This window comes from Halichoerus grypus, chromosome 14 (assembly GCF_964656455.1).
Source record: "Halichoerus grypus chromosome 14, mHalGry1.hap1.1, whole genome shotgun sequence".
Lineage (NCBI taxonomy): Eukaryota > Metazoa > Chordata > Mammalia > Carnivora > Phocidae > Halichoerus > Halichoerus grypus.
This window is the reverse complement of record NC_135725.1, coordinates 84,856,757-85,409,789: the sequence shown is the minus strand read 5'-3', so window position 1 is coordinate 85,409,789 and position 553,033 is coordinate 84,856,757. Positions and strand designations below refer to the sequence as shown.

Genomic DNA, 553,033 nt, shown 5'->3' with positions numbered 1-553,033 from the left:
AATGGAGGCAGTACAAAGCCTTGACTCTGTAATAGTTTTCAAATAATGAGTTGTTTTTTTTTAACATCCTTGGAGTTATTATTTTTTTATTGAGTTTTGAAAGTATCATGATGAACATAGGGATTTAATGTTATTTGCTGTTTTTAAATCCTCTGCAGTTATTCTTGTTAATGCTCAAATGATCTCATGTGGCCAGAGAGAGCCTCTTAGGTTGGCTCCTGAAGCCTTCTGACCCCAGAAGACTTTGATAACTTCCTTGCTTTTTGGAATAGCAAGATGCCCCGGACTCACCTGGAATCAGCTCTTTTCTGCCTGGAATCAGCTATTTCTCCAAGAAACCCTGGTTTCTTTGAGTGGGGAGTGGTATTTAGAGACCACAATTGCGGTTTAAGTGATGCTCATTGCTATTGGGTTGGTCATTGTTTCTGGGCAGTTTTAGTGGACAGGGCTAGGAAATACTTTTTTTTTTTTTTTTTAAAATAGACTATTTTGTTAGTTGTAATTGTCAAAACATGAAAGCAACCAAGATGCCCTTCAGTAGGTGAACAGATAAACTGTGATACAACCACACAGTGGAATGTTATTCAGTGCTAAAAAGAAATGAGCTATCAAGCCATGAAAAGACATAGAGAATCTTAAATGCATATTCCTAGGTGAAAGAAGCCAATCTGAAAAGGCCAAATGCTGTATGATTCTAGCTATATGACATTCTGGAAAAGGCAAAACTGTGAAGACAGTAAAAAGATCAGTGGCTGCCAGGGTATGGGAAGAGGAAGAGATGAATAGCAGAGTACAGAGGATTTTTAGGGCATTGAAACTATTTTCAATGGTTCAGTGGTGGATACGTGTCATTATACATGCAAACCCACAGGAGGTACAACGCAGAGTGAAGCCTGATGTAAACTATGGACTTTAGTTAATAATAATATATCAATATTGGCTCATCAATTGTAACAAGAGTACCCCACTAAAGCAAGACGTTAATAAAAGGGGAACCTGGGGGAGAAAGGGAGATATGGGAACTCTCTGTACTTCCTGTAAACCTAAAACTGCTAAAAAAATAAAGAATATTACTTAATTAAAAATACATCATGTGGTCATATTAATTTTTTTAACAAAAGATTTTATTTATTGGAGAGAGAGTGAGCGTAAGAGTGGGAGGAGGGACAGAGGGAGAGGGAGAAGCAGGCTCCCCGTTGAGCAGGGAGTCTGATGCTGTGGCACTCAATGCCAGGACCTGGGGCTCACAGGACCCGGGGATCACAGGACCCGGGGATCATGACCTGAGCTAAAGGCAGGCGCTTAACCAACTAAGCCATCCAGGCGCCCCTCATATTGATACTTCTAATTCAAACTCAAGACTACAATGTTTCTACTTAACCTCATCCATTTTACATCTGTGTATCATTTCTTCCATGCTGGGTGTCCTTTTCTGCAGTTCCCAGTGAAGAAAAATATCCTTACTTACTGAGTCCTGCTACCACATAACATTCTCAGATAAGAACACCAATACCACCAACAATATAATTATTGATTTTTTTCTTTTTCAGTTTATTTATTCATTTTTGCTTTGCCTTTAGGGAATATCTTATTAGGGATAGAGAATCAAAATTACTGGGCTTTAGTCATGGAGCAATTCCTCTGCACATGCTTATCACAACTTACTGTAAGTTAGCTTTTTGTTTGTTTGTTTGTTTTGCTTTTGATATTTGGAATCCTTTTTGAAACAGTTGACATTGTTTTATGATTGTGTGAAATATTCGCCTGGTTTCCAAGTCAGTTCTACAAAACATGGACTGTTATGAGCAGTCTAGCTTCTATCTCTCCCTGTCTACGCTGTTTCCTTCCTCTACCTTTCCGTAACTTTTGCTGCTTCAACTTTCTGGTTTTTCCTTTCATTTTAAAATTTAATGCCACTTCTTTTCTTAGATAAGTGGAAGTCTAGTCTGCACACTCTTCTCCAAATTTTAAACCAAATTTCTTTTGAGGCAAGCTCCAGATAGTTGCAGAGGAAGGCCTGACTCCAGACTTGGTACACCATCATAACCTACCCAATTTGAAATAAATTATTTCTTTTCTTTGTTGAGGGCCTAGTACTACTTCTAGGCTTTGTATAGAAGACTTTTCACGTGCTAACTGAGCCTTCAGACAACCCTATGAGGTAGGTATTATCCCCCCATTTTGTAGAAGCAGAAACAGGAACTCAAGTGAGCTAGGATTTGAACTCGTGTCTTCCTGATTCCACCCATTAATTAACAAGTATTTCTGGAGCACCTAACTCTATTTCAGACCCCATTCCAGGGACTGGGATATAGAGACGAACCACAGTTATGGCACAGGACTGCCTGTCTGTCCATCTGTAGGTCCACCTGCTGCACTGAAAGTTCCTCAAGGGAATCTGGGTCTGATTCACTCTGAGCATGAGCCCATACAAGCAAAACCAGTGGGTGTTTGTTGAATGAACAAATAAATGAAGAAAGAAAGTTAAAAGAAAAACAAAGCTTGAGGTTGTTATGGAAGTCTAATGCCTCTTATGCTTGGAAACCTTTGTAAAAAATTCAGTAATTTCTAAATTATGGATACAATCTACTTCATTATAGAAAATTTGGAACATACAGAAAAGCACAAATGAGAAACTAAAAATAATCCATAGTATCAGTACCCAGAGTTAGCCTTTTTGTTTATTCCTTTGGTCTTTTTTTTATGTATGGATATCTTTTTTTAAGAAACAACATTTAGATCATGCTGTACATATATATATGTGTATATATGCATATATATATTTATATATAAAACTGTAGTCTGCATTTAAAAACATCACTAACAATGTATCACGAACATTCTCCTAATTGAACATCCTTTTAAACTTAAGTGTCTACTTAAGGTTGGATTTATTTTTACTGGTGATGACTTTCTTTACCATATACAATAATTATAACCTCAAGATTAAGGCTGAAGTCACAACAACAAGAATATTTAGCAGGTTTCAAGGCTGTGCACTGTGCCTCAGCCCTGACTGCACAATCTTTCCCTGGCAAATGCCCAGGGAAATGCCATGAGGATGTTAGCTGCAGGCATCAGCCTTACCTGGCTCCTTTCGTACTTGGAATTAAATTATTATTTGCATTTTACAGTTCTGATTTCTGTGGGTACTAAAATTGGCTTCAGAGGAACTGTGACAGGCATCAGAACATGTGATTAAGGGCTGGCTCTGGAGTCAGACTCAACCTAAGCCTGGCTCTACCGAAGATGGCTGTGTGACCTTGGCAAGGAACTTCCCTTCTCTGTGCTTCAGTTCCCTCAGTTTTTTAAAAAGATTTATTTATTTATTTATTTAGAGAGCGCACGAGCTGGAGGGGCAGAGGGAGAGCGAGAGAGAATCTCAAGCAGACTTGGACTGAACGTGCAGCCCAAAGCAGGGCTTGATTCCACAACGGGGGATCACCACCTGAGCCGAAACCAAGAGTGGGATGCTTAACTGACTGAGCCACCCAGTCACCCCTCAATTCCCTCATTTTTTTTTAAAGATTTTATTTATTTATTTGACAGAGAGAGGGAACACAAGCAGGGGGAGTCGGAGAGGGAGAAGCAGGCTTCCCGTGGAGCGGGGAGCCTGATGCGGGGCTCCATCCCAGGACCCTGGGATCATGACCTGAGCTGAAGGCAGACGCTTAACGACTGAGCCACCCAGGCGCCCCTCAGTTCCCTCATTTTTAACACAAGACAGCAACTATTTCTACCTCCACAGGTTGTCATGAGGACTCAGGAGCACAATGCCTGTCACATGATAAGCCACCAATAAATATCAGATATTGTTATTATAACTTGTGTTTGGAGCGTTTTCTCTTTTTTTCTGAATTGCGCTTGCCATTTGCTGGTGTCAGGGCTGCTCTTGGCAACTTGTCTTGATGAAAAGATACGAAGCAACTGGATGGTCACCATCTTGGAAGGAAGCATTGGCACAAGCATTTCAGGCATGCTCTGACCCCATCCGCACCTTATGCAGCCAGGTACCCTAAAACCACTGACAGGGGCTTATGATTTTATTTTGTTTCTGAATTAATCAAAATAATGTACAAGCCATCATGGAAAGCAATAACACGTAGTAAATAAGTGTATGGTCTTTCAAGTTAGACAATGAGGGTTCAAATCCTCCCTCCGCCCTTACTTACTATCTGTATGACTCTGAACAAACTATTTCCCATCTCTGAACTCCAGCTTCTTCATCAGTAAGTTGGAGATGATAATTGCAGTGGATGGTTGTTTCGTTTGTTTATCCTCAGGCAACATCCATTACACCGCTTTTGATTTTGCTTTGGAGGAACCAAGTGCGGCCCACTCTGAACCACGGTTTCACTCCCGGGCTGCACGCGCCGGGGCACGTGACCTGGGCTTAAGCCAATCCGTGCATCCATCACCTGACCCGCGATTGGTTGGCGGGTGGTCATGTGACCCAAACCAGTCCAATGGGTGCCCTTAGGGCTTGTGCGAACCACCTCTTTTCCATAGCCTTGCGGTTGTGAGGATGGGTCTGTCCTGGCTGCAAAGCCTTTTTTTTACTTCCGAATGAGAGCCTGCTCCAGAGGAGTAGACCCAGGAGAAACCAGTTGTGGTGGACAACTTTTGAGCCCTTCCTGATGCCAGTCATGATGTTCCACTGACACAAGGTAATTCATCCTCTTTCTTTGCTTAAAAAAAATCAGCTTGAGTTGGGTATTTTGTCACTTTAAACGGACAGAATTCTGCCTACAAAAACTGTAGTATCTGTGTCCCCGAGTTGCTTTGAAGATTAGATGAGGAAATGTATAGAAAGACCTTCGATACAGTGCTTGGCACGAAGTACATGCTTAATAAATGGTAGTTGTTTATATTATTGTTGCAAGAAAATGCAGATGAAACCAAAAGGAAAATCAAGAGGAAACGTGCACATTATTCTTTATTTCACCTCTTAGGGATAATCAGGTAAATATTTTGAAATCATTTTCTTCCAGACGTTTTCCTATGTGTATGTATTTATAAAATCCACAATGAGATTCTCCTCTAATACTGTATTGTACCTTATTTCACTCAGATACAAATCAAACACATCATAAAGATATCTCTGCACAGTGCTGTCATTCGTAGCGGCTGCATAGAATTTTATGATTTTGCTGGGTACTCAGATTATCCCTGAGTTATTTTTGTATTTTGTATAAACGGTGTTGTGAAGGCATTCTGCATTATCTGTCAGTCGATTGATCTGTATCTTTGTGCATTTCATAATTTCCTAATGATCAGTTTCTAAGACTAGGATTGAGAGTTTTACAGGTTGAAAAACGTACATTTGTAGGTTTTATTGGAATGCTTGTATTGAATAAAATACACGTCTCACTAAGGCTTTTTCGGCTGCCAAGACAGCATACCAGAGACTGAGTGGCTTATAAACAATAGAAATTTATTTCCCACAGTTCTGGAGGCTGAAAAGTCCAAGATCAAGGCACCAGCAGAGGTGGTGTCTGGTGAGGATGTGCTTCCTGGTTCATAAACACCTGTGTCCTCAAAAGGTGGAAGGGGTAGGAAACTCTCTAGGTCTCTTTTATAAGTACACTAATCCATACATGAGGGCTCCCCCTCATGGCCTGATCACCTCTCATAAGCCCCAACTTCAAATACCATCACATTGGGGATTAGCCTTCAACATATGAATATTGGGGGGGGCACATTCAGTTCATAGCAGTACATCATCAAACATTTATTTATTTTTTTTTTTTTTAAGATTTTATTTATTTATTTGACAGAGAGAGACACAGCAAGAGAGGGAACACAAGCAGGGGGAGTGGGAGAGGGAGAAGCAGGCTCCCCGCGGAGCAGGGAGCCCGATGCGGGGCTCGATCCCAGGACCCGGGATCATGACCTGAGCCGAAGGCAGACGCTTAACGACTGAGCCACCCAGGCGCCACCCATCATCAAACATTTAAATGCCTGTTCCAGACAACAGGGAGCACAGTGCTGTGGGCTCCAAGTCCTACTCTGCATCAGATACTGTACGGTTCTGATGTCATGAATTATGATCCTCCTGTAGGGGAGGGACTCCATAACTGACTTCATCAGCCTATGATGACAGTAAGCTGGATCTTGCTAGCTCTGAGCACCAGCCTCTTCACTCAGGAGACCTAGTGCCTTGTAGAGCCCCATTTTTACAGGTATTTCAGGGAGACCCAAGGGGTGTGTAACATGCACCCGCAGGTAAGTCCTGGTTGTCATTTTATTTCAAAAGGAAGAACTAGAATTGCATTTGTTTGCAAATGGCATGATCATCTATGCAGAAAATCCAGTGTAATCTACAAAAAAGCTAATAAGTGAGTTTGGTAAGATTTCAAGATATAAGATCAAAAGACAAAGATCGGTTGTATTCCTACAAACTAGCAATGAACAATCACAAATTTTTTTAAACAGCATTATTGAGCTGTAATTCACACAAGTCCTGGTCGTCATTTAACAATGCCTCTATCCTCCCTCACCTGTGCCCCTGCCCTGTCGAACAAAGTTCACTACCGTGGCCCCTGGCCATGTCGGGACTCCACCTGGGCCCACTGTCCCATTGCCTAACTCCCTTGTTCCCTCAGGGTGTCACAGGTTTGAACCTGCCATGGGTGTCCCTCGCATCCACCCCAGGACGCTGCCTGGTCCTCAGTGGGCACAAATCGCTACTGAACTGAAGTGTGCTGCTGAACTTGGATGTGGCTACCCCTCAGCCCAAGTTAGGTGGTGCAGGTGCAGAGCTGGAGGTTCAGAGAGGACCTAACCTGCCCAAGGTCTCACGGCAAGTTATGATGGAGCCAGAATTTCTGCCATTTCTCTCTGACATCGAATTTTGTGCTGGTTCTGCTGTGTCTTCCAGGGCCAGCCATTTCCCGCCAGTTTCTGAAACCCAGGGTCTAAGAGGCTCTGAACAGGGAGGCTGGGAGGGGGCGAAGCAGTGTTTGGGGGGTCAATGGCATGGCACTCTGTAAGAAAGACAACACCTTCCCCCATCCACATGCCTGGGCTCCAGTCCCTGCACACTGTCCCCAGGGCCATCCAGGGGAAGCTTCTCTCCCTTAAAACCTACTACCAGACCCAGCTTTCTACCCTGGGGCTCCTGAGTTTGGAGGCCCTTCACCTGCCTCCGCCCTGGGTGGTGTTGGGATGGGGTTGGGTGGGAGGGAAGCTGGGTTTTGACAGGCAACTGGGCTCACTGGGCTGCAGGCCTGGCCCCCTTCTCTCTCCCTCCCCCCCCATCCCAGCTGGCTCCAGAAGGGAAGCGGGGGTGGGGGCAACTTCACAGGGAAACTTTTGTTCTTGCCCAGAACAGACACAGGCTGGGGATCTAGCTTCCCCTTGGCTGCCACGGAGACTGGGGCCACTTGAGTTCATGTTTATTTTCACAGCGTGGATTCCATGGAGATAATCGGGCCTGACAGGGAAGCCCTGGTAGAGGGCTCGGGCCTCTGTGGAGTGCCTACTATGTGCTGGGGTCAGTAGGCAGGGACCAGTGACTCTGCAAAGCAGCCCCGGGGATTAGATTCTGAATCACACTTGACAGAGGAGGAGGCAGCCGCAGTGCAGAGAGGGAAACCACTTGGCTAAGGTCACACAGCAGGTTAACTGGAAGGAGAGACCACTGTTCCCCTGGGCTCTTTCTACCTTATGCCTGAGATACAGGCAGAGGATCTCAGTCTCCCTGGGGGTTTCCTGGAGGAAGTACTGCCTAGGGCTCCACACAGGCCAGGATCTGGGAAGCAGGGTGGAGAAGAGTGGGGTGTCTCTTCCAGGGGCTCCCATTCAAGCCGAGGCCTTAGGCAAGTAGTGTGCTCTGAGCCTCAGTCTTCTCCTCTGCATAGTGGGGTTGATAACAGCGTGTGTCTCATCAGAGGGCTGTACATATCGATTAGGAGTAAGAACTCCCTCATAAGCATTGTTAATATTATTACTACTGCTACCCTTCTATCCCACGCAGTCCTAAACACTCGGGCTCACCGTGGGCTCCAGGAGTCTCCTATAAGACCTGTCAATGCTATTCCCGAATGGAAGCTTTTTCTGCCCAGGCTGCCGGGGATCTGAGAGGAGGGCCGAGCCGGGTCTGAAATCCTGCTGCTGGTCTTCCCTGAGGAACAGACCGGATTTCACAGGGACGCACCCCGGGCCCTCCCTGGTTGGCCACACTGTGTTCTCCTCGTGGGGCCACGGGCCACGAGGGCCACACCCCTCACCACACTGTGTTCTCCTCGTGGGGCCACGGGCCACCACCAGGCCGGCCGTCCCCCTGGCAGCCCCGGCCCAGGCCTTCCCCCAGATCCTCCCTCCACATTATTTATTTATTTTTCTGTATTTACGTGCCCCGTTAGTTTATTTCATTTCTGAAATACATCTTGAAGCCACAAATAGACCCAATTCACCAGGCCAGTTACGAGCACACCAGTAAGACCAGCATCTGACGTGCAAGGACCCGAGGAAACAGCCGAATCAAAAACCAAACATGGAACCAATAAAATCTTTAACCTGACACTACAAACTTCCCACAGACTTCAGAGAAATACCTCCAGAAGTGCACGACCTTTTAGTTTCTCCCCAAGGCTACCTCCTCCTCCAGCGGGGTCTTTCTAAAATACAGATTTGACCTTGTCACTTCCCGGCTTCAAAACCCTTCGATAGCTCCTCATTATTTATTATTCTTAGGCGCTAACATTTATCGCGGTCCTCTGCTGCCGGGTCCTGTGCTGAATGCCTTTCGTGCATTTGTTCCCGCGGGGCAGGGACTGTTGCTATCCTGGTCTCAGGGATGAGGGAACAGCCACGTGGGGGGACGGCAGGGTCACACAGCTGGCGAGTAGTGCGGCTGGGATGCAAACCCAGGTCAGTCTGAATCCAGAGCCTGTGCCCCCCCACCTCCTGCCGCACTGCTGGATTCCTCAGCCTGCCCTGGCGCTGACATCCCCCCATCTCCGGCCGCGCTGCTTCTCCCTCTGCTCTCGCCGGGTTGGCCCTCCCCACTCATCACTTCTGTCCCTGTCTCAGTGCAGAAGCCCCACCACCCCCATGGGCCCAGCCCTCCACCCGGCGGGCTCTGCGGGACCTCCTTGCCTCCAGTGACCTGCCTGCTTCTGTGACATGAACTTCTGAATTGATAGCAGTTCTTGAAGTGTCCCGTTTTGAAATAAAAACGCTCCTTGACCTTGAGCCTCCTGCTAGCTACCATCTTCTATCTCTCTTCCCATTTCCTGCCAAGCTTTTAAAAGGCCAGTGTGTGGCTCCCGTCTGTGCCCACCTCCTCACCCGCACGCACCCCTCAGCTCTTGGCCCTCTGCCGCCTGTCCCCGCCCCTCCCCTGCAGGGACGCATGGCCTTCTCGTAGGTAGTCAGGCCTTCACCTCACACCTCTTCCCTGGGTCACCACCTTCCGGCTGCTCCTTCTCTAGCTACTTTATGGCACCTCTTCCTTTGCTCTGTGTCTTAAACACTGGCATGCCCTAGTGTTCCAAACCAGGCCTACAGCATTCCCTGCACTGCCCCATCCTCCCTGGGAAATGTCAGCCACTGTGACCTTGGGGGCAATGTCCAAACCTGCACCCCAGCCCTGGCTTCCCTCCAGAATACCATAGCCAACTGCCTGCTGGTGTCCTGGTGTTCTCACCGGGACACCCCATTTGCCCCTCAGACTCAGTGCGTCCCCGTTTATTATATCGTAACATTCACCCCCATCCTGGGGTATGGAGAGTCCCACAGAGTCTTGGACTGGAAATGGGGCTCCAGCTTCGTGGATGAGTTTAGGAGTCATCCCTCTTGGAGCCAGACGGACCTGGTTTTAAATTTCAGCCCCTCTTCCCAGCTTTATGACCTTGGACAAGTCCCTTCACCTCTCTAAACCTATTTCCCCTCTCGCAGCTGGAGGATGGTCATCGGCCCAGGACTGCACAGATTCCAATAAGGTAGCTAATAGCTACACTAGCGCCGACACTTAGTGGGTGCTCAGGAGATGTTCCTTCACACAGTCATGCAGTCTTGGGGCTTCCCCTTCTTCCCCCGGGGAGACCTGGCCTGGCAGAGGGTAATGATCAGTGATGGTAGCTACTTTTATTTACCACTTGTGCCGGGCACTGTGCTCAGTGCCCTACCTGAATTCTACCATCCTGTCCTCCCCATTTGCCAGTGAGGAAGCTCAGGTTCAGAGAGGTCAGGCTGTTTGCCCAAGGTCACACAGGCAGTGACAGATGCTGAGATTTGAAAGCAGGCCAAGTTCTTAACAGCTGGTCTGGTCTGTGTGTCCTTCCAGGCCAGGCTCACCCAGACGGCTCTTGGTCCTGGTGAGGCTCAGCTTCCCTCATGGTTCTCCCAGCCAGGCAGCCTTTGCCTTCTACCACCCCCCCGCCACCTCCCCTCTGCCCACTGCTAGATCTGTTTAAACTAGCTGAGCAGGGTGAGGTGGGGAGGCCGCGGAGAAGGTACGGAGATGTTTGTTTTCCTTGGGGGTTTATATCAACATTGGTCTTGACATTTCGCCTGTTATTATGTGTGGTTCTTTAGAGGGTGAAATAATATTTTCTTTTGCTTGAGAAAAGGACAAAGTTCAGACAGAGCTCTTGGCCCCAAATGGATTTTCCTCCTTCTCTGCTTTCCATGTGCCATAGCTGCTCTGAGTCCTCGGAGCCATCTCTGCAGGGAGGCATCCTCCCCGGGCCGCGGATATCCCCAGCTTGCTGGGGATGCACCGGGCTGTCGTAGATTCGCTTCACGCTGTAAACTCCATCCAGGCATGCTGTTGGTGGGTCACACCCGCTGTTCTCTCCGCACACGTGTGTGGTGGAGGCTTCTGTGTGCTGTGGCTGGGTCCTTCCACATTTGCTGGCCTTTATCAGACGCACGTGGGGAGTTGGGTCAGTACACTCACCATGCCACCCTGGACACACCCGGGGGCGGTGCACACAGCATACCGTAGGTAAAGCCCAGAGGCTCGAGAGATCCTCCTCGGGCTTCACAGACCATGCCCTTTAACTGGGCAGCTGGAGACCTCGACATTCTCCCCGATGCGTGGAGAAAACCCCTGAGCTCCAGACACATCCTGGGTGTTCGAGTTGTGTGCAGCGTGCTGGAGGGCAAATGCGTGCAGGGACTCTTGGCATCCTGGAGACCTCGTTCTCTGGGTACATCCCTTCAATGTGCCACAGATAAAAGCCACAGGACGGCCACTGCCTGGGATTAGCCTGCCGGGGCTGCCGTGACATACTACCTCCAACAAGGTGGCTTTAAATAACAGAGATGTATTCTCTCACAGTTTTTGGAGACCAGAGGTCTGAAATGAAGATGTTGCCAAGACTGGTTCCTTCTTTTTCTTTCTTTTTTTTTTTAAGATTTATTTATGTATTTTAAAGTTATCTCTATACCCAATGTGGGGCTCAAACTCACAACCCCGAGATCAAGAGTCGCATGCTCCTCTGACTGAGCCAGCCAGGCGCCCCGGGATTGGTTTCTTCTAAGGCCCCCGGGGATCGATTTCCTGCCTCTCTCGTTGGGTCTGCCGGAAGTTCTGGGCGCTCCTGGGCTTGTAGCTGCCCCACTCTGATCTCTGCCCCTGTCTGCACGTGGCCTTCTCCCTGTGTGTCTTGTCTGGGTCTGTGTCCCTCTCCGTTTTTACAAAGACACCAGTCATTGGATTCAGGGCCCACCATAATCCAGTGTGTCCTCATCTTAGCTTAACTAATTACCCATCTGCAAAGACCCTTTTCCAAATAAAATCACAGGTTGAGATTCCTGCTGGACGTGAATTTGGGGTTACTGTCCAACCCAGTACAGCCCCTATTCCTGGAGCTCTCTCTGTGAAGAACGCAGCGCATTACCTCATTTAGTCCTCCTGAAAACTAAAGTGGTCAGTGTTGTCCTCTCCATTTTGTAGTTGAGACAGCTGAGGCTCAGAAGGGGGAGCTTCACTTGCCCTGGGATACGCAGCCACTCTAGGGGGATCTGGGCTTCAAACCCAGGACTGCTGGGGTCCTGCCACCACACTGCCCCATACAGCAGGGGGCTGAGGACACATTCCATACACACTCCACGCCCGCTAACTCAGGGCTTCTCGACTGTAGCTTCGCTGACATTTGGGACTGATTAATTCTTTTTTTTTTAATTTTTAAAATTAATTTATTTTATTTATTTATTTTTAAAGATTTTATATTTATTAGAGAGAGTGAGTGAGATAGACAGCACACGAGCAGGGGCAGAGGGAGAGGAAGAGAGAGAAGCAGACTCCCCAGCTGAGTAAGGAGCCCGATGTGGGGCTCGATCTGGGGACTCCGGGATCATGACCAGAGCCAAAGGCAGACGCTTAACTGACTGAGTCACCCAGGCACCCCTAAAATTAATTTATTTTTTAAATTTAAATTCATTTTTTTAAAAAGATTTTATTTATTTATTTGACAAAGAGAGACAGAGAGAGGGAACACAAGCGGGGGAGTGGGAGAGGGAGAAGCACATATACTGTATTATTAGTTTCAGAGGTAGCGTTTAGTGATTCATCAGTTGTACATACACCCAGTGCTCATCACATCATATGTTTTCCTTAATGCCCGTCACCCAGTTACCCCACCCCCCATCCCCTCCGCTCCAGCAACCCTCAGTTTGTTTCCCATGATTAAGAGTCTCTTATGGTTTGTCTCCCTCTCTGATTTCATCTTGTTTTATTTTGCCCTCCCTTCCCCTATGCTCCTCTGTTTTGTTTCTTAAATTCCACATATGAATGAAATCATATGATAATTATCTTTCTCTGATTGACTTATTTCGCTTAGCATAATAACCTCTAGTTCTATCCACGTCCTTGCAAATGGCACGATTTCATTTTTTGTTGGCTGAGTAATATTCCATTATGTGTATGTACGTGTGTGTGTGTGTGTGTGTGTGTGTGTGTGTGTGTGTATCACCTCTTCTTTATCCCTTTATCTTGGACTGGACTGATTAAGTCTTTATTGTGAGGAGCTGTCCTATGCATTGAAGGATGAAGCATCCCTGGCCTCTACCATTAGATGCCCGTAGAACCTCCCTCCAGTTGTGACCACCACAAATGCCTCTGGACAATGCCACATGTGCCCTGACATTGCCCTCAGTAGAGAACCACCGCTGTGGATTTACTCCTTTTGGGGCAGAGGTAGTCTGTGTGAGGGGACCGGGGCTTGCCTCTTAGTTGTGACAGTGAAGGTTCAGGGTCATAAGGGGGGGGACAGTGAAGATGATGGTGATGACAAAGCATGTGACAGGTGCCCCTGCCTATGGCATCTTATTTGTTCCTCACTCCAAGGCCCGAGAAACCCATGCTGTGAGGCTGGTGAATGAGATCACAGCAGCTCAGCACCTGTGTACCTGAGCAGCTTACCTTTGCCACTTTGCAAAAGAAAAAGTCCATGTTGTCAACTCCCCCAGGCTGCTCCCTGGGGCCTGGTGATACTTCCTAATATCCCAGGGGTTTAGAAGCTCCAGGCAATCCAGGCTGGGGTGGGGGGCAGTTAACTGTACCCAGAATGGCTCAAAATGCTGACTGGTGGATTGTAATAGTCGCTTCTTTGTTGACCTTTATCACCTTCAAGGGCAAGGCACTTGTCTGGGTGGATCCAAAAGGTAAAATCTTATTTTTAAGAAGAGCAGCATCTTTTCTCCCCAGAATAAAGTCCTATGAGCTTACTAGATGTTCAATGCTAAAAGTGCCTGGTCCCAGCTGACAAATGGAGAGTCAGGGTTTCCCAGTCTCCTGCTCTGAGTGGCGCAGTCAGGCTTGGGCAGGGCCTTTCAATCGGCAAACATTTACTGAGCGCCAAGGATGTACTAGGCCCAGTTTCAGGTGTTGGGGATGGAATGCACATGGAACTTGAGCATGATCATAGAAGATTCTGTGAAAAGAGGATGCAAGTGCTGACTTGGAGGGACTTGGGGGGCTGGGAGGGCCCCTCCGGAACGGGCCTGAGACAGAGCTTCCGTGCAAGTACTTTATGGGAGCGAGGAACGCAGCGTGAATTAGGGAGGAGGGAAAGCCGGCATGAGGATGTGTCATCAAGTTGGCCACTGTCATTAAGGGACAACATATGCTCAGTCCTGCAGGACGGGGGAGGTGTCGTGTGTTTGTTCGCTGCATCAGCCCCCGTTGGTCAAAGGCTCAGCCCGCTCACTGCTCAGAGGTTTACCCCTGCACACTTGGGTCACAGAGGCGTGACTTCCAAGTGGGTTTCACTGTGCAGTGTGCGGGGAGAAGCCCTAATGTTGGAAGTGAGCAAAGCGTGGCCCTGTCCGAGGGAGGCTTTGTCCCGTCGCCCCTGCGGGGCCGGAATAGAGGCCACAGAGCACACTGGCACCTGAGTGCTGCAGGCTGTCCGAACGGCATCTCCGAGGAGGTGACATTTGGGACTTAGGCTATGTTTTCCTGGGCACAAGCTGTCCTTGTTCCCAAGGCGAGAATGAATCAGCTGTGTGCCTGACCCTCGGGGCCGCCTGTGAGGACACCTAGAAAGAACATATGGTTGTAGGGTTTTTTTTTTTTCCTTTAGTACAGAAAGAAATAAAAGTGTTATTTTTTTATTTGCCATGAGTTTCAGAAAGGTAGAATATTTTATTTTTTTTAATTATCGGAGTACAGTTGACATACAATGTTATATTATTTTCAGGCACACGACATAGCAATTCTGTACTTTATGCGGTGGTGGCCACTAGAAGTGTGTTACCATCAGAAAGAACATGCAGTTGTGCATTTACTGGTCACGGCTTGGCCTTTGGGGAGACTTTGGGCCAAGCCTGGTGAGCCTCGCCGGTTTCTGATACCACACAGAACCAAAGACATGCAGTGAATAAGCCAGGGGGTGAGTTCCAGCTGGAACCTTCATGCCGTGATGACACCCTCGTTCATCTCCCTCGTTGCTCTCCAGCAGCGTTGTCCAATAGAAATGCATAAAATATACACGCCTTAAAGTTGTCTAGGAGGCATTTCAAAAAGAAACAGACGAAAGTCATTTTAATAAAATTTATTACTTAATTTAATATATAAAAATGCTATCATTTTAACATGTAGTCAATACAAAAAATTAATGAGACAGTTTATATTCTTTCAATTTTATTATGTGCTTGAAACCTGGCATGTAATCTGGCGTGTCCGGCAGGACACGTCGGTAGGTAGTGGCTGTATTTCAGGTGCTCAGTAGCTCTGTGTGGCTAGTGGCTCTTGTTGGATAGCCTACCTCTAGACGTAAGAAATAGGAAAGTGATCTTTCTATGCCCTTTCCCCAGTTTTGCTCCAGTGGTAACATATCCCCACCAGGAAATTGACATTGATGTGATCCACACGGTTTATTCAAGTTCCCCTGTTTTACTTGTGCTCGTGTGTGTGTGTGTGTGTCTAGTTTTGTGCAGTTTTATCACATGTGTAGACACGTGTATCCACCACCGCAGTCAACGTACAGAACAGTTCCCTCGCCAGAGGATCCTCCTGGTGTCCTTTTATAACCATGACCCCTCCTTCCTGCACCTCCCATTTTCACCTCTGGCAACCACTGATCTATTTTCCATTTCTAAAATGTTGTCGTTTCAAAAATATAAATGGAACCATAGGATACATGACTTTGTGGGAGTGGCTTTTTTCGCTCGGCACAATTCCCTGGAGACGCATCCAAGTAATTGTCCGTGTCCATAGCTCCTTACTTTTTATTGCTGAGTAGTACTCCGCATCCTGTGACTTAGCTGATAACCTCCTGCAGCCAGGGGCTGTCCGCGTGTACTCGGTGGGCCCTTCGTAGCCGTTCTCCTTTGGATGGTTGAGTAGAAGTCCCAGGGCTCACAGCCAGACAGGCTCTGAGTGCTTTACAGTGATTACTATTTAAATGACAGAGGGTGAAGGTTAAGATTAGGATAAAGATTAAACATGATAATTCATATAGTGTTTAGCAGAATGACTGGCAAGTAATATGTACCTGCTAAACATTAACCAAGATAAAGTTATTTACCAAAGTGAGTTGGGGTTTGCTCTAATGCACAGAAAGCAGAGGCTTGAGAACTCCAGTGCGCTATCCCTGAGCGTAGACCCTTCTGCTGGAGATGTCTCGGACGGGGTTGCCCAGCATTGCCCTCCGGGAAGTCGAGGGGCTGGATTCAGATATGGCCTGACTCTAGGTTCTGCACGTCGCTCCATTCGCCCTGACGTCAGAGGCTGGCCTGATGGGTCCCAGGACCCTCAAAGGAGCACGCTGAGGCCGCCTTCTCCACCCTCACACCTACTCTGCCGGCCCTAGCCAACCCCCCCCCCCCCCGGCCTCTGCTCTGTGCCGCTCTCTCCTGCCCCTTGGGGCGGTCACATCCTAACACCGGCTGTGCCAGGCGCTGCTGTCCGTCCCTGTGCTCAGAGGTCCAGCCCCTCTGCTGTGATGCGCTGCCCAAGCTGCCTGCACTCAGACCGTGGCATTTCTGCAACCATTGCAAATTGTCACCCGCCGCACAGGCCTGCCCTCCACCACACCCACCTTCTTCTCTGTGCATGAAGTTCGAGATCAGCGTAGATCCCCCTCCCCACCCCGGTCCTTCCACAGCCTCCCCGCCTCTATAATGGGGAGTCCTTTTGCTACTTGCTCAGACCAAAGGCCTTGCTTTTTTCTCTCACTCCACACTCCACTCCACTGGGAAACCTTCTCAGCAGTCAGTCCCTTCCAAGTATATCCTGACTCTGAGCACATCTCCCACGCCCTGACCACTTCACTTGTATCCTGTCCAGCGCGCTGTCACCTTCTGCTCAAAGGACCGCAGTGGCCACCTAACTGGCCTCTGTGCTTGTAACCTCTTTGTAATGCACCCCCCTCCCCGCCCCAGCACTCCTCCCCTCCTTCCCTGCTCTGTTTTTCCTGGAGCACCCGGCGCCATCTAACCTATAATATTCTTTGCTTATTAATTGTGTCTAGTGCCTGTCCCCGCCGTACTAGAACGTGAGTGCCATGAGGACAGGGATGCGGGTCTGCGTTGCTCTCTGCTGCATCCCTAGGACAGCGCCTGCTGCATTACAGGGCTGCGTAAGTGCTTCCTGAAGGCCCGCCTCCCTGTGTACGCACAGCTTGGGCTATGTTTTCCTGGGCACAAGCTGTCCTTGTTCCACAAATGAGACTCCTGACCCACACTGGATTCACTGGCTGAGATTCAGGTCCTCCCCTGCTCCATGCACTGGGCTCACTCGCTGCATCATCGTCATGGTTACCGAAAGTCCAGAGTGGCCCTCGATGTGGGTCTTTCTTCACCCGGACCCATTCACCCAGGGATTGGGCACTGGTTGGCTGCAAAATTGGCACCAGCAGGACAGTGACACTTGTCATTCAACCCAGGGCATAAGTCAGCAACCGCTCTGGGTTCCAACTGCCTGATACCACTGGACGCCCCAGGATCCTCTCCTCCCGTTGGGTTCTTCGTACCCCATTACTTCCAGGAGGGCCACAGCAGCGCTTTGTTGGATTGTCATCTGGTCCCCTCCCCGCAACCCTGCAACCTCTGTGGCCCTCCTAACATCAACCCCGGGATGCAGGCCCTGCCATCAGTCTCCCCTCACTTGAGCCCCGTGCACAGACAACCTGTCCAAGGGCTCCCAGCACGTACGAGGTGGAGCCGGGCTGCATGGTGCCAGCATGTGCAGGGCCGGGGGTGGTGGGGAAGTGGGGGCTTCGGGCTGACGTCCGCAGGTCAGGGCTACTGCGGGGTCTGCACTCCCCCGCATCCCCAGAGCCACCTGCAGGCCACCTAGGCTGAGATGCGAATAAGAGGCTGGGGTGGGGGTGAAGATATGTCCAGGCTCTTCCAGATGCTCCCAGGGACTCAGCTTTGCATGGGTTTTTCCATTGCCCCTCCCTTCGGGTTCCGTCTGCTTCTGCAATGTAGGGGCTGCAGGAGCAAGGGCAAGCCCCCCAGGGCCTGCCCAGTGAGGTCGGGGCTTGTCTTCCCCTTTCACCGCGTAGGGATGCTGACTGCTCGGAGCATGAGCGCCGTCCCTGGGCAAGGGCAGACCAAGGGGTGCTGCAGACGGCATGACCAGTGCCACGGGGACACAGGCGTGGAAAGGCTGAGAGCACACGGTGGCTGGGGACGCAGGGGATGGTACTAGGCATGATTCTCCACTGGGCTGAGTCAAGGATACAGTAGAGGATGGCTGGGGACAGCAAGACAGGACTCTCCAGTGGGGCAGTCCTAGGGGACACAGTGGTGTTGACAGGGCTCTGGGGAGCCTAGTTCTAGAGCTGTTCCTGGGCCTCCTATCCACCCCCACCCGCAGGTCTCTCCACGCTACCCACCCACCCCACCCCTGCCTTACCCAGTCCAGGCGCTACTCCTCATGCTCTGTCCCTGCCACCGTCTGACGCGCCTTTGAAATCTTATCTCCCATCTTGTTCTCTGTTTCCTCCCTGTCCAGGCCTCATCTGTCTCCTGCCTCCCACCCACCCCCCACCTGCTTCCCATCTGTGGCCCCTCCCCCTCCCCCTGCCCGCTGGCCCCTGTCTGGGTCCTGTCCTGTCCTATCAGCCTGGCTCCAGCTCCAGCCCTTCCCTCCCTCTCCAGGGGAGATTTCAGGGTTGTGCTTGAGGACCCTGCCGGCAGCCTCCTGCATGCCCTGAGCCCCCGCCCCTGCCCCCGGCCCCTTCCTTGGTCTTCCTTCCCTCCACTGGCCCCGACCCAGCCCTCAACCTCTCAGGCTCCCTGGTCAACCGCTCGAGCTCCCTGAGGGCTGGGTCCCAGGGCCCCTTCTCCAGGCCTTCTGACCCTCTCAGCAAAGGCCACCCCTCCCTCCTTGAACTTGCCCAGCCCAGCCTTTGCCTGTATCACATGAGTCACAGATGCCTGGGGTTCTGTCTCCAGTCTGTGACCTCCTCTAGGGCAGGGACAACTCCACCTGCATTCTTTACAGATGGGGAAACTGAGGCTTGGTGAGCAGGTGCACACTCCCTGGTTCTTCCTAGGTCTGGCTCCATTTCAACCTGTAGGCCTCAGTGTGTGTGCCACCCCTCAGTGAGGTTGTCCTGACTGCTTGACGGAACGCGGCTCCTTCCCATCCCCCGGCACCCACGTACCCTCCATCCCCGCACCCTGGTTTCTTTGCCTTTGGGGCTTCACCTTCCACTTTACAGGGAAAACAGATGGGGATATCCTCACCTTCCCAGGAACCAATGGCAGCTGACAGTGGGCCAACCTCAGTGTCCACAGTGCCCCAGGTGCCCCGACAGAGGCCTCCCCCTGTCCCTGGGGCCCCAGCCGCCTCCAGAAGCCTCTGTCTTAAGGAATCAAACCTGGGGTGTAGAGTCACACACAGCCTGCTTGCATTCTGATCCCAGCCCTACCACTTAGCAGCTGAGTGAGTGCAGGCAAATAAGCTCCTTCTCTTCGGGCCTCACTGCTTGCACCTGTAAATTGCCGAGGAGGCAATCTTGGGGGTGTTGCAAGAATTACATGAGTTAATCATGTACATGATACAAGACATCATGCAGCAGGACCCAGCACATAGTAAGTGCTCAGTAAATAGCCCTCCTTGCTCCCAAGTGCCACAGCGGCAGCAAGACTATAGTAGCAAATCATGTACTTGAACTTGAAGATAACTGTCCCCGGATGTCAGTGGTGCCTTTGCCATGACCCCATCCCTCCTGAGTGCTTTGCAATCTCAATCTCTTTGAGTCCTCTCAACAGCCACTTGGATGTGGGCTCTTGCTCCCATCCTCCGGGTGAGCAACCCAGACACAGAGGGCAGAGACCCACCCAGGTCACACCTCAAGTAGGCAGGAGGTAGGATGTGGAGACCAACAGTGGGGCTTTCAGGCTGTACGACGCTGACTCAGGCACTTACCACTGGGTGGACCTGGGACCAGTCATGTGGTCTCTCAGCTTTAGCTTATCCATCTGCAAAATGGGGATAATTGATCTTACCTTACCAAGGCACAGTGAGAATCCAGTGATGTCTGTGGGCTTACTCAGTGATCACTCAGTGAATGGTGGCTGACAATAGAAGCTCGGGGCTGGGGTTTGCCCCTGGCCTGTCGACGCTGAGTCTGAGCCTTCCCTTCCCACTGCATGGCCTGGCCTTCTAGGAGCACATGCGGCCCCATCCTGCTGTGCTAGGGACACTCAGGCCTCTGAAACCATGTGTACGTCAACCACAGCTTCTGGGGAGGTGAGGTCTACTGCCCCATTTGGAAGCAATTGGGGCCTGAGTCTCTTGGGCCTCGAGCCCATGTTGAACTTATTTGAGGCATTTGTGTCTTCAAAGTGGAAACCTAAACAAGGAAGGGAGTGTAACAGGGTGTTTTGCTGTTCGTTCAGATTGTCCTCCTCTGAAGTGTATCACTGGCTGACACCTCAATGGCCTGCCTGGGTGGGCAGTGAGCTCCTGGGCATGAGCCTGCCACTGCCCGGAACGTTCCATGGCTCCCGCTGCTCACAGGGACCAGCCAGGTGCCTTAGCCAGGGGACAGCTCTGAAGCGCACAGACCTGGGCCCCTTCCTGGCTATGGGATGCCAAGCAAGTGTGTATCTACTCTGAGCCGCCATTTTCTCACCTGGAACGCATAGAAAATATTCTCTATCTTACAGGTTTGCCCAGAACCGAGGGGTTTCCTGAGATGCAGGACTTTCAGTGCTAAAACCTGGAACGTTCCAGACATAGCAGGGTGAGTTGGTCACTTACAGGGTTGTGGTGAGGATGAAAAGTACCTCACGTGCTGCTTGGGAAAGAGTAGTGATGGCGGGGGCCTGTGTGCGCCGCACTTCACAGTTTCCATCCCTTCTCAACTCTGGGCTTTGATTTCCTCTGCTGTAAGCGGCGAGTAACCACAGTCCCTACCTAGTAGGGGCTCTTTTTTTTTTTTTTTAAGGATTCATTGAGGTAATTTATGAAAGAGCTTAGCAGAGCTCCTTAGTGGGTGCATAACAAATGTTAGCTAACAATAAGATTATAATGGATAATAATTCACAAAATGTTTTCTCTTCCAGCATCCCACTGAATCCTCATAACAGCACTAGTTTGAGAAGTGGCTGTGATTCTCCCCATCTTCCAGATGAACAAACTAAGGCTTGGGTCAGGGAGGAAGTTGCCCGGAGCTGCATAGGAAGTGGGGGCAGGGCTGAGGAGCCAGGCTGATGGGACCAGAAAAACCCTAGAGCCTACCCCATATCCCCCTGCCTGACTGCCTTTCAGCCTGTCACCCTCTTGCCCCTGCCCAGGATGGACTTTGTCCTTCGGGCTCCACTGAGAGCCCACTGGCTCTATGCCCCACTTTTTGCGCCCCCCCTTCCATTGTGCTTATCACCTTTGGAAATCAAAGTATTGGTTTTCTTACTTATCCATTTCTTCCACAAAAATGTCAGTTCCAAGAGGTCAGGGACTTTGTCTTTTGTTCACCGCAAAGTCCCCATGCCTGGCACAGAGCAGGCCTTCTGTAAACTGTCAAATGATTTGATTATCTTCTAATTATTAGAAGAACCAATGCAACTTGGTGTCCAGCAGCCCCAGTTGTGATGTGATGCAGTGCCTGATTCATGCCAGCAGATGGCAGCAGAGAACAAGGTACCTGATGGGTGGAGCCCAGGTGAAGTTCACAGGTTTGACTTTAGAACGTGGGTGCTTGTGTGTGTGTGTGTGTGTGTGTGCGTGTGCGCGCGCTCTCTCTCTCATGTGTTGCATGTACTGTCTTCTACCTCCTCCCCCTAACCACTCTTCAGGCCTGCAGATCCCAACCCGATAGAAGGAGGCCTTTTCCAATAGCGGATAACAATAGCTATCACGGATGAAGTGCAGAAGCACTATGTGCCAGGCATCATATATGCATCATCTCATTGGACGCTCACATTAGCCCTATTATTAACCTCATTCTGCAGACAAGGAAACTGAGGTGCCATAATATGCCCCAGGTCACACAGCCAGTGGGGAGCCAGGACTGTTAGACCGGGATCATTCCCTCAACCACCGTGAGATAAGATCTCTGAGCTTCAGTTGCCGGTTCGCAGACTCGGGGGCCACCCCAGGAGAACAAGCGCCACCCTTGTCTCTGGAGGTGTGCAAGCTGAGCCAGATAAGCACCCACCAGAGAGTGCCCAGAGCCACTCCTGGCCAGGTACAGCTGGATACATAATTTTCAGAACCCAGCACAAAATGAAAACGTGGGGTCCTCTGCTCAAAAGTTATTCCATATTTCAAGGTGGCAACAGCAGAGCATTAAGCCAAGCTTGGGGCCCCTCTAAGTATGAGGCTCTGTGTGACTGCACAGGTTGCATACCTTTTGGGTCTGGAGCAGGTGTGTGAGGAACAGCTCTCAGGAGCCCCCGGGACATCACCAGCCCGACGCTGCAGGAGTTCAGGGAAAAAACCCCTCAGCACATTGTTTCTCATAAGACGGACCCTGCATCCCGGCACCTTTTATCTTCCTTCCCTGGCGGTGATTTATCTCCCTGTGAAGGGCTGGGGCAGCCTCAGAGGCACAAGTCCCATTTGATGGTCCATGAATCTTTCGTTTGCGGATCCTCTGGCCACTCTCTGCGTGGCCAGGCGGACCCACCACTTCCTTTCTGCCAAGTAAGGATTAGAAAGCCATAAAACAAGGAGCCCAAACCTCTGGTCGGAGGAGCACACACATGGACGTCAGATGCGCTGGCCGCCTGGCAGGGGATGGATGGGGCTACAGGACTCAAGCCCCAGAGGGGGACCACTTTCCTTGGGGCCACCATTTCCAGTCTCCTGTCCCATGTGGAGGGGACTTCCTAGCCACACCTGGGACCAGATCTGTTCAGGGTCACCCCCAGAGGGAGAGGTCTTGGCTAAAACCAGAGCTAGAGGTGGTCCTGGTGTGGTCAGGGAGTGAGGATGCTCAGGCTGAGCTGAGTGTGAGGGCTCTGGTCAAGTTCAGGTGGGAAGAGCTGATCATGCATTATGTGCTGGGCAGTTAATACATATTGTTCTCATTTCTCACAGGGTTGTTCCCATCTGAATAGTGTGGATGAAGAACCTGGGGCTCAGAGGGGGTGAGGTCACTTGCTAAGGTCACACAGCCAGAAGTGATGGGTTTTAGGATTTTAATTCAGGTGAACAGATAGCAAAGCTTTGTCCCAAGGAAAAAATTTTAAACCATAATATTTAAAAAACACATTACTTATTTCTTGAATGTGATCCATTTTTTAAAAAATTCGAAGTTGTAAAAGGCATGTGGAACAAAATTCAAAAGTGATATAAAATAACATTAAAGTTTATGTCTTCTTCTCCCTTCTCCTATTGTACTTTGCCTCCCTGCTTTTAATTCTTTAAAGTATATTCCCAGAGAGGAAATTGCTGGATTGTATGGTCCAACTTCATTCTTTTGCATGCAGATATCCAGTTTTCTCCACACCATCTGTTGAAAAGACTGTCTTTTCCCCATTGACTAGTCTTGGCATTCTTGTTGAAAATCATTTGACCATACACATGAGGGTTTATTTCTGGACCCCCTATTCTATCCCATTGGCTTATATGTCTGTCTTTGTGTCAGTACCACACTGTTTTGATTAATGTAGCTTTATAGTAAGTTTTGAAATCAGGAAGTGTGAATCCAACTTCGTTCTTCTTTTTCAGGATTGTTTTGGCTATTTGAGGTCCCTTGAGATTCTATTTGAACTTTAGTTTTGGGGGATAAGTTTTTCTATGTCTGAGAAAAAGGTTGTTGAGATTGCATTAAGTATATAGATTGTCTTGGCTAGTATTGATGTCTTAAAAATATTAATTATCCTATTCATGAACAAGGGATGTTTTTCCATTTAGTTGTCATCTTTAATTTCTTTTCAGCAATGTTTTATAATTTTTACCATACAAATCTTTTACCTTCTCAGTTAATTCCTAAGTATTTTATTCCTTTATTAATGCCTTTGTAAATGGAATTGTTTTCTTAATTTCCTTTTTAGATTGTTCATTGTTGGTGTACAGAAATGTAACTGATTTTTGTGTGTTGACTTTGTATCCTGCTACTTTGCTGAATTTATTAATTCTAACTATGTTTTGTCTGTGTGTATGTGTAATTTCAGTGTTTTCAACATAGAAGATCATATCACCTGTGAGCAAAGATAATTTTACTTCTTCCTTTCTAGTTTGGATGTCTTTTAGTTCTTTTTCTTGTCTAATTGCTCTGGCTGGCATGCCCAGTACTATCTTGAATAGAAATGGCAAAAGCAAGCTTCCTTGCCTTGTATTGATCTTAGGGAAAAGCTTTCAATTTTTCACCATTGGGTATGATGTTTGCTGTGGGTTTTTCATATATGGCTTCTATTATATTGAGGTAGTTTCCTTCTATTCCTAGTTTTTTGAGTTTTTTTTTTTTTAATCATGAAAGGGTGTTGAATTTTGCTGAATGCTGTTTCTGTGTCAACTGAGATGATCATGTGTGTTTTTTTCCCCTTCATTTTGTTAATGTGGCACATTACATTGATCAGTTTTCAATCAAACCACCCTTGCATTCCAGGAATAAATTCCACTTGGTCATGGTGTGTGATCCTTTAAATATGTGGTGCAGCACATTTTGCACTTGAGATTCAATATTATAGATGTGCTTGTCTGTTTAATATCAATCTCCTCCCATTATGTTGAACTCATCGAGGGCAGGGACTAGGTCAATCTCGTTCACCACTTTTTCCCCAGCGCCATGCACAAGGCTTGGCACAGAGTAGAGCTCACTAAAGAATGAATGAATGAATGAACGAATGAGCAAACAGTAAAGTAACAGACAGAAGTTAACCCAAATAGATAACAATATGGGATTACATGTGATTTAAATTTTCTTTTTATACTTTTCTTTTATATATATTTATCCTGAATTTATTTTATAATCAAGTAAAAGTTAAATATACATTAATTTGATGGTGGAATGAGAGACAGCTCTGGGTGCCCAGAGGAGACAGGATTGAAAGGCATGAGATCAGGACAGGAAACCTAATAAGGAGGCTGCTGGGATGTCCAGGTGTGGGGTGATGGCAGGGGAGTGTGTACAAGAGACTGTGGGGACCAGAGCCTCAGTTTTCCCTTTGGAAAATGGGGCTAATATCCACTCCTGTACTTAAATTACAAAAGTCAAATGAAAAGAGCCATCATTTATTGAAACTTATTCCATGTCTTTCCCTGTCCTATTTAATGCCCCCATTCCCAGTTGAGGATATTATCTTTATCTTCCAGGTGGGGAAACTGAGGCAGTGGTCCATTCAAATCCTAGCTCAGCCATAATATAAGCCATGTGACCCGCAGTAGTTAGGTTCTGAGCTTCAGTTTCCCTATTATGTATAATGGGATAACAACAGTCCCTACTTCTTGGGGTGCTGTGTGAGGTCAACAGCATTGTGCACATAAAGCTCATAGATTACCTGCCAGGATGGTCTGGCAGATACAAGCTGCCCATCATCACCACTACCGAAAGCAGTGAAGCTGCCATCGTAGAGTCACACAGCAAACAAGTGGCCAAGTCAGGATTCAGCCCAGGTTTCTCTGACCCCAGAGCCCAGCTCCTTCCAGTTCCTGGTGTGAGGGGCTCCCCTGGTCAGCAAGAGCTCTGGGTGGCAGGTGCCTGCGTGGAACTTACTAAGGGCTGAGTGTGAGAGGGCTCTGTGCAGAGCTTCTCCCTGGTGATGCAGTGCGGACAGGGGAAGGGTCAGCCATTGTGACCCCATGGGGGATTTTGCGGGGACTGTGTGTCCAGTGCAGCAAGCGGTTTCCCAGCAACCCACGCGCCACTAATGGGCCTCCCTTCATACAACAAAGCACTGAGATAACAGACAGATTTAATTAAAAAGAACACACGTCCTCCTCTGCAGGGCGGCTACAGCCAGGGCATGGGGCCCGCAATTAAAACTTAGCTCTATAAAGTCAGCGCATAGGCGTGGGTGCCCGCAGCTGCCGCATTTTCTAAAAAGAACGCCCCCACCCCTCCATGCCCACATTATTTATCGAGTTAATTTTGTTCTCTGGCCACAGGGTGAACTGACTCTGAGCCCCGACCCCGGCTGTGCCAGGCCAGCACTTGCCTCCTTTGCGGAGGAGCCAGGCTGAGATGGCCAGCTTTAAATGAGGAAGCCCCGGGTGGGACTCTCCCTGGCTTTGTGGTTGCAGGCAAGTGACCCACTCTTCCATCAAGAAATGGGGCAGAACCTGAATCTGTCCCCCGAGGCCGGGTGAGGCCCGAATGAGGCACACGGTGGGCGCTCAGAGAGTGTCAGCTCTTAGTTTTGTTGGTGTCATGACCACTGGTGGAGAGAGCTTCTGGAAGGAGACCAGGAGGCCTTGGCGAGAGGGAGGCTGGGATGGTTGGGGAGGCCCAGGCTGGGCACTCAAAGATGTAGATGCAGCCATTGAGTGGAGACTTTGGAGTCCGAAGGATCCAGGTTTGAATCCTCCTTCTGCCACTTCCTAGCTGTGTGGACCTGGGTGAGCGACTTCCCCTTCTGGGGCTCTGTTTTCTCTTCTGTAAAATGGAAACGAAAACAGAACCTTCCTTTTGGGTTGCAGCCTGAGGAATCCACAAGCTGGGTACCACACCTAGCACTGAGTGAAAGCCCAGGAGGGCTTGGGTACTGCGGCCCGGGGAGGTGGCTTTGAAGGCTGAGTGGAGGGGTCAGAGATGCCTGGTTTCTTGCCTGGCTCAGGGCAGTTTCTCTAGAGGCCAGTAGCTTGCAGGCAGAGGGGGCCCTTCCATGCGTTTCCTCTCCAGGTGCCCGCCGCTGTCAGGCTGGGGATGGGGGCGCTTGCCTTGCGACCAGATAGGTGGCCTGATAGCAGGGTCTGCGAGACAAAGCTATCGGAGACGTCAACAGGATACTGAATGGGCTTCTCTGAGCGGCGGGTACAGGATTGCTTTTGGCTCAGATTTAATTAAAAAGACTCAAATCTTTCTGATAATCCTCCCAGCAACGGCTGGAGCAGGGCCTGAGGCAGGCTCCCTGGCAACGGCGCATCCTGCTGATAAAGAACTTTGGGGGGAGGACACAGTGAGCCCCCTCAGCTGGTCCAACGTCGCTGCTATCAGCCCTGCCCATCACCCAGCCAGAGAGGGACAGCAGCTGCCGCCACCCTCCACCCCCACCCGCTCCCTCCCTGCTCTGTGCCCCTCACTCCTGCCATGCACATGGGTGGGTTGCTCTGTTCCTGGGTCTGAACCCTCTGCCCCACCTTCACACCTACTCCCCCAGTCCAGCCGCCCAGGTCTTGCTTTTCTCCTGCTCCTCCCCTAGTGCACCAGCACTGAGCCTGGGGTGTCCAGTTTTGGGTGTTCATGGAATGGGCAGGTCTCCGGCTCTGCTTGGAGGCTGAATCAAGAGTGGAAGGGTGAGGCCGGGCACCCATACCTGCGTCCGAGGGGTACTCCTCCCCTCCTACCGCCCAGGCTTCACTTGTACTCTTCTCTCTGCCTGGTCTCCCATTCATGGATCCTGACTAGTTCAAATCCCAGCTCTAGGTGTCTCTCCTAGCCCTCCTCCCATTTACATATAAGTCCGCAGAATCCAGCACAGAGCCTGGTAAAGAGCAGGGGCTCAAGGGTTATCTGATGATTGAATGAATGGAATGAATGAATGAATGAAAGAAATAGATGAGCAAGCCTGAGCTTGGTGTAGGAGTTCCTTTTTTTTAATATTTATTTTTAAGGTTTTATTTATTTGATAGAGAGAGAGAGAGCACAAGCAGGGGGAGCGGCAGGCAGAGGGAGAAGCAGGCTCCCCACTAAGCAGAGAGCCTGACGTGGGGCTCAATCCCAGGACCCTGGGATCATGACCTGAGCCGAAGGCAGATGCTTTTTTTTTTTTTTTTTTTAGATTTTATTTATTTAGATTTTTATTTATTGATTGATTTATTTGAGAGAGAGAATGAGAGAGAGAGAGAAATAGAGAGCACAGGAGGGGGGAGTGTCAGAGGGAGAAGCAGACTCCCTGCTAAGCAGGGAACCCGATGTGGGACTCGATCCTGGGACTCCAGGATCATGACCTGAGCTGAAGGCAGTCGCTTAACCAACTGAGCCACCCAGGCACCCTAGATTTTATTTATTTATTTGAGAGAGAGAGCATGAGAGGGGGGAGGGTCAGAGGGAGAAGCAGACTCCCTGCTGAGCAGGGAGCCCAGTGTGGGACTCAATCCTGGGGCTCCAGGATCATGACCTGAGCCAAAGGCAGTTGCTTAACCAATTGAGCCACCCAGGTGCCCCCCGAAGGCAGATGCTTAACCAACTGAGCCACTCAGGCGCCCCAAGGGTAGGGGTTCCTATACTGTTTTACCTCATTCCTAGGCCAGTGACCTGGCAGGCAAATGACTTGCCTCCTCCGTGCCTCAGTTTCCCCCCCTGCACATCAGGGGCACCCATCAAGAAGGTAGGCTGCCCTGCGGGGGGGGGCGAAAGAGGTGTGATCCCTGCCAGTTCATCACCTCCTGCCCCCACGCCAGTCACTGCTCTGTAGGGGCCTGAGGGCTGCTCCATGGTGCATCCAGCACCACATGGCCCCAGCTTTGGCCCCCCAAGGCCAGCTAGCAGGGCTGAGACGAGTCTTCCTCTCCACCTTCTTCTCCCTGGGCTCTGCCTCACCCTGGAACCCATTAAAAAATATTTTAAATTTAATTATTTTGATATACAACAATCCATGCAGCTCGAAGTTATTTGTAGACAGAAGGGTGAAGCCCCCACTTCCTGCCTCCACCTGCCACAGCCAGCCACAGCTGTCAACTTTTGGGGGCCTTTCTCAAGCTTCTTTATGCACATGGACGTTTGATAGGATCATAAGATGCGAACAAAACAAAACTCTGCGCTGTGATCTCTACCTTGCTCTTTCCACTTACTGGGTCCTGAAGATCTTTCCATGTCGCTGTGGAAGGGTGCGCTTCTTTTTACAGCTGCATAGTATTCCATTGAGCAGATGGCCTGCTGTGATGGACATTTTGATTGTGGTCTATCTTTTGTTATTATTGACAAAGCTGCTTGGAAGAACCGTGTACACACATCATTGGGTTGTTTGTCTGTAGAGCAATTCCCAGAATAGAACCTGTTCGATTGAAGGTGTAATCCATTTTAATGCAGCACAACTCAGGCATTCTGTTGTTCATTTATCCATCAATAGTGTGCGTACTATGTGCCAGGCACTAAGCCAAGTGCAGAGGGCTGAATGGTTGAATGAGCCAGGCCTGATCCTTGTCCTCTTAGAGTATAAACTTCTGCTCCATGGTCTTCCACCCACCCTGTCTACTGCTGCTGGAGGGCTGCCCTCACTCAAGAACCTGCTCTGGCTCCCTATGGCCATTGGCTCACATTCAGTTTCCCAGACTAAAGGGTGAGGTTCTCTGTCCTTTCTCATCTGGCCTGTTATGTCCTAATTTTCCAGCCAAAGCTTTCACCAAAGCTTCCTTACTGACTTCACCTCTGGGCAACCCCAGAAAATAAGCCCCAAGCGGGGTGGGTACCTTTGCTATTGGAGCACCTGTGATGTGCTGGGCTGCTGGGCTGTGTTTGGGAGCACTGGCTCTGGGGTCAGACCATTTGGATTCAAATCCCATCCCATCACCCTTAAACCCTGTGGCCCTGGGCAAACCATCTAAGCTCTCTGGCCTTGGCTTCCTCATCTGAAAAATGGGGACAGTAATCTGACCTGCTTCCAGGCTTGTGGTGAGAAGGAGATGATCTCAGGCGGCAAAAGCAAGCACCAGACAGGAGCAGGCTGGCATCATATGCTTGCTTAATCCCCCCAAATACATTCTGAGGGGGGTTATTGGCCCCACTTTACAGATGAAGAAATGGACTGAGCCACCCAGGCGCCCTTTAATATTTATTTTTAAGGGCTGGAATCCATCATGTTGGGCTCCAGGTCCTTACCTTCAATCACCAGCCTCTCCAGCCGCCTGTGGTTTGCCCACTGCATAGTGATGCCCAGCCTGCCCACCACAATGGCCTTTCCTGCCTGTCTCTGTCTTTGTGGCCCTTCTGCTGGGCTCTGGCTTCTCTCTGCTTATTCATCCAGTTGTGGCTGGGCACTATTCTAGGAGCTCAGGATTCACAAGGAATAAAATGGATGTTACCTGTGATGATCAGAGTTGATGGGGGGGCAGGGTGTGGAGGGAGGGAGAAGCCAAGAGAAGGAAGAATCTCAAAGGAAGGTGGGTCAAGAAGCTGGGACAGGACAGAGATGCACCTGGAAGGGGGTGGTGGCTTTGGTGGGTGAGGGGAAGTGGGCAGAGCCTGAGTGGAGGTGAGGAGCAGGGGTGCTGAGGACCCTCCTGGCAGTTTGCCTGTGCAGAGGTGAGCAAAGAGAGGGCCCAGACACTGGTACAGGGAGTCCAAGGACTTTTCCTTTAAGCATGGAGACCAGAGCAGGGTTAGGGCCACAGGAATATGGAGAGAGAGATGAGAGGCCTCTGATAAAGGGGCTGGAGGCAGAGCCCAGCAGGAGGGATTGGCCACAGGCTAGGTGGCCCCGTGGTGGGGGGATTTATGTTTGGGACCCTAAGAAGTCAAGGGCACTTCCCCCCTGAAGCCCCACCTGCCCTGGGAAGAGAAGCTTGTTGGGGGCCAGCCAGTGGGTAAGGGCCTGGGGTGGGGGCCCAAGGAGAGGACCAGACGGCCCTGGCGAGGTCTCCCCATCACCAGGTGACTGCTCACTCAGAGCCCCTGCTAGGCTGAGAGCATTTGCGTGGACATTCTCATTCCATCCACACAGCACCCCAGTGATGAGGCACGAGCATTATGCCCATGTACCAGAGGAGGAATCTGAGGTTAGAGAGGATGGGAGTTTGCCTGAAGCCACACAGATGAGGAGCCAGTCAAGGGCAGTGACGGGATTCGATGTCCAGAGGCCAGGCCTTGGACAGGGTTCCCTTCACCCAGGACAGAATCCTGGAAGACCCCACCCCTCTGCACGGGCCTCGGCACCGGGGCATTCACCTGCTCTCTCCTAGCCTGAGTTCGGCGGGGGCGGGCACTGGAGGCACAGGGAATCAGGTCCCCGCTCTCCCCAGGGGCTCACTGTGCTCTTCTGACGTGGGGGTGCATCACAGGGGCTGCCACACTCTGGCCCCGCCCATTGCTGAGGTCTGGCCTCTGTCATGCCGGGTGCTCCAGGACACCCTTCCACCTCTCACCGAGTGGCTGTGCCTGGGGCCACCAGACTCCCTGAGATCCAGACCAGAGGGACAGGGAGAGGAGCTGGGGCTCACCCGGTTTACCTCACCCCATCCCCAATGTCCAGAGACCCATCGTAGTGTGGGAGTGGGGAGTTTGGGAAAGATGGGGAATGAAGGGCGCTATGAGAAATGAGGTGTGCAAATGTGTGTGCCCAGGATGAGCCCACTCAGACTCCAGGGGCCTTCAGTCTCCCCTCCCAACCAATGTCACCCTTTCCTCCAGTCGTCCTGCACCAGGACATCCAGGGCTCGGCCCTCACCTGCTGGGAGTGCGGTGTGGGGAAGAGGACACAAGGAATCTTGGGAGGTTATGAGACCCTGTGTGCAGGGGTGTCAGGTGCCGAGCCCAGCTGGAGAAGCTTGGGGGTGGTGTTGGGTTGGGTGAGGGGCAAGAGAGGAGGGCCAGAAGCCCCCCCACCCCCCGCGCCAATTCCAAGATGAGATTCCTGAGCCATTGGCGATTCCGTGCCGATCGGGAAGCCCCCACTCTACCCACAGTGCGCCAATTGGAAGATAGGCATTTTCTAATGGGGTGTTTGACTGTTGCTTGTTAATGTGTAAGAATCATTTGTGAGCCAGCAGGTGTGAGGGAGGAGGGGGTGGTCAGGATAGTGCCAGCCTCCCTAGGCATCTGCAAGAGAGGAAGGTTCTAGAGTGTTCTGATCAAGCATCCTGTCTCCAGGGATGCAGCAAGCCGGCCACAGTTTCAGGGCTGCAGGTCATCTGCCCAGAATGGGGTTGGGAGGGATGATTGGAGTCCAGGGAAGGTGAGTTGTTCTGGAGACCCCGGGACTCTGGGTACAGGGTGGCTGCTGGCTGTTTCCAGTGTGAGGGTTATGTCTGAATATGCATTCAGGATTGGCTTGCATGGGTAACAGTGTGCCAGGAGGCAGAGTGGGGGCCACATCCCAGACTGGGAAGTTGTACATGTGAAGGTGTGAGGGGCCAGGTAGAGTGACAAGTTTAGTGGGGGCGAAAGGGAATGTGGTTCAAGAGAGACGGGGTGCTGTATGACTTCAGAGTAGTAAACGAAGGCCACCTCCCTAGAGGCCTTGAATGTTGGGATGTCAGCGAAGCGGTAGCATCCAGCCCTGGTCTGCGGGCTACCCCGTCCCCCGGCACCCTCCAGAGAGCCGGCTGGGCTGAGCCAGGGCTTGGCAGCGTGACTGTTTTTATAAGCTTCCAAGTGAGTGTGATGCTTGTTTGGGATGGAAATCAGGACAGTGGGGAAGGGACGCTAGGGAAGGGATCTTTACTGGGAGTGTGCCCTGGGCAGACTGTACCATCACGTCTGGCCCCACTTCTACCATGTCCCCAGACTCAGCCACATGACCCATTCCATTGATCAGCCTGTTAGTCACCAATTTTCTAGAGAAATGATTAGCTTCTACTTTTTAATCAAAGTTATGAAAGTAACGCACACAATGCCAGTTCAAGAAAGTTTAGGGGAAGATGACAAATAGAAAAAAATAAAAACTATTCGTAGTCCTGTCACCTAGAAACCAACACCATTTAAGATATATCTTCCAGGAATATGCATTTTAATTGATTCAGCAAATTTTTTTTTTTTTTTTTTTTGAGAGAGACTGGGAGAGCACATGCTAGCCGGGTGAGGGGCAGGGGTAGAGGGAGAGAGAATCTTAAGCAGGCACACGCTAAGTGTGGAGCCCAACACGGGGCTCGATCTCACGACCCTGAGATCATGACCTGAGCTGAAATCAGGAGGCGGTTGCTTAACCAACTGAGCCACGTAGGTGCCCCTCAGCAAATGTTTATTAAGTCCCAATTTTGTGTCCAACAGTGAGTGAGATGAAGTAATGGATAAGCCAGATACATACAACACACACACACACACACACACACACACACATTTTCTTTTTTTTAAAGATGGGATCATGCTATTTGCACTATTCAGTAAACTAATTTTTGACAGCTTTTGCATGTGGAAGTACACACACATATTTGGCATGACGTTCTTGTTTTATTTTTTATATTAAAAAATCACAAGATAAAAAATTTAGAAGTACCAATGGCTTATATCCCATCCCACCTTCACCATCCATTGTTAACAATTGAGGGGGAGCATCTTTTTAGGATTTCTGTGCCTATACATGTAAATATACATATTTTTCCACAACATATTTTCCTATACATCCTGCTTGGCATTTGCCTTTCATATTTAACCATAGTCTTGCAGGTGGTTCCACATCAGCACACAAAGATCTCCCTCATTCTTTTTAATGCTGCTTAGGATGGGTGTGTAACAATTTATCTAGCCTTTTCTCTAAACTTTTACTTTGTATCCAATTTTTCACATATTTATAAACCTTGCTTCACAGAATACTCTTGTGCATGGAACTTGTTCAGTACTTTATCTTTCATGATAAAGTACCAGAAGGCTGTTAATGTGTGTTGCCTCCTCCAGAAGGCTGCACCAGTTGGCTCTCCCTCTAGCCGTGCATAAGAGTGCCTCTTTCCCTGCATCCTCATCAGCACTGTGTATTACCACTCTTTTGAATCTTGACCAATCTGATAAGCAAAATGTGTTATCTTGATGTTATAGTGATTTACCTTTTTTGAGCATGGCTGAGGTTGGCACTTTTTCTTACATATACAGACCATTTTAATTTCTTTTTTTGTGAATTGTTTCTATTGTATTTCTAGATTTTTAAGAGATTCTTATATGTAAGTATATTCACTTCTTTCTGTCATATATCTAACGAATATCCCTCCTCCCTCCAATAAGAGTGTATCTTTTATATTTTGCTCATTTGGAATACTTTTATGTAGTTAAATATAGCAATTAAAAAGATTTTTTTGGTCTTTGAAGTCACATTAGAAAGATCTTCTGCACACTCAAGATTATAAAAATACCAATATTTTCTTCTAAATTCCCTTCTAAAGGCTTAAATCCGTAATAAATCTGGAATTTATTTTCATGTAAGGTACGAATTGAACTTAATTTTTCCCCAGTGGTTCCCCTAATGTTTCTACTTATTTATTAAAAATTCCACTGTTTCCTTATGGATTTGAATTGTATATTTTGCTGTATTTAATTCTCATTGTCTTTGGATCTGTCTTGTTGGCATGCTTGTCTCTTCCTCTGCCAGTGTCTCTTTGATTTATTGACTATAGTTTTACAATATGTTTTGTTATCTTATAAGCAAACTCTCCTCATTAATCTTTTTTTTCAAAAAAATTTTTGGTAATTCTAATACATCTGTATTTCCAGATGAACCTTAGAATTATTTAATTAAAAAAAATAAAAATCCCACTGCATTTTGTTTGTAATTGGGTTAAATTTATAGATTACTTTGGAGAAAATAAGCATTTTGTAGATTTTTATAGTAATCAATCTTCCCATCTAGTTATCCAAAAGTGGTATGTCCCTCAATAAAGTTTTTTAGTTTTATTTGTATAGGTCCAATACATTTCTGGTTAAGTTTATTTGTAGGCATTTGGTACTTTTTATGGCTTTTATAAATGGGATTTTTTTTTCATGATATTTTCTGACTGCTTGTCACTGACATATAGATAGCTATTTCTATTTATCTAACCACTAGCTATTTTACCAAATTCTCTTTTTAGTTCTAATAATTTTTTAAGTTTTGATTTTTGTTTAAATCCCATTTAATTAATAAATTAAATTTTATTTATTTTTTTTATTTAAGTGTCAAGTTTATAAGCAAACAGCATCTTCATCTGAAAATGGTGATACTTTCTTTCCCAGTGTTTCTACTTCCTATTAGCTCCCTGGGATGTCATGCTTATTTGGAGTGGGTGGTTTACATCCGTGGACTGGGAATCATGAATAACCTCCGGTGTGGCTTAGTCAGCTGAGCACCACTTTCAACACCTGGGGGTGGCCAGAAGAGAAGAGTATGTGAGTGCATGTCTGTGTCATGAAGACAAAAGGAGGAGGGCTCCTGAGCCAGCAGAGCCAGGACAACGGGGCAGGGTAGTTGCCATCACAGCTGTCCTTGTCAGCGGCCTGGGCTGCTTTGTTTGTGTACTGCGGGCGTTTCATTCTTAGGTGCAAAGTGTGCACAGTATTTAAATTGAGAATGAGCATTGAATGCAATGGACAATATAAGTAGCTTTTCCTCATGTTGACCTTGCATTCTTGGACCTGCATTCCTAGAATAAATGCTATCTAATCATGGTGTATTATGCTTTTAATGTCCTACTAGATTCTCTTTGATAGTGTTTGACTTCATATTTCCCCATCAGTATTTCAGAGGAGATTGACCTACAGGGCTTATGGCACTGTCTTTGTTGGATTATGGCATTAGATTTATACTAGCTTCACAGGATTGTAAGTGAAACTTTCCATCTTTTCCTATTCTCTGGAATGTATTAATTGCATGTGAATGATCTATTCTTTGTGAGAGCTCATATTGGTGCCATATCTGGACCTGGTGCCATTTTAGGGTCATCTTTCCAAAACTGAAATTTGGCTAGGCCACATGCTTTCAACAGCTTTCCACTGATCACAGGGTAGAGTGCAAATTCTTCAGTCTGACATTCAAGATGCAGTATGAATTAACTCTGCATCGGTCTCACCATTTCCCCTCCCTCTCTTATACTCTGGCCACACCTAACTTCTGGAAGTTGCCCAGCCCCTAGAGTGGGAGATTCAAGAGGGTAGGAACATGTTTGTTTTGTTCAATGCAAGATCTCTGGCACCCTGCAGAAGCTTCCTTTTAAAAGGTATTCTTTGAGTTCTTACTGAATGGCATTCACTCTGTTAATGTTGCTGTATCTTTTAGTTTATGTCAACACATGTTCACTAAGCATATCCTTTGTGCCTGGTCATATGCTGGCCCTGGGGAGAAGGAATCCCAGGCACTGTACTCAGGTTGCTGTTTGGCTGTTGGGGAAACAGGTGAGTAGAAAGACCTTATACACAGTGAGGTAACTGCAGTGAGGGGGATATGAATGGGCATCAGGGGAGCACTGGGAAGGGCTTCCTGACCCAGCCTGGGGAGAGAAATCAGAGAGGCTTCCTGGAGGAGGTAGCCGTGGATTTAGACTTACCTGATAAGGAGAACTGGGAACAGGCCGTTCCAGGCTAACAGGATACCGTGAGCCAAGGTCCAGAGGGAAGAGCCAGCACGGGCCCCATCATCTCCTCAGGACAACTGCACTTGCCTGCTAGTGCATCCTGTCCTTCCCCTGCTGAAAATCTGCTAATGGCTTCTTAGATTACTCCAGATGAATTCCAAGTCCTTGGCACAAATAAGGCCCCCATGTTTCTCTGAATTTACTGGGTCACTCTGTTCCAACCACTGCTGTTTCTTGCATAGCCCCAACAGTCCTAACCCAGGGCCTTTGCATGGTTGTTCCCTTTGCCTAGAGACTCAGACCTTTGCTTTCTCCAGGTCTCTGCCCAAATGTCACCAATTGGTGAGGCTGTCCTCTACCCCTAGAGGAAACAACCCCCTCAATTATTCTCTGTCCTTATCCTGCTTTGTGTTCCTCTCTGTTAGCAAAGCCACCTGATATTATACATACACATACATATGTCTATATATACACATGTATATATACACACACATATATATGTATGTGTGTATCATAACCTATGATATGTATATGATTTTTAACTTTTTTTGCCTGCCAGAATGAGAGTTTCAGTAGAATAGGGATTTTTCTTGTTCACTCTTGTAGCCCCAGTACCCAGAACACCCCATCTAGAGGAATGTGCTCAATAAATATAAGCAGTTTGGCATTGCTGGGAGCAGAATGTGTCTGAGGGAGGAGGGGGGAGATGAGGACCAGTAATTAGCAGCAGGAGGCCGGGGCAAGCCTCCCATGATAGCGAGGAGCTTGACCTTCTCCTGGAGGTGATTGGGAGCCAGGAAAGGGTAACAGGATGAGGCTTATGCCCATTGGAAGGGTGTGGACTGGAGGGAGTGAGATTGGCAAACACTGAGGGCTAGTTACCCCAGTGTAGGCAAGAGGTAGTGGTGAAGGGCTGGTGGTGGGGATGGCAGACAGGGAGGAGGCCAGATGGATGGCCTGGCTGCGGGGGCGGGGGGGGGGGTTTGAAGATGCTCCTCGCTGAGCGGTTGAGTCCCAGGGGTGGGGCAGAGATTCCATTCTGGACGTGTCACATCCAGGGGGCTCCTGGGCATGCTAGTGGGGATGTCCAGGAAACTGGGGTCAGGTGGGTCTGGAACTCAGGAGAGAGGCCTGGACTGGAGAGAGGTTGGGGTTTGGAGCATGGGGAGCATGACTTCATTGGCATTGCTGCCATGACCACCACTCATAATCTTCAAAGTAACTTTTTTTTTTTTTAGATTTTATTTATTTGACAGAGAGAGACACAGTGAGAGAGGGAACACAAGCAGGGGGAGTGGGAGAGGGAAAAGCAGGCTTCCCGCTGAGCAGGGAGCCCGATGCGGGGCTCGATCCCAGGACCCTGGGATCATGACCTGAGCCGAAGGCAGACGCTTAACAACTGAGCCACCCAGGCGCCCCTCAAAGTAACTTTTAATTGGGTGCCTCGTATGTATCAGGCCCTGTGCTCAGAGCTCTAGGTAGATTCTTTGTTGACTCTTCTCTAGAATCTGGTGGTATGCTGGTCCAGGTCTTACAACCAGCTCTCTGGAGAACCAACCAACCAACCCTGATGTGTATTTTGCCCATTTCCATGGTATAAATACTCCCAACACGGCTGATTTCAAGCTACCAGCATGATGTCACCAAACATGGACTTGGAAAGGGATGTGCAGTGGTTCACCATCATATGACGTTTTTATAACACAGAGGCAGTGGACAGAGACAACCTCAAGAGCATCAGTAAGAGTAAAATGAAGTAAATTTATAAGAATCAATGACTTTGGAATATTTATTACCTTTGATTTTAATATCACTTATTTAATTGTAAATTTATGGCTGTTTTTAACAACCAGCTCACAAAATGATTCCTGAAAATTAACAAGTGTTTTCAGGCCAGTATCAGTCAATTCCAGCCCATTGCTACAGTCCCATGATGTAACAGGGAGGTGAAGTGAGGTCTGGTAAATGAGAGAGCTGGGTATCCTTGGGCAAGTAACTTCTTGTCCTTGAGCTTCAGTTTCTTCATCTGTAAAATGGGGACAATTAATGTATTTCCCAGGAAACTGGGGAGACTCAATGAACTCATGCTTGTTTTTTTTTTTAAGATTTTATTTATTTTTTTGAGAGAGAGTGGGGAGGGGAAGAGCACGAGTGGGGTGGAGGGGCAGAGGGAGAAGAGAAGCAGGCTTCCCGCTGAGCAGGGAGCCGGACGATGACTCGGGGCTTGATCCCAGAGCCCTGGGATCATGACCTGAGCTGAAGGCAGATGCTTAACGGACTGAGCCACCCAGGCGCCCCTGAACTCCTCATGCTTGTAAAGCACCTGGCATACAGTAAATGCTGGACAAGTGGGAACCCTAGTGTGTGATAGTTATTTTGATAATAATAATCAACATGGATCCTGCCCTTAAGCTATTAATGGTTTAGTGGAGGGAAGGAGCCAATGATAAGACATATACACGTTCATAGGATTCTGATTCAGGCAGAAAAGGAAGGCTTCCTGGAGGAGGCTGCATTTGAACTGGGTCTGGCAGGTTTGCGAGAAGGGGGGCCCATGGGGTTAAGGGGGAGGCATTCCTGGCTGATGGTTCACAACAAGCAGAGGATGGACCCAGGATGCAGGAAGATGAGAGCGCCAGATGAGGCTGGAGGCAACAAAAGGAACATCGAAGCCAAGACAAAGTCTGAACTTTCCTCTGAGGGCAGTGGGGAGCCCCAGTGGCTGTTCAGCAGGGCCTGAGGGGGATCTGATTGGCCTTTGGGAACATCAGTGCGACTGCAGCGGGGAGGAGGGCCAGGAGGGGGCAGGAGGGGAGGCGGCATTGGCCGTGGGTGGGGTGGGGTGGGGTGGGGGGAATGGAAGCTTACCCATCTGGGCTCCTTCTCCGTGCCTGGGTGGGGCTGGGGGTGTCCAAAGACACAGGCTGCCTTGACCCCTCCTCTCCCGTAGCTCCTGGAGGGGAACAGCAGGGTTCCCTCCCTCAACCATTATCATCCCCAGACCTGCCTAGGCCCAGGTCCTGCTCCAGCAGCTAATCCTGGTCACACTGGGTCCCAAGGCCGGGGCGGGGCAGCCGGGCAGCTGGCCTCAATTAGCTGGGGAGCCGGGTCTGGACAGTGTCATTAGGAGAAAACCAGAGCCCGGCCATAAACTCTAATGAATGCATTAATGGAAGACTTGTGCGCCTCAAAGGGAAAAAAAAAAGCGGGTCTAAATAAAGTTATTAACACAGCCCACCTGTGTTCGGCTCTTGGCCTATATTGTTCAAATAGCCCATTAACTCCTGAAGCATCCAGTCTTGAAAGTGAGCCCTGCCTTTCTGAAGCGGACGTTTAACTGCGTTCATATAATTCAATTAGATTCCACAGTCATGGTCCAAAGGCATTCTCTGGGCTTTCATCTCGGTAATGGCCTGCAGGCCGGCGTGGAGAACAGGGGGTTAAAAAGAGGGGCTTGGAACCTGCCTTTTGGCCTGACTCACCCCATCACCTGGAGGGGCCTCCAAATGAGTTTCCTGGGGCGGAATGCATTCCTCATGCACCCGACTCTTAGATGGTCTTTGGTGCCTGGAATTTGAACCCAGACCCTTCTCGCGCCTTCTCCGTCCAGCATCCAGGTCCACCCCCCCACTTTGGCTCCATCCCCCTCATCCAGTGGTCCAGCAGTCCAAGGACCCCAACTCCACTCAGCTGACCCTATTAATAAAGAGTTAAGAAAATTCATTAGGAAGTGGACCTTTTATAGATTCCATTAAAGCCTTCTTCCTACTTCTGTCACTGAGAAAGGATAAAAATCCTTTTATCACTGTACAACTTGTTAATGTTCCACCCCGGGAGCACTTCATCTGTAATAAACATCTTCACAAAATATGCATCCCCAGGGAGGAGCCGTTAATTTCCTCAAGGCCTCACACATGTAAGGGGTTTTTACTGCCTGCAGGTGCTTCATGATATTGCGTGGGCTTCTAATAAACGTCCAGTAAACCGCAGGTAGTGCCTCGGAGAGGGATGGGCCCGTGCACCTGTCCACAAAGGGCCTCCACACGCCGCACCTCCACCTTCTGTCGCCCAGCCCTGGCACGGCCAGCTTCGGAGACGAGCCTGCCCCTCGGGACGCCTGCAGGTAAGTTCCTACAGCTCTAAACTCCATCCGACCTGCTTGCAGAGCCTGGGGGGGAGCCAGGGACTCGCTGCCATTTGACGCCAGGAAAATTCCGCCCTGGAACTGCCACACCTTGGCAGGGAGGGCGAGCACACAAAGACCGTGAAGGCGTGTTCTCTGGTTTATTTCTTGGTTTCCTTTCCTTGGTTGCTGTGGGGGAGTCGCCCCCGTTAGGATCTGTTGTGGAAATGTGATTATCGAGAAATTTGACTTCCCATTTTCTTAATAACTGAGATGGAGGGGAAAGAGAGCTTGTCTCTCTTAAGTGCGATTCATATGAAATGTGTTTTGTGTATCTTCAGGGCAATTTTTGGAATGTTAAAAATAATTGCTAGAAAAATACGTTGCAGCTCAGTCACTAGAAAAAAAGATTACTTAAGGAGCATTCCTTGAAGTAATTAGAAGTTTGCATTTAATAAATATCACTCTAGTCCCTGGGATTCTCTCCAAGTTGTGATCACCAAATTAATCGTGAGGTATGTGCTGGGTACGAATCTGTGCCTGCAGATATGATGACATGTGGCAGGGGAAGCTGGGGACGCTGCCAGTCGTTCTTTCCTAACCTCGATGTGAGCTGGAGAGCGAGCCCCAGGCTCCTGGGGGTCCACGGAGGCCTGTAGGGGTGTGGGGGGGAGACGGTGGGGTAGGGCATAGCTCTGCAGCCCCTTCCGGGACGAACCACCTCTGAGGACCGGAGGGCTCGTCTCTAAATCCGACAGCTTACGCCGCTTCTGGACTCTGAACAGCCTGCATCTCTGGGACACTTACATGGTGGTGGGTCTCTGAGGGACGTGACCCGAGGTCTGTACGGTGGCCCGAAGCTTCTGTGAGCTTGTTTTTGGTTCAGATCTGTAAAAGCTGAGCGCTGGTGTTCCCCTGCACGGGGCTTGCTGGCTTGGGGTACACACACTTCGCCCCAGGGAAGCTGCCCAAGCAAGGGAGGGAAGGGAGAGGACTCCTAGATTCAGCCCTCCTGGAAGCCCCCCAGGCCTGTAGAGGCACCACACTGGGGCCCCAGAGGCTTTTGGAAAGGGGAGATTCCTCAAATCTTTCTGGAAGCACTGAGGCAGAAAAGCTAACTCCACTGTGTTTGCAGACCGCCTCCTTCCCAGTCGGGGGCGGCAGCAGCATCTCACAGTCCCAGAACCCAGGACTGTGAGGTGAGGCAGGGCTGGGCCTTTGGGATGTGCCCGTTCCTGGTCTGGGGCGACAAATAATACTGATCCTGTCATTGGCCACAGCACCCACGACGATACACGTCCTGATGCTCCTGAGCTCTTGAGGTGGGTCAGGGCCAAGCACCTTAGGGGCTTACCTCGGGAATCTTCCTAACGACTCCTTTACAGGTGAGGAAGCTCAGGTTTAAGAGGTGAGGTTAGTGGCCCGAAGTCACCCAACAGAAGAAGAGGAGGAGTTCAGGAAGGCCTGGAGCAGAAGCAGAGGGCTCTACCCATATCCCCTCCCGGAGTCCTCCCACCAAACCTTCGAGGGAGGTCATAGATTCCCCAATGTCTAGACGAAAAACTTTGGCTCACCTGGCAGTGGGGGAGCCTGGCACGGCCCTGACATCTGCCTCCTTCCCCTAGACATGGCTGCCCCTACCCCCCACTTCTCTGGGCTGGGCAGAGAGTGGGGTCATTCACCCCCTGACCCAGCCCTTGCCATCAGCCTGGCCCGGCCCAGCATAAGCCATAGGAGGGCTAGGGAGCCTGGAGGGGCATCAGAGGCCACACTGGACATGATGAAAGCCCTGGGGCGCGGACCCAGCTGAAAGGTTAGAGGAAGCAGGATTATTCCTCCCGGGGAGCGGAAGGCCCAGGGGGCAGGGGCCCTGGCTAATGGAGAGCACCAGATGCTGACCAGCTGTTCCCTGTCTCCTCCGGAGGCCCAGCAGGACCAGAAGGGCTTCTACAGCAGGAGGGAATTAGGGGGGATAGGAGAAAGAACTGGCTGGGGGAATGGTTGGGCTGAAGGCAGCAGGGAGTCCTCTGAGGAGCTGTAGGAAGAAACAGGATGGCAGTTCCTAACTGGGGCCCGGGGCCAGAGAGCGAGAGAATGTGGAAGGTTAACCTTGAGGAACTGCACCCTCTTCCTCTACGGACATGATCTGAATGAATCACCCCTGCAGCGCTGGCATCCTGAGATCCCAAGCCTCCGACAGGAGCCTCTGAGGCTACTTTCTCAAGCTCACTGAGCAGTCAGGGGCCTGGGGAGCCCCACGTCTTGGGGGCAGGGACCCACGCAGGCCAGGGACAGCTGGACCCAGAAGTCAAGACCTTCAGCTGTCAAAGCCCCTAAACCAGCATGATGCCCCTACCCCCACAGCTTATCCAAATAAACGGCACTAAACTCTAAAGTGTTAGGAAGGCCTACAGAGTCCCCCTTCTCCTTACAATGAATACATGGGTGCTTTAAAACCATTCAGCTAAAATTTCTAGGTGCCCTAAGCAAAGGCTCTGTCTGCTCACTGGTCTGCTCAGAACCAGCCTGGTGCTTCCTTCCTCTGATCAGGGACAGGGTCACTGACCTGGGGGGCTTGTGTAGGGAGAACTGGGTGAGATCCTAGAAAGCCCATCGAGGGCTGGCATAGAGCTGATCGCCTCCTTCCCGCAGACCTCAGACCTCACTCCAACCCTCCACTCATGAATGGGAAAACCAGAGTACTGAGAGAGGGTGGGACAGGCCCATGGGGGTCACACAGAAGGACGATGGCAGCCAGGCATTGTTCCCGGTGCAACCCAAAGCATTGCTTTCGTGATGGACTTGCTGCTGCTTCTGGATGGGAAAACTCGGATGGCCCTGTTCAGCTTCCTCTACCCCATTTGGAACTCAGGGCTAGGGCTATCAGATAAAATACAGGATGCTCCTTCCAAATGGAATTTCAGATAACAAGGGATAATTTTTCAGTATAAGTGTGTCCAATGCAATATTTGGGACACATTTATACTAAAACAATTCATTATTTGAAATTGAATGAATTCAATAGAAATTGAATGGTGCATCTGGTTTTTTTGTTTTTGTATTGTATTTGCATCTTGCCAAATCTGACACTTCTACCCAGGGCTCCTTTTCCAGTTGAGGGTGCCTGTTCCCTCCTAGGTGAGAACCTTCCAGAGAACCTGGGGTCTCTGGCAGCAGGACCCCAGGTTGGAAGCACTTGTTCTTAACATTTGGAAATGCCAGAGACCTTGTAATCACCCCTTTACTGTTGCGAAGAGTAGAAAATGTGTTTTCCTGTGCTTGTTTTCTTTCAGTATGTATTTTTTTGGGGGCTTGGGGGGGCTCCCTCACGATAAGAATGATTTATCCCGGAAATGAGGCATTTTTGAGTTTGCTGTTTGTAGAGAATGCGGCCGTGCCGGCAGGCCGCCTCTGTGTTGTCTGGTTTCTCGTCGAGAATACGGAAAACAGCCGCTGTACGGGAAACTTTTCCCTCGGATGCTCTGGGAGCTCATCTCCTTGATTTAAAACTTGCTAGGACACAGGTGAATTTTTAAGGGGTAAAGTGGAAGGAAAGAAAAAGGCAGAGTACTAGCACAAGTTCTAGGGGCAGCTCTTGGAATGTGGTTCCTTGGATCAGTGGTATTTCATTTTTCAAAATGATTGAGGGCTTTTTTTCAAAAAATTATTTCCAAAAGGGCCATTGTATTTGTCTATGAATAGATTTAGGTCTTTTTCTTTCTCCCTTTCTCTTAAGCTAAGACAAAAATGTTAAAGACATTATTTAGACTGAGCAATCAGGAAAAAAAAAATATTTGCAGAATCAAGAAAGACTGACAGATGTGGAAAGAAGAAACCGATAAAAAGCAAATAAAATACATGCTAGGAAAAGTCTTTCTATTAGATTTTCTTTAAAATTTTTAATATTTGATTTTATACTTTGGCATAGTATCCTAATCCTGTTGTTTCAAATTGCCATAGCTAAAATTTCAAATACTGATGGCTTTTTTTCTCACGTTTTCAAAATATTTGATGGCTTTTTCTTTTTTTAACCTCTTCCTGGACTAGAAGAAATATCCCAATGTGGGAAAACAACGTATTCCGTGTATTTCCTTTCTAGGATGGTATTCAAAGGAGGCAATCCGGCTCTGGTCTTAAGATGGCAGAATTCTGCAAAGACAAAATCCTACCTCCAATTCACACCAGGATGAGAGCAGGGGGGTTGTTTACCAATGTTCAGCCTAGCCTGAATAATGGGGAGAGTCCCTGATCACTGAGTGAAGGGTGCAGCCGGGCTCTAAGGGACCCAAACCTCAGCCTTTATCCCCTTTCTATCTCCCATCCATCCTCTTCCCTCTAGGAGCATAGACTCCAGATCAGAATCTTGGCCCCCAGCCTGGAGCCTGGAGGTGCAGCTTGATGTCAATTACGGCCCAATTCCAGAGGTGCCATCAAAGAGTTAACTAGGATGTCCCAGTGCGCAAATGTGGGATAATTGGGAAACAAATTCTACAAACATCCTGAAAGGGGCAAAAGACCTTTGATCTTTCTATAGAAAGGCCGACATTAGACATTACTGCCTTTTGGGGCCTGCACACATCTCATACCAGGTTAGAGGATGGTATCTTTCTGAGAAATCAGGCGACACCTAATTCCATCATACCTTAATTATCCTAACTGGATTCGTATGTCTCAGGGCATTTTCCCCAAAGATTAGAGGAGAAGGAGGGACTGACAAAATAATTAAATATGCAATTTGCCAAGCGTGGGCAATATGGCTTTGAAATCACCTTTTCAGGAAGTTTTACCGCTTGTTCATGGACATGTATATTGCAGGCTTCAGACTTTTATTTAAGCTCTTTTGATTGCCTTAATGGATTAATACCTGAGTGCCATCAGCAAGGGGCTGAGACCCAAGGCTGTTTCTAATTTTGTAAATATTGCGCCTGCTTCCTCTGGTGTTATGACAAAAACAAGTATCTAGAATTTGCCTTCTCACTTAAAGCAACATGCCGATCCCCGCAAATAATTGCCTGGTGTCGGAATCTGCGTCTCGCAAGTGGTGTCGTCGATTATAGGAAAACTTCCACGGTGCCAGGGGCTTGGGCTGTGGGCGGCGGCATTGGCAGGACTGGGCAGGCCCGTGTTGCACGCGGGGCCTGGATCGGTTTTGGGGAGCATATCTGAAACAAGCGCGCATCTCTGGACTGTGCGATGCCTCTCAAACTAAGGCCCCCGGCAGTATCCAGGGGTGTGGAGGAATGTGTTACTGTCCCTGCTTATGACTCCTGACATGGGTAAGGAACATTCCATAGGGAAGGGGCGGGGGAGGTGCTCGTCGGGATTTGGAGAAGAATCTCGGCTTAGACTGCTGCATCGGAGGGAGGCATCCGGAAACCAGAGCCCGGAGTTTGCTCTGGGGGAATAGTTTGCATTCTGTACTCATGATGGGGGAGCTGGAGTTAAGGAGAAGGAACAGGCCTTAGTGATGGCACCTTTCCCATCTTTTGACTCAGCTGGGCGTCTCGGGGCGGTGTCCTGTTCCAAGGACGTTTCGTCTGGTCGGGACATCTGGGGGGTGCCCCAGGGGCCGAAGATGGAGCTTTAGGGACATGCACGGTAGCTGTTGCCCAAAGGGGCAAAAACAGAAGAGAAAAACAGTCAAAAAAGATAAAAGGACAAAAGGAAGAAGCCACCCTGTCTAGGCGCACACGCACTCCACACACACGGAGATTGCCTTTGAAGGCCGAGGGTCCGGCCTAATTGTCCCAGGGACGCGCGGCGGGCCGGGCGGTTTCATGGTTCCCAGATCCCTCTAATGAGGCTGTGGCCTCTCTCGGTAGGGACGCTGCTCCCTGGAATCAGCTTTGATAAAGCGGACGGACCCGTCTGGGATGAGTTACCAGGTTTTCCTCTTCCTTTTGAACCCTGCGGTGGTTTTGCTCTTTCATGGCAACAGAGCAGGGCCGAAGTCTCTGGCCTCTGGCCTCGGCGGACGCAGGCCATCCCACCTCCTGGCTCGGGGGACAGGGAGATGGCAATCCCTGGATGGGGGATGCTGGCCCGGGGCCCCAGGCAGTGGGCGAGGAGGGGGCTGGAGACTCAGTATTCAGACCCACTCGCCATCGCACGGGCCCCCGGGGTAAGCATTGCCTAAAATGCGTCTCGGCAAATCCCAGCAGCCCGGGGCGGGCTGGCGTGGGGCGCACACGGGCCAACAATAACCGCGGCTCGCCGCTCCGTGAGCGTGCAGTCTGCGCCAGGCACTGTGCCACGTGTTTGCCGAGGGTTTGGTGCCCCTTTCACGGAAGAGCAAAGGGAGGCTCCGGGAGTTAGGTGGCTTCCTGGTCAGAGGCAGCATGGGACCCAATCTGTCATCCCACAGTCCCGGCTTTTAACCACTAGCCTTGCCCAAGGGGCGGGAGCCTCAGCTGGCCCTCAGGCCCCCTCGACAGACCAGTTTTCTATCTGCACGGTTCTTCCTTCATTTCTTCTTACTGGTGATGGGCTTTCTGAGGCCACAGCCATACAGTCCGCTAAGACCCCAATTCTGAGGTCCCTGCATCCTCCAGGTGTCCAGAGGTCTCCCTGAGCCCTGACTGTCCTGAGCAGCCTCTCTGGCAGGGAGAGGGCATTGAACCAGGCACCCTGGGTGAGAGGAGAAAAAAGGGCTGCTCTAGGCCCTTCTTGGCTGCCTGCTGCCCACCCGGGACCCAGAAGGACCCTCCCTACTCCCAGCCCGGTGGGACATGTCTGTGATCTCTAATGGTTATAACTGTATACCCTCTTAGGTGCTTCCTCCTTGTCAGAGAGGCAATCCCCCCCTCCCCCCCGCCCGCCGCCATGCCTCTTGCTGGCTCGCAGACATTGAGCAGCCTGAGAAAGGCTGTCCCATCCCCGAGCCTTCACATGGGAGAGCGCCTGGTTCCAAAGGCAGCTCTGGGAAGCTCACCTGGATACCTGGTTCTGGCCAGGTCTGATTTGTCTCTGGTCTAGCAACCTCTGCCACCACCCCCATCTCTGGCCCCCGCTGCCTTCCTCCTGCCCTGATCCCAGCTGCCTGCACTTCAGGCTTTCCCATGCCGACTCCTCAGGCCTGCCGCCTGCTTACCCTCCACCACAGCTGCCCAGAAAGACAGGCGGCCGGTGTGCCCAGTCCCCACACACCGCCAGCCATTCACCTGGGTCTGTGGTCAGCTGGGCTGTGAGCAAAGACCTTAAGTTTATGCTCACTGGTGAAAAGAAAACCTCGCTGGTAAGCTTTAGTTCATTCCATCAAGCACCCAGTTTGTGCCGGGCTCTGGGCTGGCGCCAGGAGCCCGCAGCGAGGGGGCTGGATGTGGCTCCGGCACTCACCGAGGGGTTTCCGATTCTGCTGAGCGCCGGATTCTGTGTCACACACTTCACGGATGATTGGGACAGCCCCGACTGTGGCTGTGCCATGAGCAGAGAAAACTATGGACATTACTTCGTACTTGGTGTCTGATGACAATCCTGGCCATGGTCCTTTTGGGGCCCAGGGGATGGTGTCTGATGAGACGGTCACTTCAGCTTTGTGCTCCCATCTGAACCAACTCTTTCCACAGCTCGTGGCAGAGCCACGTGACGCCTCCATTATGAGAGGGCCCGGCAGAATGTTCTTTCATGTCCCCTCATGGATGTGTTCCCTTGTACCTTTGGGTCACATTTGTGGTGAGAGCGTGCAGAGGGACCGAGCAGTAAAGGGAGAGGCATGATGGAAGCGAAGGATTTCCCCCAAACTTTATTATGAAAATATTCAAACACCTAGAAGAGTTGGGAGAAGGGTACACAGACGCCCATACATCACCTCCTAGACTCAACCCGTGTAAACATTTTACCATACTTGCTTTATCTATGTATACATATATCCGCAAGGGTTTTTCTGCCGTAAGTTTGAAAGTAAGTTTCGTATGTCCTCCCTAAATATTTCAAGCGTCTCCTCCAGAACCATAACACCACTGCCATTTGAAGAGAATTAAGAGTAATTTGAGAGGGTGGGATTTTGATAGACATAAGTACTGGTACCTCAGAAAAACGAAAGACACAGCAGAACAGGATTATTTTAAAAGCTTCCTTTGGTTTCAGTCGCCATACGGGGCAGCTAGGAGGACACTCGGTGGCAGAGTCTGTGAGTTCGGAGGGAGCAGAGTGCCGGCACCCAGTAGGCGCTGGGGAGGCTTGCACGCCAGGCCCGCCCCCAGGTCCCCCCCCCCCCACGACCCCCCCTTGTTCTGACTCCACCCCTGCTCAGGACAGAGGCCTGTTAGGAGAGCCAGGCTCAGCAGGCCGACTGGGCTGGGTTTCCATCTTTGTGATGATTGTGAAGTACCCCTGAGTCCCCGGCTCCCCTCGGGCCAGCAAAGCTGGGCTGAGGGGGCGCTCACTGCGGTGTCCCCCCGGGCGCAGTGCGGCCCGGTCTTTTACCCTGCCGAGGGGGAGCAGCTTAAGGCGTATCTGTGGCCGTGACCGTGTACTTGTGTATGTGACTGTACATGTGGGAGGTTAGATGAAGAGCTTCGCTACAGTGGAACAGCTGTCAGCTAGAAAAAGGAAGGACACTGGGATGCACACTCTAACAGAACCCGGAGGCCAGCAGGTGAAATAAGCCAGTCACAAAGCGACAGATACGGTGTGATGTCATGCACAGGACGTAGCCAGAGGATTCACATTCATAGACGAAAGTAGACTTGTGCTTGCCGGGGGGCGGGGGCAGGGTGGGAAGTGTTTAATGGGGACGGAATCCTAGTTTGGCAAGAGGACAAGCGTTCTGGAGATGGATGGTGGCACAACAGTGTGAAGGTGCTTAATGCCAGAGAACCGCACGCTTAAAAATGGTGAATTTTACGTTCTGCATGTTTTACCACAAGAAAGAAAAGTAGGGTTTTGGTGCCTGTCGAGCTTCTGTTTTAGGACGACGGAGCTCCTCACCCAGCCGCCCCTTCCCGGGGGAACGCGACTGCTCGTTGTCGCTCATGGAGAAAGCCGGAATGTTGTCAGTCCGAGGGTCTAATGGAGCCAAAGATACTTGGGAGTATCAGGCCCAAGACCTGTTTCTGGAAATGGTGCCTCATTTGAAGCGAATCTCACCAGGCAGGAATGAAACAGGGGCATTTTGTCAAAGGAAAGAACTTGATGAAAAATTGTTTTATGAAACCTGAATTTTGGCAGGTTTTCACATTTCAGTTTGTCAGAAGGCAGACCAATAAATGTTAAACATGTTGTTTGTTATTATGCACGGTTGATTTCTTTATGATGACAATTTTATTTTAAAGTTCGTCCTAGAGGAGCTGCAGGACGGGTGGGGAAATCTAGAAGGGCCAAGGGACCATTTACAGCGTATCCCTGCAGGACTATTGGGCGAGCACTTTTTATTAATAACGACAAAAAAGGAGGTGGCCCAAGGCCTGCTCCCACGGCGCACCGGGGGGTTAGTGTGGCATGCTGGTGGCTGCACTTGGGGCCCCGTTACCGAGCTCCGGGCGCCTGACTGTGGTCACCACTGGCTCGTGCAGGCCCGGCTTGCCAAGCCCCTCGGCCTCGCTGCTTCTCCTGTGGTCTTTGTTCTTTGGGCGGTATCCCCTTGTCAGGGCTGCTGGTTTGGGGTTGTAAGTGGAGGGTGCTGGGACCAAGGGCCTCGGTGCCAGCCTGTCTCCCTGCGGGGTATGGCTGGCCCGGCAAACCAGCCGCAGCAGCTGTCCCGAGGGGGAGAGGTTCCACTTGCGTGAGTCCCTTTCACTCTCACCCGGTCTTTACTGGTAGTGGCTGGAGACCGGGTCAGGTTCCAACCCCTCATGAGCTGAGGGCAGAGGGACCCAAGAAGATGCTGAGGTCGCACAGCTGGTCCTTCCTGCTACCTTCCCTCCAAAAGCCTGTTTCCTCCACTGTGAATTGGGGTCTCCAGACCCACCCCTCAGAGCTCTGAGCTCCCATTTTGTGGGTGTGCACCCTGGACTGGGTGCTTCGGAGGCAGTATTCCACCCAAACCCCAGGACAACCCTGTGTCCGGTTCCGATCCCCATTTACGGATGAGGAATTTGGGATCAGAGAGGGAGTCCAGTTACCCAAATTGCCCAGTAGTGAAGGTGGGGCTGGGCCAGTCTGTCTGCTCAAACCTGTGGGGGAAATAGGGTGACTGCTCTGCCCTGGCTGGCTCAGGGTGGGCGCTTGGTATCCATGAGGTGACCTGGCCCCTGGTCTCAGGCTGAGGAGGAAGGGCAGGCTTCTATTGAAGCCCAAGGGTCCTGACAAACATGGGCAACTGTAAGCCCTTGAGGGTCTCTCCCTTGCTAGAGCTAGGGCCTTGGGCTCCTGGGTCTGTGCTCTTGGCCCAAGTCTGGTCAGCCGGTGAAGGGACTGCCTGGGCCCCACACCATGTATGAGTCCCCACATCTGCTTGGGTGGTGGGGCGCTCTTCAGTGGGTTCTGGGCTGGGAAGGCGAAGTGGGGGCAGCAGGTTTAGGGAGGCTCCCCCCCCAGGAAGAGAGGCACAGGACTGGCTGTCATGCAGAGGAGTTCTGCAGGTCCAGAGCTCTGGTGGCCCTGGTCTGCTGTCACACAGCATCCTGGCAGAGGGCCCCCTGCCCAGCCCTTCCTGAGCCCCCTGGTGAGGGCACTGAGGCTCGGGCCAGTCAATGCCCCACCTTGGGCTGCCACATCCTCTGCTTCCTTTGGCATGTTTTGGGGAGAGGGGTTGGAGGGAGGAAGCATGCCCCCCCTCCCACGGTCCTCCCCACTAAGGCCTTGTCAACACTGTTTTCACACCCAGACCTGGGTCAGTGGCTTTGAACACAGATACTGGTCAGGACAAGCTGAGGGGGCCGGCCAGGGGCTAGTTTGGGGTCCTTTTCCTAGTTTGGCCCAGAAATACATCCAGCCACCCTCTGGGGCCCTTGGTCACTACCCCTGCTGGAGAAAACACTTTTGAGAAAGGGCAGTTGGGGGGATCAGCTCTGGATGGGGAGTGAGTGTCTTGGCCCTGGCCGCTGGCTGGTGGCGGGGGGCGGGGGGCAGCTCCTGCCCCTTCTGACCCGAGGCTTCTTCAGCCGCTGGCTGGCGGGGCCTCCAGCAAGGCAGCCTGATCCTCCATAGAAGGATAAGGATCTCATTCTTCACTTTTTAAGCCGCACAAAAGCTGTATGCATAATTAATGTGCAATAAACGTGAGCGGCTGGAAATTAACTAAATGAAAAAAACATATACTTAATTGTAAAAATTTAATTTTGCTTTTATTCTTTTCTTTCTCCCTCTTCCCCTCCCCCCCGTTCCCCCCGCCCTTTTACAACTTGTTATATTCTCGGAGACCCTCAGATCTCGCCGGAGATCATATTCTGAAAGAGTCGCCTCCTGACCTCTTGCCAGGGAGCCGTGGACAAGATTAGTTTTAAGCTGCAGCCCAGCTAGTTACTTTCAACAGAGGTCTGAGCGTGCCCACGAGCGGGGTGTTACTGTGTCGCACAGGGGAATGTTGTAATCATCCCCCAAGACCTTCCTTGGGGGACCGCTGTGCCTGATTTTAAGGGCTTCGGTAGATGTAATTTTGAGAGTTGCCTTTTGAAACTTGGAGAGCGCCCATCATGGTATTTAAAATTCCTAAACATGAATTCAGTGGTTAAAAAGCCAAAGGACTAAATACATTTACATATATTCAAACAAAGTATTTGAAGCAATACCATCCAAAGCTTCTTTTCTTCTAATTTTTTTTTTTTAAAGGACAAGACCTTTCCTAGATAAGACTGGGTGGCAAAATTTCCCAGAGGAAAAATTTATTGACACATTCTTATTGTCACATCTCTTAATAAAACCCAAGGATTCAGCCTCAAGAAACAACCCATCCACTTGAAAGATTTTTTTTTAATTATTTTTTTTTTTAGGAAAATACTCTATTAACAGATACTTTAAAATATGATTTATTGCACACACAGAACAACAATAACTTGAAATATCAGATCCTTGGAAATAAATCACAGCGAATCCCATCTGCCTTACATACCCCTGTTTTCCGGTTTCTGCCGTCTCTCTCGGCCTGGTCTGTATCAGCAGATAATTTTAAAAGAGGCAAAAAAATCAAGAGACCCAACCCAGAGGCATCTAGGTGGTTTGGGCAAGAATCGTGTTTTCAGAACATCCTACTTTGTTCTGGACAGTTCGTCGCTGGCCCTTCTCAAAGTCTTTGCAAATAAAACAGTAACCAACTCGGGGTGTCCCTGAGTCACTCTGTTACCGGATTAATTTATAACAAGGAGTCCAGTTGTTCATGCTCGCTGCTGCCTTTGCCCAGGTACCTGGTCTTGTCTCGGGCAAACTGCCATCATCCCAGAGATGCCCAGTCGTCGGGGACCACCGGCAAGCCGTAAATAACCAGGTCTGTGGCTTCAGATAATCTCTGGCCAGCCAGGTCCACCACAGCCCAGCTGGCAAATACGGCTGCTTTTGTGAACAGGTGGTCTGGGGGTGGGGGGGGGGCGCCGAGGCCGGGCAATGAGCTGGGCCAGCGGGCTGGTTTCTGCAGCAGCCTTTAAGACCCAGTCCGTTTGGAGCCTGAGCCAGCCACCCGGGGCTCGGCCGGGCCCCAGGCGCAGACCTCTGCATTAAACAGGTTCTGACACTAAAAATCAAGGTCTGTTGGCTGTTGTCATAGGAATGCAATATCCTCTGCAGGTCCCCTTATTAAAAAAACCCAGTCTTGCTGCTCCTGCCTGGGATAGATTTCTATTCCGTTTGTATTGATCACGGGGAAATGTCTCATTCCCTGGCTGACAAATACAGTCAGCAGGGAGGGAGTTCGTGTGTGCTGGAAAACATTTGTTTCCACAGTGATTTGGGGGACCCCGAGCTGAAGCCGTGGTTGTGCTCCACGAGATGGTGGCGGGTCACCGCTCTGATGCGGCATGACAAACGTGGGGGTTACGGTCTTGCAGAACAATGGAGCCTGCCAAGGCTTCAGAGATTATCCAGTGTGGCCGCCGCATTTCGAAGACTTCAGAGAGGGGACTTGCTGTACCCACATCCCAGGTAGTGGCGTTTCTAGGAATCTGTCCTACAGAGAATACCTGTGTGTGAAAGGATATTTAGCACAGAGCTGTTTGTAGGTGCAAAAGGTGGGAAACCACATAAATGTGCATCACAGGAAAGTGGGTTAAAAATATATATATATTGTTAAGCAGAACCATGTTAAGTTGCCAGTTTTGCTGGTCAAAACTGGCTGGATATTGACCATTTCATGGTTGAATCTATTACATCTATTGAATGGAATGACCTGCTGTCTTAGGAACGAGATGGAGAACTCTCCAAGATATTTTATGAAATGAAAAAAGCAAGCTGCAGAATAGTGTACCTGTTATGCTTCATATGCGTTTTTTAAAAGGGCAATAGACACGTATTTGCTGGAATAAGCCTCAACTCTGGAAGGAGACCCAGGGAATTGTCCCTGGTGCCTGCCATGGAGGAGGGGGCCCAGGGGGCTGAGGAAGGGAGAGAGCGAGACTTACTTTGCCCTTGACGGCCTCTGTACTTTCTGCATTGTAACCTCTGTGTGTGTATGGCAGATAGAAGATAAGTTAAGATGTAAAACACAAAGACCAAAATGTCCGTGAAGCCCCCATTACTGGGGGGTAAGAGCTCAGACTCTGGTCTGAGAATTTTGGGCTTCAAGCCCCCCTCATCTCAAGGAGGCTCAGTTTTCTTATCTGCCAAGTGGGGGTAATAGCGGTGTTCACTTCGTAGACTGGAAATGAAGATTTCCTTGAGACCTGAATGGGGCTCGGCACAGTGGCACAGAGAATTCAGTAAATGTTACATGTGGTTCATAACACACACGGAAGTCCTTTCAATGACCTGCTTGGCATTTTTGTTTTCTTGGAAGAGAGATTAAAACTAGCTGTGTGTGTTTGGAGTCAGGAGCTGAGACTCCAGAGTACTGTGTGGACTTCTGTTTGGGGGACCATTTCGTGACGCAGGGACGGCCCATGTTGCATTTACAGGGTGGGTCTGATGATTTTTTTTTTCTGAACCAGTAAATGGTCTTCTGCATCTCTGTGTACACAGGCAGGTGAACTAATAGAATTAAGCTTATTGGTTTAATTCCTCTGGGCCCCCTTGGTGAGGGGAGAGCAGCTGGATGAATATTTTAATTAAGCTCTGACACCCAGAAGTCAAAGTCCCCAAGTGGTCCCATCGGGCAAGGTCTTGCAGTTAGGGGTTTAATCAAGTTCGGTTTCAGAGTTCAGATTTCTTCCTGGACAGAAATATGTCATTAGGCGTCCAAGATTTCCACTGGAAAAAAAATACAACTTGACTGTATTTTCTCTAGAGAATGACACCATGATTCGATTAGCCCCTTTTCCTTGACATTTTGCCCACTTTATTAACTTCTGCTTTGCTTTTAAGCAGGCAACTACTGTTTTACTTCCCTGAAGAAGCTCATAATATTATAATTCAAGTGTCAGGACAGATTAGGTTAAACGAACTGTGTAATTCCCGAAGGAAAACAAACTTCAAAACGGACGCAGTTTGCCTTGTAACATGTCATGGATTGCATTAGCGTTGAATGGGCGATTCTATCACCTCATGTGCTAAAGTTGGCTCGAATGTTCCCCACTCTGCAAGGTGAGAAATTACTTAGCTAACAAAACATTTCGTTTTCCTCTCTTTGCATTCTTTCTTTATGAGATCCTGAATGTGACATTTTCACCAAAAAATCCCTGTGCTTATTTGTGAAAAATGTATATTAAAACCAAAACCCATCAAATGGAAAGAAATCACAGATGGTTTTATTCACAAGCAGTAGAATTAATGGCCTCTCTTCTCTTTATAAATATTAGAAGCAGATGAGTTCATTACGATTTCACCCTAATAGAGAAAACCTGCTTGATTTTGACAAGACACCGACTTATCTAATACATCTCTTAAATAACAAAGCTACTTCCCGCCCGTAAAACACGGCTCGCAAACACCAGCTTTACCTGGACCGCTCCTAAATTAATGAAAAACACTCGAATCCAAAGAGAGCAAAAGAAGTGTGTGTGTGGGGGGGTTGCTGCGCGGAGAGATGGAATTCGAGGGATTTTTGAAAATGTGACTGATTTTGAAAAGAGCGAGTTTTGAAATGTTTACTTTGTGGTGGCTTGAAATTTTTACATCTTTCAACAAAGCGCGCAGAGAAGTGAAACCATCTGAAAGGGCTTTTGAAAAGAGCGAATCAGCACAAGTTGGATGAAGCTGTGGTTCCTTTATCTTAGGCAATCTGTGCCCATAGTGCAGGAGGGAGGCCCGGCCCTCGCCCCCCTCTGCTCCTGGAGCGCTGGGGCTCAGCCGGCTCGCCCCGGGCTTCAAAGCGCTGTTGGCGGAGCATCCTGGGAGGGAACCGGACACCTCACTCCGGGGCCCACTCGGCCGGCCAGCTCGTTCTTCTCCCCCAGCACGGCTGCCTGATGCGGTCATCTTGTTAGTCATGGAAAGCTGGGGCCCTCTCTGTTTGTGCCGCTTTCACCACTTATTAAGTGAGAAGTGGGAGGCTTTACTCGAAACTGCAAAAGATGTTTTTTCTCCCCAGGGCCACAGCAGTTGGGGCCGGGGCTTATCCATCACTGCAAAGATCGGCTCTCTGAGAAACGGAATGAGCCAGCCCTGGCCTGGGGGTGTGTGTGTGTGTGTGTGGGGGGGGGAGTGGCGTGGGGAGAAAAATGAGTGGCACATGGGGCCCACTGTCCCAGGACCTTCCTGGCTTGGCTCCCGTGGAAGGGCGTGGGCTCCTTCATCTGAAAAATGCTGAGGGAACGCCTTGGGGGAGGCAAGACCCACAGCTTAAGAAAAATGGCACGTTTCCGTGGCTTTGGTGTCCCATTCTACCGATCGGGACTCTACGATTCCTTTCCCAACTTCCCCCAGCTCCGAGACCGCCAGGGACTTACACTGCAGAGATCCAGACACCTGCACAAACGTGTCATTGCTGGGCTAGTGGGTGGTGGTGAAGGTGAAATTATTTCTAAGCAGCTCCTCAGAAGTGAATGGATTCTGGTACCTCCGCATTGTCTCGGGAGCTTGCATCTCGCTGTTCTGTGCTCCCTTCCTCCAAGTGAGGGGCTGTGGAATCTCCGACAGGCCCAGGTGGGATTCTGAGTTCTGAGATCATTGGAGTCCCTCCTTCAAGCCTTGGTTCCACAAGCGTCAAACTCCTGTGGGGAGATTTTGGGGGAAGCATCATGTTTGAGCCAAGAACCCATGATTGAAATTCTCCAATAAATCCCTCCCAGCTGAGCCCGTAGGGTCTGTAGTTGGTTCAGCAAGCTGGGATGGCAGGAAGGGGGGGCGGGAAGGGTTGCAAACTTCAAACAGGACCTGGGCTTGGGGGAGAGACTGCGGAGGGGGGAGGCCACCGACAGAGGGCTGAGAGTTAATTAAAGAGGCTGCGTTTTGGGTTCCTATAAACGCAACCCTCTCCATATTAAAGCGCCAGCAACTCGAGTTCTGTGCAGGGATGCCCGCTTGTCCGGGGCTGAGCCTGGAAGGGGGAGGAGGCTCGAGCCCCACTCAGGGTGGACATCTGCAGCCCTCTGGAAGGCCCCGGCCAAGGAGCACTTTGCCTTTCCACCTAGCAGTTCCGGGGGGGGCCAAGCCTCTGCTCAAAAGCCTCCTTCAACATCGAGGGTTGGCTGTCTTCCAGTTGCTGGGTTGGGTATGTCACCTGGAATATAGGGGCCATCATCCCTCCCATTTTACAGAGAGGGAAAGTAAGGTCGAGAGAGGCCAAGCCACTAGCTCAAGTATATATGGCTGGTGTGGGGGACAGGCAGGGTTGGAGCTGGGGATGGGGCAGAGACCAGCAAAGGACAGGTTGTCCCTGCTGCTTACATCCTGCCCTCACCTCAGCTCAGCCCTGCCCCGCCCCCTCGCACTGTCCTTGACATTCAATCAGGTGCTGGTGATGTCTGGCCCAGCAGTTGGGGCTGGGCCTCCCCAGCTTCCCAGCGACAAATGGTTCTCATTTGAAAGAGAGGTTATAAAAACACATGCCCAAAGACACTGTCAGAGAACTGAGGATTAATCTCATTTCAGTCAAAGACCATTCCAAATGTTTTTTTGGGGGATATGGGGGCCGGCAGCAGCCCTGGTTGGGAAGGAAGTCAGGGTTCTTGGCGTGCACCTCAGGTCGTGGCGGGTTTGGAAGTATGTTGTGATGTGGGCGGGTGGGAGTCAGGGGTCACCCCCTACCTGGCCTGGCTGAGGCTGACCGAGGTGTTGCTTTGCTCCCCAAGTCGCAAGGCTGGCTTTGCGGGAGGCCAGGACTCCAGGGTGGACCCCCATGCTTCATTCAGTACCTTGCTTTCAGTTCAGGGCAGTTTCAGTTGCCAAAAGGAAGGGAAGGATTAGACGCCTGGGACATTTCCATTTTCTGGCTGGTGTCAGAAAGCTGAGTGTTTTTGCCTGGTGACTCAACCAGAGGGCCCGAGACCAGGGTGGAGGGGTGTGGGCACCGCCTCGCAGTCGCCCGTGAGCTGCAGGTGAGCGCCCTGTTTGAGGCAGGGCGAGAGGGAGCTCCAGCTCTGCTCTGAGCCAGCAGCTCCCAAACCGGGTGGCCTGGTCCCGAAAGGGCAAGCTGTGGGCTTCTGGAGCACAGGCGAGCGGCCAGACCCTGGGGGGCAAGGCTGAGCTTTCATGCCAACCCCAGTAGCTGCTTTTCCTGAGAGCTGAGGGGTGCCAGGCAGCTGCTGCCATCTCCTCTGTACAGTGGCCTTGTAAGGACTTCCTTGTCCCCATTTTATGGCTAGGGAAACTGAGGCTCAAGGAGGTAGGTGCAGGTGGCTTGCCTAAGGCCGGGAAGCAGGACGACAGTGACAGGATTCCTTTAACTCTCTCAGCAACTTTCCGAAGTAGGGACTGTTGACTTCCCCGTATTAGGGATGTAGCAGTTGAGGCTCGGAGTGGAGGTTCTGTGATGTGACTTGTCCAAACGCCCCATCTGCAAGGGAGGGTGGAGCTGGGCGCTTCCCGTCCACGGCCGGGGCTCGGGCCCTCAGCTCCTCGGGGTTCCAGGGTAGGGCAAGGGCGGCCGGCCTGGCCCGTCCTCCACCGGGGCGGTCCGGAGTCCACGCGGGCCGCTCCCCGTGGACTTGGGGCTCGATGGGACCCCAGAGGGACGCGGAGGGGGCTGGCGCTGCGGGCTGGCGTCCACCCAACCAAACGTCGGCGGCGCGGAGCCCAAGGATTGATTTTCCGGCCGCCAGGCGAACTTGCGGAGCTGCGCTTTCTTTCTGGAAGGGTGGGAGAAGCACCAGACGGCCCAGGGGCCCGGCCGGGCGCAGCAGAGCGCCCCCGCGCGGCCGGACTTGGGCGTGCGCCCCGGCGGCCCGGCGCCTCCCGGCCCTGCGGGCGGAGAGGCCTTGCAGGCTCGGCGCTTTCCTGACACCCTGCCCAGCCGCCTTGAGAGGGAGCTGCCAGGACGGCCGTAATTTTACAGAGGACACAACAGGCAAGAGAAAAGTGCAAGAGACTTCCCGGGTTCCCCCAGCTGGGGTTTGGCTCCCTGCAGAGTGCCATCTCCCTGGGAGCTGCTGCAAGAGGCTGCCCCAGCTCCTGCAGGAGCCCACCCTGGGGAGCCGTCCAGTCGGTGGGCTGGGGTGCTGGGAGCCCAGCTCTGCAGCTCTTGCCAAGCCCACAGTGGCTCAGTACCCCAGCAGGAAGCTCAGACGGAGACAGCGAGGCCAGTGCTGAGCCTGGAAGCAAATTCCAAACACAGAGCACTTGGGCCTTCTGGCGAGATTCGTCCAGGGAGCGCTGATGGGGCACCAGCATTCGCTAGGCTGGAGGCTCCCACTCCAGGTGGACAGGTCTGGGGTGCGCCATGGTCACCGTAGACACTCAGTCCCCTTTCTTGCCTTCCGGGGCCTCCCCATGGCCAAGTGCCTCTGGGTCCCTCCACTGCCCCCACCACTGTGCCCTGCCCCGGGCCCAGCAAGTTATGGGTCTTGGTTCAGTTCCTCAGGAGCACCCCGGGTGCCTAGCTGCTGTTAGCCCAGAGCCTCTGGGTCACATTCAGGGGAGGCGGCAGAGCTGGGCACTGAGCGGGGCCCATCTGACCTCTAGGAGTTCTCCCCGCCGTCACCACCACGTGACAACACCCTTCCATCCCGCCCGTGGTCAGGGGCAGCACTGGAGTTGGGCATTCTGGGATCGCCCCCCACCCCCCACCCCACGCTGGCTCTGGTTTGGCTGGCTGTGTGCTTCCCAGGACCCTCTGGAGCTTCTGTTTCGGGAATCGCTGCGTGCAGGACTGTGGTGGTAACACAGTGAAGTGTGCACTCTGGCCATGTTTGTGGATGCCGTGTGGACAGGTGTGATGGCCCCCACCACCCACTTGTGTGCCCCTCGGTGGGAGCATCGTCCATCCCAGGCCAACCCTGTGTAGACTCAGTGCACACCTTGTCTCCCCCAGGGGCTCCCCCTCTCCCATCTTCCAGGGCTCCTCTCTGAGGGAAGGTCCTGGCAGGAAAGAAAAGGCGTTTTTGAATCTGCTTGGGAGGATAGGCGGATTCTTAAAGCAAGACACGGAAAGAACTAACCATAAAGGAAAAGATTAATAATTAGGCTATATTTATTAATAATGTGTTAACAAATTTCTAAGTTATTTTTAAAATTGAGGTATAACACTATGTTAGTTTTAGGTGTACAACATAGTGATTCTGTGTTTGTATATATTGTGAAATGATCACCATTACAAGGCTAGTGAACATTGGTCACTATACATGGTTACAAAATTATTTTTCTTGTGATGAAAACTTAAGATTTATTCTTAGTAACCTTCAAACATGCAGCACAGGATTATTAACGATAGTCACTATGTTGTACGTTATATCCCCATGACGTATTTATTTCACAACTGGAAGTTTGTACCTTTTGACCCCACCCCCCCACCACCTCTGGTAACTGCCAGTTTCTGTATCTCTGAGTTGGGTTTTTGTGTGTGTGTTTTTTAAGATCCCACATATAAGTGAGATCATATGGTACTTATCTTTATCTGACTTATTTCACTTAGCGTAATATCCTTAAGATCCATCCAGGTTGTCACAAATGGCAAGATTTCATTCCTTTTTATGGCCAATGGTATTCCATTGTATATATAAATCACACCTCTTTTAGCCATTCATCCATCAATGAATACTTGGGTTGTTTTCATGTCTTAGATATCATAAATAATGTTTCAGTGAACATGAGAGTGCACATATCTTTTCAAGTTAGTATTTTTGTTTTCTTCAGATAAATACCCAGAAGTGGGATTGATGGGTCACATGGTAGTTCTATTTTTAATTTTTTGAGGAACCTCCATACATACTCTTTTCCATGGTGGCTGCATTTTCATTTGGAACAACAGTTCTCTGTATCCTTGCTAACACTTGCTATTTCTTGTCTTTTTGAGAATAGACACTTTAACAGGCATAAGGTGATCTCTCATCATGGTTTTGATTTACATTTTCCTGATGATGAGTGATGTTGAGCATCCTTTCATGTACGTGTTGGCCATCTGTCTGTCTTCTTTGGAAAAATGTCTATTTAGGTCTTCTGTCGATTTTTAAATCAGATGTTTGGGTTTTCGCTATTGAGTGCTGGGAGTATAACTTTGGTTCATCAAAAGACACCATTAAAAGGGAGGATAGGCAAGCCATAGAGTGGGAGGAGATATTTGCACAAATATATGTTAAAGAACTCACTTTGAGAATATATACAGAATTTAAGAAAGTAAGGAAAAGACAGGCCATACAATAGAAAAATGGGCAAGAGACTTACCAGGTTTTCACAAAAGATGATATGCAAATGTTCAATAAAGGTACGAACATGTGCTCAACCTCATTAGTCAACAGAGAAATGCAAATTTTAAATGCAATCAGATCCTACTTCACATCTACTAAAATGGCTAATTTTTCAGTCTGAAATTTTGTTAAGGATGTGGAGCAACTGGAACTTCTGTGCATTTATTTATTTTAGAGAGAGTCAGATGCTTGACCGAGCCACGCAAGCACCCCAATCAGAGAGGATTTTAGGTATGATGTTGATACTTTGGAATTTATTGAGACTTCTTCAGTGGCTTAGTACATAGTAAATTTTAAAAGGATATGAGATCTATGTTGGGTCGAAAGTGCTGGGCTTCTTAATTAGGCAAATTACTGAAATCTTTTATCTGTCTGCTCATGTATATTTTTTAGTTGAGGTACAGTTGTCATATAACACATTAGTTTCAGGTGTACAATATGATGATTCAGTGTCTGTGTATCTTGCCAAATGGTCACCACAAGAAATCTAGTGAAGATCTGTCACCCATACACAGTAATAAAAATACTTTTTCTCGTGATGAGGACTTTTAAGATCTATCCTCTCAGTAGCCAAATACGCAGTACGCTGGGTATCATTATATTCACCATGCTGTATGTTAGATCCAGATGACTGTTGTCACAAGTGGCAAGATTTTATTTTTTATGGTGCAATAATAGTAAGTGGTATAGATACACCGCGTCACACATCGTCCTTATCCATTCACCCACTGATGGACACTTAGGTTGTTTTCATGTCTTGCCTATTGTAAATAATGCTGCAATAAACATGGGGGTGCAGATACCTTTTTAAGTTAGTGTTTTTGTTTCTTCAGGTAAATACTCAGAAGTGGAATTGATGGGTCATACAGTAGTTGTATTTTTAATTTTTTGAGTAACCGCCATACTGTTTTCCACAGTGGTTGTACCAATTTACATTCTCGCCAACGGTGCACGAGGGTTTTTCTACCTCCCCTCTAATACTTGTTATTTTTTGTCTTTTTTGATACTAGCCGTTCTAACAGGTGTGAGGTGATATTCTGCTGATTGGAGGAGTAATGTTGAGCATCTTTTCACCAATCTGTTGGCCATCTAGATGCCTTCTTTAGGAAAATGTCTATTCAGGTCCTCTATTTTTTAATCAGATTCTTTAATTAATTAATTTTGCTATTGAGTTGTATGAGGTATGAGTTCTTTATATATTTGGGATATTAACACCTTATCAGATACATGACTTGCAAACATTTTCTCCCATTCAGTAGGTTGCCTTTTCGTTTTGTTGACGATTTCTTCTGTACAGGAGCTTCTTAGTGTATATAGTCCCACTTGTTTATTGTTGCTTTTGTTGCCTTAGTGAGGAGTTTTTTGATCAGACTCCAGCAGCAAAGACTGATATCGTGGTGCTTACTGCCTATGCCTTCTTCTAGGAGTTTCATGGTTTCAGGACTTACACTTAAGTCGTTCGTTCATTTTGAATTAATTTTTGTGTACAGTGTAAGAAAGTGTAAAGAACAATTTTGCGTATGGTGTGAAGAAAGTCCAGTTTCATTCTTTTGCATTTGGCTGTCCAGTTTTCCCAACACAATTTATTGAAGAGACTGTACATTTGCCATTGTATATTACTGGCCCTTTGGCATAAGTTAATTGACCATATATGCATGGGTTTATTTCTGGGCTCTCTATTCTGTTCTGTAGCTCTGTGTATTTGTTTTATGCCAATACCATACTGTTTTGATTACTATAACTTTGTAATATAGTTTGAAACCAGGGAGCATGGTGCCTCCAACTTTGTTCTTTTTTTTTTTTTTTCAAGATTGCTTTTGCTACTTGGGTCTTTTGTGATTCCATACAAATTTTAGGATCCTTTGTTCTAGTTCTGTGAAAAATGCCATTGGAATTTTGATAGGGGTTGCATTGAATCTGGAGATTGTTTTGAGAAGTACAGACATTTTAACAAAATTAATCCTTTCAATCCATGAACATGGAATATCTTTCCATTTATTTGTGTTTTCTTCAATTTCTTTCATCAGTGTCTTATAATTTTTAGTGTACAGGTCTTTCACCTTCTTAGTTAAATTTATTCCTAGGTATTTTATTCTTTCTGATGCAATTTATAAATGGGATTGCTTTCTTAAATTCTCTTTGTGATGGCTCATTATTAGTGTGTAGAAATGCAACTGATTTTTTTGTATATTGATTTTATATTCTCCAACTTTACTGAATTCATTTATTCTAACAGTTTTTTGGTGGAGTCTTTAGGGTTTTCTATTGTATCATGTTGTCTGCAAATAATGACAACTTCTTTCTTCCCAATTTGGATGTATTTTATTTCTCTTTATTGCCTAATTGCTCTGGCTAGGACTTCTGATACTATGTTGAATAAAAGTGGTGAGAGTGGGCATCCTTGTTTAGCTCCTGTCCCTGAAAGCTCTTCACCATTGAGTATGTCAGCCATGAGCTTGTCCTATAAAGCCATTATTATGGTATAGAGAATGTATAGGTATAGGAACGTATAGGTCCATTCCCTTTATACCCACTTTGTTAAGAGTTTTTTTTTTATCATAAATGGATGTTGAATTTTGTCCAATGCTTTTTCTGCATCTATTTTATCCTTTGTTTTGTTAATGTGGTGTAGTATTGATTGATTTATGGATATTGAACCATCTTTGCATTCCTAGAATAAATCCCACTTGGATCATCGTACATGATCCTCGTAGTGCATTGCTGAAATCAGTTTGCTAATGTTTTGTTAAGGATTTTTGCATCTGTGTTGACCAGGGATATTGGTTTGTAATTTTCTTGTGGTGTCTTTGTCTGGTTTTGGTATCAGGGTCATGCTTGCCTTGTAATTGCTCATGTTTTATCAATTTGGCTAGTTTCTAGGAGAGGCAGAGTAAAATCTTCAAGTGTAATTGTTGATTTATCGGTTTCTTTTCCTCTCTGGCCTGTTAGTGTTTCATGATGGGCAGGAGCAGGTTGTTTTGAATAAGACCCTAATGTTTTCAGTGTCCTCCTCTCTCTCGGGGGGATAGTTTTTGTTTATATTAAATTCATGTTCTGTCTGGACTGTTCTTCTGGTGTTGGTTGGTCAGTGTCTTGTCTTCCTTTTGGTGGACCAGCTCTTCTGGAGTCTGTTTTTCCCTGTGGATTTATTCCTGGGGACTCTAAGCTTCATTGCTGGTAACATGTAACTGAGGGATGTGGTTAAAGCCCACAGCTTGGTGGTTCTTAATCTCAGCTGTACATTGGCATCACCTGGGAGAATGAAGAAGACTGACTCATGGGTCCTCCTCCAGAGACTCTGATTTCACGGATCTAGGTGTGGTCTGGGCACAGGAAGTTTTGAAAACTCTCTAGGTGGTTCTGTTATGCAGTTAAGGTCATGAAACTTTGTGCTCCCTCCAGAGGAAGACGGGGGGATGGATGTGCCTTAGGTGTTCAACTGTGCCAACATCTGCCTATGTGCCCTCCCCCTTCAGGAGATCCAGACCCTCATGGAAATGGCCAAGACCTCTTCCCAGCACCACTTGTTCTAAGACTTATGTCTCTGGTTGCACTTACCTGGCCCAAGGTGGGGGTGAGGGAAGGAGGAAGCTCAGGGGTCAGCTGAGCTGCTGTTTTGGTGGGGAAAGGATGAAATGACCCACCCGGGGCAACGTGTGTGTGTGTGTGTGTTATGAATGAGCATAGCCAGCAAATTGCTTCCCCATGTCATCTCTCATCTGTGGCATTGGTCATCTTTCCCTCTGGTCTGCTGCTCTTCCCCAAAACCAAGCCCCTCCTAGTTCCTGTGATCCATTGATCTTCTTCTTTCTTTTTGTGGCAGCCCCATAAGTTGGGCTTGAGGTGGAGAACCAGCAGCCCGTGGCCATTCATCTTCCTGCCACACACCCATCATGGATCTTATTGGATGCCGTGGCTTCAGAGATGGGCCAGGTGAGGGACCAGTTCTCACTCTGGTCTCTGGCCTCTTTGGGGCCAGCATCAGGACTTGTCCAGGGAGGGCTGCTGCTGGTCATCACAGTCCCTGGGGTGGTCACAAGCATCGCAGCAGGTGCCACTGGGGCCCATTCTTCTTGGGCTGCTCAGCAGTGGAGTCCAGCCCACCTGTCTCCCCACCTACTTTGAGGAATTCATTCAAGGAGCATTTGCTCATGCCTGTTTTTTATTCTAGGCCTGTGCTAGGTGCTTGATTTGCATATGTGTGTGGCTATGGAGGAAGGTGTCCTAAATGAGACCTGTACCCCTTCCTTCGGGAGCAGATCATCTAATGAAGGAATCAAAGGGCTGCAGTATTGCGTTGGTGGTATAGTGGTTAGCATAGCTGCCTTCCAAAGGGCTGCAGTATTGCCACTGGGTCAGTGGTTCCAGTGTGCAAGGTGTGGAGTGGCTTGAAGGGGAGGAACGTTAGCTTTGACTCCAAGGGATCAGGCAGGACATTACATAGGAGGTGTATGAGCAGAGTCTTAGAGGATGAGCAGGACTTGACCAGGCAGAAAAATGAGGGAAAAGCATTCTAGGTAGAGGGAATAGCATACGCAAAGGCAAGGAAGTACAGAGTTTAGAGTATGCGAAATCATAAATAATCCATCAGAGAGATTTGCAGGAGGTGAGGCTGGGACAGGAGGAGGGGTCAGACTGAGAAAGGTGGTGTTGGGAAACCTCAGGGGCTTCGATCTTGTTCTTAGGGTAAGGGGTGAAGCATTTTAAGTGGAGGAGACCCGTTGGGTGACTCTGAGGCAGATGGATGGGAGAGGAAGACCCTGGAGGCGGGGGGTTGGGGGGCAGGAATGGTTAAGGGGCTGATGCTGTAATCCAGGTGAAACGTGTCAAGGGGCAGAATTGGGAAAGGAGCAGCCAGAAGAGAAAGTAGTGGCTGAGTTTGAGCACAAATTTAGATGGGCGAACTATCCAGCGGGAAAAGGGGTGATCACAGATGGCTCCAGGTGGTGGTGGGGGCACCTCTGCAGGAGATGGGGGGCCTGTTCCAGGACAGGGAGTCAGGAGAAGTGGAGCAGTTTGGGGCTTGAGGGGGGAGATGGTACACTGGGCTTGGGATGTGCTGAGGTCAAGGTGTAACACCCAGGTGGCGCTCCCTGGTGGCTGCTGGAGCGCAGGGAGATTGGCCTGTGACCCAACTAAGCACAGTGGAAGACCCAGGCTGCCCCCTGCCCCACAGGCAGCAGCAGGGAGGATGCAGGAGAGGGAGAGGTGGGGCTCAGCGAGCCCAGAGCTGTAGGGATGAGCCGGGGTGGCTAGGAACACACAAGCAGAAGCAGGGGGAGAAGTGGGAGAGACATGGTGGAGAGGATGTGGGGGGTAGAGTGGGACAGGCTAGACTGTCAGCTCTGTGAGGACAGGGATGTCCGTGGTGTTGGGTCGCTGCTGAGTCCCCAGTGCTGGGCTCAGGCCCTACACACGGAAGGTGCTCCTAACACATGGTGTGAGGGGATGGACGGATAGATGGATGGGAGGATGAATGATGCTCCGTCCACCTCAGTGGCTTCTCCCCATGGCACAGATCTGCTGATGGAGGATTTCTTTGTCTCCCTGGGCAGGGCTGCCCCTCCTCCCCCTCCAGGCCCTCGCTCCCCTGTCAATGGGGAGATGTCTGTCGAGGGTCTGAATAAATCTAGACCTGCCCCAGATACGTTATGATCACACACTCCCCTGCCCCCAGGACCTGAGCTGCCCGGGGCCAGAGGGGTCACCTGACCCAGGCTGACCAATCAGAATCTGCCCTGGGACTGTCGCCTTTGGATCTTCTGAACGGACACATAAACTTGAGTGGCCTGTGGACGCATGAGTGCGTGTGCGTTGTGTGCTGGCATAGAGAGCACACGGGAGGGAAGGCCAGAGTGTGTGAGGATGGGAAGCAGGTGGCCAGGTGGAGGCAGGTGAGGCGACATGGGCAAGAACAGGAGAAACGGGCGCCGGGTCTGGCCATGAACCCTGCCCTGGCCTAGGCTGCTGTGAGTAGATTTTGGTTTCTTGCTGCCCAAAGGCCAGTGAGGTGCCTCCCCCGGGGCCCCGGGGGATCCATTTGTCTGCCTTCCCGAGCAGAGCATGAGGCCTCTTGCAAACAGACTCTGTGTCCTGGGTGCCGGAGGCCATCACCTGCACTTCCCTGAGACCCAGCACTTGTAGGGACTCAATGGTGTGGACGGCCACACAGAAGCCTGGCCCCAAAGACCTGGCGTGTCCCTTGGTCTCTGCTTATGCTCAGTGCCCTGCGGGCGTCCTCATCCCATCTTCCCGGGGCAAGCCACGGAGGGAGGCGGTGGCCCCCTTCTGGGGGTGCTGGGTAACTGGCTGAAGGCCACATGGGCAGGCAGTGGCAGAGCCAGAATCTGAATCTAGCTCTTCAAACTCCACGTTGAGTGTGTTTGTGGGTTTCTCATGGAATTCTCTGGGCTGCTTTCCCTTTCTCCCGAGAGCTGCCAGAGGTGGGCGTCCTGGGCTGGAGGGACGGACACTTTGGGGGCTCTCCTGGTCCTCATGAGAGCTGAGCTAAAGGTGGCCTCGTTCTGAGTGTGGCATAAACAGGGCTGGAGGCAGTGACAGCTCAGACTCTGACGTCTAACCCAAAAATGCAAAGGTCACTTCTAAAGGAGGCAGAGCTTTGACAGTGAAACCCGAACTGATGGGGCTTCGCAAGGAGCCCCGGGCCGTGTCCTGCGGCCCTTTGGTCCCTTCCCTGGTGCTCGGAGGGGCATCTTGCACGCAGGTGAGCAGTCGGGACAGGACTGAGACCGTGGGGGCTGCATGTCCTCCCGAGCAGCCCGCCGGCTCTGAGCCCGGCGCACATGAAAGCGCACCCCTGCATTCCTTGCTGGCGGCCTGTTGCAGCGCACGTGGTTCACGTGCTTTCATGGTGACGGGGGTTTTCGCCTGCAAGGAGCATTCCTGAGGGCTGTTCCCAGAGAAGGGCAGGGCTTGCTTTGCCCTCCTGAACTCCTCTGGCTTGTACCCAGGTCTCTCAACTCAACGGGGGCAGAGAAGGCCACCAGTGCTTTCTGGAGGCTGGGAGGCCCGGTGGTGGCTCTCGGCGGGCCCCGCCAGCGTCTGCGAGGAGCTGGGCCGGGCGCTGGGGCCTGGAGCCTCCCCCGAGGGACTCTGGCCTCGCTCAGGTAGCACAGCAACAGGCCGGGAAAAGGTTAAAACAAACATTTACTTAACAAATTATATTAAGACAGACAATCACACAGTGAACTTCCCTTTGCCAAATACAAGAGTCACCTCAAATAAATACGGTAAGGACATCGTTCCTAGGGCGAGTGCACAGCGGGCGGCCCCAGGGCAGCTCCCATGCCTTCTGTTGGGAGCACAGGGGGGCGACGGCCACTCCCGGGCCGCATTCACAAGGGGCGAAGAAAGAGGGGCCGACCCAGGGGTGCCAGGCTGCTTGGGTGGGGAAGGGGCCCGGCCACCCCCTCCATGGCCCGAGGGCACAGCTGACACTGAACCGAGTCAAACGAGCTCGGCTTCTGGCCCCCACAGGCACGCACCTGCTTGGCCCTCAGGCTCCCGGGTGTCCGGGGGGGCCCTGGCCGGGGTGGAGCGAGCGGGCAGGTGGGCTCCTGCCCCACGCTGAGCACCATGGCGCCATGCAGCGGTGGCCGATCATGCTAGAACCAGCGTGGCTGGTGGCGCTGGGAAGTCTTTACTGGACATGTGCTTGTGACGGGGCGGCTGCGAGACGAGACTCGGCTCCAGATTCCGGCTCTGCCCCGTGCCCGCTCCGTGCCCGCGGACGGGCCTCCGCTGCCCCAAGGAGCAACGGACATCCGCTTCTGGGTGTGTGTTCTTTAAGGGGAACAACAGGAGAAAATGTGCTTGAAGTGCCGGCCTAGGGCCTGGCAAGGAGCAGGGGCTTCGGTGCGGGTGAGTCCTTGCTGTCGCCTGCCCCCGGAGGGTGTCCCACAGGACACCGGGCAGGGGAGTGTGGGGGGCGGCAGTCTGGACTTCCAGCGAGGGAGGCGGCTGGGGCGCGTCGCCACCGGGGCTCCCAGCCCCCCAAGCGGAAGAGGGTCGTGGCCCGGATTAGTTCCTGGACTCGGGGTGGGGAAAAAGCCTTGAAACAAATTTGCGAGTGGACATGAAGCCAACGACTTACTCCTTGTTACCTTTGTGCCATTCCCAAGGGCTTTGGAGGGAGACTGAATTTTCAGAGGGAAGAGGAAAGACAACAGGGAAGCTGTGCTCTGGTTAGTCTTTCTGAGGGGGGACGGCAGCAGGGCTTGCTGGGGGGCCGAGGGCCAGGCTGGTGCAGAAACGCTCCCAGGCACGAGCCAGGGGTCCGCACGCGCCCCCACGCGCCCCCCTCCCCCAGCCTACTGTCACACGCTCGCTTGCCCCCCCCCCCCCTCAGGCGGCCAGGAAAGAGGGCAAGGAGCAGCCTGCAATCTACCCCGGTCACTGTCTAACTTGTCTAAGGGGGGGCTCAGGGGTACAAACGGTCACTGTCACACGTGGCTTCTGTCTACGAGGTGGTGGAGGTGGCACAGCCTGTCCAAGCCCAGCCGCTCTGCCCTCTTCCTGGTGGCCCCCAGCCCGGCCTCGCTCTTGGTCCGTCCCCTATCTGCAGGACGGCCTGGGGGCTCGGGAGGTCGCGCCCCCTCCTCCTCTCCGGATAGCCACCCTCCCTCCGCCTTCGTGCGCCTGGACTCGGGCTCCCGCGCGCACGTCTCTGGACCTCTCTGCTAAAATGCCCGGTTGTCAGACGGGCCACCAGGCGCTGTCAGATGACCATCTCACAATCAGGCTGTGACCAAGTGTAGAGGAGTTATCAGTTGCCCCTCTCAGTTGGGCTTCAGGTCACACGGGTCACTTGGTTCTGGACCAGCCACCCATCCAAAAAGCAGCAGCAGACCCAGGTCCTCTGGGCCCCACGGGGCTCCGATGCCCAGAAAGATGACTAGCTAATTTCAGTGGGGACATCTGAGACCAGTTCAAGAGCTCTCTCCTCTCCTGGTTAAGCACCAATCCCCAAGGGTCCTCCGATGGACTGCTGGCTCCAGCCTGTGGCCCCCTGGGGTTCCACCCACTACCTGCATTTTCCTGCCACTCTGCTGTGTGGGAGGCCCAGGAAGGCCGGCCCCACCAGGGATGTGCTCAGGTCCGGGCGCGGGCAGGGAGAGGCGACCACTTCCCTAACGCACAGAGATCAGGAGGTATCGAATGATCCATGGGTGACCCAGGTGGGCGGGTGGAGCTGCTGCAGATGGTGGGGCCCATAAAGGTACATGAGGTATTTTTGTCTGCCCGACTCCTTAGCCAGCGGCCACCCTCCTCACGGTGCTGGCCTGTTGTGCCCCGGCCACCACGAGCCATCCCAGGAGCCCCAGGGAGGTGGGGTCCATCCCCGGCCACAGCTCTCCTGGGCTCCCTTCGTGGTGAGGGACCCTTCCTGCTCTCCATGCCCCCCCCCAGCCTCCAAAGCTCCCACCATCTGGGGACCCCCCAAGAGGGGAGAGACCAACATTCTGTGGAACTAATTCAGGACCAATCCTGAGAGCTAGACCAGGCAGGCCACTGGGGGGAGGGCCCGAGTCCCCAGGGACGGCGGCAGCCGGCATGGTGAGAAGTGCCCGTGCGTCCACTGGCTGGTCGTGGCAGACGTGTCCACGCTGGCCCCAGTTCGGTGGCCTGGCTCACGTGGACTTCCTGAAACAACTGTTGCTGTTTGCGGAGCACATCACGGTGCAGTCGGGCTCTGAGGAGCGGGCTGACCCCGTCCCCGCGTCCCTCTGGGGCTGGGCACTGGCTGAGCGGCTCCTCACCCACGGCGGGCCCGTCCCTGGGCTGAGGCGGCTGGCATGGCAGTTGGCACGTGGGCATTGCAGAGATGAGCCCTTTGGGAGGAACGGGGGGTGTGGGGGGTGAGCACAGTGTCCTGGGCAGCGAGACTCGCCTCCGAGCAAGCACCAGGTCCCTCCGCCTTCTCGCCCAGAAGGCAAGTCCCCTGTGTGGGCAGCCGGGCGGCTGTTCCCCCACCTCAGTGGGGCCACCACTGGGGCAGGGACCCAGGCTCGGGGCCACTTGGGGACGACGGGCTTCTTCCATGTGTCGTCCGCGTCGCCGTGAAATGCGCAGGGCGCTTGCTGCTGTTGGCGGGAGGGACTTGTTCCACGGCAGCCCCGCGTCTGGGGCCCGCGGTGAGGCCCGGAGGGGGCTGTGCACAGCTGCCACCGGACCCGGGGCTTCCAGAAGGAACCGGATAGCGTCGTGGCAGGCAACAGTCGGGAGGAAAGGGGGCCCAAGGCGTCTCTGGGCAGCTCCAGCAAGTGCGCGGGGCCCTCAGGGGTGACTCCCGCGGGGGGTAGGGTTGTTCGTGGGAGGGCTGGTCGTCACACAGACACGTTAGGAGCCGCTGGTCACTACAGCACACACAGATTAGTCCAGATTATGAAGAGTGTCGCCAGGGAGGCGGGGCTGTCCCGTCAGGCAAGCGGAGGCCACAGCCCAGCTGCCCAGGGTCTCCCGGATGAGCCCCACGGTGGGCGGGCAGGAGGGCCTGGGCGAGGGAGGGGCGCTTAGTAGTCTGGGCAGCCGCGTCTTCTCCCCACGGGGCCAGGGTGGTGGCCGGCCCCTCAGGACTGGGGGATCTGCTGACACCGAGTGGGGCTGGGCGGGAGCCGGGCTGCAGCGCTCTGCTCCGTGCGGAAGCTGTATTCATACTGGAGGAGCGAGAGGACAGAGCAGCAGGGTCAGTGCGGGAGAACAGCAGAGAGAAGCACTCCCAGGCCTCAGCCCTGGCCCGTGGGGGGCCCCGGGGCCACCTGGCCAAGCATGCGCGCACAGAAATGGGCGCCCTCTAGGCCTCAGGCCTGGCCCGTGGGGGGCCCCGGTGCCACCTGGCCGAGCATGTGCACACAGAAATGGGCGCCCTCTAGGCCTCAGGCCTGGCCCGTGGGGGGCCCCGGGGCCACCTGGCCGAGCATGCGCACACAGAAATGGGCGCCCTCTAGGCCTCAGGCCTGGCCCGTGGGGGGCCCCCGTGTCACCTGGCCGAGCATGCGCACACAGAAATGGGCGCCCTCTAGGCCTCAGGCCTGGCCCGTGGGGGGCCCCGGTGTCACCTTGCCGAGCATGCGCGCACAGAAATGGGCGCCCTCTGGGTGCAGCGTGCGGGGGTGGGGGATGTGGAGACACACACCTCTGCGGCTGCAGGTGGCCCCCCCAGCTTGTGATCAGTCCCTGCTCTGCTCACCGTTAAGGAGGGACCGTGGTGCCCGAAGCCACGGGCTGACCGTGGGCCAGGCTGCCTGCCGGAGAGGGGTCGCAGGCAAGGTAAAGGACCGCCCTGCAACTCCATCCCCCACCTGACCTGAGGCCAGCCACAGCCACCAGGCCCAGGGGACCCTTGGACTCGGTGCCTCCTGGCACGCCTGCTGACATGCTAGGTGACCCCAGGGGATGGGGGGCAGCACCCCACACGTGCGTGTACTCTCCTGAGTTCCCAGCGCCGCTCCCTGAAGGGTGTGTGACTGTCCTCAACTGACGAGGGCCCGAGGCTCCAAGAGGGCAGCACCCCACACCGGCCACCCAGCCTGGACCAGGGCGGTCCCTGGAGGGGCACACCTGTCCCCTGTCCCACCTCATGCTGCAGACTGAAGCTTACCTGACTCTAGGTCATGGAAACGTGTAAAGGTAGGTTCCGAGTCTGATGGAAATTCAAAGGCAAGTACCTCTGTTGGGGAAGGGGGGCCGCCTGCGGTTGGCACCGTCCAAATGTGGGGCTGGTGGGCCGGGCGGAAGAGCGGGCACAGGCGAGGGGGGCCCTGCAGCAGAGCTGGGCCGTGGGGTCGGGGGCAGGGCCTGGCACACTATGCCACAGCAGCCTGTGGTCCCAGGGCTTTAGGAACCAGAAGCTTAGATGAGGTCAACGGTGGTTAAACGTTTTAAATCCTATCAAGACTTTTTAGCAGTAGAATTGCCCTAAAAAGGGCTCCTCCCTGTAAGCAGAGCAAAGTAGAGCTGCCCTGGTTGAGGAAGCTATTTCCTCAGGGACACGGGGTGGGGTGGTGACAGGAAGCCTGGCTGCCCCCCCCCCCCCGCCCCCAGGGATGTTGCCTGCCACAGGAGAACAGCTAAGCGCTGAGGGCTTTAGCGGTCGGTCAAGAATGAGGGGCAGCTACAGACCTTTGAGGGTTTTTCCCCTCAAGTGGAAATGGTGAGGCGGCCGCCAGCAGACCCGGCTGCCCAGCACTGTCCTCAGCCGCCCCCGCCTGAGGGCCCCACGGGGCTGGCCCAGCACAGACAGACGCAGACCGGGGCTGAGCCCCATCCTGTCCCTGTGTGAACCACAGGCGTGAACAGCCTCAAGCGGCCCCGGCGACACAGGACGGTCGTCTATCACCAGAAGGGGCAGGAGGGAAGGACTTGACTTTGGAAGGTGACCTCAGGTAGGTCTGTGCTCCTCTCTGAACCTCAGCCACGGTCAGAAATAACAAGCGTTGGTGAGGATGTGGAGAAAGGGGGACCCTTGGGCCTGCTGGGAATGCAAACGGGTGCAGCCAGCGTGAAACACGGTATGGAGGATCCTCACAAAATTAGAACTAGAACTCCCCTAGGACTCAGCAATTCCTCTTCTGGGAATTTATCCAAACAAAACAAAAACACTAACTCAAAAAGATACCTGCAGCCCCACGTTCACTGCAGCATTATCTCCAACAGATGTCGGACGACAGGTGAAGGGATGAAGAAGACGCGGCGTAGAGCTACAATGGGATCTTATTCAGCCATAAAAAAAGCAATCTTGCCGTTTGCAACAGCATGGATGGACCTTGAAGGCATTATGTGAAGCGCAGTAAGTCCGAGAAAGACAAAGACCATGTGGCCTCACTTATATGTGGAATCCAACCCCCCCATACTTACAGGTACAGAGAACAGACTGGGGGTTGCCCGGGGAGGGGGGTCGAAAGTACAGATTCAGTTGTAAAATGGGTCCGGGGGATGCACATACAGCCGGCTGACAACCATGAATATTGCATTGCATCTTGGGAAGTTGCTAAGAGTAAATCTTAAAGGTTAAAAATTTTGTAACCATGGTGACAGATGTTAACTAGACATGTTATGATCGTTTTGCAATATATACAATTATGGATTATATTGTACACCTGAAACTAATGTTCTATGTCCATTATACCTCAATAAAAAAGTGGGATCACAGTCCGCTCCCAGGGCTGGCTGTGGGGATGGGGCGAGAGATGGAACCAGGGACAAAAGGTTGGGAACTGGAAGCACTGGGGATGCGGGGGTGGGGGGCAAGGGTAGCTGGAGTGACGATGGAGAGAGGTTTTAGGAGATGCACACAGGCTCAGAGGGTGAGGACAGGCCTGGCACTTGGGGTGGAGGACCTGGGGGAGTGGGCCAGGGAGGAGAGCAGACCCCGCACACTGCTGTCACCAGACACATCTGCTGGCTACCTGAGAAACTCTAACAAAGCAGCTCCCAACCTGCTCCCCGATGACCAGGGCACGGGCCACGGCTGGACTCCAGCTCCAGGAGGCTGGCCCAGTGGAGCAGCCCCAGAGGAGGCGGCCTCCGGGCAAAGTCTGGGGCAATACTGCCACCTGGTGGCTGCTCGGGTGCATCACGGCAGGAAAGGTTCCCTGGGCTCCATCAGCACCCACCACAGTCTTCACCCCATGCTAGGCCCCAGGGTCGGGCAAGAGCCCCACGAGGGCAGTAGGGCAGGGGCATGTCAGCACTGCTAACCCAACTGGGCAACACAGGAGGAAGGGGGGGTTGGGGGAGAACATGAGTGCATTTCTGCCTGTGGCTCTGGGGTAGCTGCCTGGCTGGGGAGAGATGGAACCAGGGACAAAAGGTTGGGAACTGGAAGCACTGGGGATGCGGGGGTGGGGGGCAAGGGTAGCTGGAGTGACGATGGAGAGAGGTTTTAGGAGATGCGCACAGGCTCAGAGGGTGAGGACAGGCCTGGCACTTGGGGTGGAGGACCTGGGGGAGTGGGCCAGGGAGGAGAGCAGACTCAGTTGGGGAAGGTTGGAGAGCTGCCAGTGTGGTGGGTGCGGCCGCCCCTCAGGGGTGGGGAGGGGGGCACCCAGGGCAAGTGCTGGGGCGGGTTGATCAACCTTTACTGCGCAGAAGTCCCTGGAGGTCCTGGTAAAATGCAGATTCTGACTCAGAAGGCCTGGGGTGGGGCCCAGGATTCTGCATTTCCAACCAACTCCTAGGTGACCTGCCGCTGCTGTTCTGGGGACCAGTTCAGACAGTTCTGTGGCCCAACCAAGGGGACGCAGGAGTGGATGTGGGTGGGAGTGGGCAGAAAGCAGAGGGCTAGAGACATTAGGGCGGGGGGAGCTGGCGGGCTTTACTTCGGCTGCCCTGAGGCCATGCCTGGGAGATGCCTGCCTGGGGGCAGCAGACAGAAGGCACCTCTCCAATGAAGCAGCGAGAAGTCCCGAGTATGCTGCCTTTTCCGGATTCACAGCCTGCGCCCGCCCCTCCCCCCTCCAGAGGGCCAGGACTCGGCACAGTGCACAGATTGCTGTCCCCCCACTCCTACCCTTGGGAGCTTTCCCTTTTTAGGTTATCTTGGCTGGAGAAAAGCATTACCCTCCCACCCCCAACCTCTTGTTTTCTCTAACTCCCCAAATGAAATTTCAACATATGTCCCCAGACATAATCCCCCTTAGGCTGCGGATAACCCTTCCCACAGACACTGTCTTCTGCCTGGGATTGCTGGCCCCAAAGTGTTTGCCCAAGAGACTAGGGCCGCTTCTGGAAGGCCTTTCACTCCCTTGGGCAAACAGCGAGTACCTTTGAAGGTGGATTTGGGCCCGGATCTGTTTACTCAAGACATTAGTCTCCTGCATAAGGAAAACCTGCACTCGCGTACAAACAGCAAATCCTTTTTGAATTAAAAAAATTTTCAATTAAAAAGCATTTGGGTTCGCAGAGCGGAGCCCAGCTGAGCGGCGCCGGGCCATGGCGCCCTCTGGTGGACACCTGCCATCACAGCAGCCGGGCCTGGCGGTCTCTCCAGGAAAGAGATGTCACTGTCAGGAGCTCTCTCTGGAGCTTTCCTGGGGCCCAGGGACCACAGCGTGCCTCCGTCTGGGAGACCCTGCAACTGATGCATCGGGCCTCTCTAGCTACGGGGCGTGAGGCCCAGCGGGGCCATCGTCCTGGTCAGTGGGACATGCGGATCCCAGCTTCCAGCTTCACGGTGGAGGCAAACTTGCCTCCACCCAGCCTCACTGGCACGAAGGGGGCCATCAAACCCTCGTCAACTCACGAAGGTGTGAGGATCACCTGAGACGATTCGCCTGAAAAACCCAGTCCTCCTGATGCATCAGAGTCAAGGGTTTTAACCAAGCCACGGGTGCCCGGGCCCTGTCTGGGGTGGGGTGGTTCTGGTTCACCAGGCATGGCAGGGCGGCATTTTCCAAAACACCCAGGAGATCTTCCTGGTTGGGCAAGGGAGAACCACTGCCTGGAAACTTTTACCAACTACAATACAGACGGTCCCCGATTTACGATGTTTCGACTTTACGACCCTGCGAAAGCGATAAACCACACCTCAGATTTTGAATTGGACACAGTCTTGCGATGCTCGGCAGCCGTAGCCCCCAGGGAGCCACGCGACCACGAGGGTTCACGACGGACATGCTGAAGGCCATGCTGTCCCCATACGACCATCCTGTTTTCCACTTTTAGTACGGTATTCAATAAAGTACACGAGATAGCCAACATTTCATTATAAAATAGGCTTTGTGTTGGATGCTTCTGCCCAACTGTGGGTTACTGGACGTGTTCTGGGAGTTTAAGGTAGGCCAAGCTAAGCTGTGCTGTTCGGTAAGTTAGGTGTATTAAATGCATTTTCAGTTTACAGTTGCTTTCCACTCATGATGGATTTATTGGGGGGGGGTCACCCCATTGTAAGTTGAGGAAGATCTGCAGCGGGCAAAAAGGGCAAACATATACCCTCCCTTCCTGGGTCTGGCAACGATCAAATCAGAGGCTCCAGAGGAGAAAGGGCAGTAAGGGATTATTTCCAGCGCCTAAGCTTTGCAGATACGGAAGCTGAGACCTGGGGCAGGATCAGACTTCCCAAAGGTCTGGAGAGAGCCAGGGCAAAGCTGGACTAGGCCCACAGGCGTCCCAAGGGTGGGGGACAGGCAAGGGTCTGCACCCACTTCTCATGCAGGTACAGCTCGGAGGTGGGGGCAGAATGACAGGTGTGAGCCAATGAGTCAACGTAGTTGGCACTGGGGTGGATCACGGAAGAGCCTGGAAGGATGTGTTAAGAGCAGGCCTAGAACGGCCAGGCTGGGCCTCAGAGGCCTGGCCAGGGGAGAACAGGTCAGGGGGAGGTAAAGGGGCCAAGATTTAGGTGAACAAGAAGTCTGGTTCAGGGGTGAATGGACACTGAAGGGTGGGCTTCGGCAGTCACAGAGGGTCCCCCGGGCAGGCAGGCCCCACACAGTCAGGAAGGTGGAGGAGGTTCTTAGTGGCCCTGCCCTCCCAAGCCCGTCCTGCACTGCTCTAGTTCCCACAGCCCCAGCCTTGACATGGGCTCTGCTCGTCACCCACGGCTTAACCGCTCCAGGATTTCAGCTACGGGAAGCCTCCACTCCTCACTCGAGGGCTCCATGTCCTCCCCTCTGTCTGAAGAAGCCTGGCTGCTGGAACTCAGCCCCCAGGGGAGGAAAAAGCCAGTGCCCCAGTGAGGAGTGGGCACAGAAGGGCCTCGCATCCCCAAAGGGCAGCCTTGTCTGTGCACCAGGGGAGGCCCGTCCAGCTGATTTGAATACGTCCACCCCTTCAAGCTCCCGAAGGGGAGACTGAGGACCAACGCCTCATTGGACAAGCCCGGGAGTCCTTGTTCCATACTTGGGACTATGATGCCACAGAGATATTGGAAACACTGAGTGACTGGGGGAAGCACTGGGGTCCTAACAAGCACGACGAATCGCTTGACCTGGAGGAGGTCTGTCCACGTGCACACTGGGGGCACAGGGGGAACATGGGGGATGCCAAGACTGCCCTCCCCATTCCACAGGGAGGTTCTAGAACACCCTGGAGCTGGGGAGAACAGGCCTGGAGCTACAGCCCATGACCCCGGTGGCCACTAATAAGGTGACAGGGGCGGCAGGACATGCCATGTCCTGAGTCGGGGTGCTGGGAACAAATCTGTATGCCCCGTGAAGCTGGTATTGCTCTTTCCACCCCAGGTGGGCAAACCGGGGCTCTGAGAGGCTGAGCAGCCTTTCAATGCCACAGGGGGTCAGGGGACAGCAGGGAGGTGTCTTCAATGCCACAGTCAGATACGGATGCTCGGGTCCCATGCAGCTCACAGAGGGGTCGGCGTGGCTCCTGCAGGCCCCCAGGGAAGCCGCTTCGGTTTCCATTCCAGCTTTCCCATTGGGTTCCTGGGCTCTCATCTGCGAGAAGTAACCCCGAGTCGGGGCCCCGAGCCCCACCCAGGCCCACTGCTGGGTCCCTCTCTAAATGACGGTCTGAAGAAGGGCCCCTCCAAGACCCACCTGCTCTGCGCACTGGACCCGGCACGGTGCCAGCCCAGAGAGGGGCTCCAAAAGCAGCTGCTTAATTCATTACTTTCACAGCCTTCTGCTGATTCAGCCCCTGGGTCTTTCTGCTCTGGGGCATCCAGGTCCCTTTCAGGGATCCTCAGCACCCAGCCCTCCCCTGTTTGCTGCTCTAAGCCTGGGACTCCCTGGAGGGGGTGGTGATAACCATGAGCTTGCCTCCTGGGCTCAGTGTCGGGAGAGCCCCCCCCCCCCCCCCAGGCACCCTCAGCTCACAAAGCACCTTCCCGCTAGGACCCAGACAGAGGAGCGTCGGAGAGCTTCTGGGAGCGGCGCAGTGACTCCCACATCCCTGCCCTATGGCACAGCGCCAGGCCCTCCCCTCCTCCAGAGTGAGGTTTGAGTGCGTTCTGCAGAGACCTTTCCCCATGCACGGCTCCTGGACCTCTCCTCCCTCCCTGCCCAGCACCGAGTCCTAAATGGGTCGGCCCAGTCACGCCTTTGTGCCTTTCCGAATGCTGTTTTCCCTAGGACACTTTCTCCCTTCAATGGCTAAACCCTATTGTCCTTTAAGGCCCAGCTAAAGGGGCACTTGTTCTGGGACATGTTCCCTCCTCCCCTGGGAAGAATTCATCCCAACCCCCTGGGCCTCCCCAACACTCCACATATCCTCCTAAGTGTGTGGTCAGGAGGGGCCACAGCCATTTCTGTAGCTCCAGAGCCTGGTGGAGTCCATGGCCTAGAATGGATGGATGGATGGATGGATGGACGGACGGACGGATGGATGGATAGGTGGGTGGGTGGATGGACGGGTGGGTGGGTGGGTGGATGGATGGGTGGGTGGGTGGGTGGATGGACGGGTGGGTGGATGGATGGACGGATGGGTGGACGGATGGACGGGTGGATGGACGGGTGGACGGGTGGATGGACGGGTGGGTGGGTGGGTGGGTTGACGGATGGCTGGGTGGGTGGACTGGTGGGTGGGTGGACGGATGGCTGGGTGGGTGGATGGACGGATGGACAGATAGGTGGGTGGGTGGATGGATGTATGGATGGTGCAGGATGGGTGAATGAAGGGACAGATCAGTCTCTGGGCACAGCTCAGTGCAAAGGAGAGAAAGCAGCTAGCTTAGGGCTACGTTCTGAGGCAGATAGCAGGTTATTCTGATTTTCACTCTTTTGTGGAAGCAGCAGTTGGTCCAGCCCTGGGTTTTCTGACTTCTCCAAGCCCTCTGAGCATGATGGTGGGATTGGTCCTAAGTCTTGTGGTATTTAACTCATGCATGTAAAGTCCAAAGCCCAGTGCTTGTCCGCATCACCCCTGTGAATGGAAGATTATGAGTCAATGTGATTTGTGTTTGTATCTCCACACACACACACCATGTGCAAGCTGGAGGTTCATACAGTGTTGGCCTGTGGGGTGTTTCAAAATAAACATTGAAAAGTTGAGAGACTGCATAAAATGCCAACATTCTCCAGCTTTTACTGGAAAAAAAATAGGGGGCTGTGGCAATTCTGGATGTTCATTCTTGCTTCCTTTAGAGAGGGCATGTACTTTCCAATGTGCCACACTCCCACCACTCCCTAGAAACTGCCCAACTGGGCAGTGTCAACTGCCATGTTATCACTGTGACTGTATTTTGTGAGTGCGTGGGGTGGTGGGGACAAAGGAAGCAAGAAAGTGAAATATTCCTTGCACCCATGACTACCAAAAGTAGGAGAGTGAAAGAGACTGAGAAGGTTGGGCAATTTTAAGGAAAATGGGGGAAAAGCCGATTTCGTGGTGGGACTGAAGACTGCCGTGTGGTGAGGACACAGAGGTGTCTTCTTGTCCCCGGCCCCTCGCTCACTGCAGGGCCAGCGGCCTGGCGGGCACCTGTGCGTCCAGCTTGCTTGCTCTGCTGTGGGCATGGCCGCGGATGGTGCCTTTGCTGCTGAAAACACCATTTCTATGTCTGCAAGCAGCTGTGGGGCTTTCCTCTCATTGGATCAGCATTTCGGAGCTCACCTGGGTATTACCTTAAAAAAATGGATATGTGTACTTTCCCTGCCCTAGGCTATTTGTAGGAAATATTTAAAACACCACCACTTTCCAGCACTGGAAGATGAGGGACGCGGTCACTCTGGGAAAGCGCTCTCCCTAGTCTTTCTCTCGTCTTCATGCTTTTTACCTGCATGACAGGCAACCTTCTCAGAGTTCAGTTTTGGTGTGTGGGGGGGAATATTACTTTAAAACTTGGGGGATCAGAGTTCCCAAAACATGAAGAGAGAAAAATCCTTTCGTGAAAGGACTTGCAGAAGACCACCTCGTCATCTTGACTTGGGGTTGCATGAGCGCGTGCACAGCTCACGAGGGCAACCGGGGCAGGTGATGCTGCCATAAGATTTCCAAACATCACCTCCGCCGCAGCTTCCTTGCCACCAGCTCAGCTTGCTTCTCTCATCTCTGTGATGAACGTCCGGGGCCCCCACGGGAGCGGGCTGAGTGGGGGCTGCTGCGGGGGATGCTGCCGCTGGCAGGACCCCAGGGGTGGTGGGGGGTGGCAGGCTCGGAGACTCTCAGAATTAGGAACTCTAGTAATATAATCTAGCATATTAATATGCCCATGGAGAAAATACATGATCATCTCAATAGATGATTCAAAGACATTTGTCAAAAGCCACCATCCATTCCTGATAAAAAACAGAAAAATAGAAATAGATGGTTAATTCCTTAGCAGGATAAAAAAAAAAAAGAGAGAGAGAGACGTGTCTATATATAACAAGCCCAAACGCGGCATTATGGGTTAACGTTGAAATGAGAAACCTCTATTAACGCACAGGTGAGCCGAGGTGGCGCGGTGGCCTGAAGCCGGCGGGTGAGGTGCAGACCTTGGAAGGAGGCCCCGTCGGGGTCTGCTGGCGGCAGAACTGCCTGCCAGGGACCCCAGAGGAAAGCAACTGAACACCCATCAGAAACAGTCAAAGAAGTCAGTGAGAAGCCCACAGGTTCTTGATATAGAAATGTCGGGAAATACAACGTCAGAAAAGAGCCATTCACAAGAGCCGCAAAAACATCAAACACCGAGAAGAACCTGAGAAGCAGCGTGTGGGGTCATCAGTTCTGCTCGGCGTGGTGACAGAGACCAGCCTCGGGGTGGGGACTCTTCATCTAAAATCACTCCTCTAAAATCACTCCTCTGTTGATCTATGTAGTCAGTGCGGTTACAATAAACACTTAGAACAGTTTCTGGAAACCCCTCCCCCCACCAGAGGTTCTCTAATGAAGCTGGAAGAATAATCACATGAGTATAATTAGAAAAATTGAGGGGTTATAAAGGGAGAACTCTATCATATATTAAAGCTTATCATAGAACTATAAGGTTCAAAACAGTGTGGCAATAATATAAAAACAGAAGAACAGAGTTAAGAGAAATGTCCATTGACCCACTTACATAATAGAATAATATGATAAAGACAGCATTTAAAATTCACTGAAGAGGGGCACCTGGGTGGCTCAGTCGTTAAGTGTCTGCCTTCGGCTCAGGTCATGATCCCAGGGTCCTGGGATTGAGCCCCGCATCGGGCTCCCTGCTCGGCGGGAAGCCTGCTTCTCCCTCTCCCACTCCCCCTGCTTGTGTTCCTGCTCTCGCTATGTCTCTCTGTCAAATAAATAAATAAAATAAAATAAAAAAATTCACTGAAGAAAGTATTCCAATCAGTGTTAAAAAACTGGCTAATGCCATGGGAGAAAATAAGGCTGGTTCTAATTCTTCTAATAAATTTCAGATGGATTTAGTAGTTGAAAAGAATTGTTTTATTTTTTAAAAGATTTTATTTATTTGACAGAGAGAGACACAGTGAGAGAGGGAACACAAGCAGGGGGAGTGGGAGAGGGAGAAGGAGGCTTCCCACCGAGCAGGGAGCCCGATGCGGGGCTCGATCCCAGGACCCCAGGACCACGACCTGAGCCGAAGGCAGATGCTTAATGACCGAGCCACCCAGGCACCCCAAGAATTTAGTATTTTAATATATTAAAATGTGAAAGAATGGAAAAAACAGGACTGATTATTCTTATAATCTTCTATGACACAAAGCCCCAAATAAAATGTTAAAACAAAGACAAAAGAGCCCATGAAAAAATTAAAACTATTGTATAGCAGAACACATCATTAACAAGAAAAGCCACTGGTTAAAGGTGTGTCTGAGAATGTGACAGGGAGAAAGTTGTTATAAAGAGCATAAAGAAGGGGCACCCGGTTGGCTCAGTCGTTTAAGCGTCTGCCTTGGCTCAGGTCATGATCTCTGGGTTCTGGGATCGAGTCCCACATTTCAGCTTCCTGCTCAGCAGGGAGTCTGCTTCTCTCTCTCCCTTTCCCTCTGGCTCTCCCCACTGTTCCTTCTCTCTCAAATAAATAAATAAAATCTGAAAAAAAAGCATAAAGAATTCTTAAAAACAAATGGAAAAAAATGAAATAAGCCAACAAAAAATAAGGCAAAGGGTACAAACAGAAAAGATTTGCAAAATAAATACAAGTGGCCGATAACCATTTGAATGTTCACTTTCAGATGCTGGTGATGCTCAGCCGTAGTGAGAATGTGGGAAACAGGTACCCCCCTCATATACTATGGGGTGGGGGGGTCTGAATGCGCACTCCCTTTTTGGAAGGCAAAATAATATATATTCTCCTAAAGAAAGACCCAGGGGAGCAAAGACACACGTACAAGGAAATATACTGCAGCTGTGTAATAGCGAATAATTAGAAACAACTCAAAAGTCAATCAATAGTGGATTGCTTAAATAAATTATGGCATAATCATAAAAGGGAACCACATGTAGTCATTAAAAAGAACAAGGTAGGTCTGTGTGAAATGATAGGGAAGGTTGTGGAAGTGAACAGCAAGGTGAGGCTGTGTACTGTGTGAGCCCATGTAACGCGCACGCGCGTGTGTGTGTGTGTGCACCTTTTACTTTACATGTTTCTGTGATGTTTGCAGTTTTATAAACACATACAACCTTTGAACTCAAGGGGAAAACACTAAATAGTAAACGACTGATTCTGACTGGCAGGGTAGCTGCTTCAGATGATAAACTGCCCAAGAGATCTGCTACAATTTATGGGGATGGAAGTAATCCTGTGGCACGAAGCTGGTTCCTACGGTGTGGTCACACTCCCGAAGAGTCTATGCAGTGGTGGTCCCCAAGCTACTTCCCATATTTCAAGAGAAGCCTAACACGTCTTGTGTGCCTTCAGAAGGGCCATCCGTTAAACTAATTCATTAGGTTTCTTTGTTTTGGGCGGGAATGATCTAACTGTGTGTGCAAGGGTTTGGGCGGCAGCTCGGTGCCTTCGAGCAATTTAAAAAAGGGGAGAACAGGTTCACGTCTATTTATTTAATGGACTTTTACTTAACAAATAAATTAGGCAGGTTTCTTTTCCAAAACAGATCAGCATCCTTACTGAAAAATCCAGAAAAAGGGTTCTGGGTGGTGGAAACGTTAAATCCAGGCAGAGAGAACGCTGCTGCTGATTTCCCGTTGCAGTTTAAGACCTGACCACTAGATGGTGCAAAGGGACTGCAAATTTTGCGACCTCTCCCTCCACAAAATTCTTTAACGTTAATAAGCACAGTGAAAGCTTTCCAAAAGTAGAAAGAATGAACAATTGTGCTGGGACATGAACATTTTGCTTTTATAAAAATTGGGACTCTGCCATTTCATTACTGATACAAAAATCTTCTGCCTCACTTTCTTCCCGCATACGCAGGTCCCAAGTCTACTCTCATCTCATCTATTTGAAGGGGGCCAAAGAAGCCCGTGCAAAGTGGATGTCCAAAAGTTGAATTCGAAATTTTTTTTTTTTACCTTGCACTGCCAAATGTGTTTCCATTAATTTCACCTCAATGTCGTGACGTAAATGCTAGTGGAATCGGCCCCAAGCTAAATAAGCAATAAGCCCTATTTTTCAACACGCAAACACATAAAGATGTCAGCTCAAACTGTTTACTAATTAACACTTAAAAAGACACAAATTAGATATGCGTGGCTAAGAGCAATTATAATCAAGACGAATTTCTCTAGTCATTTGGGAACTGAGAAAAATGCCTAATTGCTGGAACCAATGTTTTAAAAACTGAAATCACGCCAGTTAGCAAATATGTTCATTTAAAGAACATTCCACGTGACTACACTCTTGAGGATTGACTACAAACATGAGAACAAGGAAAATATTTAGGTATAAAATTAAAATTTTAAGCTCCCTTAGATTTATAACTTCTTCATTAAATACGTCTGCACACAGCAGCCCATAAAAACCTGTAGCAATTAAGTGGTTAAATGAACTGCCTCCCTTGTCAATTTTAAGGGAGTGATTAATATTAGATCGTCCCTTTACTAATTAGACTCTCCCGCGTCTTTCAGCTTTAAAGTCGAGTGAAAATGGAGGCTGTGTGCCCTACCAGGAAGCATGGTGGGCTAAGGACGCTTCCCTCGCCAGGCTGAATTTTCAGCGTGGCACCCACGGAAGGGAGGGCGAGCATTGTGGTTTTCCGTGGGAGGTCGGCAGCAGGTCGGAGATGGCTCTGCACCGAGCTGGAAGGCACTGCGGATGCCGGATGCCGCTTCATCATAGGCATTGTTGGCTCCTATTTTTAAAAGGCTTGCAGGTTGTTACGTGTGCAGCGTGAAATCTACAATCAAGGCCGCTGTCTCTTGGCTATTATTCCTTGAGACAGGGATGGAGGGTCTGCAGGCGAGGCGAGACTGGGGGTGGCCGGGCCACAGGGCAGGTGGCGCGGTGGGCGGGGAGGCAGGATAAACAGGCATGGTAAAGGGAACGGAGACACTGGCATGATTTTAGAAGCTGCAGCCTGGGCTGCAGAGCTGGGGTGCTCCCACCCTGGCTGTGACGGGGAATCCATCAGATGGAGAAATGGAGCAACCGCTTACAAGGGAAATAAAGAGCAGCAGAGACAGAGAATATTTATATGCCCATCTTCTCACTCCCAGAGCAGACGCTTCATCACAGGGGTCGGCTGCAAAATCACACTTTTCCTGACTCCTGAACAGACAGAAGCTTTTGTTTGGGCTGTGGGGCGGACAATAAGGGTTTCACGGGGCCACCAACCCTCCCGGGTGTCACCATCACCCTCCTGCTGCCCAGCCCCGTGGGGGAGGGGCGGGGCCAGAAAGCCTCCCCATCGCTGCCACTGGTCACCTCCCGTGGCTGAGGGGAGATGAGCCGAAACTCACTTTCTCATGCCTCGGACTAATGTGCACGGCAGAGGCCCTGCTCCAAGCTGGGCACGGACGCGGACGGCAGGGAATACGGCTGCTGGAGGGCAGGCTGGGCAGGAAGGAGGCTACTATCCCCACCCGGCGCCAGGAGAGTGACCGCATTCACGGGGGAATTTATTAGCCACAGCTTTGTTCATTTTCAACACCCACACCTGAGAGTATTTCTTAGTTGTGAGAGGTTTCATGTTTGTCAAGAATTCCCCCCCCCCCCCCCCCCGGTATATCTGCTTGACGGCAGGTAGAGGGATTTTTAATCACAGCCTTACAACATGACCTTCCTTTGGGGGTCTTTCAAGAAACTCAAGCCAGTGCTACATGCCACGGCTTCTGGGGAGCTCGCGATGAAGTCAGGAGCAGCAGCTGTGGGACGAGTGAGGCACACGGGCTGGGGCCATCAGGCCCGTGGGCGGGGGGAGCCAGGGGACCTGCCCAGGGTCGATCCTACGCGGCAGAGTTGGCGTGCTACCCCCGCATCCAGACTCAAACTGTGTCCTCTCCACCCTACCCCGTTGCCTCCACTGTCTACATGGTCAGTAAACGGCCCTGCGAACACCCGGGATGTGCCCTCCAGTGTGACAGGTGGCTCTGGTCCACACGGCCAGCAAGCCTTGTCCTGTCTTCCTGCTGGCAGGGCCCCGCATCACATGCTCCCTGAAGCTCAGCTAACTTTGGGGGGCTGGAGGTGCACTGCCCACCCACATCTGGGGTGACACCTGGTCTCCATCTTTACTCGGGCAATTCTTGGCTGTGGCAGGCTGGGGGGCACTGCGGGTCCCTGCTCGCCCTGGCAGTTGGGGTGTTCAACCAAAGTCAAGGTTGGCAGGGTCACGGGGTTCGTTCATGGAGTGAACTGTCCCTGTGGCCAAATGGCGGCGATGGGGCACGGGCTTAAATTCCGAATCACCCCCCAGGCAGAGCATGGTAAGTAAAGTTGGCAGGAAAGCAAGCCCACCCCAGTTCTGGACAGACAGAACAACGTGCTGCCATCAGGGGCTGCATCTTCAGCTTCCTTCACGGCGGGGACCACGCGAGCCCAGGGCTCTGCTGGAAGTCCAATCAACACCACTTCTCCACACAGGGGGCGGGGGCTGGTGGTGGAAAGGAGAGAAGCACCTGCCAGCACAAAGCAGCCTCCGTGGACGCTGGCCTCTCCCGGCTGCTCAGGAATCCGAGAGCTCAGGGAGGCGCTCAGGATGGGCAGAGAGATGCGGTTCTGGTCGTGTGTCTGCCCCTGAACCCAGAGGCAGTCTCCTTTTTGTGGGGAAGGGGTTTGGCTTAACAGTGTAAAATATGACAAAATAATACACAGTGAGCCAAGCAAAGTCCTCCGCCAAGATCCCCCCCACCGCCTCCAGGGGCAGCCAGACTTGCTAGGGACGGAAAGGAGCAAAATCATCCCGACCAAAGGGACACCCAGCTACTCAGGAGCCGAGAGCCGGGGCCGGTGGGGTGGTGGGCCCGGCTCCTCCCCAGCCTCTGCCTCCATGAGCAATGCTGAGTTCAGCGGCAGAAAGGAGGAAGTTCATGTTTATTTATGGAGAAAATTCTCTGCCATTGTTGCCGAAGCAGCAGCTCGTTCACCGGAGCGTGATATCAACATACTAATCACCATGAAATGCACGTGGATAGCCGGGGCCAGTAACTTCTAAATCCTCAGATTAAATGAAAAACCGCGGCATTCTTGACTGTGGTGGTATCGATGATGGTTTTACGCCCTACTTAATGTTTCTAACCTTTCCCGTTTCCCCGCTTTTTAACTCCACTTTAATTTCCTTCCACAGAGAACACAGACGTGTGTTTTTAGCCCATCACTGGAACAAGAAATAAAGCGAGGTGTGGACACCTGGGTCGGATTTGTGCTTGCTCGCGATAGTAACAGCGAGCATGACCGTGGTGGCCGAGGCTAGACCCTGTCCTGGGTCCTTCACACGACTGTCTCAGACCCCGTAAGTGCTGTGCAGGCAGTACTTTCATTACTCTCCCATTTTACAGAAGAGAAGACAGAGGTTCAGAGCAGTTAAGTGGTGCTGCCGAGACCCAAGCCTGGGGTGGCCAAGTCCAGAACGCCTCTGCACCCCTCCAGGCTCAGAGTGCTGGACAGCAAGACAACACATTCTAATGAAACGGGTGTTTAGGTGGCATTTTAGTCCTCAGCATGATAATTCAGGTTTCTGGTGGCTTCTGCAGCCTGCACCGAGCCCTACACAGGCCTCACCTATCTGTCCCATCTGGTAACTCAAAGGCCCAGCCCGTGTCAGGTGGCCCCACCTCCCCAGCACTGTTGTTTCCATCAGCCCCTTTGTAAGTCATAAGGGGCAGGGTTTGGAGTGTGACCACTGGGTCTCAATCTTGTCTTGGGCAAGACCTTTCACCTCTAGAGTCTCAATTTCTGCCCCAAGAGATGAGATGAGGAATGACACCCACTTGGTCAGCAGCGGGAACCAGTGGAAATGCAGGGAGAGCCCCAGTTGAAGGTGAGCACGTAGCAGGTGCTAAAATAAAACAGGGACGACTGTGGGCAAGGGAAAGCACGACATCCAGACGGCTGCCTTCCTGATCCAACACATGCCACCTCACAGCCTCCAACCCGCGGGGCCGGGCACCTGTGTTTACACATATGCACGTGGTGTTCCTGAAAACCCTAGGAGATACGTTCTCCTGTTACCCCGGCTTTAAACAGAGGGGGGACGACTTGCCCCCAGTCAGCGTGGAGCTGGGTTGGACATCTGTCTGTATGACCTTGTCCCTCCTAAAGGGGTCAGAGGCCATGCCCCTGCTTTACCCTGCAGCCAGAGTAAGCCACCCTCAGAGGCCTTCTGCACACTCACTGGGGCCACAGTACTCGGGACCCCACTTGAAGGCAGTTTGTAGAACCATCTATGACCGCCTTGCTTCTGAGAAGGGCTGACACCGAGCTCCATGTGCACAGGGATCTCTAATGGAGTCGCCATTCTTTCCCCCAAGTTTACTGCTCCCCCCACCCCCACGAAACCTATAGATGACAATCAGGTTGGTTTTTATGATTTACTGAAAATCAAAGACAAAGGGGGACTTTTTTGTCTTGTTTTTGCTATGACAGGTTTAGAAATTTGTTGTACTACATTGAATCAATTTTCCTTGATTTCAGCCATCTTTCAATAATGCGACCTGCTTCTGCTAGCTAGGTATACAGGAGAAAACCCAGAGGAACTGAGAATATTGAAATGGTTCTACCATTTCCATCTTTGAGACAAATGTTCCTCTCAGAGGAGAGCTGGTTGCAAGCATGTGACTGCTTAACAGTCGTCTACACATGCAAGACGACACTCACACACTCTAATGCCGTCTTAGGAAAACAGGGAAGACATGGGCGGGCCTTACCTCCGGTTTCATCCCAATATCTCAGCTCTCAGAATTGTCACAAGTACTCCAGGCTTGGATTTCTTTCTGTTTTTTTAGGCAAACACCCAAACTATGTGGAACCAGGCTGCCAAATGGGGTCTGGCTCATCAGGCACAACGGAACGGATCCTGATGCTGGCTCTAAATCGCAAAGAGGCTCCTTGGACACGTCCCCACACCCCTACTGGTGGCAAATAATGGAGCCCGAGGAGAGAAAGGAGACTCCGTGCCCATCCCCCAACCCCCACCTCTTAAAAATGGGGGCATTTTAAAACCTTCTGAGAACACACCTTTCAGAGAACACAGGGAGGTGCTGGTCATAACTGACTTGAAGCAGTAAACACATTCAAAGTGAGTTTCTTTTTCTAAGGAATAAATCTGAGTGACATGGAAGCGTTTTCCTCAGAGGGGCACCCCACACTTACATCCTCCCCGTTCCTGGGATGGAGACCCTGTGGGGAGCAAGCAGGCCCAGGCCCCACCTGCCCCCACTCTGGGCAGCTTGCTTACCTCTTTTTCAATTTCTGCCAGAGATTTGATGGTGATTCCCAAGAGATCAAAGGGCTGCATCTGCAAATACAGATCAAGTCATCCTTTTAAACGGCTGGAAAATGCTGTTTCACATTTGCTTTTATGCTTAACAATTGTGACACCTCAAACCTCGCTATGTGATCTAGCATTTTCTCTACCCTCTTTCAACAGGAAACCCACCACTGCAAATCTGTAGTGATTACACGAGCAAACATTCCAGAAAACCTGGCCGACCCCTGCTGAGTCATCTGTCGGCAACACCCGGGAGGGTCCCAGCCCTCCTGAGGGACAGTGGCAGTCACTGATGACTTCCATCTCTCCTTTCTCCCTGCCCAGGCCAGAAGCCGGTTTGCTCCTTCTGCAGCTAGGGGGACGGAGGGGCACGAGGCTTGGCCACAGCCGCCTTGACCGTGGCATCCGTGTGGTGGGATGGGTCTAAGGAACCACGGGAGGGAATTCTAGGTCTTTGAAGATGCAAGGTGAAGGAAAAAAACTGCCCATCAATGGTCATTTGAGAACTCAATGGTGGTGAAAAATGGTATCACTGCATTTTAATGGGGGTTTCTATTATTTCATGACGATGGGAGCCTTCTCTGAAAATGCTGGCTTTCCCCCAGCCAGCAGAAGTCAAGTACACGAGGCAACAAGTCAGCTGGAGGCGCAGAGAGGCCGGGGCTGGATGCACGGTGAGAGGTAAGAGGGCAGCGGGCACCCTGTCCTGGAGGCCTCTGCTCTGAGCCTGTCAGCGTTCTATATTCCCGAGAGGGGCCAGCAACTGGCACCCGAGGACGAACAGGTGAAACCGGGGTCCCGGACAAAACCCCCAGGCCCTCATGCTTCTGAACCACAGCCCAGAGGTCAGTGCAGAGCTAGAGCCCGAGCCGAGCCTGCGGGGATTTCCTGCAGGTGCGGTAGAAAGGCCAGCTCCCGAGTCCACGGACCTGGGTTCAAAACAGGGCAGCTGTGGGTTAAATCGCCGCATCACTTCCTCTCCCGCTCAGAGCGGCGTGGCTGGGTTCTCCTGGCTGGGCTGCCGGAGGGGGAACGAGGAACGCTCGGAGGTGCCCCACCCGGCTTGGCCCGAGCTGCCCGCCTCGAGCACTTGCTGAAGTCGGCAGCGCTGGGCAGAGGCACATTTACGAGGGCGATCTTGGGACAGGGCCACCGAATGAGGCACTCAGCTCCCGGGGCTGCCCAGCCGGTAGCCACAAAACAGTTTGGCTCTCTCCTGCTGCCAGCCCGAGTGACGAGAACGGGGCTGCTTGCCCGCGACCAGCAGAGGTCCAGCTGTTGCATCATTAGGCTCTAACTGCCCCACTAAACTTTCCCGACTGGAGCTGGTGCGCAGGACAGAACAGCCTCTCCGAGGGAGCGGGGCGGGAGAGGCGCCAGCGTCGCCATGGCAACGCGGCCAAGTGGCGGCGGCTGAAGTTACTCATGCTCTGCATGTCACGTCACGAGCATTTTTCAAGATTAAGCTGCTTACCAGAAGGGTTCAGAGGAGGCCTATTATATTTCATGAAAATGGAAACTACAGAGCAGGTCAAATCGCAAGCCGGGTGGTTTTAAGCTGGATCCAAGAAATACATTGAAGGATTCCTTAGCTGGTGCCCAAACTGGGGCCCTCACGGTTGTTAGCTACTCAAAACAAACTTCTGCGAAAAGGATAAAAAACACCCAGAAACAAGGCTATCGAGCCGGCATGGACCAGGACCAGCTGGGGGAGTGGGGTCGGGTGGGGGGCTCCCACCTGGGGGGGCAGGTATCACCCGAGAGAGGGTCCCTGGAGTGCCAGGTGGGCTCTGCAGTGCCAGCCCACAGCCCGCAAGGCTGTGTATGGTGGGCACCCCTCATGGTCTGGGTTCTGGGCTGCAGGCCCAGCCAGCTCACACAGCCCCTCCGTCATCACAGGTAGCTCAGGGGCCCCGGCCGGCTGGTGTGTGTCGTGGGGTCCCTGCGGGCCTGTAGCGAGCGGGCGACCACAGCTGTGGGCACGCACGCTGGCCGACCAGCCCTGCCATTCGGAGGCCTCCCTCCAATTCGGAGCAGAGAGTGTGGTTATCACAGAATCCAGGTTATAATGAAAAAATGAGGCAGCCTTCTTTTCTGCAAGATGTTGTCATGGTTAAATAAAAAAGAACAAAAGTTATTAACTTGAACTTGGGAACCAAGAACATTCACAACTAGTGAAGTTCAGCCCTATTTACCATCACATTTGAAAGAAAAAGGCGCTGTTATGGCTGAATCGGAGTCTGTCCGCTAGTCTGTCTCACTCCCTCCCCGTGCCTCATCCCTACTCTCCTGTCACTCCTCGAGCCCCTACTGTGTGCAGCGTTAGCTGGAGGGGCCCAGAGAGGAAGCCCTGTCCTCGGGACGACACGAGGGCAGGGGCCTGCGGGCCGAGCAGAGGGAACACAGGCTGGGGGTGGCCGAACCGAAGGGCCATCATGCAGAACACTTACACTTTCTGGAACGCAGGAAAACTTCTCTGAAATCATGAAAGGCACACCATCCATTGCTGTAAGAGAAGAGAAAAAGAGAAAATGGCATTGGAGACACCAGCGGTGTTCAGTGACTGAGACACTGACGATACAAGCCGACGTGGGCACAGGGGAGTGGGGCCCTGGGGTGACGTGGGCACAGGCTCCGCCCCCGCACCCAGGACACACACCTGAGCACCGCACAGAAGTACACACAGAGCTGTGGGGGCAGAGAAAGGGCCAGAGCCCACCCTCAGAGTCTGGTCTCTGACCTGTAGGTGGTGGCAGCTCCCGAGGGGCTGGCGGCAGGACAGAGGGGCATGCAGGCGGGGAGGGGACAAAGCTGTGCTCTGTGAGGTGGGCAGGGAGCATATTCGGGAGACATTCGCTCCGCTGAGAATGACGCCATACCGCAGGCTGCTGGGCCCACAGGAGAGGTCTAGGTTGGAGGAGTGACTTTGGAGTCAGAAAGACTGGGTTTGAATCCTGGCTGTGGGTTTCGGTGAGTTTAAGTTACGTTTTAAAAGGAGGATGGCAGGCAGGGGCGCCTGGGTGGCTCAGTCAGTATCGGAGGTCCTGGGATCGAGCCCTGCGTCGGGCCCCCTGCTCGTCCTCCCTGTTCCTGCTCTCTCTCACTATCTCTGTTGCTCTCTCTCTCAAATAAATAAAAATCTTTAAAAAAAACAAACAAGGAGGATGGCAGGGCCTGTGAGCAGGGGTGTGTGTGAGCTGGAGGTGCGTGCAGCATCGGACACAGAGCAGGTGGGTGGGCCACAGCACGGCCACCATGGTTCCCTCTCCATCTCCCAGTCCCGGGCTTCGCGGCTGACTCGAGGCGCCAGGCTGCTCGAAATGGGACACCAGAGAAAGATGGGAATGGGTCCCTAGCAAACGAAAACACAGGGTCAGTGGTGCAGTGCCTTTCCCACAGCCCGGAGGGAGATGGTCTTCTGGCCCATTCGGCTTTAGGAAGACACGGGGAAGGCCTGGTGAGGGGGCTCTCCGGGAAGTCATGTTCTCTACTTCCCCCAACATCTAAGATGGGTTTTCTCTGGTACGCAAGTGGCAGACAATTTCTTTCAGTCCTAAGAAAGAAGAGTCGCAGAAGCAGAAAGAAGGAAGGCAGGAAAAAAATAAGAGAAAGAGAAGTCTGGGACAAATCCTCCCTGATCAGCAAGCTGAGCCCAATGGCTCATTTTAAGCTATGTTCAGAATGTATTTCAGGGAAGGAAAAATGAAGCCTCCTCTGGTAGGTCTGAAGTAAAGGAAACAGCACAGCTGGACCCAGCTGCTGCCCTGGAAGCCTCCTTTCTTCGGAAGGCTACTGCCCAAGGTCCAGGCCCAGGCTCAGACAGAGACAGCCACAGTCGGGGGCCTTCTCCCATCTCGGGCCCCTGCAAGCTGCCGGGACTGCCTGGGGGAGCACCGGCTGAGGGCCAGGAAGTGTGACACTTCTCCAGAAAGGAGGTGGGGAGGACACCCACGGTAATCTACGGCACGTCACACATGCAGATGTACGAGTGACACTGGGGCACACGTGCGTGCTTTCTCACATATGGCTGGGAAAACCCATCCTGAACAGACGACCCTTGAAAGGCCACACGCCTTCTAGAGAGGGACGGGACGGGGCCCCACCCAAGATCCAAGAAGAGGCCATGCTCCCTTCCTGGCAACTACCATTATCTGCCCAACTCCGGCTGTGCGCCAAGGCCTACCCCACACGGCACTCGGACGCCTGACCCTGACCCCTTGCCCCTTCTCGTCGGCGGACACATGCGGGCAGGTGCCACTCAGCACCTGCGGTCATTTCACAGATCGGGGACTGCTGAGGGCACACAGGTAGCAAGCAGGGGCTCCAAATCCTCTGGCCCTTCCACTGGGTATAAATGGAATTTCTGAGAACAAATCTGCCTCTACCAGACCAGGACCTTTCAAGGTTTTGAGGACCCTTATCATGTCCTCCTGAAGTCTCCAGGCGTCCCTTCCACCAGCTCCTTTTGGTCAGACCTACGGGCCAGGAAGTGGGTGTGTGTGAGAATAGTCCAGTCAGACCCACCACCACCTTCTCCCCAAACCCGCTCCTCCCTGCGCCTTCCCACTCACCGGCCACGCGCCACCCTGCTCCTGGCCATCCCACGCTCAGGGCTGGAAGTCACAGCCTACTCTGCCTCTCCTTTAAGTCCCGCAAGCCCACGGCTGTCACCTGCCAGGGCCACGGTGCTCTCCGCTCTCTGCACACACACACACACCTCCTTGTGCTTCTTTACACCCGCTAGACAGACGGCAGCGCCCAGAGAAGAGCTCCCTTCACACGCCCCATGGACTGCACTCGGGAAGCAGGCTGACCAAATGCCTGGTGAGTAGTTTTTGGCGAGCACATCTTTAGCACACATCCCCACCCTGGGCACCCCTGACCATTCACTCACTAGGCTTTCTGTCTTAAAGACCTTATTCGTGTCTGGGGGTTCTGATGAGATAGGTCAAGAACTCCCCCTCGCTGCTAACAGTGCTTCCATCTGAACGTCAGGGTGGGTTTAGAGAACTCGTATCCTGAAGGGGAAGTAGGGTGACCTTCCATGGCCTGATCACCCCCGAAAACCAGAGGCCCGGGGAGCACCGAGAGCAGGAGCGAGGCAGAGAGGTGGCTCCATCTGGTCCAAGGCTGGTAGCCACACCAGCGCCCCACACAGCAGGGTTCCCAAGGGGGGTCCTCACTGGCACATAAGGACCTGCAAGCCCTTCACAAGAGGCCCCTTCCCCTCGTACTCCTTATGTCCACACCGGGCTGGTCTTCTGAGGTCTGCTCGCAGTGCCTCTCTCCTGCAGCAAGCCTTCCCAGAGGCGCCCCCTGCCCAGGTCCCCGGCCATGGCCACATCTCCTCTCGGGCACTGGGCTTCCCGGCAGTCCACGTATGAGTCGCCGCTGCATTCCCATGTCCCTGGCCCAGGGCCAGGCCCGGAGGTGCTCAGGGGAACAGGGGCAGGAGGGTGGCTGCTCCCACAGAACTGGCCTGAGCATGGGGGCTCTGGCCTGGGGCACATACCTAACCCCCTGAGGGTTTGGGGAGCTGCCGACAAAAGCCATGAGTTTCTGGATGAAGTCTGGGAATTGCCTCTAGGAACTAGGGAGATTAAAGCAGGGAGGAGTATAGTGATCCTTAAAATTTTTTTTGCACATTAGTAAAAATTTAGTAAATTTTGTTGAGCTGAAATTCACATAATATAAAACTAATTATTTTAGAGTGAACACTTGGGTGGCATCTGGTTCATTCACAATGTTGAGCAACCACCATCATTCCCCAGTTCCACAGCATGTCCCCCCCTCCAGAGCAACACCCTACCACTCAGTACTTTCCCTCTATCCCCCCGAAAGTGTGTGTTTCTCTCTCCTTCCAACTGATGGTCATGTCTTTGAAAAAGAAAGATCTAGAAAGAGAAGACTGGCTTTCTGGACCATGGTGGCCCAGCCTCCTGCAATGTTGTGTTCCTGCCTCCGTGGGTTATGATGGGGGAGGTTTGGAAAGGCAGGTTTACCCAGATTGATCCTCGGGACCTGGAGGGCTGTAAATAAAAATTGAGGAGAAAAAGACCCAGAAAAGGGACTGTAAAACTTGGATACTAACAATAGCATTTTTGTGTGTGTGTGTGTATAAAATAAAAATGCACCTTTACATCAGGCATATTTATAGAACAGGTAATAAATACATGTTTTTACATTATATATATACATACGTATGTGTGTACGTATGTGTACACGCACACACAATTTCCAAAAGGCCCCCTCTTAGCTCCTAAGTCAGACTAGAGAAAGTGAGTAGAGACAGTGCACAGCCACACCCCACAGAGTTTCTGAGCCACCAGAAGGGGGGTTCATTCAGAGGCGCCTCCTGTTCACCTACAGCCCCTCCCCCCACCACCTCATTCCCCAGGTGAAATCCTCACTCCCAGACCTGGAGAATGGTGGAGATTTGTTGGGGCCAAGGGCCAATGCCCCATGTGAACGATGAAGGTGTTTGGTGAGGGCACGCCTTCTGGTTCCTGGGTAGGCTCAAAGGTAGTTTCACAGAGCAACTTCTTGAGGAGGCTGAAGGCAGAAGACCAGAAGCGACATCCTATGGGACCACACCAAAGATAGCCCTTCTGGAGAGAAGAAAGGGAGGATGCACCCCCAAGACTGTGTGAGAAAAGACAGCTGTGGTCTTCAGGGTGCCCTCCTGATGGGCTCGGCAGCAGAGGAGATGGTGGGGAGGACCACTCAGACCCAGTCTGACCCCCAAAGGGAGCTGCCTGCTGATGGGAACTTTGGGATAAATTTCCACTGTATCTTAAAGTTCATGACAGAAAGATGAGCACAGTCAGATCCTTCTCATATTCTCTTAGAAAACAGACTTTAATAGTCTTGGAAGAAAAGAAAGTGAGTCGCTAGGATCCTATGGGCTGATAGCTCCCAATGGAGCTGGCGAGAGAACAGGATGCTCTCACCCATGCATGGAGCCCCTTAAAAGGGGAGCCAATAAAAGTTTGCTAAACAGATAATCTGCTGGCCAAATTTCATTTATTTAAAAAATCTAGTATATCAAAGATTATGGTAGGCTGAAAGAATGTGGATTTTAGCAAAACATTTGACAAAATTTCTCATGTTACCCATGTGGACAAGTTGGATAAATATGACTGAACAGTATTAAGAGGAGGAGAATCCATAACCGGTTGGACTAGATGTTCAAGAAACGGATTAATAGATTGATGACCTCAACTGACCTCTCTGGAGGGTACCCAGGGCATTATCAGTTAGTTTAATGAAGACATACATAGTAGGCCTATCTCAGATGTGGCTGATGGGGAGTCTGGGAGGACAATCTATAAGCTGGATAACTGGGAGAAATCCAATGAAGATCCCCCCAAATCGGGATCATGGTCTAAATTTAAGGATGGGATTTACTATAGGTCAATGCTAGTAAGTCCTGTACTTTAGGTCTTAAAAACCAATTGTATTAGATAGAATGAAAGACATGTGGAATAACAGCAGAAGGTATGAAAGAGACTTGTAGCTGAATGAGTCAGTAATGCCATTCGACTAACTAGAGGCAGGAGGGCTGCCGAGGTAAGTAACAGTGCTACAATCCTGGTGTGATGTGAGGGACCCGCCATCTTGGTCTGCTCTGGGCTTGAGTTTGTCAGAGGGTCCTCCCATGTGGCCTACAAGGAGTCCCAGGATGGTGGGGGACCTGAAGCCAGACCACACGAAGAGAGGGGAGGAAACCATCAGGCCTGATGCTCCAGGAAGGCATCATCCTGTCCATTTTTGTTCACCATCAGCCCCTGCCCGGCACCTTAGAACCCAGTGCCAGAACATGGGGAAGTGCCTCGAGATCTGGTCCAGATAAGACTCGAAGGTGAGTGTAATCAAAGGTCTGCCTGTATTCTTAGAGCTGCCACAGGGTGAGGGCTAGAGGCATGGTTCCTTCTCTAGATGAGACGAAAGGGAGGATGAGCAGAGCTGGCTGAGCAGGGTCCCAGCAGGGGCCACGTGTGGGGGAGCTCAGGAGAGATTTTGTGTGTTGGGTGGAAAGCGGATCTGTGGGACTGCTGAATCCCCTTCTAATTCCATAACATCCATTTCTACTCTCTTTATCTGGGCAGCCATTCCATATTTTAAAATATCTAGAGATTTGCCAAACATAATTCTTAAAATCAATGGCACACATTTTTCATGTGTTCCGAAAGAGTGTTCATAAATCATCTCCATCCTAGCTTCTCATGGGGGAGCCACGTTTCCTTCCTTCCTTTCTTTCTCCCCTAGCTGAAGCCAGTATTTTGTCTTCACTATTCTTTAGCGCTCAGAGACTGTGACACTCTCTCTAGCCTTCAGTCTATTGCCCAGTCTACTCAGCGGGACATGCGCGGGGGAGCTGGATGGAGAGTTGTGAGCGAAGGGTCCCTGCTCTCAGAGAGTACGTTTTCATCTCCCAACCTGCCCTCCCAGTCAGCCTGGGGGATCCCAGATGGACACCGCCTGACCAGTCTGCGGTCATGACCCAGAAGCAGGGACAGCGCCTACAAAGCTAGCATCCCTGGGGCACACGGCAGTCGCCTCTCCAGGCCCCTCGGCTCCCAGTGTGACATGACACAGGCCGCCCCCAAACCTTGGAGGTAACAGACCTGCTCCCGAGGCCCAGTTCTACAAAAGAAGAGAGGAGGACAGGAAACCCACGTTTGCTGGCTGCATACTAGGTAGTGAACATGAACGTGCATGGAATAACTTCAGCCTCAACATGATCGCTTGCAAGTTATCCTCGAGGAAGGCGAGGCTTAGAGCAGTCAGGTAGCTTGCCGGGGCCAGGAGTCGAGCACCGAGTTGGGCTGGTGGTGGCGGACGTGCTGCAGGGGTAGGGTGGGAGGGCGGGCCTGGCACGTCAACAGCCTGGGCCTTCCCTCCAACTCCGCGGGCATGAGCGTGTGGCCCAGCGGGCCGCCCCACCACCGTGAGCCTCAGCTACCCTGTCTGTGAAATGGGGAGAAGACGCAGCTCTCAGGAGCCTGCATGAGGGTGACAGGGGCCACAGTCCAAGAGAGGGGAGGCCCGCCGGCCGGCAAATGCTGGTGTCCGCTCGGACCTAAAGCCACATCCAGGCAGCCTTCCTTTTAGTACCAGGACACTGTTTTCTTATTATTATTCCTTTTTTTTTTTTTTTAAATTTTGTTTTTGGTGGCAGTTTTAACAAAGCACTGATCCACGGCACGGAGAAGCACACAGCAGATGAGAGCAAGGACGTGCCGCGGGCTCCGCAGTGCAATTAGCATTCTCCTAAACAAACGAGCTTCAACAGAGCTGTAATTAAGCAGGCCTGTAATTAAGTATATGCCCTTTATCATAACGATCATGCTTAAAAATGGCATGATGCATGGAGCTCTGTTATTAATGCTGTAATCCCAAACCGAAGTGCGAGTACATAGAAATCAGCGTGTCAGGCCTGTCACCGGAGTGTTTGTAAAATACATTAAAGAAAAAAACCAGGAAACAATGAGCTCATTCAACTGTTCTTTTTACAGTCAAGCACTACAAGTCAAGAGGATGGTGAATGCTTACAGAATCTGCAGGGTTTAAACAAATAAAGCTCTAATCTGCTACTGTATTAATACCACCCCTGATTTTAAAGAAGGAGGGGGGATTTCTTTTTTTCCCCCAACTGACCCGAATACCTGACTTTGCTGTTCTCAGGGAAGGAGTCCAATTTGCATGCTGTATTTATTTGGACAGAAAATTGGACTCCTGCTTGCACAGACAGCCCTGCTAGGACTCTGTAGGAACTCTGCCTGGCAACGGGAAAGGGTTGTTATAGTTCCCGTATCTTTCCTTCACGGGGGAACTATAATTGTACTTGCCAAGGCAGGCCCCTCAGAGCCATCCCTTGATTCTCCCCCTGACACGCACACTTTCGGATTTCCCTGGGCTCGACTTGAACCCACCGCTCATTCCCAAGGGCTCCGGACCCAGGGCCACCCTACTGCCTTGGGATACCCACAGTTGCTCAGGGCTTTCGACCCCTTCCCTCACTGACATCTCAACGAGGAAATACTCCAATCAATGCATGTGTTACTTTCAACATGCTTGATAACGAGTCTTAAAATCATGTGGCAAAAAAAAAGTAATATTAAGAGAAAGAGACTCCATGACCAGTCAACTGTCATCTGCTTACAGCTGTCAGGCGGTGTTACGTGAACCAGAGTCACAGCCCCTCAGAAGTACTTGCAGGAATGGTGGTGAATGATGTGTCTTTATTGGCAGGTCGTCATTTTTAGGATAAAGTTAAATGCAGCTGGAATCGGGGGAGGCCTTTAACCCCGGCGACTTCCTTGTAAATTATCAGCAACCTGGCTCTTTCTTCTCTCCTTTCCTGTGGCTTCAAAAGTCCTTTACAATTCGTGATGGGAAAGATGCCAACACCTCAAGATCTCAAGGCCGTTTCTCAAAACTCATTCGCATACCGAAACACCAAACCTGTTTTGCTTTCCTGGTGATTTTACTTGGGGGACATTCCTTGGAAGATATGTGTAGGTACCTCCTAGATTGTCTGCTCGGTGACATTCCAATTGAGTCCACACTAGGCCAACAACTTCCTTCCAGATCCCCCAAGTAATTTGTTTTGCTGGTTACTCAAAAGCCAGAAGAACGGACTTATCAGCCACGGTGACCTCCTGAGGCCCACGGCACCGTGGGGAGCAGGGAGTGGGTGCCGCAGCCAGACACGTGTGAGCCCCGAGCCGGGCTCAGCCACTTGCTGGCTGTGGGGCCTCGGGCAGGTCACTCAGCCTGAGTCAGACTTGCACCTGTCAAAGGAGGAGGACCACGGCTGCAGCACGGCCGCGGGGCTGAGCCTGCGGAGGAGAGGGGGCCGAGCACGGCCCGACCTGCAGCGGGTACTCCGCGTGTTTAGTTACGGGCCATCCACAGCCGCCAAACAGGCCCTGCTTTTCAGACGCGGATTCGGGCCAGGTCCACCTTGGACTTAGAAGTGTTTCATCTCTCGGTGCCTCTCTTTCCTCAACTGTAGAAGGAAGGAAATAATCCTGCCTCGCTTGCTGTGACGTTTAAAGTAGATAAAACAACTCCCTGCACTCCCTGCTCATTCTCACCGTCATCACGAGTTGGGGAGAATGCCCTTCCAAGGATAGACCTTTTGGGTGCTCGACCTGCTTTTACATCGAAACGGAAACGCAGCCACATTAAATTCTGTAACCCATGGGCTGGGAGTCCCCATCCAGAGGCTTCTGGAGGTGTGGAAGCAATGCCTGCCCAGGACTACCTCAGAGGGTCCCCCTGACCATGGTCCTCCCTGGTGTCTGCCACCTCTGGGGTCACGGGTCAAGCTCAACTGTAGGAGCAAGACCCATGCTGGGCCCAGCCTGCTTAGCATCCCCCGGAAAAGAGCCCCAAAAGCAAAGCGAAGAAAACTGCCCTGGGTGTCAGGAGGTTAAAATGCCAGTCAGAAATGCCATACTCTTCAAAATAAAGGTGGCTTCACCCCACAAATGAATATTCTCTGAGGTTTTATTAAGTGGGGAAGCCTCCCCGTCCCCCATACAGACCACCTGCCAGGAAGTGTCACTTTAGCTGTGTGGTCCACTTCATGTCTCCACATCCCCCATATCCTGGGAGGAAACTGAGGGCCCTGTACTCCCCCATCTTCCTTCCAGAGCTGCCCCTCGGGGGCCCGGAGGCTGCTGTCTGAGCCGCGGGAGCTGGGAGGGCAGGAGTCCCTAGAGGCAGGGCCACGCACGGCTGCCCACACCCACAGCCACGAGAAACTCCAGGTCCACGAACAAGAACACTCTCCCTGCACTGCAGAAATGCTTTCTAAAACTTCATGAATATTTGGCGCCTTGGGGCAGAGACCTGTTGCATTTTGCCCACAGTAAAGATAAAATCCAACTAAGTGCCACCTTTCCACATGAGTGACAAGGTGCGATTGTTGAGGCCTTGCGGGGAAATGACCAGGGGCTCACGCCTGCCGTCCCACAGTGCAGCACACACACAGAGACCCCTAAGCGAGCCGGAGAACAAGAGGGGCTCTCTAAAAGTAGGATAAGAAGCAGACCGAGGGGGCCAATGAAGGTTTGCTGCTATTAGGAGTGACCACACTCCTCCAGAACACAGGCGTGGTCTCAACAAGTAGTTTAATCCACAGCCGGTCGTGGCCGGAGGCCTGGCCTCTAGCTGTGCAGGGTCCGAGTGGCGGGCGGAGTGACAGATACCACCGCTGCTGGGGGGGTCCCGCCGCATGGGCAGGAAGGTGCGCCCCCCCGCCCCTTACAGGCCCTTCTTTGTCTTCTCAAGACCATTGCACACACAGGCAGTCCCGACTCAGGATGGTCCCACTTACGAGTTCTCGACTTCACGATGGTGCAAAGGTGATACGCATTCAGTAGAAGCCATACTTCAAACTCTGAATTTTGACCCTTCCCCGAGCTAGCGATGAGCGATTCCATCCTTTCTCATGGTGCAGGGCGGTGACAGCAGCTCCCAGGCAGCCAGGGGACCACGAGGGCCCACAGCACATACACGGACGGCCATTCTGTCCGTGTACAGCCGTCCTGTTTTTTACTTTTTACAAGAGACATTCAACACTTTGGCATAAAATAGGCTTTTGTTAGATGATTTTGCCCAACTGTACGTGGTTCTGAGCACGTCTAAGGTAGGCTAGGCTGAGTGATGATGCTCAGTAGGGTAGGGGTAGTAACCGCATTTTCAACTGACGATGGGTTTATGGGGACGGAGCCCCACAGTGAGAGGACAAAGACCTGTATATTTTTAAGTTGTATTTTTTACCCCCCTCAATAAAGGAATATACTTCCTAAACAAACAATTCCAATAGCACAGCTAAGTTAAAGTGCCCCTTGAATGCAGAGCCCTCCTCAGGGCTAGCCCTGGATGTGGTCTATGCACAGTCCCTGGGGTTCTCCCAGCCTCTTGCTATGCATGTATAGACGTGTTTGCATATACAGAAGAAATACAGAATTTTGTTTTGTATGTGTCTGTGCTTTTCATAAAAATAGTATCACCGCACAACTGTTCTACACTTTGCTTTTTTTCAGTAATTGTCCGAGTTCCCCTGTTGGTAGCTATAGATGTATCTCAGTCTTTTTAATAGCCGAGCAGAAGTAAGAGTGGAGAGACAACCAATGGCCAGCTCATCAGGAGCCCTGACTGCCATTTTAAGAGGCCTGCAGGTCACCATGAGGTCCCTGGGAAGCCACTGAAGGGTTTTTGAGCTGGAGAGAGACATGTTTATATTTTAGGAATGGCTCCTTGGCTATGGAGAGAAGCAAGGATCAGAGGGAGTGAGGCTGGGGGCAGGACCACCAGGGAGGAGGTTCTGGCAGTAGATCAGGTGAGGGATGCTGGTGGCAGTGTCTAGGACTGTGACAGTAAGAATGGAGAAGAGGGGACAGATCGAAGGGTATTCAGATGCAGACCCAAGAGACTTGGCAACTGGCTGCGGTGGTTTCACTACTTTCCAGGGGGGACGAGACAAGGGCGACCCTGAGATTCTGGCTTAACCATCGGGAGAACAGGGGCCCGGAGACCTGGGAGATGTGTGGGGTAAGCTGGTGGGGTCTCTTTTGTCTGTGTTGGGTTCGAGAGGCTTGTGAGACATCCCAGAGGAGATGCTGGTCAACATGGTTGGGACATGATGAGCAAGATGCAAGACTGGTTGGTAAGGACTGCCAGGATGGAAATACAGAAGTGAGGCGGTTAGGGGAGGATCTGGGGCGTCCAGCCTGCTGGTGACTGAGGCACAAGGGAAGATGAGAAGTTCTGGGAAGAGCACGGGGTGAAAAGAGGACAGGCCCAGCTCAGGGTTCTGAGCCATGTTAACATCTGATGCTTGTGTGGAGGAAGAGAAGTCAGCCAAACAACGGGAAGAAGATTCAAATGTGCTCTGTGATGCCTGATCACAACCGGAGGTGTTGCTATGAGCTTGGCTTTAATAAGTAGATCTAGATACACTGACACACAGAGGTATGTATATATTTAAATGCACATGCGTTTATATGCATGCACGTGTGTTAAGACACACACAAATGGACGTATATTTCTATCTGCCGACAGCCCAGAAGCCATGAGCACACCTAGTGCCCAGAGTTTTGGGTTCTAGCGTTCTCCTCTGAAAGACACAGGGGCTCTTTAGAAAAATGGCTGATGGAGGGGGAGGCAGGGAAGGAACAAGCCTGGGACATCTTGTTGCACCAGAAAGTAAGACAACCTCCAAGAATCATGGGAACTCAGCAGAAGGGCCCAGGAGCCAGCTCGAAGGGGCTCCCACTGGCTAATATGGAACAATTTGAGCATCCAAATAATGACAATAATGAATTAGAACCCCCCCCCTCCCCAGTCCACACCAACGTGCACAAACCGGGGATAAGGGGAAGCTCATCCTTACAATAAAATGCCAACTCACATTGAAGGAATGATGGAGTTATAAAAATCAATGGATAATCTGATTAGGAATGAACTATTTACATAGTCCCTAAGTATTTCCCACTGATGACACATTAATTACAAGAGGAAAAACAGTAACTTTACGGTACGGAAACCCAGCAAGCAGCACCGTAAGCAGGTGATCCCAGCTGGGTCATGCCAACATCAGGAACTTCCGGATAGGATGCATGGAGAAGGACACAGTAACAGCTGACACAGTGACAGGGAAGAGAGCTGGCCTCACAGCTTGGTGTCCTCATCTGAGAGTGAGGGGCTGGGCTAGGTGACTCAGCTGGTGCTGATCTATGACTTTTTCTTTTTTTTTTAAGATTTATTTATTTTAGAGAGAGTATGTGCAAGCAGGGGGAGAGACAGAGGAGAAGAGAGAATCTCAAGCAGACTCCCTGCTGAGTGTGTAGCTGGATGTGGGGCTCGATCCCAGGATGCTGAGATCATGACCTGAGCTGAAATCAAGAGTCGGATGCTTAACTGATGGAGCCGCCCAGGTGTCCCCGACCCGTGACTTTCAAAAACTGCCCACTGCCTGCGGCTCCTCCCCTAGGAGGTTCTGATTTACTTGGCCTGAGCTGTGGCCCCGGGAGTTAGTAGCTTTTCAAGGCTCCCAGGTGATTCTCAGGTGCGACTAGGTTACAGTAGCCCTGGGCTAGGTGAGGTCTAAACCCCCCCCCCCCCCGCCCGCCCGCCGGACATTCTTCCATCTCAGAATCATCGTATTAAATATGTACCGGTGATCTGAGACCTTTATTAAGCCCCAGAGGATGCAATTTCCAAACCCACTGTAGGTAACAGCTGGTTTCTAGCTGACTTCTCTAGCCCTCATCTGGATTCTACTCACAAAAGCTTCTGAAAAGCAACAATCACGAAGGGTAAGTGTAGGTTCTGGTCAGATGCCTACCCGTCATGGAACCAAAGGGCAGGGAGAGAAGGTGTCCCAGGTTTCTGTATGTCTGAAGCCAGGAATGACTGGTCCACCACTCTCTAGAGCACCGCACCAGGGTGTGCCCGTCTGGGGGGGAAGGAGAGTGTGTCAGGGCACTTGCACAGAGTCCCGTTTAAACCTCCAAACGGCCCTGTGAGGCGTTGCCATACCCACCCTGCCAAAGGGACCTGAAGCTCAGAAGGGAAGGGACTCATTGGGGCCACAAGGCTGGTAAATGGCAGAGCTGGTGCAGAAAGGGAGATCTTCCAAGTTCACTGCCTTCCCACCATATGAAGGATGAAGTGCGGATGCCTTCCCTGAGAAATGAAAGAGTCCCCTAGAGATGGCAGCCCAAGAGTCTAATCAAGAAGGGTGAGAAAGCGGATGGAAGGTGTGTGGAGGTGGAAGGTGTCCGGGGGCCACCCCCTGCAGCGTCCCTGGCTCGCTCTCTCCCAGGGGACACCCTCACGGCCAAGACAAATACACCCGCTTCGGGGATCTTGGCCTTTCATTTTCAAATGTCATGATTCCATAACCAGTAAGTAAGCTTTTAATTGTCTAACTGCCCAAGTACTTTATCAATAGGACGGTAGCATCACCCAAACGGGAAAAGCAGAACCTCATTATACATTTTATTTAAGATTTGAAAAGAGATTGCCTACTGGTTAAAGAAAAATGGTCTAAAACGTAACAGCACAGAGTTCTTCTGACCTTGATAAGTGAGATCGAATTCCCCAGGGCCTGGGCATCCCCCAGTGAAGGAGAGAACCGTGGACGAGAGTCCTGCAGCTAAGGAGGGGGGCAGCCACCGTGGGAGAGGCTGCCTGAGTGGGCCCCAGGCTTCAGCCTCCCTGAGCTGCCAAGTGCTTCCAAGAGACCAGGCACAGTGACGGGCACAGGTATGGGCCAAAAAATGGGACCTCCACGGCAAGTCTGACAGCCATCTAAACCCAACTTATGCTTACGTAAGACTGCGCTGCTGGCGTGCACAGGAACCAGTCATAACTTAATTAATAAAACTTAATTTGAAGAGGAAAAAAAGGCATTTTTATTTTTCTCACTTTACAGAAAGCTCAAATACTGAACCTCCCAGTTCAAAGGGAAGGCCTGGCCGTTGTCCCCCTCGCGTAGCTAGACCTTTAACATCGGTTGAGGTGGGCAGGCTCTGCCGGTCCCCGAGGCCGGGCGTGGAAGGACAGGAGACCAGACTCACGCCTGTAGCTGGGATGGGGTACAGGAGCACACACTCCGGACCTCCACAGCCCCGCGTTTCCAAACTGCATCATTTTCCAGAAACGTTGCCTTGGGAAATGGCTTCTCTTGCAAGCAGTGTATCACCTTCCCCAAAACTCAGCTCCAGTGGACAAGCCTCTCTGGACCACGCTGATAGGAAGATGAAGTCTGAGACAGAACTGATGCCTGAATGGACACCCACCTTGATTTGGAATTACCCGGGAGGGCGCTCCCTTCTGTCTCACTTGACGTGTCTGCAAAGTACAATGCCATAAATTACCCAGATCTCAGATTTAATATTAACCTTTAAAGGGCATGTCACAAAAATGTATTCTCTAAATATTGGTTGTTAGCTCACTTTGTAAGTCTATCGTGGAGAATAGGAGTGAGGCTGCCACCCGTCTCGGACTGCACCTGTCATGGGCACCTCCTGCCACCTGACAGTAATTCCAACCGAACGAACAATTCAGCCATCGACTCGAACCGCGGCCTAAGCTCAGCCTCAAGATTTAATAATAGAGCCTGCGAATATTACTCTAATTTCTAGAGCTGATGAACTTTCAGAGGCAACGTGCGTTGAAATAACCGAGTGCAGGCATGACAAAGAACTTGAATCCGCAGTTCTCTGAACTATCCGGTATAATAAGCACTTGTTCCTTCCCCACAATGGGCATGTACAAGAGAAATCTAAATAATAATTGCTGTAATTATCGTGAAAAAATATGCAGAGATTAATGGTGATTATGAAAATCTGTATAATTGTTCTCTGAAACCGCCGCTGATCAAGTGGTATCTTGAAATGGCCGCTGCCAGAGAACTTTCAACACCGAACAACATGTGGGCACAGAAATGTGACATTTTGGCTCTCTCCCTGTAAAATATTACCCTGTGTTTGTGAAGTTGGTTTTCATCATTTCCAATACACTGGCCTGCATTTTAACTCTTCCTACCAGTGCCCTGCAAAGGTTCCAAGACGCCCTTAATGGGATGCGTATGTCATTGTGGTTCAAAGCCCCACGTTCAACTTGTTATTTATTCAAATAATTAATTACTCTTGTATCCATCGAGCAGTTTGTCATGACACATTAATGACTTGATAGACTTCTATGAACTGGTGAACACAGAACAGCAGAGCGTTTTTATCGCCATTTAATTTTAAAACGATCCTGTGTGAAATTATCTAGTCGTGAGTGATGGGGGCATAAAGAACAGACTCAGCAAAGCCCCTTTTGGATCATTGCTTTATTAATGGTAACGTCAGGGAAATGAAAAATGCTAACATTGTCATATTCCGCTGCTGGGCGGAGACGGATGGCTGGGGGACTGGGCGGGGGCTCCCAGCGCTCACTGCCAAGAGCACCAAGCCCCTCGTGGCACCGGGCCGGTGGGACCCCAGCCTCGCGCACCCACAGGCTCTGTGAAAGCACCTCCATGCCGGGTCTCCCTTTCCAGTTTATGGCTCTCGACGTCTGTTACTTTGTGACTTTGTGTGTGTGGTCTTTTTTTTTTTTCTCCACTTGAATTTTCCACTAGTGATATAAACCACCCTCACGAAAACATTTCACTTTATTGCTTTGAACATTAAACGTTATTAATCCAATAGAAAAACGTTAAAGATATTGCTGTCACCTTTAAATGTGAAATGATATTAGTCGCTAAAAAAACGCTGGGTTAGTAGAAAAGATGTTCCCTTCGTTTTTCTTTCAAGTCTTAAGATAACCGTTTTGGGTTGATGATAAAATAATATTTCTACATGGCTCACAGCACAACATCTGCTTAAAAGACACTTCCTGTTCAGCTATTCTTTTTTTTTTTATACTGAAAATTGTTTCTCAATTGTTTTAATTACAAACTTGGGAATCTATGCAAACTACTTCCCAGCAGTGTGATTCAAAGACAATAGACAGCAATCCCTGAAGAGTCCCGGAGCCAGGCAGCGGCTGGAATCGCAGGAATCGCAGGGGCTCTCTGACGGCCACGTGGGCAGCCCACTGGGGACACGACAGAAAGGCAGCCAGGCACTGTCCCCGCCCTCTGCCGATGGAGAAGAAAGGGTGGATCGCTCTTCCCTTACAAGCTTCCTGGTTCTGTTTCCCTGCTCCCAGTGAATAGCTCTGCCACCCACCTGGGTGTCTAATAGTGGGGCCTGGGGACAACAGGGACTTGTTACCACCCCTCACACCTGTCATCAGTCCTTTCAATCCCAAAGAGGGTAGTGGTGGGGGCGGCGGCAGCTCACAGTGAATTGAACTCCTACTCCGGTCAAGCCCCAGTCTGGGTGCTTTCTGTGTACAGACAGATTTCTCGGGACCATCCTGAGTTATGTATTGGTGTTATTCATTATTATCATCACACCCCCCCCACCTCCCGATTTCACAGAGGACACTCAGGCTAAGAGCAGTCAAGCAACAGTCAAGCTCCTGCCCAGGAGCTCACGGCCAGCAAGATGCAGAGGCGGATCTGAACCAAGACTGCTGGACACAACCTTCCCCACAACACCACAGGGCCCCTTAATTCCCTCCGGAGAATCCTCTCCACAGCCCTGGACTTGGGGGATGCCCACCTCTACGGCCCAGACATCAGCTGCTCCATATCACTCTACTCTCCTCCAGAAAGGGATCTGGAAAGGAATGGGGCAAAGCAGTGGATGGAAAGTGTGAGAAAAGCGGAGCGTTTGGGGCACATCCTGCTGCGAGTTGAGATGGGGGTCAGAGTTCTGAGGATAAACAAATCAAAGGAGCTGAAGTTGAGTTTTGTGTTCTAGTCTGTGGAATGCTTTCCTTTCCCAGGTGGGGACACTGGGAGCTGAGGGCTCATGACTTCCACACGGACACTTCCAGCATCGTGGCAGCAAAGTGGGAGCTCAAGCCCTGGTGGCCTGAGACTCCAGGCTGTCTCCCCCCAGGACCTGCCTCCTTGTGCAGGAAGCGCCAGTCCCCGCGGGGGAGCAGAGCCTCAGGGAGTCTGGGCAGAGCCCCAGAGAGCTAATGAAGCTACGTGGGGATCTGCCAAGTTTAGGGTCACAGATTCGTTTGGGAGCCTGCGAGGAGGGCCTCTCAGAGAGACAGGCAGGCATCCTCCAGAGCAGCTGAGGCAGGCAGAGCTGACCGTAGACGCCACAGTCAGGAAGAATAGTGGTTTCAAAGAGGAGCCCCAAATGGAAAGTCCAGCCAGATAACCCAAACCGCAGGAGCCGCTGCTTCTCAATCAGGGCAACTCCACTGTGAAGCCAGCCCATGGAAAAGCAGCTCCGAGCACAGGAACCCTCTCTCTGGAGAGCAGCCACATCCCTGCGGAGATGGCACAGGGGTGGCACCCCTGTGGGGGAGGTGCCGGTCCAGACAAGTGCAGGAGGTAAGGGGGCACTGGCTTTAGACACGGTGTCTTCAGAACTGCGCCCCCCCCCCCCCCCCCCGCCAGAGGACGCATCCTTTCTCTCCAAACCACAGGTCCTCAAACTATCAAGTGTGTCAGAGTGGTCTGGGATGCTCACTAACAACGCAAATCCCTAGCCTCAACCCTCCGGACTTTGGCTCAGGACCTCTGGGACAAGGGCACCATGAGAAGCTCCAGTCTGTGCTTAGAGCTCTGTGCTTAGAGCTGGAGAGTACTTCCGTGAGGGTCTCACGGATACGGTTCCGTGCAGCTCTTATCCACAGACAAGACTCTCTGTGACCTAGAAGGACTAAGCAGGCAGCACTGTAGCACCGGTCACAGCTGTCACTTGACAAAACCCTGGACTTAGTGCTAGACACGGTCACAACCCAGAGAGGCAAATGGGATCAGCCTGTCTCATGGCCGCGAGAGGCCAGGTGGTCATGCTTCCAGTCCAAAGGGAGGCCAGCAGCGTTGAGCTTAGAAGGCCAGGCTCTTGACACTCCTACATAATTTAAGACAAGATATCAAGAAATAACAGGGCCAAAGCACAACCAGGTACTCCGCTAAATGATTATTTATCACTTATTATGAGACCCAACCACAGGTTTCTCTTTGCTTCGATCTTTCGTGGATGGAGCCTCTAAAACTCACAAGATGTTAGGAACCCAGAAAGGTCCTTGGTCTGTCTTTCTCTCTATCTGCAGTGAATTTCCTGAGCACTCAGCGTTTCTATGGCTTTTACCTTTAATAGTAGGAAGAAAAGGTAACATTCAGGTAGCTTGTGACCATCTTTTCTGGAATCCAGACAGAAGGCTTGCTTCTTTCCTCTCTCTACACCTAACTCTAATTGAGCTCTTCGTATCTTGAAGCCAAGGAACATAGGTCTAACTCGTGCTGGATCCTTGAGTTTCCTTCTTAAACCTTTCTGTGCTTTCCCGAGTAATGACTTCCAGCCACTTGAAAATCTGCCCTGAATTTTTCAAAGGGACCCTTTGGTCAGAACAAAGTATGAAAGGATGCATTTCAATGGAACCTAACAGCTTAAAAAGACACACGTAAGTGATTTCTCCACCACAAGGCTTTCAGAGCTGCTGCAGCCGCTAGATGAACGGCAGGCAGGAATTGGGGGGGGTACCATCACGAAACGCAAGGTCCAACAGGAAAGCAGAGGCCTGTTCTTAAAAATGCTTTCTTTAAAGCCCCAGAAAAGGGGGAAATACTATGTGAATTAAAAAACCAAAAACCAGAAGGGGAAACAGAAATCCTGCAGGTCGGCAAAGTTATAGGCCAGCGTGGAGTGAGGGCGTTGGCCCGGGCAAGGAGCAGCTTACAAATGAGGGAACTGAGACCCCAAGAGCTGTAAGACCCACACGGTGAGTACCTGTGGTGCCTTGTGCTTCCTTTCAGGACTGCACACCCATTAACTCCTTTATCCTAGTTTCTACCCTGTGTCCGTGAGGCCAACCCTGGTCCAGGGTCGCCATGACGACGTCCGAGCTCAGAGACATTTACGGGCTTGCTCAATGCGGCCCAGTGGGCCCGTAACAGAACCGGGTGTTGAATATGGGCCTCCTGACTGCAGTGTAATCATTTATGGGGTCAGTGGAAAAACCATTTGAGCAGAGGCCTGGAAGGGACCCCAGATCCCAAAGTCAAAGGCTGCCTCTCCATGAGAGAATGTTCAGGGCTGCCAATCTGGGGGCACTGGGAGCTCAGAGGACAAGTGCCATTAAGAGTCTGCTCAGTCTTTACTAGGAAAGAATTTGCAAATGGTCTTCGACAGGTACACCTTGAAAGCACACTTCTTTTTGGCTTTTTATTGTTTCGTTTTTGGTGGAGAGGGGACCAGCCTGCTAATCGGCGGCACTCTCAGCTTGATTCCATCCAGACTGTTGGATAAACACCAGACCGTGACTTCATTTTCACCTAAGGCTGAGAAAACACAAGGTGGCTTTTCGATGCCGGCCTGTAAAGTCCCACAGGGCCAGGAGTGGGGTGCCGCTCCAGCACACCTTCCCCCTCTGGAGAAGGAGATGCCACACTTCTGTATCCCCCACGACGTCCCCACCCAGGGTGGTGTGAGGTCTGATAAGACACGGAGAAGGCAGGGGCGCCTGGGTGGCTCAGTCGTTAAGCGTCTGCCTTCGGCTCAGGTCATGAACCCAGGGTCCTGGGATCGAGCCCCACATCGGGCTCCTGCTCGGCAGGAAGCATGCTTCTCCCTCTCCCACTCCCCCTGCTTGTGTTCCCTCTCTTGCTGTGTCTCTCTCTGTCAAATAAATAAAATCTTAAAAAAATAAATAAAAATAAAAATTATTAAAAAAAAAAAACAACACGGAGAAGGCAGAAGGACAGGGAGCTGTGTCCTCGTCCCCGAAACAGCTCTCCCCCCGGGTATTTGAGAATATAACATTGGTGGTGTCTACTGTTGGTGGGAATTCTGACGGTCATGACATGAAATGATTTGTCATTTTGCTAAAGTACAAACTGCAATCCACGCGTGGGGCATCTGGCTAGCGAGTCAGCTGGACAGATGCCCGGCACCTGAATTTCAGCCCAATTGGGCTAACTCTCCACTTTTCTCAGGCAAAAGCAGTAACTTTCTTGAAGTGACCATTTCTTATTTTTTAAAACGGACTCCACCAAGGAGGAAGGGAAGACTGAGAAGGGTGGAAGAAAATGAAGGGGTGTGAGTGGTGCATGGACTGCTGACCCCTAGCCCCACGCGCTGGCGGTAAGGAAGGAGGGGAGGGGACCTGGGACGGTGTGGCCCTCAGGGACTCTGCTGGGGAAGCGACCACTAACATGGCCTCAGGACCTGGTACCTGGACAGTCCTGACAATCAGCTGATGAACCTGGCCTCTGCTGGAAGGAGCAGCCTTCTCAGACAGAGGCCAGGCGGACCCAACAGAGCTGATCCCCTTCCTCCCTAGTTTTGAAGCCCGTCCCCACATTCAGCCAGGTTCCTGCCAACGTTCTGAACATCCTAGGGGAGGCGGGGGGGGGCGGACAGGGGCAAAAATGGGAATCTCGGCCAAGCACACTGACAGCCTGATTAGAAAAACCTTGGGTCTTGGCCCGATTCTTTCCTACATAACCAGAACTCACAGTTAAAATTATTATTAATGGTGATGTAATATATGGAGGAATTTATTTTAGTGACAGAATTTATTTAAATAACTTTATAAATGACGTCAGTTTTTATTTATAGAATCATTAGTTCTAAAGGTTCACCCAAATGTTTCACTTTTATGTTCCCACGTTTCGCGGAGAGAATTATGTGCCTAAAGAGCTGTTTCTAAATTTCGGCACTTGGGAATATCTTGGGGAATTATCCTACAAAAACATTTATGGTCTAATTATTGTATTAGGAAGAGACGTTCAAGATGACCTATCAAAGTTTATTGTTCTAGAATCACCCAGGACAGCAAAACCGTAATATAGTGCATTAGAGGCTCAAAAATGCTCCCCAGCCCGATTATTCGGTTGGGTCTTTGTGAGGTTAAACACATGCAAAGGTTAAAAACCGACAGAGGCCACACGGCCAGCCATTGCAAATGTGTCCTTACTCGTGACTGGGAAGTTCCTCTGGCTGTGACCAGGGCCACCTTCTCCTCAGCCCAGCACCGGGCCACGGCGGCGACCAGTTAGAGACTGGGGTTCACTGGGGCAGGTGAAGAGCTGAGAAGAGTGCCCAACCCGGGAAGGCTTTCCTCCAGAAAAACACAAAGGCCAATTTCGCCCCTCTGGGCTCTACTGAATGAGACTCGGATGGGGATGAAGGAGAGGCTGGAGCCGCATGGTGGTGAAGTGAGCTGGGAGAATATTTCAGAGGACAAAGTGGAGGCAGCTGCAGGGCTTTTGTGGTTAAGGGGACCAAGGGGCAGAGCAAACACATTTTAACAACCAGACTCCTCCTTTCACACATGTGTAAAACCTTTGGAATTTCACTGGAAAACTTTATTTCAGAAGTAATCTTTTGAAGTTTGAAAATAAAAGCAGAAAGGCTATTTTTCAGTATAGAAAGATGGTTTCAAACTTGAAGGGCCCAAAGGAAGGTGCTAACGGGTGGTAAGTCGTAGCCACTCCAGGGGATGTGCTCTGTGTTGGTCTCTGGAAGCTCTCCTTTGTGTTACTGTGGGTCTTTCTCAGATTGTCCCTAATGGGACCTGAGATGTTTGTTTTCTCTCTTTCTCTCTGTCGTGTCAGGGCCTGGTGGGCCTTCACCCCAGGCCTGGATGGTACCCGGGTTGATAACGTTGATGATCCAGAGAGAAGGGGAGGCTGTGTGTGTGTGTGTGTGTGTGTGTGTGTAAAGAAACCACATGAGCCTCATAGCTGAGTAAACACGGAGCCTGTGTGACTAACTACCTCTTCCATGAAGCACCAGGGGACACAGGGCCAGCACGGTTAGAAACAGGGTTCCTTCAGAGTCCATGTGAGCAGAGAGGAAATGGTCACTGAAATGCCCAACTTTACAGTTAAAACTCCAAACCTGAGAACGCCGCATGGGCGAACGGTGACTCTGCCACCCTACCTCTGAGCCCTGAGTCCCTGACCTGCCCTCACCAGGCCCCTGGCCCACCCCCACTCAGTTGGCTTCCCTTGTTCACTGGGGAAGAGCCACCTCATGCGCAGGGCTGCTGACAGCCTGTTGTTCGGGGAAAGCTCACAGGAAGGTGGCACCTTCATGGGGTTTGTGTCCATAACACCAGCCCCGGCAAAACAGATGCTCAATAAAAACTTCCTGTGTTGAAGAAACAGGGATCTTACCCTCCTGTATCTTATAGCTGATAAGAAAAGACACAGTAAAAGTGCCTTAATTGGTCTTCCCTATCATCCCCACTTAACAGAGACAGACCCGAAGCTCAAAGGCAGTGAGGGGCTTGTCTTAAGGGTAGAGCTGCTACCTGGGTCCAGGGCTTTAAAATGAAACTGTCTGGTCCTGTAGTCACCTTCCTGCACCCCATTACAGGCCACTTGTCCCAGAGAAAGAACTGGAAGTCGCTAAGCATTCCACAGCTTTCTTATTTTTGGTGTCAGCAATTACCCTTGTACATCGCCTCCCGTCTTCCCTCCTAAGAGATTCCAATTATTCTTCCAATCATTTCAGCCAAAACACTTACCCAAACTCAAATCACACCCTCTCCCAAACACACATGTCAGCACGGGCAAACGGGCTTGCACAACTCTTCCCTTCCTCTGCCGGGTGGAACACTTTTTACCTATTAACCCATCACAGACAGGCTCAACACCTGCCCTGTTGTTTCCAGCAATATTCAGAATAGAACCAGTGTCCAGTACAAACAAGCTGGAGGCCCCATGGGATCTGTTACACTGGCTGCCTCCAAGTCACCAAATGGACCGTGCTTCACCGGTGACACAATTCCCTGGCTCCCAGGCCAACTCCGAGGACCACTAGGCCTACACGCCCCTGAAGCTGAGCGCTGGCCTTGTAGACAGAGGGAGAGCACCCTAGTGTGTGCAAGTGGGCACGCACATGGAATGAAGATCCTCCAGGGCGCTCGGTAATGACTTTCCTTTTTTCATCTACCAGAGCAAAAGAAGGTGCACGCACAGGGAGTTGCTGGGAAAGGAGTTTCCCACAACCAACAAGGGGGACCGAGGAATGAAACAGTGTGACTTTCATAACCACCCAGCTCATGACATTCCAGGTGTCCTCAGTCAACCAGCCCACATGGAATTTACACAGAGACTCTGCCAACAGCATGGGATCAATCACACGATCGCCTAATCTGCTCTTTATAGTCCGCCTGGCTTTTCATTGCTTACCTGTGCCCACAGGCTGTGAGTTCTGGGGCTTCTTTAAAGCTAAATCAGAAAGATAAATAAATGCTTTCAAAGGATATGTGTCCTGGGCACCCAGCCCAGGCCCTGAGCATTCTCTCTTCCTACCTCCGGAAGGCAGGGGACAAGGGCAGTCCCACCGTTGAGCTCCCTGCGGCCCCTTCCCCTCCATCTGCTTCTGCTCCCTCCTTTGGACTCCTGCTGCTTGTGGGACCTGACTCAATCCACTCCTCTCTGTGGAGCCCTGCTATGGTCTGGTCTCCTCTGAACACAGAGGGTCGCTGGGTGCAGCTCTCAGGACCCTCCCCTCAACGAGTGCCCATGGCCTCGGAGGAACGACTGCTCCTCCACCCACAAGTGCCCCAAAGGGCAGACCCCTTCAACCAGTCCCCTCTGCTTCCCCGGCCCACTCTGCAGCATGAGCACCTGCTGTGGGCCGGGCGTCTCGCAAGCTCTAGCTCACAGAATCATCACTGGGCTCTGGGAGGAAGCTTTGCACGCCTCCGTATCAGTTTCTACAACGGAGGAAACAGAGTGTGGAGGTTAAGAGTAGGCGCACGGCCAACCTGCCTCGCGGCAGGTGACTGTGGTGAGTGAACTAGGTTGTCTGTGCCTTTCTTTCTGGGGCTATAGGCTGGAATTAAGGACACCTCCACCTCTTAGGGTTGTCAGGGTGGGAAAGACAGTTTGGGTAAGGCACTCAGAACAGGGGCTGACACTATAAATGCTGGATAAGTGCTATTATCATCATTCACTTCCCAAACGTGAAAGAAAATGACCAATGTCTATTCTGGAAACCCTCTGTCACTGTGCCCTCCCCTCCCCCCATAAAAATCTGTTTCCTGTAAATAATCCTGCCACGGGGGAGGAAGCAGGGCAGGCCGGGAGGGTGCCCCGAATCCACAAGGCTGCCGTGACATGACAAATACGCTGCAGGCTGATAGTGTCTCCAAGACATATTGGAGTTTACTCTGTCGTTTGGGCTTGCCATCTCTGCCACCCTGGAGCGGGCTGGCTTCCCAGGCTGCTCTGGGAGCAAGCGGGAGAGTCGACCAGTCCCTGGACAGATCTGCGAGCTCAGGTGAGCATCGGTTAGGCTGCCTAATGAGAGGACATGGATTTGTCCACTGCGTTCCTGGGCGCCAGGCCTGCCTTCCCAGGGAGGGCCCGGGTCTGTGCCCCGCACACAGCGCAGGCAACCAGCAGGCTCGGCACCTAACGAGCCTTCCCACCTGTGCAGCTCTGCAGCGGCCGCTGCTGTGGCCCAGGCCCAGGCTGCTGGCCGGAGCGGGGACAGGACGGTGAAATGAACTTGACTGCAGGGCCCTCCCTCCGTCAACTCTGAGGCTGTCCATCAGGAGGCTGGGGTTGCAAAGACTGTTGAGGCTAAGCACCTCCCTCGTGGAACACACTGTCTAGGGAATAAGGAGACGTAAAGCTAAGAGCAGAGTGTGGAAGGCTAGGACGGAATTCTGTGGAAACCACAGTAAAGGCAGTGTTGAGACTGTGTGACCTTGGGGAACTCACTCACCTCTCTGAGCCTCCTTTATAAAATGGGGATAACAGTAATACCACATGCTCCCCAGGGTGGGTGTACAGATGAAGTAAGTTCACACATGAAGGCGATTTAGCTCAATAAAGACTATTATCCCTGAAACCAGATACACTCTCCTATCACTTGGCCCTCCAAGGCGAGGCTGGGCGGGAGAGGACAGAAGCCCGTCCTTGTCACTGCAGGTAAAGCCACCAAAGCCATCCCAGTCTGAGTACAGCTGCCCCTGGCATTCAGGGCCTCCTGGGCCTAGGCCAGCCCTTCCAGGTTCAGAAATACTCCTCTGTCTCTGGGCAGGAAAGGTATGAAGTGGCTAAATTTGCCCAAATTATAGGCTGTCCTTACTTTTAACCATGAAGAATGACTCTCTGTCTTCCTCTGGAAATGAGCCTTAGCAAGGAGGTGCTGTGGGCATATTCACTCTCATCCGAAACCACGTTAATGGCAGGAAACCAGGGAGGCCATGCTGTCAGGCAGACAGCCCGAGAGAAGAGAGCCTGCAGGTCTCCGGGGCCCAGGGTCACCCTGTGGATGGCGGTACCGTACGTGCCTGTGGCCGCCGGGCCTTCTCCAACGACCCACCTCAACACGCCAAAGAGCAACCTGATCGCTATAATTTGTACAGCATGTTTCTGGTGGCAGGTCACAGCAAACCGGTGTGTGGGGTGGCCCATGCTTTCTGGGCCCCCAGCCGCTGTCCCCAGGCTCTCTGCTGGCACTACCAACCAGGCTTGGCCCTGTGCGGGCACACGGGAGGTGCTCAGTCCCCGCTGACTGAAGGTGCTATTGAGCCCCAGAGCCCCGTGTGCAGGAGGAGCGGGAGTCCTGCCAGACAGGACAGCAAGCCTGGGGCAGGGCACCAGGGGTGGGGTGGTGCCCGGGGCAGGGCACCAGGGTGACAGGGGTGGTGCCCGGCCTGCAAGGTGGGCGTCTCCAACACCCCTGCTGTCTCTTCCACACATGCTGCCCAGTGCTCTGTGCGTGTCCCTGGAGAGTCACCAGGGAATGTGGGAGAGCTTTCAAATAGTGCTTCTCATGATCCACATTTTGGAGTAAGGCTCTTAAAGTCATTTTTTAAATGAATTACTTGGTGTTTCATGATAAACTCTTTTTTAAAAAATTTATGTGAGAGAGAGGGAGAGAGAGCACAAGTGGGGGGTGAGGGGGATGGGAGAGGCAGAGGGAGAAGTCGACTCCCCGCTGAGCAGGGAGCCCGACGCAGGGCTGATCCCAGGACCCTGAGATCATAACCTGAGCCAAAGGCAGATGCTTAACCGCCTGAGCCACCCAGGCACCCTCATGATAAACTCTTAAAAACAGAACAGTCTAGTAGCAGTGATCAATCCCTTTATAACAAGGTGACTAGGTGGCCAAGAAAGACTGAGCAGGCCTAGACTTGGTCCCACTCTGAAAGCAGAGTTCCTGCCCCCCAGGAGTGGACGTGGGGCAGCTGACTGCATACGGAGGGCACCTGAGAGGTATGTGCTCATGCTTGGGTACAAAGGCGGACCGGAGCCACCCGCGGAAGGCACCAGAGGAGTACAGGAGTCACCAGGGATGGCTTCCAGGAAGAGCGGGACTACAGGGTAGGTTGGAGGCTGGTAAGGATGAGGATGGGGAACAGGAAGGCTCTTGGGGGCGAGAGGAAAACCAAGCAAAGGCCTATGTGGGCAGCACCCTTAGGAGGAGCCTCACCTGGCCAGAATAGAGGGAGGGGTGACAGAGCTCACAGCTGAGCACCTGATAGCCAAGCGGGACAAGAACCTTCTAGAACTTAAGGCCCAAAACACAAAAAAGGCACCATTCTTGGCTAAGCAGGATGGATGGAGATATGGATATGGATATATCCATCCATCCTACCTGATGAAAGAATAGTTGTGTGTGTATCTCAAACACGTGCCTTACAGAAAGAAGACATATTTTCAAGTGTCATCTGAACACTTCCTGAAATAGGTAATCCATCAGATGACAAACTATGTAGATTTGAAAAAATAAAACATTGGAGACCACATTCTCTGACCAATGTGCAATAAAGTTAGAAACAAGCTGGGGCATCTGGGTGGCTCAGTCGTTAGGCGTCTGCCTTTGGCTCGGGTCATGATCCCAGGGTCTTGGGATCGAGCCCCATATCGGGCTCCCTGCTCCTCGGGAAGCCTGCTCCTCCCTTCCCACTCCCTCTGCTTGTGTTCCCTCTCTCGCCGTGTCCCTCTCTGTCAAATAAATAAATAAAATCTTAAAAAAAAAAAAAAAACAAGTTAAAATCTGTCACTCAGAGAAGGTACTTGAGTCAGAGAGGCAATCAAAACCAAAATTACTGTATATTTATAATGTATATTTATATATGTGATGACTATATATCAGACTTCCATCAAAGTGATACATAGACATACTTCTACAGCTTTGAATACTTTTGTTAAAAGTCATAAACAAAACAGGGGCACCTGGGTGGCTCAGCTGGTTAAGCATCTGACTCTTGGTTTCTGCTCAGGTCATGATCTCAGGGTCATGAGATGGAGCCAGGCATTGGGCTCAGCGTGGAGTCGGCTTGAGATTCTTTCACACTCCCTCTCCCTCCCCCAGCTTGCATGCTCTCTCAAATAAATTAATAAATAAAACGTTTAAAAAAGAAAAAAAATCACAAACAAAATAAATGAGGTGACCATCTAACTCAAGCAGCTGTATATATATATATATATATATATATATATATATATATATATATAAACAACCAAAAGAAGCCAAAAGAAAGTAGAAAAAAGGAACTAATGAAGATAAATAATGAAACAGGAAGCCTAATGCCTTTATTTATAGATCAAAAACTGGTTATCTGAAAAGATAAACATAACAAATCCTTAGCAAGACCAAAGGAAAATAACTAGGATATATATAATTGCAGGTATATTAATTTTAAAATCAAGATAGGGCGCCTGGGTGGCTCAGTTGGTTAAGCGACTGCCTTCGGCTCAGGTCATGATCCTGGAGTCCCGGAATCGAGTCCCGCATCGGGCTCCCTGCTTGGCAGGGAGTCTGCTTCTCCCTCTGACCCTCCCCCCCTCTCATGTGCTCTCTCTCATTCTCTCTCTCTCAAATAAATAAATAAAATAAAATCTTTAAAAAAAAATCAAGATAAACTCTTAGGCACAGTTTTATAACACTAAACTTTATTTTTTTTTTACTTCATCTTTTTTTTAGAGGTGGGGAGGAGCAGAGGGAGAGAGAGAGAATCTTAAGCAGGCCCCACACCCAATGTGGGGCTTGATCTCATGGCCCTGAAATAATGACCTGAACCAAAACCAAGAGTTAGACCCCTAACTGACTGAGCCACCCAGGCACCCCTGTACTACTAAACTCTAAAATTTAGGTGAAAGGGCTAGTTTTCCTTTCAAAGAAAATATAAATGACAAAAATGATTCAAGAAAAAGCAGAAAGCCTGAAAAAAAAATCAATCACTGTGAAAGAAAGTGAAATTGTCCCTCCTCCCAAAGTACATGCTAGCTCTCCAGGTCCATTTAGTTTTTACAGGGAATTTTTTTTTCATTTTCTCCCCCACCCCCACCCCAAGGAACAGAAATGACAATATCTTAAGAATATTCTCATATTTGAAGGAAAAAATTCTGATTCTTAGATCACTCAAAATTAATATTTTAATAAGCACTAAGCCCCAAATCCTAACTTAAATAACAGCAGCTAAGATCTAGTATTATAGATAATGCAGCACAGTAAAAAAGGACTTCAAAAATATAGCAATTATCTCAATGTTAAATCATCAAAATAAAATGATTCATACCAATAAGTCAAATGAGAAAAAATACAATATTGTATGGATAGATTTTATTTGAAATTGAAATTAGTGCCTGAATTAAACACACACACACACACACAAACTCCCAGGAAAATGGGAATAGAAGAATTGTTCTTTTAACATGATCAAACTCTCTCCTGAATTAACACCCTACCTCAGCTTTGATTATGAAACAGTAGAAACATTCATCCCCACTGAAGTCAGGAACCAGGTAAGAATGCAAACTATTGCTACTATCATTTGCTGCTTTGGATGTTCTGGCCAAGAATATAAAGCAAGAAAAAGAAATGAAGTATAAATGTTATCAAAAAGACAAAATAGTATTTGCAGATGATATTGTTGTCTACTGAGAAAACCCAAGTAAATTAGTTGGAAGCTACTAGAAATAACATGCATAGAAGAGAGGAAGCCAGTTATAAAATGAAGATTCAAGAACCAACAGTATTTTAAAATATATGTATACGCAACTCCTGGATAAAACAAAGTGGGCAAAACAACCACAACAAAAATTTGAAACCTAGGAATTAGATAAACAAAGTAAATGATAATATTTTACTGAATGATATAAAAGAACATTTGAATAAATGGAGAGTCATGTTACATTTCTAGAAGGAAAGATCAAGTATTTTAAAGATGACTATTCTCCCTAAATTAATTTACAGCTTCAATATTTTCTCAAACAAAATCTTGAAAGTATTTTTCTTGGAACTTAAAGTGATTCTAAATTTCAACTGGGTAAAAATCTGAGCTAGAATTACCAGGAACATTTTGAAAACAAAGGATAATAAGACAGGATACCAAAACATATTCATTTATTATAGTTAAAATATGATTTTCCCATCAGAATATGCAATCAAGTCAATAGGACACAAGTCACAAAATATATAATATATCATAGGTTTATATGATTGTTTTCAAATGAGTTGGTTAAAAAAAACATTATTTAATAAGTGGTACTAGGACAAAGATGATTTGGAAAAACATAGACCCTTACCTCAGGTTATACATCAAAACAAATCGCAGATGGATTTTAGATTAAAAAAAAGAAAAAGGGTAACAATACACCATGAACCAGAGAAGGCCTTTCTAAAATGTGATGGCAAAGGTGCAAAACATAAAGGGGGGAATAAAAAAGGAGAAACCACAAACTGGAAAAAAAGTAGTAGTTACACAGCAGCAAAAGAAAGACTTTGTTCCATAAGGAGCTGCTACAGCTTGAACAAGAAAAGCCAGATGACTTCAAGAGAAAAGCAGCAGCGGCATGGACAGGAAAGGACCAGGGGTACCAACGGCCGCCATTCAGCACAGGGAAACGTGCCCTCATGGTGAGACGCCATGTCCTCTTTCAAACTGATCAGGATTTTGGAAAGTACAGCTAACCTCTTTCACATATGTGTAAGTGTAAATGGATTCAACCATTTTGGTGGGCAATTTGTCATTACATATCAAGATGCCTAAAAATTTACACACGTACCCTAAGGAACAAAGATTTATCTAAAGGGAAGCTTACCAAAGTATTTCAGAAGTGAAGAAAACATAAATATCCAGCCTTAGAGGACCCGTTAGATCAAGAGCACTGCATCCATGAGGAAGATCACACAACCATTACATTTGCCCTGGGGAAGACGACGGAATGGCAGGGAGGAAGCCTGTGACCAGGTCTCAGAATGGAACGGATGCTCTCAGCAATAAAAAGGAGCAAGCTACTGGGGAGCCTGGCTGGCTCAGTTGGTGGAGTGTGCAACTCTTGATCTCGGGGTTGTGGGTTTGAGCCCCATGTTGGGTTAGAGATGACTTAAATAAATATCTAAAAAAAGGAGCAAGCTACTGATATATGCAGCATGGATGAATCTCAAAAACATGATGGTGAGCAACACACAAAGCTACATCCTGTAGGGCTCCATTTATGACACATGAAACACATGGGTGATTGCCATGCTGGGCGTGGGGCAGGAAATGACCAGCAGCAGGAACTGGAGAACTTTTTGGCATGGTGGAAAAATTCTGTATCTTGCTTCTGGTGGCAATTACATGACATTTATCACGCCGATTTGACATTTAACATTTGTTAAAAACTCATTGAACTGTACACATTAAAGGGGTGAATTTTACTATATGTAAATTATACCTCAATAAATCTGACAAAAACCCAGAATGACACTTAATTAGCTAGGAATATATATATATATTTTAAGATTTTATTTATTTATTTGACAGAGAAAGACAAAGTGAGAAAAGGAACACAAGCAGGGGCAGTGGGAGAGTGAGAAGCAGGCTTCCCGATGAGCAGGGAGCCCGACGCAGGGCTCGATGCCAGGACCCTGGGATCATGACCTGAGCTGAAGGCAGACGCTTAACAACTGAGCCACCCAGGCACCCCGGAATATACTTTTATATGAAGATATATATGGTATAGAAAAAATGGTAAGGATATATCCTAAAATATTGTCTGAATTTATAATTCAGAAAAGTTTTTATCTGTTTTTGATAAAAATATTTATCAACAAACTGTTCTAACAGCAAACTTTTTAAGGTTCTTGTAGGAACTGCTGAGTCCCACAAGTCCTGAGGCAGAATTTCCTGGAACACTTCTGTTCTAGCCCCTGCAAAGTACTTGGCTCTCAACAGGTGCTCAGAAGGGGTGGTGGGAGGGCAGAGCATCTAGAAGGACCACCACCTAGTCCAATAACTTCATTTTGCAGCTGGGAAAACTGAATCCCAGAGAAAAGGAGTGACTTTTTCAAGTTTGGAAGAGGTCAAAATGAGCTTTAACCCCCAGGGGGGGCAGCGCTATTTCCACCACACTGGAACACCTGTGAAAATCCTGGTGCTAATGCCTAACTATGCCAGGAGAATCAAGAGCCTGATCAGTTGAAATAAGCTACAGAAAGTATAGGTACTATAGGGCAATGTTTCCCAAACTTTAGGAAGCAATGTCTCATGCCCCAGCTTCACTTTTTCCAGGATAATTATTTTTATATTTTTCTCTACATCTGAAAACTCACTTTAAAAATTTTTTAAATTAACATTTTAATTTTATTTTGTATTATTTTAATTTTTTTCTGAAACCCACTTTTTTTTTTTGGTTGAACTCACTTTTTGTTTTTTTAAAGGTTTTTTTTATTCATTTGAGACACAGAGATACAGAGAGAGAACGAGAATATGAGCAGGGGGAGAAGCAGGCCCCCCGCTGAGCAGGGAGCCTGATGTGGGGCTCGATCCCAGGACCCTGGGATCATGACCTGAGCCGAAGGCAGACGCTTAACCATCTGAGCCACCCAGGTGCCCCTCATTTTTTTTTTTAATTGAAGTATAAATGACATACGTATCTTATTAGTGTCAGGTGTACATGATAGTGACTCAGAATTTTTATACATTATAGCAATGATCCCCGTAAGTCTAATTACCATCTGTCACCAAAGTTTTTACAATATTATTGACTATATTCCCTATGCTGTATATTACATCCCCATGACTTATTTTATAAGTTTAAGTTTGTACCTCTTAATCCTCTCTATTTCTTTTTTTTTTTTTTTTTTTTTTTTTTTTTAATTTATTTATTTGATAGAGAGAGAATGAGAGAGAGCAAGCACATGAGAGGGGGGAGGGTCAGAGGGAGAAGCAGGCTCCCTGCCGAGCAGGGAGCCCGATGCGGGACTCGATCCAGGGACTCCAGGATCATGACCTGAGCCGAAGGCAGTCGCTTAACCAACTGAGCCACCCAGGCGCCCTTAATCCTCTCTATTTCACCTACCACCTCCCACCCAACCACTGTGCCCTCTGGTAACCTGCAGTTTGTCTCCTATATTTATGCATCTTTGTTTTGTTTGTTCATTTTTTAGATTCCACATATAAGTGAAATCATGATATTTGTCTTTCTCTATCTTATTTCACTTAACATAATACCCTCAAGGTCCACCCATGTTGTTGTAAATGGCAAGATTTTAGTCATTTTTTTATGGCTGAATAATACTCTTTTGTATGTATATACCACAGATTCTTTTTCCATTCATCCATCAGTGAACACGTAGGCTGCATCCATATCTTGGTTATTGTAAATAATGCTGCAATAAACACTGGGGTGCATATATCTCTTCAAATTGGTATTTTCATTTTCTTCAGATAAATACCCAGAAGTGGAACTGTAGAATCCTATGGCAGTTCTATTTTTAATTTTTTGAAGGACTTCCATATTTTCCATAGCAGCTGCCCCAATTTACATTCCCACCAACAGTGTACAAGAGTTCCCCTTTTCCCACATCCTTGCCAACACTTGTTATTTTGTGTCTTTTTGATAATAGTCAATTTGACAGGTGTGAGGTGATATCACATTGTGGTTTTGATTTGCATTCCCCTGAAGATTAGTTGAACATCCTTTCATGTGCCAGGTGGCCATGCGTAAGTCTTCTATGAAAAATGTCTATCAAGTTCCCTGTCCGTTTTTTAAACTGGGTTGTGTTTTGATATTAAGTTGTATACCTTCTTTATATATTTTGGATATTAACCCTCTTATCAGATGTATGATTTGTGAATATCTTCTCCCATTCAGTAGGTTGCCTTTTCATTTTGTTGATGGCTTTTTTTCTGTATAAAAGCTTTTTAGTTTGGTGTTTTAGTTTTTGTTGCCCTTGCCTGAGGAGACTGGCCCCCCAAAATATTGCTAAAACCAATGTCAAAGAGCTTATTGACCACTTACGTTTTCTTCTAGGAGTTCTATGGGTTCAGGTCTTAAATTCAAAGTTTTAAATCCATTTTAAATGTGTTCCTGTATGTAATATAACACGGTGGTCCAGTTTCATCTTTTACGTGTACCTGTCCAGCTTTCTCAACACTACTTATTAAAGAGACTGTCTTTCCCCCACTGTATATTCTTGCCTCCTTCAAAGATTGACATTATATGTGTGGTTTTACTTCTGGGCTATTTTATTCCACTGATATGTGTGTCTGTTTTCATGCTAGTACCATACTGTTTTGATTACTACAGCTTTACAGTATAGTTTGATATCAGGAAGCATGATACTTTCAAGTTTGTTCTTCTTTCTCAGTATTGCTTGGCGATTAGGAGTCTTTTCTGACTGCATACAAATTTCAGGATTCTTTGTTCTAATTCTGTGAAAAATGCCACTGGAATTTTGATGGAGATGGCACTGATTCTGTAGATTGCTTTGGGTAGAATGGATATTTTAATAATAATAATTCTTCCAACCCATGAGCATGAAATATCTTATCCATTTGTGTCTTCTTCAATCTCTTTCACCAGCATCTTATAGTTTTCAGTGGACTGGTCTTTCACCTTGGCTACATTTATTCCTAGGTATTTTATTCTTTTTGATGCAATTGCAAATGGGATTTTCTTAATTTCTCTTATAGCTCATTATCAGTGTGTAGAAACACAATCAAGTTCTGTATGTTAATTTGGTATCCTGTGACTTTATTGAATTCATTTACCAGTTCTAATTTTGTGTGTGTGTGGAGTCTAGGGTTTTCTGTATATAATATTATGTCATCTGCAAATAGTGACAGTTTTGCTTCTTCTTTTCCAATTTGGATTCCTTTTATTTCTTTCTATTGCCCAACTGATGTGCCTAGGATTTTCAATATTATGTTGAATAAAAGTGGTGAGAGTGGGCATCCTTGTCTTGTTCCTGATGTTAGAGGAAAAGCTTTCATCTTTTCACCACTGAGCAGGATGTCAGCTGTGGGTTTGTCATGGGTGGCCTTTATTATGTTGAGATAATTTTCTTCTATATCCACTATCTGGAGTGTTTTTATCATAAATGGATGTTGCATTTTGTCAAATGCTGCTTCTGCATAGACTGAGAAGATCATATGATTTTTATCCCTCATTTTGTTAATGTGGTGAATCATACCCATCTATGGATGTTGAGCCATCCTTGTATTCCTGGAATAAATCCACTTGATGATGATGTATGATCCTTTTAATGTATAGCTGAGTTAAGTTTGCCAATACTTTGTTAAAAATTTTTGCATCTATATTCATTGGAAATATTGGCCTGTAATTTTTTTTTTTAAAGATTTTATTTATTTATTTGACAGAGAGAGACAGAGAGATAGGGAAAGCAGGAACACAAGCAGGGGGAGTGGGAGAGGGAGACGCAGGCTTCCCACCAAGCAGGGAGCCTGATGTGGGGCTCGATCCCAGAACCCTGGGATCATGACCTGAGCTGAAGGCAGACACTTAACGACTGAGCCACCCAGGCGCCCCTGGCCTGTAATTTTCTTTTTGTGTGTGGTGTCTTGGTCTGCTTTTGGTATCAGGGTAATGCTGAGCTCATAAAATGAGTTTGGAAGTGGTCCTCCCCTTCAATGTTTTGGAACAATTTGAGAAGGATAGGTACTAACTCTTCTTTAAGTGTTTGCTAGAATTCACCTGGACTTCTGCTTTTCGGGAGTTTTAAAATTACTGACTCAATTCATTACTTGTAATCAGGCTATTCAGATTTTCCATTTCTTCATGATTCAGTGTTGGAAGGTTGGGTATTCCTAGGAATTTATCCATTTTTTCTAGGTTTTCTAATTCATTGGCATGTAATTGTTTGTAATAGCCTCTTACGATCTCGTGTTTCTCTGGGGTCAGTTATAACTGTTCTTTCATTTCTGATGTTATTTGGGCCTTTTTCTTGATGAGTATGGCTAGAAGCTTATTAATTTTATCTTTTCAAAGAGCCAGCTTTTAGTTTCATTGGTACTTCTTTTGGTCTCCATTTATTTCCATTCTGATCTTCATAATTTCCTTCTATCTACTAACTTTGGGCTTTGTTTATTCTTCCTTTTCTAATTCCTTTAGGTGTAAAGTTAGATTGTTTGAGATTTTCCTTGTTTCTTGAGGTAGGCCCTGTATCACAATGAACTTCTCTCTTAGAAATGTTTTTGCTGTGTCCCACAGATTTTGGTAAGTTTTATTTCCATTTTCATTTGTCTCAGGATATATTTTGATTTCCTCTTTTATTTCTTTGTTGACCCGCTGGTTGCTTAGTCTCCACGTATTTGTGTTTTTCCTGGTGTTCTTGTAATTATTTCTAGTTTTATACCATTGTGGTCAGAAAAGATGCTTGATATAATTTCATAAACTTGAATTTACTGAGACTTGTTTTGTGGCCTACCTAACATGTGATCTATCCTGGAGAATGTTCCATGTGCTCTTGAAAAGAATGTGTATTCTGCATTTTTTGGATGGAATATTCTGTGTACATCTATTTCATCCATCTGGTCTAATTTGTTGTTTAAGGCCAATGTTTCCTTATTGATTTTCTGTCTGGATGATCTGTCCATTGATGTAAGTGGGGTATTAAAAGTCCCCTACTATTCTATTACTGTCAATTTTCCCCTTTATGTCTGTTAGTATTTGATTTACATATTTAGGTGTTCCTACATTGGGTGCATAAATATTTATGAATGCTATATTCTCTTCTCGCATTGACCCGTTTATCATTATGAATGCCCTTCTTTTCTTTTGTTCAGTCTTTGTTTTAAAGTCTATTTCGTCTGATATGAGTATCATACTCCAGCTTTCTTTTCCTTTCCATTTGCATGGCATATCTTTTTCCATCCCTTTACTTTCAGTATGTGTGGATCTTTAGATCTGAAAGGAGCTTCTTGTGGGCATCATATAGATGGGTCTTCTTATTTTTGTATCTTTTCAGTCTCCCTATGTCTTTTGATTAAATGTAAATGGACTGAATGCTCCAAAGTACTTATTGACAGGTATGTACTTATTGCCATCTTGTTAACTGTTTTCTGGTTGTTTTTGCTGAAACTCACTTGGTAAAACTCAAAACCACCAGTCCTGTGTAAGTGCTCTCACTTCCCTGTGTGAGTCTTCCCCCCCGCTGCCATGGGAAGGTTAGGGCCTCCCGGGGAAGAGAACACTATGCACTGATGTTGGCAGGGCTGGATACCTTGCCATGTCTGACCAGAAGCTTTTAGAGTCACTGGGTATTACTTCTGGGGGCTCTTGCTCTTTCCCTCTATTCTAAGAACAACATGATGCAGACTGGGGCTACCTTCAGCCTGGGTCCCAGAACAAGAAGACCTACAGAGCAGGAACCCATCAACTTGCAGTCACCAACTGGGAACTTGAGTAACATACAAAATGGTGGTATTGTATCCCACTGCGATTTGGGGGATTATTTGTTACTGCAGCATAACCCAAAGACTAACTAACAAACCTACTTTAATCTTTTTCTAAACAATGCTATCCACTGATACGTTATTATGGTTGAAATAAAACGTTATAAAGGCCCTTCACATCTCATACTCCCTCATGGGCACACGCCCCATCTTTCGGGAAGCACCGCTACAGCCTGAAGGAGGTATACAGATGGGTATCAGAGGAGATGTAGCTAAAGCAGTGGCTCTGACTTAGGGTCACACACATAAAACTCAGAGCTTTTTGACTATTCCCCCAAGAACTGTAAGCTGCACCATCAATTTCATAATTTGCCGTGCTCATATGTGTGTATAACTGCTTTAAAAGTACACATGAACCGTAAGACAAATCCAATATTCAGAAATGTTAAAATATGTAGGGAAAGTACAAGGCATATTGGGAAACATGGAGAAATCTAAGCCAAGGGGAGGACCATGTGGTCAGCTCTTTCCCGAAGCAGTTAGCTTCATTATTTAACCCTCCAGCTACTAATTCTTCTCAAGACAAAATCCACTCTGACCACCTAAATATAAAAAGGTCCATACCTGCTTCACCACTTAATAGATACTTGGCATAATGGATACCATTCAGCTATCTAGAACTTTCAGTCAGCTCTATCACACTCCAATCATTAATGGTCCACTTGCTTAGTTCAGGTAAATTCCATTTGCATATGCAAATTATGCCTAAATACCCTGTACTATTAATGTTATCACTAATTACATAATAGTTACCAATTTCCACATGGATCAAACTTACAGTTTTGTAGCTATTAGGGAAATTGTGCTTTGTAATTAAGATAATCCTCATTTCCAGATGCTAATTAACTATATAATAATTAGTCTCATTCACTAATGCAAATTAAGGATTTTCATCTTTATTGATAAAGGAATTGCTTCTTATCGGTTAAGGAAAGAGAGCCCCAGAAATCTTGCAGAGAAATACTTTTCCCCCTCGAAAGGTTAAAAGGTAAATCCATTTTTATCAGTCTCATTTGAGAATGCAAATTAGGCCTGATTAATCAAATCAAAGATAAATGTGCTAGTCTTATTTCAGGACAGAATGTATAGCTTCCTGAGTTCATCTCTTTTCCCCTTATAAATACTCAGATAAACAGAGTCCACAAAGCAGAAGTCTTCCTAACGGGAGTAATCCATCTATGGTCAGAGGAAAGCATTGTGATAGGAGTGTCAATTACACTACCTTTTGTTTCCCCTTCAAGTATCATGGAAGCATCTTGAAATGGCTATGTCTTCGTGGTTCAGCCACCACGGGGACGAGCGAGTGGAGATTTTTGTGAGTAAATAGAGGAAAAAGGGAAAGCTGCATTTGCTTGGATTATTAAGTTTTCTGTGCTCCAAACAGAATACGAACTGGCACCTCCCATCGTGACTAATGAGGGCTGCCTCGGCGAGAACAGAAGGGCTGACAGCCAGAGAGGCCTAGTTGGCAGGCCCCAGCCCGGGCCTTGCCGCATTCATCATCCACTAAACCAATCCACCAATTCCGTACCACCATTTGTCATTAATTATGCTAATCAGCACACCATTACTCTCTGATGACACTGTAGCTGTTATTAGCTAGTTATGGCTTTTCAAAAGCACAACTTATTGTGCATGCACGGGCTGTGCATGCATTAGCCTACAGGGAAGAAATGTCCAATTATGAAAAGAAGAAATTTGCTATTATCTTTTTATAACAAACCAATTTAGTAATTAGAAAAGTCTCTGAACTCATAGGTTTTTTTTTCTCTCCTTTAAAATAACTGAAACAAAAAAAAATTGTGCTTTTCAGTATTTCTTTGAAAGACAAGGAAATACCAACACAGAATTTTTTGCGACACATTTGAAAAGAGGGGCCTGGGGGATGACCGTGTGTGAGCATGGGGCACACAGAGATTCCTGTTGGGCTGGGTTTTTACTTTGCAATTTTGAATTAGCAGGATCACTTGATTACGTATATTTCAGGCACTATGAATGCCTGAAAGATGAAAGCACACCCATGTGACCTTTTACAGTTCACTTATGGCAGATCGAAGCTGTTCACATAACGATGCCAGACTGCGCACACCTTACCTGGCAGATGCTTACACGGGAAGCACAGCAACAGACTCCTTTAACCCTCCCGTGCCCCAGTGACACTGCTAAGAGCATCAACACATCACTGCTAAGAGCTGCTCCAATGACCTTGGAGATGTACAGTTTGGCCAAATGAGCACATGTCTTGCGCCTGGTTTCGGGGGGAAGAGAGGACTGCGTGCAGAAAAATAGGAGCCCTCTGGGGTCAACGGCCAGACCAAAGTAGGAAGGGGAGACCCTTTTCCAAAGCTCAGGGCTCATCAGAGGGGCTTGCACCGGCCCTGGAATATTAGCAGGGCTCACCTGGGGGCTCTCGTCCAAACTAGGCACGGATTCCAAGTTGTGTTCGGGCTGGAGTATTTACCACTAGTTTTAGAAGCTTAGTCTGTATTAAGAGCTCATTAATATCATCAGAGTAAATGGGCCTATTAAAACATCTTTAAGCAATATCTGAACATAAATCTCCCTAAACTATATTTAATGACTGTACTTAAGATACATTATATGCAAGTCTTAATGAGACATTAGATAGCATTTTGAAGATTAAAATTAGAGAATCCATATAAAATCTGTCCACTTAATGTAGCCTTAAGCTGTACTGATGAAAGCATTACTACCAAATTATTACGGCATTAGAACAAATATTTTTAATCATGTCTGATTTATGCATTCCCTTTCTCAGATAACTTCCATTTTCCCAAAAATATTTTTTTTGAGTTTACAAAAGAGGGTATGTGAAAGGTTTCAAGTTTTTGAAGTACTCTAGAGGTAAAGCAAATACAGAATTTCACTGGTACTGCCTTTTGAAAGTGCTCTGGGCTCTGAATCACACTTCTTTACGTTCGGTGTAGCCATTCTAGTCCTATAGGTAGTCAAAGATATTTACCTTCCTATCAACTTCCTTCACGACTGGACGAGCTACAGCGGAGAGTTTAACCAAAGATACCTTGAAGGCCAGAAAACAGCAGAGCATGCACAGTACCATCTACATAACACTGCTGGTGGTAACATCTGGGCATCTAACTGAATCGTTTTTTCTGGACTCTGTGGAGATCCCCCTCCCAAGAGCAACTGTTGCCCTGCGCCCCGGGCCCCGAACCCCGAACCCCAGCTGACACAGGCAGACAGCTATCCTCTGAGTTCTGAGGTCCATGACCTTCTGTCTGTTTCCCTAAGAGCATGCCACGGGGCTGTCAATGAAGTCCTGCCTCCACTCCACTGACCCCTCTGTGAAGAGCAGTGTTGCTGGTGGAAGAATATTAAAAAAAAAAAAAAAAAAAAGTTTGACTCCCCTGGGGGCTAAGGGACTCGAACCCTTTAAACAGATCCAAATCCACCTCAAGTCTGCTCAAGCAAGGAAGAGTTCTCAAGGCCTATGGACGACCGGTAGGGGTGGGAAGGGGCTGATGTGCAGAAGTGGACTTATCTGGAGCAAGCCGTCGGGCCGGCCACATGAAGATCTGTGTGAGTGGCTCTGAATATGGGATCTGACTCAAATAGAACTATATATTTTGAGTCTATAAAAGTCCTGATAAGACTTGATACACAGTGGTCTTTTCTGAAAACAAGTCAAACTTCAGATTATAGACACAGAAATATTTTCCTTTATCTGCTATATTTAAAATACTGCAGCACCCCTCCAGACAGGAATTGTGATGCAACAGAAAAATCTCCCTCCTCCCACCCCCTTGGAAAATGCATCCACCCCCGCACCACGATAACAGCCCCATGATCCCATTCTGGGATCAGTCTGCTGAGTCCTTCATATCCCACGACCAGCTGAATTGCAGGGAGAATGTGATCTAAGGGCCTGGACACGGATAAGCCTAGATTCATGTCACCTGGTAGCACACACAACCTGGGCTTCGATTGGACACTGGTGTGGGACACTTTGCAAAAATCAACACTTTGGGAAACGTCAGAGACGAATTATCACTGAGGCTTTTTAGACTTTTTTTTTTTTGATACTTACACCAAAGTGTAACCACCTTTTATAGATGCTATTCAATTATGAAAGGCTTCTGGGATTATGTAAATCAAGACAAGTCAACTGATGACACCTCTCTTAATAGAATGAGATTATCTGGCCTTTTTTTCCCCCCTTCAAAGAAGAAGAAAGTAGCACAATTTAAACAGTCTGCTCATTTAAGATGACCCCTCCTTCAGCTATAGAAAATCTGTAGCAATGTGCCTATTGCCATTTGCTTCTCTCAGATATTCTTTCCCCAAAAGGAACTACTTCATGGTACAATTTTGCATTTTTAACTGTATGAATTAGGCATTCTTCATAAATAACAGCTATGTTCTATACACAGGAGCTCCTTTTTATTAGGGACACAGTAATGAACAATGAGCAATGTGTTCTATTATTCTTTGTCAAATCACAAAATGCTACATTAGAATAACTGTGCTGGTCAATGTAATATAGTAGATTAAATTCAACTTCTGTGGAAAAACCACTGTAAAACAGCATGATAAGAAGGCTATAAAAAATTTAATTTTACTCCAAACTCCATCACAAAAAAAATGGTGTGAAAAGTAATTTTGCATAATCAGTACACGCCATCTGGAACAATTAACCGATTTCTATAGAACTATGAGGATCAGTCATATCTGCTTATTAAAGATCAGAAATTATACAAGTAATAAATCCTTGAAAAAACTAAGCGTACTCCCGCCTGTCAACGCTATTTTAACTTCAAATACTGAAGAACGCCTGATAAGGCTGAAAAGAAGAGATTAATATATGCAAATTACATCCAGCATTTAAAATCCCCACAACTGTCTCCGGTTTTCTGTCCCTTATTGCTGCCTTTATGTTTTATTCATACACCAACTCACCTGTCACTTCATAAGCTATAATATTATGGGGGTATTATTAAACAGCATAAAGCCGTGCTTTAATTGGAAAGCTTCATTGCATTTTCCAATTATTTGGAGTAAATTAAAAGCAGATGCACATAGTTTAATAAGGAGTCTAATATCAGTTCCGGGAAATCAAAATTCATTGTCATTACTATGCCGTGATAGTTTTGCAAACTGTACTCAATTTCAGAGGTTTTCAAAAGAAAATCTGTCTATGCAATCTGTTAATTGTCATTTGGTTAATAACTGTTTAAATATCCAAACTACACAGCAGCTTCCTATTAAAAAAAATTAAACTATGGGGTTTACGCAAGCAAACAAATGCGGCGTGCCACTCCTGGGCTGGACTTTTCAGACTTGCCTGTTCACCTTAAAACAATGGAGGCTGGGAGAAACCCACCCACACGGCAGCTTCGCCCAGAGGGGAGGACAAAGGATGGAGGGTCTGTACTTCCACGAGCGCCAGAGGCTGCAGCACCATCAGACAGCTCTAGCTGGAAAAGGGCAGGAGCCAGGTTATAAATTGCGTTTTCAGAGGTCTGTGCTGCTCAGCAAAAAATTAGCTTCCGAAGTTTTAATTGGTCCACCTAAAATAAATCCTTTTAATGAGTGAATTAACTGATTCAGGACACAAACATGGAAAAATCAAAGAAAGCAAATGTCACGAGCAATTTGTTTTGAAAAAATTGACCCCTTAAGGGCCATTCCCTGACTGGTTCGTGGCCCAGGAGCGGAGCGTTCCCGAGGCTCCGTGGGGGCTGGCCACAGTGCCTACAAGTGGGTTGCACTGCCAGACAAAGGGCTACATTCTAAGCCATTATAGATTTAAGGAACTGAATCTGAAAGGTTACTCCTCATAAGGAATCTTGCTCACAGATGTAGTTAGATTATAGCTCTGTCCCTACAAGTCGCATACATACAAATACGTGTAGCTAAAGCATTTACAAATGAAAACTCATACGTATACTCAAACTAGTAACGTAACCTTTTCATTTTCATACTAAGTGACAGACTTTTTCAAATCTTAGGTGTGTAAATTATAATAGGACAAGCAGTAATTGACTTTTAAACTCCACCCACTGTGAGGGCTACAATTAATCTGTTTTCAGGACAAGAACTGTTGCTCTGTAAAGTTCATAACTTGTAGGCTCTCTTCCCCAATCCAATTAAAACCCAAGAGTCTTTCTAAAAGGCAACAGCGCAGAATGTGCTCTTCATCTCCCGTTTCAAAGGGTGTAGCAGCCAACACCCCAATGATCCAAGGCCGAGCCCCGCCAGACCAGAGAGGACCCCAAATGCTGAACACGAGAGCCTTCTGGCAAAGCAATGAGAAACTGTGCTCAAAGATGAAGATAAAAGCAATTCTTGTGCAGTGATCCAAAAAATAGCATCTTTTTTTTTTCAGAATTACCTGTTTTAATAAAGTACACACACTGTGCCAACTGAACCATTTAATTATCTGCAAAAATGATGAATCAAAACAATAGTTTGCAAAAATAAATGACTAACCTCTGATTAAAATGTCTGTCCTCATTAAATGCAAATAAAAGGTACAATATCTTTTTAAAAAAATGTAGCCTGAAGAAAGGAACGGTTCCTCACCATCGATAGGTAGTCTGGCGTCCTCCCATAAGATGGGGACATCTAGGAAAGTCATTCAGTCCACTCTCAAACCCAGAGAAAGGATGCCTTGGTTGTGGCTGTGTCTTCAATACAGGCCTCAGAGCTTGGGGGCCCCTGGTCTGACAGGGAGCTTCGGAGCAGGAGACTTGGCGATGTGCTCCGTGGGTGGTAGGACTCTGATGTACCCTTAAGCCAAGTCCTGGCTCACAGATATGTAAGGATTCTGGGGCAAGGAAAGGGCTGGGTTTTGTGTGTGTGTGGTTTTTTTTTTTTCCCTTCTTTCCTTTTTTTTTCTCCCCCCTAAAGTGTCCTGAGATAGGAGGGGCAGGAAAGAAAGAGCCACAAACCAAAAGACAAAGACAAAGTCAAACCATTTCAAGGGTGGAACACAGCTATGATCCTTTCTCAATCACAGCTAATCTGATGAGAAGGAATAAATCAGAGGCCGATTTAAATGTTGAGGATTTGTTTTTAAAATTATTTGACCCAGTAGTAAACTAACATCTCAGGCAGTTACTGATTTCTGACCTGGGATGGAGGGTTTGCCTTATGTTATGCCAAAAAGTCCCCTGTACCGGGCAGGGTCCCTGCAGGTGTGAGTTCCCTTCTGGTTCTTCCTTAGTGAAGCAGCTGCTCCCTCCCCTGATTGCATTTTTAGGTGGGGTGGGGGATGGGGCAGGCTGGTAGCGTCAAACTGTAGGATGAATAAGACCAGTGCTTCCAGAATAATAAGCAGCACTTTATTGGAATAACAGTATTTATGACAGTCCTACCCGCTACAATTTCTGGGGTGCTCATTCAGTACTAGCTACTTCACAAACATTATCTCTGATCCTCAAAACTACAGTAGAGAAAATGCATTGAAATGTCACAGGAACTGTCCGAAGTCACACAGCTAGAAAGGGTGGGTCTCAAGAACCAATCGAACAACAGAGATCCTTGAGTGCCTCCTGCCCCCTAGGCCCTGGGTTGGGGTCAGGCACACACCAGTGCGTGAGAGGCATCCTTGTGCTAGCCGCCCAGAAGGGATCCTCCACTCCAGCAGAGAACCCGGCACTGAACAAGCTGGTCCCACCAAAGATGGATCCATTTTCTTAGAACTGGGAAACCAATCGGATGGCCAAAGTTTCACAGGAAGGCATCAACAGCCAAGAGGCCTATGGCCAAAGAAGACAGCACAACCGTCTCTGGCAGAATAAGGGTGAATGAGGACTCTGTCATTCATGAGCCCAAGGACCTTCTGACAGGAGTGACACGCGCGTTTTGTTAGCACAGGGCATACTCAAGGTAAACACGCAGGGCAATGGAACATAAAGATGGGTGTGTTCACTGCCTCTAGGTAGCAAGCGAGTAAGTACCTCTAAGTGTATCACCAGAAGCAATGCTCAGGGCCAACGAGGCAAGCTTTACTCTCTCATTCAAAATTATGGATGTTGTCACGCCAGTGGATCATGAGATCGTTCATGCTATAAAACAAGTCAGGCGTGAGAAACCGCTCTCTGACAAAGGATCTCAGCCTTGAATGAGAGTTGTGCATCGCTCATTGTCTTAGAGACAATCAAAAGACAAATCTGAGGAAGAAGGAGCCTCCTTCTCTGGGAAAAGTGATAAATATATTCCATCCAAATTCTAGGCTGGAGCACTGAGATTTTTTTTTTTTTTAAACATAAACAGGTGAGGACCATCCTTGGTTATTAATAAAAAGAGGGGGAAATGCACTGGGTATTCAGGGCGCAAACACCGAACTCACGACAATGGATGGATTCAAGTATTCTGTCCACAGGAAAGGTGGCTTCAGATCACAATTTCTTTTGTCCTAATGTTAGCAAATGAATGCATTTCTTCTACCACGAAAGTGAGGAGGCTTATATGGTGTGATGAAGGGTAACTTCTGATCTCATCCCCAAATCCTATGTGGCTGTCCAACTCCTCCCCAGGTTCTGCCAACGCCCCCATCTTCACTCATTAAGCCATCAGGAGCTTAAGTGCCTCCGACACTCATCTGGAATGTGACCCCATGCCTACCATTGTAAGTCAGCAATGCTGAAGCTGGGGTGCTCGGCGGCAGTGGCGATGGCAGAAGTTGGGGAGCTGGAACCAGGCAGGAGGGGAATGTGGGCTGGGTTCTGACAGGGAACGCACAGGGTCTGCAATGGCTCGGGAACCTCGGGCTTGGATGTATCCTAGGAGGCCCAACCCAGACAATGATGCTTCAAAGCAGGGGAGGCCCTAAGGGGACTGTCCGTTCAAACCAGTGACCCATCGTGGGCACAGCCGAGAACAGCTGGGTCAGGAGGAGAACAGTTAAGGTTCAGTCCCGATAGGTGAAGTGGTGGGTTTGGGCCACCCACTGTCACCACAGGGCTAAGAGAAGACCATGGTAAGGGGATATCCAGATGCCCAGAGCTCCCCAGACAAAGGTCTCCAACAGCAAGAGCAGTGGCAGCCCCACCTACTGATGGGGAGGAGGTTCCTTGAGGATCCTGGAATATTCCCTTTCCTGGTCAGGAAAGCTCTGAGAAGTGGTGGGAGGAGGGGCTATGGAACAATTACAATCATAGCAACACACCTATGGCACTTTCCGCGTACCAGGCATGATTCCAAGCCTCACCAACAAACCACTGTCGTCCCCGTTTAACAGATAAGGAAACTAAGGCACAGACAGGGTAAGCCCCTCACCTAGGGCCACTCAGCTTAAGTGCGGGCGCTGCATGCTCATCCCTTCACTGTTCTGCCCAGCAACAGCCAACGGGAGCCACGCCCACTGTTCCAGATGCTCTGTGGACTCAGGAGTTGTCGTCAGCCAGTGTCCAGGGCCTCACGCTGATGGGGTGCCAGAGGATGGTCCAGGGAATCGTCTGAGTATTAAACAACGCTGAGACCTAATATCCCAAGTTAGTCCCAGTGTGACTCACTCTAGGTGTGGGTGCCATTCTCAACCTCAATTTGACGAGGGGAAGGAAATGGTCACATGCAACCTCAGCCGCATCTTTGGCTCGGGGATTTGGAGCTTAGCAGCTGGATCAGAGAGACCTGGGTTCAAACCTCAGCCCTTCTCCTTACTAGCAGTAGAACTGTGGAAAGACCAAAATCTCTCAAAACCTCATTTTTTTTCTATCTGTAAAATAAAAATATTTATAAAGATAAACATTTATATAAGAGAGATTCATTTTATAAGGCTTGAGCAGCTGTGCTATACCTATAAAGTAGAGATTATAGTAGTAATGATACAAACCCTAAAGGTTTTTTGTAAGGTTTTCTTGGTAAGGATTTATCTCGATTAAATGACAAAATGTATGCAGAGTGCTTACTACAGAGTCTTGTACATGCTAAGTGCTGGAAGAAGGTTAGGTACTATTAAAATAAATTAATATAATCCATTTTAATAAAAGCAAAAACAACTTCAGCTCCCTAAATGTGTTTAAATTAAAGAAGTTGCCTTAATTATAGCATTTCCCCCTCTCAGCCGCTAAGCCAGTCTATTATCGTGAGAGAGACAGAGCTAGAAAAAGAAACGGAAGACTGATCTGATGTCATCTGCCCTGAGGCAGGTCTGGCCAGCCAGGCTACTTCATTCAGCCCAGAGAAAGCCTCTGAAGAGAGGCTAAGAGCAGACGAAGAGCGGGGATTAAGTGTGCTCCCCCTGTTTTCAGTACTTCTCCGACCAGGCCTCCAGAAAGGACCCTGCTGCTGGCTCCCAGGCACGCAGCCTGCCAGGAAGAGAAGTAGGATGGGCAAATGCAGGCCTATTTCTGCTTGACAACTAGACAAGGACGATAAGCACACGGGGAGAAGGGTGTCAGAAAGCTGGTTTTTCTCGAGTTGTTCCCACGTTGAGGGTCTTCGCGGTCAAGGCGGTGTTTGGATGGGATGCCTGTGAAGTCTGGGCCGTAGCTGCACATTTGCTGGTGACACCCTGGGCACCCAATCCACACACCCTGCGAGGCTCCTTCCCACAGCACCTTCAACCCAGGGAGGTGGGTATGATTGCTGCCACTTTAGATACTAGACCATGTCTGGCACACAGGAAGCTTCCGGGAAATATTGTTCTGTTTAAATTACTGATGCTCTTGTGACCATTATGGACACTGGGAGATTCAGGCAGTTAGATCCAGTAAGCTGTTATGGGGCTAGTCAGTGGGAGAATGGGGCCTGAACCTGGCATTCCCGGCTCCTGCCCTGGGTCTTCCCACTGCCCCTCAGCTGCCTTGCTCTTGGGTTTGAGTGGGGGACATGGGCCATTAAACCAACGCTGCCTAATCTTGGCCTTGCCGAGAAACCAGAGAGAGAACGAAAGCACAGTGGGAGGGTGGCCACCCTTCAAGAGCACCGAAGTATCTGTCACCTAATAATTGTTTTTTTTTCTTTTACAATGACGAAACTGGAAAAAGTCTTAATGTTCTCCTACCCACGGAGCACAGGATGCAGAAATGAAAGCCTGGGGCAGAAAGCAGTCCCTCCGCCCCCTACCCAAGTACTTTTCCTCCAAAAAAACCAAAGGCACATTGGAAGATTTTATAGAAGTTGCCGGCTCACTCTGCCAAGCACTCCTCTCCTTCCTGCCCCAAGCCATCATTCTGTCACCCTCCTGAGAGAGGGCTTGTGGGCTGCCAGCCACAGAAAATAGCCCACTTCTAAGTGACGATGCGTGACAGAGTATCTCAGTTTGCAGAGGGTGCCGAGCTGAGCCAGGCCAGAGAGCCTTTATTGCAAGTTTGTTTGGACTGAGGCAGAGATTTTCTCCAAGCACGCTGATGACAGAGAAGTAATCTTATCTATAAAACTATAGAAGAGAGGGCTAAGAAGGTGAAGGCCATGCTGGGCAGGAGCCAGTGTGTCCTGAGCGATCATTCTCCACAAATCTTTGGGCTCCTGCTCTGATCACAGCCCTGCAGGGGAGGTGAGTGTGGAGAGAAGGGGGCCATTCCTACGCTGCTTCCCGACTTACAAAATGTTCTCATACACCCCAGATCCAGATACACCCCCCTGTGCTGGGAAGGTGGCAGTCATTAGCCAATCATTTCACAGCTATGAATAACTAGCTTCGAGTGACTTGCCCAAGGCAACGTCACGCGGGACCGTGGCAAGGCCCTGGCGGGGGGCCGTTCACGTGTGTTGTGTGGTGCGCAACCCGTGTGGTCATTCACAGAGGCTCTGGTGGGATGGCCACGCGTGCTTCGGACTCCAAATGCCCCATCGGTCAGCTGCTGACCCTTCTTCCATCGGCTTCCTGTGGTCCTCGGGAGGGAACATGGGGCTAGACGCATGGAAGCTCTCAGGGTCTGCTAAACGAATGGAGGAGTGATTCAAAAAGGACTGAAGGCAGCCTCCTTCCTCAAAGTGCTCACACAGCATGAAGCAGTGTGGGAGCTCACCAGGAAGGGAGCAGCCCCACACAGAAGGGACTCAGAAAAGCTTCCTGGAAGAGGCAGTTTGGGGACAGGCCCTCAAAGATGGATCCACAGAGAAATTAGTTCAATCTGGGCCATTTGACTGGCAGGGGAAAAGGCACAAAGAGAGAAAGGTGAGGACCCAGGAGTGACAGAGGTGGTGGGGAGCACAGGCGAAGAGAAATGGAGAGAAGGCACTGGAAAAGTAGAGCCTGGCCACCAGACAGCCTCCCTGCCAGGCAAGTGAGGTGTGGATAACGCCACTGGCCGTGGACTGGGGCAGGCTGGTGAAGGTTTGCTCTGCGGAGTTCTACTTTGGGGAGATGAGTCTGCCACCTGGGCAACTGGACTGAGCATAGATGAGCCATGTCAAGGAAGACGGACAAGTGCGAGGCACCAATGCCTGGTACTGCCAGGCCTCAGCCCAGCCAGCCCCGAAAACAGGGATGCAGGAAAGCCAAGAGAGGACCACCCTTGACGCTCGGCTCCAGGAGACTCGCTGGGGCCACTAGCCATGGCTGTGCATCCATACTTGATCCGAAGTAAGATGATCCAGAGCACAGCGGAGGGGGCTCGGGGTGTCTCTCCCTCTGGGAGCTCCTACAGGAGGCCCCTGCAGAGCGGAACACCTCCAGGAGGCGAGCGTTCCCCGAGCGCCCTGTGTGTTTGCCCGCACACGCTGTTCATTAACTTCAGTGACAAAGCCATCACGGCGGATGTATAAAAGCACATCCAATTAGCCAGGCCTACATGAATATTTGCACTCTTAAATCTTTTGCATTTCGAAAGGGTTAAAGCTTATTATTAGCATATAATTTATAGTCCTTTCTCCCAGGAAAGGAATAATGCACAGTAAATGCCACATTCATTTTAATAATACATGTTACAGTCTGTGCCCAACATCTGCACAAAGGTAAAGGAGGCAGATTTTTTTGACATGTCCCACTCTGCCATCTAAACACAGGCTTTTTGTTTCTTAAGTGACGGAAGGTTTAATCAAGAAAGCAGGCAATTCATCAATCGAAACAAGGCAGCGTGCGTGCGCCTGACAGCACACACATGGTTGTGTACAGAGCGAAGCTGGCCACCTGTCAACTGCACCTTTTACATCAGGATCTACAAATACACGATGCGATCAATTCCCCATCCGCTCCCATTCATTTCTTCTTTTTCTTATTATATTTTTCTTTGCACTCGATTTTGTTGTCAGTCAGGGCAAGAATAGATGGATAGACAAGGGACGCGTGGCTGTTGGAGGTGATGATAAAAATTTATATGCCTCTAAAATGACTTATTTCCTCCCTGATCTGAGCGCCATTATTATAAATATTTTTTCGCTTCATTCAGGAATTTCCCCCATCTGCTATTATCTGTGGCTGTGTCAAACGGATGCTTCTCTCCCCCCTGGATTCTTGCCACCCTCCCCCACGCTCCCCCACCAAGTCTCCGACCAGTCCTTGGTGGCTCTGAAAATCCTCGGCGGAGGGCAAAGGGAGGCAGGGGTCTGGATGCAAGGCCATGTAAGCCACATGAACACGTTCATGAAGGACAAAGGCCACGGGGGTGGGGAGGTGCCTGCGAATGCAGAGGTTGCCTGGCAGTTTTACTTATGGGGGCTTCCGCTGGAAGACATTGGGGTTCCCTCATTTGCGGTTATCAGTAACATCGTCACTCAACCCACGCACGGCTGACACTCACCCGAACGCAGGGGAAAAGGAGAACCACAGCCACGCGCATGGAAAACACAGACACAGATTCTGCCAGAATACCGTCAACGCTGTGCGTGGAGCAGCTGTGGGTTAGAACACCTTACGCAGAAAAAAAAGCCAGTCTTTCTCAAGCACCCTATTGTTTCAGTCTTTTAGCCTTCATTTTCCAGCCTGGCCATGCTTTACGATCACGAAAGTATTAAGTTTACTTCCAATTTTCCAGGTGAGATTTTTTTTCCCCCCCCTAATTAAAAGATAGAAATAATGTAACCACTACAAATGAAAGGAAAATATGTTTATAATTGTTTGGTGTATTGCAGAGGAGTTTTTCAATGATCACACCGTAATATATACAGATTTCTTTCTTTTTTTTTTTTTGGTAATAAGATGAAGAGCTGGTGGCAGAAATTTTATCCAATTGGATGAAATATATAAATCATGAATTTCATAATACTGATAATTAAATGTCCATCTTCCAATTTAAATGAGGACTAGATTAAAACTGCATGCAGAAGGCTGATATTCAGAAATCATTAATTATTTTTAATTGCTTTGTGCTTTCCTGGTCTGATGTCAGAGTTACACACGGCTCGTACACGGTTCTGTTTCAGAGGAAATCCTCCTCCTCTCTGCACAAGTTGTTGTGAGCCAAAGCAACGAGCCCATGGACTCAGGCTTGCCCATGCTCACGGGCGTCCTGGCCCAACATCTTGAAAAGGGACTGGTTTTTAAGAGGGAACAGCTGTAGAGGGCAATAAAAGGGCTTTTCCAGCCATCAGAAGGAACACTGGAAAAAATGAAAAGATTGAGAAAGCTAAAGGCAGGATGACCACACCCCACCCCACCCTGTCTGCTGGGACAGTTCCAGGTTACAGCTTTTGTCCGGGTACAAGTGGGAGCCCCTTTGACTCTCAGAAGGGACGGTGTGGGCAATCAATTCCATGGTCAGCCTAACGCTGGTGGATAAATGAAGATGTCAACAAGGCAATCTGCCGACGGACGAAAGGGAAGGGAAGCCGGACCCCTCAGCTTCCTGCACTGTGTTTTTACATTGTGGCTCAACCTGAATTCATGGGCTGTTTGAGATTTTTGGTTTTATTACATGCCAGTTCCAATGTGCATTTGCTTAATTCTACTATTTTACACTACTATGCCAATTTTTTCAAAAGGGAGAAAAATAAGTTCTTTGGGAAAAAAAAAATCTTCACTTGGAGATATAAATCAGTTGATAACAACAAAACAAAAGAATGGCACAGCATGGTTTTCCATACCTATTGCATCCTGTTTCTTTAAGTAAAACCGCCCTAAAGACAGATAGCGACACTCCTTGCTCAGGAAAAGCGATCCTGGGCACCTCAGGGCTAAGCTGCTCCATACGGGGAGCCTCCGACATGGGTGCGTCCTCCAGGTTGGACCGGAGGCCAGGGAGCCCCTCATTCCTGACATCCCCCATGTCTCCAGTCCCTAAGACACGTGACACCCAACACAAGAACATTTAAGAAACCTCTCACTCAACCGCCAAGCATGTTAGGGGTTCAAACACGAGCAGATCCCCTGATACATGGGCACCCAGGCCGTCCTCAAACTCACTGAAAAGTGGCTGTTCTGTTGTCCACAGCCTTGTACAGGGCCCTCTTTATGAGGAAGAATTCCATAAAAGGAATAGTTAGGTTCTTCCCAAGCAACCAGCTTGGTTTTAATCTCATCCATAGAGAGACTGTCCTGATTCAAATCCAGAATCCGCTTTGTCCAAAACCACACCCACAGTCTCACCCTCCTTTTCTATCCTATATTTTTGTTCGCTCTTATTTTTTCACTTCCATTTTCATTTGGTTACATGTATTTTTGGAACTGCCTTGTATCTTTCTGGAATAGTTGGACTAGAAATAAATGGTCAGACATCTAGACATCTAAAATAATTCTAAGGGGAACAAAAAGTGTAGGAGGCTGTCATTCAGGACTAGAGCAGAAGACTTTCCAGGACAGAGAATATATATATATATATTAAGGTTTATTTATTTAAGAGAGAGAGAGAAAGAGAGGTGGAGGGAGAGCAAGCATGCCAGGGGTGGGGGCGAGAGGCAGAGGGAGAGAATCTCAAGCAGAATCCGCACTGAGTGTGGAGCCCAACACGGGGCTAAATCTCATGGCCCTGAGATGATGACCTGAGCTGAAATCAAGAGTTGGCTGCTTAACCGAGTCACCCAGGCGTCCCCAGAACAGAGATGATATTCTTAAGAAGAAAACTAACAGCCCCCGAAAAGCCTGACAAGGACTCTCAGGAGTAGGGCTTTGGGGTAGAATCTAGAAAATCAACATGGCCCAAGAAGACACCTCCCAGGAGGTAAGGTCTTAAGTGGGACACGCCCATTAGAATGTTGCCGGGGGAGCGTGAGCCCATGAGCTGCCATTTATCAAACATTAAAAAAAAAAAAAAAAAAAGTGGTTTGCCAACTCTAACATACGTGGATAACAGAATGAGCCAAACCAGGCACATACCCTTTGATTTCGATCGCCTCTTTCAAGGAAAATCATCCTCAGGCCCTAACAAGAAGAGTGACATGGTAATGTGGGGTGTGAGGAACAAGACAGGTGAGGAGATGGCCCAAGCAGCGGGGCTCTCACACCCAGCCCACATCTGTTCCACCGCAGCGTTAGACTGGTGGTCAGTGGTCTTGGGGGTACATCAGTGGACAGGAGGTTCCAGTAACTGGACAATAAGGAAAAAAAACCCCGTATTTTCTAAAAGGACCATAGGAAAGTTATTGATCTGTGGCCTGGAAGTGACTTCCAGTAGAATTCGGAAGCCTGTTGGGAGTGAGGAGGCTTGGGAGCACTGAGAAAAGGCAAGGTGATCACAGGGCCCAGCACGGCTTACTAAGAGCATGCCAAATGAGCTTAGGGTCTAAACTTTTTCTTTTCTAAGATTTATTTGTTTGAGAGAGAGCAGGGGGAGGGGGGCAGAGAATCCTGGAGCAGACTCTGCTGAGTGTGGAGCCTGACGTGGGGCTCAATCCCAGGACCCCGAGGATCATGACCTGAGCTGAAACCAAGAGTTGGGCACCTAACTGACTGAGCCACACAGGTGCCCCCAAACTTTTTATTATAAAAGTAACACTTGCCAACATACAGAAATGAGATACTGCAAAGAAGGAAAAAAGAAGAAAAGAGCAGGAAAGTCTGGTGAAAACCTTGGTGGGTACCTTTCCAGACCTTTGGATTTTTTATTTACGGTGGTGGGGGAGAAAGAGAGAGAGAGCATGTGTGCAAGCAGGGGGAAGAGCAGAGGGACAGGGAGAATCTTAAGCAGACTCTACATTGAGCACAGATCCTGACATGGGGCTTCATCCCACAACCCTCGGATCACGACCTAAGTGGAAATCAAGAGTCGGACGCTTAATCGACTGAGCCGCCCAGGTGTTCCTGGATATTTTTTTAAATGCGAACACATTGCACATTCTGGTTGTCACTTAACAACATTCACCCACACCTTTTTATCCAAATCATTATTTTTTGATGCCTAAAGAGTTAAGGCATCAAATGTAAGAATGTTTCATAATTTAACCCTTTGCTTTTGTTTTGGGCATTTAGGAGACCCACCCCCAAACCCCTTCTCTGAGTATTATTTTTAAGCAGCAGCAGTGCTCATCCCTGAGGGTAAATCCTTCTGTACACCTCTAAGTATTTTTCAGAAGAAATTCTTACTGGCGGACGCGTGAGGATCAAAGGTGGGCTTTGTGGCGGTGTGATGAGGGTACAAGATGGCACAGCAAGGGACATGAGCTTCTCAGGATTTCAGCACTGAGTTAGCAGAAGCCCCTCACCCCACTTCTGTGGGCAAGAGAGAACTGTTGGCTGAACAGTTGGCACGTTTTGGCCGATGGAACGCATCTGTACCCCAATGGCTGGATGGGTATGAACATGAGCTCAGCTGGACAAGGAAGGACCTCGCAGAGATGGAACGGGCCAGTCGGAGGTGGTGGTCCCAGACACCGGAGGTACTAGGAGCAGCACCTCAGGATGATCACCTGCCCCAGAGGTCACAGAGGGTATTCCTGGGCAGCGCAGACCCTGGGCTAAAGGCTCTCCTTCCTCCTTCCCATAAACAGCTCACGAGCACCTCTGCGTCTCCTCCCCTTACTTCAGCAGCTCTGAGCACTGTCTCTCCCTCTGGAGGCCTCTGTGAGAGGGACAGGAGAGGGGCTAGACTAACGGGTATGCCTCTGAGAAAACATCGAAAAGTAAATATTACTTTAATAACCACACATACAAGTTAAACGTGGGCTGCTCGCTTTTCAAACTGCATAGTTTGGAAATCTACTTCTCTTCGGAAGGGCCTGCCCGTGAAGGGAGCCGTCATTAAGTGTTTCCAGGAACGAACCAGAGCATACCAGGAGTCTGCACCAAAGGCTCAGCCCCGAAGCCTGCGGCGGACGGAGCCAGAGCTGGTTCACAACAGTCTGAAGCTTCGTTCCATTAGCAGCAGAGTTCCAGCTACCGTGCATCGGGCACTGGGCAAGGGCGAGGGCCTGGGGCACACTTCTGCCTTGACTGTTTTTGGAATAAACCACTGAAACCTTAACTCTGCAATCCCAAATTGAGACGTGCCACTCTGTGCCAAACGCTGTTCATGGGGGGCGGGGGGGAAGAGGTGGTCTCTGTTCCCTTCTACCAGAACGGCTTGCAGGCAGGCAGCCGGTGGGGGGGGCGGGGGGGCGGGCAGGCTTCCCAGCCGCACCATGGTTGCCCAGTGCTGAGCTTGCAGGCCTTATGGAGCCAGCGGGCCCTGCGGGCTCTTTCTGGCAGCCTTCCCACAAAGCAGTCTTGGACCCTGGTGGAGCAATTTGGCGCCTGCAGCCGCTGAGGAGCTGGAGGCTGCCTGCTGCCGGGGGGGGGGGGGGGGGGGGGGGCAGCCTCCACTACCTCTGTTTGGAAGATAAAATCCGACCGACTGCCACTTACATAAATGTAACAGGAAGTTTCTGAATGGCTTCCCCTGTGTCTTGAGGCTGTTACCTTGGTGTTGCTAAACTCACAGCTGAAATGAACCCAGACAACACCTCATCAAAGCTGCGGGGCGAGGAAGCAGTGGTCCACAGGCAGACAGGAACATTCCTGCCAAACCAGAGGAGATTTCGCTCTGTGGGCCCTTTTCTGCAGAAATGTCAACAGCTGGGAAAGGCATCAGAGAATCCAGGTAAGGCGGGGGGAGCTGAACACCATGGCCGGAAAAAGGTTTGCAAGCTGGAGGGAAAAAGGCATCTGCTTTGACTGAGCTTTCCTCCTGCGCATTCGGAACGGGGCCACCCTGCTGGGTTTCGCAGACCTGTTCTGTGCCACTATGCCACGCGGCATCTGGGGAAATAGTCAGCTTTTGTACAAAATAGGTCATCTTTCCACGCTTGTTATGCTCCTTGTCCACTTTGCTGAAATAGCCACAGCACAAAAGAAATTCTCCCTGGAGGTGCTTTTCTGAGACAACGCGCTCCCTCTGCCCCTTCGGGAGCCAGGCTCCTGGAGGGGGGCCGGGGGCCAGGGCTTTAAGACGTCCTGGGTCTTCCCTTTCCCCCACCCAGAAATGGAAAAACTGGCTTTTGCTTACACTTCCAAACCTATTAGGGAGTGATCATAACAAGAGAAACTGATCCTGACATGAATTATACCGTTGTTCTATTTCATCTATTTAGTAACCCCAAGTTGCAATTTTTAGAAAAAAGATTACCTTTTAAATAACGGATTCATTATGGTACATGAATGAGTGCCATGTTCCCGTGTTCAAAACGTCACTCACCATTAAGGGTGTGCGCTGGTAAGGGCACCGATTTGCCACTTCCCTCTTAGCTACAAACACCCCCGACCGGAGGCTGAGGATAATCGGAGGTGAGCTTGTGGGTTTCCCCGGCTCTTAGCGGGTCACCTGCGCTGCCAGGCACCTAATGAATCTCCACTCTGCAATCAGGCCTGTAAGCGCTCCCCTCCCTGGGTGAAGGTGGAAAGGCAAACTCGCACTGCTGAGGTCCCTGCCAAGGTACCACCATCCATTTCAAGGCCGAATTCAGAAATCACAGACCCTTATGATGGGGGCGGGAGGGGAGACCGCCCGCGTCCCTCCTGGCCACAAACCTGGCTTTGGGAAATGAGAGGTGAGGACAGACCTGGACACAGTCTGGTAAGCGGGCTGGGCCTCAGCTCTGGGCTGCTCCCGAGACCCCATGGGAAACGCGCCCTGGCTCTGGCAGGTGAACAATGCAGTGACTATTCTCTGGAAACCTCCCTTCAAGCTCGTGAAATCCACACATTGTTTTTCATCATTAGTTTCAAAATGCGCTGAGTATCTGGCCCTTCTTTAAGTGCTGAGGTGACACAAAGGAAGGAAAGGGCTGATCTCTGCAGGGGACAGGCCCCTCGCAGGGTGAAAAAGAGACGTAAGACAGATGCCACTCGAAGCCAGGAGACACGCCGAGGGAGGTGGTGCCCGGGACACAGACGCGGTAGCTGGCCATGAGCAGAGGCCCCACGTACCTGATATGGCATACAGATTGGAGTGCTGGTACTCATAGTCAGCCCGAGTGCTGTTCCTGCCTCGGAAGGTAGCAGGGAGCGTTAGTGAGATGTGCCTAAGAGAGAGACAGAGGAGAAAGGAGGTTACAGGGCACACAGAGCACTCCCCAAGGCTCCGAAAGCACCCGCACCACCAACAGCCACCGCAGCACAGAGCAGGGGCGCCCTGGTGAGCAGGGGGGCCCCCAACAGCTCGAATCCCCCCAAGGAATTCAGTTCAATTCCAAGAGGAACATTCAAGTGGAGGAAAGGGGTTCCCCAAGCCTTATGGCATGTGCGAGGTGCTTCAAGGAGGTCGGCAACTTAGTCTAGATCTCTGCCCACTGGGCAAAATACACCAACAGGAGCAGAACATGTGGGCCCTGAACAGGAGCCCTGGTGTGTTCCGCCGTCTTGCTTCCATTTTCCATCCGATGGCTTTCATTCCTGTCTCGCAGGGCCGCTGAGAACAGCGCAAGAAGCACTTTGTGAATGAAGGTGTTGAGTATCATTACTCCCACATGAGTCCAGGAAAACGAACAACCACTGAGAATCAGAATGGCATGCTCTTCTGAATTGCTATGTCTGCATGTTCGCCCTCTGCCAAGAGCACACAGTAGGTGCTCAGGAAATCACCTTTGATCCATCCAGCACGGTCTTTTTATAGCACAGGTGCTGGCCATTAAAGCTCACGGTGCCCACAGAGCCTAAGTGAGTATTCAATCCAAGTAAAAAATCCATTTGGTGTGGTCATCAGCTGCCTTTAGCAAATGCAAAAAAGATTAAAATGATAGGAAATATATTTCAAACCCAACAAGTCTGGGGGATAAAACAACAATAAAGCCTCTTACTGGTAGGACTGGTGATTGGCTTGAACTAGCTCGGTAGCCTGAGTTTTGGCCGCACTCAGTCATTTCCAAAAGGGAAAAGACCGAGGAAGGGAGCACTTGTTCCAAGTTTTATGTTGTACATGCTGCCTTTTTTACACAACAAGTGCATGACCTCTAGGAATGACTCTTGTACATACAAGGCTCCCGGGAGGGAAGGTTCTCTAGGCAAGACCTGTTCCCACAGAGTCTCTCGGCGACAAGATGAGCACCAAAGGCTATAAAGGCATTTGGTTTGCTGGGCTGCAGTGTGAGCACTGAGGCAAACGCCTGTGCGACGGAACAGCCTGGCTCAACCGGGTGGCCCGTGGGGGGCGGCTTGCCAAGCACTGGCTGGACTCAGGGCTGGGGGGAGGGGGCACCAGCAGACCCAAGCACAGGGAGACTCTGACATGTGTGGAGTGAATCTGAGTGTCTGCTCATTACTGATGCTAACGAAGGATGCAGAGATGAGCTCCCTGAAGGAGCTCCCAGGCTACAGGGGATCGAGGTGTAGAAATAAACCACCAGATGCAACAGGACATGCGCCTGGGTGCTGGGTGAGCACAAGAGTTCCGATAAGGGGGCCAGGGTTCTAGGGACACCTTCTCAGAGGAGGACACAGGTACCGATGGAGTAAAAGGGACTCACTGGGTGGTCAGGGAAAGCCAACACTCTGGCGTAGGGTCAGGGTATGAGTGGCAGCGAGGCTGGAAAGGCAGGCTGAGGCCAGGTTGGAACGGACAACCACCACTGCCAAGCTGCAAGACTTGATCCCCTAGGACGAGGGTTCCTAACTCTGTCCCGCCCACATCACAGTGCAAACGAGGGCACAGCGCAATACGGAGTCAGAGCCACGACCCTGGGGAGTCCGGGTCAGTGGGCCTGGGGTGCAGCCAGAAATCTGTCTTTAACAAGCTCCAGCGGTGACTCTGAAGGCTGGCCAGGTTTGGGACCCTGAGAGGATAAGGAGCAGCTGCAGAAGGGTTTTACACAGTTGATCAACGCCTCTGACCACGGCACTTAGTCAATGAAGCTGAGCAAACAGAAGAATGAATTATTGACCGTGGTTGTGGTTGAGCAGAGCTAAAATGATGACAGGTAACCCCGCAGAGGGTGCCCGCCGTGTGCCAGGCCTCGGGGGAGGCAGAGCTCACACAGGCTCTTCTGGCTCCTGGCGCTGCCCCTACAAGACAAGTGCAGGGCCCAGTGCAAACTGAGAACGCGAGGCCCTGGTTCAGTCAGGATTTCGAGATGCTGACACAGAGCAGGATGCCGGACGTGGGGCCTTCGGCGCCTGGGGCCTAGAGGGCCGGCGCTGGCTGCACATCCATGAAGCTGGCTGAGGGGGGCGCTGTTATTGCACCCACCATTCCACAGTGAGGGAATTTCCAGAAGCCAGGGAAGAACTACACTGCAGGGCTGCCATACCTTGAGATTTCTAAGTCTTGAAAGCACTTTCAAAAGGTGCATCCAACCAAACTAAGGGCATCACACATCTGAGCAGAGTGGTGGCCCCTCCAGGGGCTGGAGGCATTCAGGAAGGCTCGTGGACAAGGTGGGTGTTAGCGGAACTTTGGAAGACAGGCAGACCTGGGTGGCAGCAAAGACGCCAAGCAGAAGGCAGAAGAGAAAACAGGGTCGGCCCAGCCGTGCAGTGGTTAAAGAGGGGCTGAGAGTCTGGCAGGAGAAAATGCAGATGGGGTCTCAGGGTGGCAGGACAGCAGGGCCCCTATGTGCACCGAGCTCGCCCTGCAGCCGGGCAGCGGGGCGGGGAGGGGGGCATGAAAATACCCACAAAGTTACAAGAACACCTGCTTACAAATGGGAAAGCAGGAAGTGCTGTGTGTGGGGGAAGTGAGGACCGCCGGGCAGGGAGGACGGGGAGCAGGGCTCCAGACTCTGTAGCGAGCCTCCTACATGGCAGGAAGTGTGGTGGAGGGAGGACCTGGAAGGAGGCTGGAGTGGCCGGAGCCTGAAGGCTAGGAGAGGGTGTGGGACCAGGCAGAAGAGGGATGCAAGGCCACACCACAGCGGGGCCCTGCATGAGCTCAGACTTGATCCAGAAGGATTAAGCAGAGATGTGAAAAGATCCAATTTGCAATTTTAAGAGACTGCCTGCGTGTGGGAAAGTGAGGAAATAAAACAGCGATGCCATGGTAGACCGAAATGGAGCAGCAAATTACAGTGGGGATTCTCGTGAAACTGCAATTATTGAGCACTTACTGTGTGTAGACCCTTCAGAGTTCCTGCCAAAGTGTCCTGCTGCAAGCCTCTGAACAGTTTGGGGGAAATTCTATGGTACACAGGACTTAAAAACGAAGGATATACCAGAGGAACGAAGGTGCCCGGCTCCTTAGCTGCCTGCCCAACGTGGACACCCTGGTCTCAACTTTTCCTGCTTCTCTGGGACATCCGATTGTGCCTGGCAGACGCGATCCAAAACCCTCCCTCCCTTGACCAGCCTCTCTTCTTTGCAGATGGTCCTTTCTGGCCCCTCCTCCAAGTTTTTAAAAGTTGTTGTTTGTACGGGTTCTGCTTGAGCTCTCTCCTCATTCCACATGCCTTCCCGAGGCAACCTCATCCCCAGCCATTCCCTGACATTAGCTGTCCTCACACACCAGCCCACCTTTCTTGACTCTGTCTCTTGCACTGCTTACTTCTCTCTCTACCCAGAAGAGGGAAAGTCCTGTAAATCTCTGAATATGCCGTGTATTGTTCATGCCTTAGCCTGACTCTTTATCCAGGCTGCTCCCCTTCCTAGAATCTCCATTTCTTCCTTACCTACACTCCAAACTCCTATTCATCCCTCAAGAACCCACCTAAGCATACCTTCTTTGGTGGAACCTTCCCTGGGCTTGTTCCAGGCTCACTGGATGCCTGCATGTCCCCTCTCTCTCCGGTTTGCACAAAATACTTGAAGCATTTCATACAAGCTTGTCTTCCTAACATGACTGTGACCTCCTCAAGAACAGGGCCAAAGCTCATCAATTTTGGACCCCATTTTCTAGGACAATTTTTGACCTGGAGTAGACGACAACTGGACACGTGTTGACCAAATCAGGTGTTGTACCTACTCCATCAAGACCTCTGGATCTTTTTGATATAAACTGCCAGAGCATCTATGACTCCATTTCTGCCCATGTGTGTTTTTGCCAATCAGACTCAAGTGGTCTCTGTATTATACCAGGCATCCCACTCCTCTCTGCTCTGGAAGAAAACGGGTATGATGTAAGAAGGAATCAGTGGTGGTAACTGGGAATTTATGGGAGGTGGTGGGGGTGGGTGGGAGAGAGAAAAAGAAAGTTTCTCATCTCCTCCTACAGACAATGTGTGGTTGATAAGAGCACATGTGAAATTAACAGCATTCGAGTCGCAGACCTGACTGTATCTTAGACAGAGTCATTGCTCAACAGGAATGGGGTGAGCTGAAATGAAGTCACCCTGAACTCCAGCTCTAGCCGCTGCTGTAGGAGGGTATGAGGCAGCATCCAGAGAGAAGAGAGGCCCCCGACCAGGGACAGCTTTAGGGAGAAAAGTTCGCTACGCTGCAAAGAGCTGCTTTTCACTTCATTGTTCGGACACAGGAAGGAGGGGATGTGGGGATGGGAGGACGAAAAGGCACAGCAAAGCCTCCCATAATGAGAATGGACAGTTGGGGCCGAGGGGACAGATAACCTGTGGTTAAAGAGGAAGAGCAAGTCACCTGCTGAAGGAGAAGCGGCCCAGGGGCACTGCAGCGTCAGATTAGCCTGAAAATGACAGACGGAACCAGGGAGGCTCTGCAATGAGCAGAGCCTCAGAGTAAAGGCGATTCTAGTTCCCCGGGCGGGGGCAGGGGTGGACGCCGTGCCTGGCACTGGTCTGGGTTCCTTCATGTACAGCCCTCACCTCATCCTCTCGGCAACCTTTTCCGATAGGAATAGTTAACTCCATTTGATAGAACAGGGAACAGGGGCCTTCAGAAGTAAAGCTGACAAACAGAAAGCTGCGTCCACGCGTCCTCCGGGGGTTATTACTATTATCCAGAAGTTACCGTGTTGTATCATCTTGACTCTCAGGTATACAGAGTGAGGACTGCATGGTCCATCCCGAGACCCTTTTGAAAGCGATGATGCCAAGGACTCAGCATCTCGGTCACTTACTAGCTTGATGACCCCGGCAGGCAGGCCACAGTCCCTCTGGTATCACGTCACGAAGGGAAAAGCAACAGAATGGGACAACCCACGGCCCAACCACATGCCCAGGAAGGCAGAGCAGTGGTGGCAGTTAACAGCACCGACCCTAGAGTCAGCCTGACATAGGTTCAAGTCCCAGCACCACCCCCCGGGAGCTGGGTGCCCTTCAGGGACGGCGTGTTGCCTCCTCACGCACACCTCGCTACCAGGCCGAGCAGACAGCACAGAACCCGGCATGTGGTGGGCATGCACAAGTAGAATGTCTGTTATAATTTCACATACAGCTCCTATTCTGATTCTTCCCACTCCTGCCATTATTTTAGCGTCCCACTTGTGAGGGCCTCAGTCCAGGCCCATGACAGAACCTGCTGGTGCCCTCCCTCTGCATTAGAATGAAATCCAACTGCCCTGTGGTTGGGAGGTCCTGCGAGCTCCAGCCCGTCCCTTCTCTCCGAGCTTGTCTTGTTCATGGTCCCTGCACTCACATCCTCCAACCTTGCCAGCTCCCCGCACTCTCATTCCTGCCTCAGGGCCTCTGTACTTGTTGTTCCCTCTGCCTTAAACGCTCTTCCTCCAGCTATCCAGAAGCTGGGTCCTCCCACAGGCAGGCCACCCCCCAGATGCCTGCTGGGGCACCCTGCCTCCAGTCACTCTTACGACACCCCACTTTCCTCTCTGCAGATCCTGCCCCCTCTATTGATTGGTTCACAGTCACCAGCGCATGATCTCTATACACTTTCCACCATATCCCCAGAGCCTAGAACAGTGCCCTGCACACGGTGGGCACTTAAAATATGAGAGCCCTGGAAGATCACCTAATACCTGAATGAATGAGTGAATCTGATTCTGACTTGTACTTTGAGATAATTTGGGGAAACTTACATGAAAACTTCCCACTTGTCTCTTTCTCATCCCCAGGACAGGGCTGGTTAACTGGAAAATGCAGCTATTTCTGACTCATGAATATTTTTACATAAACAGTAAATACATTCATCATGGCATTGCTTATAATGCCAAAAACTGGAATCAGATCTCAAACAATAGGGGACTGGTTAAAAAATTATGGAACAACTGTCTGAAGAAATATTTTACAGTCATTTGAAATACTTTAGAAGACTAACAGCTAGAGCCCATACCTGTTACTGTAGCATCTAGCGAGAAGAGATACAAAATCCTCATTTTCACACTTGGAGTTGTGATGGGTTAACCCAACACCTTGGCTCCTTTCCCACAGCCTAATCGTCTAAAGGGATTAAAGGAACATGCCATTCATAATGCTGGGTGTTGCCGGCAGAGGAAAGAAGAAAGAAGCCAGGCACTTGGGCAGACCGTGGACCCTAGATGCCAGCCCTTCTGAAGCACCCAGTCCAGAGGTTTCTAAGAACGAGCAGAGGGGCGCCTGGGTGGCTCAGCCGTTAAGCGTCTGCCTTCGGCTCAGGTCATGATCCCAGGGTCCTGGGATCGAGCCCCGCATCGGGCTCCCTGCTCGCAGGAAGCCTGCTTCTCCCTCTCCCACTCCCCTTGCTTGTGTTCCCTCTCTCGCTGTGTCTTTGTCAAATAAATAAAATCTTTAAAAAAAAAAAAAAAAAGAACGAGCAGGTACTCTATGGCTTCCAGCCACACTGAGCAGTCTAAGAGTGTGACGGCTGCTGGGGCCCTGTGGACAGCAAGTTTGGCGAGGTCATTTCAATGGGCCCCAAAGTTGTTGATTACTCCGTAAGCCCTGTGTTTTAGATTTTAAGAAAGCCTGTGTTTTAGATTTTAAGAAAGTTCATAAAGATCACTAGCAGGCCAAGAGATAGACCTAAGGACTCAGGAAACCATCTTGACCTAGGGAGGCACCTAGAGATGAAGACTTTCTTTTTTTTTTTTTTTTTTTTTTTTATAAGATTTTATTTATTTATTTGACAGAGAGAGACACAGCGAGAGCAGGAACACAAGCAGGGGGAGTGGGAGAGGGAGAAGCAGGCTCCCCGCAGAGCAGGGAGCCCGATGCGGGGCTCGATCCCAGGACCCTGGGATCAGGACCTGAGCTGAAGGCAGACGCTTAACGACTGAGCCACCCAGGCGCCCCCGAGATGAAGACTTTCTAGTACCATCCCCAGCAGGCCTCGGACCATTGCAACAAACTGACCATCAGAGGCCAACAATTTCTGCCACTTGACTCAAATGATGGCTTATTATTCCAAAATCTGTCTGGTCACTGGAAAATTCCAGCGAGAAGAGCCCCTAAATCTTAGGGGGGGCTGTACCAAGCTCTCCTCCCCATTCCCTACACAGGGGACAGCCCAGAGGACACAGACATGCCCTGCTGAGCGATCACCGCTCTCCGCAGGAGGGACTGGCCATTGTGTAACAAATAGGTCAGCATCACACAGGCTGCTGACAATGGCTCTGGCTAAATAGATGCTGAGGGAAATTTCATTTTTTCCCCCCCAAGTCAGTTTTAGGCACCTTATTCAATTAACATGGCCACTAAGCTGCAGACAGCTCCATATAAAAGCCCTTCAGTTATAGAAGACATTTTATTAGGTGACAATAGTTGCCAGCACGATTTATTTCCTTTGATGGGGTTCTGCTTTTTCCTTGTTAATTTAAATCTGTATTTTCTAGTGCTGATTCCAGGTCTGTGTGAATTTTTAAAATGTTACCATTAATCTTCTGGACCCAGTGGCCACATATAATGAAGATGGCTCTGCCCAGGCAGTGGTGATGCCTGATGTCCCCTCCAACTGTCACAGGGCAGCATGGAGGGAATGGGGGCTGGTAAGGCAGAGGCAGACTCATGGTTAGAGATGGACGTCGCTTTCATCTCTCACCTCTTTTTTTTTTTTTTTGAAGATTTTATTTATTTGACAGAGAGAGAGACAGCCAGAGAGGGAACACAAGCAGGGGGAGTGGGAGAGGGAGAAGCAGGCTTCCCGCGGAGCAGGGAGCCCGATGTGGGGCTCGATCCCAGGACCCCGGGATCATGACCTGAGCCGAAGGCAGACGCTTAACTACCTGAGCCACCCAGGCGCCCCTATCTCTCACCTCTTATACACACACATGTGAACACACATGCATGCACGTTTGCAAAGGCAGCTTTGTAGTGTGAAACTACAACTCCCATTCTGTTTTTCAGGAGCTGACAGTTGTATTAAAGCCACCTTTAGGGGCAGCAGTTTTCAGTGTGTCCTCCAGGGACCTCAGGGGTGGGTTCCCAAGACACTTTCAGGGAGTCCATTGGTCATAACCGTTTTCATAATAAAACCTAAGACAACACTCGTGTTTTTCACTCTCCTCTCACAAGCAGAATTTTTTTTTAAAGATTTATTTATTTTAGAGAGAGAGAGAGAGAGAGAGCATGAGCAGGGGGAGGGGTAGAGGGAGAGAATCTCAAGCAGACTCCCTGCTGAACGGGGAGCCTGATGCCAGGCTTGATCCCACAACCCTGAGACCATGACCTGAGTTGAAACCAAGAGTCAGACCCTTAACTGACTGAGCCACCCAGGCGCCCCAGAAAGAATTTTTTAGAAGCTGCGTGACTTATGGGGTCATCGCTCTGAGGTCTCCTTGCATACTTGTATGTTCATGCTTCTCAATTTTAACTTCTAATAAGGTAATTATAGGTAAACACAAGCCATGTAAACAAAAGCTCTTTGGAATCCTCAATTTTTAAAGATATAGAAGTCCTAGACCAAAAAGTTTGCAAACCACTATTGTAGGGCAACGTGCTGAACCTAACTCTACAAAAGCCTGAGGTCTGAAGTTGGTGGGGTTGGGCTAAGAAGAGTAGTAAGAACAAGAACGAAAGCTTGGTTTTGATGGTATGCTTCAATAAAGAAAAAGGTGCTCATGGAAAAAAGGTAATCAACTTTCAAAAAGGCAGAATGACAAGACTTACTTGCTATGGCCAGGCAAGTAACTATTTTCAAGAATTTAGTTCGAGTGCGCCTGGGTGGCTCAGTCGGTTATGCATCTGCCTTTGGCTCAGGTCATGATCCTGGGGTCCTGGCATCGAGCCCCGCATCGGGCTCCCTGCTCAGTGGGGAGCCTACTTCTCCGACTCTGCCCCTCCCCCCACTCGTTCTCTCTCTCTTTCTCTCAAATAAAATCTTTAAAGGAAGAGAATTTAGTTTGAGGATAAAGTAGTCTAAGATAATTGAAGATTTTGCTTTCCCCTATTATCCATTTGCTGGAACCCTGTGAGGGCGAATGGCAGAGCTATCAAGTGTTTGTCAATACATATAAAGGAAAAAAGGAGCAGAGCAGGAATAAAAATAGGAAATGACCCAAAAGAGTCATAGAACTATCCCAGACAAGATGAAAGGAAGAGACAAAATTATTAAGTCCAGAAGGCCTAGGGTTGCACGTTGATTTAACAGGCACAGCATGGCGGGAAGGTGACAGTGCGTGGGCAGCCAGGCAGGAAGGAGGAGCCAGGCGTCTGGCTATCCGAACTGGATCGTGATGCTCCTCACACGAAAGCCACCTCACAGTTCCCCGACAAGCCTGTGAGTCCCTTTTCTGAATTGGCAGTGACCGAACCCTTAGAGAACATAAACTTGGGTTTGGGGGATAGAGCAGGCACACGTGGCAGGCCCTCTAGATAGAAACAGTATATCCCCAAAATAATGAGGAATGACACTTGTTTATTCACTCTCACTGGTACAAAAAATCAGTAGTTGAAAAAAAAAATCAAATCAGGAGGATGAAGTGATACATGCCCTAGAAAAACCAAGACTGGATGATTTGTTGGGCCGGTGAAACCAGCCTCCCATCACTGAGGCTCTACAAAAATTAATGAGAACAGAGAAAGGTAATGAAGAATCAGAAGATTATGTACCAAATAATGAGCACCTAAATGAGACGAGGGGATAATTCACACACCCTGATGCCTTTTGGCCAACACCCAGGCTAGATATATCCTCATGCACGTCTATAAAATAATGTCAAACAACAAGATAAGAACATTAGCTTTAAAAAAGAATTTACTGTAGGTTATAAAGTTATCTGCATTAGAAATAATACAGATATAAAATTCCAAAAAAACCCTAAATCAGTAATATTGTGGAAAAGCCCCCCAAGATTTCAGAATGTAAAGAACGAACACAGAGATGAGGAGGAAAATTATGATAAACACAGAGAACCAACCTGAATATTCTAGGTGTTGGAAAGAAATCACAACAATTAAAAGAGAACAACCAAAAAAAAAAGTTTAAAGCTTGTCTAATTAAAAAACAATAACAACAACTAAATATAGAAGTCAATAGGGCTTCCAACATTCTAAGCAAAATCAACAAAGAGACTCATGGCTAAATAAATCCTGATTTCCAGACTCCAATTTCAAGACTTAGTGTAAGGCTACAATAATCAATACGGTGTGGTATCAGGGCATAAAGACAGACCATAGAGATCAATGCAACAGAATGGAGAGTCCAGACATAGATCCACACATATATGATCAATCAGTTTTCAACAAAAGGTGCCAAGACAATTCAAGGGAGAAAGGGTAATGTTTTCAACAAATGGTGTTGGAACAACTGGATAGCCACATGCAAATAAATGAACTTTGATGCTTACCTCACACCACATATAAAAAGACCCAAGAGGTTCACAGAACTATTTTTAGAAAAGAGGAAAGAGAAAGGGTAAATTATTAAGTCTGGAAGTCCTAGGATTTCATACTTTTTATTTCCACACATCCTGACTTCACAGGCAGCATGGCCTCTTCTAGAAGAAAACAAAGAGGAAAATCTTTGTGACCTTAGGCTTGGCAAAAGTTTCTTAAATAAGACACAAAAAAAGCACAAACTATACAAGAAAAAAAAATTAATCAACTGGACTCCACCACCACTTAAAACTCTTGTTCTTTAAAAGATTTGTTACATAATTGAAAAGATAACCCACAGACCTGAAGAAGCTATAAACACATATCCAATTTATAGCCAGCATTTCTACAGAACTCTTAGAACTTAAGAGAAGACAAACAGTCCAATTTAAAAAAAATGGCCAAAAGATCAGAACAGACACTTCACTAAAGAAAATGTATGAATGGTAAATCAGCACACGAAAAGACATCCAACATCCCCGGTCATTAGGGAGGTGCTCACTGAAGCCACAGTACAATGCTAACACGTATCTTCTAGAATGGCAAAAATCAGGTAGGGAGCAGCTGGAACTCTTATGCATTGTTGGTGGGAATGTAAAATGGTACAACCACTGCAGGAAACAATTAGCAGTTTCTTCGAAAGTTCAACACATCCTATCATTAGAGCCAGCCATTACACCACTTGGTTTTTACCCAAGAGGAATGAAAGCATAGGTCTGTAGGAAGATCTGGACACAAATGCACTAAGCAGCTTTGTTTGTAATAAAAAAACAACCCAGACGTCCAGCAATAGGTGATTTGATAAATATACTGAAGAACATCCACACGATGGATACTACTCAACAATAAAATGGAAACAAACTATTGATGCACCCGAGGTAGATAAATCTCAAGATACTAATGCCAAGTAAAATACATTAGGTAAAAAGTACACGTGGTATTATTCCATTATATTATGGAACATTCTAGGAAATACGAACTAACCCATAGGGAAAGAAAGCAGATCAGTGGTTGGCCTGAGGAGGGAGGGTGGACTACGAAGGAACACAAGGAAGTTTTGGGGGTGGTAGATACATGCACGACCTTGATTTTGGTGATGGTATTGTAAGTGTGCATATACATCAAAGCTCATCAAATTCTATTTCAATATGTGCAGTTTATCGTATACTGAGTATACTATAGTAAAGCTGAAAATACTTCCTGATCTAAAAAACATTAAAAAAGAAAAAAAAGGCCTAAAGAAGGAAGCCAATCGGGCTGACAGGACTCGAGAATGGCAATGAAGAGAGAACCACCACTAGATGAATCCTGGCAGAGCCTGATGGTGATTTCAGACTTTTCCTCTATCATACTATGTGCCTGAAGACAATGGAGCCACAGAAGTTTAAGGGAGAGACAGCGGCTTTTCAGAAACTTCTTATTCCTTCAAGTTGTCTTTTATATGTGAAGACACTGACAAAGAAAGATCATTCACATCCCTTTCTCTGAAAGAGATACATTCAAACATGCTCCAGAGGATTTGAAATTAAGACTTTAAGAACTGCAAAGGAAGCAGACAAAAGGACCGGCATTTTTGCTTTCCCTCTAGAAATGAGGAAATAACCGGAAATGTGGGAAAGGACTTATTTTAGATAAAAACTGGCAAACAACATTAGCTGCCATTTTCACAGGGCTTCCCCTTCACACTTACCACGTAACCCCCACCCGGATCCTACGACTAGGCACTGAGATCATCTCTATTTGACAGATGGTCTCAGAAAGGCTCCGCAGCTTGCCTGAAGGGATACAGCTTGGGTTTGAACCCTGATGGGGAAAAAAGAAAAAAAAAAACACCAAATGCAGCTCGGAATCACGATGCTCAACTCAAAAACCGGAACACTATAAAATGTTATAAATGTGATATAATTTATAGGACATTATAAAGTGTCAGATTCAGAATACCGTATGGACATGAAATAATGTTTACAGGTTTTCTAGGTGGGACGGAGGAGGGTGTGGACCATGTGGCGCTGGGAGAGAGAACTCAGCTGCAGGAGAGCGGGGAGCCGGGTCCTTTCAGGCAGCGTTGGTAAGAGCAGTGAACTGGGAAAATGTTCATGTGATACTAAACTAGGACAGAACAAGAAGGAATGAGCCAGACATTTTTTTATATCACCACAGCCAAATCTCCAAGACTCAGCTGTTTGGTCAAAACAAAACAAAACGAAATAAAACCTGAGTACAGAAATAACCCTACAAACACTGTTATGGATACGGGGACACACGGAAGAATCAAAGGGGCCCCGGGAGGAGGGTGGGGCTACGCCAGCTCCCAGCAGATGGCCTGGGGCTGGTGGCAGGACTGGGGTCACACTGTGGACCATGGAAGTCTGAGGCCACGGAGAGTGCAGTTTTCCCCTCCCCGTCTCCTTTCATATATTTTATGTGTTAATTTTTTCCAATGAGAAGTTTTCTTTTTATCAGTAAGAAGAAGATGGCAGAAAACAGGAGAAGTTGCTGGGAGTGTTAGCCTCGCTTTCAAACGTGTATGAAAGCAAACAGCACAGCACTTGGTGCTAAAGAAACATCTTGTTTTCTAGAGAACCTGTCTGCTGGTGGACAAGGACCAGAGGTAACGTGCAAAAGAAAGTAACGGAAATGGCGGGGGGGGGGGGGGGAGTGGTGGCGGCAGAGGAATATAATATGCAAAAGCCACGATAATTGAGTGAAGGTGGTCAGGTGGGGGAAAGAACACAGCAAACGGCTATGTGAAATTCCACTTTATTCCTGCAAAACACCATTGGGAAGAAGTCATCTGTGACATGCAGCTTCTGTGCCAGGTGTAAGGACGTGCTTAATGAATGCCATTTAATGAAGAAAAAGGCTCTTATAAAACACCTGGCACAAGCAGGGTGAGGCAGTCACAGGGAAGGGGACCCTCGCTGCACCTGCTGGCATTTTAATAAGCACCTTCTAGAGCGTCCGCTCTCCAAGGCTGGTCAACGATGTCAGAATGAGGTCCCTGACCATTGCCCACACTCGCTGACAGTTTGGGCAAGCTTATTTCTTAAGGACCATATGCTCAGGTATCAGATTGCCCTGGACAGTAATTAAAACGAATCATTTTCAGCTAGAAGGCCTGACCAGCACCAGCATCGTCCTCAAAGACTTCACAGAAATGATTCCAGCTCCAGGTCCCCTGTGCTTCCAAACTGAGTTCTGAGTTAGGATTCAGATCTGTGAAGACCCAGAGATAATGTGAGATAATGCTGGACATTTTTCTTGTCACTTTATTCTACTAAAACCGAGAGTCAGTTATTTTAATGACTCTAGGCCCTCAAATAATTTTCGGATTGGGGATTTTTCTTTTCTCATTGATTTTGGAGCCGACCTCAGAAAGAAATCACCACGTGTAAACTTTACTACCATTTTTCAAGGTCCGATGAGACATCTTTGTTTTGTTAGGTGATTGACATCAGCGAAGTCAAGTGAGGTTTTGTAAAATCTAAAACAGACCCACTTCCTTTACAGTGATATCCGCTATCTCATAAACTTTCTATGCTCAGACTTAAAACTTAATTCCAAATATACCCAGTGAATTGACGCTATCCAAGGGCAGACGGACTGTGTTATCAGCAGGCACACAAGGCTGCTGTAATCTTGTCTTGTGACTGATTCGGTCCACCAGTTTTTAACCGAGCTCCTACTATAGGTCAAGTACAGGATTTGGCACTGAGATCTTTAAAAACCCAAATGATAAATGCATATTACTAAGTGAAAGACGCCAATCTGAAGAGGCTCTATACTGTAGGATTCCAATTCTAGGACATTCTGGAAAAGGCAAACTATGGAAACAGTAAAAAGACCAGTGGTTGCCAGGGGCTTGGGGGAGAGGTGAATGCGCAGGACACAGAGGATTTTTAGGGCAGTGAAAATATTCTGTATGATTTTATAGTGATGGACATATGTCATCATACATTTGTCCAAACCCACAGAATGTACAACACCAAGAGTGAACCCTGAGGTAAACTATGGACTTGGGGTGATTACGATGTGTCAATGTAGTTTCATCCCTGGTTACAAAAAAAAAGAAAAAAAAAAGTACCACTCTAGTGAGTCATGTTGATAACAGGGAGGCTACGCATATGTGAGGACAGGGGATATATGGAAAATCTCTGTACTTTCCTCTCAATTTTATAGTGAACTTAAAACTGCTCTAAGAGAATAAAGTTTCTTTAAAAATGAAAAAACAAACAAAGAGCCAAATGAGACTTCTATCTTTCCTCTTTAGGAATTTATCTATAAGTAAATTAAAACACATAAATCGCCTAGATCATAAAGTAAAAAGCTCTAAATATAAGATATGCAAATAAGGTTATATGTTTCCATTTTAAAGCAGTGGCAAAGAAAAAGCAAAAGAAAACAACAAACATCTGTTGAGTGCCTACCATGGACCAGGCGCTCCACCAAACCCTAGGAAGTGCCCAGTCCAGGGTGGTGGAAGCTGTGGTCTCATCTGCCAAGAGAAAAGACTGTGGCGGGGCGGGGCGGGGGGGGGGGGAGGCGCGCAGAAAAGGCTCAAGCCATGAAATAGTAATTCACGAGTCAAGACAATGAGCTAGGAGAGGTCACAGAGGAAGAAACAGCAATGGAGGCTCCTGGAGTCAGAGAAGTGGGAGATCATTTCCGAGTGCGATGTCAGGAGGTGGGGGCCGGGGGGGACAACATTGAAGGTTTCCGTAATCATCTATTACTATGACAGTTACCACTTACTGAGCACCTGAACTATTCTTTATGATTCACACTCATCCCTAAGTGGCCCAGCCCAACAAGGTAAGTATTATTCTACTGATCAGGGGAAAGGAGGTTCAGAGAGGTTAGGGGACTTGCCCAGGAACACAGAGTGAAAGAAACTGGCTGGGCTAGGATTTGAGTTGATGCTTTTTCCACTAGAAACATGTTGCTTTGCCGAGACAATGCAAAGCACAAGCTAAATGTAAATGCAGACTTGTTCATTTTCCATTCAAGCAGCCCATTTGCCATGATCAATACAACCTCAGCCTACCAACTTGACTATATAATGAGTTTTCCTCCTGGGCAACACAGACACCAGCCCCTCCCCACCAAATCACTCTGCACTGGACAAGAAAACTGCCACTGGAAGACTAAGGAAATCAAAATTCCAAACTCCCTAAGTTCCTAAACGCACAGCTTTAAAGTATGTGCAGCTCGACAGCATATGGCAAATCAATTACTAGTTTAAATCTTAAAACAAAAACATGGCAAGTGCGGTGCAGAAATAATCAAGAACAACGGTTCAGTTTAGATTACAGTGGGCCACTAGAGTTTTGAATACAATTAATCATCATTCCAGGCAATGGGAAGCCATATTGACACTTATTCCTAATTTGAATATTTAATTAGGGTGAAGTTCTTCATCAAATTATCGCAGAACTGGGAGAAAGCCTGGAAGACTTACACAATTACTATCTTAACCCCTCACCAGCTGCTCACCTGTGAGCACAGCGATCCCTGCCCCAGCTCCGCGGGGCCCCTGAGCCCACAGTCTGGCTCTGTGAGAACCGGCGGGGGGGGGGGGGGGTAGGGGCGTGACTGAAGCTACAGCGGGGGCAGAAAGGAGCCAAATGAGGGCAACAGAGAGGTCTCGGGCTCAGACTGGACAAAGACAGAAGGCCACACGCACGAGTGCCCGCTGTGGGCCTGGTGTGGTACTTTCATGTGTCCCCCGTTTATTTCTCAGAACCATCTGCAAGGGAGATATTCTTATCCCCACTTTACAGAAGAGGAAACTGAAGCTCGGAGTAGCGATAGAACGCACTCAAGAGAACACTGCTTGTGAGTCGTATAAAGAAGGCCAAGTTACATACCCTCCTGTATGCACCAGAAATAAGGACAAAGAGAACAATCAAAGGTCAAAAAAACATATTCAAAGCTGTATTTTGGATATCCTGCATTGTGTATATAAATTGGGGGGGGTAAGGAGTGGCACCCAAAGCCCAGGTACATTCAACAAGCGTTCTAAAATTTCACTCTTGGATTCAAAATGTACCACTGAGCTCCTCCAACCGGCGAGTCACAAGGATGCTGTGACTAGCTGCTCAGGAGAATGGCCGTGGTGAGGGGCAGCAAAGCTCAAGGGAGCAGCCTTGTACGGTGGCCCCGAGACCCGCTCTAGCTGTCTACACCCTGGACGGGGGGGCCTCGCAGAGATGGGCACTGCAGAGCCCTACTGGGTTCAAGGGGGAGGGAAGTCAGTAACAGCATAAGAAAATGTGGATTTCCCTTCTTTCAAAATGGCAACAGCTCAAGAATAGTAGTTTTTAAAAAGATTTTATTTATTTTAGAGAGAGTGTGAGAGTGCACGCGAGTGGGGAGGAGGATGGGGAGAGGAAGGGGGAGGGAGGGGAAAGAATCTCAAGCAGACTCCATGCCCAGAGCGGAGCCCAACTGGGGCCTCCATCTCATGACCCTGAGATCATGACCTCAGCCAAAACCAAGAGTTGGACGCTTAATGGACTGAGCCACCCAGGCGCCCCTCAACAATAGCATTTGTACTACCTATTTGTAACTACCTAATCTTTCTACCTATTAGGCGTCTGCCTTCGGCTCCGGTCATGATCTCCAGGTCCTGGGATCGAGTCCCGCATCGGGCTCCCTGCTCAGCGGGCAGCCTGCTTCTCCCTCTCCCTTTGCCTCTCCCCCCTGCTTTTGCTCTCTCTCTCTCACTCTCAAATGAATAAATAAAATCTTAAAAAAAAAGGACTTTTGACATTTCACAGAGGCCATGTGATCCTGTAGGACTCAAAGTAAGTTTTCCCATGAAATCTCCCCCGAGGCCCCTAGGACAGGACCAAAGGCTGGCTTTACACATTGGCCATGGTAGGTCTTAAGAGCTTTCTGCTTCCAGACTTCACAGGTGCTGTGGGTGAGGGACATCCCCATAGTTTCAGATGAGCAGTTTTCTGTTAAAGGCTTGAGATGGGTTCATTTACCCTCTTGTGGCAATCGTCAAAGCTCCATTTGTAATGGCCACTTTAGCAGGAGGGGTGAGCTGCTCCATGCAGCACCAGCACGGCCCCCTCTGGCCACAGCCCCCCGGCTCCGCCCCCCTGTCCCCATCCCCTGCCTCTGCCAGGCCCGGCCGGTGGCAGCAGTAGACCCAGGATCCACCAGCCCTGCTCCGAGCCTGCTCGTTGCGGGAGCAAACGGCGTCGGGAACTTTGAAACTTTCTTTTGTATATTACATTAATCCGTATAAGAAAATCTCTTTTAATGAGGAGTGATGTAGTTACAAACTCTCCAGAGCCATAATTAGAGCAAACTAATTGAAGTTGTATTTTGACACACTTTCCGAATTCACGGGTGCCGGATGACATATTCACAACACTGCTGCCGTACCACCATGGCGACGGCAAAATCATTAGGCTAATAACACTTATTTGCATTCTTAGCACGCCGGCAGCTCTCCCTTAAATACTGTTTCTACTATTGCTCCTTTACTGTAAGTTTCCACTGAAAGATATTAACAGTAATTATTACTACTTTGGTGGAATTTTAATGTTAAAGAATAACAATGTGCATTAACATACATTGAATGCCAATTCTTTTTAACCACCTTCAGCAGGTTTGGGGGGTTCTTCCCGGGCCCCCACCCCACAGCCTGAGGGTGGCTGAGATGCTATTTCAGTTTCTTTTAGGACAACCCCTCAGCCCACACCCGGTGAGATCTGAAGTCAGGGTTTCTGAACTATTTTGTTTCAAATGTTTGATGAGAAAAATCTTTCTTCCTTTTTTTTTTTTTAAAGCACATTAAAATGAAATAGTTAAGGAGAAATTTTTTCCAAGCAGTTAAAAAAAAAAAAATCAACAATTTACAACACGGTCTTTGGTAATAATACTAATGAATTCCAGGAGGACGTGCTTTAACCACTCGGCCGCCACCCTCTCAGTGATTAAAGACAGACTTGGAATAACTAGAACGTGAGAAAGGCTAGTGGGGGTGGGGCAGCCTCGGATCTGTCAATACGGAGGCCCTGTTTGCCACCAACAAGGCCAATTTTTTGGATGCTTAACTCAGACACTCACACACTGAGAGGAAGCCTCGACAGTTCTAAATAATGGTTATTAATGACTCCCTCCTCTAAAGTGACAAATTACTCCTGAAATTTAGAATCGAAGAGGTATGAAGAGTGAATGAACATGACAGGAAATGCCAGCGAGTGCACAGAGTTCCCGCTTCTCTACGTGGAGAAGGGTGCGGGGCCCGGAAAACAAGTAAGGTCCAAGTCCCTCCTGTCTGGGTAGTCTGGTGACCACAGCCCTCCCTCATACAGGTGTCTCCCAGGACCTGATGTGGAGCAACCAAGGGCAGGAAAATGCTGTCTGTCCCACCTCATGGCAGGAAGTATAAAATGCTAGGTGCGCCGTAACTGGAGGCGAGACCTGGTCCTAGCCCCACCTCTCTCCACATGTGTGGCATCAAGTCACCTCCAAGGCCACCTTGTTGGAAACTTGGGGTTGGGCTAGGCAGTTGCTCAGATTCCCGGCTTCTGCAAATATCTTGGGATCCAGACAAACCAGCACCACGTCATATTTACCAATCCTAATCCAAGAGAAAATAAGAGCAAAAGTCGGCGTGGTTTCAACAAAATGCACAATTGTGTGCAATTTCAAAGTACTCGAACAGACACGTCAGGATGGATGCTTAATCTCAACCCGTGAAGATTTAACTGGGTGAAGAAAATGCTTCTGTAGAAAAATGCCAAAGACTGTACTCCTTTAAAGCTTTGGAGTTTGCGGTTAAGTTACACCATCCTTGTACCAATTGGCTATTTTCCAAGTCCCTGATTACTTTAAAAAAAGAAAGAAAAGAAGGGAGGGAGGGAGGAAAGAAGAAAGAAAGAAAGAGAGAGAGAGAGAGAAAGAAACAAAGAAAAAGGAAGAAAGGAGAAAGAAAGAAACTAAGTTTACAGTTGCAGCAACACTCCAAATCATGGTATTTATTCACTACATTTAAGTTTTATTACACTTGAACCCTGCAATGCCAAAACACCTACCTCCCATATAAAAGAAATGAAGAAAAAAGCGAAGTCTGGGACCCAGGGCACCGCACTTCCATTCCAGATGATCTAGTCTAATCTTATAAACTGAAATATTTAAAGAGTCTCTAAACCTCACTGACCCTACTTTTAAAAACAAGGAACATATGGGCACTTCTAGCTTTTCATCTTCTTCCAGCTTACTAAAATATCCGCTTTTCCAAAATTCAAGAGCAGGGAGACTGCCAAACTCAGATCCATAAAAGGCTACGTGCGTGAGAGTGAAGGGTGGGCAGGGAACAGTCCGAGCCGAAAACAACAAACCCTAACAAAGAATCAAAGACGCATTCTTCTCCTTCTTGCTCAATCAATCTCGGAAGCTGTGGAAAACAATTTGTTTAGCAAAATAAAGCAATGACTAATAAGGAGGTGCAATGTGGACCATGGTCTGGAATGGCTTGTGGCTAATGTTTGGTCCCCGGTGAGGCCGTAGGAGACAGTGAGGTGAAGTCCTAAAACTCAGGCAGGGATGGTGGGACCAGGCTCCTGTCCTGACTCCTGAGTCCTGATGCCCTGCCCTTGGTTCAGCTGCCACCTCTCCCCACTGCATCTTGCTCATTTCTTAAAGGCTTTGCTCATCCCCATTATGCACCTCACTGCATGGTTATAAAGATTAAAACGATATCTATGAAGTGTTTGCACAATGCCTGGCACAAGATGTTCAAAAGATTGTAGCTGAAATAATGATGATGATAATTTTATTTATTCTAATAATTATTATTATTATTCAACTGGAAACAAAACATCTGCTCAAGAAAAGATATTCAAGTTGAATGCTACCCTACCCACGGGCAAAAACCTGACCCAAATAAAATTCAAGGGGCCTTTTAAAAGTTACTGCAAGCCCAGGATTTTGTTAAATATCCAAATTAATAATTGAAACCCTGCCTTGAAATAGAACAGCACTGGGGCGGGGGCTGGGTGCTGGGTATAAAATAGTGAGAAATTTCACTTAACGCCCATTTTTACTTTGTTTGGCAGCTAGATTTACACTGAGAGATCCAGGTGAAATATTCCGTAGAGCTACCTGCAAATAGATTGTCAGCTTCCGCTCTGATAAAAGGTAAAATATCCTTCTCTAAATGGTCTGGTTCACAAAACCGACCCCAAAGTGAACTGATAAATCTGTTCTGACACACGGAAAACTATTTTCATAATCCTGAAAAAGGCCTTTCTCCAAACCCTGGAGCTTAAACCAAGCGCACAAAGAGCCCGCGCGCACCCATGAAGCAGGCACGGGAGGAAATTATTTCACATTTACAGCCCTGCTTCCGGGACAACGCCAAGCAGCGCGCATAACCGTCATGACCACCAAGAAAAATTAGACACTCACAGAGTCACAAAAATTACAAAGATAGCACATTTACAAGCGGCAACTACCTTGTCAAAACCTGATGTGTAAAGAGTGAAAGCAGAGACGGCCAGCTCAGAGATGGAAGCCGTATTGACTAATAGTCAATTCTTCATTAAATAGAAGCTCTGACTTCCCAAGAAGCCATATTAAAAATTAATATCAAAAAGTGTATTGCTCAGCCTCAACTCATCATTCATATCCAGCAAAACCAAACTGCATTCTAATGAAATCTCCCCTTCAACATCGCTCTGACACCACAACGAAGTTGGATACTGTTGCAAAAGCAAAAGCTCTGTGACACAAGCCTTTCCAAGATATTCCGAGAACCCTCCCCTGTAGGTCTCTCGCACACCGCTTGTAACCCCGCTTCATCGTGGGCTCAGAGACCGCTGGAGGGAGCGCGCCGCCCGGACCCCTCGTGTATGGCCTCCACATGTTCTCAGCCGCCACCTCTGGCTCCGGTGGACTGGGCCCCACCAACATTCACGGGTCTCCTACAAGGGTGTGGATGCAGACCTCGTGGGAGCTCCCGACCAGAGGAGCCTGGGGAAGACAACGGGCTCCCCGCACCCACACGTGCACACTCTGCCAAGTCCGTGGCTCCCAGCTGCTGGTCAGGAGCCTGCAGAGGCCACACATGGAGACGGCTGGGACACCTGGGTGGCTGCTTCATAGCCGGCGACCCTGTGGCTGGGAGCCTCGGGGCATAGACAGTCTGTAAGCCACAGGCCGCTCCCCTGCTTGGGTTCAAATCCTAGCTCTGCCGCTCAGTAGCTGTGTGACCTTGGGAAAGGGATTTCACCTCCTTGGTCTTGGTGTCCTCATCTTAAAGTGGATGTGATGACAGTACCCTACTCACAGAGCTGTTAGGAGGTTTAAAGGAGTTCTTATTTGTAAACCACTTGGAAAGTGCCAGACACGTAGCAGATACAATGTAAGTCTCTGCTGGCTGGCAGAACAGATGGAAGAGGGATGGATCAGTAGATTAATACCTTGTGCTATGTATCTAAACCAGCTCACTTTATACATTCAACAGATACGCCAGGAACCTGGCGTTCAAAGGTCCCTGCCATTTTGGGACCACGTGCTTTTCACTGAACACTTGCTGAATTAAGTGAGAGGACACAGTTCAAAGTACTTGCTAAGTTTCCATACACGGGAGTACAATGTTATCATCTGTATTTCTGTGTGACTAGCCTTTTCTAAAGCATTAAAGGACAGAACGGAAACAGGAGAATCCCTGTCATCAATAAGCCAGCAAATCTAGTCATAAGACCAAACATAAATACACGTAGCAATGACAGGAAAAGGTGAAATGCCGAATCGTCTGGTGCGAGCAACTGGAGGAGGGGAAGGGGGAAAACAGACTGGGCCGGGCTTTCTAGAAGGGGCAAAGGCTATCCCAGGCTGGAAGGTGGACGGGACTAAGGCTCTGCATTCTGGAGTCTGGTCTGCCCCTTCCTGGAGGGCAGGGGCAGGACGGGCCGAGATACACAGCAATGGCCAGAGCAGAGACGGTTCTGGAAGGAGAGGGATGTGCTCAGGAGTCAAGAAGAGACTCATCTGATTAATGCAAGATGATGTGGGAGGTATGTCAGATAATAGGAAGCCAGTGAAGGTTTCAGAAAAGAAGAAGAACATGTGGAAATCTGGAAACCCCAACAGGACAGCAGGCAACCTAGGGCTTTAAAGGTCCAGGCAAAGAATGTCAAGATGAGCTACTGAAATAATACCTCAGCCCCAGGAAGCTCAACCTCGAATCTAACTTTGATTTAAATCAGTGTTCAGGTCCCACCCCACGGACGGCCCTTCTCGGAAGCACCCCTGGCTGTTGGTACTTTCGAAAGCAGTGGGTGGAAGGTACCAGGGGCAGAGTGAGGGGAACTCAAGTCTACAGTGTTGGTGCTTGTGCTCTGTTTGAAAAACATCTGCAGTAAGTCTTCAAAGGGGTGACACAGCCAGGAAGGATATGAAAATGTGTATCCCATCTTCAAAGTTAAAAAACAAAAACGTGTGTGGTTTTCGTGTGAAGGAAAAGGAAGTCTAATTATCCCAAGTGAAGCCAGACCCACAGTCCTGCCTGGGCACGCCCCGCGGAGGTGCAAGGCTCCGAAGGCCCCCCGCTGGAACGGCCAGCCCTAAACCCTCCTTCAGTGGGACCAAGAGAGCTCCCCCGGGGCTCACGTACCCCCAAGCTGTCTCTTGTCCCTATGGATGTGAGCTTGGAATCCAGGACATACAACGTTTACTGTTATGGGGGAAGAAAAGAATCACTGGAATCGGCGGCCCTTGGCTTCTAATCTCACCTTGAGACAACCCTTCTCGTAAATGAGGGACCTTAAAGAAGAGCTTTCCACTCTGGAATTCCCTCCACTCCCCTAGGCTGAGCCTTCTCCATTAAACCTACACAACAGGAAAACCTGCTGGGGCTCCTCCCCTGAGAGGCAACGTCTCTGGTGCCAAGGCTTCCGCCCCTCGGGACGGCGGCAAACACCTCGTTGGGGAAACTTGGCCTCCCTGATGGGTGCTGTTCAAGTCCTGCCACAACAGGGCAGGGGACACACGTCCTCTGCAGCATAAAGACCACCTTGTAACTGAACAGTGACAGGCTTAGACGACAGGACGCCACCCAGTGTGCTGAGGCTCCCTCCGCTTGCTGGCTTACTCCGCGAGTTGACCCCACGTCCCCAGGAAGGTGGGGTCCAGGGGTCCGGGGTGGGGGACAGAGCGCAGCGGCTCACGGGCTTCTGACAACGGCTGTGATGGGGGGCGCGCCTGGGCGTGCACGGCCTGAATTCCAGATCCTCGCAGTGTGGTTGTCTCTCTCCTTTAGGAAGAGCCATTAACCTTTCAGATGACAGCCCTGGGATCGGAGTGACGGAACGATTTTTGAGGTCAGCAAGGATCTATGTTCTCAAAACCTGACATCGACATGCAAAAGTTGTGACTGAATCCTGGTGTCCCTGAGAGAAAGACTAAATGCATGTGACAGATCTTCTGCAATCAAAATGCCCCATTTCCCAGAGTATCTGTCACAGATTGATAACATCCACGCAAAAAGTTAAGTACAATTATGTCTGTCACTAAGAAACATACTTTGGAACCTGTGACTGACAACTCACTGGGAGCTGACAAATCACCGGAAGATTACTGGAACAACTCAGGGCAGCGCCATGCGCCTTATAAGGGAAGCTCAGCCCCGCCTGGCACCTGGGAGAAGCTCCCCAGAGGCTGCACTTCGCAGGCTGGGACTGCGGGGCAGGACTCAACAGCTGGTGAAGGAGTGTGTGCTCTGGGGCTCTGGGGCTCTGGGGTGGGGGTGGGGGGTGGAGAAGACACTTTCTCCCAGGGGAGGGCCAATGTCCGCGCAGGATCACACGTGCCCCCAGCCTGAGGGAGCAGCTTCTCCTTCAGAAGCACAATGTGCAAGACTCAGGCCAAGGGGAAGGGCACAGTGGAGCTACTAGAACCACACGTCCCATCTTTCCTAGGACAGCCCGAGCCCGGGGTCCACATAAGGTGGAAATGCCAGCACTCTGGAGTCCAGACTGCCTATTGCAGGGTCAGCACCGCCGGGGGCCCTCTGTGCCCTCCATCCCAGGGAGGGGGGCCCCACAGCCCTCCTCAGCTCAGGGACACATCCAGACACCAGCACTGGGGAGCGGAAGGGGACAATGGCCACAAGTCAGATGGCGAGGAAGCACTGAAAGCCACACGGGCAGACCCCGGTGACAAGCACCCCCTGCTCTGCGCCCTCCCTACCCAGTGGAGCTGCCCGGAGGCACCCTCGGCAAGGTGTCTGCAAGACCTACTGTGCAGGTCTGGGAGTCTGATTTTTTTTTTTTTTAAGTAGGCTCCACACCCAGTGCGGAACCCACTGCGGGGCTTGAACCCACGACCCTGACATCAATACCTGAGTTGAGATCAAGCGTTGGACGCTTAACTAACTGAGCCATCCAGGTGCCGTGGGAGTCTGAAGTTTTGAGGATGGGGACAAGATACACTTCTTAAATAAGGCTTATGAAGAACCCCTGCAGGTCTGAAAAATCCAAATGCTGTGTGAACACTGCCCATGGCTGGGAGCATACAACCTCTTGCGTGGGCTTCTTCAACGCCATGGCATTTTTGCCTTTGGGGAGTTCTTTAATTTTTTTTGAATATGATAAGCCTAAATCTACCACCTTAAAACTTCAGTCCACGTGATCTAATTTTTTGTCTTCTGGGGCTGCCAACAACCCATCCCCACTTGGAAACACTTCTCTTGGCTACATATTGACCATTGAAATAGCTGAGGCCAGCTGCCCTGTCTCTACTCAGGGCAAAACAACGGTTCGTCGTACCCAAATTCAGTGCTCAGTTTGGGTAACTTTTACAAGGTGGTGTGTGGCAGTGGACGTGACCCTCCCAATGAACCTGACAGGTGTAGGACACTACCTCCCGGGACACGCCCCACTGGGCACACCACACAAATCACTAAGCCAGGTGTCCTCAGTTTGGTTCTTGTGCAGCTGATTTTTTTTTTAACCTGGGGGTGGGGTATGCTGTTTTGACCCAACACCTTTCATCTCCTGGTGCCAGTAGGGTGTTCGAGATGCAGAGTATTGATTCTGTCATTCAGCACATCAGCTCTCCCTAATGACTCTGTGTCATCTGCAAATTTGATAAGCGTGCCTCTGATGTCTTTATCAAGCCCATGGTTCTACTGCTCAGCAAGCCAGGGGGCAGCAGTCCACCAGGGGCCCCCTCCCGGGACGACATGGAGCCATTCATTTATCCACACTCTGTGGCAACCGGTGCTCCATCAATTGTGAATCCACCTGCCTCCCAGAGCCCTTCCAAACCTTGGAACTGGCAGCAGCAGAACCATATGTGAGACCTGGTACGAGAGGAGGAGCGGGACCTGCTGTGGTTGAAGTGGGAAGGTGCTTCCTCTACCTGCCCTCTGCCCCAAGGCAGCTGCATGGAAGAGCACCAGAAAAGCCTGGATCCACACACCAACTGTCTGCTTCTATGGACCAGGCTGACTTGCAAAGCTGAGGCCAGTCCGTCAGACATCTGGGGAGAGGGGACGGTGCCTCAGCCCCAAGGCCAGCCTATGCTGAGCAAGGTGCACGGAGCAGAAAGGCAGAGGGTAGAGCAGCCCGGATGCCCAGAGAGAAAACGGGGGCTCCACACTCCTCGAAGAGGTGGCATACCTTTCTCAATTGGAAATGGTCAGGAAACGTGTGCAGAGATGTATGCGTGTGAGATGAAGAGTCACTGAACAAGGAAGAGGTCTGCCAAGACACACTGTCATCCTGTCTTTTGCCATGAACTTTACCAAACACTGCATCCGATTCACTGGATACAGCCAAGGGGCTCCCTCTTCTCTCCAGGGGCCCAACCATTCTGAAAGGACAACCGAGATCTGGCCTCCCGACTAGCATTCCCTGCAACAACAGGAAGGAAACAGGCAGGAAGCACTTGTTCCTAGGGCTGGCACCTGCCTCTGGAGAACGCAGTTCTGCTAGGACCCTGAGGTCCTCAGGTGATGACTCATCAACTCTGGAGAAAGTCCACCAACCGCTCCTTTTGCCTGAAATAAGCTGGGGACAACAGCTCTCCAAAAAATGGCACAGAATTCTTTGAAATATGAGTAACAACATAAGAAATGGAAGCAGAGCACACGTTTTTAGCTTTTTTTTAGCTAAAATTGTCTTTTTCTTTTTTTATTAGGTTATGTTAGTCACCATACAATACATCATAAAAGCTCGAGCTCAAGCAGGCAACAAGGTCTGCTACTGGCCCTCCTTTGGTCCCTTGCAGTCCCCCTGGGGATTTGCTGGGAAAAGGGCCTGCTATCCCTTGCTTGGAACCAGCATGCTAGTCCTCCTGGCCACCTCCAAATCTGGTCAGTAGAGGGCGCTGCATCACCGCACACGCTCTCTCTCTCTAGCCCCGCTGTGCCATCTGATCCCTGCGTCCACACAAAAGACCACACTTGGAAGTATTTCTTATGCTTACACTCTAGTCAGAAAAGGACCGAAGGAGTGCTCAGAGACTCAGGAGTCGTCAGGGGCAGGGGGGAGCTGCAGCACAGGGTCCTAGGCTGTTGGAGAAGCATTTGCTGCAAAACTGAGTATGTGCCTGGATCTGGGCGGAGCGCTAGGAGGTAACAGGCACTGGACATGGTTCCTGCCCTCAAGGAGTTCACAACCTGACCACAACCCAAGGTGAAGGCCTGATGGCTGAAAAGAAGCATTCAGAGAGGAAAGCCCAGCCCAGGCCCAGGCCCAGCCCCAGGGTGTTCAGGGAAGGCTTCCTGGGAGAGGAGGCATTTGAGCCAACATCTAAGCCAGGGGATTTTAGACACATCGTTGTATAGCTGTCCACATGAGCAAAGGCACAGAAACACGAAAAAGGAAGGGAAGAAGAGACTACCAGTTTAGCTTAAATTCTGAAGCTTAGGGATGGGGGAGAGCAGAGGTCACAGGAGCTGGATTTGGAAGCCTTCACCCTACAGGCCCACTGCAGACCCCCACACCAGGAAAACAAGCGTCTCCCACAGGCCACCACTGGAGAGAAAGCTATCGGATTCCTCTGCTGGGGAGATCACAGACCTGAAGCCTCAAGGAAATAAGATGCTCATCATTTCACAAACCTTCAGTGGAAATTTTGAGTGAAACATCAGCATTTCATTTTTTTAAAGTCAAAGGTACTGAATAGGAAAATACAAAAAGCAAAGACACCCCCCCCCCCCCCGTCGCAATTCATTAGGAGGGTCACAGAGATGTGCATACCACCTGGAAAGGACTGCCCAGCGAAAGAGGAAAGCTGGGGACAGACAAGTGGCGTTTACCCGGAAGCATTAATGTAACATTTGATTATCCTTCGGCATACCGGTGGGCTTAACCCAGCCACATGGGAATACGTTTTATTTTTATTTATTTTTAAAGATTCATTTGAGGGAGAGACAGAGATAGCAACAGAGAACAGGGAGGAGAAGGAGAAGCAGGCTCCCACCTGAGCAGGGAGCCCGACATGGGGCTTGATCCCAGGACCCCAGGATCATGACCTGAGTCGAAGACAGACGCTTAACCGATTGAACCATCCAGGCGCCCCGGGAATACACTTTATATGGACTATTCTGACATCTATTTCATCTGGCAAGTAAAACAAAACTGATCCAATTTCCTTGTCGCCCTTGTAATCACAAACTGTACAAGAGTTTTACATAAAATACATAAACCTTATAAACCTTTTGTTCTAACGCACTACCTTCAATTCCGCCTGGCTTCCCGTGGCCTGCGTTCTCGGGCCCTCTCGCTTCAGCTGCTAGTGACCGTGTTCTCTCGCTGCCTGGCAAGCTTCTGGGGAGGTCGCTCTTCCTGCTTTAACCAGGAGAAGCAGTACCCTTGATCCAACAGAAAGTTATAGCCTGCCTGGAGGTGGGGCCCAAGTCTAGGCCCTTCCAGACCATGTGATGTCAATAGGCAGCCGCTGTAACCATTCCAGAACTATGGGTTTGAGCTGACCTGAGCGCAGGTGATGGGCCTGAGCTGACCCCGGGCACAGGCGACAGCACGCAGCTGTGTCCGTGCTCTGGGTATTGAGAAAGGACCGTGAAAATGCTGACCTGAGCTGTGTTAGCCCGGTACCCCTAAACTGGAGACACTCCACTGCTCACCCTGCGACTCTGGGAAGCTCGCTGGCTCTTCCTGTCTCTTCATGCCAATTTGAGACTAAAAACTACTTGTCAAGTTTCAGGCCATTCCGAGTAGTCAAGCTGAAGTATCACTCTGGGTTTGCGGAACTGTCACAAGAAAGACCAGACCCAAAGGACAGAGTCCTCTCGTTTATGCTACATCCATCCCCAAACAGCACTGCCTCACCGATTCTTGTTTTATTTACTTTTGTAATCACTTTCTCAAATTTAATCCCTCATTGCTGTTTGTGCCTTGCCCTCAAATAATTCACTACTAGTAAGGCACAGGGTGTTTTTTTTATTATTGAACTAGAGTTGACATACATTGTTATATTAGCTTCAGGTGTACAACATAGGAAATCGACAATTCTCAACATTAGGCAATGCTCACCACGATAAGTCAGTGCTGAGAGGTGAGATTTTTTTTTTATTTGACAGGATTCTTTTTACCACCTGCTTTTTGCAGAGACCATGACTACCTCTATTAAACTGAAATCAGGTGCAGAGTGACCCGTTTGCTCACCTAAGTTTCTTTGTGGAATTACTGAAACCAGCTCCCCCAAAAACCTTCTCGCTATTCTCTCGTACCCAAACTACCCATTTCTTAGTTTGTAGCTCACTGGGAAAAGAAACAACATGAAAACGAGCAAAATTACTTACCAACCCTCAAATGAGTTGTTGACCAAGGCAGAGAAGGAATTCTGCCGTCTTATGGCCAGCGATCCCACCCACATGGCTACAAATCATGTGTCTATGTGCAGCTATGAGCTCTTTAGAATAGCAAGCCAATTTAAAGTTGCATATTCTGCTATCCTAGGAGCCTGCAGAATACGTACAAGATAGAATACAGAATGGCCTTTACATTCGTGTAATGTAAACATTTCTAATTGGATTTTTAAAAATCTCCTCTAGCGGTATATTGCTTCTGCAGTTTTCAGCAGATACTAAGTGGAGGTGTTCTAAAATGCCACGCAGTGAGGCCCAAGACCACATCACTGTAACATGCATAACAGCACAAGACACCACTGACGAGGCCTCACCTGGGGAGGTTGGGGGCTGGCGTGGAAGCAGCTGATGACTGGGAAGGTGTTGTGGGCTGAGATGAATCATGATTCCTCGGTACTTTGCCCATTCGATACCAGATCCCCATGCTGTTCAGTTCCCTTTAGGAGAAAACAGAAATCTTCATAGCGCAGTTCAGCACAAAGCATTTACCTGAGCAACGAAGCAAACCAACTCATTTAAAAGAATCACAGTCTCCAATACCAGGGAGTCCACTCTTGCCCACAAAGATCAGTTCCATGACTGCCCTTTGTGCTCTGGGTGTCAGAGTTCAGAGCCTGATGTGAAGTCAATTGTCCCAACAAGGCAGGCTCTCTGATTTGCCATCTTTTTTACCTGCCCTGGAGCCTGCCTTCTTACTACACTATTGATGTTTTCCTTGGTTCTCAGTCTTCAAAATTCTTTATTTTGCCACTTCATTATAGGTAATTATGTAATAATCCACTTCAAGTTCTTTGTATGGTTAGGGTGAGACAGATGGGGCAACAATGGGCGAATGGATGCATGTGCCTGTTTGGGTTTTTTTTTTTTTAAAGATTTCATTTGGGGGGGGCCTGAGTGGGGGCAGGGAGAAGCAGAGGCAGAGGGAGAAGCAGAGGCAGAGGGAGAAGCAGGCTCCCCGCTGAGCAGGGAGCCCGACACAGGGCTTGATCCCAGGACCCCGGGATCATGACCTGAGCTGAAGGCAGATGCTTAACCAACTGAGCCACCCAGGCACCCGCATGTGCCTGGTTTTTTCCCTATGAGGGGAATTAGCCCCACCCTGCTCAAGGACATGTACCAACTTCTGCATAAAGCTCCCAATGCCTGGATATCACCTGCAGTTGGCCTCATTCTCAGGGGCAGCTGGTAAGACCTCTTCAAACCACAAAGCCTGAGGCATGTGCCCCGTGGACCACTGCAACCAAGAGTGATCACAAAGGGGCTTGACAGATGCCACATCAGGTCTCCTGTTCCCTGATGTGTGCCCCTACCCCACCCCATTATGAGTGTTTACAAGACAGGTTTGGTCTTAGAAACTGGAACAGGATTATTTTAGCCACATCCAACTTAAAACTTCTCAACTCCCCCATCGAACTGCATCTCGTCAAACGATGAGGACAGATTTATTCAGTGGAGACTCCCGGCAGCTTCTCAGTACACTACAGGAACTACTCTAAACCACGATCACATCTTACCAGGTGGCTGATTCCCATAGGCCACCCTGATTCCATCACACCTTGGCGATGGCCCCACGGTCCTGGCCTTGGAGGGGCTGTTCTCAGCCTGAGGTTTGTCTCCCCCAGCCGACAACCCTGAACTCTTACAGAGTAATGTATGTCCTCATTTTTAAGAAAAAGGTGACTCCGAGTTCTGGACACTGTTCTTTTTCCTTCCTTAAAAATAATACTGGAATTTTCTTCTTCTGAAAAGGAGTTTTTGCTCTAAGATGATACAAAATATGCTTTATTTAGCGATCTTTCCAAAATGATATAAAAGAAAGAAGGCTCTAATTTTGATTATCAAGATATATATGGTAACAATCTATTCTTTAGAATTGTTTAAATTGGTTAAAAATTGAGTCTTTTAAAGTACTATCACTTGTAATTAAAAATACACATAGTAACTGAAATTAGACTTTAAAAATTCATTATTAAATTGTTGCTTTCTACTATTTATATGTAAATGGCTGCTTCTAGGTACCTGAAGTACAGTCATTCTCTTAACTATTTCCTCCTCCCATAATCCTGTTCATATAATTAGTTTAAACCATGTTGCAAAACAGGACTTTGGAGTGTGTAGGAAGGGGATGATCACAGAATTCTGAGACAGAGCATTCAGATTCCACAGCCGAAGAGTCTAAATGAACTTTCATGCACCAGGATGAAAATCAGCTCAGTTCTGGTTTCTCAATGACACCTGTCCAGTAGCAGTCATGGGTTCAGGGCACAGGACTTCAGTGAGATCAATTAAGACCAGTTAGACTGAATTCTAGAACCCGCTTGAATTATCAAGAACGTAGATTTGCTCTTTGCCTCAGAAACTGAACCCAAAGGAAAAGTAGGTAGAGCTCCCACACCACCATTAGTCCACTAACTAGGGGAGAAGATGTGGTCTTCCCTTTGGAATCAGAGCAAGGAGGTAAACGGGGAAACTAGACCCTAGTGATGTCCTCTGAGCACCTACTTCAAGCCACACCTGAAGCCATCCGGCGCCCTGAACTCCGCTGTTATGCCAGACCACAAATTCTTCCTTTTGCTTGAGCCAGCCTGGGTTGGGTTTCCTGTCACTTACAAGCAAGAGTCCGGAATGAAATCCTGAGATTCCCTGTACTTCATATTTACAAAACAGCTACAGAGCTGGGCCTGTGCCTAGTACTGAGGCTACCGGGACAAGACACAGAGGCCTAGCCCTCAGCTGTCCTCTGCCTCTCAGGGAAGATGAACATCAGACCAAAGAAGTACACGAGGAATTATCTTGTACTCATATGATACTCAGGTTTCTTCCTGACTCAGACCTCCCAGTGGCTCTCCAGCATGCTTGGGATAAAACCCAAACTGCCGCCATGTTGTATGAGGTCCTGCTAACCGCTCATCCCAAAGCCCGACTCATCCTCACTCACCCACATCAGCTACACCGGGCTGCTTTCTGCTCCTGAACATGCCACACCCATTCCCACCTTTACACTTGCTCTTCTCCTGAGCCTAGAAGGCTCGGCCTTCAAATCTCTGCATGGCTGACTTCTTGACATTTACATCTCTGTCCCACGTCACCACCCCCCACCCCACCTCCGACACGCTCGCTGAAGTAGCCTCCATTCATTGCTGTGTTTTATTTTTGCCACTAACGAAATGGTCTCACTCATTTATTTCTTGTTTGTTGCTTGTCTCCCCTTTTAGAATACCAACTCCACGAGAGCCGGGCTTTGCTTGCTCATTCACCACCATATCCAGGGTCTTTGGCCCAGAGGTACAAATGGGTGCTCCTCAAACTCTAGTGGGGTGAATAAACAATGCAGAGAGCTGAGGCCGAGTGGTCAAAAAGGAGAGGACACCTGGGCTTTCAGCTATGTGGAAAGGTCCCCGAGGATCCTGAAGGACGAACACACAGAAGGACAAGGGAAGGAAAGGCCCTTAGATGGAGCAAGCAGCATGGACAAAGGCACAGAGAGGTCAAGAGCTCGGCATCTGGACTGGCAGCAGCATTAGCAAGAAGGGCAGCAATGAGAGCTCAGGCCGGAGAGGCAGGTGGCCGAGAGCCCCGTGGGTCCCACAGTCTCAGGACTTTATCCCCAGGAGTGACCTGAGCTCTCTGGGCAGAGAGAAGACAGCCCATCCGTGTTACTAAGACTTACCCAATAAACGTGTACTGAGGAGGGGCCTGCTTGGTCCGGCCCATGATCCGAATGTCACAAATTGCAGCTTCAGTTGAATCCCGTGGGATAAATTTAATGCACAGCCTCTTTTTTCTAAAAGCCAATTCCTCTGAAGAAAAGGACAACAAGAAAAGGTATGAGTCTTCCAGAGATGCCAGCATCTCTATTCTGAATGCCGTGTCTCCTGTCCCGTTCCCTTCCTGGTGGCAGGAGCGACTAGCCATCCAGGTTGCCGGGCTGCGCCCCACCTGCCCTCCGCAGGGTGCAGAGGCTGTGACTGCGGAACGGGCACCAGTCGCCCTGCCCTGCACCTGGGACCTGACCCCAGGCACCCCTGCCGGGAAGGGCGCCCAGGGGCATGCAGAGCTGGAATAAACCCGTGGGGCTGGCTTCTAAAGGCCACAACCACCATCTGCTCACTGCTCAAGCCATCAGGGACATACACACAGACACCCTGAATATTAACACTTTTGCCACGTGGACTTTTCTTCTTTTTTACTCTTTATTATGGGAATTTTCAAACATTTCCCAAAGTGGGGAGAACAACAGACTGAATCCACCTGGTCCCCTCATCCAGTTTCAACACTGTCAACAACGGACAAGCTGCTTTCGCCTCTCCCCCCCGGTTCCCTGGCGGTTTTGCCAGAGGATTTAAGATGAATCCCCACATCGTGTCATGTCACCCATCAATATCTCAGTGGGCATCTATGGCAACAATTTGTTTTGTTATGACCAGCAGGCTATTTTCATACCTAACAAAACGGACAATGATTCCTTAGTATCACCCAGTAGATAGTCTATATTCAAGTTTTCTCCATTGTCTCAAAAATACCATTTAACTATTGCTTTGCCTGGATCGAGATCCAAACGATGTCTATGCACCGAATCTGGTTGTTAGGCCTCTTAGGTTCCTTTTATTCTGTAAGGACCTCTCTACCCTCTCCTTTCCTTCAGGCCACTGGTAAGTTGGGGAAATTGGGTCATTCTCAGGTATTTCCTGTGAACTGGCAGTTAGAGCACAAAAGGCTTGATTAGATGCCGGTTAGATTATTTTTTTTAGGTAGGAACGCTTCACAAGTGGTGCAGAGATGTCCGATGGCGTCCTGTCACAAGGCACGGAGTCCAGCTCTGCCACCCTGTGTGGGTTCCGGTGGGGTCGGCCTGCGACCTGGGTTATAACAAGTCCCCAACAACTGTTCTTTGGGCAGCATTTTCATCCCCTGATGACTGTTGCCTAGATCCGTAATTTCACTAAAGTTTTCAAAATGGTGGTTTTCTAATTCTGTGATTCCTTCTGTATTTATTAGGTGGAATTCTTCTACATAAAAAGTAACTTTTCTTCTTCAACTACTTGGTCTCCCTGAAAAAGCTTCGGTACAGGAAAGGAAAGATAAACACGTGATTCTTTGCTCTTATTTACTAAATCTTAAAGCAATGAGCTGGCGATCTAGCAACCTCCAATGGTGACTAACCGGGTGTTTTTTGTTTGTTCATTTGTGGTTTTTAAATATGAATTCCAATCAATTGCAGACACTGGATACAGGAGTCAGGTGTACCTGGGTTGAAATCCCAACTCCGCCATCAGCTCTATGATCTTAGGCAAGTGACTTAATTTCTCTGAGCCTAGGTTTCATTATCTGTAAAACAGAGTTAATGAAACCCCACCCCAAAGGGACGTTGGGTGGATGAAATGTGATAACACTTCCTATGCTTCGCTTGCCCAGCGCCTGGCACGCAGTAAGTGCTCAATAAAGCATAGCCATGAATGTTCTTATAGTCATTACTACCAGTAAGCCTCCAGGGCACAATTTATGTCAGCGTTTGGCATTGACTTTCAAGACCTTTCACTTCTGGGGCAGGAAGTAAGCACACTCAAATCAGACACCGAGTGGGGAGGGAAGGACAGTCATGCCACCGGTCCTGACTTGACCAAGGGGAGATTACCGTCAGTCGTGTTGTCTTATTGTTGACTGGGGGGAGGGTGTCTTTTAAAGAGCCAGGTAGAAACTCAGAAACTTGGTGGATTCTTTTCCCAGGCAAGGAAACTGAGGGCTAGATCAGATCTATGAGCTATGAGTAATAATGTCCTGAATCCAGACCCCAGACATTGTACCCTACAAGACAGGGATGGCATCCTGGAGGAAAACACCCAGACCAACATCGCACCTTCGAAAACTATTAGATGGTAAGATCAGACCTGGGAAAGTGTGAAGAAGGTGAGAACTTCCCTCAAATAGGCGAAAATGCAGGTCTATTACTTGCTTTTGCCACGCGGCTCTTTGCTCTATTCCTCCATCTACAGCAACTCGGGGTAAGAGATGAAGCCGCTAATTACACATGCTTAAACAGGCCTAATTTTAAGTAAACATATTATACAGAGTCAATAGAAATGTGTTCAGTCATGCTAATGAACACACGGAAAGGATACAGCACTTTACTAAAACAAACAGTCTTCCAGTTTTTAAGTACTGTGTGGATAGCAACAAACTATTTTAAATTCATTACAGAAGTCTCATCTTTTTGGCTGACTTTATAAAATCGGGGCCTTAAATGCACTGAGACTTCACAGAGCTGACCACAGGTTCATGCGGTCAGCCTGGGCTCACCCTGCCCCCTGGGGACAGGCTCCAGGAAATGACCACACTACCCAAAATGAACAGGCTGCCCTATACCCACCCTCCTTGTGTGATAAGACGCTTGTTGGTGATGCCAGGACCTGCCCTCAGAATGCCCACGGGCAGCAACTGTCAGGGGAAAGAGGCCTCCCACCCAGGATCCCCGGGGTCCCACCACAGCTGGACCACAGGCCCAGGCAGGACGCAGCCCTGGGCCTCCTCACTTAACTGGTTCAACAAATTAAGAGGAAAATGCAGAATGGGAAATCCCCTTGTGGCTCTAGAGTCTATCAATATAAAGACATTATAAGTCAATTAGTTGTCAAAAATGAACACCAATGCAAATTTTGAAACTAAGAAAAGCACGAGGGAGAAGTAGGAAATTAATACAAGTCTACAAGGCAATTTTAGCTCCTAGGCAGACAAGTCATGTAAGAGTAAGCAAAAGCAGCAAGCAAACACTTGTGAAAATGTTCAGCCTTGCTAATAAATGATGACATGAAAATTAAATAAAATTAGAATAGTAAAACTGAGTAAAAATTTAAAACCTATGCTGGCAAGCGTGTGGAATACAGGCACAAGCCTGTATCATGAGTGGTACTGTGAACTGGTATTTCTGGAAGTTAATTTGGCAACAGAGAATAATAAAGCTTATCTTTATGGAGCCCATCCTCTGAGCAAGACACCGTGTATGGCAGGTGTCTCAGGTGATTCACAAGTGAATTAAACATGGATCTCGCCCTCAAAGAAAGAGGTAAGTAGTGCAGACGTGCAGAAAACATGTCAGCAGCTAAAACGCAAGCTTTACATTATGAGGTAGATACTAATCCCCCCATTTTACAGATAAGGAAACCGAGGCCTAGAAAGGTGAAGTCATTTGCTTGGGGCACTAAAGCTGTAAGTGGCAAAGCCAGACAGTCTCAGGTGAGTCTGACTCCAGAGTCCAAGTGCTGCCCGCCCTAGGCCAAGCCACAGTGTGTCCTGACAGAGTTGAGGTGGGAAGTGAGAGACAGAACCTATTCTTCCTTTGGCTTCTGGCCACTGTAACCTGTGGTGCTTCCCTCCCTCCCTCCATCCGCTGAATGTGTGCTGAGCTGGGTGTGATGAAAAGCAGCAGAGAAGGCAGATGGTCCCTGATCTCTCTGACGAGAGAGAGCTCTCTCTGATTATGTTGTAATGCAACTCCATGTTTTCAGGGCCAGGTCACCCACCAGACTAAGCTCCCGGAGAGAAAGGCCAGCATCTCAGTCAGTTGCCTTCTCTCACAAAGCCTGCGGTGCCTACACAAGGCATTCATCAATCTCCACTGACTGTGGAAGAGAGAGAGCTTGCTTGAAACTGGTATCTGGGGGTCAGAGACGGTTTCATGCAGGGGGCAGAATTAAAGCTCACCCTTGAAAGATACGGGGTGTGGATACTCAGAGTTGAGGGAAAGGGCTTTTCAGACAGGGAAAAAAATACCAAAGAGTTAAAAAATAAGTAGAGTCAGGAAAGAAACAAGGGTGAAGAGCGCACAGTGAGTGCCTCAGTTTGGGTAAAGTATAGGGTGCTTGAAGATGAGGAAGACGTTTGTAGAAGGCTGGAGCAGACCATAGAGGACCTAAGACCCAGTAGCTTCCAGTACTTGGAAACTCATCACAAGAAAATCCTTCAAAATCGATGCATACCCAAACTGGTTTATAGATTCAACACCACTCGTATCAAAATACCAGCTAGCTTCTTTGCAGAAATGCACTAAGCCTAACATTCATATAGAAATTCAAAGGACCCAGACTAGCCTAAATAATCTTGAAAAAGAAGAATGAGGGTGGAAGACTCATACTTCCTGCTTTCAAAACTTGCCACAAAGCTACAGTCATCAAGACTGTGTGGTACTGGCATGAGGAAAGACATACAGATCAATGGAAGAGAACTCAGGGTCCAGAAAAAAACTCACATTTATGGTCAACTGATTTTCATCAAGGATGCTGAGACAATTCCATGGGGGAAAGAATAGTCTTTTCAAGACATGATGCTGAAACAACATGACATTCACATGCAAAAGAATAAAGGAGGACCCCTATCTCACACCATACACAGAAGTTAACTTAGAATGGATCAAAGACATAAGTGTAAGAGCGAACACTACAAAACCCTCAGAAAAAAAGAAAAACAGGCGGTAACCTTGAATTAAGCAATGCTTTCTTAGGTATGACACCAAAAACATAAGCAACAAAGGAAAAAAGTAAACAAACGGAACTCCATCAAAATAAAAAGCTTGTGTATTTCAAAGGACATCAAGAAAGTGAAAAGAAAACCCAAAGAAAGAAAATTTTGCGAACCATATAATTGATAAAGGGCTCATATCTAGAATATGTTCAAATATTTATAACTCAATAATAAAAAAGACAACCCAATTTAAAATGCCAGAGGATCAGAACAGACATTTCTCCAGAGAAGATATACAAATGGCCAGCAAGCACACAAAACTATGCTCAACACCGTTAACCATCAGGAAATGCAAATCGAAACCACGAGAGACCACTTCGTGTCCAGTAAGACGGCCAGAATGATAAGAACAAGTGTTGGCGGAGATGCGGCAACACTGGAGCCCTCATGTGCTGTTGGTGGGGATGCAAAATGGCACTGCTCCTTTGAAAAACAGTCTGGCAGCTCCTCTAGAAGTTAAACATAGAGTTACCATATGACTCCGGCAGTTCCACTCCTAGGTACGGCCCCACAAGCAACGAAAACGTGTCTCCACAAAAACCTGTACGTGAATGTCCACAGCAGCACTAGTCTTAACAGTCTAAAGTGGAAACAACCCGAATATCTGCCAACTGAACGGATAAGCAAAATGCAGAAGTCCACAGAACGGAATATGATTTGGCAATAGAAAGGCATAAAGTACTGACACATGTTACAACACGGACCTACCTTGAAAACGTTACACTTAGTGAAAGAACCCCATCACAAGATTCCACTTTCATGCAATGTCCAGAATAGCCAAGTCTGTACAGAAAGTAGATCATTGGTTGCCCAGGGCCAGGAAGGGGTGAAAAGAGGCAGGTTGGAGAGGAATGGGGAGTGACTGCTAATGGGTACAGGGGTTTTGGGGGTGTGTGTGATGAAATGTTCTAAAATTAATTGTGGTAAGAGTCACACAACTCTGTGAATACCCTAAAGACCACTGAATTGTATACTCCAAATGGGTAAATTAATGGTATGTGAATTATATCTCAATAGAACTGTCACCAACAACACCTGATGCATGAATGTATCAAATCCATCTGTAAAAGGCACTTAACCACATGCTGCGACAGGGTCGCACCGTGGTTATAACAGCAGGGCTGGAGTCAGACTCCTGTGTGTCTTCTCGTGACTCCCCTGCTTCCAGATGTGTGATCATGGGTACGTTCTGCAAACCCTCAGTAGTTACTGTGTCCCACTGTCCTCACGTGGGATGGGTATAACAATACCCATCTCCGAACAGGACTCCTCTGGAGATCCAGTGACGTCAGGTACGTAAAGCATTCACCACGGGGCTTAGCATCTGGTAAGTCACATACCACATATCAGCTAGCATGATTATTAGCTAATACATATAATAACAAGAAAAGCAAAATGTCCAAAAGTGAGAGGACTATTAAGAAAACAAAAATATGCAATACAACGGACTTGACTTGTTTCGAGAAAATGACAGCTGAGTGGCAGCTGAGTAGATACGCAAAGTCTGGCCGGTACGAAACGCTAGCAAGAAAACAGCGAAAGATTATGGGTCCAAAATGGGGCTAACTATGGAAAGATAAAGTATGCATGACAAAGAATGAGATAAAGGATTTCATAAATGAATCATGGGTAATAAAGAAAGGATTCTTTGTTTTTCATTTACTGCTTCACTGCTGGAGACATCCTAAAGTTGGTGACAGTAATTAAAAATAAAACAAGTTAAGTTAAATCAAAATGAGGAAGCTCAAAAACCAGAGGTTTTCCAGCATTATTTAATAACCAACAGGCATGACAAGAACCGCAAAGCCCTCCCAGATCCTGAAGAAGCTTCGGTTGGTCAGTGATTCGCTTTTGCTCGCTGTGGCTCAGGGGTCAGAGTATTCATTCAGATTCGATCCTGTGTCCGCTAACGTGCAGTCTTTCTGGTTCTGGCTTTTCTTGTGTGCTCCAAGAGCCAAAAATAAGGACATTATTGCACTTATATTCCTTGGGCGTCTCTGATTTTTTTTTTTCCTTTTGCTTCTGGGTCTCGAGCCAAGCTTGGCTTCCACGACACCAGAGGATGTGGACTAAGGAGGGACTATAACCAGTTTCACCGCTCCATTCCTGAGTGAGCCGATTCAGCAGGGAGCCCATTCTAAGAGAAAGGGACATTCTGCTCATTTATATGCTCCTACCCAGAACGCCACAAACTCCTTGGAGAACCAAGTCAGATACGCGGCAAAAGCAGCAGGGTTTATTCACGGGCATGCAGCAAGGCCTCCTAAAATGTTCCCAAAGAAAAATGCACATACAAAACATCTAAAAATATACCTGGTGGAAGAAAAGTCCCATTGTGATGAGTGGTACTAAAGGGAGACTCACGTGTGTCCACCGTCTCCTGAATTGGGATGAAGCCTACAGGCAGAGTGTCCTTGATGTCAATGAGCTTCATATCCACTAACACGTTCCCTAAATGACTCTTGGGAAGAAAGAAAAGAGATACAGACTATTAATCTGAACACCCCTGTGGTGGGTTTGCCATTCTGGCTTCGAGATGCATATTTAACACAATGACTCATGCAGCTTTACTACAGCAGGTTAATTAGAGGAGGTGCCACTTAATGTTCCCCAGCGGCTACACGGGGACTCGGGTGGCCCCCGGGAAGGAGCTTCACCTGCAGCACCTCAAAGCCACTCACTCCCACACGGCTTTGGTTAGCTAGACAGCAACCCAAGAGACGCGGGAGACTTAACCCAGCAGAGGGCAGCTGTGCACGCGTGTCCTGGGACCAGGCTGCCACTCAGCCTGGAGCATGGGCTCTCGGGGGCCAGCAGGTTTTAGAGAGAGCGCATTCCTAGGGCAGTCACCGCAGCAGGGGAGAGCTGCGTCAAAGCCTACCAGAGAACCAGTCACACTCCTAAGTGATCGCCAGTCTGCATACTGACACACATTTCGGTTGCTGGATACGTTCTGTAAAATCCCAGGAATCACAACCTAATACAGGCTGAAGAGCCCTGCTGCCTCAATATTACACATCTACTAAAATGACATGCACAAGGGCCTCTTAAAGTTTCTATTTAGTGGTAGCGTAGGGGGTCCACAGTGCGCGGTTTCTGTAACCAGTGCAAAAATACCATCTGAAGACAGCACACAGCATTCTGTAACTGCAGGAGAGCATCCTCTGCAAACACACTGGCATTTGCTGCCCACACTTCCGGCTGAAACGCTCCATGCCAACACTAGCTCGGAGAGCCAATCAGGGAATTCTTACCATCTGAACGCTGCGCTATCGTCTCTCTTGGCCACTTTCTATTTTCCTTCCTACCCATTTATAATGGCACATTTGTGAGGTTCTTTCTTCAGTATCTGTCTCACCACGAGAGTTCAAGGGCCACGAGGACCAAAACTGTCTGTTACTACTATACATCCAAGCGTAGCACACTTCTTGGCACATAGTAGGTGTGCAATTATTATCTACTGAATAATGTAATGTTTTGGGGTACATTTTCAACTGGGTGGGCCAGAGTCGGAAATCAAATTGGATTTGCTCAGATGACAAATCTAAACTGTATCAATAAAAACAAAAGTATACTTAATAAATACATTATAAACCGAAAGCTCACAAATGAAATGAATTCTTCAAACTTCACTATGACAGTCAATGTGTCAAGTGTCAACTGTGACCAGGGCTTTTAGGGCACTGTTGTCACAAAACTGTTTCTTTCTCTCACAATTACTGCGTTTGGTGACTATTTTCTACTATTACATTTCAGGTAGCCGGGTCTTGGGGAAACAATGCACAGTGCAGTGCAGCCCGTGGAAAGTGGAACCTTACTAATGCAGAATAAATCTCTGACCGTGTAGAAAAGGTTTGAACCGTTAACCTAACTCGAAAACATTGGCTGCTTTCAGAATTGCCTGATCTAATCTATCATAATTTTTTCTTTTCCTGGCAGTTGCTTTTCTGTGTCATCACTGCTTTCTGCATTGAGAAATTAACAACTGGGTCTGTTTTCCTGCCCCGCAGATGGATGGGCATTCATCAATATCCTTCTCCAATGTCTTCGACTTGACAAGTTGGGTTTTACACAAGTCAACTGCAAACCACTTAGCGACCTCACCCTCCACACTCTACAAATGTCCCTGATCATAAAACCAGAACGTCAGTGGTGTGGCCATTAAAAAAAAAAAAAAAAAAGCATCAAGAACCCTCCCGTGCATGCAAAATGGGAGGCCGCACCGCCAAGGCTTCCCACAGCCCAAGTGGGGTCCCTCCGCGCACGGGGCTGCTGTTGCACTGGGTTTAATACGGTAGGTCTGCGACACCGCTCCCCTCCCCCATCCCACGCTCTCTTTCATTTCCTCCTCATAAATATGAAGAACGTATTCCCAATCCTTGTTGAGCAAATGATTCATGCCAAAAGCCCAACATGCACTGACTCAGGGTATTTATACTGTCTCTGGTAGCCAGTATTTGCCAGTATACTGTAATTATTTTTGACAACCTTGCATTTAAGGTAGCCACAGATAACCAACTTAATATTCAAATGTTCATAAATCCTTCTGTTTAATATCCTCCCTACCTAATCTATGTACATTATTATTACAGGTAATGCAGAAAGTACAGGGCATGAAAAGTGCAATTAATCTCGATCCTTCCCCAGGAAGCAATGTCACTCCAAAGCCAGGTTTCCGTATTAATAGCATTATTGGGGGAAAGGAACTTAGGTTCCAAAGGAGTGTCCCCAAACTCCTACACTGGGAGTCTCGAGCTGCCTAATTAAGAATCTGTCCAGTCTTGAGATCCCACATCCCTCCTGTACAGTTGTAAAAATACACACTACGCAATGTCCTGGTTGTGACAGCAGGGCCAGGACAGACTGGCTGTAGTGGATTAAAACACACCCATTCCTACTGTGCTCCTGGGCTGGCAAGTGGGTACCTGCCACCCCCCTGAGTGGATCCCTCTGGATCTCACTAAAGGACTCAGTCGTTCTTCTTCTGAAAACAAAATGCACTGACTTCCCACCCTCCTTCAGAGGGGAGGCAGAGACTTCTCCCACCGCCCTCACCCTCCTCTCCCAGCCCTTCCTCACACCCTGCCCCATCACACCCAGCCCGCACAGGGTAAGGCTTACAAAGTGAGCAGTCAATAACAACTCTTTCACATTCAACAAATGCTGATGAACTCGATACATTTTCTATCATACATTTACGCAGGACACTCCAAATTAGCAAGTACTGGTGACTTCTCTCTGTCATTTTTAGACTTGTCACTGTCACCAACTCCAAGGGATCCAGGACTCTTTTGGCCTAGACTACCAATACCCCACAGCCTTCAGGGGAAATGCAAAACCAACCCCCAAAAGACAAAAAACCAAAAAACAACCAGAACTCAAAAACAATCAAAGCGATCGTGGCTGTCCTCTGGGGCCACAGTTGGGAACTGCAGCTTCAGTCAGGAAAGGTGGGGGCTGAGCAGAGATCAGTAAAGAACATCGTGAGACCACTGGGCACCGTGAGCTGTGCAAATCCTCAGGAGTCTGTCCTTGCTGCCTGAGCAGCAGTGAATGCACTGACCTGCACACAGCGGCAGCCAGCAGACAGAACAGAGGTGACAAAAGCTAAAAATATAAACAGTTTCAAAAACAGGCTTAGGTCAACTCCAGGGACAAAGGGGCGTGAGAGTACACTGCATGTGGATATGGATGCAGGGATGGAGGAATGGAGCAATGCGGGGGCGGGGGGGGGGCGGGTAACTACCCTTATCTGCTCGAGCCCACAGCTGGAAAGGCAACCTGGCCTCCAGACTGTTCCTCAATGTCTCCTCGGGCTGCACGATGAGCCCCAGGGACCTGCTCAGACTCATTATAGGCTCAGCTGCCACCTTCTCACCTGTACGTGAAGGATTTCTAGTGTTTAGCACCAGGACTGTCCCTGCCCCATTAGAAACTCTGGACTTTACAGCAAGCATATATTACTCTCATAATTAGGGGGAAAAAATTAAAGCGCTGTCTTCTCCCCCAGTCCTGAATACATTAGGAATAATACTCCTAACAAAGACTTATCAATAAATAACAGGAACGGATGGAAGAGAGTGCAAGCCAGAGGATCACGTGACTGTCTACAAGCAGACAACACTGAAGGGGCACACAAGGACGCTGGGATAGGACCACAGCTGTGTCGTATATGATGGGGAGAAGACTTATCGTTCCCCTTTCACACTTCTGGATGAGGATGTTTGAAATATTTTTTTCTTTTTAAACCATGAGCATATATTACTGTCATAATAAAATTTATAAAAATAAATTAGTAAAAACACTCCTTCCCCATTTTTTTTTTTGCATTAGAAAGAGACAATAACATTTAGGCCAAAAATAAAATGTCACCCCTGAAAATGAAAATCTGACTGCACCCTGTTTGGGGCTAGGGAACACAGGTGACCTTGGGCAAGCACAAAAGCTCTCTGATCTCAGGAAAGGAGCTAATACTTCAAGAGATTGTCTGAGGATGGAAGAGGTTTATTTGCAGAGTGCCTAGGACAGGCCTCCCTCAGAGCTGATCTGTGTAAATCCTCACAAAAGCTACTTCCTTTTTTTTCTAAGCCACTCATTAAAACATTCTGTTGGAAAAGGCTTAATAGATAGCTTTAAAACATCCTAATTTATGGGCCCAAGAGTTCAGAGCAGCATACTAAAAGAAACCTGCACACGGGGTAGATACCTACCTGCAGAAACAATGAAATGTCAAACGTCACAGAGACTCATGGAGAAAGTCAGTCATTTTGGAGACAAGGCCGGGTCTGAGGCAAGAAGTGGTCGTGGAGCTTCTGCCTCTGCGTGCTGGCCAGCTTTAAATCCAGCTGCGCCGGCAAATACTCACGTCCACACCACCCTGTGATTTGTGACTTACAGGAAAGCTAGGAAAATGAGGGCTGGGAGAGAAATTTCCTGGTTCCCTTTTGAGAACACATTTTAATGGAATTCACTGCACACTTGGGTACATGGTTAATAATACTGGTAATAAATGAAACATAGCGCTAGCTCCTGATTCTACCCAGTTCACTAAAACCACTGATTAATATGGCAATGAAAATAAACCACCACAACAACAACAGAAAAAAAAAAGAAAGAAAGAAAGAAAGAAAAGAAAAGAGGAAATTTCAACCAGGCACGCAAACGCCTTGTGCTCACTCAGCAAACGGACACCACTACTAGACTTACATTTTCTTTGGAAAATGATCTCGTGAAACACAGGTATCTGGTAACCTTGGATTTAAACAAGCCGTCTTTCCAGAGGTCAGCGTCCACGCCATCTGCTGTCTGTGCAACCTGCACCAGAGACAGAAGAGGAGTGCAGGTGAGGCAGGCTGGAACCGAAGGTGTACCTGAGCAGCTTCTTCGTACCTGCGCCAGTTAACACCGGCCCGGACTCTCATAGCATCTCATCAGTTCATTTCACCAGGCGTCGGGAAGAGACTTTCCAAAAGGGGAAAAGGGAGAGTGTGAAAAATACAGCTTCTAAAAATATTGTCCCCAGGGAAGCCACTGATTAAAGACACCCTGACAAAAATGGTTCTAGTGAGAAAAGAGCAACTTTTGTTGCAATGGACCAAGGAGGGACTGGAGAAGTCAGCACATTAAGTTGCTCATTACCCCTTACTCACGGGATGGCAGAGGGTGCAGAAAAAAGTCCAATGGGGTGTGAGATGCCACCTGAGACGGGCACCGCCTGTGAGGAGACGGCCGCGGCAGCCTGCTCCAGGACCCTGGGGCCAGCCGGGGTGCTCCGTCATCGGGACCCTAGTGGAGGACTGGGGGCAGGGTGCCAGGGAAACTCGCTCCTCGCTGGGTCTTCTCCCTACAAGCTCTGCAAGGGGTACTCAAGGTCGGAAACTGTCTCATGATAGAAAAATAAAAAAGATTCAGCTCCTTGTTTATAGTCTCGCTAAGAAGCCATTTTCCCGTGCGCAGCAATAGCGGTGATCCTCTCAGACGCATCCAAGCGTGAAGCCAGCCTTGAGTTGAGTCTTAAAGGACCTGTGTACTGGGCTGGGGGCTGGGGGGCCTCGTGTGAAGACTCCTGCTTCGGGGCAAAGAGTGGACAAGGAGATCGGAGAGCGGGAGAGAAATGGCTGGACGAGGGCAGCACGGCCCCCATCTCCTTCCAGACGGCTCTATCCCGGCCTGGCAGGGCGTGCTCTGCTTTCTCGCCCGGCAGCCCGGCAGGACGGCACTACCGGCCCAGGGTCTGTGGCTGGCACCCCCAGGGGACACGGCCGGGAAGACGGAGGGAGCGGCACCCCATTTTGGGATGAGCTCCAAAGCCGTCTGCTCTCTGTCGTCTCCCCGGTTGTCCTGTTGAGGTTTAGACTTTGGGACGCGGTCCTTGATCTGACAAACTGCTGAAAGCACCTCCATGCTTTGCACAAAAACTGCCCTGATTCAGCCCCATCCCGAGTACACGCTACACAGCGCGCCAGCGGCCTGGGGCTGTCACACGCGCAGGGCGGGGGCGTGCTGGGCTGCGCTGCCAGGACATCCCCAGGGCCCCCCACAGCCATGTTCTCCGAGGCTGCCTCAGAGAGGCCCAAAGGCCAACTGGCAAAAGAAAAATGCCTTTTTTCCCCCTCCAAACAGAACAATTGTAAATTAGCCAATGCAACACAGGGAAAGAAAGGTCCTTATGCTACATTTGCAAATATGTTTGGCCTGAAACCTGGAGGAGGAATGGTATGGGGATAATTTCAGGAACCGCTGGCTCGAAGTATGTCACCCCCATAGAAAGACATGAAATAGAACGGCATCAGGCCTCCTCAGCACTTTTCCCCATAATGGTCTTCCATCAAGTTTCTTGGAAAACATGAGATTTCAGGCAGTGGCACTAGCTCTCTGCCACCAAGGATCCCCTTGGTCGATTTTCTCCTGTGGATTCCATGTTTTGAAAGATTTTTGTTTCCCCAACTGTCCTTTTACTGTACTTCCTCAATTCTAGGATGTAGTCATTTAAACCCACGGATTTAAAGAATAACCCTTCAGGAAAAAAAGAATAGAATGTCAAAAGGTACAGATCTATTTTAAGATGCATTCCAATTTCAGAACCATTAAGATGTGGAAAAAAAGATGCTATAGGAATAAAGAAATAAGGGAACCTATATGGTTTCTCTATAAAAAATACATTATCTTTAATAAATTTTAAAAAAAAGAGTCTGCAGAACACTGGAAGGCTGTGGAACCCCACGCTGGGACCTCAGAAGACAGAGCTGTTTTTAACCTCCCACTAGAAAAGGAATGGAGTTCAGAAGGGCTCTCCTGGATATCTGGGAATTGCACTGGGGGGTGGGTGTACCCTAAATCAAGACTATTGTTTCCAGGGCTTGGAAATGATGGTTCCCTCTGCTTGCCCCACTGCCTGAATTTTCCTTTTTCTGGGTGAGAAGCCACCTCACTGTGATAAAGAGGCCGGGGCAAGTGTGTAGAGAGAAAAAGCTCGCAGCAGGCCTGCCCTTTCTTCAGAGGCCCAGACAGTGGCGGTCCTCCAACCCGCACTGGAGAAGCATTAAAAATGGACCACCAAAGGCCTGGCTTTGCCCTGAGGCCACAACTCATTTGCAATGAAGTAAAAATGTGTAATGCCCTTCAACCTCAACCAAGGGGAGGTGAGGAAGGTGGTGAGAAAGCGCGTGAGCAAGCACAAGCACGTGTGTGTGTGTGTGTGTGTGTGTCTGGGCAAAGTGCAAAGCTGCCCAAAGCCTGGACCTATGCAAGGGATGGATTGAAGTGAGGAGTGAGAAGACCCGGGGTCCCAGCTCATCAGGAGCACTAGGGAAGTGGGCCTAGTGTAACAAAGCCGGGCATTCCCAGCCTTGCCTTCCCTGTAACAATAAGATGTACCCAGAAGCTGCTTTCCAACCCAGTCACATAAAGGTGTTTACTAATCTTAATTCTTCCCATCCCAAATTAGATGAGCTAACAACCTACAAGATACATTATGTATGAGGCAGGTAGCTGCATGAAATTCACATCTCAACTCTGACCATGAGACCCCAGCAGCCAGCCTCTGAATCCCGGGACGGGAAAGGCCGTGGGGAGGTGGGCCGAGGGCTGCAGGAAGACGTGCTCTAGGTGCAGCACAGCCCATGAAATTAAGAGGCAGACCTGAACTTGACACAGGATAGCTGAAGCAAGCCCCCTCCTCCTGGGGGCACTGTGGTTAGAGATGATGTATGTGCAAAGCGTGTGGCTTAGTGCACACCAGGGAGCACCCACAAAGCTAGCGCTAACATGCCTAAACGAAAAATGGAGACATCTAGTCTAACATTGAACCAAACCTTTAAAGTGATGTCATGCTACATCAAGATGCAAAAAGTCCTAAACCGTCACGCTGGGGTTCAGCTGGTCCTCTGGGATTCCTTCCCCATCTCTGGGACTAGATGTAGTTTTCAAACACAAATTATACACATGTGCAATTAATGTTTACCTGCCCCCCGCTATCCTGCCACTGGACTATAAGCTTCACAAGGAAAACGGCGATCCTCATCTCTCCCTTGCAGTAAGCATAGTGTCTGGTACGTATAGGCTCAATCAAAACTTGTTGAAGGAATGAAAGAATCAGCCATTCAATCGGGAGCAAAATGTGAAAAGCTATACACCTTGCTAGCTCCCCAAGCAAGGGAATCTCAAAAAAATTTTTTTAAGATTTTATTTATTTATTTATTTGAGAGAGAGGGGCAGGGAAGGAAGGAGCAGAGGGTGAGGGACAAGCAGATGCCACACTGAGCACAGAGCCCAATGTGGGGCTCGATCCCACGACCCTGAGATTAGGACCTGAGCCCAAATCAAGAGTCAGACGCTTAACTGACTGAGCCACCCAGCACCCTGGTAACCAAACATTTTAAAATGAAGTTTCCAGGATATAATCCCTTCAGCTGAGTGTATCCCCTTCAGAATCCCCACTCTGTGAGGCCATATACCCATTTCAACAATGAGGTCCCTTATTCTTCTGGTCATCTTATTGCTCTCCTGCCCTGTTCCCCAAATCATTGGAGTATGTCCAATGCTGTCACTATGCCTCAAGTATCTGTTTACGGGGCTCCACACATGCACACCCACACACATACACTCTCACACACACTCTTATTACACACACACACACGCGCACACACCCACACAATAACTCTCACACATATACTCTTTTATTACACACACACACTCATTCTGCTCTCTTATACACACTCACTCTTGCATGCCCTCCCTGTCTTTCCAGAGTCCCCCTGGGTACAGGAGCTGCCTCTTGGGAGGAGTCGGTGGGCAGTGACAGACTGAACACATGGCTTTGTCTCCCTTCGCTGCCAATATTCTTCTCAAATGACAACCATGTGGAGAAGGTATGAACCCACTAAAATAAAGAGCAAGAGCAGAGTATGATGCAAGAGAGATGCCAACAACTGTTTGGAGATGTGGAGTGAAAGGCTGGGCTTTAGCAAAGTGGAGTGGTGGTGACATCTAAGGACCTGGAGGGACTAATGATCTGCCCCCAGACCCTGGGCCCCAGAGCTACCAGATTCCATTGGGGTGAGGGTGGGGGCTGTGGGGGTGGGTGCGTGTAAGTTTCCAGCTGAACTAGGAAGATCCGAACAAGGTCTATAAACATAGCAGTTATACTCCCAGATCCCCGCCCCCATTTCAGATGTATTTTCTGCAGAAATGGAACCAGTAAGGCTCAGGGCTCCAGAACACCAAGAGGAAGTAGACTCCAGACTGAAAACAGGGGGGTAACTATGCACACTGAATGGTGGGCCCTCCCCTGCACCACCCCCACCCCGCTCCCACCAGGCTCATCCTCCTTCCTGCTGCTGGCACCTCAGCAGCCAGGGGTATCCCCTAAATGCTGGATATCGAAGGATTCATCTCTGGAGACACTAAAGAATGCCAGAGAGCGGATCGGCACACCCAGACTCTGGGGTCTCCTGCTCCAAAAGCTACTTCCCGGCTACATCACCTTGTGAGCCGCCCACCAGCCAACAGTCCCCACGCCCACCCCTGGCACTCCAACCTCGTTCTTAAATATAAACTGACAACAAAGGATCACCAGGTGCTGGGGGTAAGTCTCAAATATGAAAGACAGGGTCCAAACTAGAAAAACGGGCATTTGAAGGTAGCACAAATTGTATGAGGAAACAAAGGAACAAACAACCAAACCTATAATTCATATAATTGCAACCACCAAACAAGAATGGAATATTGTGAAAAAAAATTCTAAAGGATCAATTTAAGAATAATATAAAGAGCCTAGAAATAAAAATGTTATAGATGAAATGAAAATTTTAAAAAAATACTGGAACAGAAAATTGAGGAACTCTTTCAGAAAGTAAAATACAAAGATGAGATAAGCTATAGGAAAGAAAAAAACGAAGAAAGCTGAAGGATCAGGACAACATCCAACTAATGAAATCTCCAGAAAGAGAAAGAAAAAATGGAAGAGAAGGTGAGTGGACATATTAAAGAGGGCTTGAGTACTCTAGCACAGGGAATGAAAAAGTCCCAAAGCAAAACAGAAGAGAATCCCACCAAATTTCAGGGAAATAAACCATCTTTAAAACTTCCAGAGAGAAGTAACAGGTCACATACAAAGGAATGCAGATCAGAATGCATCAGACTTCTGGATAGCAACACTGAATGCGATATAAGACAAGAGAAAAACATTTTTAAAATTCTAGGGAAGGGGCACCTGGGTGGCTCAGTTGGTTGAGCACCCGCCTTTGGCTCTGGTCCTGATCCTGGAGTCCCAGGATTGAGCCCCACACAGGGCTTCCTGCTCAGTGTGGGGTCTGCTTCTGCTCCTCCCCTGGCTTGTGCTTGCTAGCTTGCTCGCTCTCTCTCTCTCTGAATAAATAAATAAAATCTTAAAAAAAATAAAATTCTGGGGAATTCTGGAATTCTCTACCTAAACCAATTAATTGTGAGGGCAGAATAAAGACCTTTGCAGATGCGCAAGGAGTTAAGAAGTTAATCTCCCATCAGGACTCTCTTGGGAACCTACTGGAAGATGCATCAGCAAAACTGGGGATGAAATCAATGAAGAGGAAACCACGAATCCCAGGAAACAGATCCTGCACAGGACGGTGATGAGAGGGGCAGCAGTGTGCCTGGGACTAGACACAACACGAGGAAAAGAAGAGAAGGCCATGGCGGGCCATCTGCAGGAGGAAGGGATACGACAATTTTTAGAATTGTACTTAAGCCCTGGGATGAAATATAGATGGGTGTGTGACAGATGTACTAGAGCGTTTAGAAAACTAAAAACACAGGCATAAAGTTGTTTGAAAACATAATTTACTAACTTAAAATTTTTAAAAAAATTTTAAAAATGTAAATGTAAAAATCAATAGGTGCTTAGTATGGAGGTTCCTCAAGAAGTTAGAACTAGAACTACCCTATGATCCAGTAATCACACTACCGGGTATTTACCCCAAAAATACAAAAACACGAATTCAAAAGGATACATGCACCCCAATGTCTATAGCAGCATTATCTACAACGGCCAAGATACGGAAGCAGCCCAAGTGTCCATTGACTGACGAATGGATAAAGAAGATATATGAATATTATTCAGCCATAAAAAAGAATGAAATCTTGCCATTTGCAATGACATGGATGATGCTAGAGAGTATTATGCTAAGCAAAATATGTCAGAGGAAGACAAATACCATATGATTTCACTCATATGTGGAATTTAAGAAACAAAACAAACGAGCAAAGGAAAAAAGAGAGAGAGGCAAACCAAGAAACAGATTCTTAAGTATAGAGAACAAACTGATGGTTCCCAGAGGGGAGGTGGACGGGGGTGAAACAGGTGATGGGGATTAAGGAGGGCACTTGTGGTGAGCACCTGGTGATATATGGAAGTGTTGAATCACATATACGTTATACACCTGAAACTAATATAACACTGTATGTTAACTACACTGGAAATAAAATGAAATGAAATAAAATAAAGATAGCTGGGAAAAAATTAAAAAGAAAATTTAAAAATTCAAATATAAAAATCAACAGACACCTAGACAATTAAACAAATGAAAGCAACAAGTCAATGACTAATTCCAAGAAAATGAAAAGGTTGTACGAGAAAGAAAAGCTACCCCCAGTACATGACCTGATAGAGTGGTCCTCTGTGTTTGCCTTGTCATATGCAAACACTGACAACCAATTTACCAAAAATTGTGATGCTGCCTGATGGGGGAGATTGTAAGAAAACTGAATGTGTAGGATAGGTAAATCAAGAAATAAGCAGTATACTCAAATTATTTACAAACATGGAGATAAAGTACCAGAAGTGAAGAAATCTAAGAGTTGAAAGTGACTACCTCCGGGGAGTGAAAAAGGAAGAGATGGGCTGGGGGCTGCACATGGTCTTACAAGCCTTTCGATACTCTTTGATTTTTTTTTCTTAAGTAGGCGCCACACCCAGCGTGGAGCCCAACATGGGGCTTGAACTCGCCACCCTGAGATCAAGACCTGAGCTGAGATCAAGAGTTGGACGCTTAACCAACTGAGCCACCCAGGTGCCCCAGTACTCTTTGATTTTTTTTTTAACTGTAAATGTATCACTTTGTTAAAAGAAAAGTGAATTTATTTTTTTAAGATTTTATTTATTTATTAGACAGAGAGAGACACAGCCAGAGGGGGAACACAAGCAGGGGGAGTGGGGGAGGGAGAAGCAGGTTTCCCGCTGAGCAGGGAGCCCGATGTGGGGCTCGATCCCAGGACCCTGGGATCATGATCTGAGTCGAAGGCAGACGCTTAATGACTGAGCCACCCAGGCGCCCCAAGAAAAATGAATTTAAAAAAAAGTGGAAAGCTGGGAAAATATATCATGGAAGACCATATGGGAATGTACTTTTCCTTTTAGGGAAACCCCCACCATCAGGAACATTCCTACAGGTGCAACATGACCCAATGCCAGTTACCTCCTCAGTGTGTTGCAATGTCCACAGCTGTGTGCACGGTGGATGCCAGCTTTCTCTACTGCTAGAGCCCACGAAGAGTTACTCCCTGGGGGAGTCCTGTGAGTGGTAGCCCCCAGCCCTGCAGAACCAACCACAGGACCTTATACCACTTTACACTCCTCTGTATTCAGGCAGGCCCCGTGTTTTCACCGCATTCTTCTGCTTGCGAGACACAGAAGTACTAGAGCTCACCCACGTGAGAGTGAGGGTGGGGAAATGGAGCGAGAACCAGGACACAAGCCCACAGAAACCAAGAAGAGTCAGAGCAAGCAGACCTCAGCGAGAGACAGAGCTTCTGGTTCACCGGAGGGCCAGCGCCAGGCTCAGGCTCCCCAGGGGGTTGGGGGCAGTGCGGAAACCCTATGCCACGGCACTCTCGCAGACAACCCTCCTCAGTCTGCTCCAGCGCGGCACGTACTGCGGCTAACGGCGGCTGACACTCACTGTGTGCATCCTGCGTGCCGGGAGCCTCCCTAAGTCAGTAGTGTAAGTAATGCATTTACACAACACTAGGAGTTATGGTGAATCATAATCAGTTACTCTCTGATTTTATAGGTGAGGAAACTGAGGAACAGAGGGTCTTGGCTCAATCAATTATGGTATGCCTACGCAACAGAATATTTATTCAGTTCTTAAAAAGGATGAAGTATATTTACAATTATGCCCATGATATAATGGGTGGGGGGAAAATCTTCCTACCAAGAAGCATATAAGAGGACATACATATGCAGCTCTTCCAAAGCAGCAGGGGAAAGATGAACACTCCAGTCAAGGAATGGACTATGGCCGTGAACCAGCAGTTCACAGAAGCAAGACGAACGGCCAGTGAACATGAAAACATGTTCCACCTGGGTAATTATTAAATTCAAGTGCCAACAACAAGATGCCACTTCCTTTATCAAACTAACAAAGACACACTTTAAAGCGGAAAGAGGCTATGGGGGAAACAGGTGCCCTGACTGCGGCTGGAGTATCAAGTGGTAAACCTTAGATTAGATTCATTTGGTGCTGCATACCACATGCCTTAAAAACAGACGTGCCTTGGGCGCCTGGGTGGCTCAGCTGGTAAAGCGTCTGCCTTTGGCTCAGGTCATGATCTCAGGGTCCTGGGATCGAGCCCCATGACAGGCTCCGTGCTCATCAGGGAGTCTGCTTCAGATTCTCTCTCTCTCCCTCTACCCTCCCCCTCCGTGCTCACTCTCTCTTTCTCTCTCTCTTTCTCTCTCAAATAAATAAATAAATCTTAAAAAAAATAGACATGGCTGTGACCCAGGAATTCCACTCCTGGACCAAGAGCCTAAGGCAATGATGGGATGTGGGCACGAGAGGACGGCCACCATGTGGTCATTCGTATTGAGCGTCTGGGGCCCGGTTCTGATCACAGTGCAGAGGACAGACAGTCGAACAAGACAGACCCAGGCACCGACCCCAAAGGGTCATAGTCTCGGTGGCGGAAGACACACAGTAAACACAAACAAACAAATATGTAAGATAACTTTAGAGAGGAGCAAGTGCCTTGTATAAAATAAAATAGGGTAACGGGAACAGAGACTGAAGGAAGAGGCTGCTTCAGGTGGGGTGACCAGGGAAGCCCCCTCTGAGGAGGTGCCTCAGAGGGGGACAAGAAGAAATCATCTCATGAGATCTGGAGACACAGCCTTGCAAGGCGAGGGAACAGCTACTGAGAGGACAGGTGGAAACCAGGCCAATGGGTTAAGGGGACAGAAAGAGGGGCTCCGTCACCAGAGCCTGGTCACATGGGAGGACTGTAATCTATACGTCCCTTGGGGCACAGTGTTTACAGAAGTGGGGAATGATAAATTTCTAATCATTAGAGAACATCCTTACAGTGGAAGACTCAGCAGCAGGAAACAATTTTGAGGACATGTATCTAGGAACATGGAAAGTTCCGGGGGAAAGACTAAGTCACAAAATAGTTTACATAGTACAATCTCCTATTTTGTTTCTTAAAAATAATCTACATAGAAACAGATCTAGACAAATGTAAAGCAAAGCATTAACCACTGTTTGGTTCTGACCAGTTGAGATTATGGGTATTTTTTGGTGTTCTCTTTCTTAAATGAGGTATAATCGACATACGTTGTATTAGTTTCAGGTATATAACACAGCGATTCGATATTTGTCTATACTGTGAAATGATCACCACGGTTAAGTGTAGTTAACATCCGTCATCACACAGAGTTACAGAAATTATTTTCTTTTGAGGTTTAGACTCTCAAATGTGCAACACAGTATTATTAACTCTAGTTGCCACTCCCCATGACTGCTGTATTTTATAACTGCAAGTCTGTTCCTTTTGACTCTACATAGCTTTTATAATAAGAAAAACAACAATCTAGAAGACTTCATTTGCTGGGGTGAGAAATAATGATCTATGGGATTTAAACCCGAGAAACACTTTGTAAATCAGCTCCCCATCTGAGCTGCCCGGAGAGGGGCTGTGTGGTAAGTCCTTAAAACTGTCAGCAGTTCTTCCATGTCAGCATTGGGTACTCCTTGCCCAAGGAGAGGTTCTCGAAAGACACCACAGCTAACCACGAGGCTGACTACCAGACGGGTTACCCCGTTCACACCCTGGTGTTTTAAGGGAGCCCACCCACAATTCAAAGATGTATCTGGCAGACACAAAGTGATCAAAGGGGCGAGGAAACTCTGCAGACATTCCAAAGGAAATATCTGGCTGACACTGTGAATAAGAATGAAGTTCAAAGGGCTCTTGATGTGTTAGATCATCCACTGTGGAAACACAGACACTTGGCCCAGGTCAAACAGTAGCCAACCATGAAGCCATTTCAACTCTTAATCAGAGCAGTTTGGGCACCACATGGAGACAAGGAGCCTCAGTAGCCTCTCTTCTGAATCCCTAACAGGAGGTGTGCCCAAAATGCTTGCTTAAACCCTAAAGTGAAAAGAGCCATCTGACTGACAACGAGTCCAGAAATCCTTGGTTATTGTTTGATTTATGATTTCATTTGCATTATTTTATCATTTTGTATCCTGAATGAACAGCTCAAGTCTACCCCAGATTTTCACCTGAAATGTCGAATGTTTCTTAGCAAAAGAAATGGATGCATGCCCCTGTCCCTGAGACTGCTCCATCTCCCTCAGTCTCTGCGATTTCCTGCCTCCCTGGCTTTGCTCTTGGGGTTCCCTCTGGAACCTCGTTGTGTGGAACACTCTCATCACTTTGGGCCTGGCTGAAGGAACCCTATCCCCGCAAAGCCTCTCTGATGATACCAGCCAGAAGCACACGCTCTTCTTCCAGGATCTTCCCTTTCCTCTGGCTTCTTGCATGAAATCTCTAAGACAGAGAAAACCACAGACAAAGGAAAGAACTCGGATTTTTGGAGTCAGGTAGATTGGAGTTCAAGTCCCGGCTTTGCCACTTATATACCGGAGTTTCCCAGAAGTCTTATTTTTCCTTTCTGAACCTCATCAAAAAATGAAAATCATAATAATACCTAACTCATGGGATTCTTTGTGATGACTAAAGGAGAGAAACCACAAAAAGTACTCAGCCGTAACGAGATACCATTTCATACCTGCTGGGATGACTCTACTCAAGAAGACAGACAACAGCACATGCGGACAAGGATGTGGAATCTGAGCCCTTGTCCGCTGCTGGTGGGTCGGTAACGGGGGCAGCCATTTCAGAAAGAGCCTGGCAATTCCTCAGAATGTTAACACAGAGTTATCAGAGGATGCCACAATTCCAATCCTAGGTATAACCCCAAGAGAACCGAAAAACAGACATCCGCACAAAAACTTGTTCACAATGGGGCAGCAGCATTCATCATAATCGCCCCAAGGTGGCAACAACCCAAACGTCCACCAACTGATGAATGCACAGAATGTGGTACATCCATACGGTGGGATCTTTTTCAGCTGTGAGAAGGGGCTGAAGTACGAACAGCTGCTATAACACGGAGGTACCCTGACCAGCACTGCGCTAAGTGAAAGAGGACAGTCGCAAGAGGCACATACTGTGTCACACCCTTTTACATGGAATGTCCAGAAAAGGCAAATCCCCAGAGTCAGAAAGCACACTGGTGGTTGCCAGGGGCTGGTGGGAGGGGGGGAAATGGGGAGTGACTGCTAATGGGTTTAAGGTTTTTTGGGGGGTGATGAAAATATTCTGGAACTAGACAGTGGGGAAGGCTGCACAACTCTGTGAATACACTGAAAACCACTGAATTGTTCACTTGGAAAGGGTGAGTTTTATGGTATGGGAATGATATTTCCATAAAGCTATTCTCTTTTAAGCTCTTTGCATAAGACCTGGCAACGTGGTGTATGCTCAAAAAATGTTAGCTCCTTATTATTTCTGCACCTTGAAAAAGGATCCTATTTTATTCAGTAGGGTCTTTTTCAGAGTACCCAGCCCAAGGCCCTGCTGGTGGTACACAATCAGGTACTCTCCAACTGGCTGAATGAATAAGGAAAAGAGTATACGGTAAGAAAATGCACAAAGACTAAAGCGGGCACATGCGGGGCTGCACAGCACCCTTCTTCATTCTACCTGCCGCACAGCTGTGGCCCAGCCGCTCCAGCAGGCACGGAGAGGACCGGTTCCAGAGGGTGGGCAGGGTGGAAGAAAGCAAAGGCCCCTGGAGATACCCCCAGAAATCAGGAGGCCCGCTTCTGCACCTGCTGATGGGAAAAGGCAGACACAAAGGGAAATCAGTTCCTGGAGACCCGTGAGGCCAGGAGCCGGAAAATGGGATGCAAACGCGGGCGGGGCACTTGGCTACATCAAATTGGGAATGTCCTGTCCATTCCTGGTCATCAGGAAGGATGGCCCAGGGACACAGCCCTGCATCCCCGCAGACCCTATGGGGAACCGCAGTAGGGTTCCTTGGGGCTGGCTGGCACCCATGCAGAGGCGGGCTCCTCTCCGCCACAGACAACCTGGGACAAAGCTGCGCGGATGACACAGCAGGGGTCAAGCATGAACTGTCCAGTCAATACTCAGACATCTGCATGTCACTGTGAAACAAAAAACTGAATTAGAGCTCCAGCTCCCATAAAAAACAAATTCCGGGTGGATCAAAGACCAGAAGTGAAAAGCAAAACTTTAAAACTTTTCAGAAAAATATGTAAAAAATCTTTATGATGTTAATAGAGGAAATTATTAAAGAAATAGACACGTGTAGAAAAAAAGTCCATAAAAGAGAAGACGGATGAATTTTACTACTCTAAAATCTAAAACTTCAGCTCTACAAAGGACACGAAAAACAGTAAAAAGACAAGCCTCAGACTGTGAGCAATGCACAACTGGCACTGGATTAATTGCCCAAATAAATAAAGAACTCCTACAAATCAATGAGAAAAAGAAGTAATCCAAAAGAAAAAATGACATATAATATGTAGAAGCCATGGGAGAAAATGTTCAACCTCTCTAGGAAACGCAAATTAAAAATGACAACCTTCTATTGTTCAGGTCAAATCACTGACTAAACTGTAAATATCTGACAAAAATGAGTGGGGCACAAACTGGCACAGCCACTTTGGAGAACACATTCACTAAATTTACTAAGGTGAAAATGACCTAGCAATTCTACTCTGAAACTGTCCCCTAGAGAAATTCTTAGCATAAAGATGTGAAGGTACTATTTGCAACACTGTTTGTAATAGTAAATTATTAGAAACAACCCAAATCCTTATCAACAGAAGGATGAATAAATACGTCATAGTCTATTCATGCAACAGATTTTGATACAGCCTTGAAAATACATGAACTAGAGCTCTATCAGCAAGGATAAATCTCAAAAATAATGCTTAGCAAAAAAGCAAGTTGAAAAATATGTAGAATATGATAATAGATTCCATATGAATGTCATCTATATAAAGTTTGAAAATAGGAAGAATGTACAGGAGTGATAAACACCAAACTCAGTAGTTACTCTGGGTAAAGGAGGATGCATGGCCTGGAGGGGGCACAGGCACCAATAATGTTTTCTCTCTCTTATTGAAAAGAAATTTCACATAAACTTAGTGAAACAGTAATATCTGAAAAAGCCGCATGGTAGTTACATGGGTATTTGTTACATTATTCTCTATACTTTTCTTATATACAGTTGACCCTTGAACAAGACGGGTTTGTGTGGGTCCACTTCCTTGCCAATTTTTTTTGCGATAAATATGGCATGGTACTGTAAATGTATTTTCTTTTTCTTATGTTTTCCTAATAACATTTTCTTTTCTCTAGCTTATCTTATTGCAAAAATACAGTATATAATACATATAATAAAAATAGGTGTTAATCGACTATGTTATCTGTAACAATAGGCTATTAGTAGTTAAATTTTTGTGGAGTCAACAGTTATATATGGATTTTCAATTGTGCCAGTGGGGGGGGCTGGCACCCCTATTCCCTTTGTTCAAGGAAAACTGTATATGAAATGCTTGATAATATAATTTTTATTTTATTTTTTTTAAAGATTTTATTTAGTGAGAGAGAGAGCAGGGGAGGGGCAGAGGGAGAAGGAAAGAGAGAGTCTCAAGTAGACCCCATGCTGAGCGTGGAGCCCGATGTGGGGCTTGATCTCACGACTGAGATCATGACCTGTGCTGAAATCAAGAATTGGACGCTTAACCAACTGAGCCACCCAGGTGCCCCTAGTAATACAATTTTTAATTTAAAAAATCAGGTCGTAGACCCCTTAAGAAACAAATGAGTGGGGCCTTCAAATACTTGCAGATGTTCACAAGGAGGAAGAGTTGCCAGAGAAAACACACTCAGTTAAAATTGAATTTCAGATGAACAGTGAATAATTTTTTCAAATTTCAAAAATTTTCAAGTTTTTCAGATTTAATTGAGCATCCTATTATTTTTATTTGCTAAATCTGGCAACCCAAACAAGGGGGGGTATGCTCTGTGGTTCTGTCCAGTGAAAAACTGGAAGAAAACCATACGCTGAGCATCAGGAGAATGCTGGTGTAGCATGTTCAGCCTGCCATGGAACATCACACACCAGGGAGTGAGAACATGTTAGTCCTATACACACGAGTCTAGAAAGATCTAGCCAGTATGTGCATCATTTGGGAAAAATAAAGCAAGAGCTTACTGCATGATCTAATTTGTATTAAAAAGTCGAGTTACAATGACATAGTTCTATAAGTCATTTAAACATGGAGGTGTTGAGGGAAAAGGAAGAAAAAGAGCAAACTGATGATAGTGGCTAATATGTATTAGGGGTGTGATAGTTACTTGAGCCTCGGCTGTATTATTTAATTTTTTAAAATAAGAAGATTTTCATATCCCTTATTTAATTAAAAATAAATACAATTTTTTGCAAAAAAAAAAAACAAGTCTAGAAGGATACTTCCAAACTGTTAATAATATGCATAGGATTAGAAGAAAGGAAAGGTAGTAATATTTTCACTCTTCAGTTCATGTAATTCTACATGATTTGGATTTTCTGAAATGGGCTTTTATAATTTTTTAAATGTCATGAAGATATTTTTAATTAAAAAAAAAAGGGCAGGGTTCACTAATCCTCTCTCTACCACAGGATGCGAAGAGTAAGAGAGAACTATTATGGAGGATGCATCTGCTGAACAATGGTTAGAAGAGAGAAGGAGAGAGGAGCTGCTCACAAGGCTATTCCTGAAGACCACCCTCTCTGTCTCTGCTAACCATGGCACAGTATTTCCAAGTCCTTTTCTCTCGGGACTCTGGGATAACAACCTGTGCCTCACACCACCCAACCCCTACTCTCCTGGGCCAGGAAAGCAAGAGAAGGCCGCAATTTAGAACATGGGCTTGGGTACTGGACAGAGAGAGATGTGAGCTCAAATCATGGCTTCACCACTTGGTAGCTGTGTGACCTTGGCTGAGTTCCTCAACCTCTCTGAGCCTCAGCTTGGGCCTCTGTAAATGGAAATGGTAGATCCGATCTCATACAGTTGTAGTAATAATTAAAAGAGTGCAAACAAAGTACTTTGCCCATCAGCTGGAACATAATAATCCCTTAATCAGTGGTAAATATTGGTGTTGATGTAGCAGAAACACTCCTTCCCACGCCCAGGTATGCAGGCTGACCTGGCTTGAAACACAGACCTCTACCTGCATGTGCAACTCATCTCTTCCGGCTGCAGGTCTTTACTCTCTTTCAGCAGATATTTAATAAGCACTTAGATACGCAAGGCACTGCAGCACGCTCTTCAGCATATACAAATATGAGTAAGATATGGTCCCTTCCTCGGAGGAGGACCAGCAGACAAGCTGAATCAGCAATGAGGGAACTGTGTGTGCTTGCAGGAGACCTGGGTTTGATCTCTGCTCATCCACACCTGTTGTGTGATCTCAAGAAGGGCCCTTGAGCTCTCTGAGGCTTTGTGTTCTTATTATAAAATAAGATTATAACAGTAACTTCCCAGAGTCATTGTGTGAAGGAAACACGGTCTATGGAAACCGCTAGCACAGGGACAGACCTAGCAGGGATATTCAGAGTTACTGGAAGGGCAAGGAGAGTTACCTTAGTACTATAATGGAGGTAAGTGTTCAGAAGAACAAGAAAGTACACCAGGGTGCAGGGAGGGGGTGGGGTGGAAAAAGGAAGAAGCAAAGCCACGGCAGCTTCAGGTGGGATGCCCCAAGGAGCAGAGGTAGGAGGAGCCAGAACCTGGGGGAGCACAGCAGGTGCAGGAGGTAGGACTCTGCCTGATGCTTCAAGGAGAAACGCCGGAGCTGAGAAGAGTGGGACCAGAGTCCCTTTGGAAGAGACCACCCAGGACATGAAGAGTGAGGGCTCACCTTGGCGACAGGACAAACAGAAATGGATGGCATGAAAGATGATGCGGGGGTCGAATCCAAGAACCTGCTTGCAGAGGCAGGGGGTTGCCCAGGAAGATTCTGGCCTCTCCCTGGTAGGAACTGTTGGGAGCAGGGGCGGTTGTGGGTTGGGGGGCTGGGTGGGCAGTGGTAAGGGAACAGAAGACCGTTCGGTTTGGGAGTACTCAGGTTGAGCATCACAGCTGTCGTACGTGGACTACTCTGGCAGGCAGATGGAAACGTGGGTCTGGCTAAGGACAACGGCCCGAGCACAGGGTGTCTGCGTGAGGATGCGGCTCAGCTCCGGGTGGCTGAGACACAGGCCTGAGGAGAACACACCATGAAGGAGGCTGGGACACAAGCTGGGGGTATCGTGATGTAGCAGAGACTACACAGGGAGGGGAAATCAAAGAACAAGGTAGAAAACAGGTGATATCACATTTCGGGGATAAGAGTGCTTCAAGAAAGAAGGGCTCTGGAAGAATATTTGATGACCTAAGAAAATAGTGCAATAATATAATAAAAACATATAATGCAATAATAAGAATATTATATAGTACAAACAACAGAAAAAGAATATACAACAGAATGCCATTATTGCTGAAACACCCACCACCCACCCACAAACACAAACTAAAGGATGCAGGTCAAAATGTTACTGAGTGGTAGAATTACGAGCCGCTTTTTTCTTCCCTGCATTTTCTATCTTCCAAATTGTCTGCAGGGAGCTTGTGTTAGTTCTGCATTCAGAAAATGGGTATGTTCAGGAAGGAAGGAACTGGCCAACAGTGTCCAAAGTTGAGATGAGATCAGGAAGAATAAAAATTAGGAAAAAGCCATCAAGTTAGACGATTCGGAAGCAAGCGGTGAGTGGAGATACTGAAGGAGAGAGGTGGGCAGAGGGGCGTCAGAAAGTACTGTTAAGGCAGCAGATGGAGGGGCAGGTAAGGTGAAGGGAGGCAATGTGTGGGGGGCGGCATCTGTTTCTAGGACATGAGAACTCCCTTGGGAGGATTACTCTTGGGAAGGAAGGCGGCTCCCCAAGGATGCGCACCTCTTCCCTTCTGCCCAGGTCTGTAAATTGCCTGCAGGCAGGGACCACATCTGACATTCATGATTCCCAGTGCCCAGCACAGGACCTACAGTGGGTGGGGGCTCAATAAATATCTACCAGTCAGTGAACGCCTCCCCTCCTCTTCTGCTCCATCTCTAAAGTTTCAGGAAACCTCCTCTGAATCCAGGAGGGTGGCCTTATATAAAGGAGCATGTCAGTCGATTTAGGGAGGCCACACGAATGCTCATTAACAAGCAACTGCACAGGTCTGAAAGATTCTGGAGACCCCCACCTTGAGACTCCAAGATATCCAAGTGCCTTCTTAAGAACAAGAAGGAAGTTCTTCTATCCACCCAACTGAACTGACCTTAAGGGAGGTCCAATGACAAGAAACAATTTCTGAATATAATTCAATAAAGCCACAAAAACCAAAATGGGTCTAAGATAAGGAGGCAATGTCGTTGATAAACAGCACTGTTTTTGCCTTAGCTAGGGCTCTACAGGATATGGTAGAGAAAACAGCAAAAGCTAGCAATCCTGGGATCAGCAGAAAATCCAGTGACTCCGCATGGCTTCCCCAGACCTGAGGAAGGAGGCTGGCCTGCACGCCGGCCCAGGCTCCCCGGCCCTGTGCCGCTGGCTCCACCTTGGCCCCGGCTCTCGGCAGAGACCACCGGCCGTGGACAGGACAGCCTCCTGTTGGAGCCAACCCCCTCGGACTGCGAGGCCTGGCCCTGGGCTTCTGGCCAGTTTTAACAAAGGGGCCCCGGGAAGAGACCCAACAAGACCTGGAGGACGGGAAGAGTTAAAGTGATGGGGTATGAGGGAGGACACTTGAACCCGTGCTGCTCATGCGTCACACTCAGTGACAGGAGGCAGGAAAGCAGAGATGAACTGGCCCTTGCGACTAAGTCACCCTTCTTATTTACTCTGTTACTCGGCTCTCAAACCACACTGTCAGCTGTAACTGCATTTCAGTTCATGTTTAACACAAACATAACTTAGCTAGATGTTGGCATCCAATATCTCAGGCACAGAAAGGCAGAACAAAGGAGCCAGCTAATTCAATTCAATAAATGTTCTTTGCATGCCTGGTGGGGTACGTATATACCCAGGCATTCTCTGGGGGTCCTGGGAGTACAGCCACATGAAAGACACCGTTCCACAGCCTCCAGGGGCCTCAGGACCCAGGGAGAGTGCACACTGGCGGCCCTCTGCCATTAGAGAGGTAGGAGCTGCAAGAGAGGAAAGTAAAGGTGCTACCAAAATACAAAAAGCTGGAACATAATTCCCCAGGGAGCGGCATGGCGTGCAGGCACAAGGGCACGCAGGCAAGAACGGGAACAGCCCACGTGAAGAACTACCCAGAGCTGAAGGGCAGGATGGGGGCTGGTAAGGTAGTGAATGGGCAAATCAAAAAAAGTCTTAGATTCCAGTGAAGTCCATCCGTTGGATGAACACCGACTCAGCGCTAGTTGCTGGGTATTTAAGTAAAACAATGAATTTGCCTCTGAATCTAGAAGCAGAGAGCTGGAGAACAATTCTGAGCTGGAGTGTAATCTGATGTTTTAGAAAGTTTCCATCGGCAATCACAAAGGGAAGGCTGGAAGTCAGAATCAGAGCTAGGGAGACTTGTGGGAGACAATTCATAGGCCTTAGCAAAGGAGAGTGGAGACACACTTAGTGGATATCTGCTCAATCAGAAGGCCGATCCCTTCTTAAACTCTGCCCCTGTCACCTGCCCCTCTCCACAAACACAGTGGAATTTGCAATCATGTAACTTCTTACTACATAAGCCTTACAAACTTGTCATCCATTTGAACCATGGTCCAAAGGGTCATGGAACGGCCAAGGGCAGAAGGGGAAATCAGAAACAATAAAAGAATTCAATGAGGTTGTTGGACATAAGATGAATTTATTTTTTTAAAGTTAGTTTTCCTTTACAGAAAATATACAAACCAAAACTAATAATCATTTAATTAAACAATGGGAAAAAAACAGCACCTTGCACAAATAGCAATATCGATTATCAATTAAATTAGCTCTATAAAACAAACTGAGAAATTTCCCCTCCTTTTTTAAAGCTTTAAGATAGTTTTCAGGATGTGGGAATTGTTCCTTGACAATTTTAGGGAATGCTACCTTAAAACAATTTGCACCTGGTGTTTCTGTTAGAAATAATTCTCTAATGACTTTTCCTATTTCTTCCTTCAACACATGTTTGTTATAGGACTTCTTAAATAGCAGTGGAAATGATCTAACTCATCAAGATTTTCAATTTTAGTCACATAAGGCTTCACACAAGAGCTATGCATCATATTATATTCTCTTATAATTTTAAAATCTCTTTATACTCTTACTTTCCTTTTCTCAATCTAAATTCTGCTTATCTTTATTTTATTTCTGTTTACTATTATATTTGCTAGAAGTTTATCTATTATGCTTTTTTTCAAAGAATCAATTCTCAATTAACAATTCTCTCCCTCCTTTTACTTCTAATTTCTGATCTTATTTTTATTATTTCCTTCCATGTGTTTATCCAGCTACTTGAGCTTTGGGACAATATCAAGTAGTCTAATATACATGTAACTAGAACCCCTAGAAAAGGGAGAGGTGAAGAAGAACTATTTTTTTTTTTTTTAAAGATTTTATTTATTCATTTGAGACACAGAGATACAGAGAGAGAGAGAGCATGAGCAGTGGGAGAGGCAGAGGGAGAGGGAGAGGAAGAAGCAGACTCCCCGCTGAGTCAGGAGCCCGACGTGGGGCTTGATCCCAGGACCCTGGGATCATGACCTGAGCCGAAGGCAGACGGTTAACCGTCTGAGCCACCCAGGCGCCCCGAAGAAGAACTATTTTAATAATTACCAAAAATTTTCCAACTGCAACAACAGCAGAATATACATTCTTCTCAGGTATACATGGAGAATTTACTAAGATAGATTATAGTCTAGGCCGGGGTTGATGAACTATAGCCCACAGGCCAAATCCAGCCAGTAGCCTGTTTGTGTACAGTCTATGAATTACAAATGGTTCTACATTTTTTAAGGGTTAAAAAAAAAAATCAATATACAATAGAGACCATACTTGGTCCATGAAGCTTAAAATATTTACTATCTGGACTTTTACAGAAAAAGTTTGCTGATGCCTGTTCTAGGCCAAAAAACTAAGTTTGTTCTCTGATGACCTAGAATTAAGTAAGATATCAATAATAGAAATATATCTAGAAAATTCATGAATACACAGAAGTGAGACAACACATATATAAATAATCCATGATTCAAAAAAGAAACCAAAAAGTAAATTAGACAGTATCATGAATGGAATTAAAATTTAATACAACACATCAAAATTTGAGGGATGCAGCTAATGCAGAGTTTAGAGGGGAATTCATAGCACTAAAAATGCTTATACTAGAAATGATGAAAAGTCTCAAATCAATGACTATAACTTTCCCCTTAAAAAACAGAACATTAAATCCAAAGTAAGCAGAAGAAAATAATAAAGAGAAAACAATAAAATAGAAAAGAAAAAAAATAAGAGAAAATCAATAAAACCAAAAGCTGGCTCTTTAAGAACATTAATAAAACTGATAAAACTCTAGACAGCCTGAGCAAGAAAAAGGAGAGATGATACCAATTGTCATTATAGGGAATGAAAGAGAAGACATCCTATGGATCCTAAAGCTATTAAGAAGACAATAAGGAAATACTCCTTCACACAAATTACCAAAGCTCATTCAAGAATAGATAACTTAAATAGCAGTATATCTATTTAAAAACTTGAGCTTATAAAACCTTCCCATGACCAAGCCCAGATAGCTTCACTGGTAGATTCTATAAACATTTAAAGAAAAAATAATACCAATCCTACATTAAATATTCCAGAAAATATATGAGGAAGGAACATTTCCCAACTCATTGTATGAGACCAGCATTACCCTAATACCAAAACCAGACAAAGACATTTTAAGAAAAGAAAACGACAGACCAACCAATATTTCTCATGCATATGTACATAAAATGTTCTAACACAATTCAGGAAACTGAATCCAACAATGTATTAAAAGGACAACATATTATATCCATGTGGGGTTTATCCCAAAAAATGTAAGTTTGGTTTAACATCGAAAAATCAATCAGTATATTTCATCATATTAAAAGATTAAAAAGGAAATACTACATGATCATGTCAATAGATGCAGATAAAGCATTTGACAAAATTCAACAGTCATGTATGATAAAAACTTTCTGGAGGGCTATTTCTGAAGCCTATGAAACAGTATCTACAAAAAGTCTACAGCTAATACTATATTTAAGTGGTGAGACACTGAATGCTGTTCCCCTAAGATCTGGAAGGAGAAGAGCATGTCTGCCTTCACCATGTCAACTCAGTTGTATACTGGAAGTTCTAGCCAGTTCAGTAAAGCAGAAATAAATACACAAATCTGTCCATATAGACTGGACAGGAAGAAGTAAAATTGTTTTTCTTCATAGACAACATGACTGTTTATGTAGAAAGGTTGTGAGGAATATTCAAAAAAGTTACCAGAACTAATCAAAGTTGCAGAATACCAGGTCGACATACAAAAATCAATTGTATTTCTATAAACTAAAATGGAATTAAAGTGAAAATAAATGCCATTTAATATAGCATCAAAGTATGAAATTCTTAAGGATAAATTTTTCAAAAGACCTGCATGACTTATACACTGAAAACTAAAAACGACGGATGAGAGAAACTAAAGAAGACTTAAACAAATGATGAGATATATCATGTTAATAAATCTGAAGGTTCAATATTGTTAAGATGTTCATTCTATGCAAATGGGTCCATACATCTAATACGAGCCCAATCAAAAATCCCACCAGGCCTTTTCTACAGAAACTGACATGCTGATTCTAAAATTTATATTAAAATTAAAAGAAGCCAGAATAACTAAAATAGCTGGAAAAGAAAAAGTTAGAGGACTGCCTGATTTTAACAATTATTATAAAGCTATGGTAATCAAAGGGTGCAGTAAATTTTAGTACACAGACAGATATATGTCAATGGAATAGAATACAGATTCCAGCAAAATACCTATACATATATGATCATTTGATATTTGACAAAGGTGCCAAATCAATTCAATGAAGAAAGGAAAATCTTTTAAAGAAAGGATGTTAGAATAATTTGACAGCTATATGTAAAGATGACCCTTGATCCTTGCATCATACAATAAAAATTAACTTCAAATAAGTTTAACCCAAATGTAAGAGCTAAAAATATAAAATTTCTAGAAGGAATTATAGAGAAAAATCTTGACCTTTAGTTTGGCAAAGATTTCTTAAATGTTACACAAAAAGCCCTAGCTATAAAAGAAAAAAATTAATAAGCTTGACTTCATCAGACATTAGCTTCTAAAATATACTGTTAAGATAATGAAAGGCAAGCTACAAACTGGGTGAAAATATTTGTAAAACATACACCCAACAAAGGACTTGTATTTAAAATATAAAAAGAACTCACTTGGGTGGCACAGTCTGTAAAGCATCTGACTCTTGGTTTCAGGTTGTGATCTCAGGGTTGTGAGATCAAGCCCTGAGTTGGGCTCCATGCTCAGCACAGTCTGCTTCAGATGCTCCCTCTTCCTCTGACTCTCCCCCTACTCTCTCTCTTTCTAAAATAAATAAATAAATCTTTTAAAAAACCAAGGAACTCTTCAAACTGAGTAGTAAGACAAACAACCCAATAAAAATGGGCAAAAAACTTGAATAGGCACTTCACCAATGAAGATATATACTAATGGCAAAAAAAAAAAGCACAAGATAAGATACTCAAAATCATTAGTTACCAGAGAAATGCAAGCTAAAACCATAATCAAATGCCATTACACACCCACTAGAATGGCTAAAATTCAAAAGAGTGAGCAAATCAAGTGTTGACAAGGGAACAACTAAAATTCTAAGGTCCTGCTGGTAGGAATGTACAATGATATAAGCAATTAAAATGTTAAATGTACATCTACCATTCAATCCAGCATCCGCTCCTACATTTTTACCCAAGAGAAATGAAAGCATATGACCACACAAAGACTTATATCTGAATGTTCATAGCAGCTTTATTTTTATTTTTTTAAGATTCTATTTATTTATTTGAGAAAGAGAATGAATGAGAGAGAGATCACAAGCAGGAGAGGGAGAGGGAGAAGAGACTCCCCACGGTGCAGGGAGCCCGATGCAGGGCTTGATCCCAGGACCCCGGGATCATGACCCAAGTCGAAGGCAGAGGCTTAACTGACTGAGCCACCCAGGCACCCCTACTATTAATACCCCAAACTGGAAACAACCCAAATAATCATCAAGTAAACTATCATATAAGTATTCAACAAGGTTGAATATATTACAACTCATTAAGCAATCACACAAAAACTCTTGATACAGTCAAGAGTATGAATGAATCTTGAAATAACTATTCTGAGAGAAGAAAGTCAGACAAGAAATTCTGAGAAAAAAAGCCAGACCAAAAAAAAAATTTATATAAAATTGCAAAAATGCGACCTAGTCTACAGTGACAGACAGTTGACCAGTGGTGGGGCACCTGGATGGCTTAGCCTGTTAAACAGCTGACTCTTGGGTTGGGCTCAGGTCATGATCTCAGGGTCCTGCGATCAAGCCCCGCATCAGGCTCTGCACTCAGCATGGAGTCTGTTTGAGATTCTTTCCCCTCCCTCTTCCTCTGCTCCTCCCCCTGCTCATGCTCACTCTCTCTCTCTCTCTCTCTCTCTCTCTCAAACAAACAAATAAATAAATAAAATGTTGGAAGGAACGAACGAATGAATGAAGGAAGGAAAGAACTGGACCAGTGGTGTTCTAAGGGATGGGGCTGGGATAGTGAGGGATGTGTTACAAAGGCACGAGGAAACTACTGAGGGTGATGGATACACTCATCATGTTGACTGTGGTGGTTTCACAGGTGTGAACATTTACATGTCAAGACTCATCAAACTGAATACATGTATGCTCTATATAGTAGGCCAAGTATGCCTCAATAAAGCTATATAAAAAAGTAACCTATGCACAACAAACATAAAAACACATATGGAAATAACAAGACATATGAAGAACATTATAAAACTTCACTGAAGGACATAAAACAAGACCTAAATACATAGAAGTACATACCATGTCCCTAGATGGGAAAACTCAATATTGTAAATATGCTGACTCCCCTCAAATCGACTTATTAACTCAGTGCAATTGTCCTGAGAATCAAAACATAGTATTTTGTGGTATTTAACAAGGTGATTCTCAAGTTGTTTTAGAAAAGATAAGATGCAGTAATAAGCAAAACATTTAAAAAAAAAAGAACATGAAGGAAGGAAATGGCTCTATCAGATATCAAAGCATGCTGTGAAAATCTTAAAACCATCATGCTGAGTGAAAGAAGCCAAACAAAAAAGGTCCTAGTGGAGATGATTCTATTCATACAAAATATCCAGAACAGACAAATCCCATGGAAACAGAACCCAGACTGGTGGTTGCCGGGGACTGGGGCTGGGGAGAGCAGCCAGCAACTTCTTGATGAGTGCTGGGTCTCATTTCGGGGGTGATGAAATGTTCTGGAGCTAGAGAGAGGTGATGGCTGCATGACTTTGTGAGTGTACTAACTGCCACTTAATTGTTCACTTTAAAATGGGTGATTTTAGGTTATGGCAACTTCACTTCAATTTTCAGAAAATCAAAGAATTAGTGACTTCAAAAAAACCCCACATACTATAAAGTTTCCAAAACAGAAACAGTGTGTTGTTGTAGAAGAATAGGTTACAGAGATAAATGGTAAGGAACAGAACCTAAAAATAGCCTGGAAAATTCCTGTCTTTGGGGTTCAAACAAATGCCACCCTGGAACAAGATTTCCCTCCATGGCCACCAGACTGCTTCTTAAATCAGCTGATGCTTGCAGGCCTTAGGTTAAAAGTAGGATGTTGCAACATGGTCATAATGCAGTAGTTTTAGATTTACTCACGGAAGCTAAGGTTGAATGTTAAGGGCATGATTTGCTGTTAGTGGTATAATCTGACCTAACTGGAGGGTTTGTAGCTGCTGTTGTATCTACTGGCAACACACAGGGGCCTTGCATCCCAGCCCTGAAGGCAAGGCCTACCCAGCATTCCTTGCAGACCCCGAGGATCAGCTCTCCTTCTCCTCCCACTCCCCCACGCCTCCAATCCCAGGGGGCTGGCTCGGTGGGGGTCAGTAGGAGTCAGAAGGCAGCTGTAACACGGCTTATGTTTGCTTCATGTTCTGCACTCCCTGCAGCAGGGTCCTATCCCTAAGGGAAAAGAAGATGCTGAATTCCATCTCTGGGACAGGAAATGAGCTTTCGGCCAGTCTAAAGCACAAACCTATATATATGCAGGGGTCTGCTTTATGACAACAGCCGTGCATCAAACCAAAAGGTAGAAGACAGTGCTCAGAAAGTGGCTACACATGTTTATGCTCTACATTATACTATAATCCAAAACAAAAATCTGGAAGTTTAAAAAGCCCAATGAACAAAACAACATGAAGTATTAGCTAAAAATATAGGATAATATTTCTATAATCCTGGGGGAGGCAGGCTTTTTTGTGGCTCTTTAATTTTTTTTAATTTTTGTTTTGAAATAATTTAAGATTTAGGGATGTTACAAAAATAACACAAATAATTCCTGTATACTCTTCACCCAGATTCCCTAAAATGTTAACATTTCACATTTGCTTTTTTCTCTCTTTCTCTCTTATATACATGTGTGTAATATACATATATTCACGTATTTATTTATATGCCATATCCTTCACAGTGTATCATATTAAGAGGCACATGAGATCCATTTTTCTCATTATTGGTAATGTTAACTTGGATCACCTGCTTGAGATGATATCTGCTTGGTTTCCCCACTTTTGTTCTTTTGTACTTAAAAAATATTTGGTGACCCATACTTTGAGACAATTTAAATGTATTGTTTCTCATAAAACTTATCTACGGGTTTTAGCATCCAGACAAATCTTTTAAAGCATTAAGACAAGAAAACCTGACATGTGTTGACTACATAAAAACCAAAAATGGACCACATGAACAAACAACAAAGTTTGATACTGTGAACAAACTTGAAAGACAATGATGGTCTGAGAGAAAAATATCTGTAACATAAGTAATAGGCAAAGAATTGATAAACAGAATCTATGAGGGAATCCTACAAAGCAAGAAGAAGGCAACCACATGAGCCAACTATAAAAACAGGAAATAAATAGAAAAAATAGAAATGGCCAATCAACAGGAAAGATACTCAACCTAAATATAAATAACATCACTACAAATTCACAGGGTGAGCTCCTAGTTTGGGAAAATAAAAATAAGAAGACATACAGAGTGATGGAAAGGATGAGGACAAATAGAAACTTCTGCATGTAATTCACCAGGAGTATTCAGAAATTGGTAAAGCATTTTTGAAAAGCTATTGGCAGTTAACTACTAAAATTTAAAATGTACACATCCAGGGCGCCTGGGTGGCTCAGTCGGTTAAGTGTCTGCCTTCGGCTCAGGTCGTGATCCCAGAGTCAGGGGATCAAGTCCTGAGCCGGGCTCCCTGCTCAGCGGGGAGTCTGCTTCTGCCCCTCCCTCCACTCATGCACTCACACACACACTCTCTCTCAAATAATTAAAAATAATAAAATAAAAATAAAATGTACATATCCTTGGATCCATCAGCACACATCCAGACGTGTGTGTACAGTACTGCTTTTCAAAGACCAAAAAACAAAACAAAAAAATTAAATTAAATTTTTGTCTGCAGGGCAGTGGCTAACAAGTTACTATACGGTGGAAAAACAGTGATTAAAAAGAATGAGCTTGGGGGCGCCTGGGTGGCTCAGTCGTTAAGCGTCTGCCTTCGGCTCAGGTCATGATCCCAGGGCCCTGGGATCGAGCCCTGCATCGGGCTCCCTGCTCAGCGGGAAGCCTGCTTCTCCCTCTCCCACTCCCCCTGCTTGTGTTCCCTCTCTGGCTGTCTCTCTCTATCAAATGAATAAATAAAATCTTAAAAAAAAAAAAATTTAAAAAATAAAAAAAAAAGAATGAGCTTGATATATAACATAGGTCATGATGCAGAAAGATTTCCTACAACTACTATTAAGGAAAAGAAAAAAGCCAAGGAACATTACGTATATATCAATATGTATAAATATTAATAATAATATACGAACAGCTACCTAGCTTAGGATAATGCAAGTTACCATTTTAATCACTTTATGAACATTAGCTCACTTAATCCTCACACAATTCTATGAGGAAAGTTGTTATCCATCTCCACTTTAGAGACAAGGAAACTGAGGCACTAAGAGGTAAAGTACCTTGACCAAGGTCACACAGCTAATAAATGGCAGAACCAAGATTTTTTTTTAAAAAGATTTTATTTATTTATTTGAGAGAGAGAACGAGTGGGAGTGGGGAGAGGCAGAAGGAGAGGCAGATTCCCCGCTGAGCTGGGAGCCTGACACGGGGCTCCATCCCAGGACTCTGGGATCATGACCTGAGCTGAAGGCAGACGCTTAACTGACTGAGCCACCCAGGTGCCCCCAGAACCAAGATTTGAAGCCAGGTGGGAGGGTTCCAGAGTCTACGCTTTTGACTACTAAACTATACACCCTCTCTTTATATACAGTTGACCCTTGAACAATGTGGGGGTTGGGGCACCAACATACCACTGTGCAGTGGAGAATCCATGTATAACTTTTGACCGCCCCCGCCAAAAAAAACTTAACTATCAATAGTCTATTATTGACTGGAAGCCTTACTGATAACATCAACAGTTGATTAACACATATTCTGTATGTTATATGTATCATATACTATAGTCTTATAATAAAGTAAGCCAGAGAAAAGAAAATGTTATTAAGAAAATCATAAGGAAGAGAAAATACATTTACAGTACTGCACTGTATTTGTTGAAAAAAATCCACATATATATGGACCTGCATAGTTCAAACCGATGTTGTTCAAAGATCAACTGTATTTGCAAATTCACAGAAAAGGGATTGGAAGGATAGAGACCAAACTATTAACAATTTACCTGCTATTAAAACAAAGCAACACCTTACAAATAACTAACTAATTAATTAATAGAACTGGTTGCTGGAATCCCTGGATGTCTGCCCATTTTAAGAATCATAACAGATACTGCCTTCTATTCTCACCTCGCCTATTTGGAGACATTTCATGGACTCTTCCTCCCCTCCAGTGATCCTCGATCTTTCAATAAGATAGCTCGCCACCCACAATTCTCAACTCCAGCTACATCTTCTCTTCCAAATATGCACCATCCCTCATGCAAACAGTCTCATAATACTCCCAAGTGTGGACCACAAAAATTGAGAAAGGTGGCCCTGAAGCATTTTGAGTCTTGAAGACATTAAGGAGTAACTGGCAAGTATTTTACAAGCATGTAGTAGCGTATTTCTTGCTTATAAATATAACAAGGCTGAAACATAAATGTTTCAGAAAGGTTTCTGACAGGCATAGAAACAAACAGATTCTCTGGTTAACCCTGAATTAACAAAAAATTAAAGCAAGCCAGGACTTCCACTTCCAGGAATATGGGGTGGATATACTTTTCCCTATTCCTCCTGCTAAGTACAACTAAAAACCCTGGACATTATATGAAACAAACATAAGTGAACCCTGAAAGGTGACAGAAGCAGGCAGGCAGCTATGGACCTCAGGACCCAGGAATGACATGGTGGTGAGTTCTGTGGATTTCTTTTTGCCCTACATCCCAGTCTTGGAGCTAAAGAAGCCAGCAACCAGAAACAGCAACACACACAGACCAAAAAAAGCTCCAACAAAAGACTGCTTTCTTCAGCCAAAGGGGCATCCTAGCACGACAGAAACTTTTAGACATTAACAAATCTACTCCAGACAAACACCATGTAAAATACTGTGCCCCACCCCGCCCGCCCATGTGAGCAAAGCCAAAGTAGGGAGCCTAGACTTCCACCCTCACCAGGCTGTAATGGGCATCCTAACACTTCTGCCAAGATGGTGTCAGGGAAGGCCAAGTAGGGATCCAGGACTTTCATCCCCACCAGGTGGTAATGAGGCACCCCTCCCCACATCCTTCCCTCTTCCCAGTGGGGTGACATTGATGGAGGGCCTGATGGAGAGATAGGACTTTCACCATGGTATCTAACAAGGACACCTCCCCAAACCTATGATGTCAGTAGAAGCCACAAGAGGAGTTGTAATGAGACACTCCTATCAGGGAGGTATAAGTGGGGGCCAAGTAGGGGGTTAGAACTCCCACCTCTGTCCAGCAATAACAAGGAGTCCCACCTCCTTGAGTGTCAACAAGGGCCAAGTGAGAAAATTGGACTTCTACGTCTTTCTGGCAGTAAAGAGGTAGTTCTCCCCCATCTTCCTACCAGAACGGTGTCAAGAGAAGCCAGCTAAAACAGAAGATTTAAATAAGATCCAGAGTCTTACAACATATACCCCAAATTTCCAAGTTTTAATCAAAATTCACTCATCAAAGAAAATCACCAAGAAACAGAAAAGATCTCAAACTAAATAAAAAAGAATAATCAATAGATGCCAAAATCAGGATAATGGACATGTTAGAATTATCTGAAAAAAAAAAAAAAAAACAAACAAACAAAAAAAAAAAAACCATTTTATAACAGCCATCATGAAAATGCTTCATTGAGCAATTATGAACATGCTTAAAGCAAATGAAAAAATAGAAAGTCTCAGCAAAGAAACAGAAAGTCTCAGCAAAGAAGAAGAAAACACAAAGAACCAAATTGAAATTTTAGAACTGAAAAATATAGTAACTGAAATAAACTTAATGGATGGGCTCAATAGCATCATGGAAGAGAGAGAAGAAAGAATCAGTGAACTGGGAGACAGATCAGAAATTACCCAATATGAACCACAGAGAGAAAACAGCCTGCATAAAACAGGAACAGAGCCTCAGGGGCCTGTGGGACTATAACAAAAGATCTAACATTCCTGTCATTAGAGTTCTAGGACAGGAGAAAGAGGATGAAGTTGAAAAAGTACCTGAAGAAATAATGGCTAAAAACGTTCTATATTTAGCAACAGGCACAAAACTAGAGTCAAGAAGGTAAGCAAAGTCCAAACAGGATATATCCCTCCAAGACACATCATAGTCAAACTTCTGAAAAATGAAGACAAAGAACATTTTTTGAAGAAGTGAGAAAGAAACTATTCTTTACTTATAAGGGAAGAACAATTCGAATGATGGCAGATTTCTCATTAGAAATCACAGGAGCCAGGAGGAAATAGCAGGTCATTTTTCAAGTGCTAAAAGAACTGTCAACCCAGATTCCTATATCCAGTGAAATATCCTTCATGAAAAAACAAGAAATAAAGACATTCTCAGATAAAGGAAAACTAAGAGAATTTTTCACAAGCAGACATACTCTAAAAGAATGGCTAAAGGAAGTTCTATAAACAGAAAAGAAATGATAAAAGCAGGAACTCTGAAACATCAGGAAGGGAGAAAAAAACATGGTAAGCAAAAATATAGGTAAATTGACTTTCCTTCTCCTCTTGAACTTTCTAGTTATGTTTGATAGGAGAAGCGAAAATCAACACTGATAAGGTTCTAAATGTATGCAAAGAAGGTATGTAAGGCAATTACATTATAAATGAGGGACAGTAAAGGAACATAAAAGAGAGTAAGGGTTCTATACTTCACTTGAACTGGTAAAATGAGGTTACCATTAGATTGTTATAAGACACACACATACACAATGTATGTGTATCTAAAATGTATCTAAAAAAGTCATTAAAAATACACTCAAAAACACATAAGCCCAAATGAAATTCTAACAAATGTTCAACTAACCCACAGGAAGGTGGGAGAAAAAACACAGAAACAAACAAACAAACAAACAAACAATAGCCAGAAAATAAAAAATAAAACAGCACATTTAAGCCCCAACATATCAATAATTACATTAAATATAAGTGGTCTAAATATACTAATTAAAAGACAGAGAATGGCAGAGTAGATTTAAAATCATGATCTAAATATATGCTGTCTACAAGAAACTTATTTCTAATATGCTACAGGCAGATGCAAAGTAAAAGTATAGAAAAAGTTATATCATAAAAACATTAATTAAAAGGAAGCAGGAGTAGCTATATTAATATCAGATAAAACAGACTTCAGAGCTAAGAAAAGTATCAGACAGAAAGGGACATTATATAATGATAATAGGTCAGTACACAAAAAAGACAACAATCCTAAATGTGTATGCACCAGACAACAGTGCTGTAAAGTACATGTAAAGCTAAAACTGATAGAACTGAAAGGAAAAAAAGAAAATTCCAAAATTAGAGTTGGAGACTTCATCACCCCTATCTCAAAACTGGTAGAATAACTACACAGAAAATCAGCAAGCATACGGAAGAACACAACAACACTATCAGCCAAGAGGATCTAATGATATTTAAAGAGAATTCCTCTCAGTAACAGCAGAATACACAGTTTTTTTCAAGTGACCATGGAATATATTCCCGAATAGACCATCTCATGGGCTATAAAACAAACCTCAACAAATCTAAAATAATTGAAATCATACAGATTGTGTTCTCCAATGCAGTCAAATCAAACTAGAAATCAAAAACAGAAAAATTACAGGAAAAAAATCACTAAACGCTTGTACACTAAATTAACACAATTCTAAATAATCCATGGGTAAAATAAGAAGTTTAAAGGGAAATTAAAAAATACACTGAACAGAATGAAAATTTTTAAAAATATGAAAATTTGTGATACATAGCTAAAGCATCATTGAGGGGGGAAATTCATAGCACTAAACACATACATCAGGAATGAGGAAAAGTCTCAAATTAGTAATCTAAGCTCCTTCCACCAGAATCTAGAAAAAGAGCAAAATAAACCCAAAGTAAGGAAAGGAAGGAAATAATGAAGATAAATTAAAAAGAGAAAAATAGAGAAAAATCAATGAAAGAGGTGGGTTTTTAAAAAGATTCATAAAATTAGGGGCGCCTGGGTGGCTCAGTTGGTTAAGCGGCTGCCTTCGGCTCAGGTCATGATCCCAGGGTCCTGGGATCGAGCCCCGCATCGGGCTCCCTGCTCGCCGGGGAGCCTGCTTCTCCCTCTCCCTCTGCCTGCCTCTCTGCCTGCTTGTTCTCTCCCTCTATCTCTCTGTGAAATAAATAAATAAAATCTTTAAAAAAAAAAAAAAAAAAAAGATTCATAAAATTGCAAACTTCTAGGAAGACTAACAAAGGCAAAAAGAGAGAAGACACAAATTACCAATATCAGAAATGGAGAATATTGGGCGCCTGGGTGGCTCAGTTGGTTAAGCGACTGCCTTCGGCTCAGGTCATGATCCTGGAGTCCCTGGATCGAGTCCCGCATCGGGCTCCCTGCTCGGCAGGGAGTCTGCTTCTCCCTCTGACCCTCCCCCCTCTCAAGTACTCGCTCTCTCTCATTCTCTCTCTCTCAAATAAATAAATAAAAATCTTAAAAAAAAAAAAAAAAAAAGAAATGGAGAATATTATTACAGACTCTGCAGACATCAAAAGGATAATAATGGAATGCTATGAACAATTCCACATACACAAATTTGACAACTTAGGTGAAATGGATCAATTCCTCAAAAAACACAAACTACCACAACTTACCCAGTATGAAATAAATTATTTGAATAGCCCTATATCTAGTAAGGACATTGAATTCATCATTTTAAAACTTCCAAAAAGTAAATGTTCAGGTCCAGCCTATCTCATCAGAGACTAGAGGATTCTACCTAACATTTTATTAACACCAATCCTACACAATCCCTTCCAGAAAATGAAAGAGGAGCAAACATGTTCCAATTCATTTTATGAATCTAGTATTACCAAACCAGGTAAAAATGGTATCAAAAAGAAAACTACAGATCAGTATCTCGCATGGACACAGATATAAAAATTCTTAACAAAATATTAACAAAGAGAATTCAGCAATAAATAAAAAGAATTATACACCACAACCAAGTGGAATCTATTCAAGGTTTGCAAGGCTGGTTCATTACCCAAAAATCAATCAATGTAGTATACACATTAACAGGCTAAAGAAAAAAAAAACCACATGATCACATCAATCAATGTAGATAAGGCATTTGACAATATTCGACACCCATTCACTATAAAAGTTCTCAGAAAAAAACAGGAATAGAAAGGAACTTCTTCAACTTGATAAAGAGCATCTACAATGAAACCTACAGCTAATATTATACTTAATGGTGAAAGACTGAATGCTGTCCCCCATGATCAGGAATAAGACAAGGATGTCCGTTCTCACCACTTCTATGCAACATAGCACTAGAAATTCTAGCCACTGCAATAAGGCAAGAAAAGGAAATGAAAGGCATACAGGTCAGAAAGAAAGAAAGGATGATGTGATAGTCCACACAGAAAATCCCAAGGAACATATACTAAGTGACTTCAGCAAGGTCTCAAAGTTCAGCAAAGATAAACATACAAAAGTGAGTTCAGGAAAGATAAACATACAAAAATCAACTGCATTTCTATATAATAGCAATGAACACATGGACATCAAAATTAAAAATACAATTCCATTTATAATTACTCAAAATAAAAAATGAAGCACTTAGGTTTAATTATACCAAAACATGTATAGAGCTTGTCTGCTGAAACCTACAAAATGCTGGTGAAAGGGGCACCTGGGTGGCTTAGTCGTTAAGCGTCTGTCTTTGGCTCAGGTCATGATCCCAGCGTCCTGGGATCGAGCCCCACACTGGGCTCCCAGCTAAGCGGGGAGCCTGCTTCTCCCTCTCCAGCCTGCTTTTCCCTCTCCAGTTCCCCCATGCTTGTGTTCCCTCTCTCGCTCTCTCTGTCAAATAAATAAAATCTTTTTTAAAAATGCTGGTGAAAGTACTCAAAATACTAAATAAATGGAGAGAATATTATGCTCATGAATTGGGAAACTCAACATAGTAAATATGTGAATTCTTAAATTGATATACACAGACTTAATATTATGACATTGTGATTTATAATAGAAATATATATTTGGTCTTCACCCACGGTTCCTGGCTTATAGCTCCCCAAACCCTTGGAATTTCCTGAGCATTAAGGGCAATGGAAATATCTTCTGTTATAATATTTGGTCTCTTGCCCTCAGTTCCTGAAACTGTTTCAGAGCCATAAAGGTCAAAGAGCTGTCCTATTGTCCATAGCAAGCCCCTTTCCACCACCACTGGGTTTATGTTAATGAGGTGATTTTTGTAAAGCTCCTAAGGATGGGGGCTGCCAGGGGAACCAACCATGAATAAAGGGTTGGAACTTTCAGTCCCACCCCTTGATTTCTGGGAAGGGAAGAGGAGGTAGAATTTGAATCAATCAACAATGGCCAATGATTTAATCAACTGTGCCTCTGTAATAAAGCCTCCACAATCCCAAAAGGATGCGGTTTGGAGAGCTTCCAAGTTGGCAAGCACATGGAGATGTGGGGAGAATGATGTACTGGAAGAAAGAGCATAAAGGCTCCATGCCCTTTCCCTACACCCTGGCCTACGCATCTCTTCCATCTGGCTGTTCCTGGGTAATATCCTTTTATAATAAACCAGTGATCTAGGAAGTAAAATGTTTCTCTGAGCTCTGTGAGCCACTCCAGCAAAAGGGGTAGTTGGAACCTCTGATCTATAACTGGTAGTCAGAAGCACAGGTAACAACCCAGCCTTGTGACTGTCATCTGAAGCAGGGAGAGGGTAGTCTTGTGGGACTGAGCCTTTAACCTGTGGTATCCAATGGTATCTCCAGGTGAACAGTATCAGAATTGGGGAATTAAAGCATCCCTAGAGCTGGTGTCTGAGAATTGCTGGTTGTCAGTGTGAGGAACCACCCCCCACAGTGGAGTTGGGTCAGAACCCCTTTGAAATGTTAGTTCCCATCTAAATTCCAGCATGAGATTTTTTATAGATATGGACAAGATTATTCTAAAATTTCTATGGAAAGACAAAGGACTTGAATAGCTGAAACAATTTTTAAAAAGAATAAAGTGGATGGAGGGGTGCCTGGGTGGCTCAGTCGGTTAAGCAGCTGACTTCGGCTCAGGTCATGATCCCAGGGTCCTGGGATCGAGCTGCACATCAGGCTCCTTCCTCAGCGGGGAGCCTGCTTCTCCCTCTCCCTCTGCCTGCAGCTCCACCTGCTTGTGCTCTCCCTCTCTCTATCGCTGTCAAATAAATAAATAAAATCTTAAAAAAAAAAAAGAATAAAGTGGATGGAATCATTCTCGCCAATTTCAAGACCTATTACAGAGCTGCAGTAATCAATACTGTGTGGTACTGGCAGAAGGCTAGACACACAGAATGGAACCTAAGAGAGAGCCACACAAATATGCCCAATTGATTTTTTTTCTAAAGGCTCAAAAGCAATTCAAAAGGAAAGGCTGCCTTTCAAACAAATGGTACTGGAGCAGTCGTTCATCCATAGCAGAGAAAAGAGAGAACTCAGACCTAAGTCCACACCTTGTGCAAAAGTCAAAACGTATCACAGACTTAAATGTTAAATGTAAAACTATAAATCTTGCAGAAAAAAAATAGAAAATCTTCAGGATCTAGGGCTAAGCTAAAAGTTCTTAAACTTGACACCAAAAAAATGGAAAAACTGGTAAGTTGGACTTTGTCAAAATTTAAAATTTTTGCTCATACTGTTACAATAAAAAGGAAGTACAGACCAGAAGAAAGTATTTCCAAACCACATAACCAACAAAAAGACGCACACCTATAGTACACAAGGACACTTCAGACAGTAAAAAACCAAACAACCAAATTAGAAAAGGAGTAAGAGTTGAAGTGACATTTCAGTGAAGACACAGAGATGGCAAATACACACGGGAAAGGGTGTTCGACGTCATTAGCTGCTAGAGTAATACGAATTAAAACCAAACGACTTGCCACTACACAACTATCAGATTGGCTAAAACAAACAAACAAAAAAACAAAACCAGTGACAATAATACATGCTGGAAAGAATGTAGAGAAACCGGATCATTTCTACATTACCGGTGGAAATGTAATATGTTAACAGCCACATGGGAAAAGGATTTGGCATTTTCTTAAAAAATGAAACATGCAGCTACCATAGGACCAACAGCCTCACTCCTGGACATTTATCCCAGAGGGATGAAAACATGTTCACACGAAAACGTGTTCACAAGTATTTACAGCAGCTTTATTCAAAATAGTTCCAAACTTGGAACAACCAGGATGTCCTTCAATAGGTAAATAGTTAAGCTAACTGTGCTGCAGCCATACCAATTAATACTATTCAGCAATAAAAAGCGCAACAGATGAATCTCCAGAGAATTATGCTGAGTTTTTTAAAAAAAGAACAGCAAAAAAGCCAATCCCAAAAGGTTACATGCTGTACGATTCCATTTACATAACATTCCTAAAATGACAAAATTACAGAAATGGAGAACAAATTAGTGCTTGTCCGCGGTTAAGGAGAAGGGTAGTTAACTCCTAGAGAGAGAAGACAACCTGCCTATAAGCACAGTGTTTATATGCAAACCAACCAATCCTGAGTCTATATCCCCATCCACCTCCTTTTATCAGGCTCCTTCCACTGTCGCCCTACCCTAAATCACCCCAGGGCCAGGTTATCTGACAACTAGAGACCGTCCCTTATAGCTGAAATTATTTCAGCTAGACAGTCCTAAGTGTGCTTACCTGACCTGCCTTGCCTTTCCCACAGAAACCACAAGAAAGGCTCCGGCTCAAGCTTCTCCCTTACTCCCCCTGCCTCCTGCCCAATGCTGGTGCTTCCCCGTGTGGCCCTGTATGGCACCGTGGCGTGTCCCCTCCTCCTGGGCGCTGGAAGTAGAACAAACTACCTTTTCAAAGGCACCTGTCCCCTGATCTGTTGGCCTCATCACACCTGAATAAAAATAAAATCCCGGGTACGTTCTGTATCTTGACTGGATCAGTGTCAATATCCTGATTGTGCTATTGTACTAGAATTTGCAAGATGTTACTATCGGGAGAACATGAGTAAACACAAGATCTTTCCTTATTACTTCTTACAACTGCATGTGAATCTACAGTCATCTCCAAATAAAAAGCTGAACTGAAAAAAAAAAGAAAAGAAAAATTAAAGCAAACCCCTCCCTCATCTTTTCCATTAACCCAACTCACTGAGGCTTGTCAGAAGCCTTTCTAAGCGGTGAAGAGGAAGTTTGGCAGGGGCGCCTGGGTGGCTCAGTCGTTAAGCGTCTGCCTTCGGCTCAGGTCATGATCCCGGGGTCCTGGAATCGAGTCCTGCATGGGGCTCCTTGCTCCGTGGGAAGCCTGCTTCTCCCTCTCCCACTCCCCCTGCTTGTGATCCCTCTCTCGCTGTGTCTCTGTCTAATAAATAAATAAAATCTTAAAAAAAAAAACAAACAGGAGGAAGCACCAGACACTGCCCGCACTGTTTCTCAAGTCCTCCCCACTTTCCAGATGAACCAACAAGGGAGCAAGTCATTACGGAGAGACAGTCTCTGGGTCAGAACCAAGATGCAGAGTTGGTGGGACAGGAGCCTGGAAGAAGGGATGGAGGCCACTCGTCCTAACAGCAGGCCAGGCACGCCTCTCAGCCCCTGGCCGTCTGAGACCCAGGCCCTGCGGGGCACGGGCTAGTGTGCGGGGACAGGCTGGCGCGGCCCGAGGTCCACTAACCCGGGTCGCAGGAAACAAGGGCCCGAGGGCTGGTCACAAGAGCGCTGTCCGTGTTTTCAGTAATTCTCAGTTTCATGTATTTTCTAACAAAACAAAAGGGAGGAACACCTGGTGCTTTTTCTCAAAACAAGCTCTGGTTCTGAAAATAAGCCAGCATGTGGGCTGGGTCCCCGCCTGTGGAGGTTTCCGCTCTGGCCAGTGGAGCAGCGGGGAGGGGACCCGAGGCAGCAGGAAGATGCCACTGCCCCCTGCTTCTGCTTTTGCTCCGCGGAAGCAGAGCCTCGGGACGGCAGCTCCTCGAGGCCACGGGCTCTGGCTGTCCTCTGGCCACGAGGAGCACTTGAGCTGCCCGGGGGGGCCGCGTGACAGCTGGGACCAGACGGGACAGGGGATTACATCCCACGTTTCCCACTTGAGGCCCGCCATATGTTTTTAGTAAGATACCGTCACCATCTTCACAGGCTTTGCATGTGACTTTTTTACGAATTTCTTGAGCGCTGTATAAAAACCCCAGCTTGCTGGAACCTGTTTCAGCATTTAGCAGATCATTCTTTTCTTTCACCGCTTTGCTGTAAGTAGGACCTCATTTGCAGGCTGAGGACTTTAAACTTACCCCTCTGTGTGCCCCCTAGACACAGCCCCACTGGCCCAGAGGGGAGCTGGTCTTCCCGAGTCCCCCCAGTGCCCCTCACGTTTGACAGTTCAAGCATTTGAAACTTCTAATTATTTGGAAAATCCCAAATACATTTAGGGCATATATAAATTATTCAGGTCCAACTGTTTTTAAGAAAGGTTTTGCTGTCTAATTAGTTTCAGAAATAAGCAGTGTTGAGAGAAAGGAGACAGGGGAAGTGCAGACTTAAGACATGACTGGCCAGTGTCTGCCCAAGAGGCCCACTCGCTGGTCACAGCCCGTGACCAGGGCCAGCTCCCCAGCATGTGGTGCCAGCAGGGAGCCAGAACCACGCAAGCATCACTTCCCAGCTCTTCTCTGGCAGGTTCTAGATGCCAAGTCCTCGGCCCCTCGTGGGCCTTGCTTCCTCACACAGCCGTTCCTCCCATATATCCTCAACCCTCCATCACCCTGGTTCCTTCCCACTGGCAGCTAAGCGTGCTCAACACTCTCCCACCTTTACACAAAAGAATAAAGACTGCTGACCCCACATCACCCTCCAGCTGCTGCCTCCCTCTCTCTCCCTTCCTTTGAGGTCCCCTCCCACTTCAGTTGGGCTCTTCAGGTCCACTCCAGCCTTGCACTACCGAGTCCATAACCACCTCCTTGGTATTAACTCACCAGAAACTTTTCAGCTTCATTTTACTTAACCTTCAGGCAACTGTGAAAGTTAACCACTACTCCTTCTTCTAGAAAGACTCATTTTCCTCCAGTTTCTTACTAATTTTCACCTACGTCTCTGGACACTCAGCCCCGGTCCCCTCTTTGCGGCCCCCTTTGCACCCAGTACTCAGTGACTCTGCAGGGACCAGCTCCCAGGAACATCTCAGTTACACCATGGTCTCTTGGGACCTTCAGCCCAGGGGGCCCCTCAACATCTCCGCCTGGATGTCACACAAGCAACTCAATGTGCCCCAAACTGAGCCAATCACACTTCTCCACCTGCAACCCACCTGGCTTCCCATGTTTGCCTTTCAGGTAGAGAGCATCAGCATCCACCGGCCGCCCAGCAAGACACCCCGTATCATCGGGGCCCTTCCTTTCCTCACCTCTGTGCCTGCCTCCCAACACTTAATCCATTTTTTCCTGTGAAAGAATATGTATTTGGATGCCCATGTCCCTCAGATCCATGTACTTCCTGTTTCCAGGGTGACTGGTCAGGCCACTACTCTCACACCCCACGCTAGCCCGGAGCCTCCAAACCCACGCCCCTGCCCCAGTACCCCTATCTTCTAATTATTCTCCTCGTTGCACACACCGAGTGAACTTCTAAAAACACACATCTAAGAATCTCTTCTTCTTGAAGTCCTCCGACCACCCCCACCGCCCTCAGAATAACAGCCAACTCCTTTGTGCTGTGATCCAGCCTCATCCGCTCTCCCAGCCTCACCTCTGAGCTCACCTCTGACCTTCCACCTGGTGGAACCCAACCTTCCCAGGCCTCGGATTCCCAGGGCCTCACGCAATAGCAGCTGGTTGACAAATATTTGTGAAACCAATGCATGAATAAATAAATGAATGAGTAATGTCAGGAAAAAATTTCACTAAGGAGCTACTCAAATGCGGTTTTGAAGGAGAGGTAAAATTTTACCCAAAAAGTGGGGAGGGAGGTACAGGAATTCCGGAATTCTGGAAAAAGTAGACTCAGAGGCATGATGGTACAAAGTTTTCTTATTCTGAACGTGAGAAAGTGATAAGTTCAGTGAGGCCAGAGAAGCTAGTAGAAGGAAGTGAGATTAGAAGATACACTGAAATCACGTGCGCCAAATGAGGCTGGATTTTTGTCCTACACAGTCTCTGCTTCTCAGGGATGACAGACCTCTTGTTGGCTAGCATCGCAACAAGCGTGCATACTATCATTAGGCCCTCACTCCTGGAGGTATGCCTACTGGGACAAGTCCTAGGACAACAGGAAGTTGGGCACAAAGTCTGGGGGACGGGGAGACTCTGTCAATTCATCCCCTGCCCCCCCCAAAATTCATTTTACTCACTTTCACTTTAGTGAGAATGGAAACTGACAGAATGTCACAACCTTTCTGGAAGGCAATCAGTAATGTTTATCAAATTAAAATGTGAATACCCTGACCCAGTAATTCCAACCTATGGAATTGTTTTTTGGATCTAGCAGGACAACCATGCCAGGATACATGTGCAAGGACCTTGTCTATCGTATTAAAAACAAAAATTGGAAACAAACTAAGTGTCCTTCAGTGTGGGATTATTAGCCAAATTTTGGCACAGCCAGATAATACGATATTTGTTATTAAAAGGATGAGATATATCTATATGGACTGATATAAAGCTATCTATGCCCACAATACATTTTAAAAGATAGGAGAGTATGAATAGCACCATTCCATTTATATTTTTAAAATATAATTTAAAAAGAAAAACCCACAGACATACACACACATCCCCAGAGACTTCCTGAAGTCTGAATCAGGAGAGGCTGAAAACAACAGAAAAAGCTAGCACAGCGCTCCCTGAGGTAGACCTGTGGTGGCCACATGTATAGATTATTTAAGAATGACTCGATTTAGACCAGTGGTTCTCAAAGTGTGGCCCCTGGTCCAGCAGCATCAACACCACCTGGGAACTGGTTAGAATGAAATTCTCAGGCCCCACCCCAGAGCTACTGCAACAGGAATTTGGCGTGTGGGGTCCTCCGCAAGACTGAGACCCACAAAAGCTTGAGAATCCCCCACCTGGACATCTGAAAGTAGTCACTGAGCTTAGGGATAATCTGTCACTTTGGGGTGACTGTGCCATAAAGACTCCGTGTATAGGGTGAGGTTTCTCTCGAAGAGAATGAAGGAGGTCTTAGATTCTCCTGGAGAGAGGAAAAAGAAAAAAATCCCCTCCTCTCTCCGAGGCTGGGATTCAACTCTAAACGTCGTTCTGGGGTAGGCAGAATGAAGGCAGAGTCTGGGCAAGTAGGGGGTCAAAGGACACTGGGCCTCAGTAGCATATTCTCATATTCTCTGAGTTTTATTCTCTCATTCCCCTCATCCTCAGAGCTCCAGAAAAGTCTCCTGAAAAGTGACTCTGGTCTCAGCTGTTCTGTGGGTAACCATGGCAGGTCCGAGAAGGAGGGAGTGGTAGGGAAAGCAGCGTCCATCCCCACTCAGGCCAGAAAGGTGGGAGCAGCCATTGCTAGGTTAGCAGGGAGCTGTACCCAGCCAAGGGCAGACTCACAGATGTCACCAACAGGAACGGCGCAGCGCGGCGGCCGGGGAGAGAGCCAGAGCCGAAGAACCCTGAGCACGCTTGAGGCGGTGCCCTGGGAGAGGCTCAGAAAACGCTGGAGGACAGACACTTGGCAGGTCTCAGGGTAGAGAAGAAAGGGAGGGATTTCTAGAAGTGAGTTGGAGTGAGTCCTTGCTGTCGTAACCTGGAATTTAGCAAGAAAGGTGGACAGGTCTGGAAAGCGGGATCTGACAGAAACAACAGTGTGTTAGGACTTCCCTTCCAAGCACTTACCACAGTTTTATTTTACATTTATCTGTGTGATCATTTAATTCTCTTCCTCTCCCTCTGGGCTGTAAGCTTCATGAAGGCAGGACGCTGTATGTTTTCACTCACCACTATGTTCCCAGTTCCTAGCTGGTACATAGTATTTGCTCACAAAACAGGTGGGATAAATAGACTAAGTTAAAACGCTCTAGAGCATTTGATTATTCTTTTTTTTTTTTTTTTTTTTAAAGATTTTATTTATTTATTTGAGAGAGAGAGAACGAGAGACGAGAGCATGAGAGGGAGGAGGGTCAGAGGGAGAAGCAGACTCCCTGCTGAGCAGGGAGCCTGATGTGGGACTCGATCCTGGGACTCCAGGACCATGACCTGAGCTGAAGGCAGTCGCTTAACCAACTGAGCCACCCAGGCGCCCGCATTTGATTATTCTTTCTCTGTGTTGTTGACTTTTTGTTTTGTTAGTTTTTGCCCAAACAGCATATTATCATATGAAAGTATATTACCAAAAAGCATATTATCAAAGGAAGCTATTTCCGTTTTGGAGAGAGTCATCTCATAAATACGGTATTGGAGGCTTTAGTCTCTGAGTTGTAAGCACTTGTTTAGAAAGGCAAAAGGATGTAAAAGTTAGGATGTATTAGGATGTATTCTGCCAGAAATACATAGAAACAGACCCACACTGGCCGTCAGTTATGGCCAGCCTGATGCCCTCAGATGTTGCTATATCCCAGAGTGACTCGGGAATCAAAGATTAATTCTGCACAGAAGAGTTTTAGCATGAAGTGCTTCTAGGCATTACGGTTCGCTGAAAACCGACCATCCACATATGATAAAACAGCACGTACTACCCTCAGCAAATGCCACAGAGTCGGCTCACAGCTGCAATGACGTCACAAGGACACAGGCGACCCACCCACCCTCTGACGACAGGAAGGATCACCACCAGTCACTCTAAGATCTGAGAGTGTGGCAGTGGAACAGAAAGGACAGGCTAGGGGCGCCCGGGTGGCTCAGTTGGTTAAGCGACTGCCTTCGGCTCAGGTCATGATCCTGGAGTCTCGGGATCGAGTCCCGCATCGGGCTCCCTGCTCGGCAGGGAGTCTGCTTCTCCCTCTGACCCTCTTCCCTCTCATGCTCTCTATCTCTCATTCTCTCTCTCTCAAATAAATAAATAAAATCTTTAAAAAAAAAAAAAAAAGAAAGGACAGGCTATTTCAGAGAGGACTGCAGAAATAGGGACAATAAATTAAGAAGTTTAGCAAATAATCCCACCCCTTAGCCTAAGAAGTTTCCCCTGACCTGGAGAGAAGTTATAAAATTAAATTTTTATAAACACACATGTGGCATCTTTGGCTTCAAACAAGCAGCAAGGCGTGTGGCCGTGCTGTCCAGGGTCAGCAGTCCATCCCTGCCAAACTCTCGGGGCTGCGTGGTCACAGTACTGACCATACTCTGTGCACAGGAGGGATTAATCCTGCCACAGATGTGACAGGCAGAGAGGTGTCTCGCCACAATCCACAGCAGGCTCCCTCAGCCACTGCAGTTCAGTCTAAGCATCTCAGAAGCCCGCCACCATAAAATGCCTTACAGTTCGGTTTGGAGGTTGACGTTCTATGAAACTCCGGATAAAAGGAATGGGAAGTGCCTCTCTTCCCCCTGGCCTCCCCGCACCCCCCCCCATTCCCCTTGAACTCAGGGTCAGACTTCTAGGGAACCAGATCCTATATGGGAACAACCCAGCGGTCAGTACAAAGAGACATCTCCTACCCGTCTCCCCGAAAGGGCTTTCAGAGGGAGCTCGGACACTCTCCATCTCCGCGTGCGGAGGCTGGGTAATTGCCGGGCTGACCCTCGGGAGCCTCTTGCCCTGCTCACCTTTCACTATAATGCGTGGTACAGCATAATCATGAAATGTGCTTATTAATTTTACTCATTTGACACTGCGCTCTTCTGCCCTGAGCTAGATGTTAGGAGAAAATGATAGGGATAGATTCTGCTCCTGTCAGACTTACCAAGACTTTCAGAAAACCAGACTATCAAAGGCCATCTGCCACCCACTAGCCAAGCTTTCAAGATGACCCCAAAGGTACAAACAGGATGTTAAAGACACAGATCAACAAAGGAGAACAGCAAGAAGACGTGGAGACCCATGCCCTGGGTGTGAGCCCCCCGCATGAGCCCTCTCAGGAGAGCAACCCCTGAGCCAGTCCTCCCAGAGATCACGAGCACTGAGCCCCTGCCCTGATTCATGACTTGCTGCTTCATATCTAATTCATCAAAAGACACTTTGGCTTCTCAAATCAGGAACATTTTTATTAGCTTCCCCAAGAGTTTTATGGCACAAAGCCATATCTAATGATTCTATTTTATGGCAAGTTATACATTCAAACAGTGCTTTGAAGTCAGACAGCAGGTAAGACTCAAATCTTTGTCAAAAAAGATTCCCTTGTCCTTTCACTTTAAAAATGTTTATAAGCTTTCAAACAGTTGGGGAAGTGATGTGGAGCATTTTAACAGGCTCCTCCTCCCCTGGACGGGACCCAGTGCTGGCTGAGCCAATGTATACTACAGCCTTCTCAACGGGGGCTGCTTTTGCCCCTCTGTCCCCTCCACCTAGGGACATCTGGCAATGTCTGCACACATTTTTGGTTGTCACAACTGGGGGGGAGGGAGGTTAATGCTACTGGTATCTAATAGGTAGAGGCCAGGGATGCTGCTAAGCATCCTATATATGTAGCACAGGACAGCCCCCCAACACAGAATTATCTGATTATCTGGTCCAAAATGTCACTAGTGTCAAGGTTGAGAAACCATGCCTTAGGGCTTCTTCTGGACCAGGCGCTGTATCCCTCCCACCCCTGGGACATCAGACGCTAATCTAATCATGGTGGCAGGTTTTCAGTGCTGGCTAATGAGCCTCGTATTCTTTTTATTCTTATACATTCTTGGTGCATATTTTCAATAAACAAGAACAATATGCTGTCTTAAACAAAATGAGGAAAGTGAAAATAAGACCACCTTAGAATCTCAGGACACATGACCACAGTCACTGCTAACTAAACCCTCCTAATGTTACTCTGCACCTTTTAAGCAATTTATCTAATTGAAACAACAAAATAACCAATTCCAGCCATCAGTACTACTGAACACCACCACAGACGCCAGCTGAAAAGCAAAGCAAGTTCTTTGCTAAATTGTAGTGGTGTGATCAGTCAGAGCAGTGGACTTGGAAGGGGGTCTGTCTGGTCCTGATTCACCACTCCCAAGGACTGGGCCTCGGCCCTCTGTCACTTCACTTGTCGGAGCTTGGGTTCTCTTAATCAGCAAAGTGGTGAAAAAGCTATTTTGCCCTCCTAGCCTTCCAGGGAACTGTGAGAGCCAAATGACTTCACAGGTAGGAAACTGCTCTGCAAACTGTAAAGAGCTATGAGAATGTATGGCAATACACTGATGACACTTATGCATGCATGACAACCCATGACAAAGATCTTTCAGACTCTTGGATCCTGTTCCTGAAATTTCACAACTGGAAGTAAGTTTAGAAATCAACAGAGCCAACCCTTTAGTTTTACAGAAGATGAAAATGACCATCACAGAGGTCAAGTGACTCGGCCAAGGTCAGGAAACAGCCCAGGTGGACTCAGGTCCTCTGACTCCCAAACCAGGACACTCCCACACCTTCCCACTGGTGAGGCTTTCCCTCCCTGTTTAAGTTCCCAGAGGGAAGGAGCACATTTACACACAAGGTTCGGGGGGTCTTGAACACAGGAGATAAATATTGGTTGAATTAGTGGATCTTGACTTACTACATCATAGCCTGTTGGGGCTCGGTTCCGAGAAGCCACCACCCCCACTCCCGTGATGGGATCCATCGACGTCTCTGGCAAAGCTTCTGAAAGGTCTTTGACTTCAGGCATGGTGGATTGGTCCTGGTTCCGAAAAGGAAAAAGAAAGCACAAAATTCAAACTGACCATTTAAAGTGAACGATACAAAGTCTCAAACAGAACCGGAATCCTGGCGCAAATATCCTGAGCTAAGCTCCATATACCTGAACTGGCTAAAGGAGCCCTGGCCTTACCTGACCCTTTCCTCAGATCAAGAACTCAAGTCATCTCTAACCCCTGCTCTTCTCATGTTGGCTCTGAACACTGAGCGAACATAGTTAATGAGGGCCCGTCCCTGCTCGGAGAGGTAACTTTGACTCAAACCCAGAAGCAAACCATTCTTACCACTCTCAACAAGCTGCCTGACTTCTGAACAGATACCAGTAGCTTCTCTGAGGAGAAAGCAGACACAGCTGAATCTAACGTCACTGTTCACTTCTCTCCCTTACAGTATCTCCTTGTGGAGGTGCAGACTTCCAAATCCACAGCCTCTCGCACAACCAAGCGTGGACTGTTCAGTAGGCAGAGCTTTGCAAACACATGGAAGAAAGTGTTCTGGGAATGCAGGCAGAGGAATGGCGTTCAAGTCCAGGAATGGTTTACCGGATGGTGACTTTGAGCAAGCAAGAGGTCACGATATGGACAGTCACAGAGCTGCCGTGAGATCTAAGGGAGTCACATAAACGAAGGGCCTGGAGGAGTCCCTGGCACACAGTGGGCACTCAACAAAAAGCAGATGAGACTGGCAGGTTTGGGGCCCACAGGTCCAGCGTAAGTGGCCGGAAATGTGGTAGGCGCCATTCCTGGGAGGACTGGCAGGTGCCTTTGTTGTGTTTAATCCCGCAGGTCATGTGGGCACTTACTCAAAGCTAAACACTAACAATGACCATAATTCTTGCTGGGCACTTCGGGAGAAAGGGAGGGGAACTGGAATTATTATTCTGCTGCTGACTGCCTCTTGATGTGACCACAGGAGACAAGGAGAATATAGAGAGCACTGGGTCTGGGCAGCTGGAGTGGCAGGGCACCAGAAAGCAAATAAAAGAGGTAACACCCTATGTAAATGACTTCTAGTACTTTTAAAAGGACAAGCAGTGAAAAAGAGCAAGTTAAATTCCACCTCCTTCTGCAGCAATTAAATTCCACCGACTGTAGGTCTACCAGATCTCTCAAAGCTGGTTACTGCTTCTAAAGCAAACCAAACACCCTGCCTAACTAGGCAGGGAGAAGAAATATTCTTAGTTCTCAGCCTAGAATCAGAAAAGGCAGAGGCTATTAAAAATGACTGCAGCCTTCTAAATGGGAACAATCAGAATGCTATATGCAAGTCACCCATGTAATCAGTGTCCCCTGAAGCCCACAAAAGGCTCCGGAAACTGACTTGTCAATGAAATTGAGCCAAGTCTCCAATCAAGGCTAGGAAGCGCCTGGCAGAAGCCACACTCTCAACTTAGGTTCATGACAAAAGCCAAACTAAGTTATGCTTTACTTAATTCTACTGAAAATGAGCTTCTAGAAGCCCAGGGCAGGGGGTAGGATACCATGCCACACCACTGCATCATTTTCTATTTTCAAATTTCATTTACCAGGCAGGTTTATATAAAGCACCGGGCTTGGTGCTTCCTGCACAAAGTAGGCAGGAAGTATTTATTGAATGAATAGGCATGCATGCCCCCCAATAAAGAAGGTTTAGCGTTAAATATCTGCATCAGCCCAGGCCAAAGCAAACACTAATCAAAAAGTATCATCACTTGGAAAATCCCATAGTATTGGTAGCATGAAAATAACACCGCTGCAGTTTGAAAAATATGGGTACCTGCTGTTGGTTACCAAAACGCTTTGCAATTAACAACTCATTAACGGAATGTACAAATTCTGCCAGTGCTAAAATATCATGCTGTGAATTTAATAAAACATCCGAGGTGAGTTTTTTTTTATTATTATTATTAAGATAGTACTGCCTCTACTTTGTGAGCGAGAGAGGAGGCAAGCATGGGACTAAATATTTTATTTGCGGACGGGGTCCCGTCCCCGGGTCAGACGTCCTCGCGAGGCGCGGCTGACAACGGCTCTCCCCGCCCGAAGCCGGCGGTCAAGGGCAGTGGGGAAACTCGCCCCCTGGAGCCCGGCCGCTCCCACAATGCACCGGGAGGCAGCCCGGCCGCAGGTTCCAAGATGGCTGCGGGCTGCCTCCAGCTGAGGCAGACAAAGGAGCCGGCGGCCTGTGCCCATGCGTGCACGGTCGCAGCCCAGCCTGCAGACGGGAGGATGCGACAGCAGAGCGTGAGCACAGAGCATCTCGGATGCACGCCTCCTTCTTCCCTTTCCCCCCAGTTGCTGTACCCTGGGGATCAAGGCAGCCTTTGTGAAATACAGACAAATGACTCCTCGCGGCGCGGGGCCGCGGCCGGCTCGGCGGTGGAGGAAGCCCCACCACCAGCAAAGGAAGCTTTTAATGAGAAACGCCCAAGATATCCATGGCAGAGGCAATCACTCAAAGCAGCTTGCCCTGAATTACATATTTTCTGACTGCAAATTACTTTTAACAGCGTCTCTACCGTCACTTCAATTGACCTTCCTAACAAAAGGCCATTTATTAACTAGCACTCCACGTTTCCCGGGCTGTGTGGAGCCTCGAGCCAGAAGGGATGGCACCGCCGAGTACTCAGGCGCCCAGGGTCACAGGCCAGGCCTCTGAGAGGGGAGAAGAGGCCATTAATGCAAGCCTGCAGAGCAGATCTGCCGGGGAGGGGCGGGTGGGCAGCGGGCTGTTTAAGACCAACGTTAACCTGTGTGGCAAGAGGCAATGCTGGTCTAAAACATAAAATACCAAGGCCTACTTGCAGCAACCCCTGATTTCATCCTCAGCAGCTCCGCAGCAGATAGAGACCCACCTCTATCTCAAAATCCTAATTGCACACAAAACACACTAACACACCCAGCTGCATTTGTACAGCGCTTTGCAATTCTCAGAAAGCTTTCTTAGGCTCCTTCTTGACTGATGATCATACCAAACCTGGAAGGCGGCTGGGTCTAACTGCCTCTATCTTAGAGAAGACAAAGAATTTAGAGAAGAAGGCCCAGAGTTGTCAGCTGCCATGCAACCGGCAGCCGGCCCACCTGAACAGGACCTCTAGTCCTCCTTCCCAGATCTGATCTGCTTTCCATGACACTGTGCAGAGAGACCAACATCCCATCTGATACCCAACTGAGAAAGCAGTTTCAACACTAATTATATTTAAAAATGCCAAAGCTCTTCTTTCTCCAGCTATAGCCCAATAAGTGAAGCAAGGGGGAGAAAAGTACAGAAAGATAAAAGTAACATGGGATTAATTTTCCTCACACCTCAGTTTCAAGATTCAACATTTCCCTCATAAATAATTTACAACAATAAAAATGAGCTAAGGCCATGTTTGTGTAGGACGGAGGTAAATTTAGGCCTAATGAGGGAGATCCGAGCACTGCACAGGAGGGAATACGTTGATGTATAGCACCGTGCGCGTGCAATCGACAGCACACAGGGGCTCCATTACCAACGGGAAGTCTCGAGGCCCACCAGGAGGAGGGGGGAGCAACTGAGGGAAACTTCTACCATCCAAGCTGTGGCTGCAAGGGGAGTCTCTGCAGGGAGAGCCAAAAGTTGACCAGTATTTTAGATGACAAGACAACAGAGGCTGAGATTTCTCAGGACTAAAAGATTGAACCAACCTGAAATTAAGTCAGTTGTCAGTAAATGCCAGGTGAGGAATCAAGCTGGTGATGGCACCTGGGAGTGACGTCTGCTGGTGGACACAGGGAGAGTGCAGTGGCAACACTGACCTTGAGCTGGTTCTCCTCACTTAACCTCGTGGGTCATCTGGCCCCAATTCCCAACCCAATCTCTACCCCGGGTGCATGGCCAGCCTCCACTATATCATTTCCAAGGCTGGGGGCTGCTATTCCTATGTCTGCCCCAAGAGGATTTCTCCACCAGGCAGAAGAGTATGTATGAATGTGTTGTGTGTGTGTGTGTGTGTGTATGTGTGTGTGTGTTGCATGTACATACTGGGGCTACAAAGGATCAGTTAGGGTGAGGTGTGTTTTCCAGGCCAGGAGGACTTTTTCCATGTCATACCTGATGAATACTATGCAACAAGGCTGGGTAGGAGAAAACCCGCCTCCCGCTCTGCCTGCAGTGTTGCAAACAGTACCTGGGGAAGGCCTCGGCGCCCAGCCCTGCAGCACCTTGGCAATGCTGTCATCCCAGGTTCACAGAGAAATGAACTTTAACTATAAAGCCTCTCATACAGACAGCACACTGCTCCCTTGTAACTGATCAAAGAATTACTACAACAGTGTGCTTATAATCCCTAAAAGTCAGCAGTGCTGGGCTTAACTGATGCTGAATATTGTTTCAGAATCAAAGGCGTGCCTCCCGGCCCCAGTCTGGGAGAAAACTAAGCTACTGTATCACAGTTGAAAACTCAGGGGAACTTTGATATCATCTCTGTTTAATTTCCCCGGCCCTGTGAGCCTGGGGTTTATCTCGTTTTATCAACTCCTGTACTGAAATCAAAACCCAACTAACAGAGCTCAGACCTCTCTCCACCGAGGCCCTTCCAGCAGCGGGGTGGGGTGGGGGGCAACAACTGCAGGGGGGAAGGGGGCGCTCCATCAAAGGAGGCGCAGCAGGAACCCAGACTCGGCCTCCCCGCCGGCTCAGAAGCAGCACCAGCACTGCCCACCCAGGGCTGAAGGCATGACTCGCACACAACTTTGGAGGAGAATAATTTCAAAGTATTGGAGGGGGGGCAGGTTAAATTGGGCTACTGTAATTGAAATGACAAAACCAGTGGATTAATTAAGTCCCTACAGAAAGATGAACTTGCAATCAGCTTGTTTGAAATCCAAAGTCAAGGGCACAAAAGACATCAACTGTCTGCCCGCATCCACCAGCTTGCGGGGCTGGGGAAGAGCAGTGGATAAGAGCAGTGGAACCTGACCAACAGCGGGGTGGAGACTGAGAACGGGCTGCCCCCCAGTGTAGGCTGCCACTGTGCCCATGGTGGGGCAGCTACTTTGCCTGTTTCCCATGGCAGCGGCGGTCCGCAAGAACCCAGGCCCCCTTATGCCCCATTATTACTGGCACCTTTTTGCCCACAAATCTTTAGCAGGTACGGAAGGACATGGCCTCATTCCCACTGGAGGGAGCCCACGGCCAGGCTTTACCAACGCACACCACCACACACACAAACACACAAACTGGGCTGCCTGCATGCAGCAAAGGTGCAGAGACCTACCTCCTCGAGAGACGGCAGGCTGTGGCCTGAGTCCATGCAGCACCCAAGCAAGTGGCCAGCCGGCTCTTGGAGCTACTCATGGAGGACAGTGCACAGGCTGAGAGGCGTCCACTGTGGAACCTCAGAATGCCATCCTGGTGCCTCCTGCACTTGGTCTGGACCACTCTCCCCGTCAGAAGCCAAATCACCCTGACAAACACTGTTGAGTACGGTCAGGTGGCAACAGACCACAGGCTGCTGGGAAGGCTGCTAAGATATTAGGAAACTAAAGCAAATATTTTTCTAAGCTCTCCTAGATCGCAAAGAATTTTCCAGCTAGGGAACTAACAATGGTGAGCACTTCCTTTTCCCCAGTAAAGGCCTGTTACTTCTAATAAAAGAAACTGGTGTATACATGCAATTATTCTACCTGACCGATGCTTAGATTTCTATTAACCATTTGTATACCAAACGGATTTTCCACAAATCATGTGATACAGGCCTAGGGTTCACGTTGCTGCAGCTCATACAGTACAAGGCTAGATCCCAGAATTCGCTCTCCAAAAATAAATCTGGGATCAAGTTCTACAGCCCTGCCGTAGCCAAAGCCCTGCCTCTTACAGGCCCGACTCTGCACAGCCAGGGAACCGAGTGCTGGGGGTAGGGGGGCAATCTCCAGTACACTGTGTGCCCCACCCCCACCTGCCCACAAACACTGCAAACGAGGGTCAGCCCTGCCCCCTCCCATCAAGTCTTGGTGCCATATTGTCCCGTGGAGAGAAGGAAGAAGGAGAACCCCAACAGAAGGCAGGTGCTCTACAAATGGACACCATCCCAGGAGGACCCAAGAGACACGCTCTCTTGATGTGCAGGGACATAAGGGAAGTGACACCCTTACCCTGGTTTACAGAGTGAAAATGCCAATATTACCTCAACACCAAGCAAATGGGCTGCCAGGTGGGAATTCATCAGAACACCTGGCTTCAGGTCAGCCAGGCACGTCCCATCACCACCACCCTCCTCTCTGACTTTCACAGGGGTCTTGAGAGTTTCTTCTCATATGTTTTGTCATCTAATCTTTCTACCTGTATGCTGATGGCTTCCAAAATAACCTCCACCGCCCCGACTTTTCTCCTGAGACTCAGAGGTATGCATCTAGTGCCCTGCTGGCTACTGCCACCCGCGTGTCCTGGCTGAACGTGTCATCCTCCCCCTGAAGCATCTCCCATATTCCCAGTACCTGGCAGGACCTGGCACACAGGAGTAAGTCCACAAACATTTACGGAGAGCCTTTGTGTAAGCAGTGAGGGAGAGTTCGCAATGACGACGATGCACAATCCAACATTCTGGAGCAGGGATTCAAACACTAGCAAGCGTGAGTCACCTGGAGAGTCTGTTAAAAGACACTCTTGAACCCAGTCCCAGCGACAACAACAACAAAGTGTAGGATGAGGCCTAAGAAGCTGCATTTCTAACAAGTTCCAGGTGACGGCCAAATAGCAGGTCCACAGTCTGAACTCTGAGTACTAGACAGCAGGTACTCATTAGATGTTTGATGAATGAATGAACAGAAACAAAAACCTGAATGTGATTATCCATGGGGAATAGCCTCAGGAAGAATCCTTCAGTCTCTCCCTCCCCAAACAGGTCAGCCAAGAGCACTTAGTTCCTCCCATAGGATACCTGCCCCACCATTCAAAATCCAGGTCACATTCGGAGAACCCTGCTGTTCACCAAGGACATGGTCTTAGCACACACACGTGCACACACGCATGTATACACACACAGAAACACACAGCCTCGCCTCTCAGAAGGTTGTAGCACACTTTCCCCAGTAGTACAGTAGCTGTTCAAAGGTGTTATGTCCACCCAGTGCCTAGCTCACAGTAGGTGCTCAATAAATGGATATGGGGCGGGTGGGTGGATGGAAGGAAGGAAGGAAGGGAGGGAGGAAGGAAGGATGTATCAAGTTCCCATCATCCTTCCAAAACTGCCCCTTTCACTGAATTAAGAAGGGTACACAAAGCATCAAGGGCAATGGCAAGAACAGCCCCGTAGGCCCCTTCCGATGGCAGCGCCAGGCTGGGCATCCGTGAGCCCAGGACAAACACCACAATTCTAGGGACAGGCAGGCTGCAGAGGCGGGGAGGCAGGACTGCGGCACTCCGCGCAGCTCCAGGAGTGATTGTGACTTAGTCCAAGCAGGCTGGATGAGGGCCTGGCAGGGGCCAGGGGGTCTCCAGGCTGGTTGCACAGAAGCCTCCCCTAAGGGGTTAGTAAAAGCCACAGCTGCCCATCCCAACCCCCAGGTTGTGATTTAACTGGTCTGGGCTTGGGCCGAGACTGGATAATGCACGGCCCAGGTGAAGTGCTGGTACGGCGACGAAAAAGACGCGGCCGCCACCCGCGGAGCTCCTAGGCTGGGGGAAACATCCCAAAGAAAGGGACTGCCCGTGAGGGGACACTTCGTTCTGCCTGGGTGAGCTGGGGAGATGAGAGGGAAGAGCGGGAGCTCAAGCTAGCCTCCTGGAAAGACAGAGGGTGGAGTAGGGAAGGTACTGGAGGCACGAGATGCCGGATCAGCAGCAGCGTGAACGAACGCAGACCACTGGGGGAACTGCGGGTAGCAGATGGGCTCTGAAACAAGCTTACGAAATGCTTAAACAAGCAAACAGATAAACAAAAGAGTTAAAAACCTGTCTGCACTTCTCTGCTATTTCTAAGGTCTAAGCAAAGGGGAAGGAAGGAAGAGATTCGCAAGTCTTTCGTTCGTATTTCCTCTCCTGTAACTGTAGGCTTCTCGAACCCACGCCACTGCCTGCAGACTTCCATGGGCCTTGTCATTAGCTCAGTGGGGGAACGGGAACGGACAGGGCGCTAGCTCCGGGGTCAGAGGGCCCTGAGCTTGAATCCCGGCTCTCGTACTGCGTACAGCTGTGTGGCCACGGGCCCGACAGCTCAACCCGCCCCAAGTGTCCACCCCCCTACAACGGGAATAATAGATAATAATATTTCCTCTACAGGGTTATATGGCATACAGAACTTGTAGAACTTGCATCAAAAGAAACAACTGACAGAGGGAAATGGACCACCTATGGAATGGGAGAAATTATATCCAAACCACATGTCCGCTAAGGGGTTAAAATCCAAATCTATAAAGAACTCCTACAACTAAGCAACAACAACAACAAAAAACAAATACTTGATTAAAAAAAAAAATGGGCAAAGGACTTGAGTAGACATTTCTCCAAAGATGATACACAGATGGCCAACAAGCATATGAAAAGATGCTCAACATCACCGATCACTAGGGAAATGCAAACCAAAATCACAATGAGCTGTCACCTCATACCCACTGGGATGGCCCCTATCAAAAGCCAAAAAACTAGTGTTGGCGAGGTTTGGAAAATTGGAACCCTGCTGCACTGTTGGTGGAAATGGAAATGCAGCCACTGTGTAAAACAGTATGGGGATTCCTCAAAAAATTAAAAATAGAATTACTGCTCTAGGGTCTGGCAATTTCACTTCTGAGTACGTACCCAAAAGAACTGAAAACAGGGTCTCGAAAAGATATTTGTACATCTGTGTTCACAATGGCATTATTCCTAAGAGCCAAAGGGTAGAAGCAACCCAAGTGTCCACAGACAGATATGGATAAGCAAAATGGGTACATACGTGCAGTAGAATATTATTCAGCTTAAAAAGGAAATTCTGGCACAAACTACAACATGAATGAACCCTGAAGACATTATGTGGAGTGAAATAAGCCAGTCATAGAAAGACAGATACTATATAATTCCACATATATGAGGGCCCTAGATAAGTCAAATTCATAGAAACAGAAAGTAGGATGGTGGCTGCCAGAGCCTGGGGGGAGGGGAAATGGAAACTGTTTAATGAGTATAGAGTTTTGCAAGATGGAAAAGCTCCAGAGATTAACTGCATGACAATGTGAATATCCTTAATGCCACCGGTTTGTACACTTGAACATGACTAGGATGGTACACTTTATGTTCTGTGTGTTTTACAATTTAAAAAAGGCATCTACAAGTGTGGTTTTCGAGTTTCAGTAAGCAGAAGTACAACCCAAGGTTCTTACTAAACACAGAGATTCTGGGGTCCCCCCCCTTCAATTCTGATTGAAGGTCTGGGTGTGAGGCTCTGGAATCTGCATTTTCATAAACATCTGAGGGCTATTTAGCACACTAAGAATTCACTTATTCTGCTCTGGTTCTAAAGGGTCAAGGAATATTCTTTTGAATATTTTGCTTTGCTGATCAGTATCTGTTTAAAACATACACACACACTATGCCTTGTGTGTGTGTGCGTGTGTGTGTGTGTGTGTGTGTCTAGAAAGATCTCATGTTGATTCTAGCCACAGCCCAACAAGATGGTCCTCTGGTCCTCAGGGAAGGAGGAGCTACAAAGCTTGGGTCTGCGGCCCCCCGACTCCAGGCCCATGGGCCTCTTACATTTCAGCCTGCACAAGCTCATCTCGCCAAAAGTGCGTCAGGTAAACTAAACACGTGCCCACAGGCTGTCCCCAACAAGGGAGGTAATGTCAGGTACAGCCTGTGGGGGCTCGGCCTCCCACACGGCGGAGAGGAGGAGGGCTAGCACAGGCAACCCCACGGCCAACGTGCACAGGACGCAGGGAAACCACAACTCTCAAGGGCAGCCGCAAGCAGGAGGCCAAGGAGAGCCAGTGGGGCCCGGGAAACACTGGCCGGGGAGGGCCTCCGAGAGAGCAAGAACAGCCTGAGAGAGGCAGCTCATTCAAGGACTCCAGGCCTCCCCTCCCACAACCCAACCAGCAAAGGAGACTCTGCTCATTCAACCGCAACCAACTAAATACAGCGTCCTCGGCCCACCACATCAGCCATGTAGTCATTTGTTATCTTCATCATCATAATAGCACCTTTGACATTTCCCATGCTTGGCTCCAACTCCATCATTACTTTCCAGTGTGGCAAAGGATGTCGCTCTTTGAACAGGAAGCATGGAGCACTTCCAACCTGCTGAGGCAGAGGGGCCCACGACTTTTGGATTCGGACTCCCCCAGAAGCAGATTTGCCATGAAACTAATAGCAATGAACCTTCGGCCACCCCCACCCCTCACCCCTTCACCCCTTTCCTGGGAGGACCCAGCAATGTGTTCACATGGTCGGGTGGTTTGGTAAAATGTACAAAAGCAAGATATTCTTGTTTTCTTTTTCTTATAACCCCTCCCCACTCCAAACTGTCTAACCCAGAAAACCAGGGTCTGCCTCTGGCTTCCACCTAAATTTGGTGAGGACTCCCCCACACCCTCTGCAGTGCCACATGCATTCGCATACATCAACTCATTCAGCCTTATGGGGTAGGTTATATTCTTATGCCACTTTTACACAGAAGGAAATCAGGATTCAGAAAGGTTCTGTGAGGGGCACCTGGGTGGCTCAGATGGTTAAGCATCTGCCTTTGGCTTGGGTCATGATCTCTAGGTCCTCGGATCGAGCCCCATGTCCGGCTCCCAGCTCAGTGGGGAGTCTGCTTCTTTCTCTCCCTCTGCCTCTCCCCTTGTGTTCTTTCTCTCTCAAATGAATAAATAAAATATTTGAATGAAAGAAAGAAAGAAAGAAAAGAAAGAAAGAAAGAAGAAAGATGAAAGAAAGAAGAAAGAAGAAAGGAAGGAAGGAAGGAAGGAAGGAAGGAAGGAAGGAAGGAAGGAAAGAAAGAAAGAAAGAAAGAAAGAAAGAAAGAAAAAGAAAGAAAGAAAGAAAGAAAGAAAGAAAGAAAGAAAGAAAGAAAGAAAGAAAGAAAGAAAGAAAGAAAGAAAGAAAGGCTCCGTGAGGTTCCATGACCTGCGTAGGGTCACTCGGATTGCAGGAAATAGACTAAGATTCAAATCCAAGCCCTGTGTTCTTACTCTTTCATCCCCTCCTAGTTGTCCTAAGGAGAGCTAAATAATAACCACAAACAAAAAGACATTGTAAAGAAAAAGTAAAAATGAAGCTACTCTTCTGATTAATAAGTTAACAAACACTTAATGATAATCACTAACTTTTACTGACCACTTGCCCGGTGGCAGACACAGAGCTAAATGCTTCTCTTGCAATATTTTTTTCACGGCTCACCATAATCCTATGAGATAGATGTTAGCCTCACTCTACAGATGAGGAAACTGAGGCTCAGAAAAGTTCATTAATTTATGCAAGAACACACAGTAAGTAGGAAAGCCAAGGATTCAGCTGAGGTCTAACTCTAAAGTCCCTGTATTTAACCATGGTGCACTGCTGCAGCTGGATGTGGGGAAAGCCCGTCAGTGGGATGGAGGCAGGCAGGGAAATGCCTTCAGCATAAATCAGGAGTGTGGCCTAAGAGCTAGGAGGAAGGAAGGAAAAATGTTGATCAGAAAAGATGATTCTGGGCTCAAATGAACCAATCAACTGGTTCACATGGGCCTTGATGCCCAGATCCCAGCAGAGGTCCCATCTCTCAGAGGCTCCATTTAAATATTCTCTGCATGGCCCAATATCTCAAAGTGCCACAACAATTTCCAGTGAACAAGAAAGGTGTCCCTTATGTCCTGTAACTAACCTTCTGAGTACCCTGAGCTTTTTGGTTTGTCTGGGCAGAGCTTATCCCCTAACTTTTCTAAGGCTTCTCTGGTGCAGCTGATAAGACTTTTTTCCACCCCCTGTTAAAATGAGATGAGATCCAGCCAGCTGTCGAGAAATGTACGATGAGATTATACTGAGAAGGAACCAACAGAGACAAAGGCCCCTAAAGAGTCGCGGGCCTGCTGTGGCTTTTGTGGCAGAAATCTGAGTGGGCGCTGGCTCTTGAGTGGGGGTGGGGAGCAGAGAAGGGGCAACAACCATTTGCCTTTTGCCTTCTTGGGGCCTTCCTCTCTGTTCCTTGCTGAAGAGGCTGAGAGGCAGGGGACAGAAGAGTCACATCTTTAGTAGTGAGAAAGGCTGATAATTTAGGAAGAATTGTCTGTTGGTAACAAAGAGGACAAAGATGCTCATGGGTCTGCCTTCTTCACCTGGGCCTGTCGCTGGGGATCTGATGTCCCCTGGTGCTCAGCCATAGCTCCTCTACCAGCCCCTGCCCCGGAGCCTCACTTAGGCTGCAGTCTTCATGGGGTGCTCATCAACACACCCACCACGCTTCCAGGATGGGTACTCTGGGTCTTGGGTGCCCAGGCCGGGCACCTCACCTTTAGACAGGTGCCCTGACATTTGGGTGTCCTCTCTGCTGTGTCCAGGTCACAGAGAAGGCCGCACCCCAGATGATGCTCAAGGCTCAGGTGCAAGCTGGTCTGCACCCACGTGACCACACAGAGCTGAACCCCAGGCCGGGCCAGTGAAACGACTGTCCCCAGTCTGTGCAGGTGGCCGCAGAGGCCTGGGCACAGGTGGGCCGCCTCACCACCTACCCGGGCGGGGGGTGGCTCTCGGGGACCCTCACCTGTCCGGCCCGGGGGGCGGGGGGGACTGCTGGCATTCGGATCCCTGATTTCCCTCCCGCCTGCCCGCCGCAAGGCCAAGCCGGTGTTGGAGAAGTCTCGGCGCGCGCGGACTCTGGGCAGAGGCCGCCGGGCCTGTCCCCGCGGTGGGCCGGGCACCGAGCCCGCAGGCCTCGGCGCGGCCCGGCTCCGCCCGCCCGCCCGCCCGCCCGCCCCTCGGCCCGGGGCCCGCGCCCGCCCGCCCGCCCGCCCGCCGGGGCAGTAGGGCCGGCTCCACCGAGCCTCCGCGGCGCCCGGCCCGCCCGGCCTCACTTAACTGTTACCCGCTGGGGCGGCGGCGGCTGCGGCGGCGGCGGGTCCCGGCTCCGTCTCACGCAGAAGCAGCTTCTCATCGCCCGGGCGGCGCGGGAGGGGCCGGGCCCGGGGCCCAGGCGGCGGGGCCGGCGCCGCAGCTCGAGCGCGAGCCTCACCGGGGAGCGGCGGCGGCGGCGGCGGCGGCGGCAGGGGCGGGGCGCGGCCTGGCGGCGGCGGCGGCGGCGGCACCAGCGACAACTGCGGCCGCGGCTCCCTCGGCGGGCCGCGGCGGCGGGCCGGGCTCCGGGCCTCCCGGCTCTGGCGCTGGCTCCGGGGGAGGCGCCGGGTGCCCGAGGCTGGCTCGGGCGGGAGGAGGGAGCGGGAGCCCTCGCGTCCGGAGCCCGCGCCGCCGCCCGGGCCGGCACCCCGCCTCCCCCTGGCCTCCCCCAAGGCTCAGCCCGCTAGCCACCCCCCCCCCCGCCCCCGGCCCGGCCCGGCCCGGCCTCCCCGAGCCCGCGGGCGGCCCCCAGCCCGGCCTCCGAGCCCGGGAGCCGCAGGCCTCTTGGAGTCTGGGCACTAGTCTCCCCTCCGCCAAGCTGGTCTCTTGGAGGGCCCCGCAGCCCACTCAGCTCTCCTAGGCCTCACTCAATCAGCCCTTCAGCACAGCCTAAGAATCCTGGACGCCCCCAGGCCTCTTGGCGCGAGATGAACAACACACACACACACACACACACACACACACACACACACACACATACACGTTGGCCTCTTGCAGGGAAGACACCCGCCCCCCCCACCCCAGCTTACACACACACACACACACACACACACACGTTGGCCTCTTGCAGGGAAGACACCCCCCCCCCCCGCCCCAGCTTACACACACACACACACACACACACACACACACACGTTGGCCTCTTGCAGGGAAGACACCCCCCCCCCCGCCCCAGCTTACACACACACACACACACACACACACACACACACACACACACATTGGCCTCTTGCAGGGAAGACACCTGCCCCCCCACCCCCAGGCTTTAGTGAACATTGGGCCATTCCTTCAACTCTGCTCACTCCAGTTCAGGAGACCGCACTGTCCTAATTGACCCAACACAAGCTTAGCCAGGCCTCAGACCCTATTAATAACAGACCTCTCAAAATGACCCCAATCTCCCAGCAATTCTCTGCCTCCCCTTTATGCTGGGCAAATGATTTACCCACAGAGGCCCACAATCAGGGTTACGGGACTGCCCTGGAGGGAAGCATCTAGAGGTTTACAGAAGTGATGCCTTACAGTACTTGGGAAGAGGTGCAGGCCAGAGGATAAGATGAAGCTGGATGAGGAGTGGGGTCCAGAACTTGACTCTCAGCTAGAATGGCTGGTACCAAAGACAGGAGCAAACTCTGCATCTTTAACCAAAAATGTCCTATACAGCCCCAGGAAGGCATTCCCAGACAGAAGCTGGCCTGCTATTTGAAAGAATTGTGGTCAGAAGGCTGGAGCCTTTAGAGCTGAGGGCCATGCAAGAGTGACTGGCATCAATTTGCTAATACATCAAGTCTAATTTTCACACATTCTAGGCTTTTCTAAGCAGAACTGGTTGTTGGGGAAAATGTCCTGTGGGGAAGCGAGGTAAGTGTGTGCATTCCAAGTGTCTGTCTCACTCAGAAATGCCACTGGTTCAGATGGTTTTACAGACAAGTTTTTTTCAAACCATTAGGGGACATACAATCCCTATGTTTTTTAAACTGTTACACAGGAAAAAAAAAAAAAATCTGATAGAGATTACACCAAAAAGGAGAACTGCAGATCAGTATAGAACACTGGTGTCCAGATAATTTAATATGGATTATTTGAAAAAAGAGGCTCTATAGTCAAACAACTTGAGAAAGTACTTCCATTTATAGTCTACCTTTTGGAGAATCACAATAATTGTTTGTATATTAAAGTCTCTGTGAAGCCCAGGGGTAAAGAAACTGTTTAACCTGGCATTTCTCAAACTCATCTGAGCCAGGACCACCTTTTGAAAGTTCTCCAATTATCTCTAATATGTGAATCACAACTATAGACCAACCCACTTAAGTATATAATAGTTGTAAAGCTACTAAACAAAATTTTAGTAGTTTGAATCCAACTTGATGTAAAACAAGTCAAAATCCACTATGATCAAGCAAGATTTATTCCAAAGAATAATTCACCATCAGGGAATCTATAAATTGAGTGCATTGCTAAAGAAAAATAAATCACAGGGTATTTCAACAAGACAGATGCTTTAAAAGTATTTGATAAACTTCAACACCAATTACAAATTTTTAAAAAACCTCTTAGTAAACTAGGAAGAAAATTTAAACTTCTTAACGTGATAAAGTTTATCAGAAGCCATCAACGAACATATTTAATGGTGAAACACTAAAGGTATTCTCATTTAAGTCAGAAACAAAACAAGGATGCCTGCCATAGCTGCTAGAGACTAATGCCAATGCAATAAGATATGAAAAATAAATAAGAAACAAATATTGGAAAGGAAGAGACAAAACTGTCATTATCTGTTCACTATTTAAGTGTGTACCTAAAAACAAAAATTGAAGAGAATCAGCCAAAAATCTTAAAGCTTTTGGTGAAATGGCTAGTTATAAGGTAAACACCAAAAATCAATGGCTTTTCTAAATGTGAAGGGAAAAGACTTCCTTTCCATTGAAACTTCTGTGTTCTTTTTGACTTTGGCTGATTGCAGAGAGCAAATATTTTTATGTGTTCTCCCGACATGTGGCAAGTGGACTTGTTTCTTGTGCAGAGAGATACTATTGTCCAGCTACTATAGAGGTAAATCTCTCCAGTTCAGGGGGAACTATTATAGCAAGTCGACTTGGCTACAGATCAAAAGCTACATTTTTCCGTCAATTTCCAGGACTTTTATCTCCTATGTCACTTTCCTATATCTATGCCTCAGTTTCTTCCAAATTCAGATGAGGGAGAGAGGTATTACTTATAGGATCCCCTAAATATAGCACTAAATACCAGTGATTTCTATTTAGAAAGTATGATTTTTTTAAAGAAAATTATATTCACATTAGCAACGAATATTATAAAATAGCTGGGCTTAACGTTAACAAGAAATGGGAAGGCCCATAGAAAGAAAACTATAAAACCTTACTGAAAGAACATAAAAGAAGTCCTTATTAAAAGGAAAAACATAATAAATCCCTGGGGAAGAAGTCTCAATATTGCAAAGATGTCATATCTCCCCTAACTCAATTTATCAATTTAGTGGAATCTAAATCAAAGAACCAATATGATTTGGGGGATGTGATGCAATGGAACATGACAAAATTATTTTAAAACTGATTTTGACAAATAAATATGGGAAAATATGCAGAAAATTTTTCAAATTGAATAATAGTATTATATTAAATTTATAAGAATAATGAATATAAAATATAACATGAAACATTATAACATACTTTATATATATTTTATATCATATATTAATATAATAACTTACATTTTAGTATCTGTTAGAGCAGTAATACTGGTTATCTAACATATTAAAATATAACATAGGGGCACCTGGGTGGCTCAGTTGGTTGAGGGTCTGACTCTTGATTTTGGCTTAGGTCATGATCTCAGGGTCCTGGGATCAAGTTCCTTGTTGGGCTCCGAGCTCAGTGGGGAGTCTGCTTGAGATTCTCTCTCTCCTTTTCCCCCTCCCCATCTCTAAAATAAATTAATCTTTAAAAAAATAATAAAATATAATATAAAACTTCAGTAAATAAAATTGTGGACCACCAGTGTAGGAATACACACTTTTATCATATACTGAGTTCCCTGTTTATAAATGCTTTGTTTCTATCCACTGATCCATTTGTATATTCCTAATACTCCACTCCAAGCCATATTATCTTGCCCAGATCACTTCAATAACATCCTTACTAGTCTCCTGGTTTTGCCTCCATTCAAACAATGGAAAACAGCAACCAGAGCTATCATTAAAAAAAAAATAATAAAACAGCAAGTCACTTCCTTTCTTAAGGCCCTCCAGTGACTTTCCAAAAAATAAAATAAACTCAAATGCTCCAACACAACGCAACTGACCAGATCTCTTGCTCTCTGGACCTTGCCTGCCCCTCCATCTTCTCAGCTGCTCTAGCCATACTGGTTTCCTTTTAGATATTTAAATATGAAAGCTCTTTCTTCCCTGGGGGATTTCACCTAGAGCATTCCTCCTCACCATCTTTACAGGGTCTGGGCCCTTCTCATCCTTAAACTCTCAGCTAAATGTCACCTCTTTGGAGGCCTTCGCTGGTCATCTAAGTAGCTTCATATTGTATTCATACCACATCTGTTCATTTCCCACTTACCACTCATCACAATGTGTAACTATTTACTATTTGTTTACCTGTTAAATTCTCAGTCTCCCCACCAGACTAAAAGCTCCACCATGGTATCTGTTCATCAAGCATAAATGTGCCCCATGTATTAGCCCCTCAATAAACATTTGTTTAATACATAGATGTGTCAACATTTAATACGTGCATACCCTCTGTCCATGTCTAACAATCAGGCAAGTGCACACAGATGTATGTTCAGGATAATTATTTCAGCACTGCTTATAATGAGAAAATATTGGATATATCCTAAATGTCTAGCAATAGAAGATTGAGTCATTAAAAAAAGAAAGCTGTACTGACATAGAAATATACCATGATATTTTGTTAAGTAAGAAAATAAACCAAAACAGGGTATAGAACAGAATGCATTTATTCTATGAGCCTGTTAATTTTATATGTATTTATGAATATTTATATGTATTAAAATGCATTAGATACTTGAAAATGCATACCAAACATTAATAGTTTAACAGTGGCTATCTGTAGGGGGAGGATAGAGATTTTTCATTTTCTATTTTAGCCTATCTGTATCTATATTTTAGCATCTTAAGAATATGGACACAAATAACACAACACCCAACCAAGAGTGGCTTGAACAATAGGCATTTATTTTGCCAGCCAGAAGTCATCTACCTTCAGTCTCCCTGTTAGAGGAGAACACCTGTCCTTCTATCCTTTGCTGACATCCTCAGGTGGTTGTCTTTTATGTTTGTACTTGTTCCCTCACTGGCTCCTCCAGCTTCAGATGTCACAGTCTCTTCTTTCACAGCATGAAAGCAGGTGGGGAGCAAAATCTTTCCCAGGAAATCCCCAGCAGATCTGGTAAGATCCCAAGGGCCAGAAATGGGTCACATGGCCATCCTAACTGTAAGGGAGGCTAGGAAATTGGCTTTGTCAATCATGGTCACCTCCTGAGGCCGGTCATTTTGACATGCCATTTAAAATCACTGTTCCCCTGGAAAACAGTGTGGAAGTTCCTCAGAAAATTTAAAACAGAACTACCACGTCATCCAGCAATCCCACTTCTATATAAAAGGAGATGAAAATGAGATCTCAAAGAGACAACTGTACTCCCACGTTCACTGCAGCATTATTTACGATAGCCAAGAGATGGAAACAACACACGTGTCTTTTGAGGGATAAATGGATAAAGAAAGTTTGAGATACATAGACACAGACGCACACACAGACACACACAGACACACACACACACACAGAGGAATATTATTCAGTCATTAAAAAGAAGGAAATCCTGCCTTTGTGACAATATGGGTGAACCATGAGGACAAGAGGCTAAGTGAAAAAATCAGACAGAGAAAGACAAATACTGGATAAGTTCATCTATATGAGGAATCTAAAAAACAGAACTGATAGAGTAGATGGGTAGTTGCCAGAGGCACTGGGGGGTGGGAGATGGATGAAGATGGTCAAAGGGTACAAACTGCCAGTTACAAGATGAACAAGTTCTGGGGATCTAACACACAGCATGGTGACTAGAGTTAACCACACCATATTGTATCCTGCAAAGTGGCTAAGAGAGTAGATCTTAAATGTTCTCACTAAACACGCAAATGCTAACTGTGCGAGGTGATGGGTGTGTTAACCAATCTTCCAATGGTGACCATTTCACAATACATATGTGTATCAAATCATCATATTGTATACCTTAAACTTACACAACGTACATGTCAATTCTATTTCAACACATCTGGAAAAAGATAAACAATAAAATCAAAAACAATCAGTTTCCTTATCAGGGAGGAAGGCAATTAAGATTTTTCACAATTTTAATAATGAGTATAATCAGGAAAGAGAAAAGTCAGCGTATGTCAGACATGGTAAGATGCCAAAGGGTGTTCAGTGAAGTGCGGCCAGCAGTTTGGAGAGCAGGTCTTTGCTGCTTGGAAGGCCCTGCCCATGCAGGCCAAACAGCATCTTGGCCAGCCTCCTGAACCTGAGATCACCACCGCTCACTTTTGTCCTCTTTGCCCCCCGCCGACCCCCCATAAAGTTCTCCCAATTAATAAATACATCATTACTCCTCAGGCCACTTTCTGGTATTGATCTGTGGGAAGTAGAACGGATTGATTCTGCCTTAAGAGAGCGGGGGTAAAATCTCATCAGTTATCAGTCTTGCTCGCTGCAACAGAACTTTGCCCTGATCTGCACAGTTGCTGATCTGGTCTGTGCTCTCAGACTGAACACAGAGGCTCACAGGAGCAGAAGGCAGGCAGGTGGGATGAACGTGTTTGTGGCACAGGTGTGCAAATGTGGCTGGCTCTCTTTCACGGAGTCTGACTGGAAGGATATGAAAAATAAACACAGAACAACCACAAACAGTGCTGTTGAAACTCAGAAACCATAACCACGTGCAGAACTGCTTTTATCATACAGAGGCACCACATAATGACAGACCCAAATTGTGATTCTTTCAATACACTTTTTAGTCAAGAGGAGCTTGCTCCAGAGAGTTGGCACAAAGAAGGCAGACGGTAGGCTTCGGGAGGGCCGGCACCTTAGGAGTCTTGTCTCTCTTTTTGCCACTCCACAGTTAGGTACACAACAAATATTTCTTGAATGAACAGTGTCATTCTCAATATCAGTTAGAAATCACGACAATTTCCATTCACAGGCATTTCCCTGGGCCAGGCACTGGGCTCGGCCCTTCTGCATAAATCATTTCCCTCAACACCGACATGGATCCCATGACACAGGGATTATGATCCGCATATGACAACTATGGAAATTGGGGCTTCCTAAGTCGCACTGTGGTAAGTGGGGGTCAGAGGCATCAAACTCCAAATTGAATGCCTGTAGCTTCGCTATACAGACCTTTTGAACAGGATTCCTAGAGTCCTGGAGAACGTTCTGTCGAATGGAGTCCTACTCTTCCATGGACAGTGGTTGTTCCCTTAATCCCTCACTCAGAGTCCTGGCCAGGCTTCTGGATTTAGAGAGTCGGTTTTGCCCTCAAGATGTGTCTGGGTGGCTCAGTGGGTTAAGCGTCTGCCTTCAGCTCAGGTTATGGTCCCAGAGTCCTGGAATCCAGCCCTGCGTTGGGCTCCCGGCTCAGCAGGGAGTCTGCTTCTCCCTCTCCCTCTGCCCCTACCCTGCTCATGCTCTCTCCCTCTCTCTCAAATAATTAAATAAAATCTTAAAAAAGGGGGTGACTGGGTGGCTTAGTCGGTTAAGCATCTGCCTTTGGCTCAGGTCATGATCCTGGGACTCTGGGATCGAGTCCTGCGTCAGGATCCCTGCTCGGTGGGGAACCTCCTTCTCTCTCTCCCTCTGCTGCTCCCCCTGCTTGTGCTCTCTCTTTCTTGCTGTCAAATAAATAAATAAAATCTTTTAAAAATCTTAAAAAAAGATGTGCACAGTCTGGAGGAGATTCAGCTTTTGATGGTAACGATCACCTGGTTATCAGCAATAGAAATGCACTCTAGCTTAGGCAAAAAAGAGAATTTGTGGAACAAATGGGGATTCTCATGGACGCAGTCACCAGACAGAAAAATTCTGGGGCTTTTCCAGGGTCACATGTCCTCCTGTTACTCCTTCTCCCTGCATGTCTGCCCCTGCTCTTCACCCTCTCTAACAGACCGCTTTTCTCTTCTCCTTGTTCACAGTCTAACAGGGCTGCCATAACAGTACCCCCAGTCCGCCACATATCACGTCGGGTCACATTCCAGTGACCTGCGACACGGGCAAGTGTCTCTTAGCTCTAATTCCAGACGTAGGGGGAGAGAAGCTGAAAGGCCCACTAATGGTCAGGTCTAGCCTGAACCAAATAAACCAGACACAGGGGAGGGTCACGTCTATTTACCCATGTGCTAGGTAATGCTATCTGCAAAGATTTCTCCTCATCTGTAGCTTATCTTCTTATTCTCTTGATGCTATGGATTTTTAACAGTGAAATTGGAGAATTCAAAGCCAAGAAGTTACCCTTTGTTTTTGTTGTTTGTTTGGTTTTACCTTGTATCATTTCTTCCCTGAAGAACTAAGCCACGGGAAAAAGGTTTTAAGGAGGAAGGAGGCTCGGGTTGAGGTGCTAGAAGGAATTACCAAGGAGAAAACACATCGGGTAATCTTCTAAAATATTTACCAGCAACACAGGTATTACATTATAGTGTGAAGCAAGCTGCTCAAGGGTATCAATACAAATGGTCAAAGTCCTGTTGTTACAGTGAGAAGAAAAATGCTCATTCTTCCAGGAAGAGGCTACAGAGAAAACGGATGTCCACTGGTCCTTGAAGAATGAGGAGCAGTCACCAAGCAGGCAAAGGAGGAAAGCTGTGGGAATACATAGAGTAGGGAGGAAGGTGAGGGGTGACTGGAGCTGTCGTGAAGGGCTGGTGGCCAGAGGGGCAAGGGTGAGGTCAAGTGGTGGGCCAGGGCCCGCTGGAAGGACCAGCCGTCCCAGGCTAAAGGACAGCAGCTGAAAGACCTATATCCCACAGAATCTCATATCCAAAAACAGTTTTACATATCAGCCCGTACTGAGGACTCCCAACTTTGTCTCTAGCCTGATCCTCCTCCCTGAACCGCAAACCTTTTTCATCCCACAGCCTACTCGACATGCCCATTTGAATGCTTAGTGGGCATTTCCAACGTAACACTACTTCTAGAACCTGGCTCCTGACTGCACCTTCCAAACCCGCTCCTCCCTCCATCTGCCCCATCTCACCAATTGGAAACTACATCTTTCCAGGTGCTCAGCCAAACCTGGGAGCCAAATTTGCCTCCTTTCTTTCTTGTATCCCTCACCTCCAATATTTCAGCCTCAAGGCTCAGGGCAGTAAAGGAGGTGTGTCCGCTGAGCGCCAAGGTTCTTCTCTGTGTGGAAGAAGGCAGAGCATGTTCCATTGGAAGTATGCATACAAGTTGGCCAGGCAGGGAAAGGCGGGGCACAAGAAGGAGGTGCTCCAGGCAGAAAGGATATGCGCAAAGGGCACCAAAGTAGGAGAAGGGAGGTCTTGTGTGGAGAGGGGGGCGGGGGGGGGGGGTCAATCTGACTGGAGGGAGCTGGGGGAAGTAACACTGCTTGTCAGTGAGGCAGGAAATACAAGTAGGGAAATGTGAAAAAGAAAGACAATGTGGCATTATATAAGCAGAACTGCAGGGCTGTCTGTAAGTTGCAGAAACGGCAGGGCTGTCTGTAAGTTGTAGACAGACATCAGGGCGAAACAGCTGAATGGGAGTGCAACATTGAGAATGCTCTGGCGTACAATTTAGGCCACAGGGTAAGCACAAAATTCATCTTAGGAGCCCTACGGGGAAAGACTCTCAAACGGGTAAATTAGTTATTATAATAAGAGGGCTGTATGGCTACGAATGGAGGGGGGCATCATAGTAAAAGAAGACAGACAGTGACTTCAAATGTGACTACCAAATTGAAAGTTTTGAGGGTGATTCTTTGAATGCAAAGTGGTAATCGGCCTCAGTTAGCTTCTCACAAAGGCAACTCCAAACCGTTCCACAGTAGGTCATGGAGCAGATGCACTTATTTAATGATGATAAAAGGTTCTCATGGGCGATTCCAGGAAGCCAACTTAACGTACGTTATCTGTGCATACTGGACTCGTGTGACTATGCACATGCGTGGTGCACGTGTGTGTGTGTGTGATCTGTGTAAAGCTGTCAACGGTCTTTTCTATGAAAGGAATGTTCTTTATTGTGCTACTATTTCCTTCTGACTTATAAATATTAAGATGCCCTTTATGTCATGAAATAAAGTGGCAGTATGTACTTACAAGACAAAATAACTTTTGTTGCTTTCCAAATTAGTTTTTGGAATTTACGCATCCATGATCCCAAAGTCTGGGAATCAGGGCCTCCCTGATTAAACAACTTTGGTTTTGAAATTTTGGCTCCAGCTTTGACCTGAGCATCCTTTCAGGATGCAAGTTTCCGTATTTTTTTTTTTGGTCCGGGGAGGTAAAATTCGCCCAGCACTAAGGGCCATGAGTGACAAATTCAAAAGGGAAAGAAGTGGACTCTAATTTTGGAATCTAATCATAGCTGGGGCTCCCATTGCTCACGGTTCACGTTCATCTTGCAGGCACCAGAAGCGCTACCTTGAAATCAAAGTCTATTACTCCCTGCGGGAGAGACTGTTAGGAGCCCTCAGGTGTACCTGTGAGCTCTTCTAGGTCCCCAGCCTCCCTGCGGCTAGCTTGGCCCTGTGGCTAGTTCTGACCAATGGGATGTGAGCAGAGTGATCTGCATTCCTTCCTTCCGGCTAAGGTGGATAAGATCTCGTGTGCCTTCTCCTCTCCCTCCCCTCCTCTACCTGTCCCTAGGTAGAGGACATAATGGTGACCTGGAAGCTACCAGTTGATGGAGCTACAAAAGGGAGGCAGCCTGAGCTCCTGAGTTACCAGTGAGAGGAAATTGTCCAAACACACAGTTCACTGCAACTCAAAAGAAAAGCAAACTCCTCTGGTGGAAAGCCACTGAGACTTTAGGGTTTGTTACTGCAGCACAGCTTATCCTACCCTGACACACCGCCTTGCTAAAATACCCACCAGGGCCTTCCCCTTGCATTCGGACAAAACCCCACCACCCTTTCCTTGGCTATAAAGCCCCACACGTGCTCCTTCACACCTGCTGGCGTCCCTCTCCCACACTCACTGGCCACACCAGCCTTCAAAGGATGCCCGAACACGCCAAGCTCATTCCCACTGTAGGGCATTTCCACCAGCAATTCTTTGGCTTGGATAGGTTGCTGCCAGCCCCTCACTCTTGACATTCACCTCACCCTCAAGGGAGCAGAGAAGCCTTCCTTGATCACCTGAGTTCAAAAGACGCCATTCATCACTCTGTCTCATCATGTTTTATTTGTACCCTGGCATTTATCACTACCTGGTATTTTCTTTTTTATTTACTTGTTCATCTGTTTCCCATCTTGTTTATCTTCTTTACCGCATGTATTTGCTGAGTAGATGGATGAACGAACAAATGACCTCAGTGCTGTTGCCTTGCATCTGCCCAGGGAGTTCACGGTGCCTAGTAAGCCCCCGAACAGTGGTCCTGTTGTCCAACACTGTGCCCCAAACCAGCCCTAAACAGCGGCTCACGCGAATGGCAATCATTTGCTTTTGCTCATGAATCTGGGGGTTGGCTGGGTTCTGCTAGGTGTTCTCACTTGGGGGTCTCTCAAGAGGGGGTATTCAGATGGTGACTGGGGCCCGGCTCATTCTGAAGACCTCTTTATTCACATGTCTGGCTCCTGGACTGGGAAGACTCAAACATCTGGGGTTTATTCCACTGACCAGCTGTGTGACTTCAGGAAGGTTACTTAATCTCTTTGAGCCTGTTATCTTTATATGCGAAACAGGAACAGAAGTAATAATAATACCTACTATTTATTTGACACCTACTATTTCCAAGCACTGTATATGCTAAACTCTTTGCATGCCTGTCTCCCCAAATCCTTAGAACCACCTATTTGTAGATATTCCCATTATAAAACCTCCTGATTTTATAGATGAAGAAGCTGAAGTTCAGAGATGTTAAATGTCTTGCTCAAAGGTATATAGCTAATTTGCCAGGAACTTCTAGTTAATGTAGTGCATGGGGTCAGTATGGGAAATCCCCACCCCTACATACATGAAAATGCAAGATAAAAATATAACCAAAAAATGTAAATGCACAGCCGAGTTCGAAGCCAAGAAAGAGGGAGCCCCAGCGACCAGACAAACAGGGAACTTAGAGTCAGGACAGTGAGCAGGATCTGAGGTTGAGGGGCTCCCTGGGGAGGGGGCAGGTGGGAGCCAGGAGTCCCAGGGAGGTTGCTTGCTAAGAGAAAGAGGCTCTGCCCAGAGCTCTCCTGCCCCGAGTTCCTGTGAGCAGCCATGAGTGGCATGGCTAAGTCCGGCCTGCAGCGGGCGTTCTACCTGGCCACCTGATTCCCCCCCTGTGCGCCGACCGTCGGGCACCGTCCATTTATTTAAACATTCAACTTAATAAACCATCTCCAGACACCTCTGTAGTTGTCCTTTCTAGTTAGCATCCACTCTAAAAGTCTGTTCGAACAGACAAAAGATAAAGAGGAAACAGGAAACCTTGGAAAGGAAACAAAGCACTTGTAAATCCAAGGAAAATCAAAGACGAAATTGCAACTGCCATTAAAGAAGGCATGAGTCTGGAAACACTCCTTACCAAAAGTTGGAGATTAACAGAGCCAAGGCCACAGGTACAAGGGGCCTTTTGCCCTCCAAGAAAGCTGTGGTGGAGGATCCAGGTGGCAAATGAAGCTGCAGAGCACCGAGATTAGCTAAACCGACAGACAGCATGAACAGGGAGCTGGAAGGGAGAAAAGACACAAAGACAATCCCGGGTTATGATGGGTCCAAGAAGAAACCGTCACAGAAATGAGAAAGTGCCATACTTACGAAAAGGCCAGGACAGAAACTCTACCTCTCAAAACTTACGGGGGAAAATTTCTGCCCGCTGGTCCGTGAAAGAGACAAAAGACTTGCCATCAACCCGGGCAGGGCTGGAAAAGAAAACGGGAGGTCCGGGGCCGGGCCACACTCTGGCATCAAGCCTGGAGCCTGGAGACGTAGCCTGGGAAGTTAATAAGCAACCTCATCCGAGACCAGACCCCAGTGGAGGCAAGCTCTAACTGCTCTGTCGATGCAACCCAGGGCATATGGGCCCCCCGGGGAAACAGAGCTTACAGCCAACAATTCCAGAGCACACAAGGAAGCCACCAAGAGAAAGGCCCAGGGGGTATATCCCAGGGGGGACATTGGTACCTCGGGACCTGGAGATGACAGAATGACCTGAAAGTGCTGTGCCTTTTAGCCTGTTAGTGAAACAGAGGGAGTGCTGGAACCCTACAGCAAGAACAGGGGAGGAAGGGAAGGAACGGGCTAGCATGCAGTAGAGCTGATCTTCAAACCCACGTCCGCAGCTGAGCTACACTGATGCTGCCACTTAGGGCCCGTGTGTTGGGAGGACGCGGGGCGGGGGGGGGGGGGGGCAACAGAATCGCTCTCTTGTCCTTCCCATCTCCTTCCCATTTGTTTCGCAAGACAAAGTTTGCTCCCCGAGTTAGAAGCCGGCAGTGACGGCCACTGATTTTCCAAAAACAACAGAGGAAAGGGCTCAAGCCCATTTACACAGGGCAGATGGGGGTGGCGGAGAAAGTGAGGGTCAGCCACTGCTCTACTGCTCCAGGGCTTTGGGTGCAGACTGTGGGTGGAGAGTGGCGGGGGGGGCGGCTGTGTGCCCACGACGGTGGCCTTCCTGATGACCCCCCCCACCACACACCGCTGCTTCCTCCTTCCCCGCCCCCACTGCATTCCGCTCAGTCCCATTGTTTTTGCTTCTGTATCAGGTTTGGTGACAGTTTTAAAGACACCAACATGCCACAGCATCCACCCTGCAGCCAGCCCAGCCTCAGCTGCTGTCCGCTCAGCGTCATTGCCAACATATGTTTAACCCGCTGTTCTTTCGCTTTTGTAAACATACTGTCTTCTTTCAACTCTCAAATTAATATGATCCTTCCCCTCTCCTTTCAAATCCCGCCTTGCAGCCACATGCCTGATCAGATTTCACGTTTACAGACACACGCGAGACGGGACTCACATGCACAGGACCCAGAGGCGGGCAGATCCCCAGGCCCCCACACCTCCGCCGTCCTGGAGGACCTACCACGCTGTGGACACACTCACAGCGCAGTCAGGTTGACTCTGAACGCTGTGGAGGCCTCATGAACACAGGTACACCGAGACCTGGGGGCCTTGAAGGTCAGACCCTAGGACGGACAGACATACACACAGACACTGACACAGACACATGGGTGTGCCATCAGGCGGTCACAGGAACCCACAGAACAGCCGTGCATCCACAGACATTGTTATGGACTGAAGTGTGTCCCCCAAAATTCACATGTTGAAGTTCCAACCCCCAGGACCTCAGAATGGGGTTGAATTTCGAGGCAGGGACTTTAAAGGGGTAATTAAGGTTATGAGGTCACTGTGTGGGCCCTAATCCAATATGACTGGTGACCTTTTAAGAAGAGAAGACTTGAACACGGATGCACACAGAGGGAAGACCCTGTAAAGATCCAGGAAGAAGGCGGCCATCTACAAACCATGGAGAGGCCTCAGAAGAAACCAACCCTGCCAACACTTTGATCCCAGACTTTTAGCCCCCAGACTGTGACAAAATAAATTTCTGTTGTTTAAACTATCCTGTCTGTGGTACTTTGTTTGGCAGCCCTAGAAAATTAATACAGACATGGGGCCCAAGAGATTTCCAACATCCCCCCAACCCAACCCCAGACCCACAGCCATCTTCACAGCCTCACACAGGACCCCCAGGTCAGCACACCCCCCACACACAGACCTGAAGCCCAGGTCCTGCTGGGGAGCCCCACTCCCCACAGCCCCTTTCTCAGCACAGGGGCTGAGTTTGGCCCCACCTTCCAGCATCACCAAGATGCAAGAGGGGAGGGCAGCCAGGGACTTCCTCCACCAGATAGCGAAATTGTAGAAAATGCTAGAATGATAAGAACTCACCCATATTGGATAGGTTTCAAGGGCTGTTCCAAATACTCTGCAGGTATTATCTAACCTTCTCAACGACTCTTTGAGGTAGGTACTATTATCAAAATCCCCATTCAAGAGACAGCACAAGTAGGACACAGAGAGGTTAGGTAAGTTGCCCGAGACCACAGAGCCAGCAAAAGCAGAGCTGGGGCTTGAGCTGGAGCAGCCCGGCTCAAGCCTGGCTCCGAACCATGGGGCCATCGGCCACCAGGATCAGAGACAGAGCCAAGTTACAGAGAAACTCAAATACTGGGGCAAGAAACAAGTGAGCCAAAACGTTTTCCCCAGGGCAGATATTCCTTGGGTCTTCAGGTCCGAGGCAAAACCCTGCACTCAAGGCTGGCAAAATAATTGGCAGGGTCCAGTGCCAAATGAACACCTGGGCCCCCTGTTTGAAAAGCAGGGAAAAAGCACAATGAAAAATGTTCAGATGCAAAGTTTTTCTTTTTTTCAGTGGTCTCTCTCGACTTATCAAAACATTTTTTGAGATCTCATGCCACTCTAAGAAATCATTTTAAATTATTAGCATGCATTTTACTTAATATTAGGCAATATCAGTGTTGAATGCAAATATAAGAGCATGTAACTCGTACGCAGAATCACCAAAACCATACACCTATTTTGTCGCTCACATAGAGATATATATATTCCTTCTCACCGAAATAGCAGGAACGCCTCACAAAATGAACTCAGCTGTTTTTATTTCACTTCTTGATATATGCACACGCTACTAACGCTCCCTGCCTTTAGCTTACTGATGAGTAGGGAGACTTGAGAGGTCATGGTTTGCAACGTAAGTGGTTGGCTCATCCAGGGAAGCAGCATGAATCCAAAAGGATATGAAAGGGTTGGTTGGTAGTTCATGTTGCCTTCTTTCTACTGTTCCCAGCAAATCCTTAATTGAAGGGAAAGTGTGGCCACCTGAGGCTGTGGGCACCCCACTTAGTAGAAGGAGGAACACGTTTACCTTCTAATTGCTCAGAGTATCACTGGGCTCCCACGCATTGTGGGTCCACTGGAATTCTGCGCTCGAGGGGCACGGCAAATGCCATACGCCAACAGGGAGGCCAGGAGTGGTGGCCACAAACATTGTATGTGTTGTCTCCTCTGCTCCCGGGCACGCTCCATTGTCCCATTGGACTTCACTTACAAAATACAAGTTCAAAGATACAGTTGTTCAGAATGTCAAAATGACAACCGCAGAGCATTACACAAAGCACAGGGTTCTCCTGAGCACAGGTATGACTGCATGCAGTCCTGCCCGGGCCATGTTCCTGGCCCCAGAACAGCCTTAGCTCACAGCTCCTCCTTCCTCGGGTCGAGCCGCTCCCTCTCAGAAAGACCGTGGCCCACGCAGAGCTCCCTCCACTGCCAAGTGCTTCCCCAACCCGGTCCCGCTCCTCTGCCCTGTGTCAGAAGTCACTCGGTGTCTGGAAGTCCATCCTTTCATCTGACCTAATTTCAGGTTGCTGGAATTACAAGGACGTGTTCTTCACCTGTTTTGAGGGGAGCTGAGTATTTCTTGTTCTTATGACGCAGACTTACTATGATCCAATCACTTCAAGTATCATCTATAACCCCCAAATCTTCACCAGGAGCCCACGCCTTGCTTCTGTTTACCCAGATGCCTATAGGATGCTTCCATCTGAATGTCTACAGACATCTCAGGCCTGGAGAAACTTACCCAACTCCCCCCAACCCAGACCTGTCCCCCATCTCAGTATTAGGGGTCACTGTTCTTCTGAAACCAGGGAGGCATCTCGTGTCCCCTCCATACAGCACCCCCCCAGAACCTACAGAGTATACCTCTATAAGACCTGTCATTTCTGCTCCACGCCCCATCACTGGGACCATGGCAGGAGCCCCCTCACCCAGTCTACCCTCCTCACCATTCTCAAGCATGTATTTTATTACATCAGTGCCCTACTCAGAAACTTCTCAGAGTTTCCCGTTGCTTCTGAGTGAAATGTGCACTCCTTAGCTCTGGGTAACAAGGTGAATATTTCCCCAGGGGAAATAATGCTCCAGGAACTAAAAATAGAGTGGGTAATTGGACATGGTGGATGGAGAGGGGTTTCCTCTGCTCTCTACAGACAAGACCCTGAGCTGGGGGCAGAGGGTGGGTTTAGGCTCAGAGAATGGTCAAAGTTGGAAACCCCTCCAAAGCTGACAGGCTCAGGTTGCCTTGGGGAACATGGCATGGTGTAGGAAGATGCGGAAAGGTGCTGCAAGAAGGTAGGCCAGGGTGTGTCTGAAACAACCATATGGAGCTGGAGCACCATAGCTGAGTGAAGCAGAGATTGCTATGTGATCACCAAGCCGGTTTCCTCTTCCTGAGCACATGCTAGACTACATTTCCCAGTCTCCCTTGCAGTTAGGTGGGGCCATATGACTGAGTCCTGGCCAATGGAACATGAGGATTGGTCACTTCCAGGCCAGATGACTAGAAGTCTCCAGAGCAATCCTCCATGCTATCTCGTGTCCCATTTAGCAGCCAGATGCAGAGGAAGAGACAAGACATCACAAGATGACAGACCATAACACAGAAGGGGCCCAAGCCCCTGAGTGACTGTGTGGAACAGAGTATCCCCTCCCCCACCATGCACACTGAATTGTGACATGAATGAGAAATAAACTTTGGTTGTGTTAAGGCACTGAGATGTTGAGGGTGTCAGTGCTAGCAGTTACCTTATCCTGACTAATCTAGTTTCTACACACACACACACACACACACACACACACACCTGCACCCTAAAGAATGATTGCCCATCAGTGGTACGCCTGGCTCCCCACCGTCTGTCAGTGAGGAGGGAGTTCACAAGCCAGACAGCCTGTTTCTCTTCATAATTCATTTTTAATTACACAAATAGTTCATGAATACCTTCTCCTTTTTTCCCTTCTGTGAGATGGTGTGGAAATACAACAATGAGGTTCAATCCTCTTTGACACCTTCCCACTAGCCCCACTTACCTACCACCTTCCTGCTAGTGCCACCACGTGAGCTCCTTTCCCTCAGTCTCAGAGGTCACTATTGCTGTTCTCCTTTGAGTCATCCTTGCAAATATTTTTTATATCTTTGTATCTATAAAAAATTTAAAAATTATCGTGTATGTTTCTATTTCTCTGACTCTACAAAAAAGATGTCCTGCTTTATGAGTTTCTTTATTCACCCAATGATATCTCTTGATGTTATGGCATAGATTTTTCTCATTCTTTTTTTTTTTTTAAGATTTTTATTTATTTGGGAGAGACAGAACAAGCAGGGGGGAGGGGCAGAGGGAGAGAGAGAAGCAGACTGCCCGCTGAGCAGGAAGCCTGACACGGGGCTGGATGCCAGGACTCTGAGATCATGACCTGAGCCGAAGGCAGATGCTCAACCAACCAAGCCACCCAGGCGCCCCAGATTTATCTCATTCTCATGAACAGTTGCGTAGTACTTCCTAGCATGGCCGTGCTAGGGTTTATCTGGCTAGTCTCCTGTTGACGGACATGTAGGTTTTGAGTTTTTACTCTTCTGAATAATACTGCGGCAAACATCCCCCTGCAGGCCTCCTTATGCACACGCACAAGCATTTTCTCCAGGGGAGATACCGGCGAGTGGGCTTGTCTTTCAAAGCAGTTGTGCCAATTTGCACTGTCACCCACAATATGCAAGAGTCCCTATTTCCACACATCCTAACATTTAATATCAAATTTAATTTTTTTCACGAATCTGATGAGTGAAATATAGTTGATGGTAGTTTAATGTTTTATTTCCTTGATTACTAGTGAAATTGAACATTCTTCAAGTTTATTGGCCATTTGAATTTCCTTTTCCATAAATCGACTGTTTTTTATCATTTGCTGAGTGCTCTATTGGGCCATTTGTCTTTTTCTTATTGATTTGTTAGAATTCTTTATATATTCTGGATGCTAATCCCTTATCTATTATATAAATTGCAAATATTTTCTCCCAGGCTATAGCTTGTTTCTAGCTTGTTTATGGTATCTGTTGTCACTTAGAAGTTTTACACTTCAGTATAGTGAGATCTATCAATTGTTCCTTTTATGCTGCTTGCTTTTGGCCATTCTATTTTCAGCAGTGACACCGTGAGGAGGGGAAACGAGCAACCAGGAACACAGGCCCTCCCTCTGGTGGACAGACTAGATTTGCTGATCCTTTCTGTGAGCAGTAACTTCAACAGACTCCTGCTGAGGCTCTCAGACTTAGTTCAGCGGGAAGGGAGAAGGCAGGGGGGCCAGCAGGTGCCACAGGGAGAGAAGAAAGACACTCTTCCCTCTACGGGGAGATCGGATTGGAGAGTCACAAGGAATATTAAAAGGTGACTTTATTTTGTACCCCCTAGGCTGGTTCAGCCAGACATATGGCTTCTATTCCAAGTTCTCCATGATACAGTCCCCCTTTTGACTTTTATTGTTAACTACACCCCCTTCAAGTAGCCTTCCCTCCAGTTACAACAAGTTCTGTACCAAACCGCAATCGTACTCTGTCCCCTGAAGAGACAGCAGACAAACCAATGGCACTTATTCTGAATCAGGCTCTGTGCTAAGCTGTCTGCATACCATGCTGGCAGCCAGGATAAGCCGGCTGTGTTGCTGTAAGAAGCAACTCTAAGCTTCCAAGTCTATATCCCGCTCATGTTACCGGTCCAGGGCACACTGGCTGCGACCCGGCCACATATTTTCTTTCTTCCAGGATGCAGGCTTCTGGAGCACCTTCTGTCTAGACCCTTGCTAGTTGTGGCTATTTCAGCTGGAAGGAGCGTGGCAAAGCACAAACGAGCTCTTAAGAGCTTCTGCCTAGAGCAACATGGCCAAAGACTGACTTCAAGGGGCTAGGGTGTGGGTGACCAATAAAATAACCTATCATGGTCGGGCCTTCTGGCCACCACATATTCAACACCCTCTACGTAGAGAACCTGCTCACCTCTAGGCAAGCAATCCAAAGTCCCCTCCAAACACTGGTGCAAGCTCAAAGTCCAAGATTTCTGCATGATGCCTAGAATACCCTTCATCAGAGGGAAGGGAAGTGGCTCATTTTGGTTCAGGGATCTATGAGCCGAAAATGCAGGCTACCTTCCACCCACAGGCCCAATCACTGTGGTGAAATGGGACAGGGCAATCACAGTTAACACTCCCATTCTGAAGAGACAAGAACAGGGGACATATGGCAGTCACAGCTCTGTCGATTCTGAAATCATTCTGGACACACATTTAAGGGGTCTATTCCCTAGGCATGGGGAACGTTCCCTGATTAGGCCCCAATTCCATCTCCTTGGGGGGGAATGCCCCAGTCCAGTGTTCTCTGTGGCTCTGGGGGATCCTTCTCTTCAAAGATTCAACCATAGGCAAATCCACTTTTATGGATCAAACATCCACAGAACATCGGATTGAATATTGACAATTTCAAATGGTCCAACCTATCCTCTTCCACATATGATGACAGCATTGGAGAATATGCCCAGTGTGGGGGTTGAACAGATTTCTCGTCCTTTTTTCTTTCCATGAAAGATTGGAGGCCCAAAGAGTGAGGTTAAGGCTTAAGCAGTCACGATCTTTTAGATGAGGCTAGTTTTTCTTAATGAGGAAGCTATCAGTGAACAGTAATACAATCTACTATCTTATCACATTCAATCTACATAACAACTCTCTGAGATAACTGCTTTAATGATCTCTCTTCTGCAGACAAGAAAAGTGAAGCTCGGAGAGGTGAGGTCCTCCGTCTGAGGCCCACACAGCTAACATGTTTTTAATTGTATTGCTACACTGCCTCCCCAAAAAGAAAAAAAAAAATTAAAACTTCTATCACAAGGTTACAGATGGGTCGGGAGAAGAGGCATCCGAGGCATCTCTCTGATTCCTTGTGCTCAGTTATAATTTCTACTTCGTTATGCAATATTTTCATCATGCTTCTTTCAGCTTCAGCTCCCCTGCCAATTCTTCCCAAGTCTCTCCAATCAAACACCCTAGAGAGGAAACCTGATCGGCCCAGCCATCGGTCATAGGTCGCTGGCCCAGCCATCGGTCATAGGTCGCTGGCCAGCCTATGATGGGCTCTTACTGGGTCAGACACTCTCCCCCAGTCAAGTAGGTCAGGCTAAGGTCAGGAGATACAAAACATGGCTTCCAAGGCAGCAGGGAATCAAGGAGAATTTTTATCCCCCATAAACACCTTCACACATGCTGCTCCCTTTGCCTGGAATTCCCAAGTTCTGGCTACATTCAGTAGTCATGCTGCTTAAAGCAACTCTGATTACATGCGCTATGCTAAATACATTTAACCTTTATAAAAACCACCTGATGTAAGCTCCATCCTACTCCCATTTTAAAGACAAGGAAGCTGAGGCCCAATGAAACTAAGGGACTAGACCTCTGACTCACATCTTAACCTTCACAGCTGAGGCTTCTGAATTAGAGCACTTTACTATACCAGGAGGTCCCGTAGCACCTCTTCCTGGAAGCCTTCCCTGATTCCCCCTTGTCGAAGTGACTTCTCTTTACTGAACACCCACCAACCTTTCTCCCACTCTTATGATCTGAGCACAATTGGCCTTGTGCCATGTCTCAGGGCTGCGTGGGATTCATCTCCGCATCTTCATTCATTCTTTCATTTGTTCCTTCCTTGAATATTTATTGAGTGCCAGGCTCTGTGCGAGGCACTAGAGATACATTCAAAAAGAGTCCCTGCTTTCACAGAGTTTATTGTCCAGTGGGGAAGACAGACATTAAACAGATAATGACACCAATAATTATGCAATTACAATTGTTATAAATGTTATGAAGAAGTCTACGGAGGATATGAGCATTTATAACCAGGGACACCTGACTTTAGAGGGTGGGGGCGATGCCTCTAAGAAAGCAGCATTTCAGCTGAGTTTCTGGAAGGACACGTACGAACTGGCCAGGACCAGAGAAGGTGGGGGGAACGGAGAGTTTCAAGACAGAGAAAATAGCTGGAGCCAGGCCCAGAGGCAAAAAGAACTTGGTGGGCTGAGCCTGAGCACAGCAGGCCAGGAGGGCAGGGAAGAGGAGGCGGCCAGTGCATGCCTGGCACCGCTGTTTGAATGAGTCTCCCCGCATCCATGCTGTCAGCCCAGCCAGAGGCTCCTGGCCTGGGTGGCAGGGGCTGGAGCCAGGGGTTGTGGGTATTTTGTCTCTGGCGAGCCAGCAACCCCGTGCTCCTGGGTCAGGAGGAGGGAGGTAGCAGAGGACGTGCACAGCACACTTTTTATATATGTAGGGCCATAATATTTAAGTGTCTTGGCTGTAAGCCTGCGACTAGGTCCCCCGACAGCCCAGCCTTGCTCCGCACGCTCTAACAGCTGTCTGTAAAACCCGTTTATGGAGCCTCCATAAATTTCCCAGCTGCTGCAAACACAGGGCTGGGGACAAAGAGTCGGTGGGAGGGAGGCGTGGGAGAGCTGCTTCAGCGTCTCTGCTGGCTCGTCCTCTGGGCCCCGGCTTGCCCCCTGCCCACCCGGGGCTGCCTTACCCTAAATTCTTTTATTGAAGCTGATCTTAACATCGACCCCGTGGGGCCTGGCTGGGCAATCCGGCTCAGCACGGACGCAGGCACTTTCAAGATTGCAGCAAAAGGTACAGTAAATCAGAATTAAGTGTCATGATAGTGATTTGAACTGACACTGTTTTCACCTTGTCCATTTACTGGGAAATATATAACAGGAATAGATTGAGCCTGTCATATTGTACCTGAAAAATACAGCTGTTAGGGTAGGAAGGCAGCTGGCACCAAGGCAGGGTCCCAGGGGACCATGGGGTGTATGGACGGGTGGAGGGGACTTGCTGTCCGCATCCCGCTGGGGTGAACGCTTGTCCTGGGAACACTGGGAACCCGAGAGTGCTTTTCTAAGGGCCCGTTTAAGGCAGAACCAGCCTGACCAGGCTCCCAGGCTGTGTCTCAACTGCTACAGGGACCCTGGGCCATCTTCATTTCCCCAAGGGCCCAAACCACTCAGACTACAGGGCATTTTTAAAAAACTTTCTATTGAAGTATAACATAGATACAGAAAGGTGCACAAATTGTAAGTCTATCGCTTGATTTATCTTCCCCTAATGGAATACACCTGTGCACCCAACACCCATATCAAGAAACATTACAGAAACCCCCAGATGGGCCCCTGTGCCCTCCCTCCAATCTCTGCCCCCCCCCACAAAGGGGGACCACTATTCTGATGTCTCAAGCTGTGGACTGATGGTGTATGTGGCATTTTAACAAGGGCATTTTTAAATTCCCACCCGTTTTTTTGGCCCTCAAAACAGGAACCTCTCAGCTTTAAAATAACTTATAAGGAATATGAGCAACACATCTTGAGCCCAATTCAGAGACAGAGCAGGGGTAGGGGTGAACAGCAGGGGAAGGATCTGAGATGGATGTGAGATGGCAGGGTTGGGGCAGGAGTCAGAGGTACGGTAGGTGAATAGGGAGGGGTGAGGCTCAGGACTGGAGTGGGATGAGGTGGGGATGGAGGGTCCAGGAGGGGCTGAGGCTCAGAGATGGCAGAAATTTCATGATTGGGGTAAGTAGGTTCAGGAATGGGGATCAGCGACAGAGTAAGGGTCAAGGATGAATTGAGGGTCAGGTTCAGGGCAAATTCAGAAACGGGGTGGAGCCACGAGCAGGAAGGGCCCAGGAAGGACAAGCTCTTTGCAGCCAGGACTGGGGCTGATTCCCTCTCCATCAGGCCAGCCCCTGGCAGCCCCAGGAATGGGGTGGCTCTGCCTCCTTGTCCCTCCCAACTGAAGCCCTCCTCCCCCAATCCTGACTGGGTGAAGAGCTGATTTGCAGCTACAGCGCCCCCAGCAGGTGGCCCCAGGTATTACTCTTACTGCCCTGCGCTCTGGCTCTGGGTCTGCTCAGATTTGGCTACCACCCTCAGCCTCCTTTTTCCTGCTGAATCTGAACTCTGCCCTGAACCCACTCTGCTTGGCTGGGGCTTGAACCCTCTGCATAATCCACGCCAAGTCCCATCCCCAAAAGTCACAACTGCTCTGGGAGCTTCTGGTTGCTGGCTGGAGACATCCTGTGAACCTATCGTCCTGGTGCTACTGTCGACCTGTTGTTGAAAGACACCTCTCAGGCATGGACAGCTGTCCTTCTTGACCTCCACCTTCAAGCAGGTCCAACACACCACGCACTCAGGGACCACACAGCTGCCTCCTTCACACAGGACACCCCTTGCTTCCTTCTGGCCATTTCCTTTCCACCTGCATCCACTTCCTGACCCCGCCTCCTGCTAATGGCTCCTCAGGAGGGCCACTCTCTTTGCCTCAGCTTTGGCCTTCAATGCTTTGACCCTTAGCCCTAGATTCTTTCCACCTTTGGCCACCTCAAGGGTCCTCAAGACCCAACACTGGGGAGTTGGACTGGCTTCTCCCTGTGTTAGGGCAAGACAAGACACCCTGCCCCCTTCCTCTTGACAAAACATCCCTTGAGCACCTGTCCCCACCCCCACTCTCACTGAAGCACTGGAATCCCCTCGTTTGATGTTGTTTCCCCATGAGGCTGCAAGCTCCGTGAGCGCAGGTATGGTGCCTGGCTCATGTATTCTCAGCACCCTCCTCCGTGCCTGGTGCAAAGGCACTACTTTACAAGTATCAGTGGAAGGGTCAGATGATGAATGGTTAAAAGCACAGGTTTGAAGGTAGAAATCTCTAGAGCTGAATCCTGACACCCCTATTTGGAGTATCATTTAACTGCTCTTGGCCTCACTTTTCCCATCTGTAAAATGGGATAATGCGGGGCGCCTGGGTGGTTCAGTCATTAAGCGTCTGCCTTCAGCTCAGGTCATGATCCCAGGGTCCTGGGATCGAGCCCTGCATCGGGCTCCCTGCTCCGCGTGAAGCCTGCTTCTCCCTCTGCCCCTCCCCCTGCTTATGTTCCCTCTCTCACTTTCTCTGTCAAATAAATAAATAAAATCTTTAAAAAAAGATAAAATAAAATGGCATAATGCTACCTTATTCCATAGGACTCTGAAGATTGAAAATAATAATGCATTATCAATGTTTGGCACCATGCATGGCACATGGTGAGCATTCAGTAAATGGTACCGGTTATTATTTTGTTGTTTCTCTTACTATGGCAACGACCACTGGTGTTTCTATTCCTAGAATCACTTGGTTCCAGCATCCTCCACAGAGCCTTTGAGGTCCTATGTTGCCTTCAACAGGCATCTGCTCACAGCCTTGGGCTACAGGCCTCCGCCCTCCTTGAGTTCATTGGATCAAAGCCTACACAAACGTCAGCAGACCCTGCCCCTTCCTTCTGGTCCCCAGGACCCTGGTGTCTGTGGCAGGGCTGGAGAAGGCCCGGCCCTTGCTTCCCAGGGCCCTCCTCCCCAACTGCTGGGCATTGACCTGGCCTCCCCATGTGCGCTAGAGAGTCCAGGGCCAGCGGGGGAGCAGCACCGAGAGGGGGACCAGGACCTGCTGGCCAGCTGGGAGAAGCTGCAGTTCTGCTGATGAAGAGCCCTTATCGACCTCCCTCTGCAGACACGGGCCGCATCACTCACAGACCCTAGGACGGGAGCCCATTCATCTGGGGCACAGAATGCGAGGGGGCTGGGATTTCTCATTCTAGGGCAACACGGAGTTCACATCAGGAAATATTAGTCTGATGAGTTCCCTGTGAGTAGAAGGACTGTCAGGCATTAATCACAGGCTGAGGGGGAGGCAGCGGTGGGCCGTTGGTCCAATCCCCCAGGGTCTCATCCTTTCTGGGAACTTCAGAATCTCACAGGGCCTGAAGACAAGGGCGGAAATGACCCTTGAAGAGCCTCCAGCTGCTCTCTATCACTCTCTAAGCCCTTTCTGCCTGGGCCCAGAGCCCTCTGTGAGGACTTGGGCAGGTGGCTTCACTCCCTGAGTCTCAGTTTTCTTGTCTATAAAATGGGATGGGAAGGACCTCCCTCCCCAGGTGACTATGAAGCCAAAAGATCTTGCATGTCAGCTGCCTGACTCGGTGTCCTGTATACAATAGGTACCCCATAAATGCTGACCCCAGATTCTGCCTCTTCCCTCCTCCTTCTCTAGAACACCACTGGATGGCAGGACCTGCTTTATTTCTCATCTCCATGAGGCCTACATGCTGATGGATACATGAATGCATGCATGAATGCAAGGACAGATAGATGGATGGACGCAAGAAATCCAGCCTCTTGATTGAACACTGTTTGCAAGCAGTGTTCCTTTGGCAAAAAACAGGGCTGGTGCACAGTCCCTAACACTCTACAAAATGTCTTCCCTCCCCTTTCCTGTCCTGGTCCACCTTTGCACTCCTATAATGAAATGATGTGCTGCATGAGATGGCAAGGGATACTGTGTCAAATCAGATCACATCACTCCTCTGCTCTAGACCCATCTGTGGCTCCCCAGTGCCTTTGGGTTCAAGCCCCAAATCCTTGTCTTGAGCTACAGGGTTTGGGCAACCCCTGCCTGTGGTTGCCCACCCCACCATTCACTCCCTCACCCTCTCTTCCAGCCGGGCTGGGCTTTTCCCCTGTCTTGAGCACGCAATGTCCTCCCCAGCCTCGGCTTTCTGTTGTGCTGGCCCTTGTTCACAGCTGTGTCTCCTGAACAAACGGTGTCCTGTCCGGCTTCTAGGCTTTGGAACATAGCATCAGGACCCCTTGGGAACCAGCCCCTCCACTTCATGAGCCTAGCACAGGGTGTCACCCGAAGGCTCCATAGGGACAGGAGGCTGAGAAAGCTGGCCATGAAGGTTTCCTCAGGGTCTCCCACCTGGGCATCTGGGGTAACGGAGACATCCAGCCCCTGAGACTTCATGGGTTCAGACTGGAGTCCTATGCGGGCCAGGCAGGTAGCGGTAGACAGTCTGGCCTGCACCTGCTACTGGGTTCCAGGGCTGGTCTGCTATCTGGGCCTGGCACTGGGTGGGCCTTGGGAGTTCCAGGCACCAGCCAAGCCCACCTGGGGGGCCAGGTGCCCTCTCAGCCCTTGTCCTGGTAAACCGGAGCCCGCTCCAGACTCAGCCCCTGCTCGAGCTAGCTGTATGTGGGCAAAGCACCTACCAGTTTACCTCAAATTTCTGAGGACCACTACCCTCTGGCTGGTCCCAGCCCACAGGGTCATGCTCAGCCCCGCCGTGGGGGTAGACACCTGGGGAGCCCTGAGGGCTTCCCCTGCAGCCCTTGTCTCCTTACTGTGTAGCTATGAGAGGTCACTGCTTTTGGTACCGAGGAGCTGCCCCAGGGAGGCAGGGTGACTGCAGAGGTGAGTGTGACCAGAGCAGAGGGTGCTGAGCCCGGCATGTTTTACAGCTCGGCCCAGACAGCTAATGGCCTCTGTGACATTGTTGCTCCACACGGCGGCCTTGGAGCAGTTATAAATCAAGGGGCACCTGCCCAGCAGCCCCGCCCCCCTCCCAGATCATGTCCCGGGAGAGGAGCATTACCAGGAGGTTTGGGGCTCTTGGCCAAGGGCTGCTGAGTGGCCCAGCAGTGTCCACCCAAACCAGGCTTAGCAAGGATGCAAAAACCTAGGCCAGGCAAAGGCAAAGCATGTGCACACAACACATGCAAGGCAGTGGGGGGTATTCATTCACGTCCCTACACCCGAGCATCTGTATCTTTGTGTGCGTGTATGTGTGTGAGAGAGAGAGAGACTATGTAAGCCTGTCTGTGCCTGTGTATGTCAATATTTGAAATATATGGATTAGTGGACATATGTTTAAAGATAAGCATTATTGTGTGAGTATATCTGTATTCGTGTGTACTCTACAAGTGTGCGCAGGAACTATGTAATCGTTATGTCTGTTCATGGATGTTTCTATACAACTCTGTTTCTCCACAGGTACCTCGTGAGCATTTGTGTGTGTTCCTCTGTGTGAGTGTGCATTTGTTGCACAAGCACATCTAGGGGATGCGTCTACATCATTTTATTCAATAAGTATTTATTGTACACCTACTCTGTGTGAGGCTGTGCACTTTGTGCTAAGGATACAGTGTTGAATAGACAAGGTCTCTGCTCTGGGGCACCTTACGTTCCAGCAGGAGAGACAGACAACAAACAAGCACTAAGGAGAAAATTAAGTTGGGTCAAGGACAGAGTCTGACTAGGTGGGAAGCTAAGTTAGAGTGGGCAAAGAGGGCTTCTCGATGGAGGTGGCATTGAGTAGAAGTGTGAATGATTAGAAAAAGCCATGTGACAATCTGGGGGAAGAGTGTTCAGATTATGGGAAGAGCCCGTGTAAAGGTGCTGAGCTGGGCAGAGCAAGTGGGCAAGTGGTGGGAGGCGAGGATGGAAGGCAGGGAGGGGCCAAACCATGGAAGGCTTATAGACCTTGGTAAGAAATTTATATCTATTTCAGGAGGCAAGGAGAGCTTCAGGCAAGGCAATGGCCTGTTCTGATTTTAAGTCTTTTTTTTTTTTTTTTAAAGATTTTATTATTTATTTATTTGACAGAGAGAGGCACAGCAGAAGAGGGAACACAAGCAGGGGGAGTGGGAGAGGGAGAAGCAGGCTTCCCACCGAGCAGGGAGCCCGATGCGGGGCTCAATCCCAGGACACTGAGATCATGACCTGAGCCGAAGGCAAACGCTTAAGGACTGAGCCACCCAGGCGCCCCCTGATTTTAAGTCTTAAAACACTTCCTTTGGCAGTTTTTTGAGAACGGAGTGTAGGGGGAGGGGAGAGGCGGGGACCAGGAAGGAGGTGTTCAGGGAGCACGACAGTGGTGACAGTCAACATGGTGGCAGCGGAGGGCGGGACTAGTGGCTCCTGTCTTTTCCATGACTTTTATTTTGAAAAAATTCAACTACTCTACAAAGAGGTTCACCAATTGTTGAAATTTTGTGCTATTTGTTCCTTCTTTTCCACCCCCCCATTTGAGAGTTAGTGGCAGACATCACAACACTGTGTCCTATGAGGCCTCAGAACATCTTCTAAGAGCAAGGACGTTCTCCTACACAACCACACTACCATGATCACACCCAAGTTTAATCTAATATAAAGTTATATTTCAATGTTCCCAATTAACCCAATTCTGCTTTGCCAGAAAGCAGGGGTGTCTTGCAAGACTGATGAGGACACGTCAAAATACAACTTGACAAAGATGGCCAACTTTTGAAAATTTGAGCGTAAAAAAGAAAGATGACAAAAATGGATTATAGCACATTGAATTAAAAAATAATCCATGGATCCACATCAATACTCAAAGAGAGGGCAGGAAGAAAAGTTTTTCACAGAACAATAGAGAATACAAATACAAGAAATGAGAAAATGAGAAAAATTATCATTTTGCAATCACCAACGTAATAATTAATTCAAAATAAGGCTCACTAATGGATGTTGAGATCATTGGATGAAATGCCGGGGACACAGAACATTCACACAATTTTAGAGTATCATTCAACAGGTTACTTTTCAATTTTGAATAGAAGTTTCCTTTACAAAGGCAAAATACGGCAGACACCACCTTAACCAAACTCAGCACTGCAAATAGTGGGATGGAGAGAGATTTTGAACACAGACCTGAGAGGGGTTGCCCTTGAATGTGGGATCGGAGAGAACAAGAAGAATCAGGACTTATTTCCAACATCTGATCTGGAAGGGCCTGATCAACTGGTTAAATGGTGGTGCGATGGGAAAGACGAGCAAGAGCCCATTGAAGGGAAAGAATCATGCCATACTGATTCTGTCCCCTTTCAGATGCCCCTACAGTTGGAGCTGTTGAATAGACATCTTAGTCTATGAACTACTGTCTTGACCATGGTTAGGAGTAGAGATAAAAATTCAAGAACCATCAGCATACAGGGAGCCATGGACAAGATGACATCATCTAGAGAGGAAGTCAACTTCTGTAGTTTTAAAATATCTCTCCCTTCCTTTCTTTCCTTTTTCCTTTTTTCTTCCTTCCTTCCTTCCTCTTTTCCTTTCCTTCCTTCCTTTTTAGATTTTATTTCTACACAATCTCTACACCCAACGTGGGGCTCGAACTCACAACCCTGAGATCAAGAGTTGCATGCTCCACCAACTGTGCCAGCCAGGTGCCCCTAAAATCTTCATTAAAAATTTCGTGATAAAAAATATCTGTAAGTTTTATATTATGTGATTTATACATACTTAAAAGATTTTTTTTAAAAAATAGAAGTGTATGAAGAACAAACTAATAATCCCCCAAACCTAACCAATTACGTTTTGATGATCATGCCTCAAGCACCTTTCTGTTACTCTGCTTCCACAAACATTTGTATATAAATGTATCATATCATACATGGGGTCATCGCCAGACACTTTAAACACTTTTTTTTTTTTTTTTAAATCTTACCCGCTTTTCCATTCCTTGGTCCTTCCCTAATATCCCACTAACCGATGTTAAAATGTTATGAATCCTTTCATATCCTTACGTGCCCATGCAGTCATATACATATAGGGCCTGCAGATCACTGTCTGACAAAATGATCGTATTACACATATTACCTTAATAATATTGTGGAAACCCTTACTAAGTGAATCTATTCTTCTTAATGGCTACATCTTGTTTCACAGCATAAATGTGTCATGGTTTAAACACTATCTATAGACACTGTCTAGTTCTATGGGACAAATTTTTGTTTTTATTTTTGGAACGGGGGACAAATTCTTATGAATGAGATGATTGGGTTAAAAGATACGTATATTTAAATTTTTCAACAGATTTTTTTTCATATTGCTTTCCATAAAGGCAGCATCAATTCTCTTTCTTACCAGTTAAATATGAAAATATACTTTCCTTCCACCCCCATCAGTAGTAGGTGTTAACATTCTTTTGAATTTTTGCCAATCTGATGGGCAAGGAGTTCGTTTAATTTGCATTTCCCTGAGTACTAGGAGGTTGAGCCATATGTTTATTGGCCATTTGGGTTTACTCTTCTCTGAGCCTATTCATATCCTGGGAACATTTTTCTACTGGATGCGTCATCTTTTTCTTAACAATTTGTAAGAGCTAGAAATTAACTCTTTACCTATCTTGCCATGAGTCCCAGCAAATATATTCTCCCAACTTACTGTTTGTCTTTCAATTCTGTTTCTGGGAATCTTTAGCCATCTAAAAAAAAGCTTAAATTTTATGTAGTCAGAGAGTATCACCTCCACTAATGACAGAATACCTTGTAAAAGATTGTCTCTCTGACAGATAACAACTATGAATTCTGGACAAAATACTTAAAAGGCTATAGAAAGGGACTGAAAGTGATGTGATCACAACCAGGTAGAAATTAGAGAGACTAACACTTGCAAGGGAACAACATTAACTGAGTTTCTCATGTTTACATCTTTGTGCCTAAGGCCAGGCCCCAGACAGTACCATGTGAGTCGGCTAAAACTTGGATAGAAATCTGAATTCTTACTTGTTGAGGAATCAGAGGACAAAATGTGGGGCTTCCATAGCAGTTGGAAAGTGATCCCAGAAAGTAGAAAGCCATACCTGGGTGATGGAGGGGATGCTCCAAAGTCTGCTTATAAACTTCCCCCAAACATCAGAGTGTTTTCTGAACTATGAATTCAGTGGAGAAACTCTGAGAAGCCTAATCAGGCTTCTGAACAGAGATTTCAGCTGCTGTCTAAACAGAGGGGCATGAGTTTATAGTTTGAGCTCAGCCAAGTTAACTGCCTGATGAAATAAAAAATCAATAGTCTTCCAGAGGAACATAACAGAATCCAGAATCTCTACAACTTACCATTGATAGTATCTAGGATTCAATCCAAAATTACTAGACATATGAAGAAATAGGAAAATATGACCCATATTCAAGAGGAAAGGCAATTGTGGAGACCAATCTCAAGGTAACTCAGATCTTGGAATTGAGAAACAAGACCTTTTAAAGCAGCTGTTATAACTGTGTTCAAGGACATGAAGAAAAATATATGCTAGTCATGAATGATCAAAAAGAAAACCTCAGCATAGAAACAGAAGATAAAAATAAGCAAATGGGAATTTGAGAACCAGATATAACAATATCAAAAAAATTAACTGGATGAGATCAAATTTTATGTTAAAAATGAATTTTTTTTATAGACTCTAGGTTTCCTGTCATGGGTAAAAATATCCCTTCTAATCCCTGGATTATGCATACATTCACCTAAAATTTCTCCTAAGGTTTTTATATTTTATTTTTATATTTAAATCTTATTAATCTATTGGGATTCAATTTTTTATACGGTGTGAGGTGAGAATCCAACTTCACTTTCTTACACATAGATAAGATGATTTTTCCAGCATTATTTATTAATTAACCTTTTTTGTTCTTACTGAGGTAAAACATTCATTATATATTGAATTCCCATATATACTTGGATGTATTTATGGGCTTTTTATTCTGTTCCAAAGTTTTCTGTCAATACAATAATCCTATGCCAATACAATATTATTGGATTCTGGTGGCTTTACAGTATATTTTAATATCTATAAGGCAAGACCTCCTCCTTTAAATATTTTTTGCCCATTGTCAGACATTAATTCTCCCACATGGACTCTCCCATCATGATCATTCGTCCAATTAAAAAAAATACTATAGGGGTGCCTGGGTGGCTCAGTTGGTTAAGCGTCTGCTTTTGGCTCAGGTCATGATCCCAGGGTCCTGGGATCGAGCCCTGCATTGGGCTTCTTGCTCAGCAGGGAGCCTACTTCTCCCTCTCCTTCTGCTGCTCCCCGTTTGTGCTCTCTGTCAAATAAATAAATAAAATCTTAAAAAAAAAACAAATAAAAATAAAAATGGTACTATAATAGGAATTACCTTAAATTTATACATCAGTATTGGGAGAATGGACATTTTTATATTAAGATTTTCCATCTAAAAATATTTGCCATTTTCTCATACTATTTTAAATTTTTAATAAATTTTCATAATTCAGTGGTTAGGGAGATTGACAAGAGATTTTATATATTTATGTATTGTCTGAGGAATAATGAGAACATATTTTTGAAATAACTTCAAATAATTCTTTCAATAAAGTAGTATATGTTTGGGGCGCCTGGGTGGCTCAGCCGTTAAGCGTCTGCCTTCGGCTCAGGTCATGGTCCCAGGGTCCTGGGATTGAGCCCCGCATCGGGCTCCCCGCTCCGCGGGAGGCCTGCTTCTCCCTCTCCCTCTCCCACTCCCCCTGCTTGTGTTCCCTCTCTCGCTGTGTCTCTCTCTGTCAAAAAATAAAATCTTAAAAATAAATAAATAAATAAAGTAGTATATGTTTGAAGCTGATTGGTGGTTTCATGATATTTCATTACTTTATCAATACTGTTGGTATGTCTAAAAAAATTTATTTAAAAACATGAAAAAAGGCTAGTACATACATGGTGAAATTTTTTTCAGACAATGCATAAAACTATAGAGAAGGAAATAAATGGCATCTAAAATTCCACTAAACAGTGATAACCACTTCAACTATTAACTTTTTGTTCTACTTAGTTTCAGACTATTTTCCTATTTTTTGGTATATACGTAAAAACATACAAATATGAATATATATGATTTTTATAGCTATATATATGTGTGTGTGTGTGTGTATATATATATATATATATATATAAGATGTGTGCAAATATCCAAGATATGTATGTATGTATCTAATGGTGTGTGTATGTATCTAATACACACACACATACATACACACTCACCCCCAAATGGGCTTCTACTGTTATAATTTCTAATAGTGGCTTTTTTGCATGATATATCATGAACATCTTTCCATTTCCAAACATACATATTATACGGATGCATACTATTTTCCTTAAATCCATTTTGGTTTTTTGAAAATACCTTTACTATTAGACATGGAGATGTAGATTTTCTATTTTCTACCATTGTAAATACCACTATGAAATTTGCTTTCTTGTCCTTCAACATCTGTAGGTAAATTCTTAGAAGTAATTTCTAGGATTCCCTACCTGTTCTTGAGAAACTCTACCAACAGGACAGTGGAGTTGAGGAAGTAGCCAGTACAGACTGGAAGTCTGATTACCTACCAGTGCCAGAAATTCTCCTTAGGATAGCAATGCTTAATGGGCATTAAATAGTGGTAGGCCAGAGTGTGGTTCACAAACGCGTCCTCCAGACTTTCAAAGATGAAAGGGAAAAAAAAAAAAAAAAAGAAAGAAAGGAAAGGTACCTCTCCTTGAATACTTAATACATTCCAGAAAGTTTATATTCATTATTTCCCTTAGTCCTTATAACAGTACTTCGAGTTTGATACTGTAACTAGACCCATTTCACAAGGAAATGGAGGACCAGAGAAATCAAGACACGTGCTCAAGGTCATTTCCTAGGCTTAGAGTGGTTGTTGTGCTGCCACAGACAGCTCAGTAGAGCCCTCGCCTGGAATTATGAACACAGGGTCAAGAGAGATACTCAGGATCTCATCCAGGTGCATGAGGAACTAAAACTGAGGTACTCTGGGATCTTCCATCCAGGAGGCCCAAAAACATAGCTGGGTCCCTGCATGGGCCCCAGAGGACCCTCTTCTGGAGCTGTCCCAGGTTGGTCTGGGGCTTCTGTTCATTGCTGCCCCCTACACATGCTCATTGGCACCTGCGAAACCACTGGCCATGGGGTCCAGAAACAGGCCAAAGACAGACCCGCACCTGAGGAGCTCCCAGTCTGGTAAATTAACAGTCAGAATTCACTGGCCGCTCCCTGAGGCCAATGATTTGGCATGAATTTGCCAAAGAACCTGAAGTCCCTTCCGAAGCCCCACGGGATGGCTCTGTCTGCCCCTTCCTCAGCCCCAAACCCACGGAGTCTCAGGCCACCATTCCTAGGAGACTCAGTGTCTGCAAGTTTACCTCCAGGAAAGGGGACTCTGGGGGAGGGGCTGCTTGATGCTGAGCCCCAACTCCTTCTCTAGTCTTTCAATCTTCTCCTGCTGCCACACCACACAGTCCCAGGGAGGTGGTTGTCCCTTTAGTCCCTGAAGCCCTCTGCCCTATGACTGCTCCCCACGCCCCTGGCACAGAATTTTCCCTTAGTCTTGGTTGAGCCCCTCAGATAACCACAGGGAGGTGAGGAAGGCCTGGCCTCTGAGTCCCACCTAATGGTCCCTCACTACCATCCATGCTTCCTCCAAGAACTGGCAACATCACAGGGGCCCTATGTTAGTTTCCTAATGTTGTTATGACAAATGCCCACAAGCTCAACTTAAACAACACAAACTTACTATCTCACGGTTACGGAGGTCAGAGTCTGGAATGGATTTCACCGGGCTAAAATCAGAATGTGGGCAGGACTGCATTCTTCCTGGAAGCTCGCAGGGAGAGGTCTTTCCTTGCCTTATCCAGCATCCACAAGTTGTCTGCATTCCTTGGCTCATAGGCTCCTTCCATCTTCAAAGCCAGCATCACATCGCTGCCCCTCTGCTTCTGTCGTCCTATCTCCTTCTCGACTCTCCCGGTTCTGTTTCCCTATGACGATTGTGGTTACACAGGACCCACCCTGTTCATCTCAAGATCCTCTGCCCGATCACATGTGCGATGGCCCTTTGCCAGAAGGTAACATATTCATGGGTTCCAGGGATTAGGACCCGCACACCTTGGGGGGACCATTATTCTGACTACCATAGCCCCCAATTCCTGGCTTGTTTGCTCAGGGTGGGACTGCTTTGGTGACACTGTGACAGATCAGGTTTCAGACCCTGGGGGCAGAGCCATGGCCCAGTAATCTCAGGCTCACTAGCTCAATTCTAGTTTCTGGGCTGAGAAGACGCCTCTTCCCCAGGGGACAGATGCCAGTTCAAAAACGGAATACTCCTGGGGTGCCCAGCTGCCTCAGTCGGTAGAGTGTGCGACTCTTGATCTCAGGAGTTCGAGCCCCATGTTGGGTGCAGAGATGACTTAAAAAAAAAAAAAGAACAGGACCCTCCCTTAGGACAGGACAGCTCAGTGACTGGAGCACCAGAGAGCAGGCGTACTCCCAGACCCTTGCACATGCAGACATGTGCACACCATGTGTACATGCAGTTGTGTGTGCGTACATGAACGTGTGAGTGTATGTGAATGTCAAGGTGAGGGTGCACGTCTGCATGTGAGTATATGTGTGTAAGAGCTTTTTAAAGAATGAACAGAAGGCAGCCAGTTTACCACCGCAGAGGACAAACATAATTCATCTCAGGGGAGATGGCTCTTTGTTTCGAAAAGTACATTACTGGCCCCCTTGATTGTTGTAAGAGGCCTGGCAAGGCCTGGAAGGCAAGGGATGGAGTGGGAGGTGAGGAGCACAGAAAAAAGACAAAAGGAGATGGGAGGAAAGGCCAGGGAGCAGCAAGAGGACCCAACCGGGAACAAGACAGGGGTTCCACGGAAAGTCATGGCCGGTGCAAAATTACACTTCTGAGTTTTAACCTGCTTCCTGTTGTGTTCTGTAACTGTCCCCACTGCCCCAAGTCTTCAGGAGAGTCTGTTCACACAGCCCAAGTTGGAGGGCAGAGTCATAGGTAGGGGCTGGGAACAGTGGTGAGGGCGGCTACAGAGCATGGCGACCTGGGAGTCTGTCTGGGACCCAAACACTGGGGGAGACCTTCCTCAGCATGTGGGATGTGAGTTTACATGATCTATAATGTAAAGTAAGGGATAATCTGTGGGCACCTGGGCTATAATGTGTCTGTAAGGACACTGTGACCCTGTGGATAGGTTTACATCTGTGCCATCTGGAACCAAGTTAGACTTGGCGTCAATCTTACACATCAGCTACTTCCCTCTCTTGTTCACTCAGTCCCTCCAGGGCACCTGGATTGGATTGTCTCCCATGGGGATCTCATCTGCATTAACAACGTTAGTCACTACCTGTCCCTGGATATTTGATCTGAGTTCAGAGATATGTTTACAACTGTCTACCTGTCATGTCTTCAATGTCCCCAAAGCACCTCTATTCAACGTGTGTCCAACTGAACTACTTTCTCCTCATGACCTAGTTCTTGGCCAGGATTCTCAGTAGACAGCCCCACTGTCCACTCAAAACATAGAAGCAGAAACTGGGTCACCGCTGGGTATCTGTCTTTCTCAGCATCCCTTTATCCAGCCCACTGCAAGTCCCATGCATGTGCCTTCCTAAGCAAGTGCATCCATCCATCCAACCTCTCCCCATCTCTGCTGCCACCAGCCTAGTCCAACAAACTTGTTTCCCACCTGCATCGCTGCAATTTTCTCCTAACCCATCTCCCTGTGGCCTTGACCTCCTCCAATCAGATTTCCACTCTGCACCACAGTGAAATCGCAATTTAAAAAATTACATCCAAGGGCGCCTGGGTGGCTCAGTTGGTTAAGCAACTGCCTTCGGCTCAGGTCATGATCCTGGAGTCCCGGGATCGAGTCCCACATCGGGCTCCCTGCTCGGCAGGGAGTCTGCTTCTCCCTCTGACCCTCCTCCCTCTCACTCCCTCTCATGCTGTCTGTCTCTCGTTCTCTCTCTCACAAATAAATAAAAAAAATCTTAAAAAAAAAAAAATTTAAAAAATTACATCCAAGTACTATACGCAGTGGTTAAGAACAATAGATCTCCACCCCATATTTACTCCAGTCCCCTTAGCCCTCACCCCAGAGGCAACTTCCAGCCCCTTTAGCTACTATTTACAGTACCTCTGATACCTTCTGATAACACGTTCCCATTTCTGTCTCTTGACATATAGATCTTAGACGTTATTAATTGTTGTGATAGGTGAGGGTTTAGCTCACAGAAAACACTATTTAAATATTGTTCATTGAAGAGCGAAGTAGCGTATTAGGGTTATATTTTCTTTTTGGATATTGTGTTCCCCTGGAACTTCTACCTGCCCTTTGCCCTTGTGTTATTTGCCATTTTCCTATGTGATTTGTCCCCACCCCCACCCCCACCGTGCTTTCTATTCTGTGACACTGTCCCTTCCAAGGAGACTCCACCTCCAATGTGGCCAGTTCCTCCTTCGATCTGCTGCATTGCCTCTTCCCTAGAATGTCTCTGCCGCTCTTCTGGGTTGGTCCATTGTTTCTGGGACATTACACATTCCTTTCCCTTGGTTTAATCTGTTATTTTTGCTGGAGCACAGTCTCAAGCAATTTCTCTTAAAAAGGATGCACTGGAGGTAAATTTTCGGAGATGATCTTTCTTCTTACATAGATCAAGTTGGGCCAGGCATACAAATTCTCATCGAAAATCATCCTCAAAATTTTGAGGACACTGAAAATATTGTATCTGCTATTGTTAGGAGAAATTCGATGCCATTTTGGCACTCGATCCTTTCCAGGTCACATGCATTTCTCTTCCTCGGAGGTTTTAATGGCTTCTGTTTCTGGTGTTCTGACATCTCAGGTCAACGTGTCTACATGTGGATTTTTATGCATTCATTTTCTTGAGCATTCAGTGGATCTATTCTGGAGACTCGTGTCCTTCCACTGTGGGAAAATTTCTTGTATTATTTCTTTGTTAATTCTTCCTCCCGTACCTTCCTCCTGTAAATTAATATTTTCTGGAACTACCATTAGTCAGTTATTGAAAACTTTAAATAAATCCTTCATCCCTATTTTCTTCTTGTATTTCCTGCCTCTTTTACCTGGCTCTTCTGTTCTGGGAGATCTCCTTGAATTTATCTTTTCATTCTATTACACTTTGTTCATTTGAGCAATTCATTGGTTAATTTCTCAGAGTCCCTTCATATTACTTGATTGTTCTTTGCATTCTGTATGTAGGTGTAGTGTGGGAGGAACAGAAGTCAGTGGCTTTCCTGCCAGCTTGGTTTAGGCCCCACACGTCCCTCCCACTTTCCTTTGCACACGGTGGGGTCTCTGAGATCAAGGCTCTCTCAGGTTCTGTGGGATCGAACCATTTTGTAAAGAGAGCCCTTGGACTGCACGGAAGCCGCAGGTCCCTTGAGTGGCTCCATCAACACCTCTCTCCCATCCACTTCTTAGCTTCCAGAAATTCGTTGAAAGGTCTGGCCCTTGATATCTCTTCTCCTGGTTCTTTTCATCACCGTGAGTGCATATCCTTTTTATTTCTTTCCATGCATGTTTGGCAGCATGAGGAAAAAAGGGAGATAAATGCACACGATCAGTCAGTCAGTCATCTGTAAACAAAGGTCCGGGCTGATATGTATGAAATGCAAAACAGATCACATCACCCCTGTCCCGCCCTCCACTCCCACCCCAACTTTCGTTTAAAACCCTTTCATGGTTTCACTGTTCCCTGACATGGCCTGTGGGCTCTGCTTGGTTCTCCCCCACTTACCTCTTCAGCCTCCTCTTGCTGCAGCCACACTGGCCTCTTGCTCCTTCTTCCTTCACACTTTTTATTGAAGTGTAACACACACAGAGAAAAACGCACGTGTCCTAGGTATACAGCTGTAAGAATGTGAACAAACCGAAAACACCCATGTGACCAGTCCCCAGAGCACGAAACACAGATTCACAACCTCCAGAAGCCAACTTTGTGTCCCGTCTCTCCTTCCCCAGGGAGAACCATTCTCCTGACTTCGAACACCGTGGGCTAATTTTGCCTGTTTTTGTACTTGATATAGATGGAAATCCCGTGTCTATGTTCTTGTTCTGTTGGTTTCACTCATAAATAGATCTATGAGATTCATGTGGGATGTAACAAGCATTATTTATTTGCATTTCTGTGTAGCATCTCAGTGTATGAACATACGGCAATCGATCTATTTTGATGAATTCTTCCACGCTATTTACAAGCACTTAGGCAGTTCTGAGTTCTAGACTATTATGGGTGGTACAATGAGGAACATTTTAGTACATGTCTTCGGTAAACATTAAATATACATTTAGGAGTGGGTCACTGGCTATCTATATATTCAGCTTTAGTAGACAATGACAAACAGTTTGCCGGAAAAGTCCCAATATACATTCCCACCTGCAGTGCGCGAGGGTTCCCGCTCTTCACATCCTCTTCAGTGTTTGATATTTGTCTTCTTAATTTTAGCTACTCTCGTAGGTGGCAGTGGTGGTATCTCATTGTCATTTTTGTTTGCATTTCTCTGATAACTAATCAAGTCTAGTACCTCATATGTTTACCAGCCTTTGGAAAATCTTCTTTTGTAAGGTGACTTTTTTAGAAAAAAATGAATTGTCTTGTTTTTTTTCCCTATTGATTTGTAGCCATTTAAAAAAACATATTCTGAATCCAAGTTCTTTGTGAAATATTTGAGTCGTGAACATCTTCCCCCACTCAGTTAGTTAGCTTTTCATTCTCTTGCTGGTATTTTTTTAGGAACAGAATCTCTTGATTTTAGTACATTCAATTTATGATTTTTTTCTCATTTAAGATGTTAGCCTTTTTGTGTCCTGTTAATGCAGATTTGCCTACTCCCAGGTCACAAGACTGGTCTCCTATGTTTCCCTCTAAAAGCTTTACCGTTTTCCCTTTCACATTTAGCTCTGCAAATTGTCTGGAATTGATTTTTGCGTCTAATGGGAGGCAGGAGTCTAGAGACACTTTTTTTCACATGGATATCCAATTGCCCCAGCACCATTTCTTGAAAAGGCCACCTCTTTCCCACCAGACGATGGTGTCACCCTTGTCATAAATGTGGTAATCATCTACGTGTGGGTCTTTTTTCAGACTCTCTCCCCTTTCCACTGGTCAATTTGTTTATCCTTGTGCTAACAGCACAATGTCGGAACAACTACAGTTTTATTAGAAGTCTTGGCATCCAGTTTTGTTTCTTTTCTTCAAGGGTGCCTTGGCTATTCTTGGGCACTATATTGGCCATGCCCCCCACTTCCAACCCCAGGGCCTTTGCATGTGTCCCTTCTGCTCAAACACCTTTCCCTCCTCTCATCTCTTGGTGCGATCACATCTCAGTTGTCACTTGCTCACAGAAGCTTTCTCTAAACTCCGTGACCAAGTTAAATACCCCATGAAAACCCTCCTAATGCCACCCACCTCTCATATGTAACACTGATCACAATTCAATTTTACACTTATTCTTGTGGTCATTCAATCAATGCTTATTCCTCCTCTCGTCTGTCCAACTCTGAAAGGCATGGGATCATGTCTGTTCCATTTATCAGTACGGTTCCCGGGCTTAGCACTACTAGTTGCAAAATCAAACCAAACTAGTCATTTAACACTTTTGAGTAAATGAAGCAACGGGTCCCTTACTTATGGCACTTTGAGTGTAGATGTCGTAGGTGCCTGTGTGTGTGATGTGTGTGTTCGAGTGTGTGAGTGGGGGAGAGCAATAACAAAGAGGTCAGCTTAGGAGCTGCAGGTCAGGGGAGATGGACCCACCCTCTCCAGCTGTCCTTACCCCTCCCTGTCCCCTCCACTCCCCACCCTGCACTGTCCAGCACTCCCAGCAGCCTCTCTCCGTCCTTAGTGGCTGGAGGAAGATGCTGGTCTCCAGCTGCCTCTGCTCGGCTGCCCTTGTGCAGTTGTCTGCCAGTTGTGCGCGCCGATTACTATGAATGCCACCATCTGGTACACCACGTGGACATCATAATCTTTTCTTAATTACATTAGCAGCGCAATCAGTTACTGCATTACAAGGCCGGCGATGAGCTTTTAAATCTTGGTGGAAATCATAAATAATTGCACTAAGTACCAGGCGCCAGATGTGTGTGCCAACTTTGGTTGCACTAGATAAATAGTAACCTTACAAGAGTGTTAGACAGCAGGCGGTCCGGCCGGCCACCAGGCCACACCACACCTGCGGCCCTGCTGCAGGAAGGCCCCCACCGACCGTGCACCTGAATGGACGCAGGAGAAGGGCTCAGAGGTGCTGTGTGTGTGTGTGAGTGTGGGGGGGTGCCAAGCAGAGAGAGGCATTCCCAGAGCCAGAGAGGGCGCAGGAGGAATGTGGAGAAAGACAAAGGGAAAACAAGGTGGGTGGATGGGAAGGAAGAGAGAATGGGAGACAAGAAGGAGGGAGGAGAGGAGGAGGAAAGAGAGATGAGTGGAGAGACAACAGAGGCCCAGAGAGAGAAAGAGAGAGAGAAAGACACTCAGAGACAAAAAGAGACACACAGAGAGACACAGAAGAATGGCTGAGACCCACAGAGTGTGACAGAGACAGAGATAAACAGAGTGTGAGTAAAAAGTCCCAGATGAGCAAGGAGGCTGAGAGGACAAAGGGCAGGCCGTGTTTCTGCTCACCTTTCACTCTTGGCCGGCAGCTGGGAGGGCTCTCAGGCACCAACTCAGCTCTTAGGGCAGCTGACATATGGTCAGAGGGTAGATGAGGTTATTGCCAGGCCTGGGGGCTTCCAGCAGGATGCTCAAGGCTCTGGGAGAAAACTCCCCTTCCTTCCTTCCCTCCCTCTTTCTGAAAACTCCTGCATCTATGAAGGAGGAAGTGGGCCATAGAGGATCCAGAGGAAGCAGTTCTGGCTTGTGCAGAGGTAGCTACTAGAGTTAGATAAGAGAAGGCTCAGGATTGGGGAGATCTGTCCAAGGAGGTGACTTTTAAGTTGAGATATGTATGATAAGTCACAGCCAAGTGAAGAGCAGGTGATAGAAGGACAGAGTGTTCCAGGAGAGGGGAAAGAGCCATGTGCAAAGCTCCAGTGGCAGGAAGGAACTTAACATGTTTAAGAATCAGAGAGAGAGGGGCGCCTGGGTGGCTCAGTCATTAAACGTCTGCCTTTGGCTCAGGTCACGATCCCAGGGTCCTGGGATGGAGCCCCACATCGGGCTCCCTGCTCGGCAGGAAGCCTGCTTCTCCCTCTCCCACTCCCCCTGCTTGTGTTCCTTCTCTCACTGTGTCTATGTCTGTCAAATAAATAAATAAAATCTTTAAAAAAATTTTTTTTAATTAAAAAAAAAAAAGAATCAGAGAGAGGAGCGCTTGGGTGGCTCAGTTAAATGTGCAACTCTTGGTTTTGGCTCAGGTCATGATCTCAGAGTCCTGGGATCGAGTCCTGCATTGGCTCCACACTTAGCGAGGAGTCTACTTGAGGATTCTCTCTCTCCCTCTTCCTCTGCCCCTCCCCCCACTTGCTCATGTGTGCTCTCTCTCTCACTCTCTCTCTAAAATAAATAAATCTTAAAAAAAAAAACTATATATCTAAAAAAAAAGAATCAGAGAGAGAACAGATATGACTCAAGCAAAGAAAACAATGGAGAAAGTTAGGGAACTTTAAGTAAAATGGATGGTCGAAGATGTGTTTCTACTCGCTCCTGAAATCTTACCAAAATGGGCTTTAATGGAATTTAAAGATGTATAAACCCACCGGATAAAGAGAACAGGAGAGGAAACAAAAGCAGATGGAGATATTAACTAAATTTTGGAACCTAGGAAAATGGATGATGGCAACAGACTTGCAGAGCAGGGAAAGCTGAAATCTGAGCCTGCAGGAAGGGAAGCCAACTAGGAGCAAACCAATTGGCCCCAGGGACCTGCAAAAGGCTCAGGGATGGAGGCTAGGTACTTCTGAAGGGGGCTGGGAGGGAGTAACACAAGAAGCAAGGTTCAAACTTCAGTTGGCCAGGGGACCAACCACACCTCCCACCACAGCTAAAGATACGAAGTTTACCTTCCAAGAGATTGGCCAGAGGCTCTGGACTTGAAGCATTAGCTAAGCAAAGAGTGAGGCCCACACTAAAACTAGCACCCCTGTCCTCTCCTGGTGCTCACAGGATGCCAGCAGATGGGCTTAGAGCTGTCTCCATGCCTCCTTCTCCCTCCAGGCCAGGCAAATGGAAAATTTCTTTTCTGGGAAAACTGCCTGGCACAAGTAAAGAGGTCTACAGAGACCACCAAGGGCCCTCCAGTGAAATAGCCAGTGTCTGTCAGATCACCCTGGGGTGAACCCCACCCACGTACGCAGAGCTTCCAGTCAGGTCCGTACACAATACTGTGAAATATGAATGACAGCCAATTATCACCAGATATTTGTAGAATACTCTAGAATGAAGACAGAGACCAGAGATTTAGGAAAATAGGAAAAGGCAAGGAGGAGGAAAGAGAGACAATACAGGGAGCCGGGAAACACTTGAATAAGCCTCTATAAATAATATCCTCTGAAAGATAAGACACTGTAGCCATAAAAGGAGATGAGAATGTTATCTATGCATGTTTCAAGGGAATGTTGAGAGAAGATGGAAAGCCTGGAAGGTAAAGTTAAGAGAACCCAGAAGTTAGAATAAAAAAGAATAATTTTTTTAAATAGAAAGTAAAATATGAGAAAATTTAGGCATATTATTATGAAATTCTAGAACACCAAGAATAAAGAGAGAGCCTAGAAACTTCCAGAAATGAAGAAAGTTGTACACAAGGAACTGGGAACCAGAATGGTACGGAATTTCCAAAAAGCAACTCGGGAAGCTAGAAGATGCGGAGCAAAGACTTGAAATGATAAGGGGAAATAATTTCCAGCCAAGAATTCTGAGTCTCACTTAGTTATCAATTAACTGTGAAAGAAGAATAAATACATTTTTAGACATGCAAGATTTAAAAATATATATCAGCACCTTTGAATTCCTTTTCAGGATGCTAAGAAATATGCTACAGTTAAGTGAGGGAGAAAACCAAGAAAGAGAAAAGCATGGAATATGGGAAATGAGATCCAACAGAAAGGCAAAGGGAAAACCTGGAATGACGGGAAGGAAATGTGCTAAGATGACAGTCGTATGCCAGGGAGGCCTTGAGAAAAATCACCCTGGAGCATCACAGGAATATGCAAGGCCACAGGAAAACTGTGTCCAGTAGAGAAAAAAAAAATATGATAGATTACGTGATGAGTTTGACCATAATATAGGGAGGGGTATTTTAGTTCATTGGCAAGTTTGAGGCAGAGGTGGTCAAGAATCAGAAAACCAGGCATATATAAAAAAACAAATGAATTATTAACTCTGGGAAAAACAAAAGCTGTACAGGAAAAGAATGTATTAATAGTACATTACATGGCTCAGCTGTTACCAATCTTTGCATAGCCCTAACTATATAAATATTGAGTATTCAATTAACAAAAGCTGTGATGTAATCATGTTGGAAGGATGAGAAGAAGGGAAGTGTATGATGTGATGTAAAAGAACTAAATCTTCACCTGATTCTCCCTAGAAAGTCAATAGATTTTTCTTAAAAAATGTGGAACTAGCCGCATAAACGTTGCCTTGAAATACAAAGGCAAATAGCAGAAGAGATCACTAAAAGCTGAAAGTTGCTGTCCCATGGAAGGGGAAACTGAGGATGTAGCAGAAACCCCTGTTTTTTGTTAGAAACCTTATGCTGCTATTTGACTGGGAAAACTGGAAAGATCCCTCAAACAACCTATCCACTTGAGGTGCTCCTGCCCAGGCTTACCTTACCTCTAAATGAGATAGGTTTTGCTTTTGCCTTAAAAAAAAAGGGGGGGGGGCTGTAGTCAGACAATGTGGGTTTGAATCCCATCTTTACCACTTACACTTGTGGGAAAACTGCCTCACTCCTCTGAGTCCCGCTTTACTGGATGAAAATGTGACGAGACTCCACTCCCACAGGGCTGGTGTGGGCAGCCAGTGACATGGACGGCACAGAGCTACAAGACATGTGCCAAGAGAAACCCATCACCCCACTCCTGGTGTTTCCACAAAGATGGGGCTCCACCGGTGTAACAACCCCACCCTTGGCCCATCCACTCACTTCTCCCTGCAGACAGAAGTTTGCTCCAGAAGTGAGTTCGGGGTGAGGAACAGGGTGTAGCTCGGCCCCTTCCCCGCCCTGTTCTCAGAGCCAGCTGTCCATGGGAAGCCCCCATTCGGACATCTCCTCCAAGCCTTAAATGTGCAGGTACAGCCTTGATCCTCACGGAGAAGAAGGCTCCACTGGGGGCAGGGGGAGGCCTGCTCATTCAGGGGAGGGTTACTATATGATGCACCGGGCTTACACCTATTGGGCTAGGAGTGGAATTTGGGGAGCAAATTAATATTTGAGGGCTGAGGGTTTTGGTGAGGTTTGCCATCAGGTTGTTTCCACTGGCGAGTTGCTGCTTTTATATAGGCATGGGCCTCAGCAAAAGTGGGTTGTGCGGGTCCATCCAGGCCTCAGGGGAAGGGCTGCTATAGCTCAACCCGGAACACACAGTGCACACTTTGGCGTGGGCCACGCAGGTGGCTCTCAGCAGATGTCAGCAGCTGTGGGGCCTCAGCGGACAGGAAGAGCAGAGGGGATGTTTTAATTAGAGGGAAAAGAAAGCACTTTATCCATGTACTGTATTAGTTTCTTATTGCTGTTCTAATAAACTAATACAAACTTAGTGGCTTAAGACAACACGAATCTACTGTCTTACAGTCCTGGAGGTCACAAGTCCAAAATGGGTTTCACTGGGTCAAAATCGAGGTTTGGGGAGAGGTGAACTACCTCTGGAGGCTCCAGGAAGAATCTGTTTCCTTGCCTTTTCCAGCTTCTAGAAGCCCTCTGCACTCCCTGGCTCATGAGCCCCTCCTCCATCTTCAAAGCCAGCAGCCTAGCATCTTCCAACCTCTCTCTCTCTCTGCTTCTGTTATTACATCAACTTTTCTTCACCCTGAACTTCCTGCCTCCTTCTTACAGGGAATCTTGGGATTACATTTAGACCTCACTGGGATAATCTAGTCTGATCTTCCCATTTCAAGATCCTTTACTTAATACATCAGCATATCCCTTTTACCATGTAAGGTGACATAGTCACAGCTCTGGAGACTAAGACATGCACATCTTGGGAGGCGTTATGCACCTACAATGTTAACCTTTTAGACATTAAGACATCACTGTTGTTTTCGTAACATTTATACTGTGCTCAAGTTCATGAATGCTACACAATGTACACATGTGAGCCTCCACCTTTATACTCGTAGTATGAGAGTTGGGTAGACAGCGTGGTAGGCAGCCAAAATTCCATTGTCTTATGGTACATTCAGGGCCAAGGGAAGCTGTGCATTTATGTGGCTTGCCCATAGGCTCTTATGGGTCACACTCCCCACCATGTGGTCTAAAGTTGGCTCTGGGATAATCATACCCTTGGATTTTAGAGATCCAAATTGAGACTTCACTCTCAGGAGAACAGCATATTTTATTAATGTACAAATGAAAAGGAAAAGGGAATCTGTAACAAAGAGATGTGCTGTCTTCTTAGGTTTATAGAGAAATAACTCAATAAAATGATTGTAAACCCAAAAACTACAGAGAGGTTAAGAAATCCTGTCCTTGGAGGATTCTGTCTCTAAGATTTAAGTTGTCCAGAAAGTTAAGGTATACAGAAAAAAGTATACTTCAGACCACCAGAGCAGGAGCAGTGGAAAAAAGAAAACAATTAAAAATAGCCCCGGACACCTAGGTGGCTCAGTCGGTTAAGCGTCTGCCTTCGGCTCAGGTCATGAACCCAGGGTCCTGGGATCAAGTCCCGCATCAGGCTCCCTGCTCCACGGGGAGCCTGCTTCTCCCTCTGCCTCTGCCTCTCTCTCTCTCTGTCTCTCATGAATAAATCAATAAAATCTTTAAAAAAAAATAGCCCCACTGAATAGAGGAAGAGACACACTGAGAACTTTGTAGCAGACTGGACGGCTATGAAATGTCAAATGGGACCTTGAAGGCAGAAGAGACTGATATGAAAGGGAAAAGTAAACCAAGCATTAGAGAAGGGGCCACATCTTAGCTGTTACTACGCCAGAAATGGTGCATGAGGAAATATGCCAAAGACTGGAACGATTCTCCCCAGGGGAACCATATCCAGAGACCCAGTGGGAAATGGCCTCTTTCACGCACACATGCATGTGCACATACATGCACACGCGCACACACACATGCACCCCCATGTACATGTGTGCACACAACAAACACATGCACGTGCATATGCACACGAGTGCGCACATGCGCACACACACACACAGTGTATCATATCATTGGAGCCACTGGGAACTCTCAACTTAAGACCCCAGAGCATCTAAACCAAGGAGTTACAGAAAATCTGGACAAATCTGAGAGGAAAGAGGAAGAAGATCAGCGCAAAATACTAGAAGCTTGTTAGAAATGCAGAATCTCAGGTCTTATCCTAGACCCACTGAATCAGAATCTGCTTTTGATCAGTATCTCCAGGGATCTGTGTGCACATAAATGTCTGAGAAGCACCGCTCTAGAAGGCCTAAGCGGTTCCAAAGCAAGAGGCACTAGCAGTGGGAGCTGGGTGCAGCCCCAAAACACCTACTCCGAGACACATGGAGGCTGTATCATTCTGTATCATTAGAGAGAGTTCTGTTCATGAACCACTGGCATTCCAGAAACATGAGGCTCTGCGGAACAATGCTGGAGGGAAAGAAGGTGATCTCAGGCAAAATTTGCCAAGTTGTCAACAGTGGCTGCCTTTGGCAGGAGGGGTAAGTGAAGCAGGAAACTTGAATTTTTGTTTTCTGAACAATCTGAATTTCCTAACTCGTGTGTGTGTGTGTGTGTGTGTGTGTGTGTGTGTGTGTTTGGGGAATTGGTAAGGATTATGTGGATGGTAAGATTATGGGACATTCTTTAACATTTTCTTTATTAAAAAATCTAATAAATGGTAGCACTTTTTAAAAAGCAATATACAAAGCAAAAGCTATTAGAAATACCAAGATGAATTTGGCAAAATCACAATCTTAATAGGATACCTTAATATTATTGCCTCACTTGGTCAAATCAAGTAGGCAAAAAGAAATAAAAATATGGAAGATATGAATAATTTCATTAATAAGGTTATTAACTAGATATATTTCAAAATCTATAATCTACATACATAGAATACATGATCTTAAACATTCCACATGGTATTTTTAAAAAATGAAACATGTTTCTAGCCCACAAAGGAAATGTTAAGGAAGTTTAAGCCACATGAGGGCAGAGAACATGACTGTCCTGTCACCACTGATTCTCGGTGCCTAGCACGGTGTCTGCCATAATGTCAGTGCTTGATAAATATTTATTACAGTAAGGCTATATTTTATCACCTAAATGCAATAAAATAAGAAGTCCATGAGGAAAGTATGAGCAAATAAAAAGCTCAAAGCATTTGGAATATGAAAGAAACTCTCTCAAATAATCTTTAAAGTCAATATAATATCAACTGCAACTCAAGAGTACTTTTCATGGAATTTACAAGCTGATTCTAAAATATGGAAGAGCAAATGTACACAAATTGACCAACTAAACATTAAAGATAATCTATGTTTTTATCTGTAAGATTCATAACTTTGTAAATTAAAATGGTGAGAAATTAAAATGGTGTGACAATGGTACAGGAAAAGACAAATCAATAGGTAATAAAATTGAGTAGAGTTCAGATAATATCCTGTCCCTTGATTTATTAATCTAAATAAGATGCAATAGCAAATGTGTGAGGAAGTTATATACCACTTGACAAATGCCTCCCGTATGAAAAAATAAAAGTAGATCCTTACCTCACACTATCCATAAGGAAAAAGTTCCAATGGATTAAAGTCCTAAAGCAAAACACAAAACAATTGTGTTAGGAGAAATACAGGAGATTGTATGATCAATCTGGGGTATGGGAAGCTTCTTAAATAAAGCACAAAAACCAAAAGCCATAAATGCAAAGTTTAGTAAAGCTGACCACTCTATAAGCCATAATTCTTACAAATCATTAAGAAAAAGACCAACTAGGGGCGCCTGGGTGGCTCAGGTCATGATCCCAGGGTCCTGGGATCAAGCCCTGCGTCGGGTTCCCTGCTCCGTGGGAAGCCTGCTTCTCCCTCTCCCACTCCCCCTGCTTGTGTTCCCTCTCTTGCTGTGTCTCTCTCTGTCAAATAAATACATAAAATCTTAAAAAAAAAAAAAAAGACAAAGACAAACTATCTAGATAGGAAATGGACAAAGAATATGAACAGGCATAGAAAAGGAAATTCACATTCACAGAAAAGGAAATGCAAATGGTCAGTAATCATATTGTAAAAGTTGTTTCATTTTACTAGTAATCAGGGGACTAAATGCAAAGTAAAATAAAGGGATAATTTTCAACCACTAGCTCAGCAAATTTTTTTCAAGTTCTAGTATAACAAGGGTTGACAGGATGGGGGTAACAGATTTATACATTATGAGAGGAATATAAAATGTCTATGAAAATGTACATAGAATGGCATTCCCACTTTGAAGGGCATTTGGGCAGGATCAAAATGAAAAAACCGCATATTCTATATCATGACAATACCACATCTTTGCTTCTATCTTACAGAAACACTGGCATGCACTCATTCCTAAGGCAGCTTGTACATAATTTTGACTGCAACATTCCTTTTAATAGCAAAATCTGGAAATAATCTTAGTGTCCAAGCAAAATGTGGTTGAATAAACTATATTAAACCCATACTATGCAATAAACTGCAATAGTGAAAATCAGTTTGATGCATAGATATTGACAGGAAAGATGCTTATTCCTGATAGAAAAAAAAAGATATAGAATAGCATATACAATAGGACTCTATAAGTTAAAAAGAAAATCCATAGCAAAACAAACTGTATTTTCTCTAAGTGCATATACATAAATGCCAAAAAATCTGGAGTGTCACTCAATAAGGCAAACTAAAATAATGTGGTGCCCCTTTCTGCTCTCATCTAGAATCTTCCTAGAAAAATACTCCACAAAATTTTCAAAATACGGACCTATTCATTCTCTCTTTCTCTCTCATACACACACACACACGCACGCACACACATAAATACACATAACATGAAAATGCCCAGATGTGAGAAATAAAGAGGGATATTTTCAAAAACTAGAGCTGTAGGTGTACAAACCGAAGTTCACTAGCCCTGAGGTGAGGAGACCAGATATTAAATAGAGAATGAATTTGGAGATGTCTTAAAACAATGTGGAATTATTTTTCTAGACAAAATAACATGCACAGTGTGGGAGGGAGTGGTCATCAGATCCCTAAACAGGTTAGGAGGAGGGTATGAATACCGATTAACTTCTGACTTTGGTAATTCAAGCATGCATTATAAAAATTTAAGCTTATCATCTGAAAGCAGAGAAATAGATGCTAAAACTTACAAGCCACTGGAGGAGAACAAAGGAAGGGAGGGAATAAAGAAATCTGATCCATCAAATACAAGGCAGAACATAGGGGCAGGGGGAGAATAAATAAAGAGAAAGCATAGGAAACAGCACAAAATTAGATGGTATAAATATATGTTAGTATTTAAAATAAATATAAGTGGACCAACTCTGCCAATTAAAAGACAAAGATGCTTAGATTGGGGGAGAAAAAAGCGAACAGCTATAGCAGTGTACGATGATGTCTCAGAAAGACTGAAAATAAAAGAAAATATTTTATCAGAGAAATTTAATTAAAAAAATAACTTAAAAGGTGGTGTAGCTATATTAACATCTGGCAAAATAGATTTTGAGGGAAAAGCAGATAGAGATAAACAGCGATGTTACATAATGATAGAAAACAATTAAGGGCAAAAAATGTAAGAATCTTGGGGCACCTGGGTGGCTCAGTCAGTTAAGCCTCCAATTCTTGACTTTGGCTCGGATCATGATCTCAGGGTCGTGACATCGAGTCACGCATTGGGCTCCAGGCTGGGCATGGAGGCTGCTTAAGATTCTCTCTTTCTCCCTCTCTCCACAACCCCGCTAAAAAAAAAAAAAAAAAAAAAAAAAAAAGAGAGAGATTTAAGAATCTTAAACTTGTATGCACCTAACAACCTCATAATGTATACAGCCAAACATGACTGGAATTATAAGGAAAAGCAGACACATCCACAATCACAGAGGGAGATTTTTAATGAACTCTCTCTCATATACATGTCAAGCAGATGAAAAATAAAATTAGTAAAGATAAAGAAGACTTGAACCATACAGTTAACAAGCTTGAACTTGTAAATCTGTTTAGCACCCTGTGCTTAAAATTTAGAGATGTATCAATCTTTTGAAGCATCTATGGAACAGTTATAAAAATAACCAGGAACTAGACCAGACTAGTCTTTGAAAACTCCAAGACACGCAGACCATATACTCTGACAACAAATAAAACTAGAAATAAATTACAAATAGATGGCTAACACACCCCAATTAGGAAATTTAACAAAAATAAAAGTACAATATTTTAAAAAACATGGGAGACAATACTGAAAGAACAAAGTGCTTTAAAAAGATGGAAAATCACTGAGTTAAGCATCCAATTCCAGTAGTTAGCAAAAGAATAAGTAAACTCAAAGGACAATGATAAAAATGAGAAGAAAACAGAAATCAATTATGTATCAATTAAATTAACAGTAGAGAGGGGGGTGCCTGGGTGGCTCAGTCAGTTAAGTGTCCACCTTTGGCTCAGGTCATGATCCTGGGGTCCTGGGATTGAGCCCCACATCAGGCTCCTGCTCTGCGGGGAGTCTGCTTCTCCCTCTACCTCTCCCTCTGAGTGCTCTCTCTCTCTTTCTTTCTCAAATAAATAAATATTTTTTAAAAATTAACAGTAGAGAAAGTTTTTTAAGTCCCTAAATCAGTTCTTTGCAAAGACTAATAAAATATATGAACTTCTACCATGATTTATCAAGAAAAAAGGGAGAAGGCACAAATAAACAATATTAAGACTGAAAAGCAGGGGGACAAAACTTTGGATATAATAAATCACAGGAGGATACTGCAAAGAAGTTTATAATAATAAATTAAAAATTTGAACAATTTCATGGATAAGTGTTAGTTATAAGTGATCCAAGAAGAAAGAAGCAACCTGCGTAGATTTTTAATCACTAATAAATTGGTATCCATATTTTAGTATCCACCCACAGAAACAAAACAGAACAAAATTATCCAGCACCGATGATTTTATAGATAAGTTATCAAAACTTCAAGAATAGAAATCCTTATTCTTTACCACTTGTTTTAGTGAATGGGGAGAAAAAGGGAAAGCTCCTTAACACATTTCACGAAGCAGGGACAACCTTAATACCAAAACAGACAAGGAAGCTACAAGGACTGCATGTTATAAGACAATCTTACTTGTGAACATAGATGGAAAAATCTAAATAAAATATTAAACAAACTGAGCAATGAGTGAAAAATGGAGCGAGACATTTATATCAAGTAGAGATTGAGACATGCCAGATAGTTTAGCATTTAAAAATATTAATGTAATTATCCCAGTAATATATATATATATACATATTTTAATCTTTATTTATTTTTTTAAGTAATCTCTACACCCAATGTGGGGCTCAAACCCACAATCAAGAGTTGCATGCTCCACCGACTGAGGCAAACAGAAGCCCCATAGCCCAGTAATATTTAAAAACAAACAAAAACATATTATCATTTGATGTGATAAAATTGAATGCTTATTTATGAAAAGTTACCTAGGAAACAGAAAGGAGCTTACCTGGTCTCATAAGGGGTATGTACTGGTCAAAGGGCATAAACTTCCAGCTATAAGATGAGTTAAGTTCTGGGACATGTACAGCATGGTGACTATACAATTCGGTATTGTACATATGTAAGTTGCTAAGAGAGTAAATCTTAAATGTTCTCACAACAAACACCACCATCACCACAACAAAAATAGTAATTATGTGAGGTGAGCATGTACTAACTAACCTTATAATGGTAATCATTTTGTAATATATACATGTAGCAAATCATCACATGGTACACCTTAAACGTGCACAATATTATATGTCAATCATATCTCAATAAAGCTCGAAAAAAATAAGGCCAAAAAAAAGAAAAGTTCCAACATACATGATAGTTAGTGCTGAATTGCAAAAAGCATCTCTGTGAAATTCAGAAAGAAGCAAAAAAACATCGCTATCACCACTTGTATTCAATATTAGACAAATACAACTGAGGAGACAAAAGAAAAAAGATAAATGGATTAGAAATGACAGAATTATCATTATTCCCAGATTTAAAAATCATTGCCTACATCTGAAAAAATTCCAGGAAAATCTACCAACACACTATCAGAACAATAGAGTTCCTCAAGCCTGCTAAATACAAATCCCATATATAAAAATGGACTGCATTCCTATACACTAGGAACAGGTAAAAAAAATGTAATTCAAAAAGAAGACACCATTTGCAATGACAACATCCGTAAGACCTGTAAGAACTTTGAAGTGAAAATTATAAAACTTCACTGAAGGATATAAAAGGTCTAAATGAATGGATAACTAACTCAGGTTAGGGGATGCAAAGACTCAATATCACAAAGATGGCAATTCTCTCTAAACTGAAGTATAGATTTGCCATTCCAAAACATCAAGAGAGTCCTTCATGGAACTTGATAAGCAGATCCCAAAATACGTATGGAATCATAAAGGGTCAAGAAGAGCTTTTTTTTCAGTGTGTGTGTAAGCTAATGTATTCTACGATATATTCTTCTGCCATATACGAAGACTTACTATGAAACTAGAGTAGTTAAAATAACGTGGCATTAGTGCCAGGACAAACAACTAGGTCAAGAGAACAGCAAAGAGAGCCTGGAAATCGAGCCGCATGTACACAGGACTAGCACAAATGAATGACAAAAGAATGGACTGTTCAATAAATGATACTATAATAAAGGATAATGGAATGATGGAATTAGAATATTGCCATTTTCCAAGCCCTAACGAAGTCATGGATCTAGGCACAACAATAGTTGTTAATATCCCAAATATGTGATGTTAGACATTAATACACCTGCTGATGGAAATACACAAAATCTTGGATGAAGTATTCTTGCCAAATGTCATACCTGAATGTCATCAGGTCTCTAAACCAACTGTTTATAGGAAACACCAGGACAGAGGAACATGTTGAATGGTACCACCACAAATACACAGTCAGGAAAAATTAGAATGTGGGAATCTGTACAGAACCAACCATCTAGTTTCTTTAATAAATAAATTTCAAGGGGGAAAAAAAGAGGAAGGAGATATCCATATATTAAAATAGACTTAAGAAAATTCAGTCAACAGCAATACATGGAATTTATTTGGATGCTGATTCAAACCGACTGCAAAAAAGAAAATTATGATATGATTTGTAGAAATCTGTTTATTGGTATAAAGGAATTAATGTTTTTTAGACATAATAATGTTATTGTGTTCAAAAGAGATCTGATCTTTTAAAGATTTCATGCTCAAATACTTAAATATGAAATTTTATGATGTCTGACTTTGCTTTAAAATAATTCAGGGGAGGGAATGATTGGCGCTATGGACGAAACAAGATTGGCCATGAAATGAGCATTCATGGATGATGAATACATGAGGTTTATTATCCTATTTCCTGTATTTCTGTATACGTTTGAAAATTTTTTAAGTAAAATGTTAAAAAGGAGAAAAATAATGCTGGAATTGAGGAAAAGACATATGAGGAAAAGACAAAATAAAATTCCTAATAATTCCTATAAAAATTATACATCAGATAAAAAATTAATTCCAGGTGGACTAAAGACTAATTATAAATTGCAAAAATCTTGAAACTTAGAAATAAATATAGGAACATGTGTTTATGACACTGGAGTGGGAAGGATTTCCTAAGCAAGACAGAAAAAGTGCTAAACCATAAAGGCAAACATTAATAAACTTGAGTACATAAAAATAAAGTATTTGCATACAATAAATGACACTATAAACAAAGTGAAAACAGAGCATAGTCTGGGAGAAACAATCTGCAACAAAATATTAGTGTCCACAATATATAATGAACTTTTACAAATCAATGAGGGGGAAATGGACAAAGGCGATGAACAGGGCCTCTGAAGAGAAAATCTCAATAGTTAAGAAACATGTGAAAAGCTCTGCAATCTCACAGGTAATCAAGAAAATGCAACTAAGTGAAAACAAGATACGTTTCGTATCCATCCACTGGCAAACTTAAAAAATCAGATGGTACCTAACGATGGGGAGGATGCAAGGAAACAAGCCTCTTACAGAACATGGTGCTGGTGGGAATGTACACTGGTATGATAACATTGGAGATATTTTGATAATACTGGACCCAGACCAGTGCAAGGGGTACAGACCTTGTGATGTAGCAATTCCACATCCACATATCTACCCTAGATAAATCTACCCTCCCCCCCCACCTAAGAAGACATGGATACAAATGTTTATCATGTACTATGTTATCGTTTAAAAATGGAAACAACTGGACCTTAGAAGGGAAATGGCAAAATACATACAATGGAATTAGCAAGCAGATAAAATGAAAACTAGATCTATGTGTATCAACCTGAGTAAATCTCAAAATCTTTAGGATAAATAGATGGTATGCTACGATTCATGTACACTGAAGAACACACAGAATAATTCTGTGTATTGTTTGTGGATATATGCTTACGTTGTAAACATATAGGGATGGGTGGTATCCCTGGGTGGGGGGGAGAGGGGAAGGAAGGGATGGGTGGGAGAACTCCAAAACTCTGACAATGGTAAAATGAATATGTTATATCGTTTTCTGTACCTTTCTGTTGAAGATATTTCATAATTAAGATTCTTTTTTAAAGAAAATGCACTGGCTTAATATCCTCCAAACATTATCCTTGTCACACATTAATTAAAGATGATACAATTTTTCTATCTGGGAAGCCCCAGCTAATTAACTGAAAAATACTTACAACTAATAAGAAACAGTGGCTATCTCTAGGGGCAGAATTATCGAGGTACTTTCACTTTCCAATGTTTTAAATTGTTCGAATTTTAAAATGATGAACATGTATGACTTTTATATTCAGAAAACAATGATATTTCCATTTTGAAAATTAAATAAGTTGGAAGGGTAAAAAGTCAAAAAACGAACAGCATTTGGTAAGGCAGCCATTTATAAAATAAATGTGGCAGCAATAAAAATTCAAAGTAATATTAGAATAAAAATATAATTCAAGAGAGCAACACAAATTATTAAACAGTAAAAGAAGTGCAGATATATGAAGAGAACCATACAACTTGACATAAAAGGCACCTGAATAAATAAGAAATGTACAAGAATAAGCGAGAAATGTTCCAGAATGAGAAGAGTTGATACACACCACAGAAATGAACTCATTCTAATCATTCTATTTTTATAAAGCTGTGTTTTCTACTTACAGGCAATTAATGAAAATATTTCCATGTCACTAAATATTTTGCAGAGGTTCTTAGGCTAAGCCACATGGACTCCTAGGGAGTCTGGGGGTCCTTAAATCACGGAAATTAAATGCAAACTTTTCTGCATGTACGAATCTTTCTGGAGAGAGTGTTCACAGCTTTTGAGAGATACTAAAGTAGTCCATTCCAAAAAAAGACCAAGAACCACTACTACTGGTTATTTTTTTTTTTTGGTAACCGCCTTATTGGATGTAATTCACATATCAAACAATTCACCCATAAAGTGTACAATTCAGTGCCTTTTTAGTATATTCAGAGTGGTGTGACCACCACCACAATCAATTTTAGAACATTTCATCACCCCAAAAGAAACACTGTACCCCTTGCAATCACTCTTCCAAATACCCCATTACCCCCAGCCCTAAGCAACCACCACTTTCTCTACAGATTTGCCTTTTCTAGACATTTCATATAAATAAAATCACACAATATGTGCTCTATTGTGACTGGCTTCTTTCACTTAACACGGTGTTGTCCAAGTTCATCCAAGTCGTAGCAGTGTCAGCACTGCATTCCTTACTTATGGCCGAATAACATTCCACTGCCTGGATCTATCACATTTTCTTTATTCATTCATCAGTTGATGGGCATTGGGCTGTTTCCATCATTTGGCTATTATGAATAATAGCTGCCTTGAATATTTCCATAAAGCTTTTATAGGAGTATTATTTTTATATGATCAACAACCATCTGTATGTTCTTTTCTGTCAACCATTTTTTTTTAGATTTGTATTTCTCAACACTTTTTCATTATCAACCCTAAAAGGAGAAAATTTTGCTTTATTACAATTATTTTCTTATAGTTTAGATTATTACAATTAATAAATTTATTTAATCAACCAATTAAAAATTAAATTTCATTTCTTGCTATCAACAGGAATTAAATACTAAGGAATAAGACTTATTCCTTAGAGTTGAGCTTTGGATGGCCACAAACCATCGTAATATCCGAGATACTCTGCTCCCCAAGAAACAATTTTTGCACTCTTGGGCACCATAGGACACACACTGAGAATGTATGCTTTAGAGCCTTTGCACATTTTTCCTCTATGGGGCTGTCTTTCTATTCTTTTCATTTTTTAGGAATGCTTCATATGTTACAGAACCTGGCTCTTTGTGATGAGTTGCAAATTATTCCCCCCAATCTGTAGTTTCTAGGGATTTAGCTTCTGATGGTTTTTGTCTTAAAGGTATTTCTTTTTTAAAAGATTTTTTATTTATTTATTTGAGAGAGAGAATGAGATAGAAAGAGAGAGCATGAGAGGGGGGAGGGTCAGAGGGAGAAGCAGACTCCCCGCTGAGCAGGGAGCCTGATGCGGGACTCGATCCCGGGACTCCAGGATCATGACCTGAGCCAAAGGCAGTCGCTTAACCAACTGAGCCACCCAGGCGCCCTTAAAGATATTTTTTAAAGTAGTCAAATTAATCAATCATTTTATGGCTTCTAGAAAGGTCTTTGCCATTCCAAGATCAATTCTGCTCAGATTATAAAAATATTCTCCTATGGTTTATGGTTTCATTTTCTGTTTAAACCTCTGATCTACCTGAAATTTATTATCGTGTAAGGTACAAATTAGGGATCCAACTTTTCCCCCCAGATGACTATCCAGTTATCTCAAGACATACTACTGAATGATCAATCTTCCCCCCACTGATCTGAAATGCAACCTCTATCATATACTAAGCTACTGTGCATATCTGGGAAAATACTGAACTTATATCTGTATCATTGATCTGTCTATACACACAAGTACCATTGCTACACTGTTCTAGTATCTGGTGCCCTATTTCTCCCTAATTTCTTGACATTTAAAAAATTGGCTTCCTATTTTGGTTTGTTCATTTTTATGTGAACTTTAGAATCAGCTGGTTTCATTAAGTAATACTGTTGGCATTTTAGTGGGATCCCATTACACTGTAAATTAGTTTTAAAAGTACTGTCATCTCTGAGTCTTCCTACCCAAGAACATGAGATAACTTTCCATGTTTAAAGTCATCATTTGTGAGCCTCTGTATTTCAAAGTTTTATTCACATATATATCACACAGTTCTCATTATGATAAAAAACTGAGTATTTTAAGTATCAAGAGAGTGGTATACAAATACTCTTGATTCTCCTTTAATTTTGTACCCAACAATATTACTGAACTATCTTATTTTTGTAATAGTTTTTCAACTGAGTCTTAGGTTATAGCTCTACAATCATATCATCCCATCTTATCATCTGCAAATAAAGATCATTTAATGTCTCACTTTATTTTCATACCCCTAATATCTTTAATTACACTGGTTATTTCTTCCACAACAATGCTAAATAATAGTACAATATAATAATATTGGACACTTTTGTTTTACCCTAACTTTAATGGGAATGCTTTTATTTTCCCCATTAAGCATAATGCTGGCTTATGGGTTGAGATGAATCTTTTTTTTTTTTAAAGATTTTATTTATTTATTTGACAGAGAGAGACACAGCGAGAGAGGGAACACAAGCAGGGGGAGTGGGAGAGGGAGAAGCAGGCTTCCCGCCGAGCAGGGAGGCCGATGCAGGGCTGGATCCCAGGATCCTGGCATCATGACCTGAGTCGAAGGTAGACGCTTAACGACTGAGCCACCCAGGCACCCCGAGATGAATCTATTTTTATGTTAAAGAAATAACTATTGGGGTGCCTGGGTGGCTCAGTCGGTTAAGCGTCTGCCTTTGGCTCAGGTCATGATCCCAGGGTCCTGGGATAGAGCCCCGCATCAGGCTCCTTGCTCAGTAGGGAGCCTGCTTCTCCCTCTCCCTCTGCTGCTCCCCCTGCTTGTGCTCTGTCAAATAAATAAATAAAATCTTTAAAAAAAAGAACTATCTCTTCCTATTTTATTAAATGCTTTATAATTAAGAATATTGAATTTTGTCAAATGTCTTTTCAGTGTTTAAGGAGATGATCTTGTGATCTTTCTCCTTAGACCTATTAATATGATAAATTCTATTAATAGATATTTTACCAACATTTATGAAATTTTTTAAACATACACCAAAGCTGAAAGAATGTTGCACTGAACAAGCATATATCTACTTCCTACATCTTACCATTAACTTTACTATTCTTGCTTCATCACACAACAGATAACAGGTTTTAAAATATTGATTTTCATAGATTTAGTTAATTCTATTAGAACTTAAAATACTGAACTATTCTTATACGCTGTAGTAAACACTTGGTCATAGTGTATTAGTTTTGTTTTGAAGCACTGTTTTATTTTGTTTGCTATTATTTTAATTTGGATTTTTGTATCAATATTCATAAATGTATGCATATATGATGTGTATGTGGATGTGTGTGTTGTCTGTTGCTTCACAAAAACAATCTGAACGTTTAAAAAAATTTCAGGCTCCAGAACAGTTTAAATGGCATTGGAATTATCTGGCCCTTAAAAAAATTGGTAGAATTCCCCTGGAAAACTGCCTGGGACAGTTTATTTTTCAAAGAAGGTGGGTAAATCTTTAGTGGCATTTTCTATTTCTTCTATGGTAATTTGTGGGTTTATTATTTCTTTCTCCTCCGGAGTCAATTTTGATCAATTATTTTTTTCCTAAGAAAAGTATCATGGGCACCTGGGTGGCTCAGTTGGTTAAGCGACTGCCTTCGGCTCAGGTCATGATCCTGGAGTCCCTGGATCGAGTCCCGCATCGGGCTCCCTGCTCGGCAGGGAGTCTGCTTCTCCCTCTGACCCTCCCCCCTCTCATGTACTCGCTCTCTCTCATTCTCTCTCTCTCAAATAAAAAAAAAAAAAAAAAAAAAAAGAATAGAAAAGTATCATTTCTTCTAGTTTCCAAACTTATTGTATAAAGTTGAGCAAAGTATCTCTTACAATGCTTATAACTATTTGTATTTATTTCCCAACTGTCATGATTATTCTGTGTAGTTTTACTTTCTCTCAGTTACCAAACCACAGATATATTCGTTTTTTTCCCCAAAGGACTAGGACCTGGATTTAGCAATGCTTTTTTCCCCTCTTTTCTAATTCATTAGTGTCTGCTTTTCTCTTTTTGATTTCTTCCTCCTGACTTTTTAAGGTTTAATTTTTTAATTTCTTGAGCTAAACATTATGCGTTTTTGTTCATTCTTTATCACTAATATACACATTCAAAAGCTACCAATATTCCTCTGAGTGCTGTTTTACCTCTCATAGATCTAACAGACAGGATTTTCACTACTGCTATTTTCTGAACACTTTGAAGTTTGAGGTTTGATTTTCTTCTAGACCCAAGAATTGTTTGCAAGTTTGAAATTTTATAGGCAGAAAAAAATTTGCATTTGGGTATTATGAACTTTAGTTTTATTGCATTCTGATCAGAGAATGTTATCTCACTATTCCTAGCTTTGTTTTCATGAATCAACAGGAGCACTTGAAAGGAATGTGCAATCACTGTTTTTAATGGTTGGTCAGTGTGATTATATATCAGACTTATCTCATGAGTTATATTTTTAAGTGTTTTATATTATTGCTTTTTATGTATATGTCATGAACTTAGAGAAGTAAATTAAAGCCTCTTACTACCAGTTTGTCTCTATCTGTTTTTCTTCTTCTTTTTTAAGAAAGATTTTATTTATTTATTTGACAGAGAGAGAGACAGTGAGAGAGGGAACACAAGCAGGGGGAGTGGGAGAGGGAGAAGCAGGCTTCCCGCCGAGCAGGGAGCCCGATGCAGGGCTCGATCCCAGGATCCCAGGACCACGACCTGAGCCAAAGGCAGACACTTAATGACTGAGCCACCCAGGTGCCCCTTTCTTTGTTTCTTCTTGCATCTCCTTGGTGCTAGGTACACAGATATGCATAACTGTTTTCATTGTGAACTGTAGCGTTTGACATCATAAATGGCTCACCTTTGTATATCATCTTTTTATATGACTGATTATATATATCAGATTATTGAGAGACACAGAGCCCCCAAATCTCCAGAACATTTGCATACCCCAAGGGAGAATACCCTACCCTGAGTGGGCTCTGGACAAGCAGATCTGAGAGTCATGGACAAAGCTGGGATGCTCTGAGTACAGAAAGGGTGATGTGGAGGGTGAATTCTATTGGGGGTCTAAGTCCTCAAGGATTTAGTACATATCCAGAAAAGACTCACTTCCAGAAGTTAAACCCCGAAAGGAAACTGCCCAAAGAAACAAATGGAACAAGGAAGGAACACTAGGGGAAGTAAAAGGTTCAGATAACAGGAAGGAAGTGTGAGAAGAAGCAGATTGTCCTATACTGTAACAGCAGAATATAAAGTCTGAAGTAGTGCTGTCTAATAGAAATATAATGGAAGCCACAAATGGAAGCCACATATGTAATTTTACATTTTCTAGCAGCCACCTTTTATAATGAAATGAAAGCAAGTAAAATTGATTTTAATAATGTATTTTAATTAATCCATTTTTAAAAGATTTTATTTATTTATTTGAGAGAGAGAAAGAGTGCACGCACATGCGGGAGAGGAGAATCTCAAGCAGACTCTGTGCTGAGCACTGAGCCTTACGCAGGGCTAGATCTCATGACCCTGAGCCCATGACCTGAGCCAAAATCAAGAGCCGGATGCCCAACCAACTGAGCCACACAGGTGCCCCTGTGCCCTGAAATTTTTAAGGGGGGAGGGGCACAGGGAGTAGGAGAGAGAGGATCCCAAGCAGGCTCTGTGCCCAGTGTGGAGTCCCACACGGGACTCGATCTCACAACCCTGAGATCATGACTTGAGCTGCTATCAAGAGTTGGATGCTTAACTGACTGAGCCACCCAGGCGCCCCTTAATTAATCCAATACACTCAAAACATTATTGTTTTGCTACATAATCAATATAAAAGTTATTAATGAGATATTTTACTTTTTCCCCCTACTAAATCTTTGAAATCTGGTATGTACTTTACATCTCAATTTGGATTAGATACACTTCAGAGTGCCCCACAGCTACATGTAACTAGTGACTGCCGACCATGTTGGACAGTGAAAGTCTGAAGCTGAGAGAATTACCTTAAAGATCAAGGCCCATAGAGCTCTAGGAAACTCAGCGATAGAGGCAGTAAGCTTTTCTGACACAGGCTTCGTTCTGAGAAGTGAAAAAAAACAAAAAACAAAAAAAACACAACAGTTACACAGAGAGACTGACACGTAAGCCTTTCATGGTAACAACTAAAAATGTCGGAAAGCCCTTTGGCCCATCTGTGCCCCGTTCTACAGCAACCCTCTCCTTATGAATCTAGGAAATGACATCTTTTTCATTTAAGAAACAAAAGAGAAATACAATATAACTCCAAACAGAGGCTTTTACAAGTGGAAAAAAAAAAAAGATGGAAAGAAATGAAATACTATTCTGGTAGACAAAGAGAAGACATGTGGACACAAAGCTAAATAGGTTGAAAGCAATTAAGAACATGGGATTAGCTCTGAAACAGCAGCACAGACCAGAAGTAGAAGAGCTCAGATACAGGACAGCCAGACAACAGGGAGATTGTTAGAAGTCTGGTGCAACTGGAGAACAAAGAAAAGAAAATCACAATTCTGAAATGAGGATTAAATTAGAAGGAACAAAGGGGCGTCTGGGTGGCTCAGTTGGTTAAGCATCCAACTCTTGATCTCAGCTCAGGTCATGATCTCAGGGTTGTGAGACTGAGTCCTGTGCTAGGCTGCACACTGGACATGAAGCCTACTTTAAAAAAGAAAGAGAGAGAGAAATAATAAATTAGAAGGAATACAAGGGTGAGTAAACACTGCGACAGGCACAGTCAGGGAGACAGAGTATATAAAATAGACAAGTGAAGAAAGTCAAACAGAAACAAAGAAAGAGATAAAAGGGATTTGAGAGAAAGTGACTGATCTAGAAGTCAGGCAAAGGAGATCCAACATATGTGTAATTGAAGGCCCTAAAGAATAAAGCCTAAATGATTAAACAGAGAGGGGCGCCTGGGTGGCTCAGTTGGTTAAGCGACTGCCTTCGGCTCAGGTCATGATCCTGGAGTCCCGGGATCGAGTCCCGCATCAGACTCCCTGCTCAGCAGGGAGTCTGCTTCTCCCTCTGATCCTCCCATCTCTCATGCTCTCTCTCTCTGTCTCATTCTCTCTCTCAAATAAATAAATAAAATCTTTAAAAAAAAAAAAAAAAGATTAAACAGAGAAAGTACTTACTTAAAAACTGAATTAAAAAACATATTTTGGACTAGAAGAAGATTTGAATCTAAAAATTGGAAGCACACACACACTGTCCCATGAGAATTACCTATTATTCTTAGTGATATTATTGTTCCTTAAGGATGAAATAAAAATCCTTTAGGCACCCAGCTAAAAAGTCCAAGTGACTTCTATGCAAAAAAAAAAAAATCAGGATGGCATCAAGATTTCAGATGGTAACATTTTATGTTTTAAAAATGGAGCAACATTTTAAAAATATTTAAGGGGGACAAAAGAGCCACAGATTTTACATCCAGGCAAGCTTTTCTTCAAATGTAAAAGCTACCAAACAGTTATGAACATGCGAGACCCATGGACTGTAGGTCCACTTGAATTCTGTGCTCATGGGGCATCACAAATGCTGTACTCAAATGGGGCAGCAAGGAACTGCGGCAGACGTGCATACTGTGTACATCTCCTCTGCCCATACACGCGATCCCTTGTCCATTGGACTTCACTCACAAAACAGAGATAAAATTATTAATAAAATCTCAAAATAGCAAAAGCAGAGCATGAAGCAGAGCCCTGTGTGACTGTAAAGGATACACACTCATGAATCCATCTCTGGTGACATGCAGTGTCCAGTAAGGCTAGATCCCTTCCAACTTGTCTCCCTCCTCTGTCCTCTCTTCCTATAACCATTCTCCACACTGGAGTCAGTGGTAATCCTAAAACACAGAATTCACCATGTCCAGCCCCTGCTTAACACACCCCTTCCCACTGCTCTCTTTGCACTCATGGTAATATTCATACTCACTCATTCAAAGTGGACCTGCCCACTTTTCTCCTCTCATCCCTTCCTCTCCTGCCCCGCACCCATACTCCAGGGCCTGCCCAAAACAAACCCAGCATCACGTATCCAAAACCGAATCCCAGTTCTGCAGTCTACCTCCCAGATTGCTCCTTCTCCTGTTTTCCCCATCTCAGGAACCAGAACTTCTATCTATCTGCTTGTAGAAACCCTGAGGTCATCCTTGACCCTTCTTCTCCCTCAAACCCCACATTTAATCTGTGCTGCCTTTCATGAATCATCTCTTGAACCTTTTTCACGTCAGTGTCCTTGACATTCTTACCCATTTGTCCTTTCTTTTCATCTACCTTGCAGCTGTCCATCCTGAAAGCAACCCATTCTCCCTGCTCATACCTAGCATGGAAGCCTTCGGGGGAGAATGTCACAGTCACAAAGACTGGTAACACTAATAAATCAAGGTCTCCAAACTCATATGGGCTCACAGTCTCTCCCTTCTGTCTTTCCAGAGGACACAGGGAATCTTCCCCTAAGATTACTATTTCACTAGAAATTAACAATTAAAAGCAATTAAAAGAGGGTTAAGGTGTCCCATATGCTTGGAAACTGTAATAGCTAACATTTACATAGCACTTGCTTTATGCAGTCATGTTCTGTGGTGGTCTTTACGTGAGCTGATATTCATTTCAATGTTAAATGTCAGTTACAGAAATGAAAAAAGTGAGGAACAGAGAGGTTAAGTGACTTGCCCAAGGTCAAATAGCTAGTGAATAGTTCAACAGGGATTCAAACCCAGGCAGACAGGCTCCAGGGCCCCTAGACTTTACCACAGTACTAAAGATATCAAAGAAGTGTTTAGAAATAGATGCTAATAAAAACGTACTTGTCAAAACTATGGACACAGCCAAAGAACAACAGTTAGTGGGAAATTTATGGCATCATTATCAAGAAACAGGAAAATGAAAAGGAACAAAACAGCACAAACTGAATATGGAAAGAATAAAGATAAAGACACTCATCAATGAAATAGTGAAGAAAAAAAGCAGAGATTAACCACACCAAAAGTGTTTCTTGAAAAAAAAAAACTAATTAAATAGCAAAATAGAAGTACTATCTACCTAATAAGGATAAAAGAGTATTATGAATCTGTTCTAACAAATTGAATAACCTATATGAGATACTTGAACAGACAGGGAAATATAAAATGTTGAAATTTGTGCAAGAGATAGCAAGCTTGAACAGATATATAAATAGACTTGAACAAATAAATACTAAGATCAAACCGGTAGTCAGATATCTTCTTTTTCTCTACGCCACCCCACAATAATCCAAGGCCCAGATGGTGTTGTTTTTTTTTTTTTTGAGAGTGCAGATGGTTTTATGCAGTTGCTGCATATGAATTCCACTAAACTTCTAAGGGACAGTTATTTTCAATTTTATTCAAGTGGTTCCAGAAAACAGAGAAATAGCGAACTCTGTCCAGCTAATCTTGTGGGGTTAATATAATCCTGCTTCTAAAACCAGATAGGAACTATGCAAAAAGGAAAACTGTAGGCCTATTTTACTTATAAACAGATGCAAAAATCCTAAACAAAACATTTCTAACTGGGGGCGCCTGGGTGGCTCAGTCAGTTAAGCAACTCTTGATTTCAGCTCAGGTCGTGATCTCAGGGTTGTGAGATCAAGCCCCGCATCAGGCTGGGTGTGGAGCCTGCTTAAGATTCTTTCTCTCCCTCTGCCCCTCCCCCCACCACTCTCACTCTCAAAGAAAAAAATCACTAACTGAATCCAATGTATTAAAAATACATTAAAAATGTATTAGAAATAATACATAATATTCAAGGAATTCAAGGATAGTTCAGCATCAGAAAACTCTTCCATTTAATTCAAAGTTAACAGAGGGAGGGGCACGTGGGTGGCTCAGTCGTTAAGCATCTGCCTTTGGCTCAGGTCATGATCTCAGGGTCCTGGGATCAAGCCCCACATTGGGCTCCCTGCTCGGCGGGAAGCCTGCTTCTCCCTCTCCCACTCCCCCGGCTTGTGTTCCCTCTCTCGCTGTGCCTCTCTCTGTCAAATAAATAAATAAAATCGTCCAAAAAAAAAAAAAAGTTAACAGAGGAAGAGAAATAATATATGATAATCTCAATTGGTACAGAAGAGGCATTCTATAAGGTCCAGTACCTTTGATTAAAAAAAAAAAACCTCAAAACTTAAAGTAGAAAAAAAATTTATTTAATTTGATAAAATCTATGCATCCTCAAACAAGTAATATATATAACAGAAAAATTTTAGGCATATATATCTTCACGTCCTGGACAAAAACAAGATGGCCCTAATAATAACTCATACTGTTTAACAAAGTATTAGAAATTCTAATTAATACTATAAGGAAATAAGATTGTGAAATTTGGATGGGAAGACCTAAAACTGTCATTATTTATAGATGTGACTAACCATCTAGATAGGCACCAACAGAATTAACAGACCAATTATTAGAACAAGAGAATTCAGCTAAGATTGCTCAGACATGAGATTTACCTACAAAAATCAATACTTTCCTAGACCAGCGATAGCCAACTAGAAAATGTAATAAATAATGAAATACCAGAAGATGTAAGAAATATAATATGTAATAAAAGAAACCATAAACAGAAGAAAGTACAATAAAAAATCACATCTCAATTGCAACAAAAATTAGTTATCAGAGAATTAAACCAAGAACTTATAAAGACCTCTATGAACTGAACTTTAAATCTTGAATAAACTGACAAGCCTTGGAGAGGATGATTTAATCTTATTATAACCAACTCAACTCTCCCCAGACTAATGAAGAAATTCACTGCAATCCCCATCATAAGTAGTTATACGTATAAGTGTGTGTATATGTGTATTTTCTTTGAAAAGGAAACTTGGTAAATCTACTCTGAAAATTATATGGAGTAATGGAGGATACATGAAGAACTAAGTCAACTTCCAAAAAACAAAGCAAAACAAAATAGCAAAGAGGGGGTGACTTTCCCTACCAAACAGTAAGGCCTACTATAAAGCTATAGTACTAAAAAAAAAAAAAAAAAAAGACCTCCTGCAGTGTCAGCACAAGAACAGAAAACATAGCAATGCCAACAACACAGAGAACTCCAAGACTTACCTACATAAGCATGGGAACTTAAAGGGGTAAAGGAGATGGGACGAGGATGGATGATTTTAGACTAGTGAAAAATGGCTCAATCTACTAAACAAATTATAACCGAATCCCTGTTTAGCTTCACGTACCAAGTGCTCTAAGTAAATTAAAGATCTAAATGTAAAAGCGAAAAATCATAGGGTTAACAGAAACGGATGTGGGAGGATCTCTCTGGGCTTAGGGAAAGGCAAGAAGGCTTACTTATCAAAACTTGAAAAGCGCAAACCATCATGCAAAAATTTGCTGGATTTGGTTACATCAAAATTAAGAATTTATGCTTAATAAAAAAAAATAACATGGGCCAATTAAGAGTCAGATGATAGGACTGAGATTTTTTCAAAGTCTAAAACTGACAAGGGATTAACATCTAGAATATACAAGGAACTCTGTAAAGCAATATGAAGAGGGCATCAAGTCCAATAGAAAAATGGGCAAATGATATGACAGGCAATTTACAGAAAAAGAAACCCCCAAAGCTAATAAGCACATGAAGTGATGCTCAAACTCATTAGCAGTCAAAGAAATGCAAATTAAAACAAGATAGCACTTTACACCTTTAGACTGGCAAAAACTAGAAAGCTGGGTAATACCAATTAATGGCAGAAATGAGGAAGATAGGATCCCTCACACATGGCCAATGGGAGTGTAAATTGGTAAAGCCTCTTTGGAGAGCAGTCCCATAGTACTTATGCAAATTAAGCACGCACACACACACACTAGGATCCACGGAAATTCTAACATACGTGCAGAATGGGAAATCTACAAGAATGCTTGCTGCAGGTTTGTGGGAGGATAGTGGCACCCTGGGTTGGCCCGCGCTATTATTACGAAGCAAAGGGTCATAAGGACACACAGCGATGCAGACAGATCTTAAAAACAATTAATGTTACACAATACTGTTTACATAAACTGTAAATACATACACGCCCTCCGGTGGGCACGTGTCTTTCCAAAACCTCCAGCGAATGAGCCACGTTTGGCTTGTCCATCCATATGAGCGCGGAGTCACTGTTGTAATGATCTATTATTACATTGATCTAATGGGATGTTTTGTATAATGTGGAGGCAATCCAGATCCACTTGGACTATTTTATGGCAGAGGATGAGAGAGTTAAGATAGCCTTGGGACAAAATGATGAAACTACAAACAACTATGGTTGTCCTGTTTTAGATACTCTCTTCTGACTGCAATAGAAAAGAATGTGCTCCCCAAACCAGCGGCCGCACACTATGTACTTGAGGTTCTAGGAATGAATCTCTCCAGACACAATACCACATCCAACTGGGCAGCTGCAGTCAGCACCTCAGTGAAGGAAAGATGGAACAGGGCTCTTTTGGGAAAGTGGGGATGTTTCCGTGAGGAATGGGGCAGCCCCTCCGTTCAACCCAGTGGGAAGGAAGACAGCACAGTGCAGGCAAGTCCGGGGTCTGTGAGCTGACGGAGTATGCACCTGATGGCTTCTCTTTTATTTGTGAAGAACAGCCTTTTACATGTATCATTATTTGGGGGAGAATTTTCCCAAATATTTATTCCTTAAAGATGCCATTTTCGAAGGCCACGCCATAGTCCATCCTGTGGAGATGCACAATCCATTTGGCCACTTCCCTGCTGTCGGCCTGTGGGCGCCCCCTGGTGCAGAGGGTGCTCAACCCCATCCATGGGGGGCCTAAATGCTTTCAGCACTTCTGCTCCATGAAAGCCTGGCTCTCCCAGCTCCTGGGGTCCTCTTTCGGGAGCTTCTTCGGCACAGCTCTGCCTATGTGAACCCCACCTCCACCCCGCCCACCCAAGACAAGCCTTGTGGCGGGGGGGGGGGGGGGCTGGCCTCCCCAGCACTGTCCCTGCATGGCTGTGCACATCCAGTCAATCCTTAGACACAGAAAGTCACTACACACTCACACACACACACAGTGCAAATACCCACTCAGCACCTTCTTAAAGACACAAATGTTTATCCACACACACACTAAAGCACACAAACCCACGTAAGCCCATAGTGCATCCAAATACATATACAGACACTTGCACAGATGTACACATGCTCACATATACATACATGCATATGATGACACAGAGGTACACAGATATCCTGATCTAGCCTGACCACAAACCCACTACTCCCAGAATCTTCTCTGTCCTGGCTGATGGTGATTCTCTCCTTCCAGTTTGTCAAGCCAGAAATCTTAGAGTCATCCCTGACTCCACTCTCTCGCCCCGCATTCCAATCCACCAGGAAATCTTGTTTCCTGGACTTTCCCCAAATATCCATAATAAATCACCTCTCACCACCTCCACCCCTATCGTGGACCACTGGACTACTGGGCTAGGCTCCTAACTGGTTTCCCTACTCTGCCTTTGCCCCAGAGTCTATTCTGAAAGCATCAGTGTGATCCTTTAAAAAAAGCTGGTTAGAAAACACCACGCTCAGAACCCTGCAATGACTCCACATTTCACCCAGAACTAAAAGCCAAGTCCCTGGGAGAGAGCCAAGGACTCTGTGAACTGGCCCCTATCGCCTGGCTCACACCGATTCCCTTATAACTCTCTCTCCTACTTGCTCCACCTCTTTGCTCACCCTTGAACTTGGCCCTGTGCTCCCATCTTGGGGCCCTTACACTGGCTGATCCCCTTGCCTGGCCCATGTAACATACTACATAATTTTTAAAAATTGTTTAGGTCTATCATCTATTGTCTGTCTCTGTTAGAATGAAAGCTGCATGAAGACACAACCTTTGTTCCCTAAAGAACGAAGAGTGGGTGGCACGGCAGGTGCTTGGTAAATACCTGCTGAGTGAAAGAACGAATGCATCATGCACGCATGCGTACATGCTCACACACACCATCTGCACAAATACATGCCCACGTGTGCACGCCACCAAACACACATGCTTAGACTCTCAGGCCCTGACCTGGGAACCGTGTGTATTCTGAGACACACTGAGACAAGGCACACATTCAGTACGCACACGCACGCATGCACACACGCGTTCACACGGGCACTGAACACACACAGAAAACACATGCTGTTCCAGCCATCTATTGCTGCCTAGCAAACTCCCCCAAACTTGGTGGCACGAAGCAACAACCATTTGACTACGTTCCTGGATTCTGTGGGGCTGGCTTGTCGCTGCTCCGCCACGACAAGGGCCTCAGCAGGAAAGAATCAAATGGCTGGAGACCTCTTCGCTCACATGTCTGGCACCCGGCCCGAGACGACTTACATCGCTGGTGCTCCTCGGGCATCCCTCTCCCTCCCGAGGTCTCAGGGCCTCTCCATGTGGTCTCTCTACGTGGCCTCTCTAGCACGGGGGCCCGGGAGTAGCTGGCTTCTGAAATGGCAGCTCAGGACTCCAAGAATGACTGTTCTTCTGAGCAAGGTGGATGCTGCACATGCCTTTTATGACCTCACCTTGGAAATCACAGTGTCACCTCCGTCACATCCACTTAGTTGAAGCAGTCACAAGCCCACCCAGATTCAGGCGGGGGAGGACAGAGACCCCACCTCTTGATGGGAGAATTGTGAAGGAAGAAATGCGACCATATTTTAAAATCGCCACACATGTGCACACACAGGGATGCTTATACACACACAGGGACACATCTGTGCACATATATACACACAATACACACCTCTACGCAAACATCACCACGCACACAGCCTTAGGTCTTGTCCTCAGAACCTCTGTTCTGAGAGCAAACTTAGAAAAACATATATGAGCGTATGAACATGCACGTAACACAGACGCAGTCCCATAAATACACCTATAGTCACATCCAGGTACACCTGCACGTACTCACACACATATGCACACACGCTCGCAGTCACAGGCCCTGCCCTGGAGATGCCCACCCCGTACCTGCAGCCACACCTGCTTGCTCCTTGCCCCGTGCACGGCTGAGTCGGGGGCCAGGATGGGTCAGAGAGCCTCGGCTGGTTATGGGGGGGGCCTTCTCTCCTCACCACCCTCCCCTCGTGGTAGGGGCCTGGCAAGAAGGAAAACAAATAACCTTGCAGTGTTTAAATAAGCAAAGTTTTGTGCAAAGCAGAGGTTAATGTACTTTATTGTTCAATGTCATGTTTATAGTGGATTGGTGGAGGGAAAAATGTGATTAATTGCCCCGAAGCCCACGGATCTACAATTATTTGGTTGTTGTGAACAAATAAAGGACTACAGTATTCATCATATTCAAATGAGGCAGCAGAATAAATGATGGCGGGCCGGGCAGGAACAAAACCTAGGCGTGTTCCCGCACAATCGGAAGGCGACTGGCACCTTGTCAACCAGACGCAGGGTGGTGGCGGGAGCCGAACCCGTTTGTCTCTGTACCGCCAGCGAGGGTTGGGCTGACCCTGCAGGTGCCCGCGTTAATTCATGTCACACCTCGCGCCTCCATCCTTCGTGGTACGAAAACCAGGCGCCAATTTTGTAATAAAGACTTGTTTCCGACGAGGCCCAGTTTGGGGCGGGGGCACAGATCTTCATTAAAGCCCCTTTCCCGGGCCACGCTCGTTACAGAGCACAGGTACTGGCTAAATGTGTCCGATCATTCATCATGATTTTGCCCTCCACTTTGTCACAGCGTGGGGATTTAAGGAAGATAGATGGTACAAGATGTTGTCTCCTCCACAGACGCTTTCTGCTCTGGTAAGTGTGTCCGATGCAGAATTATTTTGCCACTTTATTATTTCCTAGTGAGTGTTTGTCAGAGCTTCGCCTCTTGGAAGGAGCGAGTTGTTTCCTGTCACTCAGAGATGTCTCGGGAGCCGTGATGCTTGGCTGGGCTTGCCAGCCAGCTGGAACCTGGGCAGGGTCCCCAGGCAAGGCTAGGGGGGTGGTCCTGGGAGTCTGGGCCACAGGGCGAATGTCAAATCCAACAGAAATGGGGGGAGGCAGGCTTTAGGAGAAGGTGGGGCACGGGGGCTTTAGATATGCTGGGTTGGGGGGAAGAAAGGGGGCATCTTTCAGGATCTGGCCTGGCTGTAGGCCAGCCCACTGGACAGGGAGCTGTTCGAACCAGTGTCCAAAGGGCTGTAAGAGCTTGGCCTTGAGCTGAGCCAGCTGGAGAGGGTATGGGCAAGGCTGGGGCCCTGTGGGGCTGCTGATGGCCTTAAAGCAGTGTGGCCAATTCTGGTACTCACTGCTGGCAGCAGATGAGCTTCCTGCCCTGATCAGGATGGCTGAGGGGCCATGATGTGACCAGCAGGGATGCCAGGTGGGTGAAGATCACACCAGGCTAAAGATGGGGATGAGTTCAGCCTGAAGCCCAAGGTCTAGCCCAGAGCCCAGGCAACTCTTGGGAATAGGGGAACTTCATTACGGGGCAGTGCTGGGGCACAAAGGGGAGGGCCCTGGAATCTGAGAGTGAATCTGGCCCCAGAGAGAAAGTGGGGTATCCGGCGGACACCAGCCCGTCCTGTGGTCCTTCCTCCCTTGTGTTTGCTTTGCAAGGGTCTCTCCACTGACCCCATCGTCCTGGGTACCTGCTTCCCACTGCCACAACTACTGGCTGGGCGGGGGATGCTCAGCTGTCTCAGCCTCTCCAGCACACAGCAGTGAAATCTACTTTGTCTTTGCTGCCCCCGCCCCACCCCTGGTCTGACTGGTGAATCCAGAAGGAACGCTCCTCAGAGGTTCAGGGGCAACAAAGACCAATTCAAGAAGAGCCCAAGCAGAGGTACCTGGGGCACAGGGACCTATGTGAGGGCGCCCACCTTTCTCTGGCCCCAAGACAGCACTGCGGGAGTCCACCTTGCTAATGTGTAGATATCTCTCCCTCCTCAAAGTCTCTCCAGAGGCCGCATGAGGTAGGATAAAGAGCACAGTTTGAGAATTGGACAAGCCTGGGTCCAAAGCACTAACTAGCTGTAATGTTTTTGAGCCTCTGCTTCCCCACCTGTAAAATAGGGACAATAAGATGACATTCGCCTTGGAAGGTCTTGCCATGGATCCTGGCACGTTCTGTCAACTCAGATGTCCCCTCCCTGCCTCCTCTCTCTGGTTGCTGGCTGCTAGGAGTCCCTCATTCCCCCTGACCTGTCTCCCCTGGGCCAGGGCTTCCTGGCTGACATCCAGAGTGTGTCTGCAGATGAGGCAGCCTACCTCATCAGCCAGTGGCTGCCTTTCTGCCCCAGGCACTCCCCCGCCCTCCCACCGTGAACAGCCCCAGAGGGAATCGTTAACAATTCGCAGCCGCTAACTCCCCGGCCCTTCCCCAGCCCTCCTCCAGGCCCTGGCTGAGCCCTGGGACACAGTCCCTGCCCTTCAGGAGCTGGGAGGAGGGGATAGAGAGGGTAGGGGGTGGGATGTGAGCAGATCTTTACTCCAAACACACGTCACCGCCGCCAGGGGCCTCTGCCGGCGCCGGTCTCAGGGCAAAAGTCCCAGGTGATGGGTATTCACTTACCGAGCCCCGACTTCGGCTGGACCCCGGGCGCCTCGCTGAGTCCGCGCCGCAGCGCCAGGCGGGACGCGCCGCTCCCGCCCCCACTTCGCAGCCGAGCAAACTGAGTCCGCAGACGCAGTAACGTGCTCGAGATCTCGCAGGGAGAGATTCGAACCCGCGAGGCTTCTGGCGTCTTAATCTCGCGGTCGCCAGCCAGCGGATAGGCTCACCGACCGAGCAGCCGCGACTGACACGCACTGCGTCCAATCAGAGCCCAGCCCCGTCCCGGCTCAGGTGTTTTTTTTTTTTCTACTCCGCCCACTTCCAAACTCCTGGCTCCCCATTCCCGCCGTGGTTTCCAGTTAGGAACCCCAAATCTGCGTTTCTGTGCAGTTTTATGTTTAGGGTCTAGTTGCCTTTTTTCTCCCCCAGTTTATTAGGATGTTGTCTTTTGTGGCTTTTCTCCCATTCCTTCATTCCTTCATTCCTTCAGCAAACACTGAGGACTCAATTATGCGCCGTGAGATCGAGCCAGCAGGTGGTGAGAGCCTGCGCGAGGGGCCCGACGCTCGAAGGGGAAGGGCTGGTCGAGCCACCTGCACCGTACCTCGTGAGGCAATGGCTGTTGGAGGAACCAAGGGCACACGCAGCTCCGCTGGTCCTGGAGGGGTGGGGCGGGCACTGTCCACCACCCAGAGGCCCTCGTGCCGAGGAGCCGCGGCGGCCGGGCCCTCCCCTCGATCCCCCAAGCGCTGCCCCGGGTTGGGCTGCATCCTCCGCAGGACTGTGGCCCCAGCCACCTAACGGCCATCATACTTTCCGTCTCCCCACCTCTTCCCTTCTGCAGCCTGAGTGATTGTCCCTAAACACAGATCTACTGATGTCACCCCTGGCTTCAAAAACCTCAGTGGCTCCCCATTGCCTACCTACTTTAAACCTAAACCTTGTAACTTGGCATTCAAGGCCTTTCATGATCCAGCGCCAACCTAACCAATGCCACCACTCGCGCGCTTGATTTTTTAGCCTGTCACTGAAATTCTTTCTCTACATGACTTTCCTCAGCTGTAAAGGGGGGATAATCACATACCTGCTATGGCAGCCTGCATTTTCCAAAGATGCCCACCGTGATGTAGATCCCATTCTACAAGCTCAGCCTCGTAAGAACCATTAGTCTTTGCAGGGGATGGTGGGAACGGTGTTCCCTCCCCTTGAACTTGAGTGGACCTTTCCTGCACCTTAACAACTACTGCAAAAATGATGCCATGTGACTCCTGAGGCTAGGTCATGAGGGTGTTCACCCCCTACACTGTGCTGTTCTCCTGGGAGGCTCACTTTTGGAATCTGCAAAGAAGCTAAGCAACCCCGTACAGAGGCCATTGTAGGTTCTGGTTGACCATGGGCACCAACTGGCCAGCCATGTGTGTGAGCCATCCTGAAAGCCATCTGCCCCAACCCATGCCACGTGGAGCTGAGATGAGCTGACCCTGCCAAGCCCTAGAGCAAAATAAATGATAATTGTTATTCTAAGCCACTGTTTTAGGGCAGCCTGTCACAAAGCAAAACAGGACAGAAATGCCTACCCCCAAGGCTCGTTGTAGGGTAGACGCGTGTATTCGTTTGGTAAGGCCACCATCACAAAACACCACAGGCTGGGTGACTTTAAACAACAGAAATGTATTCTCTCACAATTCTGGAGGCTGGAAGTGTGAGATCAAGGTGTCAGTAGGGTTGGGTTCTTCCTAGACCTCTATTCTTGGCACACAGAGGGCTGCCTTCTCCCTGTATCTTCATGTGGTCTTCCCTCTCTATGTCTGTGTCCTAATCCCCCCTTCTCCTAAGGACACCAGTCACACTGGATTAGGGCCCACCCTGACCTCAATCTAACTTAATTACCTTTCTAAAGGCCCTATCTCATATGTCAATTATATCTCAGTAAAACTGGAAGAAAAAAAAAGACCCTATCTCCAAATACAGTCACACTCTGAGGTACAGAGGTCTAGGATATCAACTTAGGAAGCTGGGGGAATACAATTCAGCCCATAACAATGAGTAAGTACCTATGAAAAACTTAGAACAGTACCTGGCACAGAGTCAACACTCAGTAAATGGTGGCTGTGTTGTTATTCTAACTACTACCACCTACCACCACCACTGTCATCTATGTGGACTCAAGTCACACCATCTGCCTGCAGCCAGGGGGACAGCTCCAGATCCCCAGGCTTCCTCTGAGGCGGTCTCTTGGGCCTACTGTGCCCAAACCTGTTTTCCATCTACCCAAATCCTTCCTGTCTTAGGAGGCCCAGCTCCTTCACCATCACCTCCATGGAGCTTCCCTGACTCCTCCCTCTTTCCTCTGAGTCCCTACAGCTTGTGTTGGGAGCTCTGGTTAGCCATTATTCTGGTCTCCAGTGTATAAGAAGCTTTGCTTTTTGGAACTGCGCCTTTGTTTTGTTTTCGAATATAGAAATAGAGGATAGAAATAAGGTGAGCTCAGTTTATAAAATTTAGACAGTACAGAAAGGCTTAAAAAGAAAGTGAAAATCACCTCGAATTAACAACTTTTAACATTTTGGTTTATATCTTTCTGGAGTTTTTCATACGTGTATGTGTGTGTGTCTGCGTGTGTATATTTCTTGATTCCAGGACAACACTGATTATAGAATGCATCACTGATTTAATTACACAGCTTTTAGGGAGAAAAGAACTACTGCATTAAGCATATATATTAATTGCAACGCACATCCTGATTTCAGAAATGCAAAAAATGTGAAAAATATGTACATCTTAGCATCAAGAAAATATGATATAAGCATATATCTGTTTTTCAAAATGGGAATCTCTATAAATACTATTTTATGGCCTACTTAAAAAAATCTGAACACCAAAGCTTGGCCATCATTTCGCATCAATAAATAAAAACCCACACCATCGATTTTAATGGCTGCATAGTATTCCATTAAACTGATAGATGATAATGCATTTATTCCTCACTGAAAGGCATGCATTTCTTTATTATCCTTCTGATACAAACACATTTATAGACCTTTGACCTTATTTTCCTTAAGATAAATTCCTCCCATCAGCATGGCAGGGCACGAGAGTGGATGCTCTTTGTCCAGGAATTGGCTGCCATGTGCCCACGTGCTCCCCAAGGACAGGAACTGTCCCTGAACCACCTGTGGGTCCTCTGGCATGGGGTCCTGTCACCAAGCCTGGTGCACAATGGGGCTCTGAGAAGAGTTGGCACATATTAATTTCTTAGTAATAACAAGTCAGGAGACAGACCTCCCATGAAGACCCTGCCTAAAACTGAGATGTATGATAAACTCAACTTTCTGCACCTGAGGTTGAAAAAAATAAAAAGCATAGTTTTGGGAGTCAGCCTTGGCTTCAGCACCAGTGTGGCTACTCAGTGTGTGACTTAATCTCCCAGGACCTCAATGTCCCCATCTGTACAAGGGAGTTAAAGACATGTCTTAGGCAAGCTTATATGGCTGGGTGTCTGTCTGCCCTGGCTCTGCGCAGCATCCAAGAGGATGTAAAGCCAGGGCATGTTCTCCCAGGCACTGCTCTCTCAAGGGAGCCCACCCCTGGAGAGATCTAGAGCATAAACTGGGGCCGGGGGGGTCACACCTGAGAGCTCCAGGATCTCTGACAACCAGAGCAAGAACACACGTGCTTCAGTGGGCTCTGAGCTCCATCGGTGAGCTTGCCCCCTTGGCACAGATCATGCTAAATTACAGCAGGAGTTGCGGGGGGAGGGGGTTCCTTTGGATTCCAAAGAAGAAGAAGAAGATGCCATTTTTTTAAAGTAGTCTCCATGCTCAACCCAGGGCTTGAACTCACGACTCTGAGATCCAGACCTGAGCTGTTATTAAGAGTTGGATACTTAACAGGCTGAGCCACCCAGGCACCTCAAGAAAATGTCATTGTCTGACTGCTCATTATGTGCCAAGCAACTATCAAAAAGCAACTTTTGCATTCATTTCCTAGTTTCATTCTTCTTGCAAAGAGGAAATTACAGTCCAGTTGACAGAGGATAAAACTCGGGCTCAGAGACTGACTGGACCAAGGACTCTGCTCTGCCCCCTCTCCCACCACCATCTCTCCCCTCCACTCCCTGCCCCACTGCCCAGTCCTCCACTCAGCAGCCAGAGTGAGCTTTCCAAAACAATGAGCTACTTGTGACATTCCTCTGCTGGTGACCTTCTTCAGGAAAGGTCTCCCCAGGGCCCTTGGGGAAAAGTCCGAAGTCCTAAACATGGCATGATTGGGGTCCTACATGGAAAGCCTGGTTCCCCAAACTGCTCCAGCTTCACTTACACCCCTCACCTCCTGGTTCTCTGGCTCTAATCTCCTGGTTTCCACAAAATGCAAGCTCCCTCCTGCCTCAGGGCCTTTGCATAGCTCTTCCACTGCCATTAGTACTTGATCTCTACTCATCCTTTCAAGTTCAGCTTAGATTCACCTTCTCAAGGAAAACTTCCATGACATTTATTTTTCTTCCCCAGGTTGAGCCCCTCTGTTCTATTTTGTAACACTGTGATATTCTTATCATCATTAGAGTAGAACATAGGAAATTGACAATAGTTGACCGTTTTGGACCTATATCAATGGCAATTTCCTATGGTTCAACCTAATAAATACTGTGTTATCTCCTCAGTGTCAGGCCCCCTGACATTTATTAAATGCTCACCACTGATACAACGTTTATCATTCTAACACCCCACCATTGTACCTGGACACAAAACAGAACCTCAATCCATTTTGGTGAAAGAATAAATAATAAAGTTGCAGGTTGGGACTGAACCCCAGTCTCTCTGGGAAAGTTCAAGCAACCTGGCATCCAGTCTACACCCGCATGGGGGCTGCCTGCCTACCACTTGGCACCAGCCACAGGTTGCAGAGACAGAGGCCAAGGGAGGCCGCCCAGGCCCTGCTGGGTGGACAGCACTGGTCCACAGTAGCTCCAGCTGCCACACAACCTGACCCCAGCTCCCCAGGCCCATGTCTGGTTTCACTAGGAAGTGGCCAAAATGGTATTCGGGGCTCATCTAGATAAAGAGGCCCAAGTCTGGGGGCGAGACTTCGGTGCTGTCCCTCCCCCGCCCTAGCCGCTGGCAGGGCCTTCCAGCCTGGCGCCGTGCCCCTGCAGCCACACGGTGGCAGTGTTGGCACCAACTGGGCTCCGGAGGAACAGAAGCCTCAGCCTGGCTCCCGCAAGAGGCCCTGAGAGGCCGCGCTGCCAGCAAGCGCACACTGTGTGCACAAAGGGCGCGCGTAGGGGGTGGGCCACGAGTGCGCGGTGCTCGCGTGTGGGGGGAATGCAGGGAGGGCTCTGCGTGCAGCGGTGCTCACATGTATTAGTAGTTCTGTCGGTGGTGGGTTTGTGTGCCCTCGTGCATCTGTGTTTACCGGTGCGTCTTTGTGTCTCTGGCTGTGTATGGATGCCCGTGTGTGTGTGTGTGTGTGTCCCCGTGTGTGTGTGTGTGTGTGTGTATGTGTGTGTGTGTGTGTTTCTGATGGGGCCTCTGAGCCTCTCTGTGAGGAGAGAGCCAGTAGTTGAGGGATGAGTGTGCCTGGGTACCTGGACATCAAGGTCAGAGATTTCTGGGACTCGGCCTCCCCCTCCTCTGGCCCCTGTCCCCCCATCACCTGCATGGACAGATGCTCTGATTCCCACCCCAGAGCCCCCAGCCGCTGGCTCCACCAGTTGGGCACCCCCCAGAAGTGCCCTGTCCCTCCCCCTGCCCCTCAGCTTTCTCTCTGGTGCCTCCTCCACCAACACCAGCTCCTGCAGGCTCAGATACTTATCCAGAGGTACGTACCCTACAGGGCTCAAGTCTGCTCCTGACCCCATTACTCTGACGTCCCCAGCCCAGCACCCTGCCTCTGGCAGCTTCAGGCCTGCCTGCAGCCGGGCGGGATGAGGGCCTGCCACAGCTTCCCTCCCTGGGGAAGCTACTCTCATAGCTAGGGTCCTAGGTGGGCCCTGAAGGAGCAGACTTCAGAGCATGGCATGTCTCCGTCCTCAGACTGGAGGCGCCTAGAGATGGGGCTCTGCCTCTCCCCTCTGACCTCAGAGTGGAACCATGTCTCTGATTCTATCACCCAGTTCCGGAGAGAGTGTGGGCCCCCTGTTCCTTCTCCAGGCCCCAACTCTGGCCCCGAACACACATTTCGCAGCATGGGTGCCGGCTCTCTCCCTGCCCTCCCTTCCCTCCACCGGGCAAGGGCCCAGAGGGCCACATCTGGCCACATCTGGCCACCCTTCCCCCGTGGTTATTAATAATTGGGTATTAGGCGAGAGGCGACTATTGATTCTGGCGCAGGCGGCTCTGGGTCGGGGTAATTTATGGAAACACTGGCGTCCCCGGTGATAAATAATGAGGTGATCGCAGAGACAGGTCACTAGTGAGTGGCCTCCAGCCCGCTGCCCTGTCCACTAACACACAGACTCATAAATGGAGGGAGAGAGGAAGAGAGACCCGGGCTGGCCATAAAGACAAAGGATGCGTCGGTGGGGAGAGGCACCGGGAAGACAGGGAAAGCATACACACGCGGCAGCGGGGGCCATGCAGGGGCTGCTGGGAAAGGGGCCGGCCTTCACAGAGAATGGGACAGAATGACAGACAAGGACAGGCACACGGAGCGAGAGGCAGGGCAGAGGAGGGAGAAGGCAGATGTGAGGACAGAGAGACGGGGCAGGGAGAGAGGGGGAAAGACAGACAAAGCCGGGGAGCCTGAGGAATGAAGAGCAACAGAGCTGGGTAGGGCAGGGACATGATGGGGAGACGCAGGGACAAAGACAAAGAGAGGCGAGGCCACGGTACGCAAGGCCAGCCATGCCGAGTGCCTACTATGTGCTGGCTCTACTCTGTGTTCTTATTTCCTCGTCCTGGCAGCCCGGAGCATGGCCTCCAGAACCAGCCTGTCTGGGTTCAAATCCCAGCACCACCCCTGGTCCCAGCTGCATGACCTTGGGCAGGTCACTTCACTCCCAGTGCCCAGTGCCCCGACCTGGAATGTGGAGCCAACATACCTATGCCAACGGCGGTTAAGAGGATTAAACAAATCAGCATCTGTGCCCTTGGGGACCATGCCTGGCACTAGTGGATGCTCTAAAAACATGTTTGTCCTGGTTCTAGTCAATTTCATACAATTCCATTTGATTTGATCCTCTTCCATTTGATAGAGTGTCTAGTTTACAACAAATGAATCAAGAAAAATGAGATGTGGTCTGATTGGGCAGCTTTGGGGAGACTCCCTGCAAGAGGTAGGGGTTGATTTGGGCCTTGAGGTGGAATTAGAAGGAAAGGCATTCCAGAAGGCAGTCAGAGTTTATGCAAAAGCATCACAAATTTCAAGGTCAGAAGGATCCTTGAAAGCCTAGTGCATCTCTAATGCCTGGATCCCCCCATACTAGCTCTGGCCAGCTTTGACTTGGTCACCTCTAGGGATGGAGAACTCATTACCATTCTTGGGAAACTGATTGTGAGAAGGTTCTTCCTCAAAATCAGCCTTCACATGCTGCCCCCAGGCCCCCCACCCCTTGCCCACCCCAGTTCAGCCCTGCAGAGGTTTGCAGTCAGCAACTGGGAGCTATTCACAGCACCCCATCCCCCACCCCACTTTCTTTTTTTTTTTTGAAAGATTTATTTTATTATTCATTTTGAGAGAGAGACAGAACAAGAAAGAGAGTGTGCGCGAGTGGGGAGGAGGGGCAGAGGGAGAGAATCTCCAAGCAGACTCCCCGCTGGGCAAGGAGCCCAATGTGGGGCACGATCCCACGACCCATGTGATCACAACCCAAGCCAAAACCAAGAGTCCCACAATCAACAGACTAAGCCATCCAGGCGCCCCTCCCCACCCCACTTTCTGATCATCCGATGCAACCACTCTAAGCTGCTCCAAATATTCCTTCTGTGCTGGCTGGCTAGTCCCCTCCTGGCCTGGCTGCTCTCCTGGGCAGCTCCAGCCAGGTGAGCCTCCAGGGGCAGAGCCGAGGACCTGCTATGTGCTGAGCAGGGTGGACTATTCCCTTTACCCTAGATGCACAGTGTTCAGGCTTTGATGTCCAGAACCCTGACGTTTCTTAGAGACGCACCAGGGGCTGCCCTAGAATGAAGGGGGCTACCCCTCTCCTTCCGTCTCCTTTGTGATTTGTTCCACATAATAAAAAGTAAAAAGACCCTAGTCTACAGGCTATTGAGACTGCCACCCCAACGGGAAACAGCTTCGGGCAGCAGGCGCTAATGCAGTGTGTCCTAGGCTGATGGCCTGGCTTTGCCACCCATTGACCAGGTGATCTTGCACAGGTCCTTTGACCTGCTGGAGCCCCAGCTTCCTCCAGTGTAATAGAGCCTGTGTGTGAGGAGCTTAACACCAGAGGAAAGCCTCTCTAGGGGTCACCACTATTATTATCATCCCTCCTTCCCCCCTCCCATCCCTTCCCCCACACACTGGGTAGCCTAGGACCCTCTCCTTTAAGTCATTTCCAAATATAAGAGCATCTATGGGTCCCTGGGACATGTGTCTTGTCGTGACTGAGCTTCTCTCTCCTTGTCCCGGTTCTGCAGCCACCATAGCTTCCCCCAGCCCTATAAAACCAACAAAATTACCTCTACCTACATGCACAAGGGGCTGAGACCACAGCTGAGCAGCACTGAGCCCTGGGGCACTCCACTAGAGACCCACACACACACAATGTGGGCATAGGCTGCCATACTGATATTCACTTGGCTCTTTGTCCATCCCATGTTTCCCCACCTCCCCTATAACTATGTCCAAATAGACCTTATTGCCTACCTTCTCTCGACCTCACTTCTCTGACCTACTGGTCCAGCCACCCTGTAGACAAGAACATGGGACAGTTGGATCTTATCTTTTCTTGGCAAATCTATCCCTCTCCTGGGTTTACACACTTCCTCTTGTTAGAGGCTCATCAATCATCTCTTTATATTCCATTCCAGAATCTTAACTGAGATACTGAAACTCATACCATACTACTGTTACTGATAAGAGCAGCTAATTAATTTTTTTGTTTTCCCATTTTATAGGTGAGGAAGCTCAGAAAGGCTATATTGCTCACTCCCAGAAATGCAGCTTGTTGGTCTGTACTCTTTGAATTCTCCCTTCTTCTGCCTTAAAACAGTGATATCCAAGGGACAGAGCTGAGGATGAGTGACTGGGCCAGCATGTGTGTGTGTATGTATTGGGGGCTGTAGAGGGAACTATGTTTAGAATAATGGGTCGGGACCAGCTGTTAGGTGGGGAGGGCATTGAATGTCAGCTTACCGAGCCTGAATTTCATTTTTGTGGGCAGTGATGAGCCATGGAAGCCTTCTGAGGTTATACCTGAGTGGCTGGCAGAATAATCCGATAGTGGATGAGAGATGAATGGGGTTGGGGGGCGCGGGGAGGAGAAGCAGGAAGACCTGTGTAGGGTCCAGGAAACAGGCCAGGTGACAGGGAGGAGAGGCCCATGCCACAGCAGTGGGAGCAGGTGGAGGAGAGGAAAGGTTTAAGGACCAGCTCAGAGGCAGAACTGGCTGAATTTCAGCTGACTGGACGGGGCTGGGGGTGGGAGAAAGGAAGTCACACAACCTGACCTCATCAATGGAGGGGTGATGCTTCCTTTCATAAGGAGAAAGCAGTCTGGCCGAGAGTAAACGCCGAGGGGTAGGTGGGGAATTCAGCGTTGACCCCATAGATTCAGAAAGGCCCGGGAGATATAATATCTGGGGGCCCTTGGAGACAGGGTCTGACGCTCAGGAGAGTGGTCTGGGCTGCAAATAGAGTCAGGGTTGGAAGCACAGGGCTGGTAGTCGGAGCTGCTGGAGGGAATTAGATGCTGGCCAGGCAGGTGCCTGCCCAGCACTGCCTGTGTCCCCTGTGAGGTGAAGCTGGGCCTTAGTGGCTGCCTCCTCCACAAGACTAGGAAGACTGGAGGCTCCTCAGGGCACAGATCCCTGTCTCCACCCAGCCCAAAGCCCCGGCGCTCAGCACAGAGCCCAGCACCAGGTGGGTGTCGGCCCCTGGGGACGCGAGGAGGCTACAGCAATGGAGCTGAGGAGGAGGGACAGCTGTGCGATGGGGGTGGGATATCCCGGATTTGGTTCTTGGAGGCCATCCATTGGAGCCTCGGGACAAGGGGCGGGGATGCACAGAAGGCCGTGCCTCCAAGGGGAAGTGATGGGAGCAGATACTGATTAGGCATCCACTATGTGCTTTGATCTCAGATTGTTCCCCCAACAGCCCTACAAGTTGCTGGAGACTGTATGGACGCCCTCCACTCTGCTTTTAAAGATGAGTGCTGGAGCCAGGATTTGACCCCAGATCTTTGAGGAAAACAAACCCCTGGATGAGAGAAAAGCACGGACACTGCTGCACCCCTACTCTGGGCCTCTGGTTCTGCAGGGTCCCTGCCCTTTCTGCTCCTAGAGGAGCCCTGCTCCTGGTTTCCTGCACAGCAAGTGTGGGAACTATTCTCAGGGCTTGTCCCTTGTCTCTCTGGACCCAGGGACGGCATCAAGACAACGTGGCTGGTGGCAGAGGCAGGGTTGACTACGGTTGAATGACCCCGGGGCTTCCCTGCGCCTGCAGTTCTTTCTACCCAGAAGGGCTTCTCCTTGCTCATCCTGAGGGAGAGGTCTCCCCTTCTGAGAAGCATTCCTGCCCCGTGAATGTGCTTGTCGCCTCCTCCTAGCAGTTCAGCCGTTTGTCCATTACTTTGTCCCTGCACTGGTCACTTCCAAGGACAATGGTCTGTTTAGGGTCTGTATTCCATTCCGTGCCCAGGGGCCCCTTGGGGCAGGAACGGGTCCCACTCAGCTCCATGTGTCCAGGTGTGCAGGTCCTGGTACAGAGGAGGAACCTGTCAACCTGTGCTAAATGGATGAGCAAACGGACGGACCCATGGAGCCATCCGTCCCCCTCCAGGCCCTTTGGGAGGGGGTGGGCTGAGCTCCTGAGCCCGGGTCCACCCCCCAGGCCCGTCCCCGCCGCAGGCTGGGGTGAGAGGGGGGGCTTTGTCCCCAACCTCCAACCACAGGGAGAATAAAAGTTTGTGAAATATTAGTTTAATAAGACATGCGACTACTATTAAGGATCCGAGCGCTCCTTATTTATTATTCATGCAGCCGCGTGATTTAGGGGCAAGCAGGTCCGCGGAGGCTCCAGCTCTGCTGCCTCTCCCCATCACGGCTTCCCCTCCCCCGGAGCCCCCCACCCCGTGCCCCCTCTCGCCTTCCCGCTCTCCCCGCCCCCCCAACCCCTGCCCACACTGCGCAGGCACGTTCTCTAGCCTGGTGCGGGGTGGGGAGGGGAGGGCTGCGACCACTGCCCTCGGGTCCCCTCTGGACCCTGGTAAACTTTGATTCTTTTTACAGCTAGGGGAAGGCCCCAAGCTGCCCAGTCCTGCGTGCAGAGGGCTCTCCACAGCTTTATGGACAGCCGCACGAGTGGGGCTGGGGGTTCCCTCTTTTATTCCATCCCCTCTTTCTGTCTTCCTCCCCTCTTCTCTTTCCCAGGTCGGGGACCTCCGAGAGTAGAACCGTTGGACAGACTGGGGGAGAACTGGGTTCCAGCTCTTACTCTGGTCCAGTCCCAACTTGTTGTGTGACCTTATTTAGGTCCCTTGCCTTCTCTGGGTCTCAGGAATCCCTCTAAAACTAGAGGTTAGAGTGAATGACTCAAAACTTCCCCAGATTTGGGAGGGGGGAGGAGGCGATTACATACAATGCAATGCACACATCTTTAAGTATACAATCTTTAGGGCGCCTGGGTGGCTCAGTTGGTTAAGCGACTGCCTTCGGCTCAGGTCATGATCCTGGAGTCCCTGGATTGAGTCCCGCATCGGGCTCCCTGCTCGGCAGGGAGCCTGCTTCTCCCTCTGACCCTCCCCCATCTCATGTGCTCTCTCTCTCTCTCATTCTCTCTGTCCCAAATAAATAAAATCTTTAAAAAAAAAAAGTATACAATCTTTAAATATTGATAAATGTACTATACCCATGAAATCACCACCCCAACCAAGATACAGAACACTTTCATTACCCCGTAAAACTTTTTCTTGCTCCTTTGCAGTCCGCTCCCTCCCCTACTCCTCAAGGTAACCAGTGTTCTATGTCTTTTGCCACAAATGAGTTGTGTTTGTTCTTGAACTTCGTATCAACAAGATCATATAGTATGCACTCTTGGGATCTATATCAGTAGTTCCTGCCTTTTTATTGCAAGTACTCAAATATTGTATGACTATACCATAGTTTGTTGGCTCGTCCACCTGTTGATCATTTGTGCTGTTTCCAGTGTCTGGCTCTTATGAATAATAGCTTCTTTCAACATTTGTATATAAATCTTTTTGCAGAAATACAAATTACAGATTTTTAAAAATTTCTCTTGAGTAAATACTTAGGAGTCAAACTGCTAAGCAGAATGATATGTGTATGTTTACCTTTCCTAAAAATATATATTTTATTTTTTAAGTAATCTCTACACACAACGTGGGGCTTGAACCTAGAACCCCGAGATCAAGAGTTGCAAGCTCCTTGACTGAGCCAGCCAGGCTCCCTGTATGTTTACCTTTTTAAGGAAACTTTCAAACTGTTTTCCAAAAGGTTATACTATTTTACACCCCCTCCAGCAGAGTTAGAGATTTCTGGTTGCTCCACATCCTTGTCAATATTTGATATTAACAGTCATCTTTTTATTTTAAGTAGGCTCCATGCCCAGCATGGAGCCCAATGCGGGGCTCAAACTCATGATCCTGAGATCAAGACCTGAGCCGAGATTGAGTGGGACACTTAACTGACTTGAGCCACCCAGGCATCCCAATATTGTCAGTCTTAATTCTCACCATTCTGTGGGGTGGAGTAGTATCCCGTTTTAATTTGTATTTCCTTGTGACGAATGCTATTGATCACCTTTTCAAGTGATTATTGGCCATTTATATTTTGTGAAGTGTTTAAGTATTTTGCTCAATTCCATTTAGGTTGTTTGCCTTTCTATTATTAATTTATAGGATATTTACCTATTAAGAACACATGTCCTCTGCTAGATATATGTACTGTTAATGTTTTCTTCCAATCTGCTTTACCTGTTGATTTGATAAGAAATTTTAAATTTTGATGTCTAATTTATCAACTTTTTCATGCTTTTTGTGTCCTCTAATAAATCTTTGCCTACCCTAAAGTCATCAATATATTTCCCCCATATTTTCTTTATAGTTATAGCTTTTTAAGTCTATTTTGAATTAAATCTTTCTGTGTGGTGTGAGGTAGGAGTTGAGGGGTTTTCTCCCCCCATACATTTCTCCAGTTGTTCCATCACTATTTGTTGAAAAGATTTTTTCTATTTACATTGAATACCCTTGCTGCCTTTGTCAAACAACAACAAAATCAACTGACTGTATGTGTGGGTCTGTTTCTGTCTGATTTGTTGATCCATTTGATCTCTTATGCCAGATCTCACTGTCTTGATTACTATACCTTTACAGTAAATTTTGAAATCAGGTAGAGTAAATCCTCCAACTTTATTTTCCTTTTACAAGATTGTTTTGGCTATTGTGGTTCTTTGCTTTTCCATAAATATCTTAGAATCCATTTGTCAATTTCTACTAGAAAGCCTGTTGAGAATGTCACTGGGATCTGAGTTTTTCTGTAAGTCACTATGGGAAGGGTCTCGGGAGTCTCCCTGGCTTCTGTGCCCTACCCTGCCAGTTTGGCCCAAGCTACAGGCATGGCACTCTGAAAGTCCCTATCCCTGAACGACCACTCTCAACTGCCCTCTCTGCCAACATCATATACTGAAAAATCAGCATTCCACCCAAGACATGGTCCTTTACTGGTAACCCAGCCCACAGGGTGAAGACTACGGTGTCCAAAGCCTCAGAAGCCCAAGCCCAGTTTGGAGCCTGGACTCGGAGCCCATCTGGTTCTGGGAGTAAAGGAATAAGAGTCAATCCCCAGCCCATGGAGGCAGCTCTGGATGAAATTTAAACCTCATATGTAAGATATTTAAGGGTAAGGCATTTAAGGTTAAAATATTATTAAGTATAGGAATTGCTTCCAAACGACTGAGGGTGAGTGAATGGTAATATAGAGGAAATAAAATTGGGTCATGAGTTGATAATTATTGAAACTGGGTGATGGGTACAGAGGGTTCATTATACTTTGTGAGTTTGAATGTTTGCAATTTTTTATGATAAAAATTTAAAGAATTCACCCTCTCCAGTGAGGCAACCTCCCTCCTCCATCATTTTCCCCAAAGCAGGGCCTGGACCCTGCTGCCCCTGGCTAATGACGACCCCTATGCCATCTGCAGCGTCCCCAGTGCTGCTCCACTCCCCCGTGGCCTGCACAGCACGGAGCAGACGCTGACCTGGTGGGAGCATGACCTGGCTGGGCAGCTGGCTGTAGCCGGGCATCTCGTGATGTGGTGTTGGCAGGTGGGTTTCCACATCACCTCAAATGAGTTTTAAGATGATTGAACTACAACAGCTGCCACCCACAACCCTAAGCAGGGCCCCAGGCCAGCCCGGAGCAGTGACAGCCAGGGTGGCTGGGCAAAGCGAGCAGGGACAGGGTTGTCGGAGATGATGTCAGGGAAGTGGGCAGGGAGGGGCAAAGCCAGCAGATAGGCCAGGGCATGACTATGCCTTTTATTCCAAGTGAGGTAGAGCCCCCTGGAGGAGGGCTTGCAGCCCAGCAGTGACCTTATCTGATCTATGTTTAGAAGGCTGCAGAGTGAAGTGCGTGCGGAGCCTGGATAGAAGAGAGAGGCAAGTTAGGAGGCCACTGCAGGAATCCAAGTGCGGTATGCCCCTGGCTTGTACCAGGGGGTAGTGGTAAAGTGGTCAAAAGTGGTCCAGTCCTGGATAGATTTTGAAAGCGTTGTTGACAAGTTTCCTTATGGATTGGCAGGTGTCAAGAATGACTCCACGGGTTAGCCCGAGTAAGTGGTACATGGAGAGGCCTGGGGGAAGCGGGTTCAAGGAGGCTACTGAGGACTGTGATGGTGGGTCTGTCTGGTTTGTGGTACCTGACCTGCAACCATGTGGAGCTGTTGCCAACATGAGCCTGCGTGCCGGCAGGGGTCAGGGCTGGAGCCTGGTTTCTGGGAACCCTCTGAACGATGGGATTTAAGGCTGTAAGACTGGGAGGGGTCACTTGAGGAGTGTCCCTAGAGAAAATGTCTGAGGCCCAAGCCCTAAGCATGCAAATGTTTTAGGATAAGAAGAGGAATCAGCAAAGGAGGCTAAGGAGGAGTGGTCAGGGAGGCAGAAGAGCCAAGCACACCTTGGAAGCCACATGAAGACAGTGTTTTAAGGAGGAGAGCATCTGAGGGGATTGAGAACTGACCTTGCACTGGGCAACACAGGGGTCACAGATGACCTTGACAAAGCTGCTCTGGGGACATGGTGAAGTGAAAGCCTGGTAAGAGTGGGTGTGAGAGAGGATTTCAGGCTCCTCTCCCACCACCCCCCTCAGTTATTCCAGTTGTCTACCACGGTCCCAAGCTCCTTCCTCCTCATCCCTCCCCTCACTCTGGGGGATCCATGTGGTCTCACGATTAATGGAAAGAACAGAGCCCCCAGCTTCCATCTCCCAAACACACACCATCTCTGGTACTCACACCCTCTGTCCTTGGTCCCCTCTCAGGACCTCTGTCCTGCCAGGGTGGCACCTCCATCCAGACCCTAATCCATCTCAGCTCCCCAGAGGCCCCACTCTGCCAAAAAACCTCCTCTTCTGGTGTCCCCATCACCTTCCCCCACTCACTGGCATATCCCATCATTAAACAGTATGCTGAACAGTATCTTAAAAAATTTGGGGGCGCCTGAGTGGCTCAGTTGGTGAAGTGTCTGCCTTCAGCTCAGGTCATGATCTCAGGGTCCTAGGATCGAGCCCCTCATCGGGCTCCCCGTTCAGTGGGGAGTCTGCTTCTCCCTCATCCTCTGCTCTTCCCCCTCCCCCTGCTTGTGCTCTCTCTCTCAAATAAATTTTAAAAAATTTTTAAAAATTTCCCTTGAGCATATTTTTCTTTCCATCAAAGCTCTCAATTTCCTTTTTCCGCCAGTTTTCTTAAAATAGTCTACACCTGATACCCTCGGGGGCTCACCGCCTGGTCAGGAGCATGTGGGGGAGGGCAGCCGGGGGTGCAGGTGCTGCTTCTGAGGGCATTCTCACAACGTGGTACCTTTACAGGCAGGAGATGCTTAGAAAAAGTGCCAAAAGGGGACGTCTGGTTTATGGGTCTGCTCCCTCAATTGTGGATCCTGGCACTCTGCTGTGTCCTTCACCTACTGCAATCTGACTTTGATTTCCACCTCTTCACTGAAAACATCTAAAACAATGCCTCCTTGCTCCCTCTTGCACCCCCTCAAGAAACGGCCAGAGATGGAGGGGCACACTGCACCAAACAGAGAAAGCTGGACAAGACGGAGTGGGTGTCTACCCAGGATGCCCCGACAGAGACCGGAAGCCCACCATGGTCACAGAGTCGCAACCCAAACCTGGCTGGGTCCAGCTGCTGTAGATTGAATAAAGGCACTGGTCAAGGTGAGAGGTTCAGAAATAAGGCCGTCAGTAAGACAAAGCAGGCGGAGGCCTTTTATATGGTGCCGGGTGCATGGATGGGGCCGAACATCCAGCTTTAACTGAGACACATGCAGGGCTGTCTGTATGCACCAAAGGAAGAAGCTGAGTGTCATCCCTGGGCCAGGCTCAAGGATTCAGAACCAAGCCTTGTCCCTGAGCCCCACAGTCCCCATTCCAAAATGTGCCATGGAGGAATCAGCTGGAGCTGGAAGTCCAAGGCCCTGGCCCCCAACCCCCACTGCCCACACCTACCACATCAGGCCTCCTTCCCCTGCTCTTTCTCTCCCATGGAAGAGGCCCAGGCTGCAGACAGTCACTGCACCCCCCGCTCCACATCCCACATCCGAGAGGGGAGCTGAATATTCAGTATCTGGGGAGACAATAAAAATCCCAGGAAGAACCTGGCTAAGGCAATTACCTCTGCATAAATGCATATATTATTCATCCGTGGCTTTGAATATATAAATAATACTGATACAATTTGCATGCGTTAAAAGGAGATGTAATTACCCACTGATGTCTGCGAGCGCCTGGTAGCCGCCGGCCACATCCTGGGTCTGCTGCCCCGCCCCCAGGAGCCCACCTTTGCCCTTTCTAGAGGCAGAATATATCACATGTGGGTTTTCTGCAGTTGTTAGGAAGCCAATCTTTGATATCCTTGGGGCTTTGGTTGGAGTGGGCTTTTTTAAAGGCCCTGTGGACTGTGGCATCTACTCAACTCTGTTCTTAAAACTTTGGGCTATTTTAGTATTATAATTGCTGCTTTTAAAAATCACATTTTTGGTAACAAAAAATAACGCACATTCATTGTATATAATTTGAAAGATATGCAAAAGTTTGAAAAAGAAAAGCTCATTCATTATCTTGCTGCCCATATGTAAGTACAGTCCGTATTTGTCTGATTTCTTGCCAGTCTTCTTTTTCGATCAGAGATAAACTTTAATTTTACAAACTCAGGATCATATTATACATAATGTTTGTAACCTGCTTTTATCTTTTACAATATGTCATGAACAGATGAAGAAATATAAAAGGCTAATAAATAAGAAAAGATGCTCAACCTCATAGAAATTAAGGAAAATACAAATTACAATAACAGAGATATAAATTTTCACCTATCACATTGTTAAAGATTTCAAATAATAATACCCACTGCTGGTGTCTGCACGTAGAAACAGGCTCTCTCCAACAATTCTTGCTGGCAGGAGTGTAAATTGGAACCCTTTTTGGAAGGGTAATTGAGCAATATGTACCAGAAGGCTTAGAAATATGCATGCCTTTGGCCTCTGAAAATCCATTCCTTAGAATTTAAATAATTACACAGATAGAAGAAGATATAACAATGTGAACTGTAGTGTTTTATCATAACAAAAAATTAGAAACAACTTTAACAGTCCAGCATTGGGAATTACTATAATAAGTTATGGTCTATCTACATAGCAAAATCCCATGCAGCCAATTATAATGAAAACACACACACACACACACACACACACACACACACACACACACACACACCTACCTACCTTATACAATCAAGAATAAAAAGATGTTCCTGAAGTATTTATGTTGGGACTTCTGGCTAAATGTGGTAGGTTGAGAAAATGTTTTTATTTCTGCTTCCTCTTGACACGCCACTAAAAGGAATGAAAATGACATAAACCCACGAGGACCAAGTGAATGTGAGAGATGAGACACATCAGTACGTTTCTGGGAAGTGGAAGGAGGATGAGGAGTTTGGAAAAGCTGGAAAGGATGAACATGATGAACCAGCACCGGCCAAGTACAGCACCCCAGAAGGATACAGGGACTAGAGGGCATCAGTTCAGGCAAGACCCAGGCCTGAGCTCTGGAGTGTGGCACTGCTCAGAGCTGGGGCAGAGAAAGAGGGACCAGCAAAGGGGACTGGGAAGGGGCAGTCAGGGGGACGGGGAACCAGGAGGGGGACCAGGAGAGTTCAAGGAAAAGAAAGGGTCTCAAGGAGCAGAAAGTGACCAATTGTGGTGTATGCTGCTGAGACGTCACATAACAGAAGGTCTGAGAATGGAGAAGGTTTGCCACATGGCAGTTGCCAGTGAACCTGAAGAGAATCATTGCAGTGGAGCGGCTGAGGTGGAGGCCAGATGAGAGTGAGTTCAAGGGAGAACAAGAGGGGAGGAACTAGAGCACGCATTCAGACCAGCCCTGCCCAATACAGGCAGAATGCAAGCTACAGAGGTAATTTTAAACTTCTTAGTAGCCACGAGTAGAAAAGGAAAAAGAAATGGGTGAGATTAATTTTATTAATAGATTTTTATCTAACCCAATAGATGGAAAATATTATCACTTCCCCATGTAATCCATAAACAAATTATTAATGAGATATTTGGTGTTCTTTTTCAAACTGAGTCTTTGAAATCTGCCATGTATTTTACCTTTAAAACACATCTCAGTGTGGCTGGCCACACTGCTAGTACCCAACAGCCCAGAGGAGGTGAGAGAGAGGCCCCATGCTGCAAACAGGTACAACCAAGGCTTGTGTGCTAAATGGTGAGCTCCCGGCCCCATCCAGCTACTCTGCCACTTACCTCCTGAAGCTCCAACAGCCAGGGGTCCAACCCAGAAGGAGATGGGAACATTTTTGTTTTTTAGTTTGTCTGGGTTTGGTTTCAGTTTGCTTTTTTTGCTTCTTAGAAATGTTAAGGTCCTAAAGAAAAGATTTATGGATACTAACATTTGGGAGCACCCAGGGAAATGGCCAAAGCGCCATCTGGTCACTGCCTGGTGAAGTCTACCAGTTGACAGACTCCATCTATGCACACAGGGCTTCTCGGCTGTTTTTTTTTAAAGCCCTACTCTTAAAAATGAAAGATTAAAAGGCTCCAAACATCACCTTCTGGTATTTAATTTGGCAGACAGTCCTCATTGTGAAACACAGAGGCCCCAAACAACAGAAACAGACGGATCAGAGGCAATGCGGGAAGCAGACGGAAACTTAGAAAAACAATCATTAAACTCCTCAGATGGATGAGAGAAGATACTGCAGCCATGAACTATATGCTTGTAAGAGAAAAAAAGAAAAAGACAGAGCTCTGCCACATGCTGGAATTTAAAACATAAGAGAAATTTAAAAATTAAACAGAAGAATTCAAAGAAAACACTGAAGAAAGGTCCCAGGTAGGTGCTCCTCTCCCCTAAGAGGCAGAGCGGGGAGAAAAGGGAAAAAAGATTTAAAACTTTGAGGATCAGTTGAGGAAATTCAACATCTCACTAACAGGAGCTCCAAAAAGGGAGAACAGAGCACACAGCAGGGAGGAAATTATCAAAGAAACGACAGAAGACAAGTTCCTGGAATTAAGGACACGAGTTCCCCAACTGAAAGATCCACTGAGATCCGGAGCAGTGAATGAAAAAGCCCCATCCCCATCTCTGTGAAATTTCAGAGCGTGAGGCCCCAAAAAATAAATCCAAACTTCCATAAAGGGAAAGAAACCAGTTACACACAAAGAATGGCACCAAAGTTCTCACAGTAAAAGTGAAACCGGAAGACAATGGATTGAATGTCATGGTAGTTCTGAGGGAAGATGATTTTTAATCTGGAAGTTGAGATGCAGCCCAAATAGTAACCGAGTGTGAGAGGAACAGAACACATTCGGAAAGGGGAAGTCTTCTTGTACATCATTTTCGGGGAGTTCCCGAGGGTGGGCTCTATGAAATGGAGTAGGGAAGGAAGGAGGGAGCCTCGGTCTGAGAACAGAGAGGCCAAGGAACTGCAGCTGAACAGTGGGCCCCAAAGCAGGCATTCCCACACAAAGAGCCGGCAGAACACCTGCTGTGCTCACCCATGTGAAAAAGAATGTCCAACAGGTCTTAGATTCTTTTGAATAGTGACACTATTATAGTGAATGACAGTGACATAAAACTCTAAGTGAATTAAAAAACAAACAAAACAAAAAAACAGCCCAGCAGCTATCTCCTGCCAGTTGCCCAGGAGAGGAAATATAAGTAAACATAGTACACTCCCCGGCTCGGCAGTGAGGGCCAACACTGACTGGGAGACCCTGAGCACAGTACCCAACTGGATCCACCCAGACGTCTAAGCTGTAGAACTGTGAGCAAACACATGGGCCCTGTTGTAAGCAACTGAGTCCATGGTGATGTGTCACGCGGCAATAGGAAAGCAAGACAGCTTACAATGATAAGCATTTGTTTGGTTCATCCGTATTCAGGTCCACTGGATGGTTCCTCCTCTTGGATGGCCTCAGCTGGGATAACTGGGTTTCACACTGTGGCCTCTCTCAGCCTCCAGGAGGCTAGCACCTTTGTTCACAGGACCGCTGGACTCGGTTCTGAGACAGAGCGGGAGCTGCTAGGCCTCTTGAGCAACTGGCACACCACTGTTTCTCCCGCCTTCTGTTGGCTAAAGCAAATCAAAAGGCCAGCCCACATTCAAGGGGTGACAAACAGACTTGTCCTCTTGATAGGAGTTTCTGCAAAGTCAGGTCACAAAGGGTGTAGATACAGGAGGACAGATAAACTGGGGCTACAATCAGTCTCCCTCACTGTCTCATCCCTAAAAAAAATCCCTGTTTTACATCTCAAGTCATCCCACTAATCTACTCTCTGCCCCAGACTGTTGCTGCAATCCACAGATGCCATGCCACTTCTCCTTCTCAATTTTGATGGTTTCAATATCCCCCCAGATGATCCTTCTAACATCTTGGGCTCTCAGTGTCCAAGCTCTTTTCCTCCTAAGATCTCTTCCAACCTCAGACACTGTACCCTATGGTCACACTCCAGACATTTATCTATTATCAGTAGCCCCCCCCCCATAATTTCCACCTTACTCTCCGAACATCACCTCTCTCTCCAGCCCATGCCTTCTCTAGTGCCTCATTCTCAACTATCCTTCGACCCCAGAGAGACTTACAAGCACTCCTACCTCCTTTTCACTGTCCTTAGCTGCTCTCTTCCTTCCTCAGCTTCAAATTCACAGCCAATCACTAAAATCTCTCCTTGTCTTCACCCCATCTCCCTTATTCCTCTCTCACACTGGGATACACATGTGGCAAAACCACAGCCGAGTTAAATCCAATTTCTTCCCTGCTTCCAATCAGCTCAATGTAACTGGAGAAAAACATGCAACTGTGATCGTTGCTCTCACTTAAAAGTTATGACCAGGAGTCCCAGTGGCCTTGATGTGGCCCAGCAATTGTACTGCATTTCCCCTGTGCATTCCTTCTCCCACCTCCTAGACCCTTTCAAAACCTTCTTCTCTTTGCTCATCCCTCTGACACCTCCCCTACCATCCTCTCCCCAGGAATCCACTGCCCCACCCATCCACCCACCAGCACATGGACCCATCTACTCTCTGGCTTCCTTCCTGTCACTCTAAACCAACACTTCAACCCTCCACTTGAGCATTGAGATTCTACCTTTCTTGTCACACAAGGGCACTGCCCAGTAATTCTCCCCCTCTCTCCTCTATCACCAAAGTTCCCTCCCAATGGATGGTTCCCATTGTCCTATGAATGTGCTGACATTTCTCCCACCTTACAAAAAACAATTTCGGATTCCATCTGCCCCTCATCTATGGCCCTATTTCTCAACTCCCTTTTGCGGTAAAATCCTCAAAAATGTTATCATTTATACCAATTTTCTCCACTTTTCTTTCTTCCATTCTCCTAAACTCACCATTCCTTGGAAGCCACTCACATCCAACCCATCAGCGACCTCCATGCTGCTAATTCTGGGGGTCAGCTCTTGGTCCCCACTTTTCCCGGCCTCCCAGCAGCATTCGGCACAGTGGCTCAGCCTCCTGGAACCACTTTCTTCTTTTGGCTTCCAGAACAGCACACTCTCCTGGTTTTCCTCTGCCTCACAGCTGTTCACCTCTTTTATTGAACATCCTCCTAACTGCTCTTGTTCCCATCTTGTTCCCTCAACCCATTCTCCTCTTAACATCCAGGACAATCTTCCCAAAGTCCAAATCTCATCCTCACAGATCCTGTGAGAGCAGACTTTCTTAAACCAGTGTATGCTACAAATTATTTTTGTGCCATCACATGAAAAAGGTTAGTAAGAACTGAGCCGGAAAATTTCTTAAAGTGGTTTTTTTTTTCAGGATGAGCCTAGGGGTGTAGTCTTCTATCAGCTGCTTTCATGCTGGACGACACAGGCATAAAGTGCTTCAGTCACAAAATCTTTCCTTCGTAACTGCGCAGACGCTGCCTCTCTGTTGTCTTGTACTTAGTGGTTTAGACAAGTCTGAGCATGTCAAATTCTCCTTCTTCAGAGACAACTTTTTTGTCTGCCTATATCCCTGTGGGGCTTTATTCTTATAATTAAACATGTCCATGCATATATCTCTTAAAACTAATTTGTACATTTTAATCTGTGAGTTTACTAATTTCATTTTTGAAGTGTTCTTCTGCTTTATCTTTAATTATTACTTCTGACCCATTTTCTTTTCTTATTCAAGAATATTAATGCAGCAATATTTATTAAATAATTATTGATTACCAATTAATTGGGTCTCTCTTCTTTGTCATTTCTATCAGTCATTTTGAAAAATCTCTTCTCCTTTCTTTGGCTTTCAGAAGAGCTTGTCAAGTTTTCTTCTACAAGACAGGTTCTGTTTTCTGCAGTGTTGATTTTTCAAAATCATTATTTCTAAGAATGTTGACTTTTTAACTATGTGATTTTATTTTTACTTCCGTTTATATCTCTAGATCAGATGCCACTCTATTTTTATTTCTGCTAACCTCATTGCTAGATTCCTTTTCAACTCCATCCTTGGTCTTATCATTTTCTGTTTTTCTAATGCTCTTGTTTTCCTGAGTTTTATTGAGAGAACAAAGCAAATACTTTCTAAAATTTACTTTTGCTTCCTGTGGCAAAATTTCTCTAAATATTTGTTCTTCCCAGACAGTGTACATTTCACAGTCTTTTTACAACCTATGCTGCCCCCACTTTCCCTGGTTATTTGTCTTTACTCTTTACCACTGAACATGCTAGAGACTCCTTTGCTTCCGCTCCATCCTCACCCAGGAAGGCTGTTGCCTATGAACAGGCCCCAGGCATCATTCTGATGGTTTCTTTTCTCTTAATTTGATCATCTAGTGTGGATGTTGTGACTTGACGAGGAATGTACTAGTGAAATGGCCAGGTTATGAGGAATACAACATTCCTGGACACTGAATGCTCTGTAGTTATTTCCTGGTCGGAAACAATCAATGAACAACTATAATTCCCAGAATGCACCTCTCCTCCCCTCTCTTCCTTCTGGTTCCGTTTCCTCAAGCTCTTTAACCCCACATGGGTGGCACCTGGCAGCTTTTCAGAGAGGCCTTAATTTGGACTTGGGAGAATAATGCAGGGGGGTGGGAGGAGTTCCCTGGACTGGCTACTAGAAATCTTGTCCCTGGGCTGGCAGATTTTTAAACAGGAGCCTTGGTCCCAAGCACTACTGAAATTTCCCTTTTCTTTTTTGTCTGACTTGGGACGATAGGAGACTTTAAGGCACATCTAGAAAGTCCTTTGGCTTATTTTACAAACTAGCAGAGTTCCTGTTATGTTCTAGGTACTCAAATCCATCTCGTCCTTTTATCCAGAACAATACATTAGGTAAATACTAATATGATCCCATTTTACAGATGAGGACAGTGAAACTCAGAGGTTATAAACACATTTCCAAGGTCACCTGGCTGCTGAGTGAGAAAGCTGGGATTCAAGAACAGGTGCATAGAGCTAAATGCCCATTTCTCTCTCTCAGTTCCTTTCTCTAACTGAAATCTACATAATATAAAATTCACCATTGAAAAGTGTACGATTTAGTGGCATTTAGTACATCCACAGTGTTCTTCAACCACCAACCCTATCTAGTTCCCAAACATTCTCATCACCCCAAAATAAAACCCCAAACCCATTAAGCAGTCACTCTTGAGTTCCCACTGCTCGTGCTCTTAGTCTCTCCCTCTCAGGCATGCTGGAAACTCCATCTTTGCTGGTGAACATTGTCTCCCCTGCCTGCCTCAGGCCCTTCCTAACACTCCCCAGCAGCCTTGGCCCAGGCCACTCACCTCACCAGCAGGACAGAAGGAACCCTGCCCCCGGGTGAGCCCTGCTCCCTGCCTGAGCCCTGCAGCCTGAAGCCCTTCTCCAATGCCCTGTCCTAATTGCTAGATGCCTGTATCAGGCCCAGCATTGCCCTTTCATGCAAGGCCTAGAGTCCTGATGGTGTGGATCCCAGGCCCTCTGCCCTTACCACCACCAGGGTTAAGAGGAGGAATGCAAGGCTCCCTGAGGCCATGCAGCATGGAGCACAGAGGCCCCTACTTCCAGTCCTGGCCCCCCACCGGGCGCAGCTCAGCATCTCCCCTCTCTTCCTGACCTGTGGCCCTACAGTCCTGCATATCCCCGTCGGGGGTTTCACTGTCTCTGGGGACCCCTCTCAGCCACACGCTATCCTGTTCCTCAGAGCTCCTCAGGGCCAGTAGCTGTGAGCGCTCATTAAGCCTTATGCCCCGGCTCAACACAGGGAGCCAAAGGAATTTTGGTTGAAGTCCATCTTCCTTGAGCATGCTCACTTGGCGGCAATCCACATGTCCCTTTGGAACCCTGTGTCTCCACACAGAGAGAGGTTTCTGGAGCCAAAACATCTTCGGTCTGACCTTGCAGCAGCCAGAGAGAAACCCTGTCTGACAACCTCGCAGACAGGTCACCTGCTTGTGTCTGGATTTAGTCCACTTTAATGGCCACATAGCGGCCTGAAATTAATGATGAGGAGACCTGAAGACCTCTCCCATTAGCCAGCCTTGATGGAGGCATGGCCAACAGGCGTCTCTTTGCCCTTCCCTTCCCAGCTGAGTCAGCCAGGTCTGGAGCCCAGCTTGCATTAGGGTCAGTTAGAATCCCCATTAACAGGACTGCAGGTGGGCCAGCTCAGCCTGTCTTCAGTTGTGTCTCCTTGTGCACCTTTTCTGACGTCTCTCAGTTCCCTCCATAGCGTGCCCATGCTCCTCAGAGTTGTGAAGGCAAAAATGAGATGATAAATGTGAGATGTCTGGCTCACAGAAAACACAATAAATGCTAACTGCGTTTACTGAGGGTAAGCCCACCCCATAGGCATTATTTATGATTACTATTAATTACAAAACTCTGCACACTGTGAGGTTACAGAGTAAGAATATCTATACACGTACCTACAGGTTGATGTTCCTATGGTCTGTGCTTGTATCTACATCCACACGCCTTCCCTCCCTCCTTCCCTCCCTCCCTGAGTCACCAGGGCATCACTGAGCATCCCCTTAGGGCTCTAGGCTTATCAGGGGAGATGTGGCTTTGATCTGGTGAGGTCAGCCTATGTCCCTGCATGCCTGTCTCAGTGTGTGCGCAAACTGGCGCAGGGCTATGGGTGCCTATCTCCACGAGTCCTTGTGTGTATGAGTCTACTCAGGCCACCATAACAAAATCCCACAGACTGAGTGGCTTAAACAACAGACATCTATTTTTTCACAGTTCTAGAGGCTAGAAGTCCATGATCAAGGTGCCAGCAAATTTGGTTTCTGGTGAGGACTCTCTTCCTGGCTTGTAGATGGCTGCCTTCTCACTGTGTCTTCACATGGCCTTCTCTCTGCACACGCAGAGAGAGAGAAAAAGAGAGACAGAGAAATAGATCAATCTGTAGTGTCTCTTCCTTTTCTTATATAAGGGCATCAGTCCTATTAGACTAGGGCCCCACCCTCATGACTTCATTTAACCATCATTACCTCCCAAAAGGTCCAAATATAGGCACACTGGGGGTTAGGACCTTCACATATGGATTGGGGGGGGAGGGCACAATTCAGTCCATAGCAATGTAGGACTTGTGCGTGTGTGTGTCTGCTCATGTGAATGTATGCACATCTGTCCTGGCTTAATGCCCACATGCCTGCCCACTCATGTGTTTGTGTGTCTCCTCGTGCAGCTGGGGGCGGGGGGCAGTGAGGAGCCGCACCTGCCAATCACCCCCTCCCACCTGAGGCCCAGCGCCAACAGAATCAAGTGTGTGCTCCTCTCTGCCGATCAAGATCTATAAATAAAGTTGTCTCCCTGGCATGTTCCACACCACACGCGGCTCTTTAATAAAATTGGCTGAGATTTGTGGATAAGCCTGAAGCAAAGTCAATGCTCGGTGTCAATCCCACGCTAAGAGGGGCCTTCAGGGGTCAAGCCGTTTCCTGTGTATGATTCCATATCAAAGATATGTCAGCCGGGTGCTAACCAGCTCCTGGAGCACAGAGAGACGCCAAGCTCTGACCAGGCTCACACTGGGGTCCTCTGGCTGGGGTGCCATGTAGTAAGTAGGGGTAGGGGTGCGGGGACACTGCCAGAGCCAGCTTTTCCAGGGACTCAGCTATTCCTCAGTGGCTCTGTGACTAACTCTATCTTCCCTGTCTGAGCAGCAGGAAGGAGGGAGGCAGAGCTTCTCCCCAGCTACTCTTTAAAACCTCCATCTTTCAGGGCTAGAAGAGGCATGTTTTGAGGGGTGCAGTCAGTGTCTTCTGGGTCTCTGCTACTCCAGAGAAGTGGAAGGGAGCCTCTGCCCAAAGCCACATGCACAGTCTTACGAAGGCATGTTGGGGTCACCGGGCTTCCCCGAGCTCCCAGTTGATAGCTGAAATAACCTGGGTATACAGAGGAGCTGAGGGATTCTGTCTACTCTAGGCCACTCGGGGAGGAAGAACATCTAATAGGCATGCTGGCCACACTCAGTGAGGCAGAAAGAGGGGAAATCAAAAGAAGTTTGGTTTAATTAAGTATCAGGAAAGATTTATGCAACTTCCTCTCCTTGTCATAAATATTAATGAGGGCACTAGCAGCCGGCTCCTGCAGCATCCACTAGCTGGCTGGGGAGAACTGAAGAGGACAGGCCTGGGGGTGAGGAGGGCAGAAGCTGCCCCTACACACACACACACACACACACACACACAGCCAGATGTTGGGTGAAGTCCCCTGCCAACCACCTGGCCACTTGGCCAGGAGGTCCAGGAAAGGGAGCCAGTCCCTTCTTGCCCCCAGTCAGACCGAATTTGGGGGCAGAGCCCCTCTCAGCCAGCTTTGCCCTTCACTCTCTTGTGGCCGAGTCAGCTCTGGCCTGAGTGGAGGCATGAGTGTGACAGTGGGTGATGGCATGGGAGTGTCTGGGGGACCAAGGGCAGCATTCCAGGCTCAGCTGGTCTGGGAGTAGAATGGAAGACAGTGGTTCACTTCCCCAAAATGGGAGCTCGGATGCTGAGGGAGCTACCTACCAACCTGGTATGGGTGGCTTGTGTCCTCTCATTCAGCAGATCCTAATTCACATATTCCTAATTCACATATTCCTAATTCAATACACCAGATCCAGCTTCCCCTACATTCTACTGGCCAAAGCAAGTTTCAAGGCAGCTTGGATTCAAAGAGTAGGAAACAGAGCCACCTCCTAACTGGAGTAGCTGCTGAGCCACAGGGCAAAGGGCGTGGATATAGTGAGGGATGAAAAAGAATTGGGGGCATTTTTCCAATCTCACTAAACCTCACTCTCTAAACCTCCAGACTTTCCAGACCCCACTCTGGCCAGAGGGCTTTACCCACCAGGTGTCATTACAACAAAGTGTGACCAAGCCCCCAACATTTGGCCTGTCACCTTTCCCATATCACTGTATTAGAGACTCCTACAATCCAGTTCCCCTCTTCCTTCGGGCCTCACCCCCACTACACATTCCCCATTACTGCCCCACCTCCATGGACTCCTCTGAGCTGCCATGTGGACCATGGACAAGGGGGAGGGGCTTGGTAAGTATGTGTCGAGGTCCAACGCTGGGACCACCTGGGATAGGGAGGTCAAGCCCTCCTTCCTGCAACACCAACCTATAGCTTTGGGCGACCTCCCAAAGGATTGCAGCCTCTGTGCCAGATGCACTTGGTATTTGGATCAGGGGTGGGCTAGAGATCCCTGCCAAGTCACCTACTGAACATACTCTGGTGCGGTCAGCCAGGAGAGGTAGAGCCACTGCCATGCTCCAGCCCAGAGACGCTGGGGGGTGTGCACCTGACCCAAACCCTTTCCAGCGCGCCAGGAGCTGGGAAGAAGGCAGCCCAGAACCTGTCCCTGGGAAGCAAGGAGGCAAGGCTGCATGAGTCCAGACACCAAGACCCTGTTGAGTGCTTCATTATCCTTTCAGACTTCACTTACAAAACACAAACGCAAAGATAAAATGAGGAAGAATTTCAAGACAGCAACACAGTTTCAAGAAGTAGCTTGGCTTAGCTGGTGTGGTGTTTCTCTCTTTTGGAATATTTTCGGGGTGGGGAAAGGAAGAGAAGCCAACAGATAAACACAGACTTTTTCCTCAAGTAGCTAATACATACTTAAAGATTTTGAGGGAAAAAGTTGTCATCTAATTGGTAAGTAATGAAATAATTTTTGAAATATTACTTTATATTAAACATGCATGCATGTGTGGGGTGCCTAGGGGCTCAGTTGGTTAGGAGTCCGACTCAATCTCAGTTCAGGTCATGATCTCAGGATTGTGAGATCCATGCTGAGTGTGGAGCCTGCTTAGGATTCTCTCCCTCTACCCCCCCCTCAACTCACTCACGTTCATGCTCCCTAAAAATATATATATATATGTATGTGTGAGATGAAACAGAATGCAAAATGTGAATGACATTTTAGAAACAAATAATAAATATCCTCTTGCTTCCAAGAGGCCACTTTAAGCTATGCCCTTTGGGAATATTTTCTATTCTCTTGCACTTAAGGGCCACTTTGATGGAAATGTTTAACCCACCCACCTAGTGTTTCATTAGAGTCAGGGAGACCTTGGTTCAAGCTCCTGCTCATCTCTCTGAACCTTACTGTTTTCATCTATGGAATAAAGTACTTTAATTCAATTTCGATTCCAATCACAAGATTATAAAGAGATTACAGGGGCACCTGGGTGGCTCAGTCAGTTGAGCATCCGACTTGATTTTGGCTCAGGTCGAGATCTCAGGGTCGTGAGATCGAGCCCCGCATCCGGCTCTGCGCTGGGCATGGAGTGTGCTTGGGACTTTTTCTCCCTCTCCCCGTGCCCCTCCCCCACCCCTGCTCACATGCACACCTGCACACTCTCTCTCTCAAAAAAATAAAAAATATAAAGTGACTTTACAGTGGGGCTGCGTTTCATTCATCTTTGTATCCTTTGCGCCTATCACGGTGCCTAGCACACAGTAGATGCTCAATCAACAACTGTTGAATAAAATTAAGTTGAAATCTGGCTAGTATCTCTGGAGAATAAATTCCTAAAAGTGGAATTTCTAGGTCAAAGGGTACGCACTTAAAAAAATATATTTTATTTTTACTTTAGAGGAGTTTTAGGTTTATAGCAAAATTGAGAGGAAGACACAGATTTCCCACCTAAGCCCTGCCCCCACACATGCATAGTCTTCCCCATTATCAACATTCTCTACTAGAGTGATACATCTGTGACCACTGGTGAATCTACATTGACACATTATAACCACCTAGTCCATGGCTTACCCTTTACATGGCTTACATTAGATTTCACTCTTGGTATTGTAGTTCTACACATTTGGATACACGTCAATATACATCATTACAGTATCACACAGAGTATTTTCACTGCCCTAAAAATCCTCTATGCTCTATTAGTCCATCCCCTCAACGCCAACCCCTGGCAACCACTGATCTTTTTACTATCTCCATAAGTTTTGCCTTTTCCAGAATGTCATCTAGTTGGAATCATATAGTACATAGCTTTTTCAGATGGCCTTCTTTCCCTTCATAATGTATGCACTTAGGTTCCTCCAAGTCTTTTCACGGCTTGATATCTCTTTTCTTTTTATCACTGAATAACAGTTCATTGTCTGGATGGACCACCAGTCATTTATCCATTCACCTGCTGAAGGACATATCTTGGTTGCTCCTGCGTTTTAGAAATTATGAATAAAGCTGCTGTAAACACTCATGTGCAGGTGTTTGTGTAAACATTAAGTTTCCAACTCCTTTGGGTAAATACCAAAGAGTGTGATTTCTGGATCATATGGTAAGGGTATGTTTACTTTTGTAAGAAACTGCCAAACTGTCTTCCAAAGTGGTCACACCATTTTGCATTCCCACCAGCCATGACTGAGACTTCGGCTGCTCCACATCCTCACCAGCACTTGGAGTTGTCAGTGTTCTGGATTTTGGCCATTCTAGTAGGTATTTAGTGGTATCTCACTTTTGTTTTAATTTGTACTTCCCTGATGATACAGGATGTGAAGCGGGTATGTACATTTCTTACTTTGAAAGATTTTGCCAAATTACTTCCCACAGATATTTTATACATTTACTGTTTTCTCATACCCACCTTGTGTTATCAAGATTCTGATGTCTGACATTCTGATATATGAAAAAGGGTATGGGCCGTAGATTTTTATTTCTGTTATGAGTAGGACTGAGCATCTTTTCATTTGTTTAAGAACCATTCGAATTTATCTTTTTAGATAGCTGCCTCTAATATCTCTTTGCCCTTAGTTAGTGCTTCTGGTCCATCATTGGGTTTTTAAAAGCTTATTTGTAGGCATTCTTTATGTTAAAGAAACTAGTTATTTATTGATCTATGTGTAGCAAATACTTATCGCAGTGTATTTTTCCCTCACACTGTATTTGTCTTGCACATTAAAAATTCTTTTCTTTACTTCAATTTAACAACTTTTTTAATGGTTTCTGGGTTTTATGTCTTATTTAGAAAATTCTCTCATGATAAGATTATTATTTTTTAATCTCAATTTTTATAATATCTTCCAAGTTTTTCAACTTTTTATATTTAAACAGTTGAGCTGCATGGAATTTATTTTGATGTAAGGAGTGAGGTAGGGATCCAAGTTAACTTTTTTTCAGATGGTTGCCCAGTTATCCCAATACTATTTATTAAATAACCCATCCTAAGAAATGTTGCCTTTATCATATGCTAAATTCTCACAAGGGAGAGGGAGAGATGTGAATGTAGGGAGTCACAGCTTCAGCAGAGGCTCATGAGTGGAAACACCAGGAGCCAGTGCCAAGGTAAGAAAACATGAGCTGCGATTAACCAATTGCTGGAGGCTCAGTGTGAATAAGTCTGAGAGTTAAAAACTCCAGGAAAACCCAGTCATAGGGCCCCCACACCACTTTTGTTGACTCTAGGAGGTCAACCAGTGTCTCACAGTAAATACCAGAGAAAAATCCCCTCCTGCTTCTGGCAGGAAAAGGAGAAAAGGAACCATTCTGAAATATGCCAGAGTATTCTGACCATCTTAACAAGGTCTGCCCTTAGTAGAAATGAGTTAACCAGAACCCAACTGAGCTGAAATACCCAATTCTTTAGCCATCCTGTCTCACCTAAACAGGAGAGAAAAAAACTGAGGAACACTTGTGAAGTTGAGTCTAAAGGCACAGGTTCTCTAAAAGGTTGAGATACAATTATAGGACTATAGAACTCTTCCCCCTCCCTCCACACCTCACCACAACATTACTAAAGGCCTATTTACAGCAGTTTCTTTTACCCAATACAACATGTCTAGCTATCAAGAAAAAGATCACAAGGCATACTAAAAGACAAAAAACACCATTTGAAGAAACAGAGCAAGCATCAGAACTAGACATGACAGGAATGTTGGGATTATCAGACCAGGAATCTAAAACAACTATGTTTAATATGCTAAGGGCTCTTGGGGCACCTGGGTGGCTCAGTCAGTTAAGCGTCTGACTCTTGATTTCGGCTCAGGTCATGATCTTGGGGTAGTGAGAGCAAGCCCTGCATCAGGCTCCACACTCAGCGGGGAGTCTGCTTGCAGTTCTCTCTCTCTCCCTCTCCCTCTGCTCCTCCCCCTCCTTGTGCTTTCTCTCTCTAAAATAAATAAATCTTTTTTAAAAATATGCTAAGGGCTCTAATGTGTAAAACAGCACACAACAATGGCAATGTAAGCAGAGAGATGAAAATCTAAGAAAGAACCAAAAAGAAATGTAGAAATCAAAAACCCTCTAACAGAAATGAAGAGTGCCTTTGATGGGCTTGTTAGTGGACTGCACACAGCTGAGAAAAGAGCCTCTAAGCTTGAGGATATACAAACAGCAACCTCCAAAACTGAAAAGCAAAGAGAACAAAGATTGAAAAAAACAAGAGAGAATATCCAAGGAATGTGAGGCAACCACAAATGGTAAAACAGGCATGATGGGAATATCAGAGAAAAAGAAAGAAAGGAACAGAAGAAATATTTGAAATAATAATGACTGAGACTCTCTCAAATTAATTTCAAGTACCAAACCACAGATTCAGGAAGCTCAGAGAACACCTAGTGTGATAAATGCCAAAAAACTATACCTAGGTATATTATTTTCAAACTGCAGAAAAATCAAAGATAAAAAGAAATCCTAAACGATACTGGGTGGGAGAGGGTTGGTAACACCTTCCTTTGGAGCAACAAAGAAAAATTACATCTGACTTTTCCTCAGAAACCATTCCAGAAAGAGATTGCAGAGAAATGTTTAAAGTGCTAAGAGGAAAAAAAAAAAATCACCAACATAGAATTAAATACCCTGTGAAATTATCCTTTAAAAGTGAGGAAGAAATACTTTCTCAGACAACCAAAAACTGAGGGAATCTGTTGCCAGTGACATGTCTTGTAAGAAATGATAAAAGAAGTTCTTTAGAGAGAAGAAAAATAATATAGGCCAGAAAAGGTGGGGAGCTGACTCATGCATCAGTCAGCTATTGCCACAATAATGCTGTGGAAAAAACCACCTTCAAACTACATGGATTAAAACAGCAATCATCCAGACTAATTCTGGGGGCCAAGATGGTGGAGTAAGAAATCCCTAAGCTCACACTGTCCCATGGATACAACTAGGTAACACTCACATCAGTGTACATAACTCAGAACATGACCCGAAGGACTGGCAGAACAAACTCTACAACTAAAGGTAGAGAAGACGCTGCATCAAAGAGGGTGGAGAGGGTGGAAAGGGTAGAGACACGGTGGGGAACTAAAAAGACCTAGGCCACCTGTGGGCAGGAGGGAGCCAAGAACTGGGAGAAGGGAGAGAAAGAGACTATCATACTGGGGAGTTCCGTGCAGGGAAGGTGAATCCCCAAAACATTTGGCTTTGAAAACTAGAGGGGTTGAATTTCATGAGTTCTCACAACCAGTGAGACTTAAAGCCTGGAATTTTAAAAATCAGCAGGCTCAGCTCTGGGAGAGCCCAGAGGGCAAGAGGAAGCTGAGTTCCCACCCTTAAAAAGACAGCACATACAGGTAGAAACAGCAGTTTGAAAAATGCTTGGGGCACATGGGAGGGAGAGTTATTTATGCATCTCAGAGCATGTGCCAGGGGAGCAGGTTTACAGAGGGACTTCTCCAGGAACAAAGAAGCTGGCAGACACCATCTCCTTCTCCTGCCCCCTAGCATAACTAGCTTACACCAAGCCCTGCCCCGCTGTACTTAGGTGGATCCACCCTTCCCAGTTACATCTGCCTCAGTCCCAGTGCTGCGGGTCCCCTTCCCCCAAAGACTGGCACAAATCTTGCCCAAACCACCACCCATGCATTCTGTAGGGCCTCAGGGGCAGCTGTGGGACTTGTGGAAGCCCTAGGCACACATTGTTAAAACTGTACGCCCCACCCCGGCCAAACATTGCCCACAAGAGGCAAGGAGAGCCTCTGCCAATTAGCAGACTGAAGGAAAAAGCAGTCAGGGCACATGTAACACACATAGGAGATAGCCCTGAAGTACCAGGTTCTGTTGAACAGAGGACACTGCACTGCAGGGCACTACTTCAGGACCTCTACTTCATAAGGCCATAATGTTCAAGAGCAGGAGATGTAGCTGACTTTCCTAACACATAAAAACAAACACAGTTAGGGGCGCCTGGGTGGCTCAGTCGTTAAGCGTCTGCCTTCGGCTCAGGTCACGATCCCAGAGTCCTGGGATCGAGTCCCACATCGGGCTCCCTGCTCCGCGGGAAGCCTGCTTCTCCCTCTGCCGCTCCCTGCCACTCTGCCTGCTTGTGATTCCTCTCTCTCTCTCTCTGTGTCAAATAAATAAATAAAATCTTTAAAAAAAAAAAAAAAAACAGACACAGTTAGACACAATGAAGAGACAGAGGACTATGTCCCAGATGAAAGAACAGGACAAAACCACAGCAAGAGACCTAAGCAAAGTGGATATAAACAATATGCCTGATAGAGAATTTAAAGTAATGATCCTTAAAGATACTCAATGGACTTGAGAAAAGAATGGAGGACATTAGTGAGACTCTTAACAAAGTCTCAAAACAAAAAAAGAATCAGATATGAAGAACATAATAAATAGAATTAAAAATACACTAGATGCAATAAATAGGCTGGAGGAAGCAGAAGAATGAATTAGTGACCTGGAGGGCAGAGTAATGGAAATTAAGCAAGCTGAGCAGGTAAGAGAAAAGATACTACGCAAAATGAGAACAGACAGAGAGCTCAGTGATTCCATCAAGGGAATACAAAAGAAGAGGAAAAAAAGGGTGCAGAAAATTTATTTGAAAAAATAATAGCTGAAAACTTCCCTAATCTGGAAAAGGGAACAGATATCCAGATCTAGGAGGCATAGAGATCCCCCAACAGTATGAACCCATGGTCCACCCCAAGACACATAGTAATTAAAATGATAAAGAGTAATGATAAAGAGAGAATTATTTTATTTTTTTTTAATTTTTTTATTGTTATGTTAATCCCCATACATTACATCATTAGTTTTAGATATAGTGTTCCCTGATTCATTGTTTGTGCATAACACCCAGTGCTCCATGCAGAACGTGCCCTCCTCAATACCCATCACCAGACTAACCCATCCTCCCACCCCCCTCCCCTCTAGAACCCTCAGTTTGTTTTTCAGAGTCCATCGTCTCTCATGGTTCTTCTCCCCCTCCGATTTCCCCCCCTTCATTCTTCCCCTCCTGCTACATTCTTCTTCTTTTTTTCTTTCTTAACATATATTGCATTATTTGTTTCAGAGGTACAGATCTGAGATTCAACAGTGATAAAGAGAGAATTATAAGAGAAGCCTGAGAAAAGACAGTTACATACAAAAGAAACTCCATTAAGGCTATCAGTGGATTTTTCAGCAGAAACTTTGCCAGCTAGAGGGAGTGGCATGATATAGTAAAAGTGCTGAAGGAAAAAAATCTACAGCCAAGAATACTCTATCAAGTAAGGCTATCATTCAGAATAGAAGGAGAAATAAGGAGTTCCCCAGACAAACAAAAGCTAAAGGAGTTTATGGCCACTAAACCAGCCCTACAAGAAATGTTAAAGGGGATTCTTTGAGTGGAAAGGAAACACCATAAGGAAGAGTAAGAAAAATAGGAAGCACAAAAGCAGTAAAAATAAGTATATCTGTAAAAATTGGTCAAGAAACTCAAAAATAAAAGGATGTAAAGTATGACACCATATACCAAAAACGTGGGGGTGGGGAGAGGAGTAAAGAATGGGCTCAAACATAAGTGGCCTTCAAGTTAATATAGACTGCTATATGCAGAAGATGTTATATACAAACCTAATGGTAGCCACAAATCAAAAACCAGTAATAGATATGCAAATAAATAAAGAGAACAGAATCCAAGTACATCATGAAAGAAAGCCAGCAAACCATAAAATAGAGCAAGAAAAGAAAGGATCAGAGAGGAACCACAAAAACAACCACAAAACAGTAACAAAATGGCAATAAATACATAAATTATTACTTCAAATGCAAATGGACTAAATGCTCCAGTCAAAAGACCTAGGGTAACAGAATGAATAAAAAAACAAAACCCTGGGGTGCCTGGGTGGCTCAGTCATTAAGCATCTGCCTTCGGCTCAGGTCATGATCCCAGGGTCCTGGGATGGAGCCCCGCGTTGGGCTCCTTGCTCAGCGGGGAGCCTGCTTCTCCCTCTCCCACTCCCCCTGATTGTGTTCCCTCTCTTGCTGTATCTCTCCCTGACAAATAAACAAATAAAAATCTTAAAAAAAAAAAAAAAAAGAGACCCATCTATATGCTGCCTACAAGAGATTTGTTTCAGACCTAAAGACATGAAGACTGCAAGTGAGGGGATGGAAAAATATTTATCATGCAAATGGATATCAAAAGAAAGCTAAAGTAGCAATAACTATATCAGACAAAACAGACTTTAAAACAAAGACTGTAACAAGAAACAAAGAAGGATACTATATAATAATAAAGGGGACAATCCAACAAGAAGATATGACAATTGTAAATGTTTATGCAGCGAACATGGGAGCACCCATATACATAAAACAGGTAATAAGAAACATAAAGGAACTAATTGATAGTAATACAATAGTAGTAGGGAACTTTAACACCACACTTACATCAATGGATAGATCATCCAAACAGAAAATCAACAAGGAAACAGTGACTCTGACACACTAGACCAGATGGATTTAACAGATACATTCAGAACATTCCATCATAATACACATTCTTTTCAAGTGCACATGGAACATTCTCCAGAACAGATCACATATTAGGCCAAAAAACAAGTCTCAACAAATTCAGAAAGAATGAAGTTATACCATGCATCTTTTCTGACCACAACACTATGAAACTAGAAGTCAGCCACAAGAAAAAAATCTGGAAAGAGCACAAATACATGGAGATTAAATAACATGCTACTAAACAGTGAAGGGTTAACCAAGAAATCAAAGAAGAAATAAAAATTACATGGATAAAAATGAAAACACAATGGTACAAAATCTCTGGGATGCAGCAAAAGCAGTTCTAAGAGGGAAGTTTATAGCAATACAGGCCTACCTCAAGAAGCAAGAAAAATTTCAAATAAACAGCTTAACCTTACACCTAAGGAGCTAGAAAGAGAACAACAAACAAAAGCCAAAACCAGCAGAAGGAAGGAAATAATAAAGGTTTAGAGTAGAAATAAATGATACAGAAACTAAAAAAAAAAAAATAGAACAGATCATTGAAACCAGGAACTGGTTCTTTGAGAAGATCAACAAAATTGATAAACCTCTAGCAGACTCATAAAATAAGAAAAAAGGAAAGAGGACTCAAGTAAACAAAATCACAAATGAAGGAGAAGATATAACAACCAACATCACAGAAATAGAAAGAATTCTAAGAGAATATTATGAAAAATTATATGCCAACAAATTGGACAACCTAGAAGAAATGTATAAATTCTTAGAAACATATAACCTCCCAAAACTGAAACAAGGAAGAAATAGAAAATTTGAACAGACTGATTACCAGCGATGAAATTGAATCAGTAGTCCATCAACAGATGAATGGATAAAGAATATATGGTACATATATATATATAATGGAATATTATGCAGCCATCAAAAAAATGAAATCTTGCCATTTGCAACAACGTGAATGGAACTAGAGGGTACTATGCTAAGCAAAATAAGTCAGTCAGAGAAAGACAAGTATCATATGATCTCACTGATATTAGGAATTTGAGAAACAAGACAGAGGATCATAGGGGAAGGGAAAGAAAAATGAAACAAGACGAAATCAGAGAGGGAGACAAACCATAAGAGACTCTTAATGTCGGGAAACAAACTGAGGGTTGCTGGAGTGGAGGGGGGGTGGGAAGGATGGGGTGGCTGGGTGATGGACATTGGGGAGGGTATGTGCTATGGTGAGTGCTATGAATTGTGTAAGACTGATGAGTCACAGACCTGTACCCCTGAAACAAATAATACATTATATGTTAATGAAAAAATTAAAAAAGAAAAAAGAAATGCAAAAAAAAAAAAAAGGAAATTGAATCAGTAATCAAAAAACTCCCAACAAATAAAAGTCCATGACCAGATGGCTTCACAGGTGAATTCCATCAAACATTTAAATAAGAGTTAATATCTATTCTTCCCAAACTTTTCCAAAAAATGGAAGAGGAAAGAAAACTTCCAAATTTATTCTATAAGGCCAGCATTACCCTGATACCAAAACCAGATAAAGACAACACAAAAAGAAAAAGAAAAAAAAAAAAGAACTACAGGCTAATTTCTCTGATGAACATAAAGCAAAACTTCTCAACAAAATACTGGCAAACCAAATCCAAAAATACATTAAAAAAATCACTCACCTCGATCAAGTGGGATTTATTCCTGGGATGCAAGGGTGGCTCAATATTCACAAATCAATCAATGTGATATATCACATCAGTAAGAGAAAGGATAAAAACCATATGATCATTTCAATAGATGCAGAAAAAGCATTTGACAAAGTACAACATCCATTCATGATAAAAATTCTCAACAAAGTAGACTTAGAGGGAACATTCCTCAACACAGTTAGGGCTTTAAATGAAAAATTCACAGCTGGGGCCCCTGGTTGGCTCAGTTGGTTAAGTGTCCGACTATTGATTTTGGCTCAGATCCTGGTCTCAGGGTCATGAGACTGAGCCCTGCATCTGGCTCCACGCTCAGTGTGGAGTCTGCTTATCCCTCTCCCTCTGCTCCTCCCCCCACTTGTGCTCTCTCTCTCTCTCTAATAAATGAATGAATAAAATCTTTAAAAAAAGAAAAACCCACAGCTAACATCATACTCAATGGGGGGAAAACAGAACTTTTCTCCTATGGTCAGGAACAAGACAAGGATGTCCCTTCTTACCACTTTTATTCAACATAGTACTGGAAATCCTAGCCACAGCAATCAGACAACAAAAAGAAATAAAAGGCATCCAAATTGATAAGGCAGAAATAAAACTTTCACTATTTGCAGACGACATGATACTATATATAGAAAACCCTAAAGACTTAAAACTATTAGAACTGAAAAATGAATTCAGTAAGGTTGCAGGATAAAAAAATCAATGTACAGAAATCTGTTGCATTTCTATACACTAAAAATGAAGGGGCAGAAAGAGAAATTAAGAAAACAATCCCATTTACGATTGCACCAAAAATAAGAAAACACCTAGGAATAAACTTAACCGAAGAGGTAAAGGACCTGTACTCTGAAAACTATAAAACACTGATGAAAGAAATTGAGGATGATACAAAGAAATGGAAAGACATTCCATGCTCATGGATTGGAAGAACAAATACTGTTAAAATGCCTATACTACCCAAAGCAATCTACGGATTAAATGCAATCTCTATCAAAATACCAACAGCATTTTTCACAGAACTAGAACAAATCCTCAAATTTGTGTGAACCACAAAAGACTCCAAATAGCCAAAGCCATCTTGAAAAAGAAAAACAAAACTGGAAGTATAATTTCAGACTTCAAGTTATATTACAATGCTGTAATAGTAATCAAAACAGTATGATACTGGCACTAAAACAGACACATAGATCCATGGGACAGAGGAGAAAGCCCAGAAATAAACCCACAATTATACGGTCAATTAATCTTTGATAAAGGAGGCAAGAACATGCAATGGGAAAAAGACAAACTATTCAACAAATGGTGTTGGGAAAACTGGACAGCTACATGCAAAAGAATGAAATTGAACCACTTTCTTACATCATACCCCCCAAAAAACTCAAAATGGACTAAGGACCTAATTTTGAGACCCGAAACCATAAAAATCCCAGAAGAGAGCACAGGCAGTAATTTCTCTGACATTGGCCATAGCAACACATTTCAAACATCTGCTCTTAAAATATCTACTCACATTACACTGGCCAAAGCAAGTAATATGGCTAAACCCCAGGCCAAGGGGCAGGACATACGCTCTCTCCCTATGAGGACATGACTAAAGTGTAGATGTCTAACTGTACTGCAGAGGAGTAAAGATTTGGGCCCATAATTCAATCTAATTCAATTTACCTTATGTATTTCATTTTATGGGACTAGTGGAATCTGAAGCCAATATTGAAGAGAGATAGCACAAAAATGATGTTATAGATGAACCTAACTCATGAATCTGGATGTGAAAATGCTTTAAAAATTAGTCAATTAAAATAAGCAATGATATTCCTAAAATCATCTTTTACAACCAAGTATGATTTATCCCAGAATTTTAAGGATTATTTATATGTAAGAAACCCATTCATGTAATACATCCTATCAGAAGGACCAATAAAAAAAAGATATAACCTCACTGAATGCAAAAGACATAGAATAAAATTTGACACTCATTACTAATTTTTATAAACTCTTTAAAAACCAGGAATAGGAGAATATTTGTTAACATAATAAAGCAAACTTATCTTAGAACAATAGAATGTATATATGGGACACAACAGATGTCCTGTAAAATCAAGAGCAAAACAAGCATGACTACTTCTATTTTTATTCAACATTTTTTCTGCTCAATGCAAAAAATATATAAACAGAGATAAGTCGTCTAACTATTAAAAAGGAGAAGATGAGATCATCTTTATTTACAGATGATACAATTACATACCTAGAAAACATAAAAGTATCAACTGAAAAACTCTTACGATAAATGACCGATCAAATACAAGATAAATATTTGAAAATCAATGATTTTTCTATATGCTAGCCATAACCAGTTATATGATATAATAGAAAATAGATTCTATTTACAATAGCAATAAAAACATAAAATATTTAGCAGTAACCATAAAAAGAACTGTGCAGAAATTATATGTGAAGAATGCTACAAACCTTTATTCAGAGATACAGAGGATTGGAAAAAACAGAAAGGTATACCATGCTCAAGAGTGAAAAGATGAAATATTGTCGAGATATGAATTCTTCCCAAATTACTTTATAGGTTTAATACAGTCCCATTTGAAAGATTAAAGATGTTGGACCAACTTGAGAAGTAATTCTAGAGTTCATCAGGAAGAATAGTTTTTGAGTATATATATTTTGAAAAAAGTGAGGTCATGAGGGGGCACTAGCCCCATCCAATAACAAAACTTATTGCATTGTGCAGTAACTTTAAGAATGTCATTGGTACCTCTGAAACAAATAATGCAATATATGTTAAGAAAAAAAAAAAGAAGAAGAATGTAGCAGGAGGGGAAGAATGAAGGGGGGGAAATCGGAGGGGGAGAAGAACCATGAGAGACGATGGACTCTGAAAAACAAACTGAGGGTTCTAGAGGGGAGGGGGTTGGGAGGATGGGTTAGCCTGGTGATGGGTATTGAGGAGGGCACGTTCTGCATGGAGCACTGGGTGTTATGCACAAACAATGAATCATGGAACACTATATCTAAAACTAATGATGTAATGTATGGGGATTAACATAACAATAAAAAAAATTTAAAAAAAAAAAAAAAAAAAGAATGTCATTGGTACCGTATTTGACAACACACCTCAACAGAACATGCTAAGCAAGTTGGAAACAGACTTTAGTTATAAGAACTTACATGTAATATGGTGCGTTAATATGTAAATTCCATTAGCATATAAGACAAGTTGCATGTAACAGAAACCTGCCTCATAGGATTTAAATACTCACTGCATGAGGGTACTGTTTCTCTTATTAAGACAAGCTGGCCATGGGTGAACAATCCCCTCCCCCTCCACCATGCCTGGAGTGTGTTTTTCACCCTGAGGTTGCAAAAATGGCCACTCCACCTTTATTACAGATGTAAGAAAGAAGGAAGAAAGGAAAGGGAAGAGGGAGGGAAGAAAGGGAGGGGAAAGGAAGAAGTAGCGGTATCTATACTGACAAGAACTCCACCCAAAAGTCTCCAGCAGACATCCATTTATATCTCACTGACCAAAAATGAGTCACACTGCTGCCCCAAACTGTAAGGGAACCTGGGAGAAATACTTTTCCAAACAAAATTAGGATTCTGCTGATAAGAAATGTTAAGTGTTGTCAATAAGCTGCAATGTCTGCCACAGAAACATCTAGATCATTGTGAGATGGAAGGGCAGGAAGAAGTAACTATCTGACTAATGAGATTAGAGAAATTGCCTAATACGTTTGGTTAAAAAAAAAAAACTCAAGTTAAATTTTTATCTAATACCAAATACCAATATAATGTCCATAGGATTTATAGAATTATAATTTTTTGAAGTAAGCTCTCTACCCAATGTGGGACTTGAACTCATGACCAAGAGCCACATGCTCTACCAGAGCCAGCCAGGCGCCCTGGATTTATAGAATTAAAAGTAAAATAGGAGACTATGGACTCTGAGAAACAAACAGGATTCTAGAGGGGAGGGGGGTGGGGGGATGGGTTAGCCTGGTGATGGGTATTAAAGAGGGCACGTATTGAATGGAGCACTGGGTGTTATATGCAAACAATGAATCATGGAACACTACATCAAAAACTAATGATGTATGGTAATCAACATAACAATAAAATTTTAAAAAGTAAAATAGGAAAATTAGAAGAATATATATACAAATAAAGAGCATTTTTAACTTCATGGAAATGAAAAGGACTTTCTAGGCCTATGAGCCAAGAAATAAGTATCAAAGAAACATATTGATAAATCTCACTAGAGTCAATTTAATTCTGTAAGTTAAAAAATCCCATTGACAAAATTAAAAAGCAAACAATAAACTGAACAAAGAATCAGAAAGGGTTACTATCCTTACTATATATTATGATATGGATCAATAAGAGGAAAAATGAACGCCCCCTTACATAAAATGTTGACAAAGGACCTGAGCCAACAATTCATGAAAGAGGAGACCCAGTTTGGGGCGCCTGGGTGGCTCAGTCAGTTGAGCGGCTGACTCTTGATTTCGGCTCAGGTCATGTTCTCAGCCCTGGGATTGAGGCCCACATTGGGCTCTGAGCTCAGCAGGGAGTCTGCTTCAGGATTCTCCCTCTCCCTCTGCCCCTGCCCCCTCCCCCCGACCATGAGTGCTCACGCACTCTCTCTCTCTCTCAAATGAATAAATCTTTAAAACTGAAAGAGGAGACACAGTTCATAAAAACATCTGAAACAATGTGCTATTTTGAATATATTGATAACAATTCAAAAATACCCCAATCGTTGGTTTGTTTTTTTTTTTCTTGAAAAAAATACAAATCACACTTGTAGACAATTTGGAAATGCAGAACAGCATGAAGAAAACAAAAATCACTATGCTTCAACAACTGAAAGATGATAGCTTTTTGGGATGTGTCATTCCACTCTGGTTTCTTCCCTCACAAATACCTTCTAATTAGTTCATTCTTCTCTGTTGTCTTTCCTTCTGTTTCTTTCTTTGATTGCCTCACACTTCACTGTACTTTTGTCAGCTATTCCCCTAGCAGGGCACTCGGCTGCTCCCCTCAACATTAGCCTTCCAGAGGAACAGCAAGGGGAAGGCTGGCTATCAGGTAAGCAGTGAGCAGTGTTCTCCACAGGAAGTGTGACAGGGCTCCGATGTAACTAAGGAGGCTCTGTGATGTAAGGAGCCCATGACATTTGATACGCACTTCCTGCCACTGGTGCCCAACTATGCGGAAACCTAGCACTTCATGGTTTTGCTTCCATGCAGTCAGTGTAAATGGTAAAAGTAAAGCCCTTGAGAATTTTGTTCTTGCTGGACTTAACCTTACACAGGTAACAGATTATAAATTTTGTACAAAATACAAAAATCAACCACCTAACAGCACTGGAAAGTGAACGATTTCAGCTTTTTTCTTTCCCCAAATGGCAAGCTAATTGTCCCAACACTGCCTACTGAATAATTTTTTTTTAACTATTTGGGTCCATTTTTAGATTCTAGTCTGTTCCGTTATTTTGTGTGTCTGTCTATGCACCAGTACCAAATTGCTTTAATACTGTAGCTTTAGTTTTTCATTATTTATTTGAGAGAGAGAGAGAGAGCATGAGCAGGAGGGGCAAAAGGAGAGGGAGAGAGAATCTCAAGCAGACTCCACACTGCGCCCAATGCGGGGCTCAGTCTTACCACCCTCTCAGATCACGACCTGAGCCAAAACCAAGAGTCGGACATAACCGACTATGCCATCCAGGTGCCCCAATACTGAAGCTTTAAAATGCGTTTTTAATATCTGATAAGGCAAGGGTATTTGCTATGTAATAAGCCAAAACCTAATGGCTTCAAACAAACACCAACTTATTTGCTCATGACTATTAAAAATAACATGCATATTTGCTGCATAGACTCTGAAATTAGTATCTTTACCCTACTCCTGAACAATGCAGGGACCGTAAAACACTTTAACTCGGACAACCCCTCCTGATTCATGCTATTTCTATCCCATACTTTCTTCTATCCTTTTGTAAGCCTCACAAATTTGATATTATTCTTTGTATTGTTTCGTATAATAAATGTGTATTTAGCTATAACTATATGTTCACCATTCTCTTTGCTCAGTATTCCTATCTACATCTCAAACTTTTTGTTAACAAGGTCATTTTTCTTTTTTTTCTTTTGTTTATTGTTGTTGTTTTTGTTTTTTGTGTTTTATTTTTTGATTGATTTGGGTCAGTACTGAAGACATTGTCTCATTACATCTAGTTCCATTCAAGAATAGAAAATATCGTTTGAACAGAAAAACTCTGAAGATTTTTCTAGTTAGTGTATCCTTTAAGCATGAATGTGGGGAAGTGAGGATCAGAACTGGACAGGATATAGCTATAACTGTTTTTTTTTTTTTTTTTCCTTATGCAGGGTTATTCAGGCCCAGGACAAAAAAATATATAGTACCAAAGTTAGGAATACACAACCCATATTAGCCTTTTGTAAGCTCTGTATTTCTTTGAAATGTTAAACTGCACATGAAAACTTCACAGATCAACCTTTTATTCTGGCTTGTGCATCAGAAAGGCCTTGTTCCTCTGTGTTTAGTGATATTTGTATATGTATCTTGAAAAGAGAGGATCAGGGGCGCCTGGGTGGCTCAGTCGTTAAGTGTCTGCCTTCGGCTCAGGTCATGATCCCAGGGTCCTGGGATCGAGTCCCACATCGGGCTCCCTGCTCAGCGGGAAGCCTGCTTCTCCCTCTCCCACTCCCCCTGCTTGTGTTCCTGTTCTCGCTGTCTCTCTCTGTCAAATAAATAGATAAAATCTTTAAAAAAAAAAAAGAAAAGAAAAGAGAGGATCATGTGCATAACACAGCATGTAGGTAAGAATAAAAGAGAAGTTTCAACCCAATTTTATATCAGAAATAATTTTATGGTAGGTTTTGGGGGGTTTTGTTTTGTTTTGTGTTTTGCATTTTCTAAGACTAAACAACCTAAATTTATTTATTTATTTTCAAATTTTTATTTAAATTCTAGTTAGTTAACATATAGTATAGTACTGGTTCCAGGAGTAGAATTTAGTGATTCATCACTTACATATAACACCCAGTGCTCATCACAAGTGCCCCCCTTAAACCCATCACCCATTTAGCCCACCCTCCGCCCACCTCCCTCCATCAACCCTCAGTTTGTCAGAAGTCCTATAGGGAGAGACTATTAATATAAAGTCTCTGGGTTTTTGTTTTAAAAATGCCTTTATTTAATAACATGTCTTCAAATATTATCTCTCCCTCCATTCTCTGATTATCTTCTTCTCACACTTTGAATAAATGTGGCTTTAGATTTAAATTTGTGGTATTAAGACCAAACAGAGTTCAGGTGTTGTCAACTTGATCACACATTAAAGAGTGCCTTGACTTTGATCACTGGTTGGTTTGATTTGAGAGGTCTATCTCAGTAGGTTTAATGTTCTGCCTATTTACTCTTACATCCAATCCTCAGTCCCTCTCTGAATCAGGGCAGGGAGTAGGGGCTGACCCACACAAGCCCCACTTCCCAACCTCCTGTGTCAGCAGGACTCCAGCTGGATAAGCCCAATGGGAGTCACTGGCAGGAGACTGGAGGCTGTAAGAGGGTGGCTCATCTTCCTCTCTCCTGCAGCTCTGTCTCCATCAACAGCTTATTTTTCCTGCTTCTTGCTGGACCACGATGCCCCTTTGGTTCCAGCTTCCTCCTAGTGACCTCTGCCTTTCGTCCGCGGCAACATACCTCTTCCCTTTGTTCCTCCCATGGTGGCAGCTTCTTGCTATTGCCAATGTCTGGGCTGCCTCACTGTCCACTGGTTTCTCAGCTCTTCTATCACATAGGCAACCAATACCCATGTTAAATTCCCTTTGTTCGACACCCAGAGTGATTTCTTTTTCCTTCCTGAACCTCAAGAAGTATTATATTGGTTTTGTTTTTAAAAAGAAGGAAAAAAAAATTCTTTCTCTATGCTCCTGAAGAATTTTAAAGCATTGATATTATCTGTTTTTAACAAGTTTGAATGAATAAATTTGTCTGGACCTCAAGGTTTTTAAGTAGGAAACTAGAATAATTTCTCAGTTTTTCCTACGGTTGTTGATCTATGTAGGTTTTAGGTTATTTTTAGAGAAGAAAAACATTAAGTATCAGTTCATCCTTTAAAAACTATATACATGGACACCATATTTTTAAGGCAGATAATAAAAAATACATGCAAAATGGGGTTTTTTTGTTTGTTTTGTTTTTAACAGTAAATTTGCCTGCCTCCAGATTTGGCTCAAACCCACAGTATCTTTCAGGGTGATCTGAGGGATTGTCTCAGGATTAAAAACTGGCATTAAAGACCCATACAACCAGGAGTTGACTAAGTTACAACAGCCATTGGAATTTAAAACGTGAGTTGTGTTGCCACTGAGACTAAGTTAATAGGTCAAGAGTTCTCATAACCTGCAAGAAGTTCCTGACTTATTCTCTCCAAAATATTTCCTCTCACACCTCCAACTGCAAAATGTATCTCTAGAATTCCAGGAGTACCTGTTAAAAGAATCATTACTACCTTCCTGCTTCACATTTTTATATACATAAACCATCATGATCACTTTGACCAGTACACAATCTCCTTTTATATCATTAATTTATTCATGAATTCATTAAACATTTACCGAGCAGAGGCCATGCGAGGCAGTGTTCTAGACACTGGGGCTGTAGTGACAACCACTACAGACTGCCTTTGCCCTTGTGGAATTTATGATCTCATAGGGAAAAGAAAATTGACCGTGTTACTGCAATTTTTGGTACATGCTTGGAAGTCAGAGTCCTAGATGCTGGGCTTGCAGGGGTGGGTCAAGGAAGGCTTCCTCAAGAAAGCAAAATTTCTGCTGAGACTCAAGGATGAGCAGGAGCTGACCAGACTAGGATATGTGAGTGGCAGTTATTTCAAGGAGAAGAAAGAATTTAGGGTGGAAGGTGCTAAATTGGAACCAGGGTTTTCTCTCTGCAAGCCCTCTTTATTAAAAACATTTTTTAAATGAAAAACACCTTAAGTGGAAAGACAAGAAAGGAAGAAAGGAAGGGAGGGAAGGAAGGAAGGAAAGAGAAAGAGAAAGCGAAAGAGAAAAGAACACAAAACCAATAACATCTATCCAAGAACAGGACACAATTCTTGGCATCAGATTTAACTGTGTGCCTTTGGCTGGCTGACCAGACTTCTCTGAGCCTCAAATTCCTCCTCCACATAAGAGGTTCATATTAGCACCCTGCCAGGCTGCCATGAATATGGAATAAGAACAAGTTTATGCAAGTGCCTTGTAGCTGAGAATGGATCACCTCCGCGTGTAGGAGTATTTTTTTATGGCTATTTACATTTGTTAACCTGATTTCTATGAAGAACTACTTGGGAACTGCAGCCAGAGAGTTAGTGATCTAAGGCTGCCAGAAGCCAGAAATGCAGGGACCTGGGCCCAAGGAGGGGGGACCCCCCAGGGCTTCCAGTCCGCCCCACCCCACCCCCAGCATTCACAAGCTTTCCTCGCTCCTGTATATGAATGAGGTGATCTTTCAGCTGCCCTTTGTCTTGGAAAAAAATTAATTCTCATTTGCATTACCTCGTCTAAATGTCACCCACCGATATTTTGTTAGACATTAGCAGCGCTGGCAGGGAGGGCCGCGGGGTAATTGTGTTCTGCCTGGTGCTGGGATTTACATAATTTCAGACAGCAATTAAAGAATCCTGGGGAATTTTTTTTTCTCTTTTCCAACCTCTCCTACAAAGAAAGTGTTCGTTTACATTAAGCGCTCAGCTCCTCGCTGTTCATTTGCATAAAATTAAAGGTTTTTGTGTTCCCGAACAGCAGGGTAACATTTAAAATTCCGTTTTAAAAAGCTCACCTTACAATAATAAAATGTTAATATCATTTCATAGGCAATGCAACGTTGCCAGATGCCTTTCACTTCCAACTTGTACCCACTGCTAACTGTGTTCCCACTTTCCCTCTCTCCTCCATCCCTTACCTCCTCTCAGTCTTTGTCCACCTCTATCCTTCTCCCAGGTCTCCTCAGCCTCACCCTCTTTTTGATTTCTCCTTTTCTCTTTCCCCCTTATTCCTTTTCTAAACAGAATCCAAATGTCTTCAGTCCTCACCAGCCTGGGCCATGAACAAAGTCAAGCTTCCATGATCATCCCGTGAGAAATGGAAATGGCGCCAGGCTCAGCTGCCAGGTCCTCAGGAGATCCTGTCTCTACCCTGTTCTCCAAGTCACCACCCACCCAGGGTGGCCACATCCCATATGTCCTGGTCTCCCCAAAGCCGGAGTCAATCCTGGTTACTCTCACCGCTCCTGTGAACCCTGCAAGCTTCCGCAGTCACTGTAGATGCCCGTGATGCCTCACGAAGATCCTTCCTCAGCCAATGCTACAGTATTCCAATGTGGCCTGGGCCCCGGGCGTTCCTTCAGTTTATTCATTCATTCCTTCACTCTCTCTCTCTGTCAAATGACATTGAGATATTGGTGCCTGAAGGTGCTGACAGCAAGGACCCCTGCCTGAACCCCTCTCCCCTCTCCCTGCTCAGCCCTGGGGCAAGTCCAGGCCACCAGACAGGCTCACTGCCCCTGCCCACAGGACAAGCCTCCCCTCAGGCCTCACTGGCTTTGTTTGCCACCTGGACCTCCTCAGTCCACTCCAGTCTAACACAGTCTAAGAACCTCTAAACTCTAAAAGGAGAGGCAAGGGCAGTGGGTGTGTGTGTGTGTGTGTCCCTGATTCTTCTTTCCTGTGAGCATCCATGGACATGACGTCAATTTGGCACTTGGAAGGGCAATGGCTTCACCTCATTCACCAACTGTCTAACCCAGCAAGCACTGGTTTCTGGGTGTAGACATAAGGTACAGACAAAGGGCCTTGGCCAGAGATATGAAGGGAGAACCAGTTTTCTCACATGGAGAAGAGATTACTAGCTAGAGGGAAGAGAGAAGAGACAGGGACAGGGAACAAGCCTCACCAATGGTGGAGAGACAAAGGGAGCCCAGAGAGAGGCAGCCATGTGGTTTCTCTCCCCAGAGAGAGGCAGCAGAGGTTTCCTGCACTCCTTGCATCATCCAGAAGGAGGCAAGGGTGGGGGTAGGAACCACAGAAAGATGGAATCCACCGCCCTCAGCCCACGGATTGAGAGCTCAGGATGAGGAATGATGCCAAGATACAGAAAAATAAAGACAGTACTGTTTGGTACAAACTACAGTTTTGGAACCAATATTCATACAACAAACATGTAAGTTTTTAATGTGCTAGAGTCTCTAAGGGATAAGAAGGCATTAATTAAGTGGGAAGGGGATGGGTGCAGTCATTCCAGCAGAGGGGATCAGCCTGTGTGAAGGTTCTGAAGAGGAAGAAGTATAGTTTGTGGAAGACCTAAGGGAAGGAAGGTGAGGCACATGGAGCATAGGAAGCAAGGGGAGAGGCATGCAAAAAAACAGGAAAATATTGGGGTGCCTGGGTGGCACAGTTGGTTAAGTGTCCGACTCTTGGTTTCAGCCCAGGTCATGATCTCGGGGTTGTGAGATCAAGCCCCGCACTGAGCTCCGCCCTCAGCACAGAGTCTGCTTGAGAGTCTCTTTCCCTCCCCTCTGCCCCTCCCACTCATGCTGTCTCTCTCTCTCTCTCTCAAATAAATATATAAACTTAAACAACAACAACAACAAAGTATGGCCCATACACAGGGCAAAAAGCCATTAATAGGAACTGCCTCTGTGGAAACCCAGACACTAGACTTATTATACAAAGGCCCCCAATCAGCTATTTCAGATATGGCCAAAGAGCTCATGGAAGCCACGTCCAAGGAACCAAAGGAAACCATGAGAATGTTATCTTACTAAATAAAGAATACAAATAAAGACATAAGCGTTTTTAAAAGGAACCAAGTAGAGATTCTGGAGTGGAAAAGTACAATAGCAGAAAAGAAAACTTCACTAGAGGGGATCATAGCAGATTTGAGCTGGCAAAAGAATGAATCAGCAAATCTGCAGACATGTCCATTGAGATTATTTAGTCTGAGAACCACAGAAAGAACAAAGAATGAAGATAAGCAATCAGCACCTATGAGACCTATGAGGAGCTATCAGGCATACCAGCATACGCATAATGGGAATTCATAAGGAGAGGCAAGACACAAAGGGACAGAAAGACTATTTGAAGAAATAATGGCTAAAAACTTTCCAAACTTGATGAAAAACATGAATCTACACAACCAAGAAGCTCAAAAAAATTTCAATTTAGACAAATCTGAAGAGATGCATGCAGAGATGCATCATAATTAAAACTGAGGAAAGACAATCCTGAAAACAGCAAGAGACAAGGGACTAATCACATACAAAGCATCCTCAATAACATTCGCAGCCAATTTCTCATCAGAAACCATGGAAGTCAGAAGGCAATGTGATGAAATATTCCAAGTTCTGAGACGAAAAAAACCTGTTAGCCAAGAATTCTATATTCAGCAAAATTATGCTTCAAAAATTAAAGAGGGGGGGCGCCTGGGTGGCTCAGTCGTTAAGCGTCTGCCTTTGGCTCGGGTCATGATCCCAGGGTCCTGGGATCGAGCCCCACATCGGGCTCCCTGCTCAGCAGGAAGCCTGCTTCCCCTCTCACTCTCCCCCAGCTTGTGTTCCCTCTCTCGCTGTGTCTCTCTCAAATAAATAAATAAAATCTTTTAAAAAAATTAAAGAGAAATTAAGAATACCCAGGCCATTTAATGGGAGAAAGAAATTCCTTCAACAAATGATATTAGGGCAACAGCAAAAGAATGAAATTGGACTCCTATTACACACTATCTATATAATTAACTCAAAATAGGTTAAAGACCTAAATATAAGAGCTAAAACTATAAAACTCTTAGAATAAGACATAGATGTAAATGTTCATGACCTCGTGGATTACAAGCTGTTTCTTAAATATGAAAAGGACAAATAAGAAAAAATATAGATAATTTGGACTCAACAAAATTAAAAGCTTTTGTGTATCAGAGGACATTATCAAGAAAACAAAAAGCAAACCCACAAAATGGGAGAAAATGTTTACAAGTCATATATCTGAAAAAGGTTTAGTATCCAGAATATAGAAAGAACTCCTGTAACTCAACAACAAAAAGATAAATAATCCAATTTAAAAAACAGGCAAAGGACTTGAACAGACGTTTCTCCAAAGAAGATAAACAAATAGCCAGTAAGCCCAGGAAAAGATACTCAACATCATTAGTCATTAAGGAAATGAAAATCAAAACCACAATGAGATACCACTTCATACTCACTGGCCTGGCTATAACAGAAATTTTTTTAATGGAAAATAACAAGAGTTGGCAAGGATGTGGAGTAATTAGAACTCTAATACATTTGCCAGTGGGAATGTAAAATGGTAGCACTGCTGTGGAAAACAGTTTGGCAGTTCCTCAAAATGCTACACATAGAGTCACCATATGACCCAGCAGTTCCACTCTAAAATAAGAGAACTGAAAATATATGTTCACACACAAACTTATACACAAATGTTCATAGTAGCAATATTCATAGTGGCCAACGAGTGGACACAAGCCACATATCTATCAACTGATGAATGGCTTCATAAGATGTGGTATATCCATACAACAGAATGTTATTCAGCTATAAAAAGGAATGGGGTTCTGATACATGCCACAGCATGAATGAACCCTGAAAATATTATGCTAAGTGGAAGAACACAGAACCAAAAGGCCACATCTTGTAGAATTCCATTTGTATAAAATGTCCAGAATAGGCAAATCCATAGAGACAGAAGATGGAATAGTGGTTGCCAGGGTCTGGGGGGGAGGGGGAATAGGGAGTCACTGCTTAATGAATACTGGGTTTCTCTGAGGGCTGCTGAAAATGTTCTGGAATCAGATAGTGGTGATGGTTGTAAAACATTGGGAACATACTAAAAACTTCTGAATTGTACACTTTAAAACAGTTTATATCATTTACAGAGCAAGCGAAAACAATGATATAAAGCAAATGAGGCAAAATAAGAACTGGTAAATAGGAGTAAAGGGTACATAGGTATTCTTTATCAAACTATTTAATTTTTTTATTATGTAATTGTTCTGTAAATGTGAAATTATGTTTTAAAATAATGGCTTAAAAGTAAAATAAAATAATGGCTTAAAATGGTAATAAATAAATAAAGTGAGCATCAGGAGGAGCCTGGGACCTGGGAGAAACACATGGCTCTGTGTATCCGCATAGAAAGAAATCAAAGTGAAGAGGAGAAGAGAGAGTGAATGGCATGGGCAGCCATGTGAGCCTGGGCCTGAGTACTCCTCTGTGAAATGGGTACAGAAGCACACACATCCCAGAGTCTGTGGCAGGACTCAGTGAGACACAACAAGTGCTGAGATAGCCTAGTGCCTGGCAGCAGGTTAAGAGCTCAATAAACAAGGACAGTTATTATGATGGTTACATAAACACTTATATAACACACACATGCAGAACTATTCTAAGCACATACACACAAATCTTAGGAGGCAGGAACTATTATCAACATTCCCATTTTATGATGAGGAAACTGAGGCACAGAGAGCTTAACAACTTGCCCAAGGTCACAGGGCTTATAAGTGGTGGGACCAGGATTTGAACCCAGGTGATGAGGTTCAAGAGGCCTCTGTAAAATGACCACAGAGCCCTGCGGGTTCTCAGTTTGGTTATTTTGGTTTATACACACACACACACACACACACACACATTACATACATACATATATATATATATATATGTATTTTTTTAGAGAGGCAGGGAGGGGCAACAGGAGAGGGAGAGAAAGAATCTTAAGCAGGCTCCACACCCAGCACGGAGCCCAATGTGAGGCTCAATCTCAGGACCCTGAGATCATGACCTGAGCTGAAACCAAGAGTCAGGTGCTTAACTGATTGAGCCACCCAGGCACCCCTGGTTATTTTGATATCATACCTACAGTGAGAATTAATTCAACTAGCCTCTCCAACTCCTCTAACCTTCAATTTCAGAATCCCTTGCTGTAGTCTGTGAGCTCTCGCTTCTTTGTTCAGAGGAGACAAGAGTACTGAGCAGGGAACTGAAGCACAGAGCCTCTACAGGGACGAAGCCCATTGTGGGAGAGACGAGGCTGGGTATGTGCAGGCCAGTGCCTCCCACCAGATGTACCAGCACTGCAATGGGGCAGCCACCCTGCAGGGTGAAGAGTTAAGGGAGTATAAGGGGTGGGGAGTGGCAGCGTAATGCTATATTTGAGCTAAGTAGGTGCCATGGTCTGAATGTTTGTGTCCCCCCAAAATTCATGTTATAACAACCCCCAAGGTGATGGCATTAGGGGGTGGGGCCTTTGGGAGGTGATTAGGTCATGAAGGCTTAGTCCTCGGGAATGGGATTAGCACTCTTACAAAAACAGACCAGGAAAGCTCCTTTGCCCCTTCCACCAGGTGAGGATACAACAAGAAGTCGGCATCAACAACCCGCAAGAGGGCCCTCACCAGAATTCAACCATGCTGGCATCCTGATCTTGGACTTCCAGCCTCCAGAACTGTGAGCAACACATTTCTGCTATTTGAAAGCCACCCAGGGGGCACCTGGGTGGCTCAGTCGTTAAGCATCTGCCTTCGGCTCAGGTCATGATCCCAGGGTCCTGGGATCGAGCCCCACATCAGGCTCCCTACTCGGCAGGAAGCCTGCTTCTCCCTCTCCCACCCCCCTGCTTGTGTTCCCTCTCTCACTGTGTCTCTCTCTGTCAAATAAATAAAATCTTCAAAAAAAAAAATAAATAAATAATAAAATAAAAGCCACCCAGTCTATGGCATTCAGTTATAACAGTCCAAACAGATGGAGACAGGGACTAGCCAGAGTTGGCCTTGACTGGCTAGGCTGGTGGGCTGGTAGGGGAAGGACTCACATAACCTGAACACCAATGCCTAAAGAAACAACGAGTGCCATTTTTTGAGCATTTACTCAGTGCCCAGGTCCACATTAAGGGTTTTACCCACATCACTGAGTTTAACTAATCTCTCAAAAATCCTTAGGGGTGTTACTGTGCCCATTTTACAACTGAGGAAGCTGAGGCTCAGGTTTTGCCCAGGGTCACCCAGTGTTCAAAAAGTTGAGTGGGACCCCCAGGCTCCTGATTCCTCCCTGCTCCTCGGCCCTGTCCAGCACAGTGCCGACACATGGCTGGTTGCGTCGCTAACCATAAGTTGACAGAGTATTTGACAGGAAGTCACTCAGGGCCTCAGACCAGGGCTCTCCCCTTGAAGTCCCCACGGAGGTTGGCAAGGCCTGAGGGCAACACAAAAGTCAGGGGACCCTGCAGAAACCATCCCTTCTCTCCAGCATGGCTGGCAGAATTGTAGGGTGGGGCTCTTTGCCCCCTTGGTGGAGGGTGGGAGTTCTGCTCAGGTGCTCACCAAGTTAACAGCCTCGGGGCTGGCCAGGCCCTTGCCCCTAATCAGCTGCCTCTGAGCCTGCCCCTGGTGGCTCCTTATGCCCTCTGGCTCAGAACAAACAGGCACCTCATTAGCCCCATTAAGCACTCATTTTAGCTGCATGGTTCTAGGGAGCAAGTGTGTGCTTGGAACACACAGGGGTTTATTATGTTTTCAGAAATAACACTTATGTAGACAAAAGAGGCCAGCAGCCCTGGGAGGGAACTTGAAGGCACAGTGAGGACCGTCAGCAGGAGCTAGCCTGGCCCCACCCTGCCCTGGCGAGCCTCCCTTCCCATGTCTAAGCTGCTGCCTTCGACAGTGCTTCTGCAGGGATGAACGCACGTCCCCCCCATCCCCTTCCCTAGCTGCCCCCGGCCTTTGCTGGCCTCTTCCAGACATAGCCCCTAAAGCTCCTACCAGTCATACCAGCTAAGGGCCAAGGCCAAGGGCCTTTATACCCCCAATAATGGGTCAACTTGCTCCAAATGGAGCACTCAGCCTTTAGGGTGCTGGGCAGCCCCAGACCCCATATCCAACCAGTTGTGCTGGCCAATTCTCAGGCTTGGTACTTGCCTGTAAAACCTGCCGACACTGTGTGGAGGGTCATGCTCGTATCTTTCACCTCCAAAGGACAGCAGCTCCTGCCATGGGGTTTTCTCTTCCTCCGAACACAGCTCAGGCAACCAACCTAGTGCCGCAAAGCTGATTTCCAGTAACTTCACCACTCCTCTTCCAAGGTGGCCTCCATCTACTGCTCAGTGGTCCTAACCCAGCAACCACAGAATCCTTCCCTGCCCTCTCCCAGCAAGACCCCAGAACCAAGGGACCAGACACCACATTCACTGGTGGTCTAGTTTCACAAAAGCCTATCCAAAATTGGCTCCGGGGCCAACTGAAACGGCTCACAATGGCCAAGGATGCAACAATTTGAACAGTAAGATAAAGAAGTACTAGATTATAACCCAAAGTATAAAATAAATATCCATGAGCCCATTTCAACAGAAATAAATGACTGAATTAATAAATAAATGGAGGAGAAGAGACAAATCTCCCATACAGAAGAATTCCAAACAATTTATGTAGACAACCTGCCCTCGAGGAGGTAGAGGAAAACTCCCCACTCCTTAGGTGTGGGCTGTGCAGAGCCACTTCCTTCCAAAGGGGACAGTATTGAAAGGGGGGTTAAAGAGTAACCTTACACTGGTTGAAACCTGACAAATGCACCTCAGCCAGGTGATCAAAGTCAACATCAACAGTGACCAGGCATGTGGATAGCATGTACCCTCGATATGATGTGAGGAAATGGTGCTCTGTGGTCTTCCTCCCTAAAACCCATAATCTCAATCATGAGGAAAACTCCTGACAAAACCCAATACAGGAACATTCTACAAAATCCCCCAGCAGTACTCCTAAAACTATCAAGATCATCAAAACCAAGGAAAGTCTGAGCAACTCTCCTAACCAAGAGGAGCCTAAGGAGATATAACGACTAAATGTAACATAGTATCCGAGATAGGATCTTGGAACAGAAAAAGGACATTATGTACAAACCAAGGAAATATTAATAAAGCATGGACTTTAGTTAATAATTATAGATCAATATTGGTTCATTTATGGTGACAAATGTATCATATTCATGTAAGATGCCAATAAGAGGGAAAATTGGGTATGGGGTACATGGGAATTCTCTTTACTTGCTCACTTTTTCTGTGAATCTAACACTACTCTAATTTTTTTTTAAGATTTTATTTATTTATTTGACACAGAGAGAGCACAAGAAGGGGGAGTGGCAGGCAGAGGGAGGGGGGAAGCAGACTCCCTGCTGAGCAGGGAGCCCGATGCAGGGTTCGATCCTAGGACTCTGGGATCATGACCTGAGCCAAAGGCAGACACTTAATGACTGAGCCACCCAAGCACTCCAAAACATTAAAAAATGGTTTCCAAGTCCTGTGTGAGCTGGCTCCTCTCTCCCCTCTACCACATACCACCCTGCTCCCCAGCTCCAGTGAATGTGCTCATATTAACTCTCCACCAACACCCTCCTTGCCGGTCTGTGGGGTCCCTCTCCTCATCTTCAGTGACCTTCTGCATTTGACTCTGCTCCCAGCTCATGCATTCCTAACTCCCCTCTTCCCTAGAAAGAGCCATGTCATGGATCCCTCCTGGTTCTCTGGCTACTGTTCTGGCCACCACTCCTATGCATCCTCTTCTGGCTTCCATACTGTGTCTGTCCCCTAGTCCTCCCAGGGCTACCCCTTGCCCCTCTTCTCCTACATTCTCTCTAGTGAGTCAGACCCCACATAGAGGCTGGGGTCCTAGGGGTTCCTCTCCAGCAGAGATGGCTTTGTGGTGACTAAAAGCTGTGTGTTCATCCCCTGGTTGCGGGCATTTCCATATGGAAGTCAGCTGTACATCTCACCAACTGTCCCAAACCCACAGGTTCATCTTCCCCTAAGCCCATTCTCCCCCCTCTGTCTTCTGGCTCAGTGAGTGGTGTCTCCGTCCACCTGGGGGCCTGAGGCCGAGTCCTGTATACAGTCCTGGGCTCTTTCTGCCCCTCATCAGCGACATATCATCTGCTCCTGGATCCTTGGAAGCTAACTTTTTTTTTTTTTTTAAGATGTTATTTATTTACTTGACAGGGAGATTGACAGCGAGAGAGGGAACACAAGCAGGGGGAGCGGGAGAGGGAGAAGCAGGCCCCCCATGGAGCAGGAAGCCCGATGCGGGGCTCGATCCCAGGACGCCGGGATCATGACGTGAGCCGAAGGCAGACGCCCAACGACTGAGCCTCCCAGGCGCCCCACTGAGCCACCCAGGCGCCCCAGAATCTAACTTCTTAATGCTGGCTTCAGGCACTTTATCCATCCCCGTGTCACCATTCTGCTGTTGCCACTTTCATCCCTTGCCTGGATGTCCACCCCAGCCTCCTCCATTCAATCCATTCTCTCCATAGCAGTCAGAGTGGTGATTGTAAACTGCCCATCTGACCCCATGGCCATCTGCCTGCAATGCTAGTGGATCTCAGATGCCTTAACTTGGCTCCCACAACTCTTCCCTCTCTCCTTTCTCTGCATCCTCACCTGGTGCCTCTACTTTAACACCATCTCCACTCCATACAACTGACCCACCTATCACTTGCCCATGTCCTCAGTCTGGAGTGCACTTCTCTCCCTTGTTCTCTAAAACCTGATGGTCCTTCCGGACTCAGGCCGAGAGGGCAGCTCTTCTGGGAACCGTCTCTTACCTGCTGGCTGGCCAGGTGCCTCCTCTGTCCCCAGAACACCATGCACTCCCCCTGCTAGAAAACCTAACACTTGAGGCAGGTATCATCTGCTCACAGCCAGCATCCACCTCTCCTTTGTTCCCTCCTAGCCTGTGAGCACCTCCAAGGGGAAGACTGCATCCCATGCATCACTGCCTTCCCCAGCCCCCCTCCCCCCGGGCTCACTGTCCCCCCTAGGGTTCAATACAGCAAACATGTATGGAGCACCTACCATATGCCAAACACAATGCCAAGGATCTTACATGCATTTTCTCATATTTATTCCTCACAATAACAAATGAGGGTAGGTGCTTTTTAAATTATTATTGCTCTTCTCCCAAGGAGGAAACTGAGGCACAGACAACTTGCTTAAGGTCACACAGCTGAAGTTATGGAGCTGAAATGGAAACCAAAGGTTTGACTCCATCACTTGTCCTTTCATTGCATTGTTATTTTGTTTCCTGTTCCCTTTTCCACCTAACAATCTAGTGACCCATGGCAACAGCTATCACCCATAACATTGTTTTATAAGTCCATGGCATTCCATCATATTGATGTGACATAATTTGCTTAACTGATCTTGTTATTAGTATGTGTCCAATTGTATGACTTTATTTTTTCAAATAGTTAACCAATTATACCAGTACTATTTATTACATAATTCTTATTTTTTCCTACTGATCTGTGAAAATGAGTTATTTTCTTATGGTGGCTCATTTGTTTAATTGTACCAATTCAGACTGTTTTGAGTAGTTATACATTTACAGTGTGTTTTCCTTCATTCATTCGCTCACTCACTCATTTAATAAATATGTATTAAGTAGTTCTGTGGATCAGGTGTTCTAGTAACTTTGAATCAACAGTGGACAATGGAGCAGTGAGCAACACTGCCTTTCCTGGACTTGCATTTTAATATCTGACCTTGAAAGTAGCTCCCACCTCGATCAATTTTATTTATTAAGATGTTCTTAGGCGTTCTTGCCTATTTATAACTCCCAATGAACTAATGTTGGCAAGTAAGAAAATACATTTGGGATTTAATTGGCACTGAATTAAATGTATGGATTAATCTTAATGGAATTGACAATTTTTAATCTTCTTTTCCACGAACACAGCGGGCGTTTCCATATAGTCAATTCTTATTTTTATGTTAAGTTTAGTCTCACGCATTTATTGCTAAGTTTATTGCTAAGTATTTTATATTTTTGTTGCCATTGTGAATGTCATCTTTTTTCCATCACATATTCTAGATGATTAATGCTAGTACATAGGAAAGGCATTGATTTTTGAATATTTCTTTTAAGTCAGCATCTTACTGAATTCCCTGATTAATTGTAATAGTTTCTAGTTGATCTTTTGGATTTCCTAGGTAAATAAGCATATAATATGTGAAAAATAATTTTGCCCCCTTCTTTCTTGTAGTTTTACCACTTGTTTGTTTTTCTTCTATGTTCTTGTTGTACTGACCGGCAAAAGATTTCCAAGGTATGACGGCCAATGTTTAACCAGTTCTTCAGGGAAAATAATCCTAATTTGTTCCATTTTCCAATTTTCACGGTATAAATACCCCCACCATGGCCAATAGTCGCTAGACAGGATGGGAAGAGATACACACCTCTCTTGATGCCGTAACTCATGGTCCCCAACCGCAGATGATTTCACTTCAATTCTTAGGTGTTTCCCCAGTCAACGCTCTCTTCTGTTCTCCACTCCTGCCCACTTCCTCCACCCTCCTCAAACTGCCCACCTCATCATCTCCTCTTCCCCCTTCGCCGGCCGAGTCACAGCCTCTTCCTGGTGAAACTACACCCATATCTCCATCAGCATCCAACACTGCCTCCCCTATCCCGGGTGATGGAAGGGACTGGGCCTCCCCCTACAGACACCAACCCCACCCCAGCACCACTGCTCTAGCTATGGCCCCTTCCAGCTCTGGGGGTTCAGCGCCCCCATAAGCCCCATTCCTTTCCTCTCTACTAGAGCTTTCTCATCAACATTTAAACACGCTCAAGTCACTCCGATCTTAAAATTCAAACAAAAAACACTTTTATCACATTCAACCCCTCTGTATGTCTTCACTGGACTTCGTGGACAATATTCCCCAAAGAAATTGTCTGCTGTGCTCTTTTCTCCCACTCATTTCCTGACCCCCTGCCATCTGGCTTCTTTTCCCACCTCTTTATGGAAACAATTCCCATGAAGATTGCCAGTGACCCTGCTGCTGCTAGATCCAGTAGATGCTTCTTAGCCCCCATCTTCCTGACTTTGCTGCAGTTTTTAACTGCACTCCCGACGCCATCCTCTGTGAACATTCTCCGGGCATCCCTGGATTTCCTCCAAACTCTCACATTACTCAGGCTCCTTCACGGATTCCCCTTCCACCCTCAGGATTCCACCCAGTCTCCCTTTCCCTTTGACCTAGAATCTTTCTTCCTTAGTATCAATCTTCACATCTGTGTTCTGGGCTCCTACATCTCCTCAAGCCCAGGCCAGGTATTTGAAAACGGCACCTGGTGGGCCTTTGGGGAGAAATAATTGTAACAATGGTGACAGGGAGAAGGAAATGGTCAGGCAACATCTAGAGCAGTGAGATTATGGTTCTGGAACAAGAGCAGGGCCCCCTGCTTCCCACATCATGTTGCCTGGCCTCCACCCTAGGACTGTGGGTTGGTGTGAAGAGGTTCTCTTAGGTGTGAATCAAGAACAAACATTCAACTCTTCTCCGACTCATCACCCAGGGAACGGACCCAGTCTCATTGCTACACAGATTTTAGGGTCCTAATGGAGGAATTTTCTTCCCACATCAGTGTCAACAGCCAAGAGAGGAACAATATGGAGGAGGAACTAAGGGTCAGCACTGGCGGCGGCAGCTGGCCATTAGGAAAACATGCAGTACCAGCTGTGCTCTCATACCCTACCACTGGCTCCCCGAGGACATTGCTGTGGGTGCAGGTGCACACTGGGCTCAGACTCCCTCCTGGGCAAGCTTTGATAAGGATCTTGTCCAAGGCTGTGGGCGTCCCAGCACTTGCACTAGGTGGGGATTCAGACGCAAAGAAGATTTCTCATTTTCTGTTGCTAATGACACCCCCGTTTATTAACTGATGGCCTTGAGCAAGTTAGGTAACCTCTTAGGAGATTCATTTTCTAACCTGTGAAACGGGAAGACTAATATTAGTACCTTATAGGTTGTTATTAAGAGTCCGTGACATCGTGGAGATAGGGGCTCCCTGCACAGTGCCCGACAGACTAAAAGAACTAGATACCTGAGGGCAGGCTCTGATCATCATTACTGGTTGCCTTGAGAGCCTAAAAAGAAGGGGTCCCAGGAAGAGACAGAAAAGCCAGCAATGCCTGCAGGTTTGTAGACCTGATTAAAGCTGCCCCCTCCTCTGTGACTGGGAAGGGAGGGTCTCCATACTCACAGATGGGGGATGAAGGGCTCTCTCCCTGGCAGTCTGGGAACTCTGTGCCCCCTTTTCTCTGTCACTGAGGCCTATATTAAGAACATTAAATGTCAGCACAGACGCTTTAACTGCTAATGTGCGGGTGAAAGGCAGGTGGAATGCAGGTGTGTTGGAGGGAAAAGAGAAGTCAGGAGGTAGAAAAAGCAAGGAGCAGGCAGAGAGAGAAAAGGGGGGTGGATAGAAAAGCAAGATTAAATTAATTAGGATTTGAAGCAGGAGAAAGCAGCACGCCAGAGGAATGGCAAGACCAATCAACAGGACATTTGTGACCAATCCAGGAACGCTGTGAGCTCTGGGAGCAGCCTGACTCCCCAAGGGTCAGGAAGAGACTGCTTGAGTCTCGGCTTAAAACCCCTGCAAAGATCTCCACTTGAAGAATGGATGGGGTTGGGGAAGGAGCCTCCCGGAAAGCCGACTGTCTGTGAAGGCGGCTGTCAAAGCAAGGCGCTGTTGCTAAGGGAACCGCCTGGGAAGAGCCTTGTGTGAAGATGAAGTCACCCCACCTCCTGGCAGCTGTGAGGTTTGGGAGGGGGCCCAGTGCTTCATCCAGGTCTGCTCTGCCATCTCCCCAGCCAGGATTTGGTCGCTGGAGGGCAGAGACCTTGTCTTCTCTGACTGTGGCTCAGATCAGGCTACTCATTAGCAGGACAGGGCCATGTTGATGACTGTTACAAACAGCAGTAACCAAAAAAAATGTCCCTTAGATAAAAGGTTCCTGGAGCAAAGGAACTTGGAAGGGGACAGTAATGCCTTTCTGTCCAAGGATCCTCTGGTGCCAAAAGATCTCCAGAATCCCTGGCCATATCCCTACAGGAGGACATCTGTGACTCCACGTGAGGATTAACGTGACTCATAAAATGTTTTTCATTAAACTGGGATGAATATTTCAGTTAAATGGGGGGGGGGCACCACAAAAGTATGCAAGGACTCTTTGGGGCTTGGAACTAGCACAGGGTCTCTTCATCACATACTATTGCCCAAAGCAAGTCACAGGCCATTCCAGATTTAAAGGGTAGGGAACAAGACCCTTCTACTCAGATGCAGGGAGATGTGAAGAACTGTGGCCATTTTTGCAATCAATCTCCTGAAGTGGTGATTAACAACATGGGGTGGACTCAAATTCTAACTCACAAACCACTTGCTAGGTGATCTTTTTTTTTTTTTTTTTTTTAAAGATTTTGTTTATTTATATTTATTTGACAGAGAGAGAGAAACAGCATGAGAGGGGATAGGGTCAGAGGGAGAAGCAGGCTCCCCGCTGAGCCGGGAGCCCGATGTGGGACTCGATCCCAGGACTCCGGGATCATGACCCGAGCCGAAGGCAGTCGCTTAACCAACTGAGCCACCCAGGCGCCCTGCTAGGTGATCTTGGGCAAGTTACTTTCCTTCTCTGAGTCTCCCTTTCCTCATCTAAAAAATGGTGAAAGCAAATTTCTCCTCCCATAAGACCTTTGGGACAATTCAGAGAAATCATGCATTGGAAGTGCCTGGCATGGTGCCTGGGCCCTAGGGGGTGCCAGCAAATGTGGCTCCCTCCCTTTACCCCAGGAGCCTGGGGACTGCTTCCCACTGTGCAGGAAAAGGCTGGGGGCCCCGCTGGGGGTCTTCCACCCCCACCCCTCCCCACCCTTCATCTTGCCCCCTCTGGAGCCCTCCTGCTGCGAACTCGAGGCACTCAGGGTCTTAAGGATAGTTAAGTAGCAAACTATGTGTTCATAATAAAATTCGCCTGCTTCTCGCAGACATCCAATTTGCTTACATCCAAAGAGAAGAATTGGGTGCCTGCTTCCGAAATTGTTTTAATCTCTGCCACAGAATGCTTCTGGCAGGGTTTTTCAACTGGAAAATAGGAAATGAGTTAGAAACAATGGAGGAACGTGAATAATCTCACTTAAGATGTTTGATCTTGAGATGAGATGAAGTTGAAATCAATTTCCCGGTTCACAGCCAGACAGCAGTGAGTGGGAGGGGAGAGGGCTGGGGGCAGTGGGCCTGACTGGGTCCCAGATCTGGCAGGAACAAGGGCTCTCCTGCCTACCTGGCCTGGGAAACGCCTCCTGGTCCCTGCAAAACTTTGGCAAACCACCTACTGAGTGGGAGACAACCCCAGCCCCATCATCCCAAAGGGAGGCACTGACGAAAGCCCTTTGGTTTCTCCACATAGCCATATCTCATGCTAATGGCTGACAGAACCAGCCCGTGCCCCCATTTAACGGATGTCTGCTGTGCACCTACCATGTATTGTGGCCTGTCCTAGTCACTGGACTTCCAGACTTTAATAAAACCCATTTCCTATCCTCAAGGCACTCATGAGAGCTGCCTGCGACTGGGATGGAGAGGTAAGAGCTAGTGTTTATGGAGGGCTTCCTAGGGCGGGCCTGGGCTAAAGATGCTGCATTCAGAAACCTGCTACATCCTCACAGAACCTGTGGAAAAATGGGCTCAGAGATGAGTATCTGACTCTTCCAAGGATGGGATCAGATGAGGCTACAGAGTCTGTGCCCTCTGCCTGGGGGACTATTCTGCCCAAGCAAATGGCATGGGGAGGGGTGGCACGGAAGGGTGCAAAAGGCAGAGGTCGGGGAAGCGTGAGGAAACACAGGTAGCCTGGGCCCTGGGAAGGCAGATTCTGGGAAGCAGGGAGGACTTCCTTACTGCCCCTGGCCCAGCTCAGTGTGGAGAACTACCTCTGGCCTTAGTCCTGGACACTCTCTCAAAGCCAAGGGAGGTAGGGTGAGGAAGTACCTATATATAACCTGATCATCACAAGGGCACGCTCATATGTCACGCAAACATGCAGACGTAGACAGACACACACATTTTTAAATACATATACACAGCACATATCCCACCCCCCACCTCCGGACAAATGCACTAGATGTATCTGCACGCACCCATGCTCACACATGTTCTAAGACTAAAAACTCCCTGGGGGCAGGGACAAGGTCAGTCTTGCAGACCACCGTCCCCAGCACAATCCCTGGCCCACAATAGGCCCCTATAAATAATGATGAACTTGAACTCAGTGCCAACACATGTGCATACACGGAGACACATGTACACGATTTGTGTGCACGGCAGCTGACGCTGGGGGAGGGTTGGTTACGTATCCACAGCCCCCAACAGGGTGGGACCTTTGCAGGTGGAACCTGGAGGCTGGGCTGGGTCTTGGGGTCTCATGATTCTCTGCCACTGCTCCTCAGGGACCCAAGCCCATCCGAAGGTCTCCATCCAGTCTTTCTGCCCCAGAGGCTCCATGGGGTGACTGCAACCCTCCCCAGTAACAGTTTCCACCAGGGCCTGGCCTCTCAGGGTCCTGGGTTGGGGGTTTAATGCATTATTGATTTCCCCAAGAAGGGAAAGTGCTGCAGCCATGGGTCCAGGTAGCTTATTTTGTGCGTCGATGACATTCAGGTACTAGTGAAAAATTATACCAATTATTAAATCAGCCATTATTACTTCAAAGTGCAATCAGTTGTCACAGTGGAGAGAGCTTGCACGGCGCGTTATTAGTCGGGCTGTGTGCACAGGGAAAGTGCTGAGAGGGGAGACTTTAACCAAAGGGCAAATGCATGAAATTTACTTAGAAATAGCGATTTATCACCCCTGGGTTTCTTACTGCTCAAATCCAGGCAGACACTTCCCTGGCAGGAGACAGGCTCCGCGGCCGCCCCTGCCTCCAGCAGCTCCCACCCTGACAGGAAATGAAAAATTGAGAAGTCGTTGTAACAGCTTAAAGATGCATTATCCTTTTTGATGTGCAATTTGAGCTTCATATCCAAAGGCAGATGAAATCACCGGCACCCACGCCAGGCAGAGCGGAGAGAACCACCTTTCTGAGTTTGGGGAGGGGGTTCTGTGGCCCCCTCCCCCACAGCCTGACCTGGCCCCACCTGGCCCTGGCTTTCACTCCAAGCTGAGAGAGTCCCAGGGGGCCGGGACTGGGTTCAAGAAGGGAGAGATCTCTGGCTGGGTGGGAGGAGGGAGAAGGAAGAAGGAGATGCAGAGAGGAGAGAGAGAGAAACAGAGACACAGACAATGAGAGGGAAAGAGGGTGAGAAATAAAAATGAAAGACAAAGACACAGAATGGGAGGAGACATCGACAGACAGACAACAACAAAAACCAGGCGTGAGCAATGGTGCTCACCCAAAGAAAGGTACATTCAGGGTGTGAGTGTGTGTAAGTGCCAGTGAATGTCCATACCTGCCAGCAGGGGAGGACCAAACCAATGACCCTCGGCCTCCCGACCTCCTGGCATCTGCAGGAAGAGGGAGAAATCACCTTTTTTGATTTCTGTGGTTCCTATGGATCCATCCTCCATTAGAACACAGAGCAGTGAGGCCCCAGAACCAGCCTCTGCCCCCACTTATGGCTTCATGGTTGGCATGGCCCACTCACCTCCCGACAGCCCCAGATCACAAGCCACCGACAGCTGAGGGTAGAGTGAAGGGTAGACTTTGCCTTTGTTGCTGGGAGAAGGGCAGTGACACAGATGGATGACTCAGGAAAACCTGGGAGACTCTTGCCGCCACTGCTGTGTGACCTGGAGCAGGTGATGGTGTCTCTCTGAGGCTCTTTCCTCATTTGGGAGATGGGCTCACAGACTTGTGAGGAGAGCTGAGAGCCTGTGTGGACAATGCACCTGGAAGAAGGAGCCCATCACAGTGGCCCAGAGCTCCAGCCAACCTCAGAGGGCCTGGGTGCAGGGTGGCCACAGTTCACAGGGGCCCCAAATGGACGGACCCCTGTGCTTTTTTTTTTTCTTTTAAAGATGTATTTATTTATTTGAGAGAGAGACAGCGACAGAGAGAGTGTGTGAGCACAAGTGGAGGGAGGGGGAGAGGAAGAGAATCTCAAGCAGACTCCCTGATGACCGAGGAACCAGATGCTCGATCCCACCACCCATGAGATCATGACTTAAGCCAAAATCAAGAGTCGGACGCTCAACCTACTGAGCCAGCCAGGCACCCCGGGACCCCTGTGCTTCTATTTGCCATGTGTCTGTAGTTAAAGACCTTAGATCCATGCACCTGTCAGGTGGACGACACACGCAAGACCCCACTTTGCACACACACCTAAAGACAGACAAGAGTGTGTGGCAGGGAGCACCGGATCTTGGGCAGCATCCACCTGAATAATTGTAATTCCCTGAGGGCAGAGATTTGTGTTCACTCAAATCTTTGCCTATCACTCAAATATTTGGTGAATGAACAAATCTTTTGCCACTCTCAAGCTGAGTGACCTTAGGCAAGGTACTTCACCTCTCTGATCCTTCGCTTTTATCATTAGCAAAAGTGTGCCTGCTTCGTGGACCCCTGTGAGGCCTGCATGAGATAAGGCATGTACAGCCATGTAAAGAGCAAGAAAGAAGAGAGAGTGGCTATTTTTGTTATTATCAACAGGAAGGAAAGAAGGCTATATGTTATGGGTGGTTATCTCTAGGCAATGGGATGAAGGAAGACTTATTTTTTGTTATCTGTATTTGTCAAGTCTGATCTAGCTTTATAATCAGAAAAAAAGTAACACATTTACTTTAAAAGAAATAAATATTTGGCATCATGAAGTTCTCAGGGAGGAAGGGTGTGCAGCCACTGAGCCTTGGGACACCTGCACCTCTCTTCTCCAGCCTGAATGAGTTTGTGTCCTGGGGACTCAGGGCTTGTCCTTAAATTTGGGTGTCCAGGGATACAGGTGGGGCCCAAGGCCCCTGACCCTACGTCCTCCAGTGAGTTAGGGGAGGGTCTCCGGAGCATGTGTGCCAATTAGGTCCACCTATTCAAGCTCGTGTTCCTGCCAAGCAAGCTCACAAAGCCTCCAAAGCTGAGTGTGAGGCTCTTGCTACATCCCTGACACCAACAGGGAGTGGAGTATCCAACACCCTTCTCTGCATTCCCAGAAGACTAGAAGCTCACTGACAACACAGACAAGCCTCTGCCAGGACCGCCTTGCCTTTATTGTACCCAATTTCCTGGCTCTTCCAATCCCCATGAACTCTTACACCAAACCCACAAGGCCGCAGTATTACCCCCATTTTAGAGAAAGAAAGCTGAGGCCCAGAGGGCGGACCTGTTTGCTCCAAGTGCGCCAGGGGTGAGGCAGGATTCACTCCAGCCTGCCCGACTCCAGGCCTGTGTGCCCTTTCCACAACACCATCTTGCTGGTAACAGATGGCAGAGAGAAGACAGCACTAATCCACTTCTCTATTGATTCCAACTTCTCCGTCAAGGACATCGATCTCAACAGGAAGGGGCAAGCAGACAGCATCAGAGGGAACCGGGGGACCAGTTCAGCGAGGCGGCTGGCAGCACAGCAAATGCTGCCCTGAGCCCAGATCACCTGACCCAGACCAGAGTGGCCAAAGCCCTGGACCAACAGACAGCGCAGCACTTCGGAGGTGCCCTATGCCTGGCCAAGGATGAAGATGGCTCATGACTGACTACACTCATGATGGGCCACAGCTCTCTGGCCTCAGCCATGTAAGTCATCTGTCGGCCTAGTCATCTGTCCATTCTTCCATCCATCCTTCCACTTCTTTAGTCATCTAGCCTTTTATGAGTTCCTCCTGTGCAAGACGCCAGAGTTCCCAAGAGGACTTCAGCATGCTCAGTCCAGTCAAGGAGGCAATGGGGTCAGGTTGTAATGTATCCTATTTCACCTTCTTATCAGTGAGCTGGAGGACTTGCAAGGGAGTGGCAGATCTAGATTTAAAACCCTCCTGGATGTTGGTCCTTCTCTTGTCAGAAGGCTCACAAGCCTTTATTATTTCACCTCCCTTTGAACAGAAGCTTTACAAGGGCAGGGATCCTGGCTGTATTTCTTACTACTCTTCCTCCTGCACTTGACACTGTGCCTTGCATATGGCTGGGGCTCAGTGACTATTTCCTGGATGGATGGATAGATGGGTAAGTGGATAGATGGGTGACTGGATGGCTGAAGTGTCTGAAGCTCAGAGAGGCTCCCAGGATCAGATCTAAAATAGTTTCGAAGCTTATTCTTTCCACACAGTTGTTTCTATGGCATGGACATCACATTTTGATCTGCTAACCTCTGGTGAAGGGAGCTCACTACCCAGCTAGGCAACCCACTCCACAGCTGGATGGCTGTCATTGGTGAGTCCTGGTATGGGCCAAGGTAGGATTAGGGAGCTGCCTCCCACTTTCAAGTTTAATCCTTCATGAAATAAGTTAAGTCATATATCTGAAGGTACTCTTCTCATCCATGGACAGTGTCCCTACAGCCTTCATCTCTTCTCATTATATGAAATCCTCTTACATGGTGGTGAGGGGCATGGTTCTGAGCTCACTTGGAATTACCAAGATAATTCTTAAAGTGGGCCTCCCTGGGGAAGGAACACTGGGTAACACTCTGGGTAAATTCCCACTAATTCAGAAATGATAGGGACTATCACCTCTTTTGTTCTAGACTCTATACATCTATTAATATAGCCTGCTATCAAAGGTCAAACGATCTAATACATGTGGTGGTGCTCAGAACCGTGTCTGGCACAGAGTTATACAAGACTGTGCTAGAAGTTTCAAGAATCATTCAGACATATTCAGAGCCAAACAAGACTCAAAGCCCAAACAAGCCTGGGATATTCATGCTGCAGAAATGACTATTCATACAAATGGAGTGACGTAGCGGGGATACCCAGCATAGAGTTTGGCTTGCATTTGGGGGGTGGGGGAGGCAGGGCAGGAGGGTAGCTCTTCTCAGGGTGTGTCACACTTCAGACACATACTGGATTACTGGATCTGGGTTCTACTTAAACTCCCAGATTTCATCACACGAACTGGGCCACACACAGACTCTCCCCCTCCTGCTGCCCTCCTGACATTGTTAATCGAGGACTTCAGATTCAAATGGCCTTTATATTTACAAAGCACCTACTGCATGTTCAGAATCTAGCTCAGTGCCTTACTGACATCATCTCTTGCTAAATTTCATCTTAGGAAATGAATTGCTTGGGAGTAATTCATTCCTTTTATTCATCAGTGTTTACTGAATGCTTACTATGTGCCAGGCCACGTGCTAAGAATGAGGAGATAGCAGTGAGCAGGACAGCCTTGGTTCCTGCCCTCACAAAGCCCATAGCTCAGCTAAAGTTGGCAGGGAAAAGAGATGTAAGCCTTTTGGCTAGGTCAAGGGGAGCTCATCTCCCAACGAGAGCAGAGCCCCAATTAGGGTGAAGCAAACCCAAATTAAAGAGGTGCAAGTGCATACCTCCTTAAACTCAGTACCTTCAGCACCTCACTGGCTTCATCCTAGCCCCAGCCCTGGGCTGGGGAGTACTGTCTGTGGAGGGAGGACCCGGCTCCCTGGGGTGGGGTAGGGTGGGGGGGGCTGAGCCTTGGCAGGGGTGCTCATTTGGCTGCAGGGGGGCAGATGGAGAGGAGCAGGTCAGGGATGGAGAGGCAGTTCAGAACGGTAGTAAGGTGGGAGGGGGTAATCACTTATACGTTAAATGAACACAAGTCACTTAGTCATTCAGCAGCAAAAACTACTACTGCTCCTAATAAGGAAGGACTAAATGTACCTTACCAGGAGCAAGTGATTTCTCATGGGCTCCCTGGCACTGGGGCATGAGATCCTCACCCCAACCCCCAACCCAAGTACAGACAGCTCAAAACCTTCCCTCATCCTGTCAGCAGCTATAGAAGGAAGCCCAGGGCAGGCAAAGTCTGGGCAGTGAGAAAGGAAAGGGGCAGCCTGACTTCCCAGGCACAGAGGGAATGGCCCCAGAAGGCCCCAGGGGCCGGGGGGAGGGGTCTCCCAATTACAACCTCAATCAGGCCTTGGAAGGCTGTGCTGGGAAATGAGAGCCAGAGCAGGCAATTGCCTCTGGCTCACGGAAAACTCCAGATCTATAACTTCCTGGAACATAATTAGCTGCTAACTTCAAAGATGCATTGGGGTTTGTGTAATAGGCACCGGGGCTGCTCAAGAACTGCAGAAACAGGGAGAAAAATGGGGCCGTCTGGCTTGGAAATGGAACGAGACAAAAGGTTTTCAGTTCAGGGCTTCCTTCAACTGAGACCTGAGAAAAATAATAATAATTACGATAACTCCCTTTTATGGAGTGTTTACCGAGTGCCAAGCGCTCTGCTAAGTGCTCCGCATTCGAGCCCTTTCAGTGCTCACATATCTCCACGAGGCAGGCTTTATTATCAGAGATGACAAGCGACTACGCAGAGGTCACGGACACACACAACTCCCATCCCCGGTCTACTGCCTGGTCACCGCTCCAGAACCTCCATGTCCTTGAGTCACTCACACCTTCCTGGGAGAGGGTGGGGTGTGGGGAACCAGCGCTTACAAACAACCTCCTCCCTCTTCCTGCTACACTCATCTCGCTGTGTGGCTGAGGGGATGCTGAGAGCAGAAAAGGTTCCTCCTGGGGCCTCTGTCACAGGGGACATAACAGCTAGGGTAAGTCCTACTCACTGCTGTCACAAACTCCCAAACCTCAGTAGCTTCACACAATAGAGGTTTATTTCCCACTTGGGTAAGAGGAGAGCTGCGTTCTGCTCCACAGTCATTCAGTAACCCAGGCACCTTGAGTCTGTGGCCAGGCTGTTCCCTAGGACCTCAGCGTTCTCTGTGGGATCCTCTACGTCATCTGGCAGCACAGGGAGGAGGAACATAGAGAACTGCACAGATCTGACAGTACCTCACATCTGGGTGAACCTCCCTTCAGCCACACCGGATTGGCCAGACTCAATCACATGGCCAAGTCTTGGCAAGGAGCCTGGGAAGACAGGAGGAAAGGGAAACGATACCGAAGTACCACAGAAGTCAAGGCTCCACCCATCCACCCACCCACCCATCCATCCATTCAACATTTAATGGGCTTTGCAGTCCGCTGGGCACTGTGCGGTCTTTCGCACAGAGCAAGGAGTGAAACAGACTACAAGCTTATCCCGATAGAGTTTAGAGCCCAGAGGGAAAGAGAAACATAAAACCACAGCAACAATATACATTTATTCTTATTAAAATGCTACTAAGAAGCACAGGGGGCAGTGGAAGCAAATGGCACTGTGGCCTGAGCAAGACTGAGGAATCCAGGAAGGCTTCCCTGAAGAAGTGACTCCCCCCGCCCCCCAGAAGAAGTGACTTTTTTTTTTTAAGGATTTATTTGAGAGCAAAAGAGAGAGAGAGAGAGAGAGAGCGAGCATGTGTGAGAGAGTGCAGGCGGAGGGGTAGAGGGAGAGAGAATCTTAAGCAGATTCTGTGCTGAGTGAGGAGTTCAACGTGGGGCTTGATCTCATGATCCTGAGATCATGACCTGAGCCGAAACCAAGAGTCAGACGCTTAACCAACTAAGCCACCCAGGTGCCCCAGGAAGAAGTGACTTTTATACTGAGTCCTGAAGGATGAGTAGGACTTAGTTGAGTAGGCCGCATCAGAGTTTTCCAGGCAGAGAAAACAGCATGTGCCAAGGCCCTGAGATGTTTTGCTCAAAGGCCCTGAGAGGCTTTGCTCCTGCTCATTGTGGGGTCACTGCCTTTTCAGATCAACCTAGATGGGACTCTATTAAGAGGCTCCTCCCCAGACCCTTAGGAAGGGCTCTTGGGATGGCTGAGGTTCTCCCTGCAGCTTCCATATTTTACTCCTCTTGTGTACTGCTCCCACTTGACAGGCTTGCCCAGTTGAGTTCACCACAGGACAGGACACTACACTGGACCAGCTTCATCCCTGACTCCATCCAAACTGCAGCCTCTGGAGCCTACAGATTCAGGCCTGTGTCTTCCCAGAGACATTCTTGGAAGACGGACCTCAGATCAGCCACAGTCTTCAACCTGGAAGATTTAAACACCCCTCCTGAGAGACTGGGCCCTGCTGACTTGCCTTGGGCCAAGTGCTGGCCACAGGACTCCTTGGCTTAGTGTTCCTCACCCCACATCACACCAGCATGGCCTTTGGGGCCCAGCCGTCTTCCAAAGTGCAGCCCTGGAGCTTGTCTATGCTACTAGATGGAAATAATTCCATCTCCCTAGAATGCTCTGTATTGAGCAGAACCATCTTGATGAGCCATCTGGAGTGGGGGTGACACTCCAAAGGGCATGGTCTTGCTTACCTGCCTTTTAAAGAAGCTAAGCCCTGTTAACCAGAGGGCCCCTGGCTTCTCTGAGCAGAGTAGGAATCACAAGGTTGGAGAGAGAAACTGGGGCAGAGCTGAATCATCTATATCCTAGGGGCCAGAGAAACCAAAGTTTGTGATGGGGTGGTGTTGAGGGAAGAGAACCCCACCAGGCTGGCTAACAGGAGAGGGACAGGGAAAGCAAATAATCCTCTAGGAGAGGAACAACCAAGGAGGGGCTTGAGGCATACTAGTGTGGGTGGCATATACTCCTCCTCCATAGTGCCAAAAAATACTCAGTAACATTATTCACAAATGCTTTTGCATGGGGGCCCTCATGGAGGTCAATTCTCCAATCGGGCCGGCATGGGCACAAAGCAGAGAAGCCGCAGGTGTCCCCAGGTGCTAGCGAATGATGGGAGGGCCACACCTGGGCTGCCTGCTTGATGGGTTGTTCCTTCAATACGATACCTGATTGGTTCCGGTTACATAAAACGGCAGCCTATCTTCCCAGTGGGTTTAAGTTGGCAGGTGTGGTAGGCACACAGGGCTTTGCCCACATGCCCAAAGCATTCACCATTAGGTGCTGAAGGCTGCTCACTGCACCTGAAACCCTCTGCCTGGGGGCTCTCTGGCCTGTGTAAGCACACTTGGCCCAAGTGCAGGGCAAGCCAGAGGCCTAGAGACTTCTCGACCCTGGAAGCAGCACTGGACTGATGGTGAGGGAGGCTTGGATGCACAAATACCCAAGCTGTCCTGTCTTCCAGTTGGGGCAACTCTGAGGCATGTTCTACAAAGTCTCAAAGGCTTCACAGCAGAATTTTCTCTAGTTGCGCATGATGGTAACCTATTCAATAACTCATCCTTTGTCAGCTTTCTTCCCTTCCCTTCCCTACCCTACCCTACCAACTGGTGTTTCCTGGGATCACTTCCCAAACAGACTACTTGTCCTCAAATCCTTCTCTCAGGTTCTACTTGTGGAGGAACCCAAACCCAGACAGGTTTCCTCCTTAGCAGATTATATGACTGGCAAGAGATCTTCTTGATGGTTCTCTGACTGGAGGATTATCTTTGGCAAGATGTGACTTCCCAGGTCCTCTGCAAACCAACAAGGTGCCATAGAGCTGGTTCAAACGCACAGATCTGCCCGATGTGCTTTCACCCCATTTCCCTCTCTGGGCCCAGATCTCAGGGTCTGGACCTCTCTGCAAAGGAACATCTGTTCTGCAGAGCAGCTGAGATGCTTCCCTCCCTGCCCCCCACTGAGGAAGTGGTTCTAAGTTAGCTTTCTCATAAACGGTTCTCGGATGGAAGAAAAGCAGCTGTCGCTGAAGCCACGTCAATCTGAGTGGTAAAAGGTTTGGGCAAAAACATATTTTATTGTTCTTGCTGTCAGAAACATAAAGATTTAAGGGGCATGTGACTCGGTAATTGCTGTGGACTTTTTTTTCCCTTGACAATAAACATAAAACTTAAAACTGTATTAAAATCATTTGACAATTTTTATGCTCAAAGAGCCCAGAATGAATAATGGGGTTTTTCTGCATCTAAAATGCACTCTCTCGTCAACCTATAAAACTGTCAGAAATAAATTCATCAAAAGCAGATTATATAATTAAAAGTCGCTATTTGTGTCTCTGCCCGGTTGGGATTGAAGTTGTTTGTTTGTCTCTCTTTCTCCCTCACCCTCCTTTTTAAAATTTAAAATTTTTTTAAGTTCCAGATGACGGCAAACTCAAGCTGGCCAGCTTTGTCTGGGGGGAGATGATAATATCAGGGCTTCCCTCCTAAACCCAAATTTCCTGCTCCAACCAGTCCCCCACCAAATCCTAATCTCGGCAGATGACACCTCGCACCCCAACCAGTGCAGTTTTGGGGGTGAGTTAAAGAAGGAAACACCCCACACTGGGGCAGCGCTTCTTTTTCTGACCCAGCAACAGGGGAGAGAAGATGTGGTAGATGCTCCCAGCACACAGCACCCCTCACTCCCTCCTGCTGCACACACTGGAGGATTACTCCTCCTGGGGGTTAGGCTGCACTACATTACTGTTCTACCCAATGGGCTGCGAGCATGCGTGGTGTGCGCCACTTCTGGGCCGCAGCATTTAAGTGCTGGTTTTAAATCCTCCGGCATTTTCTTACTCTGCACAGTGACTGTGGATGTATGCTCCCAAATGTGTAGCTAACAGGGTGAAGGCTCCAGCACCCTGGATCACTAAGTTACTGCATGGAGGACGTCACCGTGGAGTCACCCAGACCAACAACAAGCTCCTAAGTTAAGCCACTGAGATCTGGAGGTCTGTTTCTTATCTCGGTACAACTGAGCCTATTATTATTATCCAGGTAAGTAAGGCCAAAAGATCAGGAGATGACTGCCACTGAAAACACCGTCTGTTATACTGACAGATCTCAAGAGGAGGGGGCATGCCATACCACAGGGGCCACACAGGGAGGCACCCAGGTAAGTCAGGAGGCAGAGGGAGCAAGGGAAATGTGGACTAGAGTACTGTGGCTTCCACGAGAAGAAACAGGTGAGGCAAGGTGAGCAGACATAGGATTGGCTAGTGTGAATAAATTCAGCGACTCTGGGGCATAGCATCTGTCCCTAGTCATCTGGTACCTGTCCCCGGGGTGATTAGGGCAGGCGGACAGTGGCCCACAAGTGTCAGAGACCCATAAAGAAGCTGGTTAGAGGTGCGGGTTCTGGACTGAATGGTTTGCATTTGAAAGGTGGCTCCCAGGCAAGGTGTTGAGTATCTTTAGGAATTACCTAAACCTGAGAGGGTCCCTCCAGTACCAAGGCCTCAAGATGTCAAAGAATTAGGATACAGAAAGTAAAAAGCATAGTTAATACTGACTAATAAAGGGGATTATTGTGATGTTCTAGCAGGGAAAGGATTAAATGCTAACTCTGATGGGCCAAGGCATACTGGGTAAGAAAAAAGATGGGGGCAGGCACACTGTGGGTAGAGGTGTGGAGGTGGAGGAGGCATAAGGAAAATTTGGGGGTGGTAAAGAGAGCAGAATGGTGGAGCTTAGGGGGCCAATGGAAGAAAGGGTACATTCAGTAGGGACCCAATGTGGAGGCCTGGAGGCCAAGGTCTGGCTTTTGTCTTCCTCTGAGAAGCTGTGGGACAGTGACTCTAGACTCTGGCCCCAAGGGAGGATACCAGAAGGAAGAAGTAATTAGCAGGAGGCTGGCTCCCCAGAGTTCTCCAAGCTGGTGTCTGCTCACTCTGGAACCTCCCTCTTTAGACCAGAGTGCAGAAACCTCCCACAATGAGACCAGCTCCCTTGCAGTTCCATGATTCACCAACCAGTCCCTTGGGGGCAGAACGTGGGGCAGAAAGGACTGGGGAGAGTCCCCGGGTCACCCACCAATCAGGCCCCATACAGCTACCTTCCTGTCCTTGGGTGCTAACTCTGGTCTGGGGTCTCCCCACATACCCTACCCAGTGGGCTTAGTTGGGGTAAGGAGACCAAGCAGGCCAGGCCCAGAGGCATGAAACAGGAGAGGAGATGCCAAGATAGGAAGATGAGGAGGAACAAAAGGAGAGCTAGGAAAGGAGGGAGGCACCAAGTGATATTCTTTAAGCCTTTACTGTATGCCAGGAGTTTACCATACTTTGAGTTCACTGCCCCATAAAATAGAGAATCAAAGCCCCATTTCACAAATGAGAAAATTGAGGCTCAGAAAAGCTCAGCAAGTGGTAACAGCTTATCCAACATGACGCAGTCATTCTAGTCTGCCTGGGTCTAAGTGCCTACAAAGCAAAACATCCAGGGCCTCTCTGGGTGAGTGGGATGTTTTGCCTCCAGTGAGTCAGAGAAGTGGGGACAGGGGATTTACTCTAAACTTTGAGCAGAGGAGACAGGAAACTGGAGGGGATCCTCTGGCTTCAGAAGGTCCCCAGGCTGTGCTGCCTTCCGCCTCAAGGACGGGATGTTTCTATGAGCCTTTCTTATCACGCTAAAGAAGAATCCTTCTATTTTTATTTTGCCAAGAGAGGTTTTTCTATGAAATGGATGCTGAATGTTATCAAATGCCTTTTTATCATCCCTGGTTTTTCCCTTTTGGCCTATTAATATGATGAATTATATTAATAGAGTTCCTAAAATAGAACTGTCCTTGCTTTCCAATAACATACCCTACCTGGTCATTGTGGAATAGTCATTTAATATATTGCTAGATTCAATTTGCTAATATTTTATTTAAGATGTTTGCATCTATATTTGTAAATGAGATTTGCCCGCAGCCTTCTTCTTTGTGCTATCTTTTGTCAGGTTTATTTAGCTTTGTAAATGAGCTAAAAGGGCTTCTGGTTCTGGAAATACTGTGGACCAGATAGTCCAAAAACCTCCCTGCCATAAACACCTAGAAATGCTCAATACAATGTAACAAATACCTGAACTTACAGAAACAGAGAGGAAATTTCCAGGAGCAAGACATAAAGTGGGAACTAAAAAACCAGAAAGCACATGAGCTGTCATGGCAGTTGATCAGGAAAAGGAGAGAGAGGAAGTTGATGCTCACACAGGGACGGGCAACAAAGCTTCAGGCCTGAGTTCTTCAACAAGATTTGGGTTGAATAGGCCAACAATAGTAATGAATTTGGGAAGTATAAAATAAGGCAGGACTAACATACTGGACAAGTACAACAAGTAATCCAAGAGGATATATTAAGAGTTAAAATGTTTAAGGTTTTGAAAGAGGAGGGTCATTATTATTGATTAGCCTTAACATTTGTTAAGTGAAGTATTAACATTAACAAATTAAAAGTAAGTTTCTAATGCAACCATTTTCCAATAAAAAGAGTGAGAACTCCTCGGAATAATGGCTGATTGTAGGACTGGGGGAAGAAATATATAAAATGAGCTTGGAGTATCTTGTAGGGTCAAAAAGTAAAAAAGTGCTAACACACACACAGAGTGATAGGGATATATGAAAGGTACACAGGAATCAACTGAATAAACTTCCAATGGCCAAAGGTGAAACAACATGAACAGCAAAATAAAGGAGTTTGGGATTATATCCAAAATATAAAATAAGTATATAATAAATATCAATTAATCCATATTTATATATGTAAGTTATTGAATTAACAGGCAAATGGGAGAGAAAAGACCCATGCAGAAGAATTCCAAATAATTTATGCAGATATTCTGCCCTCAGAAAGGTAGAGTGTAACTACCCGCTCCTTAAATGTGGGCTGTACATAATAAATTCCTTCACATGGTGAATCTCTTCCAAAGAGGAGAGTATGGAAAGGAAGAAAAAGAGTAACTTTACAGAGGAGAAAGTTGACAAAGACTACCTCAGCCGGATGATCAAGGTTAACATCAATAGGGATAAGTCACGTTGATATCCTTGATGTGATGTGATGCAAAATGGCACTATCTGTGATTTTCCTCTCCAAAATCCATAACCCCAGTCTAGTAATGAAAAAACTCACCAGACACATCGCAGTTGAGGGATATTCTGCAAAATAACTGACCAGTAATCCTTAAAACTGTCATCAAAAGCAAGGAAAATCTGAGAAACTGTCACAGCCAAGAGGAACCTAAGGACACACAAATGTAATGTGGTATGATTCTGGAATATGATTCTGGAATAGAAAAAGACCTTTAGCAGAGAATCTGAATAGACATTCTTCCCAAGAAGACATACAGATGGCCAACAGGCAAATGTAAACATGTTCAACATCACTCATCATCAGGTAATGCAAATCAAAACTACAGTGAGATATCACCCCACTCCTGTTAAAATGGCTATTATCAAAATGACAAGAAGTAACAAGTGTTGGTGAGGATATAGAGAAAAGGGAAACCTTATGTACTGTTGGTGGGAACCCTTATGTACTGTTGGCGCAGCCACTATGGAAAACAGTATGGAGGATCCTCAGAAAACAAAAAAAATTTAAAAACCCACACAATCTAGCAATTCCACCTCTGGGTATTATCTGAAGAAAACAAAAATACTAACTCCAAAAGATACACCCCTATGTCACTGCAGCATTATTTACAGTAGCCAAGGAAACAACCTAAGTGTCCCTTGATGGATGAACAGATAAAGGCGTGGCATAGATATACAGTGGAATATTACTCAGCCATAAAAAAGAATGGAATCTTGCCATTAGCAACAACATGAATGACCCCTGAAGGCATTACGCTAAGTGAAATAAGCTCCCCCTGCTTGTGCGTGTGCACTCTCTCTCTCTCTCTGACAAATAAATAGATGGAATCTTTGAAAAAAAAATTAAAGGGAACACTATAAGACCAAAAATAGAATGTAGAGGGGGAAAAGGAAGTATAAATTCAAACAAATTAAAAGTACAGTTAAGGGGCACCTGGGTGGCTCAGTTGTTAAGCGTCTGCCTTCGGCTCAGGTCATGATCCCAGGGTCCTGGGATTGAGCCCAACATCAGGCTCCTTGCTCTGCAGGAAGCCTGCTTCTCCCTCTCCCTCTCCCCCTGCTTGTGTTCCCTCTCTGGCTGTGTCTCTCTCAGTCAAATAAATAAATAAAATCTTTAATAAATAAATAAATAAATAATAGAACAGTTTAAAAAGATACAAAATAATTACAATAGAACTAAATACAGACCTTTTTGCAGCTTACAATAAATGTAAATGGACTAAAATCTATTCAGTTAAAAATCGGATTTTCAGATTGAATTTTAAAAATCAAAATCTAGTTACTTGTGGATAAAAAAATTTGAAAGTAAAGAGACAGAAAAATTATACCAACTAAATATTAACCAAATAAAAGCTGAGGTGGCTACATTAACATCGGAGGGAAAAAACTCTAAGGCAAAAATCACGACTAAGTCAAAAGAATATTAACAGTATGTAATGATAAAAAAATACCTCACCTATAATATATAATGTCATTATTATGTATACACCTAACAGCACAGTCTCACAAAATATGTAAAGAAAAAATGTGATAGATTATTTTTTAAACTGACAAATCCAGTATCATAGTGGAAAATTTTAAACAGACTCAAACAGTAATTTATAGATAAAGCAGCCAAAAAAATTTTTAAGAATACAATCATTTGAATAAGACAACATGCTTGACAATAAAATGAACAATTATAGAAAACCTATTCTTTTAAAACACATAAGAAAAGCTTCCAAAAATTACAGATACAAGACCATGAGGCAAATCTCAACAAATTCCAAAGTTTTGCTAGCATACAAATCATCTTTTCTGACCACGATGCAATTAAATTAGAATGAAAAGATAAAGAATGATATTCTATGTTACAGCATAGTTGTAAACAACTTATGGATCAAAGAAAGAATAATTATGGATGATTCAAATAGTACATATCAAAGCTTGTGGGGTCCTGTTAAAGTAGTGCTTGAAGGGCAGAGGTTAGATTTATATTAGACAAGGAGAATGAAAATTAATAAGCTAAGCACCCAAATCAAGAAATTATAAAAAGAATAATAGAGCAACCCAAAGAAGAAAATAATAAAGAGCTGAAAATATTAAATTTAAAACCAAACAATGATAAAATCAACAAAACCAAAAGTTAGTAAGAAAAAAAAGGCAAAAATATACATTAGGAATTAACAAAGAAAAGAAATACAGAGAAAATACTGATTTTAAAAGTCACAAAAGGATGTTTTGAACAACTTTATGCCAATAAAATTAAAAACCTAGTCCAAAATGGTCAATTTCCTAGGAAATCTAACTTAACAAAACTGTCTCACAGAGAATTAGAAACTCTAAAGAGACTCATATTCATGAAAGAACTGAATCATTAATGTAAAATCTAACCCCATCGCTACCCAAAAAACCCCTACCAGGCCCAGATGGTAATGGTCAACTTCTACCAAACATTCAATGAACAAATAATCACAATTGAACAGTTGACCTTGAAAAATGCAATGGTTGGGGCATCAACCCTCCATTCAGTGGAAAATCCACATAACTTTTGACAGCCCCCCCCACCAAAAATTAACTGCTAATAGCCTACTATTGACCAGAAGCCTTACTGATAATATAAACAGTCAATTAACACTTACTTTGTATGTCATATATATTATATATTGTATGTAAGCCTGAGAGCAGAAAATGTTAAGAAAATCATAAGGAAAATACATTTACAGTTCTGTGTTGCTGTTTTTTTTTTTTAATCTGTTTATAAGTGGACCTGTGCAGTTCAAACCTGTGTTGTTTGTTCAAAGTTCAACTGTATTAGTCAGATTCACCAGAGAAACAGAGCCAGTAGGATATGTGTGTGTGTGTGTGTGTGTGTGTGCGTGTATGTGCGTGTATGTTTATATATGTATGTATGTATATGTGTACATATATATATATAATGTTTGGCCAAATATCTGGGTACCCCATGGCCCAGTCAAGTTGACATATAAAATTAACCATCACACCAGTCTTCAACTATCTCAAAAAACAGAAGAGTTACTGCTTCCCAACTCTTTCTAGGAGGCTGGCAATATCTTAATTCAAAAAGAACAGACAATGACAGTATGGTAAAGGAAAATAGGACTATATCTCATAAACATAGAAGCACAAATCCTGAAATATTAATAGCCAAATAACAGCACTGTATTAAAAAAGACAAAGCTGAATTTAAACTCATAATTTATTATGAGGAAATCTATGTAATTCACTACATTAATACACTAACAGAGAAAAACCATAAAGTTATTTCAATATATATAGAAAAGGGGTGCCTGGGTGGCTCAGTCCGTTAACCATCTGCTTTCGGCTCAGGTCATGATCTCAGGGTCCTGGGATGGAGTCCCACATCTGGCCCCTTGCTCAGCAGAGAGCCTGCTTCTCCCTCTGCCCCTCACCTTGCTCATGCTCACTCTCTCTCTCTCTGTCTGAAATAAATAAACAAAATCTTCAAAAAAAAAAATATATATATATATAGCATTTGATAAAGTTCAATGCCCATCTATGGGAGGGCAATACTCTTAACAACAAAGGAATAGAGAAGACATAGAGAATCTACCAAAAACCTACAGCAAACATTCCACTTAATGGTGAAATGTTAAAGCCATTCCCTTCAAAATCAGGAATAAGACAAAGATACCCTTTACTAAATTTATTTAACAGTGTATTGGAAGTTAAGGATCATAAATAAGACAAGAAAACAATAAGAATTGAAAGAAAGAAACAAAACGTAATTGCAGGTAATATGATTGTCTTGTCTGTCCAATAGAATCTATACACAAACTATTAGTCTATAGAAGGGGTGAACAAGGTTGCTTAATACAAGACCAATATACTAAGGTGATCTTAACTATATTTCAATTCTATGCTCCATTAACAATTCAAATTTTTAATACTTAAAAAATTTTTATCACAGTAAAAAACATATAAAATTAACCACCTTAACCCTTTTTAGAGTTCAGTATGTTAAGCATATTCATATTGTTGTGCAACATATCTCCAGATCTGTTTAATCTTGCAGAATTGAAACTCTACACCCATAAAACAACAACTCCTAATTTACCCCTTCCCCCCCCACCCCTGGCAACCACCATTCCACTTTCTGTCTCTCTAAATTTGACTACTCCAGGTATCTCATGTAAGTGGAATCAACCAGTATTTGCCTTTTTGTGACTGGCTTATTTTCACCTAGCATAATGTCCTCAAAGTTCTCTATGTTGTCAGAATCTCCTTCCTTTTTTAAGGTTGAATATGTATGTATTTGCCACATTTTGTTTATCACTCATCTGTCAATGGACATTTGGGTTGCTTCCCCTTCTTGGCTATTGTGAATAATACTGCTATAAACATGGGTATGCAAATATCTGAGGTCCTATTTTCAATTCTTTTGGGTATATATCCAGAAGTGAGATTGCTGGATCATATGGTAATTCTGCTTTTAATCTTTTTAAGAACTGCCATACCATTTTCCATAATGGCTGCCCCATTTTACATTGTTACCAACAGGGCACAGGGTTCCAATTTCTCCAAATCCATGCCAATGGTTGTTATTTTCTGTTCTTTAAGTTTTTGATAATAGCCTTCTTAATGGGTGTGAGGTGGTATCTCATTATGGTTTTGAGTTACATGTCTCTGATGATTAGTGGTGCTGAACATCTTTTTATATGCTTGTTGGCCATCGAATTTTTTATCTTAAAATAACCACTATTGCACCAAAACCTACAAGGTATGTAAAAATAAATCTATCCAGAGGTGTGTTAGAATTTCATAAAGAAAGTTTCAAAGATTACTGAAAGACTCAAAAAAGGACCTACATAAATAAAGGGGTATATCATTTCATACATGGGGAGGCTCAGTATTATGCAGACTCTCCTACATTGATATACAGAGTCAATATAATTCCAATCAAAATATCAACACAATTTCCTTGGAATTTGTACACTGATTAGTATCCATAATATTCAAGGAAGTCACAAATTCATTTAAGTAACATGAATTGGGAAGCTTCCCTTCCCTTTCATACTCTGGTACATATTAAATGGCTCAAAAAGTTTCTCTTGGTTCTGAAAGAACACCCTACAAAATCCATTGGGTGAAGTGATTTTAACTATAAACTTCTACCTTGGTTATTACTTGTATATTTATGTTTTCTGTTTTACTTTATATTTTCCTAGAAAATAGTTCATTTTGACATTTTCAAATTTATTCATGTAACATTCTTGGGTGCTTAGGTCATTTATTTTTAGTCTGCTCACTTAATAAGAAGCAATTAAGACTATGAGTCATCCTGTAAGTACAGGAATAGCTGCATCCTGTAAGTGTTAATGTGTAGTCTGTCATTGTCTTATTTTCTAAATATTCTGCAACTGGCAGAATTCTGCAACATGGTAGCAGGGCTCTTATCTTACAAAACAATTATTTAGTAGAGTGATTTTTCATTTCCAAGATGTTTGTCTTATCCTCCTTGTAATTAATTTCTAGTTTTATTACATTGAGGTCAGAAAAAAATGCGACCTGAACATTTTCTCCATTTTGGGAAGTACTGAGTCTTTTTTCCGGCTTAACGATCAATTTTTAAAAACGTTTTGTGGACTAGGGTTGTGGTTAACTGGTTTAATGTCACACATTTCTCTATCACATATTTCTACTGAGGATTTCACCTTTAACTTCTATTAAAGTCCTGTACACACTTGGCTCTAATTCTAGACTTTGTTTTCTCATCTACTGCCCTGTCTCTTCAGGTACCAGAATAGCCTTGTTTTAGTTATGGAGGCCCTTAATGGCTATCAGGTTAGCTCTCCTCATGATACTTCTTTCTCACTTTTTCCAGTTATTCTTACTTAAATGTTTTTCATGTGAATTTTAAAATCAACTTATCCAGTTTTTTAAAGCACACTGACATTTTAACTTGGATTATCTTAAATTTATAAATTAACTTGGGGAGACATTATCTCTATATGATGCTAATCTTCCTATCCAAGAACACTGTATGTTTTTCCATTAGTTCAAGTCTTCTTTAGATCTTTCACAAGTGTTTTAAGTTTTTTCTCACAGGTTATACAAATTGCCTGACAAATTTATTCCTTGATTTTTTTCTGCTATTATAAGTGAGGTTTTTTTCTTCCATTATTTCTTCTAACTGCCCTTCTGTTCCTGGTAGCATGTGTCCTCTCTGCACCGCTATTTTACATCCCTGTAGTAATTTCAGAGGGAATGGGAGGAGGGGAGGAAGCAATTACACCAAAAAAATCTCAGTTTGCCATCTTAGTCCACAAGCCTAACTGTCCACGCCCCTTTCAGTTTACTCAGCTCAATCTTCCTGAGCCACAGGACTTGGCTTCCTGTCTTCCTGTGCCATGGGCTCCTCAGGTTTGAGACCACACACTTTAGAGGAGAGGGTCCCCTTCTTGTAGCATTGGCCGTATAGTGCCCCATCAGTTGGACCATCCCCGCCCTACTTCCTTCCCATCCTAGCCAAGCCAGGGACTGGGGAGGATTCACACCCCATCATTAGGATTTTGCTTCACAGACCAGGAAGGTATTTTAGAGAGAGCTGAGCAAAGAAGTGATAGGCAAAGATATAATACAACACCTTTTAGGCAGCACTGGGAAAGAGGTAGAAGGTAACAGACATAGAGGCAGAGATAAGACCCAGAGCCAGTCACCCAGGAAAACAAACAAACAAACAAACAAAAAAACAACCCACCACCACTAACCACGAATATTTGCTGAGTGCACATCATGGGCTAAGCATATGCATTCCACACATTTATCCTCAGAACAATTCTGTGAGGTAGGATTTTTATTATTTTACAAATGAAGGACCTAAGACTCAGGGAGACCAATGCCTTGTCCAAGGTCACAGAGCCAGCACGTGGCTGATCTGGGAGCTCTCCCCATGTATGTCAGATTCCCAAGTCCATGCATGTAACCGCTACTCTACTAGACTGACTCCCATTGCAATCACCAAACCTTGACCAAATCTGTTTCTCACAATTGCCCCAACTATCTGTGGGGCACTAAAAGGCCCAGACCATTGGGGGTTATGTGGGTACCCATCACCCTCCAGCACACTGCCAGCACCTCCAGGATCCTTCCCTCCAAAGCTAAAGCTGGCACTCAGGGGATGGCCAGCCCAGGACCAACGGCACCCTCTCCCAGTTACTTCTGTTCCAGCCACAGCTGCAAGGGGCAACATTTCCTGGACCTGGAGCATGCACTAGAGGGTTTTCTGATAACATCTGACTCGGCTTTTAATTATTGGGAAGTGATTGTTGATTTACACAGCAATATTTATCCAGCAAATTGCTAATTAATGCACTGAAAAATGCCAAGTGGTGTCAAATATTTGCTTTTATTTGCAGTACCAAAATATTTTTATTTTTGGTGAGGAGCAGAATCAATGAGAAGGTGCTGAAGTGTTTAAACAGGGTATGTAAAGTTTAAGCTGAATATTAAACAGAGAGGAAGGGTGGGCTTCATGGCTGGGGCTCTGGGGTATTCTGCAGACTGAGAAATGCTCAAAGGTAGCCCAGAAAGTGGCATACCCCAAATCTCTTCTCTGACTATGAGCTCTTGAGATGCAAAGGGCACCAGTTAGCCACAGACCGAAGACATCTGCGTGGCCAGGATCATCCTCCCTAAGACCTTCCCCACTTCCTCCTCCTCTGCGTTATCATCACCTCCACCATCTCCTCTCCCTCCCTCCACTGCCGACACCGCCAACAACCACCAGCACCACCACCATCAGCCTCTCCTTTACCATCGGTTCACTCATTCATTACATTTTATATATTGAATAAAAACTATGTGCTGAACTTTATTCTACTGCTAAGGAGATAAGTCCCTTTCTCATGGAGCTCACACTGAATTCTGACACCCAGTAAGCAAGAAAATAGACAAGAAAATCTCAGAGGATGATAAGTGCTATCAAGAAAATAAATCTGGGGAAGCAATAAGGAGTAGTTACTTTAGATTGGTTGGTCAGGGTAGGTCTTTGTTGGGAGGAAAAATGGCATTTTAGCTGAATGACACAGACAAGCCAGTCACATAAAGATAGGGGACAGAACTTTTCAGGGGCATGAACAGAAAGCGCAAAAGCCCTGAGACAGGAAGGGACTTGGGGGTCAGGGGAACCAAGGCGCATGGCCAGGTGCAGGAGAGGAGAGGCTATCAGCAGGGAACGGGCGTCCCATCAGCCCGGGGTGCCGAAGGTGCAGTCGGGGAGCCCTGAGAGAGGAGTGATGGGCTCTGGTGGGCTCTGCAAAGCTCCCTCTAGCCGCAGAGTGGCGAAAAGGCGTCGAAGCGCAGAGGCAGTTGTGATGCCTGAAGCTGCAGGGTCCAGGCCAGGGTGGGGACGTGGAGAGGGCAGATAGGGGATTCGGGACGTGCTTGCAGGTGGAGCCCTGTCTTGCCATCGGGTCGGATACCGGGCTGTCTGGTGCCAGGAAAAGCAGATTCGAGGCCTTGCCATAGCCCCTACCGCTCCTTCACCGCCATTTCGTCATATCCAAACCCCCGCAGCTGCCGTTCACTGAGGATCTGCACACGGATATTTACTTTACCAACTGGTCTGTCTCAAAATGACCAACAACACCATGAGTGAGGTAGCACCACACCTCGTGGGACTCACCTGGCCTTGCCCATCCCTGAGAACACCGCACATCCAGCTGGAACTTGCCTTTACTCAACCAGGATACCAGAGGTGAGCGCGTGGACAAAGCCCAATTGCGGCTGCGTACATCTCTACATCCGGGGCCTCCGCGGGCCCCGCCTCCAGCCCAGGCGCATGCTCTCTCCTGCCCTTAGGTGGGAGGACCAAGTGTCGGCTTCTGTTCCACGTTGGCGAGGCTAGCATGAGAAAAGCAGTCTCCCTGCACTTAACCTGGACTGGTCCAATCCACTCACTCACCTGCTAGAATAGCCTTTCTGAAGTGCGTATCCGACAAGATCCTTCCTCTGTCCCGCAGGATCTGGCTGCTCTCACGGCCTCCCTGCCCCATCTCCCACCGCTCTCCCTTCTCCTTCCAGTACCCAGAGTCGGCCAACCACTAACTCTCAGGACCTTGCCTGGAACTTGCGTCTTCCCTCCATCCTGTCTTGCCCAACTCCTTCTAGCTGGCTCCCACCTGTCCTCCAGGTCTCAGCTCAAAGCATCCCTCCCCAGGGTTCTACGTCACTGCACAGTCTTTGTGATACTCGTTGGCGCTCGTAATTACCCAGCCGCGTTGTGCTGGGTCATGACATTCATAATCCCTGGGAGGGTTGGAAAGGTTCACATCTGCCACCTTTCCTTTCCTCTTTACTGCAAGGGAGCTTTTTGAGGGTGGAAGGCTTTCCCTGCCCCACACCTGCATTGCAGTTTCCCTTTCCTCTGCAGTTATCAAATGTGCCCTCAGACCCTGGAATAATTACAGTCCCCCAAAACCAGGCCCCAGGGCCAAGGGAGAAGAATGTGGGCATTTTCGAGTTCTGACTTTTGGCCTGGTGGGTGCCGGATGTCCAGTAAGGACTGGATGCTGAAGATCATTAAATATCATGTAAGATGCCTCCCAAGATAAAGGGCAGAAGCAAGAGGTCCCAAGTTCTCCTGCTGGCCCTCTCTCCCTCTTCCTTTGCCAGGGAGGTTTGGAAAGTCTTTGTGGTATTGAGGGTATAAGATTATAATACAAGCCTCTCTCCATTACTCCATGCCTTTGGACCAGTAGAATGGACAAAATGTGGTATATTCACACCCTGGAATAGTAGTACATGACCATGAAAAATGATCTACCAATACACACTGCAATATGGATCAAGCTCACAAACATAGTGTAATGTCATAGAAGCCAGACACAAAAGAGTTACAGGCTGTAAGACTCCATATATGCACAGTTCACGAACAGGCAACACAAACCTAATTTGTGTGGAAACCAGGAAAGAGGTGGGAGACTGGCCAGAGGGAAGCTTCTGGTTGCTGGAGATGTTCTACATCTTTATGGGTGGTAACATGGGTGTTCATCAAGCTGTGCACAGCCTTAATTTTTCTGGAAGTTTTACCTCAATACATTTTTTTCTAATTTAGGGCAAATTGACAAATCACTTGACTCCAGCCTGAGGAAAATCTAAGTAAAAATGAGAACTCATAGAACTTAATGAGTTAGTGAGAACATTTATCGTCAGCTCCTCATAAGAGATTATACTTAGGGGATTATATTGTAGTAAAGTTTTCTAACTCTTTCTATTAAAAACAGAGTAACAATAGTAGGTAATGGGATTATGTGTTAATACTTAAGTTTTTATAATATTTAATCATCTAAAAACAATTTATGGACATTTTACTCTTAATTTTTATTTACTGAAAAAATATTATTAAAACAAGAAGGAAAAATATCTCCCTAAATACATTACCACCTCAAGGTTTTTGCCCCCATGCAATCATTTTACTCAGTCATCATGTCTATATAAAATTATTGTTTATGTATATTTTATATTTTATATAATTTATTATGGTGTCTCTTTAAAATCAGTGTTCCAAAGATCTAATAAATACTCATATCCATTCTCTGCTGTTCAGTATTTCGTCCTTTTCTGAATTTAATTTTTTATGCAGCTGGAATCATTTTGATATGAAGTATAAGGTGTATCTAAATACAAATTATTTTTTCAAGTCACTAATCAGTTTTTTTCAACAGCATTTACTAAATAATTCATCACCCACTCATTGTTTTGGGGAGGTTTCTTTATCATATTTAAGTTTTACATATGAGCTCATCTATTTCTAGGCATTCTATTCTAATCCATTAAAATCTATTTCTTTTTCCTCCATCAATATTGTCACTATTCTAATTATTACTACTTTATATGTTTTAATATCCAGTAAGGCTATATATCAATGCTGTCCTTTTTCAAAATATTCCTTGATATTCTGACCAATGTTTGTTTATTTTTTCCAGATGAATTTTAGAATCATTTTGTCAAGTTCCTTTTGCAAGATTGTTTGGTATTGCATTAAATCTGCAAATTAACATGAGGTGGTTTGACATTTTTATAATATTCGGTCTTCCCATGCAGAAACGTAGTATGCCTCTCCATTTATTCTGGTCTTCTTTTATTTCACCAATAAAATTTTGTAGTTGTCTTTATATAGGTCACATGCATTTCTCATTAAGTTTATTCCTAAGTATTTTTCCATTGCTTCTGGGAATGGCATCTCTTTTTCCATTACAGTTTCTGGTGGACTATGGCTAGAATAAAGGAGAGCATTGATTGGGGTAAATCGGTCTTGTCTCTGGACACTTTACTAAATGATTATTTGTTTATACAATTTGAGTGGCTTCCTTTAGATTTTTGGTCCCAAATCACATTGGCAGTGAATACTGTTTGTCATGTTGGCGTTAGATGGGGCTCCAAATGTGAGATCTGATAGGCCTGGGGGAGACAGTCATGGCCTGCCTACTAAGCTGCAGCCTTACCCTGGCTGAGACTAGAACCTGCCCTGACCACCCCTTCCCACCTCCAGCTCTTGCTGAAGGCCCTAACACCCTCCCAATTGTCCCTCCCCTCCATCTAGTGGTGCCCTGCCTTGGCTCTCCTAGCCACTGGCAGAGGTCTCCTCTCAACCCTAACAGACTCCCCATGGATCCAAGGTGTTGCCACCATATTAATCAAAGCCATAGTTATCAAATATCCAGGATGTATCTGGTCCCTTATTCAAGCTTTACATAATGTCTTTACTTTAATAATCTGTGAAGGGGATATATGATTAACCAGAGATTAAGGTGTTTTCTGAGATCACAGTGCTATTAAGTGGCTGATCTGGGATTCAAACTTGTGTTCCCTCTACTCTGCCATGTTGCTTGCTGCATCTGCAGCGCCCCTGACATTTCCCAGGGACTCTTGCCTCCCACCCATAAGACAGGCCCCAGAGTTTTAATGCTTTGCTAGCCTGGACTCTCCAGGGTTCGCCATGGTACCAGGAATTCTAATATGAATCTCAGGAGCCCGGCCAGCTCTGTCACCTCAACCTGCTCCCACCTGCTCCAGAATTAGTGTGTTATGAGTGTTTGGTGACGACCTGGCAGCCTTCCCTATTAAAGAATGTGGTCATTACAGGCACCCAAGTCTCTGACTCCTTTGAGCAAAGCTCTACCTGAATATTTATCATATGAAAGAGTAATTATAGTACTGCTAGTCATAGTAACCATAGCAGCTAACATTTACATAGCTCTTACCATGGACCAGACACTGTGTTTAATGCATTACATACATGATCTCATTTATCTTCACCACAACCCTGTGAGTTAGAAACTATTATCCATTTTACAGGTGAGAAAATTGAGGCTCAGGCAGGTAAAGTTATTTGTCCAAGGGCATTCAGCTTATAAGGGGCAGAGCCAGAATTTGAAACTTGGAAGCCTGCTCAGAAGTTGGTTAACTTGTTTGAATGCTTTATTTCTGCACCTGGGACTTCCTATATCATTCAGACAAATGATGTTATAAAGCAGTGGTCCCTCAGAGCAGCTCCACAAACCTCTGTGTCTTCAGCACGAGCAGAGGGGCTTTATAAGATGCAGAGGCCCAGGCTTCGGTACACTGAGGAACCAGGCAGCCCAGAGCCTTTGTTTTTAGCAAGGCCCTCACGGGGTCTGCTGATGAGCCAGGTTCCAAAGAAGGGCTCCTTTGCCACTCAATGACATGGACATTGGTTTCTTTTGTAATGAGTCCCATACTAATAAATATTAGTACAAAAGGAGCAAATGACTCAGCATGAATCACTGAAGTACTTTTATACATGCGGCAAGTGAGGAGCAATTTCTAAACAAAGATGCCAAAATCATGTTCACTGTTCAGAAAGCAGTGAATATCTGTATGATAGAAAGAGTTAGAAATGACTGGTAAGAAAAACATCCAATCCTAATAGAGTTGCTGAAGGAGGTGCACCAAGGCCAAGAACCTGAATAGGTCACTCACCCAGAAGGCAAAACCATTAGTAAATCAGAGAATGGGAAAATATTTAAATAATCTTTTCAAAAAGACAAAATAATAAGATGCCTTTTAAAATCTGCTAAATTATAAAATAAACATTTTAAACCTTGCCACAAAGTAAAAAGCATGGGCTTTGGAATTAGCCCTTCCTGGGGTAGATACCAACTTCCCCCGCTCTCCCCAGCTGTGTGGCCTTAGGCAAGTGACATGATCCCTCTGAGTCCCAGGCTCCTCATCAAAGAGATGAGGATCATAGTGGTGGTGATCTTGCAGCGCCGTTGTATTAACTGAGGCAACAAATGTCTAGCCCAGGCCATGGCCCCCAGCGGGCACTGGTTAATATGAGCTATGGTCAACCCCTATACTGTGCTGCAAAATTGTGGCAACACTGTTAAGTATGTACACTGTCTACCTTTTGCCAGAAAACTGTGTCACAACCAGGTGAAGGACTCAGACCCAGAACCCAGGGCCCAAGCCCCCCACAATTTCATATCAGGCCAGCCCCACTACCCACAGTTCATCTTCCTCCTGCCACCCCAACCTTTATCCCCATTGCGGCTTCTCTCTGGTTCCCATTCCTGGCCCTAGGCACATCCTTCAAAAAGGCTCCTAAACCTGGATAGGAAAATTGACTCCCTTTTAGCAGAAATATAGTGTTTCTTTCCATTGTGAATGTAGTATTAGCAATACCCATGACTTTGTCACCAGCAGAAATCACAGATGTTTTCATATCACATTAGAGTGGCTACAGATTTCTCAGAATATCCTTTATGCTTATCACTGCCTTGAAACCATGGCTGTTATTAGACCCGCCACCAGATCCTGCTATTTAATGCATTAATAAAAAAGCATACATATTGCTATATCACAAATTTTTATATTTTAATAATTATATTTTAACAAAGTGGTTTCCTTTCTAATCCTGTGTATATTATTTTAAGCATTTAAAAACCAATGTTCTGGAAAGGGACCCACAGGCTTCCCCAGAATGCCAAAGGGTCCATGGCCTATAAAGGGTTAAGAGCCCTTGCCCTAGGACCTCTGCAGCAAATCCCATCATTTCCTCCATTTTGCAAATGAGAAAACTGAAGCTTAGAGAGGTCAAGTCACTTGTCCAAGAGCGCCCAACTAATGGATGATGAAGCATCAATTTGATATTGGCATTCCCTAGAACAGTGCCTAACCAGTGCGCCACCTGCTTCCCCCGCAGCCTTGCTCTGGAGGGCTGAGAACACAGACCTGGCTCTTCCGTAGCCCCTGCATCCCCAGAAGGGCCTAGAGCAATGGGGAGACAGACCCTTCTGTAACCCAAACACAGGATCATAAGCTTTTTTCCCTACAGACTGCAGCAGGTGCCCTAGCCTGATTGCTCTTTGGGAAATGGGGGACCCAGAGTAAGCCAAAGCTGAGGTGCTGTGGACCCGGGGGCACAGTTCGGATGTAGTGACTTCTGTGGCTAAGTGCAGGTGGAGCTGGGGAATAATCCCTGCAGGCAGATCCAAGAGAGAGCCCCAAGAGTCAAGTCAGAAAAGAGAAGGTTATGTCCAGGCCTGAGGGCTGAGGGGCCAGGGAGAGAATGGATGAGAAAAACTTCTAGCCCAGTGCCTACAAGCCGTTTCACGTGGCTGTTAGAGATTCAGCAGATGTTTATTGATTGACTGACTGAATGAATGAATGAACAAGAAGATTCAGCCTGAACCAATCAAAGGCTGGACTGGCTAGGGGTGTCCTATGGGAGCAGAGCAATGCCCACCCTCCCAGCCTGTCATTATATCTTTGTTGTGCCAGGAGGGCCTGGCCCGGGTCTCCCCTGTCTTCACTCCAGTGGATAAACTGTTTCTCTCACCCTCCGAAACCTGACCTCTGGAGACTTTGCTCTGGGGGAACAGAAATCCAGAGCTGAGGGAGCCAAGCCCCTCAGGTCAGGGTGGCAAAGGTGAGAAAAGAAATGTGAACCCCCTTACACCCCAAGAGCTGACTACTCACTACTTGCCCCCTGCAATATAACATTTCTTCTGTGGGAGCCAGTCCTCAGTGTCTGGGCTCCAGACTGCCTACAACTGCCATTATCAATTCATCCATTCTTCCATCCATCCATCCATCCATCCATTCCACAAGACTTGTTAAGAGCTTACTAAATGCCAGAGAATGTTCTAGCACTATAGGGAGGCAGCAGTGAACAAAACAGACATGGCCTTCATTCCCATGAGTTTTAGGGCGTCTGGGTGACAAGGTGGGAGTAGACAGTCAAAGGACAAGTGAATGCATGAATGAATAAGAAAGCTTTTAGATGGTGGTAAGTTCTGAGAAGCCAGTTCTCTCAGGGTGATGAGACAGCATGATCCCCCCCCCCCACTACCATTCATTTCTCTATTACAAGGTACACAGTTTTGCAAAACATTTAAATCACACCTGAGGCCAAACCTCCCAAAGTTTGCCGAGATTAATTGCATTAAATCCATCACCTTTCACTAATGCAAACGACCATTCTTAGCCTGGATAATCTTAGCGAAAAAGGAAACCAAAAATGATATCCAGGTCAGACCCAAAAAAGGAAAGACCTTGAATTGCACTGTTCTTAAAAGCACTTAAAAGGAATTGAATTAGAACGGAGACAAAAAAAGAAAGAAAGAAAGAAAGAAAAAAAATGGCCCCTGAATCCAACTCCCGCTGACACCAAGTTAGAAAAATAGCTGAAGGAAAAGGATGTAGCACGTCAATCAAGATATGATCGTTTTATTTTTAAAAAATGAGAAGCCTTTTGTTTTAAGAGGAGCAGGCTGGTAATTTGGAGGCACGGAGGTAGCGTCAGAACGAAGAGCTTTCATATTTCCAGACAGAAAGGATTTGGCTGCTGATAGAGAAGTGGAGGGTTGCATAATGAGATCCAACTCTGTTGAGGTTCCCATTCCCAAAGAGAAGAGGGGATCTCAGCCGTCTGGCTGATTGATGGAAATCCAGGTAGGGCATGCCGAAACAGGTATGTACAATCTCTCCTGTGTTGGTAATCAAAGTCGGCTGAATGAGACTCCATCTTTTCTTTCTTATTCCTATGTACCAATTTGAGGAGCTCAGATGAAATGTGTTGCATTACACCGGCACCAATAAGTCACACTATCTATGTTGTGACACACCGAATATTACTAATTGTCAATCACAAACCACAAGTCTTGTCAAGGCGCTCCCTTCTCAACGGGCTGGTTCAAACCTGAAGTGATTTTTAATCAAGTGTTAATAATACAGCATCTGTCAGTGGACGGTGGGTATCAGCAATCAGAAAAAGTGAACATATGACACGGCAAATTTTAATGTTTTCATTTTCCGTTCTTCCCAATTATCGGTGGGATTTCTGTCAGCCTGAAAAGTGCACTGACATTATTGCGGGTGAACTTCACTGTGGAAAAGGGGAAAGGTGGCTGTCAGGGCTCCCAGGGCAAGGGTACCCTGCCTCACCCTGCCAGACGGGGTCTCCCCAACCCCTGGGAAGCACAAGGGGGCCTGTGTGGGTCAAGGGGGAGAGGGAGGCTTTGGGTCTGGGGCAAGGGAGCCCTCCTCGCCACCACAAGCTCACCTGGATATTAGGAGAGATGGCACTGTTCCCATCAGAGGGTACAAGTAGTAGGAGGAAGACGGCTAAACAAGAGTTCCTCATACACACCTACCTATGGGGTACATATATATTCCACCCCCTCCTGGGGGAGCTGCAAACTCCAGCGCCCAGGCACGGACTGGATCACAGGGCTCCAACATGAACAAGAATTCACTGGAGTCCCAACTGCTTTTCCTTTTCCCTTTTTCCCATGTTTCCCATGACATATGCTCAGGACTACAATTCTACAAGAACATAGAAGGAAGGGGCAAGGGGAAAAAGGGATGGTATGAGAGGCACCTTACAGCTTGCTTATGTAATCTTGCTCCTTTCCTCCTTAAGCCCTGCCTGGGACCCCTGTGAGCTCAGTAGCAGAAGTCTGAGGATTTCCTGCTATTTGGACTTAGCTGGTCTATGTCTTCCCTTCTCTCATGCTAGAGCCAAGAGCTGGAAGGGACAATGCTGGTGTCTACCCACCACCTACAATTCTGATATTTGACCATGCAACATCTTGAATATCCCCAGCAACAGGGCACTCATTGCCTCATTGGGTAGTCCATTCCACTGTTACTCAATTCTGACTGTTAACACCTATCTGTAACCTTTTCCCCACTTTGAGCAGGGAACGAGTGTGGACACTGCTCTTGTCCCCTGGATGAGCTGACTTGCTGTCCTGTAATGGGCTTGGGAGGTAACCCCTGGGTGTGGAGCAGTTGCTGAGTCAGCCTGCTGGATATGCCCATTCAGCCGGACTCCATCCTGTCAGTCCACAGTAGACTTCTCTACCCCATCTGGTGGTGGCAACCACTGGGTCCATCCTGAAGCTTCCTCCTCATTTGGCTTCCATGATGCCATGAGCTCCCCATTCCCCTACCTCATCCTTAGCTGCTGCTTCCCAGTCTCCATTCCTGCCCATCTCTTTAATGTCATGGTTCTTCACAGTCTGGCTCACTTCTCTGCTGACATCACATATAGTCTGGGCAATCGTATCTCCCTTGACTGCTCTCTCTTTTTTTTAACATCAACGAGTTGAAGACCTAGCCCAGATTTCTCCTCTAAACTCTACCCAGGTCCATAAATGCCATATCACCCGGATATCTCCTCCTGGATGTCCCACAGGCACCTAAAATTCACTTTGTCCCAAAGGGAATTTTTACCCCCATCTCCCAGTAGAACTCTTTTTGGGGGCCTCCCAGCTTGGTGAAAAGCATCACCACTGTGTTTCCAGCTACCACATCATGAAACCAAGTCATCATGGAGTCTCTTCTTTCCCCCACCCCATGTCTAGACTGGCTATCACTCCACTCCCTGTTGCCCTCCTACCCTCACCCCTCACCATCCTCCTGGCCCTGCCTCAGCTTGGGACTCAGAGCATTTCTCCTGAGCTGCTAGAGTCCCTGCCTCCTGCCACTTCCCTCTAGTCCATCCTCTACCCAGATAGCCAGAGTCATATTTCCAAAACTCAGCTCAATACCCTTCCAGGTCTCCCTAGAGCCTGCAGGAGAGAGTTCAAACTCTTGAGCCTCTATACCCCATCTAAACTGTGGAACAGTAATAACCACCTCACAGAGTTGGGAGAAAGTGAATGACATGATGGGTATGTAGCAAGCACATGAAGGGTACTGGACAGTCTCCAATTTCCCTCTTTGATCACCCAGAGGGACTCATTTTCCATGCTGAAGAGAATGCATTTGTTTCCCTAGCTACCTTGCTAATAGATGGTGAGAACTTGTCACTTCAGTGTGTCCTGACCCAGCCTAGGACGAGACTCAAGATCTGACTCCACATATCATCTTGAACAGAACTAGGTAAACCTTTTGAAACCTGTTTCATTCTGGGAAATCTGAAGCTAAACCAACCCTCCAGCCTCACTCTTTTAAAAACAACAATAATATATTAGTCATCTATTACTGTATAATAGAAGATTTCAAAACTTAGTAATTTAAAACAATGAACAATTTGTTGTCTCGCAGTTTCTGAGGGTCAGGCTTAGTGGGTGGTTCTGGCTCAGTTTCAGGCTACCAGCTAGGGCCACGGTCAGCTGGAGGTTCAACTGGGGCTAGGGGGTCTGCTTCCAAGGCTCACTCATGTGGTTGTTGGTCTCAGTTCCTTACCTGTGGGTCTCTCTATAGGTTGCCTAAGAGTCCTTGTGACATGGCATCTGGCTTATCTCAGAGTGAGTGATGAGACAGAGAAAAATCAAGATAGAAGCCAGTCTTTTTTTTTTTTTTTAAAGATTTTATTTATTTATTTGAGAGAGAGAATGAGAGACAGAGAGCATGAGAGGGAGGAGGGTCAGAGGGAGAAGCAGACTCCCTGCCGAGCAGGGAGCCCGATGCGGGACTCGATCCCGGGACTCCAGGATCATGACCTGAGCCGAAGGCAGTTGCTTAACCAACTGAGCCACCCAGGCGCCCAGAAGCCAGTCTTTTATAACTTAATCTTGGAAGTGACATACCATCATTCTACCATATTCTATTGGTCACACAGACTGGTACATTGAGAGGGCGCTACACAGGGGAGGCCACACCAGGAGGTAGAGATCATTGGGGGCCATTTTGGAAGCTGGCCACTATATCCAGCTTGATCCCCATATCTGCTTCCAAGTGACACTTGACTATTTGCAAAATCCAGATAAATGCAAAGGTTTTTGTACCATTTGGAAAATAAGGCCAGAGGAGGGAGAAGCTCTCAGAGCAGGGAGGCCAGAAATCCAGGTATGCCATGGGAGAATGCCTCTAATCAGTGAACAGCCAGGGCAAGCCTCAGTTCTGCCAGGGCTCAGTGGTCCCATTTGGATAATGGGGGTGAACTAGATGAACTGAGGCCTCTGAGATGCTGGGGCCCATGGGTCTCAGCTCTATGTTGGTGCTGCCCAAGGCCTTGAAAGTGCTCTGGGTGATGGCAACATCATGAGAAGAAGTTCTCTCCCTGAAAGGACCACTTCACAGGGGTCAGCACTTCCCCATCTGGCCCAGTTGTCACCCTCCATCACTTTGTTTTGGAGCCCTAGGACATCAGCTTTCACATCTCTTCCTCACATGTGACCTGCTGAGCAGAGGTCAGAGAGGTGACAGAGGGATCCTGGGATTTGGGGAGGAGAGCAGAAAATTATATTGTCTGCCAAGACCCCTCCCAGCCAGGTTTGCCAAGTCCTCCCCCAAGGGTCTGCCTCTCTAAACTCTGAACCCTGGCCTGAATAGGGCAGAGGTTCCCAGAAGAGGGTCTGGAGAAAGCCTTGCCATCAGGGACAATTGCCTGCTTGTCTGTTGGGTCAGATCATGCATGCTGCCCTATCTGCCTTGGCTGCCCAACTGCAGCTGTTTGGCTGCACCCAACACAGCCCTGTGAGGGCCCTCTACAGTGCCCAGAAGAGACAGAGAGACACAGAGACAGAGAGTTTCACCTCAAGGAGAGCCCATCAGGTTTCTACAGGCTCTGGCTCCCTCAGATGGTGTCCTGTACATGCAAATGCACAGGTCCAAGAGCATATGTGTACATAGTCACGCACGCATGGCACACTCCTGCACGCTCACCCCAGACACACAGAACCCCATGCTCCAGGCAGGCTCAGGGTGGATGAGGAGCACTGGATCACTTCATGAGCAGAGTAAGCTCAAGCTTAGAAGTCCAGCAAAGCAGAGATACTTTAAAATAAAGGGGGGGGGGGGATGAAAGAATTTGTAATAAAAGTAATAAATCGGTTATCATGGAAAAATTAGAGCTTGGTGGAATTCTTACAGTCATCTTATAGTTTAGGATTGTTTTTATTCTGAATCTTATGTGCACCCACCCTCTACCCTTGTTAGTGCCCAGGGCTTTATGAGTCCTAATCAGGTCTGGGTGAAGGGGGAACAATGCCTCACTCCACTTTGAGTCCCCAGCCTGCTGCCCTCTCTATCCTCACATGCCACACTGCTCCAGCTCAGCCAGGGGCCAATTCTTTCTGCAGAATGGGCTCACGCTGTGCTCCAGGGTCCTTCCCTCCACAGTGGTCACCCACTCCGAAGGCGCAGCTGCCACCTCTGAATAGAGTGCAAATGGATTTATTACACTGAGAGGCAATTTTGCCGCCTGACCTTGGAGCTGACCCATCATTACTTACTAAGTTGAACCCAGACACCTCATTCTTCTGCTTGTTTGAATGAACCCTAATGGCCTTGAGTCTGTTGGGGAGTTGGGGGAGGGGGATTCATTAAAGCACAGAGCCCTCTCAGGCACAGATGGGGATGAATCAATAGGACTCACCTTGTTGGAGGGGCATCGAACCGAATGCCTCAGCTATGTTGTCAGGGTCCTCTGTCTAGGTTTATTACCACCATCATTGGGAGCATCCCTACTTTAATGGTCTGGCCTTCCCAGAGCAGAGATCCCCTCATTTCCACAGCAGAGATGAGTTAGGCTTGCATTTCCGAAGAGACTTGGAGACATAATGATGAGAAATAAATAGAGGTTGCAAAGGGCCTGAAAAGAACCAAGCCTCTGAAGATTAGCTTTCTGTTTCTAAACTAAACGCTATGACTCCCTGTCCCCTAGAGCCAGCTCCATCTGTTGCATATCATTTCCTCCAAGACAAGTCCCTACACACTGAGGACTCAATATCTCAGAACTGGTAGGGTCTTTGTCCTCCGTTCTGACTTGAGAACCTGGACAGCCATCAGCCCTCCATCATCAGATCACCAGCTCCACCCTGCTTGGTGCTGGCTTAAGGTTTTGCTCAGGCACATGCCTCCTACATTCAAGGAAGCTGCACTGGTTGGGTCTTTTGGGCTGAAAGTAATAGAAACACACCCAAGTGATCTTAAGTAGAAAAGGGAAATATAGTTTTAGGATCCAGAGATATCTCATAAAACCCAAGGTTTTCCAGGAAGACTCAGAACCAAGAACAGGGCTTTTTTGCCTCCTTGTCTTTGCTTCTTTCTTCTCTCTCCCTGCACCCCAGCCTTCCTGCTTCTCCAGATCACAAGGGAGAAGACAGCTGCCCCACTTCCAATGTTGTAGATCCAATCATTTACCAACATTATCTGACCTTCCTATAGTCTAATTCCAGATTCACAGAGGGGAGACTCTGACTTGCTGAGCTGTGGCCCATCAGCTATGGCCAGAAGGTAGGACCAAGTAGCATCAGTATGGCTCTGGGGACCCACCCCTGTGCCTCGGGAGCAGTTCTCAGAGAAGAGTAACAACTGTGATCTAAGCAAAAGGTTCTGCTGACATTAGCAAAGCCAGGACAGAGCCAAGGCCACTGCATTGTTACAACTCCATGACTATTCCACACCTACAGAGAGAAAAACGCCCTTATGGGATCAAGAAGACTATTTCCTTGTAAGCTCTGATCATGTTGCCATCTTGGGAAATAAGGCCACTCTCTCTACCATTCATTGGGGGATGGTAGGATGGAGCTCCAATAAATATCAGAAATACTATCACAAAGGTTCAAGCTGGAGGAAACCTTAAGAAGTCATATGGATGATGCCAGAGAAGTGTGACTTGTCCAAGATCACAGAATGAGTAAGCAGCTAAGGAAGTACTAGGACATGTCTTTGCCTCTCAGTTTGGTATGCTGTCTAATGACAGATAAGCTGCCCCAGCAGGAAGGATTCTCCATGACAAGAGTGAGTTCAGAAGTTTTGTCAGAGACCCCCAACAATCGCTGGAGGCAAACTAATGATTGTGCATCTCTGTTGATGGAAATGTGAGGGCATTTTAAACCTGGAGTATTAGAAGGAATTTAGCAGGGAAAAGGGGTATAACTGTGAGCCATTCAGGAAAAAAGAGGGAACACACAAATGAACACACACACACACACACACACACACACACACACGTGTACCATTTAATCAAGTCTATAAACCTACAAAGGTTGAAGGCACCCTATAGATACTCCCGTTGGGATAGGAAACTTAGATTTCTCCTCTGAACTAAAAACCCGTATAAAAGTGGGGATGATTCTCTGGATTCAGAGAAATCAGTCTGGCCCCAAAGAGTCAGTAATTTTCAAAGCAAAGCACACCATCAAAATAGATCTAAAACCCTCAAAAGGCTGCCAGGCTTCTTCAAAGAGGTGGCAACGTGCTGGGAGCTGTCCAGAGTGCTAACAAGACTGGTCCTTTCTCTAACCAAGCCCCAGTCTCTCTTGGCATCTGCCCTGAAACTTGCCCCATGGGTCTTGGTTCAGCAATAACCCTACAGAGTGTTGAATGGTAGAGACAATGGACACAGGTTGTTCCCAGTCACCCATGACTAGATTCTGGACCAATAGGACCCTCTCTTCCCTGACTCCTTCCAGGCTTCCCCCTCAGAACCATGCCCAACCTCACCAGAACAATGTCATGAATTTTTCCTCCTTGATGAACTTCAAAGTCTTTTAATGACTCTTCATAAAGGAACAGTGGGGCCAAAAGTTGAGCAAAGGAGATGATTAAAGTACCTTATTAAAAGCAGCCTTGTAGAATTCTCCACATGAAAGCAAGCACCATTATGAGGGCTTATCCTTATAAATGACGCTTCGCTTTTGCGAACATGCTGAAACCTGATTAGAGTGACAAGCACTGACTGATACTGCAAACCTGTTAATAACATGAAAATTAGAAGAGGCTCATGCAAAGAAGGGAGATTAATTTAGCCGGAGTACATCTCGCGCAAATTGCAAAGTTGTGAATATGTTCTCAGATAATGAGCCTTCCCAGTCATCAGCTCACTTGTCATTTTCTGTAATTAATGTTAAGGAAGACGCCTTCCTGATGGTTCGTATTACTCATATACCAAGAAAATTTCTTCAGAGAAATAATTTACATTTATTATCATCGGTCTGTTTGTGTGGTTTATTTCGCGCCGGAGTAATTTATTGCAGGACCGTTTGCCATGCCTTGATTAGTCGCTCGTCAGGACGGGATGTAATTTTTTTTGCTTGATGGCGACGTCTAAAACTTGACAGTGGTGTAACACTCCTTCTTGTCTCTGGGTGGGTTTTTTCACTTAAATAAACTTTGGGGCTGAGTGCCCCAGGCTGCCTTCCTACGGGGATGAGGCTTTGGCACACAGCTTTCCCACCTGCTTCCAGGAGCAGCAAGGCATTCAACACTGGGGTCACCTGGAAGCTTCTAGGCCACATGCCTCATCTGTGGCCATGGTTGGAGCTTGAATTCAAGAGTTTATGCCACCGTTTTTCATTCCATTCTGTACAGGATGAAGAGAGGTTTTCTCCCTGCTCTCAACTCCATACTCGCCCTGCTATTTTTCCTCCTCAGGCTACCTTCTATTGGAGATATCTCTGCAATTGCTTTTATCCCCCCCATACCTGGCTGTATTTTTCTTTCAAATGCCTAAATGTAAGAGGAAGTGCTACAGATGAGGTTTTGTTTCCAAGGCCCGTGAAATCTTTAATTCCATCTTGAATTTCATTCTCTGGTAACATAGCACCAAGGAATATGTCCAGGAAACTCACCAATCCCATCCCCATGTCTTTTTCAGGTCCCACCAAACCCCCAAATGCTCAGGAGGAGGGGTGACTTGGCAGAATAAGAGACCCTTATAAAACAGATCTGAATCCTTCTCAACAAGACACCTTTTTCTCTGGGCTCATACCCTATGCATTCTGAGTTCTCAAGGAGTAAGACAACCAGGGCCATGGCTGTCTGGGACAAATCTTCTACATTTCTCTCTGTCTGGTTTCCATCAAACTCAAACAAAATGGCCCTCATGGATGCTTAGAGTGTACCATCCAATGTGCTGAGCTCTTTGGAGGTGGATCTTACAGCCAATGGATGTAGATATTATTGAGACTCTTCTACATGTGAAGAACCTGAAGCTCAAGGACATCAAGCAATTTGTAAAAGAATTCAAGGTTAATGAAAAGAACAATGACCACCATCATCATCACAACTAATGTTGACCATGAGCCTATGTATCAGGTCATGTGTTTGGGTTCAGTCTCATAGGAGATAGGTATGATTGTGATTCCCATTTTACCCATAGAAAAAAATGAGACTCAGAGAGTTTAATTCAATTGCTTAAAGTCTTAGCCAGTAAACAGTGGAGCTGGGTCTGACATCCTCCAAATCTCATATTCATGCCCCATCCAGTCCAAAGCCTCTCCAGAAACACTTTACCCCAGCCCTCTCAAAGTGATCTCATAAGAGCCCTTAGGTTTCTTTCCTCCCCTTCCCCTCAATCACTTCATTTTCTTCCCCAGGTCCAAACTTGAGAAGCATCCTGCCAATCTCCCCAGCAGGGGTGTCCAGGCTGTGAAATGCACAAACAGAGGCAGTTAGTGTGAGTTACTGACCCCTGCACTGCAAATGAGGCAAACAATACAGATCAGGGTTCGCAGACAGAGATAATGATTTTTTTTATTGGACGTCTTCATCCCGAACCAGTGGCGTGGCGCTGGGTCGGCCAGCAGTGCACCGCCGGTGTCGGTTAATGATAATCTATATTTATAAAACGATAGTCCATCAAAGAGGGATGAATATTTTAGAAGCCGCGGACAAATCAAATTGTCTTTGTCAAATGGACGCATGCTCTGGCGCTGAGCGTGTTTTATGGCTCTTTCTGGGGTAAGAAGCAAAGGGTTCTTCTCACTGGCTGGAGTGTGCTGCCTTCCTCATTGGGGCTGGGAGTTGAGGGCTGTGTTTCTACTACTTTAAAAAACCCAATGAGCTGTGGAGATTGACATTAGCGCCAGAAAATTGTACTTTGTTTGATGAAGTTAGCAAATAACGTACGAAACAACATATGTGGTGTCTTTGTGGGAAAGAGTCCATTTATACTTGGAGAAATAAATTAGTTCCTCTGGAAGTATGGGTAGGAAGGGAGGGCAGGAGGAAGGAGGCAGGCTGGGGGCCCTGCACTTCAGAGAGGCGGTGGAGCAGGGACAGGGAGGACAAGAGGAAGAGGAGTAAGGAGGAGTGTCCTGGGCCTGGACACCTCCAGGGCAAATAGAACTCCTGTGGCCGAACCCCTTTCCCCAGAGTCAACCGCTCCTGCTCTCTCACAAAACCAGCTGGGTAAGTCACTCACATTTCTGAGCTCCCATTTCCCCATGTGTCCATTGGGGAAACCTCCTCCATGCAGCTATTAGTCTGAGTCAAGCCCCTCCCAGTCGCTGGTACATAGCTGGACTATAAATGAATGGGAGTTCCCTTCCTCTGTCCTATAAAGTGGGACCCATCTAGCAGGAACTCTGACACCAGCCTGCTAATATCTGAGCTCTGGCCTCCACCTACTCAGGACAATATTTGCAAAAGTAATAGCTACCATTTACCAAGGGTTTTTCACGTGCCAGGTGCTGGGCTAAGCACTTTACACACACCTAATCTTCTCAAGGCTCTGTATCAGCACTAATAAAATATACTCTGAGCCACATAATTTTTAAAAAGTAAAACTAGGTGAGATTACTTTAATAATATATTTTAGTCAACCCAATGATACAAAGTACTGTTTTAATATATAATCAATATTAGAAGTATTGATGAAGTATTTAACATTCTTTTCTGCATACAAATGTGTGCATTTTACACTTACAGAACATCTCAATTTGGACCCACCACATTTCAAGTACTTAATAGCCTCATGTTACTAGTATCTACTATATTTGACAGCCCAGATATAGAACACTTGCATCATTATCAGAAAGTTCCATTGAAGAGTGCAGTCCTAAAAGATATGTACAATTATCATCCCCGTTTTCAGATGTGGAAAGAAACTCAGCAGAGGGGCGCCTGGGTGGCTCAGTCGTTAAGCGTCTCCTTCGGCTCAGGCCATGATCCTGGGGTCCTGGGATCGAGCCCCGCATCCGGCTCCCTGCTCGGTGGGAAGCCTGCTTCTCCCTCTCCCACTCCCCCTGCTTGTGTTCCCTCTCTCGCTGTGTCTCTCTCTGTCAAATAAATAAATAAAATCTTTAAAAAAAAAAAGAAAGAAAGAAACTCAGCAGAGCTCAGGGTCACACAGCTGGTAAGTGACAGAGCCGTGAAGCTGTCTGTCTCCAAAGCCCATGCTCTTCTTAGCTATACCATCTCCAGAAACTCACCTCCATCTGCCTCCCCCAGGGCTCCAGGTGCTGGCCAGCTGACCTCTGACCTCAACTGTTTAGGACATCCTAACCCTCGGGAGGTCTAGAGACATGGCAGAAAAAATATGTATCTTGATCATCTGCTGCTGCATACCAAACCACCCTAAAACTTAATGGCTTAAAATAGAAACATTTCATTTCCTATGATTCTGTGGGTCAGGAATTAGAGCGGGGTTCAACAGGGACAGCTCAGCCCTTCTCCACATAGTGTTGGCTGGGGTTGCTTGACTAAAGCAAAAACATCCAGGATGGTCTCATTCACACAGCTAGTGCCTCAGTGGGGATGGTTCAAATGTCTGGGGGGCTAGCTGGGACAGCTGAGGGCTTCTTTACTCATGATACTGACTGAGACCTCAGTTTTAAATCCATGTGTTGGCTCATCCCCAGCAGGATGACCTGTACTTATTTACATGGCAGCTGGTTCTTCTCTGAGTTTATATGGATGGTACACGGCCTCTTCAGGCCTGAGCTCATTAATCTCAAAAGAACCCTTCTGCCATATTCTACTGGTCAAATCAAGTCAGGCAGCCCAGCTTCAAGGGTTGGAGAAATAGATTCCATCTCTTTAAGAGAGGAAGAAGTGTGCCTACAGGGATGGGAGGAACTGTTGATGGCTATATTTGCAGACACACTCTCATACTATGTCTCTGGGCCATGTGTACACGAGCTAGAATTGGGGGTACATTGGCCCTGCCTCACTCCTGCTGACCCTATGAGTGCTGTGTCCTGTTGAACAACTTACTGACATGTCAAGTGGAGAAACTTTCCTGGAGGAGAAGAGCCATAAGCACACTGAGCAAGGGTTGGGGTGGGGATGTGGGGATGAGGTGGTTTGCTAAGCAACTCCCTAAGGGATACCAGAAGTGAGTAAGAGTCTGGGGACCACCTCAGAGAAGGAGATAGGAGTCACAAACAGAAGGTCTAGAGGGTCCTGGAAACATCAGTTCTCCACAAAGATTAGCAATAAAAACTATAGGATCAAAACAGCCTAGAAGTTTCTTTTGGAGCAGCTAAGAAAGGGACAGCTGGAGATAAGATGACCCAGTCCTAGGTGAGAGATCCATGGACAGAGAAAGTAGAACAGGCTTGAAAGTAGAAAGCAGGGGCGTGTGGGTGGCTCAGTCGTTAAGTGTGTGCCTTCGGCTCAGGTCATGGTCCCAGGGTCCTGGGATGGAGCCCCACATCCGGCTCCCTGCTCAGCGGGAAGCTTGCTTCTCCCTCTCCCACTCCCCCTGCTTGTGTTCCCTCTCTCGCTGTCTTTCTCTGTCAAATAAATAAATAAATAAAGTAGAAAGCAAAGTGAATATTGAGGTCCACGAGGAGAAGAAAGTTGAGGGTGCCTAGAAACTGGTCTTTGGCCTGAGAATTAGACCTGGGACATGACCATTGGAGAGTCCATTATGTTCCTTGCCCTCAAGGAAAAATCATTCTTAATTAATACTTAACCCTTTCTTTGTTTTCTCCATTTAAGATGTAAACATAATCATTTCCTTTAAACTCATTCCATCCCTCAGTATGATTGCCTCCTGAGCCCAGAATTGCCCTCTTCTAGAATGATAAGACTGGATTTAGGAGACTGAGATACAAGTTGGGACCTTCTAAAGCCAGAAGCAAGCTGTGTCTAAATCATGCTCTGAGCTTTAACACCCGGGAGGATAAGTGATGAAGAAGACCTCAAACTAGGCCTGTGGCTCCTAGCCCTTGGGCACATTGCAGACTTTACAGAGTACTGCCCTCCCTCCTCTCACCCCACATACATGCCCCTGGATGTCCCTCTCCCTGGACTGCCTGGTTCCTGGTCTTAGAATGGCCTTGTAACCATATTCATCCACGCTTTTCCATAGCCATTTGGCTGTGGTTTCTGAGTCCACAGAACCCCTGAAGACTCCTGGTTCTTTTTTTTTTTTTAAGATTTTATTTATTTGTGAGAGAGAGAGCACAAGTGGGGTAAGGGGCAGAGGGAGAAGGAGAGGGAGAAGGAGAAGCAGACTCCCCACTTAGCAGATAGCCTGATGTGGGGCTCAAACCTAGGACCCTGGGATCATGACCTGAGCTGAAGGCAGAGGTTTAATCGACTGAGCCAGGCACCCTAAGCCTCCTGGTTCTTACCAGTTGTCCCCTCTGGACTCCTGGTCAGCTACATTTCCTGACTCCTGATCTCCCCATCTCCCAGAACCTGGGCAGTGGCCCTGTGGCTCTATGGCTGACCACATTCACCACCCACTGCCTTTTGGCTGAGAAGTCCCCACTCAGCTCATTTTCTCTCTCTCTCTCTCAGTCTCTCTCTCTCTCTCTCTCTCACACACACACACACACACACACATATACATACCAATGGGAACCCAAACTCCCTACTTCGTGCCTGGCACAGAATGATCTAGTGGTTACGAATATGACTGTTGGTATAAATAGAGTTGGGTTCAAATCTCGGCTCATCTTTTTAATTTCCTGTAGTACCTATGCAAATTGCTGACTTTTCTGAGTTTCTGTTTCCCCATCTGTACACTGGATGATAGTAAGGATAGAATGCATACATAGCCAGTGCTCAGCAAAGTGCTTAGCATAGAGCAAGTATTCAATAAGCCTTAGCCATTTTCACAGGAACCCCTCACTCTTGATTCCTCAAGGACTGCTTGGAAGTCTAGAAAAGTTGTTAGAAACTATCTCAGCAGGGCCATGTCCACCTGGCACAGGACCTGAAGCAGATGTGTGGTCAGTAAACGAAAGAATGAATAAAGATCTTTGGAAATGTGTCAAGCCCTTTGACAAAACATTTGGAAGGCAGATGGGGATGGCCTAGGCATCCTGAATGCTGCCTGCCAGGTTGAGAGACAGAGAACCAGGAGTTACTGATCTGTTCTGTTTCTTAGTTTTTTAAAACTTTAACTCAAGTTCAGTATAGAAAATTTCCAAAGTTCTATTTTTATCATAGATAATGATACTGTATAAAATTATACTAAAGTAGAAAAAACAATATAATCAGCCTCATCTACTCTACTCATCACTTCAACAATTCTCAACTCAGGGACAATCTTATTTCATCTACAACCCCCACTCCTGACTCCTAGATAAGCTTGAGTCAAATACCAGACATCCTATCAACTCATTTGACATTTCAATTGTATCTGTAGAAAATTTTTTTAGTGACCAAATACCATTATCACACTTCAAAACATTAATGATTATTTACTATGATAAAATCCAATCAGTGTTTATATTTACCAAATTGACTTACACATTTTTCTTACAGCCCATCTGAATTAAAATCCAAAAGTCATATATCACAAATGATGAACGTCTCTTTGGTACCTTTTAATCTGTGGCTACTGCTTTATTATTTCATCTCCTTTGCAATGTTTTGTTGAAGAATCCAGATCATTTGACCTGTAGGATATCCCACTGTGTGGATTTTGCTGATTGCATCCTGATGGTACCATTGAGTATGTTCCTCCATCCTCTATACCAACCTAGAAGTTGGTAGTTGATCCAGAGGATTGATTGGATTTTATTTTATTTATTTATTTTTTGGCAGTACTACTTCATAAGTGGTGTTATGTATTTCCATCAAAGGATACGTAAAGTCTGGTTATTTTTATTTTCTTTTGGAGATGTTTGCAGCTATGGAAGCTCATTGCCTAGATCCATTATTTCATTAAAGGTTACAAAATAGTGATATTCTAATTTATCATTCCTTCTTCACTTCTTAGCTGGATAACTTCTATAAAGAGAAATTTCCAATTACTTGATTACCTAACATGTTAATGGCAAGATGAATACTTAACTCCTTGCATTTACCAGTTTTCAAAATAATGCTAACATCCTCCAAAAGTGACCTACCAGTTGTTTGGGGTTTTTTTTTTTTTAGTGTCATTATGAATTCATAGATTTTAACGTATTTTATGAGTTCAATCCATTGCAGGTATTATCCTTATTTCTGTTCAAATTATCCCCTTATTGGCCATGGGAGCCCTTTTCAGGGTTGCTTCTGATTCCTTTTGATAAAATCTTAAGAGTCTTTGATATTCCTTTGCTTTCCAGAAAGATAAGATAGCCCAGGTTCATCTTGTTTCCTTCCCTAGACCTGCAATTGACAATTTCTCTAAGAAATCCTGGTTTCTTTTAGGGGAAAATGGTATTTAGAGACCATAATCTGAGTACTAGGGGTGCTCAATGCTACTAAGTTGTTCACCATTTTTAGTACTTTTCAGTGGACAGAGGTAGGCAATATGTTTTGATTTTTTAATTCTCTAGATAAGATACACAATGAATTTATACTACTTCCAAATCAGATTCAGGACCACAAGGTCCTTGTTTAACTTCATAGATCTTATATCTCTATCCCCTTTCTCTCATGCAAAAAATCCTAGTCCTCAATGACACCAACATAATTGCTCATTTGCTTTATTTTATTATATGCACACAACAACTTCAGAATGATAGGACCAACATTTCACCAACAGTGTGATTACTGAAATTGATTTTAATACAAAATATGTACAAATAAATTCCGTATTTTAAAGGAATAGAGATAGTTTCTCTTTCTGTGATTATACCTCCAACTGGAAACACATTTAGGTTCATTTGTCTCATTTCACTTTCATTTTTTAGAGATTGATGTTTTATACTTATGTAGAATATTTACATGTTTTCAAAATAAAATCTACTAAACAAGGAATATGCAAAGCCATTTAGCTTCTAGCTCTGTCCCTGTTTATCCCCTATAGGTTTAGCTTTAAGAAGCAAATACTATTATTCTTTATTTCCAGATGAGGAAAATGAAACTTGGTTAGGCTAAGTTACTTGCTAAGGTCACACAGCTAGTAGGAGAAAGAACTAGGATTAAAACCTGGGTTTACAGAAACCTCCAGAAGACAGGATTTTATCTATCTTATTTTCTATCACATCCCTAGCACCTATTAGTACAAAAACAATTGGTGAATCAATAAATGAAATGTGGTAGGGGCGCCTGGGTGGCTCAGTTGGTTAAGCGACTGCCTTCAGCTCAGGCCATGATCCTGGAGCCCCGGGATCGAGTCCCACGTCGGGCTCCCTGCTCAGCAGGGAGTCTGCTTCTCCCTCTGACCCTCTTCCCTCTTGTGCTCTCTGTCTCTCTTTCTCAAATAAATAAATAAAATCTTTAAAAATAAAAAAAAAAATAAATGAAATGTGGGTTGATTATTTATCTATTTCAAATGGTTTCAGAAATGGTTTGGGGTCCATGGGAAGAAGTCAGAAAAGGTGGCTTTGATTGGCACCATCACTTCATGGAAGGCAGCTGGGCTCAACCTGGACCTGGAAGGTGGTTTCTGTGTGACTAGGCAGAAGTGTCTTCTCCAGAGACATGGAAATAGAGTTCCACTATGACCACTTTTTGTGGTAAGTGGCTTCTAATTTTGAAAACTCTTGTGGCTGGTCAGATTATTATACTTTTATAGTATAGTCACCTGTTACAGCTGAACAGGTGGGTGCAAAGTTGGCTGTCCCAGAAATACCCAAAATAGTAATGATTTTCCTCAGAGACACTGTGCGTTTCATCCCTACTGTGTGCTTATTGCCTACTGAGCCTGCAATCCTGTAGCTGCCATGAGGTTGACCTGCCATTCCCACTCTGTGGGCCTATTGGTTTTCTGGAACATTCCCTTGGCCCAATGTATATCCTGTCTAAAATTGTTCACTGAGCAAGTGGTAGGCTGACCAGCATTTGAAGCCAGGTATACCTAATCCATAAGCCTGTGATAGCCACAGCTCTTGGTCATGGGCATCCCTCCTGTTGAAGGGCAGGAACCCTGTTAGCTTCTGTCTTGATGGGGTTTTCCAGGAAGGATCTTGAATTGCATTTATGATACCAAATTCCTGCTGCCAGCCTCCAAGTGCTTGGGGGTCCCAGTCTCATTGTGAGAGGCTTTGAAAGTCTTGCTTAAAGTGCTGCTTCATCCATTGCCCAGAGACCCCTTTTCCTGGGCCTTTCTGATGCAGACTCCCTCCGGGGAGCATGGGGGAGGGCTTGGAATATGAGAAGGAGAAGAAATGGCCTGCAGAATGGCTCTTCTCTCTTTTCTTACTATCTTTAGGGTGAAACTGATACAAACCAGCCCTTGTAAAGGCCTGGCATGCCCCAAACCTCCTGTGGCTATGTGGACTCCCTCAAACTCAGAGCAGGTTAATGATTCACACAAAATGTCCCCTCTTCATCACTATCTTGCCCATCTCCCAAACCATGCCCACTGGCCGAGGACCTGGGCAATGTGGTGTAGTAGACATAACAGTGCCAGGCAGACCAGTCCTAACCTTTGACCTTCAGGAAAGTCATTTCAGCCCCCAGAGCCTTACTTTCCTCATCTATAAAATAGAGATAAAAGGAACTCCCTGGCAGGATTGGTGGGGAAGTTATGAGATGTCCCAAACATCCCAGGTGCCACCAGTCTGAGGGCAGATGTGGCCCCATTAACATGAATTCCCAGTTAGATTGGCACTAAGCGCCCACCTGCCATTGTGGGATCATACACACACACAAAGTGCTCACCAGACTGAGTAACAAAAAACACATGAGCAGTGTGCTTCCTGTGCGCCCGTCATTCTATGGGCACTTTACAAATACTCACTAATTTAATCCTCACAGCAGTCCCATAAAGCAGGTACTATTAACACCCCTGTTTTGCAGAAAAGGAAAGGAGGTACAGAATGGTGATGACTGGTCCAAGGCCACAAAGCTGGAAAGCAGTGGAGCCAGGAATGAAATCCAGGCAGACTGGCTCCAAAGGCCAAGATCCTGACCACTAGGCCTCCCTGGCTTGACAAGGAGTCCCCCATGGGGTGCCCCACAAGTGCAAGAGCCAGTCCTCTTGGGGTTTCAGCCTCCTCACCTCCCCTGCACAAGGGAGGTGTCTACTGCACATCTCCTCTGTTGCCCACCTGCCCATAGTATCCAGGGTGAGGCTCAGGGCACAGAATTCTCAGGAGGCAGGTACTGGTTCAGGGTCTCTGATGGCGACAGGGAGAATACCAGACTGCCTCCCACATGGTGGGTGCTCCATTGGTGGAAGCCCCATTTTTGTTGTTTGAAATCCCCAAAAGGAGCTAGGGAGTGTCAGAACTGGGATTTGAACCCTTCAGCATCTGGCATAAAACCTCATGTCTTAACCCAGCCTGTGGAGAAGTAGAGAGGCTCCCCATTCTACCATGACACTAGGTTATGTGTCCCTTTCTCCAGAATGCTGTCCCTAAGTCCTTCCCTCATTGAACATGCATGTCATTCTCCCAGCAAGAGGTGGAGTTGATCCCCCACCCACTTTGAATCTGGGTTGGTCTGTGACAGCTTTGACCAACAGAACCTGGCAGAGTGGATGCTTGGCCAGGTCCAGGCCTAGTCTTTAAGAGAACTGGCAGTCTCTGATGGAATGCTCACTCCTGGGAAGCCAGCAGCATGTAGGAAGTTAAATTATATAACCTGAGACTGTCATGTTCTGAGGAAGCCCAAAGACAGCAGAAAACAGTGCCTACCCACCTCACTGTCCCTACCATCCCACTCAGGTGCCCAACAGATGAGTAAAGCAACCACCATGGACATTTCAGCCCTTGTAGATGCCATGCAGAGAAGAGCCGGGACCTCAGACATGTGGTTCCAGTAGGGCCATTCCAGCCACCTCCAGCCAGTCAGGCCACCCCAACTGAGGCCCCAGACATATAGACCGGAGAAGGGCCATATCCTCTGTGCCCTGCCTAAACCACTAGTGTCCTCCTGAGTTCCTGAACCATGAACATAATTAAATGGTTGTCTACACCACTATGTTTTGAGGTGACAAGTTATGCAGTGCTGGGTGGTCAGAACTGTGGGAAAGCAGCATGACCAACCATGCTCCTAGCCCTGAGTCCTCGTGGTAGCAGGAAGCAGAAGCTCAGTGGTTGGAGAAGGGAGTGACTATACCAAGCACATGGTTTCATTTCAGAACAAATGCCAAGGACTGTTTCCCCAGGTAGTAGAGAGGATGGCCTAATCCAATATGAAGAACTTATTCAAGTGTAAATCCCCCTTTTCAAGCTTTCCCAGTGAAGGTCTCCCCTTTGTGGCTTCTACTCTCCTGAGGACAGAACTGAGAAGGCCTACTGGCTAAGGGGGTGTTGGTGTAGGTGGTCCCTGAGCCCACTTCTCCACGGTCACCGACACCCCCAACATCCCTCAGACAAATGCTCAACCCCCAGACCACGAGGAAGCCCCCTTCTCCTTCATAACCACGTTTCCTCAGATACCCAGTGGGGACATCACACACCCTAATCCAGGCACATGGAACCTCTCTTCCTGCCATGTGAGGTTCCCCCAGGAGAGAGACAGACTCAAAGATCCAGAGACAGAGAGAGAACCTGACCGCAAAGATGTAGAGGCAGAGACACACAAAGAGATACAGGCAGAAAAAGAGACATACAGAGGGGGACAGATATAGAAGGGGAAAAAAGAGAGTCTGAGAAAGAGACAGAGAAAGAAGGGAAACAGAGAGAAAGAGAGAAAAGAGACAGTGAGAGATAGACAGGTAGAAGTCTGAAAGAGGGGATGTAAGCAGTGAGCGAACTGTAGAAGAGAGGAGAGCCACAAGGATCTGGAGGCCATGGGGAAGCTGCTCCATTTCCCCACACACTGGATTTGCCCTCTTCCCCTACTTGCTGATTGTTCCTGTCCCCCTACCCCAGTGCCATCTCAGCTCTCCAGGGCTTGTCCCAGTGCCCCCCACACGACTGCCCCAGGGTGGACCTTTCTGGGCCCAAACCTCCTAGTGTGTGCTCACTTTACCCAGTGCACATCTCTAGACTCCTCAAACCCTAGAGGTGTGATCTCATCTCCTTGAGACAGATGGCCACCCCCAGGAGATCCTAGCAAGCCGCCCTCACCTCTCACCGTCTCTGCCTCACAAAGGCCAGTCCCAAGGCAGGGACCCCTGTCACCCCATCCACCTTCCATGGCTCCAGAGAAAGTTCCCTGGGGCACAGCAGCTGTGGGCTGGGAGAGACAGAGCTACAGCAAAGGGCAGCAGGAGGTTCCGGTTAGGAGGGTCCAGAAAGCCACTTCCTAGGTTAGGTCTCCCCCTCCCCCTCCCTCCAGCGGATGGAGGTGTAAAACTAAGAGGGTCCCCCTGAGCAGGCTCCATAACTCAGCCAGCCAGCGGAGGCCGATATTTAAATCATAGCTTACTTTGCTTTGTGTGAGGGAATTTATTAGCCTACCACATAAATGTTTTATTCATTAGGCTGCGTAAATAATGCATGCCTGTTTCCATGGAGACTTAACCCTTCCACTCCCGGAGCCCTGGTCTGCCCTGGCCTCCCCACCTTTGTATTATCTTGCCACTTCCCTGGTTCTGAATCTGCACAACAATGAGACCACCAACAATACACAATAATAACGATTATTATTATTACTACTATCCATCATTTACTAAGCCCTCTAGGAGTCAGACACTGTGCCCAGCTCTTTACCCCCATGGTGTCATCGTCACACATACTGCCATCTCCCCCCTGTTAGGGATGAGAAGACTGGAGCTCAGGATGGAGGAGACACTTGTCCAGGGTCACACAGGGGCAGGTACGGAGCCAGGATTCACACCAGGCGTGACTGACCCCAAAGCCCAGGTGTTTAGACTCTAGTCACCTCTTCTCTGCCCAGCCCACGTCCCTCACTCCCCAATGTGCAGAGAGGCTGCTCTGAGGCGCCTTGCAGGCAGGAATTCTCCCCCTGCTCAGTCTTGCTCTGCCAAGGGCAAGGTGAACACTCTCTCTGTAGCCCGTGGAATCCCAGCTTCCCAAGGCTAAAGTTACAAGGATCAGCCAGATCAACCCCCCGAGAACCAATGTATAAACTGAGACCCAGAGTAGCATAGGACTTGCACAAGGTCATACAGCAAATCCCAAGCAGAGCTAGCCCCCGAACCCAGGTTCTTTCCTCATGTCCACTGCTGCCTCTTCTAGAACCTTCTGAGGTCTAAAGGTGACAGTGTTTGCCCCTCACTTTACAGTCAGAAACTCCGAGGCATTGGGGTTAGGAGCCTGCCGCAGGGTCACCAGCAAATTGGCAAGGAGAGCATGCTGGGAGGCCTGAGCAGGCCCCTTGTTCTACCCAGTCACAGCTCACTGCTCTGCTCCGTGAGCGTGCTCGCGCCCAGGCCTCCTCTGCCGTCTCAGCTGCTTGGGAGGCAGCTTCCACCGGTGCCCACGTGGCTCCTGATGATGGCAGTGAGCAGAGGCCACCAAAGCTCCCATGACCATTATCGTGGGCATCCTGCCCCCCCTACCAGCTTTCTCAGTCTGAAAACAGCAAAATCATATGTGAACCTAGAGCTGCTTGTGAAGAAACAGCCCGACCCACTGGTGTCTGCAAATCACACCCTTAAATGTTGCTGTCCTCTCTTTTCTCCAGCCCAGATGTGGGCTTGAAGTCCTCCCTGATTCACTGAAGGTGACACCAGAGCCTGGGAATCTGGCCAGGACTGAGGTAAGTCCTTGATCCCTTCATCTTAACCACTCCTCAAGCAGCCCTAGGAGGGGTACCTGGTTTGCCTCACTTTCAGGGGAGGAACTTAAGGTTCACAGAGCCAGAGAGACCTGTCCAGGCCACACAGCTGGCAAATGGCAAAACCCTGGAGCTTAACCCATGTTGGAGCATCTGTCTGTCCTTGCCCAGCTCCTCACAGGTGCATCCCAGAGGGCAGAGCATGGGTTTCTGGTGTGCGGCAAAGCCCATTGCATTCTTAGTAGGGAAGTTGTCTCCCTTTTAAGTGTCTTCGGACCTTCTGCCCAGGTCAAGAAGAAAGTCTCTGTCTGGTGCTGGCTTGTGGAACGCCACTCCAAACCCACAAATCACCCTTATAAACAGAGATTGCGGGCCCCAGGGTTGGAGCCCTCTGCAGGCTGCAGGAACCGGCTGGAATTTAATAACGCTATTGCATGTTCATTATAGTTATTTTTATGGTTGCCTCTGTTCATAGCAAGTAATGCTGGTTTTCCACTTAATAACAATAAGGGTAATATTATGTCTAAGACGTAGCTGGCTCTTACAGTCCGTCTGGTGTTGTTCTGAGCTTCGTATATTTTCACTCATCAAATCACCAGAAGACCTTATGGGGTAGGATCATTATTATCCCTGATGAAGAGATAAGGAAACTGAGGCACAGGATGGCAAGTACTGTCCCCAAGTCGCACAGCTAGTAAGTGCCTGGGGCGACTTTGAATCTTTCATAACCATAGTGCCTCCCACAGTAAGGTAAATTTTCCTCTTAAATTATTATAAAAGTGAAAGGTCAATTTGTAATATGCACTAAGAAAATAATCAAACGGGGAGTACATGGACGTGCCAAAAATCATAAAGATGTTTACAAACTCAGCACTGCGGGGGAGGGGGGGCTTACACATCACGTCATTCCCCCATAAGCTCCACCCCCTGGGCTTGCAGCCAATGAGAACAAGGTCTAGCTTGGGGCTCCCTACTCCCCGCAGGTGGGGCCCAGGAGTGGTCAGCTATCCTGAGCCCAAAATGCAGAGGGCCTGGGGAGAGCCGTGCCTAACAGGCACCGTCTTGCAGACTCCTCATAGCTCCCCACCTGTAGGTCCTATCCTTGTGCCCATTTTACATGTGAATAAACTGAAGCACGTGGGCTTAAGAACCGCACCCCCTCACCTATCCCCAGGGCTCAGAGCCAGGATTTGAAGCCTGGCAGTCTGGCTTCAGAGCCCTTAGCACATGACCACTGCGCTACATGGCTCAAGTCATCCAGCGGTCGCATCACTGGGGCCCTGAGTCAGCTGTGCCCGTGGCCATTCTTCCCCCGGACTTGTCCTTTTTTCCAGCCAGTGAATTCCCATTCACGCTTAATCTGCTAAGAGTGGACTAAGTGTTTTCATACCTGCAAAGAAAAGAATTACGCTGCTCCCTTCCGTTGGCTGGGAGGAATCAGCTTGGTGGAGTCTGCGCATGAGTTCAGTCCAACACTTGGTGACTTCAAGTGGCAAGTGCAAGATGAATGTGTCACTGTTGGGATGAGAGTGAGAGGAGTGAGGCGCCTAGGAGGCAAAATGTAAGGAAGCTTTCATTCGCCCTCAGGTGCTAATCATGCTTTTGCATGTGACAGTGAGGACTTCCTTGCATTTCTCACCCTGGGTGCTCACTCTTGTGCCCCAGCCATCATCTTGGTGTCTCCAGTGGATCACTTTCACAGGCATGACCCACATTTCCCTGGCACAGCCCCTAGATCCCCACATGCACACTGGTAGCTTTGGAGTTTGGGCAGGGGGTGGCACAAGTTCCTGAGATCACCCACCACACTGTCCTGTTCTGCCTTGCTGAAGTTTGTGTCCCTGCCAAGGGGCTAACCCTGATGCCAACAAGGCTGCAAGCCCTCCTGGCACCAAAGGACCCCAGCATCCCCTGCAACCCTCAGTGAGCTGAAGTCATGCAGGGCTCATGCCCATTTGGGAGAAAGGGTCTCTCTGGGCCCACACAGCTCAGCCAATGGCCCAAGTCACCAGCAGCCCCCATGGAACTGGTCCTTCAGCTCCTACCTGTATGCCATCTCTCCACAGCTCAGCTGTGAGTCCATGGTGCCCAGAGGTGACAGATATTCTTGTCTCTCACCCTCAACCTATTCATACCAACCTCCACCTTCCCCTTAAGGCCACTGATACAGATCCAGGACATACCTACAGGCTTCAGACACACCCAGGAGTACTCACATCACCACCACACACTCACCCAGCCATTTACCAAGTGCTTTAGACTCTGTTCTAGGCACAGCAACTCCTGGGGACAAAATGGCACTATCCTCATTTTATAGAGAAAACCCACCAGAAAGGGCCAAGAACTTGTCCCAGGTCAGAGCTTTTAAGTGATGGAGCTCAGGGGCAATCCAGACGTGATTCTACTGCACTCTACTATTTGTGATTGAGAATGAGAATCATCCTGACCCCCAGGTTCCCTTAATCAGCTGGCCTTCTCAGTGATGCAAAGCCATGCTCTTCTCTCCAGGGAGTGTGAGAATCCCGAAGCCGTTTGAGCCAGCAGAATCCAGGAACTCCCAGAGCTCTGTGCAATGGTTAACCTCCTCTTCAAATCTTCTCGCTGCATGCACACCCCCACCAATTCCTCCTTCCACCCCAGCAGGCTCTACCTGCCACTACATTTCCCCACCAGCTCAATTCTAGTCTCTGGCCCAAGTCTTCGGCTCCTTAACTGAGTAGGATAACCAGCCCATATGGGACCCAAACACCATCCAGACCCCCAGAGAGGACCACAGTCCTACCTCTCAACCCCACTGCACAATCCTTGCTCTGCTGTCCCATTGTGCCTCGGGGACTTTACAAATTTGGCCCCATGTAGTCTTTGAACCAACCCGGGTCACGGTAGGAAGCAAATCTGGGGACCCAAAGTATCAGAGCACCTTATCACCATCAAAGAGGTCTCAGTGGGAAGGTCTATCCTGAAGCCTTCCTGTCCCTACTATGTCAGCCCCACAGATGTGACCAGTCCCCATCTGTGTTTCTCTGCGCAGCACTCCAGCTTTCTGCTGAGCATGGAACCCTTTCCTATCCCTGGTGAGCTCAGGAGCTCTGGTTCCTTATTTGATCCCCAGGAGGTACTTAGTAAACATTTGCTGAAGTAAGAGGAAGGGAACTGGATGGAGGAGGATTCAGGCACCAGTCCTGGCTCAGTGCACCCTCTATCCTAAAGCTAGCCAGTATCCACATCACTTGGAGCAAACCTGTTTATTGGTTCCTGGTCACACCCTCAGGGCTCACCTGACCATCACCTGACAGCTCTCTCACACCATCTCACCCACCTGGAAATTGCCATTAATGGGAAATCCTTTCTCCTCAAATGAACTCTGTGCTTCTCTCAACCTAGAATATTTGGCCCAATCTTCCTTCCCCGTGTGTCTGGCTCTTTCTTAATCCCTTATATTTCTGCTTAAATTCCTTGACCGCACAATCAAAATCTGGCCTCCCTATTACATGTTTTTATAGTTCCTTGAAGATATATATATGTATAGATATCTACATAGACATATATATGTCTATATATATATATATATTGCTATATACGATAGCATATATATGCTATCACTGTTTACCAGTGGTTCCTGGAGTGGTTGATTAATGACTTACTCTGTGAGGCTACCTCCACACCAGTTGCAATCCCTGGCATGTAGTAGGCCTATGGGAATTATTTGATGAATGAATGAGTGAAGAGCTGCCCATAAGACCTCAGCCCTAGGAGGGGTCTCTGAACAGCTGAAAGTCATCCCAAGAGACACCACCAGAAATACTTAGGCCAAGATCTTGGGTGAGGCCATCACCCATGTGACAACTTTTCCAAGCCAGAAGGAGCAGCTTTGTCCCAGCCCTGGGGCTCACAGTTCTGACCACTTCTCCTGAGATGGTCTCACTGCTGGGATGGTTCTTGGGGTAGTGGTCATCCCCTTGCATTCCTAACTCAGACCCTATGTAGACCCAACCCTTGCTCTCAAGGCGTCAAGTTTACCCCCTTGTACTTCCTTCGCAGTTCCCTCCCTCTGACTACTACTCTTAGTCTTCAGTAAGACATTGCCAGGGTCTCAGGGACCCTCTTAGGAGGTCCTATGGGTCAAATCGTGTCCCTCAAAAAGATACATTAAAGTGTTAACACCTGGTGCTTGTGAATATGGCATTATTTGGAAATAGAGCATTTGCAGATGTAATCAAGTTAAAGTGAATGATACTGGATTAGGGTGGACCCTTAATCCAATTTGGGCCTCATCCTTACAAGAAGAGGAGAGACAAATGCCCCGCGAGGACAGAGGCAGAGAGAGGAGAGACGCAGAGCAAGCCAATGGGTGTTGAGTTTTGCTAGCAGTTTCCAAAAGCCACAAGAGGCAGGAAGGATTCTTCCTCACAGCCAGTAAAAGGAGCTGGCCCTGCTGGCACCTTGATTGCAGACTCCGGAGCCATGAGAGGATAAATTTCTGTTATTTTAAGCCACCAAATTAGTGGTGCTTTGTTAAAATCGCCCCAGGAAACCAATGCAGAAGACTTCCTGTCCCTGTGGGTCAAAGGCCAGAAGCTGCCATGGAGAAGGGCCCTGTTCTTTGCCCAGAGCCAGGCATGCATGCCCCTGGGTGCAGTGCTGCTTGGGAAACAGTTCCTCACAGTGCATCGGGGAATGGCCTGAGGCCAGCATGTCTGTGGGCTGTGACATGCTGTAAGCCTGTCTCTCCAGAGACTACACCATCTAGATGGGACACGAGCTGCATGCCCGCCCCCCCAACCACCACCTCTTTGCTCAGCATCTTACAGAAGACTTCAGCCCTTGGGCCAAGCTACCAGCTACACAAAGCAGAGAAATTGGCGAGAGGTGTTTCTGGGAATGGAAAGGGCAGGACTTAAGCTTGGTACAAAGGGATTAATCTCAATAATATCAGCAATACCTATTGAACATCTACTCTGTGGCAGGCACTTTGCATGTGTTATCCGAGTTCCTCCTCTCATGGGTATGGATCATCATCCCCACTCTATACTTGAGCAGGCAGTGGCTCAAGAAGACTTTGGCTCAAGTTCCCTAGCTGATTGTGATAGAACCAGAATTCAGATCAAATCTTGAGTCACTTTCTGACTCAAGCCCATCATGTTGTCTTAACTCCTCAGGGATAAGAAGGATACCATAAGGACACTTTGGTCATGGACATCATGAATACACATGGACTGAGATAGGTCAGTAACTCAAGACAAGAGGTCAACCTCAGGGTTGGAGCTCAGAAGGGCATGGCATGGACCAGTAGTGGGGCTGCCTGCCCATGTCAGAGCCTGCTATCTCCAGCCTCCCAGCTGTCCCTGAGGCTCCACCCTGCACAGGCCTAAGCCAATGCGTCCCTGTCCCAGTGACATACCTAGGCCTTCATACCTAGGGTAGTGTTGGGAAGCTGTGGCTGTTGCATGAATCTCATGCCCCACCCCATTCCTGAGTGTACCCATGAGCTTCAAACTGAAGTTTCCAGGCCTATCCCTCACTGACACCCCAGTTTGCCATGCTGGGCTCCTTCTGCGATCTCAGGCTGGCACCTGCCTGGTTTTCCATAGCCAAACCCCTCTTGTCTATGCCTGAGGCCACCCCACTCCTGGCATCTGCCCAGGCCACTTTGGTCTTTGCAAAAGACCGTCTATGAATTTGAATATAGCAGACAAGTCTAGAGGCGTCTGTCCAGCTCACACTTCCTTACTCTAAAGTCGTCCTTCCAGGGATGGGCCTGGGAGCCATGTTCAAGACACAGTATAGTGGTCAGACACAGATGTTACAATCAGACTGCCAAGTTCAAAGTCCAGCTCAGCCACACACTAGTTGTATGACCTTGGGCATGTCACTTAAATTCTCTCTGCCTCATCTGTACAGTGAGGTCGATAACTGCAGGGCCTGTCACAGGAATGTTGTGTGAAATAGAGGAATTATACACGTAAAGCACTTGAAACAGTGTGTAGTAAGCACTTAATGGATGTTGGCTGTTATCATTACATCATCTTAATTATTGCCATCCTTGTCATCAATATTATTATTATGATGGCTCCAGCCATAGCTGACTGGGCCACAGATGAACACCTGACCCAGCCTGGACCAATCAGGTTCTCAGTCCCAGGAACATGGGACATATGCCCAGGACAGAGGGACATATAGCAGTCTAGGTTTGCCAGGCAACATGGAAATCCAGAATTCTTAGACAGCCCCATTTGTCCACAGGCATGGAGAACCAAGTGCAGAGAGAATGAAACAAAAGCACACAGAGATATTCAACTCAGAGGCCATTTGGCTCCTGACAGAGAAGAAAGATGGAGGGTGAGGCTTCCTGGGACCCCAGTGGCTCTCGGACCCTTCCTTGGGCTGTGCTTCCTGTCCTTGGACTCTTGCAAAACACCCTGGTCCCTGAAGAAAAAAAATCTCCTTTGAGCCCAAGCCAGATAGAATGGGTTTGGTTGCCTGAATCCAAAAGGTTAGACACCATCCCAGCCCTATAAAGGAAAAAGGGGGAAAGTGAACAATGCTGGGAAAGAATATGAGTCCTACTGGTGTGGCCATGTACGCATGTTTGTATGTCATGTTTACAGGGGAAACAAGGCACTGATGTATCATCCATTCTTCTTGATTGGTTTTCCTGGCAAATGTAGGTCCACATTGTCCCAGAAGTGGCACGGGGAACATCTCTCTGCTAAAGGGGAGGGAGTAGATGGAAGTCCAGCAGCAGCACCACTTCCAGGCTAGCTCGGGAAGATCATACAACATCTTCAAATGGCCCCAGTCCCCACTCCGCCTCTGGCTGGTTGTGTAACCTCAGATGGATCACCTTTCCTCCCTCAAACTTGGGTGTCTCATGTTCATTGTGAGTAGTATATGCCCTGCCTGCCTCTCTCACAAGGGAGACTCGGGGAGAGGGCAAGGGGCTCACTGGGGTCTGTGCCTCATGGATGAGAAGGGAAGTGACAGGTCATCCAGGAGAGAGATTTCTCCCACACTCCATGGGATCATCTTTCATGCACTGCTAACTTCCTCAAGAGCTACTGCTCTCACCCAAGGAGTCCCAAGCCCACCTCCAGAGGAACTAACAGAACCAGTGAAACTTTGGGGGCCTGAGGACTGGGGTAGGAGCCCCTGCTCCACATGCCTTCTCCTCTGAGTGTCACCAAGTGACACCAAGAAGGCTCAACACCCTGTCTCTGTAGGCCAAGGCAGGGCTCAGCAGACAGGAACAAAGTTAGCCTGGGTCTCAGATCATGTGATAAGACCTGCAGATCCATCCCTCTGTGTTTGGGTAAACTGATTCTCAGCCATCCCACCCAGAGAAAATGTCTGTATCAGGGACCATCTCTTTGGGAAGAAGAGTAGGCATGTGAATGTCCATGTGTGTCCGACTTCTCCCTCACTCCTCTCACGTCTCTGAATCCAATCACCAGTGACCTCCTTAGAACCACTAACATTTTTCAGCTCCCATCTGATTTTTTGTGTGTGTGTGTGTGACATTTTACTCTAGCAACCACTTACTGGTTTCTGAAACACTCTCTCTCCCTGAGCTCTGTGACATCACATTTTCCTGTACTCACCCCTCCTCCCTGCCACTCCTTTTCTGTCTCTTGGAACTTTTTCAATGGCTGGTTATCCTCAAGTTACTGTCCCTGGGATTCTTCTCTCTCCAGACACCCCCTGAATGGTCTCATCAGCTCCCTTGGTTTTTCCCCCAACTTGAGTGCCACGGTTACCCAGATCTGTCTCCAGCACAAACCATCTATGGGGCTGCAGAGGTCCAGCAGCCTCCTCCACAGCCGCCTGTGGTATCCAGAGGCTCCCCAAACTCAGTGAACTTGACACTGAACTCTTCCCTCCTACTAAAGAAGGACCACTTGTTCCCTATCTCAGTGAATAATGTCCTCCAACCTTTCATCACTTCTCTGATGCACACCCCATGATGCCTCACTCTCTCCCCTGCAAACAAAACCTGTTAGCCAATTCCATCTCTTCTAGCATCTTTCTTAGCTGCCTATCTTCCCATCCCCTCACCACTGCCTCAGTTCAAAAGCATCTTATTGTTCACCTGGGCCTTTCTTTCAGAAGTAGATGCTAAATAAATCTTTTAATATAAATTAATCTAGTTTAAAGTCTAAAATATAAGAATTAGGCCCTATCTCACCAGACTCAGATACAGCTCAGAGTGTAAATCAGACCTCACATCTCAGCCCAGAGCTCAGAAACTAGAGCTGATGCCTAGAGTCTAGAGCAAAATTCACTCCTAAAACTCAGAGGGGGAAGCCCAGAACCCCACACCCAGCCAATTTTTTAGTCTAAAGAGTCACATACGGCTCAACCCCTTCCACCAACATCCCTTATTTTATTTTTCTCAAAGAAAAACAAGTGTCGATGGGTAGAGGGTTAACAGTTTATTCTATTTTTTCTGAGTGATTTTATCACTGTCGTTAGAACATTCATTGAAGTAAGTGAGGAATCCATCACAGGCTGACAGCAGTGTGCAGACTAATGGCTGTTAGATGGTAATAATTTTTAATATGATTTTTATTTCACTTAATTTCATATGTGCTTGACAAAAGGTCCCCAGTCACTGGGGAGCAGTGCGGAACTGGGAATATGCTCACAGGAAGGTCTATTAAGCCAGGTGCTGGAAGCGTTTCAAAGAAACAACTTGCCATTCAGGAGAAAAGTCAGAAACTTGGTCAGGTGAAGGGAGCTGGTTTCTGGCACAATGTCAGTATCACACCCCACAGACACTGGCATATCTATGTCTCACAATACCATGATTCAGAGGGACAGGCATTTAAATGATGGGAATGCCCACATGCATGCACACGATCATGCCAAGGCATAGATGGACATAGATGTACCTCATCTTGTGAGCACACAATCACACCCAATGAACTATGCTCCAAGTTTTCAGAAAAACACATACTAGGCACAGATTACACACATACACATGCATATTGCAAGAGAGAGAGATTGAGACTCATTCCTTGGTATGACATAGAGTCTCACCCAAGGAGCCAGTGTGTGCTTGCGCTCGCTCTTGTGTTCTCTCTCTCTCTCTCTCTCACACACACACACAGAATCACATAAGGAAAACATACAGATTTATCCCTATAGGGAGTCACATCTCACATACATAAAAGTAATCACATACAAAACATCTCTGAGAGTCACTAAAATAGACACACATATCCTACTGGGTCTGTCCTACAGCCTGTTAATGGATCATGAAACCCTTTGGCAATTTTCTAAAAATTGTTTTTAACTATTGGAGGAAGTGGTGGGGAGGGCAACCCTTGTGCCCAAAGGCAAACCTCCAGAGGTGGCCATAGGGGCAGGGGGAAAGGAAAGTCATATTTTGTGTAGCCTCAGCTTCCCAGCATTCCAGGAGCTCCTGGCAGGAAACAAGGGCAAGCTGGCATAGGGATAGGTAAGGATGAAACCATATCTGACTATAGCCCATGTCTAGAGTGCTCTGGAGTAGGATGGGCAGGGTCTCAGGGTACTGCTGACTTGAAGCATCAGGTGCCTTCCCAGATGTATACCACATTAGAGTAATCCAGCCCAGATTCCCAGGTTCTGGAAAGGGAGGATCCTGGAAGCCTTCTATGGGAGGATTCCAACCATAGGAAGCCAGGCTAGTCTTGGAATTGATCCCAAATCAGCAGGAACTTGAACCAGAATGGGGGCTCAGCCTAGAAATCAAGTGGTCAGTGGAGAGAGAAGTGGGAGGAGGGAAGAGAAACTACAGTTCATCTGTTCTACAGTTGTCTATCCACTAACCTACACACCGAAGCAGAGGAAAGATCATAAATCCCCTGGGCAGGTGAAGAAAGCCCTCACTGTCACAACTTACTGACTTCCACTTGCTCCAAAACAAGGTCTAGAGGAAACTGAAAAAAGCTGACAAGGACCCATCTCTCCTTCACTTCCCCTCTGGAGGAAGAATAAAACAATAAAACAGTGTCCCACAACACACAGCTTGCTGTGCCAAGGTATTGTACAGTCCTGGCCACAAATCTATGTGGGACCTCTTGCTGATAAACTGTCAGCATACTCTTCTCTCAGCTTGACTCTGAGAGGAGTTGTCTTGTGGTATTAAAAGAGAAGACTCTAGCGTCAGACTGCCTGAGATTAAACCTCACCTCTGCCCACTCATTAGTTTTGTGAACTTGGGAAAACTTCTTAACTTGTGCCTCTGTTTCTGCATCTATAGAACTGTAATGGTAAGTCCCTACCTCACAGGTAATTGTAAAGATTAAGTGAAAGAGTCTGGCTTTCAGAAAAGGTTACCTACTATTATTATTTTATACAAGTTTCTTATAGAAATTGTGGGAAGTGGCTTCTGCCATGTTTTCTTAGCATAGAGGGGGAATTCTTGAAGGCTGGGGCAGTCATCCCATGAGGTCACTCTTCCTGAGACTGCCTGAAAGCTATCAGGACCACGGACAGCATCAATTCTCTGTCCGTGGTGCTGACTTGTGCTTTTTCTTCAGCTTTCTGCACCACAAGCTCGCTCCTTCCATATTATAACCAGGAAGTCCAGGGGGATACTTATCTGGATATTGAGACCACAAGGAGATCAAAGTTATTGATTCCATGGAAATTCTGAATCTGAAGAGATTCTTTTATAGAGAAGACTGTTGAGTGGTCCAGAGGCAGCCCTGCTCATTTGCCCTGGGGGCATCTCCAAGCTCCCTTTCCCTGGATTGGTCATCCCAGGCCAGGACCTGAGAAATGTTTTAAAGAGAAAGTCTTTATCCCACATTTATTGAGCATGAATGGTGTGCCAGGGTCTGTCCTAAGCCCTTAACATACATTATTGCAGTTATTCTCCAACAAACCATTGAGGCAGGTGCTCCTATCATCTCCATTTTGTGGATGAAGATTCTGATATTAGAGAAGCTATTGGTTCACCCAAGTTCACACAGCTAGAGGCGGAGAAGCAGGATTCACACACATGTCTAGACTGTAAACCCCAGTAGTTTCTTCTATCTTGGTGATTTATGTGTCCATCCCCAGACTATGCAAAGAAGAAACTCTCAATGAATATCTGCTGAATGGATGAATAACTCCAAAATCAGTGTCCTAGCTTCTTTGGTTTCTGCTTCTCAACTGGAATATCTGGTTCAGCATTAAGATTGTTTCTTTAGACACAGATATTCCTACACATTTCTACTGGCAGGACCTTTCCTTCCCACAGCCCCCATGGAGCCTGGCATAAGCCTCCATTGACCCTCAGCTAGACTTGACCATCTCAAACCTCCCTAGATCAGAAACTAAAGGTCCTGAGATCTGAGGTGCCCGGGTGGCTCAGTTGGAAGAGCATGTGACTCTTTATCTTGGGATAATGAGTTCAAGCCCCACATGGGGTGTAGAGATTACTTAAATAATAAATACATACATACAATAAAGGTCCTGAGATGTGGCTCTCTATATCCTAGCTAGTGCTGGTTAGACTGCCAGGAGAAGTCTTGCCCACTTTGACTCTTAAGCTGAAGCTGCTATGGAAAGTAGTAAGTATTCCATAAATGGCAGTGACCATTATCATTCCTATGGAACAACAAGATTGTCTCCACATTGGCATCTGTAGGAGACAAATTCAAGCTAGTTTTCAAGGTGGAGGGAGGTCTTTGAGGGGGATATGGCACAATAAAAGTATTTTGACTCACAGAAAAAGGAAGATTCTGCTAGAGTCTCTATCTTGCAGTGTATGAACTCAGAAATTATTTCATAAACCCAAGACTGAGAGATTCATATGTGGGTCATAACCCATCTATATATAGATTGAGCCTTTCTAAAACCATGTGTATAAGTCTTCATGGTGGAAGGTCAAATTCTAATTTCAAAGAGTATAGTGAATAAGAGTTGTATCATCAACAAACAACAGTAAAAAATTACTGTTCACTGAGTACCTACTATGAGCCCAGCACTATACTAGGCACAAGACATACAAGGTTAGTTCTTTCTCGTGGCACCTCGGAGGTGGTAGTCTGCTTCAGGATGAAGCTGAACATCTCTTTCCCAGCTACTGGCTTCCAGAAACTCATTGAAGTGGATGATGAACGCAAACTTCGTACTTTTATGAGAAGCGTATGGCCACAGAAGTTGCTGCTGATGCTCTGAGTGAAGAATGGAAGGGTTATGTGGTCCAAATCAGTGGTGGCAATGACAGACAAGGCTTCCACATGAAGCAGGGTGTCTTGACCCATAGCGATGTCTGCCTGCTGCTGAGAAAGGGGCATTCCTGCTATAGACCAAGGAGGACTGGAGAGAGAAAGCACAAATCTGTTTGGGGTTGCATTGTGAATGCCAATCTCAGTGTTCTCAACTTGGTCATTGTAAAAAAAAGGGGGAGAAGGATATTCCTGGACTCACTGATACTACTGTGCCTCATTGCCTGGGACCCAAAAGAGCCAGCAGAATCTGCAAACTTTTCAATCTCTCTAAAGAAGATGATGTCCATCGGTATGTTGTGAGAAAGCCCCTAAACAAAGAAGGTAAGAAACCTAGAACCAAAGCGCCTAAGATTCAAAGTCTTGTCACTCCACGTGTCCTCCAGCACAAACGTCAGCATATTGCTTTGAAGAAGCAGTGCACTAAGAAAAATAAGGAAGAGGCTGCAGAATATGCTGAACTTTTGGCCAAGAGAATGAAGGAGGCCAAAGAAAAATGCCAGAAACAGATTGCCAAGAGATGGAGGCTGTCCTCTCTGAGAGCTTCTACCTCTAAGTCTGAGTCCAGTCAAAAATGAGATTTTCTAAGAGTGACAAATAAATAAGATCAGACATCAAAAAACAAAAACAAAAACAAAAACAAAAACAAAAAAAACAAGGTTAACCAGCCAGGGTCCTTGCCTTCAACAACCTCAGTGATTGACAAAAAAGAAATACAAGTCAATGGGCAACTTATACCAGAGAAGTCTTCATCAGGGATGACTGAAGTGGAAAAGAATTGGGGTTCTCCCTGGGCCATGTTGGCTGTTCCCTATCCCCTTGACAGCCTTCCCCAGACTCCATGTGGATCCACTCATCAGTTGTCCCAGCCCCAGACAACATAGCCAGGTACAAGCAATAAACTCTACTGGCTTTTAAAGGCAAAGATTCGGGAGGTAGACTGCTTTTTTTCAAATCCTAGTTCTTCCACTTACTATAGGTGTGTCTTTGTACAAGTTATTAATCTCTCTATGCCTGAATATTCTCATCTTCAAGTGAAATAATAAAACATAACCTATCATAGTGGGTGTTGTGTGGATTAAATAAGTGAATGATTATGAAGAGTATAGGACAGGACTTGGCATATAGCAAGGCTATAAAAGTAATAGGTGTTGTTGGTGTCCTCCCAGCACACAAGTCAATCAGAGGCTGGCACCAACTTAGGGGAGGCACCACGTGGGACTCAGCCCCACAGCACTCCTGCTTTTGAGTTATTCTCTACCCAAGCCAAAGACAGAGCCCAATTAGAACCCTGCCTGCATCTTCAGATGCCCAGGCAGCTCCCCTGAGCCTCTTTCTCCCAGTTTCATGTGTATTAAACTATTTTAGCTACCATTAATTGGGTGCTTATTTTGCCAAGTGCTTAGGATACATTATGCCTCTCTACACTCTCACAATAACTCCTTTGGGGTGGGTACTATTATGATATCCACTTTTCAGAAGAGGATACTGAGGCTCATGGAGGTTTAAATCCAGGCAATTGACTCCAGAATCCAAGCTCTGACCCATTAAGCTATACCACCTTCATCCACAAAGAATGTGGGGTCCTGTCCTTCCCCATTAAATCTTCCAGCACCCCTCTACCCTTGGAACTTCCTTAACCCTCACCAAGCTGCCAAGTGGGACACAGTATCCCAAGTGCCCCCTTCCTATTGCCCCCAAGATCCTGCTTACTTCCAAATATTGGTGCTGATGCTGATGGGGTCCTTCTAGGGTCCCAGATGGGATGGCAAATTGGGTATCCTGGACCATGGCTACCAAATCCCTCTCAAGACAGGCCCTGGACATCTACTCTTATCTGTTGTCATTGAGTGGGCAGCATCCCAAACTTCTTCTTTCAGGTGCTCCTCTTCCTGTCAGAGTGACTCTTTCCTCCAGGAAAAGATTATTAGAACAGAACTATGCCCTTGTCTTCCGGGGTATCTGCACTGGGAGGCTCTGCAGAGACATTCCCTAGGGACACTGCCTCATACAACCCTTAAAGTAGACATGTCCTAGTTTTGGCCATCCATAGCTATTCCTCCTTAGCTGGATGGGGACAGTGGTACCCAGATAGGAGTGGATTAGTCTTCCTGTACCCCACGCACTCTGGTGGGCCTGACTTAAATCCACCTTTACCAACTGGGCACATAGCTTGGTCTTTTCTGCCATGCCATCTACTGCTACCCGACTGGCACACATAAACACATGCACACACACACGGATGCAAATATAGCTAGGTCAAATCCTAGCTCTACCACTGATTTGGACCTGACACTTTTCTCTCTGGATCCTCAGTTCTCCCACCTGATCCAGCATGTTTGGCCTACAAGAGAGATCTGAGCCCAGTCATACTCCCATCCCCCACCCTCCTAAGGACAGCCCCAGTAGCTGGTGGAACAAAAGGGCAAGAGGCCCAAGGTATATCGGAAGAAACCACTGCTTCACCAAGCCCCTCCTCTTCACTTGGTTTTTCTTCCCACAGGCTTTACTGGGCCAACTAAGAGGCAGTGTAATTTTGGGGTTTAAAGCAAGGATTTTGGAATCAGATAGAGCTGAGTTCAAAACTAAACTGCCCCTCACTGGCAAATTACCTAACCATGTTGAGCCTCCATATTCTCAATTATGAATTGGGATAAACAATACTTTTCTTCCTGGGAATCTTTGGGGATTAAACAAGGTCACAAATGGGAAGAGTCTGACCTCCAGACTCTTGGGGATAAACGTTGAGAAGAGTTGTGGGCTCAGAGCGCCCTAACCAGGGTCCCACACATGTTGCTCATGTCTCAGCAGGGATACCCACCCCATCAGAAAACTATGGCTGTTGGGAGCCCCTTTGGGAAGCACTTCCTGAAAAGTTTAAACATAGCATTATCATATGACCCAGCAATTCCACACCGAGGTGTGCCAAGAGAATTAAAAATACTTGTGCACAATGGGGCGCCTGGGTGACTCAGTTGTTAAGTATCTGCCTTCGGCTCAGGTCGTGATCCCAGGGTCCTGGGATCGAGCCCCACATCGGGCTCGCTGCTCCACAGGAAGCCTGCTTCTCCCTCTCCCACTCCCCCTGCTTGTTTTTCCCTCTCTCACTGTCTCTCTTTGTCAAATAAATAAAAACTTTTAAAAAAATACGTGTGCACTTGTACATAATCCAAATGCAAACACCTGTACCCAAACGTTCATAGCAACATTGTCACAGTAGCCAAAAACTGGAAGCAACCCAAACATCCATGGAGTGAGGAACAGATAAGCAAAATGGGACATACCCATACAGTGGAATATTATTCTGCAGTGAAAAGGAACAAAGTACTAGCATGCGCTATGACATGAACGCACCTCAAAAGCATTACGCTAAGTGAAAGAACCCAGACACAAAAGCCCACATGTGATGTGATTGCACTTCCATGAAACGTCCAGACAAGGTAAATCCATAGAGACCGAAAGTAGATCAGTGGTTGCTGGGAGGGCAAAGGACAGGGGAGTGGAGAGTGACTGCTTAATGAGTATGGGAATTTCTCTTGGGTATGATGAATATGTTCTGGAATTAGATAGTGATAATAATTGTAAAACCTAGTGAATAGACTAAAAACCACCGAATGCACACTTTCAAAGGGTGAGTTTTATGGTATGTGAATTATGTCTTAAAAAAAAAAAAAAAAAGATTGGTTGGTGGGACTCTGAGCAGCAGTGGCCTGAAGTTCCTCTCTACCGACCCAGTTTGCCCTGCGGAGGCCTCAGATAGCCCTGCAGTGCAGAGGACGGGTGCTCACAGCCCCGATTGCTGCTAGGGCCAGGTGCAGGCCCCCCTGGAGCCCGCACCTCGAGAGGCAGCACAGACGGTCCATCAAGAGCACAACCTGAGGGCGCCTGGGTGGCTCAGTTGGTTAAGCGACTGCCTTCGGCTCAGGTCATGATCCTGGAGTCCCTGGATCGAGTCCCGCATCGGGCTCCCTGCTCGGCAGGGAGCCTGCTTCTCCCTCTGACCCTCCCCCCTCTCATGTGCTCTGTCTCTCTCATTCTCTCTGTCTCAAATAAATAAATAAAATATTTAAAAAAAAAAAAAAAAAAAAGAGCACAACCTGAGCGTCAAGAAGACCCACATTGAAATCCTAGCTCCACCGCTTACAGTCTTCTGACCTCAGACATCCAGTTTAACTCTCTGTCTTACTCCCCACGTCTGTAAAATGGGAGATAATAATATTACCTATTTCACAAAGTTGCTGTGAAAATTAACTAAGACCATCAGGTAAATTGCCCAGCATGGTGTTAGACACATAATAAATGCTAAATACACTTGGGCCACCAGTACCACTGAGTGCTCATTAAGTCTTACCAACGTCCCGAATGGGCAAGAGTTATTATCTTACAGCTTTTGCCCGTGCCCGCCTCTAAAGTTGGGGGATGCTGGGATTTAGGTTCAGAAACCGTGGGGTCTATGGGGGATGTACCTGAGGCTGAGAGGCCAGGGCGAGACTATTGCAGACAAGCCTGTGAGAGAGGCTGGTGGTTTGGCCAGGGCAGTGGCAGGAGGAATGGAGAGAGCTGCTGTGAGAAGCATTTCAAAGAGAACTTAACAAGGCTGGATGACCTCCCCCCCCAGCTGGGGGTAAAGACAAAGGACTCAAGGATGACCCATCACCCCCAGGTTCTGGCTTGGTGACCAGATTGGGGGGGCAGGCTGAGTCCTGAGTTCAGGGACACAGCAAGAGGAAGAACCTGGAAAACCCAGGTCCGTGGGAGAGCTCGGGGCTACAGGCAGAGATGCAGGAATTGCCATGATGCAGGAGGGAGGAGCCCCCACAGGAAGTGGGGAGAGAGCAGGGCAGAGGGCTGGAGATCTGGCCCCTGGGGACAGCCAGTCAACAGAGGAGCAGGAACCCGAAGGTGCTGGAAGACAATCAGGGAGGCAGGAGCTCAGCGTAGGTCCTGCAGCATCATAGAAGGCACTAGAAGTCAAAAAGAGATGGGAGTCCAGGGGTGTCCGGGAAGCTGAGAGATGGAGAGAATGTGTGTCCATAAGAGCACAGATTTCCCCTCAAGGGGGGAACTGGATCTACTGAGCGGCAGAGGGGGATGGAGGGTGGTGAGCTGAGACCTGCCTGGCCAAGAGAACTGTGATGGGGGGTAGATGGGGAGCGCTGGGGGCGGGGAGTGGGCTTTTGTTTTCATGACAGGAGAGCCTTGAGGAAAGACACTGAAAAGGCAGAGGAGGAAAAAAGGGAGCGGCTGCTGGTCAGCGCCCACCAAGGCCTCCTTGACTTTCTGAGCAGAGTTAGCCCCATCCTCCGGGAGACCCCACCGTGCTCCCTCCATCCATCCCTCCATCACAGCGCTGATGGCCTAGGATGGGTGTTGCTGTCTCTCCAAGTAGAACACGAGCAGCTCGAGGCTCAGAGCCTCTCATGCACATCTGCAGCCCTGGGGCCTGGCGTCGAGGGAAGGACAGAGTGCCAGGCAGGCAGGCTAGCAAGAGGTCAGACAAGTGGATGGACAAGCAGGCTAGCAGACAGACAGGCCAACGAGCAGCTGGAGAAACAGCCACAGGGATAGGTAGGCAGGGAGATATCTCCCCCTCCCCTGGCAGCGCCCCCGCCCCCAAGGCTGACACGGCCAGACCCGGAGCGCAGATTTATCTCCCAGTGCTGCCACAATCCTCTATTGGATTTGTAATCACAGACTCCAATGTTCACAGGATAAATATACTAACAAACTAATTGTTTGTTAGCTCTGAGGTTGGAGCAATCAACACGTCCAGCATGAGATATGGGCCCCTCGCCGGCTTGAGTTCAGGCCACCCCAAGACGCGTGGGCACCGCACGGGCCCCAGGCAGGGTGCAGGCGCGGGGTGCATGCCCAGGCCCGAGCAGCAGCGCCGGGTGGCACGGAACTGTCTCTGTCGCTGCCCCTGCCTGAGCCTCGTCAGGGGCAGACATAAACTAACTCGGTTCCTGGGGACCCCAGAGGAGCAGCAGGAACTGTTTGGGAGAGAATTATAGCTGTGGGTGAAATTAGATGTACTCTGAGCCCCAAGGCTGAGAGAAATAAAAAGCATTTTAAATGGAGTGTAGAATTCATATTCCTCAGTCACCTTCCAATAAATAAATCTTATACCATTTTTTTCTGTAAACAGTGGTTACACTCAGCTCCTATTGTCTCCACATTCCGTATGCCAATTGGCCAGGAGTGGGAAGGAAGAAACCAGGGCGTGCCTGAGGTTTGGGGGCCCTAGAACCAGGAGGGCTACCTGGAGATGCCCCCCAACATTAAGGGAGCGTCAGGAGTGTCCCCCCTGGTCGTAACCCAGCCCTGGTCATCCCTCAGGGATCCCCCAAGGCAGGAGACCTGAGTTGGAATTCCCAGTCCCCAGGTTTTGAGACCCAGGGGTCCAGGGCTGGAGAACCGTGGAGGACAGAGCGGCTCAAACTTTGTAGGTCTCCTGCCCCTGGGGCATCCACGGAGGCTGGCAGCTGGGGTGAGGATCTTGGTGGGGGAGAGCCCCAGTGGCCCTGTGGCAGCTTTTGTTGTCTCTGGTTTTCGTTTAAAAGCCTTCCATGTGCAAAAACAATGGCTCCTTGTGGCTAAGGGTGTGGAAAACACAGAAAATCACAAAGAAGAAAAATACCACCTGCAATCCTACCACCCTGAAAAAAAAAAATCACTGATGATATTTTGGTATGTTTCCTCCCAGACTTTCCTCGGTGTGTATATGCACATAAAGAGACAGATGTTTTACAAAATAGAAAGAATCCCTACATTTATTACATGCCCAATGTACACGAGGTACTCTTCTAGGCATTTTGAATATATTATCTCTGAGTCCTACAATAATCCTGCAAAAAAAATTCATATTAAATATTAATACTAACCCAAATCATGAAGGGGGAAAAAATACTGGCTCACATTCATTCGGCACTTACTGTGTACCTGGCCCATTCTGCTGAGCACAAAGCTGTGAGATGTCAGGTAATCCCCTCTGCGAGCACCAGCGTGGGAGGCAGCCTGTGGTTACACTCACCCCAGGGAGGGAACGTGTCCAAGGCCACAAAGAAGGTGAGTGGCAGAGCCACACGCAAACCAGGGTTTGTCTGACTCCGAGTGTGACCTCAGTCACCCCTAACCCCTACCTTTACCCCCTAAAGCCAGACCACAGTGGAAGGCGCCCGGCTTCTCCATTAGTCCGTTCTCTCCCACTCATTCCAGCCATTCTTCTAGATCTGCAGGAATTGTCCACTTCCTGTGTCCTAAGACTGAGGTTTCCTCAGCTTCCCTGACCCTGCCCTGCCAGCTCACGAACACAGAGGCAGTCGAGAGAACTGACGAAGAGTGTGGGTTTATGCTCAGACAGTCCTGGCGTCAGTCCTGCCCAGCCTCTTATTAGCCATGTGTTCTTGGGGAAGTCACTGTGCTTCTCTGGGCCTTATAGTCCTTAGCCGGAAGATGGAGATAACTAAGAATAGTTACTCCACAGGGCTATTGTGAAAACCAAATGAGATAATTTTGTAGCACCGACTACATTATCTGATACATGCTAAGGGCTTCCAAACTGAAATGCTAGCTATCTTTCAAATTAAGAACAAGACACCAAAAAAATTTTAAGAGAGAGAGAGAAAGGAAGGAAGAAAGGAAGAAAGAAAAGGAAGGAAGGAAGGAAGGAAGGAAGGAAGGAAGGAAGGAAGGAAGGAAGGAAGAAAGAAAGAAAGAAAGAAAGAAAGAAAGAAAGAGAGAGAGAAAGAAAGAAAGAAAGAAAGAGGAGGCAAGTGAGGAGAGGCAAGGAAGGCTTGGGACCCAGCTCTGCCCAGAGACCCGGGGTCACTAAGTGGCTCCTTGGGCAGTGGCCACCTAGGAGGCCTTCCTGGGGAAGGAGGACAACAGGAGGATCTGCAGAGATGGACAGAAAGAGGGGACGAGCCTGGGTGCAGCGGCCATAAGATCAAGTCCCAGGTTGCTCTCTGACTCCTGTGGGACTCTCAGCTGGTCCCTTCCCCTCTCTGGGCCTCAGCTTCCCCCTCTGTGAAATGGGAGTGATGACATGCCATCGGAATGACAATGGTTGTACCAACGGGAATGAATGACGCACAATGAGTGAATGAATGAGTAATGAGCAAGTGAGAGGCTCTACTCTGAGCCCACAGTAGCAGCTGACTCTGGGGTAGCCAGGACTCCCTTCTTCCCAGGGCCCTTGGTCATTTATTTTTGGTTAATTAAATGGTAAGATTTTCATGTCTGATTATTTACTGCCAGCCGGCTTCATTACCAGTTCCCCCATAAATCACAGCGGGGAGCCAGCTCCCGCTCCCCGCCCCCATGCCCACTCCCGGGCCGAAGCCCCCAGCCCCGACAGAGCCAGCCTTTAAAGGACCCCAGGAGAGGGAGGCATGGTGACATTTCCTGTCCCAGATGGCTGCACGAAGACTTCTCCTGAGCCCTGTCCTCCCATACCCTGCACCATCTGGACCCTCTACAGTCTCTTACAACCAGTTTCAGGAAAGACTTCATTGCCAACAGCCCCATCCAGAAGACTCGGCCACAGCATGTGGAGATGAGCACCTACTATGTGCTAGGTTCTTCACAAGCTTGAGCTCACAGCTGTCAATGGGAGGAGCAAGGATTAGAACCCAGGTCTGGCTCTGGGGCTTTGTCCCAACCACCCTGCCTCAATGAGGAAGGAGGCACAAGTTCTGGGGTCAGAGGGACCTGGATTCAAGCCTCAACTCTAATGTCTATTAACTATATGACCTTGAGCAAGTGCCTTCACTCTTCTGGGTCTGTTTCCCTTGTTATCAGGTGGGGATGGTAATATCTCCCTCCCCAAGTGCTAGGAGCACTGGAAGTAATGTGCCTGGGACAACACCAGACTCAGAGGCTTCATCCCACACTGAGCACCTGCTGTGTTCCTAGTGCAGTACCAGGTGGGGGGTGTATCTCACCATTGGTCGGGGGGGATGCCCGAGCAGAGACAGCAGCATATGGAGGCTGGGAGGTCTTAGGGGGACCCCCCACACTGGCTGTGCCTGGATAGCCCCTAGTGGGTCCCAGAGGGTACCCCAGGCAGCAGTGTCCACCTCAGGGCTGCTGCCCCAGCCCAGTGCTGATCCCTGGGCACCCCCAGCCCTATGTACCCAGCCAGGCAGGGTGGGAGTTCTAGAAGTGCTGAGTACAGGAAGACCCCAAGGGAGCCAGGTACAATGGTATCCCTCTGCTTCAGCCTTTGCCACTAGACAGAGGAAAAGCAGTGGGACAGAGTGCAACAGGTCACCAAAACAACAAAGGGACCCAGCTCCCCCATCTGACAGGGGACTCCAGGAGGCAAGCAGGGACCCTACACCTGGTCCCCAGCTCTACTTCCTATCCCCAGCTCCCAGCCTGACTTGGAATGAGGGCTCAGTCCCTATCTGTTGGATGATTAAAAGGATAGGAACACGTGAGAACAAGCCAATGATCAGATGAACAAATGAATGAATGCAAGAATGAATAAACAAAAAGAGATGATAGAATGGAAGAGGAAGGAAGGGGGGGGGGCGGGTAGCGGGGAGAAGCCAGGCAGTAAAAGTAGGTCTGCACAAAGCAGCTCCCCAAAGGCAACATGGTCCCACTGTCTGGTCCCTCTGGTGAGAAAGGCCTGTCTCCCTCAGCCCCAGCCCCTCCACCAAAAGCTCGAGGGAAACTCACTGTGGCATCCCCCACAGATCTGGAGCTCAGGGAGCCTTCTGGCAGCCTCGAAAGCCAGGCTGGGGGAGGTGGGTTGGCTTTGCCAAGCTCTCAGCCTAGTCTTTAACTATTACATTAAGCATCTGCTTTGCCATTCACGGATCAGATAGCATTTTACCCCTGAGATATTTGATTTTATTACTTTCCAGGGAGAGGGCCAAGCAAGTGTTCTTATTGATTTGCACATTAAATATATTAGTAATAAAACAACATCTCTGTAAACCAATTGTAAAATCAATATTAATTGGTACCAAAATATCACAAGTAGTTGAATTACAATTAAGGGAGGGGGTGAGTCCTGCCTCAGGGCAGACGGTGTCGAAGTCCCAGAAGGGAGAGTGGTTGGGGGACCAGACTTCAGCATCAGGCAGACCTGGGTCCCCCTCTCTGAGCCTCCATTTCCTCATCTGCTAAATGGGGTTGATCATTCTAGAAGTCAATGTTTGGCGTGGATTAAATGAAGTAATGCATGTCCAGGGCCTGGCAGTAGCAGACACCCAAGAAATGTCCTCTTCCCTCCTTTTCCTAGTCCCTATGGCAGGCCATGTGTAAGTCATTCCCACTATAGTAAGAAAAGGCACTATTGGCAGCGGGAGAGAGAGAGGCATGGGTGGTGGTGGGGGAGGGGAATAGCAGAAAAGACAGGGAGTTCTGTTGGGGGTACACTAGTCTGGGGGTGCTTGGAGTATTGAAGGAAGGCCAGGGTCCACAATGCCCTTTCCATTGCTCAAATAAGAAAAAATAAGTCAACCAGGGAAACTCGAGGGCTTCCACAAGGGTTGGGCTAGCGTGCTGGCATGGGAGTTCGGGGTGAGCAGGGAGCCCTGGGTATCAGGCAGGTGGATGTCCCTCAGGCCAGGTAGTCAAGCTGTGCTGGCTGCTCTCTGGAGCAGGATGGCCACGGTGCTGGTGAAGAGCCACTTGGGGTTGGCCGACCACCCCCGGACCTGGAGGAGACCATCCCAAGGGTCAGCCCCAAAGCCACAGAAAAGCCATTCTTTCTGGCTGCGCCCAGCACTACTCACAGCCCCAGGTTCTCCCAAAGTGCTCAGGGTATCCCCTGGAGGAGCCCCGCATGGGCTCTGAGGACCAGCCCCCTTAAATCCCTAGTGTCTGTATATGTGGGTATACGTGGTCTGGGTCGGTTGGTGGCTAAACTCCCTCAGTAACAATCACAGCTATTCCTCACAACAACCTTGTGAGGGCACTCGACTCTCACCCCCATCTTACAGATAAGGAAACTGAGGCCAGAGAGGGCCCTGGCCTAGGCAAACTGTCAGCAGGTAGTGGGCTGGGCTTACAACGGAGATCTGTCTGACTCCAGAGCCCGTGCTCCTCTCCTGCTCCTGGTCCCTCAGGGATGCTGATGGCGTGCCTGAGCTCAAGCACGCAGTCGCCAACACACATCTCCAGCCCTGCTGTGGAATCCAGCCGACCGGCACGGTCGTCCTGCCAAGAGCATTTCCTTCCCCTCGGCTAACTACCACACTCCCCGCACCTCGTGGGTGTTTCGGGTTTCCTGGGCCTTTAGAGATGACAATAATGACAGGACTAATATGAATAATATCACATGTTGAGGAAGGGCCTTGCGCTCTGTGGAAAAACTTCACCCCTATTTCCTAATTTGATCGACTATATAGCCTAGGGGTTAAGTTCCCGTTTTCCAGTCAGAATCACCTCAGGTTAGATCCCAGCTCCACCACAGCCGGTTGTGCGGTTGTGTTCACCAGCACTGGCCATGGCAATGCCGCGTAACAAAGTACCTCAAAGCTCAGGACCTTGCAGCAACAAATGTCTACTCTCCCACCTTTGGGCCTACAGGTTGGCTGCAGTTTAGCTGATCTGGGCAGAGCTTGGCATCGGCCTCAAGTGTGCTCCATGGATCTCACTGTGGGACCCACAGCTACACAGGGCATGTTCCCGTGGAAATGGCAAAAAAGCAAGAGCCAAGGGAAACCACAGAAGCACATTCCAGACCGGCATTCCTGTTGTGTCCACTAATAACCCACTGGCCAAAACAGGTTACACGGCCAAGCTCAACATCAGTGGGGGCAGGGAAATAGACGCCACCCGCAGTAGTAGGAGTGACCTTACCTCTGTTGGTTCATCTGTAAAATGGAGAGAATACCTGTTTCTACCTTTTCAAGTTACCGTGGGGATCAATAACCTATCAGGGGATTGAGGGCTTATACATAAAGCACTTAGCATATTACCTCTCATGTAGCAAGTGCTCACACCACGGGAGCTGTTCTCCATCATAATAGTACTAGAGTAACAAAGTACTAGAGTAATAATAGAGTAGCAGAGTAATATGTAATAGAGTACTAGAGTATTAGAGTGATATGTAATAGAGTACTAGAGCACTAGAGTAATAGAGTGCTAGAGTATTAGAGTGATGCATAATAGAGTACTGAAGTATTAGAGTAATACGTAATAGAGTACTAGAGTATTAGAGTGATGTGTAATAGAGTACTGAAGTATTAGAGTAATACGTAATAGAGTACTAGAGTATTAGAGTGATGCGTAATAGAGTGCTGAAGTATTCGAGTAATACGTAATAGAGTACTAGAGTAACAATCACCCCAGATTTGAAGCCAGTGATGGTGTCACCAATTCTCCAAGTGCAAATACTCTCACCCCTACACCATTCCCAATGGGGCTTAGGAATATAACTTGTGCCACTCCCCTGGTCCAAACCAGATGCTGCTGCTCACATGTCCTGAGCCTCCACCAGCTCAGCCAGCAGACCCAGGACACTGTTGGTTGCTGTGAAGCTTGTTGTTGCCTCGTGCTGAGGCAGCAGTGGAGGATTTGGAGTACAAGACCTCCCATGGTCCCTGCCTTGGCCTCACAGAGGCCTCCTGATTCTCCAATGCTTTGTTACCTGTCCCCAGCACCTGGGCCACCTAGAGGGTGGGGGGAAGCTGGCATCCTGGGTCCCCATGTCACCCAGACCATTTCCTCATTGGCTGACTGAGAGCAGGTCAAGCGCCGTGCCCAGAGTCTCCCCCCGAAGGCTTAGGAGAGCCCTTCCCTGCCCAGCTCCCACTGGACCAGGTCAGGCCCATTTCAGTCCCCCTCGATGCACAGCACATCCCTCATGGCTCTTAGCACAGCTGTGACTCCGTGGTTATTGGACTTGTTCAAGTTCTGTTTCTTGTGTCCCAAGAGAAGCCCCTCGAGGGCAGGGTCCCGGTCCATCTTATCACCACTGGATCCCAGTGCCCAGTGCAGTGTGCGGCACACAGTAGGACCTCAACAAACATGTTGCCTGCAGGCCTGACCCTATTTGGCCCCCCTAGCCAGGCATCATTTGAGTGCCAGGAACACAAGCTCCCCCACACTGAAATAAGGAAAAAGGGGCCGGGGGGTGGGGGTGAGAGGGGTGGTGATTGGCAAAGCCCAGAAAGTGGAGGGACACAAGAAAGTAGGATCTGGACAGAAAGGCTTGGTGCCAGACAGCAAGCCTGCTGCCTGCCTTCTCTCGGGGCTCCCGCTTCTCCTCTCTCTCTCTCCATGGCCTGCCCTTGACCCCACACAACCCCACACACCCAACGGGGGCCAGCCAGAGACTATTTCAAATCAAATTCCCCCTTCCCAGGAGAGGGACTCTGGTTAGCTCCAGCTGCTGGTGGCCAGGTGTCCCCCAGGACCATTGCTGCTGGGGCCACAACTAGAGCAGAGGGGACAGATCTCAAAAGGGGGTGAGCTTAACAGACCCCCCAAAAGGTGGCATTCCCTCCCTCAGCTTCAGTTCCCTCCTTCGCGGAATGAGAATAACCCTACCATCTCCTGGAGTCGTGAACTAGCGGACAATAATTCTTATTGTCACAGGAGGCGCTCCATGTGGCATCATGCTCTGTGCCAACGACTGTGCTGGGACCTTCCCCTGCGTGGTCTGATTGAGTCTCCAGAATAATCCCTTAGGTTTGGGACTTCAGCTGCTACCACTTGGCAGAGGAGAAAACTAGGGAACAGAGAGGGCAAGCGACTTACCCAAGGCCACAAAGGGTTGGGATTCCAAAGTAGGTCTCTCTGCCTCCACAGGCTGAATTTTCACACCCTGCTCCCTTTTCCTAAGGGTGTCCTGAGGTAGGAGCTGCCCCTAGGGGAGGGCAGACCAAAAAGCACTTTGCAAACCCCAAGGGTCATGTGTGTCACATCTTGCTGAGGACTCTCATCACACGGACAGGAAATAACTCCTGTGGGGTTTCCCCAGGGATATGGGTGTCACACCCTTGGTGCTTCCCGCGTTTCTTTTGGGTCTGTGGCTCCCCTCCTGGGGGCTGCCTTGCCACGGACACCTGGGCAGAACGCACACTCAAAATGTACCCATTTCTCAGAGTAGCACAATCATCTCACCAGGATCAATGAATGGTGGCTCACTCCCAAACATCCCATCTGGATGGACCAGTCCTAGGGCCCGAATGGCCCCACCACCGAAAGGTGCCACCTGGGAGGCCTGGTTTCCACCCCAGAGAGCCCTGGAGAGGGATCGGCTCTTCTTTTTCTTGTTTCATCGATCCAAAGACAACCATTCTTCTCTGCTGACAGCCCATGCCCAGGAGGGCGGATTGCAGGGGAAGAAGGAACGGACAGAGGACGGGCACAGCTGAGGCATTGACCTCAAAAACTCAAACTGTGTGGCACACACCTCATTTCTTAGCTGTGAAGCTGAGAACTTGGAGCTCTGCTGAGCTCCAGCCGCAACCCCAGGGCCCTCCACCTCCCCTCCTGGCTGGAGAACAAGCCAACCCAGCTGAGTATCAGGGCTCATCCTCCCCCAGGCCCGCTGGAGCCTCAGAGACCTCAGCCCCAGGGTGCTGGGATTCGCAAGAAAGCAAAGTGCGGGAGGTGACGGGACCAGATCCATCCTTAGCCAGCACAGCGCGAAATTCCCACCTGCGCCTGCTTGTTCGTACACGGTATGCACACACCTCTACGTGTGGAAGCGGGTGTATATCTGCATGCCTCAGATGCGCGCGTGCCCATGCTTGGGTGCATGGAGTGCACATGCAAGTGAGCGCACAGACGTGGGCGTGTCTGTGTGCATGCACACAAAACTGCCTTCAAAATCTATATGCTCTCATGTACTTGGGGCATGTGCCTCTGACAATAAACCTGCTTGTCGGCCTAGGGTGTGCGCAGATGCACATACCTAAGGGTGCCCATGGGGGAGGCCTAGAACCTCACATCTGCTTGCCTTCCTCCAGCTAATCCCCACTCTGCCCAATTCCAAGATTTCTCTAAGATGAAACGGTCTAATGCAGTGATTTGCTATTAATTACTGTTTCGGGTTTTTTTTTTTTTTCATTTTTTTTGCTTTGAGAATTGCCACCTCTGCACAGTTACCAGGAGAGGCTAGATAAATCATTCCAGCCACTGTGATTCAAGAATGCCTAAGAAAAGAGGAACATATAGGACACCCCACCCCAGCTCAATCCTATCACTGGCGCTTGGAAGGTAAGGAAAGGGGGGGTGGGCTTGGGTCTCACCCCCATCTCCCCACCCCTACAGCCTCCCTTTGGGAGCCTGGGGTCCAGAGCCCCACTCCCCTACCAGGAAGACAGCAAGTATGGAGGAGACCCAGGCCTGTCCTTGGGGGTTGCCATAGGGGTGTCAGTCACCTCCTTCCCACTGTCCCCACATTGTAAATAATGCCGAAAATGAGTAGTTTTTAAAGAGTGTCCAGTGGGATTCTGGAGCCTTGTTTTAATTATACAAAAACAGCATGGGTGCTTGGGCAGATGTTGGCACTAATTGTTTTGAAAGCTAGCCCTCTCGGCTTTGCAGAATCCCTCATTTGGGCAGATTTTTATGCAATTCCCCAGCCATGCAGGGGAGGTCACTGCCTCTGCTGGGCAGGCAGGCTCCCCGCACACACCCATGCCCACGCGCCCAGGCAGCCCTGGCATGGAGCCGGGCAGTGGGGCTGAGCGGGAATGGGGTGGGCAGACCAGGAGTTTGCATTCAGGGCCCCTCCTCTCCCTACCTCGCCCCCACCTCCTCCAGGCCCTGGCCTGAGGGCCCCTCAGAGCAGCTAGATGAGAGGACACTTTGAAGCTGACAACAGTGTCGGGAGGAAGAAGCAGTGAATACTGATGGAAGAAGCCAAGGACAGTGGGATTCACCGTTATTCTGTCCCTACTATGTGCCTGGCCCTCCCCATACATTATCTAAAGTAACTATGCCCAGCATTTCTGCAACATCGGCATTATCACCGCAGTTAGTGGGGGAGGACGTGAAGCTACAAAGCAAGCCAAGGTCACATAGCTAGATAGCCACACACAGTCAGGATTCCTATCTCGCTCTCCCTCCGGCACACGGAGGCTAGAAGGGCAACAAGGAACAGAGATCTGCCAAGGAAGGTCAAAAGGAAGGGATGAGTGGACTACTGGGTGGGTGGGTATATAGAGGGAGAGATGACTGGCCATGGTGTGTGCTGGGGGCCGAGATGAGGGTGCAGGGAGCAGTGCATGCCTTCAACCTATCAACCACCAGTTGGGCCTCTGGGAGGCTAATGGGGACTCCTTCTGAGACGGCCCAACAAGCGGGGAGCCCTCTGGGGTGGTGGTGCTGCAGGGGGGATTACTACCCCCAAAAGAATCAGATTGGAATCTAACAGATAGCAGCAGAGGGGGAGCTCAGAAATAAACACAAGAAGAAAGACACAGAGAGATTCGGACAAAAAGAGACAGGCAGACGCAGAGCCAGCGAGGGACGGAGGGACGGAGAGAGGCACAGGGGAGCAAGGCGGGGCGCAGGGGGCTGGCGGGCCCTGTGGAGGGACAGGCCTGGATGGGAGGAGGTGATGGATGGCGCGCCCATCAATTTCTGAAGGCCAAGGCTCGGAGAGCAGCAGAGTCAGTGAAATTTACATTATTAATCTCTTGTAATAATCTATGACTCGAGCAGGCTGAGAACATAGCAGCGGCTACGCAGTGACCAGCCTATATAAATAACGGCTCCGCGCTCAATTTAATTGCACTCCAGTGAAAGTGCTCCTCTTGTATCTTTCTAATTACTTTAGTTTCATTAGGTCTAGCAGAGAAAGAGAGAGAGAGAGAGAGAGAATCAGAGAGCGGGCGGGAGGAAGCAACTCCATTGAGCGCCGCAACAATGAAAAATTCATATTCCGATTTTTTTTTTTTTTTGTTCTGTGAAATATTTAAATGTTAATAGCCATTCAGTCCCTGACATGCTATCTCACCAGTGTGGAGTTAAACAGAAAATCTATTTAATCTAAGGAATCTCATTAAATGGTCGTGGCAAGGCAGTGGCTCGAAGGTAGTCAATAGCCGGAGAGTGAGGGGAGAAAGAGGGAGAGAGAGAGAGAGGGAAAAAAGAGCTCACTAAGATTCTTTAATTTAATTTATTGTCGTGCATGAGACACCAGGAGAGGCGGAGAGATGCCGGTTCCTGTGCCTCCATTTGAGTGGATAATGATTAAATGTTTTCTATTGTGATACAACTGGTATGTATTATCACAGAGAGAGTGAAAAACACAAACTCTCAGCAATTTTGACTGCTTTCCAAATATTAGCTCCTTTTAAAGCCATTAAAAGATTATCACTGATTTAACCAAATGTCTGTTTGGAGCATTAGCAACAGTCTGTTCTCCGAATCCCCAGAATGCTATTCCTCTCTTCTCTCCTCCGATTATCTCATCCACCCAGCAGTATTTAATTTCATTCCCATGAATATGCAATGAATTTAATTTTGAACACTATTTTCATCTGCTCCTGTAATCACAAAAAATGCTGGTGTAATTAGTTTCTAATTACTTGCTTTAATTGTTGTAGTAATCATTTTAATTACCCAAATGCACAGACATCAAATGCTAAAAGGAAAATAATCCTCTTGTACCTCCTACCTTGTCTTTTTACACTTGGTGTTTGATATCTCGATTTTGACACGGGCAACCTTCACCCAGCCGGGGGGTGCTGGGTGGGGGGGGGGAGTTCTGGGGAAAGGGGCCGCGGGGCCCAGGGAGGCCGCTCCAAGCCGGGCCTCAGCACAATCTGCTCACTGAAATTTGCATGCCCCCCAAAAAACCATTAAGTTAAAATATACAGTTATTGTACCTTTCTGGGCCGGGCGCCATGCAAGAGCTTATTGCTGAAGCCCAAACCGGCGCGAGCAGATGGTAAATCATGAAATTTTATGAAATTATTACGCCGGCGAGGTGTTTTGAATAGGAGCAGCTGTGAAGGAGATGGGACGTTATAAACGCTCACAGGTGTTACCATCTCCCCCACTGCCATCCGCAACATAAAAAAAAAAATTAAATTATAAACAAACCGGCAAATGTTGTAATCTCTCTCCTCGACACACTCCTTACAGGGAAATTGCTTAAACTAAGCAAAGAATTCAATTTTAATTTGCATAAAATATTTATCAAGGCTTACGCAAATTTCCGCGCAGCTCCCTTCCTGCCAAGTTTAAAATTGCTCAGACGTACAGAGGTGCAATATGGGCATGCGAGCAGGCCATTAGGCTAGCCCTCCCGGCCACTTGAGCCCGCACAGACGGACCCGCGCCTCCATCAGCAGCCAGCCGGGCCCTGCCAATTTTCCCCTGGTTTCTTTCTTTTTTTTTTTTCTTTCTTTTTTTTTTTTTTTTGCAAACAGATTGTTTTTCTCATTATGTTTTTATATCTACCTAAACTGTTAATTAGGCACTTAGAAGATTTTTTATTGGGGCCTAAGTGTAACAAGCTGCTTCGTTTGCGGGCACATACCTTGCCGCTGCTCTGTAAACATGGGCTTTTTGCTCCAAAAGCTGCATTTTTGGCCTGTTACAGATGTGAGATGGCGGTCATGTGCTGGGTGGAGGTGGCGCTGACCTCCAGTAGGAGGTCTCAGTTCTCCAGGCCGGTTCAGGACTTTGGTCTCAAGTTGGGTCCTGGCGTGGCCACGGGGGAGAGAAAAAAGGGAGGAGGCACATAGGAGGCTGAAGAAGCTCACAAGGTGACTCCGGTGGGCACAGCTGAATGGTGAGGCTGCCGGGGCCTCGAAGGACACTGGGCTCCTTCTGCTAAACCCTAAGGGCCTAATTCCAGAACGCAGAATTTTAGCAGCTGCACCTGAACTCCTGCTGTTTTCCCACAAATGGGGCTCTCCCCGTCCAGCCACCGGCCTGTTTCTTGATTTCAACCAAGGTCGCTCGCTCTTACCTCAGGGCCTTTGCACGAGCTGTTCGCTCCTCCTGGAATGCTCTCCCCCAAAATCTCCACAGGGCTCACTCCTCAGCTTAAAGGACACCTCCTCAAAGAGGCCATCCCTGACTACCCAGTCACTTGCACATGACCCTGGACACTTCCTGAATTGACCCTGTTGAGGTGTTTGCTTACTGACTGTCTCCTCTACCAGGAGAAAAGCTCTGTGAAAGAAGAGATCTGTCCAATCTAGTTCACTGCATTCATCCTCCACTAGGAGCAGTGCCTGGCACGTAGTAGGTGCTCCACAAATGAGTGAACGAATGACTATAAACTCTGCATGTAGACATACGCACGAATCTTCAGTGTCTTTTTAGAGAATGCATGGACAAAGCCTGGCACCCTGTAGGTGCTCAATCACTATTTGTTGGAAGAATGAATGACTACTTTGGGGCATTTTCCTTGACTCTGCCAAATGGGTCAAGTACATGCCCAAAACCAGTAAAATGATGATGCCCCATACACCAGGCCCCACATAGGCCAGCGCCTCTACCACCCACATAACCTAACCTCCTGTATCCGACTGAACCACAGCAAATTCAGCCAATCAGCGCCCAGTGCCACCCAGATCCCCACAGACCACTGTCAGAGGTGCCCGTGCCCCCCCTCCATCAGCATCAGGGGGGCGCTGTAGAGGGAGCAGAGAGCACCCTTCCTAAGGAGCTGGGATCAATGGGAAGAGTGAATTAGCCATGGTGAGTGGCTAATCAGGAAATAATCAGGTTATACACATCACCAAAATATCTGCACATCAGAGAGAGAATGGGGTTTACCAGGAAGACAGAAGAGAAGCTTTGGGGGAGGTTTGCATAGTGGTGAGATCGGGGGCTCTGGGGTAAAACTGCCCACCCCCTTGGCAACTGTGTCTGGGGATAATCATAGGAGTGACCTCATGGTGCTACTGGAGGATACAATGAGACCATGCATGGAAAATCCTCAATGCTCCATAAACGTCAGCCCTTAATGTAGTCATGAAAACATCGTGCCCCAAGGACCTGCTCCTGGGGTCCCCGGTGGCTGTGGTGACCCCTCTGCTAAAGCACCCTGCCCCACAGCACCTTCTCTGGTGCCAGGTGTGATCCAGATGGGTACTATCATTCCCATTTAACAGATGAGGGAACTGAGGCTCTGTAACCAGCCAAGTCCCACCAGGTGGAGGCCCAGGAATCCTGAGCCATCAGTGAAACAAGGGGAAGGGCCCGGGGACTGCACCAACAAAGTCCAGTTCAGAACCTTCTCAGTCACGGTCAGTCTGAGCAGAGGTCAGCCCAAGGGAGAGAGGGTCCAAGTGCAAGGTTGGACCAGGTGGTGGTAAGACCCGAAGTTCCAGACTTCTAGGAGGCCAGCCCACTTGGTGGTTTGGTGGGACCAAGGCAGGGTCTGGACAGCACCAGGAAAAGTGGTGAAAACAGCCATCCTGTATCGAGACCTTATTATGTGCTGTGTGCGGGGCTTAGACACCGACAGGCCGAATCTTGCTGGACTTTCACCCCAACCCAGAGAGGGATTTGCTATCATCGTGCCCATTTTTATGGATGCAGACACAAAGAAATGATATCACTTGTCCTATCATTAATTGGATGCCCAGGAAGGAGTGGAGTGGTTTTAAACTCAGGTCTGACGGACCCTAGGGCTTTTGCCTTTGACATTACGTGATGTGGATAATGCAGAAGGCACCATCAGGCAGGACTGACTCAAAGCCCAGCCCAGGAAGCGAATTTCCATGTGGCCTTGGGCGTGCTGGTTCCTGGTCTGAAGGTCCAGGCGGACTCCGTGAGGCCAGCAGTCCTCACACGGTGGGGCTAATGACCCAGTAGACGCGTAGGAAATGTCCTTTGTTATTACCATTCTCTTTTTTCTTTCCTTTACCTCTAATTAGTATAAGCCGGTTCCAGGTTCCAATTCCAGTGGAAGGAGGCCAGGGAGGGAAACTGAGGCAAGCAGCAGTAATCGCGTGTGGCAGTCAACCCAGCTGGATTAAGTGGTGGGGTACCTCCACTCCTGACCCTGCAGGCTGGCTTGGGTGCTGGTGTGGGTGGGGAGGCCCAGTTTGCCTGCTGCCCCCACCCCCACCCAGACATCCCTGCTCAGATTCTTCCTCCTGCCACCTCAGTACCTGGCCCCAGGGGCTGAGGGACACAGGAGAGTCAGACCCAGACTGTTTGGAGAGGCAGAGGAGAATCGGGGTATCTGCCCAGGCACTGCCCGTGGCCTCATGGGGCATGGTAGGCATGCAGGAGGCTCAAATCCTAGCTCCACAACTCACAAGCTGTGTGACCTCAGGTATGTTCCTGCACCTTTTTGTCCCTCATCAACGAAGATAACGTTTGCATCTCCTCATGGGGATATCAAGAGCATTTAGCCAGCTGACACCAGGTCAACGCCAGGCTTGATCTTGTTCCCCAAGGGCAGGAATTGCCATAATTTGGGTTGTTCAAACCCATTGCCCAGAGGGGTAACCAAAGGCTCCAGGAGCATGGTGACTTGCCCAAGCCCACCCAGCTCCCAAGTGTCCCAGCTGGCTCAGAGGGCCCTGGCTGTGAGCTCTGTAAGGAGAGGGACCCATCTGTCTTCTTTCTTGTTGAAGCCCCGTACTCAGCCCAGGGACTGGGGGAGGGAAAGGAAGGGAAGGGAATTGAGATGGGTCAACAAGGATTTCACCAGGGAAATGGGGAGGACGTTCTAGAGGCAGCAGTGTGGGCAAAGGCAGGGAAATGTGAAAGAGACCACTGTGTTCAGAAATTGGAGCGCCCCCCCCCCACCGCTGCTCCTGGGTGGGAATGAGAGGCAGGCGACAGAAGGAGCGGGCCACTGGAGTGCTGGTAAATGCTTAATAACTGGCGATCCTTAACACCTGGGATGGGGAGGGAAAGAGGACTAGACTTGTAGCATTTGCCAATTTAACAGTATAAATTCTCCCACCATGGCTGATTTCCAGGTACCAACACATCGACCAGCTCACAAAATTCCTGAGAATTTAACAATCAGTGCAAGCAGGGAAGCCCAAGGGGAGGTCAGGGCCCTCCTCCTGCTGCTGCCCGACCAGCCAGAACACACCTCTACTCACACATGAGAGATTGTTTCCTGGCAACGGTGCATCGGTGGGTCCCAAGTTCCCACCTGAGCAATGGGCCAATGGTTCCTGGGCAGAGCAGCCTGCCCAAGTGGATCCAAGTCCAAGGGTAGTGACTTCTCTACCTCCTCTCCCCACCTCGTCCCCCTCTGGGGCAGAAGGAGGGTGATGGGCTGTCAGGGGAAGGCCAGAGCCCACCCAGGTCCTCTTCCCACCCCCTATTGCCCACCCCAGCTGGGGAGACAGGGCCCTGCCAAGCAGGTGGTGGGGGGGTCACCTTGGCAAGAGTTATTGGGGCTTGGACCGAGGCAGGAAGATATTATGCACTGAAGGCCACAGCCGAGGATACTAATCTGAACAGACAAGGAATCAATGGGAATTTCTATTTAGGGAGGAAATCAATAGGAATTTCAAGGTAGGAAAAAGGGGAATTACCTTTAATTGGAGTTCTCGTCCACTAGGGTCTCTGGTGAGGCCAGGGCTCACTGGCCCTTCGAGGGACAGCCAGAGCAGACCCCCACTCTGCCTAGGCCCTGTCGGGTATACCTCCCGCCAGGTAAGACACTCCTCCTCTCAAGGAGCCCTTTGGCCTCAGGGTAGGGGACCACAGTTGAGTAAGCCCGCAGAGACCTCAACATCCAGCACTCGGAAAACCATTTCCTTATCTCTTAGGCAGGGACAGTAGAGATACTGGCCTCCTCAGTAAGGGGTCAATTCCGGATATGTGAGGCCCAGAGAGGTTAAACAACTTGCGCAAGGTCACACAGCTAGGAAATAGATACTGGGATTTGAACCCAGGCCAACGGAACACCAGAACCTGGGCTCTAACCACTGTGCTCTGCCGCCCTGTAAGAGGTTCAGCCCTGCTAGATGTGCCCCAGACTGTCCATGCACCATCTGGCAGAAACCTGGTTGCTGGAGGTGACAGGGGCACAGGGGGCCTGCCAGAGAGAAGCAGGGTAGGTTCAAGCCACGTGGGGAGGACCCTAAGACTGGCTGCCTCCATTGCCATCCCCCTACACGTGCACACACAGGCATCCCTCGGGGCCACGTCCCCACAAGAAAAAGGATGCTCTCGGAAGGAGGCCCTGGACCACCCAGATTCCTAAGCAGACCCCACCAGCAGGCAGATCGGGCTGCTGACTAAGTGCCTAGTGGAGAAACTGCAGTGTGGAGTCATATACCCACCCTTGCCCCGAGGATGGCGACTGCACATGCAGCTGGGGGCCCTCTAAGAGCCTGACTACAGACCCAGGTCACAGCAAGGGAGCTCCTCTGGGCGGAGGGCCTACTGTGTGCCAGCCCCTGTGCTAGGAGCCTTTCTGGGGTGTCTCACAGATCCTGTGGGAAATGAGGGACCATGCCCCTGGAAGCAGAGCTGGGGGGCACAGGGGAAGTGGAGGGCCAGCCTCTCAAAAGTGGGATCCCTCCTACAGTTCTTCAGGCGATGCCTCAGTCTGGGGAGTGCACAGACTTTGTTATAAAAGACTTGGAAGAAGTTGGGGGGGCACAGCTGAAACCACAAGGGGAGGGGATATAAGTCTGGGGCAGATGTCTCTTATATGTGTTTGCCCCACTCCAGGCCCCACATGCTTCCCCCCTGGGGACCCTCACTTGGCCTCTCTGTTAGCTTTATTCTCCAGATGAGAAAACTAAGGCCAGAGGGGCAAGGGGACATGCCCAAGATCATGTGGTAGAAGGAAGCACAGGATTTGAACCCAGTCTGATGTCCCACAGCACACATGGCCCTCCTGGGCCAGAGGGTACAGCCAGCCCATGGCTTCCAGGGGTGACAAGGGGTTGGGAGGGGAAAGGCTGTTCAGAGCCGAATCTGGGGGCAGGAGAGGAAGGAGGCAGGTGGGGAGGGCTGCTCACCAGGCCTCAGTTGACCAATTTGGGACTCAGGTCTCTGGCCCCGATGGAGGCCTGGAGTTGTTGAGGATAGAGCCCCAAGGCAGATATCTAGTGCTGGGGGCGTCCCTCCACCCCCACTTCCCTTAGTAATTTCAGCCCGAACCTGCAGGGGGCGCCAAGGACACAGGGGCCGTGAAAGGGCTTTGGCGCCAGGCCGAGGTTCTGCAGGCCACTTACTCCCAGTATGACCTTGGACAAGGGGCTTGACGTCTCAAATCTCAGTTTCCTGGTTTGGGAACAAGAGGGATCAACTCTACCATACAGGTTATCGTACAGAATGGAAGAACCATGGATTGTGAAGCACGGTCCCTGAGGAAGGGTCTAAGGGACATTTGCCGAAGGGGCGAACATGTCGCAGAGCGGAGGGATGATGGCCGAGCGTGGCTGAGCTGATGAAAAACTGGCTGCACCCTGCCCTCACCAACCAGCTGCGCAGAGGGGTCCCCCTCTGGTGAAACCAAGAGGGGTTCCCAGAGGGGTGCCCCCAGTTGCTCAGGGAAGCCTCCACCCAGGCGTGGGGCAAGTGGTCTGAACGTGGACACTCACGTCACCGGCGGCCCAGAGCATGGATCTGGGCAGGGCGCGGATCTGGGCCACTGGCCATCACCCCACTGTTCTTTACATTCCTTGCTTTTCTTTTCAACACCAACACTGCAGCCTCAGCTCTCTTAAAACAAATGAAACCCCATAAATGGCAGAGAATGGTTTTTCTGGGCCACGCACAAGCCCTAGTGGCTAATTCAAGGGAGAATGAAGGCCGGGCATCCAAGGCCACCTGTCCCCTCGCTCAGGCACACCGGGCTGGCCTGTTTTGGGGAACAGAGGCCCAAACCCAGAAAGGAATCTAGGCTGAGCCACCCAGCAGGGGACACCCTGGGGATGCTGAGCCATCAAGGCTCCCCTGCGGCACTTGCTCTGGGCACCAGGCTCTTCTCATCCTTCCTCTTGCACCTCAGGACAACCTGCAGGTGTGGCTTATGAGCCCTGCTCGGGAGACGAGGACACTGAGGCCCCGGGCGGGAAGAAGCTCGTCCAAGACCCCATGCACCCTGGGCTGTCTGACTGCGCCACGCTACCTGGACACGGAGGGCTTGGGGTCTCCTGCAGGCAGGCAACTAGGGAGCTCGCTTCTTTGCTCCCTCCTCCACACCCTTCACCCAGGCCTGCGAGCATCTCAGGAAGAGGCCTGTCCCCGTCCCCTCCCACGTGAGCCAGGCTCAGCTGGAGCTCCAGGTTATTGGAAGCTGCCGGGGCCCCCCGTACAACTCGTTAAGGACAGGCGTGGGGTCAGCAGCTTTTACGGGCCCCATAAAGCATCCCTCGTTGCCGCTGTAGCCCTCAGCTCGCCCTGGCAACCTGTCCCTCCCGGGCCAGCGAGGACGAGTTTCTTCTTTAAGGAACCAATCTCCCAGACTCATAAAATCACCAGAAATGCCACGGGGGGGTCTGTGCCCTGAAAGATAATTACAGGGTGACACATCCGCCCCTGGAGGTTGGTACAAGGGGAGCAGATTCCCCTCGACCGAGGCCCCGAGGTTATTTGTCCTCACAGGGCTGGGCCCTGCGATCATGAGCACTTGGAGCCCTATTATCTCATTAAGGCCACAGAACAGTCCTATAGGGTAGATGGTGTTATTAGCCCCATTTTACAGATGTAGAAACAGAGGCTGGGAGTGGTGAGCCATGCTAAGCCAAGGTGGGGAAGACAGGGCTGGCTGGGAGTGGGACCCAGAGCCAAGCTCCCAAGGGCTCTGTGTTGGCCACAGCACCACTGCAGTGAGCACTGCTTGCTGGCTTTAGCAAGGCACCCCCAATGCCCCAGTGCCCCCCACTTGTGTGCATAAATGAGGCCGTAGGAGCAACAGCACAAGACTTGTGGGGGCTGCTGTGAGTAGCAGGGGAGAGAACCCAAGTCACACCCTGCGCAGGGCCCGGCACACAGCACCCCTCAGCAAAGGTAGTGTGGCTCCCGAGACAGAGTCCTTGCTCTTGACCCCCCTGTACTACCTCCCTCCCCCCCGGTCAGCCCCTCATGCCCAGAACCCCTGCAGTTAGAGGGGGTCCCCAGCCCTGCACGCCCCTTGGACACTGCTCCACAGGAGATTCCTCGGACCCCACAGCTGCCCCCCCTTCTCCCCTCCCCACCACCCAACATTCTTATCCCCCACCGCAGCCCCCCAGACCGGGCCTGGTGGGACGAGAGGAGGAAGAGGAGACCAGAGCCTGGGAGTCATGCCTGAGGACTTAAGGTCTTTTTTTTTTTTTTTTAATTTTTTTTTTTTGAAGATTTTATTTATTTATTTGACAGAGAGAGACACAGCAAGAGAGGGAACACAAGCAGGGGGAGTGGGAGAGGGAGAAGCAGGCTCCCCACCGAGCAGGGAGCCCGATGCGGGGCTCGATCCCAGGACCCTGAGACCATGACCTGAGCCGAAGGCAGACGCTTAATGACTGAGCCACCCAGGCGCCCCCTGAGGACTTAAGGTCTTGAAAACAAGGGTATTCCAGAGGTAGGGGGCAAGCAGGGATGAGGGGGTGTCACCCCAGTTCCTCAGTGAGGAAACCTTACTGGAAATACGCGTTGGCTAATGCTGCCATGGGGGGGGGCAGGGGACAGAGGGCGGGGAAGAGAGCAATTCAAAAGCTCGGTTACAATAGGGTGGGACACACACCCCGTCCTCACCGCACGAGTGCACACACACACACACACACACACACACACACACACCAGGGAAAGAGCCCGGAATCCACCGCAGACCATACTTTACCCCCTCACTAGTCAGCAACCTCAGATACACCGGTTACCAGGAAAAATCCAACCCAGAGCATCCTAAAGCTCAGACTCACACATGTGCCTCTGACATGGGCTTGTACATGGGCGGACAGCCACGTGCAAGGCCACAAACGGGTGTGCATCGGCGTGGGCACAGGCGGAAACACGCAGCCTCTCATAAGCACCGACACACACGTGGGCCCACGGGGAGGCACGCGCAGATCGCGAGGCCCACGGACGCCTGAACGAGCACGTACAGGTATGCGCTCCGGTGTGGACCGCGGGGCGAGGCGTACGCCCCAGCCCGGCCTGCCCCGCCTGCGCCCCCCGTGACTTACCTGGACGCTGCTGCTTCTGCCCCCACCCCATCCCCACATGAGCCCTTTGGTGTGGGGCTCCTTTGAGCCTTTGAAACCCCCACAGCGGCTGTGTGCAGCAGGGAAAGTGGGGGGCACAGACCACCCAAGCCCAGCACGCCCTCAGCGTCATGCCCACATGACCGGCCAAGCGGCCAACCTTGCGCCTCCCTGGTCACCTGGAAAATGGGCATCCCAGAGGGCACCAGGTGACTTCCTGGGGAGATGAGAGGAGGAGGGGTGATGGGGAAAGAGGGTCAGGAGAAGGGGAAGGAGAAAGGAGGGAGGACAAGGGGAGGACAGAAGGCGGAGGAGGTCCACCAGGGAGTGATTGGTTGCCATCTTTAGGGACAGGGCATTCCTACCATCCCTAAGGTGCTCTGTAACTCACTTATCTGTGGGGTCTATTGTTCATTGTCTGGCTGTCACCCACTTCCGTTTAGAACTTAGATGGGGGTAGCATATAGTAGATGCTTAATAAATGTTTGTTTTTATGCATGAATGTCTAGTTCTGAGCCCTGTCCCCCCACCCCTCCATTGACCAGCTCTGGTTGCTGGTTAGGCTCCTTCATCTCAGTAAATAGATCTTGCCCATGCCCTGACCCCCCGCACCAGGAGCCGCACGGGGTTGCCTTCCTAGAGGATAAGAGATACTCTAACTTGAAGAGAGGAGTCATGGGTGCGGTGGCGGGGGGCTGTGCAGGTTACACAGTCCCCCCAGGCAGTCCCTCCCCAGGGCGCTCCCAAGGAACCTACCCTCCTGGGCAATAGACCCTCTCCCAGGGTACAATTATCACCCAGGAGCTGACTCACTAACCAACTGCCTCATGGCCTTCTCTGGCCAGCCTCCAGGCCCTCTTTCCCTTCCTCCTAAACCTGCTCCCCTCATAGGCTCCCCAGTGGCCACCCACACCCCCTCTCCCCATCCCCCTGAAATCAGGAACAAGGTAAGAATGTTTTCTGTCCCCACTTCTACTCAACATTGTACTGGACATTCTAGCCAGGGCAATTAGGTAAGAAAAAGAAACAAGAAGCATCTACTTTGGAAAATAAGAAGTAAAATTATCTCTATTTGCAAGTGACATGATCTTGTATATAGAAAATTTTAAGGAATCCACAACAAAGCTATTGAAGCTAATAAGAGAATTCAGCAAGATTGCAAGATATATGTTCAATATACAAAAATCAGCCGTATTTCTATATGGTAGTGATGAACAAACCAAAAACGAAATTAAGAAGCAATTCCATTTACAATGGCATCAAAAAGAACAAAATACTGGGGCGCCTGTGTGGTTCAGTCATTAAGCGTCTGCCTTCGGCTCAGGTCATGATCCCAGGGTCCTGGGATCGAGCCCCGCATCAGGCTCCCTGCTCCACAGGAAGCCTGCTTCTCCCTCTCCCACTCCCCCTGCTTGTGTTCCCTCTCTTGCTGTGTCTCTCTCTGTCAAATAAATAAATACAAACAAACAAATAAATAAATAAATAAAATACTTAGGAATAAATTTAACAAAAGAAGTGTAAGACTTATCTTCTGAAAACTATAAAATATTGTCTAAAGGACTTAAAGATCCAAATAAATGGAAAGACAGCCTATGTTTGTGGATTAGAAGACAATTTTGTTAAAGTGACAATAATCCCCAAATGGATCTACATATTCAGTGTAATCCTTAACAAAATCCCAGCTGCCATTCTTGTGGAAATGGACAAGTTGATCCTAAAATGCATATGGAAGTGCAAAGGAGCAAGAATAAATCCAATCTTGAAAAAGAACGAAGTTGGAGGGCTCACACTTCCTGATTTCAACACTTTTTATCAACTTACAGAAATCAGCACATGGTGCTATCACAAGGACAGATGTGCAAATCAGTGGGATGGAATTGACAGACAAGAACTGGACATGTAATTGATATTGGACAGCATTACCAACACAACTCAATGGAGAAAGAGTATTCTTTTCAACACATGGTGCCGAGATAAGTGGATATCCACATGCAAAAGGATGAAGTTGGACCCCTACCTCATACTATAGACAAAATTAATTCAAAATGGATCTACATATAAGATCTATGACTGTAAAACTTTCAGAAGAAAAACAGATGTAATGTTGGATTAGGCAACAATTTCATAGACGATTCCTTAGATACCTAAAGCACAGCAACCAAAGAAAGCATTTGCCCTCACCCCACTCTGTCCAGACTTGTTCCTGCCTGTGTCTCATCCGAAGCCCCAGCGTGCCCACTCCTGTTGTCTCCATCCCAGCACATTTCCCTGATCCTTTCTTCCCTCTGATCTAGCCTTCAATCCCCAGGGGTTTACCTTCTCATCACAAGCCCTAAGCTCTCTCTGCCTGGTCCCCAAACCCCTTCCACAGGGTCTCCTGAGCCACTCTCCTACTGAGCTGGACTGGGGCCTGCATCTCAGCCCCAAGACTTAGCAGTGTGGGGCCCCAAGCAAATCGTGACCTCTCCCTGAGCCTTAGTTTCCTCCTCTGTGCAATGGGGACCACTGGGTCACACTGAAAGAAAATTCAACTTGAATGAGCTTAAGCTAAGATGAGATTTTATTGGAAGGATGCTAGAATCAGAGATATCCTAGGACTGAAGGAGGAGTAGAAAATCCAGGCCACAGGAGAGGAAGGATGGCGCCAGGCCCAGGAGCAGCTGGAACCAGAGATGAGGAAGGTAGCAGGGCTCTTTATTCATCTCTCCTACAATGTGGATTCCCTCTCCCCTTTCTCTGAGGTCTGGCTTTTGTCCAGAGTAGAAAATATGGCTGACAACGGCCTTATAGATCTGCATTTAAATCTTTACCTTTCGACTTCATTAAAATTAACCACTCCTAGTCATCAAAAGCCACCATTAAGACAGTGAAAAAGCAAGCCTCAGAATATATAAAGATCTACTGGAAAGCAATAAGAAAAAAGGAGACAACCCAGTTTTTATAAAAAGTGGTCAAAAGACTTGAGCAGGCTCTCCACAAAAAAAGGATATCCAAATGATGAGTAAGCCTAGGAAAGTTGCTCAAAGTCATGAACACCTTCAGTCATGGGGAAAATGCGAAGTGATACTCTATGTCCCACCCAATGACTGAGCTTAGAAGAACAGCCACACCAAGTGTTAGAGAGAATGTGGGGAAACCAGAACTGTGCAAGATTGCTTGGAGGAATATAAATTGGTATGGCCACCTTGGCAACCTCTACTAAAGCTAGGGAGACAGACAGACAGACAGAACCAAGAAATTCCACTCCTGGCACATACCCAAGAGAAATGAGTATTTATCCCCACCCAACACGGGCCCAAGAACGTGTGTGAGCAGCCGAGTTCATCAGAGCGCCCAAGGCTGGAGACAACACAAATGTCTAGCAACAAGAGGACGGGTAAGTAAATCCCAGCAAGCTCGGGCCACGGCGTCCTGGGTGGCAACGAAGAGAACCATGCTACCACGGCATGTGACAGCTCGGGCACTTTTCTAAACACAGGATTTGAATGAAAAGCCAGACATAGAATACGTGCTATTTGATTCCTACACAAAGTCCCAAAAAGGCAAAACTAGTCGATGGTGGTCAAGATCACAGATGTTTATTTGGGGAGGTGTTGGTGGGGAAGAGGCACGAGGGAGCCTGTGGGGTGCTCATTGCCGGTGACATTACGTGGGTATGAACAGATGTAAAAATTTGCCCAGCTGCCTACTTCAGATTTGTGTCCCTTACCAAATGTAAGTTCAGTTAGATAAGAAAGAAAAACAAATTACTTCCAGCCATCAAAAGGTCTTTGTCGGACTCATGCTCAAGTTCAAAAATCCCACCTGATGGTGCTGGGGGTCAGGACCAGGGAACAAGATGGTGGCCCCATCTAAGATGGAGTTGGGGGAGGAGGAGCTGGGTATTTGGGGGTGTGGCTCCCAGAACAGGGAAGGGGAGGGGAAGAGAGGCAGAGCAAAACACAACAGTCCCCTCCTTCGTCCTCTGAGTCTTCCTTTCCCAGTCTGTATAGTGGAAACCCTGGTCCTTCCTGCCGCTAAGGTTGAAAGGAGGAGTCAGGAGGTTACTGGCCTCAGGGGCTTGCCTGGGACCTGGGTTCCAGCCACTGCTTGACACTGGGTCCCCTTCCCTTCATCCCTCTCCCCCACCCACTCCTCCTCCCAGGCCACCCCTGCCCCTCTGTTCCCCCCTCAGCTCCCCTACTTTGCCCTGTGTGATCCCCAAAGTGAGGACCCATCACTGTATAATTTCAAATTACTTGTAGCTTTATTTAATTAAATGTAAAATCATCGGAATAAAATTATACCTTCATTAGAAATTAACTCCCATTTCAGGCCTGGAATAATGACCGAGCTCTCTCTCTCCCCCCTTCTTCCAAACCACATACAAAATGGTCAGTTAAACTGAACGTGAAAAAAAGTTTAACGACTGCATGGCAATCAAGCTTATTATTATTTAAGCACAAGCTATTACCATGTGCAATGAGGTATCAGCCAATAAATTATCTTTGAAAGAGTCAGTCCTTATCTGAGCACAGACAGGCTGTGGCAGGGGAGGTGGTGTGGGTGCTTCCCTGACCAGGTGAGCTGCCCAGACCCGGAGTGGTGACAGTGGGTCCTCAGGACCTCAGGTCAGCACCTCAGGGTCGCTTTGATGGGAGCACGGGTGTCCTGCCTGACTCTCCAGTCCACGGTGAGGGGCAGATGCTCTGGCACAGGGCAGAGATTGGGATCCCAAAGGGGTCCCTGAAAACAGGCAGGAGCTAGAGGAAGGAGAAAGAGGGGTCTAGGGAAGACAGGGGGCTGGGATGAGGCAGACAGAAACAGAGACAGGAAGAGGAAGAGGAGGAAAGAATCTTCTGGTGACTTGGGGAGGAGTTTGAGACTGAGACTAGGAAAGAAGGGGACACTCAGAGCAAACACGGTGGAAATGAGGGAACAGAGGGGCCAAGAACCAAGGCCCTGTGCTGTGGGTTTGGAGCCCTCGACCCACTACAGTCGGAAGGAGGGATTTCCCAGGACAGGGACTTTCAGTGCTAAAATCCAGAGTCCAGGCAAACCAGGACAAGTGGGTCACCCTGCTCCTGGATCCTCAAGGCAATCAGTGCTGCAGTCCTCACTGTACAGGTGAGAAGACTGAGCCTCAGCGGGGCGAAGCCACTCATCCAGGACCACAGAGACAGAGGAGAGAGGAAAAGACACAGAGGCACAAAACCAAGTAAAGTGTCCCCTGATCTCGTCTAACTCCCCACCTTCCCCCCACCTCTGCCTCATCCCAGCCCCTTCCCTGCCCTCCATCCCTCATTTTTCCTTTCTCTGCCCTCTTCTTAAGGGCCCCTTTTTGTCCCTAGTCCCTGTCCTGAGCCAGAGATCGACCCCTTACTGTGGGCTGGCTGGAGGGTCAGATGAGACACACATACCCAAGTCTCCATGGCAGATAGATGGGACACTTAAGGACAGGAAGCTCTCAGGGTCCTCAGACCCCGACTATCCCCCCCATCACCCTGTCCCAGACTGCAGGCAGAGGCCAGAACCCTCCTCCCAGGGGCTTTAGGGGCCGGCAGACCTGGGTTGGAGCTCACGTTCTAGCTTTGACTCACCCGTTGACCTTGGACAGCTCCTTAACCTGGCTATACTCTTGTCTCCTCACCTGTAAAATGGAGGGTAACGGAACCCCAGTTGTGGGGTTCTGGTAAAAGTTTGATGAGACTGGGTGGGTAAGTGCCCCATGCAGAGCCTGGCACGAAGCAGCTGTCTTGGGGAAGAGATGCCCTCCGCAGGGCAGCTGCCCCTCTCCTGGGTACAGTCACTTCTCCCACAACCCTCTCTGAGCTTCTTGGCCCCAGACAGAGCAAGAGGGTGAGCCAGCAGGAAGACCCTGCGGGAGCCACGTGCCAAGGGACCGCAAAGAGGGGACAACAGTAGCCTGACTCTGGGGTCCCTGTGCCCCCCTAGAACAGAGACCCTCATTTTGCACTTAAAAGAAATCCAAAAGGTACATGCTCTTCACAGGTGCCACCTGATGATAAATTTTTGTGAGATGGAAGTATAAACGGATGGGTAAGTTAATTACCCAGAAGGTCAGTGTTTTGCCGGCGGCCACGGGGAAGAGGCACCGCCCCAGCCGGGGGGCAGAGGCGGCCAGGCCTGCCATAAACCTCCCGTTCCAGCTGCCCTGCCGACGGACTCCTGTGAAAGTCACCTCCGTCTCTCTCACAGGTCAGGCCAAGATTTAGAGATCGGGGCTGCGCGTGTGCCTAGATCTGCTGTCTGCCTGTGAGTGATGGGAGACACGTTGCCGGGACATGTTTACTGTCACCCGGCGCCCCTGGCCCGCGCTCCCTGCCGCACCGTCCCCTGATAATTCACGGCCCGGCTCCCCTTGGCAAATGACTGATACGGCCTTCATGGCGGGGCCTGCTGGTCACTTGTCTCAAGGAGACTGGGAAGGGAACTCGGGCACAATATAAATGGGGCCTGTGGCAGCCTCAAACACCTTGGAAAATTCCCCAGCCCGGACGCCACACCGTTTTTAAGTAATAAAACCACAGAGAGATTACATGGCCGCCTGACAGCCGGCGACGGATGGCCGCCCGCGTGAACTTTTTACCTTCGGGATGGGGACCAAGAGGAGAGGAAGGAAAAAAGAGGAAAGGACCTCCCGGCTCGTTCCTTACTCTGTCTCAAAAGCCACTGCTGAGGCAGGGGTGGGAGCTGCGCTGGCTATGTCCCCAGCTCAGGTACCACGGGGGGACCTTGGGCTCAGTTTCCCCATCTGGAGAATGGGGATATTTGTGGCCGGTTTGTTAGATTTCCAAACTCCAGAAGCAGCTCTAAAATAAACCTTTCCAGGGTTAGAAGTGTAAGAATCCTTGCTTTCATTCATTCATTTATTCTTTGATTCAAGGAGAATTTTCCCCCTGCCTCTGTAGCAGCGGGCGTGGGGACAAGGGGGTGACAATGTGAGGCAATCTCTAGGAGACAACGGAATGACCTCGGTGAACCCCTCCTTAGCCCTGTGACCGTGGGCATGTCACTGCTGCGCTCAGAGCCTCATTCTCGCCATCTGTACGATGGGGATCCTGATGGTGCCTCCTTCAAAGGACAGGGGAGTCCCACGGGAGACGCCCTCCGCCCCGCGCGTGGCATGCAGTAGGTGTGTACCGGGCACGGGCATCAGTCCCCAAGTCCTTCTCTCTCGAAGGATGAGAGTCTGTATGCAAATCGGGGAGCCCACCCTAAAGACCCAGAACTCCCCAGCTGGGTAGGAAACCACGAATCTGCCTGGACTGGAGGGCGTAGGCTCATACTTCATGGTCCAGCAGGATGTTCAGTTCTTCCCAGGACAGCACTTCCCCAGGCCAGGACGCTAGGCTCTTGGTAAATGGATTCGGATTCTTGCTCTGTATGGGAACAGGGGCCACCATTTATGGAGAAGCTGCTGTGTACCATACACAGCACTGGATGCTCCAAACCCATCTTCCTTCGTCAGGTCCTCGTTCACCTTGGACGACGGGCATTCACTGGCATGTCTGGACGAGTGCTGTAGTCAGGCTACTCATCAGGGAAAGGAAGACAATTTAACAGTAGGCCAAAGGGCTGATGGTGCTCTTACCCACAGCGACTTTATAATCTTACCCTCTTAGGCACTCAGTGTGTGCAGGAGGGAGGGGGCCCGAGTGGCGGGAAACCTCAGAGCCTGGAGCCAGTGGGGAGATGCTCCCTAAGGAGATGCCCTCTGGGTTGGTGGCTCTCAGCCCTGGGATCTGGACAGCCTCCGTGGCCCATCCAGAGCCACTCTTCCCTCTCTGGCTTGTCCTGTGGGCCTTTGTGGAAGGCGTCACTCCCGATCTCCAGCCCTCCCTTGGGCTGGCCGTCGAGTTCAGCCAATGGACGCGGTGGCAGGAGGTGAGACAGGCTTAGGAGGAGAGGGGCGGCTCTGGTGATGGCTCTTCCCTCTGATCTCAGCCTGGGGAGGAGAGTCACTCTCACTGGCAGCAACCCTGCGCGCTTCACCGTCCTCCTTGGCTCCCTTTGGCCCTGCCCCCACATTTTTTTTTTTTAAAGATTTTATTTATTTATCTCTGAGAGAGAGAATGGGAGACAGAGAGCATGAGAGGGGGAGGATCAGAGGGAGAAGCAGACTCCCCGCTGAGCAGGGAGCCCGATGCGGGACTCGATCCCGGGACTCCAGGATCATGACCTGAGCTGAAGGCAGTTGCTTAACCAACTGAGCCACCCAGGCGCCCCCCTGCCCCCACATTTCTAAGTACAGCGCTGCTCCAGGAGAGCTCTTCGACGGCCCATTTTCAGTGTGCTGTGTGTTTCCTGCCAGGGCGCTGGCTGATCCACCTGGGGAGGTGCAGAGCTGAGAACAGAGGGAGGCTGTGGGCTCTGATGACAAGACCTGCCTGGTTCCTCAACTCTCGGGGCCTGGAAGTCCCCAAAGGCCCTCCTGCCAGGGGCTGGCCTCAGACGTGGTCAGCAAGGGCACCAGGCCGTGACAGTAGTGAGGACCCAGGCCCCACGCACCCTGCTGTCACCCTCGAGCCCTCAGTCATCCGAGGACCTGGAGAGGAGCAAGGGGTGGTTGGGAAGGCCATACTGCTCAGTAAGAGGGAACTGAATTTGAGTCTTAGACTATAAGGAAGACATAGATACAAACTAAAGTGAGGAAAAATACAAGACAGAGGTGACTGTCCTCGAACCTAAAGAGAGGATGCCCAGCCAGGCCTGCAGAGGGATTGGAACCAGGGCTGAGAGTGTGGGAGCCACGAGTCTCCTCTCTCCCAGCCCCCACCCCCACATGCCCTCCCATCTTCACTGTACCAGCCTCTCTCCTCCCCTGCACATGGGCACCGAGCAGTCCCTCAACTCAGGCAGCCTCAGACACTGCCCACAGGTTCTCCGAAGCCTAGCTCCAACCCCCCAGGAGACAGACACTCAGTGGCCCACCCTGTGTCACAGGCCTGCCTCCGGTCCCATCTGCCGTGGTCAGGAGCCTGCTCAAGAAGACTGGTGGCGGCATGTCCTTCCTTCTCAGCGTGGCCACCCACGCCTGCCCCAACGGGCTCACGGGGAGGAGGAGCCCCTGGCTAGTAGGCACGGCCGCCCTCCATCTCCCAGAAGCCCCCAACCCCGGAAGGAAGGGCAGGGGGTAGTGAGAAGAGCAAACCCAACCCTGGGCAGCCTGGCCGGGCCAGCACCTGGGGGAGGCAGGGAGAGGCAGACAAACCGTGAATGCAAAAGGGGGTTTTAAAATACACGAGACTGAGTCTTAGACATGAGGACCAGCCAATCTTAATAAGCCAACGTGGAAAGTTATAGAATTGAACCGAGCTGTCATTTATGGACTTGCCACCCAGCAGGCAGGGGGAGGCGGTTGAGAGAGAGCAGAGTGGTAGCAGTTATTGGAAAAATAAAACTGTTTCATGTTTATACCCCTAATGAGTGGAGATGCCTCTAAACTGGTTATACTTGATTTTTTTTCTTTATGCTTTTCTGTATTTTCTAATTTTCCCGCAATGAACATGTATTACTTGGGTAATGGAGAATAATAAAAGCTTAGAAAAGAGTCAGGTGGTGAGAGTCCGAGGGTCCCTGAGGACCGCACGGCTACAGCTCCCGGCACGGGCTGCGCCGGCCCAGGGAGGGACATGTGAGCAGAGCGGGCAGAGCGGGCCATGTGAGCCGAGGCCCCCAGAGGCGGTGGGGCAGGAGGAAAGCCTGGCAGTGCATGCCCCCCGGTACTGGCAGCAGGGTAGGCCGGCGGGAAAGCAGGTTGGGGGAGCCCTGGGTGCCTGCCACTGGCGGACAGCTGAGCTAAGAGTGAGTCTCTGCGCTCAGTTTGGGGTCACGGTCCCAGACAGGCTCTGAGTCAGGAGCCTGGTTCGAATCCTGACTCCACCCTCACCAGCTGTGGAAGCCAGGATTTCCTCTCATGTGGTAGAGTACAAATTAGGCAAGGGGGTGTCTGGCCCCGAGGAGTTAACCTGCGCCTTTCCCAGGGCCCACTCCCGGTCTGGAGAGAATTAGGGTGTGGGAAGGGGGGCAGCAGGGGCACTGGGAACCTCAGTCTGGGGTCAGGACAGGCTGGATCCTGACGAACTGCCCTGGCCAGGGGAGGCTCAGGCACTGAAGTAACGAGAGAGGGGTCGCTGAGACCTCGGACCCGGGCTTAGCTCTGAATCCCAGCTCCACTGTGGCTGTGTGACCCCGGGGAAGCAGCTGCCCCTCTCTGGGCCTCATTCTCCTCGTCAGTAAACTGGAGACAATAACTGGAGCATCTGTGGCAGACGGCATTAACTGCCCCAACTCTTCACCTCTCCTTAGAGCCACAACTGGAGGAGGAAGAAGGAGGGGAGCCGTTGGGGGGGGGTGCTCCCATTTGCTCTCTGTGCCTCTGCTGTGTAAGAGATCATGCCCGGGCTAGGAGCTTGTCCCGGGAAGGGGATGGAGTACTCGGGGCAGAGCGGAGCTGCCCCAGCTGCGCCCAGACAAGAGCAGCTAACTCCCAGGTACCCCTCCGATCTGTGAGAATAAGTGACTGCCGTTTTAAGCAACTGAGTTGTGGGGGTGTTTGTTATGCAATATGTCCCCTCCTACAGGTAATAGGAGGACTCAGTGAGGCAATGCCCACAAAGTGCCTGGTGCATAGTAATTGCTCACGAAACATCCAGTGGCTCTTATTAATACTGTTATCATTGTCATTAGCATTCCCGGCCGTTGGAGGGGAGAGCCCGAGGCCAGAGGTCAGGAGATGAGAGTGCTGCAGAAACCCCACATTCATCAAGCCTGCCCCAAGACGGCTCCAAGCGACACGCTTCCTCGTCTACGTGGTTGCTTTTATTGCACTTTTGAAATCCATTCCAATTAGAGGGTGAGATTGTGGCTTCTGCGCCCCAGACACGGGTAAGACAAGCAGGGCTCAGGCCCCGCGGGCAGAGGCTTAAGCATTTTATAATAATCATATTTCTTATGAGGCTTTAGTTTCACTTCCTTCAAATTAAGTCTCAGCAATAAAGCAATCGATTCCCTCTCGCTGGGAAACAGGGCTGAATTCCACCTGACACCCCTCTCCGCAGGACCCCCCTCTCCAAGCCTGGACAGTGGGAGTTTGGGCGGTCTGCATGGCAGGAGGGAGGCTCCATCCCGGAGCAGCCTCCTGGCCAGCTTCAAACACATCCAGACAGGCCTGCCGGGTACCAAGTACAAAGAGAGGCAGAATGCCATGGGAGAAGGGGCCGGAGCCCACACTCCCTGCCTCCTGCTGACTGCCCCCATCAGGGAGGGCCCTACATGGCTTTAGGACCTGAAAAACCAAGATGCCACAGTCCTGCCTTTGGTATCAGAACCTGATGCAGGGATTCAGCAGGGGAGAGGAAAGGCACGGGCGCGAAGGAGGGAGCATTCCTCCTCGCTCCACTCGCCCGGTCTCCAGGGAAAGAAGAAGGGCTGGTTGGTTTCCACACTCTGCCTCCCCAGCCCATCCTTCTCCAAGAAGGTCTCGAGGCAGAGTGGAGAAAAGTGGCTGAAGACCCCTGCAAGATGGGTGTGGGGGTCTCAGAGCAGAGAAGCCCTGCCCCTCCCAGGTCCCGCCCGGGATGCCAACTCCCAGCAGCCTCTCCTGCGAGCAGGAGACCAGAAGGGGTCACGAGGGCATCAGGGCAGAGTGGAGGCCCGAGAATGGGGCTGGTGTGGCCCAGAGGAGCCCAGATTGGAGGCAGGGCCTGGATTCCTACGAGGCTCTTGCCTCAGGCGCAAAATTCAAGGGGGCACCAAAAACTCAATGATCAACAGAAATAATATTTTTTAAAAATCAAAATGGATACCAAAAAAATCCCTGATGAACAAAATATCAAGATTGAAATAAAAGCTGGCTGTGATTTGTTTGTTTAAGACCCTGCACTGTCGTGCACCTGAAGAGGTCACTTCCAATCAGCCCGAGTCCCTGTGGCGGGTGCATGGGGTTTAACAATGCTGTACAAGCAGGTTGGGTGGCGTGGGTTTTGTATATAGTCAAGTTGTTGATTGTGGAGGCTTTTTGTTTTGTTTTGTTTTTAAATAGGCTCCACGCCCAGCATGGAGCCCAACGTGGGGCTTGAACTCCCGACCCCACGGTCAAAACCTGTGCTGAGATGCCAGAGTCAGACGCTTAACCAACGGAGCCCCCCAGGTGCCCCTTGATGGTGTTTTTATGGACCTTTCTCACTTGGTTCAAAATAGTGAGGGGGTGGTATTTTGATAAATGTATAATGGGGCACAGGTTTCCCTCTTGGCCTCAGGCTCCTCCAATATGACTCAGACCGGGGTAGGGCGGGGGGTGCATGGTTAACTGGAAGAAGGGAAGAGACAGAGACACAGGAGAATCCAGGGGCAGCCAGCGGGCAGTCAGGGAGGAGCCTGGCCAGCCTGCAAGGCTTTTGTGTACGTGCTGGAGCCTCTCGCCAACTCCAGGAAGAGGGTGGGGACAAGGAAAAGCATTAATGTGACCAACTCTTCAACCGGAAGTGACTGAGAAATCCTGAATCTGGCCAACTCTGCCTGGATTATATTTGGGTCTTGTGGTTTGAAAGGAAAGTATTAGGGAGAGTGAAGAAGCCAAAGTTGTTGACATTCAGGAAACACTGCCCCCTCCAGGCCCAGTCCATGTGGTCTCCAGCTCCATTGCCCAAGGGAAATCCTGAGGCCCAGAGAGGTTAAGACACCTGCTTAAGGTCACACAGCCTGGGAGCGGTGAAGCCAGGGTTCCCTACCAAGATCCCACCCTTAACCTCTTCACACAATGATGTCATGTGACCTCACTCTTCATCTGCTACTTCACAATCCCTGGGCAGGGGACCCTGCCGATGATTTTAGTAATAATATGGTACAGGTTGGGACCACAGGGAGAAGGAGGGGAGAGGGGGACACACTTCAGCAGCAAAGGCCCTCATCCCACAAACCCTGTCATTCATGAGCGCTTCATTCATTCCGCAAACAGCTCATGCGCCCCTGCTGTGCGCCGGGGAGTTAGGGAGATGTCCGTGCCTCCCACGGGGCCCAGGGGCTTGTCAGGGAGGGAGGAATGGAGCAAATCTAGGCACAATCATGTCATTACAAACTGCATCAAGGGCTAAACACGAAGGACAAGGTGTTGGGAGAGCACGTTAGGGAGGCCTCAGGCCGAGGACGAGGGGGCAGGTGGTAGGAGCTGAGGTGCTTGGGGCCCGGGGTGGGGCCCCACGAGGAGCTTGTCTACTTGCCAAGTCTGTGGTCACAGCAAATCAGTGGCCAAGCTGCAAAGTGCAAGCAGACCTGATCTAACCCGAGGGGGCCAGGTGCTCTGTGTGCCTTCGGGGACACGAGGTCTCCTGGATCTTACTGGGCGGCATGTCCTTCTGTCTGTGGTCCTCACAGCCACCTGAGCTGTTCCCGTGGGACAGACCTGCTTGCTCTCTCTCTGGGGGGCCTCTGTCCAACCACAGTCTCCTCCAGGCTGGGAGGCTAGCCTAGAAGTCACCAGGAAGCTCCTGGGGACCCAGCCCAGCCTGCCCAGATCTGCTCATCACCCCCCTTCCAGCGCTTTGAACCACAGACAGGAGGGGAGAACAGGGTCCCGGCGCAGGGGGTGTCCGAGGACGGCGAGTGGTCGAACCGACTCAGAGCGGCACAGCTTCTGTGGCCCCCACTCAAGAGGACCACCCGACTCCAGGCCCCGGGCAGGGCTTCTCCTCCCTGCTGGAACTGAACCAACCTCCTGGCCACAGCAGAGGGGCTCTCCAAGCCAAGGATGTGAGTGCGTTAATTAATGAATTAGCCATTTAATTAACATAATTAGGCCTCATTATTTTCCTTGCATCTATCGTCAATTTTCGGGCAATTAAAGTGAATGCTGGTAGAAAGTGGAGGATCTGGGTTGTCACTGCTGGCCTAGGATGAAATGCAGGCCTGGCATGACCCTCAGAGCCCGAGCCCAGCATGGAGGGAGGGGGCAAGGGAAAAGGAGACCCAGGTGCACACAACACACACCCCAAGATGGAGTGTCCCTGAGTCTAAGTCTGCAGATAGCTCCTACTTCACATATGGAGCTCCTACTATGTGCCAGGCTCCGGGCCAGGACACCACTGGGACCGGGACTGGCAGGGAAATTGAGGGAAGCTGTTGGGGAGGGCCAGGGTCAACCCCCAAGTCGGCCTTTGGAGTAAACTCTCTTTCCCCAGCTGTGTGACCTAAGGCAAGTTCCTTAGCCTCTCTGAGCTATTTCATTACCTGTGATATCATCATAAAGATAACATCTAGCCCCTGGCACACAATTGGCTCTCAATCGGGTTGTCCAGTCTCCTTCCCTCTCTTGGACCCAGCAGGTTGCAGACACATGGCTCATTCTTTCCACGCTGGTTTATTCCGTGTCCAGCTGCCCTGCTGGTGAGCCTCTCCCCCACTGCACGATCTCTCCGTCTGGAGTCCATCGCCATAGCTCTCCACCTGTGGGTGCTACCATCAATGCCATTTTGCAGATGAGGAAGCTAAGGTTGAGGAAAAACCCAGGCTGGGCTGGGTCCCCAGGAGCGTCACATGGCCCAGGGCACAGCTGGTGAGTGACAGAACAGGACTCAGCTCCAGCTCAGTCTGCTGCCCCAATGGGACAGGACTTACTACACCCAGCCCTGTTTTAGAACAAGACTAGCAAAGCCCTGTGCTTATATTCTACTGATGGAGACACATAATAAACCCAAAACAAATATAAAATAGGAGGTCATAATGTACCTAGGGCTTTGAAGACAAAGCAAATAATCATAATAGTGAGAAAAGGAGATAAAGGGTGGAGGAGTCTTCAAGGCCAGTGGTCAGGGAAGACCCTAAGGAGATGGTTCTGAAGGAGGAAGCAGGGATCAGCTGGTGCAAAGGTCCTGAGGCAGCCCTCAGGCTTCATGATGGAGGAGACGGGGTGGAGAGACAGGCAGGCTCCATCATGAGAGGCTACTAGGATGTGGCAAGGATTTGGATTGTGTTGAGATTGGAAAGTTTGTGCTGAGAAGTTCCATGACCTCATGAAAGTTTGGAAAGAGGCTTGGCTGCCAAGTGGACACCAGACTGTAAGGGAGGCGAGGATGGAAGCAGGGCCTGGCTACGAGACTGTTGCACTGGTCCAAGCAGAGGACAGGACGGTGGTAGAGGTCAGGAGATGAGCATGGATTCTGGACATAATGTGAAGGCAATATCGACAGGACTTGCCGGCTGGGTGGCTAAGGCACAGGGTCCAGGATGACACGAGGAGGTTGCGAGGAGCCCCAGGAAGGATGGAGAGGAGAAGGCAGCAGGAGGACGGGGTGTAGTGAGAGACACCAGGACAGCCAACGGAACTGTCACCTAGGCGGTGGCATCGGGAGCTGGAGTGGAGGGAGCGATTCTGGGGGGACTTAGCCCCGAGCCTGCACGATGATCATCGGGAACCTGAGAGGAGAAGGATCCCCTTGGATGTGGCCCTGGGGTTCACCAACACAGAAGGAGCCACCAAGAATCCCGGGAAAAGGCAGCGAGTAAGATGAAGGGGGACTAGGGGAGGGTGTCCTGGAAGCCAGGGAAGGAGAGGGTTTCGGGGAGGAAGGAGTGGCTGAGCATGTCGAACGCCAATGACCGTGGGGCTGGCCATGTGGACCCAGTTTCAGGAGAGGGGTGGCCAGCTGGTGTGGAGAGGGTGCAGGCAGCAGCGAGTGAAGACAACTCTCCCGGGGCACTGCCTCAAGGACACAGGGAGGCTGTGTTTTCGGGAGGAGAACAGGGCCCCAGGGAGGGTTGTGTTTACAAGACCAGACTGAGCTGTCACAACATCTTCGGGGTTGATGGAAACGATCCAACCCAAGTAAATAAGACCCATGATGGGGATAATGCAAATCATTCCATTTTTCTAATTTATATGTTCATAACATCTCCTTGTATACCATAAACACACACACACAAACCTACATTTTACCCAGTAATAATTCCAACTTTGTGCTTTAGCTCGCTAGGAACACTTGCAACCCTTAACCCATAGGGCACCAGCTTGTTCTGACCTTGTTCCTCAAAGTCATTTTACCAGGACAAAGGGCAAAACAGAGATCCAAACCCTTGGAAACTCATGATGCTGTTTTGTCTCTTGCCCTGGTAACATTTTACAGCACAAGTGTTGATATCTTTCATGAACGGGCCAACTTAAGGGTAAGAAACTTATGATCGGGCATTTGAGGCTCAGATGAAGATCCCAGATTGTAAAAATGGTCCATCGGTCCCCATGCCCCCGTCTTGAGTCAGACATCAGGCATCAGCCATGAGGGCAAAGAACCAACGCTAAGGACAAGAACAGAGTGCTGGAAACGGCCTCAGAGATTGCGCACAACAGGCCAGTGTAATCCAGGAATTCGTGAATTCGTTCGTGTTCAGCGAGCCGAACCCGCCTTTCTTACCATGTGCAACTTCCACACACGAGACTTTCCTTTGTTTTCAAGGGGGTGTCATTATTTTTTAAGTATACTTTTTTGTTTTGGGGTTTTTTTTTGTTGTTGTTATTTTGGGAGGACTCGTCCGGGCTTTAAGTATACTTCTTATTGAGGCGTAACTCATATGCAGAAAAATGCATATATCTTAAGTGTTCAGCCCAGAAAGTTCTAACAGGGTCCACATAGCCATGGAACCAGTGCTTAGATTGACACCGGTAAAGCAGCACATTGCAAGCCCCTCAAGGGGTGGGGATGGGCAAAGGTAGCCACCAACAGACTCTAGCGCCCACCATCGAACTTTCCATATTTGGGGGCATGCCGGGTGCACACCTTGGCATCCGGCCGCTTTTCTTGCTTATGAGATGCGCTCCCATTGCTGTGCATACAGCAGATTTGCTCCTGCTCATTGTCACGCAGGGTCCCGAGGGAACACCCACATTTTCTCCCCCCTTCTACGCAGGCGGCATTCGGTCGGCATGAGGATACACCTTGGGCATTCTCGTATGTGTCTCTTGGCAGGTGTGTGCTTTTAGGAACATATCTGTACAAAAGTCAAGAACCTCTGTGTTGGAGAAGCCCTGGGTGTTCGTAGTCTCCAAACTCACACCCCAAAGGAGCATCCCGCCTGTGGGTCCGTGGGATTCTCACTTCTCATTTGCTTTACTTTGGTTTCTTCGTATTTCTTTTTGAAAGCAATAGTTTTCAAGCTGGAATGATTTTGCACCCCTCACCACCCCAGGAGATATGGGGCAACATCTAGAGATACTTCAATTGTCACAAATCGGGTAGCTCGTGGCGTCTAGTGAGCAGAGGCCAGGGATGGGCTGACCATCCTACAATACACAGGACAGCCATCTACCACAAAGAATGATCCAGCTCCAAATGTCACCAGCGTCGAGCTTGAAAACCTTGCCCTAAAGGAGTAAATGGTTCATAATGCCTACATAAGGATTAAACCGTATGATGGAGTTGGTAATTTCAACTCCCAAATTTATTCCAAAAGTAGCTCTAAGGACAAATAGATGGTTTCTAAAGAGTCACACAAAGTACTGTAGAGGCTCCAAAGAAGAAGCTACCAGAACCAAGACATATGGAGAGAGAGAGAGAGATGAGGGTCACTCTGGGTGTTTAAGGCTAAGTAGGAGCTCACCTGGTTTCAAGGAGGGAAGGACATTCCAGCCGAGAGAACAGCATGAGCAAAGTTACAAGGATGGTGGGATCGCCATGGAAGGAGGTTGTAACCTGGACCATGTTGCACATTTCTTCCCCTCCTCACCTGCTCCATGCTCCCCAACCCAGGAGCAGAACCTCCTGGCAAGAGAGGAATTGCCCTTGACCTCTCTCCCTCACTCTACCACATCTAATCCATCAGCAAGCTCTGCAGCTTCCCACCTGAGAGCCCTCTACACCTTCACTGCCACCACCTAGCCTAAGCCACCATTCGCACGCACCTGGACCACAGCTGCAGCCTCCTCAGTGGGGCCCTGGCCTCCACTTAGGCACCTTCCAAATTCTCTTCCACTGGGAAGCCACTAGAGATCTTAGTAAGACTTAAAATGACCGTGTCACTCCCGTGCTCGAAACCCAGCTGAGCAATCCCTCCCAGAGTTTAGGGAGTGCCACTCCCTGGGGGGCTCAGCTCAAGGCTGTGCCCCTTTCCAGGGGCCTCTGGGGCAGCAAGAGACTTGCTCTCTGGTGGGGGAGGGGATTGCACCTGGGCCCCTCGCAGTTCCAGCTTCCCCCGAAGTCTGGGGCCTCCTTGCTCCCAGGCTGAGGGTGGAACTCGTGTGTCCTCCCAGCCAGCCCGCAGCTTTGGCCCGTCAAAGCTTGCCCAGGCAGGCCCAGGGCACCCAGCAGGGCTGGGTCCCTCGGGCCTCCGCCTGGCACAGTTCTCTGCTGAGCCAGCCCAGGGCTCCCCCGGGCGGGGCCAGGCCCCCTGGGCGTCCAGAGAGCTCGTTATCCCGTCAGCCACGAAGCCGCACCTGCTCTCCTGGTCTCCTGTGATCTCAATTAATCCGTCCTGCCCTGATTAATTAGCAGGGTTAATTATGACGGCTGCTGCTGCTGAAGCTTGGGGAGGAGAACCCAGCCAAGTGGCGGAGCAGAGACCCAGCCTGGGGTGGGGCGGGGCAGGGCACCTCTCTCTGCTTACTCCCCCAGGCTGGCCCTGCTGGATGCCTGGTGCCCACCCTTCCCCGGGCCAATGTCAGGGACCTCGGGAAGCCACTGGTGCTGTGCCTCTGGGGGCTGGGCCAATTGGGGCCAGGCCAACGCCCTCAGGCATCTGCTGAGACTAGGGAGCAAAGCCTATGACTCTGGTTCAGCTCCTCTGACCTGACCTGTCATGTCACCCCTAAGTCCTTGCCTCTGCCCGTCATCATGACCCCACACTAAAGGACCCGGGACTCCATCCTGGCAGGACCCCTTGGCCTACACTCGCCTAGCTCTCTTTGAGGGTTAACCCAACACCCACTTCCTCATTTGCCTTTCCTCTCTAGACCCAAAGACCTCTGTGCTGAGAGATGAGGCCTAGAGAAGGAGGTCAAGGTCAAGATTGGGGTTGCCATGGTCCGGCCCAGAGTTAGGGCTGTTGCAGACCCTGTACTGCTGTCTGGACCCCATTAATTGCCTTGTATGCTCCGGAGCTCCCCTTCCTCCACACCGCCCCCCAAACCCAAACCCTTGGCTAAACACCAGAGCATCAGAAACCGTTCAGGGTGACGCAGTCACCAGCAGACTCTCCCTGCAGCCGAGACTGCAGACCCCTCCAGCCGGCCCCAGACCCCCCCCACCCCAGCTCACCACCCCCACCCCCACCTCGCTCCACCACTCCTCTGAGCTCCAGGCCTTTCTGAGGCCCAAGGCCTGGAGCCCGGACAGTCACCAAGGAGTGGGAGCTTGACTCAGCACAGGGCCCCCACCCAAGCTGGACCACCACCACCAAACTCCTGCACACACCTCTCCTAGTACCCATCTATTATTCTCCTTGCCAAAACGTGATCCATTATCACCGCCTGCGCCTGGCAAAATGTATCATTACCTGCACCCTCGGCACTTCCCAGATCAATCCACTTCTTAAATGTAGTAATAGAGAAGAGGATTAGGTACTAGAAAACTCATTATGAAAATGGCGTACTCAAATTCTTTAAAGGTGATATTTCATAAAATATACCCGGCCTGCCGCGTGCCTCAATCATTCTTTTTAATAGCTCCGTAGCAGCCAGAAAATAAAGTATTCATGAAGATTGAAGAAGATGATCCCATGAACTTCAATTTAATTGGTGCAAATTAAAACAATCCATCTTTCCGTGCTGTCCGTCCATCTCCAATCATCCCCACGCCGCTCGGCCGGCACCCTGATTACAATTATCTTTTAATAGGAAAACTTGTCAGTTTTTGTGTGATTTACATAAGCTTGCGCAAACTTATGGGGATCAGATAGGGCCTTGGTGTGTGATTTCCTGTCCCCGGCTCCCTGGCTCCCCGGGAAGGCCGGAGGAGGGGGGTCTGGGAGGCAGGGGCCGGGCAGAGTGGGGGAGGGGCCGGGGTGGGTTTGTGGCATCCCTGAGTTTGCGAGACCCGTCAGAGATGGGGCTGCAGGAGACATCTGTGTGCGGCACATCTGGCCCCAGCCCCTGGCCACGTGCTTCCTCTGAGACCGTGGCAGCTGGACATGGAACCAGAGGGGCCTCTTCCTGGCGGTCACGGTCACTCTCAAGGCCATGAATACACCTTGACCTCCCATGCTCTGGTGAGCTCTCTCCACTCTCTTTTCCCCACCGTTCTCTCCACCCCCCAAATGGCATACGTTCCATATTGCCTCCAGTGCCTCCTTGAAGAGCCTGTGTGGACAGACAGGAGCTTTTCTGGAGTTGAAAAGCCAGGAGAGAAAGCCAGCAATGGACTGAGCATAACAAGAGAGACTTGAACAGGGAGGAAAGACAGGTACCTGGGTATGTGACGGGGAAGATGTGGATTTTAACTAAACAGAAACCAGCCTTCAGAGACCCAAGCAAGGTGCTGCCACAAGTAAGCTAGTGCCACCTCAAACTGTATCAATAGAGATATGATGGCTAGAAAGAGGGAGGTGATCATTCCACTCACATCTGTGCTGTTTGAACCACCTTTGACATGTTCATGACTCAACCATTCATTCGTTCAATAAACACTTATTGAGTTCCTGCTAAGTGTCAGGTGCTGGAGATCAAGCAGCAAACAAGGCCAACCAGCTCCTACCTCACAGGCTTTATAATCCAGCGATGAAGACAGACAAGCAAACAAGCGGGGCTTATGGGGACTGAGAAAAGCTACAGTGGGGGAAATTCAGGAGCCTAGAGGAGGGAATCCCAATCAAAACTGAGGGTCAGGGAAAGGATCCCAGAGCTGTTGATGTCTAGCTCGAGACCTTAAGGCCAAAAAGGAGTCAGGTGATAATGGAAGGGGAGGGGAGGAGGGCATGTTCCAGACAGAGGGACCGTCATGGGCAAAAACCTCAGGCAAGAAAACATGCAACGTTAACACATAGATCATCTGACAGAGTGCAGAGGATGAGCCTGAGTGGACATGGCAGAAAGGCAGTCCTTAAACTGTGACACTCTACAAGGGTTGTCTACTTATTCTTACCCTTTTTAAATCTGCAAATGAATTCTTAATTACACAGGCAATACATGAACACATTCTTTTATTTTTTTAATATGAATACATTTTCACTGCAAAAAAAAAAAAAAAAAGGTAAACATAGGGCTCCTGCGTGGCTTAGTCTGTCCGACTTGATCTCAGCCCAAGTTTCGATCTCAGGGTCTTGAGTTCGAGCCCCACATTGGGCTCCACACCGGGCGTGGAGCCTACTTTAAAAAAAATATTTTTAGGGGCGCCTAGGTGGCTCAGCCAGTTAAGCGTCTGCCTTCGGCTCAGGCCATGATCTCGGGGTCCTAGGATCCAGCCCCACATCGGGCTCCCTGCCTGGGGTGGGGGTCTGCTTCTCCCTCTCCCCCTCCACACTTGTGCATGCACGTGCTCTCTCTCGTGTGCACTCTCAAATGAATAAAATCTTTAAAACAAAAAAATTTAATCTAAACATCAGAGTTAAAGTCCCCCTAGACCACCTCCACCCTCTATCTTGTCACTCCCTGGAGTTGACACTTAACCAGTCTGGTGTGTCTCCTTCCCGCTTCTTCTCTGTTCCTTCACACACATATGGATCTGAGGAAATATACAGGGGCTTCTGGTTTCGTTTCTTATAAAGATGGTCTTGCACTATCCACGCTTTTCTGAAATTTGCTTCTTCAACTCGGCCCTGCCCATTACTGTGCTCATCACCCTCTTGAGGGGACTATCCCGTGGATTCAGCAGGTGGGGCGTGCCCGTCCTGGGCAGCAGCAGCACAACCCGTGGTGGACGGAAGCGGGACCTCTGTGGTCGGCTCTGGCTCTGTTACCTCAAGCAAGCCCCTTCCTGTCCCGAGCCTCGTCCTTGTCCTTAACATGGAGAATGAAGAAACCTGCCCCTGGGGACCCCAGGACCGCTAAGCTACAGCTCATAAAGGTGTTGGCTGGGGCCTTGGCTCATAGAAGGGTCTCAGTACGTGCGCAGACGGGGACAGTGATGCCTATGTCATCCAAGACCAGGCCCATCCGAGCATCCCCAACAGAACCCCAGCCCGTAGGCGCTGCACTCTGGGAGACAGACCCTTCCTTCTCTGGTACTGCCTGGGGTCGGGAGCAAGGGTGGGAGCAGCTGTTGCGTGTTCAATCCTGCAGGGCCCTTCCCCCGTGGCCCCCATCAGGCCCCACTGGCCACTCCCCCCAGCAGGCCTCGGCCACCAGGAGCACACAGTCGGCTCAGTAAACATTGTTTGCTCGAGTAGCTAAAGTCACCCTTCCAAGTGAGGTCTGGAAATTAAACTCACCAGAAATTCTGTCTCATTAAGGAATGATAAGAACAATAATTATTTCTGGAGGCCTTTGTGAGCACCCGCTAGGTATCACTCACACCCCAGCTCATGGAATCTTCACGAAGCCCCAACAAGCAGGCTGCATTATCATCCCCATGAATGAATTAACTTGTAAAGTCCTCGTGACCAGTTCACACTTAGCATGAGACAAGGATGATTATGATTATTAGTCAGGATCGGACAAGAAAACAAACCAGCCTCCCAATCTCAGTGGTCATCACAGTAAATGTATTTTTCTTACTTGCATAAAGCCCAATAAGGGCCACTGGCCTTCCTCTGTCTCATGACTGTGCCATGTGGGACTGGTGGCCTCAAGGTCACCAAGGCAGGAAAGGGAAATGATGAATATACACAAGCTCTTAAGTGCCTCCAACCCATGAAGTGACAAGTGCCACCCTGTTCCCCGTCATAGGTCAGGACTAGTCACATGGCTGCAAGGGAGCCCGGGAAATGCAGAAGAGCGCATGGATATCGCTGAGCCCCGCATACCCTGCTACCCTGCATTTGTAAACTGGGGGCATCCCGCCACAGAAAAGGTTAAGTAATGTGCCCAAAGTCACCCAGCCAGTGAGGGTTAGAGGCACTCGGTCACATGTGTGGACATGTGTGAAGGCACACAGGCTCACTTACACTTACTGACATGCATGACAATGCCCACGTACGTGCACACCCAGGTTCGCTCCCACGGGCTGCCCTCTCCCCTGCTGGGGGAAGGGGTCATAGGGCAAGCCAGAACTCCAACTGCAGACATGAATAAAGTGATCAGAGGTCAGGAGGCAGGCTCCCTCCTGTGTCCATCCCCCAGCACTGGGGCCTCACCTGCCATTTCAGGGGTCCCCGTGCCCCCATTTTGAGCAGAGTCCCAGGCATCACCCACCATGGTACCAACCCCAGCTCATTCCAGAAACCCCTGCCTGCCCCTTCTCTTGAACTTGTTTCAGAGTCTGTGGCTGCCAGCGGGGCAGGATTCTGGCGCAGTTTTTTCCAAAGTATAAAAATTATAACAAATATACACAATCAACATTCTCATGATACACCCCCCCCACACACACACACCCCATACACTTAAAGGACATAATATGCGAGGCATGTTTATATCTATAAACCCAAATTCATTCATGGAGGTGACGGTGTGTTCATGTTGTTTCTATGACCAAAGTTGGAGGTGACGTAATACAAATGGTGAAATCTTCAAAAGGTCAAAACCATAAAAGGTAAGAAAAGACTGAGATTCTCACAGATTGGAAGAAACTAAGGAGACATAATGACTAAAAGCAATGAGGCATCTCAGACTGGATCCTGGCACAGGAACAGGACATTCAGGAAGAACTGCAGAAATCCCTCATCTGCAGTTTAGTTGATGGTACCCTACACTGTCAATCGCTTAGTTTTGTAATGTACTGTGGTCATGGAAGGTGTTCACTTTAGGACGGGATGAGAGAACTTTCTGTAATATCTTTGGAATGCTTCTAAAAAGTTTTTACAATAGTGATAAAACAAAATGCCCCAAATTGGGAGTCAGGATGCCCCTAGATTTCAGGACAGCTCTGCTGATAACCTGATATGAAACCCTGGACAAGTTGCTCATCCCTTCTGAAACTCAGCCCACAAACAATAGCCAGAGCTCAGTTAGATCATCCTCAAAGCCCCATTCAGCTCCCTCATTCTGCAATTCACTCTTGATTCAGAAACACATCGCTATTCAGAACAGACACGTGCACAATCACACCCACTGTCATACATCCCAACTCACATGGAGACACACAGGGAATCAGTATAGTATGGTTTACTAACTCAGGTTGCAAAACACAGTCAAATCTTTCCTATTCATCCCATTAATAACTTGAGTTTCCACATGCCCTATTAGTACTACATTCAGCCTCTTCCTCTTGAAGGATTTTCACACACACACACACACACACACACACACCAAGAACCCTTCCATATATAGTCCAATCTGCCCAAAAGAACACCAAGCTGATAGGGCCAACTGCTATTGCGCCTCTTGGCCACACAGTGTCGCTGTTGGAGACGGGAACTGTGCAGCTTAGGAACCCTGCTTGCCCTTCCTCCTTCTTGCTCTTGAGGCCGCTTCCCGGCTCTGCCAGGCCAAGTAGGCATCCAGGTTAGAGACTTTTTTCCTTCTAACTCCCAGGCTCATCTGCCATCCCGCAAAGCATAACAGCATGTCGTGTTGGCTGGGACCAGAGAAGCTCCTAGCACAGCCACAAACTGTGCCTGGACCAGCTCTCCCCCACAACCTTGGTCCCCACGATCTGGGTGAGGCCCTTGTGCTGAGCTGGAGTTAGAAGCTAAGCCCTCCCTTTCCTTGGAGCAACTGTATTTTAGGGGCCTGGTTGCCCTGCTCTGCCTCTGAGCCTCGGTCGGATCTCTCTGAGATGTCTCCCCACCTGAGACTCCTGGGGAGCAGAGGCTGGGATCTTGGTCCCTTCTTACCTGTAAGGTCTTGGGTCCTGCCTGTTGGTGGGGCAGGGTGAAGACCTTGGACCCAGAATGGAAATGGCTGATATACTGAGCACTGAGGATGTTGCAGGCAACTTTCTAAGCACTTTAAAGCCATGAATGAGTCTAATTCTCACTACAACACTAGGAGGCAGGCATCGTCTTCTTTGTCCCCTGTTTCACCTTGAGGAAACTCTGAAAGGGGAAGTGACTTACCCAAGGTCACATGTCTTGGGTAAGTGGCCCAGTCAGGACTTGAACTCTGGGAGTCCCAGAGGTGGGCTTCTTTTCCAATCTGTTGTGCTGCATTCAGAAGCTCACACTGTCTCCCCGAACCTGTCCTACATTCGAAAGGAATCCCTCTCGGGCCTTTCCCAGGGTGAAGTAGATGATTGGCAGTTTCCACCTCTAGACCAAGGGGCAGGAGACGTAACTTTTACGTAGTGTCTTCAAGAGGCCCCCAGATGGTTGCTACCTTAACATAAACCCACAGACACCTCCCAGTCCACATGCTCATCAACCAGGAAGCATATTCACACACCTAGGGTTTCAAGGTCCAGACTGTCTTTTTCTCAGTTGAGAGGGAAAATGAGGGAAAAGAGCAGGGAGAGAGGACCCCTTGCCCTGGGCCCTGGAAGGGGGTGGAGGAATGCAGTAATCCTGCCCGCATCCCCTTCACTGGGCTGGATGCCTATTGTTCTCCTGCCACGAAAATATTAGCTGCTGCTAACAGCTCACGGCTGCCCCTTTCTCTGGAGAATTCTCCTCACCCCAGGGAGTGACCACATGCCACGGGAGTTCAAAAGACCAGGCCCCCTTGTCTCAAGGGGGGGACACCTCTATGGAACAGTTCACACTCAGAACCTGCTATGGAAGCAGGAGGAGGCCAGACTCCAGCCGAGACCACGTCCCTGCTCTGCCCCTCACCTGTCCATCCTGCTTACCCCTCCCTTCCTCCTGAGAGCTCCCCGTCCAGGAACCCTGTTACCCTGAATCCCTGGCTCAGTTTTGGCTTCTATGGAACCCAATCTAAGACATAGCTGAAAAGTGCTAGGAGCATGGGACTCATGAGTCGTGTCCCTCACCAGCTGCCTGGTGACAAGGACGCCATCGCTGTCAGTAAATGGAGAACTGACAGTCCCCGGCATGCTATACTGTGTGGTCTTCATGGTCTCCAGTCCTGAGCTAGGACAGGACACAGGGGAAGGTGGATGTCCTGGCTTGCCCAACAACTCTGCTCTTTGTGACCTTGGGGGGAAATTGTAATCATAAGGAAGATACAACTGGGTGGTTATTGCTAAATGCCCAAGTGCTCTAAAGACAGAGACAAGCTCTAAGCAATTGGCCACCAATTCAAAGTGAATATGAAAGCTAGAACATCTTCTTGGCAGTGTTCAAAGAAACTCTCGTCTCCTGCAGCTGAGGGCAGACAGAGCTGAAGACAACGCTCAGGACCTAATCAAGAGCGGTTGAACTTCAACGTCCAATCATCCTATGCCAAAGGCAGGTCCTCATAGGGAAGGAGTGGGACCCAATGACTTGAAATGGGGGTATCTGGGTAAATGCCTTTGAGAGTCTTGAACCTCTGATTCCCTTGAACTCTGTAGGTCTGCAGAAGAGGGGCCACATCCTTTCCTAGGGGATAGCGCACCCCCACCCCCCCACCCCCTTGAAAACTCTGCAGAAGCTTCAAATGCGGCTGATGTCCTCAGAAGACATCTGAGGGAGGGGAGAGACTGGACACCAAAGGAGCTTCAGGTCCTAGCTAATGTGCTCAGGCAGGAACCAGGGACACATTCCAGTGCTGGATCAAAGCAGGTGGAGTAGAAAGCTGTCTAAGGGAAAGTTTGTCTACATGAGAGACTCCCATGACTCAGGGTTTGCAAGGGCTCCAAGACCTGTGGGGATGGTTCTTGGGAGCTTGAACAAAGTGATGGCTGTCATTAAACAAAGATGCCAGAACTTCCATGGCTGACTTGAGGAGAGGGTCAAAGGTCAAACCCAGGGTGGTTGGTTGGAGGTGATGTCACAGAACTGGGCTCCTTGGCGGGGATTCTTTAATAGGAGGCAGGCGGCAGGCCTTGACTGCCAGAGGCCAAGTGGACTCAGTTACCCTAGTGGGCAGCAAGGTCACCGCGGCAGCCAGCTGGTCCCCGTGTCCCTAGGGTTGGGATAGATGAATAGCCAACAAGGTGTTCCTTACTCTAAATACTCAAAAAAGATTAGGAAAGAATGAGAAATCATAATCCTTTGACTGGTTTCCAGATTCAGAACCTGAAGGAGATGCTGGTCCCCAGGAGGAAGGATCCTGCAAAACCATAGCCAGGGTTTGGGGCATTGATGCTCCACTGCTTGCCCCCAAGGACCTACAGCCGTTTCTTCAGATGGCTATAAAGTAACCGCGGAAAAGGGGGTGCTCAGGGCTGGTGGACACAGAACCCACAGTGACACTTGTACCCAGGACCCTAAAGAGCCAGCACGGTCTCCCTGCTAAAAGTAGGGACACGTTGCGGGTAGGTCAGAAACAGGATCCTGGCCCAGGCCACCTCAAGGTGGGCCCCCTGGCCTCACAGGCCACTCCAGGGTCACTTACCAGTCCTCTGATGTGTTGTTGGAGAGGCCGGATCTAGTCGCTGGCAGAAGCCTCACCTTGGCTCCTTGAGCTGCACCGTAAGAGCTAGTAGAGTAGAAAAGATCAAGTAGAAACCCCTGCAGCCCCACACCCCCTCCCCCAGCCAAGACAAAGAGTCAAAAATAATCCTATCCTGGGGAAAAGGCAAAAAGATCAGCGCCCCTTCAAAGACCTAAAAGGTGAAAGGCCATGGTCACTGTCAAATTCCTATTTAATTCACTGGTCTGGGGAAGAGGCACATGGATGCACCTACGGGAACGGGCCCCAAGTGTGGGAATCTCTGCGCCCCGTGTGCAGGCCACCAGAGGACACTCACTGCAGGAGAGACGCTGGACAAGGACGTGGACAGGATGACCCGGCTGGCAGATGTCAGGCAGTCTCCAGCCTCAGTCCCCCCGCCCCGAACCTGTGCAATGGACTCATGAATGGAGTCGCCACAGTGGCAGGGAGGGGGACTCTGCATGGACCCCAAAGCATGGGCTGTTGCTGCCGAAAGTCAGGCCTGCCAGCGACAGAGACGGACCCAGAGCGCCCGACACAGCACCAACCCTCGATGTGGCCAGCTGATTGCGTCGGACCATCCTGATGAGGTCAACAAACCCTGACTGGGCTGACCCGGGTCTCAGGAGTGACTTTCACATTTCTGCCCACAAGACCACAGCCAGCAGCACCATCTGAAGCCTCACAGCATCTCCAGCCGTTGTCATGGGATTCTCAATACCATAGCCTCAGACCAAGGGGCCTGCTTTATGGCAAAGAGGTACACTGTGGACCCTTGACCGTGGGACCCACGGGTCCTGCCGGACACCACGCCTTCCAGAAGCTGTGAGGGTAACAGAGCGGAGAGATAGAGGGGCAGCCAACAAGGTGTTCCAAGGAATGGGACAGAACCTGGTGCCCCTAGCTGAGCTGCCGTCTTGGACAAGCCACCTGAGAGGATGGAGCACGGTCCTTCAGGATGCTCCGCACACCTTCAACCAACAGCTATTATCTGGCGCAGTGTTTCCAATAGGCAGGATACCTGGGTCTGGGAACCAAAGGGTGGAGGTGACCAACTCGCCATCACGGCCAGCCATCCCCCGTGGCCTTCTGTCCCCACCACTTTGGGTTCCATGGCTCTAGAGGCCGGGGTGAGTTCATTCACTGCCGTGAGTCTCTATTTCTCCACCTGCTAAATGGGAGATACTAAAATGTCTTGCTGCGGGGATTGAGACAATGTGTGTCAAGCTTGCACCCAACAGCAACTGCTCTCCGCATCATCACGGAGTCATTCCTGGAAGAGGTTCGGGGTCAAGACAGGGAGTGGGGAGGTCTTCCAGGTGTCAGCCCCATTTCTGGCATCTTCCTCACGGCATCATCGGGAAGTACGTTTACTTGTCCACCTTAACCACATGAAGCCTACTTTTATTCTCAGGGAAAAGAGGATCGAATTCTCCTCCCCCAAAATCCTCATTTATCCAGAAAGATAGTTTAGGTCCCAATCCCCAAATTCCCCTCACCTCAGAGCTGGGCTCTGAGAAGCCAGGGGACCCCGAAGCTATATCCCCTTTCCCAACTGGGAAGAGCTTTTCCTTCCTGTGCCTCCATTTTATTATCAGCAAAAGATTTCACTAGCACTGCCAAGAACTGATATTCAGAAATAAGTATGTAAATCCTTTGTAAATGTATGCTAATTACTTATTTTTAATTATAATGTAAATAAGTAATTACTGAATAATTTTAAAGTATTTACATGGGGGTGTGTGATTTAGACACTAACTTGTTATAAGATATAAAAACTATAAATTATACAGTAATTATGGCCCAATTTACATGCTAAGGCCAAACACAATTACGTAGCAAGAAAAATATAAACAATCAGGTAATTCCACAGTAGTTACTGTGTAATAACCAAGCTGTTTTCTTCCCCCACTTGACAAAGTGGGTCTGTGCATTCACTCTAGGCTCAGGGAGGCGAGGGGGAGAGTGCTTTTGGGAAGTTGAAATCGCCTTGAAGAAAAGAAATCAATCACAAAATAAGAAAAAAGATACAAGCCAAGCTATTAGAGTCTCCGTCATGAGGGTTCAGAGAAAGGCCAAGGCACAGAAGGGGGCTCCAGCTGAAGTGGGCCCCGGGGTCCCCTCCTGCCTCCTCTGCAGCAGCCCTTATTCACACACTACACCCAGGGGAGAGACAGTTCCCCAAACCCTCACCTCCAGGCCTTCACACCCCTGTGCCTTCAGCCTTAATCTTCTCAAACTTTCTTGCCTGGCTAAGCCCATCTCACCCTTCAAGTCTTAACCTGTGATGCCTCTTCCTCCAGGAAGCCTTCCCTGACCATTCCTACCCCTCCCCCAAGATTTAGCCAGGGGGCCCTCCTGGGCTCCCACAGCCTCCCAGCCTCCCCCATCACAGCTGACCACTATTTTGAGATGGCCTGTTTGATGGTGAAGTCTGCCTCCCCCACCAGACTGGGAGCCCCAAGAGGTCAGAGCCCAGGCCTGCCTTGTCCACTGCTGGGTCGCAAGTTAGAGGCACTTGGACTTGAGAACAAGGAGTCTGGTATCAGCAAGATCTGAGTTCAAGCCCAGTGCAGACACTCTCCAGGATCCTTCCAGAATTATCTCAAAACCTGGGCTTCACCTTCGGGAGGGAAGTGATAGGCTTGACAAGAGCCCTGGGTTCTGGGTCCTCATGCTGCCCTCAGCTGGAATAGCCCTTTGAAGGAGGTATCATTCTCCCCACTTTGCAGACAAGGCAACTGAGGCTGAGAGGCCAAGTAACTAATGGAGACACAGAGGGGGGCTGTGAAATCAGGCCTCCTCCAGTCCCAACCTGGAGCTCCTACGCCCTCTCCTCCCCCAGTTTGGGACTTGTCAGGGCATCATCAGGCCCCTGAAGAGGGCAGAGGCATCCGAAGGCATCTGTGTGAGGAGAGAGGCATCAGTCCCAGGGCCAGAGCAGCACCAGGAGATGGGGTGCCTCCCGCCACTCCCTACACCTTCTGAAAAGAGTGGGGCATGGAATGATTGACCTGGGAGCCCCTAAGATAGTGGTTCTTTAAGCTCTTGTCTGAATCCCCTGGGTCAGGATCTCCTGGAGAACTTATCAAAATGAAAATTCCTGGAATGGACAGTCACCGGGAGGCAGGGCCCAGAACGTTCCTTTTAGCCCACACCCACTGATGCCCTCTGATGTCTGAGAGCCACTGCCACAGAGGAAGTCATGACCTGAACCTGAACCCCTCTCTGAACTTGTCCCCTTACCCTTGAAAGGGGCCTCTGTAATTTGCCAACGGATTGTGTCAAAGGAAGGAGGTGAGGGGGTGTGAAGTGCCCCACGGAGCTGGGCCAGCAACAGGAGGTTACCCGTGGGACCAGTGATCCCTCCATTCAATGTCCCCCATGCACCAGGACGGGCCCTCTCACCCCTCCCCCCACCAAGGCCAGCAAGAGGGGCAAGGCCTCTGCCTGGTCCCCAAGGGGACGCTGCCCCCCCCGGGGCTCTGGGGTGCTAGGCCAGCTGGTGACACTCTTCCTGCTGTGTGGAGCCCAGCATCTTCGCCCCCCCCAGGAGGTCCCCACGGCCACCCCCACCCCCCCAGCAGCTGTCACACATTTTAGAGCCAGGGAGATGCAGGAATCCATATATAGATTCGGGCGCGTCTTTTCCTACTGCTCCTGAGGCATTGCTGTTCATTAAGCACGGTCGTTAGTGAGGATTTAGGGGAGCACGAGTGGGGCCGGGGGACAGAGGGCCCTGCGGGCCAGGCGCGGGTCATCAGTTCCACAGGAGACAGGTCATCTCGGCCATCCCCCTGCCTCCAAACCAGGTGGCTGAACACTCAGAAAGTCACACAGGAAGGCCTTTCTTCTCTAATCACGAGCATAACAACCCCAGCTACTGTTTACGAGCAACCGGGACTTGAAGCTAGGGAAGGGCCTGCTCTCACCCATCCTCACAAGGAGGCAGGCACGGAGAGGGTCAGAGAGGTTGGAAGGTCACACAGCCCGAGCGCATGGACTTTAGTCCAGTCTGACTCCAGGGGTCTGCTTCTAAGCGCCCCGTTCATGTCTCCCACAGCCCGGCTGGAAAGGAGCTCAGCCAGCGGTGGCCAACTCAGTCCGACGTGGCCCAAAGCCAGCACCCAGGGGGCTCGGCCCCGGCCAAATCTGGGGAGATCGAAACTGCCATTCCTCCAGCACTGCGACCCCTTCATGTAGCTACTTCACAGCCCAAGAAATTCCCCAGTCCCCTGGGTAATACTTTTTTATGGCCATTGCCGGGTGCTATTCATTTTATTACACTTTGGCCTGTTATTTTAGTTGTTGGCGCATAAGCAATGTGGTCAATTCCATTTTACGTGCCCCGGCATTCTCAGATTCATCGCCAGCCAGCGTGGCGCTGAGTGGTTACACGGTAAAGTGTTTGGCTAATAAAGTGCATAAAGCAGAGATAGGAAAATCAATGCCTTTGTTAATAACACTGCACCATCTTTCACGCGCTCTGTCAGGCGAGGCTGCCCACTGGAGCTGGTGCCGGGGGCACCTCGCAGAGCGTCGCCGCCGGGGCAGGTGCCAGATGGCCCTGGGAAGCTGTGCCCTCTGCCCCTCGCCCTCCTGCTGCAGGAGCCAGTTCGAAAACCCTGGCAGATGCCCTCCGCGAGCCTGAGCTGGAGGCAGAGGGTGGGAAAGGAGGGGTCATTCTGGGTTCTTGGGCAAGCTGCCTGCACCGCACTGACCCTCAGCTTTCTCATCTACAGAATGGGGACAATAGCAGTCCCTCCCTCCGAGGGCTTCTGTGAGGATGCCGGGAGAGAGCCCGTGTGACCCGCCGGGCACAGCACACGGCTTGTCGGGGCGGGGTACAAGGACACTGCTGTCCCCTGCCCCGGGCTACAGCCACCCTGGCCCTCAGGGGTGCCCCTCTATCCCCAGCCCCCAGGATGAGAAAGGTCTCTCCCGGGACGGGGCCATTAAATGAGACATGTTCTAAGATGCTGAAACCATCCCTACTCAGACCCAAGAATGCAGCTGCCCTCCTGGTCCCCTTATTCTGCACCAAATATTTACCTTGATTCTCACCATCACTCAGCTTCATGCCTGGGCACCCCCAGGGTCCACCCCAAGCCCCGGCTCAAAGGCAAGACTGGCCAAAGTGAGGGGCAGAGCCCAGTCCTATTGCGGGGCATACCCCCCACCCCCGGGCACTGAGCCACAGTGGCTGGAGAATTTCATGTCCTTCTCAGCCTGCCCCCCCCCACAGTCTCTGGGCCTCGGGGCCCCAGTTTCCACATCTCCAAAATGCCAAAATGCTAAACTTTCTCCTAGGGTGTTGAGGATTGAATGAGATAACGTGTGTAAAGCCGGAGCCTCCCCTATGGCTCCTGGGGGTCCTGGGAGACCCTGAGGTATGTGCACAGCCCTGGGAAGAGGGAGCGTCCAGAGGGCAGGAAAGGACAGTCCAGGCTGAGGGCTTGGCTCGGGTAACCATGGCACAGAGAAGAAGAACCAGCCCATTTCTGCTCAATAACTGGGTGCTCGTTGGAGGTAATGGGAGGCCCTTCCCCTCCCAAGCCTCAGTTTCCCTCTCTATAAAATGGGCACCACATTCCTCAATCCTCCTAGGCGGCTACTGGGACGGGTTAAATAAAATACTTTATGAATATCTCAGCAGGGCCCCTCACACAGAAGACTTTGAAGGCCTTGAATGCTGGAATAAAGAGCTGAGCCACCATCTGGGCGGCGAAGAGGGCTGTGGAAGGAGTCCAAATTCTGTGGGGGGCAACTTCCTCAGGCCTGGGCCATCCCTCTCTCCCCAGCAACCCCCAAGGCAGTGGGGGAGGTAGAGATCCCACCATGGGGATAAACGGGGTGGTCCCCGTCAGGAGGCCCCCACAGCTAGCCTATCCCTCCAGCCGGCTCCAGTGCCCCTCCTCCCTCACCTTCCTCCCCCACCCCCGGGGAGGGAGCACAAACACAGAGCTTAATCGTAGGGCCTCCCAGCACACCCAGGCCTGACATGAGGCTCGGCAAATATTGGACTTTATTAATTTAATTTAATTAAACTTTATTAACCTTTATTAAAAATAAACCCTCATTAAAATTCTCATTCCCATCTCTGGCAAAGGCAGGGGCTGGGCACTGCCTAATCTCCAGGCTCGTTAAATGTCACCTGAGGAGAGGCAGAGGCCTCCGGGGCCAGAGTCTGGGACATGGAGCAGGGACTGGGGAGGGAGAGGTCTGGGGAGGGGTGTGTGTGCGCGCACACGCATGCACACGCACGAGGGGGTGTTGGCAGCTAAAAGTCCAAGGTGGTTCTGGGGGGCCAATGTGGGAGATCAGCCCCGACCCGGGAGGTCCTGAGAAGAACCTGAGAGCCTTGCGACGGGGCGGGGGGCGGGGCGGCCTCGGGATCCAGCCTCCCCAACGGAGGCAGATTTGGGAAGACTTGGGGTGCCGGGCTTCACACTACATAGTAGCTGGGTCCCTAAGCAGATCTGGGAGGAAGGAGATGTTTGTTTCTATCACACTGTTATTTTTCTTAATAGCCGCGCTTGCTACTTTTAGAAAATTTAGAAAACCCAGAAAAGCACCAGAGAACATAAAATTGTCTATGAAGCCTGATGGACGCTTGTCCTCAGAGCTGGGGTGGCCATATTTATCACCCAGGCCGGGACATTTTAAACAGTGAGAGCACCACCCCCCCAGCTCCGCCTACAGTGCGCTCACAAACAGGCCCCATCCCTCCCCAGCGAGCGGTGAAGCTGAAACCCATTTCAACACACAAGGGAGCTAGTCCCCTGTTAGGGACCTGCTGGGGCTCCCACTCCCCGACGCCCAGCCAGAGCCTGGCGCCTGGGCTCATGGAGAGCTGGGAATCCATGGAGACCTACGACGTGCTGGGCCCTGTCCTGAGCTGCACACAGACTGTTTTCCCTACTCCCCCGCAGCCTGGGGGAGGTGAGTGATACTGTGCCCATTGTACGGAGGAGAAAACTGAGGCTTGAGAGGAGAAGAGGCCTTCACAGCCTGGGGCAGGGCATATTCTGGTCCGTCAGCACCTCCCTGGTCGGGGTCTGGTTCAGAGCCTGGCACCCTGCTCGTGGTTTGGTGACTTTGGACAAATTCATTCACTCATCGAGGGGGCACGCCTTGCAGGTGTGACATTGTGATAGGATGGCAACCCTCACGGCCGGGCCCTCAAGGGCTCGCAGTCTAGTGAGGGGGACAAAAACACTACTAATAATAGACACGATACTGCAAATCGTGCTCAGTGCCATGAGGGGAAAGAAGGGACAAGCACAGGAGACTTCATTAGGAGTCAGGAGGTGACACTGGTGGGGAGACCTGAGCCTGTGCAAGGGTGAAGCAGGGACAGAGGGCAGGGGGGACAAGTCAGCCTGTGGGAGGAGCCGAGGGCAGGCTGCAGGGAGAGCTCAGGGAGACGCTGGGGAGGCCACTGTGGTGAAGGGTTCGGGTTTGACCTTGTGCATCGTGCAAATCCAGGGGTCCTGGGAGGAGGGCCAGGAAGGAGGGAGACAAAGCCCTTGGGGTGGGGGGTGGCAAATGCCAGGGTTTTTGCCAGGGATGGGGGGCAGAAGGGATCACAGTCAACAACCTTGGAGATGCTTTAGAGGACCTGTTCATTCATTCATTCCTCCATTCATCCCTTCACTCGTTCACCCAGCAAGTTTACCACCAGGCATGCACCAGGACAGAGCACGGCACAGGACCACCATGGTCTCAGAGAATAGTGAAGGGAGATGGGGCCTCCCACAAGCAGAGGGGAGGTCATGGCTTCTCTGAGGGAGAGACAGAAGCTCTAGAAAAATCCTGCTGGCACAAAGGCCCAAGGTGGATACTGTGGGGGCACCACCCAGATCCCCTCAGGACCCCAGCACCCCCAGACGACAGCCGTGCCCCGTTAAAGACGTGCTGATGCCCCTGTCCTCCCTGCTACCCTGCTATGGAAGCCAGGCCCCCAACCCTCAGCTAGGGACTCATAGTTAAAAATGTTTAAAGATTTTGTCAACAAAAAACGCAGGTCTGCGTGGCGGATAGCACTCTGTAGAGCCCAGCGTGATGGACGTCTCATGTGGGCTGCGTGTGGGGTCGGGGTCAGATCCCACAAGCCCCTGACAGAGGAGAGAGCCCAGGGGTGGAGGAGACTGCCCTCCAGGCTCCCCGACACATACTCGTTCGAGGCGGGGTGCTTCGCCTGCCCTCCCCTGACAGCCTTTGATTGGCCCTCAGCACGGCGCACCTCATGGCATCTCCAGCCCTGGGAGCCTCCATCTTCCAGACAAGAGACCCCAAGGGCACCCCCAGAACCATCTGCAGGGCTCCAGGCAGGGCAGAGGCAGGCTCCTCTTCCCCATCTCAGACAGGCCGCTCTGGGGACACATACCCAAGCCCCTGACACTGGTTCCCAGAGAAGGCAGGACGCCCTGGCGGTGCCCAGCAAGGCCAGGATGGTGGCAGCAGCCCCCCTCCCCCTGTCTTTCTCTGACTCCAGGCCTCGAGGGCTCTCCCTCTGCTGCTCTCTCCCCAGGTCCAAGCTTCTCTCTGCTTCTCCAAGCTCGCCCGCTGGACATGGCTCCTCACCCTTGCAAAGCGTTCACATCCCCAATGCACCAACCAGCAGAGACGGCCCCGGCAGCAGGCCCCGGGCCCAAGCCCCCAGGAGAGAACCAGGCTGGCCCAGACGGGATTAGTGGCCCAGCCATGGTCCAATCCGCTAAGGCAAGGGGCAGGGTCAGAAGGACAAACCTGGTGGGCAGGGTCCACTCTGAGGGAGACCAGGGTGGTTTTCTGAGGGGCTCGTGGAAGCTCATGAGCCATGATCCCCTATTTCCACAATTCCTTGTGTTCCTCAGGTTTAACGAGGAATGAGCACCCTGTCCCTGAAGGGGTGAGAGCCAGGCGGAATGACCCTCTCTGAATGGCATTTTATTAGAGTGTCTCTGGTTCTGAGACAACTTCCCCCTTCTTCTCATTGGGTCCCCCCCTGGGAGGGGGGCACAAGGAAGGAGGGAAGTAGCAGGTGGGGGAGCAGTTTTCACTGTTGACCGGAAGGCCTGGTAAGCACCTGGGCCAGAAGGTGAGATCCCTTAGGGGCAGCGCACAGAGGCCCGGCCAGGCACATGCGTGTGGACAGATGCAGACATCCGGGCCACGTGTGGACCTGAGCGTCTCGGCACGGGCCAGCCCAGGAGAACGGCCACGCACGTGAGTGCACAGCGCCCCGGGGAGAGCTCTAGCTCCCCACCGCCTTTCGCTCTGGGAGGACTTGTCCTGCTCTCAAGGCAGACCACCTTCTCCAGCTCCTGCAGGAGCGGATGGGGGTATGGGCTGTGCCGTCTAGCCCTCTCAGGCCCGTTTCCTCATTTGCCCCTGGCAACACCGGCTCTCAGAGCTGGGGTCAGGATGGGGGCCATGAGGCAGCCCCCTCGCTGTGTGCCCCTTTCCCTGCGGAGAAGCAGACCTGGCCATGTTTGCGGAGGCCTCTGGGCCAGGAGGAGAGCAGGAGGTCAGAGTGGCTTTCTGCCAGGAGCCCCCTTAAGGACATGGCTCTCAGAGGGCCAGGCTCCACTATCTCCCCACAACCCTGGCTGCGATATAAAATAGGTCATCGGCGTAATCCTGGCCAAATTGGCCTCTGGAAGATCAGCTAGGCCGAGCTACCCAGGCCTAATTATCCCATATTTGGTCAATAAGCCATTAACACAGTGCCTCGGATGTTAATAACCGTTCCATGAAAAAGTCGGGGTAATTTATGAGATCAACACTGGTTAGCAAAATTAATAAATATTTCATTCAGTGAGATTTATCCCGGCAAGCTCCCGACAGGTGGACCGAGGGCCCTCGGGCAGCCCCGGGGATCAGGCAGTCCGGGGAGAGGAATGCCCAGCTCTCACTTGGGCCAATAAACATTTACCTCAAATCCTATCGCCATAAATCCGAAGGCTGGATGAGGGAGTCCAGTAAAACCTGACTTAACATTATGTTCCAGCCATTAACAATATTTATATAGATGTCACTTCAGGGAGGGTTAGAGACGCTGGGCAGGACCCAGCGGCCGTGACAGGAGCCAGCTCGGGATCCTCTGGGAAGGTTTGTGCCCAGGGAGGCCTAGGGCAGTGGGGAGAGCCCCACGTTGGCCCTCAGACCCTTCTGGGGTTGGCAACTGCCATCTGGTGACCGAGGGTAGGGCAGGTTTCCCTACCTTTCAAAGCCTCGGTTTCCTTATCTGTAAAATGGGGGAGTGTTAACAATAGGCATGTTTAGGCTGCTGGGAGGATTAAGTCACAGAGCAGAAAGTAAGCCCCAGGCACAGAGTAAACACTCACTAATAATAGCACTGTTCGAATGATCATTAGTAGAAGAGGCTGCCAGAGGACTCAGCCCTCTGCTCTGATAGAGTGAAGCTCCGTTGGGTGCACTCAGTCTTGTTAATCGAGGATCGAACCCCTACCAGATGCTGCGCACACATTATCTCTAATCCCACAATGATCCTGCAGGGTGAGCACTGTTGATAGCCCTATCTTCCAGAAGGGGAAACTGAGGCTCCAGAGAGCAAGTGACTTACCCAGGGACACCCAGCAGGAAGCGTTGGAGCGGGTCTCGGACCAGGTCTGTGACTCCAAGCCTCCCTCTCGCACCACTCTGTCCTCCAGCCTGGCAGGGACCCCGCAGACATGGGTCCCCCACTGGGCCCTGTGTGAGCCGCCTGGGAGATGCACTCCCACTCCCAGCCCATGCTCGTCTCTGCCCTCCGCCAGCCAGCCTGGAGCCCTGGGCAAACACACCGAGCCCCGGGCGGACGCCAGAGCCTGTTGTGGTTAAAGAACCTTCCAGGAGAACCAATTAGTTTTCCATGGGGAACTTTCCACCAGGCATTGATTTTCACTCTCCCCACCTGGGGTGGATTTGATTTGTGAGGAGAAGCTCTTTCAGGAGGCAGGAGCAATTGTGTGAAATAAAAGCGCTGAATGTGACAGGCTCATCTGCTGCCGAGGCCAGGGCTGGGACTGAGGGGGGCGGAGGGGCCTGGCGGGGGATGGGAGCGTGCAGGGGGAGGCCCCTCTGCCACCTGGCACAGAATGGCCCTTCCACACGCTTGGCCTGGACGCAGCAGCACTAAGATAAAGCCTGAACTTCTCAGGCTTCCCCAGAGGCAGGCGGCAGGTGGATTCCGCCCACCCCCCTCCCCGCCCCCACCTACCTGCACGGCTGAGGCGCCCAGGGTAGGGCTGGACCCTCCAGCTGGTCTTTCAGCATCCTCATTCCCATTCAGTTGTCTTCACAAGCTCTGGCCTGACCTCACATTATTCTTTTAGCAAACCTGGGGAGCTGGGGGCACAGAGCTGGGCTGATAGAGAATGTTCAACAAACATTGCTGAAGGTCTCATTGCCCCCATTTTACAGAAAAAGAAACTGAGGCTCACAAGGGTTAGGCAGCCGTCCTAAATAGAGGCAGAGCCAGAACTCAACCCCAGAACCGTCTGACTCCAAGTGCCCCTGCTCTTTGCTCACCTGTCCAGAACGTGAGTGGGAGCCAGGACAGGTGAGGGGCTTGAAGGGGGAAGAGCAGCTAACAAGGACTCCGTACTCACCTGCCCCGAACTCAGAAGACCCTGCCTCCCTGCTTTTTCAGAACTGTTCACTCATTCATTTATTCACACTATAATTTCATTCATTAAACAAATATTTATTGAGCTCCTGCTACGTACCAGGCACTCTTCCAGGCACGGAGGGTACGGCAGTGAGCCAAGCCAAGACTCTAGCGGGGGAGACAGACAGTCAGCAGAACAAATAAAAGATGCATAATATCCCAGATGGTGACAGGGTGGAAAATAGGGGAGGGAGCTGTGGGCTTGGGGGGGGGGGTGCAGGGTTCCCTCGGGAGTCCAGGTGGGCCTCCTGGGGAGTGGGAGAGAGACCTCAAGGAGGGAAGGAAGGAGTTCTGGGCAGAGGGAACAGCAAGTTCAAAGGCAAGGAGGCTAATGTGGCTGGAGGGGTGGAAAGTAGCAGAGAGGGATGGCCCTGAGGGCTGTGGCTTTGACCCCCAGTGACAGGGACGCCATTGGAGGGTGCGAGCAGAGGGGGCCGGAGCTGGCTCAGGTTTTAAAGGGAACTCTCTGGCCACTGAGTTCCCTTTAAGAGGAGCACGACGGGGGACGCAGGGAGATGCTTTTCGGGGGCTTTGGCACTAATCCAGGTGAGAGACCAGGGGGCTCAGTCCGGGTAGAAGAGGACAGATGATGAGAAGCGCTTTATGGTGACATATTTCCATCCCCTGGTGGCTTAGATGAGGGGTGCGAGAGAAAGCAAAGTTGAGAATGAAGATCCAGGGCCTGACCAACTGCGGGCTGAACACCTACTGTGTGCCGAGCCCCAGGTGGCACTGAGAAGACCCCAGTGATACCCCCCAGGGCTGCCGCCCTCATGGCCCCTACCAGCTAGCAGGGGCCAAACTGGAAGCAAATAAACATCAGTAAAGCTAAGGGACTGAGAAGCTCGAGAAGGAGGACAGAGGGTCAGGGTGGCTCCGTGGGGCAGGCAGGGAAGGCATCTTGAGGAGGTCACATTGCCGCAGAAGGAAGTGTGGAGCCCACATTCAAGGAAGAGGCTTGGAGAGAGAGCCAAGGCTGCCTCTTGGGCAGTAGGGAGGCCCGCATGGCAAGGGGGAGCGGTCATAGGCCGGAGAAGGGGCAGACCGGACAGGGCCTCAGAGGAGGCCCACTATCCCCATTTCACTGAAGGGGAGACTGAGGCCCAGAGAGGCAAAGTGGCCTGCCCAAGATCACACCACAGGGACATAGTGGCACAGATTTGTTTCAAGGCCAAGCATCTTTCTCCCCCCGCCCCCCCCACTCCTAGAAGTTGGGCAGGTGAGGCAATGCCCCTCCCACGAAGAGATGGCAGGCTGGCTGGTGCCATCACAAGGCACAAGAGGGACACGACACAGGCAGGTGAGTCAGTGTCTGGGGGGGCAGGGCTGGGCCTGATTCAAGCTGGGGACAGCTGTGGGGACATGGGGATCCTCAGCCCAGGCAGGACCTCCAAGGGCATCCGGAAATACTGAGATGTTTGCAGGCACCTAGTGGGGGGCAGAGGCGAAGGGAGGAGTGGGGAGCGAGACCAAGGAATGGGGTGTGGGGGAGCCTGTGGCTCTGGGAGCAGGGCAGCCCACAGAGTAGGCCCCACACGTGGGTGAGGGAGTGGATGAGGGACTGGGTCCGGGGGTCAGACAAACCCAGGACCTCACTCTCACTTCCTCCGAGACTCCTCCCCAGCTTACTATCCATGGGGTGCTCTCCCTGCATCACCTCGTTGCCTTGAACCCCCAATCCTGAGAGGTAGAGACGAACCTCAGGTGAGGTGAGGAAATGGAGGGGAAAGGTAGAATCCCCACCTGAGGTCACACAGCCAGATGGCGGCAGAGCCTGGGTAAAAGCTGGGTTTGGGGGCTCATGGGGCCACCATGTACCCCACACGCGGCCACCCCAGGAAGGGCAGGCAGGTGGGTACTGCTTTGCACCTGGGATGCACAGGCCGGAGCTGTCCTGGAATCACAGCCCCAGCGGGGGAGGCCACCTCTCTGCTCCCAGGGCTGACGGAGCAGGATCAGCACAGAAGGGCCTAGCCCGTGCCTCCACCACCAGTGCTCCCTGAGCAGGAGCCCTCCAGGTTGGATGTCCCTTGGTGTGGTGACCATAAGGGGCTGCCTTTCAGGAAAACAAACCTCCAGGGGCGCCTTGCTCCACTTCTCACTGGCTGTGTGGCCTCAGGTTGGTGACTGTCCCTCTCTGAGCCTTGATTTTCTCTCTGTGAAATGGGATTTCAACTGTTAATTTACTAAGTGCCTGCCATTGGCCAGTTTGGGAGCTTTCAACACATCAGTGAACAGAACAGACAAAGGTTCCAGCCTTCCGTGAGCTAACATTCCAGCAAGGAAGATGGGACATAAACAAACATGAGAGATGAGTGAACTGCAGACAGTGTTAGGTACTGTGGGAACAGAAGGGAAAGGAAAACAGGGGGACAAGTCACAGGATTAAATAAGCTATCGGCCTGGGCCTCAGCAAAGAGGTCAGATTCCAGCAAAGATATGAAGAAGGAGAGAGCCATGCAGACACCTGAGAAAGACTGTTCTAGTGCAAAGGCCCTGGGGCAGGAATGTGCCCTGCAGGTATTCAAAGGGCAGAAGGAAGGTCCATGTGGCTGGAAGAGCTAGCTGGGGGGTGGGGGGACTGAGACAGAGAGGGGGTAGATGGAGTGAAACATGTCAGACTTTGGACCTATAGGATGTTGGGGAGCAGAGAGGAATCTGTGAATTAACGTATGTCAGGCATTCAGTGTGAGTCAGTGCGCAAGTGGTCAATTAATAGGAGTTATGATTATTGCTGCTTATAATTAGGTGATTCCTAACCCTTTTATAGTGGCCGGAGTGCCTTAGGGTCCCCCTTCGGTGGGCAGAAGCTGGATTTGAGTGACTCAGATTGTCCCTCATGGGCTGGGGGCTGCCCCCTCTCTCAGCCCCTCGAACATTTTCCAGGGCCTCACCGGGCCTTAGGAAGTTTGGGGAGCAAGAGGGCGGGGCCACAGTCACAATGGCATTAAATCAGACCCCCACTCTGGACCAAATCACACCGAGAAGTTGTTAATACCTTTATTATGGGCCAAAATGTATTCACGATATTAAAAGACATCCCATTTCTGCCCCCTGTGTCACATCTGAGATGTAGCGTAGATAAATGATATATCACCACATGAGATCTACCGAAACCATTAGTAACCATGACATTTTGACGTCAGATTTTAAAAAATTCCTAAGTAATCTTTTTGATTTATGAAATGCTGTCTGGGTTCATCGAGAGAGATCTCAGATTTATCACCGCCTGGTTAGAATTATTAATGATTTTCAATTTGTAAATCTGAAGTCGAGAAAGTCTGTGGGCTCTGGGTGAAAACTCCCGCCGACCAAAGCCCAGCCTCTCCTCCAGCCAGAGTTCAGCCCAGGGAAAATGGTCCTTCTCATTGACATTCTGTACCCTTGACATTGTGTCCCAGCAAACCCTGTCTGTCTGCAGCATGCGAGACTGAGGGCAGATCAGCCGCAGGACCTGTTCTGGGCAGAAGTATCGGTCCTGCTTCACAGGACAGATGCCCACCACCCTCCCCCAGCCACACACATAGGCCTGGAAATCTGTTCCAGCCGACTCAGGCAGGGGCGGTCAGGAGGGACGTAGCGGGGGGCAGCCAACACCTCCCATCCCCCTTGGGTCTGGTTCGGGTCTCAGCTCAGCTGCAGGCCCTTTACACCAGTGGGAAAACTGGATCAGGCCCTCCTTGTCCAAGGCAGTGGCCGCATAGGCCACACCTATGCCACTTCCGTGTCCCATCTGGGGACTTTCCTGGACTGAGAGGTCACCTCGCCTGTCTGATTCACCTTCACCCTCGCCAAAGCCTCCGTCTGCCCCCCAGTCCCAGAAACTACCCCAACCTGGGCAGGAGGCAGACAGCAGTGCTGCTGGACCCCCAGACCCAGGGGCCTGTCTCCCTGGGTTCCCACCCAGACCCGAGTCATGCTGTCACCCCAGCTCATGCCCCAGGCCCTCCGGACACAACGCCTATGCCCATGGCTCTCGCCTGCCCTGACAGTGGGACTCGCCAGGGACGTCTGATACGTGCCCGGGGCCCAGGCTTCACCCCAGGCCAAGGGAGTCGGAAATGCCAGGGCGTTCCAACGTGCAGCCAAGGCTGAGAGCCGTGCCCCTGTGTCACCATCCCCCAGCTCCTGTCCTCCCCACTGGCCACCATCACCTACTTCCACCCTCCAGTTCTCTCCGGGACCAGGAGGTTCCCAGCCTCCAGCCTTCCCTGCCCTGGGCCATCCTCCCCACCACTGTCCAGGCTGTGCCACTCCCCCTGCTTTCACCCTCGGTGCCGCCCAAACCCCGGGAGGAAAGTGATCTTCCAGCTCAGCCCCCACGAGGCCTGGGGAAGGCCGGGGACTGCACGAGGCCGTGCAGGGAGCCAACTGCAGTGCAGAGCCAAACCCAGACTCCCCTGCCCAGGCTGGATCCCAGGGAACCTCCACCTCCAGCTTCCCCCACCGGACTCAGAGCCCAGCCCGGAATCCTCCTATGTGGGCGAGGAGGAAGGCCCCATGGGGTGGGGGTCACTGGGGCGCGAGCAAGGTTCACCCACCACTCGATGTGGCTCCAGGGCTCTGCTCTCTCACCCGCACAACCCTGGCAGTGGGCAGGGTGGATAATCCTCAGAGTCGGCTCTGAACCTCAGTGTCCTGATCCGAAAAATGACAATAGTAGGATTCCCAGTCCCTGGGGTTCTAGAGAATTTAAGCTGCTCTCGCATGGGATGAGCTCGGGGCCAGCACACGGGGAGCCCCCGGGAGCCCCCGGGAGTCTGTAACAGCTGTCAGCACCGTGCTGATTGCCTTGTCCTGGGCTAGGATATGTGGTATGGCCTTGTCTAAAAGTTTTGCCCTGCACTGGGTTCAAGTACTTGCCGCACTATTTACCAGCCCATGACTTTGGCCTCTCTGGGCCTCAGTTTCTCCAATACTAGGGCCCATTTCTCACACAGCCCCTTCAGGTCTGGCCACCCCACTCCTTCCCCCTTCTGTTAGGACACGAGTTCGATTTGAAAGTGACCTGGCAGCAAATGCCCTCCTGATACCCTGCCCTGGCCACAGACTCCAGGGTAAAGGACGCCCTGCCAGAGAAAAATATGCATCAGACACACTGGTTTTTTCTTGATCCATAATTCAAAGGGAAAATTGAAACCATATTTCTGTAAGTTTCAGAGACTGGAAGGTGAGTTTTTGATAAATGCAGGGAGACAGGTCACACAGCACCCCGCTTTTTTTCTCTGGGGTGGGTGAGGGTTCGGGGGCAGTGGTGAGACAGGAAGTCCAAGCAGAGAAGGGAAAAGAGAGGGAGGCTAAATGCCAGGCTTTCTCCGTTCATAGTCTCATGTCAGCCTCCCAAAACACCTGTGAGGGTGACATCATTACTCCCATTTCACAGATGAGGAAAGTGAGGCGCAGAGGGGCCCATGTAGCCTGAGGTCACACAGCTGAGAAGCAAAGGAGCCAGGTGAGATCTCTCTTGAGGCCGTTGTGCTTGAGGACCAGACCTCTGGCCTCACACCAGTCAAGTGCAGCCTCCTGAGGTTTCCCAGGGCCCCCCCGCCCCACCGCCAGCACAATGAGGTGGGAGGTACATGGTTTAACCACCATCACGTCTGCTTGCTCACAAAGCTCACTGCATACACACACTCCTGCCCACACCCTCCCACATCCACGGACACGGACGCTGGCACACGCGTGTCCCTCATGCACAAGGACCCTGACCGGCCCGCCCTCCAGCTCCTTCAGTCCCCCTGCCTCTCGCCATGGCCTGAGGCCTGGGACTCACCTTGCCACTCACTGGCACAACCTGCTTCCCTGGGCCCTCAGAACTGCAGCCCCACCTCCTGCCCATTCTGCAGGATCCCCTGCCCTGCCCTCTCTGGTGTCCTGGGGGGAAAGGACTGACATCTCAGACCCCCGCCCCCCACTCCAGGCCCACCAGCCACTGTCCCTGCAAGGGTTTCGGGCCTGGTCCCACCCTGCTATGCCCAGCAGACTTCACTTCTGTCCTGGCTTTTTCCCTGCCTGTGATACGATAACGTACCCTGGCAAGAAGTCTCCGGTCATGGCCGCCTGGCCTCAGTTTCCCCAGGGGACCTCAGGTCAGTTCTCTTTGGAGCAGGTTGGCTGGAAGGACCACAGGGTCAGCCCGGCCACATGAGGCTGGGGGTGGGAGGGCGTAGCTGCTCCAAGCCGTGCAGCTGGGTGCCTCTCTCCAATGGCATCCTGTGGCAGGGGCAGCGAAGACCCACAGCCAGACGCATCCAAGCTCAGGGGTCTGCCAGGTGGGCGGGAATGCGAAAGGGGATGGTGCCAACAGCAATGGAAAACTAATATGGATTCTGGGGCCCGGAAGAGGGGTGCTGCTCTAACAAATACCTAGAAAATGGGGAAGTGTCTTTGGAAATGAGCAGTGGACAGAGGCTGGAAAACTTCTGAGAAGCACGATAGAAAAAGCCTAGATTGCCCCGAGCAGACTTTGAGTAGAAATACAGTGGATGAGGGGCGCCTGGGTGGCTCAGATGGTTGGGCGTCTGCCTTCAGCTCAGGTCATGATCCCAGGGTCCTGGGATCAAGCCCCTCATCGGGCTCCCTGCTCGGTGGGGAACCTGCTTCTCCCTCTCCCTCTGTCTGCTTCTTCCCCTGCTTGTACATTCTCTCTCTCTGTCAAGAATAAAAAAAATCTTAAAAAAAAAAAAAAAGAAAAAGAAATACAGTGGATGAGTCACATATCCTGGGAGATGAGGAGGCCGGGGGGTCAGGGGTCAGGGGTCAGGCAGAGGAGGGAAGTGTAAAGGTTTCAGTGGTGGAGAAGTTTTGGGGGTGACCAGGCCACAGGTGGGGTGCAGTGGCTCAGAGACTGATGCTATCCGGAGTGGGGACAGTTGAGGACGGGATTGAATATGGGCTCCCGTGGGCTCTGAGGCATTACACTGTGGGGGGGACCCAGGTGAGGTGACCTTGGTAATACTGGCAGTGGTCAGGCACCTGCTTGAAAATTTGCCCAAGTCAGTGACCCACAAAAGCGAATTGTTCCCTCTGCACGGCAGAGTCCAAAGTTTAGGCTCTTCGCAGGGGGGAAGGCCCTTCACCTCCTGGGGGACTGCACACTTTCTTGGCATTTCAGGAACTACCCTGAATCCCCGGCTCCTCCCCAGGTCTGCGCTGGGACATGAGGCCAAACGGAATGAAGCTAGCACCTCCCCCAAGGGGGGAAGAGTTTGGGGCTCAGCTGAAGCCTGAGTGGAGCCGGAGCGAGAGGAGAGTTTGGGCTGCCCGAGGATCCCTGTGTGGTGGGACCCTGAGTCTGAGGCTTCAGAGCTGCAGAGAGGGCCCCTGCGGCGGGCGCCAGAGTCCAGGGCGAGGCTGCCTCCCCGGGGAGGTGTGCCCAGGAGCCCGGGCTCAACGGGATGATCCGATGAGGCAGGTGCAGGCCCGAGGATGCACCATGCCACACAACCATCCTGGCCAGAAAACCAGGATGTCCTGTGTCCACAATATCACACCCACTTGGGACTCTTGGGCGGTAGGAGGGAGCCCCTGAATGAGGGGTCGAAGTCCAGGCACCAGGCCCAGACTCCATTTAATTCAGAAGTCAAGAGAAGGGATAGAAGGGCGTTGGAAAGCGCCCACATTTCCGAAGCACATGCTGAGGGTCAGCCTTGCACCATCTCTCTGGAGACCCGCGGCGCCCCTAGGAGGAAGGTGCGATGATTAGCCCATTTCACAGGTGAGGAAACCAAGGCCAGGGGCTCACTGGGATTTCGCCCATGCCCACGCCCTGCCCATTTTGCCCAAGGACTCTGAGTACCCTGGCTTCATCACTCTGGGGTCCTTAGACCCTGCTGAGGGTCAGCTGTGGCCATGACCCTTCTTCACTAGGGGCCTTAGGCCATATTCGTTCCCTCGAGCTGCTAGGAAGCACTGCAATCTTGCGGATTTAAAACAACAGAAATGTGTTCTCACACAGCTCTGGGGGCTAGAAATCTAAAATCAAGGTGTTGGCGGCATTGGTTTCTCCTGGAGGCTCTGAGGGAGAATCTGTTCCATACCTTTTTCCAGCTTCTGTTGGTTGCAAGAAATCCTTGGTGTCCCTTGCTTTGTAGAAACATCACTCCAATCTCTGCCTTGGTCTTCATGTGGCCTTCTCCGTGTGTGTGTGTGTGTGTGTGTGTGTGTGTCTGCTCTCTTTTTAGAAAGGTAAGGACACAAGTCACATTGGATTAAGGGCTCACCCTAATCCAGGATCACCAGTTAACTTGATTTTACTTGCAAAGACCCTATTTCCTAAAAAGGTCACATTGACAGTTTTGGGGGCTTAGGACTCCACCTTATCTTGGGATATCTGGATAATTCAACCCATGACACAGGCCTCACAGTTTCCATCGGCCCCATTAGAATGTTAACCAGATCGGGGCAGGGGTTTGGGTTTTATTTTGGAGTCCGCTGCCTCTGCAGCGCCTGGACCATATGCCCAGCACACAGTAGGTACTCCGCAAATATCTTTGAGGAAGAAAATAAATCTCAAAGGTCCTTCCTGATCCTAGGATAGGAACATACCTACAACCGCCCTTATACACGCCCGATAATAGACACATGAGCCATGCAACACAGAGCCACACCCAGACACACAGGCCGTCAAACACGGGCCACCCCCTTGTCTTCACACCAGGGCAACGCAGTGCCCAAGTGATGCCCACCCAGAACCACGCACCAGCCACGGTGCAGCTCAAGAGGCTCACCCCTTACAGTGGCAAGACACCATGGATTGTTAGAGCATCAGACATCTATTCTGCTTTTGTCACCCACCAAGGGCAGGGAGACACTATTCTGGAAGTCCTTATTTTATCCTGTATTCATCGCTGAATGCTTCGAAACTCTAATTTTGTTATAATGTGCAAATTAAGCAACTGTTTCCAGCGAGCTGGTGCCAATGGGTCAGGCAGACTGAGCTGGGGTGAGGAGAAGACTGCGAGAGCCCCGGGCATTCAGAGGGGGCATGGAGGGGGCAGCCCAAAGACTGAACAGCAGCTCATTTGGACAAGACACAGGAGCAAAACTGCTCCTGTGGTTATAAATGTCTCCCCGAAGGAGGTGGATCGGGTGCTCTGGCTACTCCGAATCAGGAGTGCTGATTAATGAACAGCTACTGTACGCAAGACCCTCAGCTCAGCAATGTGTAAGGAAGACCTCATCGCGTCCTCACCTGGTCCTGTGAGGGACCACTTCCATTTTACACGTGCCCAGATTACTGTGTGGGTGCTGGACTCCAAAGGCCAAGCTCCTCCCATTCATCCCACTGCTGCTTGCCTGGCTCCAAAATTGGAGAGGCAGACAGGCAAATACAGAGAATCACAACTTACCAGAGCAGAAACCTCCACAGTTTTTTAGATACAACACCAAAGTATGATCCATGAAAGCAATAATTGATACGCTGGGCCTCATTAAAATGCAAAAGGCACTATCAAGAGAATGGAAAGACAAGCCATAGACTCGGAGAAAATATCTACAAAAGACACATCTGATAAGACTATTATCCAAAATGTACAAAGAACTCTTGGGGCGCCTGGCTGGCTGAGTCGGTGGAGCATGTGACTCTGGATCTCAGGGTTGTGAGTTTGAGCCCCATGTTGGGTGTAGAAATTACTTAAAGATAAAATCTTTATATATGTTTAAAAAACCTCTTAAAACTCAACAATAAGAAAACTAACAACCTGATTTAAAACTGAGCAAAAGACCTGAACAGGCACCCTGCCAAAGAAGATATATGGATGGCAAATAAGCCAAGGAAAAGATGTTTAACACCATACATCATTAGAGAATTGCAAATTCAAACAGTGAGACACCACCACACGCCTACTAGAATGGTCAAAATCCAGAACACTGACAACACCAAATGCTGATGAGGATGTGGAGCAGTCCCTTTGGAAGACAATCTGACAATTTCTTATGAAAATAAACACACTCTTACCATATGACCCAGCAATCACATTCCTTCATATTTACCCAAAGGAGTTGAAAACTTGGGTCCACACAAAAACCTGCACATAAATGTTTATAGTAGCTTTATTCATAATTGCCAAAACCTGGAAGCAACCAAGATGTCCCTCAGTAAGGAATGGATAAATAAATGGTGGTCCATCCAGACAATGGAATGTTATTCAGTGCTAAAAAGAAATGTGCCATCAGGCCATGAAAACACATGAAGGAACCTTAATGCATATCATTGAGTGAAAGAAAGAAGCCAATCTGAAAAGGCTGCATACTGTATGATTCCATCTCTATGACATTCTGGAAAAGGCAAAACCATGGAGACAGTAAAGAATCCTTGGTTGCCAGGGATTATGGAAGAGAAAGGGATAAATAGACAGAGCACAGAGGATTTTTTAGGACAGTGAAACTATCCTGTACCACACTACAGTGGTGAATACATGTCATTACACACTTGTCCAAATCCATGGAAGGTACGAGCCCAAGAGTGGACCCTAATGTAAACTACAGACTCTGGGTGATAATGATGCATCAATGTAGTTCGATCCATTGCAATAAAAGAACCATTATGGTGCAAAGTGTTGGTAGTGGGGGAGGTTGTGCATGCGTTGAGGAGAGAAGGGGTATATTATGGGAACTCTATGTAGTTTCCACTCAATTTTGTTATAAAAACTGTTCTAGAAATTAAATTCACTAATTAAAAAAAAAAAAAGGCCAGGCGGAGGAAGAAGGAAAGAAGGAAAGCAGGCAGGCTAGAAGGAAGGAAGGAAGGAAGGAAGGAAGGAAGGAAGGAAGGAAGGAAGGAAGGAAGGAAGGAAGAGAGGGAGGGGAGGGGAGGGGAGGAAGAGAAAGGATGGAGTTGGGGAGAAAGGAGGAGAGAGATGCCTGAATTCACAGTCCCCGAGAGAGGACCTTGCTTCTCAGAGGGTGGCACCTCACCTGGGTGGGACTCTGTTGGAAAAGTCCAGATCCCTGAACATGGTTCAGATGGAGAAAGTTTAGACAAGAAGAAATGTGGAGTTTTAATAAGGAAGACCCTGGTACAAGCGGGTGGGAGCCTGAGCATTGTGATGGAGAAAATTATAAAGATTATTGAAAGATACCATATGCTTTCACTTATATGTGAAATCTAAAAAACAAAACAAATAAACAAACAGAAACAGACTCATAAATACAAAGAACAAACTGGTGGTTGCCAGAGGGGAGGGGGATGGGGGATGGGCAAAAGAAGCGAAGGGGATTAAGAGGTACAAACTTGCAGTTATAAAATAAATAAGTCATGAGGATCAAAAGTAAAACATAAGGAATATAGTCAATAATAGCATAATAACTTTGCATGGTGACAGATGGTAACTACACTACACTTATTGTAGTGAGCATTTTGGTATGTATATAAATGTTGAATCACTATGTTGTACACCTGAAACTAATATAATATTGTATGTCAACTATACTTCAATTTTTAAAAATAGAAAATAACTTTACCAAAGGCATTAAAGAAAATCTAAATAAATGACGCTAGACATCTTGTTCATGGATTAAGACTCAATATTTTAAATATATCAATTCTCCTAATGTGATCCAAATCAAAATCTCAACGAAATTTTTTTATGACACTTGACAAGCTGATTCTAAAATTTATACAGAAATATAAAGGGCCACGAATTTCCAGAAGATTCCCAAAGAACAAGGCAAGAGAACTTGCCCTATCGGACAGCAAGCAAGAAATAGAACTACACACACGTGGACGGTTGATGCATGAAGGAGATAATACTGCAGATCACTGGCAAAAAGATGAACTTTCCAATAAATGGATTTGGGACAATTAGACCCCTACCTCACACCATACACAAAAAGCAGTGACCAAAGAGGAAAACACTTTGTTTAAATACTAATTAAAATTAGGTATTGTACTGCTGTTCATTAAAACACCCTACAAATCAATAAGAAAAAGACAAACAGCACACAAATGGGTGAATGGCTTCAACAGGTGCTTCACAGAAGAGAACACTCAATCAACAAACACATGAAAAGATGCTCAATCCCATTGGTAATCATTCGAATGGAAATTCAAATTAAAATCACTTTGCTCTATCATCATCTAACCACCAGGTTGGAAAAGAAAATGTAAATACTAAATGTTAACAAGTATGTAGAAGTATAAATCAGTACAACCACTTTGGAAAATGACTTGGCCTTCCCTAGTATAGTTTAAGAGGCGCATCTACTCAATGCCAGGGATTTCATTCTGGAGAAACTCTTGCACCGGGGTACTAAAATGAGCTGAGCAACACTATTTCCGTTCCTGTGCCTCTACTTCCCCCAGACCAGGCTAGGTGAGTTTGTCTCCCAGGTCCCTCCTGAGCCAGTGCTCTAGGGGAGAGCTGATTCTCCACCACTAAGGGCTCTTACCTCTATAAGAGGGCTTCCCCAAGACTCCCCCAAATCCCTGCCTCCCCATGTACCCTGGGGCAACACAACCCACTGGTCAATTTTGCAAACTTTACTTCTTTCTAACCTCTTTAGGGAAGGTGTGGCCCTCAGACCCAGACCCCAAGGCAAATCCTTTCCCACTTAGACCTCTGCTTCCTCCTCTATAACATAGAGCAGCAAGAGCTCATGTTCCATAGGGTGTCTGGGAGGCTGCAGTGAGTTGGACTCAGCAGGGGCTGGGCAGGGAGTGAGCTGGGGGGGGGGGGTTGGGAGCTCCATGGGAGGAAGTCACCCCCTGTCCTCAGGATGCACTCCTCCCTTCTGTCTTACCTGGACCTCCATTTCCTCCATCCAGGCTGTGCCTTTCTCTGAGTCTAATTCAACTCATCTTTGCAGAAGCCCTCCTCTACCTCCAGCCCATGAAGATTTCTCTCTTCCCTAAGCTTCCCATCTATCAGCAGCTCAACAGATATTTCCCAGAAGCTCATCACATAGAAGGCCACATTCCTGGTATTGGAGAAACTGTGGGGAACTTAACAGCCCCAGCTCCTGATGGGGAGGTTGCTCAGGCAGTCATGTAGCGGGAGGAGGGCAGGGAGACCACCCTGTAACCAGCTCACCCTCAGTAACCAGCACAGCATCCGGCACGTAGTAAGTGCTCAATAAATAATGGTTGACCATCAAACCAAACAACTGGGATACAGTCAGACTGCACGAACTCAAGCATCTAGGCTGATGCACATGGGTTCTGACAGATACACGCAATCATACGTGTGTGTGACCATGAACACTGACACGCTAAACATCCACCTGCACACACACAGTCATAGTCCCAATGCCTGGGCCCACTCCAGCCAGCATCCTAACGCACATGAACACTGCCTCCCACACAAAGCTCATTTATTTTGATTTATGAATATTACAAAAATAAACCTGAGCGTCTTCTTGGGATTCTCTGATCCTGACACAGGTCCCCACGATATTGCTTTTCTGCTCCTGGTTACCTGAAATTAGCAGAGTAATTCGGAATCTGCATCTTTATTTAAAAGAAAAAACTGTAGATGCAGAATTATAAAAATTTAATATGCTCCCAGGAAAATGAAAAATGAGAGGTTGTGATCTCGTCTAACACTTTCAAATGTGTTTATTAATTCATGTTTTAAATCATAAGTTTCATTCGGTGAGAGCCATGCACAGCAATAAGCCTGTTTTAAAATATTAATGAATAAACAATATTTCTCTATTGAAATATAACATGCTTCTTTGAACAATGGACCACCAGTAATAAATCAAAACCAGGAGAAAATTGCATTTCATATTTAATACAAGTTGAACTCTGCCTTTTTATAAATGATATCTTTTTTGTTTAATTGGCGTCAGTTCAGATCTAGCAGATTGCTAATAAAATTCTGGATTTCCATATTTAATGATGCATATACTTTCTGCTGAAATTTTACCAGGAAAAAGGAATCAGCCTTCTATTATCTCCTGAGATGGTGGTGAGAGGTGAGGCCAAGGCCTCCATCCAGCCTTGAGGGCGGCAGGGGGTGAGCCGGCCAGAGGGGGTGGGTTGAAGAGGCCGGGCCACTCCTAGGGACCCCACGTGGCAGCTGACACCCCCCCCCCGATGACCCCTCTGCTGACCGGAAGTAATCATTCCAACAAGAAGGGCCACAGACTGGTGTCCCCTTCTGATCTGGGGCACTGTCTAACAATAACAACAAAAAGAAGAGAAGCCACTCCATCCCAAGGGCCATGTGTGCATCAGCTCATTAATCTTTATGACAGCCCTAGGAGGAAGGTAGGAACAACATCTCCCCATTTTACAGGTGAGGAAACCGAGGCCACAGAGTAGAGTGAGGAGGTGACATGCCCACAGACACACACAGGAGGTAAGTGGCAGGACTCAGCCTGACTCCAGGGCCCTAGCTCTTCATACTACAACATGCTGCCTTGAAGGAAATGAATGAACCCGGGTCTCAGAAGACCTGGTTTTTATCAACAGTGAATGAAGTGGGACACTGGCTGGAATGCGAGTGCAAATCACAGGACAGGATAAGGAAGAAGAGCTGGCCATCGTCCCAACTACACGCACGGCACTTCGCTGCACCACCTTGCTCCATCCCCCTGACAATGCTGGGAGGCAGGTGCTTGACAGCTAAGGAAACTGAGGCACAGGAAGGTTACACGACTTGCCCAAGGACACGCAGCCGGTATGAGGCAGAGCTGGACTCTACCCCAGGCAGTTTGACTCGGAGCCCGCATTCATGGGTGCTAAGCCATGGTGCTTTCCTAGCCATGGGGCCATGTTGAACCACCGGGCACCCATTTCTGTCTCTGTGATGGGGCCAGTAGCCACTGGGCTGTGAGGTGTGGCTCCTGGTGGTGCACTAGGTGGGGCACAGCTGGAAGCAGGCTCCATGCACATCGGCTGAGTCGGTGACAGCTGACTTCTCGGAGCTGAGAGATGGTTGGGTTGATTGTCGGTGGGGCTGGGTCGCTAGGCCCAGTGGGGATGAAGTGCTGGCCATTTGTTGTCCTGAGGTGCTTGTGGACTCAGCAGTCTTTCTGAAGGTGTCCCTGGGACCCCAGGGGGACAGGAGCCCATGGCTCTGATGGGGGGTGGTGGTGGTGGCACCTGTCTCCGTCTCTGCTCAGTTCCTGAGTCAGGCTCACCAACGGTGACTGTCCGTTGCATCAGAAAAAGATACTTTGATAAGACAGCCAGGCACAAAGGGTTAAAAACGTGACTTTTGGCTTCAGGCACACCCAGACTGGTGTTCCAGCTCTGTGTGTCTTCGGCCAAGTGGCTTCAGTTTCCTTTTCTACAAAGTGGAGGTGATAGCCAGACTTGCTCACGAGGCTGCTGTGAGGGTTTGGAGAGCGAGCCTGGGGAGCAAGAGAGCAAGGCTTCTCGTCGCTTCTCTGACAGCTCTGCTCGCCGTGCCCCCTGGTCTCTGCACATGCTTGTCCCTTGCCTGGTCCCCCCTTCCCTGAAGCTGCCCCACCCCCCACCCCTCACGCCTGTCCTCCTAATCCTCTCTTCCTGAAGTCCCTGCCTGATCATCCAGTGGGGATGCCGAGCCTGGAGCCTGGCTCTGTCAGAGGGTGCAGCAGTCTGGGTTCAGCCTTAAAGGATGGGCATCCATCGGGGAGACAGGGTACAGCAACAACATTCCAAGAAGAGAGAACAAGGAAACTCGGACTCAAAAGGTGACGTCCCTCGTCCGAGGTCACACAGCTGGTGGGAGGCAGACCCAGGGTGGGGTTGGAGACCTGCTCACCCTGACTGGCTGTGTGGACAGTGGGCTAAGTGGCCAGGGGCTGGAGCTAAGCTGGACAGCGCCTGGGACCTGCACTCACCCACGGGGCACAGGTGGGACTCCGCCGGTAACAGAGAACGTGCGGGACACGTGCCCCAGGCCCCGTGCTCAGCACTTCTCGTTCATCATGACGGCTGCCCTCCCGGGTCCGCTTGCCTCCATTAGTTACGGTGCCAGGCCCGGCCGAGCCCCAGTATGTGGCTCTTCCTGTCCCTCGTGCCCAACCCTGTGGTCCATAGACACAGATAGGACCACCTGGAGCCTGTGACACATCTTGTACACACCGCAGGGCACACATAGTCAGGTGGCCTGGGCAACGGAGGCACAGGTGGGAGAGTTGCAAGCTCTGACGGGTGGAGGTAGATGACTCACCTTGTCCCCCAGAAGGGACCTCCCCCTGGAGGCTGGTGGCCCAGGTTCACAGGAGCCTCTCTCCGTCCCGCTGCAAGTGGCTGCTGGGAGGGGTCTCATGGGGCTCTCACAGGGCCACCTCCAGCTCTGCGGGAGATCGTGGATAGGTGGTGGTACCTCGTGGAGCCTCAGATTGCCTGGCACGTGGGGCTCTGTGGGCATTAAATAGGATACTATACAGAAAGCACCTGGCCAAGGGCCGGTCCACAGGAGGTGCTCGATAAACTGCAGCTGTCAGCCCAGCGAAGGCCCCGGGCTCATGGCACCGACACATCTTTCACGCCTAAAACACCTCTCCGCGTGGGAGACTCGTCCACACCGGAAGGGCCCTACTCTAGAACACTGCTCTCCCGCCCCCACTTCCGGCCGGGGGATGGCACAGGCCGCTGCTCAGTCTGGGGTTACGGGGAAGTTCTAACCTTGTTTGCAAGGCCACACGGCTCATGCGCCGCTGTGCACATGGCTAATCCCTGTCCAGCATTAGCTGCTCGGGCATTTAGGCTCCAGAAACTCTCGAACATACCTGTATTCCCACCTGAGCACACCTGTGCCCGTGTGCATCTTACTGTATTACATGCGTGGACAGGCCCCTTAGCCTGTGATTGGGTGTGATTTTCTTTGATTGACCGCTGTTATTTTCTTTGTTCTTGTGAATAACCGGGTTGTGGGATCCTCATTTCTCCACTCTTGGGGTTTGGAAACCTACCAACCTTTCTAATACCCGCACGAGCGTTTGCTGTCTGAACAAGGCCCAGGCCCAGGATCTTGGCTTCTCAAGGGCGAGCGACTGATTTCATTCATCTCTGGGTCCAACCCCTAAGCCATTGCTTGACCAAGAAGAGGTTATCTGATAAAAATCCATCAGATGAATATATTTCACCCAATTTGGAGTGAAACATAAGAAACTTAGGGCCCATGCCATGCCCCAGTTTCCTTCCCTATGAAGTGAGGATGCTTCTGCCCCCCTACAAAGGCATGAAGAGCAAAGAAGGGAAACGTGTGAGTGCTCCTCACCCAGCACATAGGAAAGAGACTGGGATCTTAATTTAGGCCTCCCCAGAATAAAGCCTCAGGCTCACCTATTTCCTTCAAGTGTTGTTCGTCTGCTCGAGAATCTCCAACAAGCACTGGCATGTGCCTCTCAACCATGTCAGACTGGCCTGACGTAAAAGCTGAGATGCTTCTTAGGAAGTGTGTGTTTCTGGGTATCAAAGAAGATGTATTTGTGTGTGCACATGTCAGGTTTCCACAGGATATTTTTGCAAAACCACATAGCATAGAGATTGTTTTATGTACAAAGATAAGAAAGGCTGACCCATAAGCTAATTGAATCATGCAAATAACTACTTAGCCACGGGAGAGATTCCTACAGACAGGCTGAGAGCCCACATGAGGGAGGACAGCTTTGGAGGGCAATCTATTTTATAAAGTTTACTCTCACGGTATAACCACCTCAAGATTAATGGGAATGGTGGCCCTAGACCTTGTTTTGCCTGGCTCTACCAACCGAAATAGTAAAAGTTGTATTTATCATAGACAATTTGCTGCAACTGATTAACATTAATCTGATTTCCTGAGTCAATTTCCTTGAGATATAGTAAACAGGCCAACTACCTGCTATCCACTTCTTCTATTGTAAAGATTTAGGTATTCGCGACAGGGGTGTATGTAAACATAAGGGACTCCTAGCTATTTTAATAAAACAAAAACAACGTATCTCTCCCTAAGCCCTGAAACGAAGTGAAGGTGACAAGACTGGTTATTCTTTCAATAAATGATAAAAGGGTCTTTCCATCTAATAAGTGCCAGAGGCATCATCAGGTCAGGACAGGAGAGTGTGAGCTCCTGGGACAGAGAGACCTGGGTTCAAAGTGTGGCCCCTTGTTGTCCCAGCTCTGTCACAGAGCTCTGTGGCATTCACTTAACTTTTATGAGCTTTACTTTCCTAACCTCTGCCAGCGGGGTAATACCTTCCTTGTGGCGTTCTTAGAACACAGGGATCAAGGGCACCTGGGTGGCTCAGTTGTTAAGCGTCTGCCTTTGGCTCAGGTCATGATCCCAGGGTCCTGGGATCGAGTCCCACATCGGGCTCCCTGCTCGGCAGGAAGCCTGCTTCTCCCTCTCCCACTCCCCCTGCTTGTGTTCCTGCTCTCACTATCTCTCTCTCTGTCAAATAAATAAATAAAATCTTTAAAAAAAAAAAAAAAGAACACAGGGATCAAGGGAGGACACGTAACAACGGTCCAGGAGCTGGCCAGGATCGCGCAGAGAGAGAGCAGTCCATCGGTAGGGACTCTTCCTCCATCCCCTGCTTCCCCGTCATTTCCAAGCTCCTCTGTGACGGTCCCACCTTGACACGCCCCGGCCCGCTTCCGGGCAGGCTTTCCTGCGTTGCCTGCCCTGGCAGGTTCCCGTGGCGGTGGAGTTAAGGCATTGCAACATTGAATCATGAAAGCAAAAAGTTTATTCATGTTTGAAACTACATAGAGCTACCACGAGGAAGACTTTTTCAATCCAGGGTGTAATCCAGTTAGAAAGGAACACGAAACATTTTTAATACATTAGAATCACCACCACAAATTATTTTCATGACTCAATCAGTTTCAGAATTGCATACAATACAAAAAGAGAGGAAGGAGAGGGGGCCCCAGCGCACAGGGTGAAATATACAGTACCGAATACTGGACTCTGAATGCATCACAATCGGCGCCGCTTTTTTTTCTTTTTTTCTTTTTTGCATGGATTAGTAACAAGATGAAGAACATTCAAAATGCTTTCTCAGTATTTACAACAGTTCTACTGATCCTGTGTTCATTGAAGACCCAATGTTTCCACTCTCGGTTTTTTAAAAGTTGCAAATGCAACCCTGATTTTTTTTTTTTCTTTTAAAAGATTACAATGTACATTACATTTTATGAAGGGAAACAAAGAGTTAATTACAAGATGCAAAAAGGTAAGAAAGAGACAAACTACAGCGTGAGTATTGTTCAGAGGTAGTAAGTGAGCACTCTAAGCTACAGAACATGTTGAAATTCTATTGGTTTGTATGAGTTCGCATGAGGTAATAAAGCTGTGTTTTGATTGGTGAGATGTATAAATACTCTTTTGCTACACTATATACAACACTCCAGAGAGCAGGGCCCTTGTGGATGCCCAGAGGACGTAGCAAACCTTGACAAGCCTGTGCAGCACCCAGCGCACACCGTACAACCCCAGATGGATCTCGTGTTCATCTCTATCAGCAGCAAGTATTCTTCATCTCGCAGAACAATCTGGATCCATAATTTAATTACCGAGCAGACTCTGGACTCAGAGAGAAAAGATGCTACCAGTCTCTGATCTAATTATAACACAAGAGATCGAAACACAAACGTGACCAGGAAGATTCTTAAACAAACCATGGTTAACAGAGATAGCCAAACAGCTCCCTTATTCCAACCCCATTAGCGATATGAAAGAAAGACAATCAAAGTCTGCGATGGAAATATGCAAGAAATTCAATTTAGGTGAGGTGAATCTTTGCATCTGCTTTAACGATTGAGGTTTAGCATACATTGTACTTTTTACCCTTAAGGCCAAGTAATTGGCAACTGTGAGACCATTAATGTAAAATATTGATAATAAATTATGATAAAATAGCTACAGGACTGTCAACAATGTTAAATCTTGGCCTAATTGGATAAAGTGCTTTTTTAACATTGTGTGTTTTTAAGTATAAATACAAATGATTATGATTCCTTAAAAAACTGATTTACCAAGTTCTCTAATAAGACAAGGTTTTACAGTAAAGCTGTAGATGGTGGGCTACAAAAACGCTTTCCTTTTCCTCCTATTGCTCTGAATGCACTTATCAAGGCATGTCAGCTCAGGGAAAAGTGTTGCCAGAGATTAGTTAGAGGTATCAGAGTGCACGCTTCCTGGGCCTTCTGTAGGCGAAGTCACAGAAGATGGAGTTGTTGCGTCCTGCCAGCCTCCATTAGCCTGAAAGGAGAAATACAGTTCAACGGGTGCACGTCTCCATATTAATTCTACTCCCCAATTTAAAATACCCAGCTGACAACATGAGAGCAAAGCTACATTAGCAAAATGTATTTTCTAAACCCACTTTGGCAGGAGTTTGAAGCATGTGTTAAAGTGGGATTAAATGCATGTAAAACAAATCCATCCCACCAAGTAAAGTCTTGGCAATAAATCAGCTCGCTGAAGGAGGCCTTCAGCGAGCCTCAAGCTGGCACGCGGCTCGGCCTTTGATTTGCTGTAAAAATAAAGTGACTCAGAAAGAAATCTTTTAAGAAGGGAGCAGTGGAGAAGCTCAGTGTGATGCCTCAGCCAGACCTTGGGCTCCACGAAGTATAAACTTCAGGCCGGCTTAATCCTTGTTTCCATAGAGAAGAGGCTGCCCACCCTCTATCCACATACGCCTGGCGGCCTGCTACTGTAACCCTTGGAAAATGAAGGCCAGAATTTCCCTCCAAATAGCATCTTCTGGAATGAAAACGCATGAACTGTGGAGGGGCACACTATTCAAATCTGTATTCCAATTATCTCTAGCTGGAGCTCCTATTTGGGATGTTGCTACCGCTCTTCACATGCCGCTGGCCCTTCCTGCCTCAGACCTGCCTCGGCAGTAACAGTGCTCAGAAACAAATTCGCCTTATGTCTTGGCCCATAGAGGCAATTGCTGAAATCAATGTCTGATCAGATTTCTGCTGTGGCAGACAGCTTGTCGCTACATATTTTTATGTCAGTCAAGAAGAGGGAGGTGCTGGGCTTGTGAGTTGGGGAACACTGAGTGGAAGTGACGGGGCGGGCCTTTCTGGAGAGGAGGCGAGGGGGAGCTGGCTGACACCCAGTGCTTGCGGCTCAGACCAGCCTCCTGCTGTGCTGTCCCCACACCAGTGTCGGGGTGGGGCGCGAGGTCCCCCTGCCTCCTTCACCTCCGTCCGCGACTTCTTTTGTGAGTCCATCTAACATGCCTTCTCGGAGGCCTGTGCCCCTAGGGCCGTGGGAACTCCGCCTCGAGTCCCAGCCCGGATACGGCTATTGGGTGAGCTTTGTGCTTGGTGGGCTTGTCCCTTTCTCCCATGGCCACTGTTCTTGGAGAGTGCCGTCTTCTCTTCTGATTGACTGCTCCGTGCTGCCCTGACGGCACCTTTCCTCCCTCTAGGACCAAGAGAAAGGGAGGGGAGGGGGGGCCAAACGACCCGGCAGGGATGACCAGAGCCAAGGGAAACGGATTTTCCAGGCTTGAGGTGTATCAAATTCCGGCTAGGAGAAAGATAATGCCATGGCGATGCATTCCCAAAGCCTCGGCTGTGCAGGCTGGATGGTGATATGCTCACGTGTGCTGGTGGGGCTCTAAGGCATCCTCTTCTCTATCTAAACGGTAAGCTGTTTTTACCCCTCAGGTATGAAAATCTACTTAGAAAAAGAAAAACTCTTACACAGATACAAGTCTAAAGATATTCCATCTGAAGTAAACATCATTCCTCTTTTATCCAAATTTATAAACAACAAATGTACAATATTTTTACCCAGCGTGGCAGCTGGAAGAGAGGCTGTCAGCAAGCATTCTTTTTTTCGAAATAAATTAATCCTTCCTCTGGTGGTTTGAGATTATGCACTGTATTATACAACAGCGCCTTATCAAGCCTCATCAGTGAAGATGGAATTCATGTCTGTAAAATGCTGCAGGCAATCACAGTTTCATATTTTATCATGTTGATAAGGATATCGCACATTCTCTGAAGCATTTCAAAACACTTAAATGAAAAAGGAGAAATGCAACTAAAAGGCTTTTTATATGGTTTGTTGTGGGTTATTACGAGTTATTTATAAACCCAAAAAGAAAGATTTGACATTTCAAATGTAAAAGATTTGAGTATTTAATGGTCCTTTCTTCCCTTTACAATTGAATATCCTCAATCACTTTTTCAATCATTAATATTTACTCTCACAGCAAGCCAAGGCCCTAAAATGGGAGAATTTTGTCCACTTTCCTCCTGACTCCACCACCATGCTTTGGGCAGTTCGTTTCCTCCCTAAGTCTGGAATCCCAGATCCTGTCCACCACTGCCCTCCCCAGCTCCACCCTGATGACCTGATCCCTCCCTCCCCACCCCCCCGCCCAGCTCCCTTTCCAGACCTGTACGTTCTGCCATTTTCCATCCATGTCAGTGTGGGGTAAAAGTAAAGTTTTGGCGAATTGGTTACACAAGCTAAAATGATTTCCTCCATAATTAAAAAGAAAATTGAGAGGCCACTAAAAGTGCTGAACATGTTTTGCATCCCACATAGACAATGCAGCCAGATTGCTCTTAGGAACAGAATTCTTTGTTTAGTTTGGCCTGTTGATCTGTCTGGGGCCCTCCAAGGTTGTCCCCTTCACTTGGGCTGTGTTTGGGAATGTTTCCTGCTGCTTGATTCTAAGATAAATGACCTGCTTTGCACCATCTCCCTGGAACACAGCACAACCGGTAGGAGATGGCATCTTAAAATGCTGGTGTTTGAGTCCCTATTATCGACAGAATGCCAGCCACTTCTAAGGGCGTCTGGGTAACACTAAGTGTTTAGGTTCATAAAATGAAAGTGCAGAAAAAATGCTGCCTTCCCCACCTGGCAACAAGCTGAGAAGCCAAGTCAAATGGCCATTCATTTATTAGTCCCTGTTTACCTGACGCTGTCCCTACAGCTCTTCGAATCTGGTTCCCCAGGGTACTCACATTTAAATTATGTGGACTGTACAGTGAGTTTCCTCCAAGGCCATCACTGTAGCCTCCCGTCTGATTGATAACATGACGGAGGGTATCCACCTAGAAGTGAGACGAAACAAAATTCATCATCCCAAATCTATTAAAACATCATCATTTACAAAAGGAAACAATTTGAATTATGTGTGCCACGAGGGTTTAGCATCTTCAATGAGAGACAAATTTATCAAATGTGACTGGGAGAATTTCAACAATTCTTTGCATATTTAAACTCACACATCTTTGTTTTTCATGCCAGCCCAACAATAACATCTTCATGGCAATGCAAACTTTCCATCTACATCAACGAAATGTGTGTGGCTGTGGGTGAAAACTACTTATAAATATGTATACTGGATCTCTCTCTCTCTCTCACACACACACACACACACACACACACCTAAACACATAAACACAAGTAGTTGCTCTCAATTAAGAGGATGAGAAAATATAATTTAAGAACTCAGGTTTGTTTTTTTTTATTCTGACTTTTAAAATTTCATAAATGATATAGTAATATGTTTTTAAACCATACATACATTGGCACACACAATTTGTTGTTGTTGCTGTTGTTATAAAAGTAAGATGCACCCAACCCTCTCCATGAGCTCAAGCCAGAGCCGAATGCATTCACAAAGTTTATCAGGTTTGAATCATCAAAAGTCACTGTTCACTTGACTTCTCATTAAATTAAATGGTGGGGCAGATGGGTCACATTTGGAAGCACCCAGCACAGGTTCTGCATGGATGTGCAGACCACTTCCATGGGGTAAGAGTATGGAGTTTTGAGCCCAAACCCTACCCTGCCAGAAAGGCCCCGGTTGGGGCATTTCTCCTACCTGTGATTGCACATTGGCTCCGACTTGGGACCCTTGGTAAGAATCCCCATTCAGACTCTGCATGTTCATGAACATGTCCCCAGAATTTGGGAGGTTAAAAGAACCAGAAGAACCTGGAAAGGAAAGAGTTAAGTAGCTGAATAACAGAGAGCTACACACATAATCCTCAAAGACCTAGAGGCAGGGAGAGGAGAAAAGGTGCAGAAGGGAAAGGTCATGTACAACATAAAGCATTTCCAGATCTAAGAAGATGGAGAGTAACTCCAAAGAGGTAGGTCCTGTGATTCATTTTGCAGCTAGGAAAGTCCTACCAATGGGGAAGCCCAAATAAGAAACAAAGAGGAGATCAAAGTAAACAGAAAAACACCCAGCAGCTGGCCTGGAGCCACCCCCTTGTTTGCATTTCTCTCTAGGACTTGGTCATTAAATGAGCTCTTCACTGTCATTAACTGCCATGGTGGACAACTATGCGGAGAATAAACGTTTTTTTGAAGCTCTTTCTTAGCCGTACCTTCTACCTAACTTTTATCGGTTCGTGTTTCATTAAAAAGAACAGGGAGTGAGGGGTCCGGGGCAAGGGAGGTGATGGGGGAGAACTGGGGGGGGGTGGGGGAAGAAAGACAACAAAACAAAGAAACAAAAATCCCTCACTTTCTGAAATTCTAAAGATATATGTAAAAGGTCTCCTTAGAAAAGTGCCTTGAATTGCTTCCTGAGTCCATCTGCCTGGACTAGCTGCACATCGCTCACGGTTACTCAAGTTCCCTGTCATTTTAGATGTTTAGTTTCTAACTCCATCACAAATGTCACCTAAAATGTGGCCCAAATGTACCACAATATTGCAGAGAGTGCATCCATGTCTTAGGTACCACACCCCTCACGCTAACCACCTACCAAGTCAGCACAGGTGCTACACAAATGCCAAGAAGGACCGCAGACTGGAGTCTGCAGCTGTATTAGGTAGAAAGCACGCTGTACCCCAGCATTCTAGCTTCATTACGCACAGCAACAGGTCACCTTCCCACTTCTATTTCCTTCATTCTTTGACAGACCACTATGGACCTTAAAATGACAGATGGAACAATATAGTTAAAATAATTATTAGTGATAGCGCTTGGCATAATTGCTGAATTAACAACCACTATGAAGTGTGAATAAAGGCTCCAGAATCTACCAGTAGCGAATAGCACTCATTATGAACAGTGGGTTTACGGACTCTGGCCATCCAGGCCCTGGAATAAGCCCTCGTTTTAATATACATCTTCCTTTATAACTCCACTGGGTCCTCAGTCTGGCTCCTGTGTCCTGGCCTGTGGGACCGGGTTTTGTGGCACAAGGCTGCCTGAGCCAGGCAGGGGGCGAGTGGCCAGTACGCACCAGAATTTGGCGTGGTGGGCGAATTGGTCTGGTTGTTCTGTACTGCTGCGGCTACTGCGTGCGCGGCTGTCACGGCTGTCTTTGCGGCATAGAGGTTGGCTTCCTCCTGAAACTTGCCGATATTCTTCTTGTACCTGATTCGTTTGTTGCCAAACCAGTTGGATACCTACAAATCACAGGGACATGAATGGAGGGGAAGAGAGGTCAAAGGGGGAAAAAGAGTCAACCTTCCAATAATAACCGTGGGACACCAAGGGGACACCTTGGGAGACACTCAGTTCTTAGCTTGCAATCACATCCTGCGGATCACGCATCATGGTTTTCGAGGTTCGCTTTTGCTTTTTGCAAACCTTGGCACTCAGAATAACACCACTACTTGCAGTTAGTCACAGTAACACCAAAAAGGACGGGAGCACTGTTCATAAAATGTATATATTGGTTGGTATATACCAATTGGTACATAGGTGATCAGTCCCCCTAAAAAGTAGCTGAAAGACTAAAGGGAACATTTGTTAAGTTAGATAAATAATAAATTTTTGTGAAGGAATGACTTCTTCTTTTTGGGTCTGGAACGATTTTGGCAGTTGGACAGTAGAATCATGTTTGGTCTGCTGAAAAGAGTAACATCAATTAATAATGGATGAACGATCCCTTTGTCCTCTGTCTTAGAAGGTTCTGTGTGTCTGCCAAGATGGCTGCTCACGCCCTGCCAGTTACCACACGAGAAGGTCACAACTTGAAATTCAAGGAATTCCAACAAGGCCAAATGCAAATATAGGGGAGCAGCTCTGATTTCATCAGGTGGAATATACTTGTCTTTCACACGCTACTTATGATGTCAGCCTGTGCAAATGGAAGAGATTTCTAAAGAGGAACTTGGCAACAGGAAGAGTTCATCACATTTCACTGACAGCAAAACTTCAGCCCAAGACTCATTGCTCACAGTTACATGACGTGTTCAGGCACCTGAAGCTGAGCTATATAAAGAAACGAAAACCCACACAGCAGGTTATAAAAAGGTACCCACCTGCTATATAAAATGCTCTGACCTCCCTTTTGTTAAAGTAACAGTTTAAAAATTCTCTTCAATAATTTCTTAATAATCTGTCAAAGGGGCATGTTGCTGTGGTATCAGGCTGGGTGGGTCACTGTTTTATTCTGAACAGCTATTCAGAGGCCCGGAGGAACAATAAGGAGTCGCATGAGCCCTCCAACCCAATTTACACCAGTGGGCACGCTTATTGACCTTCTCTGCCAAGAGTTTAATTGCTTTGGAAATAGAACTCTCCTTCTTCAACTTATGGCACTCATCCTTCCAGAAGAAGCCAGAGAACCCTGGCAAAGAAGCCACGTGAGGAAGACAATGTTGGCCTTGCCGCTGCCCACGTGCTGTCTCATCCTGGGGAATCACCGTATGCACACGTATACACACGCAGGCACACTCACTAGGATCCATGCGGCAACCATGAGCATAGGTTCATCAGGCAGAAACAAGCCAAAACTCATCAGGAAGTAAATATGCTAGAGATCAGGACTTCCTAGCTGTTTCTGTTCCACTACTATTCCCCCACCCCACCCATTACGGACTATATATATCACTTCCTTTCTTCGTATCAAATAGTAGTGGTTATAGTAACTGCCATTCAATGACTATCTCCCATGTGTCAAGCATTACGCAAAGCCCTTTGCATACCTTTTCTCATTTAATCTTAATCTCAAGGGCCAGGTGGCTGACTGAGGCGGTGATACAGGCATAACACCTGTCCCCAATCCAGTGGCCTTTTCTCTTTCCTTCTTCGATGTTTCAGCAGTGTCTGATATGCCAGGGTGTGTGTGTGTGTGTGTTCTCCAAAACTCAGCTCTTGGCCCTCTTCTCTCCTCTCCTTGAGCAATCTTCTCCACGTTAAGGATTTCAATCATTGTCTCTGTGTGGATGGCTCCCAGATTTCCATCTCTAGCCCTAACTTGTATGAATTTTGGTTCTTGATTTTAAAGATATTAACATATAAATGTTTTGCCACAACCTCCAACTCAATAGGTCTAAAATGGCATTCATGTGTCCTCTACACCTGCACCTCCTTCTGTTTTCTCTTTGTGTTCATAGCATCTCCACCTCTAGAGACGTGGTACTTCCTACCTTACAAAGTCCCTGATTCCACCATTGGACGATTCCAACGGATATTCAGTTCGATCTGGTTCCCTCTCACTTCTAATCATTGGCCTTAGTTCCAACACCTAGATGGTGATAATATTAGGTTCTCAAACAGCCCTGAGGGACTGAACCCTACTAGGCCACTGGCCTTCTTTGCCTTCCCTTCTTTGAACCCCATATGCTTCGGGCAAGAGCACATGAGCATCGAGTAGGATGTGGCAGTGGGAGGAAGGGCCAGGGTAGTGTCCAGGTGAGGAGGCAATGAAGACTGGAACCAGGCAAAGCAGCAGTTATGGAGAGGGCAGCTATCACGGGGGAGGCATTGGCAGAATTTGCCACGGACCAGCTACACAGGTCGGGGGAGAGGGAGAAGCCAGAGATGATGCTGATGGGGGACCCAGGCCTCCAAGAACATGGAGACAGATGCTCTGGGAGGGATTTCTGCACCAGGAGAAGTCAGCCTCAGTGACTGTTAGGATCCATTCCCATACCAAAATTGTAGGACTCTAAAAACAAAAGTTCTGACTCAAGACTTTTCTGAAAAAGGACCATAAAGGTATCCTTTCTGATTATGCTGGTTAAAGCAAGTTCTCTCAGACCCTACCTCATGTTTCACAAGCACATTCTGAGCTCAGGAGACAGATCCAGAGAGCTGGTTCTCAAAAAGCTCCCTCAATATACATCACTCTAGTTTGTCTGAATAAGACTGGCAGGCCTTTGAAAGAGTTAAATATTGAATATATCTACAGTGCAAAGGGAGATATTCCTGGTTGAGAGGGAATTTGGCATTTCTTAAGTATAATTAATGAAAATTCCCCAACTCTGAATTTAGCAACAAAGGCCCATCTTCGAATTCTCCTCTTCTAAACAATTCTCTGTTGGATTCCGTACTTTGTAGTTAATATTACCTTGACGATCAGAGAAGCTATAATACATTAATGAAACCTAGCCTGGAAAATCAGATTACAGCTTTATTAACAGTTTCATAATTGAGGAATCTCTGTACCACTGAAGGGCCTCATTTCTAGATATGCAAGAATCCTGTGTTTATGCATACCCCTGGACCAATCAAACAACAGTCATCACTAATAAAGGTTTATTTAATTCTCACAGTAAAATTTTAATATCACCAGCAGCCTGGGGAAGCTTTAGCAAGTGGATTTGCTTGACATCAGATCGTTTCTGTTCTGCTAGTCCCAATACTTCTTAATCTTTAATATCAAGGCAATTAAAATTAATGGCCACTCATCCGAAGCTACTGTGGACAGTGTTTCCTTGACACCAATTGTTTGATGGGATTACCTAGAGGTTAAACTAACAAGCAAGGTTTAATTGGAAGCAATGAAAGAAGCAGTGATCATACGTTATGTTTAACCTGCATAACCACATCTAAATGAATATCTAAAAATGTTAAACTATTTCTCAAATTAAAATATGCACGTCACATTCTGAGATCACAGATTTGGGCATTGCAGCAATCAGCTATTAAGACCACGCCACTGCAGCTAAGATCAGTGTAATTAATGTATGAATCGACACCCAAGTTCAGGAATTTCTGTCACCTTTTAAAAACAGATGGGGACAATTAGTTGCAAGCGAATCTCCACCCTCACCCTGTAGGAATCACCAAAAGCTACGGATCACACGCATCCCTCCTACACGGTTCTCACCATGGAGCCAGGCCATAGGCATGGGACAGTAAGCAGAGCTGAGCCTGCTCTGTCTCTGAACTGGAATGGTCTGTGTTGGTCCCAGAATAGAAACACAGGCAAGAAATTGGTGGAGAGAAAGGGAATACACTGTCCTGTGCTTCTCTTTTGAGCCACATATCAAGGATTCATGACTCTGGACTGTGCAGAAGGTGAAGGGCCAGGCAAGATTTTAAGATCAGTTAAAAATGAAAAAAAAAAGAGAGAATAAAAATACAAGTACACTCCTCCTTCTACTCATGGTCACTGCTATCAGCTCCCAGACTGTGAGCCTTTGGCCACTGGGAAAATGAGTAGTGAACATTCTGCAGGCTGCTGATTTTCTGGGGCCCTTCTGCAAGGCCAAGAAGTGGCCAGAAAAGCTTCTGGTCTCACCCGTTTACTAGAGCCAGGCATTTTCCTAACTCAATCCAGCAGCAGACTGCCAATTGCTTTTAAAAAGTCAAATGTTTTTATATATGGAATCTAAAAAAAGACAAACTCATCGAATTGTTGGGTATGTTAATGATTTGGCCCATGGTAATGATGACTATTACCTATTACTATCTATTACTATCTACTATTACTATCATCCATGTTATATCAACCAAGGAACAAGAGATCCAGACTATGCAAGTTGCCCAAAATCGGACAGCGAAGTGTGATAGATCCAGGTTTCAACACCAGGTTTCAACAACCAGTTTTTCCATTTTTATAACAATTGGGATGTTTACTGAGTATCTGTTATGGTCAATACTGTACTATGTGCCATGAGGAGATAAAAGAATAAATAAACATGTACCTCTACCTGCCTAGAATTTGCAATCTGATTATACAACAATGCTAGACACTCAAAACAATTCACAAAAATCGCAGGACGGTGGTGATCACACACCCAGATGCACAGTACAGATTCTACGTGTGGCAGGGATCTGGAGGAAGAGGAGTGCCAGCAGGTCTGGGACGTCAGAGGAGACTTCTGAGGGAAGGTGGAGCCTTAATGGGACTCAGCTTCAATTCAGCTCAACAGTATTTTTATTGAGACTGCATACTTCAGAAGCACAAACCTCTAGAAGCTCTGTTGACATGAACAAGCCAAAACCGTCAGCTGCTACCTCCCTCTTCCTGCTCTGTCACTTAACTCCCTTTTCCCCTCTCAATCTCTAAACCCCTCTGTTGTAGTGAGAGAGGAAGGAGAAACCATTCTAAAGGAAAAGAGGAACGGAGATCCAAGGAGTGTTTCTGAAAGATGGGACTTCGGAGTGGAGGACTAACAAGAGAGGGCCATTCCCACAGGGGAGAATGAGGGCAGAGCAAGGGGCAGGGTTAGGCATGGTACCAGGTGGGGTGTGTGTGTAAAGGCACCCGAAGGAGTAGCAGGCTCTGGGCTCTGGCTACAGACCAGGACCAGGACAAGGGAGAGCGTTCTAGGAAAGGGAAAGCCTAAAGAGGCGCCCTGCAGGCCACCTCACACCTCCCTTCTGCAAGGCCTCACTAAGTGGAAGAGAAGTGGAGGGAAGATGAAGGCTGAGCCTGAGATTTCTAGAAAGTGCAGTGGGGAATGGGTTCAGGTGAGGACACCTGAGGCCAGGCGAGGCAGCCTTCCCAGCCAGGTACCTGTCCTGTGTCAGTGGGTGGCACACTTTTTG

General features: G+C 47.7%; 2 protein-coding genes and 1 pseudogene across 10 annotated transcripts in view; 1 reads left to right on the top strand and 2 right to left on the bottom strand.

The window, feature by feature from the left end:
- Positions 1-68,281: 68,281 nt before the first annotated feature.
- MVB12B (multivesicular body subunit 12B) lies at positions 68,282-328,668 on the bottom strand. 6 transcript variants are annotated; one of them, XM_078061777.1, is made up of 15 exons: positions 328,507-328,668; positions 325,959-326,085; positions 305,326-305,473; positions 303,276-303,317; positions 271,936-272,047; positions 266,567-266,710; positions 240,931-241,053; positions 194,603-194,710; positions 189,710-189,857; positions 182,553-182,682; positions 179,197-179,319; positions 149,366-149,460; positions 92,298-92,353; positions 89,815-89,874; positions 68,282-71,808 (listed from the first exon to the last, which is right to left on the bottom strand). In XM_078061777.1, the coding sequence occupies exons 7-15, from the start codon at positions 241,039-241,041 to the stop codon at positions 71,722-71,724; spliced, it is 918 nt and encodes a 305-aa protein (XP_077917903.1). In that variant the 5' UTR covers positions 241,042-241,053; positions 266,567-266,710; positions 271,936-272,047; positions 303,276-303,317; positions 305,326-305,473; positions 325,959-326,085; positions 328,507-328,668; the 3' UTR covers positions 68,282-71,721. The 6 variants fall into 6 exon arrangements, with proteins under 6 accessions (XP_077917903.1, XP_077917904.1, XP_077917905.1 ...); XM_078061778.1 differs by lacking the exon at positions 271,936-272,047; XM_078061779.1 differs by lacking the exons at positions 266,567-266,710; positions 271,936-272,047.
- Positions 328,669-456,059: 127,391 nt separating this feature from the next.
- On the top strand, positions 456,060-456,930 carry LOC118548749 (small ribosomal subunit protein eS6 pseudogene; annotated as a pseudogene).
- An 84,095-nt stretch (positions 456,931-541,025) lies between these two features.
- PBX3 (PBX homeobox 3) overlaps positions 541,026-553,033 on the bottom strand; it is a 210,938-nt gene continuing 198,930 nt past the window's right edge. For 2 of the 4 annotated variants that reach the window (XM_078061774.1, XM_036112903.2), the window contains 4 exons: positions 547,545-547,710; positions 546,168-546,280; positions 545,302-545,391; positions 541,026-542,560 (listed from right to left, as the gene is read on the bottom strand). In XM_078061774.1, coding sequence (XP_077917900.1) covers positions 542,468-542,560; positions 545,302-545,391; positions 546,168-546,280; positions 547,545-547,710 — 462 coding nt within the window. In that variant the 3' untranslated portion in view covers positions 541,026-542,467. The remainder of the gene's footprint in view (positions 542,561-545,301; positions 545,392-546,167; positions 546,281-547,544; positions 547,711-553,033) is intronic. The other 2 variants (XM_078061775.1, XM_036112906.2) reach the window with 1 other exon arrangement.

Bases quoted from the DNA above. Each gene is read 5' to 3' on its own strand.
- MVB12B (XM_036112895.2), bottom strand. From the start codon at position 246,324: ATGGACTCAGGCCACAGCCTGCCGTCTCTCGAGGAG. The intron at 194,711-240,930 runs GTAAGTCAAGAT...TCTCTGGTGCAG, and splicing joins CCCCAACAGGCTATGATGTA to GTTGCACAGACAGCAGATGG. The intron at 92,354-149,365 runs GTACGTGGGGCC...CTTCTCTTACAG, and splicing joins CAATCTGTATGCCATATCAG to CAATGGATGGTGTGCCTTTC.